At 37.6% G+C, this 487899-nt stretch overlaps 1 protein-coding gene across 6 annotated transcripts; it reads right to left on the bottom strand.

Annotated features, from left to right (window-relative positions):
* Positions 1–30585: 30585 nt before the first annotated feature.
* On the bottom strand, positions 30586–361862 carry SLIT2 (slit guidance ligand 2). 6 transcript variants are annotated; one of them, XM_074321764.1, is made up of 38 exons: positions 360949–361862; positions 358207–358278; positions 356938–357009; positions 346025–346096; positions 165750–165821; positions 154228–154299; positions 148591–148662; positions 145911–146074; positions 143186–143324; positions 130618–130689; positions 130042–130113; positions 122900–122971; positions 119163–119306; positions 118884–119047; positions 117883–117906; positions 113616–113766; positions 109624–109698; positions 107899–108042; positions 103372–103515; positions 101626–101792; positions 100602–100734; positions 97094–97162; positions 94396–94467; positions 93935–94006; positions 92388–92459; positions 89510–89673; positions 78562–78686; positions 78339–78436; positions 76899–77038; positions 72721–72747; positions 58257–58350; positions 53378–53515; positions 53027–53267; positions 51264–51394; positions 39277–39431; positions 32504–32795; positions 32094–32305; positions 30586–31012 (listed from the first exon to the last, which is right to left on the bottom strand). In XM_074321764.1, exons 1-38 carry the CDS (start codon positions 361125–361127, stop codon positions 30771–30773), a joined length of 4620 nt encoding a protein of 1539 aa, XP_074177865.1. In that variant the 5' UTR covers positions 361128–361862; the 3' UTR covers positions 30586–30770. The 6 variants fall into 6 exon arrangements, with proteins under 6 accessions (XP_074177865.1, XP_019599459.1, XP_074177868.1 ...); XM_019743900.2 differs by lacking the exon at positions 72721–72747; XM_074321767.1 differs by lacking the exon at positions 117883–117906.
* Between the last annotated feature and the right edge of the window lie 126037 nt (positions 361863–487899).

The following is a 487899-nucleotide window of genomic DNA, read 5'->3' as shown; positions in this document are numbered from 1 at the left end:
CTACCAACCTACCAACCAACCAACCAACCAACCAACCAACCAACCAACCAACCAACCAACCAACCAACATAGCCATGGCAGTTATATCAGTGGCTAATGGCTAACCAGTAACAGCTGATGGCCAGCTAGTCACAGCTGATGGGCATCTACTACCTGAGCCAGCACCTTTCCACGTGAGGCCAAGAGCCTGGAAACAGCTCTCTGGGACTCTGTCCCCACAGGGTCCTTGTATGAAAATTTGCTTGGGGGCTCAGGAATTTGATCACTGGTTGTCCCTGTGGGTTCCATTTAACACTAGATTCATCTAACCTGTATAAAACAGTAAGTGTGCTCTTCAATGGTCTCTAGGTGATGGGCTGAATATAAGGTGGAGATAAGATTAGGCATCATGTGAGACAGGGATAATATTATGCTGTTATTTAAAAAACCTTTTCAGAGGTAATGTTCTGAATTGAATGCATCAGCATCTTCGGTACATGGAGAAGATTTGAGAATATCAATAATGAAGCAATCCAAAGAACACTGCCAGCATTCCTCCCTAAAGGTCAAGATGAAGGGACATTAAAAACCATAATTGTTGAGCAAGGTATTTGTGGGCTTTAAAACTGTGTGTAGGAAACACGGGAAGAAAGTATTAATGTTCAAGAGAGGGCTTCTACGAAGGGAAAGAGGCAAGCTACCTGGTTACATGTAACATAGGATGTATTTTGGGAGACAGCTAAGGAAGTTCCCCTGTAACAACCAAAGCCGGCGTAAAAGCCCTACCAGCAGTATGTGACCCCTCAGCCTTCTGCCTGCGTCCTTCAGTGGTGGAGCATGTTCACATTGTCTAAGGAGCCAAATTTTCAAAATAGGTTGGGGGGTTATAAGCCCACAGCCCACAGCTCCACCCTATTATTTATGAATAAGCATCTGTGAGGCTTCTTTCTCTTCAGAGGGATGAACTCATGTCCCTCTCTGAGATAACAATGAAGGGAATAATCGTGTACACATTGGATGCTGTTTTCCAGATGCCAAGTCTCTCTCTCCAGGTAGTAATTAGGAAGGAGTTTTACAGAACATTTAGCCATGGTGCCCTGGGAGTCTGAAAGAGTTAATTTCTCTCTTTAGACAATTACTCCCAAAAGGTTACTTCTGAGAGGAAAGCCATTTTTTGAAGAGATGAAGCTAGACGCTGAAGTGAGGTGGGGGCCAATGTGCATTGTTAGTATCTTTAAAAACAGAAAAGAATGGAATTCAAGAGACTTCCATAAATCAAAGAAAAGACCCTTTAAAAATAGTGATATGAGCCAGATGGCACACATAGAAATCAATATTCCAAGTCCTCTAGGGACGATTTAATTCTTTCAGGTCCCATGTAGCATTTGATGCAGACATTTGCAATTCGTAGGTGCCTACTTAATATTTTTTTGAGTCAGATTGACTATGGCACAAGTACACACACATACACACACACACATGTGCACAGGGCTGGTAATCAGTAGAACACAAGCTGTAAAGTTACTAACGCTACAATTAGATGTGGGCAAGTATAGTTGCTTAATTTCTGGTATATTTGTGTTCAATTTTAAACTTAACAGCATAAAACATGACTTTGAGATTGAATGGATTCAGTAAAATAACAATCGCATTAACTTAAAGGCATCCTTTCATTTATTTAGTCACTTAATAAACATTTTGTGATAATAAGAGATAGGTAACAGTCAGCCTGTGCCGTAAAGGAGTTTACAGGATGGTGGGTGATTCTTCTGAAGCTCAGCCATACACAGAGAAAAGTGACCAAGACACTCTCTGAAGCAGGGTGGAGCAGGGTCCAAGGACTTCCTGTATAAAATAACAGCCCCCCTACGCTGGTTCTGAGGCTCTCTCAGCTTCAACCCTCCCTCCATAATCACCTTTGCCAATCAGGGGCTGCCTCTCTGAAGGCAGCGTTTCCCCAGAACCAGATGGTTCCCTATTAAACTGTGCCGATAGGGGGCGCTAGGGAGAGACTGGAAGGCCCCCTAGGTGGGGAGGAGACTTGTCCGTTTTTGTTGGCTTGCTGTTCCTTCCAGTTGGCGTCAGCCAGCTCAGCTGCTCTTTTCAATGAACAGATTTGTTCCATAGTTTCAGAAGCAGCCTTAGCTTTAGCCTGCACCTAGGAGATCATATCCACAGCCGGTCAGTCATCCCCAACTCCTGCAAAACTTAATCCCAGCCCCACAGGCACGAATAGCAGCCAGCAGGGCCACCTTCTCGGTGGCCTGGATCCTACCTCCACCGACATCTTTGCTAAGTTTCCAGGTTGTAGTCGCTCTATCCTGTTCCCTTAGTTCCCCCAGCCCTAGGGATAGCAACAGCTTCCTGTAGAGACTATCTCTGTGACCTCAGTGTCCTCTTCACTTTCGTAGCCCTTATCATCCTCCAATACCTTGTCAATCCCCTCTCTACAGGACATGCTCCATCTTAAAATCCCTGGTGTTTTCTGTTTTCCTACCCAGACCCTGATTAATATCCTCCCCATCGCTCTACCTCTTTTTCTTGCACTACTTTTATCATTGCATTTCTTATTCATTTCCCCCCATTTTCCATTTGAATATAAACTCCTTCAGGGCAGAGAATTTGTGTTTGCTTTCCTACTGAATCCACGGCCCTTGAAACAGTCCCCTCTACTTAGTATGCTCTCAGTATATATTTGTTAAATGAATGAATGAAGAATTCATTCATTCTTACTGAAAGAAAGAAAGAAGAAAGGAAGGAAGGGGAAGGAAGGAAGGAAGGAAGGAAGGAAGGAAGGAAGGAAGGAAGGAAGGAAGGAAGGAAGGAAGGAAGGAAGGAAGGAAGGAAGGAAGGAAGGAAGGAAGGAGAAGGAAGGAAGAAAGAAAGGAAGGAAGGGGAAGCAGGAAGGAAGGGGAAGGAAGGAAAGGGAAGGAAGGAAGGAAGGAAGGAAGGAAGAGAAAGAAAGAAAGAAAGAAAGAAAGAAAGAAAGAAAGAAAGAAAGAAAGAAAGAAAGAAAGAAAGAAAGAAAGAAAGAAAGTTATGGCTGTTACCAGTCTACTGCTCCCATCCTTCTAGTCTCCACTACCCTATCCTATTCCCACTCCTGACACTCTATTACCATCCCTGGACTAAACTCACCTTTTGCTGCCACCTCCTAAGCTCATCGGTACAGGGATAAAACTATCAATTTTGGATAGCTGACATTAGTGGTTCTCAACAGTCCTCCCCAGGGGATATTTGGAAATATCTGAAGACCATTTAGGTTATCACCACGGAGGCGAAGGGCCTTCTGACATCTAGAAGGTAGAGGCCAGCGGTGCTGCTAAACATTGAACAATGTTCAGGAGAGCTCCCAAAACAAAAAAAGTTATTTGATCCCAAATGTCACCAGTGCTGTTATTTAGAAGCTCTGGTTTAGACATTAATCTGTTTAGAAGCAAGGGATTCCTCAGATAGTATTTTCAGGTAACTTTTGGTCCTATAAATTTATTTCTTTGTCTATACAAGGCCAAGTATTCTCAGTGAAAAAGATACAATTCACTTGATCATGGCCAAAAACCCAGATGTCTTCTTAAAAAATGATATTTGGAATCCTGTAGACACAATATCCAGATGACTGGCTAAATATTTGGCTCTTTGGCTAGACTCTTTTTAGAGATATATAGACAGATCCTGTGATTAAAGTCGGGTGGTGATATGCTAGCTGGAGGGCAGGGGAAGGGGTATGGGGTGGGGATGGAGGCAGTGAGTTGTTTCTGAAGGTGCATAAGAAATGTTTAAAAGAACAGAGTGTCTTCTTTTTATCCATTCAAATCCCATAATAATAATTATAAGAGCCAGCTGTTTTTTCCCCCAAATAATCTAGAGAATAGCCATTAACTGGAGATACAGAGTTTAAAAATGACATAAATCACTTGGGTATTTGCATTTTGAAGGTCACTTTGGATGAACCAGGTGGTTTCCTCCTAGACTTCAATTATCAAAATCTATTTTCTTTAAAAAAAAATTGATCCACTTGGGTAATTGCTATTCTGATGAACTCCAAATCTAAGCTTCTTCCTCTACTCCCACACTTCCTTGAATAAGTTCACTCTATCATGTTAGCTACCAAAATATCCAAGAGGTATATTTTTCTTCTTAGTGTATGGCAGGAATCCCATCTAATATATCAAATGAAATACAAAGTACTATGCGACTGTCATAAATTTTTTTCAGTGCAATTCCCAGAGACAAGACTCAGTGTCATCCTCTTCCCAAACTATACTTACTAACTTTTTAGTAGACAGATCTGAGCCTTTGTCCTTATTTATCATCCTTTAAATTATAACTCCACCAATTAGATAATTATAGATGGTCATTAAAAGGACATTTAGTTGAGTTCACATATTTGCTGCTAAAACTGCAGTTGTTCAAAGGTATTCAAAATGACATATCCCAGTGACTACTTGTGACATTTGCCAGATAAAACAGAGATATCCAATTAAATTTAACTATCACATAAACAGTGCTTTTTTTCCCCCACATAAGTATGTCCCATGTAATATGTGGGACATATTGTACCAAAAAAAAAAGAAAGAAAAAAAGGTGGTTTATCTGAAATTCAAGTTTAACTGGGTTTCCTGTACTTTTATTCGCTCAATCCAACAATCTTACTGCCTTTCTGCCAAGGGCCTACATCTCTGTAAACTCCTATAATAAAGAATTGATTTTAAGTGATATTAGTAAGAATATTTTTTTATGTGATTCGTGGACTCTTGCTTTTTAAGAATTGCTCTCAAAATAATTAAAATCCATAGGAATGTTTACATCACTGAAAACAATGCAATCGTAAACTTTAGTTTCAAATTACGGACCCCCAATATCCTGAAAACAGGCTCTGTGATGGCGACCATTTGCAAAGTGCATAGTTGCTGTCTCCTTCATGGTCTAATGCATCTAAAACTCAGTCCCCCTCTCCCTCCTTAATCACAGTTCCATGGGGAAAACCCCATGATTCCTCTTCTGGTTGATGATCAGTGGACATGGCATGTGAAGAAAATAACTCCTGAGCCATGTCACATATGGTCATCGAACCAGACTTGGGCTCAGCTGATCTGATTTCCTGAGTTTTCTCCTGATTAATTCTGAATGACACAGAGAAATCAATCATGAGGACAGACAAAATAATCATCAAGTCAGTTGATTCAGTTCTATAAACTTGACCTTAACCTCTTGCTCTCAACCTATGCTCATTTCAAAGAGATTTCAACAGATATGAGAAGAAAAATAAAAGTTATGGAGGTAACGCTTTTCTCAGTATCTGCTGTCTAAAAAGCCAATAATTTTAACTGATTCCATTAAACACAATTTACCAGCTTTAGGAATCCTTTTGTTTCTTCCTGCTACTTTTCTTTACCCTAAGCAAGTACACACACTATAAAATCTTAATCACATCAAAAGATCTACTCTGAACTGAATACCATACACTAAGTAATTCAACCCCAATTTTGTAACTCAAGACAATTAAAATTCCTTCTATCAATATACTGGTAATTTGTATCAACGAACACAACCCACTATTAAAAAATAAAGTTAAGTGTTTTGCCTTCTTACATTTCTGGGCACAATAGTAGAAGTTTCTTTTCTCTTAGGTTAAATTATGTCTGCTTGTCCTAATACAGATATAAATATCTTCTCACTTTACAATTACAAAGATCAGATTCCTAAATATCACTTATTCATGAACTCAGTACATAGTGATTGAAAGCCTGTTGTGTAGAGGCTACTGCTACTGATTAGGAGATTGCAGACACTAAAATGAGAGAGAAAGAACAGGAGGAAGCAAAGTTTTAGAGTGAGTACCAAGTGCATCACAAGCCATAGTAAGGAAATCTTAAAAGTAGAGCCAATGGGAAGACTTGAATAATTACATATATCTCAGAAATTGAGGCAGCCTCCTGGAAGGACTGTATGATTTGAAGAATGAAGATGAGGTTTTCCCTGAACCAAGAGAACAAAGATATACCTATCACAAAAACAAAGTAAAAAACACTACCCTCCCACCAAACTCCCCCCAAAACAGCATATGTGTCATGGAGGCATGACAGGAAACATTGTGCTTGGAAATTCCAGGCATTTTAGGAGGTTGGAACACCAAGTATGGAGTGAAGAGTAGGAATGAGGCTATAGAAGTGAGAAGGGCACTGACGCGTCCTTTGGAGTAATGAGGGATCATCTAAGAAAATCTAGCGGCAGCAGCTGAGGCTGTCAAAGGGGGCAGGGTGGCTCATGGGAGTTCCAGGAATGGTAGTCAACTTTTGTTCTCATGAGAGGAGGACTAGAAGTATCTACAGAGAGGAAAGAAGACCCATGACATTCTAGAGGGATACGTGACTTTGAAAGAGATTGGAAAGAGTTTGCTTTGTGACATTTAGACACAATTCATTCATCCACCAAACATTTATTATGTGACAGCACTAGAACGGATGTTCAAAATGGAAGACAAAACACTGGGTCCCTTTTTATTACTTTCTTATTGCTGCTGTAACACATTACCACAACCGTGACTTAACATAACACCAATTTTCCGTCTCACATCCTGGATGTCAGAAGTCCAAATGCATCTCACTGAGCTGCCATCAAGGTGGTGGCAGGGCTGCATTCTCTTCTGAAGGCTCCAGGGAAAAATCCATTTTCTTGCTGTTTTCAGCTTCTAGAAGTTGCCTGCTTTCCTTGGCTTTTGGCCACCCCGTCCATCTTCAAAGCCAGCAATGGCCAGTCAGATCTTTCTCACATCACATTACTTTAAACAGACAATCTTGCCTCCCTCTTTCACTTTTAAGGACCCCTGTGATTGCACTGGACCCACCTGGATATTCCAGAATACTTTTCTATCTCAAGGTCAGCTGATTAGCAAACTGAATTTTGTCTGCAACCGTAAGTCCCCTTGCCATGTAACATAAAACTTTCGTAGGTCCCAGAGATTAGGACTTGGACATCTTTGAGGAGGGGGCATTATTCTGCCTACCACACTCATCTTAGAAGTCTATGGGGGATCGGGGGTGGGAGATGAGGGTAAGGGGGATCAAATATATGGTGATAGAAGGAGAACTGACTCTGGGTGGTGAACACACAATGGGATTTATAGATGATGTAAAACAGAATTGTACACCTGAAATCTATGTAAGTTTACTAACAATTGACACCCCAATAAATTAAAAAAAAAAAAGAAGTCTATGGTCTAGAACCAAGAGACTTTGGTAGGACATACCACTCAAAGAAGCCATGTGAATCTTACAAGACAGGCTGAAAGAGAGGAAAATACCTGTTCCATCGACGACAGGGCAGAATGTAAGGCCTGCTTCACTCATCAAATGAAGTCAAAAGTGAGCATTGATACCTTGAAGATTTATTGGAATAGAGAAGCAGACTTTTTGCTTTATTTAGGTTATCCCCTGTTAGGGGTGAAAGAGCCTGAAAGACTATTAAAAAAAAAAAAAAAATCACCTTTAAATAGAGTAAGAATAAAAGACCCAGCAAGTCTGATGATCTTTTCCAGGTGGGATAAACAGTGAACTCTCAGTGGACAAGGTTTTCCAGTTGCTAGGCTGACTAGCTGTAGTGGCTGAGTTGTTTATCTTTAAGAAAACATACCTAGATCATTTTCCTTGACAACTACAATATAATCTGCCTGGGAGTTGTTCATCATGTAAGAAAGGGTGAAAAAAGTCATCTCCCAGAAAGTGTGTGAATCCATGAGCTGAAATGATGATAACATCATGAGAGGCATCATAATTTATCTGGAGCATGTAAATCACTGGGGGCCCCTCTCTGAGGATGCTTGCTAAAGTGATGAATAGCTTTGTGAGTTGTAAGATCAACCCCGAGGAATTCACCAGGAGCCTCTGACAGGAGAGCTGCTTCCCAGTCTCTCCCGGTTGGGAAGAGGCAATGACTTAACAGATTTGAAAATTCAGTTTTTAACCACTTGTTAAAACGTTCAGTTTAAGACTTTATCCACAGAGGCACCGTCTGGAAAGACTTGGACAATTTTCCCAGAACACGGATGGGGGGTAGCGCTGGCCTGCCACACGTGTCTCCTTTACACAGGCTGTACGTTGCTATGTCTCAACTTCCTGTCTCTCTGCCAGTGTAACTAGCATTATAGGCAAATCATCCTTCTTTTTCCATGACAATAGGTCTCTAATGTGTCTAGTGCTGTCTCCTGCACAAAGTGAAAGGGAAAGAGTTGTTAAAAGGGAAATGTCATTTCCTGTGTTCTCTTCTAGAAAAGTCTAACATTTATAGTAAAAGATCAATAGATATTGCTATATCTAGGCTTTCACTGTATTCCAGGCCAGGAAACAGGTCCTCATCAGGAAGCAGATCTTCTGGCACCTTGATCTTGGATTGTCATGCTCCATAATTGTGAGAACTAAATGTATACCGTTTAAGCCCCCCAATCTGTAGTATTTCTGTTATAGCAGCTCAAGCTAAGACAGTAATTTAAGAGTAAGAGATATCTTATTCATTTTTATGTTGTCTGTATCATCTGTCATAGTGATTTAAATGTTGAGCGCACTCAGCATATTATTATTAAAAACACTGAGTGTTAATGATGATGATGAGAGACATGGGTTGAGTGTTTACTCTGTGTCCGGTGCAGTGCTAAACACATTACATGTTTCATTTTAATTTTCACAGAAGCCATATGTTGTAGTATCATTATCAATCCATATTGTAGCTAAGCAATTAAAGTTTGAAGACATAAAATCGACCTCCTCAAAGTCTCTGAGCTAGGAAGCCGCAGCGCTGTGATGTGAACCCCAGTGTTCTTGACTCCAGAGCGAGAATCAGTCTGTGCTAACCTAACTGGGTTAGTTCCCAAGGGTTGCTATAATAAACTGGTGGCTTAAAGCAAAAGGAATGTGTTGTCACCATTCTGGAGGCTAGAATCAACGTGTCAGAGGACGACGCTCCCTCTGAAAGTTCCAAGGAAGAACATTTCCTCACCTCTTCCTAGATTCTAGTGCTTCCCTGCAATCCTTGACCTTCCTCACCTTGTGAACCCAGCACCCGATCTCTGCATTCAGGTCTACCTGGCCTATTTCCCTGAGACTCTGTGTGGCCTCTCCTCTTTGTATAAGGACACCACTCACTGGATCACCGTGGCACCCTAGTCCAGTCTGACCTCATCTTACCTAATGACATCTGCAAAGACCCCATTTCCAAATAAGGTCACATCCTGAGGTCCAGGTACCCATGGATTCGGGGTGGGAGGGAGACTATTCAACCCACTACACTGATCTTTTCATCTCATTTTCTTCCACTCCCTGATCTGAGCATCCTCCTTTCTTGACAGGGCTGTCACTTACTGATTTTCCTTACTACTTAGCACATGTCTCCTTCTACCCCTTAGTCACATGATTATCCCTGCCTTCACATGGTCTTTCCTCTGTAACAGTCTGTGTTCAAATGTCCCCTTTGTCTAAGGACACCATTCATCTTAGATTAGGGTCCACCTACTGAGCTCCCTTTAACTTAATGACCTCTTAAATACATCCCAAACATAGACACGTTCTGAGGTACGGGGGTTAGGACTTTGACATAGGAATTTTGGGTGGACACAATTCAGCCCGTCATAGGGTGATTGAGGAGATGTGCGCTTCAGAGCCAGAGCAGCATGGGTTCAAACCTCACCTCGAACCATGTGATCTCAGGGTGTCATCTCCACGCTCTGGCCTCCATTGTGTCCATCATAAAGGAGGACGAATGAGACTTTGCAAGGGGTGTGCTGCCCTTCGAACTAGTGCCTGGCAAGGAGCAGCTGCTTGATAAATGGAAACTGTTGTTCTGTTTCTAATGCTCAATGTCACCAGGATAGTTGATGATGCGTCTCTGGTCAGCAGGTCCCCTCCCGTGGCTTCTTCCTTCTCTGCTAAGTTTAAGTTTCCTGTAACTGGGGGACCTTCACAAAAATGTTTGCCCAGCATTCCTGCCCCTGTTATCAGGGCAGTTGGGACAGTGGAAAGTTTTCTAGTCTCTCTTTTGTCTCAGTTGCAAAGACTGACCCTGCAGTTTGTAAACCTCTCTTCTTGACTCTTACTGGAAATGAGAGGGAGTGAAGGGGGAGAGAGAGAGAGAGAGAGAGAGAGAGAGAGAGAGAGAGAGAGAGAGAGAGAGAGAGAGAGAAAGAGAGAGAGAGGAAGAGACTGTGGTCTTTGCCTTCCAGTAATATAATGGAGTCGGTTTCCTTGGGGTTTGGCAGAAAGAGGTACTGGTGGCAACATGACAGGGTCATGCCCTCCTGCCCACAGTTGCTGTTCCCACTGAGGCGCCCCCCCCCAAACACAGACTGCGGCCATGGGGAGCCCACAATACAACCTGTCACTAGGCAGCCCTGGGAAACACAAATCATGTTTCAGAATAAAACAAACAAACATCAGCCTTTGAATACTCTCACGCCCAAGGTCATTTGTGTCGCCCACATGGCCTGTGGGACCCCAGAGAAATATAAAACCAGCCAGCAGTCCTTTGATCTTGTACCTTCTTTGGAACGATTTAATCAATTAACCATGAAGTCCTCCACTTCGCTTATGCAGGCCTATATATAAAAATGACTTTGGTCTGGCTGACACTTTACTGCATCTGAGATCAAAGATTGAAGTAAATACCATATTCAGGCAGAATAATTTTGACGCTTTTCCCCAGAACATTCCTCCCCCAGCTCTTAGAAGCACTTTTCTCTCAAGGCCAGACAAGGGAGAGTTTGAATGTTGATGGACACACACAAAAAGTTTCGTGAGGACTTTAGGAGCCCATCAGGATAACAGGCAAGGTGGAGGTCAGCTGAGGATGCCTGGGTAAACTCAGCCAGAATGGAGGCCAGTTTAAAAGTTAAAAATGTGGGAAGGAGAAAAAACATGAAATACAATTTCTGAAGGCATTTGGAGAGTGGTCTCCTGTTTAGGAAATCAGGACATCGCTGTGAGATTAATTAGATAGAGGGGAGCTGGCACTCCATCTCCTGGACTCAGGCTTGCAGTCTAACCTGATCACCTGCTATTAATGATACACGATGCTGTCATTCTCAGGAATAAAACTCCTTCCCAGGCCTGTGTGCATTCGTGAGTGGATATGGGAACAGAATGGCAGTTCCCATCATTTTGCCACCAAGGGAGAGTTAAAAATGATCGTTTGTGGGGGTCTGCTGTGTCTCGGGACAGTGTAGGACGTCACATGTTATCGCAATGCCCATCATCACCGTGACCCTGGGGAAGGCATGCTGTATTATCAATCTGCTCAGATGATGAACCAAAGTCTCAGAGCAGTTCAGAGACTTGCTCGTGGTCTGAGAATGCAAACCCCCAGTTCCCTAATAACACCCCCTTGTCATCGCTCACTTGTGTCATCTTTCACCTGTGGGCTTCATCCTGTGGAAGACTTGCTCCACCATACCCCTGAAATAATTTATTGTCTTGATTTCAAGTTCAGACATCTATAACTGCTGATCACAGTTTTCGGTCAGCATGAGCTAACCAGAGTCAGGACCCTGAGCTCATAAATTCCCAATCGAAATGGAAGAAAGTGCAGACTCATCGCAGGAACATAAATTATACTGTTCTAACAGATTGAAAATAATTGTAACTCTTTATGAAGCACCTCTCATATGCCAGTCCTGGCTCATCTTGTCATTAATCCTTCCCAGGTCCTGTGACATAGACATTTCTATCTTCATTCCACAGACATAGAATCCAGGCTCAATAAGGGGGAAAAGCACCTCGGCCTGTCTCGGCCAGGAACTTAGACTTGAATCTCAAGTACCTTTCACATGGCTTCTGGATAGTTGTGAATTATCTTAGAGCATGAAGGTTCAAGAATCCAGACTGTGGAGGTGTTGATATGGGACTACCACCATAGACTTAAAGAAAAAGTGACGTTCTTTAAAGGTTCTTCCACAATTCGAAGAGTTCTGCAAGATGAAGGGACCTCCCTGAATCACTGTGGCCAGCCCTTGACCTGGAGGTGAACCCCCAGGGGATCTCCTTGAAGCCAGCACCAACACACTAACCGGGCTGTTCTGTTTAATGCTTGTTTCGTAGGGGAAGTATTTCCTAATGCTGTTCCCAGTAGAAAAAGACCAAGCGTTATTTAGAAGGTTTTTTTCAAATAACTGGTTCTAAATACTGTCAAACCAAGTGAAAGAAAAAAGTACAAAAGAGCAAAGTAAGTAACATCGATTTTCAGTCCAATTCCAAGAAGAATCAAGACTCAGAAGTCTATGCAGAGTCCGCACGGGCAGAGCTGAGCCCCAGCATCATGGGAAGCAAAGCAGAAAGTCTGGGGTGAGGCTTGGAAAGGGAGAAGGCATGGCTGAGTGGCTTGGGGCCTGTGGTCCGGAGAGCTGGTCAGGGCAAGAGCCCCCCATGAGGAGTCATCCTTCCCAGCACATGTGGGAGGAACTAAGGGCCAGGAGCACTGAGGACACTGGGAGAGGCAGACGTCTGTGTGGTCAGCGGGGCAACTGACCCGACAAGAAAGTCTGACGAAGAGGAGCCTGGTTTAGATTTATGATCCAGGAGGAGACCAGTGAGTGGAAGTGGTTCCGATACAGCAACCGAAGCACTGGGGAGGATGTGCTCCCAAGTTCTGCTTGGATTTTGGAATCTCCCTTCTGAGAATAGAGCACCTACCAGGAAACCAAAAATAATAATAATAATAAAAAATAAAAAAATATCAATTTTCAGCATAAACGCTCCACATAGGGAATGAGACAGAATCACTGCTAATAATAGCTAATATCTACTGAATGTTTAATAAGTGCATATGTGAAGTACACCATAGAGTATACGTCGTTTACCCTTACAGCAACCCTGTAACGTGGGCGCTATGTACAGGCGAGGAAACTGAGACACTGAGAACTAAACTGACTCACCCAAGGTCACCTGGGGGTTGACAATCAGACACTGCACACCAGACATCACCTGCTAGCCACCGGATCACAGTGGCTCATGGTGCAACTCAGAGCAGTGGTGTATTCAGCTTCTGTTCAATCAGCATTCCTTCCAACACGTTAAGGAATTTCACTCCAAGGTGAGGAAGGGAACTGAATAGTCCCTTATCACAGTGTTTAATTTTTAACTGGTGTGGATGTTTGTTTCTAGAACGTAGACTTTAAAGATCTCGCCATAGTCCTGATATTTATGTGCTCGCCGTAAGGGACTCACGCTAGCCAAATCTGACCAAACAGTAGGTCTCTCTGGGGAGAAGCTTTCCAGGGATGAATGAGCTAGACGCCCAGTGTTTGGGGACAAAGTATCTGAGCCCTTAAGGAGAACACTTAATAAGGAGAGGAAGTAACCTACCTTGAGCATCTACTGTGCAGTAAGCACCCAAGTCAGAGCCCTGCTCACATGAATAAATGGCATCCACCAGAGGAAAATAGAAACGGATGGCATCATTTCTTCTACTTTGAAACTCAGCTCTCTTTGACCTTGGTGGTATTTGAACACGAACACTGTAGTTTATTCTATGATTGGTGCCTTTTCCATTTATCGTGGTGACTCCAAAGGAAGGGAAAATGCAAAAAATGAGTCTTAAAGGCTCTGGTCAGAGCATACAACCTTAGTAGCCTGCTCTGCAATGCCTGTTATGTATGCACTACGACAAAAAATAAATTCTGTATTCAGGGGTGATGAACTAAAGCAGATGCCTTCCAAGTTTTTTGATGATATAAGTTAAACACTTTTGAACATATCTGACCAATATAGGTATATGCATTTATTAATAGAGCATACACGTGTTGTACTAGGAAAATATATACATAGTGAAACAACTAGAAATAGAATAGGAGGCATACAAACAAATACAGCTGAGCGTTGGGATATCTTCTCCCGTTGTCCCTTGGATTGTTTTTCCACACATCCTGGGGCATCTGTACCCACTTTTGGGGAGCAAAAGCATACAGGACGTGTTCATTCATTCCTGTGGATCCCAGGGTCAAGTTAAATAATCAAAATGCTGCTTACTTGGAGTTCATTTTGTTGATCCTTATAGAACTGGGTGGTGTTTTTTTTTTTTTTTTTTTTCCCCTTTCTTTTCAAATTTGGTTTTGGTAATATGCCCCTGAGGGAAATGACGACAATAAGAGATAGTTCTAGAACATCTGTTACTCATTTGAGGGCTTTGGTTGAGAATGTGACCCACTTTCTAAACCACTGTCCCTTTCTTAAGATTTTTTTCTCAAGTTTCAGTATCAGGAAATTCTGGGTTTCTCCAGACAAGTGGTTTGTCCTTACGTCCTGGACATGGGTTGTGATTGTGTTTCTCCCTGTTGTGGCCACAGGGTTTCTCAGAATTTAACGTGCCGGGCTCTCTTCCATTTTCCAAAGCTTTACGACAGTCATGTGTTCCTTTGACCCTCTCTTGTTATTCAAACCTCATTTCACCTTATTATTTATCTCATTTGTTTATCTTATTAGGGAAATCACATCAGACGTGCTACTCTTTACTGGACTTGCACTATGCACCAGGCATACTTAGGGGAACTTTAAGTGCATTATGCATTAGTAGCAATCGCACAGTAAAAAAATACTGTTGTCCAACTGTACAGAGAAGGAAGATCAGTTATTTGACTGCAGAGCTAGTGTTCTCTATCCACTTGTGTTGCAGCTGTAACTTGTTGACCTACCTCAAGTCCACTTTAGAAACTGAGACTGATAAATCATCACATCAATGAGGATAAACCTAACAACCCCCAAATTACAAACTTAAGTGTATAAGCAGTGTTGTGTGGAGTCCAGATAAACCAGAGATCTCATTTCAAAATCCTCCTCTGACATTCCTAGATACGCCACAAAGGTGGTCGCTCAAGGCAAGAGAGACGAGCTACCCATTTGCCAAAGTGAGCCCTTCTAGAAAAAGGGAAAGAAAAACGTGGCTTCCACCTTGAGAGTCACAAGCAAATTCTATGCACTTTTCGAATCTTCCTGTTGTCCCTCTGGCCAGCCTTCCTTCTACTCCAGCTCTCTTGCTCTCCTTGACTCGAGCTTTGGCACAACCTGTCAGCCTCAGCCGTCCTTCCGATTTTAATGGCTCTTGGTCATTCGACCACACGCAGCTCCCTCCAGTTGTGTCGGTTCTGTAGGTTGCCCCATCTGGGCATCCTCTGTACTTTTACCATCTAGTTATTCAGCAGGCAGATAGGACCTGCCATTACCTAAGGCAGTGCTCTCCAGTAGAGTTTTCTGTCACGGTGGAAATGTTCTTTATCTGATAGCGGCAAGCCACAAGGGGCTATGGAACACTTGGAATGTATTTAGTTCAGGATCTTACAGGTTCACTCATTAACTAACATGTGGAATAAAATCTTTGTCAAGGGCTCATTTTATATTTATATGAGACGCTTGTGTGAGGGTGAAATTTGGGCAATCAATAACGTAGTTAGACTGATGGTCGGTTGTTTCTCCCCTCACTGATTGACTTAAGAACTCTGTTTTGTTCCCTTTCTTAAAATCACACATACCTTGTTAATCTATTTAATCAACAGAATCCTAACCTAAAAAGAACAATTTTTAAATTCTCAGGCGCATGGACAACAAAATCCATTTTGCAACTCCCTTGCAGTTTTTACTGGTGATACATAAAGCCCCAGGCCTCAGTGGCCCAGTCCAGAGATAACATTATCTTAAAACACACCAGACCCCAGGAAGTGATGTGTCATGTAGGGAGTCTGCTCCCGCTCCCCGCACAAGAACACAGGATATGGTGAGGCCAAAAAGGAACACCCATGGAGCCATAGATGGGGGAGTCATACCGCTATAGTCTCGCTAGTGGCTGGTCGAGACACAAAAGCATACATCCACCAGTACCCCAAAGAGGGGTCTTCTTGCACCCCAGTCTCACTGGCAGCCAGGGAGACACAGGAAGTAGAATCAACACGATCTGCAATGTAATCCGCTTGCTAACCGCAATCCGCTATCCACCATCCGCCTTCCACACTCTGCCAATCAACCCATTGCCAGTGTAGCCACAGCAGTTATATTAGTGGCCAATGGTAACCGGTAACATCTGATGGCCATCTACTACCCGAGCCAGCACCTTTCCATGTGAGGCTGAGAGCCTGGAAAGTGCTCTCTGGGGCTCTGTCCCTACATGATGTCAGTCCTCAGACCTGCTTGACTGATTCCCCCTTTCCTTTGTTCTTCTTGTGCACCTATAAAATCTTCTGACCAGTCTAGGAACGGGGAGATGGCATTTGGACAGGAGTCCTCCATCCTCCCTAATGCTGGCATTCTGAATAAAGCTGCTTTTCTTTCCACCAACCTTGTCTCTTGATTTTTAATTATTTCAAGTGGTGGGCAGCTGGACCTTAGCACAGTACCACTTGCATTTTCAGTTTTGAAAAGTATACTGTAGCTACACTGAAAGGTCTATAATGAATATATCAGATATGCTTCTCCTCGGAAACACACATCACTCTTAAATTCGGACCACTATAACAAATGCTTACAACATTCTGAAATGAATCAACACAGGCAGCAAAGGGGACTTGAAGTGAATCCCAAATGTCACAGTACCTAATTGAACCAGCACTTGAATAGGTTCGTGATAAATATTATTCATCCATATTTTTTAAAGCAGGAGACTCCTATACACATATAAAGCCTGTATAAAGGGAGATAAGAGACAAAACGAGTCTGCCCTCACTTAAAGGGGGGAGTGGGGGTGGGTGGGCTGGATACCGATTTCTCAGTCCCTTCCTCACTCCTCGTCCATCTCTTTGCCACCCCCAAGGACAGTTTGAAATCTACCGACTTATATCAACCTGCAGACACCCACTCAGTAATCCTACCTACTCAGATTCTAGAACTACTGCTTTGCCCTCTATCCTCAGATCAGCCCTGTTATCACCACTTTCTCCATTTATCACATGGTCTTAGAAGTCTACTATGGAGGAAACACTAAGCTAAACGTTTTTGGTGATATAAGCAGAAGTCAGATGTGAAACCCACCTCCACTGCACTGACCCGCTGGTCGGAGGGCTGGTGCAGAACATAACAACAGCAATGCCAGGTAGGAAGGGGTTGAAGCTGCTGGCACGTTCCATACGATGCTTATATTTCTCTTTCATGATTCTGGTTTCTGAGGAAGGCTTCCAGGCTAAGAAAGGAAGGGGGGTGGTGAGGGCGTGTCGGAGCATATCTGAGTCTTTGTGTTTCTGGCCTGGGAAAGTACCAGAATCTTAAATATAATCATAAAACAAGAACAACCACGTCACAAAGAATGATAAGAAATGGCTCATTTTTATATCCATAGTGACCTGCAGTGTGGCCAGTGCTATCACATGCAACATCCCTTTTAAGAGTCACATGCAAAATAATAGCAGTGAGACAGAGAGGGCATGGATTAATATCCCTGTACAAGGAGATGGTGAAAATTTATTCAACAGAATTCATCTTTTGAAGGGCATTGCATTTTGGAAAGAAAACAGACAGATTTAGAAGATGAACCAGACAAAAGGCCTCGGTGTAGGGGGAATAGTTTGTTTCAGACAAATAAACATTTGCTTTCTTTTCTGGAGAGGGAGCAAGAGAAGGAGAGGGAGGCAAGGAGAAGGCGGAGGGAAAGGGTAGAAAATCCTGGGGGAGGGGAGTGGGAGATAACTGAAGGCCAGTTCTGTAATACAACCTTCTCGTTTAAGCCTCAGTATCTGTAGCAAAATGCCCCTTAAACAGGTTTTCAAACCACAGACTCTAATTCACATAATCTTAATCCTTATTTTTAAATTATAAAAAATATAAATGTGCAGCGAACAAAATATGGAAAATCACTGTTTCCATTTCATTGTTTTTTCTTCCTACCTTTAGCTTCCATTAAACAAAATTCAACCAAGTAAATTTGAAAATCTAATTGACTTTCTTAAGCAATTCATGAAGGGGGCAGTAACCCATCCAACAGCCACCAGGGTGCTCCCAGGGGTTGTCAGAGGGGAAAGGATGGAGCAAGGGAGCTTTTAACAAAAGAAAAGAAGGAATTTTTTAGGCTGGGACATCTTTTTGGGGGAGGAAAGTACAAGTGTTTTCATCATACAGATTGACTTTGCTTTCTGTGAGGGATGGAAAGGGTCCTTGTGGCAGATTACCTCATTGGTGTTGACCAGAAAATTCCAGACTTGTTGCTAAGACGATGTTTCTGGGAGAAGTTGACAACAGCAGTTGGGTCAGGTATTAAATCTAGGTGTGTTATCATGGGTTTTAATACAAGTGACACCATTTTGGGCCTGTGGGATTCTCCTTAACAATTTAAATGTTACAGTTCAAAATTAGGATAATATTGCTTATGCTATTCTGTTGCCTGCTTTTACACTTAGTACGTTGTGAGCATTTCCCCAAATGTGTCAGTATCATCTGAATCGTTTTTCCCCTCTGTAGTAAACACCACAGCTTCTCTTGGTATATCTTGACCTTTCACAAAGCATTCTTACTTGGTTTCCTTACTGAACTTCAGGACAACCTCTTTGACTTGGGAAAGGGGGTCGGGGTGAGGGGGGAGCGCAGCTATTCTCACCTAGCCTAACTGATGAGGAAACCTTGGCCTGTTGTCAGAGTTTGGCAAGGCTAAACTACAGCATTACCACCTTGGCATCCATTTTGTTTGGCCAAGCAGCCTGCAGGAGCTTTAAACGGATACTAGCCCCCATCATGCATACATACCCTAGAGAACAGCCTGCACAGTTACGGCAAGCAAATACAAGTTCCTGACATGACACACCCAACAGTTCTTGTGAGCAACAGTCTCCCCTGCTTCTCAGGGCGCTTTTGGTTTGACTTGACCAAACTGGACTTAGCCCAGGAACCTCAAGGCACTAAACCTAATAAAGACCCTAATAAAGTCAGATGCCCCAGGTCCTGTTTCCCTGTCTGCTTGTACCTGACCTCGACCTCCTCATGTGGTCCCATGAGTCATGCTGTGTACTTCCTCCAGGACCTATGAGTAATAAACGTTATTTCACTTTCTCTTGTGGTCTATATTTAAACTCTAGTCACCATCTACCCTGTGTTCCACTTAGCAAATGTTACTTTAATGAAGCATCCACATCTGTCCAGGTTAAACAACTCAAAAGGTAAGAGAAGGTCAATAAGAGAAAACAAGCAAGCTCAGGTTATCACCTCACGTTGTATGAAAACCTGGCTCTTAGACTGCCCATTGAGGATACATATCTAGATAGTCTACACAAAATCTACACAAAATACACAGATATTTCCAGCCCTAATTTCATTAGGATGTAAAAGAAAAACTTTGCCTGGACACTTATTAAAAATAGCAAGGAAGACTTTATTCAAGACTATTGCAATAGGAGAGAGAGATTGAACTCCACTCAGAATAGAAAAGGGACAAGTAGGAATTTTTCACCAATGGGCAGGATGAGGAACTGGATAGGAAATTACCAAGAGAAGCTTTGTTAGATATTAAGGGGTGGGGCCATAAGAGGAACTTGGTTATAGATTAAAGGTATGGGAATAGGAACGACATTGGCTGGCAAGGGTGGGAGGGATTCTTGATAAACTAAGTTAGTAGGATTCTTTGCTAAAGCTGAGCTGACAAAAGGCATGATCTAGACAGGAAGAGAGCTCAAAGGAGCTGCCTAAAGTTTAGCCAAGAAAGGAGTCGTGGTCATGGCCACTGCCATGAGGTTCAAGGAACCCCTGGACTCCCCTTGTTTCTCTCCAACTGAGATTTGGACTTTTCTCCTTTTTCATATCCCTCCATCTTGGAAGCTAAGAAGTTTGCAACCTGGAACAATTACTTCCTTTGGCAGTTGCTCTGTTTCTCCTCAGCTGGTCTAAAGCCAGGAAGAAGAAGGAGAGTGGGAGTGGTTGATGGTGGCCTGGGAGAGAGGAGGATTAGCTGAGCTTTTATCCATGTGGTGTACATTTTCTTTCTGTTTTTTTTTTTTTCCTGTGAAAATACTTCCTGAGTCCTGAATATCAAGGAATTTACTCCACAGAGTTTAAAGCTGCCTCCTTCATGCTCTCAGGATATCTACTTCATGAAAATACAGAGTCTATGTAATGATTTTGTAGAAATTTTCCCCATATAAAGTCCTATTATGTTTGCATGCACATTTATACAAAGTCATAACCCAGGAGAGAAAACTGCTACTGTCCTGTAGGTCTACATACATTGATTGTGTGGGTTATGGTAAAAATCAGTACTCTGGCCTCGTTTGGGGATCATTACTTTGACTTAAAAATTCAAGACATATCACTTTCCCAGAAAAGGCAGCTTGAATGCAGACACAAAGTCTTTGGGTGATTAATGATCAGAATCCCTTAAGAGTGAGCTCTGGAAGAGCCAGACAAAATGGAGTTAAAATGTTGCATGTTACTTAACATTCCCTCAGATGGCTCAGAATCTCCCTCCAAGTTTGTCATTTGTTATATCCTCTTAAAAGTCAGTTACAGTTCCAACTATTGGAACATTTAATGAGAATCTTGACTAAAGTAGGTTTTCTTTTCTTTTCCCCAAATGATGATTTCCTTGAAGATTAATGCTCCATTATTTCTGTGGTCTTTGTTTCTCAACAAGAAAATAAAGATACAGATACTTATTCCATAAGAATGCTGTACAAATGAATAAAATAACACAGATAAACCTCCTAGTGCAGGGCCTAGCACATAGTAGGCCCTCAGTCATGGTAGGTATTGTTGCACATATCATTATTACATGTCATGGACTTGGGGTGTTTTGATCTCTCCAGAATCTAATCCCTGTGATTGAATCCAGTTCCTATAATTCTTATATCAACACCTCTAAATTTTTTTTTGAGGGGGGGTGTGTGGTTCCCTTTCTCCCCCACTCTGAGTTTCAACGGTTCATAAATGGTTCAGATAACACCAAGAAGAAGGTACCTGGGCAAAGGTATAAACAGTAATAACAACTAGTTATCTATTAGAACTTTACCAGGTGCCAGACAATGTTCTAAGCGCTTTCCATGGATTGTCTCACTACCCACACTGACCCTATGGAGGAGTGCACTGGTGAAGGTAACGAAAGGAGAGGTTACTTGGGACCCCAGAATATAGTGACTTAAAAGACATAGACACTTATTTCTCTCTCCATAGTGCTGATGAGATGGGTCCATGCCAGATGGGTCAGCTCTACTCTATGTGGCCAGAGGCCCAGTTCCTTCCATCTGGATTTCTCAGTCATTCTTTCTCTCATCTTCCACAGCTCTTTGTCCATGTTGTGGTTATGACACTTATTTGCCACTTTATGGGGCAATTATTTGATCAAGTGACTGTGTCTTGAACGTAACTGTTAGTTTTTCCAGAACAGAGAACAACAGCTTACTTATATTGTATCCCAATTATCTAGCACATGGGTACGTCAGCTATGGCCTGTGGGCCTAATTTGGCTTGCTGCCTATTTTTATACGGCCTATGAGCTAAGCATGGCTTTCACATTTTTAAATGTTTGAAAAAAAAATCAAAAGAATAATATTTCATGACACATGAAAATGAAAATTATATGAAATATAAAATTCAGTGTCTATAAATATTTTTATTGGAATACAGACTCTCATTCATTTAAATATTACCTGTGGCTATCATTTACATATCAACAATGGCAGACTTGAGTGGTAGCAAAAGAGACCATATGGCCACAATATTTACTATTAATACGTTGCTATTTACTGAAAAAAGTTGCAGGCCCCTGATCTAGTACATTAACCTTTTAAAAACATTTTTGCTGGTGTCAACTTCAGGGGATGCAAAGATCCATATATACTGACAAAGACCATACATACATATAGTCTACCAAGAAAGACTAGTATTTCAGTAGCTAAGAGCAAGAAACACATTCGAATTAGAATTAAGTAGTAATGGTTTGGAGCTATAAGTTTTATGGAAGATGCCAGACACAATTTCTTTACTTTAGAAGTTGCTCCAGGGTTAGTCACTGGTTAGTGCCTCATTTGCCATTTCCCTTGCAAATGGCTAACTCTTGTCTTAGATACTGTTTATGGGAGTCAGGCTCCAAGATGGTGCCAGTGACCTTCACCTCTAGTATTCATGACCTTGTAGTCTCCTTGTTGATTGCACCAGAGCTGAACCTCTTCTGAATACTGTAGGAGTGACAGTGTGTGACTTTCAAGGCTAGATGTTAAAAGGCAGCTTGCACGGTAATGTCTCGAATTGCTTATGTTGGGGGAAGCCAGCCAGCACACAAGGACATTCAAGTAGCTCTGTGAGAGGCCCATACGGAGAAAAAACTGGGGCCTCTGGCCCGCAGTCAGCCCCAGGCAAGCCTGCAGATGATGGGAGCCCTAGCTTTGGAGGGCTCTCAGCCTAGCTCCTCCCCCAAATCTTATCCAGTAGAAACTGGGAGAGATAAAAATGATGACTGATTTCTTTAAGCTGCTAAGTTTAGGGGCAATTTGCCATACAACAATGGATAACTAAACAGCACTCATTCTTGGGACTATCTGGTTGACCAGAGAGAAAAAAACATACAGTATCTCTCCTATCCTTTCTCATTTCTTGTTCTACTGGTGCCCAACACAACCTGTTGTAGGTTGCATCAGGCCAGAGAGAACTTGGTTCCTGTCTCTGCCTTGATGCCAGATGTCAGACGCTTGGATTGCATGTTTGTGTTCCCCCAAAATTCATACAGTGAAGCTCTAACACCAAATGGGATGGTATTTGGAGGGGGGGACTTTGGGAGGTAATTGGTGTTAGATGAGGTCAGGATAGTGGGGCCCTCATGTCGGGATAAGAGGTCTCATAAGAAGACGAGAGCGAGCATGCATGCGCTGGGGAAGGCCACGAGGGCGCATAGAAGATGCTTGTTTGTAAGCTAGGAAGAGCTCTCAGCAGATACCAAATTGACTGGAAGCTCGATTTCGGATTCTCCAGCCTCCACAATGGTGAGAAATGAATTTCTGTTGTTTAAGTCACCTAACTATGGTACATGGCTATAGTTGCCCGAGCTGATTAAGATACCAGGTGATTGTTTTCTTATTCTTGGAAGAATGAAAAACCTGAGTCACAGGAGGCCTTTGGGCTGTCAAGGTCAGGATCCTTGGGAAGCTGAAATTCTATTTTGTGGGGAGGAGGTGGAAATAATCTCCTTTTTTATGTTTGAGAGGCTGAATGAGGAGACTGCAGGATCTTGAAGGAAGACCAGGAAAGGGAAGGTACTAGGGTTCTGAGTCTGTAAGTTGTCTTGTTGAGGTTTGGTGTGAGACCTGTGGACTAGGAAAAGGACAGACATGAAGGTATTTTCTGCCGATTCTACAGCACCAACCACATGGGGTCTTAGGCAGCTATGACATCCACGGAGGCTGGATGCAGGCATCCATGTAGGCTGCCACTCTCCTATCATCTCTCATTTTAGAAATGCTACCTTGACTCCCTGATTCTATTGTGAGGCAGTAAGTTGCCACTTTCTACACCTCCAAGGGGCATCTCATTGCTGCGTGTGCATCAGGGCCCAGCGGAGCACCTCAAGGTCTGACTGAATTGAATTGACGCCCCCCCCCCCCACATCCCTTTGTGTGCTTGGCCTTTGAGGGTGCTCTGCTGTGATGTGAATTGCTGCACTCCGACTCTTCATTTTCAGACTATCCTTTCTGTTGGTACAATCACGTGTTAGTGTTCTAAAACATGGAAGCCTTTAGAAGAAAGGGGAAAAAGAGGAAAACGAGGTTAAATAAAGAGACAGAGATACAGGAATTTCTACTTCCTTTTCTGCACTGAGACCAGCAAATGATAAGACACTTATTTCCTAATCAAACAGAGCATTGTGCGTTCATTCAGAAACGTGTCCCTGCTCATTTCACAGCTCCACAAAGGAGTTGACAGGCATCAGAAGAGAAGAATTGTAGCTAGTGTAGGAATAATAGAAAGGGAAAAAAAATCAATGTGGAGATGTAATCGAAAGTAAGAACTGGTGGTCGAGGTAATTGAATGGTAATATCGTGAGCAGAAACCCAGTAGGATCAAGTAACTGCAAGATAAGGCAATTTTGAGATGTGCATCTTTCCCCTTTCTGGGATATGCGGGCCTCAGAGCTGGTGGACGGAGAGACTATCAGACATGCTCAAAGAGAAGTTCCTCTTAAGTTTTTTTTTTTTTCCCTATGTCTTTTTATTTTTTCCTCCCTTACAAAAGATGCCTTGAGACCTGGAATGAGGCTGTTACTTTGCAACTGATATAACTGGACTAGGGCATGTTCGATCCCGTCCTTGTGACTATCTCAGCAAAATAATTCAATTGCTCCCAGTCAACTCACTCAACTGAGGCACGCCGGACCAGGACAATCACCAGAAATCCTCAAGCAGCTACAGGAAACCCGTTCTATCCCTCCTGTCTCGGGTCCTGGAAGACAAGGCCAGTTAAAGGAACTATTTATTTTTCTTTACCAAATAAAAGATATAAAGAAGATTCTGATGCATCGTTATTGGGAAAGTGAGTGCTGTTTACGGGCATTTTTCTTAGAAACCAAAATAACTTCCCTTGAGAAATACTCATTTCTCCAGCATGACCTCATTCGCATGGCCTCATTCGAGGCCATTCGCAGACTCTGTCTATCAATTCCAGTGAAATCAATATTGCATTATGTTTGGAGTCAGGAGCTCTAGATTGTGTGACCTTAGGCAAGTCACCTAATCTCTCTGCCACAATCTATGTGAACTAAAAGCAATTCTAGCCACTTCATGAAGGGAGAGTAAGATTAATGACAGAAAGATTTTTAGACAACTGTCTTGGCAGTTTCTCCCACTCCCTTGTTTTTGGTGCATATATATTTTTTTAACGTTAGATTTTCTTTAGAATCCAAATTCAACCACCCACATATTGACACAAAGACAAAGCAAGTCCCAAATGTAGGATGGCAATGCCTCCACTTGGCTGAATTTTATATCTCTGGACACAGTACTTTAAGTGTCCTCGTGTCCTCTATTTCCCCTTTGTGGGAGGGAGAAGAAGGCAATAGAGAAACCCATTTGGCAAAGAACTCTTGCATATACAGAGCATACCAAAAAAATGTATATACATTTTAAGAAAGGAAAAAAAGTTGTATTTATACCAATAACAAAGGATGAATACAAGTCACATTTGACTTCTCCAATTACAAAAGGTGCTCAAAGTGGTTACCATCAGCGTCCAGGCACTTCTGATTACAGCAAACTACTGCTTGAGCAACATTGACCAAAGTGTCTACTTGTATACATTATTTTTGGCACCCCTGGTATTTATTTAATGTATGGAATACAGTGGTCATTTTCTGGCTTATAAACTCACTTCATATCATCTATATCTTTTTTTTGAGCATCTCTTTGCAGTGAAATTTTAAAATGTCAACAAAAATGGATTTCCGTTTTAAAATAGCACCTAGTTAGTTGTGTTTTAATGCAGTTCCTCAACTTTCAAATGAATACCTCTGAAGACAAAGAAAATATGAGTACTCACAATAACACTAAAAATTATGAATAATATTCTGAAATCTCAGAGGGATTTCCATGCCCTCAAAAGCTGATGAGACTGGATTAAGGAAAGTAACTGCTGGCCAACCCATCCATGCTTTGAAAATTCACATGCTTTCCTTTCGCTGCACACCAAGGCCAGAGAGTCCGGAAATGAGTCAAATGGAAAACCATCCGATATTTGTGCATTAAGGGTGACACACTGTGAGGATGCCAGAGAGCTGTGACTCCAACCGATGAGGTAGAATCTTTCTTCATCTACTAGGATGCTCCCATCTTATCAAGGAATCCCAAACTTCAAGAAGTACTAGGGAAAAGCAGTAGTGTTTCACTGCATCTTGAGAGATGCAGCCTCTATAAATACCAGGGATATATATATATATATACACACACACACACGTGGACCGTTTGGTCAACATTGCGAGAGCAGTAGTTCGCCATAATCAGAAGTGTCTGGACACTGACGGTAACCACGTTGATCAACTCTTATAATTGCAGAAGTCAAACGTGACTTGTATTCAACTTTTGTTATCAGTATACATTGAGTATTACAATTTTAATAGTTTTTTCTTTCCTTAAAATTTGTATTCATATTTTTGGCACCCTCTGTATATGCCTCCCTTTGGCCACACTTAACTTCTTTTGTTTCCTTGACCACGTAAGAGTTCTTTTCCTCCAGGCCCACTATAGGCTGTTCTTTCTTCATAGACCCCCACCCTTGATACCCGCATATGGAAGGTCTGATAATTAAGCTTGCAAACTTGTTGCAAAGATGTTGCTAATCTCTTTTGATATTAGAGTGATTATTCATTATGAATTTTTACCAACTGGATAAACAGTTAACCAAGTTTACTATGTGGAAGTGCTGAAAAGGCTGCATGAAAAAGTTAGATGAAAACGACCTGAACTTTTTGTCAACAATTCGTGTCTCTTGCATCACGACAATGCACCAGCTCACCAACACTGCCTGGGAGGGAGTTTTTAGCCGGTAAACAAATGACTGTATTGGAACACCCTCCCTACTCACCTGATCTGGCCCCTAATGATTCCTTTCTTTACCCGAAGATAAAGGACATATTGAAAGGAAGACATTTTGAGGACATTCAGGACATCAAGGGTAATACGATGACAGCTCTGATGGCCATTCCAGAAAAAGAGTTCCAACATTGCTTTGAAGGGTGGACCAGGTACTGGTGTCAGTGCATAGCTTCCCAAGGGACGGACTTCGAAGGTGACCATAGTGATATTCAGCAATGAGGTATGGAGCACTTTTTCTAGGATGAGTTCGCGAACTTAATTATATCTCCATCTGCGTCCATCCTAGATCCTACTTTATGCGCAGGACTCAGTTTAAATGTCACTTCCTCACAGAGGCAGCCCCTAACCTCCCAGTATGTGTTTGATTGGGTTCTGCTGTTATACTTTTTACTAGCCTCTCACAATTTCCTTCATGACCCTTATCATAATTTGAAATGAATATTAATTTGGTTATTTGTATAACAATCTATTACCTACTTGAACCTCAACTCCAACTGCATGGAGTGTATGTATGCTCTAAAGTGGCAGAAGCAATGTTTTTCATCTGAAACTATAGATCAAAGTTTAGCATAGTTTCTTACACATGGTAGCAGATAGGAAATAAAAATGTGTTTTTAAATGAATTTTGAGTACACAGAGGATCAAGAATGAAAATAGCTTATGTATTTTATGTAGCTTTATATAAAGCTTCACAGACTCTTTATAGCTTGTGTGTTTCCACAAGTATTCCTTTTGAAATAATGGTCACTCTAGGAGGCAGATGACACCATAACACTCAAGATCGTTAACTATCTTTCAATCATTTCTCCAGAGAGAATTGCTGCTGACAAATTGCTCCTTCCAAAAGAGAAAATGCTCAGAGCAATTCTAAAACTGGGGTTAGTCTATTATTGCTTAGAAATAATTTCAGGAAATCTGTGGTGAAAACAATTCCAAAGATTGAGATAGTTATTATTCAATGTACACATCTTATTAAATTGAACACATGTCAGATCTCTGTGATATTTCCTGATGGCGCTTCACTTATGTGAGAATTTAAAAGAAAACACATTAGGGATGACTTTTTGCTTTTAATCACTCTATGTTTGCAGATGACAAATGTACATTATTCTGTGTAGTAACTTTGATTTTGAAACGTACAATTGTTTTTCTGTTTGCTTGTTTCAATGTATTGGCATCTGTCGGAAATGTTGTAGAATAAAGCAATCTTATGGTAAAGGCTTTATAAGTAAGGAGGCTTTTATAACACGAATGATTGCCCTTAATTTGTCTCATTTGCTAGTAATTATCTTGCTATCGGGTTTTCTCCAAGAAGGGCTCATGTGCAGAAAGCAGTTCCATCATGAGGCAAACAATCCCCTAAGAAACGTGCTAACTCAGCCCAAATCCGAGGCAAACATAATTCTATTTTGTGCCTTTATAAGTAGGAAAGAGAAAGAATACAGACCGTACACTACTAAGATTTCACTTTTTTCCCCTTAAAAAACAGAAACAAACAAACACCTCTAATCTACATGACTTAGATCAACACAATCCATAGAGAGAATAACCGTGCCGTGGACATAAAGCTCCAAGGCCTAACCGTCCCTTGGGAGAAGGTCCTAGTTCCTGAGGTGCCACCTGTTTGTCCTGAGCAGACATCTGAAGGGCTTAAGGCAGAACTCAGCTCCATTTTTGAGCCATTTATGCCTGTGTAAAATAGGAAGCACACAATCCCATTGGTTTGGAGAGTTGAATGATGTATTTCACATACAGCCCTTGGCATAAGTGCCTTTTTTATAATAAGCCCTCAAAAAACACTGGCTAGTCAGATAACCCATACCTATAGACACAAATCTAAGTCACGTCATCCTTGCACATGTGGCTTTGCTTAATGAATGTTTTTCAACTCTTGAAAAAAAAGAAGCAACCAATAGGAATTTAAAAAAAGGGGGTTTCACAATGATAATATAAAATTAATATAATTAAAACGTAGATAGAAATTTTACAGAAGAGTGAATAAATGATTGGACAATTGTGTCTGGGAGAGAAAGTGTGTGTGTGTACACATGCACACATAATTTTCTTACATAGAAATGAAGAAATCTTAGCATGGTGGGTGAGTATTAGTATTCCAACCAGTCAATATCATTTCCCTGTTCTGGATGGTACCTTGGTATTACCAGCTCCTGTCTGAGAGCGCCTGTGGAGAAAGGCCCTTTTCATTTTGCTGTTTTCCATCTGGTTGTAATTGAGGGGAAAAGAACGAAACAGAAAAATACCATTTGTGGGCGGCTGGTTAGCTCAGTTGGTTAGAGCGCGGTGCTCATAACACCAAGGTTGCTGGTTCGATTCCCACATGGGTCAGTGAGCTGCGCCTTCCACAACTAGATTGAAAACAACGGCTTGACTTGGAGCTGATGGGTCCTGGAAAAACACACTGTTCCCCAATATAAAAAAAAATTTTAAAACAAAAAATACCATTCAGGGTTTAGTTAGACTTCACCTTATACTTTTTGGGGGATGAAATTAATTGAATATGCACTTTTTTTCTTAGCATAGAATCTGTTTTTTAATCCATCTCTTTCATATGGTCATTCCCGACTCCCCAGATGTGACAATATACTGATGTCAAACCAATTTCTAACAACAAAAAGTATGGTTCTCTTCTCCTACTTTCTGTATCACTTTGGTTAAGGAATTCTTAAGGAAGGAACTCTAAATATTGTGCCCTTTCTAAGAAAATCACCAAGCTGTTAATGAAGTAAATATCTGTTTAATTTACAAACATCAGTAGTGTCACTGATATTAGTCTGGAGAAAGACAAAGCACACTGAATTATACATGTACATCTAATTTTCTCTGTAAAAAAAGTTTTTGGAAAGAAACATCTGCATCTTTACAGGGTACCCTGGGATTTTAACAAGGGAAGAGCACAGTCCACTATAAATCATTATCAATTCTACACTGTAATTTAGCAGCAAACATGTTAACATGGGAACATTAAGGTAATAAAGGAGCTTTATTGTTTGGGGGGAAAAAAATCACAGTTCTTGACATTACAGCCTTTTCCTCTCGCCACTCCACCAACCAAACAAGGGCCAAAAAGGTCAAGGGAATATTAATTTGTAAAAGATCTACTTTCTAGTGTCGATTGCTACACAGCATTTGCATTTTGTAAGGACAGGTTGCAGAGGGGCCACTTCTTTCTGTACAGTGACCATGTCACACACAGACTTTCCCCATGCTCTGCAGGTGTCCTGAATGAGGCCAGTAGGTCAGTGACACCAGTGGTCAGATGGCAAAGTAAACAAACAGACCAACACATATTTATCCCAAGATAACACCTTATGTTAGTACTTGCCAAAAAAAAAAAAAAAAAAAAAAAAAGTCCTGATTTTTTTTTTTTAAGTTTGAAAAATATACAAAAATATCAGGACAATTATAAATTAATATATATTAAAGCATCGAGAAACAGCAAAAAGATGGCCTAAAATGTTAAGTACAATGTACTTTGATACAATAAATATTTCTCATTGAAACTGAATACTGTATAGGGCTGTTTAGAACTCATAGAAACAAAAATTCATATTATTACTAATTTATTTATCAATAATCTATTGGTTCTTTATCATCTCCTTTATCATTTATATTACAAAAAAATTAATACTGGAAAACGGTAGATAAACACTTTCGTGTGCTTCTTCTGCTAACATGCTGACATTTGAAAAAGAGGATAAAATTTTAGCACTCCCATCTTCTCTCCTGAATGCAACCCAGCTCTTCAGGACACTTTATATGTTGCACCACGTTTCTCATCCGTTGGTCCTGTCTGTGAATCCTGGAGCTCCATTCCTCAGCCTCGTCCTCACTCACTCATGTGTGCTTGGTCTGTCCCCATGAACCACAGGGACCGGGACAAGGGTACACGGGTGTTCAGCTCTGGGCAAGTTCATATCAGCGCAGTTGCCGCTCGCCCCTCCCTCCTCCTGCGTGTGCTTCCGCGTGTCTTCAGCATGTTACAAAGGTGACCCCGAGCTGAATGGGGTCTGTCGCTGTCGTGCCTCCAGATCTAACCATCCTTCATCCTTCTCCAGTGCCCGGGAAGCCATGGTTCAAGCTTTTTTTTTTTTTTAAATTTGTTTTTTGCAAATGCAGAAAAAAAGTCTTTAGTCTCATAATAAAAATAAGTCTGTTCTGTATTTTACAATATATTTCAAATATTTCCACTATGAAGCATTAATGAGTCCAACGTGGTCAAGACGCAGACAACATTTTCCCGAGACCGAAAGCTGCGGGGAGGCGGTTAGGACGCGCACCTGGCACAGCCGCACTTCACCACCTTCTCCACCTCGCCCACAAAGGAAGACCCGTCAGTGCATTCAAACGAGTATTTCCGCCGCTTGCTCCTCAGGGGGCCGCAGCACTGCCCGCCCGCACAGCCGCCTCTGCACTCCAGGCGGGACACCTTCTTGGTGGTTTGGCAGGCGGCATAGCCCTGCTGCTTTTGGTAGTAATCTCTTATCCGTTCCCCTTGACAAGAGATTTCTAGAGAAGAACAGAAAGCACAAGCATTTTAAGGGCAGTCGCGATAAGCCACACGGAGGCGCCAAGACTGCGCTACTCACTGCAGGAGGGGTTGCTTTTGCTTCCTGTTTGTAAGCGCTATGTTCAAGGTTGTGTACATGACACGTGATGGGCTGGTGGCACAGCCCTCTGTGCTTTGAAAACTGCTTCTTTGGGGCCTTTATTTTCAGCAGAGTGGATACTATGTATGTGAACGATAAATACTATGCTATTGGACTGACAAGAAAATTGGATTCCTACATCTTTTCCTTTATTGCGAAAATGCACATCTTCTGTTTTTACACTCGGAACAGCTGGTTTTGTTTACCACAGGGAGCAGCTTCAGAGAGGATGCAATTTAATTTATTAGATCTGAAGTTTAATATCATTCAGTCTGTTACTTAATACAAGGAACGTTCCACTAGCTTCATAAATTACCCTGGTATGAACTAGTTCAAAAAGAGACACCTGCTTAACGTGTCCATGGGCATATTCCCCTTGTCTTGTCCCTGTGATACACTCAACGAAATCCAGCTGGAGCAAGGGGCGTCCTGATCACGCAGACACAGGAGGAGGAAGGTGGGCTAACAAGTCAGCCCTTTCCATCCCTCTCACCTGCACAATTTGCTGGGATAAATCAGTTTGATTGCAAGGTCACAGGTGATTTTATCCTAAAACTGGAGCAGAATTATTAGCTCCCTCTGCTCGGTGCCAGAAGACGAATTAATAATATGTTTGGATGAGAATAGCAGGTAAAAGTAAGAAGGCAGTAAAGTAAATGTGGTTCTATGAAAGGTAAGGAGGAGTATTTTCACAGCAAATCAAGTTGCGAGGAGACATCTGAGAGCTGTGTAAAATCTTGCAGGGGAGGCTTAGGACATTTCACATCTGGTACCTTAATACCACAGGGAAATAGATAACTAGCTGCAACTCCAAGTCTTGCAAAGACTTGGCGTGCCGCGTATCACTCCTCTCTTTCTGTTGCTCTCTCTTTCTCTCTCTTCAAAGGTGGAGCCCCCTCTTGCTTTTCCAAGAGAGGCGGGTGCCGGCTGGGTTGGCTTACCTCGATCACAGCTGTCCCCAGTGTATCCACTGCTGCACTCACAGTAGGGCTGCCCCAGTCCTGAGAGCCTGCACCTCCCGTGCTTACACTTGATGGCCTGGCAGGGGTTAAACAGATCCTCCTCTTCATCGCACAGGACGCCCCCATGGCCCTCCAGGCACTTACAGCTGTAGGAGAACGCATTGATGGGCAAGCAGGTGCCATGTACACACCTACGGAGATGAGCAACGCAGGAAAGAAAATGTGTTAGCAGACAGGAGAAGGATGGAGGGAGGATGATGGAAGGAATGTAAGATAGTACTAAAGGGCTGACGTTTTCTCTTCCCTCCCGCCACTCCTTCCCTCCTTTCTTAGGGTTTGCTTTGTGAGTGAGGGGATGTATGTTTAACTATTAAGTAGCCCAAACTTACTTATTTCCAAGACAGGGGTCGTTGGTCCTCTGGTCACAGAGGGGCCCCGTCCATCCTTCCTCGCACTCGCAGGTGAAGCCCGACTGACGGCTGGCCTGGCACGTGCCGTGGGCACACACCTTCTTGTGGCATGGCTCACAGCCGGGCAGGATGCCAGTCTGCATGGGTACCTTGCGGAAGTCCTGCAGCTCACTGTTGATGTACAGGTTGCGGAGGCAGCCATGGAAGCTGGTGCCATTGTGCCCGGGGGCCTGGCGCAGAGCTGCAGCTACACTGTTTTTCCCGGGCATGCCTGGGGAGGGACAGGAGGTCAGGGGTCAGGATCTTTGGGGGCTCCTCAGCTGCTGGCCACCCAGACCCTCAGCTCTTTGAGCAGGGAGGCAGTCTGTGGGATACTTCTTTCAGAGAAACAGATATCACAAGCATCCAGTCCTATGGGTCTCAACCTGGATGCACATGAGAATCACATGGGATCTCTGAAGAAATACCGATGCTTGGGACCTCAGCTCAGACCTCCTGATCTGATTGCCGGGCAGGGTGGGGGAGGGAGGAGAGATATGTGTTTCTCTGTGTTGGTTTTTCGAAAGATGCTCCGGGCAATTCTCACGAACAACTAGAATAAAGAACCTAGTTCACTGATGGTCAATCTTTAATTTTTAATATTTGTTTCAAACCAAACCTACATGGAGACATAAATATATAAAACCTAAAAAGCAGAGCTACTGTACCTAAAGGCAAGATTGGGACGGGGAAAGGGTTAGTGTTCCCTTCTCTCTGCAAAGCCACTTGCCCCCAACCTGGACACACTCCCCTGGAAGTCTGGAGTTGCATGAAGCAGGGTGAGTAATCTACCCCCTGACCAGTCTTGGCCCTTAATACTGAAGGGTCCAGTGCCTACGGAGCTTGGTGGGATAGTCAATATGATCCAGTAAGATTGAGTTTGAATTAAGCAGACAAAGGAGCCTCTGTAATCTCTAGAGTCTCGGTTCAGTCCATCAAGATTCAAAGGGCGAGAGCAGGGGTTCACAGTGACCATTCACCCCGGCCCTGCCAAATTCTAAGCTAGCACCTCATCCAGCTCACCAGCGACAACGTCCCACGTTCAGTCGTGGATGTCAGTCCCTGAAACACTCACCCAGGCTTCCTATCAGGACAGCACCTCATTCACATCATTTTTTTTTCTTGCTAATTGAGAGTGAAGCCTTCATATTCTAAGAAATCGGGACTATAAAAGAAATTCCTCCAAAAACAGAATTTGCAATCTTTGTATACACACATTCCACTAGTGACAGTCGTCTAGTAACCCTCTTTTGGAAAAACTGAGGAATCTTTCCACGGCCTAAGCCAGACCCTGAAATAGTTGCTGGATAGGATCCCACACAAGGCAACCGCCCAGGTCACAGAGGGAGAAGCAGAGGGAAGAGGAGGCCTTTGGAGCAGCTGACTTCCCTCTCCAGTGCTATGCCCTCGCTGTACCTGGACTCTGAGCTTCTGGCTGGAGGGTCTAGGCTGGGGACAGCCCGGCTCTCATTCTCCAGGGGGTTCAATGGTTCTAAGGACCAGGAACCTCAGCTCTCTTTGGGCCCTGCCTCTCAGCAGCATCATCTTTCCCATTCAAAGGAGCCCTGCTTGCGTTCCTGCAGGCACCAAAGTCAGCAAGCTGGCTGCACAAAACCACTAGGCTAGAGGTCAAAGTCTGTATTGTTGGTTCTGTGTGAACTTGGGCTTGGCTTTCCCAGTTCCAATGGCAGTGGATGGACCTGAACAGTTGCTTCCAAGCTGGTTCACATAAGAACCATCAGAAATGGGAATTCAGAAGGCAGCCCCCCAGGCCCCACCCTGAGATTCTGACCGGGAGGAAGGAATGGGGTGCAGAAATCTAAGTGATAACATGCATCTCAGGTGACTGTCACGCTGGTGGCCCATGGTCACACCTCGACAGTTTCTGAATTAGGCATCTCGGGGTTGAAGTTTTAGGAATGCAGGCTTTGGGTCTGTGTCCACCGGGCCTTGGAAACTGGGCTCTTTGTAGAATGGAGTCAGAAAGATGAAATGTGTCATTTCCAGGAGAGGACTAGTGACAGGCAATTCCTGGCTCTGGAATAAGTTCCTCTAATTTAATCTTACCCATCCATCACAAATGTATGGACTTTAATTTCCACTATTTATGGTCCCTTCCTCGGAAGTTAAAAAAGAACGTCTTCCAAAAGTATCTTAATAGCTCATTTTGACGGGAGTACAGCACATATATATGCACGTGTCAAGACTAAATGCAGACCGGGGATATTCCACACCAAGGAGAAATAGTGAGGGAATGTGTTCCTTCTTTCCCAAAGCTAACAATTGTAAGAGGTCCGGTTTGGATTATAGTAATTTGTGAATGAAAATACTGACACATCACACACATATTTAATAGGATATCATGCAATCAAGAACTATTCTCAGCCAATCTTTCCACGTGCTTGGCACATTTCTGACTAGATGATTAGGTCTTAATGAATAAGCAGAGGTAGATCCCTGTTATTTTTTTTTTCTTTTAGTCTTTCTTCTATGCTATGAGCCAGAGCCAGAATTCAATCAATCTATCAATCAATAGATAATTATAGAAAAACCTTAATGATCTCAATGACAATAAAGGGACCAAGTGTCAAAGCTGAGGTCCTCTGTGGAATGGGGGCATTTGTGACACGTGTAGGGGTCTTTATGTGCAGGTCTTAACTTTCTAAAAAAAATTATCAAATTTATTTGTGTGACATTGGTTAATAAGATTGTATAAGTTTCAAGTGTACAACTCTATAATATTAGGTTGCTGCAAAAGTAACTTTGGTTTTTGCAATTATTTTTAACCTTTTAAACAGCAATTACTTTTGCACCAACCTAATAAGTCATCTATATATGAGTGATGCATTATATGTTTGTCTCCTAAAGTCAATTCTCCTTATATTTGACCCCCTGTCACCATATATTTGACACCCTTTACCATCTTCTATCCCCCCCCCCCACTTCCCTTACAGTCTGGTAACCACCATACTGTGGTGTCTGAGTTTTTTTTGTTGTTGTTACTTTCTGTTTTATATCCCACACATGGGTGAAATCAGATGCTTCTTTACTTTTTCTAAGTTATTTAACTTAGCATGATATTCTTAAAATCTACCCATGTTGTCGCAAATGACAGTGTTTCATCTTTTCTTATGGCTAAGCAGTATTCCATTGTGTACATGTACCACATGTTCTGTATCCAATCATGCATCAAAGGTATCACACCTCTTGCCTTCAAATTATACTAAAAAGTGACAAAAAACAGGATGGTATTGGCCAAAAACAGATACACAGACCAATGCAAGAGAACTGAGAACCCAGAAATAAACCCACATATATATGGGCAAATAATTTTCGACAAAGGAGCCACAACCAATGGAGAAAAGACAGACTCTTCAATAAATGGTGCTGGGAGAATTGGAAAGCCACATGCAAAAGAATGAAACTGCTATATGTCACCATACACAAAAATTAACTCAAAATGGATAAAATTGCTAAATGTAAGACCTGAAACAATAAAATACACAGAAGAAAAATTTGGTAGTGAACTTACGGACTTTGGTCTTAGAGAGGATTTTATGAATTTGACATTACAGGCAAGGGAAGTAAAAGCAAAAATAAATGAATGGGACTACATCTAATTAAAAAGCAAAAGAAACCATCAACAAAATAAAGAGGCAACCAACCAAATGGGAGAAGATATTTGCAAATAATACCTCCGCTGAAGGGCTAATATGAAAAATATATGAAGAACTCATACAACTCAACTGCAAAAAACAAACAAACCACAAAAACAAAAACAAAACAATCTAATTTAAAAATGTACAGAGGACCTGAACAGACACTTCTCCAAGAAGACGTACAAACGGTCAACAGATATATGAAAAAATGCTCAACATCACTAGCTATGAGGGAAATGCAAATCAAAACCACAAAGAGATACCACCTCATACCTATTAGAATGGCTGTTGATAACGTTACAAATAGTAACAAGTGTTGGAGAGGCTGTGGAGAAAAAGGAACTCTCATACACTGTTTGTGGAAATGTAAATTGGTACAGCCACTACGGGAAACAGTATGGAGGTTCCTCAAAAAACTAAGAATAGAGTTACCATATGACCTAGAAATCCCTCTTCTAGGTATCTACCTGAAAAATTTGAAAACATTTATTCGTAAAAATACACGTCCCCCTATGTTCCTTGCAGCATTATTCCTGGTGGCCAAGACACAGAAACAACTTTTTGTTTAAATCCCATTAGCTAATACTACATGTTCTGGTTTGAATATTACACAGAAAAGCATAAGGATTAGATTGTTTTGTATTTAGTAAAGTCTGTATCATAGGTAGTTGATAACCGGAGGGTAGGCGAAGCTACTTCCCTGTTTTGCTAGAGAATACTTCAAGGGGCTTAAGGCCTGGATGCACTACTTTCTGTGTCATCCTTGGGGAGCATCCCTGTTTTCAAACTTGGAGAAAAAGGAGAGCTAGTTTACCTCGCTCTCCTTTGCTTACTCAGGTTGTCCTGCCTTTGTTAGACAGAATTCAGGGCAATGGTCTTACAATTGCCCTGTAGCTCTTCAATCTGAATTATCCTTGAGACTGCTCTCTGAGTTGGAAGGAAAGGGTCCTTTTTCACTGCATTCTGAAGGGGTTTCAAATGATTTAATGGAATGGTTTCTACTGAAAGCATAATGAAATCAAGTGAAGGAAAAATCCAGCCATCAACAAAAAGCCACAAAACTTAGATTGCTTCTCTTTCCACTCTATGTTAAGAAGTGAATGGAAATACAGGTGGCCCTGGGGTCAGACAGACCTGGACTCAAATAAGGTGGCTATCACTTCATAGCTCTGTGAACTTGGACGGGTTTTGTGAAGTCCCTGACACTGTCCCTTTAGGACTGTTAAACAAAAAAAAAAATCACACCTCCTTCCTAAAGTCTCTGAGAATTACGATTGTAAAAGAAGTATTTGTGTTGAGCACATAGTATGTGTTTAGTAAAGAGAATTTCTCTCAGACCACAAGTAAACCCACGCCTTGCTTCACCCATCTCAAAGCAACGGCTGTTAACTCGCACAGGCAGAATGGAAGGCTTCTGCCTTTTAAGGCATCTCATACTTGTGATTTCCATGAAGCATCTAGGTCAGTCAACTTGCTGCACAGACCTAACACGTGATGAATTTGATTACTGGAAAACACGTCTGCCTTCCCCACTCCCCTGGGCACAGAAGATAGGTAATTGTTTTCAACTGCATATCTTTCATGCATCTATTAACTTAGTTCTCAGCATATGGGAGGTGTTCGATAAATATTTACAGAATTGAACCAAAGAGTTACTATTGCTGACAACAATGAAACTCTATCAATAAGTTAAGAATTTACTACAGCAGAAATTATTAAAAACAGAAGTGCTCTGGATATTCAGGACAATTCCATAAAATGCTATCAGGGAAGGCTTTGAGGACTTAAGAAATCATGTAGCAGCCAAAGGTTACTATTTTCAAGGGAATAACATGAATTTCATGAAAATATCTGTTGACAGTGAAGAAATGAGCTACACTGATGTGTTCAAAAGCCTTAGCTAATTTATCTGCAAAATTAGTGAATTTTATCAGTCAATTCAACTTGATTCAATGTGATTTGGTTCACTGCCACTCAATACGACATCACATGCTTTCTTGTTCCTTTGCCTAAATTTGAAATTCTCTGTCTCCAAGTTTATATTGACTTCTCCAAAAATGGGCAAAGGTATAAGCCCTCTCCTCTGGGCTACTTCAGAATTTTGCTTACACTTCCTTCCTCGTCTATTTACTCATCTGACTTCTTGCATGAAAATAAACTCCAGAATCTTTATCACTTCAAGCCCTAATCCACCTTCCCAGACCTCTCTCTTGTTCATAAACATTAAGGTTACAGCTAAACAAAAACACAGTTTGTACACTTAGTTTGCTCATTCATTCATTCAATTTCATTAATAATTATACTGTCATCTACATGAGTTACTGTGTTTCCTTGAAAATAAACCTAGCCAGACCATCAGCTCTAATGCACCTTTTGGAGCAAAAATTAATGTAAGACCCAGTATTATTTTAATATAACATAAGACCCGGTCTTATATAAGACCAGGTATAATAATATAATATAATATAATAATATAATATTATATATATATATATATATATATATATATAATAGTGGGTCTTATATAATAAATATAAGACTAGGTCTTATATTAATTTTTGTTCCAAAAGATGCATTAGAGCTGATGGTCCGGCTAGGTCTTATTTTCAGGGAAACACGGTATCAAATGGTAGCCCAGACATTCCAGCAGGTGACATTTGATGGAGGCTGGTAGTGCTTGTCTCCTCAAGGGAGTTGGGGTGGGGTCATGTAACTTCACAGTGTTTGTCATTTTCTTCATTGTCTGATTTGATCGCTCACCAGCTTTCTAACCAGATCAAATAATAAGATGAAATTACATGACATGTCAATCACCCGGCATGTGATAGCCACACAAAAAAATACTAATGTCCTTCTCTACGCCAACCACACATTTAGCTAAAACCAGAGCTGGGATTACAAAACTGTCCCTTCCCACCCATCTAGGGCTCTTTCTTTACCCTCCTAGTTGTCCATCTTTCAATGACTGGTTACTACTGGTCAGTTGCCATGCTGCCAGGCACCAGCAACTTCAGAATTAGTCTGGGAACCCACTGGATTTGGAAGAGAGCTTACCGCCTACGTAGAGTGGCGAGTCAAAATTTAGAGTGGACTGCTTTGACAAGTTGGTGATGATTTTGGGGCTCCCTCCATCCACAGAGAGGGAGAGACTCTGATCCAGGGCAAGTAGTTCCACAATGTGAAAGTTTCCATCATTGATCGTCTCCACGCTACAAACAAACAAACAAACGAAAAACTTAGGTGATGCTTCTATTTTCTTTTTATTAAAGAAAATAAATTATAATATAAACTCCAATGAGCCTTTCTAGGGAAAAGATACAACTGTCTAACAAAAATAAAGACCAAAACCAATAGTTGATTTAAAAATAAGAGATATTTTAAGGAGATACAATTTCTATTTCTTAGCAACAGATACAAAATAAGCTTATTGTTCCATTGGGAGAAGAGGAAATGCGTGCATCTGATTATTATCCATTCACATTCTCCCCGCACATAGATATTACAGAATATGCTTGATGAACTTGCTTTTAAATGCCACAGAGTCCCATTTACTGAGATACTATTACTTCAAAATGTATTTAGAAGACAAGGAACCTACACCTGTGCCAACTGTCTTCCATGGACATGAGTGTTTGTAGATCACTTGCTTCTGCTCTCTTCAACATGATACATTAACACTTATTAGAATCAAACATACATACAAATATGGTAAGAACCAACTTGGTAGAATCGCCCTTTTAAAATTTGTTGATTAATAATATACTCTTATACTATACTCTTGAATGATATACTTAACTACCACCAGATAAATTCAAGAGTAATACTATACTCTTGAATTTTTCAGGGGACCACCCATCACATGATATATTACTGTAAAGAAGTCTGTGTTCAATGGAGGACTGGGAATAACAGATTAAATAGAAAGCTTAGCATAGTCATATCCTGGGAGTCTAGTGGTGACAGTGGTTCTTCAGTTTCTCTTTTATAACTTTATAGGACCAGGTCTAACAATTATTAGGTCTAACAAAAAAAATGTAGGGAGCTTATGGAAATTCATAAAATAGATAAAAATAAGATAAGAAACTGAGGTAAATGAAAAATGAGGACATAAAATAATAGGAATTTAGGTACAATTAGTAAGTAGGTGCTATACAGTTTTAGAGTGTGGTTGTAAATCTAACAGGAGTGTTTCAACAGGTGAAGAGGAAAACAGGACCAGTGAAACAGGACTAATGAAGAAAACAGGATCAGACACAGTTAAGTGTCAGGAATATGCTCACCTGTTACTATAGAGGCAAAATATGGCATAACGCGAGTTGGGGCCAAAAGTAAACAGTGAATATTAAAGAGCTAAAATACTAGTATATTGACTGCAAAGATTGCAAAAAAGGATCAAAAACGGAAACATGAGAGCACACGAGAGAGCGATTGTGAATATCTAATATTTTTTACACAAGGTATTTGCTTAAATTTCCAGATGCTGATATTTAAATTTGCAGATATGTCAAGCCTGGAAAATAACAGAAAAATGTATTGACTTTTCTGCATGGTTCTCACCACAAAAGTCTAATCTCATTCCATTTTTTGCCTACATAGAATAGAAAGTTTTTGCGATTTGAGAACAATATACAATATTCTGCAGAACTGTGAAAACATTTGAAATTCTCGTTTTAAGTGGTTAGAAGAGCCCACATGCACAGCGATCTTTGCTAACCTGCCTCAAATATCATTTTTAAAAAAATCAATGTTAAATATGCTGATCAATATTTCCGCCTTCTATAATTTAATTATCCCAATATTGATACCATTAAAATCAACAGAAAGAACAACATACAAGGAAATCACTCTCTAAGTTGCATAGTAACTGTTAGTGACCTTAAATATGACTGTTTTCTAAGGTGACATGTTGAATAGTCATATCAAATACTGGTTAAGCATAGAGATTTTGGTGTCAGATGAGCTTGGATTTGAATCCTGGTCTTGCATTTATTAAATGTTTGACTTCATATAAGTTACTTAATTGCTAATAAACTTCAGCTTTCTCTTCAGTAAATATGAATAAATAGTTATCCCTCTCATGGTTAATTTGAGGTCTATATGAAATGATTTTTTTAAAGGCAGAGCAAAGCATCCAGCATATGGAAAAGTGCAAAGTTAGATATTAGTATCACCATCATTGTCACCTCCCCACCTCTACCACCACCACCACCACCACCACCACCACCACCACCTAAATAATCCAGTACTATTTCAGAATCTTTTTCGGGAAGAAATTTGTCCAGTTTTATTTTTAATTATTGTAAGATAATGCTAATGACTGGCAGAACTATAATAACTTCTTTGGGGGCATATCTCGTTTAAATTACTAAAAGTTTTACGTAAAACTTTCAATTAAAGATATACATGAAGAAGGTAGTGGTCGATTGCTTTTCCTTTGTGATCATAAACAACTAACTGGTTTTACAGGAATGTTCTATGAGTCATAAACATTAATAAAGGCCCCCTTTTCCTCTATAATTGCAAAGAAAAAACACTTATGTACTGGGGAATGCGTTCTTGGTCTCACGCTGGTCTTAGACAATCAATCCAGGCACGTCATCATTGCTGCTGGTATTTGATGTGGTACACTTAGTAAGATTCTTTAAAGTACTTATTTCCCTGCTCCTCAATGTATCCAGTAGAGTGTTTGGTAAATAGTAGATGCTCAACAAATACATGTTAAATAATTAGACTATAAGGGAGATGTACGAAGAATGACATACAGCTATTAGTTTTTGTGTTTTTTTGTGTAATACTAACTGGATTTCAGTTACAGAATAGTCAAGAGGCTTCAAGAATTCTTCAGGCAGGACATCTAAAGGATGCATTTTATTTAAAAATGTAGATTTTTTTTTTTCAGTGGCCATATCCTGAAGTATAATACTGGGAGATAAATCTTGTTCAGCTAGTTTAGGTCTCATTAGATGTTGTGACATTAGATTAGTGATTTCAGGTAGTTTTTCTCTGCCTTATTTTCCTCATCAGGGAAATGTGAATGATATGACCGAAGAATTATATAGCACATACTATATGAGTCAGGTCCTGTTCTAAGAATTTTACATGTATTATTATTAATAACTCATTTAAAGACCCATAACAACCCTAAGGATTGGGCAGTAGGGTAGTCAAGGTGGCAGAGCCAGTGTCTAAACAGCTTTGAAGCCAGGCTGACGGGTTGTAGAGTACGTGCTTTTAATTATTATGCATTGTTTTTACAATGAAACACCTGAGGAGTACCTAGTACTATACAATCAACATGTGTTCTCATCGCTAATCAGCCTTTAATAAGTGATTTCTCTCCTAAATAGCCCAGGAATACAGTTCTACAGAAAATAACCTTATATGATGGTGGCACAAATTGATAGATATATTTACTGAAAATTAAGGAATTGTAAAAAAAAAAATATGTAGCATCATGTGAGTTTGAAGGTTATGAGAATTCATCTGGAGTACACAGATAGGCAACTTGGATTTGGGTTCTATTTTCCCAATTATAAGTGACATCCAGACTGACTAGGTTTGTCTCTGCCCAAAAGCTGTTAGTGTCGAATCTGATCATTCTGTCTGGGATTTGGCCAGAGTTACCACTGGGCTTCATTCCATTTATATTTCCCTAGAATTAAGTGAGGCCTCATCCTGGCCTTTTAACAGGTAAGTATTGTGAAATTAATGTTTTTAGGTTCTTTGTTTTTTTAAAATGACATTGTGTGTATGGGGCCTGAAGAGATTATGTGAGAGATAAGAGTATTCTAAATTGGTGTTTTATGCCGTCTTGTAAAGCATGAGATAAACTGGGGAATGCTTTGTCTACACACCCTTTTAAAAATACAAGCAGGGGCTAACACACCAGTTGTTACATGATAAAACTGAGCCATCATCGATTTTACAGTCAATCACAGTCATCTCCTACCAATCAACTTGAAAGACATAACATCCTTTTGGGTTCTGACAAGTATTGATAAACTCGCTTTCACCGCTCCCTAGGGTGAAATATCCATATATTTGATGACTCACGAAAGTCACAAGTGAACCACTTAACATTGAGCCTTTCCACTGGAAACATAAATTGCATTTATTACCACTATTATGTAATTTAATGTTACTGCTCTCATCTATTACCTGAGACTTTATTTTCTTGAATTTCTAAATGGATGTACGAAAACAAAGCAGTTATTCAACTATGTCTTGTGGTTTGCTACAGAAAAAGAGTTTAAAAACTTGGGGCCTAGAAGAAGGGCTCTAACTTGTCTTGGATTTTCTTATTTGAAGTGTCACATTCACAATGACATTTTTATATTTCTGTCTCAACCACCAATCTTCAGGTATTTCAGTAATGTAATAAAGATCAATAGTTCATTTTGCTTGTATAAGCTCCAGCTTTTTGCCTTAACATTTTAAAGTATCTGTTGGTGTATTCTGCATGATGGAATAGGAATCTAGAACCAGACAAATTCAACTGGTCATCTCATTTTGATATCTCTGGTCAGAAGATACTTCAACTGTTGAGTGGGATGGGTAAAAAAAAAAAAAAAAAAAAATTCCATGAAACGGGAAGGCCAAATGGGATTAAAGGTATTTATCTGCATAAGAGTTTTCACAAGGGCATTTTATAAAGTAGTTAGCTTATCGAGTAAAGTTACATTTTAATCAGTACTTTGGAAGCCAATTAGCTAATATAAATAAAAATGCCCTATAATAGGAAGGGCCTTCCACATTTGAACGTACAGTAAGATGACAACATTTGCACGTGGGTATTTATCCTTCAGTGTCGGATATCTGAGTGTGAAGCGTATCACTTATCTACCGTCACTACCAATCACTGTGAGCTCCTCTGTGCCTAGCACTGTACTAAGCGCCTTACATTCCTTACTGCCAATTCTCCCAGACACATGCGAAAAACAGAATTTCAATGGCTCAGATGAGGAAAGGTAAGCACAAAGAGAGGAAGTGAATTGCTCAGGATTATAAAGCTGGTAAATAGTGGTGCCTTCCCGTACATATCAAGAACAGCTGGGTGTTTATCTTGGAAATGAGAAGGCCATATAGATTCTGTCTATTGTCTGTTTCTCCAGTGAGACCCAATTCTATTATTATTATTATTATTATTATTATCATTATTATTATTATTAAATCTAAGCCTGTAAGACGATTTACCCAGACGCTCAGTAGTGAAGGAAGCCTTACAATCAGCACAAGAAAGTCCCCTGAAGGTACAGAGGTCCCCTAAATACTGAAACTGTAAAGCATGGTACAGTGCTGTACATTTGTAAGATGTTCATCCGATCTCCTAGTTTTTATTTTTATACTTTTATTTTTTTTTATTTAAGGAGGGTACAGCTCACAATGGCCTATGAAGGGATCGAACTGGCAACCTCGATGCTACTAGCACCATGCTCCAACCAACAGAGCTAACCGGCCACCCCAAGATGTCCTAATTTTTTAATAGTAATTGACTGTTTCCAAAGAAGCTGTCTGGTTTGAAAATTTTCATTAATTTGAATCTAAAGAAAGAACTCTACCATTTTTATGAATATTTATTTAAAAAGTTTCTAACTACTCTCTAGATGAAAAGAAAGCCATTTTGAAGGACAATCAGTTATCAGCCTGCTTGAGAAAAAAAATGTGTTACTCCATTCCTGTGTGAGGGATTACTGCTGATGTTAGCTTTAAGTTTGGGCTGTCATTCATTTATGCATTGATTCATTTATTTATCCCACTTTTGCGCAATCCCTGTTTACGCTATTCTCTAAGCTCTGTAACGATTAGGCACATGTATGATACTCTACGTTCATTCACTTGTTAGGTAGCTGGTGTCAGCAGTGTCTGCTGATTAGACCCCTACACAGCAGGGTGCTGGCAGATGTTCAGCAACTGCCTCTCTGAGATAGATAAAGAGCCTGGGATTTTAGTGATTTCTGGGGGGGGAATATTCCCGACAGGGCTGGTTTCAAGGCCAACATCAGTAGGCCTATATCAGAACTTGGATATGAGAAGAGATGCCCACCAAGAGTTCTCCGAGCACAGCTCAAATATAGTCCTTTTATAAAAGTGGTTCTGAAATTTTGGTCCCTGGACCAGAGCGTCACCTTGGAACGTGCAGACATGAAAATGTGTGGGCTCAGCTGAGATCTGAATCCCAGAAGCTAGAGGTGGACCCCAGTAGTCGGCGTTCTAACAGACCGTTCAGGCCACTGTGATGCACGCTATTTGGAGACAATGCTCCACCGCACTGCCTGGGTGTCTGGCCCCGCTATCAGGAAGCATGTCTACAAGAAATCACAATGTCCTTTCAGGTGTGAAAAACAAAAGGAGAAAATGGGCATGCCACTTTAGTTCTACTTAAAAGGGAATCATGATTACATCTTGGGTTTTCTTAAACATGCTTAAAGCTATGTTGACTACTTCCTCTAGACATAATTCGGGGAGATAATGGTTCCCATATAGATCCATTTGAGACAATAATTGACATCTAAAGTGAAACTTTTTAAAGCAAAAAATATCCTAAGGAAACAATAACTTAATGTGTGATTATTTTCCCCTAATTTTACCAGATTTAATTTTACTAAAGTTAAATCCATTTCCATCAATGTTGAAAACTAACCAGACAACTGAAAAGATGCACCTGACATACTAAATTATTCCTGTATGTGATATTCCAATAGCACATTAGATAATGCATAATTTGGAAAACAAAGTTTACCAAAGTCAATCATATAGAACATAAAATCATGCAGTTAAACTGAATTAAACTGAACAAAGTCTTTACTTATTTAAGAATAAGTAAAACTACTTCCTTTTAAAACATTAGTGTAGTGTATTTTTAACAAAAGGGTAAGGGGGCAGGGGTGTGGTAGATGAGGGTAAAGGGGATCAAATATATGGTGATGGAAGGAGAACTGACTGTGGGTGGTGAACACACAATGTGATTTATAGATGATGTAATACAGAATTGTACACCTGAAATCTATGCAACTTTTCTAACAATTGTCACCCCAATAAACTTTAATTAAAAATAAATAATGACATGTAAAGTGGACACACATCAAGATTTGAAAATTTGTTTAATAAACAAAATGTTTATTAAACAACTTATGGGAAAGTTGATGGTAGCAGTGTTATTGACGGATTTTGCTATAATGATAGAGAAGGGATATCTTTTGTCAGAGTTCACATTCTAGTAAGTAAGGCCTGAGCAAGGTCCAAAGGATTTGATAAATGCCAGAAAATTAGGAGGAGCAGAGTTAAGGCATGGGACAAATTTCAAGTTGAATGTGAAGGAAAGAAAAAGGTTAAGAGCAACTCCCATCATAGGGGTCTATGATTCCCAAGAAGATGGTGATGCCTCTCAATGAACTGAGGAACGTAACAGGGACACACATTGGGTGAAACAAAGGAAATGAACTCAGTTTTGGAATTCTGAATATATAATCCCAATAGCTACCGTTGTTTACTTATTGACATGTATTGTTCCAAATATTTTACATGTATCAAATTGTAAAATTCTTACCACAGTCCCACAAAGATGGAACTCTGATTTATTAACCCATTTACGAAGTGAGGCCCAGAGAACTTGCTCAATTAGCTAAAGACACACAGTTAATAGAGAGCAGAGCTGGGACTTGAATCAAAGCAGATGGGCTTTGGAGTACCTGAGCTTTTTTATTACTTCAATTTTTGTTTGAGTGATAAAGACATCCAAATGGCTCAAAACTCAAAACATATAAAATGGTATTCATATAGTAGTCTTGTTTCCACCTCATTCTTTCCTCTGTATCCCTAGTTTGTCTTTATGGAAATAAAAATACATACATTTATTTACGCACCTTTGACACTGCTCTGCGTTACCAGTTTTTTCTTTTGAACCGAGCAATATACCTTGGAAATCTTTCCATGTCATACATACAGAACCTCCACATCACCTCCTTCCCTCCCTTCCTTACCTTGTTCTTAACAGTCCATTCCACTGGGTGGATGTAGCACAGCTTATTTAGCTAGAAACTTGGGTTGTTTCCTAACTTTTGTTTTTACAACCAATGTCACAGTGAATTACTTGAAGACATGTCATTTCTATGTCTTCAGGTATATCTGTAGGATCAAGTCCCAGAAGTGGGATTTCCTAGGTCAGAGAGTCAATGTATTTGCAATGTTGACAGATAGTTTCAAATTGCCCTCCATAGAAACTGTAGACAATCTGTACTTTTAATGCTAAATTTTAGGATAGAGGGTACACTTTCCACTCCTCTGCTATACTACAGATATACCAGAAATATTTTCCTGTATTGTTAAAAGGTAGATGAGAAGGGAGACAACTGAGAGAGGCGTGAGGACAGAGCTGAGTTTAGAATTTAATACTCAGACCTTATGCGGTAGGTTCTGTATTATTATTTACAGATATGGATTCTGAGGCAGAGAACGATTAAGCACCTTCTCTAAGTTTATATACTAGTAATTGACCAAGCCTAGATCTAAACACACATCTTACCTACTGTGATTACTACGTGTCCAATACTAGATTCTCCTATGTATTGAAATAATTTAATTGCTCTCTATATTTTACCAACGCATTTTTCTATCCCAAGTTGGAATATTAATGTGTTCTATATTTATATAGTGACACATATTAATTGATCAATTAATCAATTAATCTATCATCTCTCTATCTGAAGTTAGGAAAGTATTGCTTCTTTCTTGTACTTAAAAATAATGTAGTAACTTCTCTTGATCGTTGTACCATTAAATAAAGAGCAAGAATTAAATGAAAGCTATGTTTTCCCTGGACCTCAAAAGAGATGCCTCCATTAGATGACCTGCAAGCAGAAACTAGCGCCAGAAGTAGCCTTCTGGTTCATCATGAAAAGTGTGCGATGTGATATTATTCCTTTTCGTAAATGTCACAAGATATGCTCTATGTTTGTTAGGCAAAAAATGGCAATGAACATAAACCCAAAATAAGCTCTTTATAGTAAGTCCTCATTTGGATACAATCACTTGGATTTCTATAAATTATATAGAAATATTTTAAGTATATTTTATGTGAACATTCGCTTTAATGTTCACATAAAGCTTTACTATGGTTTCTGAGAGTTCTCTGCTATTTCATTGCATGAAATAAAACAAAACAAAAAAAAAATCAAAAAGAAAAATGAACCATAAAATCAATATTCTGAAATCTTTTTATGAGCTGAGTCAAATTGAGGCTATATAATTTAAGGCCTGGCAGTATCTAAAATGTTGGCACTGATTCATCGGCATTTTGAGATGAAATAACGATTGTACTCCACCTGGAAACCAATAATTATGCGTTTGTTTTCATGCTGTAAATATTCCCAAGTGGGTTAGCTCTCCACCAAAAGGATTTATTGAATTCCATTCATGGCTACAATTGGCATCGACTTTCCTGGAACTGCTATGAAGGATCAAATAGGACGTGAAGGCTTTGAAACTCATTGATATATATGTATATAAGAATAATGTCAATAATATCTCCATTTTATGTCCCAGTCAATGCCGACAGATTTGTTGCCAAGCTTGTTTGGCCTATAGAGGCATTTTGTTCACCACATATGGTATTTTTATATAATGTGAATCAATATTTAAAGGAGGGAATATCTCATATTTTAAAGAAATTCAGATTTCTGCCTTTGCTTAAAAAATCTGGAGTCCTGTTCTGTCAAACCAGCATTTTCACATGGCAGCATTCAGGGAGAGCTGAGTAGATGTAACTGAGTCCTGTTTGGACAAAGATTTGCTGTTGATTTACTCCAGGCACAGCCACCCCTACTACCGTGTTTCCCCCAAAATAGATCGGGTCTTATATTAAGGTTTGCTCCAAAAGACACATCAGGGCTTCCATTCAGGGGATGTCATCCTGAAAAATCACGCTACGGCTTATTTTCTGGTTAGGTCTTATTTTTGGGGAAACACGGTATGTTGCCAACAGCAAGGCTATTTGTAACAGAGGAATACCTCTCTGAAAAGTTAGAGCTTTTCTAGAGAAACTGAATGAGAACCCACTATTTTCTTTCAGTTGGTCTGCGTCAGTTAAGTTCCCTGCCTGGAAAACTTGACTGCATGTGACTTTATGACCCTGTTCTAAAATTTGTGATCCTGCTTTATTGCTACATGTGAAGCTGTGTAACATTTTTGCAGGATGGTAGAGTTGGTGTTGAGACCCAATGGAGGGCCCCCAAAGGTTAGTCTTATGCACAAAGCACACTCCCAGCAAAGTTTATGCCCCAACAGTGCCATCCCTTTCATATCTCCAGTATATCATCAACATCATTATATTATTCAAAAACTTCCAAAATGAGTAAGATTATCAGGTTCTGTTCCTGAAAGTTTAGAAGAGTGTCTGGCACATAGTACGTGCTCAATAAACATGGGATGCATGACTAGTAACTTCAAATTACTCACTGTTGAGTTTGTCTTGCAGCTGCTTCTCTAGACCTAACCTCCTGCTCTGAGCCCTGGGAGGCTAGCATTGTTTCCTGGCATCGGATTTGGCCAAAGAGAAGCACAGGTGGGAGATTGTTGGGAGGAAGAGAGCGAGGTCTGGGTATTTAAAACCCGGTTCCTTCAGCTTCAGCTTCTAACTATTACATTGTTTTGTACACCTGAAACTAATAACACAAACAAACAAACAAAAAAACCCGAAAACCCAGTTCCTTGCCTGAGGGCTGACGGCCTCCCTCCACTGAAGGTCACAGCTCCTGTCATACAGTCTCCTCTCCACAATTCCTTTTCTGAGCCTGGGTTTCCATAACTGATGCCTCCTTTCACTCCTTCAAGCAAATGGCTCACAGCAGCATCCCTCTTTTCTATCCCTAGGTGTCGTGCGGGAGACCCTGCTCGCTGCGCCATTTGTCGTGCGGGAGACCCTGCTCGCTGCGCCATTTGTCGTGCGGGAGACCCTGCTCGCTGCGCCATTTGTCGTGCGGGGTGGCCTGCAGGGTCTCTGCTCCCGCTCCCCATACAAGAACGCAGGATATGGTGAGGCCAAAAAGGAACACCCACGGAGCCATAGGTAGGGGAGTCATACCACTATACTCTCTCTGGCGGCACTATACTCTCACTGGAGGCTGGATCCACACTGTCCGCAAACCGCCATCCACGCTTGCCAGCCCAGCCACCATCTTCTTGCTAGCCCCCATTCTTCTCTTTCCTCTCTCTCAAACCGCCATCTTTCTTCTCTCTCCTTCCGTAGCCACAGCAGTTATATTAGTGGCCAATGGCTCACTGGTTACAGCTGACGGCCAACTAGCCACAGCTGATGGCCATGCAATCACAGTTGGCCATTTACTACCTGAGCCAGCACCTGTCTATGTGAGGCCGAGAGCCTGGAAACTACTCTCTGGGGCTCCGCCCCCACACTAGGTCAATACGCTATCCCTACCAATCTTTGTAAATTCAGGTATCCCCCTGTTTTTCAAAAGTTTGCTTTTATGAAAGACCTACATTAGCACCTGTTTTCCCTAACCAAAGGAAATCCTAACCAAAGGAGGTTCACTTTTCTGAAAAACGTAGAAATGTGAAAATAGCGCCCAGCGTTTGATTTGCAGCGACCTGCTAGAGAGCAGGGAGAGTGGCCTCGCCACGCTGCTTCCCTGGGAACTACCCTCAGCATCTCAGCACCCAACCGCCTTAGCTTTGAAAACTGTCTGTGAGCATCTGGGCTTTATCTCAATTGCTTCTGTGCATCTGTTAGCAAGGCGACGTGCCCTAAGGTAACTGCTTCTTTGCTTTCTGCCATTTCGGCTTACGAGAGGTTTCCTAGGAATGCTCATGTTCGATAGGGGGGGAAACCTGCAGTCCTCTTATAAATCTGTCCTCCAATGATCCACCTGAAGGGTGCCATCTGTTCTGGCCCCGCCTCTAACACACGGATGGTAGAGTCTGTGGTAGCCAACTTATACCCTCCCCTCCCCACTGCAGAACAAAAGAGGAGAAGCAGCTCTTCCTGAAACAATCCTTTTCACCTTTCCCAGTAACTGAGAGGTCTTCACCTGTAAATGGCGGAAGCCGGGTGGGAGCCGGTGTCGTAGCTGGCACGAACGCGTCCCCGGTACAGCTCCACAGCGAGGTGATCCTTGTCGCCCTTATACAGGAGGAGTCCACTGTCCTCATCTGTGGCGATCTAGGAGGAAGCACCCTTGGCATTAGTGAGACGTACCGTCACCCGAACCTACGTCCTCAAAAAGAAACGAGGCTGCTTCGTGAAGAGTGTTTCCTGTAGTTTATGTTTTCCTGTGGCTATGAGAAAATACTAATGTATGTTGAAAAGATGACTTGAAAGATGACCTAGTCTATATCAGTTTGTTGCAAATAAATTTATAAAGAACTTTAAAAAGGTTTTTGTTTTTACATATTCAGAAACATATTTTTATTCTCTCTGTAGATATTGGCAATGATAAAGCTTAAAGATGCATGTCCTAGGAAACATACAAAAATAAGGAATTTACGTACATAAGTTATACTTCAGGAAATTAAAGTGGAACGATATTTTCCATATCATTAGAGTTCACAGTATTTAAAGCAAATCAAGCTTTTCCCCTTAGATTTCCAACTATAACTTCTCAGCAGAGAATGATAGAAACTAATCAGAAATAAAATGATCAGGTTTCTAATCTGTTAAAAAGAACAATACATACTTAAGTCAATACCATTGGCTATGATTAGAGAACTCTTTCCTGGAGATTTTCACTTACCTGCCTTTTTTTTTTTTTCTTTCTTCTGTAATGGGCTTTATTTATGGCATATGTGAAATGTGACTGCATTGAGTAAGACTGATTTCCATATTTCATATTAAAAAGCAAATTCTTTATAGTTATAGCATGAAAAACAAACAAGGAAATCTCTGTTTTTATCCTGTCTGCTGGCTCTTGGCGGCTTTTGAAGGGCAAGTTCTGTAAATGTTAGGACTCAAGCCTGGACACCACTGGGTACTTCTCAGAACCACCCGCTGTGGCAAATGCTGGAAGGTAGGGAGACAGGCTTTTTAAAGAAGGCATCTGCTTCCAGAGTTCCGTTCCTCCTGATTCTGAAAGAACCCCCTACCCCTCAAAGGAGTGCCAGTGTAAACCCAATAAGGAGTGGGGTCTACAGGAAATAGGCTAAAGCCACTTGAATTTGAAACATTAAAATATTTTGCTTACCAGATAAAACAAACATTCAGCCCTAATTTGCTCCATGTACCCTAAATTTATTATGTCTGATCTTGTCTAACCTTGTCTGCAGGGATCTGGATCATTGGCTCAAAGGTACACGATGATTTGGTGGCAAGATTTACAATAAATGCGTTTGTTAATTTCGTGTCACTTCTTAAAGGTTCAGGTTGAACGGTTAAACTACACTTGCTGAATATTTTGCCAAAGTGTGTTCTGTCTCACCTGCACTCTTCTCAAATGCAGATTTCCTAAGAAAACCCTTCCCCCTGCAGAGTCTAAGCTGCAGAACCATACAAATAAACAAATGAAATGCCTTTACCTAAGCATAAACCAGAGATATATTTTGTTGCTGTGTGTGTGTGTGTGTGTTTCAAACAATCAAGTAATGAACAAAAATACCTGATTCTCGTTTGATTCTGAAAAATACAAATGTTGGCAAGAAGATTAAGCTTTTCGCACAAGGAACGATTTTTGTTATTGTGTTATGTAGCCGGTAACTATTTAAGAAATAATATCACTCATTAATTACCATGGATGTTTATGTGTTGAAGCTGAATTTGGCTTAAGAGGAAATCAGCTCTTGCTGGGGCGGGGGATCTTACCTGAAGACTGATGTTCGTTTGAGGCCGAACCTTGGCCGAAGGAATTTGAAGATAAGACTCCTTGTTTACAAAATTCACACTGACCAGTTTTTCACACTTCTCTCCCTGGTAGCCAGGCAAACACTGGCACACTGGCTCATTTATCCTGATGATACACTGGGCTCCATTCTGACAATCAAAATTATCACAGGGACTGGTACGAGGGAGGACCATGGGTGGAGAAAATTCACAGAACAAGCCACTAAGGAAAAAGTAGAAATAATATGTTGATGAGATTTTACTCAATCGCTGATGTGAATTGCGGCCGGTGAGATCTAACTCTACACACAGACGGTGTATTTCTTCTTTTACCTGTAACCGTCAGGGCAGACGCATGTGTAGCCATTCACTGCATCGGTGCAGTGGGCTCCGTTTTTACACTTGTTATCTTGGCAGTCGTCGAAATCAATGTCGCAGTGCTCGCCTATATATCCTGGGGTGCAGTCACATCTGTTGGACAAGCACGGAAATGGTTTCAAACCCAACGGAGCCAAAATAAGTAAGATAGTTGCATTTCCTCTACAAAAAATAGCACGATCTTTAAAAACAAGAACTTATTTAGAACAGGCTCAGAGAGCCCCCAAATTAATAGATGTCTAGAAAGCAGTACTGATCTGGAAAGCATTCCATGGTTTCTCACTGTGATCTACCAGGAGAATGGTGCTTTCTCTCTCGAATGAGATCCAAATAAGAACAGAATCATTGCACCAGGGCACCTCCCTCACTCTCATCCTTCCTTCTATCTTGCTCTCCTACGTTCCTCTTCCCTTCCTCCATTCCTTCCTCACTCCCTCCCTCCTTTCTTTCCCCACTTTACTTGCTGATATTCCTCTACTTTCAGCTCTAATTCATTTGAGCAGCTGACATGATGCAAGTGCTATGTTGTTAAATTTACTAAGAATATTAAGCATATTTTTAAAATAAATGACATTTTTAAGACGTTCTAATAGAGAATGGATTCATTGGAATAAAATGTGTTTTTATGAAACACATGTTAACATTGGATGCCCTAATTCATAATGAATGCAGATAATCAATGTGGTAGAAAGGGGTGCCCTAATGGACTGGGGCAGGGGAACCGATACAGAATCCTGGGGCCAATCTCTTGGACAGCTTTCCATCCTGTTCATGCTGGTGGTGTGGGGGACAGAAGGGTCTCAGCTGCACTGGTGGGGAAGAGCCAGAGATTGATATACAGTTGCGTTCTCTGAGTACTTCCTCTGTGCCAGACCCTGCCCGAACCACTTGGCTTATATGGATTCACTGAATGCTTCCTATAGCTTTGTGGCATTGGTGATATGATGACTCCACTCTACAGATGAGGAAACTAAAGGACAAGTTGTTTAAGTACCTTACCCAAGGACACTGAGCTCATAAGTGCCATAGCCAGGAACTGAACCCACACAATCTGATAAGACAGCCTGGATTGCTAACCACTACATTATGCTGTTAGATAATTAATTCCTCAGGGCTCTCTTTGAAACCTGTCATTCTCTAGCACTGACCATGGGAATCTCTAGCTATGCCACCAAGGACCCAGGATGCTATAGCCGCCTGAGGGAAAGTGCGGTGGTTTTCGAGCTATGCTCTGTGGAGCTACAGAGGACTCTGGAAACCCTACAGATATGGCCATGGGCTATTTCTGGTAGCTTCCCTCTGCCCCCCCCAACATTCCCCTGTTGTGATTTATTCGTTTTACACATTGGCCTGCTGTGAGCATTTCTGTTTTGGGTTTAAGAAAGGGTTCACTGATTTAAAAAAACAAAAACAAAAACAGAAAAACAGGGCACTATGGTTTAGCTTTACAGAATTTGGACTGCATCTGAGTTTAGACAGAACGGGGTTGGTTTCCTGGCTTCGTCCTTAAGTGTATGTCATCTTGACTAAGTTACTTAATTTAAATGTTCATTTCCTTCTGTGTAACATATATAGAGTAAAATAATTTCCATCTCATAGGTTTGTTAAAAGACTAAATAGAACACTATCTGTAAAATAATTATCATAGTGTTTGATATGTAATGCATGATCAATAAATGGTAGGTATTTTAAAAATAATTCTATTAAGTCTTTATAATCCTGTAATAGTCTTTATGGTTTAGTCTGTAGTAATTATCCACTTTTCTATTTCAAAGCCATTAGGGTTTAAGTGAATGAGGATAATTAAAAATGCCCAAGTGCATGTGGACATTACTGAATACCAGGGGTTTTGTCTGAAAATGCAAAATTGGGATTTAAGCATTACTGGAGAGCTGATGAATTAAAATAAGGGGGAGGGGAGTGTAACACACAGACTTTCCGCTCTGCATGCATGAATTAAGAAATAAAATGAGCTCACTGCATAAGCATGCTTGCCCCAGAGCCAGTGGTTTTCAAGATAAATCATAACAAAGCAAAGCAAACAAGTCTGAAGTTAAATGGATTCTAAGTGGCCACAGACACTTGCAAAAAGATGGACGAGCACCAGGAAGGGAGCTTCCACGGATGTTAACGTGAGCAGAGCTGTTAAAGTGCTGGGCTTTAAAAGAAAGAAGAAATGCTTTGAAATGCTCTGAATTATTTATCTGAGGAAAGAAATCAAATCAAAGTAAAAGATAAGAGAACGATACAATCACCACAGTGGCTGCCTAAGAGCTATTTTATATTCGCTTCCCTACAAATAACCAGTTTCCAATCCCATTAGAACTTGGAGTCACGTTATGACCAACACTTTTTGCCTTTCTTTTGCTCCTCAAACCTCATTTTAAAACAGGAAGAAAATATTTAATTAGGAATTCCATAAAGTTTGTATTATCAATAAAACCTATCATATTCCCTCTACTCCACTGTCTGACAAGGAGTGAGGAAGAAAGGAAAGCCCATAAAATATACTGTTTAGAAGCCCAAGAGCTGACTAAGTAAGATGCATGCTTGAGAATACTGCTTATGCCATATCGTGGTCTAAAAATATCTTAAAGCAATTTAGGAGATTTATGAGGTATAGAATAAAACAAGAGAAGTAAACCAGCTCTCTTGGCTTAGTAATAAGAAAATGAAGTTAAAGTAACAGCACAATGTGTCCAAATAACATTTGTCTGTAGGAATTTTTCTTTAGCAGCTTCATATGGTTTTGGCTTTTAAGTCCATTTTCTCTTTGCAACTTCCTTTCCCACACTGTGCAATTATTTATAATACGGGCGTAACAGCATATACAATGACTTAACCTGTTTTCTGCTTAATTGTATACATACTGTAAAACAAGCTTACAAATTACTGCTGAAAACAATGGATTCCCAAATCACCTAACCCATAATTCAGCACGATGTGCTTTTAAGAGTGTGAAATCTAATGGACAGTAATAGAAAATATTGAACTAGGGATTCATGTTTTTGAACATAAGCTCCCTCATTTGTTAATGATTTCCATTAAGTCTTACTAATACTTTATTTTATAATTACAACATATAGTATTCTGTGAAACCGGTGTAGCACACAAGCAGTTGTGGATAACCACCTTCTTTACTGACTAATTTATCTGAGAAATGATAATATATGTTATGTAAGTGATAGACTTTCAGTTTGCCAAATTCAATTGTGGGCAGATCAAAGCCATTAGGAGTTCCAATAATTTATGTACACTATTTAGAGGAACAAAATGCGATACAGAATTTTGTATAAGATATCAGTAAGACTTGCGGTTTTTGCACAGGATTTGAAACTAAAATAGAATGAAAAGTACAATCAAATATTTTCTTTCTCAATAAGGCATCAAATGGAATCATCAAGTGCTGCAACTGTATCTATATATTTGAAAATGATGGATGGTAAACCAAGTTGCATCCAAAAAATTCTCGAAATAAAGCTTGAGAATAAATATTTTATTCAGATGGATCTTTCCAGGAAGTGGAGGTGTGGTAATCTTGACCCCACCTTCCATCCAATTTAGAATGTTGCATGATGTGTTGACAAGTTTCAATATGTTCGAGTCCTAGCTCAAATCCCATCTCCTCTTCTAAAGCTGTTCTTGACCTCAGTAATTTTTAATTCTCTGAATCCTATGTCAATTAAGCTTGAGTCATTTCACTGAGAAGCTAATGTGAAAGGGAGTAGCTACAAAGCATGACAAAATCATAAGATGACAGTATTGCCATGGACCCATGGCCGCTGCTCAATAAATGTTATGTGAAGGAACGAATGATATTTGTTAGTCGTCTGATGCAAGCACAGCTCAACTCCTGAACTGACCGTGTTATTCCTGAGAATCCAGCTTACCTCCTTTAACAAACCAACTGTAATGTTAATAAACTACACAACTTCTTACATGTAACCTGTGCTAGAAAAATCACCCAGCTGGAAAGAGTATAGCCAGCCTTCAGCTCTGCCAATGAGTAATCTTGAGATCTTTGGACAGCCACTGACCTCTGTGGGCCGTGCTTTCCTCCTGTTTCAAAGAAAGAATTTGGACAAGATGCTTTCTGAAGGGCTGCCATCTCTAACAAGAGTAGTTGATAGTAAGAGACCCTTAAAATATTTCAGGATTGTGGCAAAGGAGTGATTTAACTTGCTATCAAATACATTTCAGGAAGATTCCTGTGGAGGACCTAACACATGATGTTGACGTTCTGAGTTCACCTGAGGGAGCCCTCTATCTAGAGAGACAGTGTGCTTTACCATCCCACACAAGACATGTGTAAGGGAAGGTAATTAATAATTACACAGATAGCAGGCATAGGCGTGGACTGTCCCGGGGCCACCTGGGACATATGGTCACTCTATCTTCCGCCCCTTGGACAGTTAAAAGTACTGTTGTTGCAGATTAACACATTTGCAGTTAAATTAAGTTAACCTCCCTATTTTACCACAGACTGACATTCAGATAATAAAACTCCTAGTAGGTATTACAAATTTATTTGGCCTTCAAATAAATTTAGGTAAATACAGTCAAAGCCTACTTTATTTCATACATGACTTCCCAGGAAGAGTCATGGTGGAACAAAAGGAAACACTCTCTTTGGTTTTACTGATTTTTAGTGTACTAAGAAAAAACTCCACGGTGTATATGAATGTTTACACAAATGCCACTGACACTAGAATCTGTGCCTTTAATCGTGAGCAAAGGTGTGAAGGTAGGTCCTGAAAGGAGGGTGCAGAAGAGAGCTTCCTTAGAGAAAGTCGCCTCGCCCCACGCGTGAGCTCCGAGGCTGCCCCTGACTCACTTGAATCCCTTTGGTGTCAGGATGCACTTGGCGTCGTGCTGGCAGGGGTTCAGGTCTTGAGCGCAGAAGTCCAGCTTCTCTTCACACAGTTCACCTGTGAACATGGAAAACAGTGTTAGTTCACAGAGAGGGTGATAGGCTGCGTTGTTGGCCTTAGAGGTCGGCCCCGCTTGTGAATTAAAAAAAAAATAAAAAATAAAGGAAATCACAGGACAGGGAAGCAGAAGATCGGAAATTCTGGTTGTGTTGCTAAATAGCCTTAGGATTTGGGACAATATGGTCTGACTAGCATGAGGCCTTTTAGGATATACTGTTGGAATTAGGAAAAGGCAATCTGAATGCATTTCATTTCTATTTTTATGTTTATTTTATTTTGGACGTTTTAGTGAGGTATAGTATATACCCACAGGATAAATGAATAGCTAATGAATTATTCACAAACTAAACCCACTCGTGTAGCCAGCATCCACCTCCAGAAACTCACCATTTCCCAGCTTCCCAGAAGCCTGACCCCAAGGGTAAGTAACCACTATCTTGGCAGGATGGATTAGTTGTGCCTGTTTTTGAGCTTAACTTAAGTACAATCATTCAGTATGTACTCTTTTATGTCTGGCTTCTTCTGTTTTATGTTTGAAAAAATAATCCTCAAACCTTCATAGTCTCCAAGGTCTTATAAGTCTAGAATAAAATATTTTTTCCTCTTATGACTTATTGCAACAGCTCAAGAGGATACTCCTTAGCTATATCCACGAAGACAGACAGAAAAAAGCAAAAGGGGAATCAATTTAGAGAAAATATACCTTTTTTCTGAGTATCAGCTAGCTCATAAAGAATAATTATTATCAATAAATGAGAGCTGAAAGCATAACCATGCAGCTTCTAGACACACTCTGTTGAATTGCATGTCTGACTGTCTCTTAGGAAATATCTTCAGATATAAATAACATGGTTATATTTCTTCTTTAGATATATTAGGCCAAGTTTGAATTTCAGTAAGAAGACTTTCCCAATCATTGTGTGCAATATTAAGGGGACTGGAAGAATATAAAATAAAAAGTTATTTTCTATCTTACTTCTAAACTACTTTTGAATTGTTTCAGTGACACATCTAAAGGCTGTTCTTTTCCAAGAAACTATTAGGCTGGTGCAATAGTAATTGCGCTTTTTGCAATTATTTTTAACCTTTTAAACCACAACTACTTTTGCACCAACTTAATATTAGAACTTTTATTTGAAGTGTGTGGCTTTAAACAACATTGGTCAAAATATCAGAAGTTTGCAGCACATCCCTTGGTTACAAGACTGTCCTTTTAGGAAGACTTTGCTAATTGGTAGAAGTAGTCACTTAACAACCGAATGTGGCATATTATTTACACTTCAAGGATCTTTTTCTATGATGCAAATACATAAATATACTCATCTAAGTATTCCATCAATTTGGTGTATGATAAGCTTGGTTTCTTTTTCTGTATCCTAAAGTAAACGAATTGCACTGAAAGTCTCACATATTTCTTCTACAAGAAGGCTTTCTGGGTCTACCTCTGTGATACAAAAAGGTTTTAACATATACAGAATGAGCTATTTTTAAACCGGGTTTATTTAAAGCTTTTCATTTTCAATTAGTATTACTTTAAGTAATATACCTTGATGGAATTTATTCGTTATAATTTATCAGCCTACCGTGATGAAATATCACTTTCAGTTTTCTAATCAAATCTATTTGGTTGGATCCAGGCTGTTGACAGTAGTCTATATCCAGGCAGTTTGTTAAAAAATGATGCCAGAGAAGGACCACTTAAGATATAAAGGTCATGGTATGTATTTTTCACTTTATACTCAAATAAGAAATTGTTTTAAAAATGGCAAGAAAGGTGGACCTGTTTTATTTCTTATTCACTTTGATCTGATCCAATCCAATCCAGTTAAGCCAATCTAAACAGCAGTGCATAAGGGTTTACTCTGTGCTGTTCTGTGCTAGGCTGGGGAGCTACACACATGGATGTCATAGGCTCTGCCCTCAGTCAGCTCCCAATGTACCAGCACAGAAAGTCTGAGCCAGAGTCAGAACATGGAGAGAGAACTTCAGCTCTAAAAGAAGGCAAGCAAGTCCACACGTTATTGTCTACCGAGTATGTCTCTATAAACTTGATGTGGAAAGAAGAGAGAAAGGAGATGGTTCTAAGAAACTATTGTCTCAACAGATTGCCACATCTGTAATCACAGTTTTAAGACTAAGTAAGCATGCCAACTTGAAGAGCTACATCAGTGTCAAGTATTTCTTACCTCATAAGGAATCTATCTTACGAGAATAGCATAGTGGCAAAACGTAACCATTGCTAAAGCTGTGCATGGTTAGCTCTTTGTGACTATTACATAGCTACACATTTCTCGCTGTAAGATTGGTTGATTACTTCAAAAAGGACTTGTCTACCTTTAAATATCACCGACTATTAAAATACTAACAATATCACAGAAGCATTCTCTGCATCCCATTGAGAGCTGTATGCTGGCATGTATGCCTTTATATCTTTCTAGAATAGGGTGAGGAGACATACTGAAATAGGAGTTATTGAAAGAAAGATTCATGCTTTCTAAGGCAAAAATTATTTTCTTGACCTATATTCAACTTGGTTTTCATTTTAGCCTTTGACATTTTTTGGTTTAATTTTTATGTAATAATTAGTCGCTCATCATGAATAATACAGAGCTATGCTCTTTCCTCCAAACAAACTTTAAATTTTCCTTCACCAAAAATAAGTGTTCCCATTGGACTATTTCTTTAATTTGGTCTAATTATACTGGATTCTGCTGTATTGGGTTCTGCTGTATTGCTGCAGCTTTTAAAGTTCAAATAGTGTCCCACAGTGGCCAGTGGTGAGACCTGGGAGTTCAATATAAGATGGGAAACCACCACAATGAGATATCACCTCACCCCAGTCAGAATGGCTATCATCAACATGACAAATAATAACAAGTGTTGGAGAGGCTGTCGAGAAAACAGAACCCTCATACACTATTGGTGGGAATGCAAATTGGTGCAGCCGCTATGGAAGGCAGTGTGGAGATTCCTCAAACCATTAAGAATAGAATTACCATATGACCCAGCAATCCCTTTCCTGGGTATCTACCCCAAAAATCTGACTTTTATTCATAAAGACACGTGTGCTCCAATGTTCATTGCAGCTTTATTTACGGTGGCCAAGACATGGAAACAACCAAAATGCCCTTCAATAGATGAATGGATAAAGAAGTTGTGGTATATATACACCATGGAATACTATTCGGCGGTAAGAAAAGATGATATAGGAACATTTGTGACAACACGGATGGATCTTGAGATTATAATGCTAAGTGAAATAAGTCAGACAGAAAAAGTCAAGAACCATATGATTTCACTGATATGTGGTATATAAAACTGAAAACATTAAAGAACAAGACAAAGAAATGAAGAAACAAAAACTCATAGACACAGACAATAGTTTGATGGTTATCAGAGGGTAAGAAGGGAGGAGGGTGGTAGATGAGGGTAAAGGAGATCCAATATATGGTGATGGAAAGAGAACTGACTCTGGTGAACACACAATGTGATATATAGATGATGTATTACAGAATTGTATACCTGAAATCTATGTAACTTTACTAACAATTGTCACCCCAATACATTTTAATTAAAAAAAAAAAAAAAGATGGGAAACATAGCAAGCCTTAAAGACAATGCAGAACTTGATATCTACTTCTCAACCAGTAAAGGAAAACTGGACATTTGAAAGTTTCATTGGTTTTTCCAGAAAGAATGGAAACAAAATATACTAAGAGTAGTGCACTTATATGCTTTTAGTCACTATTGAAAAATTTCTCCCAAATCTCATAGTATTGAGAGGACATTATTATACAATTTTCCTTTTCTTCTACTTTCTTTTTTCTTTTTTGGTATATGTGTAGTCAGAGCAAGTCTTGAGTTAGTGGGAAAATCAGGGGGAAAAAATAGAAGATAAGGCATCTGAACTGCTTTTTTAATGGTCCAAGGACTGCCTGAAATATCATCATGGCTGTCTCCCTTCCTGAGATTATGAAGTGTGCAGTGACAGAAAGAAAAGGTGGGAATGTTCTTTTTATACTGCACATAATTAATTTTGTGATGTATTATCCTCTGAGCGGGTCTTTATATAGTTTTAAATAAGGTGTGTGTGTGTTTTTTTTCAATTACAGTTGTCATATGATATTATGTTAGTTTCAGGTGTACAACATAGTGATTAGACATTCATATAACTTGTGAGGTGATCACCTTGATTAATCTAGTACCCATCTGACATCATAGTTATTATAATATTATTGACTATAGTCCTTATGCTTTACCTTACATCCCTGTGACTATTTTATAACTACCAATTTGTACTTATTAATTCCTTCCCTTTTTTCACCCATCCCCCAAAACCCCCTCCCATCTGGCAACCGTCAAAATGTCTTCTGTATCTATGAGTTTGTTTCTGTTTTGTTTGTTTGTTTATCTTTAGATTCCACTTATAATTGAAATCATATGGCATTTTTCTTACTCTGTCTGACTCACTCCACTCTGCATAATACCATCTAGGTCCATCCACGTGGTTGCAGATGGCAAGATTTCATTATTTTTCATGGTTGAGTAATATTCCATTGTATATATGTACCACCTCTTCTTTATCCAGTCATCCTTTGATGGACACCCAGGTTGCCTCCTGGGTGTCCATATTTTGGCTATTGTAAATAATGCTGCAATGAACACACATGTTTATATTTTTAACATGGCATCAGGAAAGATAAGTCAGCCTACTGGAGTGGTAACGGCTAATGAGTTTGAATACAGATTAAATTTCAGTGCCCATGAACTCCTCAAAAGATAGGGATTTAGATAAACCTTGATTCCATGCTTTCACTCCAATCCACTCCAATAAATCCCAAGAAACCTTATTTATTTGCTCTCTGCCCTGGACCCTTAAAGTCCCCAATGACAAAGCAATAGCATGGCACACAATGGTTGCCTGGCATTGTGCTTTCACTTTTGATCAGATGAGTAAATTAGTTGTCCTTATGCTTCCAGTTTTCAGCTTTTTTATTGAAGAAAAACTAAAAAGGTGTATGTGTATGTATGCATATGTGTCGGGAGTCTGTGTTTTCTAGAAGAAATAAAGAATGGCAGACTAGGGAGCCTATTGTTACCTCTTCAGAATTAACAGAGGTTAGTGAATGATGCACTATAACTTGTGAAGAAAAAGCACCACGTATCCAACGTGGAGATGTCTTTTTAGTAAGAAAGTGAAATCTACTTGTTGGGTCACTTTTTCCTGATTGTGTCTGTCAGGTAAGCATGGCAGAGGGAAGGAGTGGAAATGGCCAAGATCTACAGTTACCTTAGTATGAGCTGTGAGGGGGCAAGGCAAGAGTGATGCCTACTTCCCTAAAAGGGTCTGACTCTGCAAAGCACACTCTTGAGAGAGAGATAGAATTTGTTATTTACTGAACACCTGTAAACATGGTTTGTCTGAAGAAGTCGATGTAGCAGTAATGGGACCATACATCCTGGCTTGCTCAGGACAGCCCTGGTTGACACCTGTTGTCCCAACGTAATTATAAATAGCCCCATGCACTCATAGAGATGCCCTGATTTGGGTGATAACTTTTATGGCCATCTTGTAGGTGGAGCAGTAAAAGCTGAATCATTAGTGTTAAAGCTCTGTTTGGAGTGAAGAGTGAGTGAGCATAAAGTGAGAAATCCTAAGGAGAAACGATTCATTGGGTGAGATGACATTTGGGTTGCTGAGTTACTGCTTGGAGTGGACTTCTGCAACTTACTCGATATAAAATAGTAGACTGCTTGCACAAAGTGAACTATTTTATTGTTTTGGGCCCCAATTCCTCATCGGTAAGATGAGGTTGTGGAATTGAAGTTGTGCAAGGTCAACTGTGGGTGCCTAAAAAGTCTTCTAAAAGTGCTTGTAAAGAGACAGATAATGCAGATGGCAAGTTAGCACCGGGAGAGCCTCATGCACAGCTGTACAAAACAACATTATTGCGTTCAATGGTCAAAACAAAGTGCCAGCATTTTCCCAGCCCCCCTGAGGTATCAAAATTGTGAATATTATTGCAATGAGGCAGAAATCTCAATGCCCTTGATGGTTCTTATGGGAAATAGGATTGGCCTTGCCTCCTGCTTCATTTCAGATCGGTGAACCCACCTGATTTCAATGTTCCTTTCTTTGTAAACACAAGGGGCCTTTCCTTTTATCTCCATTTGTACTTTTGGTACCTTACGTTACCTTTCTGTTTACATTTCTTATTACCATGCTTAAGTGAAATAGTCTAGAACTGTTCTACACACCTCTTCCATGATACCCAAGGAATGATCTCCCCATGATTTTTTCTAATGATTCTGATAGCAAATCAGATCTTTAACGTCACCATATATTTTTAGTGCCAACCATGTATGAGGACCAGTGTTAATGCTCGGAGTATCATAATGGTGAATCAAAACAACAAAAGAGGATATTCCTTTTCTCATGGCGCTGATACAGGAGAGGAGGAGAAAGATATTGATCCAATAATTTCACAAGTAACTATACATTGCTTGTGTGATGGATGCCGAGCAGAAAACTGCCATGATGCTCTAGAGAGGGACTGCCTGGGAGGGAGGTTTTTCTCAAGAAGTGAGACTGGGACGTGACGATGAGGGGCAATGAAGGGCAGTAGCAGGGGCTCCTTGCACGAGGTGACAGGGGGAGTATGAGGTCTGAGAGACTGGGAGTGAGCCCAGGATAGCATGGTGCCAGGGGAGGCCACAGAAGCGGGCAGGGGCCACGTGATAGAACGTCTTTACTGTACGAGCAATGGGTACCAGTGAACGGTGTTAAGCGGGAGGATGGCCAGATGACATCTATACTTTGAAAAGAACATTCTGGCTCCAGTAAAGGCAGATACAAATGGACATGAGAGGTGACTGAGCTTGCACTCACTCAGGTGGCAGTAGAGGAGATACGCATGGCATTGAGAGATGTTTAGGAAGCAAAATAGAAATTTGTGATGGGTTGGATGGTGGGCTGTTGAGAGAGGGAGCTGTCTGGGGCTTCTAGGTTTCTGGCATTTATTTTTGGAAGTACCTTTTAGCACTGTAGAGAACACTGAAAGAAGGCCAAGTTTTTTGGTGCAAAGATGAAGAGTTTTAAATATAGTGATGTGGTGTTATGGGTTGAATCGTGTCCTCCCGAATAAAAGATATGTGGGAGTCCTCCAGTACCTCAGAATGTAAACTTATTTAAAGATACCTCTTTATAGAGATAATCAGGTTAAAATTAAATCATTAGGCTGGGTGGGCCCTAATCCAATATGGCTGATATTCTTGTAAAAAGGGGAAAATCTGGCACAGAGGGAAGACGATATGAAGAGAGAGAGGACTAAGGGGAGCATCTACAGGCCAAGTAGAGAACCTGAAACAGATGCTTCCCTCACAGTCCTCAAAGGAACCGACTCTGCTGACACCTTAATTTCAGAATTCTAACCTCCAGAGCTGTGAGACATTACATTTCTGCTGTTTCAGCCACACTGTCTGTGGCACTTTGTTATAGTAGCACTAGCAAACCAATACAGGTGGTAAATTCTAAACTATTGGGGGTTTAGGTCAGAGAGTAAAACTTTTAACTTATGCCACTATTTCTTTCTTTTCCTTCTTTTCCCTTCCCTTCCCTTCCCTTCCCTTCCCTTCCCTTCCCTTCCCTTCCCTTCCCTTCCTTTCCTTTCCTTTCCATCTTCCTTCTTTCTTTTTATGGCTCTTTCCTTTCTTAATTCCATGTGGCTGTCCACTCCTGTGCCTGAAATTTCTGTTCTAGTCTCTGAGCTTCTCTAAGAGACTCTGTAATAAACGATGCTCAAGAAAAGGGAGTAGCCGAGACCATCGCCTCAGAGCTTCCAAAGAGTCAAGGACTGAACAGAGCACAGCAGAGTAGTTTAGTTTTACGTTTACTGCTGGTGCCAGAAGCCTCTCTGCAAAGCACTGTGAGTCTTGGTTGGCTTCGATCAATCAACCCTCAGCTCTCTACGTAAGGGGAGCTGGTATTAACAGTTAGGTTTGCAGGATGGGCTAACCAAACAGTATGGAAGATTCCCCTTCCATTAGGATATTAAGGTGACAAAGGCAAGAGAACCACAAACTGCTATGTCTTAGGGGGAGAAAAGTGAGTCCAATGCTTTGTTCCATCAACTTCACTATAAAGTTGGGGATTGGCTTGAACTTTGAATAACAGCTGGACTTATTAATAACCATTTATGTCTATATTATCCTTAGTTATAAAAATAATAATCTTGAAAGTGTTTTACTAATGTAAATTATGTCAAAGACATCAAACTCAGAAGTAAAGAATATTGAATCTTGTGACAAATATGATTTACATTTCCCTCCACTAAAATATGCAAATGTCATGAACAAGATTTTTCTTTAACAATTCTGATTTAACTTATGGCATTGTTAAAATTCTTATTTCTTAACTTTGGCAAATTGATGAATAAGGAAAATATTATATAGCCCATGGGAGTTGACATGAACTTTTTCCAAAAACTAGTAACAGTGTAAAAGGAAATCAGCCACTTATTATAGCATCCATTTATATGTCCTCTGAAATGAGAGGACATATATTTGACAGAAATAAACAGGTGCTTCAGTTTAATCATTTCCATAATACAATGTTGGGAGGAAATACTTGGAGCTCAACCCAGCAAATGATTAAAGGGTAAATATGGAAAATGTCCTTACCCTGGAGGTTACAATCTGGAAAATTTAGAGAAGATCGATGCCTAATTTTGAAATACCCCTTAAGCTGCATTTAGATAACTATGGGCAGCATTCTGGCCTGGAGACTGGCTGAATGACTTATTATTACTTTTATTTATTATTGAAAACTATACTGCACAGTCCCCAAATTCATTATTACCCCAAAGGGATTTGTTCTCTTTGGAAACTGTGCTAATCAGAGAGAGGCAATTTTTGAAGAGCTATTAGATGGATGATTAATTGCTTCCTATCTACCAAGAAATTTGGGCAACAGCATGTCTCGCGTAGGCTTATTCAGTCCTCAAAGCCTGCTTAGCAGAAAAGAGGTTGGTCATTTTGTCCATGGGTTAGGATTTCTGGAATTTTCTAGTTCAAATCCCGCTGTTTAAAGTATTCATTTGTTTTACACTAATGGAGACATAGGAAAGGGTAGATTTGCATCAATAAGTATCTCATTTCAATCTTCCCAAAAGTTGGTCCTTTAAATTCAGCTCAGGCATGTTTATCTACAACAAAACGAATTTTAGATATGGGTACATGGAGTTGCTGGAACACGTAACTGTTGCTAGTTTCTGCTAATGTAGCCAGATTAATTTCTTTCTCCGCGCCCATTCTGGGCTCTTGGGTGTATGGAGGGGGTGGGGAGGGTTCTGTGGATGTCACCGCAGCGGATGTTCTTGTTCCTGTTCATAAATTGTACCAAACTAGTTTTTTGTTTTTTATTTTTTAATAAAAAAGGATCATTGATATTGATAATAACAGAAAGGGAACTTATGACAGCAATCTGAATAACTGGACCAGAATTCTAGTGTTAAACTTAATCTGTTATGACATTTTAAAATATACTTGTAATAGAGGAGGAAGTCTGGTTGAATTCCTGACAGAATCCCCAGGACACAGATATTTGGAGGGTCAAATGCATCATTCTTCAAATATTTGTATTTTGAGCTCTTACTTGGTTCAAGGAAATCCTGAATAAATGGTACTAGTTTTACTCTTCTTGAATTGGCACAGCAAGCGAAAAGAACAAAAAGCAACCTATTGGGTCAAATAAATGAGATTTAATTTCTTCACAGTTTACTACTTGAAGGCAGGGGGTAAATGCCTCTATTTATGTGTTTGGACCTTTCATTCTCATGGCATTAACTAGCAAATCGTCTGGCACAAACTAGACATATTTGATCGCTGTTGAAAAATGTGAAAGATAACATTTATTTGATTTGCTTTTCCAAGAAAAATACTTCTTAAATGATAACGAAGGATACCAGGATGGCACAAGGCATGATGTAGAGAAGCAGAGAGAATATGAGAAAACTGGTAGCGACTTGTGTTCTGCCATCCCAGCCTGAGGTGCACCCGTGCAGGCTGGACTAGGTGGGTAGCCTGTTGACCCAGACATTCCTACCATCTCATCTGCCAAATAATGACAATCCCAACTGGAAATGGAAAGGATGAACCCAGGAATCAAGGAAGTGTGAGAGTAAGCACTGAAGTGGCGTGTTTGAGAAAGGTTAAGATAAATGGGCCTTAATGACGCTCATTACCAAATTTTAAATATCCCATCCAATTCTTAGGAAAAATATTGTAGGTTTCCCATTTGTATTTATTCATGTAAGGGAAAACTTTCTCTCTCCTTTCATAGGCGGGGCAATGCAGGAGGGAGATGGAGAAACAGTGGAGGGTGGACACAGCTGATGGGATTGTGGGAGTCATCCCAGGACAGATCCATTGAATCGGACTGGGAAAAAAAAAAAAAAAAAAAAGTATTTCTGCTTTCTCTCCTTTTGCTGAGCCAGGCTAGAACTATTTGTTACATACTCTGCTCAAGGTTTTAATCCCAAACTCCAGACCAGATTCAGGTGGGCAGAGGCCTAGTTTCCAATCTGAATATTTAGTATCTTTATCCCAATTGACTTTTTTTATTCCATCAGAAAGAAAAGAGTTACATATGAACCATGTGTATCTATTTCTTATTTTTTAAAAAGAGCCAAATCTTTCTGAAGATGATTCCTTTTAAAATTCGGAGGCTTTCTTCATTGTGTTCACTACCCTGAAATTTGTCCTAGCCACTAGAAATGATTAACTGCCCTTCACAATATGATCAATAAGCAATCCAGATCACACCCACTTCTCTAAACTTAATGAAATCCTGTTATTAGTAGAGAAATACAGGGACCTGATCTTGAGGGACTGTGAATTCCTGAAGCTATGTTAGCCACTGATAAATGTCCTCTTGGTGCCAAAAGTATGCAAAACAGGACACGTGCACACGGGGGACGTGGGCACAGAGTAACCTTATGACATAAAGTTAATTGCAATTCAAAATAGGAAGGCTCCAGAAAACATGCTGTAGATGTGGCTAAGAAGATGTTTCCAACAACAAAAAAATCGTTTTATGTTCTCATTTTTGCCCTTAATGATATAAAATGGATGGCTCCACAATGCCTGTTTGCCAGCGAGTTTAATTAGTCTCCATACAGATAGGAGTGTTTCTCTTTACAAACTTGCAAAGTAACTATATTATGATGTTAACTTTCTTGGGATATGAGGAACGATCGCTTTGCACTGGTGATCTAACTGACCTAGTCTGAACTTGCAGGGAAGACCAAAGCCAAACACAAGGGTAGACAGGGGAAATGTTTGATGCATTTTTGTATCACTTCCAATGCTGACTACAGTGTCCTGCGGAAGGTATTTGGTCAGTAAATATCTTTTGAACTTTTAAAATGGAAACTCTTACCTCCACAATCAATAAACAAAAAAGGAGGTGTTTTTTAGTATTTCTTCATCGGAGCTAAATCATGGAGCCAATTCCAACAGCTACTGAAACTGCAGAAATATTTAAACTCGTTTTTAAAATAAATAAATCCAAATTAGAATGAATAAGTCTTGGTGAAGCCAAACTGTCAATGGGCCCTGCCTATTAACTGAAGAGCAAAAGGAATCTTTAAAACGTTTTCTGAGAGTCAAAGGCATTTGAGAAGGCTTTGAAAGGTTGGAAGATGGGTGTAAACCACACAGTATCACTTAGCTGCCAAAGCATTCTCTTTAGTTAAAACAGACTGCAGGCTGCAACTATACTGACTTGATAAAAAGCCCTCATACACATCGAGGCAGAATTAATAACAGAAGGAGTCACTGTGATTACAATATCATGAAAATCCAAAAATATACACAAAACCTAAAAATACAGCCAAAACTAAGAGTTCTTCAGAGTTTAATATTTCCTTACATTTCAAAACAGAGTAAGGGGATAAAGAGAATCAAAGACTTATCCATAAATAAAGACTTTGAAGTGAGTATAAAAAATAACAAAATAATAATTTTTCAAAAGGAGTCCTGAAATATATGGGAAAAGAAATTTCCTTCACACATATAATTTCCCTTAGGTGGGCTATTCTGTATCAAAATTTCTGTAAGAATTCTTATGCCATCAGGAATGGCATCGGATCATCTAAACCATGTCACTATAGCGATAATGGCTGGAATTACATGATGCAAAACTTAACACCTGTCATACAGGGCAGCCTCTGATATTTCTGGAGTATAGACATATACCATTTTGAAGTGCTTTCCTATACATTCTTCCATGCTATTCTGAAAAACCTATGTGAGGTGGGACAGATGCCACTATCTTCATTTCATAGAAGAAAAAAACAAAACAAACAAACAGAAAAACACAAAACTGAGAGAGGTCCCAGAGTTGAAAAATATTAGCGCCAGGATGAGAAACCCAAGCTTTTCCCATTAGCGACACAAATTCATCAGTATCCCACCTGCCCTAAGTGGTGGAAAGGTAGCCTACTCATCAGGGGAATTAATTAATTGTACAGGTATTGACTGGGCAGTTTCATAAAATAGATTGCTTGTCTGCACCTGAATTTGGTAGCTGCAGCTTTACTCTTTTCAAATGTGCATTGTGTATGAGAAGCTGAAGAGACAGCAGAAGACAAGCTTAATGTGCATAAATAATTAATTGGAGCCACTGTGGGATGTGAAAAGAGTCCAAGGCTGGAAGATGGCAGCACATAAGAAGGGATGTTGGTTCCAGTGGTAGGCTCCCAAATTAGAGTGCTTGCCTTGGGGTCAGGTAGACACTGGGTGGCATCTGGACCCCTACTTACAAGGTATATATCCTTGGGTAGGTGCTTTCTCACTGTTTTATATAAGCGATTGCTCAAATCCTTATTGTTCATATCTACAAGGTTCTTTCCAATTAACAATATGGCAGCTAATTAGGAAGCTTCTTTTTATTTAAGACAATTACCCTCAGTGCTATAAAGAGATTTCATTTAATTTCTAGTTGAGTTTTGTATTTAAAAAAATAGAGAATGACTTGACTGCTTTGAAAGGCACATTCGGTCAACAATGGATTCCTGGAAATAAAAGACCTCTTTTATAAACATAAGGATGAAATGTAGTCAACACATGAAACCACATGGTGGCTTAAAACAGGATCACACTGCCAAGTGTGCTCCTGAGAGTACACAGAGCTATTTCAGGGCATATTCCTGTGACAGAGTAATTGCTATTGTGTTTCTGAGATAGACGCAGGCCTTAGGCCTCCCTGCCCAGACCACCAATTGCTTTAGTACTCATAAAAAAGAGATGACATTTGACCAACAGTGGTATTGGATGCATGAATCCACACGGAGAACTGCACAGGCTATATTTTTACATTCTAAGATATGAAAACATTTTTTCATGTTTCCCAACTTAACTCTGCAGATAGTAAGAGTAAGTGACCAAACACAGTAAATCACCTGAACAATGCGACGGAAAGAAGTAAGTCCTTAGCAAGAGGAGACCCAGAATGCCACTATATAACGCATTCCACGTCAGCCCTCAAAGCCTACAGCCAGAGCTGCACATGCAAATGGAACTGTTACGACAAGCACACACGGGCTCCCTGTACTTGAGACACTTGACGACTTTTGGTCAGCGAGCGGGTTGAGTAAAAATCCAATGTTATTAGTAATAATTATGAATCTTTAAGATAACATTGCACAGATTCCCGTGATGAGTCCGCAGATATGCCTCCCGCCCTCATCACTTCTAGGGCACCCTTTCCTGGGCCCTGATATATTTGGGGAGCCCCATAGGCCATATTGACACTAATGATTAGATACGGCTCTTCTTACACTTTAAAAATAGTGCCTGGTACTCATGACGTACGATAATATGAATTTGACAATGTCATTTTATAAATCAACCTCTTGGCCTTTATATAGTTATTGTAAAAGCTGTTTTAATAAACTTATATACCTTTCAATATTTTTCATGTTTCAAATTACTAAAGATATTAAAGTCATCGGAAAAATCCCCACTATTGAAAAAATTGTCACGGTGTCTTTAAAAAAGTAAAAGCATACAGACAAGCAGAAAGTAGAAAGCATTACTCTTTCTTTTTCAGCCACCCCTTCTTCCCACTCAGAGGGTTTCTCTCATAGCCTTCTAGCAATTGGTAAAGTGCATTTCAGATGCCCTTCTTATAGTGTCTGGCACAGCTATCCATCTGTCAAGGCTCTGAACCACCGCCTCAACATATCGATTCCAGATTTCAGATTGTGTCAACATTCTTTTTCCCACGTACACATAATGAAGCCTATATAGCTTTAAAAGAGAGGGAAACAAAAATGAAAATCATAATAGACTTAAAAGGCAACTGACCTTTTTCCACCTCATTCAGATTAGCAGCTGGCAGCGACAAAGACAGAAGAGACAAAAGACTTTTTACATTGCGATACAACAGCAGAGCACAGGAAGCTAATGTGCAGCATTTAACAACAGAGAAGCCAAGGGTGAGAGAGCAAAGGGAAGCAAGGCTTAGATTTCTTACCTACAGCCGGCCAAATGCACAAACATGGAGGAAAGGAGGGAGCTAGGGAGCTGTGTCTACACCAGGTGACTTAACCAGCAGCCTTACTTTGCAAGATGTGCACTTAATAGCTTGTGTGTGGGCATTGGACATTTGGAAAACAAAGAGATAATGGTGCAACATGGAAAAATTAAAATGGTCTGCATTTTTTTCCACAAAGTACATTCTAAGCCTTTACATGCCCAACTGGTATGGACGCTTTCACTTTCTGAGTTTATGTAATTCCATTAAACAACACCGTGGTGTACATTGTGATCAACTTTATACCATCTTGGTAGGCAGGTCCGTGAGAATAGGGTTAATTAAGAAACAGTCCTGACAGAGCAGATTCAGGATCCTGACACTTAGGAAACATGCAAAAACACATTTTTCAGTTCAACACCTAAGTTCATACCAGAGCTTAAGAAAAGGCGTCAAGTTTTATAATTTTCATTTTTATAAGGTTTTGAGCTTATGTAATTTGAGGAACTTCTTGAAAATTTACCTGCAAGAAAGGCCTGTTTTCAGAAAGTATATAATAATGATTAAAAAAAAATCTCTCAAGCTATAATTAAACCTTAGAGTAAAATTTTAAATTATTTGCTTAGCAATTCCGGAGTCCTACTTGCTCAATCCTTAGCGTAGTGATTTGAATGTAGAGTGATAGTGAATTTAACTTTTCAAAAATTAACTTTGCCTGAAGAATACTGGCAATCAACAGCCATATATTATACAACTAGAAGGACCGATAATGGATTGAATTAAGTGGAAAAGAACAGTATGGTAACTAGGGTGGGGAGGGTAGAGCAAGGGTCAGATTATAGAAAAACAATATTGACCCTTACAATTTATGTTGTCAATCCTTGCAGCAGAAAAGAGCAGAGAGTATTGTCCTCTAACAAATCAATAACCATTTACTGTGGTGTTGGTCACAAGGGCTTAAATAAATTTAATGAATGTCCCAATGGTGGTTCATTTTATTTTGAATATTTCTAGCCATGTTTTATAGCCTGCCCGTCACGTCACGACTTCTCTGTCCGAGTTTGTTTTCAGATTCCTGAACTGTCTCCGTTAACAACCGTATGTCCATTCTGACTCTTGCCATGGATGCCAAATGTAAAACCTTTCCCCATAATAATTTACAAGCATTTTCCATGGAGTTTTATTTGCTCCAACTAAAGAGTTCACTTTCTCATTGTATGCCTTTGGGGTATAGAGTAAAAAAAATCTTCAAACAGCAAGCAACTTGTGACTTGAATGATTTTTAAACAATGACAACATTATTATATTCCCTGAGCATAGCAGGGTTTCTGTTCCCAGATCTCACGCTCATTAATCAGATTCCAAACTTAAATCTAAAACAATACAGCCACATTCTAAGAAAATTCCTCCCTAACTGCAGAGTTGGATGAAGCAGGATATAAAACTCTAGAGCCCAATTTATACTTTCCGATTATGAAAGACCACTATGTGCCACTGATTTAAAATTCTGCAGATGGTTGTCTGATATTTTGTAAATGAGCTCACTTCACATGTGGACAAAACTACTAGTTAATAGATGAGTTCCAAATGTGCCTCATTTAGACATTTGCGCTAATGCCAAATCGTCAACCCCTGCATCGCCCACAAGACTCTGCCCAAAGTTATAGTGGTAATATCTTCATGTTTTGTATGCTATGACATTTCTATTGAGTTCAGTATTTTTGTTTATACTTTGCCAAAATGAAGGCAAACTGATATCTGCAATGGCTATGCTTAAAAGGACTAAAAGAGTCACAGTTCTTGTTGAGAACCAAATGGCTCTTGACAGATAGTCTTGGCAGGTTCGCACATGATAGCTTTTACAGATGTCACATTTTGGCTAAAAAGTTTGTTGAGCTTTGTGGTTGTTTGTGTGTGTGTGTGTGTGTGTGTGTGTGCGCGCGCGCGTGCGCACTTCTTTCTTATTTTTTTTCCTTATTTTTTTAATGTTTCAAAGATAGAGATCTGAGTCAGGGAGATGAGGTTTCATAATACATCTCAGAGGGAGTTGCACTGAACTGAGTCATCATGGTGGAGAAAGTATGTGTTCAAGAGGATCAAGTGTAGGAAGGGAGCTAGGAAAATGAAGGGTGAGAAAATAAGACAAAGACTCAAAAGAAATGGATAAGGAATAAAGTGGAGCAAATCTGAGCCAAAGCAGGAGGACCCCTCCAAACCAATTCAGAAGACTCTGCCACCGTCTGTAAATGATCATAAAAAAGACCCCTAAGAGCCTGAACGTGGCAGAGCTCTCACGTCTCGGTTGTCAACAGTCAGGGGACAGAGATAAATTCCGGGTTTCTGTCCTCAGGACGTCAATGTCTAGCCAAAGTGTGCTTGAAATCCTTGGGTCCAATTTGTCCTGGTCAGAGCAGATTGGTTTAAAGAGTGAATTTAGCCCGTTCTATAATGATTAGAACAAATGATGGGAAAAGAGAACTATTCTATTTAGGTAAATCTAGGTAACAGACTTCAATACAAACATTGGGCTTCCTATACAAGTCCAAAGCAGCCCAGCCAATAAAACTCAATTCTCAGGGTAGCTCCAAGACTTCTGAATCCGTGCATGCTGGATTCACTTCCTATCCTTTATTAATGCAAAATATCACAGAGCACTCAGATTCTGCCCACCTAGGAGCCTAAGGGCTGTATGTATGTAATAGAGCAGTTGGTGGATACAACATGTTGAGATTTCTACTGGAAACTGAGTATATTACTTTACATGGCATCAGGTACTTTACGGGTATACCATGGAAAAGGCAGCTACCGAGGCACCCAAAAAGATCTGGGGTGTCAAAACAGAACCCAATTATTCTGTCTAGCATTTTCACATCAAGAAAGGTAATTAATCAAATGCATTGATTAATTTGGGTATTCCATAAAAGCTTACATTTCTATGCTTTTTCCAACAAATCCCTGGGACAGTTAATCATATAGATTTGATTTCATCTTTCATGTTTAAACATGTTAACCTCAGTCATTTACATAGTTATTTCACCCTCTGATACTCTTAACTGTGGATTTAATTATATGTAAATAAATGCAATTAATGAAAAATACTCAGCAAAATGAAAACGGTAACTTGGAATAGTTTGATAGATTCTACTGCCCCATTTTTTTCTGACAAATAAAATGTATAACATTCTCTTTTTCCCTATCAACTTTAAAACTATGTTGTTTATTAAGAAAGCAAGATTGTAACTGTGAAATTTCTTATTCATAGGCACAAAAATAAATCAAAAACAGATATTCTGACATAGTAGACAAGTCATAAGCTTGATGTTGACTTTCCAGCGAATTGGTTTATCCAGAAGAAATTAAGCGGTTTGGACAGTCTTATCAGATTAATCATCTGATGAGACAAAAATGTCAGAAAAAAGGTGATGGTCTCATAAGATTATCTAAAGTGCTCAATATCTTCCTATGTGTGCTGTATTTTGGACAACACGAGTTACTAGAGGAAAACCCCTCATTAATGAAGGAACAAGTGTGGACACAAATAATCTCAAATGCTTAATTATGTTTTCACTATGTAAAGAAATGGCCCTCTTTTTACATACACGTGCATAGTGGTGGGTTGGTAATGGCCCTCTTTTTACATATACGTGTATATTGGTGGGTTGGTAATGGCCCTCTTTTTACATACACATGTATATTGGCGGCAAGGGAGAAATGCTTTGTATGGAAATGTCATTCAACTGTGGGACTGATAGCTTCAGTGTGATGACTTCGTTTTTGCTGGACACCATGACTTTGTGATATATGCTTGTATTACAACTGAGCTTGGTGGGTCTTTGAGTTCATTGGCTAAAATCATCTTGAACTCTGTCTGTTACTGACATTACATCTAATTTCCAAAACAACTACCAGTTATCGAATAAGACAATGGTTTACAAAGCATATGCAGTAGAGCTCCCATGATGCTTTCAGATGTATACATTAATGGCAGGGCATTTCCTATTCTTCCTACCTGTGTACTCAGGTGGACAAAGGCACGTGTAGTTATTAATCCCATCGACACATGTAGAATTATTTTCACAGTCATTATCTTCACAATCATCAATATTGACTTCACAATTTTCTCCTTCAAATCCATCAGCACAAATACACCTGAACACCAAGGGGAACAAAAAGGGGAAAAAAAGAAAAATTCCGTGCATTTAAAACGCGCGCGCGCGCACACGCGGTCTAAAGATTGAGGAAAAGAAAACAACAAAAAACTAAATACACTCATCAATTACAGAACTTCTAACTATAAGAAACTGATTTTTAAAATGGTTTTAAATAACATGTTGTAAGCATCAATTTAAGGTAATATTGCCCAAATCAGAAACAATTTAAAATGATAAAGAAATTTGTGTTGGATGCAAGATGGTAGATGGCCCTGTAAGTCAAGAAATCCAATATATTTGTAGGTCTAAACCACAAGCAAAGTTCACTCTACAGCCCTCGATATCTTTATCTCAAGTTATACTTTCATAAAATAATTCACACCTCTTTGCTCATAAGTGAGGAGGAATTGGTTCTAACTTTAAAAAAAAAAAAAGCAACAACACCTACTACCCTATGTGTAATGTTCTTTATGTCTCAGAACAGAAAAAGAAATCTGAAAATAAAATTTTATCTTCCTTGCAATTATAAAATGTGACTGTTCTCTTTAAGTTTCAACAAATGCAAATTTTCTCACTGGCATAAAACATTGTACATTTAATCCTGATAGGTATCAGAATAATCTTTGAAAAGTCCTGATGAAAAAGAGACAATTTCATAACAGAATGCAGAAATGAAGCACGTTTATTATAAAAAGTGATATTGCTAACAAGCTTCAGTAGTACTTTAGCATTCTTATGTGAAATTATTAGTGTCATTATAAGAACTCCATTCATAATTCATGAAGTAGATCTGAAGTAATTGGCCTTATGATGAAATAACTCCAGATTAAAGATGTTCACAGCATGTTTGTCTACTCATATTGTGGCTTGGAAATGAATCATTAATTTTCTGTTTCAGTGGGAACTATCTCGTATCATTCATTATACACTGTCTTTAAAGTGATACACAAACAGCAGATGAATATATATACAACTTGCAGGAGGAGACTATTCTGTGACTAATTAGCATAACGAGCCACTGTTTTGTCTTGACCTAATCTGCCTTGATTAATCATAATGTGTGCATGTGTGTGTTTTTAAATGGCTTGATTTTGTAGCCTCCTGAGCTAAGAATACTGTAACATTTCCATTTGTTTTATAGTGCAGAGAGGGACTCATACATATTGTCCTTACGAACAGGCTTCTGGCATTCTTTTAAAAATAATATTCCTTGATTTGAAAAGGAAAATTCATGATTTGCTTACTTATTCCTCCTCTAAACTTTAGACAGAGAAGATCACAGACTAGTGATGACCTACCAGAATCCATCTTTTTCTCCTTCTTTTAGGTGGCAGGTTCCTCCGTGTTTACATGGGTTACTGATGCATGCGTGAATTGGGACAGCACAGTCCTGCCCCTGGAGAAGGAATGGCCAAGGAGAGTTGAGTGGAAATAAAATAGTTGTCGGCACAACAAAATAATTCAGGCCCACCAAGGAAAGCTGAGTTTGCAGGTCATTACTACCACACAGGTTCTACTTGCCTTGAAACCGTATGGACAGGTGCAGCGATAAAAGTCAACTGGATCATTATTACAGGTGCCATCGTTTTTACACGGATTTGATAAACAGGGATTACATTTGGCTAAAATATTGACATCCACAGGACCTAAAAATTAATTGAAAAACATGAGAAAATGATGCCTTCTATGTTTAGTGCAGTTAAAATCATTGCAATGCCTTCAGGTAACAGTAAATGTTGTATACAAATTCTTATTGTATAAAATTATCCACACATGCTTCTCTTCCCTGACAAAACCAGAAATCTGCATCATCGTATTATATTAAAGAACACAACACGCCTTTTCATTGCAAGGGACAGTGAGACTCTCTGACATCAAAGTGGGACGCCAGGTTATGTTCTCAGGTGGTTAGTATCTGATGTTAATGATGCCACTGTCACAGGATCAGTCTCCTCATGGGCTGACTAGCAGCTGTGGATGAGTTCCATGGCCACTGCCTACATCTTAACCGCAGCCAGCTGTCACTGAAATACATGCCATCCGTCCCAAAGAGGACTCCGTGTGTGTGTGTGTGTGTGTTGTGTGTGTGTGTATGTGTGTGTGTGTCTGCTGGGAGATGGGTGGGTGAGTTTTCTGAATACATAGAAATTCATCAGTTAAAATACAACTTTATCAATTAAATATAACATAGTATGTACCTGCCTTGGTAACATTAGTTCAGTAGTGTGATTTTCATATAGGAGATGCAAAACAGTGCCACTGTTATGCATATGCAAATAAATCACAAATATAATCTCCATTATATTCCCTCATACCCTTTTGGCTCAGTTTCTTAGCATATTAGCACAGGCGTACGTATGATGGATGTAACTTCTGTATCTTCTTCTCTGAGAAGGACGTACCACGGAAACTATCGCTACCTGCAATCCCACTTTTTGGGATACACATTTTTAAAAAATCATGATCCACAAAAGGTTTAGATTAAGTGCGGATTCAGTGGCAGCCATTCTCCTCTGGTTGCACATATTTATTCCACAACAATGTAGAGACTGGACTGTCCTCAATAGAATTATGTTGCACTGATGTTTCTTTGCACACTGTGGGAGCTCACTAGATTGCCTTTTAGCAGCTGTCTGATGAGGACACTCTGTCAGAGTGACATCTTTATATATAAAATACAAATATTTTATAACATCAACATTCACAATGTTTCTGCTGCCACCAATCTCTGTGTAGTATGTTATGTCCATGAAACAGCAGGGACAATTCCAATTGCATGTTTCATCACACGGAATCTCTAGCAAAGCTGCCTGACCCAATTTTCTAGCATGATCTCCCTCTATCATCACTGCTCTAACATTCGAAGGTACCTCCACCCAAGTAGCTATAAGAGCTCAGCTCACATAATCTGTTTTCTACAGATTATATAGTTTATGTTTGTGAGTTTTTCATCTACTGACAGAAAGTCATGTATGAAAGAGCATGTGAGTTAACATGGAGGCCATCAAACTCTTCACATCTAAGTATTTCCTCGCCCTGGGAAGCACCAGCACATACTCATATAACAGTTTTGCAGTAAAATCCAAAGCAGGATAATGCTCTGTATTGTTCAGTTTTTCTATTCACAACAACAACAACAAAACCCTGAAATACATCTACATAGAGACTCCTCTCTCTTTTTTAACCACTCGAAATGGATGACAGTTTTGCGGATGGCTATTCAATGGGAAGGGGTGGTGCTGCCTCCAGCGACACTTCAGTCACAAAAGGAGGGCTTGCCAATGTCCCTACATGTTTTCTTGGTCACCAGAAGAACTAATGCAGTCACTGCATCAGATTACAGCTGGAAAATTACTGAGATTAACACTGAAGAGGTCCTTACAGAAATTGAATTTCTCACCCCCTCCTAACTTATTTATCAATGAAGAACAAAAATTTAGCTATCTGGCATACTGGAGAAATAAATGGTGGCAGTAAAAGTCATAAGTTAAATTAATGTAATACTGCACAATAAATGGTTTTGTATTTGCTAAAGTTATCACACTTAGAATGAGCAATAGAAAAAGAAATATCTATTATAACTGATAATGCATCCCTTAGCTAGGCTAGAAGAAAAAAAAATCTGATTTTGAACGTAGGTGTAGGATAAAGCAGCTAATGCACACCAGCAAAACAGCCTGTCAGCAAATTGCAAGCAATGCAAACATTCATCTGGCCACTTCCCGAGACCTTGAGAAAAATTATCTTTTGGTCTCTTTCTGTGCTTTCCACCTTGTAAGACTGTGGTTTGAATAGAGAAGTTCAGAGTTGACAGTTTCTAAGTTTATTCTATGGAATGTGGTGTTTTTCAAATATGATGTTTGATTATTTAAATGAAAGTTAGAGATTGTTTTACCGAAAACAAACAAACAAACAAACAAACAAAAAACCTGGGTACACGGATACGTTTTTGAATCCATAGCTGAAGGAATCAAAATAACCAGCTTTCTCACACACAGGCCTCTTCGGGCAATTTTGTTAAACCCACAAACTGTTTTGGTGACATCAGGATTGGGAATATGGCAAAATACTGAGTTCTAACTCCTTCAGTTTGGTAAAGTTACAACTATCATTCCATTTGATTTTCCTTCTTTTAAATTGTCCTTTGAAAGTCATTTCTTCACTGAAAACTTCTTATTTTTAGTAGCTGAGTTTGACTGAAGGGTAATTCAAAAGATCTTGTAATTATATAAATTGTAAATGACAACATATCTTCTGATATGTCCAAATGTCTTAAAATGTATGTCCTGTTCTTACTGTATTTAGATTGTAATTCCACCCAACTAAACATCCTTCTCATAATGTGATTTTTTACATCTATCTGGTTTACTTTAATCTACTTATTTCTATATTCTCACCCCTCAGAACTACAGGTGACCCTTGAACAACTCGGGGATCAGAGGCACCAACCCCATGCAGTCAAATACCCGCAGATAACTTTTAACTCCCCCAAAACTTAAGCTGTCCCTCAGTAACTGCGAGAGATTGGTTCCAGGATCCCCAGTGGATACCAGAATCGTGGGTGCTCAAGCTCCCTATATAAAATGGCATAAATCAAAGTGTGCAGTCTGCCCTCTGCATCCTCAGACTCCCAACTGTGGATGGAAAACAGTACAGCTATTTATTGAAAAAGAAAGTTGAATACAAGTGGACCCACACAGTTCAAACCCGTGTTGTTCAAGGGTCAACTATCCCTGGTACGTGTTTCTCTCCTCATTGATCTTCCCATCCATACTCTGCTCCTCTTCTAAGGCTGTGCTCAGTCTTCTGTTTGTCTTCAATTTGAGATTTCACTTTCCACCCAGGACACTTATCTCTGAGATCCTCCTCCCCTGCAAAGTTCTTCTTCAAAGGGAATGACACCTTTAATCTCTTTCTTTATCAGAGTTAAAGGGAGATGCTAAAATAAAAAGTCATAATGAAATGGTAGAAGAGTTAGCACAGCTCTCTAGAAGCAAACCAACACTTTTTGATTTTTGCACACTTGATTAGTCTCAGATGAAAAGAAGATGTCGGGAACAGGAATTAGAACAGTCTTTTAGCATGCGTTGTAATCTTGCACAGAAAATCTGAAGCCCATCAACCCGTTAGTAACCTGAATTTGTCACTTAAGTGTGTGGAGTTAGCAGAATAACGGCAGCCATCTCAATGGGTTGTTTTAAGCATTGAATGAGATGCCAGTGGATATTGAGCACAGAATATAGTGAAAACAAGCATAGAAGCCACAGCAAATTCTGACCCTCTTTCCCAGACTTCCAAAGCTGGGGATGAGGATGAGGGGGGAGCTGGGAGAGGCATAAGTGGTTTACTTAAAAAGAGAAACACAGTCTTCCTCTGCTTGTTTATTCAAATTTAACACAGACAAAGGCAAATGAGAGCTCGCCATTTATTCATTCATCACCAGTTCACCGAGTACCTTCTGTCTATGGCAGGAGCTGCTGATTTGGGAAAACTGTAGGGGCTATTGTTATCCAAACCATGGGGGAACGGAAGTGGGCATGGAGAGATAATCATCCATTGGGTAACAACACCCAGAGTTAATGGTTTTACATTTTTAAGGAGTACAAGTTTGATTTGTACATTTGGTAGGGACAACCACCAGAAATAACAGTACGACACGGAGGAAGGTTCTCTTTTCCTCTCACATTGCTACTCAGCAAGGAACTACAGATTGCTTGCTGATGCAACTTTGCTGATCTTCGATCTTTCCTCCTTCCCAAGGTTCACTGATTCAAGAAATGTTACATTATTGCGGAAATATCAGCCCTCATAAGATGTGTGCCATAGAGGAGAAAAGAATTCTAGCTCTAGAAATACAGGTTATTACTAATGCCACTGAAATGCACCAGGCCAGTCAAGGCTAACTAGACAGATTTAAGATTTTGTCTTGATTTAAGAGAGCCTTCAAGCCTCAGCTATCTGGATTAGAGGTGTGTTTAGCTTAATAATTCAAAGGGAAAATGAGAAGACAGTTTGGTTAACAATTTGTCTTTGTCCGTTACTTTAATCTTTAATGGAAGAACTGCCGGACCTCAAATCCATTAAAGCCTGTAGGCAGACTTGCTTACTTGACTCAAATCACTAGCTATGCACCTGACACCAATATTACCACCCACTGAGAATTGTAGCTCACTTTGATTTATGACTAAAAGCTCCAGATACAAATTTCTAACGATATCCCAGAATCTGCCTTCATTCTCGCATCCCTTGGGAACATGAGTCAAATAAGAAAATCTAGCACTGCCCTTAAAGTCAGAGGTACATCAAAGACAGCTCAGAAAAAATACAGGGGTTATTTGAGATGGGGCTAACTCACTAAGCGGAGGTTTCTATTTAAAACCAAAGATTCTACACTCCACTTGCTATTATATTATTGCATTTCTTAAGCGTGAGTATCAATCACATATTTTAACATTCCATCATTAAGTCATTCATTTATCAAATATTTATTGAGGGTCTACTTGACGCCAGGCACTAGGCTAAGTTTCGGGGGCTCAAAATCAGGTGAAATGCTCAAGTTTCTAGAAAAAAACGTACAGTTCAGCAGTAGAGACATTATTTATATCAACCACAGAACACACTTGTAAGAGGCTATGGGTAATGGAAACGTATGTTTGGAAATGTGTATTTTAAGCTTCTGCAAGCCATCAAAGAGGAAGAATTCACTGAGGGAGTGAAAACATGACTCTGAAGTTCATAAGAAAAGTCAGGGATAGATATCTGAAGTCTTCAGGTTGAAATTAATTAATTTAATACGGCTAAGAGGAGAACCCCACCTATGTCAATATCAAAGAGTGGGTAAGAGGTGTCGGCATAATATGAAGAAAGAGGAAAAGAGGCAAAGAGGCTAAAACTTAAGTGTTTTAAGGTTTTAAAAGTCTAATGAAAAATAATTCTTGTTTGTGTTTTAAAGATGGTGCTTTTGGTATATGTGAAGGTATAGATGAAATACTTTTATCTATGTATAAACCTGAATATTTTCTTTAACCAGCGAGGAAATCATACTCCCTAACATCTAAGTTTATTTCGAAGTTATGACTATGTGCTTGACCCCTTAGCTGACCTATACAAAGGAAGTAATTAGTGCCTTTTGAACACCACATCCCTCCCCCTTTATCGAGTCCAAGGACACTAGACTCCTGCCCATTTGGGCCTCTCCTCTTCTTTTGTGTTTCATTCTTAGCTCCACTTGACTCACTAAGCATCTCCTGATGTCCTGATGGGCCTGGTGATATCAGTTACAATTCCACGTTTTGGCTTGACTATATATATAACTAATACCATGTATATATTTAAAATGCCAAACCTTGTTTTAGAATTATCTACCTAAAATATGTATCAGTAGATCATAAGCTCCATGAGGACAGGGTTGGGTTTTCTCTGTCTTGTTTAATTGTATTCTTAACACCTTTGGAACTCTTCCTGATGTTTAAACAGGAGCTCACTTAGTATTTGTCGACTGAAAGAAGGAATCTATAATTAATTTCCATTAGACTGTTCATGCCTTAGCACATTTAAGTGTTTAACAAGTGTCTGTCAAATTTAAAATGAAAAATTTAGTTTTCTGTAGAGCTACATCTTCCTGGCCAACAACAATAAAAGGAATATTAGAAATTAACAATATTCTATATTCCATGGTGACTTTCTCAATGAAAACCTGAGAAGGCAAAAACCTCTGTTTTATTGCTGACTGACTGCATAATCATTCTAATTTCAGCTGATATTGAAAAGATAAGGACAGGACATGTGGTTATAAAACAAGTCATGACCATCTGCTCCCCACTCGAGTGTGATAATCTGGGTATGCATTACATATGCTCTAATAAACTATTTTATCCAGTTCATTTATTTCTGTTGTACACTGAAACTATGAGATTATATTCATAAAGAAAAAAGAACACTTTGAAAAAATCTAGGACAAGAATTGTTTTGAAAGAATTAATTTCTCAAAATAATAGCACAGACTTTTCCTGCAGAGAGAACCTTTAAATTATATTTTAATACAGCTATGTAAACATGTCTTTAAATAAAGAATATTCATCTTCCTGCTATAATTTGAAATTACCTTAATATTAGGAGTATATGCTTACATGATTTTCATGAATAAAATAAAACACATTAAACAGGCATAACTATGGGAAAAGTTACATTAAAGTATTAAAAAAACTCAAATTATAAGATATTTAAAGAAGCATTATTTTATTGTTTTTAAGTTCACAAAGCTTGTACGCTCTGAAACATAGTACTCAGACTTCTCGAAGTGAATTATTTTAATTAATAGATTAGGATACTTTGCTGTCTACTAATCCATGTTTTTATCAGTAAATACTTATAGCAAAACTGTGTGAAGGAGGTTCAAAACTTTCATTTTCTAAGTATGTTTCAACAGTAGGGTGGCGAGCTTACTTATATTGATAATTTATTTTGAGAATATATTTTATTGAAAATTATAAAGTAAACTTGAGTAGTAAAACTGCAGTCAGAAAGTCAGGGTTCAAATTATGCCTCCTTCATATAGCAGCTGAGTGATTTTGAACTAATTACTTAATCTCCCTAAATTCCAGTATTTTCCTCTCTCCGATGGGGAAATAATACTGCCCACTACAGGAATGATGTAAAAATTAAAAGAGATAATTATCAAACAAGAGATAAGAATCTATATAAAATTCTCAGCATAATGCAAACTGCTCAATACAAATTAGCTGTTGTTTTATTACTATTACTGGTAGTAGTAGTGTTGGCAGAGATTCAGTCTCAGTTGTTATAAATCTTGAACTAGCAGAGACTTCATAAGATAATGAAACCTCACCAAATTTTGACCAATGCTGACAGAAATACTGACACAGGGCATTATGAGTTTCCGTGCTTTCTATCACTCTAAAATTACATTAAGGCAGAGAAAAACTGAGTAAATCCTAAAATCTGCTAAATGCAATTACACTATATTAGTTGAGTTATGAATGTCTACACTGCTTTTCAACTGGCCTGCACCCATGCCGTGTACTATCCAATTTAGGGTATACCTTGAAATGTATGTGATTTGTTGATTTGATAACTTAGTGAACATTAAACCAAACTGCCACCATTTAGCTGAGAGTCCAGGGCCTTTCATCATCTGTTAGTGAACAAGTCTCAGCTTGACTGTTTCCTGGAGGCCCTGGGACAGATCCAGCCCTTCTCCCAGTGCGACTCTGCTCCTGCACTTCTGCCCACACATAGCACTGTCCTCACACTTGTCTAAATAGCTGGTGTAGCATACCTGCACCGCTGAACTTTTCACTGCCACCCTCCCCCTGAGTCCTTGGAGCCACTGCTCCATCCAATATGGTAGCCACTACCCACATGTGGCTATTTACATGTCAAGTTGAATAAAATTTAAAATTCACTTCCTCGGCTGCATCTGACAAATTCTAAGTGCTCAACAACATGGGGTGGCTGGCTACCATACCAGACATTACAGATACAGAGCATTTCTATCATTGTAGTAAGTTCTAACAGGCGGTACTGATCCAGACCAATTTTTCCTCAAACACATGTCTATTCACACTACACTAAATACTAGAAGATACTATAATCATTAATAAAAAAAAGAAAGGTAAAATCAGTTAGATAAATCTTGAGTTAAACTGACATTTATGTATGTATATATGCATGTATGCATGTACCCGTTAGAATAATGAGAACATTTAATAAATTAATGTGAACTAGAATGCTCTAAGAATTTAATATAAGTATGTCACTTTTCTCACATTTGTGTTATCATGACATTTTAATTTTTTTTCAAAAAAATCTCCAGGGAACTCTAAACTTTAAGAAATATAGATAAGTACTGGCATTTTTCAAAGTGGAGTACGTGTATCCTTGGGCACAGAGAAGCGTAATAGAATCAATTTGTAGTTTCTCGACTTCCCCACACAATCTTTCTAAAACCATTCCGTCCAACAACATGACTAAGTTTTTAGGCTAGTTTCTCCTTCTCTTTGACAATCGTACCAGTTTACAAAGAATGGTGTACTTCCCAGGCCAGCACCAGGAATTTCACCGTGAGGCACAGACTCAAGGAAACATCTGGGGTCACAAAATAACACTTTAAAACACTGGATATTTGCAAAGGACTCTTGCAATCAATGTGTATAATCCCAGAGGGGCACTTCCAATAAAATTCTATTTTCAAGTTTTAATAAAAATCTTAAAATATGGATAAATAATTATGCTGTCACAATCAATGGTGTCCCAATCAATGGCTTGAGTATTAGTGGAAATAATACAGTTCAAAGAAAAATTTAAAAACTCTCAGGTTGTTGGTGGCAGGAAACGAAAAACATGTCAACTTATATATATGTATTTTGTAACAAAGAATGATACATTTCTCTGAGGTACTGGAAATGGAAAATCAAGGAGGAAAACCAGCATTCAAGGAAAAAGAACACTGTAAAATATTAAGGAGGATCTTGTTTTTGCCTCTTTTACAATTAGATGTTTTATTTAGATTCCACAAGATATATTTAACAGAATAATGGAAGAGTTTTGCTTTAAAATGTCAAACTTTCCAATGCACTGCAAATGACATATTTTACAACCATTGATAGCCATGGAAAAAATCATTAGATGCCAAGTTAAAAATGTTTGGAGTGGATATAATTTTTGAAAATTCCTTCTTTAATCAATAAATCTTGGAAAGTCTGACATAAATTTTTGTTGGTGTTTTGAAAGGTTCTAATAATAAAATTAGCTGTTAACCTATATTGGATGCTTCCTGTGTGTAAGGTAGGTGTTTTACATCTATTAATTCAACTAATCTTTTTATTTCCAACTTTATTGAGGAATAATTGACAAATACAATGGTGCATATTTAAAGTATACAATGTGATGATTAGATAGACACATATACTGTGTAATGATAGCCAAGATAATTAACACATCTATTATCTCACAGTTAACTTTTGTGTGTGTGTGGTGAAAATGCTTAAGAGCTACTCTTCGCAACTTTCAAGTATACAACACCACGTTATTAACTATAGTCACCATGCTGTACATTCCATCTTTGGAACTTATTCTTCCTATAACTGAACGTTTGAACCCTCTAACCTATAGCTCCCCATTTTCCCTTTCCCCCAGCCCCTAGTAACCATCATTCTAATCTTTATTTCTATAAAATTGCCTTTAAAATTTTTTTTTTAGATTGCACATATGATAACTCATCTAATTTTAACAAAAACCTTTTAGGTATATACTATCATTGTCTCTGCTTACATATGAGGAAACTGAGGCACAGACTGGCTAAGCTATAAAACTGAAGTTACATAACTATTGAAAAGGGAGTCTGGTCTTTAGCTCAGCGTAAATCAGGCCAGGCTTCAGAGCTCATACTGTGATGCACTGTATAATAATATTACCTACTTAGACAGGTTTTTCCTACCTAAATGTTCAAATGTTGAAAGTTTATTTTTTCAGTGAGGTCTGCAAGCCTTGGAAGGCAAGACCATATCATAAATTTCCCTGTGCTCCACTGTATCTAGGATTTAGTTTTATCCATAAAACATGTTTAATAAACATTTGCTGATTATATATTTAGAGTTTCTAACAATTTTTCTCCTCCATCTAATAATTATGAGTAGAAAATTATGAGTTGAAAATCTACAGATTAAGAATAATAGTAACCTTCTATCTCATTTGTGGTAAGGATGCTAAATCGACATACTTGACTAGTAAACGTGGGAAGATAGACCAAACAAGTTTAACAGTAGTTACCTCTAGGTGTTATGATTAAGGATAACAATTTGAGTTCTTGCAAAAATAAAATGTTTCTTATGGTTTACATTTTCCTATTCTTTAGATTTTCTATGATGGGCATCTATTACACGTGTAAAAAGAGAAGAAAATATTTGTTACTAAGACACTATTTTGAATTCACAAGTACATGAAACAGAGGGGAAAGAAAGGATACAAACAAGGAAGAAAGACCCACACTGACACAGGAAGATGGTAGCACAAGAGGCAAGTCGGAAGGTTTGGCCTGACACTCAGGAGGGCTCATTTCTCCTTACCTGGCATCAGGAAGCCACAGGGCCCTGGCAACCCCGGGAGCAGGGCACACGTTCAGACAAAGCAGAAGCAAAATATTTTCACTCGTTAGACACTATGAGAAGAATTTCCAGAAATTGTGTACTCTTCATTTCTTCATGTGTTTTAAAGAAAACTTACTCATTTCCAACAGCCTATTTCTGTGATTTATTTGAAAAGCCTAATTCATTCCCTGGGCTCCTCAGTAACTGCTTTGTCTTGTCCAAGCATAAGTGGAAACAATAATTAGTTACTGGGGCTTTTCAGCTCTACCTTTAAAGTCCAGTGGCAAAAGGTTTCCTTTTTCTTTCGAAATTAACACAGCAAATTCTTATTTACAGAAATACCAATGATTAAAAAATCTTACCTTCACAAGTAAATTTTTTGGAGGGAGTTGTGAGTAACAGTTTATCTGCCATTTCTCCAGGCCCAGCACAGCGAGCAATTCCTGGTTCTTTATATTCCGACTTTACCCAGTCAGACAACCACTGCATGTTACAGTCGCAGTAAAGAGGGTTGGCGCCAATTGCTCTGGAAAACACCACCACAGAAGCATATACACATATACACACAAGCATGGGAGGATTGTTATTTCCTAAGGCAACATAACTCAAAGTGATGCTCACTAGAAAATCCCTATAGATTTACTAACAAAAACAATTTAGAAGAAATTGGAGACATTGGAATTCCCCATTTTTTTGAACTATGGGCAACTGAGATTTAGTGAATTTTCATGAGTGTTAACAATTACCTGACATTTAGACGGTCTCCTAGTGTTTGCAGAGACAGATTTACATTGGGTATAAGCACACTCTAAGGGCAGACGAACATGGCCTTCATTCACCATTTATTTCACGAGAACCCAATCACTATGCTAGGTTCTGGGGACCCAAATATGAATAACACCTCATTTTTAACTCCAAAGAACTCCTTCTGCAAAGATGATTAATAGGTACTCATACATGCAAATAATTTAAATGAGAAGTGACCCAGTAGAAGTATTTACAAGATGACTGTGAACAAAGGGTAACTTTTCTGGGGGACTGGTGGTTAAGAATGTCTAAGTTTTTCTATAGTTAGATTCAAGTAGGTGGAGGTAATGTCTCAGGGCAAGGGAACAGGAAGTACAAAGGCACAAAAACAAGAAAGGGCATGAAATATAAAGATGCAAAAAGTTAGTTCACCAGAGCTGACTTAGATCATTATTGGATGTCTGTCCCTTTAAAAAGTGTTTCATTTTAGAACTTTGGTTCCTACTCATATAAGCAGTAGTAGCAACAGGAAAAGTAATCAAGATAATAGCTAATGTTGCACGATTACAATATGCAGAAATTGTGCTAAGCCATTCACATGAATTACCTCATTTTATCCAAAATAACAACTCTCTGAGATCAATATTATTAATAACCCATTGTACAGATTAATAAACGGAGCCAAAGAAGTTAATTAATGGGTTTGTATAATTGCCAAGTTTAGGCACAAGAGATACGTAAAATGGCATTTAAAAACTGGTTCATTCTGATTTACAATTAACTTCATATTAGTAATGTTTAGAGATCTACAGTCTAAGCAAAATTAATCTTACTCTTTTATTAGAAAACCCCCCAAAATATGCTTGTAAAACCCTAATACTTTAGTAGTTTATCCAAGAATTGGAGGGTAGTAAATGTTATGCTCAAATAGGTGCCAGATTCAAACTCTTCTTCCAAAAGAAAAATGAACAAAGTGAGGTTCTTGAGTCATAGGATTTCATCTTTACTGACATTTGTTAACGTCCTTACTATGACGTCAGGGGACTCAGTGTCAAAAGTGAATAGAACAGAGCCCTTTATAATCTAGGGAGTAAAAGACAAATGCATCAATGAAATACATGGCAGAATAGAACACCTGACAGTGACGATTCAAACTGCTCTCACTGTTAGTGGGGGGAGGGGGAATTCGCATAAAGGAAAGTTCTCCTTAGTTAAAGCAATACCGTTCCTGTGCAGCCTTCTCGGATCCATCGCCCTAACACTAGCAGACAGACGACCACTTCCTTTATGCTGCATTCTCTGCCAGACTGTACCACAGTCTGGCGCCCCTTAGATATTGGTTTTAATTAACATTGTATCTCAGGCAAATGACATCCCTGGAGTTCTTAGAGGAGGGTCCCTGACTTTGACTTTGAGGTAGGTGCTGGGGCTCAAATATGAAAACATGGAGGTCTTGCCTCCTGGGACCGAATCACTCCGTGGCAGAAACATTAACTGTAAGCATCAAATAGGCAGATGGACAAAATTCTACATTGATAACACAGCCCCCTTAAGCGAATTCAGATGTAACATGATTGACTATTGCGGTGGCTCCTAACCACTGCCCATCCCCCTTTCTCAGTTTCCTAACCAGCTAACATTCTTGGGGTTTGGTAGGTTTTGTAGGGGAAGGCAAAGCCAAGAGATAATATGGCAGGCAACCTCTTCAGGCGAACTAAGAGCCAACTGACATTGATATTTAAGCAGAAGCAGATACCTGCCACCAGCTGACACCAAATTCAGCCTGATCAAAGGCGGCTTTGGATTCAAGGACTGTTCCCTGTACTCCAATAATGGCACAATGGAATTTGACCCAGCTGAGTCTTTTGGACCCCATTTATCACATATTTTAAAATCATTTTATTGTACTTCCAGAAAATCTGGAGATGCAAACAGGCTGCTATGACAGGGAACACAAAGGAAAAACATTCCATCCAATATGAGGGTTTGGCTGTTTTTCTCTACCACACTATGAAGTCCTGAGCCCTGTCTAATTTACTTTTTCATGGTGCTATCATCAATGCTGAGTTTATTTATTAACTAAATAAGTGAATCCAGTTTGAGCAAATCAGGGTAGACTTCATGGCAGAGTTAATACTTGGGATGTGACTTAGAAGAGCGGGGCTTGGGCAGACTGAATTGAAGGAGAGTCCATATTCCAGAATCAGAGAACAGCAAGAAAAAAGGAAGTTGAGGAAGCCTTATTTGTGAGAAAACACACTTTTGGCTAAGCACAGAGAACTCATTTAATGGGGAAGAAGGGCCAGAAGAATAAATTAAGGCTATCATGTGGAGGCCACCATATCTATACTGAAAACATTTACATTATCTTTAAGTGGAACAAATCACATCTTATGATGTGACAATAAAAGCGAGGGCAGAGGACTGTGTGTTTCAAACTCACTCGCCAGGGACAGTTTGATGCTAAATCCACATCACACACTAGGTACTCACAAGTGTGATAACGCAGAGAGATCATTGAAAGCACCTTCAGGCACAGTAGAAATGTCATTTCCATGTAAAGAACTAAAAGCAAGAAAAAGCAAAATTAAAATTCCCATAATTCAGAGAGCTCAGAAAAATTCCCATGCATATATAAAACTTCAGTTTATAATAAGCGTTTTAAATTAGTGCAGGCACGATGGTCTATTCAATAAATAGTCTTGGTACAACTGGGTATCTATTTTGAAAAGCAAAAAGTTAATTCCCACAACACATTATATGCATAAAATCAATTCTAGATTGAAGAGTTAAATGGAAAAATAAAACTAAAATCTATTAAAAGAAAATATAGAAGAGCTCCTTTCTATAAATGTGGGGCAGGGAAGGCTTTCAAAACCACTTTATAAAACTTAGAAATCATAATGAAAAGTAGTGACACATTTTTGACAACGTAAGACATATTCATATCATAAAAGATTAAATACAAAGAACAGCATGTGAAATATTTGCAACACACATAAGATACAAGGAATAATTCCTTTGTGATAATACCTGCAAACTTAGTCAAGTAGTAGATGCATAAAGATATGTATGCTAATGATAAAAAGACTAATTACCCAATCAAAAATGGGAAATGATATGATCAGGCCCAAAGAGCAAGCACAAAACTGCTCAATAAACAAACGAAATACACGCCAATGCTCTAGTAATTGGAATTGCCAATTAAAACAGAAATGGAAAATAATTCCATTTATCATATGACAACATGAAAGGATTATTAATATTCAATATTTGCAAGAGTGATTAAAAACAGGTACTCTCTTAAATAGTGGGTAGAAAAAGTAAATAGACAAAATCTTATTTGAAGGACAAGTTAATGGCTATTTTTGGTACTCTCTGAATATATCTGATAGCAACTTCCCACTGCAAATCGCTGCTGAATGCTAGCACATTTGTACCATGATGTGTAGAATGTTCTTTAGAGTGCTGTACAGAACAACAAAAATTTGAAAGTAAAACAAATGATAGTAAAGATGTGGCAAAGCAAGAACAAATGCTCTTCATGGTGTTTAAAAGTTCTTTGGCCGGGGACATACATATATCATCAAAGAAAAGAAACAAATACATATACAGGAGGGCTAGGAGAGGGCATCAAAGTGTTTAACGGTAAATTCTGGGGGAGGATGTTGGGATTTAAGATTATGTTTTATTTCATATACTTGAAAATCCGTATATTATATAATCTGTAAAGAAATTTAAATTTCCTACAGTTCTTTCAAAATTAATTGAATCTATATAAAACATACATCTAAATATTATATATTATCAAATAAACGACAGCAACAAGCATTGCAGAAGAGATCATTATATTGCCTAAATGAAAGCTGTTGAACAATTATACAGTAAGATATGATTTCCCTATTTCCAAATTTGTAGTAAGCCCTAATGTATATATCCGAAAACACCTAAGAATCAACAAAGCAGTTGAATCATTAAATACACCACCCAAAACTTGATCCCTGAGAAAAAAGGTATTTTGTTGAATGTTAGATGCTTACAGTAGTCGAAGAGACTTCAATCCATCGAAGGTTCGAGGAGGGATACATCTCAGACGGTTGTAACTAAGAATTCTGAAAGCACACATAAGCCAATTTGTTTTACTCAGGTATCCCCAAAAATGGACAAATGTCATTTAAAAAATAAAGTGGTTAAGGCAAGGGTTATTTTATCATCTTATAAATTGAGAACATTGGCACATATTAGTTTAAAAAAAACTCTATTTGTGTTGTTTCACTATGACAACAGATTTATTTTCTAAACACAGTCCAGAATGTTTCCTATCCTCACTGGATGCTGACTTATGAACGTTTTGTTTGTTTGTTTTTTCCTCTCAAGAAGTATTTACATTCTTTGAGGGCAGAGATGCCCTCTGTCTTGTTTACAAAGAATGTCCAGTGCCTAGAAGATGCATCTTGTCCAGTGAGTTAATCAGAACTCAGTACCACACTTTCATACTCACAAGGTAAGCAGCTGGGTCATGTTGCTGAAACTCTGGTTAGAAAGGGTGCTTATTCGGTTGTTACTTAAGTCTCTAAAAGAGAGAAAGAGAGAAAGGGACCCTACTGTTACCGCAGAAATTGCAATATGAGTGAATCATAGAAAGACAAGGTCTTTTTGTTCACAGTCATAGCAGCATTGTCTGCACTCAGCTTTTATCCGAAAATAACAAAACATTGGGTAACCCCCTGGGGTAGGTTGTAATGTTGTTCATAATCATTCATATCCTGCTCTGTTCAAATTAGAAGTGACCCTACACCTTGTTTTGGCCAGTGAAGTGTGGGAATAGAAGATTTAGAGCGAACTCACTATTTCCATATCCCTCTCCTCTCTTATCTGAAAGGCTTGTGATGCTCCTCAGAGCCTGAACCTGTTGCCTGGTCCCAGAGCAATGACAAGTGGAGGCCATTTACAACAGACATATTTTGTGGGTGAGAAATAAACCTTTGTTGTGGAAAATTCCATTGGTTATACATACTGTATCTTCATTGATACACATGCTCACTAATACACAGTCGCATTTGATAACTGAAAGAATTCCTCATTTAGTTACATACTATGCCATAATTTAAAACAATGCCATAATGAAAAACTTTGCCCTTTGGCAGTCATTAGCACATAGTAGGTCCTTAGTAAACACCTGTTTAATGAATGATAAGTAAATGAGAGAGATGTGGAATTTTACCAATCTTAAATGACTATTTATAAGTGTATTATGGGTTGTAATTTATATTGAATGACCTGATCTTAATTTTACTGTATATATAATCTATGTGATATATAGAAAATAATGGTATCATATATATTATAAATTATATATTATAAATATATATATATAATGGAATATAATAATATATACCATATAATGACATATAGTATATATAATACATTATACATAATTTTTACATTTTGCTTTGGAAAAAAATTAGTAAATATATGCATATACACGCATATATATGACAATGTGACACACAGTGAATATGCATCTATTCACTAATTTTTTTTCTAAAGCAAAATGCCAAATACATAAATAACAGATTCATGAATAAATGAAAGATTATGGGTCATAATTTATGTTCATTTATGCGTGTGAATTTACATTCACTAATTTTTCTGGAACAAAATATATGAATCAATAAATACAAGATTCAGAAAAGCTGATTATCCATTTCTTTATTAAAGTACCAAAATACCAGTAAAATGGACCAAAAGAATTATGGAAATGGGAGAAATGTAATAAAACTTTAAAAACCCATCTTAACTGCTGAGGAACTATACCTAAATTTTAAAACTAATGCCAAATATATATATATAAATAAAGTTAAACTTGTCTACAGTTGTATACGACACATTGGCAAAATCATTTGTGGATATACAAATACTAATTTTTTTCATTTCCAAATTGGTTTTAAATAATCACATGCTGTCCCTCAAATTCTGCCAAAGTGACTCTTTGGAAATTGCAGCAATTTAATGGTTAAATAACTAGCAACTTCTTTTTGCTATTAAATAAATAACTAGAGGCAAAACAAGACAGAGGATATTCTCTTTTTTTCTTAATTTAATCGTTTGTCATTTAAACAGCCCTATATACTTTCTACAAAGTGTTTGGTTTGCCCATACTTTTAAGGAAAATTGAAAACGACCGAAGTCATTTTAACTAACCTCTACCTGCCTAGGGTCAAGTCTGCATCTAGAAATGTAACATTTTCTGCTTTCTAGGTTTCTGGAATTCACTAATTAGAAAGAAACCTCCTTATTATAGGAATACTAGAAATCTGCCTCCTAAGCCAGCCGTATTTACTCTAAAATAAGATAGATTTAAATTAAAAATAAAGTATTTCCCTTTATATTTGCTATTGTTGCTATATTTTGTTTCGTGAAAAGCTTTACCAATTACCAACAAGGTTACTGCAAGTGTGACATTATATATACTAGGAGTATATATTTAAAAAATTGTGCCCATAACTAGATCAAAATGTTTGTATGTTTAAATATAATTTTGAATTTAAAACTTAAAATTGATATGAAAAATTGTTTACATACATTAATAATCATAAAAAAGAGGTATTTTAGGAAGACATCAAACCAAACCAAAAAAAATTCAATGTTTTGAAATTTATACTCAGAATGTCAACATCTTTATCAATTTACTTAAATTGACAAAGTAAATATGGATTTTATAAAGTGATTTTTAATACTGAAATCCCATACCTTAATTCATAACTTATATGAGAACTGACTCTAACAAGCTAGATTTATAATATATTTTCAGTAAAATTATTACCATCCACCATCTTTTGCTTAAAGTTAAGAATAAAAACATTGTTTTCCATCTTCCCTTGGCCTGTCATAAAATAGCCCACATTCATTATCAATAGAAGCTTAGGATTTACTGCATTTTTGCAGTACAATTCTCTGATGCATACTCTTACCTGTGTCTGTACTTTGTACAGAGGAAGACCTTTCTCTAAGGTCTGACAGACACACAATGAAGATGGAGCTAGTGCTCCAGAACGACGTGGGCAAGGAGGGGAGCATCTAACTGCAAATGATTTATACCATCTGAAAGGTTCACTGAATCTTCCACCCCTTGCTCTCCCCATTTTCATGAAGCAGAGTAAGAAGTCAAAGACGGAAACATTGGATACATTACTTACATCAGTGTTAAATGTTTGTAGTTAGAGAGTTCCTTAGGAACCAGTGTGAATTGGTTCCCATCCAGATACCTAAAAACAGGGAAACAATACGATCTTTTATAAAGTTAAGAGAACCATATCGTAAAATAGTTGAACAATATTTCATTCTTAATTGAGGCTAGGAAGCATTTACAACAAATGTATTTTATGGGTGGGAAACAAACAATTTTGACTATAAGGTGGCATGTTCTGAGTTAGGATTGCTGGATACGAGAGAAAAAAAAAAAAATCGCACTTGTCCAATCCAGTAGAATTCTTCTGTGGATGACTTAGGCTAAATTATAAAACTAAGGAGAGACTGGTAAGTCCAGTTCTTTGTGGTTTATCTAAGAATGAAGGCATGTATCCAACCATTTTTATATGAGCGAGAAGGCTCATTCAATCAACCACATTTTTAGTCAAAGTCCAGTTGGCTTCTGTTTATGTGGCGACAACACCATGAAAGGTGTTCACTCCTGGCAGAACCTGCTACTGAGGGCAAGACCACTCTTCATTGCCTTAGTATATACCGATATACTTCGTACACAGCAATGGGTGCTTTAAAGGAGATATTTGGGAATTTAAACATCACTAGATTTCAGTTAGTAATACCTTAAAAGTCATTTTACCACTGTATTTATCTACTTGGTGATATTAATTTTAGGAGGTTTCATAGAAAATCACAAGATTTATCAAGAGCATAAATATAGCACCTATATGTAAAAGTTATAATCAAATAACCATGTGTAAGAAAATTTTCCCTTTCTGATTAGAATCAGCAAAATAATCAGAAAATAGATAGGCTTTGGGTAATTGGCAAGAAAAGAAGGCAATGTGATACTTAGAGTTATATCCATGATGTCACAGAAAGAAAATAAAATTCCATCTCCCCGCCAAGGCTGTTCTTTCCCAGAATACAGATGGTGAGAGGTAAAAAGGTCTTCCAGTAACTTGGGTTATCTGGCCATCTTGCGCCCACAATCAGTTCTGGGACACTGGGCACTGACACTCCCCCCCCCCCCCCCCCCGCCCAATGTTGTCAACCACAGATCTAGGGCTGAGATTAGTATTTTCGCTTAACACAAGAGCTGAGAAATTGCCTAAGATAACAATCTCTTTCAACTATTTCAAAATGAAAACAGTTACATCAAAGTCACAAATTATCAAAATATGTAATAAACATTTGATAAGACTCATGCCTACTCAAATTTTCTGACTTTGTATCTCCATTCCACTCCCTCCTTTCTTTTCTCTAGCTAATTCTTTATTGGTACCACGAGAGGGCAGCATGATCCCATATACCTCAGCACTCTTTTTTTATTTCAGAAAATGTCTTAACAGAAAGCTAAAAAGATTCAGAATGTGTGCTATATGGATGTTTACATTAAAACAACCTAAGAGGGAAATTATATGGAGCTGATTAAAAATAATAGATACCACTTGTTGAAAACTGTCCACATACAAAATACATACTTATTTTTGCCAAATTCTTTAATAATTTAATATAATAAGCACATGACATTTTTCTAATCTATGCGTATATGTTACTGTAGAGAGGGACCCTGCTGACGTGGTGTGATCCTAAGAAGCAGCTCCCTGGGAGGTAAAACTAGAATTCACAAGAGATGAGTTATTTTCCTCATCTCTGTAACCCATTTTCTTTAGAAAAAAAAAGAAAGACTTACTTTTAAAAAATGTGTAGGGAAATAAATTGAAGACTATCTGAGAGGAGAAACACATAGATTATATAGACAGGACATGAATAAAACAGGTTGTCAGATGTAGTTTAGTAAGGACATTGATGACTGTTTAAAATGATTTGATGGGAATCAGATAAAAAAACTAAGGCATGGGCCAGTTAAAATGGTAGGGGTTTCCCACGAAAGATGACGTTAAGTGTTATGTAGAGGGTCCTGTGCTCGGAGAAGCTCCAAGGATCAATGCTTTGCATCCAGAATACTCTACAGGCATGTATTATAGCTTCCCAACATTAGATGGAGGGTAATCTTCGGGAATAAATACACATTAAAGTAAGAATTAAGTATCTAATTACACACACGCACATGCCAAGCAGTGCTTATGGTTAATTAACAACTGTGACTGGTAGCAAGCGAGAGAAACTGAACACTTTACAACAACTCAAAGCTAAGAGGGATCTTCTGTGTACATGTGCCAGGGTCCCACCTTTTTTGTCTAAACGCTCAATTCAAGACCAAACTAGGATTCATAGAACAGCACATTGTTTGAAAACAAGTTCTTTGATAACTGAAGTAGCATCTTCTTAAACCTCATTAAGTGTGTTCCATGTGTTCCAAAAGTTTATTAAAGCTGCTCATTTGGAACACTCATACATATTTGCATGAATTAGATTTAGACTTAAATCGTGTTTTTTTTTTAATTGGGGAGTATTAGGGAACAGTGTGTTTCCCCAGGGCCCATCAGCTCCAAGTCATTGTCCCTCAATCTAGCTGTGGAGGGTGCAGCTCAGCTTCAAGTCCAGTCGCCGTTTTCAATCTTTAGCTGCAGGGAGCGCAGCCCACCATCCCATGCGGGAACTGAACCTACAACCTTGTTGTTGAGAGCGCGCGCTCTAACCAACTGAGCCATCCGGCCACCCATGGACTTAAATAGTTTTTGATCTATGATTTCACACAGACAAAAATAAATGATGCAAAGTGACTCAAACGCACATCAAGCATTTACACGTGGTATATTCCCATACAGATAATGGATGGAATAGAGCATGCATTATTATTTAAGCAGCTTATTCTCTGATTTCTTCCATTCCACATATATAGCATGAAACAACTAAGGAAGTGTGGGGGGTGCTTAGTATCTAGATATATGTATAATGGCCATGTAATTTGCAGTTAAATATCAGTTATGAAAATGTTAGGGATAATTGGTCCCACACCTTTTACCATCTATAGGACTTTGGTTCAAGTCCAAAGGGCAGTATCTTTTTAAGGGTAAGGATTGTGTCAGCTTCTTCTACCTCCCAGATATCTATGTACCCCATAAGGTGCGATATTCTTCCAGGACATGGTAGTAAAGAATAACTAACCATATTGAATATCCCAGATACTGTAGATAAACTAAACATACAGCATTTCCCAAGGTGCATTTGATGGGACATTTATCTTGCAAGATACTCCATGAGAAAAGGGCTATACGCACAAATAAACATGGGAGCTACCTTATATTTTACCACCCTGTCTTGGCGCTTCACAGTGCACCTTAGTATAATAAAGGCACTGAGAAATCCTGCAGCGAGAAAGAGAAACACACACAACCAGCATTTCCAAGGGTATCTGAACTAGCTTTTATATTATTTGTTTAGGTTTATGTGATACTAATTAAGGGCCCATCGGATGCAACTGGCAAACAGGACTAAAAAGTTTTGTTTTGTGTCCATTTCCCTTGGTGTGTGCAATATTAATTGTTCAGAAAAGGGAAAAATAAAATAAAACAAAAAACAAGTTTTACTTACAATTCAGTGACATCTCTTGGAATTGCTTTGGGCAAGACCTTCAAGCCCTTGTTGCTACATCGAACCACTGTATCCAAGCAGGTACATTCCGTAGGACAGCGAGAGAGTGGGGAACAACTATTGTCATCATTTCCTAAATTCCCAAAACAAATACAGGAAAACCCAGGCTTGTGGCTTTGAAGATGTTAGAAGCGATTCTACGCCTTTAAATTAAAGTAACAAGCACACATCTTGAATCAGATAATCACTGACACACAGGACATTAAGTTTCTGCAAATTGATACCATGTGGGTTATATAGCAGACTGCATAGGGCAGAATTCCAGAAAATAATCTCCAATTTGTGTTATTAATACCATTATAATAGTTCTTTTCTTTATTAAGTTATTTATACAAGTTATAATCATTTTAATTAGGATATATAAATGTAAAATGAATTATGGAGAAATTGTAAGGAGACAGACATGAGGAGACATAAAGATTAATTAAAAGTGTTTAGCAAAAATTGTACGGGTCTCTCATTTTAAAATATAGGGCTCAAATGAGCATTCCATTTACTGGCAATAATAATAGAACCTGCTTTACCTACCTTATAGGGCTACTATGAGAATCAAACGTAATGATACATAGAGGGCATTACAATGTGAAAATTATTGTTTTTGTTAGATTTGCTAGAATTTCAGTTTTAGAAGTCAGTTGCTTTTCACATTTGGAAATGGTAGTTACTGAAAGAGATACTCAAGATAATGAAGAAACGTTAAAATGAAGTTATAAAAATAGTATCGACCCCATGTTGGAAACTGGGAATTCTAAAATATTCAGAAACAGCAAGTAGACTTGGATATGAAAGTGTAGTCTGAGAAAGTAAGTGTCCTATTGTTAAAACATAACAAAAGGAAACAACAAAACAGAGCAAAAGATGCACAATAACTATCTTTGGACTGATATGCTGTTGAGTCATGGTGTCAGTATCGGAACAGTCACTGGGACGCCTGGTGACCAAAGATTTGGCAAAGCCTCCTTACCATCATCACACGTGAAGTCTTGGATGGCAACATCCTGGATGGGGATTTCTTTAAGGAAGTACGGTTTCTGACATCGAGGATTCCCGGTTACAATTCTTTTCTTCCTCAGCCATTCTCCCAACCAAGCCAGGTAGCAGTTACAGTTAAAAGGATTGGCCAACAGGTTTCTAAGCGCCGCATGCAAACAATGCAGAGTTGAGTTCAGGGTTCCATTTTCCTATTTCTCAAAACCCTATGCTACATTTCCCCACACTATTTCTGCTGGAATGGCTCCTACTTATTTTTTGTATTTTGTATTTCTACCCCCTCCCACACACACACACCCTATTAACATTCAATCACACACAACATGTGAGATGCACTTTTTTGGGGGCTAAAATATTTATTTGTGAAACTTACAAAATAACAACACTTTCATATAAGAATTCTTCAGATGATTTCATGTGAAAAATAAAGTGAAGGTAGCAATTTCAGGTTTATGCAGTGGATCCTGAGAGATATCTCATTGAGAGATAATTTAAACTTGTCCCCGATCTGACTTGCTGTCAGACTTCCCTACACCGATAATGCAATAAGTTAATATAAAGATGAAGGCTGATTACCTTATATTATTGAGTTTAACCTGACAACAGCTACTTCATTAATTTGTCATTTCAAGATTTCCATCTCTTATTTGCTCCAGAGAATAGGTTTCCCATCTAAACTGACAGCTGAGTTGATTAAATGCCAGTTATAAAAATGAATTTACTTCTACAAATCTCCATACTTTTGGCATCTCACCACTTCAGCACAAACCTATCGACAATCCCATTATTTATAAACATGCCAACTTTAATATGCACAAATTAGTCACTCCATGTAAAACGTCACATTTTATGTGGAAAGAGGATTAAGTACTTTATTGATGGATGGATGCTTCCCTCAAATTATTTCTTCACTGACTGGAGCTATGTTGAACACGTTTTGTTTTGTTTTCGTTTTTTTCTAACTACCTTTTAAGTTAGATTAGTATATTTAGATACCACCAACCATTAGCAGGAAATCAAATCAGTTATACGATTTATCATTCCAAACACTGCTTTTTAGATACTGACACATAAGAGGCCTGAAATACAGTGTTTGGAGAGAGGTTTTGTGGTTTTTTTTTGACATTTTCTGAGTACTGTCTACAGAGCTACAAATATTTTTTATTCTCAAACTGTCTACATAAAATATCCTCCTGGACAGAGTCAACCTATTTCTCCAATATTTCCTTAATATCACAGTAAATGCCCTCTAGTGAACAGCTTTTATTATTGGTGTGGTCATCTTAACTCAGCTCCTGTCACCGTGAATGATCTTTTTGAACACACTGTGCTGGCAACAACCTCATCAACTCTGTTTTTATGGTATTTATACTGCAAAGACTCCAGTGTGAGAACACTGGGGGAAATCGGTACCATTTCTTTTATTTGCAGCATAATCAAGTTATAATAAGATTAAAATTGATAAATTAAGCCACAGCATGTTATGATGAAAAATAATTGACTGAAAAAATACTGTGATTTTTGTTAAATTTTAATGTATGATTGTAGGTAATATTTTTTTAAAAAATTAAAATAAATTCAACATGAACAAAGTTATCTTTTAAAAAAATGTCTAAATTCTTGGTCACATTTTTATGAAATGCCTAATAATACATGAAGCTAATAAAAATAATACAGTGGCTTAAGTAATACACAAATGAAGACTATTTTTCATACTTACAGAGTAGATAAAGAATGGAGAGTATCAAATGCTCCTGGCGCGATTGTAGTGATTTGATTATCATATAAAGAAAGCAAGCGCACAGAACTGAGTCCTATGAAGCTGTCATTCCCTACACAGCTTATGCGATTACTTCTCAACATCCTGAGGGGGGGAAAGAGAGAACATTGTTATAGAGATAAAGCATCAGGCAATCAATTTTACCTATCTCAGGACCAAAATAACCCCTCTTTGCAAATGTGTAGCATTCGATACTGTTTTCTGAATGTTCTCTTGTCATTAGGAATCTCCGTGGCTATGCACTGAGAACCTCATGCAAAATACAATGCTTAGAGCTGTCAAGGATTGCACTCAGTTACAAAAAGCATGGTGAGCCTCCCCATGGACTTACAACCCCATCTGATGCGGGTAGAATGTTTTCCTTTGATGTTATAATTGTGTTTGCATGATTACATAATGTCCTAATTCAACTACAGCTCTCTAAGTCCTTGAAGCCCTGTGATTTGCGTATGCACTGTAGTATTACATTGGAGGTGGAACAGGAAGGAGGCAGAAAAGAATCAATAACCACAGCACATGAAGAACTGAGGGCATCTCGGGGACTTATATGCCAAGTCAATGTCAACATCAGCTGGGGGAGTCAAACTTGATTGAGCATCCACAAAGCTTGCACAAATTATTTTATTTATGAAAACGATTTCATGTTTTAAGTTCAGAATTTAAAAAGAGGCAACAGTTAACAGATCCCAGTTGTTCACAGTGAAGTTTAAATGGGCTTCTCTTGAAAAAATTCTAACAATTTCTTTTTTTTTAAGTCATTGCCATTCACAGGATTAACACTGTGGTCATTTCATCATCACTGATAAAGTTTAGGTGCAGTTCTCGATTTTTGTGTGAACTCTATTTTGGGGGCTTAGAAAAGGAACAAAAAGCTTTTAAAAAATCCCATATCAAAATGAATCTCATTCAAAATTGTTGAAAAGTTAGTTTTCCTTAATTTTTCCAAACATGAGTTGATCATCCTATTAGAAGATTACAGGAAGTAAAAATGGGAGGCAACAAGAAAGTGTTCTTTTAAAAATCCAGACTGTATTATGATAAATAAGAAATAGCAACTTTTTTATTCTGCTGTCACAGATAAGAAGGATGGATGATGCCCTCTTACTAAGATGTCATTTTATGTCAGAGAACAAATGCACAACAGGAAAGTATTTCTATCAGCGCTATTCTTTGACATAAATAATAAAGAGCACTCGGTCTTAATCATGCTGGAGTCACAGGCCCCTGTGAGAAGTTGAAGAAAGCTTTGCTTTCTGTCACTAGAAAAATCCATAAGCACAATATATGAGGTGAGATCAAACAATATGGTGAATGTTAAAAAAAAAAAAATTACAGTAAAAGACACATTGCTATTAATCCCGTTCAAAATACTCCCCCTCACTTTGAACACACTTATCCCAACGTTCTTGCCACTTTCTGAAGCAGCTCTGGAAGTCCTCTTCGGTGAGTGTCTTTAGTTGTGTTACCGTGGCTGCCTTGATGTCCTGAATCATTTTGACTTTGGGGAAGAGTCAGAAGTCACAGGTGCCAGATCTGGTGAATAAGGTGGATGAAGACACACTGTAGTGTTTTTATTTGACAGAAATTGCTGTACCAGAAGTGATGTGTGACACGGAGCATTATCATGATGGGAGATGGTATAACGCACACTTTAAAACACACCTTCTCTCAAACATTGCTCACATTCGACTGACTACACTGAACAAGTGGAAACTTGTCACACACTGTTACTAAGGTTTGATGCACCGCTTCCCGAATTGAAGATCCCTGCTTTTCCCTTGGATGGCACTCGGCAGCAGCATTCACGTAGGTTTTGATCACAGTGGGATCTGTGTCACACTTCGCTTCTGATACAGCAATTTCTGTCAAATAAAAATATTACAATCCACCTGATTCACTGGATCTGGCACCATGTGACTTCTAGCTCTGCCCCAAAGTCAAAATGACCAAGAAAGGCAAATGTTTTGAATCGATGCAGGACATCGAGGCAACCACAACAGGGCAACTAAAGACACTCACCAAAAAGGAATTACAGAACTGTTTCAGAAAGTGGCAAGAACGATGGAATAAGTGTGTTTGAAAGGAGGGGAATTAATGACAATGTATCTTTTACTTTAACAATTTTTTAAATTTGATCATTCTCTGGATTTTTCGATCATACCTCATATACTACATTCCACCTGCAATCAGCGATTCAAAGACTCACTGAAATATGTACGTATATGTACAGAGGTTTACTAGTCCCAAAGGGTGAAGAAGTCTAGGGGTAATGGGGTGTGTTTTGTAAAAATCTTTATAGCTCCAAGCTGAATGATACCACTTAGAGGAACAGATTTGTCCAGATAAACCTACTTTAGGCTTTCGACTAACCCAAGCTTGGCTCTAAATGCCCATTATGTTTGTTGTGGCACTATGGGATTAAATAGAGAGCCAGTGGGTGTCTGTCTCAAGTGCCAAAACATCAGAGGCACAGAAACATTGCTAGACGTGTAAGGAGGAGAAAGATGAATTTAGAGAACTTGTCTCAGGGAGAGTCCTGTGAATGGAAATAGTCAGTCAGAAGAAATACTTTGATAAATTCTTTGGAGTGGGGTTAGGAACTGAACTGTGTCCTAAAACTCAAACGTTGAAGCCCTAACTCCCAATATGACTGTAGTTGGAAACAGGGCTTTTAGGGAAGGAATTAAGAGCAACGGCGTCCTATAGGTGGAGCGCTAATCTGATAGGACTGGTGTCCCTATAAGAAGGGGAAGGGACACCAGAGCTCTCTCTATCTCTCTCTCTCTCTCTTTCCTCTCCCCCTCCCTCTCTCTCTCTCCAGGCACACAGAGGAAAGGCCATGTGAGGGTACAGTAGAGAAGTGGCCATCTACAAGCCAAGGAGAGAGCCCTCACCAGAAAGCAACCCTCTCAGCACCTAGATCTTGGACTTCTATCCTGCAGAACTGTGAGAAAGCAAATTTCTATTGTTTAAGATATCCAGTCTGTGGGGTCTTGTTATGGCAGCCCATGGTGGACTAATACAGCTAGTTACAGGCTCCCCACTCCACTCCCTGCCCCTCCTACTTCCCATTCAAGGAGAAGCTTCCAGGAACAAGTAGTCCCTCAACTACTGTCTAAGAAGGGGGCTTCTGCTTGTTGCAGGATTTTTGTTTTGCTGAGTTGCCTGAGATAGCTTGAGCGGGGGAGGGAGATACGGGGGTAGGAGGCGATGCGGCCATCCTTTCTGCCTTCTTTCTATACACTGCTCAGTATCTCCTCCATAGAAAGGCTGAAGGAGTATTTAAATCACATTTTGAAGGGGCTCCAAGTTAGCCCGTGAGGGGTCAGCGGGTGGTAGGCTGGTCCTGCTGGATGGCTAGGATCCAAGCTATCCCTCAAAGAACACACTTCTTCCATGTGCAGACTAGGTTTAGCAGGCTTTGAATTTGGCGTGCCATTAACATACCCCTACAGGCTGGGGGGATGCCCTCTCCCTTTGCATCTGATAAAGAACAGGCCATGGACTTCCTCGGCTCTCAGTCCTCCTGGTTGTGGCTCTGAGGGCTGTGGGAGAGGGTGAGGGTTTAGGGCAGACAGTGGAGCTCGGGTCTCTCTCCACTGCCGTCACCAAGGGCTGCTTTTTGGTGACAGTGTCTTTCATGTCTTCCAAAGGCTTCAGAATTTGGTTTGTGTCTTCCAATTTTTAGGTCACCACATTTCTCAAACTTAATTATATACTTTAGAGATAATGAAAACTACATACGTGGTCTGTAGAAAATTCAAGTAACTCAAAATGTTATCTTTACTTGTCAATCCAATCCCATCCTCCTTGGCCAACAACCTTCTGGAAACATATAGAATTTGTTTTTCCCAGCTTCACTCTCCCTGAGATAATAGACATACCTCTTAGCATGTTTACTTTGAAATAGGTATTGAAAGTTCTCCCAACAGTCAGTCTCTCTCTTTTACACTAAGACCTCGCAGGGCCAGACAGAGATGGTTTCCAGATTAAGCTCTTAAGAGTTCTTCTGCCACACAGGTTGAGTTGAGGTAGACTCTGAAGCTAGAGACCTTGGGGCAAGATTGAGTCTTAGATGGAGGTGTGTGAGGAAAAGAAAAGAGGATGCTCATTCTGAAGCAGAACAGAGGAGCCAGATCTGTACAAGCATGGAACAGAGTTGATCTTTTTTGTTGAATCTGCAGCCAGGGGAGACGCTTTGATCTTTTGCAAGCAACATACTGGCATCAGGGGTATTAGAGTGAGAGGCTGTCTGCATCCACAAAATGTGTGTGTGTGTGTGAAAGAGAAAGAGAGAGCGAGAGCGAGAGCGAGAGCGAGAGAGAGAGAGAGAGAGAGAGAGAGAGAGAGAGAATGATGGCTGGGGAATGAGGAAGAGTAGGATCTGTATCCTCTCTCCAGGACTGTAATGACTCATGAACTACAATTCTGTGGCAGAAGAATTACCACACAAATAAGAACACTTACAAAGTTTTGAGGCTTTCCAGTCCCTTGAACATCTTATGTTGCACATTTTCCAAGCGATTACTCGTGAGAAGTATTTCATTTACACCAGATGCTCCTTCAAAAGCTCCCTCTTCAATGTCTGTGATCTTATTGTTGCTGAAGTTTCTAAATAAAAATCATTGAAACAAAGATTTTAAACAATGTCTTTCCAGCAATAAGGGCACTGAGACAACATATTTAATCATTTTCTTCTACCGAACAAAATCTTCCACAATCTGCATGCTCTTCTCTGCTCAGAAGTCTCAGGGTTCTGAAGAGACACCATGATTCCATCAAGCCAAAATAATAACAATACTAAAGGCTAATGTTTATGGTGAAAAACGCCAGCCTGGTCATTGTCAAAGCGATCTGAAAGGGACCCCTGAGTACAAAATTCTTGAGGTCAGGTACTAGTTGCATGAACGTTTGTTTACCCCAAAACTGAATAAGAAACTTTTTAAAGAAATACTTCTAATTAAAACTGTAGAATTAACTAAGGAGAAAAGAAGCCAGCTGGGTAGAGTAGAAGGATGGACTAAAATGTGTTAGCATTCACATAGCCTCAGAAATGTATTTGAATATGAGTTTGTTCTCGGTTAAACTTCTCATGTATCAAAACAGCCAACTTAACTATCAGTATTTTGTATGATGTGAAATACTGCAATGTTAGCCTAGAGGGCAAGGACATCCAGTTGAGGTTTCACCTTTCTATACATTCTATCTTTCTTCCTCTCACTGCTCATTTCAAGACTAGGGATACCCACTGAACGAGGATCATTTCTACGTTATCATTTTATTCTTCTCAGAGCATTGCACATCATAGCTGCTCAATAAATATGTATTGAATTGAAAGGCATTTTATAGCTACAAATCAAGAGCAGTTAGTGTCAGTGGGGAAAAAAAAGACAATTAAGCAATTAGAAAGTCTGGGGGGCAGTATAAGATGGGGGTCGGGCACGGAAGCAGTTTCAGTCTTCTCTCCCTGCTATGGTCTGTCTGACTGTGGGCCACTTACATATATAAAATCACAGATGTCATAGAAGAATGCTGCTTTCCTACTTCTGATGCCTCTTCCTGTGTGGAGGGCGCCTCACTGGCCTTACATGCTTGGCCTCTGTCCTGGTGGGGGGTAGAGCACTATCTTGATTATTGTTTACTGTCTTGATTATTGTTGAAACTGCTGAGCTTACAAACATATTTTAAAATATGAGTTGTGGACAAGCTGTAACACAGATGACCTATCGAGCCAGTTTAGCAATCATTAATTTTGACTATCTCCTAATGAAAGTTTAATGAAGCAAAAAGTCAAATAGTTGACATGAATGGGCTGAAAGAGAAATAACAGCTTGGTTTGCCGAATTGTAAAGGAAGTTAGAAAACATTACTGCACCCATCTCTAATGTGCTTACATGGTGGATTCCTGCTGTGGCCATGTAACAGAGCAGCTGTCTGAGTTAAACATCAGATACTAGGTTTCTGCTATGGAAATGTGGTTGGCCTCATTTGAAGATACAGAAAAAAGCCAACTACTGGGCTTCCTCTCAGAGATTACCCTAAATTTATGCCACAGGTAGTCATTGTATGGAAATTTCTCTGGATATTTTATATTTTGCAATTTCCAAAAAAATCTAAATAAAACTGCAAAGGGATGGGGAAAACAACAAAACACCACAGAAATTTTAAAAAGATGGCTAATGCACGGCTTACATTTTACGTAATTGAGGAAGTTTCTTGAAGATTCCTGTAGCTTCCAACACCGTGAATTCATTATTATTGAGTCGCCTAGGGAAAAAAGAAACAGAAAAATTTGATTACTAAGAGTCAGGAAGGGATTAAATTTTATTTCTCATACAGACTTATAACATTATTTAATGATTATCCTGTAGGACACATATCACAGATTTGTGTAAAGTATAGTTGTCCCTCAATATCCGTGGGGAATCGGTTCCAGGAACCCCTCAGATACCAAAATTTGTGGGTGCTCACTTCCTTAAATAAAATGGCATAATACGAGGTATGATCACAAAATACAGTGAATGTTTCAATTTAAAAAAATGTATTATAGTAAAAGACACATTGCCATTAATCCCCTTTAAAATACTCGCCCTCACTTCAAACACACTTATCCCATTGTTCTTGCCACTTTCTGAAGCAGTTCTGGAAGGAAGTCCTCTTTTGTAAGTGTGTTTAATTCCTCCTCCATCATGACAATGCTCTGTGTCACACATTGCTTCTGGTATATGGCAATTTCTGTCAAATAAAAACATTACAGTGTGTCCCCATCCACCCTATTCACTGGGTCTGGCACCATGCGACTTCCGGCTGCCCCCAAAGTCAAAATGACCATGAAAGGTACATGTTTTGAATCGATTCAGGACATCGAGGTAACCATGACAATGCAAGTAAAGACACTTACGAAAAAGGACTTCCAGAACTGCTTCAGGAAGTGGAAAGAATGATGGGATAAGTGTGTTTGAAGTGAGGGGGAGTACTTTGACGGAGATTAACGGCAATGTGTCTTTTGCTGTAATACATTTTTAAAATTTAAACATTCACCGTATTTTTTGATCACACGTCGTATTTGCATATAACCTACACACATCTTCCCCCACACTTCAAATCATCCTTAGATTACTTTTAATACCAATGCAATGAAAATGCTATGTAAATAGTTGTTATAATGTATTGTTTAGGCAATTAGGAGAAGAAAAGACGTCTGCACATGTTCTGTACATGGGCAGCCATTGTAGGTCTGAAAACATGGGGCATATCAGGAACAATATTAACTTTTTTTTTTTTACCATTTTTCAACCTGAGGTTGTTAGAACTCACGGATGTGGAACCTAAGGATACGGAGGGCCAAATGTACAGAACTGTTTTCCCATTTCATTCAAATCTTAATGATCAAAATAAAATATATTAAAAGGCACACAGTAAAGAAAATCAATAATTAAATATCAAAACCAGCTCTCATTCAGTCAGCTACAGAACCAAGTCTCTGAAACTTTTATGCTCACTATGCCCCTCCCCCAGAAAGCATTTTAGACCATTTTTTTCTAATCACTTGCTCCACAATGTTTTTTTTATTGACAGCTTTACTGATATACACTTATACGCCAGTGAAGCTCTCCGTTTTAAATTGTAGAATTCAGTGTATTTCAGCATATTCACAAAATTGTGCACTCACCATTGCTACCTAATTCAGAACATACTTATCTCACAAAAAATGAATCTCATACCCATCAGTAGTCACCCTCAGTTTGCTGCCCCCTGCCTGCCCCCACGCTGCTTCAGTCCTTGGCAACAATTCATTTACTTTCTGTCGCTATGGAGTTTTCTAATCTGGACATTTCACAAATAGAATCATATGAAATGTGGCCTTTTTTGTCTGGCTTTTTCCACTTTGCATAACATTTACAATGTTCATCCATGTTTAGCATATATCAGTACTTCATTCCTTTTCATGGCCAAATAATATTCCATTGTATGGGAATAGCACATTTGTTTATCCATTTATCAGTTCATGGATATTTACGTTGCTTCTACTTTTTGATTATTATGAATTGCGCTGCTTGTACACATTGGTGTACAAGTTTTTCTGTGGATATATGTTTTCAGTTCTTTTGGATACATATATATATGTATATATATATATATATGTATATATATGTGAAATTGCTGGATCACATGGTAAATGTATGTTTAACTCTTTGAGGAAACAGCCAAACAGTTTCCCAAAGGGGCTGCATTATTTTACATTCCCACCAGCAATGTATGAGGGGTCCAAATTCTCTCACTTGTACTGTCTTTTGTTTGTTTACTTGTTTGTTTGTTTGTTTGTTTTTATGGCCATTCTAGTGGGTGTGAAGTGTTACCTCACTATGGTTTCAATTTGTGTTTCCCTAATGCCTAATGATGTAAATTTTTTTTCATGTGCTTATCAACCATTTGTTTATCTTCTTTGGAGAAATGTGCATACAAGTAATTTGACCACTTTTTAATTGGGTAATGTACATTTTTATCTTTTTTTATTGAGTTGTAAGAATTCTTTATTCATACTGGATATAAGTCCTTTATCAGATACATGATTTGCAAATATTTTTTTCCAAGTGCTGATTTTTTAAAATGCATAATTTAAAAATTTTCCTAATTTCTTAAAACACACCCACAGCCTCTGCTGAAAAATAAATTAGACGCTAGTTTCGAATACAATTCTTGGTTGACAAGTAAGCCTTCTTAAGGTATTACCATGCTGGAGGATATGATTTGAATTGTTGCTTGTAGTATTATTGGAAACGAGCATAACTCCCTACGTGATTATAAAAATAGAGTTCAGGGTTTTTGCTGCATGGTCTACAAGACCTGGAGTTATGAAATAGCTTCATGAACTAACATGAATAATAATACCGTGTTTCCCCGAAAATAAGACCTAACCGGACAATCAGCTCTAATGCGTCTGTTGGAGCAAAAATTAATATAAGACCAGGTATTATATTATATTATATTATATTATATTATATTATATTATATTATATTAATTATATTATATCCAGTCTTATGTTATATAAGACTGGGTCTTATATTATGGTAAAATAAGACTGGATCTTATATTAATTTTTGCTCCAAAAGGCACATTAGAGCTGATTGTCTCGTGAGGTCTCATTTCCGGGGAAACACAGTAATAAAAAAGAGCATCACTACAAACAGGGTAGTTAGTTTCTGTCATCTCCTTGAAGGCATTATGTTATTTTTAATTATTCAAATGGCTTAAAATTCATTAGTAACAGGCATGAGTATAGGCACAGTGGGAGATAAACTATAAAACGCAATCCCTGTCATCAGGGGCTATAATCTAGTTGAAGACAAAAGGATTATACATGCACAGAAAGACAACCAACTATGCGAAGCGTTAGTGACAAATACCAGATGGTGCTGTACATAATGATGAGATTTCACTAGGTTTTCCCTGGATTTTTAGAACACTAACTTTAAATGTCTTACGTTTATAAATAAAGTCAGTAAAGACAAACCATACATGGGCATAGCATCTATAAATGATTCAACAAACATATTTTAGCACCAAGTACGTGCTAGGCCCTGTGTTAGGGTTATAAATATAAATTGATCATACTCTGCCTTTTCAGCTTTTCCTGCTATGGTATCTATTGTTCAGAAAAACAAAACAAAACAAAACAAAAAACAAAAACCTATCCTTTGTGCTTTAATACTTGATAAACACCGAATCTTTCTACCCATAAGTCAGTAAGGTACTAAAGCAGATAAAAAAAAGACTCAGATTGAATTCATAATTAATAGAGATTCAAAATGGTAATTCTCAAACTACTTTATTTGGTGTTGGAAAGACTAACTATGTTAAAAATCTATTATGTGCTTAGAAACGGGTTTGGGCATAAATAATGCTGAAGAAATAAATATCAAATGAATGCTGTTATTATGCGTATTACTAAGTGCTAACTGAATTTTTCTAAGGTAAATTAATTCCTGTAGTTGTATCTTGGGCCAGGAAGGTGAAGGAAGATAGCCTGTAATATATTCTTGTACAGACAGGAGTTATGCCAACGTATGTGAATTAAGATTAACACAATTATTGAGAGTAAAAGAGCAAGATAATAATTCTAATACTTTGATGCTTTCGTTTCCTCCCTCCCAGCCTGGATTTTGTTTGGAGATGAACTTACAGTTCTGCAGTGTACTGGGGAATGTGGTCTGGGATTTTGGTGAGTTTTTGATTGGAGCAATCAACTGTGGTCCCTTCACAACGGCACTTTTCAGGGCAAGCCAAATCTGCAAAGCAGTCCCCACTTAATTTTGATCGATAATCTTCTGTACCTATTGAGGATTCAAGCCAAAAAAAAAAAAAAAAATGAAAAAAAAAAAAAAAAAGAAAGAAACTGAGTCTAAAGGTTGGAATGTTTATGAATTTGTCGGAAAGAAAAAAGGAAGATAACTATAGATTATGCAGCAGGGAGACAACTTGGGGAAATTTGGTCAATGGGTGTCAGGAGAGGGTTAAAACAAGGGCTTGGAATTTGCTGGAAAAAAGAGTAACTAGATTCACAGGACAGGAAAACATTAATAGAGATGAGCTTTTCACAGCTGTACTTTCTGCTGATCCAGTTATGAGCCATTCTAGCCTATTTGACAGCTAATCACACAATGGCTGTTAATTGTTAAAAAGATTATTTTTTCTCGGAGTCAAGAATTTAAAATGTATCCAGTAATAAACATATTCCTATATATCATTTTAAATTAGGGCTTTCAAGGCTAATAGACGTACTCAGGTTTTTTCAATTTTCTATGGTCTTTTATTATTCTCTCCCTCTCACATAATCTTCAGAAATGCCTAAAAAGCCCTCTTTTTTCATTTTGATTTTATAAAGAGAGACAAGTAAATCCTGATTTAAGCCTCAGCAGCTTGTCATGCTGTAGAAAGCTGCGTGACGTTCCATGGTGCTTGACGGAACCATGTTTTACTCATACCTGGCAACCACATGGTTAGATCAAGCACAACAGAAAATCTCGCTACATAATCACTACACCATCCACTAGGCCAAGGGGAAGACGGAGAGGAAAGATGAAGGGAAGCAGGAGAAAAGCTACAGACGTTCTGGAAGTGTAATACTGTTTACATGACATGCATTCTTCCCGCAGAATGTGTATGACCATAGTAAGAGTATTACTACCAAAGTTTCCTGGAAACACAAAGAAGGGGCTACACTGAAAGGTGCCTCCACCGTTCCTCACAACAGCTTTCAGGGACAACATCCAGGAAGAAGTTGGAGCTGAGCTACAAGGACAACAGAGAAGCTCAAACGATCTGTGGTTTCTTCTTGAAAAAAAATAAAATAAAATAAAAAAGGCGCAAAAGACCGAAACTAGAAGAAGGTACATCAGGATTGAAAAGGAAGGACATGGTTTCAGATCAGACACTTTTACTTACAGCCCAAATGGTGAACTCCTGCAAAAGTAAAGATCACCAAGAAGGAAAGAAAGACGGCAATCCCAATTAAGATAAATAGGCATATAAATAAAACTAAGGTCTCTTCTTACTGTAGCAATTAACAGGGAATGGCATGGTAGGATTGGAATTGTTGTGCTTTGTAAACTTTTTCAATAAGTTTTTTGACGCATAATGGTCTTACAGGAAAAACAATGGCATAAAAGATACACAGCACAAATTCAGTTCTTGTCAATTCCTTTTAAAGATGACCTCTCTGCACGATAGCTCTTCTTCTGAGTTATCACTATAATATCTAGAATGCCATATATAGAATGGTGGTAGACAAGTAAACAGGTAAAATTAAGTGAAAAGCCAATCACTGAGATCTTCAAGGACTATTATTACCATGTTTGGATTAATCCTCAGGTTGTGGCTTACATGCTTTTGAATGACTTTTCCAATTTACAAATAATGTCATTTAGTTAAAATGGAATCAGATCTTTAAGAAGTTTGCAAAGCCGAATATAACAGTTTCACTGCATTTGGGAAATAATACCATTACATTTATTGAAAATCTGTTGTATTGGGGTGTAAGTTTTGTAAAAGGTAAATGAGAAAATACTGGGAACAAAGTGTAAATAACTGGTATACGAGGCATATTACATTTAAAATAATCTGCATTCAATACTGTGACAATGGTGCTTGTTTTATGGTGGCTCCTAGATGGACTCAAATATTACTTAAAGTCTGGGGAAAAAAGGGAGAGGCGGACTAAAGAATTCTTCTGAATCCTGATTTCTATAATTATTGTTTTAAATAATGTAGACTGAATTTTCAGAAATTGACAATTAAACCATGGTATCTGATATAAAAAGTGTTTTCCAAGACCTATTTTGGCGGCTGTCAATTAGTGGGCAAAACTGTATCAAAATTTATGAAAACAACCCAACTTTTGTTCATTTGGTAAATTCAAAATATTAATTTCTAAATTGTTAATGAAGTATATTTAAATGTAATAGACAATAATTTAGTAACAATTATATTAACTGCTGCAATTTTGGGATTTAAGTGATTTTTTTTTTTTTTTTTTTTAGAATATATTCATATTTATTTGCACAAGCATAAAGAAACTTCAAGGCCACCTAAGAAGATACTGCCAGCAGTTACCTGTGGGGTCACTGAGAGACTTTCTACTGTATTCCTTTATATACTGGGGGTACCAAAAAAATGTATACAAGTGGTCACTTTGGTCGGTGTTGCTCAAGCAGTAGTTTGCCGTAATCAGAAGTGTCTGAATGCTGATGGTAACCACTTTGAGCACCTCTTGCAATTGCAGAAGTCAGACGTGACTTGTATTCATCTTTTGTTATCAGTATGTATTGAATATTACAATTTTAATACAGTTTTCCTTTCTTAAAATGTGTATACATTTTTGGCACACTCTGTATATATGTATATATACATATATAATAATACATATATATAATACATATATAATAATACATATATAAATATATATAATTTTTGAACCATTGTGAATGTATTACAAATTCAAAATATTAATTTCTAAATTGTTAATGAAGTATATTTAAATGTAATAGACAATAATTTAGTGACAATTATATTAACTGCTGCAATTTTGGGATTTAAGTGATATTAATGTTTTATCCTATAGGTCTTCTGGTGTTTAGAATATAACTTTTTCAGGGTAAGTAATAGCTACCGGATGACTTTCTATTTAATAACTGGGTAAAAATAATGTATTTTAAAGATTGCCAGTGAAAGCCAATCAACTGTTCTTTTCAGTATATTACTTCTGCAGCCAGTGTAATATATAAAATTGTATTAAGCATTCAAGCTCAAAATAAGTAATAAAACAAAACCTGTTAAGTGCATAAAATTAATCAAACTATAATTCAATAATGGCAAGCAACACAAAGCTCCTTAAAATAGAAATCGAACCCAGAGCTCTTTAGAAGTATGGTTTTGCACACTAATGCTATAGAAATATATTTTCATTTACAGCTGTTAAAATATATCATCGTCCAGAATATACCCAGGAGATGGTAAATGTGGCCAATTAGTACTAACATATATTTTTACATAATGATTTAAAGCAAACAAGTCAAGAGGAATTTTACACAACTGGCAGGCAAGGAAAAAAACAAACAAATAAAGATACATATTTCAAAGAGCTAGTTCTAGAATCGTCAGCCTTGATAGTGTTAAGACGGCAAGATTGTAGTGGTAACACATTTCAATTACTTTTCGAAGAAATATTTCATCATCTGTCTACATAATTCAAGGCACTTATTGCTCAGGAACTTCTGATGCTCTCAGGTTGGGTGTCAGCATTGCTTTGAGGAAGTTACACTGTGACTCCAGGTGTGCAGGGAAGTAAAGTCACACACACAGAGTGCCACTGCATGTAAACCAGCAGGAAGCACCAGCTTGTCCACAAAAAGTGAAGCCACAGTAACCAAAGTCAAGCAAAAAGTAGGGGGCACTTTTTGAGTGTAAAACCTATAAAAAAAGGTAAATCCCAGGACTGAACACACAATTTTGTGTGTTTGTAACTGACTTCATGCAGAACTGGCTCTTTGACAACAGTGACGTCTGTCTTTAAAATCAGCTCCACAAGCTGTATTTTAAAAACAGGTTGAAAGATCAGATATACAAGGTAAGGAGAGAAAACGACTTCACGTAGAAAGCCATAGGTTCAAACATTTTAGCTACTGTGAAGAATTTTAGATAAGGTGCCAAAGTGAAAGAGAGGGGGCAAAAAGGCGGGAGTTTAATAATATATATGTTTAACGTCAGAAGCTGCATGCAAAGGTCAGGTAAGGTGTTCAGGAAACAGCTACAAGTGATCTACGCAGAAGTGAGTCTATCTACAGAGGACCCACTGTACTTTCAAAGGCATGCATATCAAAGTTGTAGGAGCTATATTTTATCAGGTGAGGAAAGGGTGTCTGCAGTTAGTCCTACTACCGAGCAAAACCTACCTGGAATGAAATACTGTTCTTTAGCTAAATCAAAAAAGAGAAAAAAAATAGAAGATGCACCTGAATGTCAGCAAGCAGAGATATGAGTTATATTAGATTAAGAATGGACTAAAGTCACTACAGATAATTAAGTGAAAAATGTATATTCACAGCAGTGGCTGAACTATAATAATGTACAGTGAGTAGTAAATGCATCTAGAACCATGGACAATAACCAGCTTTGTCTCGATATTCGCTTTTTAGCTTGAATTAATTGCCGAATGTGAAATAGGCCTGGAATAGTTAGGCACCAAAAGATATGGAATATATTGTATCATGAGAAAATAGAAAAGATTAAAAGAAAGCAAATAGTAAATTTCAATGAAGTAAGCTTCTATTTAATATTAATACAATGCATTTATATTTAGCTCTTTATAAATAAATGTAATGTTCCCCAACTGTTAAAAAAAAATGCCCTTGGGCGGGGGGGAATGCATCCTCACAGTCCTATTCAAAATAAAAGAATGCAAAATGAGAAAATAGCATTCCCTGTGAGAAGTCAGGGATCAGGAGATTTTTACCCCTACTTTTGAGCCTGAGCAAATCATGTAACTAAGTCTCAGTTCACTTTCTGAAGAAATGAAAACATGATTAATTACCTTAAGTTTCTCAAGCAAGAATAATATAACAAACATGAGCCCTAACAGGCTTAAAACGCATTCTGAGTTAGCTACAAGGCCCTGTTAAGTTTGAATCCTGGGAATATAGCATAAAGTATCCAGGCATCTTTTTTTCTTGGCCGGTGGCCTATTTGTTCTGCTTCACATAGTGTTAAAAATGTTACATACAGGCGGGCCATATGAATTGTGTTTATAGTTTTATTTTTTTCATTATGGACAGAAGAAAAAGAAATATAATTCTACAGTGTTTGGTGATTCAGCTGAAGGCCAGCTGTCCCTACGTCTCACATAACCACTAGGGTTGGTAACACAGGGGAAATGTCAAGCGAAATAAGAAATTACCTGAACAACGGAATTTCTTGCTTTTGATCTGTCCGATTCTTTTGTTTGCCAGACGCCGGGGGCTGGTGCAGCGGGCACCACTGGTCTCGATGGGGTTGGTGTGGAGATAATCCGCCAGCCACTTGAGATGGCAGTCACAAATAAAAGGGTTCTGAGCCAAATGCCTTTCAGAAACACACACGGAACACTTTTATACAAGACTGGCAAGTAACTGAACTCTCAAACTCAGACTGAAAACAACGGTCATCTACCTTGACCCAAATCACATATATAACATACATCGTCTGAATGGCCCGGAGAGGTGAAAAGGTCCCCTTTGCGATGGTCTGAAGCTTGTTGTCATATAAGGAGAGAAGGTTCAAGTTGTGCAGATCTTGGAAAGCATCTACCCGAAGGCAGTTTATCTTGTTGGCATTCAATAATCTGTTTGACCAAAGAGGCGTAGAATTAAAATGTAGCACCTGCTTAACCCACCTACAAGAGCCTGTCCTTGAGAAAACCTAATCAAGAAATATATTCTTTTTAACCTCAACACAAACATTTTAACTGTAATAATTTAGGTACCATGGGCTGAAGATTGGGGTTTATACCAGATAAAGCAAGGGACATGTCATCTAAGAAATGCCTCAATCCAATACTTATGCATTTAGTTCATGAACTGTGATTGCACATCTTCTCTAGAAGATGTGGCAGTAGTGCAGTAGACCCAGGCTTCATTGTCAAAACCATCATAAGAAATGCCGTAAACCATTAGTCCTTCAAGCTGCTCTTTGAAAAAGTTCAGTGTAGTCTCCAAACAGACGACAAAGTGAACCTTCTAAAACATAGATCAGGTCGCATTAACTCCAGTCTTAAAACCATGCAACAACTCCCAGTTTGCTCCGAATGAAACCTAAGTCCTGACGATAACTTGTAACACCAAATAGGCTCTTTAGCGCCCCCTGCTGAACCCTGCAACCTCCAACTTCCCTTCTCAGGGGCTGCTTCAGGTCCAGCCATACAGGCCTCCATGCCAGACTCTTTTCTGCTTGGAATGTTCGCCCAGACGTCTACCTGGTGAATTATTTTGCTTGAGTCTGCTCAAATCTTACCTTCTCAATTCAGCTTACCCTGACCACTCTCTTCAATACTGTCAGCCTCTGTGTGCCTCTCCCCAACCCCTAGCACTCTCAGTTTCTTTACTTTGACCTACCGTTTCTATTTTCTTAACTACATATATCTTTCTTACATATGATTTCCTTATTTATTATGTTCTTTCTGACTATCATTTGCTTGTTCCCTTTCCCAAGGGTCTAAGCTCCAGACAGCGGGGATATCTGTCTATTTTGTTCCTTGATGTTTCCCATGTACCTACCGTGTTTCCCCGAAAATAAGACCTAGCTGGACAATCAGCTCTAATGTGTCTTTCAGAGCAAAAATTAATGTAAGACCCAGTATTATATTTATTATATTATATTATATTATATTATATTATATTATATTATATTATACCCAGTCTCATATTATAGTAAAATAAGACTGGGTCTTATATTAAGTTTTGTTCCAAAAGATACATAAGAGCTGATGGACCAGCTATGTCTTATTTGCGGGCAAACATGGTGGCACATACAAGGTGCTCAATAAAGATTGGTTGTTGAATGAATACTTTATAAACCTTGTGGAGAGTGACATGGTAAATTACCATATTAAAGGTCCTCATCCTACATTATATATATCCATTGAGCTTGGTTTAACACAGTATCCCACAAACTCGTTTATTTCTCACATATACTATTAATATTCTACATCAATATTTTGTGGCCCTGTGGTTTACAGATTATACTTTGACAAACATCATCCTTGTAAGTATATGTGTTGTGTCTGAGCTTTTCATGCTGGACTCACCTTTGGGAATACACTTGCCCTGCTCTCCACTTTCCTCAACCTCACGGCCTATCAAGGCCTCACCGAAAGTCCACCTTTTCCAGAATATGACTTCTACCCAACTACAGTATTCCTTCCTCTAGGTTCCAAAGAAAGTTATTCAGTAGTCTCGTTACCTCTTTCACCTGTAGGCCCACTTTGCCCAAAGACAGTTTAGCCCTCTGTGGGCGGGACAGTTTTCTGATAAATGTTTTTGTCTATCACCCTTTACCTCAGTGTTTTGATACTCAGGATTTTAACAAATATTCAGTAGCTCAAAAAAAATATGGACTATGTAATTTGAGTTTGTATGCCTTATTATCTAATACTCTGAAAATGTTTTCCCTTTTGGCCACAAGAATCTCCAATGAATATAAGGACTTTCTGTTTTGCTTGTGCCTTTTTAGGTGTCCCATGTCCATGCAAAGCTATGACTTTCTCATGGTGACTTGCCTTTCTCTCCTCTTTTTCTTTTTCTAAAGTTTTGGCCTTCTCTGTGGTCGATATAACACTTTCTTAAAAGCTTAGAGGCCTGATATGGACGGATTGATCCTACTCCCCCCACTCTGGGCCACAACACAAGTCCCACTGACCTTGTTCCCTAAATTGTCAGCTCTCTGAAGGGAGGAGTTAGAGCACAGAACGTTAAGGACAAGAAAAAGGTGGGGAGCCTGGGTGCAACCGAAGAAGGTGCTGTACTTACTTTAAATAATGTCATCCAAAAATTAGGGGAAAAAACTATTAGATGCCGATTTATTTTGTTCCTTCCATTTATCTACGCTTCTTCTCCCCAGTACCTCATCTGTTCAAGCAAATCTAAGATGCTTAACCAAGTTCTCAGCTAGCAGTAAAGAGACAGTTGTGTCTCTTTAGCCCTGGCAGGCTTAAGAACAAGTCTGAATATAGAGATAAAACACTGGGCTGAGGGAATGTGTACAGAATCATTCTATTAAAGATCAGAAGCAATATTTGCTAACTCTTTTGCAAGGATTAAAAAATAATATGAAACCTAAATAAAATCATTAAGTAACAGAGATCAGTATTTATCACGACTTACTGGTTTGTGGGAGAGAGAAATGGAACAAACTGGAGAGGACTGCACATAGTAAGGGTAAATGTTTTGTTTAACAATTTGCTTCATTTGTGTGTGTGTATGCATGAAAACTAGGCTGTGATATAAAATGTGTTTCTGGGTAATGATGAAAAATTTAAAACATGGATAATAGGATGTAATGATGAACATATGAACATACATTTCTCAAGTAAGGAAAAATATCTACATTTGGGAAGTTTGTGGGATTCAGAATAATTTGATTCTAAATGAAAAATTTTAAAGTAGCCTGTGAACTAGTTGCGAGTAATTACATCATACTCATCTTTGTATCTGCAGCAGCTAGGCCATTGCGTGCCCTTAATGGGGTACTCTCTGTGTGTTTGGCCATTTGGACAGAATTTAAGGATCCAACAGTAAAGACCTTAATAAGGCAGACTTTTTTCCAATTCCCTTTTCATATAAGCATTAAAAATAACACCTGAGGTCAAGTCTTATTCTTATAACTATGTACAGTAAATACATATTTTGAGACAAGGGAGAAGCAGCTATTGTCTAAGCAGAGTGGTATTTAAAGCCATAATCCAGGGATTTACAGATCATTCTCTTACTGCAGATGAGTTTGAGTGTGACTGCTGTGTTCTGGCCTGCAGCGCACCAGCTTTGTGTTAGGGGATGTTATTCCAGAATTGTCACTCCTGCAGATTCTTTGCACAAAGGTGGGTAAATACATCTTTATGTCTCTCTCCTTTCCAACTATTGTTAAATCAAACCAGAAAAGTTTCACAAAGGGCAGAGATTGTAACAGCTTTAAATGACAGGGCAGCCAGGATGCACAGATTCGTGACCGTGTGGAGAGAAAGATTTGGGGACAACTTCAAAGAGTTGTGTCTACAAACAAATAACCATCAACAATGTTAGCGCCACTATGCCAATCTTTTCCATTTCATTAAACTATGCCATTTTGCCTCGAATTTTTCTGAAGCCTCCATGAAAATATGAGCTAGTAACAGACTAAAATATAATATTGAGTTCAACAGATCAGAAACAATGAAATACTTACAGGAGCTGTAAGGAAAACAATCCTTCAAATAAACTTTTTGGGAGTTCGGTGATTTTATTTCCATAGAGAACACTGAAAAAAAACAACACATAATTTAAATGAAAAAAATTAGCACAACAAATTCATCCAACATATATATATATCTAGCATAGAGGAGGCTAGTAAGCACTCCACAGAAATGCAGGCTTATGATCGAAAGTTTGGAAAACACAGAGAAACAAAGAAAAATGAACAAAATGAATATAATTCATAATTGTAGTGCCCTTTCATAGAAATCGTCATGGTTTTCTATACATACATGGTTCATATGTAATGAGAGAACACGGTATATAACAAAAGTGAACACTAAATGTCGAATCCATTGCTTTTTAAAGGGATGAGTTTTGGGCTTATCATATTGGTCAACATGCAAGAAATTGATGTTTTAAACATAGACTGCGTATGCTTGAGAAACATAAGATCTGTGAAGACAGTCATCATTGATATTAAAACAGAAGAATTTTTAAAACGTATTGTCCCTAAGGAATTAGGAACAGAAATGCGTCCTCATAGTACCCGCTTCTGATCACGCACTAAGTGTAAGGACCGTGACTGAATCCCCTCAGGACATCTGGCGCTGAGCACAGGTTTCGGCACACGGTGACAGTGACATTCCACACTGGACTGATGAGTGAACATTGTTTGATAAGTGAAATGAAGAAATAAATTAGCAGAGAGACAAATTAAAGAATAAATTAACAAAAAGGGTGACAGGAGGGGATTTCAACAACAAATGCCTGGAAATGGCTGATTCATCAAGTCCGCTGCTCACAAAAGTCTACAACGATGCTGATCTATTTTTAGGCCTCAACGTAGGGAATCACAATTATGTGGAGGACAGAGAGAAATTATATTTTTAGAAGGACAACTTGGCAACATACATCAAGAGTCATAATGATGTTTATATACATTACAACGTAGTAGCTGTGCTCTGAAGAGTTAAAGAAAAAAGTCAGTGACAGACAATATTTTTTTGTGAAAAATGTTAATCATGTCATAATTTATAACAATGAAAAAGTAAATTCAAACAGAATGTCTCCAAGTCCTAAAAATGAGGACTGGTTAAATATATACTTCACATTGATAAAGATCATGTTTTGAAGAATATTTAGTGAAGAATGAAAGTGTTCATGATATAACATTAAAGCTAAAAGAAGCATAATACTAAGGACTATATATTACAGTATAATTTTAATCTTTTTGGAAAAAATACACACACACACACACACACACACACACAGAAAAAAATGTGGAAAATCTTTGGATGGTAAGTGATTCACCATTCAGAGTTGATTTGAATTTGCACATACATTTTTTTCTTTGTTTTTTACGTTCTCTACAATGAGCATACAGTACTTTTGAAAATCAGCAAAAAAACCTTTTGGAAAATAAATAAATGGATGCCATAATATGTGAATAAAAGTTGAAAGGAGAATCTAAATAATTCATATGTTTGGCAGCAGTATATGATTTTTGCTTGAAAAGGAGGAAAATAACAACAGACGAGAGATGAATCAGGGTGAGGGAAGTCATTCCCTTCTAAGATGGCAGTGAGAGGAAGGAAATTCTCAAGGGAATAAGTAAAGCTGGGTGCTATATTGTGTCAAGAGACATTCCATTTGTGTAGATTCCAGCGTACAGTTATATAGCGTAACATAAAAAATTCATTTGTGTAAAATACAGATTTTTTTAAAAAAGGTAAATCAATCAGAGAAGAAACAATTTTAAAAAATCAAAGAAGAAACGAGAGAATTCTGTCTTGTCAGGGTCAAGGAGGTAAGGGAACTAGGAAAGGGTAAAGCAAGATTAAATATATACTGTAAGGTCAAGAGTAAGAAGACAGGAGGTTTTAGGACACAAATGAGATCAAGATGGCATCAATTCAGGATATTCAATTCAATACCATTCCATCAGCTCATTCAACAATAGATACCATACACTTCCTGTCTGCCAGGACTTTGTTAGGTTCTGAGTTCAGTGCCCAATTAAGCTGAACCCAACTCTTATTTTTTGATGTTTGTGATTTGCCAACATCCCAGGCACTGATATGGCTGAGATGAACAAAGAACAACCCAAAAGAACAATTTTGAACTACTGAAGGCGTTTCAAATTTTGAAACCATTGAAACTTCAAAAGGATATAGGATGCATATAAATTGTGGGAGACTCTTATAAGAATCAAGGGTAAATAATTTAGTAGGTTGCTCATTTGGGACTTTTGCTTTAAAGGTTGGCTCAAATAGCAGGAAAGAAGGACTAGCTAGGAGGTGTGTCATACATATTTGTATTTTGAAACTATTTTTTTCCAACAAATCATTTTGTTTTCAAGATCAACTTTAAAAAATTGAGATTTATTGTAAATAAGACAATTGGAGTACATAGGGGGGAAAGGAGGAGAGCACACAAGGATGCAAGAAATCTGTGTAGGCAATATTGGGTATACGGATTAAATTCATGCAAATATTATAATAAAGAAATGCTTACTAAATATGATGGGGATGATATTTCTCTACAAAAACACAGCAATACTAGGACTAGGTGCATTTTTCTTACACACAATGAGATAAAAATGATAGCAAGGTAAAGTGTCAGAAATCCACAGACCAGGACCAAGAAGTTGGATGACAGTCAGAAAACTGGTCCAACATCTATACGATGAGGGAAAGACATATAATCACATAAAGATATAAGTGCAAGAAGGCCAATGAGAATGTGTACTACACCCATAAGGGGGAAAGGAAATTTAAAAAGAAATTGAAAGATGAAAATGTATTCTACTGAAAAGAAAATAAGTACACGAGGGATTTGAATAATACCATCTGAATGCCAAGAATGACAAATTGGGTAGTTTCTCTACAGTTTCTTATATATGACTTATATCCAGCATACTATATACAGTGTGCAGTTATGCTGACAGAATGTTTTTATAGTCCTTTGAAACAACAGGAAAATCTTAGGCCACTCTTGTACCTGTTACTAGAAGGAAAACTGAGGATGCTAAGCCCAGTTTCACCCTTGTGAGGTTGGCCACTATGCTATACTGCTACAGCTTTTTATTTTGCTGGTAGAAAAAGAAGCTTTCAACCAGGAAAATAAAAAAATAAAATAAAAAAAGTGTTTATAGACAATGCTTAATATACCAGTATGCTGAATTCTTAAGAGATTATTATTAAATATTATAGAATGAGAGTAATAAAAAGCCCTGAGGATAAAATGGTTCAGTAGATGCATGTATTCTAAATGATACTTTGTTAATAATTTACAATATATTAAATTACATAATTAATTATATTAATGTATAATAATATAATGGTATATAGTAATATGTAGTAAAATGAATGTTAATACTAATAAGAATAAATAAATGATAATGCAAATATTTAATAGGAAAGAACTTAAAAAAATACAACAAATCAAGTCCAGTTTTCTCTAAGATATACTACTATAATAATCAAATAACTATTTAAAAATTGTTTTTTATTTAGTAAGATGCATGAGAGGTATTTGGCATCATACCACCTTTCCATATTTTCACTTCTTTAGCAAATGTAATATTAAATTAGACCAGCTATATATTTGAGTACAGTTCCAGACAGATATGTAAGAGAAACTTGTATAAGTAGAAACCCATTTTAGAAAAAGACGTGCTGCTTATTTGTATGGCTCTTGCAGTTATCTACACTTTCCCAAGTCACTTCACTCCTTGCTGGAAGATGTAAACTCCTGGCTCCTTATTACAAGCACCAACACTACTCTTTTTGTGGGAACTTGTCTTTCACCATATTTCGTCCCTCTGTCCTCATGGTTGTTTCCCAGACCTTACCAGTGCCAACAATCGCAACCTCTTCATGATTTCACTTTCAACCATCTACTCCCCTCCAGTCCTGCTGATATGTTTCTTGCTCTTTCTTGAAAGACTCTGCACTCTCCAGCCTCAGGGCCATAGTATGTAGCAGTTCCCTCTTGTTCTGAATGTTCTGTCTCCCTGTATCTGCAACATGCACAGCTCACTTCTACAATTTGAATCTTCTGGTCTTTGCCCAATAGTATCACGTTCTCAGGAGGCCTTTGCTGATCATCCTATTTAAAATTTCAGCTCTCCTTCCCTGGCACTCCGTATCCCTTCCCCTTTATTTTCCTTTCGAGTACTTTTTATCGTTAGATATACTGTATCTCTTGACCGGCATCTGGTTGGTCATCAACCACTATCCTTGGTCATCTCCACGAGGGAGAGATTTTTGTGTTTTGTTCACGCACGCATCCCCAGAAGCTTGAATAGGGTCCTCTACATTACAGGGTCCCAACAAATTTCTGTTGAACATGTATGATTGTGGTTAAATGAAGAAAAGGGCTATTGCAAACCTGGGTAGTTACATACTTTATGGAGGGGTAGATAACTTAATCTTTGGAAGGTCAATTCAAAATGTGAAAGCAGTGGGGAAAATGATACCAGTTATCACATTTCGACTTTCTCTAAGATAGGATAGCTGCTACACCCTTTCCTGGTCTACCTGTTTCATATCATTGTAAGATATTATGTGGCATTCCACTTCCGGAAAACAGTTTCTATTCTCTCATATACTGCAATGTTTTGAACTAGAAATTCCCCCAGTGACTTAACTCCCTGACTAAATGTAGGTCTGATGAAGCAAGAAGAGAGGTAACGAAAGTGAGCCTGAAGGGGCTAACAGAGGGTGATTTTATCAGTACTTTGCACCACCTGCATGCACTCCCCAGGGACCACCCAGGCCTGTGTTCAATCCCCGGGGGACCACCCAGGCCCGGCCCCAAAATATAATTTTTCTGTTGAAACACCCCTAGAAAAAGGAGATAAGACCCTGACCAGAATTATATGGTTTTTGGTGCCTGCACAGACTTCTGGAGTCTGCCCCTCGCCTGAACTTCTGGCTTCATTATAACACAATTATAATAAAATGAACATTTTGTCTTAACTCTCCCTCCCCATGGGTTTTCTGTACGCTTTCTGGGTAAGGGCACCCACAGAAAGAAACCAGTTATATATCCAGCACATGCAAATCCAAGGACCTCAGTCAAATGTCCTGCATTTGTATGTCACATCCTCTGCTATAAGAAAATCATCTACACTTTCCTACCCAAGAAAAAGCTAACCTGAACTTCAGAGCAGCTGTCTACGCTAGATTTGACCCCGGCAACTCCTCTGCTGGTGCTTCTTTTCTTAAATAAACCTTCTAATTTCTATTTCTTTGTATCTGGTGAATTCTTTCACAACTCGTGAGTGAATGACCATTACAAGCTCCACAAGGAAAGAATGCTTTTTCATAGTTTTCCACAAGAACTGTGCACACGAGAGCTCTGATCATGAAAATTAGGTTCCCAATTCAGCGAGAACGTTCTTTTACATGTGTTATTATTTCTTCTACTATTTGCTATTCATTTATTATGCTTATATAGGTGAGCACATAACCATTTATAATATAACCATTAATTATAACTACATGTTTATTAACAACTATAATGCATTTTACTGTGATAAATAATAATGTTCTATTTATTATTTCTTTTATTATTTGTATCCTTTATTTTAATTCTCACAACCACAAAAGTGTCAATTAACATTATTAAGGCAATAGAGCTTAAAAATAAACTGCAACACACAGATATAAATAAGAAGTCTCCATCCACATCTCTCTCTTTCAACATTTAAGGGCTATCCCTGAAGCACAGGTACTTCAAGAACCAGGAATTGGTACAGTGATTTCACTTTTGTTTTTTCCTTTTCTATGGCTGGGAGGGTATCTATACTTACTTGCATATCACTGTTCAGAATGGCATACACGGTATTTTATGAGCAGTGTGGGTAATTTAACTGAGTTTTATGTAAATTTTGTTATTTTAGAATCTGACATCTCACCCTGAGTGCAATACACGACTGCAGTCTACATTTTCTGCCCACAATTCACCCCCACCCCACCCCTGCCTCGGGTATCTTCTAGTAAAAACAAAAAACACCAAAACAAACAAACAAAAAACAACCCAAGCAGATACTGCAGGTGAAGTGATAGTTTCCCATTTCCTTTCTTCAAAGAAAACTGTAGTTTGCTGGGCAGCCCAGCATGGCAACCTGAACACCTATATGCTCGAATGAGCACTTCCATCCTGTTCTCCCCTCGGTACCTGCAGTGTAAACTGTCATCTAAACCCCAGGTGTTTATCTGCGTCTCGCACATGTGTATCCTAGAATTCTCACTAGTCGCAATGGACTTCTGAAATTCATAAGAGCTCTGCAGTAATTTACATCAGTAAGAACCCTTTTCTAAGCAGCAACTCTAAAAGGACATGCCAGCCTTCAATTTTCAAACTTTAAAATTAAAATGTGAAATAAAGCTTACTTTACTTGATGGACTTCTGAAGATTTTTCACTTTAAGGGAAGAACAGCCTTTACCCATTTATTTCAGAACCTCTTTAATTTACATAGCTATCTTCCTGAAAGTCCCTTTGACATTAAAAAGCTGTCAAACTTCCTTATCTTTGTACTTTGAGAGATTAAAGCAGGTTCTTCAGGGAAGTCTGAAGGTGATAAAGCAGGGAGGTGGGGCCTCTCACTGGTCATCTTCCACTGTTCTCTGCAAGAGTTCACCCAGCGTCATTCTAAAGGGGACTGATACTGTCCCCAGAGACCACAGCTAGCGGCTTAAGGACTAATACAACATTGACCACAGCTCTCCAAAATAAACATTTTCCCTCCATTTCAGAAACAAAAATTGTCAAAAAAGGGTCTTTTGCTCTCTAAGCAGCAAAATTATCAAGTCCTATACAACCCTAAAATTGGTTGATTCTAGTGACAGGTACCATTCTTCAATAGAAACAATAGAAGCCATTAATGATTACTAATAATTAACATTATTAATAATTCAAAATTTAAAGAAGTATTTATATTATTGTGACTATATAGCATTATTAATATTTTATGATTGAATATATTTATATTATTATGATTAATAACAATTAGCATTATTAATAGTAAAAAACTTAAAGGAGTATTTATTTTACATCCAATTTTCTTTAAGAGCCACTATTAGTTGTACATTCTGCTTTCCTTCAGTGATGTGGTCAATACTTACAGTGAATTCAGAGAGCGTAGTCCTTGGAAAGCATCTGGTGCTAGTTCAGAGATCTGATTATTGCTCAGGTCGCTAAGATTAGAAATAGGGTTTGGTTAAATTAAATAGAATGCCAGTAAGATTTACTGCAGGAGAAAGCTATTTATTGCCTTTACATGTCGATTTTGCACCTATCAATACTTGTACAAAATTTACAACATAAAACATCTGAAGTATCCAAAATTAAAAAAGAAAAAAAAACATCGCTTTAAATTGATTATTGGCCATTTGCTTATATTATTATAAAGATGCCATATCTCATTTTTGAAAATAGAACCTCTAAGATTTGACTACGTACTATACTAACCACATACATTCACAATAGTGTGAATCGATATGCTAAATTACAGAGAACTTTGAAATATGACATAGTTTAGCTATTAGTATTACATTATAGAACTAGCAATCAAATAGTCACATCACTTAACAGCTTAGCTGTCAAACACCTAAATATTCATACTTAAATGGATGTCTTTGCATGGTCATGACCTGCAAAATTGAAAACATTACATATATTCCAGAATAGTATTCACTCACATTCTTCTAAGTTTTTTATACGGTGAGAAAGCTCCAGGAGGGATGACCTTGATTGAGTTCTGTTCCAGACGTCTGCAATGAAAAAAATTCAGTTTTTAAATGAAAACGTGAGCTCTCAGGTATGTTTAATTCAAGCTCAGGATTCATGTCAAGAAGCAAAGTTGATGTTCTTCATGAGTAATATTTTCTTGTTTTCTCAAAAATAACTACAAAAACTAATTGTGCTAGACCCTAAATATGGAGCAAGACTGGGAACAAAAACAAGGTAATTATAAAAACAGAAAAAAATCCTCAATTTTTAGGCACTACAGGTCTATTAAGTCTGGACTTTGTATAAAACACCTGTAAGAAACTAATTTGGGAGTAAATTTTAATAGCGTGTTTCCCCGAAAATAAGACCTAGTCGGACAATCAAGTCTCATGCGTCTTTTGGAGCAAAAATTAATATAAGACCCTGTATTACATACTATATTATATTATATTATACCCAGTCTTATATTATAGTAAAATAAGACCGGGTCTTATGTTAATTTTTGCTCCAAAAGATGCATGAGAGCTGACTGTCTGGCTAGGTCTTATTTTCGGGGAAACATGGTAACCTCAATTTCAGTAAGAGAAATATGTAGTAACACCGAACAGATATGTTACATGTTTTACAGATAACTATAACTCTTCCACAAAGGAAATTATTGTTGAATATTAAGTTTTACAAACCTTTTATGTCCTCTACAGAAAGTGTATTATAGGTTCAAAAAAAACATAGTTGTTGTATTCAGAAAATTTCAAAGCTTCTTATGAAGCAAAATCTTAAATTCTCAATATGTAAGTACTATGGGTATTTTCAGTAAGATTGCATCCTGTTGATTCACTATGTGAATATTTCATGTGAAAACCACAGCAGCAAAGTGAAGTCAAACACACTCGAAGTGTTTTAAGGATGCACTAAAATTAGAGAGTTGAAAATAACCCTCCAACGTGTTCTACTTCATGGTTTTGCTATCAGAGAAAGGTAAGATTTTATCCATCTAGTTATGAACGATGCCAAGAAACATACTTCATTAAGTGTTTTGGTAAATATTTTAGGCCATCAAAAAATGTTCAGCCCCATTTCTAGCCCCAGAAACATTCTTCACCTCCTTTCCCTATTCTCTTCTCTGTGTCCCGGAGAGCTGACTCTGAACCACATACTTCCCCCTCTGTGCCTCAGGAGATGCCCTCACAGCAGTCTCATCTCTCTCCTTATTTCAACTCTGGCTGAGGCCACCTCCTGACTTAACACAGCATCACTTTCTTCTGAGGTCATTGAAGTCCTGGGGTGGTGGTGGTAGGAGGAACACAATTTTCTAATTTTTGTGTCACCTTCTACAACTGTTTAATTCATTCATCATATTAAATCCCTCTACTAATATACCTGGCATGAGCTCCATTTTCCTGCCTGGATTGAAAAAATAAATACACACACACACACACACACACACACACACACACACACACTATGTCATATGCATTTGTTCATTTTTATTGAATGCTGGCAACATTTTAACTTACATGTTATTGTTTAATGAACAGCAAATCAAAACAAACAAAATATCCCTAAGAGGTTAAGTCAAATTGACTAAATTTGGGTCTGTTCTGACTCCGAAGCCCTTTCCCAGTGCCATGTTTTGTATATATGTGTACATAAAGATAAAAAGATATAGTTTAGTGATTAAAAGTATGAGATGATAAAGACTTGGATTGAATTCTGCATCTGCTGCTGTTAGCTCTCTGGACTTTTCAAAGTTACTTTGCTTCACTGTGTCTGTCTCTCTGTTTGAAAAATGAGGAAAATAAAGCCTACTATAAATGCTTTGGTAAAAGTTATGAGATGTAGAAAAATATATATGATAAGTGTTTTCTTGCACAAAAAATGGTAAAAGAATAAAAACTTGGGAATATACATGTGCATGTGTGTAATCTCATATAATATATAACATTATCTAATAAAATGTCTACAGCATATATTAATCACATACACATATACACACACAGAATATATAAGTGAATAAATCTGACACATGATTTCATCTCTAGTGCAAAATAAATAGTTCCAAGATACGTTCTAAAAGGAATTAGCAGTACAGATTTGCAGATAATTCAGTAACTGTATATTAAACACACACATCACTCATATGGAGGCCGAAAACATATATATGGTTGCAATTGCCATGATCAACACAGTTAAAATATAGCATTTTCTCTAATTTGGAAACTGTCTTAGAAACTCAAAAAAGTTTTTACAACACCACTAAAGTATGAGATTGGACTGATTGTATCTGTAACATACAGCCCAGATGCTGATTATACACGGCAATAAAACTGACAGCTCTTTGCATTTTCCCCATCTGCTTTTAATGTAAATGGTAAAAACAGCTGCCAGAGAATAGAGCATGGATTTAACGGGGTGAAGGGGGGCGGGGGGCGTTGTGGAATGCCTCTAGCTTCTACATCTTAGACTGCCCGTGGTAGCCAAAAGGTCGCCTCATAGGTAATGCCAGTTTTTGCATTTGTAAAGGAGGAAGCAGCAGTATTCCTTTGACGTTGTTAGGGATTTTCTTGCCTATTACATAATTCTAAAGAAAGGACTTTCTATTTCTAGCACGTTAATAGTAGCTTTAATAGTAAATGCATGCCACTGAAATCCTTCCTATGTCCCCACATAAAATGACCCAAGACTATTTTAGACCAGAATATTATTTCCGTTATGAAACTGCAGTCTCCAGAACTTTGTAAGTTTAAAAAAATACCTTTAGTAGCTAAGCGGAGCTTGGCCTCTAGAGGGACATACTTTTCATAGAGCTAGCATTTTTGCCTGAATATTTTGCTCACACTAATTGGTATCAGCCATCCCTTCCTTGGGATGACTTGTTCCTGAAAATTGTCCATTTCCTTAATCTTATTTTATTTCTTGTGATGTCATTCCAGGGTACAGTCCCCTAAGCGTAAATTCAATTGATGCTTTCATAGTAGAAATAACTGTTATAACTGTTTGTCCATTTGGTCTTTGAGCAGTTAAAGAAAGACGACAATGTGTGTGTGTGTGTGTGAGTGTGTGTGTGTGTGTGTGTGTGTGTGTGTGTGTGTGTTCCTATTGACTTCAGATTTCAGGCAGTGACCTTTGGAATGAGTGTTAAAATTTCCATGTGTGCATTCATATGGGTGCATGTTCAAATGCAAAGATACACTCAATACACACAATCACCTGGCTTAGATTTTGAGGGAAATTTAGAGTCACAGGGCTCCCTGATTTCAGGGGGTCAGAGTATAGATCCATAATGTCAATAACATTCCGTTTTCATATGGGATTTTTCTTCAGCAACCCAAGAAAGGAAAATATAAATTCTGCTGTTTTGTTTATTTCATTAATAATTAAAACCTTCGGGGAACTTACTATGAGTGAGACACTGAACTAAGTCCTCCATTTGGTAATAATTTTCATTTTAGAAACATTATGCAAATTATGTTTACACATCATTTAACGGCGTTACTCAATGAGTGGATAGCAATTTGCATTCTCACCCACCTCTGTACTGAGATATTGTCTAAGTTATCCATTATTTTTCTCCTAAAGTTTCGGTGACACTGTGATCACTAGTGGAATTCGAACTACGTAAATTTTCAACTTAATCTTTCCAGCTGATTATATAATCATAAATCTATAACTTAATTCCTAAAAAAATGACCATTTCATTAGTCTGAGAAAGAATACTACTTTGATTATGCCCAGCTGTCTTTATTTTTATGTTAAAGTCGACATGGGTCTTATTTTACATCTGATGGGTACCTGTTTTTTTTCCTGTAGATTTTGGGGAAATACCACAGCAGGACAAGGTCACTTCTTGGAATAACCTCCCATCACTATCTGCTGCAAAGCCTGCCTTCATCATGCCTTAGAGACATTGCTGCTGTCACATTCTCAGTGGGCTCTTTTCCTCCAAACCACTCCCCACTCCATGTTACAGTAATTTTTCTAACTAACAGGTCTAATCATACTACTATCCTGCTCAAAATTTTTCCTGGTATCCTATTGTCATCGGGACAGGTGATTATTCAAGATTAGCCTTCTGCTTTAGGTTCTAGCATTTGAAAACTGTTGTAATTTCTCAAAGACATACTACCTCTCCTTTTCTGAGATTCTGCACGTGTTCTTTCTTCTGTCTAAAGAGCCCCCAATTTCTCTGCCTGTAAAATACATCCTCATTCCTGAAGCTCTCTTGATTCTGCTAGGCAAACCATGGGATTCTTTTCTCTGTGTTCCCTGTGCATATGCATTTTATTACTTATCAGATAGTTTTTAAAATATCTATTTGTGTAAAACTTCAATTCTCTGCAGTGTAAACGTTTTGAAGGTTGGAAATGTGAAAAAGGTGAAAGGAATTTATATATATATAACACACTAACACACACATACATATGTTGCAATATGTTACATATATATGTGTGTATACATAAATACACGCATATGTATATATGTATTTGTTGAGTATGTATAATTTAATAAAATTACGAGTTCAAAATTTTGGAAGGGGCAAATGCAGAAGTAGCATGCAAAAAGGGTTAAACATAACGGGAAGAGTGTTTGTCTAAACAAAAAATGGAGAATATATATGTTTGTAAAGTTATATTCAGTATCATAAGTGATGTAACCAGATAGAGCGTTCAAGAATTAGTCTTACTTTCACTTCTTTATACTTATGCATGCAAGTGATCGAGAGGAAACAAAACGAACAGTACTTGCACACCTCATACCCAAACTCCATAACTGGGATTCTTTCTCTTTGAAAGAGCCTTTTTTATTACTAGCAGAGTAAGAATCGTCCAGTGAGTTTACACAGTAAAGTGAGTTTCCTTTACCTACTTGAATAGCACGTCTGAAAAAAGAATTATTTCTGAGAATTTGCAGTGCATCTTAGAAGACACTGAAACCACAACTCAGTGTTCTGAAGACATTGCTACCATCCTTTCCCTTCCCATAATCTAAAAATTTCCCTGACCATCTTCTCTCAAGCCAGCTTCTGAGCCTTAAAAAAGGCCACTGAGAGTAAAGGCAGTAGCACATAAGAGTGAACAAGACATTCAAAATGGTTACAACCTATGTTCTTACTAACGATTCTCCATGATTTATGGAATTCCTGTATAATGGTTTGAACAGGTGATATGCCACAGAAAATCTATAACTGGATTGAAGAGAACTAAATGTCTACTTTATAGCAATCCATCACATCATACGTGAAATTTTATACCTCAAAACGTGATTTAAGAAATGAATTCTAAGGATTTGATATATAGAGGATCGATTTGCTATTAATGATTCTGTTGCCAGAGGCCAGATCATGGACAGACTTGCCTCAGGCACCCTGTCTGTATGAAAACAAAGTTTCAACCAGTGGAGTTCAAAGCAGCAGAGTGGTGAGAAGCTTCCAGGGGAGCAAGGGCTTCTTTCTTTTCAACCTAATTTCACTTTACATTACACATTCTATTTTCCCCCTGTGTCTTCATTAGACCATATTCCTTCGTCATTAATTTTTTTTTCTGTGAAACATGGAGGCATGGGCACTCTCTGATGGTTGTGCCCCAGGACTGTCCTTCTCACCCACATTATGCTAAGTGCTGGGGCAGAAAGGGTGAGCCAGGCATGGTCCTGCCCTCGTTAAGCTTGCAGAATAAATGGATCTTTTGGCATTAATCAAAATATCAAATTAAACTGTGACAAATTCTGTGCAGACAAAATCTCAGGGGATATAAGAATATTTAACAGACAGTAGGAAAGATTGCATTATAGTGAAGATATTCAGGATAATAAGTCCTCTCGGAGTAAACCAATCTTTAGCTAACATATGCCTCCACACTAGTTTTCCTATTTTATTTAAACTGTATAAATATACCCATCAAAGGACAATGAGAAGACAAATGATATATGTGTATGTCATCCACACTGCAGGTATTAGATGTAAAGTAATATGAAACAGCTCTCAGTTTTGCAAAGATCCCTCTACCTTAATGTCTTGTCTTTCTCTATGCTCCTTCTCTGTTCTCTTCATATGTAAGTTCCCTAAAGTTTACTGTGTCCTGTTTTCTATCAGTTGGCCTCTCTGAGTTTTTCAGTGATCCCTTCAACAAGATCTCAATGAGCTAAGCCATGTCTACGTTTCTTTGAACGTAGCTAAATTGAGGAAGGAACACAGGCTTTGGAGTCAAATAAATTTAAGATTCAGGCCAATTTATCCACTTCACAATTGAAGAACTTTTCTTTTTTTAACAAGATTTTTGAACTGTTTTGAGCTTCATCTTTTTTTTTTTTATTTTTTAAATAGCAAAATGAAGCTGTCAGCCTGTTAGATAAATGCCTTTATTACAGAGGAAATAGGACTTTAGAGAAAGATGTCTAAGACATCTGAAGGAAGACTGAATTAAATATTATGTCAAAAGAAGAAGGGGACCCATTACATACTGGGTTGGCCAGCCTCGAACAGAGAGAAAGGAACTCTCAGACATATGTAGAGTGTGGAATCCAAATCAGTACGGGGAACAGGGAAACTTAACAAATGAATTTTCAGTATTATAGCCATGTTGTGGCCCAGTCTATGAAACACTCTACTCATTAACTTTTCTCTCACTGATTTTATATTTTAAAGGCATCATTTTCTTTTCTATAGGAAGAGAATGAACTGCTCCTTCACGTTTTATTTTTTAATCTTGTTTAATACAGCTCCATCCTTTCAGAGATACATCTGCTCTAAATGTTTAATTTTTAAATTATTCATTCATTCAATAAATATTTATCTTATATTTAACAAGTGCCTACTATGTGCCAGGTGCTAGATTTCTTGCTAGGTATTCAGTGGTGATTAGAACAGAATCAGCTCCTGCCTGCATTAGAGCTTCTATTTTAGTAGGAAAGACAGATAGTAAACAAATAAATACATCTATAAAAAATATTATATATATATATATATATATATATATATATATATATATATATATATATATTACAATAATTAGGTAAAGTCAAAATCAGATTCCTAACCCACACAGGGGAGGACATATCTTGGACCACAGTAAAAATATTCAGGATAACAAGGCCTCTTGGAGAAAACTACCAACCTTTACCTAACATATGCCTCCAAACTAGTTTTCCTATTTTATTTAAATTGTATAAATATACCCATCAAAGGTCAATGAGAAGATCAAATGATATAGTATGTGTATAGCACCCAATACTGCAGGAATTAGATAAATATTAGTCACTTTCTATTCCTCCTTTTCCAAATTATTCCAATTCTGACTTTAAAAGAATGTTTCCCTTCTGTATCTTTAACAAATAATTGTTTAATGCCAGAAATGTGTAAATTATAGATGCAAGCACAAAGAGAAAGAGAAAAGGAAGAGTCAAGTCTTTCTAACTAGATAGATAAGCAGTTGTTCACTCCAACAGAAAGCATATATTCTTTTAGGCAGAATTATATTATGAGACAGTTGCAAGGAAAAAAGACATAACACACAGTGGGAAATCAAGTCAACATTATTGAGTGAAACGTCTGATAACTTCCAATAGGGAAATTCTACTGAAAATGTATCATAAAATACAAATTAAAAATTATTTTAAAAATATGGAGGGAGTTTATAATTTTCAGTTTATGATGTTTTAAAAATCTGGAATCTATAAAAAAATTTAAGATGCTGCATAGCTTTATTTCCACACTTCATAAATCTTACTGATGTGCTTTATTCTAATAAAAATGAGAGTAATAAAAGATGTACGCTACTAAGTTAGTAAGTTGTGACGCTGTAATGAGTGGTAATGGAGGTATTTTGTTGGAGTTGAAGATGAGTGTGATGTATTACCAGATGCTCTACTGATAAAGCTGATAATGTAATAATCCGAGAAGTAAAATTCACCTTGAGCTTCACATATGTTTTCATCTTTACTTATAGATTTAATTTATTGTCGCTATACTGGATACAACACCTCCTCGATATAGGGAAATCCAATGGGGCATATTATTTACTATAACTTTTATGTTACTAAATTCCATCATTATACAAAATCTATCGAGCGTACAAAATAGAAGAAAAGCTCTACTGTAAAAAATAAATTAAATTGCATGAGATAGACCATTTTAAATGTCTCATTTTACTTTCAGTTGATTACATCTACAACCCACTCATCTCCTTCTGTCAACCCACAACAACGTTTTGTTCTCCTTTCCTAGGATCAGGATTTGATGGATCCCATTATGTGTCCAGACTGGTCTTCTTCCCGCACACTTTTCATCTACCTCTCACACTCTCATCTCTTTCTAATCCCTGACTTGCTTTCCCTCTGACTGTCTAATGATGCAGCTCTCCACATCTTAAAATAAATCCAACTCTGCCCTGTTTTCAAAAAATCCTTTCTCAGACAATCTTTTTCAAACTGCTCCATATCTGCTCTCTCCAATATTCATCATGTACTCCCTTTCTTAACACTCTGAAAAGTGGCTGACTTACCTATCACTTCATCTTGACTCTTCTAAGAACAAGATGCTGGTCAAATTCCAAAACCTGTTTTCAGCTCTCCGCTTGGTTCATCAGCTGGAATATCTGACTCTTAAGATCATTTTTCTAGAAGCCCCTTTCTCCCTCACCTATGATGACCCTCTGACGCTTTTATTTAGTCCCCTTGGGTTTCTCTTCTCTTGCTTTCCTTGTCATTGGCCATTTTATGAATTTAACTATCAACTCTGTATTTCATAATACTAATTACTCCAAAACCTTTGCCTCACGTCCTTGTCATGCTCCAAATTACTGTAGTCTGTATTATTTCAGTACCTCCCAGTCTCTCATGGTACTTCAGTATTTCACAGATTTTGCTCACCACCATCTTCCTTCCCAGTTTTGGTCCCACTCCTCAGCTTCTTATATGTAATGATATAACCACCATCTCCCCGTCCCTCATACTTGGAACTCTAGCATCTTCTTTGGCTCATTTTTCTCCATTATTCCCTCATCTCATCAAATATATAATGCCATTAATTCTGCTTCTCTATTAGCTATCATATGTGCTTTCACTTCATCATTCCTCCTGCTTCTTACTAGCTGCACCTCTTCTGACATCCCCGCTCGATCAACACAGCATCTTCCTAAGAGGCCCGGTAGTCTCTCCTTCTGTCCACTACCCACACACAGCTTTCAGATGAACTGTTTTTGAAGATTCAGATTAAAACTCCTGTATTCAAGTGCATCCCAAATAAAGACTAAGATTCTTATACTATCAAAGATTGTCTCCAAACTACCTTTTCAATTTTCTGCACTCTCTCAGGTTTCAAATACCAAACTGAGTTCCTGTTTGCTCATGTCTTGTATTTCCATTCTTATTGCCTAAGCTTATGACATTCTATTAATGTGAAAGTCATTTCCTATCTCTGCATTCCTACTCACTACCTATCCTTCAGGGCCTATCTCACGTGTTACCTCATACATGAAGGCTTCAACAATCGAGGTATCATTTATTGAACGATTACTATATGCTATGCACATGAAGCTCTACATGTGTTAATCATTCCATTTCAAACAAACAACAATGCTTGGTTTCAAATGAGGAGACAGTCTCATAGAAGACAAGTTACTTGCCCATGGTCTCAGATAGTAAACCGTAGGTAGACTTGCAATTCTAACTAAAGCTTTCTGACTCTAATTAACCTCTGTAACTTGCCCTCCATTTTACACCCTCTGTAATAAATACCTTCCACTTTATTTGTTTCTCTCTTGCAATGTGTTACTACTTTGTACCTCATTTCATAGCTTTTAATTTGCACGTCAAATTTGCTAGTCACTTGATGGACAATCTCTGGAGAATTCATGCCGCCTTTATAGAGTACATGCTTACTTAATAAACGCTCATGCCTGGAGAGATGACTATTCTATTCCCCTATCCTAAAATTTAAAACGTCTTTCTACTATCTGGTTAATCGTATATTACATCTTCTGACTAAAATGAAACTCCTTCAATAATCTGTAGCTTTCAAATTACATGAAGATGCATTTTTTCAGAAGTTATTTTCCATGAGGCCTCAATATGCACCTAATACTCCGATTAGGCTCAAATGTATAATCTCTAAAACATAATGCTCACTGCCACCTCTGCCCTTGGTTCTTGCTGTTTCTCTTTTGTGGAACGTCACCCTCCTCTTCCCAAAACAATTATTATTCTTTTTTCAAGTTTCAGCTAAAAAATACATACAAATGTCTTCTATGGGCAAGGCAATGTTCCATTAATTAAACATTTGATGAGAATAATGTTATTATGTGCACATGTTATTCCATGTCTGTGTCAAAGCTCTACAGGTTCTAGGGTCCCTACAAAGAATCCTGTCTTATACTGCAAAGCTCTAGGTACATTTTAGATACTTAGATACTTTAAAATAATCTCAGTGGGTCTTGTGAACTAAGGTTATTCTCATATAAAGTAAGTTAGAGCAGTTAATTGGGGGGAAAAAAAAGAAGCAGCCTAGACTTTGGGTGGTGAGCACACAATAGAGTATACAGATGTTGTGAAATTGTACATTTCACAACACTGTGAAATTGTGAAATTATGAAATTGTACACCTGAAATTTACGAGGTCTGATCAAACCACAGGGTGAATGTTTAAGTAAAAAAAACATATATATTACAGTAAAAGACACATTGCCATTAATCCCCTTCAAAATACTCTTCCCACCACTGCCTGCCTTCAACACACATCCCACCATTCTTGCCACTTTCTGAAGCAGTTCTGGAAGTCCTCTGTCATGAGTGTCTTTTAGTTGTGCTGTCATGGCTGCCTCAATGTCCTGAATCATTTTGATTTTGGGGAAGAGCCAGAAGTTGCACAGTGCCAGATCTGGTGAAGGTGGATGAGGACATACCGTAATGTTTTTATTTGACAGAAATTTCTGTATACCGAAAAAAAGCGATGTGTGACACGGAGTGTTGTCATGATGGAGGATGTTTTAAGGCACACTTTAAAACATATCTCCTCTCAAGCGTAGCTCACACCCAACTGACTGCACCAAAACAGTTGAAACTTGTCACACACTGTTACTAACGTTCGACACACCTCTTCCTGTATTGAAGATCCTTGCATTTCTGTTGGATGGCACTTAGCAGCAGCATTCACCGTATTTGTTGATCATAATGGAAAGGCTCCGTGTCACAGATCGCTTCTGGTACAAGGCAATTTCTGTTAAATAAAAAAATCATGGTGTGTCCTCATCCACCTTATTTACCAGATCTGGCACTGTGAGACTTCCGGCTCTTCCCCAAAGTCAAAACGACCATGAAAGGCAAATGTTTTGAATGGATTCAGGACATCGAAGCAGCCATGACAGCACAACTAAAAGACATTCATGATAGAGGACTTCCAGAACTGCTTCAGAAATTGGCAAAAATGATGGTATAAGTGTGTTCAAAGCGAGGGGGAATATTTTGAGGGGGATTAATGGCAATGTGTCTTTTGCTGTAATAATTTTTTTTATTTAAATATTCACTGTACTTTTTGATCACACCTGGTATATACTGTTATTAACCAATGTTACCCTAATAAATTTAAGAAAAATAGTTTTTTAAATAACTTAATTGTTTTGTCCCTATGATGTAGACTTATCTTAAGAAGTAAGTCCTATTTTACTATTTGAACCAAAAATGCCCAAAGTTATTTATTTAGTTAAAATTTAGAATTGGCTTCTAAAACAATAACATGATAGGCTGTGTGGTTAACAGGTGCTTTCTTAGTTAATGAATATTGAAGTAAAGATTTTCCCTAAAGTTTACTTCTCAAGATGGTAAAAGCAGTCCATTTCACATCTTACATGACATTGTTTTATCCACATGACTTTTGTTTGGCAAGGACAAATGCACATGGCAGCTGCATACAAAATAAGTATGAAATCCTTTGTAAAGAGAATATAACTTTTGATGGATTTAACATTGACTCAAATAGGCTGAAATGCTCACTAATTTAAATATCTTCTATACATATTTTGTCTTTACAGTATCACCCTTTTATGTACTTTGTGGTAGACTATACAACAATTCAAATAAAATAGAGAAACTGCATTTTAAAATGTGAGCTCCTGAGGAGGCAGATTATGATCTAGTTATCTTGTTTCTATGATTTATTACCCCAGCTGGGTCCTTCTTTTATTTCCCCTACTCCAGCCTAGAAATGGACAGGGGCAGATCTACAGACCCAAAGGGTCAGACGAGGTATAGCCATTCTTATTGTTCCTAAATAGCCTACTAACGCCTTCTCAAGGGAAAATAAAGTATACTATTTATTAATATCTTTATAATGCATTCCTTTTAATTCTACCTGTGCTAAAACACACACACACACACACACATCCTAGCCACCTCAACAAGATACTTAATTAAAGAGAGTGTCAATACCACTCTGAAAGAGCCATTTGTCTAAGCTAATTGATTTGCCTTTGATAAACCCAGAATGTCCGAAGGAAAGTCATGGTTTGGGGGAGAGAGAGGGATAAGAGGGAATTTCAGGGCACATACATTTCTGTGATGGTCTCAGGCAGATTTGTGGGGATTTCAGTGAGACCTTTCCCACGACAGTCTACAATGTTATTGCTACAGGTACAAGCAGCTGGACAGTGCAGCACACTGCAGGAAGGAACCATAAATGACTGGTGACCTGAAAAAGAAACAAACAGCAATTACATTTTTTCTCCTCAAATTCAGTGTTGTGAAACATGCAAGCTTATCCCAAATAACAGAGCACATCAATTAACAGCAATACATTTCTCTAAATACTGAATGGTAAATGGCACTGTATTTCTAAAATATATTTAAAGAAGCATGCATTTATATTTTGGGGTCAACATTCAGATGAATCAAATGACATTTTTGAAAGTTATTATAAAGGTGATAATTTTAAAAGCTTGAAATAATTGTGAGAAAGGCTAAATTCAGATTAGAAAGTATAATTCTATACAAACTATTCTGAGTTCCAACAAATGCAGCGACTTCACACTAATCTATATTTCACTTCTAATAAGTTTAAATAGAGCTTAGTCTTTATTGAATTTATGTAGCTTAACTTACTTTATCCCCAAAAGAAAAAGGAAAACTGTAAAATTTCCCTCTTGATAGACATAACTGTTGATTGTAAGTAAGTAATCATGCGCCAGTGAATGTAGGGAAAAGTTAGATCACACTAAGTTTAATGTCTGGATAGGTTCAAAATTACCATTTTCTTTGAAGTTATTATAATAATTGATAACATGTCATTCTGTAATTGTTAATCGATATGTTTCTTTTTTTTGCCTTTGCATGACCTAAAATTTTAGCACAAGTAATTAATTACCTGCAGGTATAGATTTTCACTACTCATTATCTGGAAACAAAACTATTTCAAAACGAGATTTTACTGTTCGAATGACAAACAACGGAATATCAGTAGTGCTGTACCAAACAGGCATCTGGAAACACTTGGTCCCTGTAGCAGGGACGGCCTTGTCTGATCTGCAGGGAAAGAGCCCCAGTGGTGATACGCCAGGAAGAGGCTGCCGGTTAGTTCCTAACCCAATCCCTCTCAACCAGCTCTCAAACTTTACAAAAATAATCTCAGTCTAAAACAGAAATGTGAACTTGCCTTCTTCCTCATCTAGAAAACATGGAGGCAAACGTGAAGAAAGGAAAAAGTGATTAGTAACAAATTGTTAGTCATTTCATTATTTAATGTTTTAAGAAGGAATCAGACCTATGGAGAACATTCCATGACATTATAAAAAATTTTGTTTGGGTTACAAAAAGTGTGGGAAAATACATAAAAAAGATTAAAAGATAAAAAATAACTTAGAATCCTATAGTAGGACATCTTTTCACTCTTCTTTTAAGAAACGTTAACTACTTATGATGCATTATTTTTAAAATGTCTCTTATTTTATTTTGAACAGACACTTCTGAAGCAGAATCAGACCTATATTTATAAGGTAAATTATATCTTAATATATAATTTAAAAATAATATTTGTATAGAATTTAAATATAACTTTAGAAACTATGCATCTGTCTGTCTATCTATTGATTGGGAATCAGACTGCCTAGGTTGAGTTCCTTAGACTCAACTATATAACCTTGGACAAGGTTACTTAGCATCCTCTTCTTGGCATTTTAATTTCTATAATAATATACAGAAAATATGATTTCACTTGTATGTGGAATGTAAAGAACAAAATAAACAAATAAAACAGAAACAGACCCATAGATACAGAGAACATCTAAGGGTTGCCAGATGGGCAGGGGTTTGGGGTGCTAAATAAAAAAAGGGAAAGGGATTAAAAAGTACAAATTGATAGTTACAAAACAGTCGTGGGGATGTAAAGTATAGCACAGGGAATTTAGTCAATAATATTGTAACAACTATGTATGGTGCAGGTGGGTTATAGACTAATTGGGGAGATCACTTCATAAATTATATAAGTGTCTAACCACTATGTAAATTGTATGAATGTCTAACCACCATGCTGTACACCTGTAACTAATATAAAATAATATCAAATGTCAACTGTAAGTGAAACAATTAAAAAAACACGTTAAAAACGATAATATTACACTTTTCGACAGTTGTTACAAGGGAAGTAAAATAAGTAAAAGACTTAGCTTGGTGCCTAAGCACATAGAAATAACTAAGTAAGTGTCACTTGTTGATATTTTACATAGCCCATGTCTTATTTTTGTTTTCAGATTTTTGTTACTAAAGCTTGTAGTTCATCTCTTTTAAGTAGAACTGAACCACTAGTGTGTGTGTATGTGTGCATGTACATGTACACACACACACACACACACACACACACGAAAAGTATTTTGCAACTCTGAAACTATAGTTAGGTTACTTTTTGAATTTCCCACCCAAGATCCAGGATTAACTAATCATATTTCCAATTGTTAACATAAAAGTAAATATAAATGATTACTTAAAGGGAAAATAACGAATAACAAATAGAACTAAAATCTAGGGATTTCCTATATTTCCCCTGAAGTGAAAACTGGAAAGTCTTTCATCATGCCGTTGGTACGAGTAATCAGTAATTACCAACCATGAACAAATGTCTAGAACGTATTATTATCATCCCTAAAACAGAGGATTTCCATAGAGTGATTAGGGCACAATTGCACATGTTAGCGAGCAACACTGAAACCTTTAAAGCATGCATTTTTCAGTTTTCTTACACACAGCATTCAGTAATTCGACAACATAAAGGTTCTTTCTCCCTTACCACTGCAGACAAATTCTCGTTTTTGCACCTCAGCGACATTATGGCCCCTCAGATGGGATGGCCCCATACACTGAGTGTAGAGGCCCACCCGCGGCCTTTGGCGCAGCCAATCAGATAGCCAGGCCAGGTGGCAGTCGCAGTACAGGTTGTTGGAATGGAGTCGACTAAATGAGAGGAAAGAAGTTTCAAGCAAGAAAACAGGTAATGGTTATTGCAGAACTTGGAACACTCTTTAGTAATACCACAGAACTTCATTTCTTAAAATATAAGTAGATAAAGCTTAGCAACTTCCAATCTAAATGTTTCTCTAAAATTAAACTAGTTTACAACCACACAATGAAGTTTCTCTTCTGTTACTTCTGAGTGAAGCAAATATACCGAAGCTTGAACATGAACATAAAAATCTTTTGCCTTTGTTCATTCAAAAGGGTGAAGAGAAATAAATAAGTCCATGGTAAATTGCTCTGCAGTCTAGACATACTGACAGCCAATCAGGGTCGGGGAATGTGGAGGTAAAGTGTAAGGTAGGGCTAGGAGGCCCGTTAACAGTTATGCCTCCCAGTTTGAATTATTAGTTAGTTCTGCCATTACTAGTCTCTGCAGAAAACTGCTTGCAAAATCTTTTTAGCAGGTCACTTTTCTTTTTTGCTCAACAAGACACAGTAATAATTCACTATAAAACACTCCTTTGACATCCGTATTCAGATTTCCTTTTTTTTTGTTTAATATCAGAAAGAGGGATTAGCAGCTTTTGGCTCTTGGGGACCTCCCCTCAAAGAGTAGAGACTGAAATTAAAAGACATAAATGGCTGGGAGTGAAGGAATTAAGTGAACCCCCTGTGTGTTGGCAGGGAGCCACCCCCGATTGTGGATCTTTTCCAAGTGGCAAATAGCACTTCTCCATTAATAAAATATCAGACAAATGTATCCACTAAATTAGGTAAATGACTTCAAACTGGCTTTTATGTTTTCTCAAACTAAAGAAAAGGACATCCAAAGCTATAAATCAAAGCGTCATTCCCAGAATCATCTGTGACATAGTAATACCATTTTAGCCCTTTTTAGCTGATGTGCTCAATTCTAACCCAATAACAGTAATGGATATTAAGACATGGAACTCAGTCCAGAAAGATAATTAGACCATAAAAATGGAATTTTAAAGTAGCAGCGATAATATAGAATAATGAAACAACCAAAGCAAGGGGATTTAAAGTTAGATGACTCTTTTACATTATGGAACCGACAGTCTTGCATCAAAACTAGACAGCATGCCACAGAACAAAACAGCTACAATTTGGGAAAGTGGGAAGACCTCTGGCTCAGTTTGCACGGAATCAGAGTGGCGTCCTTTGGAATCCACATATCACATTCCACATAATTGTTTTCTAAACATTTCCGTCTCAGCCAAGCGCATTACAACGATTCAGTTACATGTGCACAAACTTGAAATACGGAAACAGTATAAAAATTTAAACACCTGAGTAGTAAGACAAACTGTAGTGGATTTGTACGAGAAAATAAGGAACACTATCAAAAATGCAGACGATGGATGATTTTACAGTCTAAGTGGCTTTATTTTTGCAAGGAATGAAAGCTTGATCAAATTTTTGGGTTTTTTTTAATTAACTAAAGTTAATGAGAAACCAATTTCATCACGTATAGTTTGAGTGAACTGGGCTGTTAACTTGGTCAGATTGATCTCAATCTGATGGCCCCAAGAAAACAAAATTTAGTTATGTCTCCATACTTTTAGCATTTTTTTATTTTGGTAAATCATAGTCCAAGGAGATGTGAATGATGGATTATTGTATTTTAGTGAAAAAAATAGCACTGAAAGAGCTGGCAATTCAATTGATTTTTCATTAAAAAGAGAACATACACGTAATGTTTCCAGTTGTAAGCTATTGTAAAATAAAAAATATTTTGAAAATCTAATCAAAATATATGTATCCTACTGAAAAAATACGTACTTTTTTCAAGAAGTCCACTGTTTTTGTTATATTTCCCACCATTTCTCACATACAGTATATGCTATAAATTTTTAGGTCCAGATGATTCTGAAACCCAGTTAAAATGAGATTTATCTTCAAAAATGCTTTAACTAAATATCCCCACCCTGGACCTTAAGCATTAATTCTTCTCCAAAAGAAAAAAAAAATAGTATCAAATATTTTATTAGAGAAGTATTTTTATTGACCTAAAATATTTCAATGTCCATCTGTAACCCCTGTAAAGATATTTTTAAATAGAAATGCTGACACAACCTTAATTATAGAAGCACTAGAGGGTTATACAGTCATTGTACATTACAAATAATGTTGGAGAGCCAGTTTAGCTTTATTAGGTCTGCTTGACGTACAGTAATAAAATCATAAAGATTTACCATTTATCATTTCTGACAGCCAATCAAGGAATCTTCCATTTCTTAATGAAATGTGACCTCCACAGTAGCTCAAAATAAATGTTCCCCCCCCAAAATTTCTCATAACACATATCATTTAAAAGAAAGCTTTCAAGTTTTCAGAATAGTTAATTTACTAAAAGATCATATCTAGAACTTTAAAAAAAAGTGGACTGCCTCCCAATGAACAGTGGTCCTGTTCACTGCTCACAACAAGAAGTACTTAAAGGAAACACTTAATTGATTAAATTGAACTTTATATATATTGTGACTACTTACAAAGTCCTAAGTTTAGGCATATGATTGAAACTTGCCACAGAAAGTCTGGTAATGTTGTTATTGTTGAGAGTGCTGTAGAATTAAAAAAAAAAAGAAGTTAGAAATTTTAGATGTGAAATTCATTAATCATAGATAATAGAAAAAACTTCTAGTGGTTATGTTTATACAAAAAAAATTACCTGGTAGAACAGCATAAAGAGTATACTATATTATAAACAAGATGATAAATAAATTTTGTACTTGAACGTATTATTATGCATTCAGTTTTATCAAATATTTATTACATATGTATGGCTTTAGACATAGTATCTTTGATTATATCCACGTTGCTTTATGAACCCTCTGTATGCATGCATGTCTATCTGTGATATTGGTTAAGGAATGAACATAAGACAGTCACGATTAAGAAATTAAGCAGTTACATTTCCTTAGAGGGGTAGCATGTGTAATTAGTACTATGTCTATGAGTAAATGAACATATTTGAAATCTCCAACTGAAATTTCACAGCGATAGCACAGAATCAGTTCTGGCAGGTCCTGAAACAGAGTCCTGCTAATTTTTCTTTACTGTAGACATCAGCTGCTGTTGCCATTTGAGTAGTAAGAACGATATCAACGTCTATTTGGTTCCTGTATTGGGTGGGGATGAAGTGACATAATGTAGCAGTGCATTAAACAATTAATATTTTCTAACAGTTTTTAGTTGCAGCCACATATCCTGTCCTATTTCTAGTGATATGTATTAGTGATCATGGTTTCATGAAGATTGAGTCAGAAAGATGGATGGTCAAAGGAAATATGGTGAAAATAAGTAGAATTCTTGCTTGGTTCAAACTGTTTCTACTTTTCCCTAACATAAACTTTGTTAGTTTTATTGTTATTATTATTTCTACTACTACTCATTCATTCATCTAATATGTCCTGCATGGCTCTTATTTTTATGGTAATATGGAATATTATAAATAAGTCAGGCATAAAACCTGTCTTAAAATAGCACATAATCCAACTGGTGAGATGAATTACATAAGTTACAAAAACTTAGTGAGATTAAGAAGAGGCTTTGTTTTCCCCTTCAGAGAAGTCTGGTTGTGACAAGAAAGTGAGAAGACAGTTATCCCAGGGGCATGTGAGAATAGTATGGAAGTGGAAAATTATTCTAGCATATAGAAGTTACAGTAGAGTGGTAACTTAACAGAGCAAATTGCTGAAGAGGCAAGAAAGATGGGCTCAGTGGCCCAGGTGGCAAGTTTGATATTGGAGAAAGGTTTGAATTAGAGGTTGCAAACTGACTTGCCTACAGAGGCTAGGCAGGAAACATACCTGAGAAGCAGGATGAATATGAAGGAATGCAATGGGGAAGAGATGGAGAGGAGGAGACAGACAGCTGGGAACGAGGAGGACCTTGGTAAGCTAGTGATGGTATTTTCTGTTTTAGCAGCTAGTATTCAGCTCCAATGGAAGGCTGCTCTTCTATCTATAATGGAAGGCTGCTGAACAATCTGGGTTTTTTTTAAAGAGAAGCTAGAGATGGAAATTTTTTAGATCAATCCTCCTAATTTTTAAATACTGGCAACTAACTCAAATATTTCAGTGAGTCTGTGGGTCAAGTCCGTTTGGGCTAAGCATGGGCCATTTGTGAGGCCATGTTTGGCCAGCTGGCGGCTGCAGTTGTTTATGGTGAGATGTGGGTATTCAGGGGTTGAGGGATTAACTTAAACTTCTCAGTAAAGTAGGGCACAACAGCTATGTATCTAGAACACACACTGACTCTCTTTACTTTCCAGTTTGCAATGTATTGAATGATGTAAGAACTAATCCAAGTGATGTGGATGAAGTCACATAAGGAAAAATCCCCATGCTATGAAGGACCTATAATGCACTGAATTGGTTGGCTCATGTTATCTAAAAGCCTGTGGCATTTTCCTTGTACCCAATTGAAATGAGATTTTTTTTTCAAACACCATTAAAATATATCCTGATGTTTGCACTAAAAGGTTTCACTTCTCAAAGGGATTTGCTTTCAAATGACCCCTGTTCCCACCCTCAAAATTTATGCTGAATTTATACAGTGAAAATCTTCAAAGTACAGAGTATACTAAAATGTGACTTTGGGGATAACATTTTTTGAAGTCATTCCCATGCAGCAGACCCACAATAATTTTGAACTATAATTTCTTATGATTCCAAACAAAAGAGAGTTTTATTTAATGCTGAAGCTGGTGGTTATCAATTTGAGGTCTTGTCTCAAAATGTTAGTTTGCATAAGGCAACTGAAGAAATAAATCATCTTAGTATTTTTGTTTAGTATTGATACTGGCAAAGCAACATTGATACAGATATTTGGTGACAGAGCAAATATGTGGAACTAGTGAAATAAGGTTATTTAAAAATTAATGATACATATGTGTTAATTAGACATGACATGTATATTTTATGGTCATGATCCATTCCTATTCTGAAACAATGAGAATTTATATGTTGTACTTCTTTATTTGTAAACACTTTTTCCTATATGAAAATCTATTTCCATGTTCAACCTCAAGATTTTCTCTTTGCAAGGAGAATATAATCTTGTACAAAGGCCATCCTGGTGTGTAAATACAAAATGTTGGTCTTGGTAATCACGTACACTCTCTCAGAGTTCAATATTGATTTATTTTTTCTTATTCCCTTAGTGCCAAGCATAAGATTTGGCAAAGAGTCTGATATTTAATGGATATGAATCACTGTTTCAATTCAATTAAATTAGACCCATCCTATAGAAAAGAAAAAGAAAATAAACTATCCAAAACTGGCAACTCAAGGGCTATATTTCATTTCTGAGTCTAGTGTCCAAAGAAAAAGAAAACACTGATATGGATTCAGTGTCCAATGTTATTTTTGAGATGGTATCTTCACATTAAGAAATAAAAAAAGTTCTAACTCCTACCAATCACAATTCTACAATAAGGCCATGAATGTACACGTGATAAACTGCTTCTTTTCTTTCATCTACCTTAACTTTTCCTTCTTGAACTTGATTCACTCTTTTAACCTTAATATACATACAATCGTGAGAAATTTTTATCAATGGCCTGGAATGATTCCTCCCACCTTCTTCTGTTTGTCCTCAGTATATTCTATATTCATGAGTGGCCCATGGAATTAAAATTTCTAAAAATCTAAATCACAGGGAATCTGAAATTTAAAATGATGTGCAAATTAATGCCTCTTCATTATTTCCACATAATGAGATGATATATCCTAAAGGGTTATGAATGGTAAAAGTAAGCAAAACAGAGAACTTTCTTTCTGAAACCCTTCAGAAGATAACTATTAAAAAAACTCCTGACCAAATGTTTATAATAGGGGAACTTCTGATTTATTTGGCAAGAGATTTGGGCTTGATAAATCCCAGACCTTTCAGTGCTTCATCCAATGTTGCATTAAATTCTTCATCAACTGATTTCTCTAAAAGTTGTATGAATTATGAGAATTTAAACATTAACATACATTAAAAAATGTCTACTTGACTTTATAAAATTTTAATATAAAATATTTAAATCATTTTGAGAGAAATTTATATTTTCTTGCATCTTGTGCTAATTAACATTTTTTTAACAAACAAACTCTGACCATAATAGATCTCTGTGAGACCTATGTACTAGGTCCTCAAAAAAGTTTCTAACAATTTAGTTTTTAATTTTAATTCCATGAACCGTAAAATGTCACTCTTTAGTGTGTTTATGATAGTGGGTCTGCTCAAGTCACTTTTTAGACATTTTGCTACCATGACAATCAAAATGTATGAGGTGATTCTGTTTTTATGATTTGACTGCTCTCTCTCCCTCCCTTCCTTTCTTTCTCTGTCTCTCTCTCTCCTCCCCTCCCTCCCTTTCTCTCCCTTTCTCTCTCTCTAATACACACACACACACACACACACACACACACACACAGTGCTCACACTCTCTATGTACTCAATATATACTCAATATTATATATACGAATTATTCTATATCTAATAATTATTTAAGTTCATTTACTTAATAACAAAGTACTTTATGGAATTTTAAGTCATCCAAAATACTCAGCAAAATTTCCATAAACTGGTATCATTCATATTCCTAGTTAGGAGCACTGAGTAATAATTTTTTTGGCTTGATCAGTTCCGTTCAATTAAACAACACCTGTGGGAGTCTCTTCACATACAAAGTTTCGTGGCACTGACTATGGTTTTGACATCAGACTACTATCATGAAATCATAGTTGGATCCTAATTGTTCTGATTCGGAAACAGCGTCAGCGAGCTTTGCATATTAAAAAGGACTCTGGAACACAATTTACAAAGTGGCCGTATAACTAAAATGTGTATGATAAGCACTTTGAATATTTTTTCCTATAGAAAAAGTTAGACTGTTATCAAGACAGAAACAAAAGTGACTTCTCATGTGATTAGAAAACAGTATATGTTCTTATAACATAATTTATCTCAATCAACTCATTCTTCCATAAACTTTAAAAATAATTAATAACTTAGGAGCACATCATGCAGCTAGAAATTCTACTCAATTATTCTACACAGTTAAAACCAGAATCGTATAAAAAATTGACTAAAATAAGCCATTCTAGTTGAAACATTAAACTTTTTTTCAGAATTACATTCTGTTTCTCAAACTCAATTTATAAAACAATGGAATCTTTTTTTTTTTTAATTAGAATTTCATGATTTCTGGATAACTTTTACTTCATGGACTAAAAATCTCAAAATTCAAAACCTCTTCACATTTAATTCAATTTCTAAATAAATTGTTTCAGGGATGACCAATAGCATAGAAAATATCTTATTTGGGGGAGAAATTGAAAGTATATTTATGAAAATGTGACTCTTTGACTGGAAAAAAATTCTGGAATAATATAGGCGGCTTAAACGGCTTTCGTAACTCTAGTTTTCATTAAAACATTTTTATTAAAATTAATTTCATTAAAGTTATATTACTAAGTCAGAGGTCTGTAGGGATAACTCAGTTGCCTCTAACCAATTCTATCAGCCATGTCTACCCAGCAAGGAAAGAGAGAGGATGCCAATTACGAGTCAAATCTGTGTGTTGTGCTTTATACTAAGTCAGTGGTGAAAAAGGAACTAATGGGCAGCTTATGAAAATTAGAAAGTAGATTTCAAAACAACCTCACAAAGATGATGCTATCTGGTTAAGAAAAGGGCATTTTAAAATTTTAAAACGTCTTTCCATTGCATAGCAACTACCAAATATACCAAACACATCAGCTACTAAGCTAATTTTTGTTGTTGTAATTTTTCCTATACAACTGATGTTATCTTGGTATTTAGCAATTCTAGGAATTCTCACCAATCCTGTGAATAAGAATATTTTACTATAAGAAGAAACACTTCAAGGACAACATGTGTGTAAACATGTGAGTGCCCTTATTAAATAGACAATTTTACCTAAACCTATAGATAGGCTATGCGAGGTTCTACACACAAACACATTTGCACTCTTCTCTGCCTTCACCACGAGTTATTTAAGGTATCTCTTTAGGAGACCATTTTGCCACTAGGTTAGCAGATAAGCTTCCACATTAGCACTCCCCAGACACAAAGCTCCCATGAGAAGAGTGAGAGAAATACACTGTACTTACAGCACTTCCAGGTCCCGGAGAGCCCTAAATGCCCCATCTTCAATACAGCTGATCTGGTTGTAATCCAGCTGCCTGTTAAATAGATTAGAAGAATATACGTAAAAGGCAGAAGACTGGCAGGGTTAAGGGAAAGGAAATCTCCTGAAGGGTCTAGGAAGCCCTGGCTGCACTAGCTGAAATGCTCTCACAAATACACTCATCTGCTTAAGAATGTCACAAGCCATTCTGGCCTCAGTGCCGCCACTGAAATCTCTTTTTGTTCTGAACTGTCTGTGCAAATAGCAGCCCTTGGAAAGCTCCTGTAAATAATAACTGCACCTTATATTAAATGCCATAGGAATGCAATTTCATTACATCAAGAAAAGCTATCCATTAAGAGCTTTCAGCGTCATCTTGCTGAAACAATTTCATTAAGGTAAAGGACTGTAAATCACTTAATGTCACATGCACCCCCTCAGTGACCTAACAGAATCCATTTATCAGAGAAGCCCAGCTGCATGTTAATTTCACTATCCTTGGCAAGAAAGAGCAAGACTACTTTTAGGTTTTCTCCTTTTAAAAGCAGTTTTCCTTCGAGAACTCCAAATCAAGAAAGAGAAAGGAGGTCCCATATATCTCCCTGCTATTCCCAACGAATGATACACTTTAGAAAGCTAGAAGTTGTTCTGTATTAAGCTTCATTCTTCTATAATTTGCATTGTTTATACCCGGATTCTCTGCACCGTACATATGGCACATTTTTCAGTTAAGGAACTTCCTGAATTATACCACTCTCCAGAAAATAAGTTTTTAAAGTGTTAATTTTTTTTTTCTCAAAGATGCTAATTTCAGCTCAAAATACTACAAAATATATACTGCAGCAACATCATTAAAACACCTAAATATATAGATGATGTATTACACAATTACATAGTTGAAACCTATATAATTTTACTAACCAATGTCATCCCAATAAATTTAATTTAAAAGGAAAAACCCTACCGAAATCCGTGGTAAAAAGTTTAAAAGCTGTATCAGCTCCTTCAAAATAACACAAAATCCAAACAAATGAATCTTTTTTCTGCAACACTCATTTAAGTACTCATTTGTTAAAATTCAAAGATGGGGGGGGGGGAAGGACTGTTCCAAACTTAGTTAAGTCTGCTTTTCCCTGCCATTTGATTTTGGAATCAAAATTTCCTATTCATATGAAGGAATTTACTTGGTTAAAACAAGCTAGCAAAGTACTAAATCCTATCTGTATTTTTTTTTTTTTTACAAATAAGCAGTTGTTTAAATCTAGTTGCTTGATGCTTCACGTTATTATTATTATTATTATAGTAAAGAAAAAAGTATTTTAATGCTTCACTTGAGATGGAAAACGGAATGTCTGATGAAATAGTCAGAGGAGTTGTTTGCTCTAAAAGCAGAGGTACGGGGCTAAGACTGTGATCATCACACCAATGAATCTTGCCCTTGTTTCAAGTTTAGAATTCACCGAAAGGGCTCAGTGACATCTGGGGTCTGTTCTTAAAAAAAAAAAAAAAAAGCTGTTTAAACATTTCCATGGAAGAGCTGTTTCTCTCATAAGACAACTGAATAAAGGTGCAACGATTTAATCCAGAGGGACCTCTTCAAATTCCTTACTTTAGAATTATGTACATAGAGAATGTCTCATGAAATATACATCTCATTTTTAAGAAGGTCTCTAAGGGGACACAATCGCACACGAGAATACCTTCGTGTCATGCAAATGATACAATCTAGGACATGCGATGGAAAAAACGGCGAACCCTGAAGAAGATACAATTTTATTGCTTTTATAAACTAAAGCTTTCCCCAACTAATAGCTACCATTCCTGCTACTGTAATAACCTAAAGCATTTCTATGTATTGGAAAGCAATGCAGAAGTGCAGTTTTATTTTCTAAGAAAATGTTTAAAGCCTCATGATAGAATACGGCTGCTGCGGTTCCAAGAAAAACAGTTACATTCTTGAGCACCTTTGATTTTTACGGATTAAATTCATTTAACAATTAAGTTAATAATCTTTTCTTACTTTAAAGTGGTAAATATATATCTACACTACGATTCTGTAACCTCTTGAACAATTTATCAAAGCCATTTGAATTAGTACAATGGCAGGAAGTGTTACCCTTGACACACTACAAAAGAGAAATTGTTTCCAGACAAATTGGCAAAATCTTTTAATGCTATCAAATTTGCCTAATGCAGTCCCCAGGTTAATCTGTAAGAGGGTGAGCTGTATGTTTGCCCACATCTTAATATCCTTAGCTGTCAATGGATAAGTCAGTGCTGACACAGCTTCTTTTAAATCATGCATACTATACACAAAGGAAGGCCCCAGCATGCTAGAAAGCACTCAAGCAAATCTCGTCCTACGAGGGCTGAAAGGCAGATTACCTTCCGTCTACCACCAGAAGTTGAGACGCTGCCGGAAACTTCGGTAATTTCACCCGTCTTTAACATTGCTCGTGGTTACATGCTTCTGATTCTTAGCAGAAATCTAACCCCTTTTTGGTGCTAAAATATTAAGAAGATTTGGCTCTCAGAGAACCAAAGTTTTCCTTAGAAGTTTTCTGAATGCCATCATATTGCAGTCCGTGTATCTTCTGAGAACAACGCTCTTTTATGAAAAAGTTACTCAGATGAAAGGACAATCAAAGTCCAAATGAATCACTTTTTCATCAATTGGTGGATTTTGTTCTATTCACAGGAATGTTTGTAGAAAGTGCTGTGCCCACATTCTTAGTCATGAGAAAATTTCTCTGCATAAACCTCCATTTGTCTGCATATGGTTCAAGATAAACAGTGTCAGAACTATATAAAAGCGTAATTAATTTCAGGGTTTCTGGACTATTTTGCTGCACCTTGTTTCTCTCACGCTGCTCACTTCTCCCACCACTACCTTTCAAAGCCCTGGGCACTTCTGCTTTCTGTAAACAGGAAAGGATCTGTTCTCAGCCATGCATTTAGTGACAGGCTGATCCTGTTTAGATGTGATTTCCAATTGTGCCATGAAATTATTCTGAGTTAAGGAATTCGGAAGAGGCAAGTGGGTTTTTTTGTTTGTTTGTTTTCCCACCACTTCTCCAAAAAGTAATGATACAACGATTCAGCCAGACATAGGGTAAAAATGTGTTGGTCTCTGGATAAAGGCACAAGGTACTTAGGAAACAACTTCAGAATCCTTTCCTGGCACAGGGGCCATCTCTGTGGGGGAAGCTAGCTAGTGCTTTTCTTATTTTCTGGGGAGAAGGAATGGTAGAGGCAGGTAGTATTATCGGAGTTTCTTTCAGACCTTCAGCTGACATATCCTAGCCCAGACTTTTGTGCCGTCGCCTCCTGATCCTCTACTTCCAAGCCTCCTTCTGTTCAAGTTCCAGATCGCCGCTCCATCGGATCCTCCACTGTCCTCGTTTGTAAGTGTATTTTGAAGCAACTGCTCTATCTCTAATTTCATGACAACGACAATATTAAAAAGAGTAGAGCATCTTCAAGATCTCTGTCAGCATTAACCTTCACTGATTCTCTTTTCAGTGATAACTGCTCTGATGAGCTAAAATAACTCTAGACCACCCGTTTTCATTTTTCCTCCTACTGGCAAGTTCAGTCTTAGAGGATGCAGTGTGTCTTTATTAAGAGATGTTCCCCTCCAAGCCTCACACGCATAAAATAGCTAAAGCGGATCTGTTTTTTTTAACACTAAAAATAATTTAGCCTAGTTTCACATTCTGATCAATTCTCGGTATGAGAGACACTATGTAATATTGCTAAATATAAGTTTTTAAAATAGATATATTAAATGACAAAATGGTGAGAAAAAAATTTGCTGACTTGGCATCTTGAAATATAGTTGGAAACATTGCATTCTGTTACTTTTAGGTTTTTTCCAGGGATTTCCTTTCTTAATTTTTCAAAATTTGGTTACCATACTATCTTTGAGTTAAACATATAAAACCTATCTCCCTGAATTAACTTTAGTTGGTTTCATCCTTACCCATAGAAAATTCATATTTCACTGCAGCATCTAAATGATAAAATCTTATGACTAGTTGATTTTTTTGTAAGAAGTAGAGCACCATAAACTAGACTTAACTCTGAAACAATACTGAATATAAACAGTCTTTAATAATTTCTAAGCTAGGCAGTTTCTCTCAATGTCTCAACAAAATTTTTAGGACTATGCTCTGGTTTTCCATTTGTTGTTGTTGTTGTTGTCTTTTTAGGTACTAGAAATAGAAGTTTAGTTGATATTCATAGTTGATATTCAATTTAGGTGATTTACAATGCATCAAAATGATTACGATCAATATGAGGGAATAACAACATTTTGCTATTTGGTAATACACCTGATAAGACATATAAATGAAACATGAGAAAAAGAAAAATATGGGCATGATCTGTTCTATTTCTTGTCTTGCGTGTATAAAACTCAAGACAATACGAATGCTCAAACATATAAATCTTATACAAATCACGATTGTTTAAGAAGTAATCAAGATTTAAGTTATAATAGAAGCACAGAAGAATATAAATTGACACATATAAATGAACACCCTAGACAGAAGTTTCAGCAACTATATCATTACCTCAGCATAAAAGCACATCGGTGCCAACCTGGGTAGCAGTGAAGAAAACAACCAATGCAAGGACTTTTCCAAAGAACGAAAAATAAATTATGTTATTGGAGAATTTAACCCTTTTGCAAACTTTCCAGCAACTTTTTGTTTTTCTCATAGGAATAAAGAATTTCAGTTTTTATTAGAATAACCTATGGTATAAAGTTACATCCACTTGATAATTTATTGGGAAGAAACAAAAGGTAACTCTAAGAGAGGTGGTAATAGAAAGTGGAGGAAAGACAACTAAGTTGACCTTCATGTTCTAGTAACTCTAAGTAAAGTAATTGAATGTGATAGAAACTGAAACTGACAATAATTGCTAACAATTATAATTACTGGACATGAGATCTGGTTCAAAACATCCACAGAGACATCCAAGCAGACTCATCTACCTAACCCCATCAGCTAGGCTACTGAGCCGAGAAGGGTTATTATTGAAATAGAAGCTCAATGGGATGATTGGGCCAACGAAACATGACAGTGTTTTTATGTATTAATCCTATAAACCAAAAGTAGAATTAACATTATGGGCTATTTGAACACAGGGATGTTTTCTAAGCACGGACATTCTGAACAGGATCAAATATCAAGGACCAATTGGCATGAACCTCATGTCCCCATGGATGTTTTGGACAGCAGCAGATGTCCAACAACGGTGTTTATTGAATGCATAGCAATCAGCAGAGTCTGTATATATGCCATCTCACAGTTCCTCACTTGAGTAAAAAGTATTATCATCTTGATTTTATAAATGAGAAAATGAGGCTAACAGAATTCCAGTAACTTATTCAAAGAAGGTAGTAAATAGTTGGTGAAATCTTGATTCAAATTTAAATCTATTCATAAATGAAGCCGCCACTCAATACACAAGTGGCTAGGGAAACACATTCAGGAGCCATTCATTCTGCAAATTGGGGTTTCAAATCTCTGATGGCCAAGTTTCAAGGAAGAAGCCAGCACATGAAGAGTGATACAAAAATTCAGAGAAGGAAGAGATTCTTAGGCTGAAGCAGTCATGTGTGAGGGTGGGGAAAAAAAACTGAGCCTTAAAAAAATAGGTAGAATCCAGAAAGGTAGGAAAAAACGACTATGGTGGACAGAGAGTCAATCCAAGAACAGTTGTAAACAGAGGCTTTACAATGTTCACAGTAAATGTTCACAAGCGTAAGACCATTCAGGCTTGAGCAAAGAGCTTGTGTGCAAATTCAGGGAGAGAGGGGCTAGAAACCTGGGTGGAAGCAAGAATGTTAGGACTAGTCAGAATATCTAATGAGACTAGATGTTTTGCGTTCAATAAAAGTCACTGCTTTCTCAGGGAAAAGTCTATATCCTCACTGACCCTATAGGAATATAGAACTATTCTGCTGTATCCCTAAGTTTGCCATAACACCAATAAGAAAGTGTTCTTTTAGAATAAACTGAATGATTTGAACCAGGTAGTTATGGAATGAGCAACACTTGGTGCAAACAAATCTGTCTGCAGTGTTAAAATTATCTAATGAGATCATAAACTGGAGATCAAAATTCAATTAGCAGGCTATTGTACAGAGGAGCAAAGGGAGGCTGCTCAGTGCTGGGGAAGCAAGTAACCTAAAGATTTGTCCTGTTTCGAGGACAACATGGCAGCCACAACAAAATCATGCCAATTCCTACTTTATACATATATGAGTTGGATTCCCAATGACTCAGTCCGTTGTTCTTGTGTTTTATTTGTTTTGTTTCCAAAAATGTTTATGAAGATATATTATATAGATTAACTTTTACCTGAGAGAATGCCATCATTGAAGAAAAAAATGCTAAGGCACCAGGGAGACAAAGCAAAATGCAAAGTTGGAGAGGTTATTGGCAGCAAACTTGACCACAGCTGTTGGAGATGATCACAATTCAGCGTGCTTTTAGAGTGAGTGCAAACCAGGCAACTTACAGGACCACGGACAGTTCCCAAGGTACTTTCGAGTGGCATCTGCCACTGATCTATTTTACATTCAAGGATGCAAGCAGCCACTGGTTATCCCTTACATCTACATAGCCTTCAGGGTGTTAAGGGGAGCTTTCGCCTTCAAAATATGAAACTCAACTTAATTTACTCTCTATCTAAATGAAGAATTATCTCTACAGGTTTGTTCAGAGGGGTCTATGTCCCACTGATCTTTAATCCAACACTAAGGATAGCAGGCCCCTTGAATGAGGAACCAACTTCCCCTTCAAAGTCTCTCCAGCCTCAACTTATTGAAAACACTCTAGGAAAGAGCTGGGGGCCTTAAAAGTTACAATTTAAGTTTGGTATCAATTGATTTTATTTTTATGGTCAGTATGTAATAAGTATGTAAGTATTACAAAAATGTAATAATCTAAACATGAAAACTAGTTGATTACAGTAGACATTTTGCAATTATGACTTATTTTATATGACAAAGTGAAAGTAAGTCTTGCATTTACATGGAAAATATGTAATCACAACAGATAAACTCTCCTGTTTGCCAAATCTCCTTATTGATAATAATCATTGCATCCCAAATCGGTTGATTTGTTTCCTAAAAAGTCATGTCATACATAATTGCTAGCCAAACGATACCATGACTTAGTCAAGGAGAACCAAGCTAGATCATCTTGTAACTTAAACCCTTGTCTATAAATTAATGTATGTAAAAGAAAAGAAAAGAAAAATATAAATATTTTTCCTAAGTTATTTTTTTTACCAAGAGGCAGTTTTCCTAGGAAACGATGGTAAGGCTCATAATAGATGTAGGATTAATGGATTCTCGAAAATGCAAGCGAAGGAGTGTATTTATTTATGAACAGTAAAAAGTAAAGGTTGACTGGAACACGGAGTACATTCTGAGGGTGTGCTGCAAAATGAAATTAGAAAAAAAAAGCAGGTGTGATTTATATTACACAGTATATCTTAAATAATGCGTGTTGAAATTTAATTATTTTAAGTATCTGCCTCGAACTCACAAAGAAACTAATGGTTTCTCGAGTTTGCTTTTGTGCTGTGAATAACAACTAGCAATCTACTTAATTTTTAAGATCATTTATTCATACTTTGTTTTTCATTTAAATCCTGAGATAACTATAAGTAGGAATGGTTTCTCATAAGTACAAGTGACTTTTGGAGAATTTTTATACTCATAAAGTACTTGCTTAGAGAATAAGCTTGCAAGTCTCAGTAATAAAGCAAGGTTTAATTTGAATATTCTCCTAAATTATTCAATTAAATGGAAACACCTCATAGATCCTTGATAAAAAATAAATAAATGAAAACAGTAGAACATGTCTTTGTTCAAGATTTGATCAGGAGGCAGAAAAGGCTTTGCTACATCAATGTTAAATATATTAAATATACATACACAAAGTTTATAAAGAAAAACAGTATAAACGTTGACTATCATTTTGGTGAGGCATCAGTGGGTAATGATATGGTATCAATACTTTAATTCATACTTGATTGGGGAGTTTAAAAACACAGATGCAAATCCTATGGAAAAGTGCTGCCAGTGACAATTATAAACACTATAATTTAGTTGATATTTTAATGTGATCTTGTTATTCTCAAATCTCACCATCTAAAATGTCAGGAAGAAGAAAGTGGTTTCAGTTGCAGCTGCAGAAAATTAGGTAACACAATAAAATATAAAGCGTTTTAATCTGGTTAAGAAATTAATAGAGAAAAACAAAAAAGTTATGGGACATCCTCCCTGGAGATATTTAAGAGCAAGATAAATGTCCATCTGCCTAGCATAGCTTTAGTGTGGTTTGCCTGGAGGGAGAGGAATAAGAGCTGCTAATTTGCAAAATTTCCACAGCATCAGTTTCATGTTGTCGGGATGCTGCCTTGAGCATATTTAGCCAATCCACGAGATTAAAGCAAGTGCTTCCCATGGAAATCTTCTGATAACTGGAGTTAGCTCTGATTAAGGCCTGAACGAGGTAAATCCAATAAGCTTGCTACAGTGCATCAGACTGGGGTTTTAGTGCTCAATAAAATATTGTCTCGATGCAACTACTGCCCATGTTCCTCTAGCCCAGCCTTCTTTTTTTTCCTCTTTTACTCCTAAGTTTAGAACAGTAGCCATCATGGTACCACGCAGGATTGTCCAGATTGTAAGTGCATACCCTGGAAGGATAAACAGGACAAAGCACTGAACCTCTCCTTCCCACACTGAATATTAATAATGCTAGTATTTGTGGATTTTTATGGAGTCATTACTTGACTTATGGTTGACAGTTTAATAATGATACGAATTGAAATTTACCCTCCGACCGAATATGTTTTACCAGATATCATTTTTAACTTTTAATGAGAAAACTAACTTCAGACAAAGCCCAATGAAATTGGACTATTTTGTGAACAATGTAGTTTGAATTATTTTTTTAATTACAGAAAAATGCCTTTTCCCTGTAAATTTCTATAAGATTGGAGCTCTGATTCTAATAAATTAAACAAGCCTTCAAATGCATTGTAGTCTTTCAATGTGGCTCTAATGTTCTTTCCCATTGTTACATGGAAGGCAATAAAAATAGTGGGGATAAATTCTAACTTTGTACAGCTTCTCTAATAAATTCTGACTTCCTCAATCCAACCTTACCACTACTCACCAATACAAATACAAACCAACGTCCTCAAAGATGCCTTTACATTTTCTTTCAGGAACTCTTTCCTACAGCATTGCCCGATCACTTAAGCAATCCCTTTATGGCTTTCTTTCCTCAGTACCTATGACACTTAATGTCTTGTTTATAAATCAGGGTCTTGTGTATATGCATTTAGTGCTTTCTGATATAGTTTCTTTTTTCATTTTGTAGCTCCATGTCTACCTGGCCCAAAATAGCCACGGGTCAATCTTACCCATTCCTAATATTGCAAATCACACTATGTCCCAACTTTCCTGTCTTTTTATTCTACCATTTTCAAGACTAGCTTCTATCAGTTGATTAGTGACTACATGCAGAATGAAATAAGACATTCTATTTCATAGCTTTTTAAAGGGTCTTTCACACATCGTCTTTCCCTAATAACCATAACAAACCCACAAAAGTTGTATTTTTACTTATAAAAGTGAAAACTAGGGCTTAATGAAGTTTACTGACTTGTCATGTCTACAAATCCAATGAATAGCAAAAGATTCTGAGACTACAATCCTAACCTCATCTCACTGTATATGTAATATTAATAACTGCCTTAAATTTGGGGGAAATGATGCATGTAGGGAAAATATTTTTTTAAATCCTGCTAAATCAGCATTGCATTCCTCACAGCACACTGGCTAAGATCTCACTGTTCTTTTGATCTCTAAACTTTTAAAATCACATTTTGAAGGATAAATGAAGAGGACATAATGAAGAATCCTTCCACGACTGGTATCCCATTCCCAAATGTATCCTTCAATATGGCAGAAGGATTACATACAGGCTTAGATTCCGTGAATATCTTTCCTAAGAAGTAAAAGCCACCTGTTTTAAGGATTTAGCGATAATACTATGGCAAGATTGTAAGTGCATTCCCAAAGGGTGGTAAACTGTAGCCATTATTATCCTTTTGCAGTGACATATAGGCAACATGAGTAGGCGCTACATAGGATTTTTATATTGTTCTGGCCAAACGCAATATACACAGGCAATTCTGAACACTCTACATCACTAAATCTACCTGAAGACTTCCCCAAACCCTAGCTAAAGATAAAAAGAAAGCAAGATCCTTTGAACATGTAAACACTCATAAAAACCTAGAGCCAGGATTTTAACGGCTGCACATGGCTATATCCATAAGCCTGTATGTTTCTGTCTTGACTTGTACATTTAAAAAGTACAAATTGAAAACAAAAGCCATTTACACTGAAGAGAAGATGTAGAGGCCAGAACTTGTAGCTTTACAAACAGTCATCTTCTTTGACAAGGGAAAACATCTGTCTCACTCTTGCTACTGGAAAAATAGTGTTGGATCCCACCATGGCGAATCCTGAATATAAGTTAATTCTTGAAAAAGGCCTTGCCCTATGTATTACTAGGCTAAGAAATATTGAATTCCTGATAGTTAATCTCAGCACCCAGGGGCTTTTCTCCCCCTACATTTCAAACTAATATAAAGGTTAAGGAAAACATTTTATGTCCTAGCATTCACAATCAATCAAAACCATCATTTTCAAAGGCTAATATGATGTTTGAAAAATTATAAAGATGTATATTGACAATATTAGGATTGTCACTGAAATCTTAAATCTGATACGTACCTTCAGAGCTATGTACACTTACAAAAAACACTTCTACACAAGACACCCTATTAAAGATTTATCAAGGGAAAATACAGAAACGCAGTTTTCTTTTTCTTCTTTTTTTCTCTCTTTTTAAAGAAGGTTACACAAATATCCTTTCATAAAGACATGAGGGGGAAAAGATGTAAGAAAAATATTCACAGAAAGGGAAAGGCATAATTTTCCTATTCTCACACTTTTGGCATTTAATGAAAATAGTGATCTAAAAGCTATTTTCAAAAGCTGTAGCTCTAGGCTACAGGTTTGTTCAAGAAGAAAATATTATCTACTCTTTCCAGAAAAAATAGCTTAAATTCTGCATATCTAATAAATACCCGATAACAACTGAAAAAGGAGTTACTGAGGTAAGCTGACAGTAAAAGGGCAGAAAATACATTGTAAATAGCTTTTAATCAAATCACTTCTTTAGATTTAACAAGATTAATCACAAGGTTTGAAGAATGAATTTGGTAATAAGTTCAGATTCAAGACATCTTCTAAATGAGAATCTCTTCAGGTAGCTTGTGCAAACAATATAAAACTTATTGTTACAAGTTCTCCTAAGCAAACATAAAGATACATAGGGCTTTCATTATTTTTTGTGACAATGCAACATAAATTTAACTTTTAAGAAAAAAAATACTTACAAATTTTTAATGTCAACTGCTCCACGGAAAGCCTTCCTTGGAATTGCCTGAATTTGGTTTTCACTGAGATCACTAAAAAATAACAAAAAAGAAAAAGATAAAGCTATAAAGTATTTATAATTTATTTTGATCAATTTCTTTGAGAAGTGATAGAACTTTTCTAAAAAATACTGAAAGGATCATAATGAAAAGCATTAGATGCAATTTCTAATACAGACATTTTATATTTCTAATATAAATTAAAAGGTTGGACTAAATGGTTTCTTGAAGTATATTTCCAGAGCTTTAATTTCATAATAAATTATAAAATATGGTCCTCTGAAATTTAAGAGTTGATTCAATTCTGTATAATAAAATATTTATTTACAACAAATAGCGAATTGTTCATAACTCAATTGCAAGGGGTTCTAAAGTTTTAATACTTGATATTTCTCAAACATCACCAACATAACTTATGAAGTAAATAGGAAAGCAGTCCATTTTGATGTCCTAGAGAAGAGAAGGCAAAAACTGATAAAACCTGGGCAGGATGATTAAGATTTCATAGCACTTAAAGTAATTTTGAAAATGGAACACAGCAGTACTGGACCAACAATAAAACCAACAGTTCCTGCATGAAATATTAACAGCAGGGTGATTTAAAACCTTCTTTAAATAATTCTATTATAACCATAAACACAGACTGTCTATATTTGCATTTTAATTTAATTGAGAAATACATTTTAATCACGGGGAAAAAAGCATTCTTTGAGTTGGAATGAGAAGTTAGTAAAAATCACTCATCTCATGAAATGGATTATTATTTTTCTTTCAGCGTTCAGATACAATTCCATGAGCACACAGTAATATTAGCCTTAACAAGTATGATATAAATACACAAGGAGAAATGCCAGTGAAAACAGAAAACGCTCATCTCGTTTGAGGTGACACTACCACATAGCAGAGAGTTGAAAAATCAAATACGTTATTAAAGTAACAATGATGCTAAAATTGTCAATAAAATTCTAAGATAACTGATGCTCACGAAGAAGGCTGATGCTACTAACCATGGGTGCACAGCTGATGAAAACAGAGCCATTTTCCAATGATGTGGAGGCATATTGGACGGATTTATCCACATCCTCTTCCCTGATGCTTCTTAAGACCAGAGCGTGGTGTTCACACACTCATGGCCACGCAATGGAGATCATCAGCGGATAGAAAGATTTAGTGTGTGGTCTTGACCTCATTTATACTTAACCTCATTAAGTTTCAAACAACTGAGATTTGCATTTCTATCTCAATATTCACAATGTTCATATAAAAAAAGAGTTTGATAAGCAATTGTAAAGAAGTAAATGTTAGTCTATTTAAAGAGTAAAGGTCTTAACCAAAAAACAAAAAAAACAAAAAAGAAGAAGCAGAAACACATACATTATTTCAAAGGGTAAATTTATAATATGGGCTTATTTCGTAGAAGTTAAGGCAGCCATCCATTTCCTAAGCGACGTAGCTCTGCTACATCAGTTACAACTATTATTGCTTTCAATAGTTCCAGTACATCCCTAAGAGGAATAAAACTTCATTTCCTTAAAAAAAATGCTTATTTCTCCAGATTGTCATTGATTGAGACTGACTTCCTTCCTTTGTTTAATCACATCGGATTAAGATAGTTTAACAGTATATAGTTAAAAGCCTTGATGCTAGAAACTGTTCAAAGGAAGCTACCAAGCAGGGAGAAAGTAACGAGAAATACTGGAGAAAGAAAAATCAGAAAGTAATAAGAAATTAAGCGAGGAGAAAGATTGAATTGAAGTAAATTTGAATCTATAATGCTCCCTAAAAATGAACAATGGTGTTTTTACGGTTGTGTTTTGCTGTCAATTCAATGTTTTCTGACCACTTATTTTTTTTTCTTCTACTTCTCCTAAGACAAAGCCAGCTTTAGAGACTATGTACGTGAATAAAAAGGGCAGAGATGTTTTCTTCAGATCTTGTCTGCTCCCCAGGCTCTGCAGTCTTCCCATCCAACCATCGGGAGCCCTTTCTTTGGCCACCTGCAGTCTCAGCTTTGCTCACTGGCTCGGCAGAGTTTTAACTAGGGTTATGGGCTCAAATGGGGAGATGGTGGGGTAGGAGGAAAGTCAGGGGGCTATTTTAGGTGGATCATAGAGACATCACTGAGGATCACTGAAATGCAGTCAGAACACTGTTCCTTCGAAATTTCAGTCCTTCTGATTACCGTAGGCAGAATTCCAGGATGGGGAAGGGTTTCATCCTGCTAACACTTACCTACCTTTTCTTTGTTTTACTAAAGAGTGAGCAACTGTCTATCTTGGAGCCTCCTTACTTCTGTAAGGCCAGTGGTTTATACGTGGCTGGATCCCTGAGTACACTGCTTCCCAGACTCTTCTACGAGGTCTCAGCTCTTATGCCCAGCCCATTCTGGCAGGCAATGTCAGCTGGAACCCAGGCCCTTTCCGTTAAGTAGGCCATGGTTACTCGTGAGAGGATTAAGAAACTTATCACATTCCAGTACCTACTGTATGCAAGAGTTAATGTTTTAAAATACTATATTATCAAATTTGATCTTTAATCCCATCTTGTAAAGATCTGACAACTACCTTGCAAAGTAGGTATTATTATCCTGGTTTTATAGGAAAGGAAACAAAGCTTGAGAGATATCAGGTATTAGTGCTAAATGACAGGACAGACAGCTAAAGTACATGTATAGGAAGTACAGATAAATACTGAGTCAAGGTTTGGGGATTTCTAAAGGGGGTACCATCGGCTTGATCAAATTCAGTATGGGAATTAGAACTTAAAAGGCTTTTCCTGAACTAATTCTCACCTCTGATTTATATCACTTGCAAAATGATGGGTAAGGCTCTGTTAGAACCATGACTCCTATTTTCTACCTATAACCAAGTGGGGGTTAGCCGTTATCTCAATCCAACATCTATTTATTTAATTCCTACTGTGTGCAAGGTACTGGCTGTTGTTGCAAGGATTACCGAGTTGTATAAGGCCCATTCCTGGCTTTAGGAATTTTCAAATCCAGTAAAGATGAGGCAAGTAGCCAAATAGAAGGGTAAATGAAAGATTAATCCAATTACGGAGACCCTAGAAAGTGAGACAACAGGATAAGAAGAAAGGTAATATGAATGAGTCAGGATGTAAAGGCAGAGGGCAAGGTGAGGAGCAGCACTTCTAGCAAAAGAAACTGCAGAAGGAACAATACGGAGGTGGGAAAACGGCACTGTTGATGGGAGTAGCTTCTGCCGGTTTGTTTAGAAGGCATAACACGCAGTGGAGTGATTGGAGGCCAGAAGGAGAAATCAGTGGTGTGCTGAGTAGACTTCTGGGTACCAATTGAGGAGGGAGGTCTTATTCCAGCAGACAATGGCGGGGACGGAAGGATGGTGGCAGGAGCAGGACAGAGGCTCTTCCTTAGATAAGTTAAAAGTGGCAATGGGATTTTATGATGAATACCTGGGTTCAAAGACTCCAGTTTGGAAAACCACACACATGACTCCTATGCTACTTGGAGAAAGGGTAGAGAGCATCTCGAGCAATACAACAACCATTAATACACTGCTTGCTTGCCGTGGGCCAGCTAATGGATAAGACATCTCTCACTGTATAGATAGAAAAGGTAGAGAAGATTAACAGTAGTATCAGGGATGCATGAAGAATCAAAAGTTAGAAGTAGACTGGTGCACATATGGATTAGGCCAGGGAGAGGGGAGGCAGAAGTGACTTTGAACTTAGATGTGGGGGGCCATTAACAAAATTGGAAAATCAGAAAAGCAATTTGCAGTGTCGATTAAAAGTTTGTTTTGGAAAATGTTCAATCTAGTTAGAGAGATGTGATACATATCACACAGTTTGATGACAACAAAGATAGTACATAGTAAGTAAAAAACACAAGTGGTGTCTGAGGAAGGTGATCTGGTTTAGAGAAGACTCATTAGGGGCTTGATGGATTTAGGACACTTTCAATCTTTTTGCATCTTGATGAAGACGATTGAGCTCAGTAATTCTTAGCCTCCAGTGTTGCGGGAGGGGTGCTAGGCAGTGGGTGGCAGGTGGTGGGTGGCAGGAATCCAAGGACAGAGGCAGCATGCCAGAGGAATTAAGAGCATAGGCTGCAGGCCTAGGCTATCTCAGATTAAGTCCTAGTGCTGCCGTTTATTAACCATGTGACCTTGGGAAACGTGATTACCCTTTTCTATGTCTCAGTTTCTTCATCTGTAAAATAGAACAATAATAGTGTCTATCACATAAGACTATTAGGTGGATTCAATGAATTCATACTTTTAAAATGCTCAAAAAGTACCTGGCACGTAGTAAGCACTACACAGGTGTTGGTTTTATATATATCTATACAAATTATTCAACTAGGAAACTGCTATGTGCCCCTGAGAGTATGTGCTTAACTGATACACTGAAACATAACTGAAGGCAGTGTTCTGTGAACTGTGTGGAAGGAGAAGAATGAGTCAGAACCATCAAGTTAGCTTCACAGAATTGCCAAAGGAGGAGTTTGTAATTATATCACTAGACAAATAGAGTGTAAAAATATATTTCAAAGTAGGGAGATGGCTTGATGGGCGTTGATTTTTAGGAAGATTGATCTGGAAATTGGATTTCGAAGCAGGCAGGGGCAATGGGCAGAGAAGTCGTATTACACGGTGTTGGTGGAGAAAGATGGTGGGTCTCCAGTGAACTAGGAAATTCTATTGGGAGAATATTAAGTAAGAAGTTGGGAGTTGGGCTCAGGTCCAAATATAAGCTCTTCAAGGTAAGTTAAGGTGATTGTCATCTTGGGTAGAGCTTGCACCCCCTTAAATTTTCTGAGTAAGGGAATAACAAAATGCAAAATGTGAAAAAAGTATTTGGAGAAGATAAGTGCAAAAACTGAAAAGTTGGGATTGAAGACAAGGAGACTGGGCTGGTTTTCTGATATTTTGGACATAAATATGGAAAGGTATTCTGTACCCGTGGATTAGAATAATTAATATTGTTTAAATGTCCATACTGCCCAAAACAATCTACAGATTCAATGCAATCCCTGTGAAAATTCCAATGGCATTTTTCACATAACTAGACCAAGCCACCAAAAATTTGTATGGAACCACAAAATACCCTGAATACCCAAAGCAATCTTGAGAAAGAAAAGCAAAGATGTAGGCATCATGGTCCCTAAATTCCAACTATATTACAAAGTTAGAGTAATCAAAACAGTATGGTATTGACATTAAAGACAGACACATAGAGCAATGGAACAGAATAGAGCACAGAAATAAACCCAAGCATATGTGGTCAATTAACTTATGACCAAGGGTCCAAGGATATGCAATGAGGAAAGGATCATCTCTTTAATAAATGGTGTTGAGAAAACTGAACAGCCACATGAAAAGAACAAAACTGGACCCCTGTCTTACACTATACACAAAAATCAACTCAAAATGGATTAAAGGCTTGAATATAAGGGCAGAAACCATAAAACTCCTGGAAGAAAATATAGGGGGTAAACTCCTGACATAGGTTTTAGCAACTTTTTTTTTTTTTTTTTGGATTTGACACCAAAAGCAAAGGCAATGGAAGCAAAAATAGAAATGTCGGACTAAGTCAATCTAAAAAGGTTCTGCACAGCAAAAGAAACCATCAATAAAAAGAAAGGCGACCTACAGAATGGGGGCAGATATTTGAAAATCACATATCTGATGAGGGGTTAATATCTAAAATCTATAAAGAACACATGCAAAGAACATTAAATAAACCAATTAAAATTAGAGGAACTGAACAGAAAATTTTCCAAACAAGGCATACATTCTGATGTTTATCTTGATAAGTGGTTTCAAATAGGAAAGTGATTATGTTCTTGGTATTTGCACAATTAGAAAGATACAGGCCTCCCAGGGCCAGGCCGGAGAAGTGTCCCTAGTGGTCATCAGACAGGAAACCCTGGAGTTTCCCATGTTACATCTCTCCCTGCACCTGTTCACTACATCCAACCCATTCCCAAAACTAATCAAGCCCCTTCTTCCCGTTTCCCACTGCCATGGTCACCGTTAAACTTTCATCACCATTTCTAACACGATAGATTCCAAACTGATCTCTGCCTTGATTCAGGATCCTTCTCCTGCAGTCTCCACACTGGCACCATAGTTTTACTGCCAAAATTGAAATCACATCAAACTACCTCCTTCTGAAGTTTGGCTCAGCTCAGTGAAGGAGACGCCATCCTTACAGTTGCTCAGTTCAAAAGCTTTGGAGTCTTTATTTTTATCTGATATTCTTTCACATCCCATATGCAATGAAACAGCAAGTCCTCTTGACTCTCTCTCCACAATATATCCAGAAACATGTACCTCTGCTCTCCTGAGAAAGCTACCATCGCGTTTTTTTCTGGGTTATCTTAACAGCTTTCTAACCATCTCTGCTTCTCCTCTTGCATTTCTATAACCATATCTCACTACATCAATGATCAAAACTCTTCCATGATCCCATATCATTACAAGGGAAAGCAGAGAACATCAAAAGGTCTACAAGTCCCCCCAAATAAACTGGTCAACACACTCGCTTTGACCTCACCTCTTTCTACTCCCCTCACCTACTCATCTCCAGCCACACTGACCTTCTGGGAGTTTCCTGAAAACGTCAACACTCATTTCAGGGCCTCCCTGGATAGTGTTTGTGCCTCTGTTCCCATCTCAGACCTTCATTCATGCATTCCATGCTCTTAATTCATCTTTTATAAAATCATCTTTTCAAATCTCTCAGCTTTTGAAAATTCTCTTTCTGTCTTAAGTACTAGTTTCTATCTCCATGAGAGGGAGAGTTAAACCTTGTTCAAGACTCAGAGTAAATATAAATAGCACTTCGTTCCACATCGTTTTTCTCCAATTTCCCAGCTGAGCCTGGTACTCACATCTCTGTAACCTATGAACTATGTGATGCTGTGCATGGTACTCACTTCTTCCTCCATTTACCCATCTATACGTGAGCTAGTATAACTACCTCATAGGGCCAACTGGCCTGGTTTAAACAACAATATCACTATTAATATGAATTAGTATTTAGTTAAATATTATACAATTAGTGAACTATAAAATATAATTATCTATTATTGGTGAGTCAGTTGTTCCCTCTTCTCTACTCTTAAGGTAACTTGCACACACAATTATTATAACACTTGAATGCTTTCAGTTGAATTATTTTCTTAGCTAACTGCCTCTCCTGCAAGACCATATGATAAATGAAGGTAGGGATTTTATTCGTCTTGTTTCTATAGAACTCCTGGTATATGACAGGCCTTCAGTAAGCAGAGGGTTATGTAAGGGAGGTAGGGAAAGAAAAAGAAGTTCTAAAGAAAAAAACTTACAAAACATGGCAACTTGCTGGAGGTATAGACATAACAAACAGAGATGGTAAGTATAATACAGTGATTGGAGCCCTGAGAAGTAGGAAAATCTACTATTATAGACCCTACAAGGGGAAATCAGAAAAGAAAACTAGATTTCTAAGAGGGATTTTGGATATATTGGCATCAAGACAACACAGGAGAGGTAAAAAGCAAATGTTTCACAAAATGTTGGAGATAGAAACTAGAGCTCAATAAATCAGAGAAAAGAAACACAGATCAATGAGTCTTTGAGCATGGTGAGAAGTGAACTAGGTACTGCATACACTCGTATAAATCTTCTCTCAGTGGTAGGCGTCGACATATTTCAAATTTGCAGGTTACTGCCCCTGATGCTGTATGCACTCAAGATTTCAATATTTGAAAGTGGGAAAGTCAGCTGTGTTTTCCCCTCTAACTTGTAGTCTCTCATTCATGCATTTAAAAACATTTATTGACAGCATAACATTTGATAAAAATCAGTGCTTTGTGATAGTTCTCTTTTTCTTTTATGATGGTTTTAATCTCTAACGTGACTGCTGCTTCTTGATAAGCTGGGCTGTCTCTTCTACATATGTCATTTCTTTTCCCGGTCTTAATATAATCCTGTATAGAATAGGTTCTTTTATCATTCTTTGTCAGATGTGTGAATAGTCTCTTTTTAGGGATTGTCGGGGCTGTTTCTCCACTGAAAAAGTGTTTTGTCATTGGGAACCTGCAACAGCTCTATTACTCAGCAACCAAAGCTTTAGTGGGCAGAGTAGTAATAAAAGAGATCTATTTTTCTTCTAATCTCTAATACGCTTTGATAATACAGTGCTTTCTTGCTCTTGATAAAAAGTGTCAATAGAAGTTTTTTTACACAACTTTTGACCATTGTAAGACTCCGTAGATATTTAAGTGTGAAAAGTATGCACTGTAGAATTGATGGAATAGGATAATACTCAAAACTAATTGGACAATTACTAACTTCCAGGCAACACACTTGGATTTATTTAACTGTTTCTATAATCACATGAGCACGTACTTTTTATCCCCATTTAGAGACAAGGAACTGAGGTTTACAATTTCCCAGTGATCACATAGAAAGTAACTAGTGGAGCAGGATTTGAACTTGGCCCTGTTGTCCTCCAGACCTCACACATTTAACCACCGCTGTCCTAGCCCACACAGGAGGTGGCTTCTGTAGAGGTCTGGTTCTCTGGCATTACAGTTCAATCACCATGGAGCTGTGGTTCTCAATCACCTATAAGAATCCTCCATAGGTTTAAACAACAGAACTCTGAGCTCCACCCCAGAAACACCAGGCAGAAGCTCTAGGGGAATCTCCAGCCACCTGGATTTTTAACAAGTCTACTAGGGAACTCTCACACCCATTGGACCCTACATTAGTAGCCCACTGGAATATCTCCCATAATGGTATTTTCTAGTCTTTGGTTTGGTTTGCAAGCATGGAATTCCTTTGCATGCATCCAGTTAGAAGTAGTGGATGCCAACAGTGAATAAAAAATGGGAAGCACAATTAAAGCCAAGAAGAAAAAAAGTATTTATAAAAAGTATATATAGACTATAAGAGGCCAAATTTTTTATTGTAGTAAAATATACATAATGTAGAATTGATCATTTTAACCACTTTAAGTGTAAAGTTCATTGGCATTAAGTACTTTCACATTGTGCTAGTTTCCATTCCCAGAACTTTTAAAGAGCCCATTTTTAAACAACCAGGATACTAACCTTGAAATAATAAATAATTCACAATAAAACAATGTCTGTCCTTTCTCTTTCTTCTCTTTGAAAGAGTATCCTAACATTGCTTCTTATTAACCAGTCTTTCCAAGTGATATTTCAGTCACCATTTGGGTTGCCTGTAAATACTCCTATTAAATGCGTTCACAGAGGAGTTACCTAATTGAGTAGAGCCATGAGGTAATGAGAGATTCAAAAAAATCTCTGTATGGCAACAAATTAAAAAAAAAAAAGAAATCCTCCCTGTGTACCTTTGATGAGAAGGGTCATTGAGCTAATAACCCATTTTTTAGGGTAACCCTTTTTTTTTTTTTTTTTTTGGTCACATCTAAACACAGAGCTAAGCACATGGCCTGAAGACACGCCCACATGCCTGACTGACATGGTATCTGGAACGTGGGGTACTGGGACGGCCTGGAATCAGGTCTGGATAGGAATCCTGGACTCCATTCCATGCAAATGTGGCGCCACGTGATCTTGGTTAAGCTCCTGAGAATCTGTGAATCATGTTTTATTGTCCCTAACTGCAGAAAAACGACCAAACATTGCTGTGTCGGGGTTACTGTGGGGATTGAGTGGTCTCTGATGTAGTCTGTGTGACTGTGGGAAACACCTTAGCGCACAAATGCACTCACTCACACATGTGACTTTCCTGTACTTTCATGAGTTCAATTCAACTCAGTTCAAGAATTATGTATTGAGAACGGTGTGTGCTGAACACACTGTTGGTTCTTGGGAATAAAAAGACGAAAATTACATCGTGTCTGCTCTCAAGAAGTTCAAATTCAACAAGGGAAAGCAGGCAGAAAGTTTATCATTACACTACTGAACTGATACAAAACTTTATCAGTAAGAAAATATGCAAAGTCCCGAAATAGTAAAGGAGGATTTATTTCATCTTGTCATTGCGTAGCGTTTTGGGGATGGTAGATGATAGTGAGAAAAACACAACAAAAACCTTTGCTATGGAGGTATAATGAAAATATTACACTATATTCATTTCAGGTGCACAAGGTAATAATTTTAAATTATATGTATACTGTGAAATGATGGAGTTTCTTACGTGTACATATGGAGTCACAGAATGCATGTGCGTACACAGTCTAATATGCATTTTTCCTGTCAAGCCTTTGTATATCTATTTCCTTCAGCCTGGAATATTCACATGTTGTCCTTCCCTTGGTTAATCCTTCTACTCTTCCTTTGGAGTAGAGTTTAAATATTTTCACTTCTAAAATTTCTCTCTGAAATGTCCTAAGACTGGAAAGGGCTCCCTTCCTCATGCTCCCGTAACATGCTATGTTTAACTGATACACGGAATTATAATTGTTAGCTTACTTGGGGACACATCCCAGGAGAGCTGAACGTTCCCTGAGAACAGGTACCGAATAATTCATCATTAGATCCCAAGTACCTAATACAGTGCCTGGCTGTGGTCAAAAAGGCACAGATAAAAATGTCCATAGATGATTAGCAAATTTAGTACTAGATTTAATGACATTTAGGTCATTAGGACATAAGCAAAATACTTACTTAACAGGGACTTGATGTCTTTGTTATGATATCTTATATGAAAATGTCATCTTCTACTTTGGTAAATTAAGACCATGATATACTAATTCTTTGGGGTTCCCAATGATATGGTAAACATATTCTTTCTGAAATCCACATATCTTTACTGACATCAGTAAAATAAAGGAAATAGTAGTTAGAATGATTGTGTTAATATTTGAGTGGGTACCATGCATTTTTAATGCAAAATAGTCAATGAAAGCCTTTTCAGCCTAAACTAGTCTTGGTTTCAACTAATAGACTGACTTAAAAATCCTTTAACTCTCTCAACACTGGGTGCAGAGATATGTGTGAGTTTTGTAATTTAGTCAATAAAACATGATGCCAAAGGGGAAATAATGATTTTCTGAACACAACTCAATGTCTTTGTATCAGGAATTGTACTATTCATTGAAGGAAACATATCAAAAATGCTATCCTACTGTCTCATCAAAATAACTGCAATAGAGTAAGAAAGACCAGCCATGTATATGTGAAAAAAGAGCAAACGCAAACTCATAATGATGTGCACGTGTAAATAAAATAATGAGATATAACAAGAGTGAGGTGGCATATACATCAGGAAATGCTTTTGAAAGAGGTGGACACTGAGCAGGATCTTCCTCTCAGATGGGGATGGTTTGGTATGAAGAAATGGGAAGTTATTTCCAAAGAAGAGGCCAGGCCAGGAAGACAAAAGGCACACAGGTATATTAAAGGTGACATCCTTGGGGGAAATGGTAAGAAGGCTTCAGCAATTTTTGCGAAAGAACAACTATAACGTAACATCTAACTTCTTCAGAACAGCATGTTTAGTTGTTTTCTCCTTCCCAGTTGTTCTTAAATTTACATTCATCAATGAAAAGTCAATGTCAGTGTGTGTACTCAACTCTGTTTTTTTTTAAAAAACTTGGGGTATAGAAAGACAGCCAACTATCAAGACTCCCTACTAGAATTTACAGATTTCAACTAAACAGTGATTCTTGATATTATGAAAAAAATGCAGTGAAAAACAAGCTTCAGTGGATAAACTACCTACAAATCAAGAATAGATAAATAAAATAGATAAACATTGAATCTCAACATATAATGAGCCCCGCAAAAAGCAAATTTGTACAATAGGCATTAACAGCTTTACTGAGATGTAATTTCCATACTACAAAGTTTCACCCATTTAAACTGTACAACTCTTTGGTTTTCAGATTATCTACGGAGTTGTACAACAATCAGCATAATCTAATGTTAGAACATTTTCATTACCCCCATAGGAACTCTGTGCTCATTTGCAGTTATTCTCTTTCCCCCCTCCATGTTGTAACATATCTGCACTTCATTTTTGACTGCCAAATCATATTTCATCTTATGGATATACCACATTTTGTTTATCTACTCCTCAGTTGATGGATGCAATGGGCTTTTTAAGGCAATTTCAAAAGCAATAACTGCCTATGATGGGGACTATATATTTAGTATGCTCTTCGGGTCCTTTGTGACACTTTTGTACTTGATTTAACTTTTCTTACTATAACAGAAATCCAATTATTAGTCCATGGTTGTCAGGGCATGGCTACTGCTTTAGACGGCCACGAATCCTTTCAGAAACCACACTAGCTTCAAAGACTTGTTTGCTTGGATTCAACTGTCTATACTGGATTATAGTGTTCTTCCACTAATTTTGCTTCCATATAGCCATGACAGCTCCACAATGTAAGACATATTCTTTTGACCATGCTCACAGAATTTGTATAGATTACAGAAACAGATCTTGATTTGTTTGAACTTGGGATAAACTGTTTTACAAAGTGGGAATATATTATGTATTTTCCTATCACTACTTTCTCTCCACATGAGTATTCTAGACTGATACAGAGCTGTGTGTGTATATATATATATATATATATATATATATATATATATATATATATATATATTATATATATATGGCAGAGAGAGACAAAAATAGACACATAGAGAGAAAGAGAAATAGAGAGAAAAGAGAGGTAGAGAAGCTCGCCGTATGCAAACATGGATCTATACTGTAACTCCTAAAATGATATTTTTAGAAGTCTCACTTGAGGAATTCTCGAATATTCTCCAGGAAAAAAAAAAAAAGGAGGTAGGATGAAAAACAATTGTTAAATATGTAAGCACTCTTTATAGATCCTCATCTAATCCTTCTATTTCTAAAATATAAAATAAAAGTGACTTTCAAGAGCATGCTTTTATTAATAGGCACGTCTTAGTGTTTTACTTGTTCTAAAGATTTTTAAAAGGTAAAATGTAATCTAACGCTGCTGCAATACTCTATCAGCTTTTAACAAAAGGGCCGATACTGCAATGCTGCTATTTTATTGCTCACGACGTATGGTTTCCAGTTGAGTATCCCATTAACCTCAGAGTGCAATGATATCATTTTAATTATATAAATTGAAATAGCAATGTATAATACGTATATCATGTAAAAATGGATTCACTTTAAGTGAAAGTGTCTAAACTATCTGTCACGATGAAGCAATAAATTTGCTTTAGATGGCAAACCTGCCTGTAAATTTAATTACTGGTAATTTTATTTTCCTCCACGATTTAACCTCTCTTAGAGTGTGACCAGGAATATCATAAATCTGTACTTCCATGGACTACTTTGGAAACTACCGAGTAATGACAAATGAATGTTTGCCCAGATTTCAACTTAGAAAAGCAAATAAATATGTGTGTGGGAAATAATTATGCCAACCCGAAGTGATGACAGCTTAAATGGCTAATTTGTTAAAAAGTATACGTACTTCACTTACTGAAACTCTTTTTGTTATATTATCAAATAACACATTATGTGGAAGATAATTATTTTCATGTGTCTGAAGATCCAAATAGCTGTGTGTGTATTAAAAGAGTTTCACATAAGAGAGGGACGGTGGCATTCTTTTAAGAGAAAGTACAGTTGCGTGCAAAGAACTATCTGGTATCATTAGAGTACCTCAAGGATAACACCACAAGGAAAGCATGAGAGACCGGGGAGAGGTTGGGAGGTGCAGGAGAAGAGTTCCCCATCAATGTTTTGTCTCCTTCCTTAGAATTGCCTACAGGGTAGCTATTTCTAAAGGGAGTAGAAAGGAAGCATGTTACGAAGGGTGGAAGATAGAGCATTTCAAGGATAATGAAATGTAACACACGCCAGGTGAGAACCATCACATGTCTGCTTGTGAGCAGAAGAGTACAATGGGTGTGAGTGCTACGCTACAGAAATAAGTTAAGGGTCTAGACTCACATCTGGGCTCGCCACTTACTGGCTTTGGTACTTTGGGCAAGCCATTCCACCTCTCGAAACTTTCACCCCTTCCATCTCTATAAAATGTGGACAATAAGACCACTTACCTCATAGGTTAAGAAAGAGTTAAAGCTTGTGCAATGCTTGGTGGGGTGCTCAGCACAGAGAAAGCACCCGATAAACGCTAGCCCTGCCGTAAACTGTGTACAATTCTGCACGTTGCTCTCTGTTCCCTTGCTGCAGGTGGCCTTCTTGTGGGCTTGTTCCCTGCCTTGATCATCTAAGAGTTTGGTCCTGGATATGCCATTGATGAGCTCGGTGACCTGGAGTTCATTTTTGATGTTGTTCTTTAACATCTCCAAGCTTCAATTTCCTAATCCTTAAGACTACTCTTATATAAGAACACATTCTATAGGGATATTGGGAAGACTATACGAAATGTTCTGCACAAGACCTCACACATATTAATAATGTTCAGTAAATGTTACATATTATCATTTAATATGGAACTATAGACCAACAAACAGGATTTTGAAAGGAAGACTGCAGTTTAGGTAAACTTTTAGCACACCTGTTGTGTCTGTCAAAACACAATTTAGGATAACACAGAAAAGGCTTTTTCACAGTTAAACATAGTATCCATGAATTATATTGCCGTCATTATCAATAAATACTTAAAACGATCCCAGGAAGCACGGAGCTATTTTAAGATACATTTTCAATTCAGGAAATTTAAATTCATCATATACAGTTTCTGTATTACAAAGAAGGATAAGAGGTTCATAACCCATATCCGGTTATGTCATAATGTCCTGAATGTAAAAAGCCATTTTATAATTTTTGAAAGGCAATCTTAAGCTAATGCTTCGACTCAGTGCATAAACCACCCTTGATTATACAGCCAGCAGACATGCTGGGGGGATTGAAGTCCCATTTTCATGATATCACGATTTCTGAAGTATATCTAAAAGAGGACACACCAAAGATATAAAATCTGAAAAGCAACTTCTGCTTCAAAACGCAGTGAGCTGCCCTGGGTGAGCCTCTGCAGATGGAGAGAGTGGGGCTGGGTCCAGAGCTCCATCACCCCTGCCCACCTGCTCTGCCAGCACAAAGACCTGGATCCAAGCCCAGATCCGGGGCTTCCCACAGCAGACTGCCTGCTCTCCCAACGTACCACGTGGACGGGGCCGAGGAGACTGCGCTAGGGCGAGAGAATGAAACAAGGAACATCAAAGAAATGCCCCAGAGCTATGCTGAAGAAAGAAAGGAAGAGAAAGAAAAGAAGAAAAAGAGAGCGGAGAGGGTAGACAGAGTGAGAGGACAAATGAAGAGGAGATGAGAATAAGAAATAAAAATGAACGAAGGTGCAGGGCAAAACAACCAGAAGCTGGCAACTTGTGCAAAAGAGGAAAGCATCAAAGCCAAATAGTTTAATCTGTGCAAGTTCTTTCTTTTATATACTTAGGAGGAATGTGTTGCTACTCCGAGACACTGTTCTGTTGCTTTACACATAGCAAACTTTTAATATTCACAACACTAAGAAACAGAGCCTTAGAAACGAAAGGAACTCATCTGAGCATTTCACACTTACTGGGGATACAGCAGTGAACAGAACACAGCCCCCGCCCTCAGGAAGCCAAACCTAAAATGTTACAGGGTCGATTTGTTCTGGGTTTGGAATGATGCTGGGAGTTGGCATGAGAGAAAATAACCAGTGCATCTAATACACATATTTAACATGCGATCCACTTCTTTTTGTAAAGCTGTTTCTTTATCCTGTGACACCGGTTTTGCAATCAGAACACCTCATCAATTCTACTTTGACCATGTCAGATTATACAATTTCAGTGAGACAAAATTTACTTGAAAGTTTCCAATGCAACTCAAATACTTTGTGTTTTTGCCAGCGGTCGATGGGTATTTTGACCCACCATACTTCATTGAATCTCTTTTAGCAACGTATGTCATGGCATTTCAGTTCAAGGTGATGGAGAACTGCACTCCAGCACTACCGGCTCCCCGACTTGCTTAAACTTGATCTAGATGCCAGAATAAACCCAGGCACAATAGTGCTGTGTAAGACAATCTATTGGCCCCTGAATCAATTCTGCCCAACAGCTGTTCCAAAAAGGCACTTAAATCAATTTGCTCCAAAAGTACTGCATACAATGATATATGCATATACTATACTGTTATTATACATAGAAAATTAAGCCCAGCAGAGTCAGGGCTCACATTTGAGTACAGCCCTCAGCCTCTCAGTATATCTTCCTCAGAAATATTCATTGATAAAATAATCTCAACACACACATGCCATTTATAGAAATGAATCTCCAATGTATGAAGAGTTTTCTTTTTGCAAGAGCTTGGAAAATTTTATACATCTTAACAAAACTCAATATATCCTTTTCTTACATGTAGTTTTTGTTTGTTTTGGTTTTTCTTTTCTTTTTCCTTTTTAGTGGCATTCGCAGAGAACAAAGGGGCCATCTGCAAAGGAAACAATACCTGAAATAACTGAGGTTAAAAAAAAAAAATCAGTGGATCAATATTTTCCTTCATCAGAAATATGGATAGAAGAAGTTGTTCTGTAGAATACATCTTTGAAAATAAGATATGATCTCTTCCACCTGGAGTGCTTTCCATGTTTTCTGATACTAAGTGAGATGATGGAATGAAGTGATACCTTAAGGTCCCTTGTACGCCAATGGCTATCATTTCCTCTTTCTGATATTACAGCCATGTACCATAAGAAATTCAGGTAGAAGAAAATGGAAAAGAACTGTAAATATAGAAAAAAATGCTTAAATACAAAATTCTAATACAACATTAATTTGGGATGCTGTGTTTTTAATGTGCCATTGAATGAAATGTAGGCTACACCATAGGGTGTCCACCTGACTCAGTTAGTTTGATGGGATTTCATATTCATTCTTGCAGCATCACTAAAGAGGGTAGGCAACATTATTTTAATTTATTTACGGAGAGACTGAAGAAGGCATGCTTCTCTAATGTTCTGTTCGAGATATAAGAAGTATCAGGAACATATGATGAAGATTCTGTTAGTCAACTCTATTTTGATTAAGTTCCGACTTTCTCAAAGGCACTTTTCCTTTATTCAGGAAAAGTAAAGTTGATGACACTGAAAAAAAGTTACAGGTTCTCATGTCTGACTGTACTCTTAGCAGGTCAGACATTTCCAATCATGTTTTCCGGAACACAGACAAAAGCAATGAGCTGTTATTTCTGAGATAAATCACAGCAGTGGGTTCCAGACTGTATTTTAATTTGTTTAGCAACAGTTATAAATTAAATAGCTTCAATCATTTTATTTTTAAATTTAAATACTCCAGCTTTCATACCTATTGTTTCTCTGTTTCCAGTTTCTAATGATCAATTATTTTTAATTGATTAATAGTTTACTTAATACTTAGAATGTTTGATGTTCTATTTTCTTCTTTTTAAGCAAATCAAGGTAAAAAAAATGTTTCTGTAAATTATAAAACAATGCAGTTTACGCTGTTTCTACTTGTACAATAATCTGCCTCAACAAAAATATTCATTAATTCACCATAGACAAAGTTTCCCAATAAATAAAAATTGATAAGTAAAAAACTAAATTAAGCTTCCAAATGCACCTACCTAGATTTCTTTCAGTCCCTAGGAAGATAGCCTATCACTGTTTTCATAGTTACTAAAAATAACAATTAAAAGCAATTGAATCTTCAAGAAAAGCAACGTTTCTTTATAATGAAATAGACAAATCAAAACGAAAAGTCCTTTTAGAAATGGTTGGAATATTCTTTTCCTGTTATTCCTGAAGGTAACTATTAATAATTCTTAAAAATCATATTTTGTGATGCTTAAAACAACTATGGCCATTGGGTCACATAAATACACAACCAGGATATTTAATACCATTAAACTAATGCATTCTTAGCACATCAATTATCAGTGAATAGTTTTGAAAGATTAGGAAACAGGTAGATTTCTTGAGTGTCTCAGAAAGACAATGGACGCCAAGGTATGTAGCTAGACACAGACTGATTCTCATACTTTCTGGGTTCCAAATGTTATGGGTAAAATCCCAGCCTATAAATTAAATTTCCAGTTCCTTTTGACCAATCATTTCTCTTTCTTCAGACTCACTCTTAACATCTTCCCACTGGGGAAGAGCTGTGGATTCCCCTAATACTACTTCTCATTCCCTTCTTTCTTCTCAAATATCCAGTGAGTAAAATGGCCAAAAAAAAAAATCAATGGTTCTTTCTCACTGTATTGCTATTTCAAAGCAACTGCTTCTGAATTCATTTCCTGCTTTATTTAGTGTGTGTGTGTGTGTGTGTGTGTGTGAGAGAGAGAGAGAGAGAGAGAGAGAGAGAGAGAGAGAGAGAGAGAACAGAGAAGAAGAAGGCTGAGATATAGGGGGCTTTTTTGTTTGTTTTTTTCTGAAAAGTTGTTTCTTTCAACATAGTCATGCCTTGGCAAACCACGATGCTTTGCCCTTCTTCTCCATCCATAGCCCCTCTCCTGCAGAAAGGGCAGGGCATCTGCCTGCTGGCTTTCACCAATAATTTGCAAACCATTTCCTTCCATGAAACACAGGACATGGCACCTTCACTATGAGAATTTCTTACCTACTCACTCCATCTTTTTCTTCTCAAATCAAGACAGGGTGTTGGGATTCAAATGAGCGCAATGTCATAAGGAGAACCTTGAATGGACTTTTAAAAATGGGAAATTTTGAAATAAGCTACTTCAGCTATTCTGACATACAAGTGATTCATGACGCACCTCACAACTGATCACCACAGCATCCAGCGAGAACCTCTGGAACTTTCTTTGGTCAAATGGTGGCATCTGCCTAACCTGGTGCTCACCAGAAACGCGGATCCCTCACCTCAGGCCTGACTCCCCATAGATCGTGTTGCCTTCCCACCTGACAAGGACCACTGCTGGACTTGAATGTTGTTGCCAAGAAACCCAGGGGTTTTTACAAATAGTTCCAGGAAGCCGGAATCACGTAGACAATGTGTGGCTCGCAGGGAAGGATGGCTTCGGAAAGAATATGCTTACCATCGGCAAGCCGTCTTCTTTAAAGCAAGCATGCCTCAGGACCACCTCTGTTTCTGTCCTGCTCACAGTCCCCATATATCACGGGCTCCTTGGTTCTACTCCTAACTTTTCTCCTTTGTTCTGGGGAAAATATTAACAATAAATCAGACCCCAAACTCAAAGATATAAGATATTTCCATCTATGTTATCTCATTTGATACAGTAAAGAGGAGCTAGGTGTATACTGGATTGTCTGAACACCATTTATTTTGATGAAGTTACTTATTTTACTCTCTTGCACACACAGTGGATAATGTGCAAAGCTGTTGTTGAATTTAGGATTGTAATATTTTGCATCTAAAATTTAGTTAACTATTTGAACAGAGAAACATGAAGAGGGGCCTTTATGATGCAGCTATTCATTTAAAACTGCATATTTTTAATCTGTTCTTAATTTGCAATTCTAAAATGCTAAAGTGCCTGCTTTTAAAAGCTGTCTGATTCATTTCTGTTAGTAAGAAAAGAGATATTTGGATGGTTAGTCTTGCATACTGATTTTTGGTTTTTCTTGGCTCCAGACTGACTAGAAATCCTGGAGACAATTTCAAACATTTTCTCCAAACTTACCCCCACTGTTGCTGCATCACTCCTTCTTCTTCACATCCATCCCTTAAAAAGTAGCACTTTCTCACACTCACTCCCCATGTCTAGATGAAAGTGGTGTCCAGGGCTGATGGGAACCATGTAACATCACAATGAGTTGTTACAAGAACTTCCTACGAGAACTTCCTTAATGCAAAGGAAAGACGATTCCGTCTACCATAGAAAAATAAGAAACCAGGCTCATGGCTCAGCTCTCTTGTTAGCAACACCGGCTTTCCCCTTCAACCACTTGCCTCCAGCGACATATTGCCTGAAGTGGGCAAACCACTGAGAAAATTCCCATCTGACAAGCGGTATGATGAAGGGTCAAAGGAATTAACCCACAGCGGAGGGGGCAAGGGTTTGCTTAAGTCCTTTAAGCACATAGACAGTTGTTGTGCACAGAGACGTGAGCAGCTGGTTTCCATCTCTGATGGCGAATGGACAAGAGGGACGCTACGGTAGGAATGATCGCTTTTAAACAAGAACGACAAAGTCTCCATAGCATTTATGAAGCATCCACTATGGGCTGTGGCTGTGCGTAATCTGCCTCCTTTGGCCCACTTGACATTCTAAGGGAACTCTAAAGGTAAGCCAGGCTAGAGAGTTGCTTCATTTGTCCAGGGTTGCAAAACTAGTCTGTGGTAACATTTGTGTTTGAACCTAATTTTATAGAACTGAAAAGTTCATTTCACTATAGAAGTGATTCTTATAATTTATGAGAGAAAAGGGAATTGAGAACCCTTGGAGTCTCTTATGAAATCTATGGCTCTGTTCATGGAAAAATATACATGGCACATCCACAAGGACACACACATGTTTTCAGCTGGCACCATAAGTACAGACCCCAATAATAATAATATTCCCCTGTAGTTAAGTGTGTTGCTGATCACGGAATAAGAGCAAAAACTGAGCCTTACAGGATAAAAACAACACCTTATAGAAGAAATTACAGTGTCTTAAAAGAGAGGAGAGGGTGTAAGTCCCTTTCAGTCTTCTAATTCTACATAAATTCTTTTTAACATGCTCTAGAATGGGCATCCCTACAGTTCTTACTTGGGGAAAATAAATTTAATTTTAAAATATTCTTTGAAATATCTTCTTAAAATAGTTCTACAGTAATAATACAAATAAATAGTGAATTCTTCGAAATACGATGTTCAGATAAGGAGTATCTGCTTTTAAGGTAACACATTCACATCAGAACAAGATTCTGAGAAGAGGAGTCTTCAAGCACACTGAATTACTGAAGCAGAAACCAATTTATCATTTTAATAGCAGATAATTTAATAACAGGGTTGGGTGCAGAGCTCTCCGCACTAACGGACAGGAGAGGGGCGAGGGGGATGGAGGAAACGGACGTGCATGTTAGCCGGCCGCGGCTGGGCAGGGATCCCCATGCTTCCACCAAACCAGCGTCTGCAGCTGCCTTTGATGCATTAGATACGAAGGGGACACTTATTTTACGTCCACCTCGGCCAATGCCATTTTAAATATTAATATAAGGGAAGTTTGGGTTAGGATACTTAGACGGGATGCAATGAAATCGCAAAGTATGTTACAGAAACATAGCATCGGGAAGCAAGTGCAAAAATGAGTGGCGCTGCACTAGCAGAGAAAGCCTCACGGAGGACGTGGTCCTGACAGGTAAAAGGTGTTGGAATGCAGTAGAAGGTAAAGACATAGAATTGAGAAACTGGCACACGGAGAGACTTCAAAGATTTTGTTTTCCTCTTAAAAATGAAATTTAAAAAACAGGTACTCTGTTATTAAAAGGTAGCAGTAAAAGTAACAGTGGTAATAGGAAGTATTTATTGCACTGGTACTGTCCTGGGCTTTCCACTATTATATTATTGCTAACGCAAAAAAAAAAAAAAGATATGGTCAAAATCTTCTCCATTTATAGCTGATGAAGTCTCCCAAGTTACAGTATAATCATACTATGATTCTAAGAGAGGTGTACCTGACTCCGGAGCCTGGAGACAAGAAAGTCCACCTATTGGGAAAGCTATCACAACTGCAGGAAGACCTACAAAACAGTTACATTTACATACCAATGATGTTGATAGTTTTTCCCTAAACACAACTTTTAGGAAACACAGAAAAATAAAAATAAAGCAAGATAAAAAATTATTATACATTTATGATTTTTACTTTTAGTGGGGTCCCCAACAGTCTTCCTTCCTTGAGCCAATCATGTCCTTTTTCAGTTACTACAACGGCAATTGGCAGTGGTTTACGTGATCAGACTCTTCAAATCTATCACCCTATGCTTAGCCCCTTGGATCTAGGAAAATAAGTCTGTTTTCTAATTCACTGAGAAAATGGAAGCTCTCTACGAGAACTTTCCTTTCCTTCTCTTTCTACATCGATAAATGTATCTGTACCCATGGTAACCCTTGCCCAGTTTTTCCTTATCTCCAAGGATAACATTCTCTGTCTCACATTAACACAGAAACCTTCTACCATGTGTTGAACTAGTATTCCTTTGTCCTTGAGAGTCAAATGGCGTTGTCACTCCCAAACCAAGAGACTCTCCAGCCCCGTGTCTGACACTCTGGACTCCTTTGTCCTCCATGAATGTCTGTTTTTGTCTTCTGGTTCTGTCTGCCACACTTTGAGCTAATCTCAAGCTCACATCCTTTTTCTCTTACCCAGGGAAACCGTCACGTAATGATGCTCTTCAGGGGTTACTAAGTTATCTCATCTGCTTTCAAGGCTTCCGTTATCCTCAAATATTCCACAATGACCTCTAGAATACAGAGTCGCAGCACCTATGATGGCCTAGTACGTAATAAGTGCTCAATAAATACTAATCGTGGTAATAAAGCCATTCATAGTCTAGTTCCAAATTACACTTTTAGTTTCCTTTTTTAGCTTATTGCCACTTCTCCCCCAATAGCTGATGACTTGATACTTTAGCCAAGTAAACTTGTGATGAATGAATGGATGGATGATGCACTCAAGCGCCTTGAGCTAAGAGTTATCTGCTTGGGCCAAAATGCATTTAAACTTTATGAGAAAATGTATCATTTCCATGTCTTGTCCCCTGAAGCACCAATTTCTTGAACCTTTAGACTTCAAGGTCCTGTCCTTGAGAAATATTTTAGGCCTTTTCCAAGAAGGCAGCTATCTCTCCTGTGGGGGAAAAAACAATTAAATCCTACCTGTTCGCATCTGCACACAGTAACATGTAAGTCAACATTTCAATAGCCTTTTAAAACAGACCAAAGTGAATCCTCTGTGCTCTACTCAATACTTCATCTTTTTAAGAAAAGCCTTTCTAATCACCAAAGCTGTGTGTGTGTGCGCACGCACAAATAATGTGAATAATATAGGCTGAAAATGTCACTGCATTCTCTGATATATTGCTATAAAGAACTTAGAGATTTTCCAGGCATGATATAACCTATGAGAAGCAAGATTCTATTCAACTTTAAGATTCATATTCATGTGACTTATTCTAGTCACTTCTAAACTATCGGAGCAAACGAAAACAGCCTTTGCTATTTCAGTATGTTATGAGCAAAATTCCCATTTTCACTTTCCTCTGCCTTTTCTCACTTCCAAATAAAATAAAGTCTCTACCCTCAACTTATCTAAACACTCCCTACAAAAGTATTAAGTAGACACAAAACTTTAGCCATCATTTCCATCGAAGGGAAACATCCATGGAGGAAGCTGGTGACACAGCAAAGTCTCCTCATCTTTCAAGTTCACTCTCAAGATCACACTCACGCCACACAGGAAATCTTCGCTTCCGGTCTGTGCCCTCTCTAACCCCTCATCTATATCTCTAACCAAGTAACTTGTTAAAACACAAATGGAGCCACCACATTCCTTGCTGCAGAGCTTTCAAATTCTGCAAGGTGTGACTGTGCTTCTTCCTCAGTTTCCCATGTTCATCCATTCCCACACCCTTCATGAAACTGGTCCCCATCCCCAAACACAATCTACTTCCCCATCTGGCTAAGTGCCTCTGGACATACTGCTCTGTCTAGCTGCCCCTCTCCTCACCACACCTCCTTTCTCTACTGTCAAGAAACCATGAGCTCACTAGGACCCCATCAGAGCCCCGTTTGCCTTTCCCCAACCATTTTCCTACCACTCGCCCTCTCCTTTGTATTTTTCTTCCTCTGTTCCTGAATAGCAATTTATGCATACCTTGATTGAATCATTTACTTGGTTGTAATGTCATTATGTTCTTGTTTCACTGAAATGATTTTAAAAATATATGAGTTGGCTTTTCTGACTAAGCTAAATTATGACTGGGACATAATTACAAGAAAGGGATTTTTTTCAATAAAGTACTTTATGGTTATAGAGTGGAAACGAAATGTAAAAAGCTAAAAAGTAAAGTTCTGGGCTGCTGTATAGTAGATGGGATGTTTGATAACTCACAAGGGGTTCATCACAGCCAGTGACTTGTGATGAGGGAAGACACAATTTAAAAAGCTTTTCTTTAGCTTGGAAGTTAATTCTCTTCCACGCAACCCTCAAGGGCTATAGCATCCTTATACAGAGAGACAGAAAGGGTACTGATTGCAGGTATGCCTGTGTATGTTGTGTGTGTGTGTCTGTGTGAAAGCACGATCCTCAGTTACCAGCACAGCTAATATTTTGTGGCAAACCAACCTGGACATGCTGTTGGCAGTATATACATTGTATATTTGAGGCAAATTTAAAAAAAAGATTGAACATTCTCACAAGAGATACAAAGACTTGACATAAGGATATGGTTACCTGTGCATGGGGCACAAAATGCATCAGTAAAAAAGGCATCAGTGAATCATAAAATCCAGGTTGTAAAAGAAGAGGGTCTACACTGGATAGGACACGGCCGTTCCCCTTTGTCACACTGACCCCCACAGGTTTGCATCAACTCCTTCTCAAGGGGATTTAAAACTAAATAACATTGTCTATTAGTTAAAATTTTGCTGTTTATGAGGATCTATTTATCTAGCTATCTATATCTGTAGATATCTATCGATACAGATGTAGACATAGATATAGATACAGATATATTTTTATGGGAGCATCAGCCACTTTCAATTAATCCCATGGTGGCCCTGAGTAAAAGTCTTATTAACACGAAATTAGATATTTTAGTCAGGGCTGGGGAATTGTAATTGCAGGGAAAATCCATACTCAGATGTGCAGACAAGCTAAAATGCTTCGTAAAGGCCTGCCTTTTCTGAGCACTCAAACTCCTTCACAGGTGAATCTGCTAAAACTTACAGCCACCGCACTCCCAAATATTAGAGCATAATCAAATGCATTTTAGCTGGACATTGAAGAAATGAAAGCTCTCTCAATATCGGTGTATACCACACTTTACAACTAAAACCAATCCATTCCAAGTAATAAGGGCTACAAAAGAATCTTCTAGATTTAAAAATCACAAAGATTCGGCATCCAACAGAGTAAATGGCAATGTCAATTTCAGAAGTAACAGTGTTTAGAGGACGTCATTAAACAGATGAGGTCATTTCAGCAAATTTTACACAGTTCCTTGTTTTATTGTTTGTGTTGTTTTCTATTGCCCCATATTTCAGCATTTTCTTAGGCTGTACGCATCAGCTGAAGTTCACAATATACTATGCTATTTACAGAACTGTAGCAGTCAACATCTGTAGAAAGGTTTCAGAAATTGATTTAAAGTCTGCAACATAAGCATATCCAATCCTAATAGTACACAAGACCATATATCTTCTTCGGGAGACTGGCACATGGTTCCCACTCTGCCTGGTGATAATGCATCCTTGCCAAGCCCAGATGTAGTTTCAACTCCAGGGAGATGCGACCTAATGATGGATTGGTATAACCCAATCACACTAACATTTGTATCTGGAAACCCTGCAGTGTAGTACTGAGAGTATATTCCCCTACTATGTTTCCTCAAGTATATCAAGATGTTCCGCCAGGATGACAAGCATATGATTGAATTTAATGGTAGATAAAGATATGGCAGACTCTTTTCCAAAGCGAAATTTCCTAGTTGGAACTTTTATCAATTAATTGCACTCCTGGCAACCCCACTGAACGCTGAATTAAATGGTGGAACTATTTCATTAGAAGGCTTTGGCAAAATAAACCTAAGAGATGGAAAGCACTGCATAATTAAAAATGGCAAAGGAGCTGCTCGCTGGGTGCTTTTAAGTCAGAGGTCTTAACTTTATGTCCTTCTTTCCTGCTACGTAGTGAGTTCCTCAAGGGCGCAGGCTGAACTCTATTTATCCATATAGCTCGTGGCAGAGTCCATAGCACAAAGTGGGCATTTAATAAATATCACTAAATCCACATCAGATATTAGTACAAGTACACTGTGACCTTTGGAATCCAAGTTTAAATCAAAGCCCCTCTATGAATGAAAGAAATGGCTATCATGGGTCGAATTGCATCCTCCCCAAGTTCATGTGTTGAAGTCCTAACAGTCGTGCTTCAGAATGTGAGTCTGTTTGCAGAGGGAGTCTCTGCAGAAGTAATGGAGTGAAAATGAGGTCATCAGGGTGGGCCCTAATCTATGATGACTATTATGAGTGGTGTCCTTATAAAAAGGGGACATTTGCAAACCGAGACAGATGCACACAGGGAGAATGCTGCATGAAGATGAGGACAGAGATGGGGGTGATTCTTCTATAAGCAAAGGAATACCAAGGATTGCTAGAACCGGGAACTAGGGTGAAAGGCATGGCAGTGATTCTCTCTCACAACCCTCAGAAGGGACCAACCCTACTGACACCTTGATCTCGAACCCCTAGCCTCCAGAACTGCAGGACAATAAATTTCTGTTGTTTAAGCCCCCGGTGGGTCATACTATGTTACAGCGGTTCTAGCAAACTAATACACTGGCTTAGAACAAGTCATTTAGCCTCCATGACTCTTATGGGTCAGATGGAAATAAAATCTCAGCATTGTGCCCGACACATGGCCAGTACTCAATAAAGGGTAGCCTTAAATATGACAAAAAAAATAACAACCCATCCAATGAATGTGTACTAAGTACCTTTTATGTGCAGAGCCCTGCATCACTTTCTGGGAAATAGCTATTAATAAGATTTAACCCTCACAGAGCTAACATTCTAGTGAGAGAAGACAGACAACCACAGATCGATAAACAATATAGTATGTCAAATGGTAAGAAACTCTATGGAGAAAATAGAGCAGAGAAGGGGACTATGAAGTAAAGAGATGAAAGAATACACTTTTATATAGTTTTATCTGCATTGATAAAAATCTGGAAAAATAATTATAAACCATATGAAAGAGTTAGCAAGCCATGTGGCAAGCTGAGGGAAGAACAGTCCAAGCAGAGAACAGCAAGTGCAAAGGCCCTGAGGTAGAAATATTCCTGACATATTGTGGTAACAGCAAGGAGACAAGCATTGCTGAGCAGAGTGAACAGGACAGAGCGATAAGGGATGAAGTCTCAGACAGACTGTGAGAGTCCAGGTAACGAGGGGACTAGCAGACTGACGAAAGCCAGTAGGCTGCTTTGAGGCCACTGCAAGGCTGAGCATTGCAGAGGGGTTGACATGGTCTAACTTATGTTTTGACAGGATCATTCAGACTGCTGTTTGGAGAGTTGCAGGAAAGGAGTTAAAGTAGAAGCAGAAAGACGGGTTAAGAGGTTATTCTGAGGGTGAGAAAATATTCATAAATTAGAAATAGGTTACAAAGGCCTTCCTTCTGGCAGCAGGGAAAAGCTGGAGCTGAAAACCCACTGGTCGGTTGGATACCCGTGTTCAGAGAGTTCCTTGTTCACCCACAAATGGCCCTGCATTACCACTCTCTTTTTCTAAGTGGTTAATTTCACACTGTGTCCTAAAAACTAGACCAAGGACTGAGGATACAATGGCAAACAAAAAAAATAGCTTCATATATTTGGAGAGAGAAAAAAATCACGTGACAATTTATGTGCTATGAAAAGAATACAACTGTATGCATTCTGTGTAAATGGGAGAAAAGAATAAAAACAAACTCTTATGAACCAAAGTCATCCAATACATTTAATAAAAAATTAAAACAAAACAAAACAATACAGGGAACACCAAGTGCTGGTAGGGATGAGAAACTGGAATCCTTATATACTGCTGGTGGGAATGAAATATGCTGTAGCTACATTGGAAAACAGACAATTTCTTATGTCCATACAGAGACCTACATGTGATTATTCATGGCAGCATTATTCCTAATGGCCCAACACTGGAAACAACTAACATGGCCAACAGCTGATAAACAGACAAAACTGTATCTGTTATACAATAGAACACGATTCATCAATAAAAAGGCATGAAGTATCAATGAATGTTGCAACATGGGTGTATCTCAAAAACATTATGCTAAGTGAATGAAGCCAGGCACGGAAGACATAGTATCTTTGTGTCACTGTATAGTTCCATTGATATAAAAGGTACAGAAAAGTGAGTCTATAGAGACAGGCAGTAGATTAGTGATTGCCTGGGGCTAGTCATGGGGACAGAGAGCGACTAGAAATGCGTACAACCAACCTTTTTTGAGGGCATTGGAAATGTTCCAAAAGTGGATTGTGATGATGGCTGCACAACTCTGAACAGTTACTAAAAACCATTGAATCGTACATTTAAAACAGGTGTTTTTATGGCATAGAAATTATCCCTCGAGAAAGCTTTTAAAACAAAAAACAAAGCAAACTCAGATAATATGAAAACATACAGTTGGGCTTCTCTCGTTAAGTGAATTATTATGTCGTATTTTCATGGTATGTCATTGTGGGGTTTCATGGCTTTCCTCACCTAACAAGTCCTTTTGTCAACTAGCCTTCTTTTCACCTCTCGATAGATAATGAAAATTCCACTTCGAGGAGGCGAGTGGAGGTTTCATTAGACAGAAACGCCTGCTGTTTCCTCTACAGTCTTATGTCAAGGCTATGCCAGGCAAAAGGCTTCCTAACAACTGCTGGTGGCTTTGATTTGAATGGTCGTTGCTATAAGCTTCAGAAGCTAATAAAGTCTCTGGTGTTTTTTTTACTCTTCTTTTGGAAGTATCTTTAACTCACAGACAATAATGGTCTAGTTGATAACACCAGGTTTTAAGAAGATGGGGAGGAGATGGGAGAATGCAATGTGGCTATAAAAGAAAAACATGACATTTTGTAATTTTTCTTTTTAATGCGAATGGTTCTTCTCAAGTATGTTCTACCACAGTGGAAACGGTCCAAATCAGAACACACATACTTAAGCACTTTAATTAAATATAGAACATGCCCCTCACATTACTGTTCTCAAGATTTTTGTGTGTGCAATTAACGTAATGAATCCATTCAAGAAAATCAGATTTTTAAAAGAATTCTCCTAATTGTACATACATTTTTTTCCAGCTTCTAAAATGACTGATAAGAGCTCTTCAGATTTTCCAAAACATTCCCTTTATGTCACATTGTGAGACATACTTTGAAGGTAGCATTTATGCACTTGGAACAGAATATACCGCGTCCAGGAACAACACCAGTAACTCTGAAATTAAGTCACTTTTCTTCACACCTCTGGTGGCCAAGTTAAAAAAAAAAAATAGAGGCAGTCTGCCACAATGAAAGAAGGCTCTGCAACCCTTTCATAATATTCAGGTTGACGAGGGTCCTCGTTGAGTGGTCTTACCTCATTTCTCACACATTTTCTGACCTATTTTGCCTGCCTTTCCTTAGAAAGATTTTGTTTGTTCCACCGTCAGCTAAGCAGTAAACTAATCATCATGTTGAAATCCCTTTGTAACACTCCTAATCCTATTAGTTATAAGAATGTCTGAATACTGATTGCAAACCTTTTTTTTTTCTTTTTTCTTTCTTTTTTCTTTTTTTTTTTTTACATAAAGAGAAAGGTCCAAGGGTTTGGTTCTGGAGTGGGGGACACTAGCCAGTTCATTGGACCAAGGCAACGGCAATTCTGTCATCCAAAATCCCAGGCCACATAGCATACAGAAAAAATACTCTCCTCTATTCATTCATTCATTCATTCATTCATTCACATTGCTCACCCCCACCCCGCGAAAACACACACACACACACACACACACACACACACACACACACACACACACAGGATTTAGTTATGATTTTTACCTACTTGATTGCCTTACAAAAGTCTGGTTCTGAACACTCCTACTCACCATGCAGCGCAGTGAACCCTGGCCCCAGTTAGGAGCTCAACTGCACTTTCCTTCTTTTATCACGAACATTTTAATGAAGAGGGTGACGCTATTACCAGAAGTCAAAGACGCCATGCGAAGTGAAGGAAATGAACAAATGTTATGGCAGACCTCTACCAGCCCTGTGAGCCTTAGCTTCTTTTCTTCAAAGAACTTGCACAAGTCTTGTTAAAGGACTCTCTCTCCCTCTGTAGAAGTCGCCAAGACCGCTGCCTCCTGCTGTCTATTACTGAGGGAACTTTAATCACTTTTCCTTTTTTGTTCCCACTGGGGAAGAAGCCAGACTGCAGTGAAAAGCCTGCAGTCAGAGGCGATGTTAAAGAGCATGAAATTTATCTGACTCCATAAAAGATGTGTTCTGCCCTTCCATTTCTGCTTTTGCCAGGCGGGCTGCTCTGGGTCGGCGGCTCTGTCTTAGAAAAAAAACCCAAATATTTGCTTTAAACGTTGAAGCACGATGCCACTCCTGAGGCCTGTGTCTTCCTAGCCCCCCTCTTCTCTGCCTACAAAGAATGTCTGTGTTCCTGGCATATAAAGTCGACTTCTTTACATTGATAAAGTAGGGTCTCTCCCTTGCATTATTTTGTTCCTGACAGGACAAGAAATCATTATTTTAAAAATGATCTTGAAGAGAATACGATACGTGGCAGAGGAGAGCCCTCCTTGAACAGTTTTTGGGGGTCTGAGGAAAAGGTTACGAAGCAGAGGAAAGTGTAGGTTCCAGGGCTAAGGCTGTACGACTGCCACCCTAACCTATTTCAAGTACTAAGTGCTTACATTTTGATATATGGCCATCTGTAGTAACCAGCAGAGTCTGTTTAAGACAGAAGGTTGGGTTTCTCCTGGACAGTCTGTAGGCGTACAAGAACCAGTTAGTGTGTGCATGGCGGATACGTGGATGTCAGTATACAGAGGAGGTACCAGGTTTGCTGAAAGATAGGCTACACTCCCCCTACCCATGGCCTGCTGCTCTAGGAAAATTAAAGGCCTAAAGAAAGTGCTAAGTACCTGTTCGCAGCTGTTTTAAAATAATTAGAATTCAGGCCTCGGGGCATTGAGCAAGTTTTATGGTTTCTATATATTCTGTTATTTGATGCAGAAAGGAGTCTAGGTAGTTTACAGAGATGTGTGTGGTACAATAAGATGCATACATAAATAACTTGTGGTGAAGGTAAAGGTTAGGGTCATGCATTCACAGAAAGCCCTGTTCCAAGTAAAAGACGGACTTAGTTCCGCATCCCTGGAAAAGAGGAAAGACACTCTGTCTTAGAGATTAAAAGCATTCCAGCTAGCCAGGAAAAACATAGTTTTTGCTTTTTCCTGACACTGCAGTGGAGAGCACATCTGCCTGAGGGTTCATATGTGGAGATGGTGCATAATGTCCTCAAAAACATTTCTACACACATACAAGGATAAATGTCACAGTGGCGTCTTGCAATATCCCTCAAGAAAGTCAAGCGCATAACAGCAAGAATGTACATATGTTGGGACGGACCAAAACCACACAACTGAGCGTGAGCATGTAACTCATCAGTCTGGCTTTTGAAATGCTATCTAAATCTCGAAAAAACATCTACTGAGTATGTGTCAAGGCCAATGTGAAAGAAACAAGAAAAAGGAGCTTTGAGAAAATGTATACTAATCTAAAAATAAAAACTCTCATATAATACTTCCTTCATTGCTTACTTCGTGCCTGCTTCATTACAGCATAACCAACATCCTATGTCCTATACAATTTTAAAAGCACATAAACTTTCCCATTAATTTATTTTTAGTTTTTCTTCAGAAGATCAACATGACAACGCCAATTATTGAAAACAAAGTGGACCATGGTGCCACTAGGCTTAACATCCTCCAGTGAAGGCCACTGTCTGTAGGACAGAACCCATGCGTGGCCCGAAGGGACCGGACCCGGCCCCTCTCCAACTTAATTTCTTAATCAGCTTTGTGTTTCTCAGATACATAAAAATACATTTATCCTGCTGGCTTTTGCATTTTCTGGTCTCTCTCTCTCTCAAACGCCGTTCAATTCTTGATTCAGTCTCTGCATTCACAACTATGGTCAAATATCCCGTTCTCAGAGAAGACTTCCCTGACTCTTTCCTGTAAATCGCTCTTCTCTCTTCCCACGCATTCTCCAACCCCAGAACTTCTCGGATTTTCTTCCTATTTCTTATTAGTATACGAAATTACCTCATTTGTGTTTTTTAGTCTATTCACTTGTTTAATCATTACTTCAAGATTCTCCACTATAGAATATACGTGTCATGAAAATAGAACCTTTTTAATCTTATTTATGCTGATAACTTTGGCACTTAATAGGTCCCACCATAATTATTTGCCGAATATATGAATGAACCAAACTTTCCATTAGGCAAAGTTATGTCTTTTGGGCTATAGGATGATAATAATTTAGAGTCTACTTTTTAAACCTTTAGAAAAATTAGGTTGCCTGTGGGATTCCATGGAGATACACTTGAAAAAAAAAAAGAAACTCTGCCTTGATTACGAAACAGGAACTGATAAACTCTCACCAAGGATAAGTCTTAAAAGTGTTATTAGGTTACTTTCTTTCCATTTACTGAATTCACCTTCCAGGCCCAGTGAACGCCCACACACTGCGTGTGGGCACAGGCAGCCTGATCCCCATGCTGTAGCTTCAAAAGAGAGTAAACATCAAAAGGTCCATCTGTGCCATTAAAGGACCGGACGACACATAACAAAACCATAGAGAAATAACTGGTTTCTAAGACACAAAGCTCCATGACCGTGAGGGGAAAGCGAGGCATGTTGTCTGACCAACAGTTCTAGGGCCACACACTCCTAATCCCCAACTGATAAGACAGTGACGAGGGCTCAAGGGGAGTGAGCTAGACGGCCACTTTGGAATGTCAGGGATCCCCCCTGTAAAATTAACACTGCACGAATAAAAGCCCTCCTGTGAGCAGAGTCACAGGACGCCCTAGAAGCCCTTGTACAGGGAGGCCAGGAACCCCAAAGGCAAGTGCAGCTGTTAGCAGGGCCAACAGTCCCAGCTGGAAAATGCTGCACTTTCTGTTATGGCCACTTAGTGGCACTCAAAGGCTGGGAAATGGTCACTGGAGCCCAAATATGAAGACTCGTGACCTTCAGTGTGAGAAGAGCAAATGCTACATCATAAGCATATTCCTGCACAGCTTCCGAGTGAATATCAGTTCTCCTTACCTGAAAACAACTACGTTTTCCTATTTAGGTAACAATAAGAAAAAAGAAAAAAACACACACCTTCAAAACGTATTTTAAGGAAAAGCAAGGAATTGCCATGACTCCGAATAGCATTTTCCTCTAAGTGGGCAAGAGGCAGGTGTGATAGGAAAAAACATGAGGGGACCTGTGTGGTGTGACAGCCGGGTATCACCTGTGCCCTAAATGGTGGGTCTTTAGGCATTTACTTTAAATTATTCTGCATGCTTCTGTATGATATTCTGTGTGTGTGCATGTCACAAGATATTAATTACTTTGATCACACTTACATGTCACAATAGGAGCTTTAAAAATACTTTGAATGAGAGGGTCTTTAAGGCCAGAGATAAAAAGCATGGCAGGAAGAGTCATGGGTTCAAATTCCCCTCCCTTACTCCCTGTGAGACTTTTGCACAAGTTATTTCTCTTTCTAGCCTCGGTGTTTTTTTTTTTTTGTTGTTGTTGTTTGTTTTTTATTTAAGTGGATATAAAAATACGGACTTCGCAGGGCTGTTGTGTGGATTAGATGAGCGTGAAGGCAGTTAGTGCAGCACGGATTGTGCAGTGGTCTCCAAATGGGTTTTCTTGTTTTCTCCCTCCCCACTGCCTTCTCTTCTTTTAACTCCTTCAAGTGAGTAATTTCTGTCAAAAGCCTTAGAAATGAATGGAAGGAAGCAAGGTCAAAGTGGTAAGAGAACACTTTCAGGGGAGTGATTGTAGATAACATCCTATTTGTGGTTGGGGGAAAAAAAAGAGCTGGAGAGAAAAAGCAATGATCTGCTGGTCATACCTAATTATCATCGCTAAATGTGTGGAGACTATGTTACTATCTGACACTGTTGCAAGGCTCCACTTAGAAAGACAAATGCAAAGTCAGAGCATGTGTCTTCCCTTTACTTGCTTCCCTTTATTTGCTGGAAGACAAATGGCAATCCTGGAACACAACACCAATTCCTCCAAGAACGCTGACCTGCAGCTATATTAACTATCTTAGGACACAAAATGCCATACTCACGAGTACCTCACAGAGAAGGTTTTAAAAATGCAGCTATTTGCTTTCCACTTTTAGAATCCACGATGATAAACTTATCACAAACTACCTTTTGCTTCTCTGGATGTATGACACAATCTTAAGACTACAATTTTTCCTATGACCTCTGAACATGCTGAGATGGTATCTAACAGGTGACAGCTTATGTATGTGTCCACATACAGACAAATACACACTTACTGTTTTATCATAAAAATAGTGGCATGGATACTATTTTTCTAAAGGAGGACCTTCTGTGGAGGTAACGTGGTTTAGTGGAAGCTGTGATGTTATTAAAACTAACAGCTGTTGGTTCAGATGGATCACGACCATTCACATTCACAGGCTGGGCACCCCCACCTGAGCCAAGAGCTTTCAGTTACTTGCCTCTCAGTCACCTCTGACTTCTTTGAGGATAACAATAAAGTCTTCCTCAGATGACTGCTCTAAGGTTTAAATGAAATAATGTAAGCCTGGTCCCTGCTATCCACTATGTAGCATCAGATTTCTTCTTCTTTCATGTTTTCTTCATTGTTTTTCAATTGTAGCTGCCATTCAGTATTATTTCATATTAGTTTCAGGTGTATAGCGTAGTGATTAGACTTTTTTTTTTTTTAATTATCATCACCATCATTATTAAATACCAGGTAACCTTTTATCCTGCATCAGTGGCTTTTCACCCAAGTCTCATTTCCTGCTATCTAGGTCCCAGCTCTGCTTTCTTAAGTTGCGGTTTAAGGCTCTCGGTTTTTCTTCTCCCTTCAGTAATTTGCAAAACATAAAATTACACTACTTCTCTGTTCCTTACAATTTTAGTTACCACCAACATACAAATGGCCCTACCTGTCAAATTCTGGAGTCTTTCCCATCAATACAATATTATCCAGTGAGTTTTCTCCAGATCATCTCCAACTGGATAACCCACTGCCAAATCAAGTTAAATATGATTATTTTGGAAAACTATTTTTCTTCTACCACTTTCCCTTATACTGAACGCCCTGTTCTCTGAATAATCTGATTCCTGGTTGCCATGCTCATTCTTTTCCTAGTTTCAGCTTTGTGTTCATACATGTGTAGCATTCTACAAATCTCCACCTCCCCCACCCCCGCTATTTCACTTCCTACACAGTGAAGGTTCTCGTCAACGCTGTGCTCAGCTGTCAGTCATCCTGGTGATGTCCGTTCCTTCCCTATTGCCTCCACATCCCAGGCTCAGAGTTGCTTCACCCAATGTGTGTGCTGGTTGAGCCAACGAGTTAGGTACCACACTGGGCACTGTGAACGCAGTGATGAAGCAGGCAGCATCTCTGCCCTGAAGAAGCTTGCAGTCTAGAAGGGAGCAGTAACCAAACACACTCATTCACACAGTAATGTGACAGGGAACAACGCAGGTTTCCAGAGAAGCAGTGAAGGTGGCATCAAAGCCCAAATTGAGGGGTCAGAGGTGGTACAGAAGACTCCTGAAAAACACGTGGCCATGCAAAGGATTGGAGCTGGAGGAAGGTTCATGCAGAGGAAGCCACCTGGCGGGTGCAAATAGTTCACTGTAGCTGGAAATAAACTTGAGTCTTTCCATATACTACTTTAAGTTTTCAGCTAAAGAGCCACTTTCTAACATAGAGTAGCCATATAAAATCTATTATCTTTTCTGATTTTTAAAAGTCTCTAAGACTTCCTAGGAACTTACAATTGAACTTACTAAAGAAATTTCTATTTGTTGGAGGTGTGTTTTTCTTTCGTTTTTGGTTCTTGTTTTTTTTTTCTGTCAAACTGATTATGGGCAGGAAGACTTAGGAAACACGTCCCTTAGAAAATGATTTCTGATAAGTTTTCATTGTAATCAATTTATGTCTTTAAAAGAAAATTTTGTTTTCTACAGTAGATACATCACATGCATATCTCTAGACTTATTTTTTTCTGAGACTGTTTCATTTATATATATGAAAGTTACCAGAAGCTTGCGTGGTATTTATTAAAACAAAACAAAACAAAACAAAACAAAACAAAAAACTTGTTGGGAGCTTGGACAAATATAAGCCACAGGTTTTTTTTGTTTTTTTTTATAAAAAACTTCAAAGCAATACCAAGAAAACCTTCAAAAATACAGAAACAATGAACAAAGCATAAAACTTTGTGACAAAATAAAAAATAATTTTCTGTAAAAAGAAAGTCATCTATTAAAAACATAAAATTTGCCCAAGTCCATAAAGTCTGAAGTTCAAGACCAATCTAGAAATAACTAGAGCAAACACAAAACTTCATGGAACACTAATAATGAACTTCAAAGTGTTTTAAATTGTCCAGAGAAGTCACATAAAATAAGCAAACACAATTCCTTGGAAAATAGACAAGGGTTTTTATGGGGCAAATCACATCTTATCAATCAACTAAAGTACTTAGCAAGAATAAATAAGTATATAAACAAGGGGAAATACACAGACATGATTTATCTGGACTTGCAAATCTGACATTAATAAAATCTCATTCACTGTTATTTTAACTCTGAGTGACTCTGAAACTGGGAGAAATGAAAACTGATGGCTGTAAAAATAACTACTAAGGGATATCTGGAGACGGAAAACAAAGGGTAATGACTACCCAGTGAATTTCTGGCAGCAGAAGGATATCTCACAGCATCCTGACAAATGCTTCTTTGACTATAAAAATATGTACATGCCCAGAAAGGGAATGTGTACATTCACTTAGAATGTTTCTTAGTGACAGGTAGTGCAATAAAACAAATTCAACTAGAAATTTGAATTTGACAGAATCATGATGGACTACCGTATTTTGGTTGTTCATCCTAAGTATTTTAATAAATTTAACAAGTAATATGAATGAAATTTGAAGTGTCATTCCAATGAAACTTTAAACTGCTAAAAAGTATTAAACACTGTTGCTTAAATTATTTGAGTATATTAAATATTGAAATCCACTGTATGAATCTACAATAATAAAATGTACAGATCCTCAAGCAGAACAAAAGCATTCCATTGGTAACTAAGAAATATGACTTTATAACATATAATATAGATGTTGATAGTAATTAAACTTTCAAGCTTTATTTATGAAAAAATGGTCACTACAACATTTGGAAAAATCCATATATGTGAAATTTTATTATATGAGCTGCTACAATACAGTTGGTATTTTTAAAGCTATGACAAATTTCACGGGTCTTTTGAATCTTTTTAATTTCATGACTTATTTTCTCAAATTATTTTTCAAAAACTTTCTCTACTAGGATTTTATTCTAGAATTCCATAGCTACGATGGGTAATCTAATTCAGAAGCAAGAACTGTCAGAGAACAATGAGACTTTGTCATTTTCATGGAGCTAAGGTGCTCTGAGATTGATGAGCAGATAAAAGTGTTTTATGGTTAGTTTGTACTCATTGATTCAATTTAACATTCCTACGAAGTGGCCGTAGTTGATGGAAAGAGTGCCAATAAAAGCATTAGTCCCACGCATCTTACTCCTATTCCAACTCCTGGTAACTTGAGAATGAACGAATTGTGTCGTTTATACATTTAATTCACTAATTCTATGAAGCAATGCAAAATATTACCTTTGCCTCAAAAATCAGTCTGAAACAGGTAAGCAATAGAGAGACAGATCGAATAGATCCTTTAACCACCCAACTGGTGTATGAACTTGACCACGTGAGCCAAGATTACATTTCTTTCATAAAAGACATGTACTGGAAAGCGGTACTTAAAACTCAAACAGTTAAATGAACCTCTAATTATTACTTATTAGTGGTGTAAATACATATTAAGTTTATGATTTTTCCTTACAAAAAATGTTTTAAAACAAAGCATGATGACTAAATATTTACATTTGCATTATGTTTATTAGTTGTATCTCCCTTATTTCATTCACTTATTCAGTAAACAAATATTTACTGTATGTCCATTCAACGGCCATCACAGTACTAAAGGCTTGAAAGAAAGTTCCCCTATGAAAGCCAAGCAATGAGAATGAAATGCAGAACTGCATGGAGTGAGAATTCTATCACTTAACCATTTATAATCAGAAGAATGCTCTTGTCTTCTACCGTAAAATACAATTTAAATTCTAAATGACAAATCTGTATAAACATGCTAACATTGTATTTCTCAAAATCTGAATTAGTCAGGATTATAGAATTATAATTCTAGAATTATACAATACCTACTTTATAGGTTCTTCACTTTGGTAAATATTTAGGACTATTGCAAAACAGAGTCAAGAATGAGTACTTGTGATATGTTCACTAAGGGTATTTATTTATAATCTTTCCATTGCCCCAAGTCTCTTTTTCTTGTTTTTACATATCTCTCTTCCATCCCAATTAAGTTGTTCTTTAGGAAATTTAATAAAATAAAGATTCCCTCTCAATCTCAGTATTTCCCTTTATGTCTATATGTAAATTTATTTGAGGTGTACTCTAAAAGTTTGGTTATAGTCTCTGCAAATTGTGAGTTACTCCTATGGTGGGAACTTGAAGCAAAGGGAAGAGACATGAAAGGAACATGGGGTAAACCAGATGGCTGAGCAGTAGTAAAGCTCGGACAATAATAGTGTCTTAGAAAGTATTGAGAAACTTAAGGGAAAGGAAACAAAAGCAAGGTGAACAAGTTAAATGTACATTATCTAAAGCATCCTCTCACCAAGTAATAGAATTGCTGGAATTAATAGCTCCAAAATGGAAAAACATATATATCAGAAAGGTAATTGAATGTTCTGCACGCTCAATTCACTCAAATCTCCTAACTTCATCCTCACGACGCCTCTCTTGCTTCATAGACACTGGCCTTCTTTCTGTTTCTCCAAAATCCTGTTGTCTTGTTTCAGATCCCTTAGAGGTGAAGTCACCTCTGTGGCATTTTAGCTCCGTCTCATTCTGTGCAAATGTTTCCTCAGCGGCCTGCTCTGACCAGAGCCTCGGAAAGAACCCTTTCCGACCCCTCTTGGTCACTGTCTCTCATTACACTAAAGCCACCTTCTTTATTTATGTATTTAGCTGTTTATATTAATATTAGAATATAAGTTTCTTGGGAGCAGGAACTTCGATCTGTCTACACCAATGTCCCTAGCGCTTAAAATACTGCCTCGCACACAACAGGGATGAAGGCAATGAAGACCTAAACACAGAATAACACTCGCCTTTATGTAGATTGTTTGCAATCAAACAAAATAAATGCTTTTACATTCCGATGGATGAGGCAACATCAAAGTGAGGGCATCTCCAAAATTCCTTTACCAACAAGAACAATACATAGAAATCGATAGTTAGGAATTATTGTTTATGATTTAAGATGCAAAAATATAATCAATGTGTACATCATTGAGTGTGTTCTTCACTGAATAGAGTTTTCATTGGCTCTCTGTAAACAGCGATCTTCCTTGCCAAATTCCTTCCATCTGGTCTTAGCATCTTCGATGATTCATTCTCCTATTATTGGACTTTTTACAAGCAGAAACCTTGAAGCTAAGCATTGTATATTAAAAAAAAGTGCTGGGTATCAATCAAATGGCCCAATGATAGCATAAATAATTACATTTAAAATGGTGTCATACTATTAGATCAAACCATTTGCAGTTGATGAGGTTTTCTGTAGGTTGAAATGATCAAACATTGGGAATTTCCTATGGTTAAAACTAATATTCTCATGTATTAAAACAAAGCAAAAATGTAGCACTAACAAAGAAGTTCCTCCACTAATTTTCACTTTATCATGTATCCTTTTCCCAAAATAGGCAAAGACAGATGAAGAGCTATGCCCCTGTTAGATATCCAAACCACGCTAATTCATGCCTGGATTAATTTCAAATCTCAATTTGACATCTCGACATTTTGTACAACAGATTATCTGTAATTCACACTGAAAAAGCACCTAATTTGTGAGGCCTTTTTGTGATAGAGATAGAGATATATAAATTTGGACCATCTCACTAAAATGACAATTCAAAATGTATTAGGAGGTATGAAGTAAGATCAAGGATGATAAAAAATGAGCCAAGATATGACCTTCGAAGTATGACTGTCTCCTCATGACAAAGCACAGAGGCAGCAGAAACACATCGTGACGGCATTCCATCCATGCTTTCATTTGGACCACTCTGAAACAATTCCTGTAGATCTCTGATAAGCGTAGGTTTAATAATCTGAGAGAAGTGAACACGAAACCAAAGCAGAGGTGTGCCAAACTATCCTGCAGGGGCATGCCTAAGTTCTGTCCAATGGGGAACAGGAAGAAGGAAGCAGCCAGAAGCAACATCCCATTGGGAATTACAGAACGCTGAGAGAACCCCTTGACATCAGGGCTGGATTTGATGGCTGTGTGTTACCGAATTGGAAGACTCTTATCGGCTTCTCCCAGGACTTCCCTCTTCTCTTTACACTGTGGAAATAAATCTATTTACGATATTTTTCTTAAGTCTTCGGGGGGAGAAGGGAATATTGATGCTTTCAATACAGCAATCTTCTACAAAATATGAATGAAATGATTCATAACACATTTTACATGACTTTATGAGAAAATGTGATCCATGCTTCTTAAAAATCATTAAATGTAAAGCTCTTTAATCATTAAATTCCAAGCTTTCATCCTAACTCCTTCATATGGTCGCTCCTTTTCATGTCTACAGGAAATCAACACTCATGAGGAGGAGACATATGGTAAAGAGAGGACAGAGTAACGCACCATGAACCAGCTCTCTTCGCTGCAGGAGAAAAATAAAATGTTTATATTTTTCAATATTACTACAAGAGGTTCTAGCAGCAAGACTGGGAATTCTGAGCAGCATGCAATGATCACACTTAAGTCACTCACAAACATAGCTTGGATTGGAAAGCTATGCTTGATACTCTGGGAAAGGCAAAGGGCTGATCGATATTTCAGTACAATGACATTCCTCAGATTCTTCCTCCAATTCAGGGAACTGAAGGTTATCTCCATTTAAACATCTGGGCTACATGCTGGCAAGGCTGATGAACTTTTAATTCCTTCTGTTCTGGTTCTAGGTACTTGTTCCAGACGGGCAACGGTGTCCTAGCTGCCATGACAAAACACCGTACATAGACTGGGTGGCTTAAGCAACAGACTTCTTAGCTCCCACAGTTCTGGAGGCTGGGAATCCAAACTCCAGGTGTCAGCCTGACTGGTGTCTGGTGAGAGCTCTATTCCTGATTGTAGATGGCGGCCTTCTCACTGTGTCCTCACATGGAGAGAGAGACAGAGCAAACTTGCTGGTGTCTCTTTTAATCCCATCATAAGGACCCTGCCCTCACGACCTCATCTAAACCTATCTCCAAGTACTGTCACTTTGGGGGTTAGGGCTTCAATATATGAACTTGGGGGAGAGGAACAATTTAGGCCTTAGCAAATGGAGAGGCTGGATAAAACCATGAAAAATTCTAAGATTTAGGAAAAGTAGAAGTGAGAAAAGAACAATATAAAATTAAGACATAGCAAGGACTGTGCAAAACACACCTGAGAACTTAACTTTGCTCTTTGTTGGTTAAGAAAAGTTACTGTTAAATGCATGAGCTGACATTGCTACAGAGTGATTAGCTTCTAGCTGAATCCCGGGCTTTGCCAATTGCCTAATAGATGTGGACCATCGGTGGTCTAAGCTAAAAACTCTCAGTTAACATTCTCATTATCTTCAACAATCAAAATACATAGATTTCTCTAACAGGCCTGAACTTCCTGGGAAAACAAAATTTATCTGGTACCTGCAGAGTTACATAAATGACATCAAATGTTTGAGGTGAGGGAATCCTGGTAGATCTTTTCACATTTTCTGTACATGCAACATAAAAAGCACAGTATCTAGTCTATGTTCATTAATGTATAATACTGATAATAATAATCAAATTTATTGTGACTAAGCATTTTCAAACAGTTTAAAATGATCCTTCAGTTGGAGTTATGGGTAAATTCCTGGAGTAGGAGCTCATTTTCCTGGGTTTTATTTGTGACTCAGATGTCATCTAGCAATTGTCTCAGGAAGGGGATAAGGTTTCATGTTTTCGCACATTTATAGAGCTGCCATAAGTTTAAGAAGACAATATGTATGCAAGTACTCTAGATACTATACACATCGAAGGGATCTTTGTGATGCTCGTTTTTATTTATGAATGCGAAACCATGAATGAAATACTTTAAAATATGAAGAATACAAAATGAGCTATTGCCAGGGATGAAAGGGGTATCACCAAAGTAGCCAAAGTCAGTTTTTAAAATGGTCATTGCAGTAGCAATAACTTTCACCGTTTCTTCTCACAGTTAGACATAAAGTGCCCCACCGCCTGTACCAGAAGCCAGCACTGCTCTGCCACGTCTCCTTAGATGGATCCCTTTCCCATCTGGGTTCACGCCAGCTCGCAACGTGCGAGCCTTCTCCACAGCCAACACCTGAGCCCCATTTCCAACAGCCTATTCCAACAGATGCCAGAACATGCCTTGCCTGTGCACACAGGAACGGGAAGTACCTGGGAATTATGTCCCCTGACCTTAAGACCTGGCTTTTACCCAATGACTGACTCCAAGCTACAGTTCCCAAGTCCCCGAGCAGAACATGTCTTGGTTTGACCTTTGATGTTTTTAGCGCTCACCTATGGGATTGAGCCCATGTGATTCTCTGCTAAACTTTGCTTGATGTCTCATGCTTGCTGTTCCCAGTTCCTCCTTCCCACTTAGAAACACTTCCTACACATTATTTCACATAAATCTTTCTGTGACTCTGCTTCTACGGATCCCAATCTAAGACATCACCTTGACTTTCAGATCTCAACATATACCCCATAAGCTGGCCCTGGCATCTGGCCATTTTCATACTAGCAAACGGTGATACTTTTAAACATTGGACCCAACACCCAACAGTTGAGCAGCTCTCTGCTCTTTGATTGACTTTCTCTTCAACTCAAACAATGCTGTGTTACTGCATTTTGTCTTTGTCCACAGAGTAGCCATCGTTGCTCCTGCCTAGGGCTAAACAAAATCTTTATACTCTAGCCTGGGACCTCATTCACCTTGGTTTCTATTGGTCCAGTATAGTTTTAAAGTCTGGCTTGTTTGCACATACTTACATGGGCTTTTATAATAGCATGAATATAAAAGTTATAATGCATTATAAGCAACAATCGAAATGTCTGAATACATTTGAATACATGTCAGGTCATAAAACACACCATAATCAATCTCCTGTTTTTAACACTTAACTTCAACACAAAGAGAATAGCAATGAAGCACCATTCTTGAACTTCTATCCTTTAACAGGCACTGTTTGTATATATTAGTGTTCTCTCTCTCTCTCTCTCTCTCCTTCCCTTCCTCCCTTCCTTCCTCTTTCTACATACACCCACACACATACACACACACACCCTTATGCTTACAGCAGTACTGCAAGGTAAGTGCCCTCTTCCCCCTTTTTGAAGATGGGAAAGCTGAGTTTCAGGGAGGTTATGTCACTTACTTTATGTTATACAGGTAGCAAGGAGCCAAGCTGGGTTGGTGTCCAGTGCTGTCTGGATCTGGAATCACTATCCTATATCGATTTCTCATCAGAACAATTGGGGCCACATGCTCCCATGAGAACGTTCAGTTTCTCTGAGTGAGTTGCCAAAATTCATTCAGATAGCAATACTTAGTAATAGTAGTAAGTAAATAATACAAGTAAATAATTACAAATAGTAAGTTAATAATTAGTTGGGCAGGTACTACAATCCACTGATGTTTATGCGACACCAACCCTTTTGCTTCTGACCACTAAGCTCTATTGTGTGAAAATCACAGAGGAGTTATCGGACCACAGCTTACAATGTCGTTATAGACTACCAGACAACCTAACAATCATTAGAGAGTACTCCTAGAGGAAAGTGTGCTCCCAATGTTAAACAGAAAACTTGCACACAAATCTTTAAGACACAAAAGGAGGGAATTGCTTTTAAGTTACTGGCAAAGTCTGAGTGTGTATTATGATGGACAGTGAGAGCACAGAAAACCATACATAACATTTTGTAACTTGGAGAGATTCATGGATTTGTACGGCTAGAAACCTACTTTAGTCTAGGTAATTAATGTGCATACAGGGTGCACAAAGCTAAATCAACCAGAATGGAGAGATGTCCAGCTGTCTAGATATAAAAATGTTACCTTTCGTGATCGCATGCTCTTACCCCCACGTGGCTATAGTATATTTGGAGTATGTGTGAAAATGTAAGAAGTAAACAAAAACCTTTGTGAAAGATTTAGAACATGTTAGAAGAGAGAAAAATCAAATATTTGTGTATGTGCATATCTGTGTGTGTACACAGATTCTTTATAAAAATAATTAAAATAATTTAAATTTAAAATTACATATAAAAAAATTACACATACATATAAATTGTGGGGGTTCTTGTCACAGTTAGTGGCTTTTAACAGTTGACTTACTTTCTAGATACTGTAGGAGAATTTGTTATCTAATGTAACACTGCAAGTGTTACTACGCTGCACTATTTACAGATATTTTGAAATTGAATGTTTCCTAACGCTTCCTTTTATTAAGATGGAACGATAATGTGAGTCACAATGGCGCCATCTACTGGACAGCCATTGAACTATGAAAATAGAGGTAATACCATGCCATGCATTTAATGGAAACTGAAAATAATATTCTCTGATATTCTTTTAATGAACAAATTATATTAAGCAGTGTTTTTTATTTAGGAGGGTTCATTGGTATAGTGTCCTGAGAAGCAAAAAGTTCCCACCACAGTTCTCTGACATCTTTTTCTCCCTTTTAATTTGGCAGCATTTTTATGTGTTATTTTTTTCCTACTATTTACTTGAGCCAGAGATTGAGAAAGTAATTTTTAAAATTAATATTTAATTATTAAAAATTTTAGTTAGAAATTAAAAACAAACTTCAATATGGGACAACTTAGAAGAGTTGTTCTTAAGGCTAATATGCAGTTACTTCTCCAGGAAATGTACCAGTATTAAAAAAAAGTCTTTGATGTCTTAGTTTGTGCAACACATATCATGTTTCCCCAAAAATACGACCTAGCCAGACCATCAGCTCGAATGCGTCTTTTGGAGCAAAAATTAATATAAGACCTGGTCTTATTTTACTATAATAGAAGACCAGGTCTTTATAATATGATATGATATAATAATATGATATAATATAAAATAATACCAGGCCTTATATTAATTTTTGCTCCAAAAGAGGAATTAGAGTTGATTGTCTGGCTAGGTCTTATTTTCGGGGAAACATGGTACTATCAGGTTTCAGTTGGATAACCTGCAAGCTTTCACTACTATCTGTCAAAGAATCATCTGATATCTTATACCAAAAGGAAACTAAATATTCACTATATCCTCTGGTAGATCTAATTGTTACCCTCAACCTATGACTAGATTTTTAGAATAAGAATTATGGTAATATGTTGCATTACCAAATTTTCAGCAAAATATAACAAAGACAAATATTTTCCTACATAGATATATCCATAACATAACGGATACCAAGTCTCAGTTAACCACATGTGTTTTACCTACTTTGTAAATTTACTACCTTTTGATTCCTTGTCGCAGTTTCCATCATCACCCAGAACTTTTCTGGACCACTTATCTAGTATGCGTAACTTCAGAGAATTAAAATAATAACAGCCCAAGGGAAAAAATATGCTCCCAAGTCAGACACAAATATCGATTCATATACTACTTCAACAGATATTTATTGTCAAACCCCAGTACATGCAAAACATTGCATTGAGATAGAAAATGTCTCTGTCTCTCCCAGGAGTATATTTTACTGTAGGAGAGACATGACAAACACTTAAGAACATTTCATGCAGTAAAAAGTTCTGCAATTTAACAAAGTGAAGGATAAAGAGTTACTGTGTCCAGGGTTGGGGGTGGAGGGAAGCAATGTGCTATTTAGGACAAGTGGATGAGAGGCTACTAGAGGAGGTGGTGTTAGTGTCCACCAAAGGGATGAGACGGAGGGTGCTATGTGGAGATCTGGAACATGAGTAATGAGCTGGAGGGAAAAGCACATATTAAGTCTTGAAATGGTACCGAGCTGGGCAAGTAAGAAGACAGCTCTCAGAGCCAGGAGTGCAGTTTCCAGGCTCTCGGCCTCACGTGGAAAGGTGCTCATTCAGGTAGTAAATGGCCATCAACTGTGATTTGATGGCCATCAGCTGTGGCTAGTTGGCTGTCAGCTGTACCAGTGAGCCATGGGGCACTAATATAACTGCCGTGGCTACGCTAGGAGAAAGTGGGGGCTAGCAAGAAGATGGTGGCTGAGCTAGCAAGCAGCGGAGTGTGGATTGCAGATTTTAGAGAAGCGGATTGCTAGCAAATGAGATTATTTTGCAGAGACAAGTGGAAGGCAGGTTGCGGACAGTGTGGCTCCTGCTTCCTGTGTCTCCAACCCAGCCGCCAGCGAGAATATAGTGGTATGACTCCCCTATCTATGGCTCCGTGGGTGTTCCTTTTTGGCCTCACCATGTCCTGCATTATGTGGGGAGCGGGACCAGAGACCCCGCATGACACCCTATCTCCAAAGCACGAGGCCACAGATAAAAATAGATCAACTAACGAGAAACATAGCCGGTAAATACGAAGGGAATGAGGATGAATCAAGCAATGCAATAAGCCCTCATACTATGCATCTGTAACTTGTTTTAATCTCCACACTCACCATGCGGTGGACATAAGAAAGGACAACATGGAGTTATTTTATCAGTGTTTCCCTGATTAGCAAAGAAGAAAGTTCAAATTGATAAGCATAAAACTGGCTCTACTTTATATGGAACTTTTTAGTTCACTTACATTGATCACTTACTATTTTGATGCAGGTGGAGATAAGGAACAACTGCTAATCACCGCAGTTACCTCAGTTTCCCTCAGATTTTCTTTATTTGCAGCCCCATCTCAGGATTTGCCTGAAAAGACCTGTCTATCATAAGCACTGTCAATCAAAGGGCTTTGTTTTGTCTTCGCTTTTGATCATAAAACAGTCCTTTCACAGTGCGGGTGATATAATCTTTCGTGTTTGGCTCTCCTCCACTTTGCTAATTTTTCATTGGATATGTAGGAGCTTGAACTTTGCATATAAATTTTTAGTTTTCCCCAGCTACTTCCCAGTGCAGAATGCGATCAAAAGCCTGAGAATATGGGGTACCTCATATGGTGCTGAAATCATTGCCCATTGAGCTCTGCTCAAACAGCAACAACAACAACAATAATGGGGGCCAATAGAGACTTCACATTACATCACTTGGCTGTCTGGAGGTACTTTCACGCTCCTGACAGCTACACGTCCTGATGTTTTTCTGGCTTGTTTGTGATTAAGATGTTGAGATTCTGAAGACAAGTCTCCACAACTGCCTTCCAAGTAGCAATGCTGCAGTAGAAGAGCCAAGGAGATGGGAGGACCAGTGAAAGGAAAGATATTATTTGGTCAAAACCGAACAGAACTCACAAGAGAAAGACATTTCCAGAAAGTTTTTAGTCCAGTTTTGTTCTTCACAACTTGCACAAATAAGTATTTTGACCCAGATTACACTGACTGATGATTTCAGTGTTACCATATCTAAGCATGCATGTCTGTCAACTTTCTTCCATACTGATCCCTTCATTTGTTTTCCCTAAAGACAAAATAGTAACCTAAAATAGAAATTAAAGAACAGCATGGATTAGGGAATTAAATTCGAGTATTTGGAAGACGGAGTGCACTTTTAAAAAGCTTTTTCATCACAAAGCAAGCTAGTAGTGGTCATGCATTAATAATACACCTTGAAAACTCGAGGCATCAATCCCATATGTTTACAGGCAGCAGAATCCTGGGAATATGAGCAGTGCACATGTGAACCAAATTTAGACCACACAAAATTCTGACTTAAAAGTAGTAAGACTTGGCTGATTTGAGAGGAAAAGATGTTTCTAGTTAATTATCAAAGTAGCCTTTTTAATAAGTTGCTTACAGATTCAGTGTTGAATTTTATAGCAATGTAACATATATATCTAAAAGTGCACAAATCATAAGAATCCAGTTAGATCAAGTTTAACAGAACTAACACACTCGTGTAACAACCGTAAGAAAACAAAACACTACCAGTAACTCCCTGTACCAGGACTTCTCAGTCACTTATCTCCCTGAAGGAAGACAAACTTTTGAATCTTATTAGAGTATATAAACTTTATCTATTTGGGGACTTTATGCAAATAAGGTTTATAGAAAAGAAATTATGCAGTCTGTACCTTTTGTGCCTGGCAATTTTTTGCTCAACATTATGTTTGTAAGAGTATATGTTGTTGTGAGTAGCCATAGTTTTTAATTTTTATTGCTGTATAGTTAGTCATCCATTGTATAAATATTCTCCAATTCATTTTTTTGTGTCCTATTGTTGCTGGGCATTTAGGTTGTTTCTACTGGAGGTTTTAAAAATACGACCATTGTGAACATTCTGATATGCATCTTTTAAAATACAAACCTACATATTTCTGTTGAGTGTATACAGGGGTGCCAAAAAAGGTATACAAGTGGACACCTTGGTCTCATTGCTCAAGCAGTAGTTCACCATATTCAGAAGTGTCTGGATGCTGATGGCAACCACTTTGAGCACCTCTTGTAACTGCAGAAGTCAAACATGTCTTGTACTCATCTTCTGTTATTGGTATATATTGAATATTACAATTTTAATATAGTTTTCTTTTCCTTTATTACAATGTGTACACATTTTTTGGCACCCTCTGTGTATGTACACACACACACACACACACACACAACTAGTAACACCCCTGAGCAATTCCTATGTGCCAGGCACTCTTCCAAGAGCTTCCCTTATTTTAACTCTCATTACCTTTATTAAGTTAACCTTATGAAATTCAGAGAATTAAGTTGTTTGCCCAGGGTCACAAAGCTAGGAACAGAGCAGAGATTTGAATTAAGGCTGTCTCTTTTCCAGAGCCAGAGTTTATAATCACTGCACTATTCTGCTATGGCTCTCAGGATAAGCAGCTTATTGAATGGTATTCTACAAAACATTTGAAGTTTTAATTTAGGGGATATTTAACTCATATCCTAGAAAATTTCCTTACTACCCTTAGAGTTTGCTAAGATACAGTAGAAACTAGCATGGAATTCTAAAAAGAAAGACGTAAAATAAAGATATTATCCAACTTCATTCATCATCATATGCATATTTAGGTTTCGTGAGCTCTGTTGTTGCCTAAGAGTGTGAATAATGAAAAATGATGTAATTGGAGTATGTTGAAGGTTTTAGAACTTAAGGACAAGTTGTTCACGTCTACATTTGGACACTGCTATGTGCAAGCAATTCATCTTTATTGGAGAAAAATTAAAACTTCAAGTTTGCATGGTCCAAAGAATAAACCTTCCAAACTTCATAAGTATTTTTTCTTTTTTATTTTCTTTTCTTAGATCAGTCAAAACCATTGACTTGTCTTCAACTTCGACATGGGATAACTAACAACTACTAAAACTGCAAACAGCTCTAGGATAGAAAATTAAAGTTGTATATAGGCTCTGCACCTGCATTGGGCCCCGATTTTGAGAATCATGAACCAAACGTGAATCAAAAACTTTGTGAACAGTACTTACTCATCTGTATCAAAACCTCAGCACACTCTTACTTAATAAAGTCCTTCCTTCTTTGCTAATTAAGATAGTACCAAATAAATCAATCAATAAATACAGTTACTTATTCAGTCATGAGCACTGAATGCTCCCAGTAGGTACTCTTTTCACAATTCAATTTTCCCAGTGGGACTAGGAGAGGAAATGAAACAACAAATTGCACTCCTGATGAACGAAGCAGAAGCTGCTATTCTACAGGGAGCCCTGCTGGTCAATTAGTTCATCATGCTCACAGAATAGCAATCCAGAAACCATCGCCCCCACAACAAAGGTTCAAAACAGGAAAGTTCAATGGCCTCTTGTAACAAACCCTGTCTCCAGTAGAAACTCCTGGAAATTGGTGCGTGGACTGCCATCAGTATTTTAATATATAATACTAAGTCAAGATTTATGCTAAGTCAAAATAGTGGCATTGTTACATCATTACATATCTAGATTGATATGATTATCATCTACATGTATTTTTCATTAAATGCTATATACTTGTATTTCCTGAATCAACTTAAGAATATATGGTACGGCATAGCAATGTTTCTAAATTAATATGGTTTCTTTTCAGTGTTCCAGTTGTAGATTATTCAACCCCCAAAATGAGCCTTCATTTCTAATTAGCTGAAACTATTTTAAACAAGTTTTTATTTACAAAACAACATATTAGATCCAAATGGAATTCCGTGTGAACAATTATTAGATACATTATTATAATGAAAACAGCTACATCACCTAAGCTATTTTACATCACCTAAGAAATTTGAGAATTTTATGTGAATGAGTATTTTTGTAATAGCAATGTCATTCTTACATTTACTCATATACACTACAAGTAACTTACAAAGTAATTCTACTTGTGCTATCTTTTTAAGTATCACAAAATTTTGTTTTAAAACAAAAAGTACTTAACCTCTCTAAATCAAATCTTTCACCACATTCTAATTTTTAAAATACGTTTTCTTATAATTTTTCCACACTTAAATCTTTATTTCAAAGTTTAACACACCTATAGAAATCTTATATTGGCATTGTTTTTTTTTCTTTCATGAATATGGAGTGGGTTGATGCTTTTGTCCTCATTTTACTGGAAAGAACTGAAGCTCTCAGGTGAGAAGTGCATTTGCTGATGATTGCTGAAACTGGAGTTCACCTTTGGCCTCTCACCAAAGGCATTCTTGAGGTATATTAACCCAGCAACGAATAAACCAGTATGTTGTGAATTATCTCAGATGCGCAAGGTGAATTTTGTAGGGTAGGAAGTACAGAAGTATGTGAAGAAGGAAATAAAAGCTGTATCAGCTGAGCAATGCATGTGATTGAACTAACATCCCACGTTATTCACTGTACACAGATAAATAGCTTTCTTCCTTGTAATGATAATGCTGAATTTCTTATTTTTAATTAGATAGGTAATATATATTCAATTTAGAAAGTCAATATAGATAACTAAAATGTACTACAATAAAAATAAAACCCAATTAATACGAAATGTTTAAGTATTAGTTATTTTTAGTAAGACGCAGAATTGTAATTGTTTTATTTTTGCTCTTAAATCAAGTAGCAAATACACCAATTAAAATAATTCAAGTTTTACAGAGATAATTTAACTCTGATTTTCACTCCTGACTTTAAGCAATAACTAATTTAGTTTTCTTCGGTGCAAAGAAAACAAGTTGATAATAGTGTTGGGGGAAGATTAAGATTTGGGAGCCTTTTGAGTCTTTGATTTAAATTTTGCGTTCCACAGTTCCACAGTTTCCGGTCTATGTGACTCAAAGTGTATTATCTATTCACTCATTGCACCCATTCATCAAGGCCCATCTTTCTATCTCTTCCTTTTATCTGCTCAGTTACCTCCAGGATGTTTATTGTTTCACTGCCCTTTGGGGCTCAGAAGATCCTCACCTCCCCACTTGTCCCTCTTTCCTGCCAGAGTAAAGGACAGGTACCTATTCAAAGATCGTCAATCAAATGAGAAAAGAGTAAAACAAACATTTTTAAATAAAAATTTCAAAACTTAAAAAAAAGCTAAGTACCCTCTAAACCACCATTTTGAGCCCACTGATACGATAATTCATTTTTTAAAACTAAAATCTATTAAATATGATGTTCTGGGCTCTGGGTAAATGCTTTACACAGATTAACTTGTTCAACCTTCACTACATACCTGTGAGGTGGATATTGTTTATATCCCACTTTCAGATGAAGTAACTTGGTCCAAGGCTCACAGTCAGGGATCAAACGCAGACATAAACTCCATTCATAACCTCTCTAGTTACGTCAGATGGGAGAACAGAGTTTAGATTTGAGGCCAAAAAGGATCATCTACCTTCCACTCTTAACCTAGGTTTTGGAACTGTGCACCCGGGTACATCTGCAGAGATATCAGAAACTTGTGTGCAAGTGAACCATAGGCCGAGCTCCATGGCTGACGATGCAGGTCTGCCGAATGGAGAAGGTCAGAGTCAGAGAAGGGGCCCTCCAGCTAAAGAGCAATCCCCTTCAGCTCTGCCTCTCCTCCAGGAACGTGATGCATGATAGCATTCACCAACAGGAGGACAAGCAAACAGAGGAAAAAGCCAGAGGCAGGTAGTCACCCTTTGGTGACTCAACTAGGCTGGCTCTTGCTTTTGAGGTACAATATTACAGCTTGCTAGCAAAACTTGTTGAAACAAATGTCTAGCTCTGACCAACACAATGAACTAAAGATCTTCTCAAGAGTTGGATAGAGAGCCAATGTTCTTTTAACAGAATCCGCTTGTGGTGACAGAGGCATGATGATGGGAGAATCATTGATCTGTTACGAACCACTTCTCCTTTTTCCCCTTCTATCAGGCCTTTCTGACTTCAATTCCATCTTTACTCAGAAGACAATTATGAGTGAAGATAATAATGACAAAGAGGAAGTCCATCCAGCTTGGATGCACTAGTTCATCCTTGGAAACATATCTTCACCGATAACCTAAACTCACTTGCCCCTTTGAACGTCTGTTGCTCATGCCCTGAAGTCCTCACCATGAGTGCAACCAGCTGTCCATCTTCTCTCAGCTACTGAGAGCTCACAGAACAAACTCAGAGTCTGTTAGTATTTACATAAGATTCATGGTCATGGCCTTTGAGTAGGATTTACCAGAGCGTGGCAATTCACATGTTTGTCTAGTCAGCTCACTCTCATTCTCTGTTCTCCCACTGAAATTCTCAGCTCTTCTCAAACTTCTGATCTCTCTCTACCAGTCTTCCTAACATTCTACATAAGCTACTGCATTTTATTCATCGAGGAAATATAAAGGTATTGATAGAAACTCTTAATGGCCAACATCTGAATCTACACACCGATCTGCTTCATGGTGCCTTTTTCTTTCCTCCTTCATAACCCCGTCCACTTCTATGGCTTCAATTTCCATCTCTATGTTTACGACTCATAGATTTATATCTATAGTCCAGCGCTTTCTTCTGTACTCCACAATCATATACCCATCTCAACATTTCACTTACTCTATAGTAGTCCAGACATAATTTGAAGAGAAACAAATAATGCTAAACTTAGAAATGTCCCCATATCTAAACCTGCACTTCACCCCATAAATCATATTTCATATGCTCAAATCAGAAACATGGGGACCATGGCTCACTCATCTCTTTTTCCATCCATCAATCATCAAGTCTTACAAATTATTTTTAAAATTCTGAAATCTATCTACTTTTATTTCTCCATCCAGCCTTCTAGGCTGAAATGCTATAATCTCGCTCCTGCATTACTACATTGTCTCCGATCTGCTTTTTCCATACTCACATCTCCCATTCAATTAATTTTCCCCATAGTAGAAACAGTGATCATCAAAATAAAACTGATAGAATTTACAGATATGCTTCGTAAACCAAACTCATACATTTCAAAAGTATAGAACAGTACAATGAACCCCGCGTTAAAAAACATAAGCCTAATCATGTCATTTTCGTGCTAGTAAGAAAACGAAACACAAAGACTGAGTCATCAAGTCACTGTTTTTAGCAGAAACTCTGAGCTCCATGAGATCCGGCTCCTCCTTCCATGTCCAGCATCTTGCCACACTTGTATTGCTCTATAGCCAATACATACAGATGTAAACTCCCATACATCATACTCTACCCAGATCACTCACTGGAATCTTTCCTCCCCAAGTAGCTAAAATTTTCATTCTTTGATCTCAGCTTACTATAACACTTCAGTTAGGATAGCTTTGGCGACTCAGTACTAGGAGACATGCCTTCTTTTATAGTCCAATAATACTGTAACTGTTTCTCAGAGCATTTATTTGTTTGATATAACTCTTACCGTCCAGAGTAGAAGCTGCCTAAAAGCAGTACCTTTACCTGACTTAAGCACTAAGATCGTAGTATAATGCCTGATACAAATTAGCTACTCAAGGAACACTGGTTGATAGAGTCTCTAAAAACGAAGAGTAGGGGAGAGATTAGACTCAAGTAATGTGTGTGAGACATACTTCATACAGGTTTTAAATAGTTTTTAGTCTAGTCTTCATTATCAATTGAACCATTTCATTTGGCAAAACAGCTCAGTCATCTACACCTAAGTTTGAGCTATCTAATCTGAGAATGGCACTATGTAAGTATAAAATGGCATTACCACTGATATTCATATAATGGCACGCAGACCGAAAAGAACTTGTTACAGATATATGTGAATTATGACACCAGCAATGATAAGACATTTAATATGTTCAATTACTGTTCTAATCACTTTGCATACATCCATCTACTCACAATTCACAACTACTTGTGAGGAAGGTACTACGATTAGTCCCATTGTACAGATGTAGAAACAGGGTCAGAGAACCCAGGGTCACTCAGTTCATAAATGGCAACGTCAGGATTTAAACCAACTGTCTGGTTCCAGACCTCAGACCATGGTGTGGGCACTCTCATTGTAACATTAACCCATTAATATTCTTCCATGACTTGAACAGAATACTTTTCTTAAACTAAATAGTATAATATTGAAAAATTATATTATGCTACTTGCTTCTGTTCTTGTAAAATCCAGCCATAGTATGAAAAGAAAAAAGTTTAATTTCCCTATTAGTGAAACACATAGAGAATACATTTAATATAGAGGACACATTTCTTAATATTTTTTACCATGTTGAATATTTTTCACTAGTCAGCTTAACATTAAGCTGCTTCTCATTTTACAAGTGTTCATATGCCACAAAGTACATTTGTATTATCCTAAAAATAATCTTTTATTTAATGTTCTACACTATGATTCAATGATAACCTTGTGTTTACTATGGGTAAATTTTTCAATTAATTTAAAACACAATTAAATCAATTTATAACACCATTAGGATTTTGCATTCTCCAAAGGATGACTATTACTGATTAAGCTAAACATATATAGAATTGAAATGCATCCCAGGAATTATACAAAATATAACTAAATATACCTGGTTCCAAGATTTCTGAAAATACTCATTGATAACTGACATAGGAATCCACAAAGTAGAATGAAATACACGTATAAACAGCAGAACTAAAAGCTAGAATCAATATACAAATGAATAGTATGTTATTTATATTAGGAATTAGGGAGAAAAAAACAACAGCAATACAGTTGGGTGAAAAATCAGAGAATATTGAATGGCAGTTAGAGAATAAACTCCCTTGAGACATTCTAAATAATAAAAGATAGCCCAACTTCATACCCCTAAATTGTGGCCATAATGTTGTTTTTCCCTCCTTGATTTTCAGTGCTATTTTCAAACACTGAATTCTCTGTTCTCGTTTTGAAATCCCAAATTGTGGACTCATTTGCACCACCTGTCTCTATTTCTTTACATCCCATAACTATTGAATCCACTTCAGACTGTGCTGTGAGTGCTTAGCAGGGATGATCAAAGCCAGCACTGCCAAAGGAAATGCAAAGACCCTTTCTCTCATTTGATCTCTCTCCAGAAAACATAACCAAACCAACAAAAACCTAATTTTTCTTGCAACAGTCACTTACTCAGTTGTTTTTTTAGTCTTTCCTAGGTCCTCTACTTGCTCCCCTTTATTCTCATGTGGACCACAAACTCCCTCAGGGGTCTCAGCTACTTTCATGCTAACTCTGTGAAGTCTCAAGAGCTTTGTCTCTGGAGCTCCATGATTCCACGGAAAATGTCTCAGGGATATGTCTCCATGGGTATCTCACAGGTGCCTCAAACATAACATATCACAGATTGGAAGTATCCTCTACCCTCTTCAGTTCTGCTCTTTTTCCTGGAGACTTACATGAATAAACGATTGCATCACCCAGGAATTGTATAAGTCAGGAATTTGGGTGGCATCACTGACTCTTGCCTTACCTTGGTCTCTACGTAGTTAGTTCTTGCTCACACTTAGAATAATGTGTCCAATTTTGACAACCACAGGTAACACACACACACACACACACACACACACAATAAAACAAAACAAAAAACAAACAAAAACTTGGAACTGTGTGTGGGAGGAGAGTGGTAATATGATATCTCTATCCTTGCTGTTATTCACTTTTTCTGTACACCTAAAATTACTATAAAAAATAGTTTATTAATTAAAAAAAAAACTTGGAAGTATACAGAGAAGAGTGCTAATGGGAAGAGATTTAAAACTATGTCATATAAAAAGAGATGGAGATGCCTGAAACAGTCATCTACACGAAAAACTTTAAGATAAGTCATGATAATTGCCTTACATAATCATAGAGACAAAAGAAGTATGTGTTCAGTTGATCCCATGAAAGCAAAGCAGCATTCACTCGGAGAAACTATAGAGAAGCAGCTTTCAGCTTCTTACAGGAGACCAAATTATTTAGTAAACCAAACCTATGAGAAATAGTAAATTACTAAATGATTTATTCAACACAGCACTTTTGGGTTTAAAAGGTGCTTTTAAATATGCTATCCTATTTAATTACCACAATTCTATTCCAAAGTAGGACGACAAATATTATTATCCTCATGTTATCAAGGGGAAATAAAGACAATGAGCCTTAGGCTATTTGAGTGGTTGGCTGAAGTTAGGTAGGTCCCTGCACAAAGCACTTAAACAATTAGTACACAATGGGGTCTTATATGATAGATTCCCTATTCCTGGGGTCACAGCAGCATACAATTAGTTCAAAACTATGAGTTAAAGAAAAAAAAATAACTGATTACTTAATACATAAATCAAGCCAGAATTTACTTCTGGACCTTTTAACAAAGAGTAAGGTACAATTAAGTAACTTATAATATGAAAAAACAAAACAAAATTAGATATGGTTTAGAAGACAGAGCTAACCAGAGATAGTTTGGGTAGATATATGATGCTAAAATCTGCCTTACAAGATGTGTAGAATAAAGTGGGGGGAAAAAGGAAAATCTATTCTGGAAGTAATCTGAAAAGGAGAACTTTTAGCCTGGCCCTGTTTCTCTTCTGGAGATATAAGAAAGATAAAAAGGAAAAAAGAAGAAACAAATGTAGACATCTCATATTCAAGGGTTTGAAGACGTAATATTGTTAAATGTTCATACTATCCAAAGTGATCTACAGATTCAATGCAATATCTATCAAAATCCCAATTACAAAAATAAAACATATTAATTATATAATTCATATAGAACCACAAAAGATGAAGAATAATCAACAATCTTGAGGGAAAACAAACAAAAACAAACAAACAAACAAACAAACAAACAAAAAACTGGAAGTATAACATCTCCTGATTTCAAAATATATTACGAAGCTGCAGTAATCAAAACAATATGGTAATGCTATAAAGACATAGAGACCAATGGATCACATTAGAGAGCCCAGACATAAAACCATATGTATATGGTGAATTGATCTTTTACAAGGGTACCAAGAATACACAATCAGAAAAGAACAGTCTCTCCAACAAATGGTGTTGGGAAAACTAGATGTCAATAGGCAAAAGAATGAAATTGGTCCCATATTTATACCATACATAAGAAATCAACTCAAAACGGATTAAAGTCTTGAACATAAAACCTGAAACTATAAAACTCCCAGAATAAAATATAGGGGAAAAACTCTGTGATTCTCATCTTGGCTATGATTTCATAGATGTGACACCAAAAGTACAGGCAACAAAATCAACAATGAACAAATGGAGCTACATCAAACTAAAATACTTCTGTACAGAAAGGAAACAATCAACAGAATGAATTGGAAACCTATGGAATGGGAGAAAACATATGCAAACCATATATTTGAGTTAATCTCCAAAATATATAAGGAACTCCTACAAAGCAACAGATAAATAAATAAATAAATAAATAAATAAATAAATAAATAAATAACCCAGTTATAATAGCTAATAATCCAATGGGCTAAGGACTTGAATAGACATTTCTTCAAAAAGACATACAAATGGCCAACAATCATATGAAAAAAAAAGTGCTCCTCATCACTAATCAGAGAAATGCAGATCAAAACCACAATGAGCTATCTATCACCTCACACCTGTCAGGATGGCTATTATCCCAAAACAAAGACAAGTGTTGGCGAGGATATGAAGAAAGAAATTGGAACTCTTGTACACTGCTGGTGAGAATGCAAAATGGTGCAGCTGCTATGGAAAACAGTTCCTCAAAAACTAAAAATAGGATTATTTTATGATCCAACAATCTCACTCTGGGTATTTATTCAAAAGAAATGAAATCGGATCTCAAAGAGATATTATCGCCCCCATGGTCACTTCAGCATTATACACAATAGCCAAGATGTGTAAACAACCAGAAGGTCAACTGACAGATGAATGGATAAAGAAAATGTGATATATACAAACAATGGAATATTATTCAGTCTTTAAAAAGAAGGTAATCCTGACATTTACAACAACAAAGATGAATCATGAGAAACTATGCTAAGTGGAATACATCAGTCACTAAAAGACAAACACTGCATATTCCACTTATATGAGGTATCTGAAATAGTCAAATAGATAGGACCAAAGAGTGGAATCGTGGTTGCCAGGGGCTAAGAGGAGGGGAAATAGGGGAGTTGCTAATCAATAAGCATAAAGTTTCAGTTAAGCAATATAAGTGAATTTTCGAGATCTGCTGTACAATAGTGTACCTAGTCTCACTGATACCATATTGGATAACTAAAAAACTCAGAGAGTAGATCTCATGTTATGTTCTTACCACAATAAAATGAAATTTAAAAAGAAGAACGATAAAAAGATTAGGTTTCAGAAGAAAAAGCTCCTTCTGTTATCTGTACTTCTTTCGCAAAATATGAACCACTCTGGTAATAATAATAGCAGGCATAGGATTGTTATGAGGATGATATGACATGTAAGGGAAAAGTACCAACTGTGAAACACTTCTCCCACCTTTATACTGGTTGAGGGGTTCACAGAAAGGATGGCGTATTCACACAACAGTCTCTTAAGAATGAGGAAAAACATTTACACATCAATGAGTTATTTCATTAGCATGTCTTTTTCATTTTTATTCATTCATTCATTCATTCTTTTAATTAAATGAGTTAATAACTTTAAAACGTTATTTTTTACTGGGGACAGTATCTTGTACATAATAAGGCCCATATGGTACATAAAATAAACATTTATTAAATATCTACTACTATAATCAAGGTCAGAGATCTAAAGGTAGAATAAAAGAGTGATCCACTTTTGTTTTTGTTATCATAGTCTCTATACCAAAATATCTCAAAGGTGTCCATTTAGATGGAAAAATAGTAAAATGTAGTTTGGGAGTATTTTTAAATATTTACCATAGCTAGTTTATCCTTGCAATTCATCTTTCAAAAATATTCTTTTACTTATATTAATCAAAGATACTATAATGTTTACCATTAAAAAATCAAAACAGGATCTCCAAGATGGTGGAGTAGATTAATGCTGTGCTTGCTTCATCCTATGAACACATGAAAATTACAACTAAATTATAGAACAGTCAGACTGGAGAACTATGTGAAGTATAGCTGAACAGAAGTTTTATAACTAAGGATATAAAGAAGAAGCCACGTCAAGACTGGTAGGAGGGGCGAAGATGCGAATGAACCTCTGTGTGGTGGATGAAAACTGGGAAGGATATCTCAGCCACAGAGATTCCCAATGAAGAAGTGAGGGACCCCAGCCCCCCACACAAGGCTCCCCAGCCCAGAGTACTGGTGCTGGGAAGAGGAGCCCCCAAACTTCTGGCTGTGAAAAATAGTGGGGATTCTGACCAACAGGGTGGGACAGAAGGCTGCAGAAAACCCAGACATCCTATTAAAGGGCTCACACAGCACTCACCCTGGACTCTGGCAGAGGGACAGTGACTGGGGGCATTGGAGACATATGGGGAGAGACTGAGTATTGCAACTTTGGGGCGAGGACTGGAAGGACAGTCCCCATTTTCACTGTGTGGAGCCCTCCTAGCCGGTAGGCAGGTGCCATCTTTCCTGATGAGCCTACACCCACACAGCTAAATCTGAATCTGATTGGCCTGGTGAGCTCTGCTGCTCCACCCGGCACACTCCCTGAGACCCTGCCTCATCCAACTCTCATACCACAGGAGGCTTTATCAGCGGCTGAACTTTATGGGAGCTGGCAGGTGGCAACAGGCCTAGAAGTGTCCTCGCTTCTTGCAGAGCTACCCCAGACCTGGTACTGGTGGCAGATGTCCTTGGTTCACAGTGTGGCCTCTCCCACGTGTCTCCTGATACAGCACAGGCAGCAACCAACCATGGATTGTTTTGTAGTTCCAGGTAGTCACTGGCCAGTTACAGGCAGTGGCTGACCTAGGCCTGCACTGGAGACCCCTGCTCAAGAGGCCCCAGAACCAACTCAGTTGGAGGTTGGCTTTAGGACACAGCAGAGCACCACCCAATTAGCCCCCAAGCAGGACTCACAAAGGGCAGTCTCAACAGGCACCAGAGCCAGATGGGTAAATCCTGCTCTGTGGTGTAAGCCCCACACACAGCAGCCCACTGACATGCCAACAGCAATCAAGGATCAACTATAACAGCAGGGCACACACAACCCACACAAGGGACACTCCTGGAGCACCCGGCTCAGGTGACCAGGGAGACTGTGTCACTGGGACCCACAGGACACCTACTACATAAGGCCACCTGGCAAGACTAGGAGCCATAGCAGCCCCACCTAATACATAGAAACAAACTAATATATAGAAACTGTTATGTATTAATACATACAAACTAATACATACCTAATACATAGAAACAAGAGGGGGAGCCAAAATGAAGAAATAAAGAAATACATCCCAAATGAAAGAAAAAAGAAAACTCCAGAAAAAGAACTAAACAAAATGGAGGCAAGCAACCTACCAGAGAAAGGGTTCAAAACAATGGTTATAGGATGCTCAAGAAACTTAGTGAGAACTTCAACAAAGAGATAGCAAGTATTAAAAAGGGCATATAAACCACAAAAAAAGAAGAATACAATAACTAAAATGAAGAATACACAAGAAGGAATCACAGCAGACTAGATGAGGCAGAAGACTGAATCAGTAATTTAAAAGAGAATATAGCAGAAAACACCCAGTTGGAACAGAAAAAAAAGAATCCAAAAAAATGAGGATAGAGACCTCCGGGACAACATCAATTGTGACAGATTTACATCATAGGGGTATCAGAAGAAGAAGAGAGAAAGCAATGCATTGAGAATATATTTAAAGAAATAATGACAAAACTTTCCGAAACTGGTGAAGAAAATAAACATATTAATACAAGTCCAGGAAGAGCAGAGAGTCCCAAACAAGATGAACCAAAATAGGCCCACACCAAGACATATTATAATTTGAGCCAGAAGGACTGGTACACAATATTCAAAGTGATGAAAAGCAAGGACCTACAACCAAGATTATTCTACCCCGCAAAGCTATCATTTAGAATTGAAGGACAGATAAAGAGCTTGCCAGACAAGAAAAAGCTCAAGGAGTTCATCATGATGAAGCCAGTATTACAAGGAATCTTAAAAAGACTTATTTTAGGAAACAAAAAAAAAAAGATAAAAAATATGAATAATAAAATGGCAATAATTACATATCAATCAACATTTGCTTCCAATGTAAGTGGATTGAATATTCTGATCAAAAACATAGGGTGGCTGAATAGAGAAGAAAACAAAACCCTTACATATGCTGCCTAGAAGAAACTCACCTCGGATTGAAAGACAAACAGACTCAAAGTAAAGGGAAGGAAAAGGTTACTTCATGAAAATGGAAATGAAGAAAAACAAAACGTGAGGTAGCGATAGTTATACCAGACATATGGACTTTAAAACAAATGCTATAGCAAGAGACAAAGAAGGACCCAGTAATCCCACTTCCTGGTATTTATCCGAAGAAACCCAAAACACTACTTTGAGGGGACGTGTGCATCCATATGTTCATTGCAGCATTGTTTACAATGGTCAAGATGTGGAGGCAGCCTGGGTGTCTGTCAACAAAAGAGCGGATAAAGAGAAGGTGGTACAGATATACAATGGAATATTGTTCGGCTATGGAAGGGAATAGGTCCTGCCATCTAGGGTGGCATGGATGGACCTGGAGGGTATTGTATTGAGTGGAGTATATCAGACAGAGAAAGACGGGCAATGTGATTTTGCTTATATATGGAATCTAAAGAACAAAATAAACAAACATAAACAGACTCATAGTTACAGAGAACATTTTGATGGTTGACAGATGAGAGGGGGGTTGGGGTGGTGGGTGAAAAAGGGGAAGAGATTTAGAAGTACAAATTGGTTGTTACAAAGTAATCATGGAGATGTAGCATACAGCATATGGATTATAGTTACTAATATTGTAATAACTACATATGGTGTCAGGTGGGTACTAGACTTATCAGGGTGATAGATAGGAGGGGTGTAAGGAGGCAGGGTGAAAAGGTGAAGGGATTAAGAAGTACAAATTGGTAGTTACAATATAATCATGGGGATATAAAGTAAAGCATAGCGAATATAGTCAATAATATGTTAATAGCAACATATAGTGCCAGGTGTGCACTAGACTAGCTGGGAGGATCACTTCTTAAATTATATAAATGTCTAACCTTATGCTGTATACCTAAAATTAATATAAAATATTGAATGTCAACTGTAACTGAAAAATTAAAAAGGGGGGGAAAGGTGAAGGGCAATAAGTGTTCCAAATTTCCAGGTATAAAACAAATAAGTCATGGGAATAGAGTCAATAATATTGTGATAGCATTGTACAGTGTCAGATGGTTGCTGGTCTTATCATGGTGATCACTTCTTTAGGTCTATAAATGTTGAATATGGATTATGTACACCTGACTAATATAATAATTGTATGCTATGTTTTTAATAAAAAATCTTTTTTAAAAAAATCAAAACAATTCTTTTCTAGGCTGCTTCAAAAATTCCAGCATCATTTAATAAATTTCTAGGAAAAGTAGGGGGCTTTTCTGTTGTTGTCGTTGTTATTGCTAGCTTTCTTCTAAAAAATTCTATAATTGGGTTTTAATGAACATAAAAAGTGAGGGGTTAAGCTTAAGGGATTTATATTTTCAACAGTTAAAGTTTGGTCTGTATGTGAACAATTAACCGGTTAAAATTTTTAAATGTAATGACCTATGCTGAGAGCTAGCATGCAACTATTTACAAAGGCAATAAGCATTTTTATTAGCAGTAAGGCCAATGAGGCTATGGTTATTTAAATTGGCCAAGCAAGAGAATAAAATAATGTCCCGCCCAAATACCATTGCTGGAATGCTCTAATAGTAAATTGAATTACATCACTTATCTCCTGAAAAACATCCCTCGATGGGGCCTAATGCATACAGGAGAAAATGTGAAATCTTTTCAACCAGGCCCTTAGTCAGGCTTCTGCCTCTGCATTTTTACTTTCAGAATTGCTGCTCCTACAGGTACCTGCTAAAACAGCCACCCAAAGTATGTTGCATTTGCAGAAACACAGGTTCTCCCATCCTCCAAATCTCTGTGTGTGCGCCTCCTTATGTTGGGATGGGACAACACAGATCTATCCATCCCGCAAGTCTCAGCTCAGGAATTACCTTCTAATTATGCTATCTATCTAGCAAAATACCTACCCATCAACGTTTACTATTTACACGATATAGAGAAATTATAATTATTGTCATTAAAATGGCAACACGTATCATAAACTTAAGGTAGATTTCCATATGGTTTATCTTTGAGTAAAATATGTTCAGGACGATAGACAAGTGGGTATGCAAATAAAAAGCAACATTTCTACCCAAGAGTCTCTGAACCATCAGGGTTGACTGTCCAAAAAAAAACCAAAAAAAAAAAACCCAGCCACCACCACCATCAACAAAGATTGAGATTATTATTTCATGACCAGCTGTAAGCCATCAAGACATACAAAGAAAAAGAAATTACTCTGTCCAAAATTCCTGCCATTGGCTACTGCAGTATCAAAGCTCAGTGCTTTATTTACAGAACCCCCAACTGACAAATAATAGAATTGCATAATGAGTACACAAATGCCTTTTCAAGAATAGAACTAGAAAGCTGTTTTCATAAAAATGCCTTCTGGCTGAATTATAGAAACACAGTGTGCTGACAGTCAGGAGGGACAGAAAGACACACTGGCTTTGGTGGCTGCTAATGGATTCAATCTTGAGTAGCATGGAAAAGGTGGCAGCTAAAGTACTTTAGCCAGGCTGGGCTCTCTCCATGTGGTCCTCCGGTTGAGAACGGCAGGATATGTGTACAGTCGTCTTCTATTTATGAACACAGGGCTTGAAAGAATTCCCATTTGAATATGTAAGATTAGTAGGTTGCTTGGAGAGGGGCAATGCTGCAAAACACACCCATGGGGGTAAAACCTGATTTTAAAAGGGAACTCCCACAAGGATTCTAAATAGGCTTTTTGTAGAATTTCAAATTTCTTAAGGGAAACTTTTTAATAAAGTGGTGTGATTTCTAAGGAAAGATTGAGAGACTTTTTTTAAATTATAAAATGCTATCTTTAAATGTGTTTATGCGGTAACATTTTTTGAAGCTTTATCTTCCATGGCAGTTAAATATTTTCAAAACTTTTCCGTGTGTTTTTTCATTGAAAACCCTTTATACTTCCCTGACTTTAATGCAAGGATTGTGAATGCACCATCTGAAGTCGGCAAATGATGGCCATTTTCACACATCCTACTGTAGTCCCCAATAATTCTTTTACTATGTGATTGAGGCTAATGCTAACACAACTGAGAAAAAGTCATCATAATTCTAATAAAAGAATACAACCAGGACTCTATGTCTTTTATTAAGTCATGCTGTGCAAAGGCAATCTGCATACAGATCAAGCACAAGAGGGTGTGATTGATGTAGCCCTGCTAGCTGTCCCAACAAAGTGTGCTGCCCTCAGTCCTGTGTCACCAGCATAGCTGACATTATGGAGCTTGGCTAATCCAGGTTCAGCTTCATGTGCCATGAATTGTCAGTAATGAGCAGAAACTTTCGAAATGTAAAAAATGAGGATGGCTTCATCCTCTTCTGTAGGAAGCTCTTGGAGAAAGAAAAGTGTGAAAAGAGGAGCAGCACGATGAAAGCTTGCAAGCTTGAACTGTAGAGCCTGGAAATCTCCTAACTTAAACGACTTAGTCATTTACTTTATATTCCTAGGGACACCGGCATGTGTTGCCAGCTATATGAAGTAGAGTTGGGAGGTGGGGTGGCAAACAAGTCAGGGTGGCTTCTCTAAATTAACCAAGCGGGAGAAAATATAACACAAACAAACAAACAAACAAATTTTAAAAAATCAAGGTTTTAAAGATTTTCAAGATTCAGGAGCAAAACGCACCTATTGGAAAACACTTGCTAACTGCAGGTGATAATGCTAACACTTTGCTCAGCAGAAGACAACTGTACCCAGAACTCTGGTCAGTGCTTCCCAAGGAGCCAAGAACTCAAGATCAATAGAGGACCGTAAGCAAAGAAAGCTAATCAGGCTTCTATTTGTTCCACAGACTCTCAAAGTGGAAGAAATCAGAAGAAATTCTAATAGTATGAGCAAGCAAGCATTTGCATGTGCCTCTTACATATCAGATAAACGTAAGCATCTTCCTAGCTGACAACTGGCATGCTATCACTTTTACCTGTGGAACACAAACTTATTGGTAGTCTCCACTGAACTGACTGGTGACAGCTGGTATACCCCCAGACTCCTGCATCCTGTCTCTGGTTCAGTATCCCGTTTCTTCCTCTAGGGGTCAGTACACTAGTGCTATCAGTGATTACCTGTTTTGAACATGTTTTCACAAGACTAAGTTGTCTTCCACACAAATAAAGGAAAGAAAGAAGTACACAGATGCCAAGAAATATTTACTGAGTCGACCTTTTTAAGTAACCACACTCAGAAACCAACTCCAGCAAAATGAGTCAGTTTAGGAATCATCAGAGCCTACAATTCAGAAAGATAACCAAGTCACCCATCATTTACCCAAATATTCTATCATCGATACCACACAGTTGATAAATCATGCTAAAGTATCTTTTAACCGTGTGCTGTAAAGTATTCAGATTTTCAATACTATGGTTTCAACAAATAAATTATGTCATAAAAATTCCAGCTTCAGTCTAATGCATCAGCCAGAGAAGCAATTTCTCTGAACAATGCAGTCACCTTCTGTAAAGAAAATACTTTCTATGTCAAATATGATCTTTTCCACAGTTAAATAAACACGTTAGTGCAACAAGATTACTACTACCAGTTCTCTTTGTGGTCTCTGTTCCTATGTATTTCCCTGCCTGTTACATCTCCATCTCACACACTTTGCCTACAGTTCGAAAGAATTCCTTCACACATCAGAATACCAGGAGCTTCTGAGACAGGTCCTGTGCCCTGTGGCTGATACATTTTCAAAAACTACACCAGGGTGTCACCAGCAAGAAAAGCCTGGAAAACCACATGCATGGTTTTATAACAAGTTCTGTAGCTTAATTTATATAGGAAGAAAAAAAAAATTGTACCAACAACTCTTAAAAGTTTTTACAAAAAGGCTTTTTGGCCTTTAGAACCAAACAAATATTTGTGATAAAAGCAACTTGTCTGAATACTCCCTGAGGCACAATGTATTTTCCATCCTTAAATGGATTATTTATGGGTACCATAAAATTACAATTCTGGCAACAAAATTATGTAAGTTTGTGAATTCTGGGAATGTTAAGTTTTTGTTTCAATTAACTTGAAAATTAACTTTAAAGCAATCAGGTACTGTTTTCAGAATTTTGCAGTATATAATTAAGTAATAGATTTTAGCAATTTTCAACAAAATAAAAAAGCATCTTAGGAATAGTGTAATTAACTTAGTACATAATAAAAATATAAGTTCTTTTTCAACATGTTCAGCAATTACAATTGAAAAATAAGCTGACATTTGCTAAGTTTTAATTGTACATTGTTTTAATAAATTTTAATTTTAAAATGTCAATTAAAAAAGCACTACTAGATGAAGAATAAAACAAAATCTACACCAGTTCCTTCTTCAATGCAGAAGGAGGCCTGCAGTGTCATCGTAACTTTGTGACGTATTTTTCAAACGACTTTTCAATGCAACCTACTAGGTTGTGTTAGGACTTCAATCCATGCCCTGAACCCTTCTATCAGAAGTGTCACCCCAATAAACTTTAATTAAAAAAAGAAGATATCAAAAACGATACACCATGGATCCTAGTCCTATCTCCCTATCATTTTTCCTATACTCCACGACAAAGCATTAGCCTTGAAAATCCTGTCATAGTATGTGCCACATTCATGTTAGTATTTTACATTTAAAAGGTGCTTATTGGTGAAGGTAAAATCAATAGTGTCAATTAGTCAATGTGTTGCCGCTTTCTTCTTCAAACACTACTTACCTGGGACATTTCACATTTCTTTCAGACTTTTTAAGTCTTTGTACTTAATTAGAATAGTGAGGTTGCATTTCAGAATGATGAATTCTGATTTGTCTGGTCTACAAAAATGATCGAAGTTTCTGGCAGGAAGCTATAATGGGGTTATATGCTCACGTTTTCTAGGATAAAATGATCGAAGAAGTTTGGGGACCCCTGAGGAGTTCTGAATTCTAACTTCTTACAGAGCAAACCTTCATTTATCTGGCTGTACAAAGCCAGCTGAGGTTCTTACATGCAAAGAACAGAACTCTAGGCAATTTGAGGCAGGGAGGGGATTGACTGAAAGACCCGAGAACCAAGCTTGTAAGCAGGTAAGAATCAAGATACTCCAGTCTCATCAAAGATCAGACATCCATAAATGTCTGGCAAGGAACCCTCCACTGCTGATCACTGAGAAAAGGACAAGCCTGCAGGCCCCACTGGCTTTCTTGCTCTGGGCCCTGGGTGATGCTACAGCCACCATCCCACTAGGTGAACTCTTACCTTTCCTCTTTCTTAACCTCTGTTCTAGATTCAAATTACCAGCCAGCAATATCTGATAGGCTGCAGAAGAGTGTTGTGCCTCTTTCTACGCCCCACTGTGCATCAGCTGAAGACTCTGCTACATGTTGTGTTCACCTCCACAGACATCCGCTCTATCTAGCGGCCATGACAGACAGGGTCCTCATGCAGTGACCCCCAAAATAGAATACAGGGATTCCTGGGATGTGCAAGTGCGAAATTATTTTTATAATTATATTATTTTTATATTTATATTATTTTATAATAATATTAAAATATTATCTGCCTGTTCTTTGTTTCATGTTGATGCTCTAACAATTCATCTTTAATAATAATGATGACAATACTATATCGATAATACCCCATAATAATTAAATAATATATTAATCATGATAATATTGCCTATGGCAATTTTCAGTTACGAATTACACTCACAGAAATGATCTCAGTTGATTATCATACATTTGAAAGATAAGTATTAACAGCTACCACACACACACACACACACACACACACACACACACACACACGATAAAGAGACCAAGGAAAGATATTTAAAGTTCAAGCTATAATGAACTAACAAGATTTTTTTAAACCTTCATTTTGCTCCTATTGCCACAATATATTTAATGCTGCTGTGGGAATTTCTTGCTCTCTTTTCAGCCTAGCTTTTCTGTCAATAACCTAAACATGTTTTTAAAATTAGCTTAGAAGTCATCGACTTTCTTTCGGTTATCTGTTCTCTTATTTTTGAGACCTGTGAATTCTTTATACATTCTGGATACAAGTTCATTATCAGATATAAACTTTGTAAATATTTTCTCCTAGTCTGTGGCTTGTTTTTTCATTCTCTTTAACAGATTTATTTAAAGACCAGAAGTTCTGAAATTTTAATAAAGTCCCATATTTCAATTTGGTCTTTAAGGACTGTGCTTTTGGTATCATATCTACAAAGTCTTTGCATTTGGTCTTTCACTAGTAAACACGATATTCTATGTGGGTTTTTCATGGATGTCATTTATCAGATTTTGTCAAATGCTTTTTCTATATGTGTAGAGATAAGCATATGGTTATTCTTTATTAGTTTGTTACTATGATAAATTACAATGTTTGATTTTTTTTGAGTGGCTTAAAATAACACAAACCTATTATATTACAGCCTATGAGTCTCAAATCCAGTAACATCCAGTCTCTCAGAGTGGAAATCAAGGTGTTAGCAGAGTTGAAGTCCATTCTGGAGGCACTGGGGAATAATGCTCTTGCAGGCTTACTCAGGTTGTAGGCAGATTTCAGTTACATGGGGCCTTAGGGCTGAAGTCTTCATGCCCTTGCTGTGGCAACTGGGGGCCACCTGTGGCTCCCGGGGGGCCTCTCTCAGGGCAGGGTCCCTACATCTCAGAACCAGCAATAGCATGTCAATTCCTTCTCCTGCTGCCATATCTCTTCCGCCTCCTCTTATGCTGTGCCTATTATTTTCCTTCTGCACTCTAATTTTCTTACTAGTGAATGTACAGTGGAACTTTCCAGAGGCTACATGACACTGTGATATTTCAACAGATTGAGTGCAAAGCCGATATGAGCATCTAGCTGTCTTCTTTTCAGCCAAAAATTAAGATCTGCAAAAATGTAACATAGTGCTACTCTTTTCACTGTTTTTTAGTATATATACTACATACATATAGTATATATATTATACTAGTGTAGTATATATAATATAATGTTATATATAACATGTATATGTACATGTGTGTATATATGTATATATATGTGTATGTATATATACACACACATATATATGTATATATATATATCATCTAATGGGTCTATTTTGCTATTTTAGATGATTTAATAAACATTTAAAAATTTTCTTTTAACTTCCAATGGAGTAAATATAGATATATAAGTATAGCTATAACATAGAGATGATATATAGCTGCAACTAACATAAACCATACCTTTTCACAATCCCCAAAGATTTTTTAAGTTTCTAAAGGGATCCTTAGACAAAAACAAACAAACAAACAAAAGTTTAAGAACTACTCTGGTGGTGCCACGCCCACAATGAGATGATCTGGTTTAGAAGATCCCATCACTGCTGCTCACACCTGAGTGGCCAGAAGCAGTCATGGACCCATCCTACTGAAAGGCAGCCAGGACATTTCACCCTGTGAGGTAGAGAGCTAATAGGACATAAATGACCACCACAGAAGGCACACCCTGCCTCCGTCAAGAATCACTTTTTTCCCCAAAGGAAAAGTGCACAAGAGTCTCGGAAGCTAAAACTATAACAATCCTCTACAAGTTTACTGGACTGAGATTACTTTTATAAAATACTACTTTTCAGTTTCCCCAATTAGAACAAAGTACTTAAAACTTCATACAAGACAGGTCATGATATAAAACTCACACAGCATGATATCTATTACTTTGGTCCTTGTAGGTGATAAATCCCGAATTATCCCCTTAAATATTTATTTATATTTCCCATTTCCACATTATGCCTGGTATCATTCTATCCTGATATCTGTTTATGAAAGATTGGATTGTATGATCTGTATAAATAGTTCCCAATAAATCAGTAGCTGAAAACTCAAGAATGGATTTTTGATGTGTTTAAAAATTGAAAAATGAAAATTTCACATCATTCTTCTGGTTAGTTCTATTGCAGGCTCATCACTACCCATATTTCAATAAGTTTAATTAATTTCATAGGACTTCAAATGTTGACTAATGAAGGACATTTTCTGATTTACATTTGAGATGGTTTGTAAAGACACGGGGTATTGGTGAACACAACCTTTACCAAAAAAACAGGTTTAGTATAAATAATATTTACATCTCAGATAAAACCATAAACATTACATTGTTGAGGTTAATGAAGAGTACAGCCTGTGAAAAATTATTAGTTCCCATTTTTGTCAGTCTCCTTGCCTCCTTCTAATTAGCTAATTTTAGTCAGCTCTGTGTGGAAAAAAATCAGAAAATTCAGTTTAATGAAATTATATTTAATAAGGGCCAATAAGCTTTGAGTAAAGCTCGAATTATTCTCTTATGAGTCAACATAAGAGAATACACATACATACATCATAAACATTGTGGCATTTATGTGGGGGGGGGAGGCGAAAATACTTTTTAGAATAATTCTTTTCTTTACTTACTGGATTTGGGCTCTGTTATAAGGAGCTGAAAGTGAATAATAAGTAGTTTCTAGATAAATTAGATTTGACTAAATTTGAGACGTTATTCAACTGTAACCAAAAAAAAATCACTAAAGGACACACAAACGTATACTTAGCAATAAGCAAAATTGCAGAAGAAACAAACACACCACATGGTTTTATTTCTACTAAGATAACAACTATGTTCATTTTGTTCTTTTGTTCCACAGAAAGATTTATTTCACACGCACCGTGTAATGACAAGAATCATAGAAATCATAATCAGGGAGTCTAAATTTTTACTGAGTAGTTCCTCAGTAAAATGTTACGTTCTCACTTAATATTTCTTAAGACACTGAGGGGTAAGGGCATTGTTGTCTTCATTTCACAGAAGAGAAAACTGAGCTTAGCAAGTTAAGATCCAGATCTGACTGACAAGCCTATATTAACAATACTAAGAAACTCACTGTACTACACTGGTTTTTCTTTAACATGTGCCAGGCTCTGTGACCTTGGCCAAGTTACAGAACTTCTGTGGACCTCATTAATGTATTCATCCCTCCATCAATCCATTCATTAATTTCTTCATTAATTCACTCAACAAATATTTACTGAGTTCCTACTAAGAGCCGCTCCCTGGACAAGAAGCTGAAAAGACTCATTTGTAAAAAGAAAAGTTTAAAATGTCTGTTATAGGGATCAGATGAAATACTAAAGAGGTTTTATATTCTAAAATGCCAGTAGACCAAACTACCTCTGATAAAAATAGCCACGAATGTACTCACTCAACCCAATGATTTTGTCACACCCAGGACTAATGTTCCCCAAATAACTCCTTACCCTGGGCAATGTATGGATCTCATACAAAAATTCTCCTCATTGAGCATTCTCTATCTTGAAGAATGACTTGCCCTGTCAGTCAAAGCCTGTCTCGGGGTCAGAATGTGGGATTTCCAAAAAGAAACCTTCAGAAAGTAGGAACGACAGAGGCTGACCAGCGTAAGGACTATGGAGACTTGGGAAGTCCTTTTGCATTCGGGACAGCATTCCAACTTTTGATGACACCTATCTTATACCTACGAACATATTTTCTTGCCTCCCATGGCCAGAACGCATCTCAGGCCTTAAGATCTCTCAGGAAATACAGTAATATATCCCAACTTGCTTTCAGAACTGGAAAGCATGCAGATATGTAATCTGTCACCACCATTATCAAACAAGTGCCGTTGCTTGGCCTGAGTTCATTAAATAATGAAAAGTTTAAACTTCCCGCTAGGATTTACTAATCTCCTTATGTGGCTATATTCCAGAATTATCTTTCAATGATTGCTTTCTAAAATAATATGAAACTCTTTTCTTGGTTTGTTTTAATCCATTATCAGCCCACAACCCTGAACCACTTACTGAAAAATATCCTTCGTGAAAATTCTGTCAGTATAATGGTTAAGATTTATCTGAAGATAGATTTTTATAACTTATTTTTAGTTAGCTTTACAGAGGTATATTTAATGAGAAATAAAATTAATCTTAAGTATACAATTCAGAGTTTTAACAAATGTATGCAGTTGGGTAACCTATCGCAAAGCAGAATTACTCCATCAGCCCAAAACGTTCCTTCGTGCCCACTTATTGCCAGTCTCTCCTCTCACCCTCGAACTCTGGCAACCACTGATCTATTTCTATCATTATAACTTTGCCTCTTTTAGAATATCATATAAATGAAATTGCAGTGTTGAGTCTTTTTTGACCACCTTCTTTCATTTAGCACATGCCTTTGAGAGCTGTTATAGGTACGGGTAGTTCATTCAGTTCTTTTCCTCACTGAGGGGCAGTATTCCATTGTACACGTATACCACATTTGTTTAACCACAGTAATAGCTGATGAACAATGAGGTTTTGTCTACTGTTTGGCTATTATTTAAAAAGCTAACCTGAATATTTACATATAAACTTTTCTGTGGGCAATAATTTTATTTTTTCTTGGAAAAATATCCGGGAGTAGTAAGCAATATGCATATTGCAACTTGGATAAACCCACTTATTTGTTTGAGTAGTTTTTTTGGTGATTCCTCAAGATTTCCTACAAAAACAATGTTTGAGAGTTCTGCTTCTTCCTTACTAAGCTGTGCGATTCCTTTTAAGACTTATTGGACCTGCTAGAATATTCTAAACAATGTCAAACAGGAGTGGTGGGAGTGAAGATTCTTGCCTTGCTCCCAAACTTAGAGGAAAATCATTTTACCATATTCTAGGATGTTAGCTATATGGTTTTCAAAGATGTCCTTTATCTGTTTGCAGATGTTCCCTTCAATTTTTAGTTTGCTGAGAGTTTTTCTATCATGAGTGTTGAATTTTGTCAAATGTTTTCTTTTCTAAAAAAATCTGTTAATATGCTGAATTGCAATGATTGATTTTTCAGATGCTAAAGCAACCTCACATTCCTGGGATACACCCTACTTGGTCACATGGATTACCCTTTTTGTTTATTGCTATACTAAATCACTAAATTTTTGAAAAATAATTTTGTATCTATGTATATGAAGAAAACAGGATTGCAGTTCTGGGGTTGGGGTTTATAACAAAATTGTCTGATTTTGTTATTATAGAATGTGTTTGGAAGTATTCTCTCCTCTTCTATTTTCTGGAAAAGTCTGCAGATTTGGCATTACTTCTTCTACAAAGGTTGATAGAATTCACCAGGGATGACATCTGACCTTGGGAGTTTTTTTTGTTTATTTTCCTTGTGGATAGCTTTTTTGTTTCAATTTTTAATTGACTCTTTTTTTAGAGCCGTTTTAGGTTCACAAAAAAATTGAGAAGAAGGTACAGAGCTTTCCCATGTACCCCTTGCTCTCACACAGCCTTCAGTGTGAAACAAAAAAAGCCTCACACTGAGACTACCAGGCTTGAAAAACAAACAAACAACAAAAATAAAACTTTTGAAATCACACCCTGATTTCATTGGTCTGACACATTGTTTCCCCCTTGCTCTCAAATCTAAGGTTTACCTCAAGGGCTCTTAGTGGCCATGGATTGGTTTTTGGTCCCAACTCATTTATTCTGTGATGTAGAACGTGGATACCTTGGCTATGGGCTTTGAAGCAACCAAACTTGCGTGGGTCCCTATACGCTGCCACCATCCTGGAGACCTGGTCTACCTTCATGGACTTTAAACCCTCTATACTGAGGAACAAACTATGTCATAAGCAGTGGTTGCAGTTTAAAGTGCTCCCGTTTTTGTAAAGGTCTTCTGTGGGAGGACGCAGCAGTCCAGAGAGGCTGGATTAGGAATTTATGATCTGATTTCTGCATGCAGTTAGCACCAAACTCCAAGTGACGTGACTTCAAATGGCATGTGAGCTCCTTATGTGCCTTTTATGGATCCCTTGTTACAACTCTGCCTGGTAGGGGAGAATAGGACTCATGATTATCAGTTTATAATATGAATAACACTTCTTGCTTAAGATATAAAGAAGTAAATATTTCCATCATTCTGATCAACTGCATACATTTGCACATTGTTAGAGGCCTTTTTTTAAAAAAAATTCCATTATAAATTCCTTACTAGGTACATTCACTTTCAGTGGGTGTCTTCAAATTTCACCCGAGATGCTATAAAGTATCCCTCTACTCACTGCAAATTAAATTTTGATCTCTTTTTTTCCATTTGAGAATGATGTAGACATTTTAAGAATTTCCTTAAGCAAAGGCTGGGGATTTTTTTCCAAATCTTTTGTACGCTTTTTCCTTCATTTAATGTATATATATTTTTTGAGCAATAAAGTACACAGGATACAGTATTGAATACTCCCTCCCTTTCTGGAATTCATGGTCAAGTGAAGAACACGAATATGTAAACAAATAAGATCTCTCAAATAGGCTAAGCGGGAAGAACATTATCTGGAGAGTTTCTCACTCATATTTTCAATTACCATATACACAGGCAGTAGAACAAAATTAATGGACAGGCAGGAGATTTTCACCATCATTTCAGCATCAGAGTTAAATTAAAATTTTGAATAACTGAATAATACATCAACAATCCAAAATGTGAAGTGACACTTTCCACAACAATATTATCTCATGTTGAAAAATTATAGTCCTTCTGAAAGAGTAATCCAGGTACCTCTGGGGGTCATGGAGATACTTCCCAGTGGGTGCCTGAGGTCAAAACGATTTTCATAAAAATACCAAGATGTCATGACGTTTTCATTCTCAACCTCTCACAGGCATACAGTACACTTCCCAGAAGATTACAGGTTGTATGATATCACAACAGTTCGAATACAGAAGTAGATAGAAGAATCCAGGTGTTTTCTATATAGTTACAAGCTCTTTGTGGTCCTCCATAAGTTCTAAGAGTTTAAAAGAATCCTGAGACCTAAAAGTTGAAGACAGCGATGTAGAATACAAGGACTGACCATATGTGACCTTTTAATCCTTACCACTGTCACATTTCTTACTCAGAAATTTACAAGGCATAAAATTAAAAGTATACAATGTATAAAACTCTAAAATTAGACACTTTTCTGGGTTAACCTGAAGATACTGTAATTACAAGGACTGGTTCATTAAAAACAAGTAAATATAAATTCGCGAAATTTAAAGAGCCCTGTAGGATTTCAGAAGTCCACATTTCCACTTTGTTGACGAGGAAGTCAAGGGAAGACTGATGACATGCTTGTCATAAGTCGAACAACTAGTTAGTACAAAACTAAATCTAGAAACTGGTCCTCCCAACCCTCCTACTGCAGTGTTATCACTTACGTGAAACACTCTTTTATTCAAAATCAACTAAGTCATATTACCATATTTTAAATGTGCAAATATTATTTTTCAGATCTCCATTTATATACCAGGAGAAAGAAATTTGCTTAAAAAGACAATAGGCAAAGCTGTAGGTGTTCACTGTTCTAGAATCTGTAGCGGATAGTTATTCATCAGTCTTCTTTTGCACATTTTCTACCATCATATCCACTGAAACGGAGGGATGGATGTCCTCCCATTAATTCACTGAAAATATGAACACATGGTGAGCAACATAAAAATGGTCTCCTTGTCCAAGCTAAGAATTTTAGAGATCACACTGATCGTGACCAAGTGCTTAATAGCCACTTATGCACATGCACACCAGCCCTACAACGGTTTCTCCATGTTTCAGTGCTCCCTTCTTCCTAACTGGAATGTCAATGATGCTGTAAGAAAAAAAGAAAATAGCAATAGAAAAAAAGGCTAAAATCTCAAATTTGACAACAGCCTATTGATGCCTGAAACGCTAACAAATTTCAACTCTGTGGCTTATTGACACTTGTTTTTAGAGTTGGCAGAAAAGTGATCAATGTATTGAGCGAACATGAAGTCTGAGTTTATATTGTTACAGCTGAAAAAAACATACAATAATTTCTTCAAGGTATCGACAGACTAAAATCCAGTAACCACTGAAGCTATGTTCCCCATTTATTCTCTACAGAGAAACGAGAAAATTAGGGATGAAAAAGCAAAGGACAAAGGGCGGGGGGAGGGAAGAAAACGAAAGGGAGGAAAGGGGAGAGAGGAGCGAGAAGGAAAGAGAGGAGAGAACGGGGAAGTGGGAGGCAGGACAGGAAGAGAGCAACAGCGAGAGACAGGATAGTCCAATTAGCCAAAACCTCCATGATCAGCTAGAAGGTCAGCAAGAAACTATTGACTCTTAGGCAATAAAGAGGACTGAACTGCTTAAGTGAGGCCAGTTCAAAGCGAAAGACCAGAGAAATGGCAGTCTAGATCAAAAGTCCAAAATAAAGTAGTTAGGGTGAAACTGCAAGCCATAGATTAAAGTGCAATTTTACTTCATTCATACAGGGAGCAATGTTTGTCTTCGCGTCAATAATAAGTGGCTTAGGAAAGTAAAAGTTGCTGAAGGCAATCGAATATCTACAAGGCAGGAGCATCTTTCGTGCCATTGATGTCCTCATAACCTGAAGGCACTTAGATGCCAGAGGGGCAGACAGTCTGGGCTACGAAGGCCATTGATACAAAGGCTGCCATAGCAGGCTTCAATTGTAGGGCCGGATATCTCCTCTCTAAGTGGGCGGGTTGGCACTGCTGTTCTCTACATTCCATCGTAATTCAGAAATTGATAACTGTGATTTTGAGTAAGAGGCAACCCAAAGTAAAAATGCATCTTCCACTTGGGAAGTGAACACATTAACTTGTACAAAGTGCAAACACTCACTTTGGCATTTTTCACGTAACTATAAAAAATAAGCCAAAATGGACTTTTTACAGTGGTGAGCAATGTTACCTTTTGAAGGTACAGCTGTTTCCACTCAAATTGCCTCATTCTTCCCAACTACCGTGTCCAAACGTTTACTTGTTATGCAATGAAAAAAATGAGCACTTTTTATTGGGCACTGTTATGGGTTAAATTGTGCTGTCCTCCCCCCTTGATGTTGAACTTCTACCCTCAGTTCCTCAGAATGTCACCTGATTTTGAATTAGGGCTGTTGCAGATGTAATGAGTTAACATGAGGTCATTAGAGTGGACCCTAATCCCGTATCGCTGGTGTCTTTATAAAAAGGGAACATTTAGACCCAGAGATGCATAGAGGGGAGAGGGTATGAAGAGATTCCGAGAGGAAATGGCCATCTACCAGCCAAGGACAGAGGCCGGAACAGAACCTTCCCTCACAGTCCTCAGAAAAAAATTACCCTGCCGACAATTTGATTTTGGACTGCAGGCCTCCAGCACCTTGAGGCAGTAATGGTCTACTGCATAAACCACCCAGTTTATGGTACTTTGACACTCAAGCCTAGCAAACTAATGTAAGCACACTCTATGTACCTGACGCCCATTCTTCTAAGCTTCTTGCATATATCCTTATATCAAGTCTTCACTGCACCTTCCCAGTGTGGATATTACTCTAAAACCCACTTTTACACAAAGAGGGAAGCTGAGACACAGAAAAGTGATGGTGACGACTCACATTTCATGAGTGACAGAGCCAAGAGTCAAGCAGAGGCAGATGACTTCAGAGGGTGTGAGTTTGATCACTATACACATTGCCGCTCATAGATGAGAACAATTCCTAGGGGACAAATTTCACAGGCTTTCACTAATACTTCTTTGTTCTAGCCTCTGCTCACTGTTCGCCCTGCCCAAAGCCCAATAGCCCCATATGGTCCAGTCAAGCCCTACTTCATTTACAGCCATTCTCGGAATCGGCTATATCGCCTCTACATGGTAGTCCACAGAAGAACTTACAATATGAAATTATAACTGTTATTCAATTGTTTGTTTCTCCCAGTATATTCTGAGCTCCTGGAGGAACTGGCATAGGGTCACACATGGTCATCTTTATATATGTGGCTCCTAGAAGCAAGCTCAGTACATTAAAATGATTAAATATATGAGGTCAGACAATTAAGTTCACGAACTCATCCTAGGAAAAGTGCTCCATACCTCACTGCTGAATTTCACTACAGTCACCTTCGAAGTACTCCCCTTGGGAAGCTATGCACTGACACCAGCGCCTAGTCCACCCTTCAAAGCAATTCTGGAAAACTTTTTCTGGAATGGCCATCAGAGCTGTCGTCGTATTACTCTTTACGTCCTGAATGTCATCAAAATGTCTTCCTTTCAATATTTCCTTTATCTTCAGGTAAGGAAAGAAGTCATTGGGGCCAGTCAGGTGAGTAGGGAGGGTCTTCCAATACAGTTATTTGTTTATTGGCTAAAAACTCCCTCACAGACAGTGCTGTATGAGCTGGTGCATTGTTGTGATGTAAGAGCCATAAATTGTTGGCAAAAAGTTCATGTCGTGTAACTTTTTCACGCAGCCTTTGCAGCACTTCCAAACAGTAAACCTGGTTAACTGTTTGCCCAGTTGGTACAAATTCATAATGAATAATCCCTCTGATATCAAAAAAAGGTTAGCGACATCATTGCAACAAGTTCGTGAACTTAATTGTCAGACCTAGTGTGTGTATACATATATGTATATATATTTGTCAGATGAGTATATAAAAGAAGCCCCAAGGAATTTTGTAGGACTTGACTTCATTACACACACATACATATATCCATATGTATTAACTACACATACGTATTAGCTATACTAAGTGATAGACAAAATTTAGAAGGATTGACATAAGACTTCAACACTGAAAAAGGAAACACTTTTGTTTCCCTAAGACTTTCTTTCAAACCACATGGAATAGACTATGTATGAAACAGTGCATATATTAATGAGTTAGGCATTTCAAACATTGGAATTTTTGTTACATATAATTGAAAAGTGAAATACAGAGGAGCTAATCCAATAGAAGTCAACAGAAGAGTTAAACTCAGTGGCAGAAAGTGGTTTTCTTGATTGTGATATTAGAGGCAGAATAATGGATGTTTTTCTTCTAGCAAGGAAACTTTGGTTCCCTCTTTCAGAAAGCTGTCAAACTAATTTTGATTATAAATTCCCTAGAAACTTTAAAATACCATGGGGAGATAGGTCAAAAACGTGTTAGTTGAAAAAAGCAACTGGAGAATAGAAATAATGCTTCACATATAAATATAATGACATTTAGCATCTAACACCTATTATTTATACGGAACTAGCCAGTGATGGGAAAATAGTATTTCTATATGGAAACACACTCCCCTAATATATCCATATCTGGTGGTTCCTTTAAAGGCAACTTTCCCTCTCAATTAGGTTTATAAAATAAGATGTTTATCCCATTGTAGACACATTTAAAACAAAATGGTGTTCCATAATAAAAGAGATATAATCTAAGAGATCTTTTCAAACTCTGGAGATAACTACTGCTCATACTTGCCTAATATACTTGCTTTAACGTTGGTACTACGATGCTTGGAGCTGCAAGTGGGCTTACATGTCTTGTCTATGCCTTGCTTTATACTACTCAGTATTTGTAGAAGTGTAAAATTGAGAGAAAGAGAGTACATATACCAATGAGGATTAAAAAAAAATCAAAAATAATAATTTTCCCCCAGTGTAAAGTCAAAATGTAGTAGGATCCATGTTACAAAACAGAGTAAAATATAAAATTTAGCAAGGACATTTACATTTATAAATAAAGCAAAGTTAACTTTGGAAGTTAGAGAATATGTAAATATAAATTTTTTATACTTTGTAGGTAATATAAAATCATGAGTTCCATAAAAGTCTAAAGGATGGTTGTTAAACTGTATTTCACCTTTTCTCTTTGGGTTCCTTTTACACTTTAATCTTTATAACATTTAATGAGGCCAAAAAAGAATGCCCTGTAATCACAGCCACACAAAGATCACTAACTCTGAAAGCAGATAGATCTGGGTTTGAAATCAAAATCTGCCCTTTAGGCCCCATGTGATATCAAGCAAATTCCTCTCAAAATATTTTTTCTTCATCTGTAGGATGGTAATAAAAATCCCACCATCCCCAGGACTGCTTTGAGGACTAAATGAAATTAGGCTGCAAAAGTGCCTGGCATAGTGTGTGGGACATCTAAACAGTGCCCAGTAGCTGTTAGTTAAAGACTCCGACAGCGGCCGAAGAATTAGAACAAGAACCCTCTAATCTCTCAAAGGAACAGAGTGATGAGAACAGTGATGTGAACTGGAATAGTCATCAATGAAACCTGAGCCGTAGCGAGGCATGTTTTATTGAGTTCTTCCTTATAATTAAAATAAGCAAAGGTGCAATCATTAGGCAAATTAAGAAATACAAGAACACAAAATGTTTGGCTGAATCCATACTTATTGCCCATTCTGTGGATGAAAAGTAAATTGTAACACATCTTTTGGTCAGATACAAAGGTGGGTACCAATGATAATGTCAACGGATTTTTCAATCTCTGGTTAGCGGCAAGAAGACAAAATACTGTGTTTCCCCGAGAATAAGACCTAGCCGGACAATCAGCTCTAATGCGTCTTTTGGAGCAAAAATTCATATAAGACCTGGTCTTATTTTACTATAACATAACATAATAGTGGGTCTTATATGAATTTTTGCTCCAAAAGACACGTTATAGCTGATTGTTTGGCTAGGTCTTATTTTCGGGGAAACACGGTATGTACAGTGTGAAAGGACTATGATTGCAGTATGCAATCATCAACTGCAATGGGCACATGGGCACAAAAACCCAAAGGGGTGGGGGCATCTGACAGAATCACCCTGGCAGCTGTTGCAGAAAAGATATTAGGGGACAAGAGAGCTGCCGCTATGACACCTGCATGGGGATTTACAAAGGGCTTCCTTCCTCAATACAGTCATGGAAACCTGTATCATGTTGGGGAAAAATGCTTTGCTGTTCTGTCATTAAAAAAATGTGCAAATGTGTGTGAATGTGAGTGCAAATGTGTGTGTGTGGCAGGGTGGTCTCTGAGTTTGTGTGTGTGCATGTGTTTGTGTGAGTGTCAGTGTGAATGGGTGTGGTATGTGCATGACTGTGAGCGTGACAGAGTGGGTAAGTGTGTGAGTGTGAGTATGCAGACAGATCTTTACTAGGTCTAATTAACATCTGAATGGCACCCCTTAGTTGTGCTGCTCTTGTACATTCCAGGGCCTGCAAAACCATAGTGGCAGCCTACGGGGTGAGCCAACTAGACATAGGAAGAAAGCATGTCATCCTGAAAATAACTGAAGATGGTCTTTACTGTCAGTGGCGATGTGTTGATAGGAAAGCAATACTATTCGAAAGGTATTTCTGGAATAGAACACACAGTGCTGCCTAGTGACCTGGTCACGAAGAGGATGTTGAGGGGGGTGAGCTTAGCATAAAAAATATCATTGATCAGACATATGTTTTCTCAAAATCTCCAAAACTGGCATGGGAGTTGGGACTTCCTCCATTTTACAGGAAATGTACACTTAGAAAGATTGGTTGTTCGAGATCTCGGTGTTAATGAATGATAACTTGGTATCGGATCCAAATCATTCCAACCCCGAAACTGGTGCTTAAACTCACCGCCACATAGCTATTCACCAAGATGGTGATTTCAGGAAATGGAGGGTGGGTTGAGGGGCAAGATAAGAAATCACCTTTCACACCAACGAAGTCTGAGATGCCTATGGCAGGTCTAAATGAAAATGTCTGGGCAAACTAAAAGATTCTAGGCTTAGAGCCACTGTCTCACTTAGAAGCTAAAGTTGACATTCCTAACTCAGAAAATAGTGCTACTGGTTCCACGCACATAATGTACTCCACCTAGTTAAATTTGTGTCACAAGTACAAAAAAAGAGTATTTAGTTGGAAACACTGTATCTTCCTAAGATTCTTCCTCTTGTGTGTCTATCCCTATTTAACCAGAGGCATTGAGTGCCTCAGGAAGAAGGATACATATTAGCTCAGAAATGCAAGAAGAAAAAGAAAATCAATTGAAATATTTAATTTTCAAAACAGATTTTTTTGAGTCTATTTCCAGCCTACGTTTGTGGAAAGAGAAATGAGTTTTCTACGATTTGAAAGCTCCCTTTCACATGTCAAAACTGAAAACTGGCTAATGCAGGTCATCTAGTTTTAGTTACAGAGATGATTTGAGGCGGTGATTCTTACACTTTGGCAGACATGACCATCACCTGGACAGCTTGCCAAAACACAACTTGCTGTGCCCTCCCCCAGACAATCTGATTCAGTGGTCTGCAGTCGTCCCCTAAAATTTTCAGTTCTAGCAAGTTCTCACACGTTGTGGCATTGCTGGCACAGGGGACGTTCTGAGAATCATTTATGTAAGGAACCCTCGCACCAACCCCCACGTACAAATGAGAAAGCCTTACATGGAAAGAAGAAGAATGGCATTTTGGAAGGGACATTACTAGGCTGAAAATGATACATTGCTCTCTAAGAAGATACCAAAGTCCTTCATTGAGCCAAAGGGCGGAAACTTAAAATGCAGCCACTTCCAACACCCCCAAATACAATAGGTGATAGGAACAGGCTGAGATTCAGCTGGTGCTTTACTTCCTTAGGAACAGTGAAGTTTCCACACAGATGCACCTACTACATAGCTCCCTCATCCTGTCTGGCTTGGGTTGCTATGCAGGGAACTCAGTCCTCTCTGCGTGCCCTGGAAAAGAGGAAACGTGTCAAGAGGAAGAGCGAGCAAAGAGTGGTCAACCAAGAACTCCAGAGCTGAAGCATCTGCAAACTCTTTTGGAACGTTCCAGTCAATCAATAGTTTAGGCTTTGTGGGCCAAGCAGTCTTTGACGCAATGACTCACCTGTTGTTACACAGCTAAAATAGCCATAGACGATGCATCAACAAATGGGTGTAATCGGATTTAGCCCATAGCAGTGGGATTTTTGTTTGCATGTCGCATTTGCTAACTCCTACTCTAAACCACGGGGATCCCAGAAACCAGAAGCAAAGAAACCTCCACTTTTATCAGACTGTACACCAGCATCACCACCCCAAAATGGCCATACCTTGGTGGACAAGGGCACAAGATACTTTGGGACAACATGAGGCATTGTCTCAAGACAATTCTGGGAATACCTCTGATCCCAGAGGAAATCAATGAGACAAAGACAGCACACAGACCACAAGCATCTCCTTCTATTATTATGGCTCACGGGAATTTTGCCCTGTTCCCAGCGCCATCTTTGGAAAAAAAGAGAAGTGTGTGAATTCACTGACAGAAGACACATTCGTACCATGAAAGAGGAACTGCAGATTGACACAGGATTTGAGTCAACTGCAACTGAATTCATCTGAAAGAGACCAACATAAACCCCAAGTACCTGAAATAGCTTTATTTTCCAAGGTTATTTTCTCTCTCCATCACTGTGGGCAGGGTCCAATTATTGACCAATAAAATGCAATATCGTTTTTGTAGGCCTGCGTGTGATGTATAAACATCCACTCCATTACAGGAGCAAAAAAATACCATTTCTGTCATCCTATAAGTTTGCAGGGGCCTCCCTAATATTGGAGTCAGGATATAAAACACTTTCTTAGAGCTTATGATGTCAAAGGAGGGCTTCCGTTAGTTCCTCATATTTACTACTCTCAGAGCACCTGTCCAATTTCATCATGAGCATTCTTTACTGTTCTAAACCCCTACCGCTAGACCAAAAGTCTCAAGTAAAGGAATTACTTAAAAAAATTTTCCCAGATCCCAGCAAAGACACAGAGCACAGAGGAGGTGTTCAAATTTTATGTTGAGTTTCTTTGTACCGATTTTTACTTGACTGAAATTAAAGCCATTGTTGTGAATCCTCCTAATTACCTTGTTCTAGTGGCATCTATTTTAAGCCCTACAAGATAGAGATTGATGTGGTTTACCTCAAACATGTATCATTATTTTCAATTACCGTTAAAAAAAAGTAAAAAAAAAAGAAGAAAAAAAAAGGACTAAAGTTGTGTTTAGAAATTTATTTTTCCCCAGGGCTACTGAGGACTTTATTCTGGGTCTCTTAAATGACTAGTCTTAGAAATTCTGTTATATCTCTCCCCTCCCCCCCAACCCATCCCTTACCTACTGAATCCTTTTCTAGCTTAATCGCACTATTTCAAAAATCTGAAAACCTAACAATACAGAGCTGGATGATATAAGTGATTTCAGTTTAGCTAAAGTGTCCCATTAAACGTTCCTCAGCTTCAAGAATCGTGTTTAGAGAACTACATAAAGCATGGAGACAGAACTTGGGAAGTAAGAGTTCTTATTGTATACAACTATCAAGCTTTAGAGAATAGAAAAAAGAGAGAAAGTGTGAAAGAGAGTTATGTTGTCTGTCTTCCTTTACAAACTGATCCATCTTCAAAAGAAAACCAAGAGGAATGCTGTTCCAGGGCAGGCGGCTGACAGAAGCTCCAAGCCTTATCACACCCCTGTAAGAACGGGCTGAAGGGATAAGGCCTGAAGGAATCAACCTGCTTTCTGGAGAGATAATGACTAAGTCCAGGAGTGACAAAGAGGCAACCTGCCTAAAACCCATCCTCTCCTCATCCCAAACACTGATGGGAAAGATGGCGGGGGCAATGACAGTGAACATATCAGAAGTCTTTAGTGAACTGAGTTATTCAAGGCAAATGGGAAAAAAATTCAGGAGAAATAGTACTAAAGTCTTTCACCACAGAACTTTTCGGAACCAATCAAAGGGATAATAGAGAAAAAAATATATACAGATATAAACTTATTTTATTTGGATTTATATGCTTTTGCTTAGGATGATTTCTGAGAGATCTAAAAATGTATCAAACACTGCTTTAATTGGTATAAAATAAATATCTGAATTCATTTCTTCAGCTTATTTCCATATATTGGAGTTGAACACAATACTACCCAGTTTTATAAAAAGCTTTGAGACAAATGGTTCCCTGAATATACTTTACTTGGAACTATATATTGCCTGTTATTTTCTCCATCATATCAACATTTTGATTAAGTATAGCGAAAAACATCCCAATACCCTTCACCAAAATAATACACCACCTTCCAATTTGTGTGCCTTGGCATTCAGTAGGCACTCAATAAATATTTGCTGAAAGAGGAATAGCTGAGATAACACTTTTTGGATGTGATCTGGGGCGGCATTTTCTTTAAAAAAAAAGTTGAACAATGTATTTACTGGGAATTCATATGAATTTGAAATATAAAATGGCATTGCATGATCTAAATACAGCTGGTGAAACACTGAAATGCTACATGGTTTTCTGCTCTTGCTGACAGGTCAGCTCAGTTCTTCTCATATCCTATTTATCCATTCAAATACCTACTGAGCTCCTACTGACTTTGTCAGAGGCATGCACATGCAGTGAAAAATGACGGGAAAACTAACAGCGATCATATCACCTGCACACAACATTTTCCTCCAACGTCACATATAGTTGAAGTGGGACTATCAGTGACAGTCCTCATCTAGCCCTGGGCCACCAGAACAGTCACGTGACCTAAGCCTAACCAATCTCAATATCCTATGCTCTTCCACAGTGATTGGTCAATGAGTGGAAAGGTGGCCAACCAAGGTTAATCATATTCCTTCCAGAAATAATTAATCAATGCATTTGGGAGTGAGAGGGGCACCTTGATTCTAGCCTAATAAAAAAACATGTAAGTTAAGAGCTGCAAATGTCTGTCTTTTAGACAGTATGTTGAGAACCTGTTTCGTAAAGGAGCAAAACGGAGGAAACTAGAATAAAAAATGGGAGAAAGAGAAGAAGAGGTAGAAAGAGAACAGGGGTGTGGAGAGGGAGGGAGGGAGGGAGGGAGGGAGAGTACACACAAGGGCTAACGATGGGCTCATCCGTTTTCAGCTTCTAGTTCCAGACATGCCTGAAGCTGTCCCATCCCTGGACTGCCATGTTAAATGAGCCAATGAATTATGGAATTAACTAGTGCAAATTATTTTTGACACTGGCAACTGAAAGAGTCCTAATTTATATAGTCGTCTTTGACCTCAAGATTAAGACACAGCAGCAGATAGCTAATTCCAGTTACCTTGTCTTTTACTATGAAGGTTAAAAAGTGGTATTCCAGGGGAAAAGTACAAAGGACAGTTCACAGGCCCCTAGTCAGAACTGGAGAAAACAGGCAGCCTGTACACACAATGTAGATGAAAGGCATTGAGAGACGACAGAAAGAGCATTCCAAGTGGAGGGATGAATGTGAGTCCAAGGCAGTGTATTAGGTAGGCACTGTTCATTCAATGACCCAATCCTCACTTGCATTCCCTTCTCCTCAGCCCTCATCTAGGTAGGGGCAGCCATGAAAGAGTCTTGGTCAATGAAATGTGAGCCAAAGACTTCTGGGCAGGCCTTCTGTGAGAGCTTCTCCTCACTAAAAGGAAAGATAAATAAAGACACAGCAAGGTAGCACAGCCCTTTACTCTTACCCCTCTCTACGTCACCCTTTTCCTTGCCTGGAATATTGATAAAAAGCTGGAGATGCAGCAGCCACGTTGTGAACTTGAGGTGATAAGCATAAAAACAAAAGCCAAGGTAGGAAAGATGGTGCAGCAGAGAGGCAGGAAGCGCCTGGGACCCTGAAGTCAATGCTGAGGAGTCCCACAAACCCTGACAAGCCTGCCTACTTCTAGACTTTTCTTAAATACACACCAATAGTTTGTTTAAGACTCAGCAAATTGCATGTTCTGTTACATGAATCATTCTTAACTGATACAGAGATGTAAGAGATTACAGAGCATATACGAAAAAATATAGAGGGCTAATATCCAGCAGTTAAACACTCACAGGGTGTACAAATGTCTTTCATGAACAGGTGATATCTATGCTGAACCTGTGGCCAGATGTTTTGTTAAGGATCACTCAGAATAACAAAAAGTTTAGTCGGCTGACAGGTATGAAGCACTGAAAGGTGAAGCTAGAAAGAAATTGGGAATAAACTGTGGTGGACCTGAAATACTACTCTAAGGAGTATAACTAGTAAGCAGAGAACATATAAAATGTCTATACATGTGTAGATGAAACATGCTATGTTGGTAGGTTAATTTTATGCAATAGTGAGAACAGCTCCCAGCAATTCTCGTACATTAGCGTGTAAACCTGAAGGAACTTCACAGTATCCAGCTGCAGTTAACAGCTTGATTTTCCAACCCCTTAGGATCTCACTTCACCCGTGAAAGTTTATTTTTAAAATTAACTTAAGAATATTTGGGTTATAAAATTCAGAGCCCACAATTTGTTATTAGATAAATGAAGACACCTGGCTCCTCACAGAAGTTATGTGCTTGCACTAGCTAATTTACATATGTAAGTGAGCAAAAAGGAAGTTCAAGCTTTTCTCAAAATAACCTTCAGAACAGGAAAATGTCTTCCATGAACCAATTGGAAATATAATTACACAAAATGGTTGTTAAGATATTAGGCATAAAAATCTGCAATTAAACAAAAATGGAAATTAGAAAGCAAACTAGTATAAGATGGTTACTGTCTGATTTTTAGATTATAAAACTTAATTTGACTTACGATTTTTTAGATTTTATTTTTAATTATCTGCTAAAACGATAAATTGGGCAGTTAAGCTTCATTTTTTCTTCTTTGCAGTGAACTAGTAGGTGAATAGCCCAGCTATTCTAAAATGTAGACCCTTTATTTTTCAATTATTTGAACTACTGAAAATGAATGCTTATCCATACTCGCATAAGTGCAGTCAGACAGGATGCAGGAAGCTGGCTTCCTTGAGGCATTATTCCATTTGCAAACACTCCATGGGGCACAAATGCCATATCCTGGTATTTCTCTGAGTGTAAAGTCTGCTTTTCAGAATAAGTCATTTGCACACAAGCTGACAGGCATAATACCCTGATGGAGGAGCAAAGACCAACTTTCCATTCCTTGTTTCTTTCAAGTTGAAAAATCAATTGAAGATGTCCTTTCTGATCTGATTTTTTTGTGTGACATATATAAAAGTAAATAACTTCGCTATAGCTAACTTAAAATAGAAACTGGGAAACACTACTTCAAAATACGCTTGCAATTTTTCAAGCAAAAATAGTTTTTCCTCCACCCATCCACAATTCACAGCAATCTTTTTCAAGACAGGAACATTTCTAGCTCACTAAAAACATTCCTCTATAATGATCTTTCCTCTTATAATTTGTTGTAGGAAAACACGCTGCCTAAGTTTTTTCTTTCAACTTTTATGTTTAAATATTCTCTTTCTGGATCCTTATGAAAATGAACTGATTTCCTTATTCATAAACTGGATTCATAAAGCTTCTGCACAGGAAGTTTGTGTGCCTGTAGATATTTTCCTTCTTCTTTTCTTCTTCGTTTTTTTTGAAAGGGGCAGTCTTTCTGGAAGATTTCATTTTGACTTCAGTTTATTATTTTTATTATTATCATTAATTTACCTCAGATTTCCAGAAGGATCTTGATCCCGAATACATTGCTGTGTTGTAAGAATTTACCCAAACTGAAAGCCCAGTGGAAAACAGGTGGCCCTATTTTTGCATATTATCATGGGACAGAAGTGAAACCCAAGGACAGAGACAAAAGTAAGCAAATGTAGATACAAACTGTCCCCAAGTTATTATTCTTGTCTGCAAAAATAATTATGGTAAGGAAGACACACTACTGTCCTTTAAATTATCACTGCAGATTAATGAAATATATCTTTATTTTGTATTGTTTTCCAAAATGGCATGCTGGCTTAATTGTATTTTCATTTTCTGTGATATATGGTAAAGATCATACACATGTTTCAAATTAAGAAAATGACATAAATCACAAATATTGTATTCTTTTATTTTGTCATGATTGTTTAGTCTGTATTTATTGTTTCATGACATTCACTTTAAATTACTCATTTAATAACATATTTTTAATTAGATAGCTGAAGAAGAATCTAGTTCTAGGGTTTATTTTTATTTTATTGTTTTTATTATCACAGTTTAATAGAACATAAGTGCTGTTATTGTTTCAGTATTTGAAGGTGTACTTAACCTACAGATGAAGTCCCTAAGTGATTTATAAACATTAAGATCTCTTTTTTAAATGTTTTTATTCCTCCTGGAAAATAAGTTTTATGGAAACATTTTAACATTATGAAAAATAACACTGTGATTTGTGAGCTATATAACAGAAGTGTGTGGTTAAAATAAATTAATTTATAAAAAATAAATAGGAAATCAAAATCTTTAGGATTAAGTTTCAAGAAAAATAAACACTTATGCATATGTATTTTAGACATAGTTTAAATATTTAAAAAGGCGATTTTTAAGAAAATATATATCGCTGGGGACTGAAAAAAGATACTAAGTTTACACACAAAATAAAAAGAAACCATATGGCATTTTCAGAATATAAAAATTAATTTAACTGAAATATACATAACCCATATCAAAATTATGACAATTTGAAAATCACCTTAGAAAATTAAACGAAGAAAAACAAGTTTGTTTGTTTTGTTTTTTTTTTGCAAATTCTCAGAATCCAGTAAGCGTGTTCAGAGTCCACCATTTCTCAAGTAACAAACATAATGATATTCTCTCCAGATTTTGTCATGGTATCCTCCCCCTGCCCTCATCCACCTTGGATTCCCTGACTACAAGCCCCATCAAAGGTTTTAAATTAGGTGAATAGAACTGGCCCTAATAAAATGGTTTACATTTTCAAATGAAATCAGTATGTCCTTTGTTGTGGTCTAGAGTGTAGTTTTAGGCTCTCACCTACCTCAGGGAAGAGGGGCAGGGAGGGCGAGAGGGAAAGCCTATGCTAATGAGGCTGCTCCTTGGAAAGTACTTTTAATCAGGAGAAGCCAGCCATTTAGTCAATGTTTCTTTCTTAATGTAGCATAGCACAACTGAACAGGAAAAGAGACAAAAGAAAAATATCATGGATTCTGAGTCAAGAATGAAAATCAATTCAAAGTTTCTGAATAAGTTTATGAGGAAAAATGTTAAGAGATACTTAACATTTCTTATTCAACAATATTTTTCTGTTGTAGAATCTTTGAAAGTTATTATTTACTATAAATGTGCAGTATTGCATTTTAATATGGTGTACATTCAACCAGGAAAGACCAGAGTTTTAATGCACTGGCACTTAGTCACTAACATTTTTATAAATTTGGATTTAATAACACTGATGACATTACTGAAGTGGTTTGCATAGGCTCTAGAGAGATCCTGAAATTTAAAAATGTAAATGCTGTTTTCCAATTTGAGCTTTATATTTTTAATATTAAATACTTTAGACATTTAAGGATTAAAAAATATGGATCTTTTTTCCTTTTTGAAACTTTTTTTCTTATTTTGAACAATGATTTTACTATCACATGTCATTTCAGGTTGATTAATTAATTGCAAGCTCAGATCGTGTCAATCAAACCATAAAGGGTTGATGTTTACAAAAACGTCACCTTTCTTGGTTTCAAATTCATAAAAAACTAAAAGAGGAAATAATTATTTGTACTGTACAGGAAAGTATATCTACCATATCCCAGGTCTATGTAATGCTTCAGAACTGGACACAACTGACATCTCTCCCTCTTAAGAGAGAATATCGTTAATGCTAATAAAAAAGATAACGTAAGTAATATTTTCCCAAAATATTTAACATGGACTTAGTTTTATTAAACAAAACTGTGTTTAAATTCATTGTCTGTGTTTTTTTATTTTCATTTTTTTAATCTTTTAGATCCTTATTTTGTAAGATTGCAACTGCCGTGCAGCACCTACAGTGCTTTGTATATAGTGAGAGTCCTATGCATATTTGTTGATTAGGTTGGTTGGTTGGTTGTTGTACAGATGCACGAATCAAGGGATGAATAAATAAATGGATGGATGGATGGATGGATGGATGATAGGTGAAAGACTGCAAGAGAGGGAGGGAGGAAGGGAAAGGGGGAGGAGAGGAAGGAAGGGCTCTAATAATTAAACGTATTATATAAAGCAGGCATACAGGAAGTGAATATGGATGAAGAGGATACTCTGTTCTCCAAGAAACTCCTGGGGATCCTTGGGGCATAGTTTGAAAACCACTCACCTAAGCATTTATATTAATAAATCTCCTGGAGGTGAAAATAAATAATAATCTGTAAAAATTAAGAATAGCCTCTTAAGGTAACTGAAATGGCAAAATTGAACATGTCAATTATCATTTATGAAACAGCTCTGATTAGCAATTATTGAGAACTCTGGTTAAAACAAAATGAGAATATATTCATTTTTACACAAGAAGTAATAGCTGTTTCATGTTGGGCAAGATCCTTAAACTTTCTATTCCTCAACTTTGTTTACAAAACAAGGATGACAGCTCACAGGTGACTGTGACAATTAGAGTTCCTACATGTAATGTGTTTAAAATGATGACTAGCATCTAGTAAGCAGTCAATAAATGATACCTATTTAAAAAGGTATCATCCCTTGCAACTTTGTTTCCTTCTAAGGGCATAGTAGGTGCCATGCATAGTTCTAGCAAGTTACTCTAATAAAGCGAACTTATCTATTCTACAAAGCCTGGCTTTAACTTATCACGTATACTTTTATTTAATTTACACAATTTTTACAAAAATTTTGTTAAATTCTACTACTTTTAGACACTATGTTCCCTGTAAAGCAGATGATAAAGAAGTCCAAGTTATTGTTTTAAGGATTCACTGTACAAAGAAAACCCCTTTGCTAAACACATTAAAATTTACAAAGTATTTTCACATTGAGTAGAAAAAGCCTATTTTACAAAATAGGAATAAAATCATTATACAAAAGAGGGCCCTGAGGTCTTAAGAGCTTAAACAACCTATCCACAGTCATAGAACTTTCAGAATTTGGGGATTTACTTTCATTGAAGGTGCATTAATAAAAAACAGGCTACGCTATTCAAGTATTTCTTTTTTCTTCACTCTTCTCTCTTTTCTTTCCTCTCTCTTTCCTTTTTACAAAATAACTTGTGAAAAGAAAAGCTTATATCTATAATCTGGATTCTTGAGACTGTCCTCATATTAAAGCCCTGCTGCATTTGTCTGGAATAAAATGGGGTGGTGAAACCATTTATAAGTTCCAAGGGGAAGATCACTCACTCAAGTATAAAGGGATCCTCTATTCGGCTCTCTACACAGGAGGACTAACATTGAAAGGCAGTTAATTAATACTTGTTGATTTTTGTTTCACTAGGAGAACTTAAAGAGAAGGAGAGTTTATAAACTTTTCCTACCCCTGAGTATCTTCCAGTAGAGCTTGATTAAAGCAAAGACAGAGGATGAGCAGCATACTGTCAGAAGACCAGAGCTAGAAGACAGAAACGAAGAATCCTTCATTCCTCATTTTCACACCTAAGCACTGCACCTTTTCCTCACTGCGTTGTCACTGAACTCTTTCCTCTCACCCTCTCTTCAGTGCAATCCCATTCTTGAGAGCCTTCTTGCTTCACTTCCTCAGTCTAGAAAGCCATCACCATCCCACCATGATAAATCGACTTCCTGCTTGGGGTCTTCATAGGTCTGTTAAACATGAGGAGAGCTAACTGCCAGGAAAGTCACGGCGGACTTTTCCTTACCGCCTCCATAAATGCACTCACTCATTAAAAAACGATAAGTGCCTTGTGTGGCCAGCACTGGCTTCCTACATTTTTTTTTTTCTTTTCTTTTTTTGGGGGGATGGGGGAGGGTTGAGAGAGAAGAGAAACATGTGTGGATTATATTAGTGCTCAGAAAGTCTTCTCTCATTTCATCATTATAAAAGCCAATGAGTTTGGCAGTTCATCAAAAATTTAAACATAGAATCACCACATGATTGGGCGATTTCACTCCTAGGTATATATTCAAAATAATTAAAAGCATAGACTTGAAGAAGTTATTTTAAATATAATAAATGACACTAATTCAAGATTTCTCAGTTCCTTTTCTTTGGTCTTAGTCACATGCTTGGTTCAAGCCCAGACATTGTTTGCCCAGAAACTAAGGAAAGATTATCCTTACAGATAGTATTGATTCTTATTTCTCCCTCTACCACATCCTCTTGATTTCCACAAATGCAATCTTTCCTCCACATGAATCTGAACATGTTTTGTCTATCAGTAATAAATGCATTACAGATCTCCTCTTTATGGAACAAGGTGGCTTGTGACGACCTCAGCACGCGATGGAAGGCCCTTCATGACAATGGCTCCATGGACCTAACCTGAAACCTCTCCTCACTCACCAAAACACATTCTGTGTTGACCATGTAGAGCTGCTCACCAACCCACCTGTGCCTTGAACCAGCCTGAAATCCCCCTCCTTCTTTCAGGACCAGGTAAATACATCCTTCCAGACCCTACTGACAAGTCACGTCCACAGTGAACCTTCCCATGCTCCCAAAACACACTGTGCCTTGCCTTCACAATTATCGCTGTGGGTAATCCTGACTTCTTATAGCTGGGATTTTCATGCGTAGGAGTTTTATAGGGGCACGGACCATGTCTTAACTTATTTGTACATCTCTTACTTGGCCCATAAGGGTCCTCAAAGATCCAGAGTATTTGTCCTCGTTTCTTTGAAAATATCAGAAAACCTATTAACCCTTATTTCTGTTAAGGACTCAAAAATGTGTGGTCCAGTTGTACAGAAACTTTATGCTCTAGTAATTTTTTTCACATAGTGAAGATATTCTTTAGTATACTATTGACTTAAACAATCTAAATTCCTGGCAATCTAAATTCCTGGCAATTATGTTTCTCTATCCTTCATAGGCCGGCAGAGACAGCTTCTCTTCCTATATTAATGAGAAAGTTGGAGGTATAGTGGAAATGCATCTCCTCCGGAATTAAAAATGGCTGGGAGGAATTTGAGTTTAATTAACCTCAATAAGCACGAGCTCGTCAACTTATAAAATGGGAACAATGCTACTTAAGTCACAGGGCTGTTCCTAGGACTGAATGAGGTAAAATATGTAAAGCACCTTGGAGACAGATTGTCTCACATGCCATAAGCACTTGAGCTCTTTCTTTTATCTTTTCCTTGATAATTATTTCAACATCACCACATGAAGCGTATTTTGGGATTCCACCTGCCTTACCAATTTAAATTCACATGAAAATCAGATTCCCACCCTGATGACAATGAAAACACCAGATTTCTACGCACTACAGTAAATCTCAGTAATCTGTAGCCCACAATTAATTGTCCTGCATTAAAAATGGAGGGGCTACATGCTTAAACAGGTAGCAATATGCCTCTGCTTTGCTTCCACTATACTATGCAGTAAAACCAGTCTCATCAGTTTCTGGTATCTGAGATATAATTTCTCTTAACTGAAAACATTTCATCAGCAACTGACAAGCAGACCCAAAGATCTATCGTGAGGGACACTTAGGATTAAGAGATATACAAAAAATGAGAATATGAAAAAATATATCTGATTTCTTGACCAATGATTTAAATTCTTTTTAGAAACAGCATGACAAATAAATCCAAATCAGTAACCAACTGTCATATGGGTATTTAAGACTAAAAAGTAACATTATGAATAACCTTAAAATGTATTTCTGCAGCAACTAAAATCCATGAATCAGAAATAATTATTTAATAAATAAGGTAGGGAAAGTGATTCAAATAAATTTAGAAGTATTGATATAATAGAGAAGTTTCAATATCTAATAACCAATTTAAATCTATATGACCTGCCAATAGTGAGTAGTCAAAGGGTGTGCTGTTAGCAATACTAATATTATACAGTTAAAATTACAGACTGTCAAAATATGAAAGTAAACTGGGAAAAGAGAAAGCTGTTAGGAGACTAAAATCTAGCTAATTTTAAATTCAGGTAAGACATATCTGATGATTGTAGACCTTTCAAACCTTTCCTTTTCTTTCTTATATCATAAACATATAATTTCTTACTACTTGTAACAAAAGCAAAAGATGAAAACTACTTAGTCCGACTTTTTAAAAGCATCTTTTTTTAAAGCTAATAATGGTATATACAGAGGTATTATGTAGTAGCATATATTTAACTCATGCATGTTGATATAATATTTTCATTGTATACTTCAGGAGTATGAATTTGGATTCATAGTAGAGAAAAATCGTATCAAAATGATTTTAATTTTTAATTTGCTGTAAAAGTGAGTTTGAAAGAGAAAATGACTCAACAGCAAAGCCGATTAAGAGAGTTGAATCAGTGTTAGAAACGTAACACCAATTTGATCTTCCAAAAGCCTCTCAAGACTAAAACAAATTTAACAACGGGAAAAAAGTGAATAATGATCATATTGTTAGCTAATGATGATTCTTATTTTGAAATGTAACAAAAGCATTAAAATTCCAAATCAAGGTATCTGACTGTCAACCTTCCTCAGTTTAAAGGGGTGATGGGAACATGATGCAACCTTGATGGGAACAGACCCACATTTCTAAACTGAGAGATTGGGGTAAGTGTTCATTTAAAATATTTCCAAACAACATTACAAAATACTGGTTTAATGAAGTTTTATATTAAGTTCACTTGTGAGGAAAATTTTCAGTTTGTTTGAACTTGTAATAACCATTTTGTAATTTTCAGAAAGTTTTGGTTTTGTTGTAAACATGCCTGCCCCATAGACTGGGAAGCTATTTTTCAATTTTCTACGTTTATAAGATCATTTGTTTACTAAGGAGATTTTGAAAAGAAACACCAGTGGCTGGATTTCCTAAATCTTTAAGCCCTGGACCCAGAGGTATGGACAGTGGCTGGAGAGCTTTGCACTGAAGAAGGAGCGTTTCCAGGCAACCTTGCACAGTTGAGCAGCCAGAAGCAACTCAAACAATGGCTACCACTGGCAGAGATCCATTAAAGGGGAGTCTACAGAAATATACTGAGTATTTGTTTATCCTTTCTTTAAAACACACACACACACATATGAACAGTTTAAATATGAGCTAGAGTAAGTAATAAGAAAAATACTGGAGAAACCAGTCTAGAGAAAATCAGTATATGCTCCATGTTTTTTTAATGGTTACCAATGCTAAGGACACTATTTCAAAAATGTTAACCTATTTGTGTGAATAGATCATTCACCTCTTTCTTAGTTGTCAGTCCATATCATGAATACAGCGTATTGGATTCCATATTACAACGCACCAGTACATAAGTAGGTGATCTAATCTTGTACCACTGGTAACCTCGACTTTAGTTTGAAATGGAAACACATTAAATTAAAATTGATAATTAAATGAAACCATATTCTGGGATATTTGGCTGGGAAGGGGGAAGGAGGAGTAGAATAACAGAAGATCACATACAGCTTTTCTCTAATCTTTTGTAGAATCATCTATCTTGGAAATCCAAGTGTCTAGACGCGAAGTTTTAAATGCTCATATGTCTTCTTATGCAAGCGTTTGTTCTAACATCAGATACTTATGTTCCACTTAATGATCTCAAATTCCTGAACAGCATTTCAGAATAAAATGTCCATTAAAAACAGAGACTGAATAATGAAAAGACCCATACAGCTCTGTAAGCATTTAGCTGGCTTCCTATTTAACAATATTATTTACAGGACGACTTGATCTGTGTATTTTGAACATAAATAGATTTCTTATAATGCTGGCTCTGTAAAAGCTCAATTCTGTCAATCAGATGTAAATACTGGATTGATAAATTATGGTATTGGATGGCCAAAAAACAATAGTAATAACAATAAAAGTAAACTCTTATCTCTTTCACTGGATATTTAAGGAAAGTTCTGAATTTGATAACAATCAGAGATATGCAAAAGATAATTTCTGATAATCACTCTCTTGACTATTTATAGGGTGAAGTAACTCTAAAAAGACCACCTGGAATATTAGAAACAATGTAAAGTTTAGACTTCACTAAAAAGCATGGATTATACACTCTTCTTAGAGTTAATATGTATTAGAAGACTATGTTTTAATTCAAAGGTTTCACTTCATATGTGCTTTATATAAGGATCACCTGCATTAATCATGAACAGCAGCATTTGAAACAAAGCTGTTCTTAAGAAAAAAAAAATTAAATGTCACCTCTCATGAACACACACCTTGCAATTAAAAACAACATCAGTACATTCTTTTGGAGAGAATTCTACAAATGGAAATGTGAGTAGTAATTAAACACATCTTTTTTTTTCCATTAAATGAATTAAACTTTCTGTCAAGCTCTTATCAATTCAGAAAACCCTCAAAGGCACAAATTACCCTTATTCAACGGCTTTGTAGTAAAAGAAATCTATAGAAGCAGGATCAATTTACAGGCCATGGTCAAAGTTTTATCTGTTTACCAGTAGAGTAGGTGTTAAGCAGTATGATTTAATATCCACTCAACTGGAAGAAATGCATTACACATTGAAGCTATGTGCAATTTTGATAATTACACACCTGTTGCCATGGCAATTTTGGAAGCTGCAGTGGATATAATTAAATATCCAAACCAATAAAATCATCTTACGAAAACTTGATAACCTTAATCAAGTCAAAACTTAGGAAAAAGTCTTTCCAATTATTCTAAACAATAATTGACAAAATGAGGAAAAGTAATATATAAGATGCTCTACTTTCTTACTCATGCTATATTCTCCCTCTCTCTCTCTCTCTCTCTCTCTCTCTCTCTCTGTCTCTCTCTCTGTCTCTGTCTCTCTCTCTCACTCACACACACGTGCAGGGTTTATTTTAAGCTTTTTTCTTTGAAATTCTGACAGTAATTGTATTAATTCTGTTATCATATTTCAGCAGATGGTGACGATACATAATTAGATTTGGTAGGCTTTGCTCACGGAGATCTATTTCTATAGTTTCCTCTACCATTTAACCATTTAGATTGTTTGCAAACCCTACTTAATAAAGAGTAAAGACATTTACAGCATGCTGTGCTCATTCATGCCAATATATCGGTAGGCTTTTTTATTTTTTGAAGCCACACAAGGTACCTCCATTCACCTTTCCAAGCACATACCATGAAGTAAAGGTTTCCATATTTTTGTTTAAAACAGTCACCAAAACTGTGGAATATTTTAGTGCCCTTAAAAATGAGCACAATGATTGCACATTTGGATGGGAATTTTGTGCCCTTGGTCATCCAATCAGATTAGGGCTGTCAGACTGTGTCAGGACCGTGTGGGGAGTGTGCTCACCACAGTTCCTCTAATCCTCTGATGTTTTCTCAAATGTCACGGCCATCTGGAGGAAAAGGAGCTTCCCCACTGGGCTCCACTGACCACAAATTACTTTCTAAAGAGGAAGACAACAATAGAAAGCAGTTAATAAATATTTGATTTTTTTTTTCCAGAAAGGGGAGGTAAAACTACCTTTCCATCTTAATTTAGCATTAAATGCTTTTCTACAATATATGAGTGCATACGATGAGAAAATATAATGCCTGTCTGGTATTTAATTTGAGAGCAAATGAAAAAAAAATTCATTACAAAATTAAAGAAATATTTGAGAGGATATTTGAGTAGCTGCTAACGTAGTGCTCACTTTTCTTTGCAGTTTGTTCTGGTTTTAGAATAACTAACCATTTCACCCTGTGCAGGGAGCCTGGTTACTTATTTTTTTACAATTATTTTTATTTATCTTTTTCGACATTCGATGTTACTTTATATTAGTTTCACAGGTGTACACGCAAGATTACTTTTAAGTTACGAAAAGTATACATTACTCGGTGGCCCAGCCTACTTCCAAAGTTGAACTGAGATTACCAGAATCTTAGTAACTTGAGTTTAGAATAAGCTAAAGTTCAGAGCAATGTTTCTTCAGAATCCCCACTGCAAGTTCTAAGAAGAAATCTGGTTCTAGTTTCCTCGTTTAAGGATATGACTGTAATCCCCTTCTCGAAGGAAAGTCACTTCCTCATCTGGCATTAAGAAGACTGGGAAACCAGCTGCACTGTCTCTTGTAAGGGACACTGCAGCTGCACTCAGGACCTATAAGCTTCCGAGGTCCGTACCTACACTCTCCAAGTGCAAGAACAACTGTCCAGAATAGGGCTGTAAAACATTTTGTGTACAGTGTGGTGAATGATTCATTTGCCTGCTCTAAGCAAAAACGCTGCTATTGAAAATCATTACATGTTCCGCATTGTTCGCACTGGATCCTGCTTTCGTGGTTGTGTAATTTTAAAGAATTTTTTTATAACACGTCTGGATAGAGCACAAAGTGTTATTGCAGCACGAAGAAGCGGTGTACTATTGCCATTATACTTGCTTTGTTAAGGATGCCTTTTGAAAGGGTTTAAGTTCAGAATAACATAACTGAGTTATGCAGTCATCATGCTTTAAAGTAGTTTTCTTTTTTTCTATAAAGTTAAAACCTTAATTTGCATGAAGGCCTAAACTTTCACCTTTGCCAAGTGTTAATTTTCTGTCAGTAAATATGTATATCTGCACCTGCTACACATGCACCCCAAATTTGAATTAGTACAAACCTATATTCCCTACCACAGCCCCTCTAGTCAAAAAAAGGAAAACAAGGTCTAATCTAGAACACAGACAAGATGTGATATGCTCTCCCTGCTGCACTGCTACATTCAAATGGCATCTCCTGATTATACAACAACAGATTGTATAAAGGTATTTAGCACATACTATTTTTGTCTGTAGTATTGTAAATTCATTGACTGAACCAAATATTTTTTTAAAAGACCGAACATTCAAAGTCTGCCATGAAATTAATATGCTGTGAGAACTAGCAAATGTGAAGGTCCAAATTAATAGTCCCTTTCCAACAGCCAAAATATTGTGTACTATTTACACAATCTGACATAGCTGTACGTCCAAAATTCCTAGGCTTGGTGATAAATATTTAACATGCATTAATATACTGCTCTACTTTTTAAGTAATCTGAGTGAAAATACATCTTCACTCCTAATCATAAACACCAGAGAAATGATGAGAAAATGTCAGTTAAAACCTGGGCCTAAAATACATGAACCAGAGCTGTTCTATTAAGAAAGGAATGAAAGGTGAGACGTGGCTTCTTCTCTGCAGGATGTGCAGGACTGACAGGTCAGCAGGTGATGAGGAGTGTTAGCCATGACGCAGGTGATAGTTTTAAGTTCAGTAGGTGCCACGTTAAGGACCTGCTAGAACACAGTCGCTCAATCAATCACTGTAATACGAGGAGGAAAATGACTGTACCAAAGGAAAATCACATACACAGAGGCATACAACGTTACCGTTTTGCTAGCAGAAACTGAGAGCCTATTCAACAAGCAACAGATGCAAGTTATTCTTGTTCTCTAAAAGAAATTCAAATATCTGCATGATTAAAAAAAAAAAAAAACAGACAGAATGCAGGAATGTGACTGTCGCATATCAATCATGAATAAATGCTGAGACAAGGACGAAGAAAAAATATTAAGAGCCCCCGTCAGGAAGACAATCATCAAAACACGAGCTGCATTGTCATTTATGGATCTCAGCAGACATTCACGATCACAAACAAACTCAGTGGCTGAGGCAGGAGCATTTTTCAACACCTCATCAAAGCACCACTGTTTATGTGATGTGGTAAGTTCTCATAGACACCCATTACAGACACATGAACTAAACTATCAGAGCGTTGAAACTACATGGCATAGCCAAGCTATGTTTATGCCATTTAAGAAACAAACGACATCAAACCTCAAAAATAAATATGGACAGCGATCTTGTTTCAAAGTCTACTATAAACAACTGTCAGTGCTGTGCTAATACTCCCCAATAGTTTATCTGCAGTATTAAAGGATACTAAAAAGAGAACCTAACAGACAAAAATAAGCAGTCTAACATGTTGCTTTTATGAATAGAGTTGAAATTATTTGGATATTCAAGGAAAAATACTTAACACAATATTTCTGTAGTAATTGAATAACTGTTAGTATCTTTCACTGTGTAATTAAACAAATTAAATATTCACATGAGAGTAGTGTACTTAGTATTTTCAATACCTTTTATTTTATTTTCTGGACTATGGGAAGAGGTAATTCTAGGCAGCCAGTAGGAGTGACAGCTTCAAGAGATAATCAGTGATGTTATGCGCTACAGTGATATAATAATGATGTAATAATGGCCCATTACATCTCACATGAACTCGGGAGATAGAAACATTATGGACTCTAGTAAAATGAAACTTGCACGTGCTTTGGGAAATCTACTGTTTCCAGACTACACTGAAGTTATTTTAAATATCAGGTCAGAGGATATTGACACTACACCATTAACACAACAAACAAGGAAAGAGAAAAGCATAATCAATGAGAAAATACTTTATCAACTACTTTAGGATCAAAGAAAATCACTTCAAGATCAAAAGCTTGCTCTGCTTACTCCTTATCAATTAAGCTATGGTACACAAGGGTAAGTACACAAAGGAACAAAGTCTAAAACTTCAGAAGGTTTACAACCTGAGTGGAAAATACATGATGCCCACTTCTCAGTTATTTATGCCAATATCTGAATAATCCAGAGTATAGAAGACAAAAAAGAAAAAAAGAAAAAAAGTCACTGTTTTTGCAGTTTATGTTAAATACAATTTTACACATAACTTGCACATACTGAGATGAGCCGCTCCATGGAGGACATCCATTAGACAGACTCAGGACTCATACGATGAAACAGTAAAATCGTGTTCTGTGAAGCAGTGTGGTAGCCGAGTAGACATGAGCCATTCTTCTCTGGGGGAGAAGGGGCAGATACAGGGTACCAGCCTAGAGGCCTTTGGGCCAAGATGCAGACCTTTATGCTGAGATGGCCCACCAGCACAGACCTCTTACCTGAATGCAACTCATAGAGCCAACAACTGATTCTCCATTTCTAATAGGAAGTTCAAATATCAAATTTCTAAGACCATGGTTCCCAAACTGTGCACGAAGGCAACTTAGGGAATTCACAGAGGTGCTCGTGATATTTTAAAATTTCTAGAGAAACACAGTGATACTGAACAGCTGTTGGAGACCACACCAAAATTAGCTTAAGGTAGTTCACCGCCCCAAGAAACGTGGTACTCACACTACATTCCTTTCGATGATATCATACCTGTGCAAAGCTGGGATTTAGGGATTGCTGTTAGAAAAAAAGGGGAATTACTACCCCAAAATCAATGTAGAACAGGAAATGAGGGTGGCAAAATCCAATTTTAACCTGAGGTCAAGAAGTTGTGTGGGGCCCAGCAGGTGTACACATCTCCTCAGGGAATAAAATATTATTTTTCTTTCCAGTTATGTGTATTATTTTATCAAGCAGCTACTTAATGGTTAGGACATAAATCTTATTAAGTTGTTTGCACTTAACTACTTAATAAACAGAACTCTAGTAAGCTGTTAGAACATAAATTCTTATTAAGTTGTTGGACCTAACTACCGAATTCACTAACTGCTGGGTATTTCTTTTGGACTGAGTCACCATGAAAAAATTCCTAAGAAATAAAGACCATTTGGAAACTTCTGGTACACATCCAATCACTGTATATAGTAGAAATCTAATCACATTTTCAGTTCCATCCTGAGTTTCCCCTTGGGAATAATGGCATACTTTCCTCATTCTCAGTTGAAGCACTTCAGGCGAAGTTGACTATACTTCTGATTCTAGGAATGGGCAAACTCGGGCCAGGTTACTGGGAACGTCCCAGTCTCCTTGTCACAGAGATTTGTTCAGAAGCAGACATCTGACATAACTGGAGCCAATGCAATGCCATGAGCCTTTTCACTGGGGCTGTTAAGAAATAGCAAGTGATTTATTTTTACCAAACTTGAACGTGGAAGGATGAGCTACCAGAGACACAGACGGCCACTACGTGAAACCAGAAAGAGAAACCAACTAAGAAGGTCAAAGCTGGAGAGGGAGAGGAATCAACTGCTAAGGACAGGGGCGAAGCACCTATATCCCAGGCACCTGCGACCGCACCTTCAACACCACAGGCCATTACTTTCAGTACCCAGCATACTGGGTGCCATTTAGAACCTGGCTACCCACAAGATTATCTACAAACTAGAAGCACTGGAATCATCTGGAAGCTTGTAAGAAATGGAGAATCTTGGGCGTCATCCAAACCTCCTGTATCAGAATATGCATTTTAACAGATGATTTGGATGCACGTGAAAGTTTGCGAAGTGGTGAATTAGGAAAAAATAAAATAAAAGTTAATCAATCAATTACTATTTTTTTTTTTTTTAAGTCACCACTGGCACAATTTTGGTTCAGGACCAAATGTTCTTGATTGGATTATACCAATAGCATCTTTAAAGAGACTTACTCAAATCCAATGTTCAAATTATAACAGTAATAGTTTGGGTTTCTTTACCCCCTAAAACACAAACCTGTTCATGAAATGTTATTGTTTAATATCCTTCAATCGCTCCCCAGGGGCTTTGAGAATAAAGTGAAAGCTCATTATGGTAGCACAGAAAGACCCCACAGCCAACCCCTGACTCTCTACAGATCCATTTCCCATCACTCCATCCTTTGCATTGGTTCCATCTCCCATATCACACAATCTATCGCTACCATACTCTGCTTCACCTCTATGAGCCAATCGTTCTCTTTGGAAGCCCTCCGCATTCCCAACTTTGCTCACCCATTCTATTTCAGTTGCCTCAGTTGTCTTAAGAGAATGAGAGTCTAGCAAAACAGGAAATAGCATGGGCTTTGAGCTAAGGCTGTGTTTCTTAATGCAGATAGTCTACAGACAGTCTGTAGAAGTCATTGCCCTGAAGAGGTCCTGATATACCTGCTAAAGAAATTTGAATGAATTGATAGGCATTTCACATTTTGAAGTATCTTCAGTGAAGAATTTTGCTGCTTATAACGTATTACAAATGCAATATTCCAAAGTAAGGCAAAGAATGCAGTCTTCTTGTGTATGCACTAAAATATTTGGCAAAGTGACTTGAATAGTTGAAATAGTATAAGGTGTCATGGAAAGTATACTCGGATTCTTAGGTTGGATGGATGTGGGCTTGAAGCCTGCCTCCCCTGCCTCACAAATAAGCAGCTCTAGGATACAGTCTCCCAGTATTCTGTAAAATGTGAATAACATCTTGCTGACACATACGTGCCATCTCCCGTCCTTTTCATTACCATTTCCCATTTGGCTATTATTCTATTTTTCTAATTTTTTTTTCCAAAAGGAGAATTAGTATTTCCTAAGCATATATTTGTTGCAGTATAATTTATTGACAGCCTTTCATATCTTGGTGAGTTTCAATTATAACAACGATTCACAACCAGGGGTGATTTTGTTCCCCAGAGGATATTTTGCAATGTCTGGGGACACTTTGGATGGTCAGAATTGGGGGGTCTAATGGCATCTACTGAGTAGAGGCCACAGATGCTGCTAAACATGCTAATAAACAGGACAGCCGCTCACAACAAAGAATTCTCTGGTCCAAAATGTCAATAGTGCCGAGGTTGAGAAACCTTGGGTTATGGGGCAGAATTTGCCTGGGGACTTCTTGCTCTTAGGTGTCTCTTTCCAGGATGCTGGCTCCCTGAAGCGAGGAGAAACAGGATCAAGAGCAGTCACACAGGAAGAAGTTTATTCTGGATGCTGAAAGGGCCAATGGCCCTTAAAGCATCCCTAGAGAGTGCAGGACCTCTGCAGAGTACAGGTCCAAGCGTGCAATAGGAGGCTGAACCCGGACACTAAGTGCTCAGCCTTAGCAAATATCCCTGTGTCCTAACTGAGACACAGAGCCAAAGAGCTATAGGATTCCAAGGACCCACAGGGATTTGGGGAAAAAAATACATTAGCACTGACCGGGATGAACTGAAGAGAAAGGACCTGCCATTTTTTTTCTGGGTACCACCCAATACCCTGGGGGATGCCATCATGACTGAGATTTAATTTCCCATCTGCCCTGTGAGATGTGGATAAAAAATCAAATTTATTTTATTTAAAAGATTGATAGTGGTATTTCTTACAAATATTAGTGAAATACTATCCATTTCCCGTATGCATTCTAGAAGCAATAACTAAAGGTGGGAACCACCAATATAATGCCTCCCAGAATGAACCTGCTTGCATTTATAGAGCATCGATTATATACTTGGCAAGGTAGGCATTACAGGAAATAAAATTAACCATGGTTCCTTGCCTTCCAAAAATGTATTACATGGAGGAGAAAAATAGCTTTGATATATAAACAAACAAAACAAAACAAAAAAGATATGAGGGAAAATAATTTTAGGAAGCCAGGAGTTGTCCGTAGTGTCTCTTAATCCACAGAGGTGAAGCAGGTTCAGCATGATTCTTAGATTTGGCTAAACGGAGGTCAAGGGCAACCATTCAGAAAGTAGTTCACTAGATCCCATGGGGTAAAAGTCCACCGCCACCCCCCACTCCCGCCCTCCAGCCCTGGTGTCAAGGGAGAGGGGCTAAGATGCAACCCATGTGTGAGAAGTTGCTAGTAAAAGAGAAGGAAAAGGCAATGTTGACTATACGTCCACTCTCCCTGCCTCAGTCAGTGGCAACAGATGGCTATTCTATACATTTAAATCTTCATAAGCCAAGGCAATGTCAAATTTTTTGCTAGCCATGTTTCAATGAGTAGCGGGAGGATGAACAGCATAAAAACACTGATGAACACCACGAAAAGGTAGATACTACCTAAGAAAATTTTTCAAAGAATTCTTCCCAGATTGCCCTCATCAGAATGAATTCTCTCTCCCACCAACTCCTTTACAGCAGGTTTTTGTCCTCTTTTTAGCACTTGTATCACTGTCACCCTGATCAGGGGAGTGTCTCCATGTGTTTGTCTACTCTGGTCTGCCAGATTGTGAGCTACGATGGCAAAAAGACCTTATGTGTCTGTCTTTGTGGTTTCAACTACATTTAAAAAATAAGAAAAGATACTTTGCATGGACTAGGTCCTAAACAAACAAAAAAGATTATTGAATGACTGTCAATGCAAAATTGCAGACAAAGTTTTATGGTTCTGATGACCAAAGCCACTATCAGAAATAGAGGTTGATTGTTTTCTAACAGAATCATTTAGGCTTCTAGTCATGAAGCTGTGTACCCACGGCAATGCTGTCGATCAAGCCTGTTTATCCAGCACTGGGAACAGCAACTAGAACATGGAGGCATTCAATAGATTGGCTGAACGAACGAACGAATGAATGAATACCATATTTCAAATACCATATCTATTTTAAAAGGTTAAAAAGGGAACACATAGATAAATCCAGCATATTCCAATTTAGATCTTGGTCCTAGAATTATTAGGCTTGTGCTAAATGTCCTGGCCTCGGTAAAACTTCATTATGAAATACAGCTCCGATTTATATATAGCAGGAGTCAAATTCCATACCCACCCCTTCCAAAATCTAAAGTTATGGAGAGAATCGACGAAGGGAAAATGATGTGGTGCAACCCTGTTAACACACGTGAGGGGTCTTGGTAATTCCTGGTATGAGGACTGAAATAAACAACACTGTAATTCTTTATTTGGTCATGTTAGCATTGAGTTACTGACGACGAAATACTGTAAAATTTACCTTCGTTTCCATTATTTTTATTATGTTTCTACTAATCAGAAAAAGGTGTGTATGCAATCTACATTATGAACCACAGATTTTGGCACACAATATTAAGCAGATGTTCATATAATTTAAAGGCACAGGGGGATGAAAACTTAAGGGAAAACACTAATTTCCTAGAAATGTGATTAATCACTAGTAATCATAAATTGTACATATTTCAAAAAATCACGTTCCCATCTGTCCATTTATGCAAAGAAATCTAGCAACTGAATTTAACCCCCTGAACATAAACTATGTTCTCTGGCCTTTTTAATCTCATATCATGACTAATCAATTTATCTTTGATTATGATTCCCAAGAACAAGAACAAATTCTATGAAGTAAACCACCTGGACAAAAATATCATTTTATACAAAAAAATTAATTAATTAATTAATTAAAAAATACAACATCCTGTTTGACAAAGAAATAGAACCTAAAATCGGTACATTCGTAAGTGATTAAAAAGTCAGGAGTCAAAACTATTTCAAAGACTTAGTGTGGGCACACGATATAATTAATTAACAGTGATGAATCTCTAAGGAAGTGTATCTAAAGAGTTCATCATTTACTGGAGTGAAAGTTTTGTTGATGTTATTTTTCAAACTCACACAATTTTAGAAGAGCAGGCTGTTTACTGCGCCATGGACGCCTGAACACTTCCGCCGCTGTAATTGTTTCTCCCGTGAAATGACTGGTTTTGGTGTCGTGCCCCTACGTTAAGTCGCAGGTGGACGTGTGCACTCATTCCTGTCCTGCTCCAGGTTTGTGTTGAATAAGGAGGAATGCCTCCAGGAAATTTTCTTTCACTCTATTTGAAAACAAGTCGACTAGCACGCGCAGAAAAATGTGTTTATGAAACAGCAAAAGTTACAAAGACAATACACTAGGTGTTGCAAAAAACAAAACCATAGGTGTTGCAGTGTAAGCAGCTTTAGCAGCTAGTTTACTGTCTGCTTGAAGGAAAGAAGTTGTTGAGGTCCAAACACGGACTCTATGACATCTCCTTCAATTCTTTCTAACCCAACAGGGGACACATTCTCCGTAGGTATCAAAAGGGAAAGTAATTCCTTTACTTTCTCTTTGCCAAATTCTATGCTTCCGAGCAAGACAATGTGCTCCTTGCTTTTTATTTCAATACACTTTGAAAACACATCTACAAAATGCAAGACCGTCACCATTTGGGGTACAATTGGGCCCCCTTCCTTAAGACCTCTACACTGGCTGTCTTCTTTGTCCCCAGGTATTTGCAGAGGGATACCTCCCTCTCCACCTTCAAGTATCTGTCCTTATGGCACCTTCTCAGGGGGGCTTATGCAGCCACTCTGTTAGAAACTGGAACCACCCATTATTCCAATCCCCCTTACTTTTGCTTTGTTTTTTCCTATGGAATTTATCGTGTTCTAATATGTTATACAATTTACTTATCAATTATTTTATCGTTTATTGTTGATCTCCTCTGACCAGAAAGTCAGCTCCATGAGGTCAGGCATTTTGGGTGATTTTTTCATTATTATATCCTAAGCACCCAGAAGAGAAGCAGTACTAGAAGAGTTTCAATAAATATTTAGTGAACAAGATACAGATATCCCCTTGGTTTAAAAGAGATGATAATAGACACATACATAACTATGACACACAATCGAATGTGTCAAGGGGTTTTTGGTTCTGTGGTTTTCATTTCTCCCTCTACTCCCAAGATTGGAGGAATATGAAAGAAAGAAGGTAGCAAGAGGGACAAACTAACAAAGAGAGAGACTAAAGAAGAAAACAAGGTTTGGGAAAAGGCCAGACTGGTGGACAAGGTATTCAGAATACAGATAAAGGGGATTAGCAATGACGATGTACCAATTATTAATACTTAAGGATAATTACAACGATCTTAGATTCACTTGGTGATATGTTTGGCACCACTGGAACCCTAGAAAGACATATAATGGGGCCCTAGAAAGATATTAGAGCATTAGAAAGACATACAATGATGGTACACAACATCGTAAGAACCAGAAAGGCATTTCTGAATCTCAGTTAGATTTTACATTGATTCCTAAGTATTTTTGAATGACTTGGGGTCTTTAGGATAGAAATCTAAGACCCTGGCAGGTATATAAGCTATTTCAGGTTAACGCCCTGGCCTGGCTTTGGACTGGGGGTTCAGCTCTTGTCACTGCCTTCTAAACAGTCTATGCTCCAGCCACACCCAATTCATTTTGCTACCTAAAACCAAGAATGCCATTTCATGCCTCTTTAATTTTGCACTTGTCACCCCCTTCTTAAAATGTCCCTTGCCCCAGAGTCCACAGGAAAACCACATACAAATTCATTTGCTAAGGTTCCTTTTAAACATTTCCTCTGAAGATTCCAGCAAGCAGCCCTAATAGAATTAGGAACATCCCCTTCTTCCCCTGAAATCCTTGTTTGTGCGCCTGTGTGCCCTGCTGGAGAGCAGGGAGTATGTTCAATTACTGTTTACACCCCCGGCACTAAGTTTCTTTCTGGCATACAATGGCTTTTAACAAATACTTCTTGAAGAAGTGCGCAAGGAGACTCCTGAGAAATTGTAAAATCCCAACTGCCTTTCAGAAACCCCCCTTCCTCTCCCACCACTTCCCAAATTAAGTCAGGTTCAGTTGCATTATCATGTTCAAGAGTTGGTTATCTTTTCTAAATTGGAAACATTCGCAATCCATATGGAATGCATAATGTATGTCATTTGGTCAAAATATTCAATTCACCACAATAGTCCATTTAGTCTTCCAAAGGAACAATAGATAGTTGGTATTTGGTCTCATAAAAAGGGATTGTATAAATGACAGAGGAACCCCTCCCTGATGTCTTCAAATAATACATTCCCTTTTTTTTTTTTTTTTTTTTTTCTGGAAAAGGTTCAGACAGTGGGCTCATGAGCCCAATTTTCCTGAACATATGTAGCCATTATCGCAAACTAAGCTTCCCTGTGTGTGTCAGGAAATAATGCAAATTCGCCTACAAGCAGGCGGGCTCACTTCTATTATGTATCAGAAGACTCCACAGGAGCGAGATGCATAAATCATGTTCACATATACCCTCCATATTTCTGACTCAATGCGATGCTCAAGGATAGCCTGACCCAAAGCTGACATCAAAGGGTCCTGTTCTGGACCTTTCGGGAAAGACTACAGACCAGCTGAATTTACTCTGATGGTATGTAAGGCATTTCTGCCATCAGAAGGGGAGTCACTGGGACCAAGAATGCATTGATGGAGTAAAACTGACCATTGTAGGCTGGAGAGTGCTGCCCCCTCTTTAGCAACAGATATTTAAAAATATTTTCACCCTCTGTAATTGTAACGGTAAGAAGACAAATTCTTACGAGCAACCCTGTCAAGCTGTGACAGTGTGAATGAGAAAAAAAAATTTAAACTTATGAGAGACTGAAAATAAATCATTTAAATACACACAAAAAAGGCCTTACTTGTGAATGATATCCTTGAAAAATTACCTAATAATTTATCCAAATCGAGCATCTCTATTCAGATGAGTGACATTTGGCAGGTTTTCTTGCTTTTCCCTTGGATTGACAACTAATTTATTAAGCAGCTTCCAAGCAATTGTTCTGAATGTAAGGTTTTTTTATCCACTAGAAAATCGGGCATATTAAATAGCATCATTTTTTTTCTTTTAAAATATAAATTGACTGGTACCTCTACAATTGGTTTTGGTTCTTTAACACAAGAGAAGCAAAGAGGAAAAGGTCAACGTTTGATCAGTTGAGGAAAGAATGTAGAAGCTGTTTGTTGCCTGTGGAGGTTAGCCTCTTGGCTTCCTACCCACTCAGGTGTATATTAGCCTAAAAGCACCTAGCAGTCCATGCTTGGTTTATGTGGAGGCCTCATTATCATGAGCTCTAGAGAGACAACGGACTTACATGTCAAGTTATCACTTTCAGTCCTGACACGACAACTAACTTCCCAGTTAATCTAGTGACTCTTTGCTACTTAACCTGCTCTTCGTTAAAAAGCAATACTAATAACTATACTTACTGTTAGAGTAGCTCAGTGAAAGAGTTCCAATAAAACACTTTGAATTTCTCTTATGAGAAATAGGGAAATAATTAGACCCCTGAAAAAAAAACATATGCGATATTCTTCACAGCTTTATCGGAAGCGGAACTCAAGTAAAGATGTATTACGTTGGTACAGAAGTAATTGAGGTTTTTGCAATTATTTTTAACGTGTTAAACCGCAATTACTTTTGCACCAACCTAATATAAGGCACTAAACGTGTTCACAAGAAAGTGACGTTCAAGTCCTACATGGGGTCAGCATGTTTGAATTAAAGATACTGGGGGTGTTGATCAAATGACCACAGTAATGATGGGGAGGGGCTAAGTGGTTGAAAGTTCATGGGATGCAGGCAGCCCTTTCACACGTTGAGAAAACTATTCCTCACTTGTGTTCATAGCTTCTATGCATTTGCCCACATCATCCCATTTTAAAGGAGAAACCAAGTTCTGCTCTTTAGGAGAGAACGGTACGGGCTGGAGGGGCCACACAAACACCGCACTATGCTGACAAATGTGCTCAAGCTCTGTGCAAACATGGATGTTCCTGAATGTCACCGTGGGATGAGAAGTTACCCACTGTCTCCCTATACACCTGGCATATAACTTGGTGGGTTTGGGGCATGATAATCCCGATCCTAGATCACAAAGGACTTGTTTAGCTCAGCTCGCTTTTCCATCTCTTTCTACATCTGTCAGTTCTGAGGGCATGCTGTCCATGGAACATACCATGCTGGCCCCACCTTGATGGATCTGAGGAGGGAAATTAAGCAAGTCCTGCATTCAGTGAGGTCTTTGTATTTCCTGTTCATCCTGCCTCAAATACTGCTTCCCTGACACTCACGTACTTCTTGCCTCAAATGTCACTTCCTCAGAAGGCCAGTGCCGGTCCCCTCTGTCTAAAACCACATCTCCAATCATCCCTGCCTTCTTCTCTTTTTCATTTTCTTCCTAGCACTTACCACTCCTTGATGCTGTAGTAGGTTTGTTCACTTTTTACAGTCTGACCTCTCTCCATGATCGCAGGAAGTTGTCCGTTTGGTACGTTCTGCAGTTAACGTGCCCAAAATGTGAGTCCCCAACACATCATGGGAGATGAACCAATACTGGGCTTAACGAATGAATGCCTCCATTATAACCTTCGGCACCAGAGGTTCTCAAGGTTATCAACACCATGTGGCATATCAGTTACAGCGCAGCACAGCCCACAACGGAGCAGCGGCTGCAGGCCTGTGAAGCTGACAAGTAGGATCTGATACCAAAAGTGAGAAGAGTCAGGAAGCTAAGAGCTCACGGGTCTGCTAAAGGTAGTAGGAGGGAGAGCAGATCGGGGGGAACACAGTACCCAAAGAGATGGATTTCCACCCACTTATAAGTCGATGAGCGTGTCTTTACCCTCCTCTCTAACTCTGTTTCCTGGAACACAGTGCTCCTGGGTCCGCCCTTTTCCCCGCCACAGTGGGAATTTCTGGGTTTTTTTTCTCTAAATGTCAGTAGTCCCTGCAATGCAGTAGCCTTAAGCTCATGCGCATTAGTCACGTCATTACAACCCCCAGGCAAATTAAAGGCTTGCTAGTACTATTTCTTATACAATGTACTGATGGTACCCCAAAATGTATACACATTTTAATACAGGCAAAAACCGATTAAAATCGTAATACTCAATAGATACCGATAACAAAAGATGAATACAAGTCACGTTTGACTTCTGCAATGAAGAGGTGCTCAAAGTGGTTCCCATCGGCGTCCAGACACTTCTGATTACGGCGAACTACTGCTTGAGAAACGCTGACAAAATGTCCACAGTATACATTTTTTTGGCACCCCCAATATAAACTTCTGAGTTCTATCATTCTGTTATCAAGCCAATCCCAATGAACTTGGAAAACACAGCTGAATAATATTTCAAAAACGACAACTAATTAGGTCAACTGGCACCAGTCTTTGCAACAGGTACCTATTTCTTACTACCTATTAAGCAACATTCCAAAGTAAATGCAACTGACAAAATATTTGTAACTAGTTGCTCATCCAGTTCTCTTCTCAATTCATTCTTCATAATGTTTTCTCCTAAATGATCACAACCTCGACACATGAAATAGAAACAACACAACACCATGTACTGGACCTGCATTATTTTTCAAAACAAATTAACAGAAGAACTCTCTGTGGCTCAAAGCTTGAAACAAATACTAAAAAATCAATTTCTTGGCAACTGCAATTGGCCAAAGCCTCTTTGCTCTTTGTCCTATGCAGCAGCAGAGGACTGCAGAGAAACATCTGTCAGTGAACACATTTTGAGAACAGGCTACGCTCTTGGTTCAGATTCACTCAGAACAAAGTGAAGTGTCTCGGTTGCTGGAATGTGGCTGGCAAAGCAAACTGCCGAGTGTTCCAAAGTCAATCTGTTCTCAATGAAGAAGGAGGTGAAAAACATGCAACCATACAATGATTTAAGAACTAGTGCTTAAAGAATGACTCAGGGGCATATTTCGGTGTACAAGTAAGAAAGTGAATTTTATATTCAGGTTTACTCCACCCAAAGAAACACTGATTATTTCAAAGTAGACTGTGCTGACAATCGGAAAGCTAGCACATATCCAAGTTCTCAGCTCACAACGTAGAATATGAAAGGTGTCTCAATTATTAATATATTGAAAGTTTCTTTTTCCCCAGAAGAATTAGCAGCATACTATAAAGTTTAACAGTTTTCATTTTAAATCAGTATGAATAAAGGTAGTCTCCTCGAGACACTTTTTTGTTTTCAATAAAATGGTAATTTCTAAACAGTCATGAAATCATTTTGTAACTGGAAACTTACAGATATGCTTAAATAAATTAACATTAAAAAAATTAGAAGCCACTCTATTTCAAGAAATATTTCTGGAGGAAATATTAATCCAAATCTTTTAAAAGTAGGAAAGAATACTTATGTAAGACCTCACTTTGCACTAAATTTTTCCTTCCCTGTCCGAAACATGTCCTATGAAAAACCTCATGCCACTTCTAGAATGGGAGAGTCAGAATCTCTGAAAATGCACTATTCAATTAAAGCAAGAAAAGTCATGGCAAAAATCAAATTCAATTTTTTGAGAACTCTGAAAATTAAGTAAAGGTTTGCAATGATCTGAGAACTTATTTAAGAAAAATAGGTAAAATGTCATAAAAGGAGCAATATCTGTAATGTTTTAACTTGCCTATTACTATATCTGCTCCCCAGCATCATGGAAGGCTTGGAAACCTGCAGCCTTACAAGAATGGTAGCTGTGGATAACAGCATTCCCAGCTCTTAGGAACAAGACCAAAAAAAATGTTGTTTTTGTCACTTCTCTTGAATATTGTACTGAGGGTGTTTGCTAGGGAAACAAGGCAAGAAAAACAATATAAAAAACATCCAGGTTGGAAAGGAAAGAAGTAAAGCTACTTCTATTTACAGATGAACTTATCTGATATATAGAAAATCCTACAGAACACACACATACACAATTAGAACTAATTAATTCAGCAAGGTTGCAGGTACAAGATCAATATACAAAAATCAACTATATTTCTATGCACTAGCAATGAAAAATCTGAAATGAAATTAAGAAAACAATTTAATTTGCAATAGCATTACAAAGACCAAAATGCTGAGGAATAAGTTTAACAAGAGAAGTGCAAGATTTGTGCACTGAAAATCATGAAACATCCATTGAAAGAAACTAAAGAATACATAAGTAAATGAAAAGATATTCCATGTCTGTGGATCAGAAGACTTAATGTTATTATTATCAATTTCCCTAATTGATCTGCAGATTCAACACAATCCTCATCAAAATCCCTGATGCCATTTTGTTTGGAGAAACTGACAAGCTGATCCTAAATTACATGTGGACCCACAATGGATGAAGAATATACAAAATAATCTTGAAAAAGAAAAATAAACTTAGAAGACACACTTTCCGATTTCAAGCTGACGACACAGCTACAGCAAAGCAAGGCAATGTGGTATTGTATAGATATCACACTGAATTGAAAGTCCAGAAATAAACGCTCATGTTCTGGGGCAACTGATTTCAACAAAGATGCCAAGACAATTAAGTTCTAAAATATATCCTTTTCAAAAAATGGTACTGGAATAACTTGCTGTTCACATACAGAGAAATAAAGCTGGACCCCCATCTCTCACCATAAACAAAAATTAACTCTAAATGGATCCTAGACTTTTATGTCAGAGCTATAAGTATAAATTTTAGCAGATATATAGGAGTAAACCTTTCGACCTTGGATTAGATAATGGTTTCTTACGTATGTCAATAAAAATAAAAGCAACAACAACAAAAAAGATAAATTGGACTACATTTAAATTTAAAACACATGTCCTACAAAATATACTACCAATAAAATGAAAGGACAGCACACAGAGAGGGAGAAAATATTTGTAAATTATGTATCTGATAAGGACTTGTATCCATAATGAAGAAACAACACAGACAACTCAATAATAAAAAGGGAAATAACCCAATTGAAAAATTGGGGAAAAAAGATTTGCACAGACATTTCTTAAAAAAAAAAAATGCAAAAGACCAATAATTACATGAAAGATTCTCAGTATCATTAGTCCTTGGGAAATGCAAATCAAAACCACAGTGACATACCACTTCACAATGAGTAGGGTGGCTAATAAAAAAGAGAGATGATAATAAGTGTTGACAAAGATGTGGAAAAACTGGAATTCTCAAACATTGCTGGTTGGGTTGTAACATGGTGCAGTCACCTTGCAAAACAATTTGGCAGTTCCTCAGAATGTGGAACATAGAGTTATATAACCCAAAGACTGTATTCTAGGTACATACAAAAGAGAATTGAAAACAATGATCCATACAAAACTTGTACATAAATGTTCACTGAAACGTTATTCACAAAAACTGAAAAGAGAAAACAACGCAAAATGACCATTAACTGATGAAGAATAAACAAAAAATGTGGTACATCCACACAATGGAGTATTATTTTGAGTGAAAAGTAATAACATATTGATACATGATACACCATGGAAGAATTTTGAAAACATATGTTAAGTGAAAATAATCCAGTCCAAAAAGACCACATATCATATGATTCTATTGATATGAAACGTCCAGAATCGACAAATATACGGAGGCTGAAAGAGGTTGCCAGGAACATGGGGGTATAAAGATTGAGAGGTGACTGCTAATAGGTGCTGGGTTTCTTGTTTGGGATGATGCTAAAGGTCTAAAATTAGACAGTGGTGATGAGCCCAACTCTATGAATATATTAAAACACTGAGTTACACACTCTAAAAGTTGAATTATGTGGTGTGTGAATTGTACCTCAACCCAAGCTCTTAGAGAAAAAAATCTAGCACCAAAGATTGATATAAGAAAAAAAATTAATGAGCAAACTCATGAATAATCCATAGTAAAATGACAGGCATTACAGTATTCAAGGGATGTTCGCTATAATTAGCGGTAATTACTATTTGAAAACAAATGTATTTATCATAATTGATTTGTAAATTATAATGTATTATAGAACATTTCATTTCTTTTTCAATATGAATGCAATATTCTTACCCACTGCCTAATTTACTCTTGTAAATCCATAATACTGCTGTTATAAATAAATATCATTTCATAGCAATAGCTGTAAAATGTACTTCATTAACTTTATATCTAGAAAGTGCTATCTTCTGACACATTTTTTGTCTCCAAGTAGTGCTGTATTTTTCCTGTTGTCATAATCTCCTTTCACTACAATGTTATTTCTAATGTGAATGTATAGAAATCCATATGGAATTTTATTAAAAATTATATATTAAAAAAACATGCCTGATATCACAAAAGACACTGAGAAACAACTAAACAACCACTGCCTCTAATAGTCTTTTGACAAAAATGGAGAACCAACTACAACACAGTGTCATACATCCATCCCCAATAAAAAGCTAAATTTTCATACGTGTAAGTGTTTCGTTGCCTACAACAAGTTTTATTTACTTGTGTTTGCTGACTTTCTTACTGGCTCGCTACAAAGGCAGTTGCAACTGGAAGCCAAATTTATTATAAGCAAGGGGACCAGGCTTGGTGCTGAGACTTTACACATTTATCTATATTAATGATTTCTGTTTCCTTGTCGAAAATTGGACTGTGTGATCTGCAAGATTCTTTTCTCTCCACGGGTCATGATTTGACATCTTAACTTCTGAACGATTACCTTTTAGTACGAATTAATCCTCAATACCATACATGCTCCCACACACTGTCACTTCTCTGGAGAAAGGAAGAAAATACCCTTCCCCAAACAAAGAAGCCCTCAAACCGAGCATGAGAAGTTACACTTTATGAGTATATGCTAATAAACACTACTAAGTATCTTCGGGGATTATATAATTATTATGTATATAACGCTCCATGCGTTCCAAGTGTTTTAAAGTTATTAGTTTTTCCTTTTCAACATGCTATGAATCTAAGAACGGACCCAAATGAAGAGAATAACTGGTGCTATGTTATAAATGAGGACTAATTCATAATAGTACTAATCTAACATAAACCACATCAATATCAATGATATATTATTTGTTTTTCATGCTTCGCACAATTATGTTTAAGGTTTCAGTAGCATTTAGAAACCTCAAACCAACATCAGATTCTGTGAGGAGGGGGCTTAGGGAGACTTCTCTGACTGAGCTATGCGACCTCCTGGAATATTGATTTATTCTAAACTAGTTGAAAAGAAAAATCTATACGCCAGTTGATGTGGAGGAAAAAGAAAAAAAAACAAAAACAAAAACAAAAGAAACTGACCATTCAGCAACATGTGCAGTATTCAGCCAGTATTGCTGCAGCTGTGGTCACAGAGGTGTAAAATCAGAAAGTCTGCAGGGCACTGCTCCGTGTCACCTGTCCCTCTGAAAGGCAACCCATGTCACATCTCAGGATGGTTGGGGTGCAATGAAAAATGGCGCTGTCTATTAGTGGAGTTACATATGACCCTCAGCACATTATTCACAGGCAAATACTTGGTACCTGTCTGATTATCTCCTTTGCCCATGAAAACAACAAGCATCCTTCTGTCCAAATCCCATCAAGTCAGCTCAGACTGTTAGAGGGACCAGAGAGGTATTTCCACTGAAGTCTTTGAGAGGTATGAGCAAAATCCATTTTTATATCCAAATATATGCTTCATCGGTCTATTTAGCTCACATATACTCACATGGTTTTACTAGTGTGCCAGAAGAAACTTCTGATACTATCCATCAATCCTCAGCATAAATGCTACCTCCATCGTGAAGGCTTCCAGGCAGTATAAGCTATTCTTTCTTCTATGCAGTAAATACACTTCACAAATATCCCCATTAAAGTAACTCTCTTTACTAAATTATAAAGCAATTTTGTTACATACAATTATAAAGCATTATAATTATTTTATGATGATTACGCATCATAGATTATAGTTATATATCTTCTTTCACATAAATGGATACTATAATTCTCTTAATAATTAAATTACAAAGTTTATTTACACGTCGGTCTGTAGATTTCTTGAATAAATAGTCCATGTCTTTTCATCCTTCTAGTCCCTTCCCTAATATGGTGACTATTACATTGCCTGAGCACAGTGAACACCCAGTAATATTTACTGAATGAATGAGTGAATGAATGAGTGAGTCGTTTCTTCAGCTTTAATCTGGTGCCTGAATGCGAAGTTATTTTCTGTCTACAGGATATGTCCAGATGCAGATATCTGGGACCGAGCATGATCTGTTCCCCATATTCTTCCGTTCTCCACCTTCCATAACTTGGTTTAGCAACAGTATCATGCATCACCCAATCGCTATGTCTGTGTGTCTCTGTCTTCCTTATCTCTGTGGTTCTCCTGCTCCCTGCTCCCCACCCATACATTCTCTTCTTTCTGCAACACTCTTTATTTTTAGCTCAAGGCCTCGCTCAAAGTCATTTATCCATTAAAGCATCATCATCACTCTATCACAATCCATTTTTAGGTTGTATTTCCTGTTGAATTATGAATTCCTTTCTCTTAGAGTTCTTAAAATGTTCTTTGTTTTGACTCTACAGTGTCCAGTAAAGGGCGTAGTACATAATTGAAACTTAATAACCATTTTTTTTCAGATTTTTTTCTTAAAATTCTACATATCCAAATTCAGTTTTTCAAATATGTCTTTCAATACCTCTTATTCTTTCTGATTTATTGTGGCAAAAACTGGAAATTAGATCTGGATAAAGATAAAAAATAGACAAGCTGTAAATAGAAAATAAAGTTTATTAATTAACTTTTTTGAAACTTATAGCAAATTTTAGGAGTTTGGTATTTTTCCACATTTTCTTTACATTTTAAAAACTAATTATTTAATATTAAAAATATTAAAAATAGATTCCACCTCTTTACCTAAGGGGTTTTATTCTACTTGCACTGAAAGAAAAATCATCCAAGAGTTCAGAGTACTGGATTCAAACTCAAATGTTAGCTAAATAGTTTTATGTGCCATTCATCAAATTACTTCACTTGTTTGGATAGTTTTTCATCAACAAAAGAAGTCTAGACTCAGTGGTGTTCAAAATTTATCAGCTGAATCCTACATTTCCATTTAAACCTTTCAAACAACTGAAGTAGGCGTTTCAACTTGAACACCCACCACCCTTCCTGTCTCTGGAAATCCCTGGGATAGTACCAAGTAACCCTTATGTTCTCTGGAACGTGCTTTGATGACCACTGCACTCTACAGAACTCTGATGGCTCTCAGAGTCTATGACTCTTCGATGTAGCATATGCTCTAAAAGCCAAGTGTATCATCTTCCATGCAATCATTGAGATTGTTTGTAAAATTGACATGCGGCCATAAGGTAAAAGTTTAGAGGTCCAAATGTGTAAACATTTTTCAGGATAATATCACTCATTTAAAAATTTCAACATATATGAAACAGGCAACATAGAACTGCTTTGACAAAAATCAGAGTTCCATAGTTCAAATAAGATAAACAACGCTAATTGGGGGTTGCGAAGACAGTTGGTGACAAGTGCAGTACAGTTTCATATAATTTTAATTTTTGACACATAAGTATGAATTATATTTGGAACATTTATTGTTTGAATTTGAATCAAGCTTTTTTTTAATTTATCGCTTAGTATAGTAAGAGTCGGTTTTGCCTATTTTCCAGTGAAATAAAGTAAACTGCTTTTCATTTTAAAGCACTTTAGCCTATAAACAATTAACCCACTAATTACAAATAATGCTTGTCAATTCATTAAAAGAAGGAAGAAAAACAAGTATTCAATGTGACTTCCAGTCTCAAAGGTACTAAATAAAAGCAATAAAGTTTCATTTACTCATTTTTAACATATATTTTTCAGAATTTTTGCTTATTTATTGATAGGATTTAGCTCAGTCTAGCTATCGATATTACATGACCAAACTCATTTATATTGAATTCTGAGGTTTCATTTTAGAACCAAACTAAATTAGTTTCCTGGAAAATAAATAAGTAGTTAGAGGGGAAAAGGTATCAGTCCCAATTAGTCAGACCTCTGCTGGTCCATGTTTAACGTCATAATGCAATAAAATAATCTGGCAAATGTTGCTGTTAGGAACTAGCTTCATTAGAAAAGTCAGGAAAAAGCTGTAGCTCTGCATGTCCTCAGCATATACTTGATAATTAAAGCCATATGCCTCCATCAATCTGGAAAGAATATGAATAATAGAAGAAGAAACAAAGAAACTAGCTTAGAAGCCTGTTGTTTGAAATGGTTGAAAGTATTAATATTATCAAAACTTACGCTGCACCTCTCTAAGTTTAAATTTAAACTTTGTCTAAACAATTATCATGTTAATTCCTAATAAAATGTCTGTTAAAACAAACAATATCTATGTTTTCATCTGAGAATCTAGGAGGCAACCACTTAATGAGCATTCCTTAATCCCACAGAATATTGAAGTGGATGATTTGGAGATAACATAAAAAGGAAAAGAAGACACAGTGTAGGTAAGAAACAATTAGCAAATTTTTTTACTGGAGAGCCAGAACTCATTCCCATATTAAAAAAAAAAAAAAAAAAAAAAGGCTTCAGAATGCTTTCAACATGTCACACAAATAAGGACAAATTAATTGAGTAAAAACTGAGTAGATAATTCCAAGGAGACTTGTAGTAAGAGTCACTTAGAGTTCATTAAGTCTTACCGAAGAGGTTAAACCTAAGCCAGGCTTTGAAAGACAAGACAGAAAGAAGTAAAACAGTTGGAAATCAAAGGGTAAAAAAAAAAAAAAAAAAATGAATGTGAATGCCAAGAGATGCAGGAAGAATAAAATCTCATCGATGGAAAGGCAAGATGGGTAGCTATGCTTTCTGAGGTATAAAAACCCAAATCGGAGCTAGCACAGTTTAAAAAATCGGGGGCCTGTGACAGGATTAAGAGAGTTAAGTGCCCTTGTAAACATTGGCTCGATAAAATTAGCCAAATTGAGTCATTATACATTTTTTGGGGTAGCGAGAGAACTGTTTTGATGGGAAGAAAAACAGCTACAAAACCAGAAACACTAGTGTCTTAGCACAGCTGTCTGATGATCAAAATTATTCTAAAATTTATGCAGATAGATATCCATTAACTTTGCTCACTTGCTGAATCATCCTTAGCATGGACTTCTCCTTAAAACTGTCAATGTCAGAACACGCAGTTTGTTTTTTTATCTATTTATATTCCAGCTACTTCCAAAACAGATTTTTGAAGGGCGCAGACAGAGTAAAATCATAAAAGAACATCATCACAGTAAATGAGGATGAGCAAGCAGAGAGCAGGAACACTTATCTAAGAAAAGTCACTGCCATTTCATGTGAAACTGAGCACGGGATTTCTGGAAGCCAAAGCAAAAACTAAGATGAACTCTTTCACTCCTGTATTTATTCCATCACGAAGCATCTAATTGTTGATACATAGCACATATAAAATTATGGTCAAATATGTGGAAAAAGACTTAGTTCATCAGAGCTAGTTACCTTTTAGTTTTGAATTCAAACAGGCATTTGTCATTCTGATATTTAAATGAGAGCTATTAGGTTGGTGCAAAGGTAATTGCGGTTTTTGCAATCATTTTTAACCTTTTAAACCACAATTACTTTTGCACCAACCGAATATATCAATCAGCATCAAAAAGCAACGGTGTCCTTTATGGCTAAGTTACAAATACTGCAAATGTTCCATTTAGGATTATTGCTGAAGCTAAACTTTGATGAAATTTAGGGCAAAATACTTGTGAATATTATGTCAAGGCAACGCTTTAAAATAAATAATGCAGGTATGCTCCATTTTACTAATCTGATGGAAGAATTTGGAAGAACGAGCAATGCTCTTTACAGCAAAATTACAAACTCTGCAAATGTTCTACTTGGGGCTTATAAACAAACCTCGATCAAGCTAAGGACAAAATATATGGCTATACTTACATCACAGCACTGAACCTGTCCTGTCAGAGGCTTTATTACCAGAGCATTGTTCTAGAATACTCTCACTGAGTTTAGGTTGTTCCTTTAAACAGAAATGAGATCAACTTGACAGCAGTTAGAAAGGCATCTTCTACAATGGCTTTTTTTTGCACTTGATGAAAGATAAGATGGAGGAAGAGGGAAAGAAAGGGAGGAAAGGAGCAGAGGAGTCAGGGAAGCAGGGGGTGAAAAAGTTTAGCTACTGGAGGAGGGGGAGGAAGAAAAAGAGGAGGGGAGGGAGGGGCTTCCAGTGGCTTTTCAATTCCTGATTCTATTTCTAGGGCTTATTGAAGACTTGCATTGTTTTTCCTTTAGTTACATCTTTCTACTATTTTAAAAGAGCTTGTTGAAAGAATATTCTGCAGTCACTCCTCTGCTGTAGCACCAATGGAGGGACAGCAGGGAAATGCCCGGTGGGAGTGAGCAGTGCCTCCCCAATACAGCCTGGTTCCTCTACTTCTCCTAAATTGCCCCAACGCACTGGGAACACGGAACTAGCAAAACTAGTGCTGTGAATGTGTGTACATGTAAGTATTTATTCTGGTCATTGTTTCCAATCCTTTGAATGTAAACGTTTTCATCCAAAGACAGAATCCATTCTCCTCTCTACCTATATTACTCTCTTCACCTACATTTTAACTGAAAAGGCTAGGCTACTTCAGCCTGGAAAGCAAGAGATCAGAATCTTGATATGGACAAATACTCTGGAAATTCAAGGTCATAATCTATTTTTTTCAGCTGAAATCTTCTACCAAGAAAATTAAATTATTAGTATCTTTGCCATTATGGAAGATTCCTGCTCTAATCTCCATAGTCTTTCCACTTTCACAAAGAGAATAACACGTTGAAACATACAGATATTTGTATCTGCAAAACGGAGATCATGAAAGTACTTCCATCCCAGGATTTTTATGAGGACTGAATGACGTATTTCTACGAAACTCCTTTGCAAACTTGGAAACATTTCTAAAAGGGCACTTATCTACCGAATCCACTGGTACAGATGATCTCTGAGGGCTGGTGGTTAGGTGATACCATATTGACAGGGGGTAATAAAGAGTCCAGAATGTTCGATACCATTAGTCTGTGTAGTCCTGAAACTTCATCTTCAAAGATAATAAAGAACCTCTGTACAAAGGGAATTAAAATGGGGCTTCAACATTGACTTTCTTTCACTAGAGCTTTTGGGGGACATATGACATAAAATATAATGATTAAGGAGGATAATGCATGACCATTCTTAAAGAAAGAGTATCACTGATGATTAAAAAAACAAAACAAAAAGCCCTACTGGATTTTATTTCCGAAGAATTTTATTGAAGTGAGACATAAACCTAGACTATGAAGAAATGGTTGGATTAAACAAGCGGAAAGGAAGATGGACAACCTGGTAGGCACAGAGGACCCTACATTCACAAAGGGCTGACCGTGAAGGAGAGCTTTTGGGGAGAGAGGAAAGCAGGAAAACAGAAGCCTGGAATCTGGTTGGCCTGTTCTGAGGAAGATGCACTTGAATTCTTCACACTTCGTGGATCTTCCCTTCGTGATTCCAATCCAGTGAACAGGCATTGAAGTGTTAAACCGCGTTTCTGTGGATTCTCTCAGGAAGGTATCTCATTTCGGAAACCCAATCAGGCCGCGGAGTCAGGGAATTACTTCTATAAGTTTAGGTCCCTTGGCAACTGGGTCAGAGCTAGTCATGTGAGCCAGTGCCTTGAATGGCTGATAAAGGCATTTGGACCTTATGGCTTCTCATTTTCCACAAAGACTAGAAATGGTGCAGCCAGGGAGAAGTTTCCAGCTATTCCCACAGACAAGAAGTGGTGAGGGCCAGGCACAGCGAAAGCAAGTGGAGTGGTAGATAGGAAGGGCAAAGTGGAGGAAACATCAGCAGAATTTTGGCAGTTAATTGACTATCAAATGACTCAGTAGTTAGTAGTCTTCTGTTCTTCTCAGGAGAATTTCGGGATCATTAACAGAAACAGGAAAAGCACAAGGAGAAGCTAGTTTGGAGGAAAGGTGGGAAGTCTGGCTTTTAGATGGGTGAGTAGAAATGCCTCAAAAACAGACAGATGGGCGGGTGTGTCAAGCACACAGTCACAGATGAAAAGCCTGGAGCTTAAAATATAGGTCGGTGTGGGACGTACAGATTTGTATGTCATGTACATAAATGTAATATTTGACATGGAAGGCCTACGTATTAGTGAAGGAAGAGGGAAGAGGGAAAGGAAACTCAACACAGAAGAGGAAAATCCTCCCACTAACTTATATAGACAGGGATGAGGAAGAGGGAGCAGGGAGGGTGAAGAAAGGTAAGTGATTAAAGAGATCATCAGATTTGACGATAACATGACAAGTGAATTTGTGGAACGCAATCTCAGCCAAGAGGCAGGGAGAAGAGTAAGTGTGTGGTGAGTGAATGGGAGACAAGTGGATCAAGGGAATCTTGAGGGCAAGAGGGAGAGAATACGAGAAAAAGGGGGTAAAAAAAGTGAGGCTATGCAAAGATTGGAGAAGAAACTGACAGGTGTAAACATGGAGGGTAAGATGTAATTACTGATTTTAAATACTGTAGACACTTTGTGTTCTGAAACACGAGGGGGGAAAAGGGGGCTAGAGGAAAACAGAATTCTGGGGAAAATGGAATACACATTTCAAGAAATTAGGTCAGAGGCTCACCAAAGTAGAAACTGAGACCATCGCTGAGAGTAAGAAGTCAAGGCTTACATGGAAAAGTATTAGGAGAACTGACTCTGGGTGGTAAACACATAATGTGATTTATAGATGATGTAATACAGAATCGTACACCTGAAATTTATGTAACTTTACTAACAACTGTCACCTCAATAACCTTTAATTTAAAAATAAATAAATAAATAAATAAATAAATAAATATTAATCTACATAAAAAAAAGTATTAAGGTTCAGCTTGGTCAGAAGGCAACTTAGAGGAGGAGGGAACTAGCATTGGAAGGACGAGTGGGAGGAACAGGGTCTTCATGAGCATAAGGAACAGCCTGGATAGTCAGGAGGAAGTGGGCTGGGTGAACGTGGTGGCCCACATGAAGTCTCTCCCTATTTCCTACATTTCACGTTGACATTGAGGGCAGATCAGGATGACAGTTGCTTATAAGATTGCTTTGTGATTTCAAATATTTTGTATTTTAAATTAAAAGAATAAGTATATACGCAAGATACTTGCTGGTATTTGTACTTGACCATGACACTATACCACAGGTAATTACCTACAACAGTAAGAGTAACATCATAATAGAGGAGTTATGTTCGAAGTACTTTACATGCTCAGATTAATTCCCACATGAAATCTAGGCGCTCAGTCCTATGATTACCCCTATTTTACACTGAAACAACTCAGGACTTAGAAAAGCTAAGTACCTTGATTTACGTTCTACAGATAAATGGCAGGCCAGAGATGCAAACTCAGGGAAGCTTCCACTGTGACATCAGGGGTCCTCACCTCTGCATATTGAGAGAACAGCTATCGTCCTACAACTGAAAATTGATGTGCACTGTATGAGATCAAGAGGGAACTGAATGAACATGCCACAGCTGGGAACAGCCGATGGCATAAAATGGTCACAATATACAGGACACATACATACACAGGGAAACTTACATAGCCTTCTCTGAGTTTATCTGCATGTTTTCCCTAAGACCAGTCTGACCTATGAGAGAGTTGATAGAGTGTGTGTGTCTACACAACAGGTCAATAAGCTGACTGCTGTGTGTGGGGACTACCTCCCTTAAAACCAGGCATCCAGCGTGAAAGGGCCCTTTGATCACTGGTGGGCATCAGGGCAGCCCTAAGGACGTTCAAAGCCCTGGACGGTTTGCCAGATCATTAGGCCTAGGCCAGGCTGAGAGAGAAGGGACATCTTTATCAGAAAGAAGACCTTTCATACAAGAACTCTTTGAAGGTACTCCCCAAAAGGTTTTGGGATTTTTTGGTTTGTTTGTTTTTAGTGCTGTCCCAAAGCCAGTACAGCACTGCCCCCTCAGGCTCTAAAACCAGAAAAGAGGGTCCTGAAAAAATAATGATTAACACGGAAATTCATTTGCAAACTCATTTCACTCGTCCCTTCAACAATATTTAGTGAGTGTCTAACATGTGCAACGTACTGCGCTACGCAATGTGACCCTAGCCCTCATGAAATTTCAGACTGGAATTCATTAAGAATCACACACACACAAATACAAATAAATAAAAATAAATTTAAACACACACACATAAATATAATTCCAAACCTAGTAAGTACATACGCGTGAGTGCCACTATTATTGTTAAACAGAGTTTTTTCCTCCCAAAATAAAAATCAAAAATGTCCATCATTTTCTAAATTTAATAGCTCTCCATCTTCCCATTTCAAGTTAGATCTATAATAATGGTAAAAGGAAAAGACCTGAAAAACATGAGTAATTTTGTAGTCTAAAAATCACATCTCATTTTACCACCTGTCTCTGAAAGCTGTCATAGTTTTAAACAACATTTGCAAGTACAATAATATTTCTGTACTTGTACAATGCACTGTGTAACGCATTGGAAAACACAGGGACTACTTAAGAGAAATATTTAGATTGGGTCTAATTTAAATAGATAGTCCACTGGGCAAGGACTGTGTCTAATTCTATGTTAGGTACAGCACATTGCAGAATGTTGGCACTTAATAAATGTAAAATAATAACAACAGTCTTTTCCCCTTTAAAGTATATAATTACATCTACCCCCTACTGTGCACCAAGCTCAATGACAGATCTTTTGTTTATTACATCCATAGCCCTGAAGGCATACAGTACTGCGGCTTCAATAGGAATTGCTGTAAAGTCCTTTCTACTCCAGGCAAAACTTTAAATATCAACAAATCCCCAAAGAACATCTTAATTTAGCCGTCCACCATCTATATTACTTAACCAAATGCAGGAAACCTTTCCTAAGTCCCCAAAGTGGAATCCAAACACTGAGTGGAAATGCGTTTTCAAAGTTAGTTTGGAAATATGTCATGGAATAAAATTACTCTTAGCTAATTTACCATTTCTTTCTCCTAAAGAAATGTGTCAAGCTGCTGAGCAAAGCTCTGAAGGCTTTCTACACAGGAAACATTTAATAGGTTCCCATGCTTGTGTTCAAAGTGTGCTATTATCCAAGTAGCCTGAACTAAAAGGAAAAAAAAAAATGACTCATGTACAGCTTTATTGGAGACATTTGCACTACAATGAGCTAAGCAAAGCAACAGGTCAAGTTAAAAAATATCGCAAAAAGCAACCGCAGCCAAAACCCTTTCAAGGGAAATTTTGGACTGGAAAGCCCTTTTGCTACGTTTCATCATTATCTTCTTCTAGTTTCCCGTGTTTGTATTTGAATGCTTGCACTTGAACATTAGTTGCACAATCACCTATTCTACATTTGGTATTGATGAAGTTCAACATATGCTCAGCAATTCACTGCTACTAAAATAAGAAATGCAAATTCAGCTAAGTGAGCTCCAAGTCTACGGTTAAGCTGGGCCCGAGTTCCTTTGTAGTTTTTGTAGAGTATTATCATTAGTAGAGAAGGGTTAATGGCTAAAGGCCTATGATTGTTTAAAAATTCACGTTACCAAAGTAGATTACGTTGCATCTACGGAGGGGATCAACAATGTAAGCTTACACTGAGCCATTATTGCAGAAACAAAGCTTTCATTTTAAGCCTTTGGAAACAAGCATGAAATGGACAAAAGAAAAAATGCGTCTGATGTACGAACAAGGCCAGCACTACATGCTTTTCATCCTTACTCAGTGTTAGAGCCAGGATGAATGTGCAAAAATGGACCATCCCCCCAAGAATACATCATGAAATGATAACATAGCAGCATTGTGGAAAATGTTTCGTTTCTAGAGCTAGAAAGCCAACAGAAATCCTTTATTTAAATTTCTTGGTCCTTTTGTGGAGAATCAGTCATGACATGGCGATGTACATTCTTTAGGATTGTCTCACCGGTTTGTTTTTTTTCAATCTTCTAATGAGAAGAAAAGGAGAGATTCTGAAAAATGCATTCCTGCAGCCAGCGTCATGGTTTACCCTTTGCAGTAGTGATTCATTACGAACAACATGGGTATGTGGAAACTGAATGTTAAACCACCCACTGCTGACAGGATCAGGGCCTGGCCTGAGGCTGGATGCACTTGTATTATTTTCCACAACAGACCTGGAAGTGCAGGACTGACTTCCCATACTTCAGATGTAGAAACCAAGGCCCGGGAGGTTAAATAACTCACTCTAAATCACCTAATAAGGGAACAATGATTCAAACTCAGGTCTGACTGAAATGACAGCTCATGCACATCCAGTTCCCACAGTGCATTCCAATGACAAGAGGAGGTCCTGTAAATTGAACGTTCTTTTAAAAAGTTACTTGCAAAATTCCACCTGAAATTGAAGGCTCTCAGATAAAATTTTTCCTTACAAAACTGAGCTCAACAATGAAGCATTTTTTGTTTCAGTGTATATAAATTAGATCTACTGTGCCATCACTAATAGTGGGTGATAGATATGTGGAAAGAAAATCTCACAAATTGTAGCACCTTAATAAACTCAAGAAGACATTAAACTCTCCTACATCATATAACCATGAAAAATCATCTGACACCATTAATTCCTCAAAATATGGCTGAGAACTAGTAAGGAAAACAAACAAACAACAAATAAATAACAAGCCCCCAGCAGTCAAAGCATTCTACACATTTTGTCCAAAGGAAGGCCAAAGCATTGCACACAAAGCAGATAACAGCAAACTTGGTTATCTGCTTTCCTTGCTCACAATAAACTAAAAACAATGAGTTAGAAAATACAAAGAATTCTTAAAGATAATGAAAAAGCCCAAGTCTTGCCAGAAACATAGGAGAATAATGCTACCCAAAAATACTCCTGAGAATTAAAAATGGGTAAAAAAAAAAATCATAGCAGTCATTCTGGCATCTGTAGATTTACTCCAAAGGAATATATAAGAAACAAATATAAACATACAAAAATAAGATATTTTATTTTATCAATAATTAATTTCAATGTTATATTAAACACATTTAATATAACATTTTCTACTCTAGAAATATATAATTTTATATTTATTTAAAGATAAATGCATAAAATATGAATATAATAAAAGCTAATACGTTCACAATGAGAATTCTGGGACTAAATATCTATTACAATACTTTTCTGCTTAGAATTCTGGGCTTAAAGAATGGAAGTTTTATTAGATGGAAATTTGTTTAGCAGAGGACTAAGTGAGACTTGTGAAACTAGAATTTGAAGCCTAAATGTACTGGGACGCAACAAGTAGAATGCCCAGAGTAGCCATTTTTATAGTACATCTAAATTGTCTTCTTTACCTTAGTTATTGGGGTTTTTTTTACACATCTTCTGCTACTCCCTCAGCAAGATTACACCCTTGCTTCAGCTCCGTCACTAAGTATGTATTTAAGGGTTAGAAATGGAGGGGTTTTGATATTTGGGTCAAAGTTGATAATATGTATATATAGTATGTAATAAAACATTAATCTATGCTGAAGAAAAAAAATTAAGTGACATGGAATTGATGACATGTTTATAACCTGCAGAACTGTAAACTCCTTGTAGGTAAAAGACTCATGAATAAATCTTTGTTTCCCCCCACAATGCTTAGCAAGCAATAATCTTTGAAAGAACGGAGTGAATGAATGCATAAAATTCATTATGCTTTGCCCAATTTACATCTTTGGAGACTGGGAAGAAACCAGAGAGAAGTGACTCCATTATGGGCTGTGTTACTATCCTTGCTTGGCTCACTTCTATTAGCAAGAAAATAAAAATCCAAACTAAGCAGGAAAATCATTTCAAAACAAAGTTAACTTGCATGCAGTAATTCTCAAAGTATTATATGCTAGTGTGTGTGTGTGTGTGTGTGTGTGTGTGTGTGTGTTTGAGAGGAGGGGGGTACACATACATAGATGGATGTCTCAAAAGCCCTTGGATAGAGAGTTCTCAATACATTTCAATTAATGAATGATCGAAATATTTACTAAACACCTAATATAATGAAAGCATTACAGTAGATTCTGTATTGACCTCCATAATGAAACTCTAACTAGGCCATTTTTAATTGCTTGAAATTTTATTTTTTCCATTTTTTCATTTGTTTATTACAGCATTATACATGATAATTGAAACAATGCAAAAAAATCAGAAAGAAGGTCAAATGCTGTGACTTCCCATCTGCTATAAAAATCCCCACACTGAAGTAACAAATAACTGTTTCATACATATTCTTTCCTATCTTTCTGTCTGTTCATAAAACATCTTCAAATTTGAAATAACCATGTAGTTAGAATTATTAAGACAAAAAATGTCATCTTAATAAGTTCATCACAAACCTACTTGCTTTTGTCACTTAACAATATATCATAGATGCCCATCTTGGTAAATGCTGATAACTCTAATTCATCATTTTTAATATTCATATAATGCTGCATACTTTAGATTTACCATAATTTTTGAATTATTCTATTATTGATGAAAATGCATTGTTTTCCAATTTTTGCTCTCGCAGTGAGGAAGCATAGCCTTGGAAACATATTTCATGTATTAGTGCATTGGTGTTGAATTTCTTTCTTTCTTTCTTTAGTCCCTTTATTGAGGGACTGGAAGTTATCTTTCCCTTTTTTTTGGTTGTTACTCATAGCAATGTAGCAAAGTATTAAAGACAAAGTTGTACATATTGGTACTTTTATTTATAGAAGACATTTTACTGAAGTGAAACAGCTGAGTCAGAGACATAATCACATTTTTTGTTTTTTTATTTTACTTGCTGATACAGATCACTTCCCAAAATAGTTCCATCCACATCCCTATGTTGAAATGAGCTTATTTTCCCCCTACCCTCACCAACACTGGATAATATCAATATTTTCCCTTTTGCCAATTTTATGTAGAAAATACCGGATATCCTTTGATTTGCATTTCCCATGTTACCAGTGAATTTGGGCAGCTTTCCATGAATTTATTAGCCATCTGCAGTTCTTTTTTTGTGAATTACCTGTTAATATAATTTACTCAATTTCCTTTATATTGTTTCTCTTTTTAAATCAATTCATAAACCTCATCTTACATGAGAAATAAATAACTCTTATCCTGTTCTACTTTTTCTTCTTTCCATTAGTTCATGGGAATACACATAGAGTGCGAGCCAACAAAACAGTTAGCCAAGACTGCTGCACTGGTTTAAAATAAACTTTAGTGACATTAAAGGAAAGTTTGCAATATTCACTTTCTAAAATATTAAGTTCCACAAGGATGGGGGTCTTTGTTTTATTAAACTGTGTATCTCCACATCTAGAACAGAGCCTGGCAAATAGTAGGAGCTCAGTGAATATCTACTTAGACATTTACTCAAGACAGAGATTCGTTGAATAAACGTGTGCGGATATAGATATTAACCTCTAAAACTGTAAGATAATTTATTTCCTAAGTGGGGAGGAAGGTTGTTTGTGCTCTGCCATCATTTAGTGTTTCTAATCCTTACCACATCTTAACCATCTCATGTAATCCTAGGAGGGAGATGTTGTTATTTCTGTTTCACAGATGAAAAATATCAAGACTCAGAAAGTTGTCCAAGAAAAAACAGTCAATAAAGAGAGAGCTAGGCTACAAATCCAGGTTTCTCTGACACTAGGGGCAGGTATTTTCCACTGTGTCATCCTGCCTATCGGCACATATATCTGACTTGGGGTTGGCAGAAATATGCTTATCATCTGATTTTCAACTTTAATCATCCCAGGACAGAGAAACAATCTAAGACCTACCAATCAAGAATAGCACTCTATTTCTAGTCATAAAACATAAAACATTTATTTTCATGACCATAAAAATAGCTGTAAAAACATGGGCTCTAAGACACTTATTCAGTGATGTGGATAAATTTAAAGAGAAAAAAAGAAAGGGAGGCAGAAAGCAATCAGAAGTTTACTTTCTACAAAAAGCCAAATACTGTGCCAAGGGACTATAGGAGAATGTGATTAACTAAATCAATGTGGTTTAGGAATGAAATTCTGCAACTAGTTTAGAAACACTATCCTAATCATAGAACTGAAAAAAAAAAGTCTTAATTATGCCAAATTCTAACACAATCATATAGAGATTGTCTAAGACATATGTTTAACAATAAACTCATAAAAGCTTTCAGGCTACAAATTAAATTTAATCATGACTTAAAATAGAAAGATACAAACTTTATTAACCGTGTGTGTGTGTGTGTGTGTGTTTGTGCATGCATTTGCACATCTGTATGTAATTAAGTATCAGTTCTATGGATATATATCTATATATCTATATCTATATCTATACCTATATAGATATAGATATATATCCAAACTGTTAAGTGGTATAATTTAGTAATAGTGGCATAACTTAGCAATTTCTACTGAATAAAATTTGATTACCATTGATGGGACCATTTTCTACAACTCTAGAATAATCTTATTAATGCAGTGGAATCATTAAATTTTTTCTTTCATATTTTAAATGTCATTTCTCATAACAGTTGCCAGTGGTTATTAGTGACTAGCTCTCACAAGTTTGCCTGTGTATTTATAATTAGCAGATATGATAAAAAATTTTCCACAAGGAAAACTGTTGGATTTTTTTTTTTTTTTGTAACATTCAGATTCATCATGGTCTGTTTTCACTGCAAAGTGAGATCAAAATACAAATTTCTCAGCTAAGAATTTGATGAAGGTGAGCAGAGACACAAAAAATGAACTATTAGCAGAAATATCAATGGTTATCATGCTTGGGGGTTAGTAGTTACAATTACTGCTAGAATGCCACACTGACATGGAATTACTCAACAAACAGTATTCAGTGAAAATCCTTCCTACCCAAAAGCCACACAGTTAGGGTTAGGGTTAGAGTTCTTTTTTTGTCAATCTTCTAAGTAAGAATATATTCACAGAGGACGAGGAAGCTTGAGTTACAAGCTAATATTGACCAAAAACATTTCAAATAGCTGAACATTAACAATCCCTCCTTTGAAAATTCAGCATCAAAAATTATAATGAATTTCTTCTAGACAGAACCTGATGAAAATTACTAGAATAATATGCAATTATTCAAACAAAGAAAATCTGTTGTAAATTTCTCACTTCAAAAGAGATAAATTATTATAAGTTCTACTCTAAATAATATTTGTTTTTTCCTTTGATATTCCTATTAATTTTATCTAAAATTATAACATAATGTATGTAAGAATTTAGGAATAGAAATTACTCATAAAAATGCTTGGAGAATGTTAATTAAACATGATAATCTAAAACAATTTGTAGTTCTCTGAGATATACATATTTCTATTTTCAAAGTACATATTGACAAAATGTTTATAACTTTTCAATGTATGAAGTCTATATGAGACAAATCAAAGGTAATTTACCGTTCACTTGATGGGGAACTTAATATGATTTAACCATGAGAAGAAACGCTTATCTGGTAATATAAAAATTATTTCTCGTAAATTCACTGTAATATTTTATCACAATGAGAGTCATTTAATTTTCATAAATTAATGTGAATTCAATAAACCACTGACGTGACTAAAACAGCAACATTCTTTCCAGGAGATGTTTCTAGGAGTTTTAAGAATGTTTTTATACAAGTACTTCATTCCTTTCTTTGTGCTTTTAAAAGATCTTCATCACAATACACGTTTATTTTACAGACTACAAGAATTTAAATGGAAGTAAATTTGACATATCCAAAATCCGGTCATGATAGAAAACATCAAACTTTGCTCCTCTGGACCTTAGTTTTCTTTTTGACTGAAAGAAGCTGCTGAGGTCCTGTCGCCTCAGAGGAGACCGTTTCAGCCATCCCAGAACTGCCCCTTCCCCTGCTCCTGCCCCTGTCATCCCTCCTCCAACCTTCTGAACAAGCTGCCTACACCTTAAACTGTTGTATGGTGGGGGCCAGGGGAGAGGATGGCAAGAAATACAGTCCCCAAGACATTCTTAGGAAGATGAAATTATAAAATCCTTAGTATTTCCTAAAGAATAAATTTACAGTCACTCCATCATATATCAATGAGTTTTCAATTATAATTATTAAACTCTTCTGGATTCACATTAAAATGCCTAAACAAGTGAGTAACCTAAATTTTCCATACCGTAACTTAAAACCAGATATTTAACACAGTTAGTGGAAACCCAATAGCAGATCCTATAAGAAAGAGTTTCATTTTCTTTAAAATAACACTCTGAGAAACTGTTCTGCAAATACAAACTTCTCATATTGCACACCTAAACTGTCATGGTCATAAAAGGAGCCTAAATTCTTTGGCTAATCTTAGTCGTGAAATATTTCATGTGCTTTTAGAGAATATCGCATTGTGGTGGAGCAGCACTATTCCAGTGTGCCTGAAAATCACCAGTGGCTTACAGCAGAACTCATTCAAGCCGCATGCCTTGTCTTAGAAAGCCAACATGCTCCCAGAAATGGAACTGATATGGAAAGCCCTGAGAAACTCAGTACGTTTTCACCTGAATACTAACTCAAATAACTTATGGGATACACATTTATCGTGACTTAATAGAGTATATTTCCAACAAAATTGTATTAAGTTTGCAAGCAATCAAGCCTCAATATTCTGTGTAATTTACTAAATATTGTATAAAGAGAACTCCATTTTCAATTATAATAGTAAAAACCAACAAAGAAAACCTTCTGACCTACTGCCTGTCACACTGCGTAATATAACTTTGAGGAAAAACTAGTAAAAAATTTTAAATTTTATAAATAAGTTTCCATACTAACTTATTTCAAATACAATTAGAATGTCCATCTACAATGCACTAAGTCCTTTACTAAGACTATTACCTTATTTTTAATTTATTACACTGCCATCCAAATAGAAGGTAAAAGATATGCAACATTATTTCATCACACTTTCAAAAGAGCATTGTTATAAATATTTACCTGTAAACATAAATATCCGAGGGATAAGCTGTTTTAACAGCATGGTTTTAAAATGGGGTGTAGAGTTGAAAGTTCAAAACTGTTTTTTCACTTCCCAACTTTTCCTATACATTCATATTTTTAATCAAAATGATTTTAGTATGAAATATTGGATTCACTTCACAGGGATTGATGGGCTACCTATACTGTGATAGGTTCTGAGGATACAGATAACAATAAACACATTCCCTTCTTTTGAAACTTTGGAGGTAGAAACTAAGTTGAAATTAAGTTAGAGAACAAGGCCACGTAGCATGAAAGAGCTTTCAGTCTAATGACCTGGGAGATGTGGGTTTGCGACAGAGTATTCTGCAGCAATTGGAGGCAAATTCATGGATGGGAAGCATGACTGTAGGCAGTAAGATCATTTTGGACCAATGTAAAAATCTAGGGCAAATGTAAGCAGGATAGAAAAGGAAGACAAAGATTCAACAAATACTAAAGAATCAAATTGTCAGGGATTAAGATTTACTGGACGCAAGCATGAGAGAAAAGTCTGAGTCTGACACCCACGTTTGTGTCCTGGGTTACTCGGAATGATGGTGCTGGGAACTGCAAAAGAAAATAGAAGGAATGGAAGAAATTCTTGATGGGGATAAAGGAGGAAAAGATAAGAATAGATAGAGACAACTTTTTTGTGCTAGTTAAGTTTGAGTGGATGATTTTTCATCTAAATTTGTTTGGATAGCAGATATTTTCATGTATGAATCTAAAATTATGGGCTCGAGATCTAGATTTTAGGGTTGCCAGTTGGTGGTGGTAGTTTAAAGCTCGAAAATTGCTGAGCTTGTCCAGAAAACATGTATAAAATGATCTGAGAGAGAGAGAGAGAGAGAGAGAGAGAGAGAGAGAGAGAGAGAAATTTGAGGAAATATTGATCTGTGAAGATAGCATGGTGATAAATTCTGTCAAATGTAGCAGATGGAAACTAAGACTGGAGTGCACTGGGTTCAGTATGAAGAAATTAGGAGGATTACCAAACATTTTAATAAAAGAAACTTTAGTGCTGTGGCAATGGGCAGAGGTTATTATAGTAGACAGATATTAGGTTGTAGATAAAGCAAGTAAACATTTATACCATGATGGCTAGCTGAGGGGAGGAAAGCTATAAGGTTCTAACAAGTAGGAAAATGATGAACAAAAGGAGATTTTATTTGTTGCTTCTTTTTTTTTTTGAAGGACAGAAGCATCTTTACCATATTTACAGGCAGAAGAATAAAGCTAACAAAAAGTAGTAAGTTAAAAATATAGGGGAAATGGAAATAATTTGTGAAAAAGAAACCAGAGATCACACACACACACACACACACACACACACACACACACACACACAAAATAGATTAGTTGCAAACAGGGTTCACTGATTATTTTGAGACTGAAAGTACGGATGTGTGTCAAGAAGTTTCTAGTTCAGGGAATTCTAACACAAAGACCTTCATGCTTTAACTTGTGTTCTCACTGAAATACCTTTTCATGGTTGCTTGTAAAATACCTGAGAATAATTTCATTATAATAAGAATATCTATTCTTTTAACTTAAAAACATCTAGGACAGGACTATCTGCAGATATTATTTCAGTTACGGGCACAGTAGTATTGTTATTTGTCCATACTTGAGAACCAAGGAAACTGGTTATAAACTGGAAGAATCATATCATTAATACTTTTGAAATAAGAATGATGAATCTGATGTTAAAAGTGCAAAATGTCTTAAGAATGGCACAGACTTCTTCTCAAACTCCCCAAAATAACACTCAATGAAGAATCATAAAATAATTTTTATTTCACGCTAGTAAATGCAAAAAAGTGAAATGCATGTGAACTTTCATGCCCTTCTGTCCTCGGAATTTCACTAAATTACATAAAGTTAAATATATGTTTGTACATATATATGCATATACACAGAGGGTGCCAAAAAAATGTATACACATTTTAAGAAAGGAAAAAACTGTATTAAAATTGTAATACTCAATATATACTGATAACAAAAGATGAATGCAAGTCATGTGTATACATTTTTTTTGGCACCCCTAGTAGTCTTGACACTACTTCATATGTCAGTATATAAAATACATAGTCTTAGAAACTTAACAGAGCCTAACGAACATTTTTATAAGTATACTGATATGTACAAAAGTGAAACCTAACGACAAGCTTGTGCCTACTAAATGCCTCTGTCCATTAAGTGCTGCGTGCATTTTCTAGTCCTCGTTTTGAGGGAATTAATATCCCCTTTTACTGAAACACTAACTAAAACTCAAAGAGCTTGGGTTACCGGTCAACATCACGTAGCCAAAAAGTATCAGAGATGGGATTCAAAGCTTCTTCTACTTGACTTAAAAGCCCCTGCTTCCTTTATGCTATTTCCTCTCATATTTCCTGCCTGACCTTACAGATTCAGTATAAACCACTTCCTTCATATTGAATCCATAAACTATGACCATCTACAGTGTGTGATTTAACACATCAGGCAACCCACTGGCACCAAAGAACCTATGATGAAATGACAGTATCTTCCACACTCTTCTCACCACTAGACACACTCCAAAATCTACTCCCACCCAATGAACTGATATACGAGCTTGGACAACTAAGTTTGCGAACTTGTTGCAACAATGTTGCTAACCTTTTTTTGATATCAGGATTATTCATTATGAATTTGTACCAACTGGACAAACAGTAAACCAAATTTCTTATTTGGAAATACTGAAATGGCTGCCTGAAAAAGTTAGATGACCTGAAATTTTCGCCAATAATTCATGGCTCTTGCCTCACAACAATGCACCAGCTCACAAGGCACTGTCTGTGAGGGAGTTTTTAGCCAGTAAACAAATAACTGTATTGGAACACCCTCCCTGTTCACCTGATCTGGCCCCCAGTGACTTCTTTCTTTACCCAAAGATAAAGGAAATATTGAAAGGAAGACATTTTGATGACATTCAGGACATCAAGGGTAATACGATGACAGCTCTGATGGCCATTCAGAAAAAGAGTTCCAAAATGGCTTTGAAGGGTGGACTAGGTGCTGGCATCAGTGCATAGCTTCCCAAGGGGAGTACTTTGAAGGTGAGCATAGTGATATTCAGCAATGGGGTATGTGGCACTTCTTCTAGGATGAGTTTGTGAACTTAATTGTCAGACCTTCATATTTGGACTCTGCCCTCATTTCTCAATCTTATTCCTTCCTTCGCCCAAGAAGCCCTCTGCCTTCTCCACCTAGTGAACTGGTAATCTTCCAAGGCCCCAAAACCTCCCAAATCTGGTCTACAGCTGTCCATGGGGTGCACCCCTCACCACGCAGAGCTAATGGCCCCCTCGCCATGTACCCACAGGATATATTTCAAGCACTTATTGCTCAGAATCATAATAATTACTTTAATCTCTCCCCTGCTGGAATGTGAGTCTTTCAAAGACAGGATAGTGTTTTATTTAATGTAGAATCAATAGTTCATAAAGCAGAGTGTGGCACATAGTAGATAATAAATAATTGATTGCTGTGTAATGAAAACAACGTGAGCTTTGGAGGCAGTGGGAGGAGAGCTGTGGGGATCTCAAATCCCAGTTCTGCCTCCCGCCATCTCTGTGCGCTTGGGCAGGTCACTGCCTGTGAGCTCCTGTTCTCATCGGCATGGACATAATGCTGCTTATCTTAACGAGTTCTTATGAGGATTCAAAGAGAACTCACATACACACACACACAAACACATGTGCACAGAATCCCTGGCATGCAGTTAAATACATAATAAATGTTAGTTTCCTGTCCTTCCACCCCCACCTTCTTGAATGCCTGAGTGCAGAACAGGTAAGATTCAACAAGGGTAGTAAGTATATTTATTGATTGAACAAATATTACTCAGATGGGCAACACAGAATAAAAAGCTATGGTGGGTGCTGTCTGTGTGCCGCAGAGATAAATTGCTGCACTCAAGGAGCTGACAAAATACAAGTTTTATTCAAATAATGATTTTTAAAATAAGGTGGAAATTTGAGCACTCTAAGTGCACTGATGCTGCTATGGAGAATGCAATGGAAGGTGCAGATGCTTTGGGGAAATACCGGAAGTGGTCACTGACAATCTGGAATCTGAAATAAGTTTTGAAGAATTGATTATATGTTGGAGTCATGGATATACAACAAAGGGAATGCTACGCAAAATATTCAGTATGAGCAAAGGCACAGCTTCAAAGGCACAGTGGCAGGACAAATTTCTCTGGGATCGAAGACTGGTTGGGTTTGACTTGCTAGAGCTTAAGAACCAGGAGAAAGTGTAGTGGGATGAAGACCTCATACTGCAGAGGAAAAACACGTGCATACTTATTGAGAAATGAAACAGTCGACTCATCACCTGGCTTATAATTCTCATGTTCCCTAATTTGAGCCCCTCCACTCTATTTATCAGAATTTTCAAAGTTCTACACAAGAGAAAAAGGGAGTTAAAAAACAAACGGGTATTATATATTGTGAACGGAAGCAAATTCTATTTACTGATGGGTGGCTTTCATTTAATACTAATGTTGACTGTATTCATCCCTAGCTTACAGGGTTGTGAGAATAGGAAAAATGAGTATGATCAAAGAGAGTCTGTGCACTAAAAAACAAAGCAAAACAAAAATCAAAAAACACCTCCTGAAAGATATCTATGTCCTCCACTGACCACTCCTTTTCCTCTTTAGATACTCAAAATCTTCTGCTGCCCCCTGCTGCTGTAAGTTTTAGGAAAAAAAAAAAATCCTTTCATCATTCAACTAATTTTATATATTTTTTTTCCTTCCTTTTCTTCTAGGATGAGGTTCTAGGGGTTACTTCTTACCCAAATGAAATTTTGACAGCAGTGAAGGTGTAAGAGTCATGCAACACTTGGTAGAAGGAAATTACAGCTTTGAGAATCTAGCACATTAAAGCAATCCCTTCTGAACTTATTTAGGACTTCTCAATTGTGCATTTTCCTCAGAAAGTAGTAACCAATCCCCAAACACATCATTTGTCTCTGTTCAGATGGTAGCCCACACTTTCTAACCCAAGTATATAAACTGTATGTGTAATTAGAGGTTTCCCACACATGATATCCTGTATACACTAGATTACATGTAATATAAAGGATAAGCCTGGCTTATCCTACGTTACTGAAATTTGTTCATCAGTTTCTTAACATGCTATATAGATCTTGAATTTCCCCCCCTGTGTTATTGTCTAACCAGTTCCAGTTTAACAAATATTTCATCTTCCTTTTTGATGTGTGTGGGGCAGGGGGTTGGGGGGAGGTGCTTGCACATCTATTACTATTCAGTGTGTTAGGTCACAGGGATGTATGATAACCAAAAGCAAAAACAAAAAAGAAAGCCACCTGGAAAGTTCTCAGTCTAACAGTGATCAAATGGCATATCATTATCCTAAGTATGGCTTTCTTTCAATACTGCATTCAGCAAACAGTTACGAGTACGGGCTGTGAGCTAAAACGCAGTGAAAATACTTTTCCCTTCTTTCAGAAGTTCAGGCCACTGAACTAGCGAAGGGACTACTCCTTTTGCATTTCCAATCTTAGCTAAATGAAGGTAGCACAGCCCACCAACTAATTCAGCCCAGATACATGAAAGCTTTTCTTGACTCCTGTTAGAACTATGCATTGCTATGTTACAAAGCACTTCAACAATTAGTGACTTAAAAATTATAATCAACCATTATCTGTTTACATGCTGTGGTTTGAGAGGGCAGATTTTGGTGTCACTGGGATATTGGGATGGCTGGAAGTTACAAAATAGCCTGAGACTGGACGGGCTGGGGGCAAAGACGGGATTGTTGGCTGGGAATGTCAGTTTTCCTCCACGTGGACCTTTCTACACCTCTTCTTGGGCTTCCTCACAGCATGGTAGCTGAACCAAGAAAGGACCATCTAACTGCAGACATTCCAAGAGAACAATCCCCAATATGCAAGCAACGTTTATCAAGCTTCTGTTTGCATCTCTCTTGCTACTATCTCCTTAACCAATGCCAGCCACATGGGCAAACTCAGATTCAACCAAAGGGACTCAACCAGGCCATGAATACTGGGGGATGTGTCTCGTGGGGGGCTATTTAGTAAAATCTGCCATGATTCCTCTTCTTCCTTCACAAACAAGTACCTCTGCATGCTTCTTTGACACAGTCCTCAAATACATTCAACAGTATCACCCGTTTTCACTGCCTTAGTTCAGTCTTTAATTCTCTCTCCTTATTTTTCTTTCTTGTCTTTATTTCTTGTCTTGTATTTTGTTTTTGACTTTTGTAAAAAATGTAGCTGGACTTTTAAAGGTCGGGGGAAGAACAGTGGTATTCATTCAATGAATAAGCATCTAGAGAGAAGTAACGAGTAATACACTGCACTAGGAACTGTATGTTCCGTCTGCATGTCATAGGAACAGGAAACAACCAGATACCTCTTCTGCCCTCACAGCTAAAACTCTGCAGGGGAAAATAACATATGCCCCCAGTCCCTCAACCCGCCCCCCCCAACTTTAATGACTTTCCCAGCTTACAGATTTCAACATGCCACAGCCTTGCTTAAACATTTACCACGTTCTCCCTGGCCGTCCAGAGGAGATGCAAACTCTGTAGCACCTCATTTCAGGTCACTCAAATGACCTCTCATGCTTTTCAGTAGGTCTGATCTGTATTCCTGCCTTCCACCTAGCCGTAATGCTCTTCCCCAGTCCTCAGCTCTGGGAGCATGTAATTATCTCTTTAGAGCTACTTGCAAGTACCTTTCTCTAAGGCCTCCACCAAGACAGGAAAAATGGTTCACACACGTGCCTACATAGACTGCAACCAGACTTCTACCTTAGCATTAATGCTGTTCCATTGTCTGCATGTTTGTCCTTTCAGTGGACTGTGGACTCCTCGAGAGCACCAAGGTCACGGTTACACAGCTTGGCATTTTCTACTCCTCATACTGCTTGGTACACAGAAGGAAAGAAAAAGAGGAAGAGGCATCTCATACAATTTCTTTCATTTCTATGAAATGTGCTGCCTTCCGTGCACTGTCTCCGAAATAAACATATCACAGCTATCATTACATATTGGACGTAAGACCTCAGAGCTTCTCCAAGATGAAATGTGCTCTAATAAGAAATGCTAATAAAGAAATTCCTCTTCAGTTAAAAGTACATAAATAAATGAAATGCAAGTATTAAGAGCCACTAGACTTTGGTTGGGTCCTTGTTTCAATGCCTTGGAATAAACAAAATGGCTGACTTCCAAGGGTGCGGACAAGACAGCGCTGTGCTCTCTGAATTACACTGCTGAAAATCTTTGAATTAATTTTTACATTTTTATAAATAGAAATCAACAGTGGACTTGTATTAAAAGTAAGTCTTGCGTAATATAAAACTAAGGTATTCCATCTAACGCTACTTTCATTGCAAATTCATCACAAGAATATTTCCACTGAAGTTTTCAAAAGGATCGTATTGAAGTAAATGACAAAACATGTCTCGTATTAATCTTTAATTGCAATGTAGTGATAAGATTTCAGTCAGTGTATAGATTTTTAACACAGTCATATAGATGATGACAGAATGTGAATTTGTATCATGCAAGCTCCATATCACATGCAATCAGATGCAAAGAATTGTGTAATTCAATAAGCCATTGAAACCATGGTAACAGACCTTATCAGCTGATAAATGTTTGCCTTAGAAACAAGGGCTCCTAGAGTCAGGCCCCATTTAACACTGCGTCTTGCATCTTATCCCCCAACCACTTGCTCTTCTTCCCTCTGGCTCTCTTGCCACAGTGGATCCCACATGACATTTCCTCTAGAACAGGGGTGTCCAAACTACGGCCCGTGGGCCAACTGCTGCCCGCAATCCATTGTTAATTGGCCCACAGCAAATTCTGAAAATATATTTAGTTTACTTAAATAAACCAGGTGAGGCAATACGTACTTCACCTCGAGTGAGTGGCCCAGCTGTTTGTGTATTTTACCGCATATGGCCCTTGGTGAAAAACGTTGAAAAAAGTTTGGACACCCCTGCTCTAGAGGATGTTACACCCCCACCTTAACCTCCCTTTTTCATGACCCACCTCAAGTACACCCTCCTGCACACAGCTTTATGAATGCTCTACCTGGAAGTTAATGCAATATCCTTTCAATATGCAATTTCAGTTTCAACATGCTGAAGTTTGGCCACTGTTTTGCACAGGTGTGTCCTTGCACTCCTCCTGTAAGGGCTGTGTTCTCTTTAACTTGAACATTCGACGTTGCTTGGCATGTAGAAGGCACTGGATAAATGTGTGATGACTGATATAACACATAAGCGCACAAAAGGAAGTTTGAATCCTGTCTTTTCATCTGAATAGCCATTTACTTAAATCATAAACACTCAATAAAAAGATTGACATTTGTGTTGGATATTTCAATTTTAGCTAAGTCTTCATCCATATACTTTAAAATAAAATACTACAAATTAAAAAGATACAAAATCTAGGTTGTGAAAAAATAGGTTGACAATGAGCAAAAGCACAATTCTGAAATATGTTACATGCATCCTTTGGCAAAATGATGAAAATAAAAAAAAAAATTAAAAATTAATCTTCATTTCTCTAGTTCTGTTTTTGCCACTTGTTGGATATGAAACCTTTCTGTAAAATGAGGTGACTAATATATCCTTTCCTTACCTCACAGAATACTAATATGAACGTGTACGTATATGGAAATCCTTTCCTTAAGTGAAAATGTAAAGTCTTATTATTATTGAGCCAAAAAGTTGGTATTCAGTGTACTTTTGCATTAGAAATGATAAAGCCTGATGAACATTTAGTCCAATAACTGTCTAGCATACACAGGGAGAAACTCCCTCTGAGAAATAAAACATTCATCATTTCTAATTATAAATGGTACCATTGTCAAGACAACGTTTCTTATGAGAGATAGCATTATTCTAAAATAGTCTTCTTTAAAAAATTTTTTAAAAAAGTCTCAATTCTTATATGCAAATTAAAATATAGCACCCCTCATTAATCAAAATACTCTCATCAATTTAAAGAAAAATTATTTGTTTCAGTGAAGTTCCCTTCCTTAGCTCTACTAGGGAATTAGAATCGGTGACATGAGGATTTAACTATGTAGCACTTAAATTAAAAGCAGGGAGTCTGGAACTAATGTTACATAAGTAGCAGGCACACATCCCCCATTATGGCAGGGCCACCGGGGCAAAATAACAAAAGGGTAACTGGATATAACAGGGATCTCATTTTAGAAAACATGAATCTACTTGGCCGTTCCTTAAGACTGATTTACTGCAACACCGCAATAAGGAGACATTCAGATTTTCCAAAAGGCAACAATACCCTTATCTCTTTCTTGAGATCACAGTAAAAATATATCCAAAATAGTCAATATTCCAAATTATAAAGGGGTAGTGGTATCATTATTCATAAGTTCACAATTATAAAATATTTTTAATTTTTAAAGCTCTTCCATAACTCATCTGATTCTCCCAACAACCTGTGAGCAAGCAAGGCAGTGAGCACCTAATTTCATACATGAGAAAACAGGTATATATACTGTTCAAGGTATCACAGCAAGTAAAAATGCACCCATTCATTCATTCATTCATTCATTCATTGATCCACCTTTTACAAAGTATCTATTATGTGGCAAACATGGTACTGTATGTTGAAGGAATACAAAAACTAATGAGATTAATCTCTTAATTAGAAAATCATATATAGCAGATCCAATTCTTTTTAAATTGCAATTTTAGTAAGTCCTATTGTATTTTAGGCTCCCAATAGCATTATGATATTCCAAGGAAGCTCTAGGCTAAGTTTAAAGGAAGAGAAGAGGGGGGAGGGGGAAAAAAAACAAGAAAAGGAGTTTTACAGAGGAAAAATATATGTAAATTTCCTCTTTTGCCAAAATCAAACAATAAGCTGGAGATTTAGTTCTCTTGAAATTTAAAATCAGCAATCAATCATTAATTAGGTATTTAGCACATAATACACATCCATCACTATGTTAGTCCCTAAATATACAGGAAATAAAGACCAAAGTTCTGTTGTAATTGAGAACAAAAAGGGATGCGTGTGTGTGTGTGTGTATGTGTGTGTCTAAATGTGACACAACCCAAATTCTTTCATCATATATTATAACTTAGGATATGTAGCTAGCTAGCAAATTAAGGTTTTAAATAGTATAATTACATAGAAAATTATGAAATGATATGTATTCTAAACTGTGAATACAATGTCCTTGCACAATATAATTCCATGTCCTTTGTCAAGATAAATGTAAATATCAAACTGAAAATTTTTATAATCTCTGAGAATGTCTTATGACACAATATACCCTACACTAATTCAAATAAGTAAAACCGTTCCATTTTCTACCTTGAGAATAGAACACAGAACCAAACAATTAGGGAAATTTAATCCCACCCTAAATGATTCATTGTGGTAGACCTTGAACTTAGCTGAAAATCTTTATTTTAAAGAAAGCAAGGAATGTGGTTTTTAAAAATCCATATATTACAGTCATGTGATTTTATTATTTTATAAATATGATTAGTTTATGAAGCAGAAAAATATTTCCTATCTTTATTAACCTAATCATAATATACTGTGTCTAAAAGATTTTTTGTGAGCATTGAAATATCCTATATTTTCCTACATGGACTTCTATTGTGAAAAGATTGTAAGATTACATTACCTTGAATAAAAAAATATCATACTTTGGAAAACTGACCTTTATTTCAATCTTTCCTAGGATTTCCCATAACAGATTAATAAATTTAGTATTACAGACTAAAAGATAATTAGTACAAAATACTGCACCATTTTTCATGATTTTTCTGACATGAGACCCTGTAGATGGCCAACTCTAAGAGAGTAGTTTGGCTTTGACAAATGGGCAGCAGCAATAATGCCAAGAAACCTCCATAGAATATGGAATTGGCTCCCCCTGTTGGGTCTGGAAAGTCCACAGTTTTGACCATCACATAACTGATCTTAAAGAAAAAAAGGAAAATTAACAATGTAAACAAAATTAAAGACCTACCATGCTGGAAATCTATGTTGTTTTTTTTTAGATTTTGTTTTATTTTTAATGTTGTTTTCTAGATAAAAAGTAAATCATGAAAATCAGCATAGAGTTATTGAGGAAAATAGGAATTTTCAATGTAGTGGAATAAAAAACTTATGTCCTCCTTAGATCTAAACAGACAAGAAAATGAAATAGTTACTCCTACACTAAAAATATGATTTGAGCTAATTTTCTGGTAATACTTTTTTTTACCATTGTTGATACATGAATATTTTTGAAAGAACTTATCTTGTTTACGTGTGTATATTCTTATTACTCAAAGCAATGCAGAAATTTATATATCTTAAGAAACAAGTATATCTGTTATGATTCAGGCATTGGTTCTATTGTCTTTAACCTGCTTGCCCCAGCAGGTTTGAGAACAACTGATGTGCCGAGAGCAGGAATTAATACAAAGCAAAGAAAACAACAATCCTTACTCACTTATAAATGTAGGAAAGTAGGGAAAACATATTACACAAAGTAATACAGCCACTGAAATAAATGTAAAACTACAGCTGCCAATAATAGCAATTTCACATTATTGGGAAGGAATGCATTAAATTGCAATCCCTAATTTGCAAGCAAAGAATTTATTATCAATATCCCTGACACTTTCTCACCTCGGCAAAGGCTCTGCCACCATCACTGTGAGGGCTACTGTAAAAAACTATAAAGTTTTAACAGAAATGAGGCATTCAAAAGGCGGACAAAAAAGAAATAAATGAAAAACCACACGTAAGCCCTAAAGTATCTAGCAACATATCAAGATGTTTCTGTCATATCTGAATCCGTTTTTCATACTTTATAATTTTTTAAAACCTTGTCTTGTTAACTTTTCTTAAATGTTGGTCATTTAGACAGCTGAGGTCAGTAAGCCACATCAAAAAGTCAAGAGCACTAAAGGTGTCAAAAATGCCATGAACCATATGATTTCACCGATATGTGGGAAATCTGAGAATAACAAAGGAACGAGACAAACCAACAAAGAAACAAAAACTCATAGACACACACAATAGTTTAGTGGTTACCAGAGGGTAAGTAGGGGCGGGGGTGATAGATGAGGGTAAAGGGGGTCCAATATATGGTGATGGAAGGAGAACTGACTCTGGGTGGTGAACATGCAATGTGATATATAGAGGATATATAATAGAATTGTACACCTGAAACCTACATAATTTTACTAACCATTATCACCCCAATAAAATTATTAAAAAAACAAAACAAAACCCATGACCTACAGTGAATCTGCTAAAGCTGATTGCTTTCCTTTCAAAGAGCAGGTGAGACTGGGACTTGTGGGCCTTGCCTTCACTACAGGTTTGCAGGAGGTTGCTGGGACTCCTGAAAAGCACAAGCAAAAGCAAGGAACAACACCAAAAATTGTTTCTTCTGAAAATTCCTATGGGACCATTTGCTTCCCAGAAAACAAAGAAAATACCCAATCACTGTGATCTTTCCGGAACAAATGTTTTTAGAACACAACCCTCAAGCAAACATTGGTGTTGAATCTTAGATACATACGGATTAAATAGGTAGTATGCGCTGGCGTGGGGACTGATCCAGGATTTAATACAACATTGTTTCTATGGAAAACCATGTTCAAAGTTCTGAATAATTTACAAACATTTGGAATATACTGATATCAAAATATTTTGCTGAGTTATATATTATGAAGTTGGGGTATCGATTACAGTTGATTTGGAGTAAATTCTTGTGGACCTTCTTCTTTTTAATTCCCATTTCTCCTTCACAGTCTAGCAAAGGAATGAAACGGCCAGGGTTTACACAGATATACAATTTTTGTTTGTAAACACCCTATGGAGTCTTTAAAATTATCACCAAGAACACATAATGAATCTGTAGCAACCTTAATCAAATTCTATCCTTGTCACTCTACCCAATTTCAATTGGCCCTGTTGACATTTATCAGATTGACAATTTTGCCTGGGGAATCTCAAAAATGTGATTTTCCAGATTTTGCTGGTTAACAAACACAGATTTTACTGTACTTGGTTTCTCTTTTCTCTGGAATGAATTGTCATCTGCTGGCAAATAGCTCATTTAAAGCATCCAAGTTCTTAGCATTCAAGTTGAAGAAAGAAAAAAAAAAAAGAAAAAAATTAAGAACATTTTGCCTCCAAACTCTGAGGCAATCATTAGACCATTTTAGAAATATAAAATGATTACAAACAGAAGAACTTCGTCCAAACTTTAAAAATCACAAAACATAAAGTTTCACTTCAGATACATCCTTTAATTCTGAATTTATTACTGAAAATGTGAACCATTTTTAAAAATCATAATGTATGATAGCACTCTATTTTTATTAACTATTTAAAATATATTACCAAAGAAGGCTGTAATAAAGATTAATTTTTTAAAAAGAAATGAGGACTAAAAAGTGCAGTAAGAAATGCTTGTGAATTAAGAAAACTACTTGTCAAGTGACATCACCCAGATGGAGACACAGGTCATTCCTGACTTTGCTCCCCTTCACAGGAAGAACGACTAACATCTGTTCAAGAGCAAGACAACACTGAGAGAACTCCAGAACACAGGGGTGAATCCAAGCACCCCCAGACCCTCAGAGACCACCCAGACTGGACTCCACATTGACAGAGCTGCCTCTTCCCAGGACAGCACAGAACACTCAGAAGACACCCCTGAGCCTCCAATTCCCCCAGACGGAAAAGAGAACCCAGGGTGAAAACTGCCTCCCTCAGCATTGTGGGGAGCTTTATGGGAGCCCCTCCTCTGATCTCCCACCACAGGGATTACAATGGAATCTGCAAGGCCCGAGACTGGAAATTTGACTGTCATGGAGAAGTGGGGTAGGCTTGCAATAACCATTACATGCATCTTGGCAGACCAAATTCATACTGTTTCCCCCCGAAAATAAGACCTCACTGGATAATCAGCTCTAATGCATCTTTTGGAGCAAAAATCAATATAAGACCTGGTAATTTATATTACATTATACTATATTATGTTATACGCAGTCCTATATTATAGTAAAATAAGACCAGGTCTTATATTAATTTTTGCTCCAGAAGACGCATTAGAGCTGATTGTCTGGCTAGGTCTTATTTTCGGGGAAACACGGTACTTGCAGTTCCCAAGGAGTAATCCCAACCAGCAGCTTGGCTCATCTGCAGAATCAAGTTAGCGGCACACTCTGAACAGGGATTGGTAGAATGCAGATCTGCCTGATTCAGACCCTCAGAGGAGTTTCGCCAGACCCACAGCCTGGTTTGCCCGTGCCCAGACAAGGTGCTGAATCATGGCCCACCTGCTGTGGAGGTTGCCTTCCAGCCTCATCTCACCAGAAGGGCTAGGTGAAACTCCTGGAAGGCATGTGGCCCAGCAGCACTGAAACCAAGAGGTGGGCAGGCAGAACTGACAGCCCCCAGAGCAAAGTCTGTGGCCGTATTCAGTCAGGGAACTTGGACTGCAGGTCAGCTTGAGTTAAGACAACAAACAGCTTTACCAGTTTTAGAGATGCTTCTCCCTCAGCACCCAGGCAGGGACTCTGATTCGTAGCCCTGCTCACCTCTAAATACAGCCTTCAGCCTGTCTGGCTGGGGAATCTAACCAGAGCACACAGGAAGCTCTGTAACCCATCCAACACAGAGTGGTGCTGGAACAGACTGTGGCTTAACCCTTCTGCAGAACAAAACTGGTAGGCTCACCTGACCAGGAATTCAATGTCCAGTCAGGCTTATTTGGGTCCCCAAACAACAAGCTGTATGGGCCCTGAGCCCTGGCCTGATGCCCTGCAAGGTCAGGGAAGCTAATTCATAACTTCGAATATAATACCCATCTCATACAGAATATAGTACCAAGTCCCAACCATCTAGCAAACTTGACCAGAGAATCCTGGCAACAGCGGCATCCATCACACAGCCTCATTTGGGTAGTGACCCAAGCCCGCAGTCCTATCCAACTGCTCTCAGCCAATGGCAAATCCCCCCATCCCCATCCTCAAAGCTGGAATAGCTGCTTCACCTGAAATAGACCGTAATAGCAGGCCCCACCTGACCAAATACATGACCAGAAACCCAAACTGAGCTGACTCATGAAGAACTACCTCTGCCAAAGTAAAGCTAGAAAATCTGGAAGAGGGGCCGCATAACTCAAAGATGCAAAAACCAACATTAAGGAAGTAAGGATCTCAAAAAATCAGGTAAATGTGACACCACCAAAGGAAACTAACAAAACTCCAACGACTGACCCTATAGAAATGGAGATCTAAGAACTATCAGACAAGTAACTCAGGGTAATCCTCTTAAGAAATTTTCATGAACTACAAAAAACACAGACAAATAAAATTGGGAAAACAATGCCTGAACAAAATGAGAAGATTGAGAAGGAAATAACAACAATTAAAAAAAAAAAGCAGATATCCAAGAGTTGAAAAATAGCAGTAATTAAACTTGTGAAGAATGCCATGGAGTTTCAAAAGTAGACTTGACAATACAGAAGAAAAAATCAGCAACGTGAAGGATAGAAAATTGGAAATTATCAAATCAGAAGAGCAAGAAGAAAAAAGAATGAAAATGAGTGAAGAAAGTCTATAGGAAGTACGGGACACAGTGAAAAGAAATCTGTTATTAGTTACACAATATAAAAAAATACATGTAAATTGAAACAGCAATAATCTAAAATGTGAGGGGAGAAAGAGGTAAAAGAAGAAAGTACACAAATTCTATTGAAGCTAAGTTGTTATGAATTTAAAATAGGGTATTATAAGTTTAAGCTACTTACGTAAGCCTCACGGTAACTCCAAGGGAAAAACCTTATAGTAGTTGCACAAAAGAACATGATGAAGAAGGCATGCTGATATCAAAAATCATTGAAACACACACACAAAAGACAGCAGAATAAGAACCAAGGAATAATGGATCTACAAAACAACCAGAAAACAATTAGCAAATGGCAATAGTAAGTCCTTATCTTTCAATAATTAAACATAAACATATTAAATTATCCAATTAAAAGACATATAACGGTGGAATATATATATCTATATCTCTGTATCTCTGTATCTCTATCTCTATCTCTATCTCTATCTCTATCTCTATCTCTATCTATATCTCAACAATATGTCTCTTACAACAGACTCATTTGAGCCCTAAATTATAACAAAGAAAAAAGCAGGCGTAACTATATTTATATCAGACAAAATAGACAAATTGAAAATGGAAAAAAAGAATGCTACTTTGTAAAGAAGTGGGAAAAGAAAGCCTTGATCCAAAAGAAGAAAAAATATGGCATTTTGAAGATATATTAACAGTAAACCACCTTCAAAGACAATTAGAAGAGCTTCTGACTGTGCATAACATAATGCTGTGTGTACACTGCTGAGCTGTCACTTTTGCATTAGCAAAGAAAGGCCAGTTTCACACTGACACCACTAAGTCCATACACAGAAAATTTCAAGTTAGAAATGCTATCCCTTCCATTCACTTTTACGTGGTTTCAGTCAATTTGATGAAATCTGCAATTTGCTTTCCTTTTCAGAGTTTAAATTCAGTTAAGCATATGAAAAGGAAGCTCCCATTTGTTCACTTCACAGATATTTCCCTACACCAAGGAAGGGAGGGGTGAAAACACAAAAAAATCTTTGCATTTAGGCAGCTAAACAATACTGTTTACATCCACAAAGCCAAGCATTTAATAAAAACTGAATAGTGGTAACTTCCTCAGGCTTACTTAATATCTGTAGTCTGGCATCACAGAATGGAATACAAGGGTGCAGTGGGGTTGTTTACCCATCAATCACTTGTCAGTTTCATGGGTTCTCTACAAACACCCCTTGTACTTGGAAATTTCTTTACCAATCATTGTAATTAGAATTTTTAAACACAGCAATAGACACTTTTTCTAAAACTACTAAATTAAATCACCAGTAGACACAAAAGGAAAGGTAATGCCATAGTAACTTTTGTGCAACTGAAAAATTATAGTTTTTAACTTGTTTCCAGTTCACTGGTTTATTTTTGTTTTATTCTCTTTGTTTAATGCAACATTCTACTCTCCACATCTTTTTAAACATTTGACATTATAAGTAGGTGGAGTAATAAAATAAGCAATGAATTAATACCTCTGTTCAAAGAGAGAATGTGAACTGTATTACCAGTTTATTTTCATAAGCATAACAAGAGGTAATTAGTGGGCATTTGTTTGGTTTGTTAGTATTTCTAGAATATCTACAGCATGTAAAAGATCAGTGGACAAGAATTAAATATGTGTGAACATACTACTATGTCCTAGACACTTTCTTGGATTGAATAGATTTCATGTATGATGTGGACCAACATTACCAAGAAAGTGAAAATGTAGTCTGTTCTAGAACATTCTGTGTCAAAGAACATGATAATCTGAGCATGTAAGTCAGCTAACACTTTCTGTGATAATATCTGTCCTTCCTTATTCTCTGTCCTCATTTCCTCTTCCAAAGTGGTCAGTTAAGAAAAATCAAGCCTGTGAATTTAAGTGGAATCACTTATAATTATGCCTTCTCAACTGAACATAGATTTAAGATTTTTAGAAGGAAAAGATTGTTATACACAGAAAGGATGTTTCAAGATACAGTGGTACCTCGATTTTCAAACGTCTCCATTGACGAACATTTTGGTTTATGAATGCCGTAAATTTTATGGTATCATTAGATAGTAAAATTCATGCTGAATTTGCAGTTTTAGGGGTTGATTTTAAAGGTCTGGAATGGATTAATCTATTTTGCATTACTTTCTATGGGGAAATCGTGCCTTGGTTTTCAAATGTTTCAGAACCCGAACAGTCTTCCAGAACGGATTATGTTTGAAAACCGAGGTACCACTGTACCGCCTTAAAACCCTGGAAATAATCTAAGATTTGTTTTGTTCTATTTCACTTTATTGGGTTAAATAGCTTCTCATGCAGTTCAAGTAGTTTCCAAGAGCAGTGGGGTGAGGACTGGATCTAACTGGCAATCAGTGGTCCCCCTTCTCTGTGGGAGATACAGTCCAAGAGGCCAGGGGATACCAAAACTGCAGTTAGCACCAAACCATGTGTATATACTATGTTTCTTCCTATATAAACATACCTTTTGACTTAAAGGAAGCACTTTATGGTTTCCCTTCACACATCTAAATTGCCAGTATCAATACTTTTGTGCTTTGAGGCCATTATTCAGTAAAATAAAGGTTACTTGAACATAAGCACTGCGATAATGCAACAGGTTGGTCAGATAACCAAGACAGCTACTAAGTGACTGGCAGGTGGGCAGTGTATATAGCATAGAGATACTGGACAGAGGGATGGTTCGTGTCCTGGGTGTGACAGAGCGAGATGGCCCAAGAGTTCATCATGCACTCAGAACTGCATGCAATTTAAAACTTACGAATTGTTTATGTCAGGAATTTTTCATTTAATATTTTCAGACCATGGTTGACCTTGGACAACTGAAACCAAGGAACGTAAAACCACAGATAAGAGGTGGCACACTGAAAATAAATCGCGTTGGATTTGACTGGCTATTAAGATAGCTGGTGTGTTTTCTGCCCAAGTACAAACCTGAGTGAGGATTTCCCCCAAAAGTCACATACAGATAAAGAGTCTATCACACAATTTGACCTTGCTCTAAGTTAAATTAACATATTTCCATTGAAATGGAAATGAAAAATTATATACCCAGAGGTGTTCAAATTAAGAATTCTGCATATATAGTGTTTCAGAGAGGGTCCTTTGGGAGCTTGCCACGTAGGGGGTTCTGTATTATCCTTGCCTCAGAGAAATTCTGATTAATCCAGGTTATATATTGTCATCTTGTATCAGATGCACTTTGAAAAGAATTCAGTGACAGAAACATTAAAATCAGAAACATTTAAGACACTGTTCTTGTGCAATTTCCCGACTGTGGAGTAGTGCCAGCTGTCTGGCCCAAGCCTTCGGCAAGGACCTTTTGAGGCGAACAGGGACTGTTTGTTCCAACGCCAAAACACTTCAGTATTTTTGAGCTATCTAAACTTTGATTCCTCTTTGAGAGAATAACACCTCAGATGTTTTAAAATTTTTTATTAAGTAGCACCTAGATAACTATCTCTTTCTTTTAAACATCTCAAGTTTCTTAAGCTGATTCTCCTATGATATTTGATTCAGGCCTTTTAATACCCTCAGTGTTTTTCTCTGAAGGTCTTTCAGTTTGCCAATGTCAATCTTATGATGTCACTTCTTAATATGAAACGGCTTATTTTATGGACCTGAGACGATATGAATTCCAACCATGGCTTCATGGCTTTACCCTTTACTAGCTAGGCTAGTCAACTTCCAGATTTCTCATCTGTAAACTGATATAGATATAGATACAGATATACATATATTTTTTCTCCTTCCCAAAAGAATGCTGTATGTATAAATTTAAAATCCACATATAGTCCCTTGCAAAAGACAAACAACATGTGAATTTCCCTTCCCTCTTCCTCAGACTCAAAACTATTAGCCAGAATTAAAAACAAAACCAAACAAAAAAATTCTCTAAGTGAGAATGGAGAATTGATGGGAGAAAACTGGTAGTTAAACATGTACTCCAGTGGCCTCAGGATGCAAACCTCATGTATGAAACATAAGACACATGGAGGATAAGGCCCTTGTGTATTTACCCGGCTCTACACAGAGCCCAGCAGAGTACCCGTCACTTGCTAAAGACAAGATAGTAATAATAAGCATCATGTACATTTCTGTGAATTTCAGGGAGGTGCCTTTAAATAACAAATGCAAACAATATGAAACAGTAAGAGAAAGAAAGAGAAAGGATGTGGGTCCCTGGAGCAGGTGCAGACCAGGCAGCATAGAGTCTCAGAAGACTGGGACCCACAAGCCACCGTGAAGGTCCCTCCTCCACGGGCTGAACAAACTGGGACCTCTCACGTAACAGCTCTGGCACCAATTCCTTTCCAGAAGTTTCTAAGGTCCTCTCCAGCATGGGAGGTACATCATCCTCGTACTCTACTATGAAAAATGAAGGCCATTAATGCATCTATGGCTCTAGTTCTTTAAACAATAGAGTAAGGGGAGCACGGTGTATACAGCAGGAATAAAGCCAGAAGGGATGCCAAACCCTGAAACAAGGTAGTGTTTTAGCTTTCGTGGTTCCGTTTCACACTATAGATTAAGAACTTTACTTGATAACCATTAGTGCCTCAATGAATCAAAATGCTCAGGGGATTGGCTTTCTTTTTTTTTGTTTGATATAGGCCTTGTTTAAAATTTTTAAATTTTATTCACTGCCTAAAGCCATCATGCTATATATGCAATTTCATTACAAATACCTCTTTATAGATCCTTCTCTATTTCTAATAGATTCACCCAAAATTAGGACTTCGGCCCATGGCATTATTTTTGTGACTGATCTCTAGTCTCAAATCTCTTTTTAATGTAATGTACAGTCATAATCTTCCCAGGGAATTATCTTCACCAGATGACCCTTGCCTGCCACAAAAAGTCCGAATGAAGTCCTTAGCCTAGCATTTCTGATCCTTCAACATGATTCTAATTTACATTTCTTAGACGCTCACCTTAATTCAATACCACAAAAGTATAAAACTTTTCTTAGTCAATAAACATACCTTTTAACCACTTCAACTATTGTCATTCTCTCTATACATACGCTGTTCTTTTTAATTTGTCCTGTTTTTGGAAACTGCAGAAATCCCCTTAAAATGGAATCTCTGTGTTGCCTTCCTATGTGTTCCAGTCAGAAGTGAGTTTTACCCCTCTAGAGCCCTGCAACACCATATGAGTCAGCATTATTCTGGGCACTGATGAAAGCTCCGTCATTGTAGCATTACTCAGTCACTTGCCATAGACAAAAAAAAAAAAAAGCCACAAGGTTGTCATTTCCTTCGAAAACAGATAAACAAATTAGCCCATTAGCCAGTCATCTAACCAAATAGTCACTTTGTAACTAGTTTAAATAGAGAAGGAACAAACTTGTATTTTAAAGTAACCATCTCATCAACGCTCTAACAACTGTGATTTCATTGCGGCTAATACACATGAAAGAAGATTCTGTAGTTAGCATGCTCAAAAGTCAACAATTCTATAAGCATCGTCTACTTGGGGCCATGCCAGCCACTTTCACATATTCTTATTTGTTTCTTAGAACAAATTTGTGAATGAATTTTATTCTCATCTTACAGAGAAAGAAGTTGAAACTCAGAGTGGTAAATAATTTTGCTCAAATCTCACATTTAAAAAAGTGACTGGGCTGTGATTCCCATGATGATATTCTGACTCCAAGCATAGCTGTTCCGGTTTGTGATTAGAAATCTACCATCCATTCATTGTGTCAGATCCCAGAGGCAGAGAAGAAATGAAGTCATTGCTTCACATCTACAGATTTAGAGTCTGCCAATAAATGGGGAAAAGAAGACTCATCATAAACTGCTCATCTCAAAGGGGAAATGGCTAATGAATCTTAAAATTAGTACATCTGCCTTTCCGAAAAAGAAGGCATTGGGATGGATGTGAACAAAGCTTGCAGACAAACCCAAGTCACATGTCATCTACTCTCTTCTTCAGAACATGTACAGGGCAACTGGAGACACGTGATTCACACACACACACACACACACACACGTGCACACACAATGGTGCATGGGACATCCACGGCATCATTACCTAAGCTCACTCACCCCTTTCTTAAGGCATCTGAAAAAGACATCAAGAAAAAGCTGCAAATCACCTTGGAAACTACCATGACACTGGAATTATAAGTTACATCAAAGTTCTCCATAATTGTTTTGATCACGTATCATCATCAGTCCAATTCTTTGAGTATATGCCCCCATCACTTATAACTTATTCTTTTATTTATAAATGATGGTTACTGTACCAATAGAAACATGTGTATTTAAAATATAGATAAAAGTACAGTGTTTTCAAAGTTGAAAGAAAAATTTTAATTTAAATAAAAAATTCCCATGTTTTCTCCCTAGATCTAGGGCCATACTATTTTATACACAAAGTCTCTGTGAAGAAATGTTGAAAGAGGCTGCTCACTGGCACACATGGCGTAATGAGCTGAGGGTAGGCTGGATTTCAGCCCCCATTCTCCTCCTCTGCCAGACACTTGTATACAATGTCCAGTATGTGTCCAAATTGTAAGATCACTAAAAAGTAGGTTACGCTGAGCAATTCTTAAAGGACACATATGCCACACTGAAGATACAATTAGGTTGCAACTGTTTACTGAATGCTTTTCCTGGAATGATTCAGACACGTGGAAAATATCACATACGTACAAGACATGGCTTTATTCATTCATCAGGAAAAACAGTGCTGGTGTCACTGTGACAAGTCCTGGGCTAGGCAATGGGCAGCCATCTCAGACGTGATTCAATCCACTTTTCAGCTGGATGGAGAGACAGATGAGAAACACAGACGCGTGATGACTACACCAACAGGATGCCGGGGCCGCCCAGACGAGGGACACCTCATCTAGCGCAGTGAAGGTAAATTCTAAGCAGAGCCCCAAAATAAGAGAAGGGGATGGGAACAAACATTTGAGGCAAGGAAATGGTAGCTGTTCCTGAAGACTGCAATTTTCCAGTATTTAAATTAGTATGAGAAAAGACACATGAAAAAATGAGGGACTAATACAAAATACAAACTTCTACAAACCATACGTGTGATTTAGTGAGAAAAACCTAAAAATAGGTATACAAGACAATGTCTGGTGACATTCATTCAAAACATATTTATTGAGCACCTAAGGTGTGCCAGATACTGGCCAGGCATTATGGAAACAAAAAAGAGTAAAATCCCACTCCCTGTTTTCAAGAAGCTCTAATGAAGAAAGAGCATTCCTAAAATGATCATACTGTGGACAAAAAAAAGGCGGGGGGGGGGGGTGTTCTATGGAAAGTCACCTCACAGGGTGATCTGATCATAAATTCCTAAGTGGGCAGGTCATGGTGTGTAGTCACACCCCAGTCATGTGCATTCTTTAGTAAAAGGTTTGTCTTTGCCCCAAGCGAGCCCTGTCCCTTGTTTCTGTGCATCTAGGTTAACACACCTCTGAAATGAGCCATAACCACCCTCGAGAGCACGTAATCTTGATAACTGTCCTGTAATCCATTCCCCACCTTGCTGTCTCCAGCCTCCACGTCATCTTCCTTAAGTTCCCTCCTTAATACCAAATGCATACAAGAAACTACAAAACTGTCATTCTCTAGATCATTTGAGATCTTGCTTCCCAGCAACTGTCGTCACTCTGGCTCAAATAAACTCTCACAAAATGTCTTTACAGGTTTGAACATTTCTTTCATCGGCGATACAAATACACATGCATTTAAAAACAGTTAAGGAAAATATCCTTAGAGTGTGGGGGTGTGTAAAGAGAAGATGACTTAACCTGGAGGGTCACCGAAGGCTTCCCAGAGGAAGTGACGTCTGAACCAGAATAGGAAGGCTCTAAAGAGAGTCAGCCAGGTATACAGAGGGACAATGACCAGGAAGGCAGCAGGGGTTTGTGTACCTAGAGCCATAGGCCTAGGAATCTGCATATGAAAAAGCCTTGTGAAAGTGAAAAGCAAGGCATACCTTGGGGATTGCTTATGCCTCTGCAGCCAGAACCCCAAGAGGGGAGGAGAGAAATCCCAGTGAAGCTAAAGCGTGAGGCACAGAGTCTGCAGGTCCCAAAGGCCCAGGAAAATGTACGTGTACGTATATGTTACACGCCATGTCAGGAACTAAGAGTCCTTCACCCTCTGTAGGTCACATTTCACGCCTCCCTCCACACCTTTCTCCTTTCCTTCAACAAACACATGTGTGATACACTGTTTTGACTGTTGAGAACACAACAGTGAAGAAAACAGAGTCTCTGTCCTCAAAAAGCTTATATTTTCGAGGAGAGGCAGATAAAGAGATCTGGAAAATGCCATAAATAATATCCACATCACAGGGTATCTGTGAGGCTCGTAGGAGATGACCTGATTAAATAGTTAATAAAACATCAACTGTTATGTTAAAAAAAAAGACCTTGGATGTAGTAACTTAGATGTGGTGACAAGGCACCTGTGTGGATTCGTACTGTAAAAATTTGGTGTGGAAAACTGGAGTATAGATGCGATCAAGATGAAATGAGTAAATTCTGACCAAGAAAATACAACAACAATAGCAACTACTCAAAACAAGCCTGTATTATGTGCCTGGAACTGGGCCGTCAATGGACTTTAGTTTTAGTCATCTCAGAAACCCGAAAGGCAGCCTTTGTTATCCCTCCGTGCAAAAATGAAGCACAAAGGAATCAATAATTCTAAGCGCTTTGTTGTCTGCGTTTGCTATAATAGCAACTTTTCCAAATTCTTGTGGTAAAAATCAAATCAAACTTAAAATTTGTTTTCCACATTAGTAGACACTGTTGATTACGTCCCTACCCCCATCAGCACTCTCTCCTCTTTCCTGACAGAACCCTGATCTCATTCAGTCACCCATCCTTCCAAAACTCCAGAGAAATGTCTTAACTAGTTTAAATCAATCCCTATATGGCATTTTGGGGGCAACTCTGGGTCTACAATTATGCACTTCACCTAAGTGGCTTCAATAGGTTGAAGGCAGAGATTTAGAATCCATTTGGGAGGCAGATATCTCCTCCTATCTCTCTGTCCCTCCTTTTCTTTCTTTTCTCTCTCCCTTCTGCCTTCTCTCTCACTGAATATGACCCAGGAAGCATGAAGATCTGAATGATGGGTCATTTTGCGACCGGGAGCAAAGCCTTAGGACAAGGTGACACAGAGTGGAAAAATGAAAAGACAGAAAGAAACGAAAAGCTATGGTTTGACCTATCTCTGAACTTCTTTCTCTGTGAGATAATACTTTTTCTGATTACTGAAGCCAGAGTCAGAGGGGTATCAGTCATTTGGACCCGAAAGCACAAAACCTACTTTCTCTACTTAAATGGCTTATGTCTAATTATAAAATTAAACAAGAGCTTTTTTCCATAGGCATCCACAATAAGCTGGCGGGCGTGAAATATTATCCTGGGTATAGAGAGCATCATCCTGGCATTTCAAATAGTCAAGTGAAATGTTTTAATTTTCAAGCACTTGTGTAAAGCCCACAAATGCAGAAAAGCATCAGTGTTTCCAATAACACATTTGTGGTATTTATTGAGAATTTATTAAGTGTAAGCACTTTACCGACACCACAAACTCGATCTCAGCAACCCAGTAAGATGTACAGTAAATTATCTTTACTCACCTGGTCTGGAAGCCAGGCCAGGAAGGTGTCTCCTACCCAGTGCTCTGCTGGGACTGGGGCTTCACCCCATCCCGTCTGCCCACAAAAACTTGGCTCTCTTTACCACAGCAGTTTGCGCACACGCCACGGCGTTTCAAACTCTAAAACAAATTCACGTAACGTGGCCCCAAAATAAACATGACAGGATGCAATAACTGCAAGGATTGTTCACGTGGACATCACATTGACTGATCAATGTACACATATAAACACGCTATCGTTTTTCCAAATATGAACTGTTTAGAAATCAGATACGATGTTACTGAAGTTGCTTGTTTGTTTGTTTTCTCAGAAGGAAGTTTGCTGTTCCAATGACAGAAATTTAAGTTGGAGGAAAAGAATAAAAAGTCCTTACTACGTCTATTTAACAAGCATTGATAAAGCCTCTACTATATGTTTAGTGATATGGCAGGTGTTTTAGGAAGCATGAAAATGAAAGGGATTTAGCACTTGCCACCAGAACCTTGAATTCTAGAAGGAGAGAGAAGGGGACAAACTCTCTGACATAAGACGGCTGTTACATAAAACTAACAGAGGCCTAAGAAAGACCGTGAGGCCTGGCTGCAAAAGGAGCAGGCTCGGAGAAGAGTGATACGTCTGAGTTCAATATGCACAGTCTTAAAGTAAGCTCACTTAGTCAACAGAGGAGTCCCAACCATGGGCCAGGACCTCAGGCGAAAGTAAGGTAAATCAAATATGGCCTCTCTATAACATTTTCTTGAGATACAAGGCACACTATTAGCAAGGGGGGTGGGGGGGAAAGGTATTCTGTCAGACAGTAAAGCAGAAGGAAGAAACACTCCAGGGAGGAAGCATAATCTGGGCTAGGCTAGTGTGTGGGACCTCCAAATGGAGAACACTATTTGCCTGAGGCACTGAATAAATGGGGTCCCATTTTCTTCAGTGAAATCAAGGCGGCCTTCCTGGGGGAGGAGGAGACGCAATCTGGGTCTTGGGTAGTGAACAGAAGTTTGCCTGGTGAAGACAATACAGAAAATACCAGAAGCAAAAGTCCAGAGGCTCAAGAGTAGCTAACTTATGTGTACAATTCTTTAAGTGCTTAGTATGACAAGAACACGTCAAGAAATAGGAATGATAACTTGGGACCACTCAGAGAACATGAAGGTCATGGCAGGAGCTGAGACAACCGACACTGGATATCAGTAAAGACTTAGAGGAAAATAATAGTTCTGTTAATTTACGAGTCTTATAATGGTGGGCTAGTAATTCAGTTAACCACGGAAGGCTACAGTTATTTCATCTACAAAACTGAGGCAGTGACATGTATTATTTATCAGAGTCCCTTTGAATGTAATATATGGGAGCATGTTTTGTTAAATCTAAACTGGTACACACATACGCACAATGATTTTTACTGGGGAAAGGGCATAATCCTCCCTGTACTTTAAGAAGATACCTCTGGCTGTTGGGCAAACAATAAGGTAAAGACAGGGAAAGGAGAAGATGGATGGATGTGGTCCTCGGAAGGTAAACTCAACAGAACTTGACAGTGGGGAGGAATGAGTCAAAGTGACACTAAGTTTCAAGTTTGTCTAAGTGACAGGAGGAGGTAGGCAAGCGAGGGTTAGAAGCTTCCTACTAGCATGTATGTATGCAGCTAACAATGCATAAAACGTGGCGAAGATTTAACATAGATTAGAAGGCTCTTCATTTCCTAATATTCTTACCTAATTACAAGAACCTGTTGTCCCCAGTCCAGTTAATATATGTGGGAAAGTGTGCTGCACTGTATTCAAAACGCCAGCCTGCCACTTGGGCAAATTACAGCATATTTTTGGGTCCGAGCTTTCTCGTCTGTAAACTGGTTCCCCTTCATATTGCTGAAGATCAGATGAGTGACTAGTAACATGAATAAAGCACTTGGAAGAGCTCCTGCGTCATGCACTCGACCTACAAGAGCTATATGCCACCCTCACGACCACCTCTTCCTCCAATCAGAAAATGCTTCTCTGCGTGGCATGAACGGGGTATTAAAGCCTCAACCTGTCCACATAGTTGTCTACACCCTGCCTCCAGCCACACACATGAAATTTCAGCATGCCTCCCCCATTAAAAAAAAAAAAAAAAAAAAAAGTGCTTTCATTTTGAGCAAGAAAAGTAACAATGGGCAGCGTGGTCTCCAGAGCAGTTTCTACAAACTACAACTAAATCAAGATTACAGGTAGAGTACACTCCTTGGATGCAAACCTCAGTCTGTCTACTAAGCAGCCCATGAGGCTGGCAGACTCACCACCACCGTTCATCACTGACTCCCTCTGGCTTCATCACTGACTCCCTCTTACTAAGGGACCCTCTCCACTGTTCCCTATTTCCCAGCTTGCCAGCTGAGCTGTCAGGATTCACTGTCTCTGCAGGGCTGGGTTTGCTAAGGTACGATAAAGGCACTGGGAATGAATGCCTCTCTGCCCCTTACATGGGGAAGAGAATTTAAGTGGAAAGGAATAAACTGCTGGATTTGGTACACTTACCAAACACAAAAGCCTAATAAAAATGTCAGAAGTACATGCTCTAGAAAGGCGAAGAATTGCAGACACACACTAAATGCTGTAAGCCTTACAGACCCATGTTAAGGATATACCGTGATGAGATTAAACCAGCTGTCTCAGTTTCTTCCTACTATTTTAGTAACTTCAGTTTTGTAAGTTTTGTAGCACCATTTCTTTATTTGCAAATTAAACAAAATCACACATGCAAATGTAACAAAATATTAAGAAAGAATTGTAAATACTATAAAAGATGTTACAGCCTTTCTGCAGGCTTTCATAAATGGAATAGACAATATCATCATAAGGAAACTAGTCTACAAAGCCACCTATGGATAAGTACCTATCTTATATTGATATGAGAGATACTCAAAACAAAGATTGCAGATTGCTACTCTCTTTTAAACTTCCCCATTATCAAGGGAGAACAAATGCAAAAATACTTAAAAGTTAAAGCTTCAAATGCTTTCTAAGCTCAGTTGTCATGAAAAATGACTGTGGGTCCTTTGTACTTCCTGCACTTTTCTGTCAGCCTGTGAATATTTGAATGTTCACTCTATGTGAACACTGCTCTGTGGTGAATGGGAAGAATATATCCAACCCCTCAAGGAGCGTGCAACCTAGGGAGGGGATGCTGTTAACAAATAATCACAATATAAAAATGAAACAATTTCACACTATACTAGACTTTGTCGACGTGTTGATAGCATACTTTCAGTTCCCTAGGTGAGCAGCATGTGGATTCTTATGTTAGAAAGTAAGTGAACACACTGCCCATTACAAGGTGCCTACTGTTGGGTGTTACACGGCCACACCAGGGAAGGGACTCCAAGCCCCCGCCAGGGTGGTGGCATCCTCTGAATCGCAGCAGCCCCTTTTGAGAGGAAGTAACGCAGGGCCTGACCAGCAGCAAAGCCAGGTGCAATTTCCACATCCCAGAAGCAGGACTGGGAAGACAGAGAACTCCATGAAAATGGAGAACTCAGGAAACACGTAGAAAGAAAGAAGGAAATAATAAGCAGCCTGTAATAGGTCTCTGCACAGTCAGGGTTCCCATCCTAATACTGAGAGCGGGGTGCGGGGGGGGGGGAACTCACCCTAAAACCAGAAAACAATAGCAAATGATTGTAACCAACGATAGTAAACGACGTTGGGCTATTTTTCCTCAATCAATTGTTGTTTGATTTACGAAAAACGTTTAACATCAGTTGAACTCGGAGGCAGACGTAGAACACCTCCCAGCCCTCTCAGTGACTCCGCGACATTGATGCACTAATTATCTTCATCATGAAGAGGATACTGAGGCAGAGAGGTTAAGTCACGTGCTCCAAGTCACACAGCTGGGGAGCTCTGAGGCTAGGATTCAAATCCTGACAGTTGTTGCGAAGCCTGTAATCATGCACTCTACCAATTTCTTGTGTACCTACTACTTGTGCCTTCATAAAACTGGCCTTTTAATTGGGACGAGCAGATAAATAAGTAAAATATACATTATGATGGGCGGTGACGGAGCCTAAAGAGAAAAGAACAGGGAGGCGGAAAGAGAGGGTCAGCTTCCTTATGCAGAGGGAACCAAACTACTACAAAATGGATTATTTTTGTACTTTTAATAAAACCCAAAGAATAAGTACGCTTGTAAATATTGGATATAATTGGAAATGAGCTATTTCTATTAACCCCATTTAATATCAGGTTTTGAAGTCGTTTTGTTTTAGCCATAACCTGGTGTTTTCTTTGATATCTTTCCCTCATTATATGTATTTAATATAGATAAGAATTGGCAGTCCCATCAACATGCCTGGGGAACTAAGAGAGGGACTGTAATTTTCAGTAACGATCAATGTTAAGTATCCTGCTGAAAGCACCGACCTATCAGGTGTGTGAAAAATGCTGTCATAGGAGACTCATAATACTGTTAATTCCTTTTTCTTTTCATCCCTGTCTTTAATCCATCATATCTAAGTCTTCTGTGCTTGTGTGTCATTTAGACCTGGAGAGATGGGTTTTGGTAAAAAATAATGAACAAATTAAACCCCATGTTCACTTCAAAGTCCACCAACCGTCTACAAATTGTGTATAAAACACATTGGGCTCCAACACTGTCTCTGTGGAGTGAGAAAGATGCCTGCCCGTTCACACCCAGTTCACACACACTCCTCCGCGTGTTGCTAAAGAATTCTGTGCACGGCAGGTTTCAGGTGTACAAGGACAGAAGCAAGGAAGGGAGAAGTACGTGATCAAATGTTCTCAGTCATTAAAATAGTAGTTGAGTGGTTGTGTATGCGTGTGTGTGTGTAGATATGCATGCGCACTCATGTGTTACAGAGAAATTTTAAATCTTTTGCAAAAATTTCAACAACGTAGCACCAGTATTTGCTTAGATGTGTATGGATATATGTAACAAACGATTTACATAACACACACACACATACACACACACACACACACACACACACACACAGAAGCAAATACAGGTTCTAAGTTATGGAAACTCTTACAGAAAGATCCAAATTTCTGTATCCGCAGAATTAACAAAAGAATGCCAAGTTTACCCTCAAAGGTAGGCTGAAAAGAACAGACTTCTCAAGCCAATGCACTATAAAAATGTATTTACCTGACCATGTTGGTCCAAGAAAAATAACTTTAAACTTTGACCTCCCATTTCTAAAATAGTTTCTATCTTTTCAAAAATCTCAATCAGAATGAACAAAAAGGAGTTATTCTTTGGACTAGCTAAAGGTTGCTCTCGTTACTTGGATTAATTGGGGTAAGTGGGAGAAGCACAGAAAGAGGAGAGCCTGTTCAACAAACTTTGAGAAACAAATTTTTAAAAGTTAAACACATTTTTACATTGCACAATGCCTTGGAGATTAATACACAAGTATACACTGCCGTCAGGACAGGGGCTATGACTTCCATTATTTCCTGACATATGTGACCACAGAATACATTTCTTTTGTATCATGGTAGAGCACTTTAGGAATCTGCTTTGAAACATAATAAATACAAGAGAATCAGTATAGCAGCAAATTCAACGCACTCCAATAACATATGCTTGAGAATTTGGGAGAAGAGCTATACTGTAAGAAATATAACCCTGACTCATCTTATAAAAATATAACAAAAGTAACTTGCAATAGATAGCATACTGGTGATGTGGGTATAAATACAGCTCTAGCAAAATATGTTTATCTACACTTTAATAGTGTTATTAAATCAGGTGACTTAATTTAGCAAATAAAGCAATATCTGGATTCCGTTGTTTGGCCACATTCTTTTCTTTAAATGAGTGTATGGTTTTTGAATGGGAAAGGGTTGAAGATTAACATTTGTCCACTTTAACAACATCCCGTGATATTTATACTTCTTTTTAGTCCTTCTGTCATATTTAGTTCAACTGCTCCATCTGATTTCGCTCTAGTATCCCGTCTTAGGGCAGCAGAAGGGTATCTGATAACTCAAAAGAATAAGACACAATGTTGATAACAGTCTTACTGCCTACTGTGTGATGCTTTGCTGTAAGATGGACAAGAACAAAGAAAGAAAAAAATCTTTCCAGACCTCCTTAGGTGAAAACGCTTGCCCTGAAATATGATGATGATATACTTCGTGATTCTTCATATAATTATTGTAGCTACCTGTCTGATTCAGACAACTTCACTTTTTCAAACAAACTCTATTTGCTTCAGTAACTTCACTGTGTTAACTAAATTCCAGAGGATTGCGTAGTGGGTGGGGAGAGGAAAAAGGTATTTCCCTTTATCAAATGGAACTACGTTGCTCTCATTCCAGCACGTTCCTGTGTAATAAAAGAAGGATCCAGGGTGGCCACTTTGAGGACCTGACTAACAACTTTCCTTGAAACTCTTCATTAGGTGTGGAATTCATTCCCTTTAAAGAGAGGGAACGAATACCACACCAACTCAGCCAGAGAGCTTGTCTTTCAGAAGAACTCCCGATTCCAGCTGCCATCAGGGCACTGAGGTTCTACACATGCTCTTCTCCTCAAAAGGTCAGGAAAAGTAAACTATCCAGGGTGCACACGAGGTGTACTAGGGAGAATTACGGGAAGTAACAGTCCCTGCTCTCAAACCGGCTCAATCAGAAAACGATAACACAGATATGAACATACAAACCTGCATCAACCAAGTCTTTTATTCTCCCTTGGTTTGCCATGTTTGGTTTTGAACTCAGGCTGCCATTAGCGGTGTTTGAGAGGCAGGTGATTATTGAAAAGGCTTCAGTTGTCCACGGCCTACCTCATATTGAGGGATTACCAAGTATCAGGATTACCACTTAATAAAGGGTAGCCAACAAGTCTCGTCTAATCGTTTTTTTTAAACTAAGCCTTCAAACAATTCCTATTTAATAGCAAACCCACGCAAAATGCAAGCAGGCTATATTTATCTAGTAACGAAATTGCCTTTATTTTCTAAATAGGAGAGAGAACAATCTCAAATTCATTAATCCACAGTCTGATTATCTAATTCCTGGCTTATTACCATAAATAATTCTACCATTATAATCTGTCCAAGTCCTGTGCAGAGTTCCTTATAAATTTTTGAAAAAGAGCTAGAACAAATCTGTGATATATTTTGATTTCCTCTCCCTCCATCAACTCTGTTGGAACATCCACTAGAGACCAGGAGGCCTTGTGCAAAATTCTGGTGGTATGATGGTGAACACATCGGAGATGGCCCCTCTCTTCTCTGACCTACTCTGTACTTTAGTGCGTGAAGAAGCTGCTCCTCAAAAAGAGATCAAGTACCTTCACTCAGAATCTGCAGCGAGCAACCAGCAGAGCTAGGAACATAACTAGTATGTCTTCTGAATTCTGCTCCAGTATTCTTCCCATGCCATAAGTATTTCATTCCAAGATTAAACTGCTGTCAGTGTCTTTTTCAGGCTTAATCTCCATCAGACATTCAGTTAGAAAGCATTGATTAACCAACCTGCACTAACTAGGGTAGCTGTTATATGTAAAACAAAGACAAACCTAAGGAGTCTTTGCAACGTTAACACATGTTATGACTAGAGAATAATACTTAACAGAACTGTATATGACACATATAATAATAATGGTAGTTTTAATAATAAAAATGAAAAATGAAATACTTAGCACTTAGTACTATGTGTTAAACATCATACTAAACTTTAATCATTTTGTGAGTAATTTTATGCCACACAACACTTCCATGATATAAATTCTACTATCATCATCATTTTATACAAGGGTCATCTGACGCACAGGGTAGGTAACTGAGTGATACAGTGGCACCTCGGTTTTCGAACATACTCCATTCTGGAAGAACGTTCGAGTTCTGAAATATTTGAAAACTGAGGCACACTTTCCCCATAGAAAGTAATGCAAAATGGATTAACCCGTTCCAGACCTTTAAAGTCAACCCCCAAAACTGCAAATTTAGCATGAATTTTACTATATAATGATACCATAGATCCATAAAATTTACGGTGATCATAAATCGAAATATTTGTCAATGGAGACATTCAAAAACCGAGGTACCACTGTATTCCCAAGGTTACACATTCAGAGATTCAAACCCTAGCAGCCTGAGACAACCGTCTGTACTCAGAACTACTACAATTTAATGGATGAGCGATCGTTTGGAGAAAATTAAAACAGGTGAGAAAGATTTGAGGTGAGGCGGTGAGGTTTATAGGAGGAGGGTAAACTGTTATACTATGAATTGGAAGCAAGGAGTCCAGAAATGTGCTGGAAATTTCCAAGTAGTATCAGGAAAATCACCTTGCATGGGACATAGCATATATGCTGTGATAGCAATGATAAAATTTAAAAAAGGTAATGTAGAACTAGGCTATAATCAGTCCTGAAAGTCAGGCAAAAGTTTTATGCAAAAGGGAAGTTAATTTTAACTAACCTAATCACTACAGCGTAGAACAGAGTATTTCTAGATATTCTCTCTACCAATCTCATTATATACAATGGTTTCAATAGAATAACTATCAAATATGTTGGTTACAGCATAATTGCTTACACGCATATTTAAAACAGTTATTCCTATTTCTTAAAATGCAAATCTGGAGACTTTATCTAAAATAAATCTTGGAATCTCTCTTTTTAGTTTCTAGTTAGAGATTCCATCTAATTAATGCATAAAATTTTAACACTGACTTTCTAGTATAAGAAGGTATCACTGGCATTTTTAGTGTAAAAGCAACATATTTATCAATGTTAAACAAAGTTTCCTAGAATTTCCCTAAATATTTATTCTTCAAGCATTCTGAATAGTCACAAAAATGTTTACCTTTCTCTATATGATAGTATCCCAACACACACACACACACACACACACACACACACACACACACACGGCTGGCTTTGAAAATATTAATTGGTATAATGAACTGTATCATTTAGAATGTACTAGACATCCAGTATGTTAAATAACCAGGTTTTGTCACTCTTCTCTTTCTCTGTTTCTCTTTTATACTTTTTAACTCCTGAGCATTTTGTGTCTTTCAACTACCTCAATCAAAAGGGGGATACTTATGTAAAGGAGATAAAGTTTAAAGCAATATTCCCACTTGGGGTCTTTTGTTAGTAGAATGTGAGTGGAGAAGTAGCTTTGGGAAGAAAAGATCAGTGTGAGTTAAAAAAAAAGAAAAGTGAGGCAAGTTTTGGAGAAAAGCTGAAACTTGATAGAAGTAAGAACATGTAACATTGTACAAAATGCCTACATAATGTTCAGTAGTATTTTGTAAATGAAAATTTAATTCTTGGTTCAAAGCAGGGCTTTCTATTAAGCGATTTTAATAATATTCAATCCTCCTTGCACTTTTTTCCATGAATAATATAAAAAGACAGGTTTTATCCTGAGGTCTTTGAATTTAAACTTTAAAAAAAAGGGTGAACTTTTTCTTTTAGCTTCAGTAGGAATAAAAATAGTGTTCTTAGAAAAACTGCAGTGTAATGGCATGTCCATTTCTGGAAAAATTGAGAATGATTTTACTTTAATAGTAAGTATTTAGTAAATACCTGTTTTTAAAAGTTTCATATCCTCAATGTGGAGTTTCATATCCAGATAAAATTAGAGGAGTAACAGATATAAATTCTAATAATACTTTTAGAAGAAGAAAGTGTTACTGAGTGTGCAGCTGCCCTTGGCAGTACATATTATATTTTCCAAATGTTATTAACTGGCTTCAAGACCGTTCCTTTTTAGGTAACTGTTTTAATAAAAGATCAAGAATAAATTAAAGCATTTGATAACATCTAATTTTTTAGTAATAAGGAACTGGATTTGAATTTTCATATTAATGGCATCATTTTTCCTATTGTCCACAAGCAGTATAAACCTCTTTCATTATATTACAGTAATTATCTCCAATTAAATAATGATGATGACGATATAAAAATGATGTAGACCACCTTTTTTCCCCACTGAATTTGCTGGCCTATAATGACCTATTTTAAGCCTGATTCTTAATACAAAGTAATTACAGTGGTAGTTTAAAATATGTAAAATATGTCTAATTAGTATTCTAAATATATTAAACTTCTTCAGGTAAACTAACTGGCAATTTCAAGTGTTTTACCACAGAAAGTTTAGAATTTAAATTAAACAATATGTAAATGCTAAATGTTTACACAAAAATAAAGTGTTCGATTAAGAGGTATTTTTAACACATTAGTCTAGACACCTTTTACATAAGCACACCAAGTTTAAAATGTAATTTAAATTAATATTTTAGGGGGGAAAAAAAGGTCAAGGTTAAACTGTTCGTCTTCCTTAAAAAGTTTATAATGTCTTTTGTGTCTCTCCTCACAAAAAGAAATCTCAATGAAACTTGGATATTAAAACCTCCCAGGAAACCAACAATGAAAGCTACTAGGAATCTCACAAGTTTTTTTCTTTTTTTCCTTAGGTGTTAATTAAATGATCATTTAACACCAAAATGTAAACACAGCATTTTCATCTCCTGACAGCACAGCCTATTATAAACCTGGGGTAATAAACGTCTTGGTGTTAAAGCTGTGAACCCAGTTCCCACAACACTCCAAGATGCCTCGTGGTGTCGAAGGTTAAGCTTGTAGACACAAAACAAAGCTTGTGCCTACTCGACTTCCAGTCCAATTTTCCCATCGCCCAGTGACCTAGGTAACACTTGGAGCAATAAAGAATAAATTTAATTTCTCCAGCATTTTGTGAGGATTAGGAACAATTGTTGGCTTGCAATGACTTTTTATCCTTTGGATTCTTTTTCCTCCCGAGCATTCCTCCAGCCCTAAAAGAGAATTCGGATGGTTTAAGACATAGAACAAACAGAACTTGAAATTAGGCTTTTTTTTTTTTCAATCAATTGGAACTGTTGGAGGGGAAGCAATCAACCCTTCTCTGTGCTGTTCTCAGCTATTCACATACTTCAGGCTTTAATCTTTCAGGAGTAGAAGAAACCTATCACGACGGGGGCAAAGCTATCTTTCCCCCTTCTGTTTCCAGACTTATTTATTTCTCTCTTTTTAATTTTTTTTTTTTTAAACACTTAAATCAAGTTGCCGTACTTAGCTGTGCACATTCATTCGGGGGATATTTCAAGAGGCACAGATGTTCTCTTAATAACATTTCACACTGCCATGTCGTACCCTAGGCCACGGATGTTGCCGACAGGCCTTTTTATAATACTTTTCATCGCGCTTATTTCTCCAGAATTTAGTTTACTTTTTTTTTTTTTTAACTCCTGTCCAGTTTCTTGTATCCCAATTTACTCGATATTTTAAGGTTAAACTTCTATAAAAAAATCAGTGAGGTCAATCAATTTGGTTATGGGTAACAGAGAACGAACAGGACATACACACTGGAGTTATGATTAAAGCAAAACAAAAATAACTTCTAGCTCAAATCTATTTCATTATCAAATGTTGTTTAAATCCAAAGTGCTAAAAGGTTTGCACTTTGCACTGCATTTTGACATAATGTTTAATCTAAAAATGCACTGAAATCACGTGTAGTTTATTAAAAATAACAGAATGTCCCCCAGATTAAATCATACCTGTATATTAAAAGATCAGTGGGTTAATGAGCTTATATTGTTTTAAAAATTAAAATTTTAATTAGTAATAAAAATGCCCTTTAGGAATGTACGTATATCTTCCAAATAACTTTCAGAATAGTTTACCTATAATTTAAGGAGTTCACTCAGCATGTTTTTAACTAATTCATATTTTTCCTTCTTTGTGTTATTAAGGGAAACACATCATTAAAACAATAATTTAAATTTGTGGACTAACATAAGTAGTTCCTGAGTCACAGTCTCTGCTTCTATCCCTGTTTCATTTGATACAGGAATTTTAAAACTGTATGAATCATAAACTAGGAGAGGGTAAAGAGATCTTATTAAAGACATTCTGGCTTTAGTATACCTTGAGTGGCCAAATAAGGAGAAATACAATGGTGCAAATGTACATTTTATGTTAATTTGTAGTGGTAAAAACAATAAAAATAAATGTGGCTAAGCCTATGTATGTTATTACAGAAAAAATGCAAGAGAGAGATGAACCTGAGCCAGATTTGCTGACTGTGGGCAAGTAGCAAGGACATCTGTATGACTATCATTTTTATCTTATTTTGCAATGAGAGGATGATAATCATACAGATATAGTTTCTATCATACTTGAAAGTTGATAATGTTCCTTTGAATACAGAATCTAAATTACAATTTACAATATCCCCAGGAGTTAAATATGATCATTCACATTTTACAAGTAAGGGAACTTAACTCCAGAGGTGTCAACTGATTTCCAAAGACAGAAGAGCCTCTAATATCTGAGTGGGCATTTGAACACTCGTATTTTATGCCACCTCTCTTATGATATAAATTAATTCAGGGTTTTAAAACAGAAAGTAAATACATTAAAATTAGTTAAATAGAACTGAAACGCTATAGACACTTATTCCTAAAATTAATATTTATGTAAATTTCAGTCACCGAGTTATAATCTTGGGACTGTAGTGGCAATTTTATGATTTACAGTCAAATCATAAATATTCCCTGAGGATGTGACTCCAATGATATATATTTGATCTGAAAACCACCTACTTAAATTTATGTTTCAGAAACACTCTCAACAAACTCTCTACTCTTTAACTTACATATTACAGGTCAGATGTTGGCGATGGTTGAGGCCAACAGATCCCACACGCATGTGGGGCCACGTACCATGTTTCCCCAAAAATAAGTCCTAGCCGGACAATCAGCTCTAATGTGTCTTTTGGAACAAAAATTAACATAATACCCAGTCTTATTTTACTATAATATAATATAATATAATATAATATAATATAATATAATATAATATAATAACGGGTCTTATATTAATTTTTGCTCCAAAAGACACATTAGGGCTGATTGTCCAACTAGGTCTTATTTTCAGGGAAACAGGGTATTACGCCAGTTTTCCTGTCCAGTGTCTAACACAATTCAAGCTGATATACCAGGAGTAGGTGTTGGTGGAGACAGAAAGTTACATTTGTGAAATCAACATTTAAACAAGTACGTACACTGGAGTAGGAAAGATCTTGCACTTAACTCTCTGATGCCACAAACTACGCTGTGGATGGGCAACTGCCGAAATCTGCCAAGTTCTGACTTTTCTCCAGCAACCAGTCTTCTCCAAGAGAGCCCTTTGAAGTGAAAACTAGCAACACAAGGCCTGGCAAAAATCTCAACTACAATCTTAATCTTCATTGGATTTATAACATCTACACCATAGGATTACATGTCAATTTAAAACCAAAATCAAAAGGAGGTCCTATTCAATGGCTTGGCCTTTTCTTTTCATAGAAAGTGGTAATGGCTACTGGGAAGTGTGTTCAGATCCTGGTATATCCAGTCTTTTGTCTACCTTCTTAAAAACAGACCTTTGGTTATATCATAGTAAGCTCTTTAAATCCTTCTCGTGTATCTCTATTTTTGAAGTGGCAAAAACAGGGTCCTTTGGGTCCAATAATACTTATCAATTAATATGTTACTCAATAAATAATAAGGGACTTGGTGTTTTAATCATTGCTGACGGTTCACACTTTTCTAAGTGTCGTCTCTCTCATGGCTTCTTTGTTTTCAAAGCTAAAGAGAGTCAATGTGTCCCCCTCAGCATAGTATTAGTAGGAACAATACAGTGTATCCTTGCACCATGATAACACAGGCACTCCACTCAGAAGTGCTTCTCTCCTCTGGTCTCGCAGCCTCAGCCATAGAGAGCAGCGGTAGCTATCATGGCAGCTCACTAGATAAGTAATGATGTAGATCTGGCTGGACAACGGTAACCCTAGCAACTGTAACCTGCAATTCCTGCACAACCACTGTCGGATTTATTGTGGCAGGGGCCAAACAGGCCAAGAGTAAAATGAAGCAGGAAACTATGGCACCTGACACCTCTAGGCGCCCACACTTTAATCAGAGCTGGCAGACATTAATTCAAGGGGGATTTTTACTGGGTCTCCACTGTTGTATGCTGCTTTCATCCTCGAATATAAGACTCTTATGAGACTAAACTGACATCAGAGAACTGGGGCGTTACTTTTACATAAGTATAGTATTATAGTAAATTAAGGTGTATTTTGCTTAGGTGAAACATGGGTCATTTTGATTTTGTTGTGTCTACCAAAACCCTTTCATGTTTAGAAAACCTAAGGGAACTACACATTTAATTAGCCAAGTTATCCTTTACATTTAATTTGGTTCTCCATTATTCATAATGCCTTCCCAGTGTCACTATTTGCTCATTCAAGTTACAAACGCTGAACCCGACAGAGATTTAATTCAATACATCAAACACTTACTGAGAGCCTTCGAAAGGTCAAGCCTTACACTAGGCCTTGGGAATATAAAACCAAAAATATTTTCATAATATATGTATACCAGAATTTATATGCATAACCACAGAAAAAGAAAACTAAGTTAATTATTGACAATTATACTAGTGATTATATCTGGGAAGTAGAATAATGAATAATTTCTACTTCTTCTGGGTGGTAGAATAATTAATAATTTCAACTTCTTTTCTATTTTTCTGAATTGCCTAAACCTTTTTAATAATGACTGTGTGTTACTCTTACAACTATTAAAAAACAAAAACTAAGGCTCCTTCTATGGGACTAAGCAAAAAAGAAATAAAGCTTGCTTAGCTGTATGTTTGCTATGCTTTGCAAATTAATTTTTACCTTCGTAAAACAAAAAAATTAAATTTTTCTCTAAAATTATTCCAATTATTATTATCAAAAACAACTCTGAGACTCTGAGATTCTATATGACAGCAAATAAATTGTGACTTGACCAATCAAATTAAGCTGTCAAAATCTATTTGTCTCAGGTAAGTAGTCGCTAGGCCATAAAAAGAGTCCTTGGATTTAAAATTACTATTTATAATGTTAGATAATTTCATGGTTCCAAAGCTCACTGGGGAATAATAAATACCACTTGTGAACTAGAAACAAAAACTTTTATTCAAAGAAGTAAAGAAAATGAATCACTGGGACCTATGTATTTATTTTTGTTAGTTTTGTTTTGTTTTGGTAGATACAAGTGAAAAATGAGTTTTTGCTGCATGCTTTGGATACTTAAGCTTGTGTTAGATGCCTGGGTAAATATAATAATACTCAAAGAAATAAACTGAAAACCACAAAACAAATATTTATAACCAAATACTCAACCGCAGTCCTACCAATGAAATTCCTCTCTAATGAGCCCGGATTAGTAGCTGCAAACTCAAGTTGAAAAGTGTGATTCACTCAGTGGTAAGTTACCTTTAAGGTTACATTTATCAGGAAGATTTGTATGTGCCACTCATATATATAATTGCTACTCATAAATTTCCATCAATCCTGATCGTCCATTTTAAAAGCCACTGAAATCTCTGTGAGTTAACCAGCTCCAGCCTGCTCTGAAAATAATTTTCTCTACGCTTAAACTGATAATAAAAATGCAACCTCAGTTTTGCAGGAGGAACAAAGGGGAGGATGGGTATCTACGTAAGCTAAGAAAACTACGTACTGTCTCTTTTAACCTCCAACCTATGGCCCTTTCCTTTACTTTCCCTTTACTTAGATTTTCCATCTGCCAACAAGGGCTTGTAATTTTATTATACTGTCCTGTAGTGTATGCAGAGTTGGTATTATTTTACAGAGTTCTGTTAATGGACTGGATAAATGGTAATGCTATTTAAACTAGTCTCCTGCTCCAACAAACACAGCTGCAAGTGGACTACTATTTCTGAGCAAACATCTTGACCTGAACATGGAGAGCTCTTACCCCGTCCGGAGAGAAATTGGAGCAGACAGCAAAGGAAAGGCATATCTGGCCGCTCGCAGCAATCAACCATGTCAAATCATAATTCATATACAGTGTACCCTCTTTTTCGTTTGCATTGCATTAAAGTCCAAAATACAGCGTGTATGCTTCTTCACCTGGCTTCTCATTTACAGCCAACAGTCAAATGGTGATTATTCATTACAAAATAACACACACACACAAAATCCACATAATGTCCAGTATATCAGCTGGTAATCGAAGTGAGCAATAAAAAAAATCAAACATAGGCGTATGAACTATATACTAAACTAGTGAGCATGTTCATTGATTATATATCAGGAAAAAATAGCATTAAATAAGGGTGAAAGATACACTAAGCTAGAAAAAGAAACAGAGATGTTAATTAGCATTATGTAATAATTTATAAAGAGAAAATAACTTCTAAATGTGTTTCTTTCATTAATTCTAGATGTATATGGCTCTGTTACATTATATAGTAAGGCAACTATGGATCACTTAGTATGTATATGTAACCACCAAACACTTTCCATGTCCCAACATATTTTCCCTGTTATTTGTCAAAACCCTGTATCCTTTGTTCTGTCATTTAGCCTTCTTATGAAAGATTCATTTTTTAAATGAGCATTTTAAAGGACATTTTTGTACGTAGACTTGGGCACATTTTTTCTTCTGCTAGAACAAGTGTTTTGGGATGAGCTACTAGGCACCTCTATCTATATGAAGAAAATTTGAACTTGCATCCCTACTCTTGGAAATTACACTAACCAGTCAGTCAACTTCACAAGTTTTTGTTCCTTTATTTCTTAAAGATTCTTAATGGTGGCTGTTTAATTTGGTGATCACCATCATTAAAAAGTGGTCACATGAAGCTTATAACCATCCTCTCAAGAGAAAGGTCATTGCTAACGATCCACTAAATCTAATTCAAGTGAGACAACAGTCTTCCTACTCCAAAAAAGATTCCTAATGTGAGGATGAAGGAAAAAAATGAAATCTCCATGTGTCTATGTGTATCCGGTGTCTATGTCAGGTGTCAAAACCCAATCAATATCAAACATGAAGCCATCCAGCTCTAATTTCAGGAATATCAGAGCATTCAAAAGGTCTTCTTACAACCAGTCCCACCTATACAAACACAACTTTATTTGCCATTATTCCCCAGGAGAAGTCCTTTGAGCCAAACAGGCACATCATAACTCTGAATACACTTTCTAGCTACCCATTTTCCCAATTTTAAAAAATGCTTTTAAATAACTAGGAAATGTTGCCTTATAGTTGTATGGATTCTGTTTCTTTAATTCACTTTTTAAAGGTTTGAAATATCCATCTTTCATATAGCAGCATCATAAAATCACAACAAAACATAAAAGAACACTCCTTGGTCCACTCTGTAATATTGTTAAAAAAAAAAAAAAAGGCAACGGAATATGGCTAGCTGATAGAGGGCTCTGCACTGGATTACACCACCTTAAATAAAGCTTCCTAAGAAAATTAATACAAGTACTTGTAGACTAAAAATCAAACACTCCTGTTTCTCAGAGAGTGTTGATGTTTCTTCAACTTAATAATTTTAATGCTAGATGACAGTCATTCTGTTTAAATTATACATTCACAGCTTCATAGAAAATAGATAATTTCCTAGACAATGTGGAATGTTTTTATGTGCACACTATTCGCAAAGTAGTACTTGAACAGCGCTCATTGTATACTAGCCTTGAAATCAATTCTTCAAAGTCCCCACAATCACCAACAGTTAAAGCAGAAAGTAGAATACTATTAAACCCATCTCTGTGGCCCTTCTTGGAAACAAAGACCATATATGTAAATACAAGCATCAATATATATACATATACATATAATCTTTAAAACAGCTTACCTCCTATTTCCTTGGTTAAAATACTCCCTAGACAACTCTTGTTAAAAAGGAAGTCTCCGGGTTTCTTTGTTTTTTATTGTTGTTTTTTTTTTTTTTTTTTTTTCTTTTTTAATTTCCTTAAATTGAGCCAATTAAGCATCAGGGAACACAAAGAAGAAAGAGAGTGCTGGGTGTCTTGGGCTATCCTTAGAGGAACAACATCAGGAAAGTCAGACTCTAGGGAAACATCTGGTGTGTTAGTGGGCTACGTCTTCGCCTATTAGAAAGGTTCTCTCTCTAGTGAGGGAAGGTTATGAGGAGAACAGAACAGAGATCCTGGCTCCAATGGTGGGCAGGGCTGTGGGGAAACGGTCTTCCTAATTCTGAAGTTGGTAATAATACTGAACTAGTAGGCTGCAAAGCCGTGGCTACAAAGTCAGGTTCAGAAAAAGCACTCTGCTCACTTTCCCTACAGACAGGAACATACAGGACTTCCCCCCATCCAGGTGGGGGCCATGCTGAGCAGTTTATTCTACACAGACCAGCGGCTTTTTCACAGCATCCATGAACATCAATAACCATTGCTATTTATTTTCTCAACACTTTGTAGTTTATCTCCCATCTGCACAAAACCATTCACAAGGCTGAAAATTTGATTTTAAAAGCTTTCAAAAATGTGTTTTCACTATTATACATTAGGTCAGCAAAGAAGCATTTCAGGCAAGAAAAACCAATCCTGCTTAAAACTCACATTACGCTCCTTCCTACCAAGTTACTTCCGTTAACAGTCAATGACGTATTGGATATGAAACCCTTATAGTCATTCATATTGCAGAGTTTGGAATTATGGCCTTAAAAGGAACATATAAGAGGAAATTTACAGCCCCCTTTAAATACCTTATAATAATATTTCCAGAGTAATGAACATAGTCAAGTACAGAAACAATATTTAAAAAGCTGACATTAAGAACTTCAATTTTACAAGAAAACACTGCCAACTTCCTCTGAAGAGGAAGTGTAGTGGCAGTGTTTCCCTTCAGAACTTAATCAAAAGTTTCCACAAAGAAGTCAGGTAAATCTCATCATCACATGACTGAAAAAGAATAATACAATTACCATAACACATACCAGGGGTGCCAAAACAAATATATATACATTTTAAGAAATGTTATCTACGCATTACTTTTCAAAGTTGAGTTGAATTACACAGCAACGTGTAAGGTAAGTGTGACACTCGCTCAAAAGATGGTGTTAATCAAATGAATGCCAGTGTCATTCTTTGTATTACAATTTTAATACAGTTTTTTCCTTTTTAAAATGTGTATATAGTCTTTTGGGACCCTCTGTATATAAACCAGTAAAAGCTAACCAAATAAAACAACTGGAATCACTGGAAAACCAATCATAAATTTCCATAACAATTTAAAAAAAGGCAAATTCTTAACCCATTAATCTATTGGTGAATAAATTCCAGGAAAGCACGAAGAAACAAATCCAAAATGTATTTAATAAAACACAAGGTACTACCCAAAGTAACAATAACGATTTCTGTCTACTTACAGCCTGTATAGCTTCGAAGTCCCAAGAAACAGCAACTCAGGAAACAGCTGAAGGTGATTTCTGTTTAAACGCCTTTTGAGAGGAAAAAAAAAAAAAGCATATGTTACAGAGAAAATATCCAACAATGAGACTGTGATTTGGTAGTGTCATGTCTCATCCTGTATTTCAGGAAAGAATGAAATGACATTCAAAAGAATTCAAGCATTGCAAATCAAAAGTTGGGTACACCTTTTGTTACATAACTCTTTAAAGCAATTTTCCATTATGCGTACTCAGATGACGATTACTGGGGCCTCAACTCTAAATTCACATCCCTTGCAACATCAGTCAACCAGAATATACACAATGAAAAAAGATTTCTTGACTCAGACTCTGTGTCTAGGTAAGGCGAGAGTTCAACATACATCAGAAATACCACAGTAAATGGTGCCCTAACCTAATGCATACAAAGTCCCAAATGACCTAAATTTTCAGCCAAGGCACTGTGGGGAGATGGAAATGACAGTTTTGTTAGCTTTTCAGTTAGTTTCAGGAGAAAAGAAAAAAAGTGTGCGAAAGTGTCAGTGTGATAGGCAAAATCAGAAGAAGACCAAAAAGTTCAAACCTCAACTGCAGTTCTTGACCCTTAACTGAATTTCAGGCTGAGTTTAACTAAGTGGTGTCCAAAATGTTTAAATTATGTTCTCAAAATGTTTAACTGATATCGGAATATTTTAAAGGTTTTAAAAAAGAATTTGACGTCAGCCATATACTAACATCCCAATCCCACTCTTTTCAGGTGTACAATTTACCATTTCAGCAAAAATAAATGTCTCTCTCTCTGCTCTTCCCCAATTTAAATAAAATTATGACAAGTGGATGCAAAATGCACACTTAAATGATTTACAAGTTGCTATGTCGCTCTAGAAAAGCGTCACAGGGTCCAGAAACTACTGTCACACTTAAGAAACTGGAAGGTATTTCTTAAGTCTTAAAGATAAATGTTAAGGGGACAAGAAAAGAGGACATATCAATTTTGACAGCAGAATTACACTTATTTGGTCTCCACAGGGCAGAAATGGCACAGGTATTGTAACTGTTAGGAAAGCAGGTCATAAGAAAGACCTGCCAGGAATCAGAGATTATTTAAAAGTGGAATTATCTGCCTTGAGAAACTCTCAACTCCTTCCACACATATTCAAGCAGAGGCTATACATTTTTTTTTCTTTTTCCTGCAAAGGAAGTAATAAAAAGAAATCCTGCATTAGGTGGAAAGTTGGGCCAGGTGAACTTCAGAACTTCTTCCAACCCTAAAATGCCATGAAGCAATGACGTCAACCATAACTTTGGTTACATAACTCATATTATGACGACGTTGGTCATCGACAGAACATTCTCAGCACTTAATAAAATGGATACTCATAAAAAAGTATGCCAAGACAATTAGGGAGAAAACAGTAAAATTAGTGGTGAAAGGGTACACTTATTTCCCACTTACATGAATTTTTACGAATTAAGCACATAACGAGGTTAAATTTGAAGGGGAACAACAGCTTTTATTTATTTATTTTTCTCTGCTGGGCATGGTTCTGAGGAAGGAATGCTTCCAGAGTCTACTAGTGTACATTTCTAATAACTATCATTTACTTATGACCTTGTTATATTTTCCTCTCAGAAAGAATAGATTACAAATGTTCACAAGAGGGGCAATGAGAATTTTTCTAGGGAAGCAACCACTCTTGAAAAGACCTCCCCACCCTGTCACCCCTCCCCGCCCCCCACACACATTATCCAAACAGCCAATCCGAATTTCTACAGGGCAGAGATGAGCTTTCATAATCTGATCCAAACCATCGGACTAACAAACATCGTCCAGGATTCTCCAGCCACAGCAAGCATTCTCCTTCAAGGCCCCGTCCCTGCAGAGACAGCTCTCTGTACAGAGTGCTTTCCCTTTTCTCCAAATGGTCCTTTCCTACATCCTCTGTGGAACTCCGGAGTCTCCTCTACACAGTTAGTTCCTTCCTTGGCTGCGTCCCCATGTCCCCACGGCATTTCATAGCTGAGAGTCCCTCACACTGTTATACTCACGTGCTGGTCTGCTTTCCACGAGGCTGCAGCCCTTTGAGTATAAAGACCTCATCCTGGCATTCTTCCCTGACACCCAGTAGGTTCTCAGGAAATGCTGAATAAGAAGACTACTCTTTTTGATCAGCAACGCCGTACGGTTCGCATGGTATATTTGGCCAAGTTTACTCTGGCATGCTCCTTGCGGTACCTGCCTTAGCATTTATGTCCCTCCCCAGAAAGCCAAACCCCAGCACACCTGCCTTCATGTGCGAGACAACCAGTACTTCCTTTTCCTTCCATCAGCCTCCCTCCCCCACTCTCGCCATTCTCAGCCTCATCTAGAAATTGCAAATAATTCAATATACTTAAACAAATTCAGATATACAAGTGATCGATGGCTGCTACCTGGTTTTTGGTTAACGGGCCTATATCAGTACAATTTCTGATATTGTGAGGGTGTAGAGATTTCAGATTGGGTGCGAGCACTGTTATCTTCGTGATGACTCTCATATCCCCAGTGGTTCTTAACTCACTCTAGAAGTAACAGCTAACAACGTATCACATAGGCTTACGATGCGAAGGTCACTGTTCTGAGAGGTTTACGTAAGTCATCTCATTCATTCTTCAGAACAACCTCATGAGTAGGCACTACCCTGTTTCCCTGAAAATAAGACACAGCCCGAAAATAAGCCCCAGTTAAGATCATCAGCCAGATGGATGCAATTAGCACGTATGATGATGTTCCAGAAGAAGATGACATGACTGTATTTGAATAGATTGTTGTACATGAAAAAATAAGACATCCCCTGAAAATACGCCCTAGTGCGTCTTTTGGAGCAAAAATTAATAGAAGATCTGGTCTTATTTTCAGGGAAACACGGTACTGCTGTTTTGGAGGGAGGCACACAGCACCGAGAAAGTAGAGATATAATTTGAATTCATGTGGGTGACTCCAGAAAATATACTCTGAATCACTTCTCTCAAAGAGACACAGTCTAAACATTCCTAAACAGTAATTCAAAATAATACAATGCTGAAAAATTCCTTTTCAACAGTCTTTCTTTGGGGGAAATATAGTTTCATATAGCTTCTTTCTTAAATATCTAAAATAAAACATCAAGTTTTATTTAAAAAAAAAAACTGGCTCTATGTTCAGCTCACTGTTTTAAATCTACTTAAAATACCTACAGTTGATAAAAAAATGAAAACACATTTATTTTTCTCTGCATTCAGGTCATTTATCATTATTTCATGAAAATTATTATGAATGGTCTTAATATGTCTAAACTGATCATGAGTATAGGACATCACAGTATCATAAAAAAAAAAAAAACAGCAGATAAGTCATGTGGTAACATGCAGAGAAAAAACAGGATGACCATGTTTTTTTCCTTTAAAACAATATTAATACACTTATGGTTCCAGTTCTTTTATTCATTCTTCCATCACCACTAAGAAAAAATGGAAATGCAAACATTATGATAAAAAGCGAAACTGTTCCAAAATATTGAATCAAGGAAAAAAATTAAAATCAGAAATTCTTGGACAACGACCAGAAATAAAACCCTTAAACAAGAGAATTCTTTTTTTAAAAAAATCCAGAATTACTTTAAAGACTATTAAGATGCATAATGATTTCTAAACAGGGCTGGAGAAAAAATAACCTAGCTTCTTCTAATGTCACAGAATCCTTCTTTGCAGCTGGAAGATGACAGTGCCATAAAATCGCTGATGTAAATGAGCTAAAGAAGTTCAAAGCAGATAGTCCCAGAAGAGGAAAATAGCACACCATGAACTAAAGGTATTATTTCTCACAGGAGGATTTATAGGAACCAGCATAAATTAGCTCCATTAAGAATACAACGTGGGTCAGTTACCCACCATTCTGAGCAACAACACTCAACTATGCCCAAGGACAGAAAACACAGATTTAGTGATATCCAACTCTGTCATCACCAGCTCGATGGAATCTGCCCACAAGATCTCAGGGTTGATTGGGAATTCTCTGGATGGTAATTCATGGTTTCAGAAAGGTGTGTCATATGCGTCTCTGAGACACGTTTTCTTAGGGCAAAAATGAGGGACTTTCCGTGCCATGGGCTACTTCTGATTGTGACCTCGGTGCGGTGAATTATCTTTCTAGATCACATAAAATACCAATGGCCTCTGAAATACTGACACTTAACAACCTCAATTTGAAGGGCAACCTAAGCATTATTGACATGCATTGTTTCAAATTAGGATCTGACAGTTGCTGATCTGCCCACCTATACAGGTTGTGGTCTCTTATTGTTTCAACTTTCACTTCAGTTCAATTAAGGTTTGCCACCCTTGCCAAAATGTGAAGAGAAAACAACTTTACCAAAGCCAGTGAAAAATGTCTGCCTCACATTTACCTGTCATTGTAAATATAAGGTATTTTAGCAATGGGCCTGGTCTGTAACGAGTATTTGATAAACACTGCCTTAAAAAGTCTATTATTTATAATCTATGACTCATGCATAAATGCCTTTTTTCTCTGGTGAATTTCCACTTGTTTTCTAAAATGTTTTTATCCTAACATTTTTAAAACAAAGATTTGTAAGTTACACACTAGTAGGTGAATAAAATAAATTTTGTATTTTCGGCAGTGATAGCAATGATAATTTCACCTTTTATACTTCCTGATAGAGAGATCAAAACTTAGTAAGACTGTTGCTTCCACTTCACTCTCCTTATTTCTTGGTATTTCTCTATAGATTCAGAGAGATCATGAGAAATACTCTGAAACAAAAGGGGATTTTGTACTTTCTTCACATCCTTTCTATTGATTACATGATGAGAAAATCAGAATGAAAACGGTAGTAAACATGAATGTATAAAAGTCAAATTTATTATGTACACATTTTATCAGCTTAATAATATAAAATAATTCTTAAAGTGAGCTTTTGAAAAATAGGAACTGTTGAAATACATAAAGAAATACATAAATTTGTTAAGTGCCAATGATGTGGCAAGCACTTTGTGAAACTACACAAAGCATTATCTTACTTAACTCACATGCCACCAGCATGAGATACAATCATTAGCTCTGTCCCAATATGAAGCAATTTGCACACGATCTCACAGTGGATTTGAAAACCGAGGGTTTTCTGATGTTACCCTTAGGTAATGTTTCTGATTTTAAAAGGGAGAAGAGGTTTGGATCTGATTAAAAAGCATAATCAACAGTGCAACCAGTGAGTATTTGGCATGGTCTATGGGTCACCAAGCGACAGCACACAAAATTACGAGGTGCCTAAGCAGAGGGGCGTCTAGCTTACCCACACCCTGTGCTCCTCTGCCAGAACCCAGAGCAGGAGCACCCAGCTGGAGCTTCAGAAACACCCACCTGCATCCAGAGTGGATGGATGCTGCAAAGAGGACAAATCAAATACATTTTTTTGTAAATGTTATCTTAAATCAATATTCCAACTGTATGAATACCAAATCAGCCCTATAGTTGCCAAACTTTCATTCTGACTGCATTTTCACCAATATTCCTTCTAGTCCAGCAGATAAAAATGGCTTTAAAAAAAAAAGATAAGAGCAATACACAATCTATGCAGGAAAGTCTCTCACTCCATGTAAAATTGTGAAATTCAGTCTAGAAGGCATAATTCAAGCAGAAAGGTATCCAACAGGAATGAAAGACAGAATTCAATGTAAAATATTTGACATTCGCTGCTTCCACAAATACATTGTAACAGTGCAAACTAAACTACCCATTTCAGGAGAGGTATAAAAGACACAGCATCCAGCAAACACTATCACAAAGGATGAGCCCAAAACAGATGTGGGAAAAATAAACAGCCTTGCGGCTTCAGAATTTATAAAACGGTCCACGAAGAGCAAACAGGCCTTCTCACCACCGTTCAACTTCAAGGCCCATAAAAAAGGTTGCATGAGAAACCCTCGCAGATGGAGTTACTGTTCTAAACTTCTAACAGTGCGGGTGCATTAAAGACTTATGAGGCCAGTCAGTAAACAGAATTTAAAATAGTTCAATATCGCTTGTCAACAGGCAAGAATAATTGACATTTAATCGATGTCACAGATGAAGTGATATATACTTGAACATTTTTATCTCATGCAGTGTACATACTCAGCCTCTGTTTACTACGTTTGATACGTTCTTTAAAGACCTTTCCCAAGAAAATCGCCGCACTAATTTTGAACTTGGGTGTACAGTTGCCAGAGAACAATTCTTTTGAGATGAGTTTGCATTCTTTTCCAAGGAAATGAGCATGTGAGTTTGCCCTTACTTTAAGCAAAGGAATGTGTTATGTGTTGCCTATAAACTTGTAGGATTAGTCAGAAGAGGGATTCTCTACATCCTTGCTGAGCAGGGGATAAGCGGCGCTTTCGTTCAGACCTGTTCCACAACATATTCTCTACTTGAACTCATGTGTTAACGACCTACAACCAAACTTCCAGGGTCTCAGCCTCCCACTGGCTGCCACTCGCTTAGGATAGCATCCCCGCATAGGAGAGCCCCTTCAGCACCACCTTACAAAATAACAAACGCACCTTTTACATATCCTCTCATGACAGTGTAGTGCTTAGTCAAATTTAGTCTCCCCTTTAAAGGGATTCAGGCTTTTGCAAATTAAAATGGGTGTTTTTATTATCATCTTGGTAGAAACTTTAAAATAGCTAAATGAACAGGATTCCTTACATGGCTTCATGCTTTTAATAATATTTTCATGACTCACTGTTCAAGTAACAATAGATATAAAATGACAAAGTTAGGAGGAAAATTGTAATTTCAATTCCAAAGAGACTCAAACTGGGTGAGTTTAAAACCAAATCTGTTTTAAAAGCACACCTTTACACATTATTAGTAAGAAGAGAAAAACAGCCCAAGCCCTTGTCTTTTTCACTTCTGCGATTTCCTGATTGTAAGGGTATAAAATGACTATAAAGTTAATGAAAAGCCTAATATCCAAGGTAGTCTGTGGTAGGTTATTGGTTCTCATTAACATAATTGAGGCATATAAGCATTTAATTTTGCATCTAAGCATTTCATTGCATTTAGGACAAAATGTCCTAAATTTTTTTTTAACCACGCTAAGAAAATTTCAAAAACTTTCTCATGCTCTTGCATTTGTGTTGTCAAGGAACTTGCAGAAGCAGATGATTTTCTCTAGTGAAACACTGAGGTGGCCTGGGTCTCCTCAGAAGGCCATAAAATAGAAGAACTTTAATGACTGCAGCATAATCCTATAGGCAGACAACAGAACTTTACACCAACACACAAGAGTCATGGGTCCCAACATGATTTTTTTTTTTAACTCTCTAAGACATTATGCACCAGCCAAGAAATATCTTGAATTAACAATTTTGCATGGAGACTTTATTGCAGATATATACAGGTATCTTCTGTGAAGTATAAAAAACAACTATATTTCCTAAATATTTCAGGTCTTTACTGTGGCTTATTTGTAGTTTGTTTTCCTTAATTAATTTCCATTGAATTAATTAGTCACGTAAGTACATTAGATTTTGTTTGAACATTTTGAGTAAACGATCTGAGATCTGCTGCTACCATCTACATGAGGCACCTTCTCAAGGCTTCATTTTCATCTCAGATAAGGAGGTAGTACTTACAGCACAGAGCACCCAGGGAAATCTGTCACTGCACATATTAACTCAGGGAGAACAGTAAGAAACTGTCAAAACAGGAAGTAATGTGTGCTCATGGTGTGTAAGCATGACTAAAACTTACTGTTTTTACAATGACATAAGCATATTCTGATGATGATCGTAACATCTCAAACTGTTTTCTATACAATAGAAAGAAAGGAGTAAGGGGAGGGGAAGAGAGACAGGAAAGGGAGGAATGGAGATAGGGAGAGAAGATTTTAATATCCATCTACTTGGCATTTTCACTGATAACCTGTATTTCATCAATTCTTTGAGGTGAAAACACATCGTTCTCTTGTAGCTATAATGCTTTACCTTACAAATACTGACCTCATTCTATGCTAAAACGGAATTCAATTTAACAACATGACACTGCTTCTTACAGATTCAAAGTTGCATTTCTAAAAAGGCACTTATCTTCTGTTTTCAGATTTGTCTTCTCTCTCTAGATCAAGTTAAAACTATCACCATGAAATAAAAAGAAAAAACTTAGAATTTTGAAATATTCACAATTTATCATTTGGACTCGTTTTGTTATTTTAAAATGAAAACAAAAACAACTTAGAACCATACATTGCACGCAAATAAAATTAATGTTTTTATTTTGTTTTGCTCTTCTCACAAAGAATGAAAATTAAATTATAAATACTGTATGAATGGCGTTTACAACATAAACCTGCATTTATACACCTTTCCATAATGTAGAGTTTTAATTAAAAAATTCACATCTACATCTAAATTGCTAAAAACCATGTAAGCTCAAACAACATGTAATTAGTTAAAAGTTAATTCACTGATTATTTCCTTTCTCTTACATTGTCTCTTGGCAGCTTCTTGAAAAAAATAAGGCAATTTTTGTGATGTTAATGACATCACCAACTAAAGTAAGGATATATACCACAGGCCACAGAAATTTGATTATGGAACTTTCTTAGTAGCTTTTTTTTATTTTTATTTTTTAAAATAAAATACTGAACAAAATTTAAAATTGTTTCACATAACTTGAATGCATTCACAAAGCAAACTGCCTTAACATTTAATGTATTTCAAAAAATAAATATTTGAAAAGTGTATCTACAATGTTCCTAAGAAATAGTTTTGAATTCCTGAGTCTCAAGGAGATGAATTGGCTGTCAGATAACAATGTGCTTCCATCAGATGGACTTGGCAGTTGTAAACAAAAGGAATTTTCTCAGCTTTTCCTCACAAATATGAAATATTTGCTCTCAGCCAACAGCTGGGGTGATTTAAAGAAGTCCTGCATATATATTAGTTTTCATTCAAAATTACAAACCCACTCTACAACATCTGACTGCATCTTAGTAGAACAGAAAACTGTTCAGAGATGAAGTGACATTCCCAGGGGAAGTCAAAGTCAAAACCTAGTACCTACTTCAACTCTAATCAAATTTCAGATCATAAGGCATCTGGTTAATAATTTTTAGGAAAAGTTAATTTATTCAAGATGAAAGTTCACATGACACTCCAGAGTGGCTTAAGAAAAATAATGAGAAAGTTTGTTTTGTTCTAGTGTTTCTGACAACATTTAAAACTATAACATAACCAAAATAGAGACTGCATGAGAAACCATTAAGTTTCCTTCAATATTTTGGAACACTGTACGTTTAATAAGTTGTTTAAGAATCAAAACACGTATGTTTCCATGTAGTGACTAGTTCAGTCAAGCTATTAATGAAAAAACTGGGAATGTTTAAATGACAGTTTTAAATGATGTATTTATCTTACCAAACATTAAAATTATATTGCTACTTCTTTTTAAATAGATAAATTAAAAATACCTTTGCAAGGAACTCACTAGGAATTAGCTATTCATGAAAGCCTATGAAGCCTATCAAAAAATACATATTTTCAGAGGATTTTTATATATTAAGAGCTGGGTTATGAACTTATGAACTTTGTTGTGAATTTAAACAAATGTTTACCTTTTGTTATTCCTACTCCCCAAAACTAGCTCAAAGTAGTGTTTTTAAATTTATTTTGAATTCCACAATAAAATTCCCTCTATTGTAAGATTTATCATGGACAAAATTTTATAGTAAAATAAATTAGACATCTCTATATAAACCTGAAGTGGTAAAAATGTACCCTATATATTTACAAATATTTTAGAAGCTGACAAGCATTTTTCTACTTTGAGACACAGAATTAACTTTTGCCACTGGGCCCAGTGAATGTATGTTCTATGCCTAAAATGAACTTCATATTTCATTATTTTAAATAAATGTTTTATTTTCACCCAAAGTGCCTATTAAAGTAAGCATGGCAACTTATTAAAATAATCATTGCTACTTTTAATAGAGCTGTATTTGCCCTTAAAATGCAAACCTACTAAACTTGAATTATCAAGACATGAGACATGGAATCCATACATCAAATTACAAAGTAATTTATCCTAATTATTACAGAAGTTTTATCTTTGGTAGATATACACTGTAGAAAAAAATAATAATGTACTTCAAGTAATATATACCAATCCTAAATAGTTTGTGTGTGAATGAAATAAAGATATATTTTAAATAAAGTCTGAAGTCCACATTGATCTTCTTGGGAAAAAAGAGAATCCACGTTACAATGGCCACTCTGTGATAACATAATTGTTACTTCCATTTCTACTAATCTTTATTTTTCCAGCAGAAATATGTAGAAAGCTACTATAAAATAAGGAAATAAAATTGTGAATAGCAGTCCTTAACAATATTCACCATAAGTGTTAAATACACAAATCTTTATCACTAAAAATTTAAAATATTTCTTTAAATATCATTAATGACACACAAAGCAACAGCATGGAAATGGAAAAACTATTAGCAAAACTTTTCCATCATGCATCATAAATGCAAATAAAATTATACCTTTCTTCCTACATAAGTAAATAAAACAAACTAGATGAACAGTAAGAAAGCCATGTGCATCTCTAAGTAGCAATGCAATGGTTATCAAGGAAGTCAATGTCTCAGGAAAGAAAGTCTGTATTTTTTAGCTTTATTTCAAGTTAGTATTATTTATGCAAAAATTCGACAATGTCTATTTTAAAATTAGTCTGAAAACCACTTATTCAACCTCTCGTTTCTGTACACTTTCAAAGACTAAGACATGGAATTGAAGACATGGTCCTTGAAATTCAAGTATTTTTAAAAATACAGTTATGTCGTCATAAGTTTGGAATTGAAAATACTTACAGTCTCTCCAGTTCTTTAAGATCCTGGAATGCTCCTCTTTCAATGGTGCTAATCTTATTCTCCATAAGCTGACTAAAATGCAAAGTATAACAGGAGTCTTAATGTTACCACTCACCATCTGAATAAGTTTCAATTTAGCAACTGAAAAGTTGTAACCTCTTTCCCTTTATAAAATTTAAAATTGCTCTGGTTTGAGATTCAGCATCAAATTTAATGAGGATATAATTGAGAGAAGTCAGGGAGGGGAATATTAATAGCAACCACATCACAAAAGTTTCATAAAAAATCCTAACGCAGTTGCTCATGAAATTTACTAGGCAAAACTTTGAACCTTAAACTATAGTATATTCTGAAGAACCATGTATGGCAGTGCAACTTTGATGGCTGTGTTTTGGTAAACTGATTTTCAACAGAGTCCTTATCTAAGAGAAACAATGTACAGTAATGCATCGTATACATACTTCAATTCACTTATGGATATACATCAGAAATTGGAGGAATTCATAATGGTCAAAATGTGTCTTTTAAAAGATGAACACTGAACACACAAATGATCAAAAGTATATATATGTCCACTGTGATGTAAACATTTACAAACCTGTGGGTAAAAGCCATTTTACATTACGTTGAATCTCAAGTGATGGTTTACTCATAAGTAACTAAACCCACTATCTAAAGAAGAAATCATATTGCAACAATTTTATAAAAGTTACAAAGATATAAAATACAGGAAACAATTCAAAGCATGACCAGTGTACTGTTATAGAGAAACATCTCCTGACCAAAACTCTGCAAAACGCTGCATTGCTTGATTTTAATTTTAGAAACTATATGTAAGTTTTGTTTGCTAGAAAAGGCTGAACATTTCTATCTTAGCAATAATAAAATGCAGAGCCACTTAAATTACTTCTAGTTAATCTCAAACCCTAAAAGTCTATCAAATGTCTCACATTACTTATTCATATTGTGAAAGCAATTCTGTTACATTTTTATACGCATAAGGCACTTAGAGTATGGTCTAGCAAACATTTGAGACCATTTCTATAATATTGTTTCTATGGCCTCCATCCAACATTAAAATAAAAGCCTACATTTTTATTAAAAGTTGTAGTACAGTGATCAACAAAAAAAGAAAGGAAACCAAGACCTTTTAAATTTTTATGTTTCTGTCATTGGGGCAGCTTTTGAAACTGAGACCAGTAATGATTCAAAATATGCAACCTTAAACAAAAGAAAAGTTTTCAAAACACATCAGAAGAACATACTTACAGAACTCTTAGGTGTCTAAGACCAGCAAAATCCGTTTTTGTAATCCGGGTGATGTTATTTCCGTTCAAATCCCTAAGAGAGAAAACAAGTAAGAAAACGAAAGTTCCATTTTATTTCTATCAATATGTGGTTAAACAAAGAAAAATATAAACTAAATAAAAACTTGAAGATTAAAGATTAGTTCCAATTACTAAAGTAGCTTACCAAGAAAAAGAGAGAGACGGAAGTAAACTTCGAAAGAAATTTTTTAAAATGCTTCTTAACAAGTTTACAGAGCCCATGCTTGCTGGCATGTGACAAGAAAATGAAGTGATTCTGTTATCAGGAAAAGTTCTGTTTGGTATATGGGAGTGCTTTCAACTTTTGTTTTTATAAGGATGTGTATATTAATTTAACAGGTATTCTGCTAGTTACTATTATTGTTAGGCACATGCCCAAAAGTTCTTTTCAGAAAGTTAATGAACAATATTCTAATACTATCCAGGAAAAAATTTTAAAAATTCAGAACCCTATCCTTAGGTGGCATGGTGGCTAAACTTCCTACGCAGAGAAAAAGGTTAGAATGCCATCAAAAGAACTGTACTTCAAAGACTTGCATATATAGGCATTTACCTTCCAACAATTCTAGGTTTGTATGAAAACTAAACTCTTCATTTGCAGCTCCCCGCTGTGACTGTAAAGTGAAAACTACTAGCGGGGGCAATAATGGAAATAGTATTCAGGCCCTGACATTTTTACTCAGATTTCAGCACCATGTTTCCTTCAAGAGTCACAGTCCCTGTTCTGGCATCTTAGGTCAAGATCTAAACTTTCCCTGGTTCCAATCATTTCAAGTAGAACCAGGCCGTGCTATGGTTTGAATGTGCTCCTTCACGGAAGTACGTTTTCTCTTACCTTGACTTTAAAAACATGATGTTTGAAATCTGTATTTTCATGTGTTTAAAATTGTGTCAATGATAGAATTTTATAAGCCAGCACTTAGTAAACTGTATTCTGAAAACTGTAGATCCCGCATAGGAAATCTCTTTCAAGGAACTGAAAACTCAATTGCTATTTTGACCCTTTTTGTTGGGTAAGGCATGTTAGTGCTTAAACTTGAAAGTGTTCTGAATGGCATGAAATGACAAATGCTGAACCAGAATTCTGCACTGCTTTCTCCCCAACCCACTTTCCATGCTGAGCACACAGTACCATCAAGTTGTTCCTACAATTGTTTGGGTCTTCCACGGGCTATTTGATATAACATGAATCCCTGCCCCCCTCCCCCCACCCCAGACAAACGTGGTGGGTCACATTTTGACAAGACCCCCTCGGTAGGGCCCCAACTTGCCCACAACAGAGGGCCTGGGAAGGAGTGAGGCTGGGGGTGGAGGAGCCGTTGGCAAAGGAAGAAAAAACTCATTTCTGGCCTTTAGATGGAGGGCGAGGGAAATGAGTTAGATAAGTATGACTGAGGCGCTACGTGCCGTGCGGGTGCAGACGTGAGGGTCAGAGAAGGTCCTCTCCACCGCGCCCAACCGTCACAACCAGCTGCGTAGAGCCGGGGAGCCGAGTCAGGAGCGCTCGCCCCCACCACCCTGGTCCGGCACCCGCTGCATCCACCGGACCCACGCGCATAGGCTAGTGGAGCGTGCCCAGGGCGCACAGGCAGCTTTGGGCGGCGGCCTCGGCGATCACAAAGAGAATGGCCTCCATGCTCCACTTCCCTGAACTCGGGAAGTGCCCCACCAGGAGCGCGTGGGCCGTCAACCCCAGCTCCGCGATTACTTCTTCATTAGACACTCGCAGAGACAGGGAGGCGGGGAGGTCTACGGTCAGCGGAGCGCGAAGAAGGGAAGGAAAGACAGCTGCTGCCACGTGAAGGGGCGCAGAAATTGCCAGAAATGTGGACGGGAGCACTGGGGCTCCGCAGGAAGGGCGGGAGGGGGGCAACCTAGGGCCACATGAGGTCGCCACTCAGCTGGGTCCGGTTGGAGAGAAAGCCCCCTAACTTCGCCCAGAAGATGGGACGTGGTCCTCCTCTGCAGTCTCCTGCTTGGACGGGTCCTGTGGGGCCCAGCGCCGCCTCCTCATCCCCGGGGAAGTGGGGGTCGGGAAAAAGTCGCGGAGTGGGGCTGCAGGCGGCCACCGCGGAGGTGACGCCGTTCTGGGGGATCCTTCCCTCTCCGGCCCGTGAGAAGCACCCCCGGGGGGGGGGACCCAGGCGCCCCAGACTCTTTCTCCCTTCCCTCCACCCCCAAGAGGACGACACAAAGCCTGGGAGCAGAGGTTTCTCGCTTTTGAGTACCCCCGTCAGTCCCCCGCGCCAACCAGCAACGACAGGAGGGGGGACTCAGCCCTGAAATTGACCCGCGAGTCGTGGCAACCGCGGGGTGACACCGTTTATAGAGTCTGGGAACAAAGTCGCGTCTCCCTTGCCCCGGGTATCCACGAATACTTGTCCCCCATCTTCCCGCCTCCCCAGCCCGAGAGACTAGACCGCACTGTGCTGCGGGTGGCACAAGAGAAGAAGGAACGGACCAAGCGCAGCTGCCAGCGGGCCCGCCCCTCTTCGGGCAATGGCCCCTCCTTGGGCAGCGCCCTCCCGTCCTTCACCCTCCCAGGGACTCCAACCCCAGGATGCGCGTGCAGCAGAGCTAGTGAAGACTACCCCAGGCACAGGAAGCTGTGCCGCTCCGTCCCTCTAGTCTCCACGCGCGGGGTGCGTGACCCGTTGAAGGAGGGGGGAAGGCCCATACTCACAGTCTCTCGGTGTTGCGGGGGATATTCCTGGGCACGCTGCGCAGCGCCAGCCCATGACAGTCCACTGTGCTGCCGGAGCAGGAGCACTGCGCCGGGCACGCCTGCGGAGCCACCTCGTTCAGGATCGCCAGCACTAACCCCAGAGAAAGGGGCAGCGTCTGCCAGCCCACGCCGCGCATCTTCCCCCGCCGCCTCCTCACTCGCCGGTGCCAGGGGGGTTCTTTTTAGCTTGCTGTTCTGCGCGAACCGCGCTGTGTCTGAGGCCCAGTGTCTGGTGCAGGGCTAACAACCCAGAGTGTCTGGGTAAATGTACATAAAATGATATGGAAGTAACAGTTATGATAGTCAACGCAGAAGAGTTGACACAGGTTCACGACTCCCAATTCCCCACCACCCTCCTCCAGCAGGGCGGACACTCCTTGGGCAACTTTATGTCCTGAAGATCAATCGACCTGGCCAAAGCTACAAAGAGACCCCAGAGCAGCGGGAAGGAGATCACGCGTCGCAAAGATCAACTTGGCGGTAAAAGACCTGGGATTCCCAATAGCCGCGAAGATGCAGGAGCCAGTTGCACCGGGAAGGGGGCTGCTCGAATTCCACGGATCCCCTCTGCAAATCCGATTCCAGCGGGGAGAGTACGAGGCAGAAAGGTGGAGGGACTCAATAGGAATGGCAGCCTCGATCAAAGTAGGCTAGAAGGCGCAGGAGCCCCGCGGGCCAGGAGCCGAGCGCGCCGGGCGACTGGGCATGGCGCGCGCGGGCGCACAGGCGGGTGCGCAGCCCCGGGGGCGCGGGGAGGCGCTGCGCAGCGCCCAGTGCGGCTCACTCACGCGGCTTCCCTCCGGCCTGAGGCTCTTCCGCAGCCCGGGCCGGTCCTCGCCGTCTCCCAACAGATGAGGGCAGTTTGCAGACACACACGCACTTCACTGAAGGCTGTCTCCGCAATCCCACCTCCCGCCCGGCGTCCTTGGTGACGCTCTGAACCCGGGCCTTCCCCGAGGTCACGCAGAAAAGACAAAAGGGCAATGCGCCGCCCCAGCCGGCAGGAATATCCACTAGTCACGACCCTGGCAGAGGAAATCCAAGAGTCAAGTTAAGGATGAGAGCGTCTGATAGGACCGAGGTGGCTGACGGAGTGGAAAGGCCAAGGTGGAGGTGTCCGCGCTCTGGGTCCTGCCGGGATGTCCAGGGGGGTGGAGGGGTGGCAGCTGGGCCAGTGGGATCTGTTACTCCGAGGTGAGCCAAGGAGACAGCGAATGGCAGTCCCGTGTGCGCGCGGGTGTCAGCCCCTCTCGTCTCCCGGAAACAGCGCAGCTCCGCAGCAGACACCTGATGGCAAAGGTGGAAGACACGCGAGCAGGCTCCTGGGCGGGCGCGGACCCTCGGCCGCCCCTCGACAGCGGCCCACAGAGGGGACTCCTCCTCAAAGTGCAGGAACTTTTCCCAGGCTTTGAATCCCGTCCGCCACGGCCACGGTGGGAGTCCTTCCGCCGACGTAGCGATGCCGCCCGGCTCCTGGCGCTGCACCTGACTCCGCGGCCGAAGTCCCGCGCAGCCGGTCTCTCTCCAGCCCCTTCCTCTCTGCCGGCTGCTTTCCGCTACCCCTTCTCCCGGGAGGGAAACGGAGGAGAGGGAAGGAGGCGAAGGGGAGCGAGGACTCGGTGGCTCTGCAGACTCCCGAGCTCCTGGCAAGTGTCTAAACAATAGGACAGACGCAGCAGCCTCAGTCTGCTCGGCTGCGGGAAGGTGGGCTGTTGTTGTTAACTGGAGTTGTTCACTTGGGCTGCCTGGCGCTGAGCGCAGCCAAACAAAAACCCGACCCGCGCCTCTGGAGCCGGCTGCGGGCCCCCGGACGCTACCCTTTCTGCTCAGCACTCCCGCGGCGCCGGGAAAGCTCGGCAGCTCCCGCCAGCGCCCGAGAGCCACGGCGCTCCCATCACTCGCCGCTGCCGCCGCCGCCTTTTTTTAACCACTGTCTGCGGCAGTCACCGCCGCCACCTCCGCCGCCTCCTCCACCAGCCTCCGCCGGCCGCACGCTCCCCAAATAAATAACCCCAAGTCAGAAGTTAAACCGGCGCCGGCTTTATATACTCAGCGGAGCCCCCACCCCTAGGCCCCGCCCCGCCCCGCCTGGCGCCGCCCACTGGCTGCGCGCTGGGAGCCCGCACCTCGCGGGGGAGAGGTGAGGCCGGGGCTGCCCGCGCCAGGCGGAGGCGGCCGCGGGCGGCGCGTTCTCGCTCTCCCCGGCTCCCACCCTCGTTCCCATGCCCCTCGAAGTTTGCAGGCGGAAGGTGGCTCCGGGGCGCCTGCCCCCAGCTCCAGGGCACCTCTCCGAGACCAGGCTCCGAGACCGTGGTTCGCAGGGAGGGAATCGGAAGAGGTCGACTTTGAACGCAGCTCGTAAACATCGTTGCCAGTGTCTCTGTAGCAGCTTTTGCCACGCGATCCTAAGGGGGCTGCTCAGTGTTTGCAGAGCAGCAAGAGAGATTATGATTTAAAATTCTTTTAAAAAAAGGCTTCCTACCGAAATAGATCTGCCTGCGCTCACAGACACACACGTGTATTTTGGGGAGCTTTAAAGTTCAGAGTTTTTGCAAGTTGGAAAACGGTGTTTTTCAACCTCCTAGCCAGCCTTCCCATCTCCCAGGCACCCCCTTCCGTTTAACCCTTTACTGATAGTCACACATTTGACAAACACCATGCTCAGTTGATGTTTGGGATATAAAATGCACTCACAAAACTATGGGCTTAAATGTATGTGTGTATGGTTTTACTCACGTAGAAGGGAAAGGGGGGAAAAATAAATCCCTAGCAACGCACATTGTACCAGAAGGTTTCCTTTATTTCAGGGAAGTTATGGGTATTTTTTACCCCACTATATTTGGAAGAGAATTTCCCTGTTTCTTTTTGTCTGTTTAGTGTGATGTGTGTCTGGCAACTGCTACCACTCTCCCGCACCCTCCCCCCAAAAACAAAAAAAAAACAACAAAAAAAAACACGCAATGTCACTATTGGTTTGAAATGGCATTTAAAGCAATCAACAACTTCCCATGAATTCACATGCCTCACCTTGTCCTTCCTCCTCTCCTTCCACCTCACAGGGCTTCCAAGGAATGTGTGCAAGCCCCTGGCCTAACAATCTCACAGTGTGATAATCATTTGTATAATTATCTGTCACCCACTTGAAAGCAAGAGAATTTGTCCAATCCCTTGTTTTATTTCTAGCATCTGAATATGACTGACACATAATGGGTGCTCAGTTTGAAATTGATCAATTTCTTTAACACAAGAATATATACTCAATCTGAAATTTCTCCAGTATCCCCATTAACGTTTTTCCTAAGTGTTTTTTTCTTTTTTTTCCTTCTTTTTCCCCATAACGCCTACCTCTACCTATGTCATTTTGCCTGCCCTGAAAAACTTAAAGCCATTTGGAAGACATTTCCAAAGACAGGGCACCCATTAGATACTGAATTAGAATTGTTAGGATTATCCATTTTAATGACATAGATTTATATTGCTCTGTTCTTTTAAAGACTTCAAAACATTTAACATTTATTAATTCATTTGTCCTTCTAGATTTTAGCTTCAAGCTCTGTTATGTAACCTCCTTAAGAAGGAGAAAGTGGAAGCCATAGTCTCATTTTCTTGTAAGGAAAATGAGATAAAGAGCAATTACCTATCATTGATGAGGATTTGTCCAGCCCTCTCCACACTCCTCCATCTCCAGTGAACTTTCTTTAGTCTGTAAATTATGTGGTTGAAATATGTTTGTTACCACACTAATTATTAATTTCCAAAATTTGATACCTTGTCAGCAACAAGATGTAAACATTTGTGTTCATCTTTATATACCACACAGAATCAATGCTCTGCATTTTAATTGCAAAAACATATCCTGCATTCCAATATTCATAAATAATGTCATTTGTATCATTGCACAGTGTAAGTCACAGACATGAATTCCACTTCAGTTCTTTCTCTGGCTCACTTTCCACTCTGTATAAAACCAAGAGAAGAGCTGAAAATGACATTCATAGCGACAGGCCTATAGAAACATATTTTTTAATTTGATGAAAATTTAAATAAGAGGATATGTCCAATGGATTTCATTAAGAAAAAAAAGAAGAAGAAGACAACTGCAACTAATTCCTGAGAGACATGGCACATTAATTTCTTTGTGTCATCAACTTTTCAGTTAATAAAGGGAAATTTATACGTGAGTGACCAGTTTTCTCATTAAAAAAAAATTATTTCTTCAGTATTATTGCAGCATGTTTTTTGGAGGCCTCACATGTTTCACTACCATTAACTTCTAGGTCTTAATTCTTTCTGGATTATGTCGCTCCCAGATGAATTCTGAGTTCCTCTTTGACTCAGTTACATCCATCCTGAAGAAAGCGTCTGTGGTGCCTCTTGTCACCACATGAGGTCTCCGTAAATCCTGACCTGGATTAAACAGAAGTGGAATCCACTAGAGTCAACATTCATATCTCCTATTACATGAATTGAGAAAAAAAAATCCAGTTATTAATTTAGAAAACAATTTAGACACTGAAAAAAATCGTAGTTAAAAGAAAAAAGAAAAGAAAAAGAAAAAGTAAACATTCTCTCAATTTGTATTTTCCTTGGAAGGGAAAAAAAGTTTGTGAAATTGGGATAGATGAGGGAAAAACAGAATTGGTGAAAAAGAGGTAAATAGTAAAAACAAAGGTAAATAACAGTAATAGCATCAATTAAATTCATGAAACTCGGAATAATTCTGTGGATTTAACTGCTTTCATGCTGCAATTTTCCATTGTTGCAAAAGATATTCATGTTAATTATAATTTTTCTCTCACAATATCTTTGTATTAGAAATACAGATACGGAACCCTAACGTCACTGGGGATTAAGGTTTAACCAAAATATGTTTCATGCCTCCTCAGTGCCAAGCTGTTTGAAAGAGTTAAAACCACAGTAGAATTTGAGATGGTTGCTGTTTCATTTGTGTTCAGGTGAGGATTTGGTCTTCAGTCAGGTCTGATTAAACGGCAAAGCTGAAACTAGAACCTGAGTTCTCTGACCTCGAACCTCAACTGGTTCTCCTACAACTCAACCTTATCTGTAGAGCTTCTGGAACTCCCAGGGATCAAGGAATGTACGGTTCATCAGGAACTGTCACCCTTATACAGGAGATGTTCATGTGTCTGCACACACTGTTTATAGTCATCTAAAGGGAGCAGGGGAGAATTAGGATCCATGGCACCAGCACCCCAAGAATACTGAAGCCCACACAGCTTCTGGAGCTGTCTTAAACGTTGAGATGGTTCTCTAGGGCAGTGGTTCGGAGCGTGTGGTCTCTGGACCAGGAGCATCAGAAACACCAGGGATTGCAGTTAGAAATGCACCATTTCAGGCCCCACCTCTGACCCACATAATCAGAAACATCGGGAGGGGCGACCAGAAATCTGGGTTCTAACCAGCTCTCCAAGTGCTTTTGATGTTCACTGCAGCCTGAGGGCCACTACTCTCAGAACCTCTCTGTGGCTGTATCTGAGCCACCAGGAAAGTACGGAGAAGCAGGCCCCCAAGGAATGACAGACAGTGACTGCAGAACTGGCTTCAGCTTCTCGACATCCCCTGGCATGGCATTTAATAATGACGCACTCCTGATAACCTCTAGGGGGCACCCAAATATTTTCATGTACAGCCCCACAGAGGCAGCAAGACCTTAGGCTCCTGTTCCAAAGCCATGGCCTTGAGAAGTGGAAAGAGCTTCCACCTCAGCAAGCTGTTCTAATTATCAGGACTCAGCCAGTTAAAAAATATATATATATATATATTTTTCCACTTTAATATTCATGGGAATAACGATACCTGCTTTTCGTGATTAAGGTAAAGATTAAGATGTTATCTCTCAAACACCACACAGTGTCTGGCATAGAGCTAGGTGCTCATTAAATAAAGGGCAATATTACCATTTTTATCATTACTACTACTATTTATACATGCTCATTTCTAAAACATTTATTTGTGAGTCTAGATATTTCCATAAACAACTACTACGACAAGTAGCTTTTTGTACTGAACCATCGGAAACCCTAGGAAGGGTGGGGCTGGGGCTATATTTAAGAGTTGAAAAAAGATCAAGACCTACAGTATTCCATGAACAGAAGAGTGGAGATGGATACAAACAGTTTCATGATAATTATAGCCCCCACAATACTCTTTTGAAGGGGTGACATTGGTTTTCCACTGTCATAATAAAACACCTTGTTGGAGGTTTAGTGAGATTGAAATGAAAACTTTGAAACCTGGATGGTGCTGCTAAGTGGGAATTCTTGGGAAGCTTTGAGGATATATCACTTAGATTTTCTGGCCTTTGTTTTTCTCATTTATGTAATGTTGGGATTAGAGCAGCTGAACCATAAATTCTTCCCAGTTCTTAGTAATAATATATTTATTAAGTAGTGTCTGTGTTCCAAACACTGGATCATCACTTTGTAAATCTTAGCTCTTTTAATTCTCACAATCCTCTGAGTTAGAGATTATTTCTAGCCCCCATTTGTAGTTAAGAAAACGGCCTCACAGGAATTCATTCAATTGGTCATGTTCATATGGCTAGTAAATGGCAAAGCAGGTACCAGGTTTCCCCCCAAAATAAGACCTAGCCAGACAATCAGCTCTAATGCATCTTTTGGAGCAAAAATTAATATAAGACCCAGTATTATATTATATTATATTATATTATATTATATTATATTATATTATATTATATTATATTATATTATATTATACAAGACCCAGTCTTAAAATAAGACTTATTTTAAGACTGGGTCTTATTTTAATTTTTTCTCCAAAAGATGCATTAGAGCTGATGGTCTGGCTAGGTCTTATTTTCAGGGAAACATGGTATCAGTATTCTGGTCTGACACCAAATCCTACTTTATAAACATCATAATAAATTGTTTCTCAAATTCTATGATTTGAGTGCACCGGTCAATAACTTGTTCTATATGTAATTAAAAGTGTATCAGGGCACGTGAAGGTGGAGTAAAGTGACATTTGAGCATTAAATATGTAAGCTAGTTGGGCAAGAACAAAAAAAAAAGGTAAAAGAAATAGTTAATACTCAATGATGCAGGTTAAAAAACTCATTAACATTTAAAAGCTCAAGGGAAAATACACAGTGAAAATGTTAATAGTTTTATTAGGTTGAAATAAATTTGCAATAATTTAACCGTGGAGGAAAAGGAAATGCAGTTATAAATAGTTTTAAATTGCCTAATCTTTTGACTAAGTCTAAAAATGTGGCTTCTGACTTTTCACGGAAGGGAAAAATATCTCTCTGTGTTACTTGGGAAGGAAAGGCATAGGTTCGCTCACACCTTCTGCAGCGCTCTCTGCTAATTAGCTCTCTCTGCTAATTTCAAAAAGGTTGACCTTTTCGCTCCAGGATCATAATATCATGCTACAATTACAAAGAAATTTGCTACTGTCTAACATAAACTCAAAATAAATATTTGCAAACCCCAAAGCTAAATACTATACATATTTAGATAAAAATCAAATCTGATTTATAGAGTCACTACTGAAAAATATAGTTCAAAGTAAATGCCTACCTGATGGCCAAAAAGCCACTTTCTCATACACAGAGTAACATTAGTGTCTTAGTCCCCGAGTTGGCAATCGTTTTCTGTAAAGGACCATATAGTATTTTAGACTTTACAGACCAATGGGCAAAATCAAGGGTATTAGGTAGACACTCAATATAATAAAGAAAACAAGTTTCCACAAATGTTTTACTGATATAATTAAAAACATAACAATTTATTACAATTTATGGTAATACAGGTCCTAATGAGAATTATGGAAATCTTTTATTTTTTTGGAGGCGGCGGGGTAACATCTTATTTAACTGGGGTCTGAAGTAAGGGTTTCCTATCATCAAATCAATTGCTAAGTTTAATATGTTAAAACCAAATTCAGGTCAGTAGCAATAGAAAAACACGTCCAATTTGTTGTATTGGACAAAAAATTGTGGCACGTCCAATTTGGCCTTAGAGGTGGTATTCAATGTACAAGGTCATAGTTTCCGAAAGGGTTACGTGAAAATGAAAAGGCATGTTGTTAAGGTGAAAGCTATGAGCTCCAAACTGGCTGCTCCGTGACAAGCAGTAAATGTCTTCCTCTGTACTATCTACCACTCTATTTCTTTAGCTCTGAAATGCAATTCTGCAAAAATTTGAGAAAATTTAAGTTCATTTCATTTTAATGCACAATAAGTTAGTACAAGATATGCTGCATACCTGTTTCTTGCATGTGCTTCTCTGTTGAACCACATGGTCCTCATGTATAAAATGAAGATAACGGTAACATGTATTAAGTATTTACTATATGTAGGTATTATTCCAAGTGTTTTACTTTATTTCCTCACTTAACCTTCTTTGAAAACTGGTTTCTTTTATAGGTGAGGAAGTTGAGGGACAAAAGGTTGAGTAACTTGCCCACATTAACTTAGGAATGAAGGAAAGAGAGCCAAGAAAGGTAAATAACCTGACCAAGGTCACTCAGCTAGGAAAGGCTAGAGCCAAGTTCTTAATCCAAGCCTCCAGGGTCCAAAGCACTAGGTTTCTCACTAACTCGTGAATCATCGGAAATTCACAATAACGAAATGAAAACTATAATATATATATGTATATATATATGTATATATATATATATACATATATATATACACACATATGTGTGTGTGTGTGTGTGTGTGTGAAATAACTATATAAACTGAAAAATAATGTGTTAATATTCCTATTTGCTTTATGGTTATTATTTTAATTGAAGATGATGGATGCAAAAAACAACATAATATATCTGACTTGACAAACAACAGTATAATCTGACTTGACAAAACCCTTTTTATCTCCTTTCCATATTACCATGTTTCCCCAAAAATAAGACCTAGCTGGAAAATAATCCCTAGCATGATTTTTCAGGAGGACATCCCCTGAACAGAAGCCCTAATGCGTCTTTTAGAGCAAAAATTAACATAAGACCTGGTTTTATTTTTGGGGAAACACAGTAGTAGGTTCATTTCATTTCTTTTTCATGAGTTAGGATATGTCCTCCTTAGTTACATAAGACAAAGAAAAAGTTCCCAAAACACCATAGAAATTCTACAACATATGAGACATGAGCAAAAAGCAAGTCTATGTAAATTCAGGGAAAATTATATAAAGAAGAATTTATAACTATAAACAAAGAGGTTTAACTTTTCAATAAATACAATGTCTGAAGACCCAGAAATATGACTAATATTGCTAACTAATAGTATCTTGTGTAAGAAATATTAACTCTCTGTGGGGACAGAGCCCCAGAAAGCAGTTTCCAGGCTCTCGGCCTCACATAGACAGGTGCTGGCTCAGGTAGTAAATGACCATCAACTGTGATTGCATGGCCATCAGCTGTGGCTAGTTGGCCGTCAGCTGTAACCAGTGAGCCATTGGCCACTAATATAACTGCTGTGGCTACGCTAGCAGAATATGGGGGCTAGCAAGAAGATGGTGGCTGAGCTAGCAAGCGCGGATTGCAGTTAGCAGGGCGGATTGCAACTAGCAAGTGAGGTTGGTTGACAGAGACAAGTGGACGGCGGGTTGCGGATAGTGTGGCTCCTGCCTCCTGTGTCTCCAACCCAGCCACTAGCAAGAATATAGTGGTATGACTCCCCTATCTATGGCTCCGTGGGTGTTCCTTTTTGGCCTCAGCACGTCCTGCGTTCTTATGTGGGGAGCGGGACCAGAGAACCGCAGGCCGCCCCACACGACACTCACAAAGCTGTGTGTTCTTCATTGTGATTATAACACAAGTGAAAAATATTCCCATGTATGATTTCCCACGCAATGTAATGCAAAATAAAACGTGAATTCTAATGCCATTCAAAAAAAAAGTATACCAAAATAAAGTAACTTCTAAAAATGTATTGATTCATTCCAAATTGCTGTATTTTGTGATTATAGTAAGTACTACAGCTGCAACTCCATTCAGGATCACAGTCATAATGCGTGCGTGTGTGCGTGTATGTGTACATGCACACACATACATGTGCATGTGTTTCACCTATATATTTCCCTCCCTTGGATCTTATTAATTTTAATTTTTCCTCCTTAGCCTATCATATGTGGAAAATAAGGGATTATATATTATCCTACCTCAGAGAAATTGCACAGATGAAATAAGTGAATATATAAAGTGCTTGGAGACCTCCAGTTCTGGAACAAGATGCTATAGGCTCACATATCCCCACTCCTCCCCTCTGAGTACAACTAAATGCCCGGGAAATGATTTAACAGACAATGATAAAAAGACTCAGAGGAGAAATGACAACATGGTGAGTTGCCTGGGTTTTCTTTCTGTCTCACATAGTGAAGGGAAAAGGCAAATGGAAGAGAGAGCTGTTGACAAGCCCCAAGACCTGCTCCGTAGCTTGGGCACCAGCTGCCTGAGATCCGCCTGAAGCAGCATCTTTAAAGTCCGCACAGGCCAACCTTAGCACGGCTGCACAATTACTGGGGCACTAGCAGGTGATACACCCCTTGGGGAACATCGTGGGAGACCATATTTCCCTGCCCTCCCCTCAGTGGTATAAGAGACTCAGGCCCAGAACCGTCTGGCTGTCCTCCACCCCTTGGCCACAGGCAGCACCAGTAGGAATTGAGCAGGAGCCCCAGTGGCACCAGGAGAGCGAAACAGGTCAGACTCGCATTGCAAAGGCTATGAAACCTTAACTGTCATGGGTACTAGAGCCCACAGAAGTAGACCAGAACCTACATGCTAAATCTAAACATGGTGATTACAAACTAATAAAGAAGATTTAAACATCATGAAGAGTCTCCTAACGTAACGAACAGAATGTCCAGCATACAATAGGAAAATCACTCATCATGCCAAGAACCAGGAAAACCACAACTTGAATGAGAAAAGACAATCAACTGATGCCAATCAGATTGAGGAGCGGGATATCAAAACTTTCTCAGATGAAAGAATGCTAAGAGGATTTGTCTTGTCAGTAGACCTACCCTAACAGAACAACTAAAGGAAGTTCTCTAGGACAAAAGGAAATTATAAAAGAAAGAATCGTGGAACATCAGGAAGGAAGGAAAAACAATGGAAAGAGTAAAATTATGAGTAAAGACAATGTGTTTTCCATGGGTCTTACAATTTATAAATCATGTTTGATAGTTGAAGCAAAATTATAACATGGTGTCATGTAATTCTCAATATATGTAGAGAAAATATTGAAGATAGTGATTAGCAGGTGAAAGTATTACCACTTCCACATTAAGGGATTATTTGATTTAATTCAGTAAAAATTATTGGACCCTATTAAATGCTTGATACTCTAGATGCCAGGGAAACAAAGATCAAAAAGACATAAATCTTTCAGTCAGGGAGCTTGTTGGCTCATGGGTAGGCAATATAAAAATAAGGTGTGAGAAATTACTCTCATGCGTGTAATGATAAAAAGTCTGCATAGCTGTGTGACAGAAACTAGATAGCGTTGTCCTGTGATACCAGGTAAGATCCAAGGAAGACGGAACAATGAGTAGGGCTGCAGGCTTGAAAAGGTTGTCTTGGTGCACAATTTGAATGATTACAGATTCAAACAACATAAAACCATGATCTGAATGCCTTAGCCCATATGAAAATATATCAGCTTACATAACAAGAAACCCAGAGGCAGAATGGCCCTGGAATTGGTAGATCAGGTACTGTATGTACATGTTAACAAAATTCTTGAAAAACTCTTACAGAAAACCCATAATAATAATGTTTATTTCTCACTCATGCTTCATGCCCATTCTGGGTCAGCTGTGCTACATTCCATTTAATCTCCACTGTTTTTCTACATCATCTTCACCCCAGGAACCAGAACCCCTGAGCATCTGTCCCTAAAACATTTGTGATTAACATAGTAGAGAGAAAAATAAAATGGGGCTCTACCCTCTGGCTCTTGAACATGACATACATGTGATATACATGACTTATCACATTTCACTGCTCTATCTATCTATCTATCTATCTATCTATCTATCTATCTATCATCATCCATCTGTCTGTCTGAAGAGATTTATTATAAGGAATTGGCTCACAGGATTATGGATGGTGGCAGGTCCCAAGATCTGCAATCAGCAAGCTGGAAACCCAGGAGAGCTGATGATTCCAAACTTGAGGCCAGCAGACTTGAGATCTAGAGAGAGCATATGTTTCAGTTCAAGTTTGAAGGCAGAAAAGAAAAAGAAATGTTCCAGCTTGAAGCAGTAAGGCAGGAGGAATTGCCACTTGTTCAGGGGAACGTCAGCCATTTTGTTCTATTCTGACTTTCAACTGATTGGATGAGGCCTGCCCACATTAGGGAGGGCAATCTACTTTCCTCGGTCTGTCAACTTAAATGTTAAATTCAACCAAAGTCACCCTCAAAGAAACACTGAGACCAAATATGTTTGACCAAATATCTGGTTACCTCATGTCCCAGTCAAGTTGACACATAAAATTAATTATCACACCCCCCCCCCCAAAGTATTTATACTTAATTGATCCAGGGTGTGCTGGGCATGAGAATTTTTTAAAGCTCCCACATGATCTAATATGCAGCCAACACCGAGAACCACGCTATGAGAGGGTGGTGGCCCTCATAGGGGATCAGGAGGCTGTGAGGACTAATATTGGGGTGTTTGACTTTAAGTAAACAGTGTCTTTATTTTCCCCTCAAGTTTTTTACCATCTTAGTATTAGTATATACTACTTTATTACTTAATATAGGGAGAAAAAAACTCTATGTCTTTCTCCAATTTGGAATCCATGAAGAGATAGAGAAGTAGGTCATGGGCGGGGATCTACAAATCATTACGCCATTAATAACAAAAAGAGTCATGTGCAATAATGTCATTTGTATGACATATATATGATATAAATATTTCTGACACATAAGTATTTTGATATTTATACTTTTTGCCTAGTCAATACCTTTTCATTAATTTATGACAGTATTTCATATAATAATTACCTGCTTGATATAACTATAAACATAATCCAGTATTATGAAAACTTACACAGATATGAGATATGACAGTACAAATATTTTACTTCTCTTCAACTGTTATACAGAGACGCTTATTTTTATTTACAGTTGTAGATTAAAACTTATTAAACCTATCTACTCAGATAAGGAAAGTGAAGAGGCACTCATAGTATTTAAAAGCTTTTTTAAAAAACAACTCCATTTTAATCACATGTTAGACGGATGCATAAATTGAAACCTGCTTAATTGGCAATTGAAAGCTGTAGGACAATGTTGTCTCTCTGTATTTTCAGAATTAAGTTCCAGCTGTTTTGAGAAAACAACCAGAAGATTAAGAGAGACTGCCAAGTGTCCTGGGGAGAGATTGGAAGGAAAAAGCCACATTAGCTTCCATTATTCTAAAGTCATTGTGCCACTAGTGGTAAGTGTAAATACTGAAAATGGAGTGAAACATCTCAAATTTAAAAGTTAACCCGATTTTCCCAGGAAACAATGATCACACTTTTCAGGGTCTGAACATCATCATAGGACCAACGAATTTCAAAAATAAACTTGAGATAATAATATTCATGATTCACAGTGTTTCCTCAGCAGTATAACCATTAAATGTCTAACCATTTCATTTGGGGGAATGCTTCATTTTTATTAAAGAAGCTGATGTGTTTAATGGCACTATAACCATCAGGAAAGTCTACATTAGAATGTAATAAACAATTCCCATCTCTTTATGACTCACAACAAGAAGATTTATTTCTCACTCTTATTCCTGTCTGTTGAGGGCTAGCTGGGAGCTTTGTCTCATGGTTCTTCTCTCTAGACGAAGGCTGATGGAGCAGCCACATCTCAGACCTTGCTGGTCATCACTGAGTCTTACACAGCAATGAAAAGCTCCATCATGGAAGTGCCACCTCATTCCCATCATACCCCATTGGCTGGATCTGGTCACATAATCCACTCAACAATTGGGCCAGCATGTATATTCTTCCACGTGCCCAGGAAGCTGAACGCTAGAAATATTTGGTGAACAACATTACAAACTATCACTTTCTGTTCCTTCAGGTCACCAGATATTCAACTCACTCTACCTCCCACAGGCAAAATATCCTTCCCCTAAAGAAGTCCATCGGAAAGTCCCACTGTGACATGCGCCAAGGCTATGCTCTCTGGCTACAATGGAGTAGACTCCACATCAAATCTTGCTCTGGACACTTGTGAACTAAAAAGTTACTTTCCCATGCTCTCTAAAAACACAGTAGTAGAACAGAAACAGAGGAAATGCACTAAACACTCTCCTTTAGAAAGAGGGAGTATAAGAGATACATGGCAAACACTAATCTGATCTACAACAATCCTGAAAGCCCACTAAGCAGGGGCAGTGAGGATCTGCTCCCTCGGGAGGTGAGAACTGTTCCTTGATTAGACCTTGATTTTGTTCCCTGGCAGGGGAAGCTCAAGTCCGTTGCTTTGCTCCATGGTCTTTTGCTCTGCCCTAGTTGCCACATCTACAGTGGACATAAGCATATGTGTTCCTTATGTGCTGAATAGCTTTTGCACTCTGCTGCATGCCTTCTAAAAGAGGGGAACCAGGGGTCATTTTAAGCCTCTAACAGTCTCAGACATTTACAATTTGAGCTTATGTTTTTTCTAGTTGTACAAGTTTCTTACTAGTGTTCTAGGGTTTTTAATTTCTATCACCATTTGGTGACAGCTGCCTGCCCTTCTTTTCTAGATAGATTTTTTTAGATTGGCTGTTTTTCTTTGTTTTCTCACACCCATCACTCTCCCTCTTCACATAATGATGGGTACCAAGCTTGGGCCTTCCAGGATCAGGAGAGAGAGACTCATATTTAGCCTCTCTTCACTGATTCATTTCCTTATAAAATGTATAGAATCATAATCCATTCACAAACTGTTAATAATAGGCATGACCAGGCCAGCCTGGCATAAGAGAATAGACATGTAAAGTATTTAAAATTTATAAATAAAGTTAACTGTGAAATAAATATGCTATATCCTCATATTTTGACCTAAACATTAATAGAGCAAAATTAAAAAAACATGTTTAAAACTGTGGTTTTGATTGAAAGAAGGAAAAATATCAAAGACAACTGCATTAATTATTACAGGTCATGGTTGAATGTTTTGTTGATGGGCTGGAGATGTTTATATTAGCAATAGAAATATATAATCCATCGAGTACTATATATTTAGAGAGAAAAAAATTTTTCTTAACTAATGTTGTAACAATAAAAAAAATCACATTATTTGTGTTTCACTGACAGTAATGCCAAATTAAATTATGGTATTTAGGAAGTTTTTTTGTCTGTATAGATTCAACTTTGAAAAATGTTGCTCTGCAGAATCAGTAGTAATGGAAATTATCAACAACACTTGTAAAGCAATAATTAAATTCAGAAACAAACTATGGATTTTATATATCATGTTCAAACAGTGTAATGGAGTCCCACAGATAAATATGTCACAGAAAATATTTAAAATATTTTGTGTAATGAATTGCTATCATTTCTATTATAATTTTACCTAATCTTTTTAATGTGATATTTAAATACAACTGCATTACTTGTTTTTCTTTTTAATTTTTTAAAGTTGAGTGTTATAAGGCAAACCAGAAAGAGCAGTATTTCAAATCTTTATTCCATCAAGACCATATTTTAATCTTAAAATGTCAAGAAATAGAAATCAATATAAAAAGATAAAAATAATCTAATTGTAAAGGGGCATAGGATTTGAATAGGCATTTCTCCGAAGAAGATACACCAATTTCCAATTAAGCAGCTGAAAAGAAGTTTAACATCATTAGTCATTTGGGAAATGCAAATCCAAACTATAATGACATACCACGTAACACACACTAAGATGGCTATAATCAAAAAGACAGACAATAACAAGTGTTGACAAGGATATGGAGAAATTCAAACCCTCATACATAGCTTGTGGGAATGTAAAATGGTGCCACTACTTTTAAAAAATAGTTTGGCAGCTCTCTAAAAAGTTAAAATAGTTATTATATGACCCAGTAATCCACTCCTAGGTGTATATATCCAAAAGAACTGAAAAAATATGTCCACAAAAAAACTTGTATGTAAATGTTCATAATAGTATTATTCATAATAGCCCCAAATTGGAAACAACCCAAATGTTTATCAATGGATGAATGGATAAATAAAATTTGGTATATTGATACAACAGTAGTATATTAAAAGGAAAGATGCAACTTGAAAACATTGCTTAATGAAAGAAGTCAGAGAGAAAAGGCTACATTTCTACTTATATGAACTATCCAGAAAAGATAAATCTGTAGAGGCACAAAGTAGGTTAGTGGTTCCCGTGGTAGAGGGAGGTTGGTGGGCAGGAAAGGAGGGAAAAGAAATAGGGAGTGACTGGTAATTAGTCAGGATTTTCTTTATGGAGTGAAGAATAGTTCTAGAATTAGATAACAGTCATGGCTGCACAATTCTAAAAGCGAATTATAATACACTTTAAAAATGTGAATTTATGGTATGTGAATTACGTCTAAATAAAGCTGTTACTATAGTAAAAATATGACAAACATTAGATTATTGTGATGGTTGCATAACTGTGAATATACTGAAAAACATTGAACTAGCTAGCCACTTTAAACGGGTGAACTTTATGGGATGTTAAATTTTCTCAGTAAATCTGAAAAAAAAAAAATGGTAGAAAAGAGTCTCTGTAGAAATTGGTGATTATTTTTAATTTTCTTTTCCTTTATAGTCCTAAGAACATTTTTGTTTCTTTGTTCTAAAGTTCTATATTTTGTTGCAATGTCGTTTTTGCTGCATATATCAGGTTTAGTTTCTACTGATACAAAAACACTATTTTTTAAAATATTTATTTCAAAACTTTAAAAAAGTGAAACAGCCACATTTAAATTCCTTTTTTTTTTTGAAACTTCTGCTAATCTTATTACCAACAAAGCAACAGTTCATGACAAAAAAGTAACTGCACATGTTCAATATTAAGTTAAATTTTCACCTAAGATCATGTTTCACTTTTCATTTGAGGGTCTTCTCTCAGTTTCTCCTTACTCTTCTAAATACCTCATATCTAGTCTGATCAATCCAATTGCTTTAATATATTTGGTTGACATTATCTTCAAGTGTCCAAGTGTGTTTATAAGGTCAATATGTGTTTTATCAAGTTATTTGTTCCATCTTTGGGCACAGGAAAAAAAACCCAAAAACTGTGTGTAATCTCTCAATTGTGCTAAGGAATGTCATTGCTATTGGTAAATTGTAACTATGCCTCCTAGCAACAAAATTTAACTATATGCTGTACATGTTCCTGGGGTTTTGGGCCAGATTCTCACTTGTATGCATTTTTAATTATCAGTTATGTTAGCACCATTATCATGGCCATAGAAAATTGCTAAAATTGATTTTCAGTTCTTAAATCAGGATGCATAAGTTTTATAACAGGTATAAAAGCAATGAAATCAATTTTATTATTTTCTTCTGGGTGTTCAACAATAATTATAATGAATATAGTTGCTCAACATAACTTTTGTCCCTGGTACAATCAAATTTAATGTAATATTTACTTTTTAAATTTTATAAGTTCTTATTTTACTTTATTACTTATTTAAATAATAATCTCACTTTTATTTCTCCATCCCAGATAGTAAAACTTGTTATTTTTTAAAATCTATTTTACTAGCTATGCTTGCAACAATTTCTAATAAACCTGTTTGCTTTCCTTTTTGTAATTATTGTTCTGTTAGTGCCTTGAAAAGCATTTTTATGCTGAGCTAATATCGAACATATGATATTAGTCTTTTCTGTGTTGACATTGATTTATCTTTGTTGAATGCTTTTCGTTGATTGATGTTTACTCAGTCTTTTTGAGTACTAGTAATTGCACTTATGAGTTATTTTTATTTTTATTGGAAAGTAGTGTTTTGTGTTTCTTTAACCAAAAACATAAGTGTTTCTAGTCACGGATACCTTTGGTAGCCAAGGCTGGACTTGAAGATTCGTTGGGAATCATGTAAATGTAATAACAATATTCTTTGTCATTGATGTAGAATACAAATGCCAATGTCTACAACTTTTCACCATTTAATGTAAAATTAAATACTAAATTGTCTGCCATGTATATCCAATGAGAAAGCATAATCATTAATTTGAGTCAGATTTTGTTTTGCTAAAGCACTCTCATGCTGTCAGAAGCATGTGACAGCCATTTTCCGGGATCACAATCTGAAAAGCATAGTAATTCTCCAGAGATTTGTGTCTTTTTCTTTCAATTTGCCCATTTTACAAATACATTTTTCTTCATCCTTTAATGGGGATACCAGAGTGTTATTTGTTTTTTTCTGAGTTGTGAATTCTTTTTCCAGCAGTAGTTAACAATGAATGACAGATTAAAGATGCTTAGTCAATTTATGTTAAATTTATCTTCTAAATTTTCTTGCTAGGATTTGATGAGAGAGAGAGAAAAAAAAACCAAAACATTAGAACATGACACATTTGGGCATGTGATCATGGATTGTCCTTACACAATAAAATTTACAGTGTTACTATGCAGCATGGAACTTTCAAATTGTCCAAGTGACTTTTTCTCATGGGAAAATAATAAGGTCATGCCCTTCTTATTAAGAAAGATCAAACAATTTTTTGGTTAACACATTACATTCAAAAATTTTTTTTCTTATTAAATTTATTGGGGTGACATTATCTGAGTTGTGAATTTGATGCGAATAATTCTCTTTTTTATTCTCGTTGTGAGCTGATGTTTCCATTTTTAGTTATAAAGCACATGAAGTTGTTGGGATTTCATCTGCTTGTATACATTGCTGATTTGCTGGAAAAAAAAAATTTTTGTTGCTCATATTTATTGTTTTGAGCAGTAACTCTTCATTAAATAAAAGACATGTAATGCCTTATTTGCAAATTTTATGTGAAGCGTGCTCAAGAGGAGTCTTCCCACTTTGATTGCTTCTACTTTTTAAAATTTTAAGCAGACAGCTCTTTTGAAGATTTTGTATTTCCTTTTCTAATCTGAACTTTGGTGTCATCTATTCTTCTCATAATCTTTACTGGTAAATTGTAAAGGATTAAAAATAAAACATTATATTGTTCAAAATGTTAAATTTTATACGGGGGCATAAATGAAAAAAAATTGAAAATTACAATTATATTTTCAAAAAGTTATTTTTCTACATTTAAAATTATATATTAAAATGAAGCGATATACTATTTTGCTATTTTGCTATATATATATATATATATATATATATAATATATATTTTAAAATAAAAACTTTAAGGCAAAGTTATTTTTAAAATACTTAAAAGCAATTCTAGCATTTAGTGCCCATCTAGTTGCCAACAAAAGGATCAATATCATATTTTACATGTTATGTATATATTTGTGCTTGGGCATGTAAAAGCATATATGTATGCTTTTATATGCCCATATATATATATATATCCAAAAAATGTATACACATTTTAAGAAAGGAAAAAAACTGTATTAAAATTATAATACTCAATATATACTGATAACAAAAGATGAATACAAGTCACATTTGACTTCTGCAATTATAAGAGGTGCACAAAGTGGGTACCATCAGCATAATTTTAATACAGTTTTTTTTTCCTTTCTTAAAATGTATATACATTTTTTGGCACTCTCTACACACACACATACACACACGCACACACGCATACACGAACATGTATACATGTGATATGGATTTTTTAATATTAGGAAGTGTTGCTCAGCTATGACGAACTCAGCCATGTGAACCTATGCATGGTTTACTCAATGTTATCATTTATGGTCCTCCACCAATATCTTAAATTCTATATGAGCATTCATGTGTTTTTTTGTAGTACTTTCACTGTATAAGTCTCTGAAATCTTCACAGAAATTTCAGTAGATTGCAAACTTATTTGCTATGTATAGTCAACATTTTTTCATTGCTTACTTCAATCTACTCTTCCTTACATCCTTCCTAAAGATACTCAGATGTTCATTTGGGCTATTTCTCTTCCCAATTCAGCCTACGGAATGGAGAAAAGATGACCATCATCACCAGCTTTAGAGGCAGTCTCTAATTACCTCACACAAATCATCATTTTCCAATCCCATGGCCTCACAACTATTCAGGATTAATTTCAGACTCATGCCTAGAACGTTAGGACAGAAGTTTTCTCTCTCCCACTGGATATAAACAACTGAGTTCTAATTATCTGTGTAACTGCTAACAAAGCTGGCAGCAAGTCCTACAAACTCCAGGGGCACCCTCCTTAAAATGAAGGTGAAACTTCTGGGACTGCAGATAGAAAAGACAACATGAAAATGTACCAGTGTAAAGTCCCGATCAGCCAACCCAAGAGGTAGGCACACGAACCAACCTAGGCCAAACAGATGTACTCTTCTTGGATTACAAACTTGACAAGAGTGACACAAAGAGTGAAAATGGTTGGTGCTCATTTATCTGGGGAACTTGGCTTGCTTTGGCCAATGGAACGATGCCTCACCAAGGCCAGCATAGGTCAACTGGTCATCAGCTCATCTATAGACATGCGAACATGGAAAAATAATTATTGTTCTGAGCCACCAGTTTTGGTATAATTTAGTAAATTATCATGGTAATATATGACTATACAGTTTATGTAACTTGCAAATATCTGACGTTACTTTCTTTTGTAAAACCAGCATTGCAGAGGGATGAAGGAAAGACGAAAGCTAGGGCAGGTTCAGCTCTATTTCCTGCTATGAGAAAGGCCTATGTCCAAATCCTACTTGCTGCATGACCAAGACACCAGGTAAAATCTAGTAAGGCAGTTATCCAGTAATTTTTATTGAGCCATAGCTTCATACGACACATCTCTCAAGAAGGCTTGTTACTGTGCTGTGGAAAAATAACACGGATATAAGAATAATGGCCCTCTGGAAGAGTGGTTCACTAAAAGGACATCTGAATCCATCTTGAAAAAAACACACGTTACTCTGGTGTACCTTTAAAATATTCAATTTGGAAAAAGCTAGAAGAAACTTTAACCATGTTTTTAAAATGTGTTTATAGAAGCATTTGGAGCAGGTAAACAGATGCTATTTCCATTACGACATGTTTAGTGGACTGATTTAAGCTATTTGCAATGTTTAAATAGTTCTCAACCTCTAAACTATTACAATTTCAAACCAAACCACTCCTTGCTTATGGAGTGAAGTTTGATGATTTATTAAGGATATCCATAGATTTGCATAGAGGAGAACACTGCCAGAGAGCATAGGATTGCTCTAGAGGAAATTCATACCTACACCTGGTAGTTCTTGTGTTACCAGGGATACTCCTTATAATTTTGGGCAGATGGTAGCATTTTCTGGCCCTCTATAACCTCCTAGACAGATTCCTACTTGCCTTTCCTGTTGATAAACTATAAGGGAAATGCAGTAACTCTGCATTACTCACTTTCAGAAGGGACTGAAAGGCATGGAAACTGTAATTCAATGAATAACTTTCTGTGTTTGGATTTAGAGTTCATGTAGTGGGACAAACATATTCAGAAATACATGTGAATACGGGCCATCCACCCTGTTTCAGTTTATGTGTACTGAAGGCAGAGTGGGAGTGCAAATGAGGTTCTGAGCAACCGAGCAATCATTCCGGAAATATTTATTAATCCACAATTCCGTATTTCTCTACTTATGTGTTTACTGTATTTGAAGACCCAGAGCCTACAATTAGATCTGATAGTCTCTCACAGAGAAAGCAGATCATTGCTGAGCCTCAGAGATGGGTGAAAAGGGGCCTTCAAATGCTTCTGTGTCCAGTCGGTCCAAAGAGATGCTCACTGTTGGCTACTTTCCAATATCTCTGTCATGACTGTTCTCAATTTTTTTTAAAATAATTGAAGCACATTAGGTAGGGGCTGTATTAATTTTCTGTTGCTGCTGTAACAAATAAGCACAATCTTGGTCACTTAAAAAACACAAGTTACTATCTTATAGCACCGGAGGTCAGAAATTCTAAAACAAGTTGTGGATAGGGCTATCTTCCTTCTGGAGGTTCCAGGAGAATGTCCCTTGATTTCTCCAGCTTCTAGAGGCCACCTGCATTCGTTGGCTTGTAGTTTCTTCCTCCATATTCAAAGCTAGTGGTATAACATCTTCAAATCTCTCTCTGTGACTTCTTCCATTTTTCTGATTCAAACTCTCCTGCCTCCTTCTTCCCCTTGTCAGGACCTTTACGGTTACACTGGATACACCCAGAGAATCCAGGATCATAACCCCATATCATGATTCTTAATTAAATCACATTTGCAAAGTCCATTTTGACATGTGAGGTAACTTATTCATAGGTTCTGATGATTAGGATATGGACGTTTTTGGGAGACATTATTCTGTCTGCCGCAAGGACCAAAACTCCAAGGATCATAAAACCCCATTGCATTTCAACTGTTAAAAAAAAATTTGGAGAGGAAATAATAATCAAGTTTGCAGAAACCTGTGGCTAATAACAAACAAACAGCTTATTATTTACTTGATTAAAAAATAAATGAAATTACATACATGACTCCTACATTATCATACATATGCTATAAATTTAAAAATTACCCAGTGCTTTTACTACATCTTATTTTGATAATAAGCTACAAGATTTTTGAATAGTATTCAGTATGAAGTAGCAGATCACCAAGAATAAGCCAATTATAAGGAATGAGATTAAGTATACACCTGCTTTAGCGACAGAAACATGAATGATTTATGTTTACATTTCAGTGCATCCAACTCTTAGGGTTTAGTTATTGAAAAAATATAAAATCCAAACATATAAATATGTGTTGCCATATACTATAGAATCGGCTGAACATTGCAACAAAATGGATACTGATGAAGCCAAACCAATTTAAATTTGTGTAAGAATAGCAGCAGAAGAAAACCAACCACCAAATCAGGTATCACTACGACGTACTGATAACAAAGTGTCCTTCCTAAATTTTTCAGAACTGTTCTTACCACCTGTGTTTATGTGCAGTAGAAGCTTGGAAACTTTGTTAAGCATTTCCTGGAAACTAGGTTTCTTAGTACAAGACCATGTTAGAGTATTTCAGAAAACCCTTTGAAGTGAGCTAATTCTAAGGATAAAACTACAAAATATATAGACATTTCATAACTCACTCAGTAGGTTCTTAGTAAGCAGCCCTTAGCTATATGCAAATATGGACAGCTGTGAAATGTCTGCCATGCACACATGGGAAGCCCAGAAATCACCCGCCTGTTGGAGAACAGACTTAGCCCACCATGAGGATCCCTATGCCTTCCAATGCTGCTGTTTTAACAATGATTGCGTTCGATATCACCCTTGTCTCTTCCTGGAACTCCCTTCCTGTCCCCATCAAATACCCCCCATTTGGCTAATTCCTTCTCACCCCTGAGGAATCAGCTCAGGCATTGGTCGGTCTTCATTTCCTTAGCACCCAGAGTACCCTGTTCAGGTCACCCTCTCTGCACTAACATGGGGAGTTGGTTAGGGGCAGGGAGCCTGTGCTGTTTGTAACCCAGCATCTTCCATAGAACCAGAACATGGTCGGAGTTTAACAAACACTTGAAGAAGGAAAGGCATTAAAGAAGGATTGTAACAACATGAACAGTTATCACTATCGAATACTAGATGCCAACTAGTCTTCCGATGGCTTTACATATATTTTATCACAAAAAATTCAAAATAATTTATCTTCCCAACAATATAATGAGGTGAGTTCTATTTTAAAGCTGAGGAAACTGAAGCTCAGGGAGATTAAGTAACTTGTTTGAGGCCATTTAGAGGTGGAAAAAAAATGACAACAAAAGATAAAAAAGGGAGGTGGTGAAGGGAATGGAAGATTTCAGCAACACTTTGACTCACTGGAACCTACAATGAATCATCCTTTGGTTCCAAGCTTTTCACTGTTCTTTACCTTCCTCACGCCCTCATTTTCCTCAGTCGCTGCATTAAGTTCCGGACCATCATTTTAATCACTCATTCACAACTTCCTCATTGTGTGCTACCTGCTTAGCAAGGCCCAATATTGATTAATTCCAATGCTTTTGCCTACTCCACATCTGTGTCTGTAGCTAGAGCAAAAAATGAACAATGCTAGGGGAAAAAACAACTATGTTTACTGGGGCATCACTTTAAATTCATGATTACTCAACTCAGGTGACCCTACTAAATACCCTTACTCTATTTAAAATAGTCTCTCATTCTTCTAGATGACTATTCCACAGTTTCTGATCTCCCTTTAACTCCACTATCCCCCGCTACACACCATTTCTTACTCTAAGATGATCACCTTTTCCCCCTTACACTGAAAAATAAAGGCAATCAGAGAGAACTGCCACACAACCCAAAACCACATCCACCCAACTTCCAGCTCGACCCATATAATCTGTCTTCCTTGTTTTTACTAAGGAAAAACTGCTTTTAAGCAAGGCTAATCCCTCCACTTACACTCCAAATACCATCTCTTTGCACCAACTCAAGAATATAGCTCTAGTACTCTCCCTTTCTTTCCAGCATTATTATTTTATTCTATTTTAACTGAAGTATTGCCACCAGCAATACCAGTAATTTCTCTCATCTAAACAAACAAAAACAAACTAAAAACCCTGTTTGACCTCATATTGCCTTCCAGCTGTTTCCCTTTAAAGCAAAACTCCTTGAAAGATTAGTCTATACTTGCTGTCTTCAATTCTCTCCTCCTATTTTCTCTTAAATACAATTCAGTTAGGCATTTCCCAATAACTCACTTAAAAGAGCTCTTGTCAACGTTATCCATGACCAACAGTTGCTATTGGTCAATGGGGAATTGACCAATCCAATGGAGAATTTTGGTGAATCCTCAGCAGTATTACGTATTCCCCAGCGCTGGTCATGCCCTCCTCAGGGGAACACCTTTTATTCACTGCCTCCAGTTTTCCTTCTGTTCTCCTGGCAGTTCAATGTCAGGATCCCTTTCTGCACCTCCTTGTACGCTGAGCTCTAAGCTACTGGTCTTCCAACTTTTTATTCCTGCAACTTCTTGTCCATGTTTTTTTAGTTGACAAAAATTATTCGTCTTAAGTTTACATCGTTGCACTTACTTACTAAATAGTTGCACATAAATAAGTGCCAACGTATTTCAAATACAGTCATTGTACATAAAACCATGACATTACACTTATAAATGTATCCAGTAAAATCTTAAAATGAAAGCAGATGGATACATACCTTTATGAATTTTAAAGGGCATAATCATTGTTCCTTTAGCAGTAGGAAATTACAAGCCATTGCTGTTTCTCCTTAGACTAGTATTTCTATTGCATTCGCATCACAAAATTTTATCCCTGTGTAAGTTTGAGCCATTCTCTGGTAAAATAAAGCTTTAGGAAAATTCATCAAACAAAGATGGGCAGTTTCATAATTTATCTCAATGCAGACTCATGTAATCACCATTCAGAAGAGAGAGCATCCACAGCCACACAGAAGCCTCACCTTTCCCAATCACAACTTTTCCCTCCCTCCCCAATATAACCACTTGTGTTTCTTTATGCTTTGTGCAGAGTTTTCTTTTTTTACTAGTTCATGTGTCCATCAGTGGATATTATGTATTATTACTCTGCTTCATGTCTATTCCTCTTTTTTCATTTTTATATGTGGGCTCCCTGAGGATCTTCATTCACATGGATGGGGCTGGGAGAGGTTTCCTTATAAAAATGTCATTTGGTTCTTTGATCATCTTTCAAACTCTGTGCCCTCAAATGAAATGACCCATCATCACAAATTACTTTTAATAAAATTTTTGGTAATAACTGTATTAGACTCTCATCCAATTTTGTGGCAATAGAAGAACTGAAAACCACCTGATGACGTGTATAAAAATCTATTCTCAGTTCTTAGATTCCAATTAGACATAAATACTTTCACATTTGCCCTTGTTTGAAGCCCAAAGTTATTAACACCTGGGCAATGCAACGTAGGAAGATTCACAAGATGTGAAAATGTATATAATTTGTAAAGCACATAAAGTATTTTGAAAGGAGAGATGGCAAATAAGAACACGTAGGGTGCTCAACTGAAGGGAGTCAGGTCAATTAATTCTAGTCATGACTACTTATGTCAACGTTGAGAACGTGGAAATTGATTTCCCCCAAACTATCACAGTCTGAATACCCCTTAGGAAATCTTAGCTACATCCCCAGGATACATATAACCCAGTTAGAAATCTCCAGTTTACACATTAGAATTTCCAGGGTTTTGCCCTTGGACCATTTCTTTCTTATTATATTCACTTATGTAATCCATGACATGACTTTAAGTAACACACACACACACACACACACACACACACACACACACACACACTGAGATCTCCCATATCTATATCTCCAGCTCAGACATCTCCCTTACCTCCAGATGGAGATATTCAACTTGGTATTTGATAGCTCCATTTGGATGTCTAATATACATCACAAGATGAATACCTACTTCCAAACCTGAAATTCTGATGCCCAGCCCACCCCAAACCCTATCCTCCTTTTGTCTTCAGTCTCAGTAAGTAAAAATCCATCGTTCAAGTTACTCAGGCTAAATATTTCTCCCTGCTCCTTGGACACATCGGGGATACTCCTGCCACTGAGTCTCTATATTTCCTGGGTATGGACAGAACCTTTCCCCTGGAGTCCTGTGTGCACCATTCCTTCATGTCTGTCCAGTCTTTGCTCAAATATCAAGTATGTCTGATGCTTTCTGCAACCATCTTCAATATGACAAGCCTCCTCTCACCCACGACTGCATACTCTCTACCTTCTTGGATTTATTTTTCTCTAGAGCACTTATCATTTGACATCTTATAAATTGTACTTATTTGTTTATTGTATATGTCTTCCCACTAGAATGTAAGCTTCATGAGAGCTGGAATTTTGGTTGGTTCATTTTAGTCTATATTCCCAGCACTGGGAAGCATGTCTTGACTACGGTAGCCACTCAGAAAATATTTACTGAATTTAAGAATGTATAAATTAGTCATGCAATGAAAATCAACAAAATCACTCAAACTCTCTGCATAAGCTTATGGGACGACTTGAAGATCAATCTAAGCATGATGCTGATGAAAAAAAAAAATATATATGAGTAGTAAAACAGAAAGGGAACTTACATTACAAGAACTAACTGCCCCAAAGAAAGACTGATACAAAGCAGCATAGAAAGATATGGACACTAAATCCATTTGAGTTATTACTGACTGAAAAAATGTAAATATTCATGGAACAACAGGGTTTGTACCACTGATGATTCCCAAGGGAACAGTGAAGTTTGTGGTACTGAAAGTGTAAGTTCTTATACAATGACTTGAATTGATTTTTAGGGACATCTCATATTTGAGCAATCAGATCAGAAAAAGGTTCACTGGTAGCAATGCTGAAATGTCTTTTCTTTTTTTTTCAAATTTCATGATCGATTTCTGGTTTTCTAAATATGAGCAATGATGCAATGTATTGTAGGAAAGAACAGAGTGCCAAAGATGGAATATCTATCCTTTGATTTGAAAAACTGGCATGATAAATTTATTGCGAATGAGGAAATTAGACTGTCTGAACTTTTAGAGTAAGAGCCCTTCAGAGAAATTACGGTACTGCATTGCAAACTCTCATATCATCTTCATTCTTCATGCCAACTAAATAGGCATTTGAATATTTGATTAGTGATAGAAATTGGTATATTTTGGAATCAAGCACTTGCTTCTATTGTGTACTTGCTTGGTACAAAGTCTGAAGCACTGGAATTTTTATTTTTGTGGGTTTGGATCATTGTGACAATCTTCTTTTGTCTAATTTCAGTGGTGCATTGCTAGGCTTTGACTTAATAATGACTGAACTCTCTTTCCATCAGGATGCAGCCATAGAATGAATGTGTAAATGGTGACTCACTCCCATTAGTGGGACAGAATTCCATAATAATACACAGATTTCCCTAGACAACCTGTGTTTTATTGTGTATATAATCAATTGCTATGAAAGTAGCATAGAACATCCCTCCCCCAAAGCTTCCTGATACTGTCTATCTGAATTCCAGCAGTGTTCCTGGCTCCTAAACATGCAGGTAACCATAGCGTGTTCACCATGCTACTGTTTATGTGAAAGGTCAGTAAGTAGATTCACCTCCTTAAAACTGACTATCAAAGTGCTTTGCATACAATGGGTCCTTAAGCACACTGACTCACTTTCTGTAAATAGGGGAGCTGGAAATTGGTTAATCTTCTGAAGATTGTTTATTGTCTATCTCTTCCCACTAAAATGGAAGCTTTATGAAATCTGTACACTTCTGGTTTGTTCACTTTATTCTATATTCCCAGCACCTAGGGGGGTGCCGGGGGTATGGTTAAAATTCCCTAATTCCTCGGTTACTGTGCTCTTTCCAGACTTTATGCAGACATGTGGAGTAGATACTGTTAGTGTGTATGCTCCACTATGGGCCAAGCCATTTCATGTATTAAAAGTACTGATTTTTTGCAGCACCAAAAAATCTTTGAAGACATTATTGTATAATCTCTTGCAAAGTGTCCTGCTGACAATTGACTTTTGCAAAATATGTTCTCATCTCTGTTGAAAGTGAGGTAGTCTCAGGATCTAACTTAGAAATATAGTTTTCTTCTCCACATCAAGATTCTTTTTGTAAAAAACAGCATTATAAAGTTAGATATAAATGATGCATGCTTAAAATTGTGTTTACCAAGTCAAAATGGCATTGGTAAATTATGTTTAATTTTAGCTTAGAGAAAACTTACATAACATTCATGAAATTGAATTTGCTCTTTTGTTGAGGATTGCTTATCTTTATCATGAAAACATTTAACAAAAAGCTATCTCACCTAACATTGAAATAAATAAATCATTGTCAATTGTGACCATCCAAAAAGGAGAAACAGTTCAATTTGCTGGTCACCTTTTGCAGTTGGGGTCCTTGATACTTTATAGGGCTTCCCTGCAAATCACTGTTTTCTCCTTCCCATGGTCCTACTTTTAAACAGCATGACCTATTTCAATAAATTTGATGAAAATTCATCTTACCTTTTTGTATGTATGTGTGTAGTAGCAGTTATCAAACAGAAAATGATTAAAACCTCTTTTCTTATGTACCTATCCAACATTACTCGAAGTTATTTTTTTAATTAATTGCTTAGTTAAAAACAAAAACAAAGCAACAAACCAAAAAAAAACCTAATCTCATACCGAGGTATTCCTTGGGTTGAACTCTCCTAAAATTTAAATTACTTTTTGACATTAAATATCAAATTCTCATCCCGACAACAGATGAAATATTCTAAAATTTCCTCCAACTATAAAACACATAACAACACGGACAGAGATTCACTCAGTTCCTTCTGGCCACTGTGCACCAGGGGATTCACTAATGAAACAGGTTAAAGCCTATGTGTGTGGACAACCACGTGGCCCGGGGGGTTTTAGCTTCTCCGGGCTCCTGCAAGGGAGCATAGCCAGGTCTCTCTTCATCCTACCTCTTAACCCTGCATGAAGCTCTGCTCTGACTACAGAGTGGGGGACCCTCTCCCCCAAAGTCCCCAGTGGCAACATCCTCATCACACTTCGAACAGCATCTCTACCCCAGCCCAGGCCAAGGGCCTCTGATATTGTAAGGAGGGAAAAACCTCTCTTCTAGGAGTGCTCTCTGCTTTCCTAAAGATAGCAGCTTTTGGAAGCAAGCAAAGAAGTAGCTCTCTTTCTTTATTTCAACATATAATATCCCTTTGTTTTTGTACTGAAGTCTTGTCAAAATGTACCTCTGAAAAAACAGAGTCTGAAAGCCAGAGGTTGGTTCCAGGGAGGGCGGGGGGAATGGCCCACGTGTGTGCACACACCATGTGCTTTCTTCCTATAAAGTTACTGACACTTTTGGGCTGCGCTGTAACTTTGGGCATCTGATTTTCAGTTTTCTGTGTCTCTGTTATAGGAAAGCGTGAAGTTAGGCCTGTACTCCTTTCTGTCGTTTTGTCTTCTGGGTTTGAGTGAGCTTCTTTGAGAGACTGTGAGATACATTCAAAAGGGCTGTCCTGTGTTGGGATGAAAAATCAGGCTAGGAAGAAAACAACAACAGAAACTCCCGCTGCCTGTAGATCTCCTCTTCTGTGTGGTCGTGGACTATCTCCCTTGGACACTGGCGTGTAGTGGCTAAGGGGTTCCAAGCATCTTCTGTACTGGAAGCTCTGGGGCCCAGTCCACACTCCTGTTAGGACTGAGGTACTTGGAGCCAGCTGGTGGGTGCATTGCTTGATGCGGGGTCACTGCAGAGGCCCCCCCTAGGAATTGTCCTAGGCCAAAAGTAGTCCCCCAAACCCCCAGATAGGCCCCTGTCCAAAGACAGCCCCAATGTCTGGCCTGTGATTTCTGCAGGATCATCCCAGCTTCAAAGCTTCCTATGGCATAGCCTGAAACCCTTATTGCATGTCATTGAATTTCAGCTTCTCCTATCCTACTGCTGTCGTTTCCCGACAGGGCACTCCTCATGCGGGCAAATCTCCATTTCAGAATCCTTTTCCTGACATGCCCCTCCCTCAGATACCATCTCCCTAATGCACTGCTACCCCTTCAAAATTCACACTTCCAGATTGTTAGTTATAATTGTAATGATCTTCAGGACCTAGTGAGATCTTCCTATATGTTTCATGTTTGCTTTTCATCATTAATTTATTTCATCCTCACCACTCCACGAGGTAGGCGCTACTATTAATCCCAAATCATAGATGAGGAAACAGAGACTCACATAGGAAAAGCAGCTTGTCCATTTTCACACACTACATTAAGGCTGGTCTTCTACTGAGACATGAGTCGAGAGAAAGAAGTGCAGTCCCCAGCGTTCTTTCCTCAAATGTTTGAAAAAGGCCACAGATGCTGCATCTGATTACATTTAATCCAGTGCAAATAAAGGAACAACAAGGAGAGGTCCTCATTACTCATGCAGAAAACTCTCGACTATAAACCTTGTTTCTGAAATCGGGATGGCTATGATGTTATGCCAAAGATTTTTTTTTATTACTTCCTGCCATCCTGCATCATTTTCTTGGACAGAGTAGTATGAGTCTGTCTTTCAATCTGTTTCCATCTGTAATATACTAGTCAAAATTCCTTGACATCTGTGTCTGACACTGTTCCTTCATTTCACAGCTGATTAAAACACCCTACACCTTTACTGCCTTTGGTCTTTTAGTTTAGTTTCTTGAGGGGGTGACATATGGTTTGAAGCCGGCATTGAAGCTTTTGTATTTGTAAGTTACCTGGCTTTTGTTATACAATGCTAATGTGCAAGCATTGTCTTCTGTCATTGGCTATTAGTTGAAAATAAAATTGCTATACTAATTAATTTATCTTCCCCTATTGGTGGACTAAGGATTATCACTTTCCTTTTTTACTATTTCAATGATATGGTGCACATACTTACGGATATATTTAATTTTCATCTCTTTTAATTTTTACTTAGGTTAGGATCTTAGAAATGGGATTACTACATCAAAAGTTATGAATTCTTTGACATCTTTGATAAATAACATTAAATTTCAGAGGGTTTTTTTTTGCCAGTTTAAGTTTATGTCTACCATCAATATAAAGAAACAGCTTTGCTAGGAAAAATAGATCAGTTTTATATATTCAAATGTTATATTTTAAAATGTCTATTTAGTGTTTGATTTTTCTTATTGGAATTTTAGGGCTTTTTTATACATTTAGAATATGTATCCTCTATGTGTTATTCTTGGGTCCAGTGTTTTTCCTGTTTGCAGTTTCACTTTGGAGTGTATTTTGATGGAATCCCTGTATCTGTTTTGTTTCACTGAACTAGATTTGGTTCTTGTACAGTAATATACTTTTTGGATCATTATAACTTTAGAGAACATTTTAATGTGAGGGAGATAAATTGTCATTCATCTTCTTAATTAAATTATTCACAATTCTCTGTAGTTTAAACTTCCAGATAAGCTCCAAATTATCATTATTTGGCAAGTTTCAAGATAACAAAATTGGGATTTAAAGGTTAATATATTTATAAGTATGTGCACCATATCATTAGTAAAGCAAAAAAGAAATAGGCACAATCCTTGTGTCTACCAATAGGGGGATATTAATTAATTAATGTATGAAAACATTTAAAGAAGTACACTAAAAATAATGAGTATGAGGTGTTTATAGGTCATTGAAAAGACAACCTTCTGAGGGCAGGTGGTTTATATTTGTAAAGGGTAAGGGATTAAATGGGAAGGGTAGGAACTAATTATGAATTTCCTTGAAAGACAGAAAGGAAGTTTGATTTGACTGGAAGATGATGGGAAGCCATGAAAGACTTTGAACATGTCATTAGTGTGTTGAAAGTAATGTTTAATAATGATAAGAACTAACACTGATTATGTCCTTGTTATATGCCAGGAGCTCTTCCAATGACTGTACAATCCATTCAACCCCTGCAAAAGCTCCCTGAACTGGGTATCATCCTCACCCCATTCCACATGTGGGGAAAGAGGCAAAGCAGAATCAAGTAACATTTTTGAGGTTCCATAGCTAAAAGTGGCAACATGGCTGCCAAGTTCACACTCTTCACCATCAATTTACATTTGTAGTAGTGCAGACCCATTCTCTTGTTTTCCATCACCCCCACCCCAAACCAAATAAGAAGGACAGAAACCAAACAAACACATCTGTTACAAGAAGATATTTTTCCAAGCCTTTTGTTTCAAGATAATTTTCCCTTCAAGAATTTCCACAGACCCGAGCAGGGACAGCCTAGGTATTAAAGCTCATTTGAGAAATCATCAAAGTCATGGAAGTTTCCATTGTCATAGCTATGTTTAAAAGGAAAAACAAACGAACAAACAAACAAACAAAAATCAAGCAAAAACAAACCCATACTGACTGATTCTGTGTGATGCAAGGATAGAGCCTGATACTGTACCCCAGGCTCAGGGTAAAGGTAGCTCTAGAATCACTCATGTTTCTTAGCAAACAGGTGTGCACCTACAAATAAAGCTCTAAGAACAGGCTTTATAGAATCTTTGAAAGTGGTGCCGAGAAGTTTTGCTTTGTCATGACTATTTCTTAGAAAGGCTCTATTTTCAATATTCCATATAACTTATGTTATTATTTAAACATGCTGTTTGTGTTAGTGAAATCTCTCAAAAGGCCAATAATGCTTTGAAAATGTGTCAACTAAAAGAAAATGTCCGGGAAAAAAGAACAGCTACTGTCGAAAGCATTGTAAAATTGCTAATAATTTTTTGGAGGCCAAATTTAACCTTCCTGTAATTGGCTTCCAAATTTGTATTCTGCATAAGTAGTAATGCTGATTTTAGTTTGGAGCAGAAATTAGTAATAGAATGACATTGCTGAAGTCTCAATGATCAATAAATAGCTAGTTGTTATAAAAGAGCACAAATGAAGTCTACTCAAGAGAGCCATAGTACACCAATAATAAGATATGAAAAGTATACATTTCACAGGGATTTACAAATTAGAATAGGTGTTTCTAGTCATGGAAGGGGATGATGTGAGAAAGTTTTGTGAAACTCATTTGGAGAATATAATGGACACAATTTTTGAAATTGAGGGGTCCCACAGCATTTACAAAAGGCTCTCAGCATTACTTTCCTAATTCCATAGGTCACACTCTTGAGAATGGCTGTCAGCTTCTCTTTTAGTTCTGACCTTGATAAATCTGCCATCACCTGTCATTTTCTCACTGTCTTGACGATGTGCTCTTCGGGTCTTTTCCATTACCAACATCACCCATGATCAAAACATCTGATTTCACTGCACCTCTATAAGTAGGCTTTCTTCCTCCTCTTACTTCTTTCAAACAACCCTAAAAACAACTGCTGACATTAACTCATTTGCCTATTCAGGTGTCTGTTCACCCATCCATTTGACAAATACGTAGAGCAGCTACAGCATCAAAAGTACAGGCTTAGAAGTCAGACCACTTAGGTCTATTTCCTGGTTCTGTTATTTATTGCATTAACCCTATGAGCCTGAACAATTTATTCAGCCTCTTTATCCTTCAGTTTCCTCATTGACAAAATCTAGAAATAATTAAGACAACTTCATAGAGTTGTTTTGAGAATTAAAGGGGATAACTTATAGCAATGGTGTTAAGTGCTTCAAGGATGAGGAGAATGGTGCCACGAGAGCTTAAAACAAGGACTTAACCTCATCAGGTAAGTCTGGGGAGGATGCCATGGGGTGTGCTGTTTAAGAGGAAAGCTAAAGAATGAGTTCATATTAACTTGGTCAAAAAAGAACACAACAGTAACAGGAAAAACCCAGGCCATGTGTTGAGAGGAGTCCGGATGGGTACAAACAGAGATGGAAGGTCAGTGATTCCAGCGCAAAGAGAGCAAGGTGAGGCTGGAGAGATAGATGGAAGACAGCTGATAAAGGGCATCACAGGACAATTTATGGACATGGTGGGCAGCTGGCCGTATTATCAGATGTAATGTGATGAGATACTGGATTGCAGAGGGGCCTGATTGGCTGACAGTAGACATGTCAGGCCATTTTAATAATCCAATTTAGGAGAAAGACAATGGGAACTTGGCTTCAGGATAATGGTGACAGAAATGGAGGGAAGTGAATGGATTTAAGAGATATCTAGGAAGTAAAATTGCCAGAACTGGGAATGAATTGTATTGCAGGAGTGAGGGTAAGGAAGCGGGAGCAGTTATGGGTGACTCAGGTGCCTGGATTTTGGAACGCAGACTGAGCTGAGTAAAAGTTATGGAAGGTCATGTGTTTGATTTGGGACATTTTGCATTCCAGGCACCCAAAGGACAAATTCATAAGGAGTCTTGTCATGCAGGGAGGCCTGTGGGGTCTCTGCTCCTGCTCCTCACACAAGAACGCAGGATGTGGTGAGGCCAAAAAGGAACACCCACAGAGCCATAGGTGGGGAAATCATACCACTATAGTCTCGCTGGCAGCTGGATTGGAGACACAGGAGGCAGGAGCCACACGATCCGCAACCCTCACTCCGCCGCTTGCTAGCTCAGCCACCATCTTCTCGCTAGCCCCCATTTTTTTTCTAGCCTAGCCACAGCAGTTATATTAGTGGCCAATGGCTCACTGGTTACAGCTGACGGCCAACTAGCCACAGTTGATGGCCATGCAATCACAGTTGATGGTCATTTACTACCTGAGCCAGCACCTGTCTATGTGAGGCTGAGAGCCTGGAACCTGCTTTTTGGGGTTCTGTCCCCACAAGTCTTTTTCATTAATTCACTGTTTTTGAACATTTCATGATCAAATTTAGACGTTTAAGTCCAGAATTCAATGATTTTTACCTTTTCCAAATGTTTCCACTCTGTTCTTCTCCAAGCTAATCACATCTCTGTCTTTAAACATTTGCATGCTGATTTGCACTTATGTGGCTTTATTAAATCATCATTTCCTTATTTGATAAGTGTTTTTCCTCCTATCTATATTGTACATTGCCTCAGATCACGGATCAAGTCTTCTATTTATTTTCTACTTGCCCTTTATTTTTTAGAACCAGTTGCAAAATTACTGGAACGACAAAAAAAAAAACAAAAAACACAAACAAACAAAAAATGCTTTGTTGTTTGACCAAATTTTCCAAGCTGGGTGGGAAGAAGTATGAAAATGGTTGACTAATGCATGATTTGTTCATTGTCTCAAAGCCACAGAAATATTTCATCACCGTTCCATTTCAATCCCCGCCCCCCATATCCCTCTCAATGGGTGGAATTCTTTCAGAAATGCCAAAACGTACCAAGTCAATGTGTAGTAGAATGAGCATGCGTGTTGGGCCCAGACAGTAGGTTTTATTTATCTCTGTGTGACCCTGGACGTATCATTTAACCTCTCTGAGTCCACATCTCATTTTAAAAATAGAAATATTAATATCTAATCTACATAGTCATTCGCAGTCTAATCTGTCCCCTTCAAATCCTAGCTTCATTATATTTCCACATATAAGCTAGTAACCTGCATAAATACATTCACATAGTAATTATGTACTTCCAGTTGAACTTGATGCTATTTGTATTAGTATGTTTAGAGAGCAAAATTCAAAAGTTTAACTTGAAGATGTTGAGAAATAACGCGAAAACACAATGACTGTTTCAAAACCTTTTATGAAGGTCAAATAGACACTTTCCATGCCAAAATATTCTAGAACAGAAAAGTGACAAATATATTAGAACACCCACAAAGAAACCTGTTTTCACTTTGGAGTAAATATTTTTTTCTCACAAAAAAGATTGCTGCACTGAATGTTAGAAACTGCCAAATTTAAAGGAAGTTAAGCAATATCTGTATGTAATTAAAAATATATTAGTCATAGCTGTGATCGAGGGAATTTCCGAACCAAGTGCATTTGAGAAGATCAGAAAAATTAACATTAAACTGACACTAAAAAGCAAAAATTACTTATATCATTTTAAAGAGAAAATTCAAAATTCAGTTAAGATATGATACGGGTTGATGTTTGCTCTTTTCAAATATGTCCCTTCAACCTATACAAATTAACCAATTCATAAGTCAGAAAATTTCATATTCAGATTTCAGAATCACCAGAACTGGAAAGTCTAGAATATTTTAAAGTAAATATATCATCAAGGTTTTAATGTTTTCCTGACAATAAAATGATCCAAACAAAATTTCTTTAACCCCACAAGGAACAATTTCCCCCATATTCATATTGTTTTCCAAATGTACTTTGTAGCCCTAAGGAAAATTTTAAAGGGCGAGAATTGAATTTTAATTTGGAAAAACAGCTGAAATTTAACAATGGGAAAATTCTGTTGAAATCCAAAGATTTTAAAAGAGCTCCTTTTGTGGACTTTACTATCCAGTGAGGCAGTTTTGTGTTTTATCTGGAGACAGAATTTGATGGAAAGTTGGCAGGCACCCTAATCGCAGAGTTATCAGGAATGTGTGCTAAGCCTGCCCTTCCAAGCTGCCGGGCTGTCCGGAAGACACATCACCTCGGGGTGTGTCCTGGGAAGGTAAATCACTGAGTTTCTAGTGCTAGCCAGCCCTTCAAGGCAATGCCAGTGGATTGGACTGACAGAGTCAGCTCATTCTCTCTTTTTCTCTGAAGCTCGCTGCTCTGCAGTGCTGCCTTTTTCCATCTTTTAGGAACTCCACGCAGGAGGTCTCTGTCTATTGGATACTGCTGGAGACACTGGAATGGAGGTCATGACCTAAGGGCTAACATCTGATGCTGTCATTCTGCATTCTGGCTCCAACGCCTCCTTGAATCAGAAACTTGGGAATCTTACTCACTCAGATTGAGCCTCAGAGTATTCATTCTTTAAATGCGCAAGTGACAGGAAGAGTCAAACTGTGGGGCAGTTAAGCAAAGACCACAGGCTAATGCGTACGGTATGAGCTTAGTCCATAGTAAATGATTGATATTTACTGAGATGTGTTCTTTGAGTGGCCCTTGTTCTCTCGACCTTGTTACTTGTCTCCTCCCCCAAATGTACCCTTACTGAACATCATTTCACCTGGGTCTCTCAAACGAATAAAATAATTGAATCTAAGGTATTGTCATGTTTAACATTTTCACTTGAAAGCTCTGTCTCAGTTTAAATGCAACTACTGTATGAGGCCTCCCTGAGCCAATTTAGGAACGTTTCTCACCTGATCTGGTTACTTCATCAACTATCACCCACACTGTGCATTTCTCATCAAATGCTACACATAATTGTCTTTCTCCCACAGAACTAGTAACTCACTGGCAAGGAGTATATCTTCAGCTCTATCCTTAGGGCCAAAATAAAACAGACAATAATATCTGCTAACTACAGAAGTGAGTATTATAATAGATTCATAGCTAAAGACATTGGCATGATTTCATAATTTAGTAAAATCACATCCAAGTGTTAACTCAAACAGGTAAGAAATATTATCTAGATTTAAGAGCTGGATGGCAAGATATTTTTAGGCAGAGACATGATTATAAGAGCGCGGTAAATCATACAATAATATCTGTATGTGTGGAGCAGTCCCTGCCTAAGAAATCTTTCGTAAGACTTGACGATCACAAGTAGCTTTCAGGCATTTGAGATTCTTTGAGGGAACCAAACTTAGCAACCCCCTTCCTCGTCATCCAGAAATGGGGCAAAGGAGTAAGGCAGCTGGAACCTACAATATTTATTACAGGAGGATCTGGTATTAGAGACTGTGTTTAACACCTGTGGACTACTGGACTTCCGAATACAGAACTCCAGAAGAGGACAGACCACACAGTTTGCAACAGATGTCATTTTCCATTTTGAGACTGTAAGGCAGTCTTAATTATTGTGATCTGAAAACACAGTTGCATCTCCAAAAGTAAACATTTGATGACTGGGTCAAGGATGAATGAATTTAGTTATTATCCTAGGAATAGAGAGATTCTGTGCTAATTAAGTATGCGGCATATTACCATTTGAACAAGGAGACAAGAGAGAAGAGGTGGTGCTTGGAGAAGGAATTGAAACAGGAGAGCTGCCACTTCCTCCTTCTCTTCCATCCTAAAGGGGAATCACAAGTGTTGTGTTTATGCTGACAGATAATCGGGGTGGGGGAGTGGGCGAGTGGGAGAGAGGGAGAGAGAGAGAGAGAGAGAGAGAGAGAGAGAGAGAGAAATTCATTTTAAAGAATTGTCTCATGTGTGACTGTGGGAGCTGGAAAATCTGTAGTCTACAGGTGCCAGCAGGGTGGAGACCCAGGGGAAAGGTAAGTCCAAAGACTTGTGGAGGCAGAATTCCTTCTTCCTTAGGAGACAGGACCTTAGTCTTCTCTCTCAAGCCTTCAACTGATTTGATGAGACCCACCCACATTATGGAAGATAATCTACTTCATTCAAAGTCTACTGATTTAAATGTTAATCTCATCTAAAAAATAACTTCACAGCAGCCTATAGACTGGCACTTGGCCAAAAACTGGATATCATGCCCAATCAAATTGACACATGTAATTAACCATAACACTCATGCTGCCATCTCCGCCCACAACACTCTTTCTCTCCTTTTCGTCTTGACTAAATCGTCACTTTTCTGATCTTCTTGATGATCTCCAAGACTAGGTCAATTCCTTTCTTTACATGCTCCCAGGGAGCCCTATATTTATCCCTCACAGTTATGATTGAATTCATAATCCTGTACTGGATTCATGTTTGACTCTGTCTGCTCATGAGGACAGAAGCTGTATCTAATGGTTCACCACTTTGATCACCGGTCCCAGGCAGTGTCTTATACAAAATGAATGCTCAAACCAAAGAATTAAAGAACTCTTTATGAATACAAGCATCTTTATGTGTCTACTCAGTGGTCTTTATAATGTATTTATAATATCACTCCCTTGTTTCAAATGTTTCATCTATAATCATTGTAAATAATAGACCAATAACATTTTAGTGGGTGTTTTCAATATGATAGGCCTGTTTCTAGGTACTCAATATGAACTTATTCTATCAGACACCTCTTCAGTGCCACATCAGATATTCACATCCTCGTGTCTCCAGGGCTCTTGGACATACCTTCCATTCTAGTTCCGGCTCCTGCAAAATCAATCTCTTTGGAGCAAACTGAGCCACACCTTGCCTCATGCCTGACTGTTGCATTTCTCCCCTCCAGACCCAGGTTTCTCTCTCTGTGGCTGCTGGCTGCTGAGATACAATCATTTCCGGTCCCATGCTGCTCCCACACTTGTGATACCTGGGGCAGTTACATATCTCCTCCCATTTCCTCTCGCCTTTCCCGCTTCACTCCCCTTTTCCTTCACTCCAGCTTTGCTGGAATTGAACTCCTCAATATAGTCTTAGCACATAAGCTTTTGCCTTAGGCTCTGTTTTCTAGACCACCTGGGCGGATGCAATCCTCACAACAGGAGGATAAGATCCATTCCATGTCTTAAATGTTCATCTTGGCTGCAGTGTGCTCACAGACAGAGGGAGGAGAAGAAAGGAAGTGGGTGACCTACTTAGGAATTTATAGTGATGGTCCCAATGAAAGACAATGGTGGTTTGAAAAAGAATGCCAGCTGTAAAAATGAAAGGAAGTGAAAAAGTCTGAGATCTAGCTTCCTCTTCTTTCCTAGTCCTTTTCATGTGCACTGTCATTGTTTGTTTACACACTTGTCTATTTAACTATGAACGCTCTGTCTATAGGATTTGCTAGCATGCTTCGGAAGTTTAGTATGTTTCTGTTTCATGAATGAGGCAGAATGACAATTCCAGATGTTCAAAAAACCATACCAAGACGTTGTTCAGAAGGTTACAATGGACTAACTCTAGGAAGGGAGATGGAGAGTTGGGTGGATGGATGGATGGATGGATAGGATAGATATAGATAGATGGATAGATTGATAGATAGATAAATAGATAGATAGATGATAGAGATACACTGGGGGTGCCAAAAAATGTATACACATGACTTGTATTCATCTCTTGTCATTAGTATATATTGAGTATTACAATTTTCATACAGGTTTTTCCTTTCTTAAAATGCATATACATTTTTTTGGCACCCTCTGTAGACATAGACACAGATATAGACATAGAGATAGATATATCTCTTCATTGTTGTGCCAGGACAACAACAGGAATAAATCAGAACTGTCTCAAGCAAAACCCAGATGCACATCACACTAATATATATCCACTTCATATAGCTTGCTACCAACTTTCAAAGTCTAGCAGTCCAATAACTCTTTCTATTTGCAAATGTATACGTCTGACAGAATCTGTGCTTGGCAAGAGTTTACTAGCTATTAGTTTTCACCACTGAATACAAAATAATGTGAGAGTTCTATTAAATTATTTTATTACCCATTAGAAGAAGAAAACATAAACATTATCTGGGGAGAAACATTTTTAAGCCCTTCTGGCTAAACTCAGCACTTTGGAAAGTAGAGGAGACTAGCTTTTAAGAGTTCCAGAGTCAGGCAGAACCTGACTTATAAATCTCTTCCTCCATTTACTCTTTACTTAACCATTTAAGCCTTAATTTCTGTCTCATAAAAGCTAACATAATAATATTCTAACAGTTACAATATTTCTGGCTGTGACAGAATATTTACTCCTGGATTAAGCCAAAATAATGGCAAAGGGATTTATTGATCCACTTACTCATCATTTAACAAATATTTGCTAAGTGCTCGCTATGCGATAGGCATGGGTCCTGATGCTGGGATGTGACAGTGAAAAAGCGTTCAAACCTATTGCCCATGTGAAGCTCATACCCCGGTGGAAGAGGCAGAAAAGTTACACATATACAACAGCCATATCATAAAATGGCAGATGAGGTTTAGTGAGGAAATAGGCCAATGAAAAGGGGTGGGGATAAAAGAAAACACTTCCTTAGAAGAGTGTCAGGTGGGGCATCTTTGAGGAGTTGTATTTAAGCAGAGACCTGAAGAAAGTGAAGGAGGTAGTAATGAGAATGGCTGGTTGTGTTTGGGGGTGGGGTAAGGGTGGGGGAATTTCCAGGCAGAGGGACCAGCAAATGCAATGGCTTGAGTGATTAGTTTGGCCTCTTCCAAGCAAATTTGCTGCTGAGGGGAGTGAGCAAGGGAGAAAGAAGCATGAGATGATTGGGAAGAACGAACTGACAAGTCCAGGAGTAGGAATGGCTTCAGGAAAGACTTGGATCAGAGCTTAAATGATGTCCTTCCAACTTGTGTTCTCTACCTCTATCTCGTGGCTCTACTTCCTTCTTTCTGGTTCCATCCTCACACAAACTTCCTCTTTCTGGTGTCCAGATACTTCTGTATCTGGCTTGCTCCAGGCATCCTGCACTTATTGGAAAGAGAGTTTCCCTCTTCCTAGAAGCTCCAACAGAATCCCTAGATTCTCTGTAGTTTGACCAATTTATATCTACACTCACCTCTACAGAAATCACAGGACCAACCATTGGTTCTGTGGCCTACACTTTGGGTGGGCAACCTGTCGTATCTGGGAGCAGGGAGTGGACTAAGAATAAGGCAGGGATGCTCAGATAAACAAACAAAATCTAGAACTGTTAATATGAGTAGACATCGGTGAACGGATGCTAAATGGAAAAACATTTTTTTTTCACTGCAGAGGGGGAACCATAATAACTTCTATCATCATCATCATCATCATCATCACCACCATCCTCAACACTATTACTATTATCGATGACAGGGGAAAAGCATTGTAATTCACAATTGTATATTATTACTTTATGTTAAGAATTTAGCCAACTTCATCTATATAGTTCTTTTTAAAATATGGGTTTAGTTCTTCACAATGAATCTCCTTTTAAAAATTATTATTTCGTAACTTTTTGAGAGTTCCAAATTAAAGAATCCTGCCCTCTATTGCTAACTAGAACCTGATGGATCCACCCAAGGGCTGCAGGTAGAATTCTGACGCCAGTCTGGCAGATTTCAGCTACTCCCACTGATTACAGCAAAGGTGGCCGACTGTACCTCTGCAGGAGCATGTGACATGTTACAGTTGCCTATTATAGAAGACTGAGACCATAGACTTAGTATTTTTATCCTGAAAACAAACAAACAAACATATTATGAGACGCTTAATCAAGTTAAGCAGATAAAGTAGTTTTTAATCTGTCAAGTAGCTATTACCAACATTCAATTAAAGATGAAAATCTGCCCCACAGGCCTTAAAGTCTGAGAAACCATTGGCATTTTTAGTGCCTGATTTAGTTGACTATTTAGATACACTATGGAAAAATATTAACCACATATGCAAAACCTGAAATATTAGAGTTGCAATTGTATCCTGTTTATCAATTTAGCCCTCCCTAAATTGTACTCAACATGTTTTTTAGATAAAGTTAGCATATTTTCAGTTTTATAATATTCATGTATGTAGAAGGTCTACCAACATTAAAAAAATAAAATTGGTTTATGTCTCTCACGATAATTAAAATATTTTACCCTACATGAGCACACATTGTGGGCAGTGGAAACATTTTAAACCATATTTAGAGTTTGGAAAATTGGCCTTTATGCCATGGTTTGGCTCAAAAAGCACATTTTCAGATTTCGGTATCAAAATGGTTATTTTTGCTAATGCATTTACTTCTTCTCATTCCCCAAATATCATTGAAATTATACAAGGAGTATAAACATAAGAATATATTTATCATGGCATTGGAAGCACAGGATTTTCATCAAAGATCGAGAATCTTTGAAAAACTTTTTGGAAAGTATCAAGCAGATGGAGGCATAGGAGTGAGCTGTCTATTAGGTAGGTGGGAAGGTTTTTTCACTACATGGCTAGGAACATAAAAACCTAAGCTTGGGATAGTAAGGACTGGAGGTGACAGCTGGCTAGAGTACCTGGAGGTGAATACTATATGTCAGAGCCTTTAACTCAAGTGACTGGCCACAGCAAGTATCCTTAAACCTCTTTTGACATACAACAAACAAAGCAACAACAACCACTACTTGCAACAGTAAGGGATTTTCCTTAAGGCTTAGCTTCATAGTAACTTTTACCTTTGTATTTAAAAATGCAATTTAGAACTAATTCTTGGCCACCTTACGGACTAGAGTGGGCCAGAAATCAGGCACCTGCTTTAGTGGCTGGACAGGAGCTGCTAGAAAAGCAGAAACACATCCCTCCCTGTGCCTGATGGCCATCTGGATCCCCAGTCTAGCACAATCGAACCACAGAAAATATAAACATTCTCCTCCTCTTTCACAGGGGATAGAAACTTAAACACAATCTCTGAAAAATAAACCACAAGTCATATTACTAGGCAAACATAGACCTCTTGTTTAAGAATATGCAGACAGAGAAAAATCACCAGGTACATGAAATGACTCAGTAGTCTAACAGAAGACAGTGAAGAAGCATCAGCACAGATGTAATCATGTGAAACGGCCTTACCTCATAGAACAGGAAAGAAAGCCCAAAAGGTCTTTCATCTTTTATTCACAACAAAAGTTGAGAAACACTGTATGTGTCAACAGGGAACAATCTGAAATTAGGAACTCTTACTCCTGGGGAAAATCGTCATTACTACATTTTTAAAGCAAACCTCAAGTAAGGAAATGTAAATGACAGTCACAATTAGGGACTTAGGAAATAAGCTAAAGGAATTTTCCTAGAGTAAATAAAAAAGGTAAAGGAGAAAAGGTAAGTTTACTCAGGGTAGAGTGCTAATACAAATATATTCCTAATATATTAAATATATTCATATTGAAAGGCAATGTATTATTCACAATACAAATACCAGAGAATAAAATAAGAGTAAATGACAGAGAAACAAAAATCATGGAAGTAATAGAAGAAACTTTTCTGAGAGAACGAAAGACTATAATCTTAACATTTAAAGGGATCACTGAAAACTAAATAAATTAATGAAGAGAAAAAGAAAATGTATAAAAACACATATATATTTTCATTCTTCTTTATAATTTCAAAGGCAAATAAATTCAACAAGCATCTCCTGAAAAGGTATTACCTACAAAAGAGAGAAATCTGGATAATTTCTTCTATTTCAAACAAAGCCAAAGAGGCAATGAAGCAATATTGACAAGGATTTTAGAGAGAATGTTTGTAACCCCCAAATTGTACATATTCACTAAAGATACATCTGTTATATGACTAGAACTTATACATACCTTCAAATGTCCATTATCTTCTTCAGTTTCGTCAGGCACATTTCTTTATCTTCCTTGCAATTGTGTGTGTCCATGTGACTATTTTTTTCCCCTTGGCCCAATGAGATGCGATGGAAAGTATGTTACTGTCACATTCCAGGAATTCTCTTAGAAGGGAGACAAAACATCATTTTCTCATCTCTCTTTTCCTTCATCCTCGTACTTAGACAGTAGATATGATGACTGGCACTGGAACAGCCATCTTGGATCCTGAAGATGATGGATGCTCCTGGGATGGAAAAACATAACGACTGGATCACCAACAAAATTCATGGCACCACTGCAGCCTCTATGGAAGGCAGTGTAGAGGTTACTCTAAAGATAAACATAGAATTACCATATGACTCAACAATCCCTCTCCTGGGTAGCTACCAAAAAAATCTGAAAACATTTATCTGTAAAGATATATGTGCTCCAATGTTCACTGCAGCTTTATTTATGGTGGCCAAGACATGAAAACAAAAATGTCCTTCGATAGATAAATGGATAAAGGTGTGGTATATATACACAATGGAATACTATTCTGCCATAAACAAAGATGAAATAGTGCCATTTGCGACAACATGGATGGATCTTGAGATTATTATGCTAAATGAAATAAGTCAGACAGAAAAAGTTGAGAACCATATGATTTCACTGATATGTGGTATATAAAACTGAAAACAACAAAGGAACAAGATAAACTAATGAAGAAACAAAAACTCATAGACACAGACAATAGTTTAGTGGTTACCAGAGGGTAAAGGGGGGAGTAGGGAGGTAGATGAGGGTAAAAGGGATCAAATACATGGTGATGGAAGGAGAACTGACTCTGGGTGGTGAACACACAATGTGATTTATAGATGATGTATTACAGAATTGTACATCTGAAATCTATGTAACTTTACTAACAATTGTCACCCCAATAAACTTTAATAAAAAAAAATTAATGGCACTACTGGATGAGGTCTGGACTTCCCATGCTCAGACTTCATGTGAGAAATCAATTTTAATACATTTTAAACCATTGTTCCTTTGAGTTTTTCTCTTAGATGTAACCAAATCTGATCATAACCAGTACACCATACAACAGGGGAATATTCACATGCTTCTAAGGATTCATAAAATAAAAAACATGAATACCTTTCTGAAAAAAATATTTAGACTATATTCAGGCCATCTGAGAAATGGATAAATACAATGACCTCAGATATGGTTAAAACATGTAAGATATGTGGCTGTAGGAACAGTGAAACTTGACAGTTGATTTCCAAACAATCGCTAAAATGGATACAATACAGATGTTAAATGCATAATGTAGCAATTAAATTAATTCTAATCATCTGGTTATAAAACTCCAAATTATTTTGCAAAATGTGAGAATTATGGGATGTGGAGGAAAGGAAATACAGCCCACAAATTGCGCCTCCGATGATGCAGAATCAACAGCTCATTCTAAAATGGATCATTACGTTGCAAGAGAAATAGACGTTCACAATTTTAAATATTTAGATATCCACTAATAGAATGAAAGTAAGTAAAGTTTGTATTCCTTTGGAAACAACATAAAGTTAGAGGATCATTAGAGACATAGCAAAAGATAGGAAAAGAGAAAACAGCCAGGTAGCATAAATAGCCAGAAGTCAAGGTACTAGAAATGACTTCATTAGTCAGAATTATTTGGGTGCAAGTGAGGCTATTTGACTTCACATTCAGAAATGCAATTAAGATTGTTTAAGCCAAAATGTAGAATTTACTACTTCACGTATCAAAAAAGCCCAGGAGTCTAAAAATCCTTGACGCTCATTCTCAAATGAGGAATCTCTTACTCTTCCTCCCTCTGGAATTTATAAACTTCCCTAAAAATACCTAGAGTCTGACTGGGTCAAATATAACATTCAGTTATTTGCCATATATATGACAAATGCACTAAAATAATGCAACACAATATTTAAAAAGGAGTGGGCAAGTACATATTGAATAAATTCAAATAAAAGGAAAGATGGGGTAATATTACTTACTATGTCAAAGAAAACCGAATTTAAGGCTAACACTATTTAATTAATAAAATTATTTCCATAATGTAAAGGTCAAATCTTTATATAATAGTAGCTATAACTGCTTACACGCCAAATAACATAGCTTGTGATTACAAAACAAGTTAGCACGAACAAAAAGAATGTTGACAAAACTGCAATTGTAATAACAAACTCTGATGCTCTTCTCTTGGTCTCTGACAGGCAAAGTAGGCAAAATACAAATGAAAAATAATGTATAAACTTGACCTAATATACTGCAGATATCATAGAAAATACATACTATGAAACTATATGTTGGTGGGGTGGCCAGTTAACTCAGTTGGTTAGAGAGGGGTGCTAAAAACACCAGGGATCCCCGCATAAGCTGTGCCTTCCTTAAAAAAACAACAACATACCAACACACACACACACACACACACACACACACACACACACATCTATATATAGATATATATAAATGTTTAACATATATATGTTAAACATTTGCAAAGTGATATTGCATTTTAGATCTTGAGATATTTTTACAATAAATCTACTGAGTTGTAAATTGCACAACCCATATTCTTTTGTCCTAAAATACAATAAAATTGATAGTAACAATAAAAGCATAAACACACACTCACAAATAAGACCATTTGGAAACAATGTAAGATTTTCCTAAATAGATTTTTTAAATGAGAGAGATAATATAATATCATATGTATGGGTATATATACATACAAATATACATATATGTATACATACATGTCAAGATATTAAATTATATCAAAATGATAGCGATACCACTAATGTCTAAAAATTGAAGGAAGTAGTCAAAACTGTACTCCAAAGAAATGGACTTAAATGATTTTTATAATAAACGATAAAGAAAAGAAGAAATATATAACTTAAGAAGCTAGGAAAAATAGTAAAATAGAGTAGATAAAGTTAGGGGAAAAAGATAGAAGACATAAAAACAGAATAACAAAACCACTGATTTGAAAACAATAATAAAACACACAAATCTATAAGGAAAAACATATATCACTGCAATAAGAGAGAGGATATAACCACAGATAAAAGATGCACATACAATGTAACAGAACAATGTGAAACAGACAACAGCAGCAAATTTGAAATTTAATTTTTTGTAGAAAGCTACAGTGTACTAAAAAAGACTCAACAAAGTAGCAAAATTGAGTGCAAAATTTCCACTTGAAATTGTAAAATTAAGAAAATAAATGATTGTGTGTGTGTGTACACACATATTTTCACTCCCCATGTGTGTATATTTATCATATTTTTTTATTGGGAATGGAGGAACCCAGCCTGTTTTAAGTTCTGACAAACATCTTGAATTCCTTCACAAATGTTACAAAATTTCCAAAACTGTTTTGCCAATCACCCTTTCTTAATTTTATAACTTAAGCGGATGTCAAGGGAAATTTAATCCTTATGTTTCTGATTCTTTCATATTTGGCCCATCCAAATGTTTCATAAGAACTATTTGATGTCTAAGAGGTCTTAGAGGCCTTTTGTTTTAAGCATGTTTAAGATGATTTAATCGGAGTTAGGCAGCGTTCTATCAGGATCAAATGGAAATGAAACTCAGAACACCTTAAATTATTTTAAAAATTTAAAGACCGATAAACATCATCAATATTTATTTGGCATTTGAAGATCTACTCCTGCCAAATTATAAATATATCAAAGGGATCTTAGATCCCTTTACTATGTTTTTAAAAAAATATTATATTTCTTTTCCTCATGAGGAAGCAACAGAAATTAGGATGAACAACCATCTGATCAATTCCATTGAATGGTCCTGGTAATTGTCTAAATATAATAAGTGAAGATACTTATCCTGGCATCCAAGATCACCTGATCTTTTAACCAGTGACTCCTCCCTGAAAGGTCCCTAGGGAAAACCTATGTAGAACTACAGTGAGCAAATGGTCAGTCTATTTGAGTCTTAAAACATTGGTCCCCAAATTCAACATAAAACTCTATGACCTAAGCTGAATCCTGTAAATAAATGCATGGGCTCTGGGTCATACTTATTGGGTTTGAATTTTGATTCTACCATTTACTAACTCTGTGAACTTAAGCAAGTTACGCAATCTCCTGAAGACCTTGAGTTCTTCCACTATAACACAGGGATGACCACAGTTCCTGCTTGTTATGATGTCTCTAATTTATCTTTAAATATTTTAATGTGACACACGCCAGGAAACCAGATTGAAAAGTGGCTAAGTGAATTCCTCTGTTGGTAGCTCGATCAACATAATATACTTTGTTAATTAGCATGGTGAATGTCAGAAATAAGTCGTTATTTGTAAAACTGGTGGCTTGATAATTAGAATGATGGATGTTAGAAATGGCTTCATGTGGTAAAATTAAAGTTTTTCAAGATATGTGAATTGACTTAGATATTTAAAAAATACCATCAATGCCGTTCGTTTTTGCAGCACAAGACAGAAGAAATCTAGTGAGGCTGTGCTCTCGGGGTGAGTGTCCATACGGTCCCTAGTTGGTTTGGGGGGTTTCTTTAATTGATGCTGACTTTAATATTAATGGGACTTTGCCTTAGGAATATGTCCTCACATGTCTTAAATAGCATATTTCTTCATGTTAGAGGTTAGAACAACTAAAAGGACAGACTCGGGGTTCATCAAACTTACAAAACAGGTTGTGAAACTATCCTGTACTGCTTGATAATAAATGCTTTAATTAATGACTTTAAAGTGTGGCACATATTTTGATCTGAGATTTGCTTTCTTTGTATCCTGGTAGGGAGTTTGTGACAAAGTCACTACTACATATCTCAAACTGCGACAGTGGACGTTATCTACCACAAAGAATAAAAGTTAGTTTTGCATACAAAATTCGCTTATTCAAGTCCTAATGCAACTTTGTATGGTTGATGCCAGAAACACGGAAGTGACCACTCGGGACAATCACTGACACAGAGTCAGAGCACAGGAAATTGTTGCTACTATTGGGCTAACATGGTCTCCAACCAAGAGAAGCCATATGCCTTCTGCTTCCACACATGCCTGAGTGTCAGTCACATTTTACCACCAACTGCAGAGAAACCTTTTCTTTTTTCAGAAAGAACACAAGAGTTTGTACCAATGCACAGGCAGAGATGGTCCCAGCCACCCCTCTCAGGCCTTCTTAGCCCAGGCACGTGATGACTATGGGCCTTTCTGGCTTTGTAATATGTTCAGAAGGCAAAGTTCTCAGAACAGAAAAGGTAGGACACAGGGAGAGGTTTTATTTCTCTAGCTCTGAGAAAGTAGCAAGTCCTATAGGTTCCACAAAATGCCTAGTGAATTCACGAGCCTCTGGAACTTAGGGCCCATAAAACATTGTGGAATTTAACCAATCCACCATGTCTTCTTAAATGAGAAGGAAAGTGCGTGGTTGGGGGAGAGGGAGAGGAGTGTTCTACTTCCTTCTGCAAAATCAAAAAGGGCACTGAAACATTTTGCATGCTCCATACTCCAAATAGAGGCTGGACTGATGTGATGTATTAAATTATACATATATACATATATATAATTTACATATATACATATATTATACATATATACATATATAGACATATATCAATTTTACATATATACATACATATAGACATATATCAATAATAAACATATATCACACATATGTACATACATATATAACTACCTATCTATATATGTATATATCATGAATATCTCTATATCTATACACATAGATACCATGTAAAATATATGGATATACGAAAAGATAGACACAAAAATGTGATTGCTCAATCTGTGGTGCTTTAAATTATTTTATTTCTGTCTGTATTTTCCCAGTGGGCATAATATACTTAAAATGGTGGCAATAAGTCTACAAATAAGTTTCTTTGTATTGTGTTCCGTTCTTATTTTAAAAAACACATATGTATTCTCCTGGGAAGACTGAATTAAGGCTAGAGCAAGGCTGTATGAATGTGTTTGTCGAAATGGCAATTTTTAAATATAATTAGTAGCAATTAATGTGATTGGTGGTTGACTCTGAACTGGGCGTCGAGAGGTGGGAGCAGACTATCTCAGAAAATGGAAGCAAACTGTATCAAGTAAAGACATCCTCCTTCTGTTCAAATCTGGCCCAGTACAAGCCCTGTCTAGGGCAATTGGGAGAAGTTTGATAGGCTCAGCTTGTATTCATTTTTAAAGTTTAACCTTGAGTCATTTTACCTAAATCAAGAAGCTATTTTTAGGGTCAAATCATGTATGCTTTTCATAAGCTGCAGAGGTATTGCATATCTGTTCCAAGTCAAATTATGGAAGCAGTTATACTTCTTGAAAGTTTTGTGTTTTTTCTTTTTCTTTTTTTTCCTGTGGCATTTCATGGAAAACATTTGCTCTAGCCAACAAGTTATGGATAAGCTTTCTTAGACTGAAAACATTCTCAATATGAATAAGCTAATTAAAACCATGGGAATAAGTGCAATTAAAGAATTTTGGGTTATAATGCAATCATGCAGTGGGAAAGAATCTTGAAAAATCACCTACTTCAACTCTTGTATTTAGGATAAAGTATACCACCAACCTGCCCTCTTATCTCCCTCTCTCAGCAAATGGGACTCCGTCCTGTCTTCACAACAATTTAGGAAATATAATAGAAGCCCACCAGGTAAATTCTGCCCTGTGGTAGTTCTTAGGATTGTGGAGTAATTTGAATATCTTTCGTTGCAAATTGAAGTGTAAAACATCATAAAATATAAGCCATATTATTATTATTTTTGTATTATCATTTGCGATCTGATTCTGGGGCCTCCATATATCTTTTATTCTACTATGTGTCAATTTCCACAATTTCCATATCTGTCCCAGGTAAATCAGGCATTTGTTGTTACAAGTAACAAAGGAACATCTGAGTTAGCGACACAATGTAATCGCTTCATACTGTGTCAGTGTGGCTAGGCTGAATTAAGTTTCACAGGAGGCCCTTTAATGGTACATTTCATTAGGGTCAGATACAAAGAAGATTCTCTCCAGAGCTGGAGAAAGGAAGGAAAGCCCCCGCTGTTTTGTTGGATACATATGTTGTTGCTGATCTGCTGACTTACCTACTTTACTGGTGGGTCTTCGTTCAACTTCTCTGACTTCTGAGCATGGTGTGGCTGTATGTGTGTGTGCGTCTGTTCAGCAACTTAAAGAAGGGTCCAGCTTCTGCAAGCTACTCATCACCAGGTGTGGGGACAGAGCCCCAGAGAGTAGTTTACAGGCTCTCGGCCTCACGTGAAGGGGTACTGGCTTGGGTGGTGAATGGCCATCGGCTGTGGCTGATTGGCTGTCAGCTATGGCCGGTTAGGCAATTGGCTGCTGGTATTACTGCTGCGACTACGGAGGAGAGAGAGAAACAGAGGAGAGAGTGGAGAAGAGTCGTCTGTCGGTTGGTTGGCGGAAAGGCGGACGGCAGGTCACACGTCCGTTGAACCCAGCCTCCAGTGAGACCGTGGTGGTATGGCTCCCCTACCTATGGCTCCGTGGGTGTTCCTTTTCGGCCTCACCATATCCTGCGTTCTTGTGTGGGGAGCGGGAGCAGAGACCCCGCAGGCCGCCCCGCCTGAAAGATGGCGCGGTGAGAAGGCCTCTGCGCACGACACCAGGTCAGTGGCAACAAGAACGGGCACAGGCTTCAGTCGGTCCCTGTGTCACTCCAAGTTGTTCTCATGGGGTTCCAGTCTGCTGGTCATGTCTTCCACACAGTCTGCCCTGGGAACTTTGGGCTGTAGCATTAGATGTGGAGGCAGCGTGTGGAGACTTCTGAGCCAGTCGCCATAACTGGGTGAGCAAATAACCTGTACTAAACTCCTTAATATATACCTCTATTTAACATACAGCTGGATCGTTCTTCAACAAAATGAGTCTATTCAGGAACAACAAAGAATTGCATTGTGAAACAAGCCAGTTAACGGAGAACCACACAGAAACTCAAAGAAGCGGGAAGTGCTTTTATAGGGAACACTGTTGTAAACAAAGAACTTAGAGGAAACTGAAAGTTTGAAGTATAGGGACTTCTCATTGGCTGAGTTGTGGCAGTCGCCTATTGGCTGAGCTGTTCCTGGGCATGTAACAGCTCAGGTAGTAATTTAGTATCAGTTCCTGTCAGAGGTGCCGGGTACTCAGAGGTCTGTGCATTGAGTGACGTGTGAGTGAGAGTTCTCTCTTCTAGCCTCCAGACTCCATTTTAAATGATATTTCTGCTTACTAACTGTGGGGCAGAGCCCCAGAAAGTAGTTTCCAGGCTCTCGGCCTCACATAGACAGGTGCTGGCTCAGGTAGTAAATGGCCATCAACTGTGATTGCATGGCCATCAGCTGTGGCTAGTTGGCCGTCAGCTGTAACCAGTGAGCCATTGGCCACTGGTATGACTGCTGTGGCTGTGCTAGCAGAGAGAGAAAAATGGGGGCTAGCAAGAAGATGGTGGCTGCCTGGCAAGAGTGGATTGCAGAGAGGCGGATGCCGCCAGCGAGAATATAGTGGTGTGACTCCCCCATCTATGGCTCCATGGGTGTTCCTTTTTGGCCTCACCATATCCTGCGTTCTTATGTGGGGAGCGGGACCAGAGACCCCGCAGACCTCCCCGCATGACACTAACTTTCACACTACCCTTTTGGTTCTACTTCTCTGGTTGAGCCCTGCCTGCTCATGCAGGAAACGGAAGTAGAGAGCAAGAATTAGGATTAGAAATCAAGACAGCCCTTTGTTTCTGTCCTTCCTGTCTCACTTCGAGCTTCTCTTTCTCTTTATACAGTTTTCCTGTGCATGCCGGAAAACATGTTGGAAAATATAGCCCAGAGCGTTAGTAGAATCACTTAAATGTCCAACTACCTGAAGAGACACTAATTCCCTGATTCACTATTTATCTTCCTCTCATGACAGATTCTCAATTCTCTGGAAACTGACCGTTGAACACATTTGAATCATACACACTCGCTGTGAGCAATCCTCTGTGTCTGGAAGGCAGGCTACATGGTCGGAATTGGGCTATGTCTGATGCCTGCAACTAGTCCAAACAGCTGTCAAATGCAGCAGGGGCGGGATGAGCAGATGACCGCGGGGATTCCAATGGCATTTTCATGGTAATAGAAACTGGGGAGTGAGCTCACCACTGTTGGCCAGGGCTGATAATTGTCAGAACATACTGACAAGATCGTGATGGTTGTTTCGGGCTGCGGCCTGTTCTGATGAGCTGGAGCCTATGCCATGTAAATTCAACATTTTCAATACCACCTCTGCCCAACTGAACATGCTCATTCCTTCATGCAAAACATATTCTTGGAGTTTGTAGTAGGCTGTTAAGCACAGTACTAATATCAGGGAAAACAAAGTTGAGTAAGGAGGCAAGGTTGTAGTCTAAGAGTGCACGATTTAGTATAAGATGCAGACACTTCCAACTTGAAGTGAAGGAAGCATTGGACTCAGAGTCAGATATGTTAGATTAATTCTTTGCTTTATCATTTATTATCTTTTTGACCATGCAATTTTATGGCACAGTTAAGTGTGTAAATGGAAAAGGAAACAGTCTACCTACATTCTAACTTCATCACTTAATCTGTTTGACCTTGGGCCAGTTAATTAATCTTTCCAGGGAAAGCTTTTTATGTCTAAAAATAACGATACAGTTGTTATGAAAATAACAAGATACTATGTGAAAGAATGTAGCATAAGAATGGCATGTGTTCTTTTATTTTTAATTTCATTGGACATTTTTGTATCAATATTTTTTTTTTTTAAACTCAAGAAGCTGAATTTTTCAAATTCCTTTTCAGCAGCTAGAAGTATAGTCATAATTTTTAAGTTTGGTCATTCATTTGATCAATTATATAAATATATATTTTTAAATAATATTTAACCATTCTCATGTATATAGAATTAGCTGTGCTTGATTTATTATTATTATTATTATTCTCATTCTCCTGGATTTAATTAACCAGAAATGTATTATTATTTTTTCTTAATGTACATGTAGTGGGTGTGAATGCTCTTGAAGCACAAACTCAATGGTGAAAGACATATCACAGTTTTTATTACCTTTAAATCAATTTAATTCCAACTTCAAGCATATATGCCCCTAGGCTGGCAGGGAATTCAGTGTCAGTTATTCTTGAGTCTCTTTCCTATTACTGAGGTAGTATTGTTTCTAGGGTCTTACAAAGTACCAAGGCATTGGAGGAAACCCTTGTCATCAGTCATCTGTGCTCCTTAGTTGCTCCCATGCCACCTATTATTCAACCTTAGAGTCCCAAGCTCCCATTTTCCTCGGAGGTTTTACTGCTTCTTAGGCCATGCTCGAGCAGAGTGCAGGTCCCCGAGGTTTTAGGGAATTGTAAATCTCTTCTTTCTCACCAGTTTGAGGAATTTCTTCTTTTCTTCCCTCTAAGTCAAAGCTGAGCTGCACCCTGCAACTACTTAATCTAATCTCTTCAATGGAGTTTTTGCAAAAGAGGAGAAAAAAATTGTTCAAAATTCTTGAGGCAAGGAATCATAACTGCTGGGAGCTGAGTGAGGGTGGGGGGAGTAGCTCTAGAGATAGCAACATAGTTTGATAACCTGAATTGTGACACTTGCCATTTCTTCCATGCTTTGTAACAATTTAAACAGCACAAAAATACCAGTTTCTTCTCAGGCTTTGGGAGAATTCCTTGCTAACGCCTTCTGAGCTTCATACCTTTTCAGAGAATAGTTCTTTGATGAGTATTTCAATTTATTACATGCTGATTGGTATATTTAGATTTTCTACTTTGATTAAGTCAATTTTGGGCAGTCTCAACTTTTCTAGAAAATGTATGCATTTCATAGAGATTGTCATATGCAGCAGAGATTATGCATAGTACTGTAATTTTAAAAATCTTACCTGTTCTTGGGGTTATATATATTTTTCATTTTTTAATAATAATGTCTTTACTGTTACTTGATTAGCTTACTTAGAAGGTTTGTGTATTTTACTGTTATTTTTCAAAGTTCAGCTCCTGGGTTGATTTATTAATTCTAATTTAATTTTTCTAGTTTCAAATTTGTTTCAGATTTCTCTCACTTTTCAACTTCTTCTTTCTCTAGGTTTGTTTTCTTTCTCTTCTAACTTCTTAAGTTAAATGCTTAGTTCATTCCTTTCCAAGCAATCTTGTTTACTAAGAGGTGTACTCAATGTTGCTTTTGCCTCTCAGATCCTATAGATCTAGTGGGGCTTGTTATCATTGTAATTGTTCTAAACAAAGCACAGTTTGGTTTCCATTGACCAAAGGTTTTTTTTCGTATTTGTTAATTTTCAGGAGACTACTTTTAAATTATCCGTATATTTGATGTATTTAAGTGCTTTAAACACATACACACACATTATCCTCCTGTTTTATTGAGGTGTGAACTATAAGAATTTTCTCTGAAATTTCACTTTTGAAGAGTTTATATTAGTTATCTTATATTTTTAATCTTAATGGACTATAATAGTCTCTACTTTCGCCTCATTAAAGAACATTTCAACAGTGAGGCTAAGAGTTCAAAACCACTTCTAGAACTTTTCTATGTGCCTTGCACTAAATTTGTTCTAACCATGGTTCCTTCAGGAACTTCATGGATGATTCCTTGTTATTCTCTTATGCTCTGGTAGAGTGTTGGTCATTATTTCATGATTCCGTGATACATTCTTTACCCTTGACTCATAAAACCCTTGACTTTATTTCTCTTTTTTACCTCCTTAACTATAATTCCTCAGACATTTTATTAGCTTCTCTTTCTATATATATCCCTTTGTTATAGTTTTTACCAGAAGTTTTATCTTTAATTCTCTGTGTTTCTCTCTCTCTCTCTCTCTCTCTCTCTCGCTCTTTTTTTTTTTTTTTTTGCAAAGCACATTGTGTTGGACAAGCTCTTTCATTCCTGTAATATCAGCTATTTATTTTATATTTTTTGTATTAATACCTTAAATCCATCTTTCTAACAACTACCTACTGGACATAATTACCAGAACATCATTTTGTTTCCTTGAAATTAATATAATATCAAATATAAGATAATAATAAAGATAGGATTTCTGTCACAACGAAGGATTTGTGCCACAATCTTGAAGACTTCAGTGAAAAGAGCATGAAAAGTTTCTTGATTTGTACAACATAGCCTATTATGATACAAAGGAATAGAATAGGTCTTTCACAAAATAAATATAATAAAAATTTGAAGAAAAGATGGCCTTGAATTCATTTAGATGTATTATTGTTTGTTCTCTATATTGTATCTCTGCAGTTTTCTCATTTAAGTAATTTTTTTCCTGTATTTCTCTATGAAATCTTGCTGTTATCATCAGTTAGCCTAATTTATCCAGTTACAGGAATTCGGGGATTGTTTGAAGACATGCTTTAGATTATGGATAAAAGATAGAAATACAACCAACACTTCAACATCACTTTCTGTGATATCCTGAAAGTTACCTTTTCTATCTCCAAGTCAATGGTGAGGAAAATTTTGTGAATATGATTTGCCAATCGGTTAAGTATCAGCTTAATGGGTATATGATATCCAAGCCATATTTTCCTCATTAATTAGTATATGTTGTATGATGTACAATGCTGTATGACAACACAAGACGTCTTTTTAAAATTGAGGTAACTTAATACTCTTTTATTTTCCTAAATCTTTCATGTCTAACAATCTTCCACATGGTTAAATTAGGTTAGTCAGACACAAGAGCTCTTTAGCAAGCTATACTGGTGTTTATCTAGTTTCCAAGTTTCTTTCTATGTCGTCAAATTTACTTTAAAAAGCATTATAATCTGAATGTTTTTTGGACCCAAGATCTCTATTTTCATGTGAATATGCATTTTAAATAAGTAAATAGATGATATTAAGTGTGTTGATGTGGCTAATTGATGGATTTTTTATAGGACAAACATGAATTATTCTTAAATAAATCACTTTTGATTCCCAGTTTCTCTTTTCAGCCTCTTCCCTTTCTGGCCAAATAAAGTCATAGTCCCATTCAATATTTGACAACTTGAAAGAAGCTGTGTTAAAAAACAACAATAACAACAACAAAAACATTTAGTTGGGTCTGGTGAAAACTTTGATGATAGTTTATTACAATAAACATATGACCATTGTAACAATAGAATTTGGTATAATGACATAACTTCTATATTAACATTGCACATCTGCTTGTTAAAAGCCACACTTCCTTATGTGCTTCTTTGCTCACTTGCCAAATGGCCAACTTTCTATATACCATTTCAATCTTAAGTTGAGATATCCAAACCAAGGAATTCCTCCCAACTTTCTTTGTTTCTACTTTGGAAATCTGTTTTAAGTTCCCATTTATATTACATAGCTGTGGATCACATAGAAATGGTAACAGCGGCCATTTTTGATTCTCAATGGTCCAGAAAGGAAAATGATTGTTGAGTAAAGACTTCAATAGGACAATATTTAGATTTTGAAAACATCAATTAATGGCTTATCTTTGTTTGTGTTTTGTTTTTATTACTGAATTCTCAAAAAGTTTCTGGCTGAGGCTGTAGGGAGGTGCTTATTTTTGTAATCTTAATGAAATAGCTACATGGGCAGATTCAGTAAGTGATGTCTTGAAAAAAAATATAAGATCAACAGCCAGGAAAATATTTAAGCCAAGGGGATAGAACAGTTGTTTCAGTTTGTATTCTTGTTACAATATACTTAAAGGAACAACATTCACAGAGGATTTTTAGGGCAGTGAAAATATTTTGTATGATCCCATAATGGTGGATACATGTCAATATGCATTTGTCCAAACCCATAGACTGTACAATACCAGGAGTGCACCGTAATGTAAACTGCATACTTTAGGTAATTATGATGTGTCAATGTAAGTTCATTAATTGTAGTAAATGTCCCACTTTGGTGGGGTATGTTGGTAATGGGGGAGGCCGTGCACGTGTAGTATAGGAGGTCTCTATATCTTCTGCTTAATTTTTCTGTCAATCTTAAATTGCTCTAAAAAATAGTCTTGAAGTAATAAATTATCTATATACATCATTATACATGTGAAACTTATATAATTTTACTAACCAATGTCACCCCAATAAATTTCATAAAAATAAATTTAAAGAAAAACTTGCTAGAGCATGGAAATACCTGGATGATATTTGTGGTGCTCATGTGGTACCCAGTAGACAATTTAGATCTCAGTGGATGTGGCAGACTGTTCCAATGGTGCATCCAAAAGACTACACCTCCCAGTGTTCAGATCCTTGTGTAGTTAGTCCCCTCCCACATTGCATCTGGGCCAATGGGACATTAGCAAGTGTGATGCAACTGAGTTTTGATAGACACTTACACATCAGGGCTTTTCTAACTGAAACAATGTCTTAGAACTCAGCCATCATGCTTAAAGATATCCAAGGTACCCTGCTGGAGAAAGAAGACACAAGAAGAGGTCCTTCAAGACAAAACAGCACATGAAGAGAGAGCCCACATGGAAGAGGACTGAGAGCCCCAGCTGAGCTGCTAGATTCAATGAGTGGCCCATGCCAATGCTATATGAAGCAGAGAACTTTCCAGTGAACCCACAAAACTTAGAGAAATAATAAACACTTGTTTTAAGCTGCTAACTTTTAATGTGATATGCTATCCAGCAATAATTAACTGATGTACTCTCTATTCATTTTCAGCTTCTTTTATGATAACTTTATAAAATGTCACTCTAGGCACTACAATTCTTCAAAATTCCCTCCCCTACACTTCTTTGAGTCTCCAAATTTCCCTCCCCTATACTTTGATCTTTAGTACTCCTCAATCATTCTTTGCATGGTTTTGTTTAGTTTTGCTTTGTATCTTGGTTCTTACACTTTGTCTGTTGACAGTTGGAGCAGGGAGTGTTCATAAAATCCAACAGAGGATCATATTAGATTCATTTTTTTGCATCAACATTGAAGGAAATTTGGTTAAGAGTTCCTACTGTCCCACTCTATTCACATGAAATTATTGGCTTAGTGAGACACTGGGCCTAAATGGAATGTATTCTTTAGTATAACAGGAATAAAAACTGAAAGAAAGGAAAAAAACACTTCAATCCCCTTTCAATGAACATTTTCCTGGCTATTTATCTTATTGTCTTTCAGAACATCACTTACTGAATCTGCCCACCTAGTCATTTCATTAGAATCGGAGCAATAAGCACCTTCCCCCCAGCCTTAGCCAGCAACTATCTATGGGAATTAAATAATAAAAACAAAACACGAACACAAAAATATGTCATTAATCGACGTTTGAAGAATCTGAGTGTTCTCATTGAAATATTTGCTCAAACCACTGGCAACCACTGATCTTTTTCCTGTCCCTAGCTTTTTGTCTGTTTGTTTGTTTTTTAGTTTCAGGTGTACAAAACAATGTAATAGTTAGACGTTTATCATTTATATCCCTCACAAAGTGATAACCCTCCTCCCCCAATCTACTACCCCTCTGACATCGCATACAGCCATTACATTTCCACTCTCTATTCCTAATGCTGTACTCCATTTCTTGTAACCATTTTTATATATACACACACACACACACACACACACACACACACATATATATATATATATATATATATATATATATAATTATAGTTGACATTTTATTGTCCAGCTTTAGCTTCAGGTGTACAGTGCAGTGATCAGGCATCTACACCTTCCCTGAGGTGGTCTCCCTAATGAGACAAGTGTCCATCAGATACCCTACAAAATCTTTACAATTATTAGTTTTACTTTCTGCAAAATGCGATACAGCTGTAATCACATGGTATGCTGTCTTTCAGATTGTCTTCTTTCATTTAGTAATATGCATTTAAGTTTCTTCCATGTCTTTTCAAGGCTTGATAGCTCATATCTTTTTTGTAATGAATAATATTCCACTGTCTGGATGTTCCAGTTTACTTAATCATTCATCTACTAAAGGACATTCTTGGTCGTTTCCAAGGTTTGGCAATTATGAATAAAGCTTTGACTATCCACATGAAGGTTTTTCTGTGGACAAAAGTTTTCAGCTGCTTTGGGTAAATACTAAGGAGTGTAATTGTGAGACCAAAGGGTAAGAGTATGTTTGGTTTTTCTAAGAAACTGCCTTCTAAAGTATACTGTCTGCACTCCCACCAGGAATGTCTGAGCCTTCCTGTTGGTCCACATCCTTGCCAGCACTTGATTTTGTCAGTGTTCTGGATTTTGGCCACTTCAGTAAGTTAGTAGTGGGATTTCATTGCTGTTTTAATTTGCATTTCTCCATAACATATAATGTGGACCATCTTTGCACAAGCTTACTTGTCATTTGTATATCTTCTTTGATGAAGTATCTGTGAAGGTCTTTGGCCCATTTTTAAATTGTGTTGTTTATTATTGTTTGAAGAGTTCTTTGTACATTTTGGATAATAGTGCTTTAGCAGATGTGTCTTTGCAAATATTTTTTCTCAGCTTGTGGCTTATCTTCTCATTCTATTGACATTATCTTTTGCAGAGCAGAGTAGGTTTTTTTTGTTTGTTTTTTTCCCAATGTTAATGAAGTCTCTCAATTATTATTATTTTTTATGGATCATGCCTTTGGTGTTGTATCTAAAAGGTGACTGCCATACTCAGGATCATCTGTTGTTTCTTCTATGTTATTTTCTAGGAGTTTTATAGTTTTGCATTTTACATTTAGATCTGTTACACATGTTGTGTTTATTTTTGTGAAGGGTGTGAGTTCTGTGATTTGTTTTCATTCATCACAGCTTTGTAATTTTCCTTATATAGATCTTGTACAGATTTTGTTAGATCTATACTCAATTGCTTCATTTTGGGGTGTGTTAATATAAATGATATTGTGTTTTTCAATTCAAATCCAATTTGTTCATTGCTGGGATATAGGACAGCAATTGACTTTTGTATATTTACCTTGTATCCTGCAACCTTGCTAAATTGCCTATTAGTTCCAGAAGTGTGAAAGAATGAAAGAAAGAAAGAAAGAGAGAGAGAGAGAGAGAGAGAGAGAGAGAGAGAGAGAGAGAAAGAAAGTTTTATTTCTTCCTTCGAGCCTATATACCTTTACTTGTCTTGTCCTGTCTTGTCTTGTCCTGTCCTGTCCTGTCCTGTCCTGTCCTGTCCTGTCCTGTCCTGTCTTGTCTTGTCTTGTCTTACTTCATTAGCTAGCTGGACCTTTCAGTACAATGTTGAAAAGGAGTGGTGAGAGGGGATATCTTTTCCTTATACCTAATCATAAGCTTCAAGTTTGTCACTATTAAGTATGATATTAGCTATTTTTGTTTTGTAGACAATCATTATCAACTTAATGTTCCCCCTCTATTCCTAATTCACTGAGAGTTTTTATCATGAATGGGTGTTGAATTTTATCAAATGTTTTTCCTGTATCTGTTGGTGTATTCATGTGATTTTTCATTTTTAATCCATTGAAGTGATGGTTTATGATAATTAGTTTTCAAATCTTGAACCTGACTTGCATATCCGGGATAAATCCTGCTTGTTTGTAGTATATAATTCATTTTCATATATTCAATTTCATATATTCAATTTGCTAATATTTTGTTGAGGATTGTTGCGTCTATGTTCATGAGAGATATTGGTCTATTTTTTTTTTCTTGTAAATCTTTGTATGGTTTTAGTATTAGGGTAATGATGGCCTCATAAAATGAGTTAGGAAGTGTTCCCTATGCTTCTAACTTCTGTAAGATATTTTTAAAAACTGGTAAAAAAAATATATATATATATATATATGAATATATGAGAGGGGATATATATATATATATATATATTTTTTTTTTTTTTTACATGTTTGGTAGAAGTTACCAGTGAGTCCATGTGGGCCTGCTCCTTTTTTGTTTGAAACATTATTAATTATGGATTCAATTTCTTTAATGAATTTTTACATTTCTAAATGTAGGCCTATTCAGATTGTTTATTTCTTCTAGTGTGAGTTTTGGCAAATACTGTGTTTCAAGGAATTGGTCCACTTGATCTAGGATACCAAATTTGTGGGCATAGAGTTGTTTACAGTATTCCTTTACTATCTTTATAATGTCCATAGGATATGTAATCATGTCCCCTCTTTCACTTCTGACACTAGTAAGTTGTAGGATTTCTCTTTCTCTCTTTTCTTTTTTGTCTTATTTAGCCTCCCTAGAGGCTTATCCATTTTATTTATCTTTTCAAAGAAGTAGCTTTGTGTTTATTAATTTTCCAGGAGGTTTTTTTTGTTTGTTTGTTTATTTGGTAGATGTTACTGTCATATTTTTATAGAGTACAATTCATCTGTTTTCTGTTTGTTCCACTCAACTTTCCATGTAGGAGAGATAACAAGAAACCATGGCAAATAATTTTGCACATCGCATCGTGTTTTTCCTCAGGTCTATAATGAGTCTAAAATGTTTTCTTGGTCTACAATACATTTACTTGAAGTAACACAGAGATATTCTTGAATTTTGCACAATATTAGTACAATTTCTGCCTCAGTGGAAATCTTGTTGGGGCATGGAGTTCATTGTCCTGAAAAGTACTATTGTAAAACTGGCTTTAGTTGATTTGTTTTTATAACAGGTGCAGCTATGGACTGAATGTTTGTTTCCCCCCAAAATTTGAAAGCTGCAGCCTAATACTCCATGTGATGGTATTTGGAAATGAGTTCTTTGGGAGACGATTAGATCACACAAGGAACCCTGATAAATGTGATTAGTGTTCTAATAAAGAAGACCTCAGAGAGCTCTCTTATTTCCCTTCGGCCATGAGAGGACACAATAAGAAGATGGCCATCTATAAATCATGATGTCGGCCCTCACCAGACAACAAATCTGCTGACACCTTGATCTTGGACTCCACAGCCTCTGGAACTGTGAGAAATAAATCTTTGTTTTTTAGCCACCTAGTCCATAGTATTTTTGTTATAACTGCCTGGATAGACTAAGACAGGTACAGTGAGAAAGTTTTTTTTTTTTTAAATCCCTATTCATATATTTCTAATTAGCGTAAGAGAACAAAGTCTAATTGCTATGATTCTTCTTCCCAATACATGATTTATTTTGCTTTCTTTTTTTGCAACAGATCCTTTATTTAATGTCATAATTAAATACGTATCTAGTACTTAATGTTTTCAATATACCTGGCAGACATTGCTAGTTATTCCTTTGAAAAAGACTGTGATGTAAGTTACTACTGAGTTGAGAAGATCTTTTGGATGAAGGAGGTGAAATGGGAGAGATTGTCCAAGGTTACGTAATACATCAATGGCAAAGATGCAGTTAGAATTCTCAGCCTTCAGGGTCTCTGCTTTCGTAAAATCTACTTTCATGAATCTGAGCTAAATGTCGCCTTAAATGAGGAAGGAAGTTCAAGGACGAGGCATGTGTCACGAGCCTGAGGAATGGCGATGTAGCAATTTAGTGGGTATAATCGTAAGAATACATTTATCTTCCATTCTGATGTGAATTTCTTTATCCTTCCTCATAATTTCTTTTGTGATTTTCTTACCAAGAAGAAATCTAATGTTAAATGTAAGAGATGTAAGTAGCCTAATATGAGAAGTAGATTGTCTCTTGGAAGTAAAAACTGAGTGAAATAAAGAAGCATTTGAAATGATGGCGTATTTAATGCAGATCCTCTTCTAACTTCAAGTTTTGATAGTGACAAACACCCTTTCCCCAAAGAAATCACATGGCTATCCATCTTGAGTGTTATATGGAGTGCATATTAAAACATCATTGCTTATATATATTTGACTATAGATCAAACCCATTAAGGAATATCAATTTACTGCATTAATTTCTACTTGTTTGGTGCAGATGTATGAAGCATAGTATCAAAAAAAGTAGAACACTGCTAGCATCTGTACTTCTATTTTTGCTCAGTATTTTGTTTATTTTCAAAGATTCATTTTAGTAATGTGCACTAAATTAATTAGCTGCAACAAAAACTTTGAATAATTCAAAGAGGCACTTTAGGAAAATTGCATTTTTTTCCAATTGGCTACATCATAAGTTTGTTATAATGAATAATAGTGAGGCAGCTGTTTGGGTTGATTTATTGTTCTTACATAAAAAATTCATATTATAATTTTTAGCAGAAATGAGGCTATTTATAGTAATTACCTTTTTCAAAGGCATCATTGCAGAGACGCAAGGGAATCCACAGTAGTATTCATTATTCTGAAACTTAAAAGATATCATGTAATACGGGATCAAGAGGAAGCAAGAATCAAAGCTGTGGTATTCAATCTAGCTTCCTGCAACTGTTGTAAATATGTTGAACCTAAGCACATTTTTTTGTATTTTTGCTTTCATGGTGACTTTTGACTCAAAGCATTTTTTGAAAAAACATTAATTTTTTAATGTAATTCCACTCAGTCTTTTGTTTTCAATTTTGCTCATGAACAAAACAGTTGAAAATGATTCCTTGGTGTGTTGGTTTTGATCTGTTTGCTCTCCTGCTCACCCACCCCATTCCCCCATCCCAACCACACACTCACCAGCTCTCTATTCTTTGCTGGTCTCTGCCCTGGGATTCTGACTTCCATAGAATGCATCACTTGATGCTTTAGTCCTTTGGCTTCCAGTTGTGTTTGGCCAAGGAGGCACAACATGAAAAGGAAAGATGACAAGGAGAGGTTAAGATATTTAGTCTCCATTCGCCTCCTTGCACCCATTTTCTCCTGTGCCCTGGCTCTGTCAGTTTGTTTGTTCTACAGTAACGTCTCCCAGTGGCTTGGCTCCTTTTTCTTGGGCTCAGCTCTCCTCTCCTTTGGCCCTAGGGATAATACTGGCTTCTCGTTGCTGATAATGTCTGGACACTTCCCCATCCCTTACTGGTTTTGTTATTTCTGCCCACATCTCTGTAAATAGCCCTTCCATTAAACTTCAGCTACAGCATTTTGAATGGTACTCATACAGTTGTTTTCCCTGGAACACTGAATGATTTAATTGGTTTACATAAAAATGAGTGTGTCTCCGATAAAGAGAGAAGAAAAAAGAAAAAAAGAAAACCCTTTACTATAATATGTCAGCCTATTTCTGAATGCTTTTCATACTTTGTGTTCTTCAGTTTCCTCTACTCATGTCAATCTGTGGCCTAGAAGAGAGAGAACTGGAGGAATAAATACCCCAACAGCACTCTTCTTTTGCCTTCTGATTTTTTGTTGGTGCCTGCCATTGACTAAATACCAACAAGTAGGGTTTAAGGGAGTTCATTGATGCAGTCCAGGACATAAATCAGGGAGGAGAAGGGCAGATGGTGGACCTGAAGGGACAAATGGAGCATTGCTTTTGATCTGTTCTCTTGGCAGCGGGTACAAATTTTACAAACTTCTGATTGTTTTATAGTTAACATAAGAACCCACAAATAACCTACAGGATAAGTCTGTGGTTCCATTAGACTGACTCAGAGATGAATCAAGCCAAGAGTCCATCTATTATCTGACCTCAACAAATGCCCACTCTTAGTGAACCAGACTGCATTTAGCTCTCTAGTGATTGGCAGCAGTTCAGAGCCTTCACTTAACAATCCCCCGGAGTTCTGAGTGTTTCCTTTTTGCCTGTGCACAGCTCTCCTGGAAAATGGCTCTAGGTCATACAGAGAAGGTTTTGGGAAAATACCTAGTATTCATTAATAGCTATGTTGTAGATCCGATCTCAAAGGGAACCAAGCTCCCCTTCAATGCAGAGCCTCCAGGGCTTTGTATTGACTTAAGTCTTGGAACTAGGTAAGAGACTATGCATCCCCGTTATGATGACATGAGTTACATTTTTAACACTCCACTTAGAAATGTTCTGCTTTTGTACGTTAAGCCACACCTTAGTAGGCTGCTGATCTATTTCATTCAGAGGAACTTAGTAATAAGTCAGTTACTGACACAGGGTAATGCAGGTCAAAACACTGTTGCCAATTCAACCTTTTCCTTGTGAATGTGATTGTAAGCACTTTATGTCTGATGGTCATGACCCTTGGTCTGGCCTTGGCTTCACTAGCATACCATCCTTCCCACTGAAATACAGAGATGTTTCTGCTGAAGCATCTCCCACCATCAGTCTTCTTTGGCCTATAGAAGACATTCAGCACCGTGATTTGCAATAATGCTTTGGTAAGGGGAGTGTCCTCTAGGCCTTTTCAGGTGATTAGTACAATGAAGTTTAGCAGGTTACACATAATAAATCTAATCTAATCTCAAAACCTTCAGATTTCTACTTTATTATCAATGATTTTCAACTCAGTCTGCACATTAGAATCCCCTGGGGAGCTTCAGAAAACCCAGTGCCTAGAATGTACCCCACAATATTAAAATCAGACTGTATGTGGATGGAACCTAGGCATTGATTTTTTTTTTTGGTAAGGTTTTCTGAATTTTTCAACACTTTGTTTATTTTGACAGTCAATATGATATTAATTTCAGGTGTACAGCATATGGTTAGACATTTATATAATTTAAGAATTGATCCCCCTGACTTGTCTAGTACCCACCTGGCACACATAATTATTACCATATTATTGACTATATTCTCTGTGCTTTACTTTACATCCCTGTGACTGGTTTGTAACTACCAATTGGTATTTCTTAATCCCTTCACCTTTTTCACTCTGCCCCTATTCCCCCTCCCATCTATCACTCTGATAAATCTAGTACCCATCTGACACCATTCATAGTTACTGCAATATTAGTGACTATATTTGCTATGTTATGCCCTAACATCTCCATGACTACTGTGTAACAAACAGTTGGTACTTCCTAATCCTTTCCCCTTTCTTACTCATCCCCAATCCCCCTCCCATCTGGCAACCATCAGTTTGTTCTCTGTATCTATGAGTTTTCTTCTGTTTTATTTGTTTGTTTATTTTGCTTTTAGATTCCACACATTAGTGAAATCACATTGCATCTGTCTTTCTCTGTCTGACATACTCCACTCAGCACAACACCCTCCAGGTCCATCCATGCTGCTGCAGATGGTAAGAACCCACTCCCTTCCATGGCTGAGCAATATTCCATTATATATATGTAGCACCTCTTCTTTATCTAATCATCAATTGACAGACACCCAGGCTGCCTCCACATCTTGGCCATTGTGAAAATGCTGCAATGAACATATGGATGCACACGTCCCCTAGAAGTAGTATTTTGCATTTCTTTGGGTAAATACCAGGAAATGGGATTAGTAGGTCCTTCATTGTCTCTTGTTATAGCCTTTGTTTTAAAGCCTATTTTGTCTGGTGTAAGTATTGCTATCTTAGCTTTTTGTTTTTGTTTGTTTCCATTTTCATGAACTATCTTTTTCCCTTTGCTTTCAGTTTGTGTGTGTCTTTTGATCTGAAGTGATCTCTTGTTGGCAGCATATGTAAGGGTCTTGCTTTCTTATCCATCCAGCCACCCTATCTTTTGATGTAAGCAATTAATCTATTTACAATTAAAGTTATTGTTGATAGATATGTAGTTACTGCCATTTCATTATTCATATTTTTGATGTTTTCATTTTCTTCTTCTTTTTTCTTTTCTTTTTTTTTTTTTCATCTTAAGGAAGTCCATCTAAGATGCCTTGAAATTCTAGCAGTTTGGTGGTGATGAAGTCCTTTAGCTTTTTTTTTTTTGGTCTGGAAAGCTCTTTATCTGTCCTTCGGTTCTAAATGATAGCTTTGCTGGGTAGAATAATCTTGGTTGTAGGTCCTTGCTTTTCATCGTTTTGCATATTTCCTGCCAATCTCATCTGGCCTGAAAAGTTTCTGTTGAGAAATCAGCTAATGATCTTATGGGATCTCCCATGTAGGTAACTAACTGTTTTTCTCTTGCTGCTTTTAAGATTCTCTCTGTCTTTGACTTTTGGCATTTTAATTATGTGTCTTGGTGTAGGCCTCTTTGCTTCATCTTGTTTGGGACTCTCTGTGCTTCCTGGTCTTGTATGTCTATTTCCTTCAATTCCTTTCTCTCTTCTCCTCTGGTACCCCTATAATGAGAATGTTGGTATGCCTGATGTTGTCTCAGATGATCTTTAAACTCCCCTCTTTTTTTTTTTTTTCTGTTCTGATTGGGTGTTTTCTGCTATTTTGTCTTTTAAATCCCTGATTCAGTTCTCTGCTTCATTTAATCTACTGTTGATTCTCTCTAATGTAGTCTTCATTTCAATTATTGTTATAACCAGTTACATATAACTGGTTCTGTTATATGTTTTCTATCTCCATTTTTTCTGTTTCCTATCTCTTTTTTGAAATTCTCCCTGAGACCATTAAGCATCCTAATAACCAGTGTTTGGGACTCTGCATCTGGTAGGTTGCTTATCTCCATTTAGTTTAGTTCTTTTTCTGGAGCTTTGTTCTGCTCTTTTATTTAGGCCATGTTTCTGTGTCTCCCTATTTTGGCTGCATCCCTGTATTTGTTTCTATGTATTAAGTAGGGCTGCTATGCCTCCCAGTCTTAGTAGAATGACCTTATATTGTAGGTGTCCTGTGGGACACAGTGGTGCAGTCTCCCTGGTCAACAGAGCTGAGTGCTCCATGTGTGTCCCTTGTGTGGGTTGTGTGTACCCTCCTGTTGTAGTTGAGCCTTGGTTGCTGTTTGCATGTGAATGGGAGGGATTGATCCTCAGGCTGATCAGTTGTGAAGACTGGCTGTGACTACACTGAAGGAGCTGTAGTTCAGGGGCTGACCCTACAGAGCAGGGTTTACTTTAGGAGGACTCTGGTGCCTGTCTAGTCTGCTCTGTGGGTGTGTCATCCTTGGAGATGGCCAGGTGATGCTCCAGCTTGGTCTGAAGCTGGCCACCAGATATGTCAGCCCTGGGGCCTCCTGGGAGGGGACCTGCTGCAGGCCAAGTTTATCTGCAGTTTGTGCTCTGCCCAGGGTCACCTGGTATGAGCCACAATTCAATCTGCAGATGGCCACCACCAACACTGGACTTTGAGGTGCCTCAAGAGGCCAATCTGTGAACTCAGGACCGCTGTTGCTAGTGCCAGGTTTAGGGCTGCTCAGCCAGAGGTACAGGACACACTGAAGCCAGGTGCTGCTTCTTCGGGTTTTGTGAACCTTTGAGAGATTTTATGAAAATCCACAACATGAACTAAGACAGGTTGTTTGTAAGGAAAAGTCACTGGAAGAGGCTTGGGTATGCCCAAATTTGGGTGGGGTGGGGTCTTCAGGAATCACTAGGGAGGGACAGATAAAAAGTGATAGCCAGTTTGATGGAGACTCAGATATGGCATCTGCCTTCATTTGCATGCAGGAAGTGGGAGGGCTCAACAACAACAATAAAAAATAATGGCTTCTGCCAACTCCTCCATCCGGGAGAAAGCTTTTTCTCCATCCCTTTCCCTGAAGCCAAACAATTCAGTTCCTCCTCATATGTCCCCGGTACCTTTTGAGTTGCTGCCCCAATGCTGGAGCTTAGAGCAAGTGAATCTGTCAGTGAGCAAGTCCATGTAAGAGGCATGCCTGGTATTCTAGCTGCCTTCTATCTCACTCAGCCACAATCTTTACCAGAAGTTATGGAGACTTCTCCCCGGCACTGGAACCCTGGGCTGGGGAGCCTGGTAAGGGGCTGGGACCGCTCGCTACTCTAGGGATTACTTCCCCAGCCAAGATATTCCTCCCAATTTTTAATGGTCACACACAGGTGTGGGACCAGCCCATTCTGTGTCTCCTATCAGCCACCTTCTACCAGTCTCAAGGTGGCTTCTTCTATATGTCTGTAGTTGTAGGACTTCGGTTCAGTTAGACTTCAGTTGATTTTCAATGTGTTTTGTTTTCTTTTAATCATCTTTGGTGATTCCAGTGTACAGCCAAGTTTGAGTACCACTGTATTATGCCAGAGAATTTCTAGCATTTCTTCCTCATTTCCTGTAAGCCAGTGTGAGCCCAAACTTCAATGAACTAGACTTTTGGTATGAATATCATTCTTTGGGTAATTAATACCTATATATTATCTTTCAAATCTCATGTGAGTTTACCTGAATTTGGAAATTAAAAGTTTTTATTCTTTTCCCTGTCTGACCAAATATCACAGGCTCCTATTCTTTTTCCATGAGTGCTCTTATCTTAGCATAATGTATGTGGCTGTTTTTCTGTTTGTTTGTTTGTTTTCATTTAATTTGCACATAACTGTGCAATTACATACTGTCCTTAGACTTACATGCACTTCTAGACTTCATTCATTCATATCTTTCCTGGGACTCTCTTAAGTTTCTATGGAAACTTTCTGATTTTTCATTCATGTTCTAAAGCAGACCTTTAGTTTTTTTTTTTTTTTTTCTTTTTTTTTGCTACAATCTTTGTAATAATCATTGTTGCTGTAGAGACTAAGTGCCACAGCCACGTGATCTCCCAGTGTCTTTGTTGCATCTGTACTTCATCTTATGCCACCTCCAGTGATTATTTGACTAATCACAATGTTACAGCATGCCAAAGATTATCAGTGTCCCATTTCCTGAAGCAAAGAAGCTATCTGTGAACTTCTCAAATATGCTAGTCAACCAGTCCCAGAAACCTATTTTAAGGGTGTTTCCTGGAGCCACCTCTTGTGCCAATTACTGAATCACTCAAGATCCTGACAGGAAACAGATGGTACATTCAAATGGCCCAATTTAAAAAAGCTTAATAAAAGGCTATTTACAGAACGGTGTATAGGGACAAAGATACCAAAATCCAAAAAGAGATGATAAAGCACCTTGGTGCTAGCAAAAGCTAGAGACTTTTCCCATCCCATAGGCATGAACTTTATTCTCCTTCCATCTTCTGATCTTCTGGTACCCCTCACTGAACAAACTCATCCAGGATAACCCTGCCAGAGGTCAGTAGATACAGTTGATGACTCTCGTAAAACATAACCTCTTTTGGACATAAAGAGAGAAGAAAAGGATATGGGGTAGACCTAGGCATAAATGGACAAAGTCCTGCAGAATATCCAAATTGGATGTCTCTTCTGAGCTCCAGCATCTATATGAAGCCCTTATTTAACATCATCAATTGGCTGTCTTAAAGACATCTCACACCCAATATATTGAAACTCATATCCATTTTCACCCACCTAAATCCAGTCTTCTTGCTGTTGAAAAGGAAATCTGTCTGACAGCAAGAAAGCTGAAAGTAATCCTTAACACTACCCTCTCTTTTGCCTTCCAGTCCACCTCCAATTCTTGTTGGATTTTCACTTCATACATATTTCATTTATTTCTTTACCTCTCTCTGTCATGATTAGAACACTAGCACTATTGTAATAGTTCCAAAGTATTTTCACTTCTTTTTGTCATGGAAAGAAATACATTTATCATTATTTAAAAAATATATATTTTAATTTTCATTTTGAAGTCTTAACACAGATTCAGAAAGTTCATAAGTCTTAAATGTACAACTCAATGAATGATAACAAAGTGAACACTCATGTCATCACCACTTGACTAAGAAGGAGGACGTTGTCAATACACCAATGATCCACTGAGTCCCTTTCAATCACTCCTTCCCTTTTTCTCCACTGAGACCTGTTATCATGACCACTAACACTAGTCTCAGGCAGACATTTAAAAAATTTTTTGAACAGTTTTATTGAGATATAATTCACTTATTTTAGAATATTTTCATCACCCCAAAAATAAACTCTGTATGCACTAGGTGTCATGTCAACTTCTCCAGACTCCCCATCCCAGTGTCCTAGGCAACGAGTAATCTACTTTCTGTCTCCATAGATTTACCTATTTGGGATATTTCATAAAATAGAATCATGTAACATGTGGTCTTTTGTGACTGGCTTCTGTTGCTCAGCATGATATCAAGGTTCAACCACACTGTAGCATGTATTAGTAATTCACTTTTTATTGCCTAATAATATTGCATTATATGGATATATTATATTTTATTTATTAATTTATCAATTGTTAGACATTTTGGGCTATTTTCACTTTTTGGATATTTTGAATAATGCTGCCATGAACATTTCCGTACAAATTATTTTGTGTTTGGCACAGTTATTAAACTTAGATCATATCAAAAGAATGATTTAACAGAGAGTGGTAGGGAAAATAATGGCCCTGTAAATATGTCTATGCTTTAATCCCCAGAATCTGTGAATATATTTCCATACATGGCAAAAAGAGCTTTACAGATATGACTAAGCTTATGGATTTTGAGGTGGGGAGAATATTCTGGATTATCAGTTGGGTCTAATCTAATCTAATCTCAATTTTCTCTATTTGTTTCTCTTGATTTACTCTGCTTCTCATCTATATGTCTAATGGAGGCCATTCTTCATGAGATGCACCAGTTGCGTTCCTTAACTTTGGTGCTCATTTATTATTTTAATAGCTTTTTTTGTGGTTTGCTTAATATTTTCTATATACAAATGCTTGTCACCTGCAAGGAGAGATAGCTTTTTTCTTTCATATATAATTTTCCTGTAATTTTTGCTTAATTGTCTTGGCTAGAATCTCCAACACAATATTGAATAGAAGTGGTAAGAGTTCCTGATCATGCTCCTTATCTTGTTCCTGATCTCAAGGAGAAAGAACTCAGTTATTTTCTATTAATTATGCTGTTAGCTGTGGATGTTTTGTACCTCAACTTTTTATTAAGTCAGGGAGTTCCCTTCTGTTACTAGTCTGTTGAGTATTTTTATTACAAAACATCCTTTAACAAATGCATTTAATGCTTTTTTTTTCCTGCATTTATTAAGATGATCGTGTATTTTTCATTATTTTAAGAATGAGATGTATAATTTTTTTTAATTGCTTAATTTTAAGTAAGAAAAGATCTTTATGCCATTGGACAAAAAGGAAATTCATTTCTTTACTAGAATGACACTACAAACTCACATTTGCACCAAAATAATCAAAACACTACCCATCAAGACACAAGAAAAAAGAATGCAGAGATTTACAAATACTTCTCTTGAACTTAGTAGCAGAAGAAGGGCTGTTCCCATAATGCTTCTGATAACACTTACACAACAGGATGCTAGGGAGTCTGGGAACCTGAAGTATGCTAATTTGTTATTTGCAGCTTTGTATCACTGGGTCACATCTCATTTGCTCTCCCAATCTTTTCTTATACTTGTATGTTGCCAGATTGGGTTTGCTCGCATTCTGTTGAAGATTTGTATGTATGTTCAGAAGGAAACTGGTTTGTATTTTTCTTTTCTTATGATGCCATTGTCTGCTTTTGGTATCAGGGTATACTACCATTATACAATACATTGGGAAATGTTCCCTCTTTCATTTTGGAGGAGGAGTTTGTCATGCATTTGTGTTAATTCTTCTTCAAATATTTTGGAGAATTCACCAGTGAAGCCATCTGAGCCTTAGCTTTTTCTTTGCTGAAAGTTTAAAAGTGATTAATTCAATATATTTGCTTGTGATGGGACTATGCAGATTATCTTTTTCTTCTTGAATCAATTCTTTTCTATGTCTGTAGGAATTTTCCATTTTGTTTAAATTATCTAATTTGTTCACATATCATATTACTCATCTGTTTGTATTTTTATATTTAAAGTAGGTTTCTTATGAATAATATATAGTATATAGTTGGGTCTTGCTTTTATATTTGATCTGAAGTACTTTCCCTTTTTAAATAGAGGTGTTTAGACCTTTTATATTGAACATGTTGACTATTATGTTTGGGTATAAGTTTGTCATATTTCCATTTGTTTTCCTTTTGTCATACATGCTCTTTGTGCTCTGTTTTTCCTGCCTCTCTTGACATTAATTATATCTATTGTAGGATTTACTTTTATCTTATTTGTGGCTTTATTATCTACATTTTTTCTTTAGTGTTTACTCTCGTGTTTTTAGTATATACATTTTTAGCTTATAAACTGTAAGCTGTAATTTATAGTTTACTTCCAAGTGATATTACTGTTTTACATAGAGCAAAATAATCTGTCACCAGTATACTTCTCTTCTCTTGGCCTTTGTGCTATTGTCATATATTTTACTTCTGCATGTGGTATAAACCCCATAATGCATTATCTTCATTTTGTTTTAAATGGCTAAATATCTTTAAGAGGTATTCAAATCATTTTTGCATACAACTACATGGTTATCATTTCTGAGTTTCTTTGGTGCTTTGTATAAATCCATATTTCAATCTGATATAATATTCTTCCTTTCTGAAGGATTTTTCTTTCACATTTCATATAGTGCAGGTCTACTGGTTATAAATTCTTTCAGTTTTTGTATGTCTGAGAAAATCTTTATTTTACTTTTGTTATTGAGAAATATTTTTTGCTAGGCATACACTTCAAGGTTAAAAATTATTTTTATTTCAGGATTTTAAAAGTTTTGTTCCACCACCTGGTTTGGATTTTTTTCTAGTGAGAAGTCTTGTCATTCTTGTTTCGGTTTTTCTCTAAGTGATGTGTCTTTTCTCACAGGATGAATTTAATGTTCTCTCTTTATCGCTGTTTTAAAACTAGTTCATTATGATGTAATGATGTAGTTCACTTCATATGTCTTATACTAATATTCCAATGGGCTTCATAGATCTGAGGGTTCATATTATTCATTAAATGTAGACAATTTGAACTTTTTTTTTTTTTTTTTTGCCCCACTACTTTACTCCATTTCAGGGACTTTAATTAAATATATATTTGGATGCTTCAAGTTGCCCTGCAGCTTACTGACCCCTTTGTTCCTTTTTTCATTGCTTTTCTTTCTGCATTTCATTTTGGACAGTTTCTATTACTGTTACCTTAAATTCACTCATCGTTTCTTCTATAAAGTCTCATCTGCTGTTATTCCCATTCAGTGTACTTTAAAAAAATCTTAACCATTGTAGTTTTTAGTCCTAGATCTTTCAGTGTTTCCACTTTGCGTGTTCAATTTTCTCCTGGCTTCTTGTGTATATAGAATATGGTTATAATTCTTTTAATGCCCTTGTTTACTAAGTCAACAATTTGTAGCATTTAGTGGTCAGCTTTGAAAGACTACTTTTTCTCCTTATCATGTGTTGTATTTTCCTGCTTCTTTGTAGACCTATTAAATGGCAGATAACATGAAGTTTACCTTTCTGGATGCTGGCTATCTCTATATCGTTTTAATATTCTTGGCCTTTTCTTCTTTAATTTTTCCTGGGATGCATTTAAATTATTTGCAAACCGTTGGCTACTTTAAGGTCTTGATTTTAAGTAACATTCATTCTAGGGCTAATTGTGTCCCACTGCGGAGGCCCCACTACTGTTCTGTGTACTTTGCCTAATGTTCCCTGAATTATGGGGTTTTTCCAGTCTGGCCGGTGGGAACTGGAACAGCAGCCTTGTGCCGCTGAACAACTGGGATGTGTGCTGAGAAATCTGTCCTTAGGCGATTGCTTCATTGTGCGGACATGACAGAATGCACTTACATAAATCTAGACGGCATAGCCTACTACACACCTGGGCTATGGGACAGCCTATTGCTCCCAGGCCACAAGCCTGTATAACACCTTACTGTACAAAAATCACGAGATTAAATGAAGCACAAGAGAAAATGACATGATCAACAGACTTCAACAGGAGATTTAGAGGCTGCTTCTGGCATAACAGCAAAGTTTTGTTTTTGTTTTTTTAATGAGTAGGAGCAGTACATTCTTGAATAATGATAAAAAAAAATATAGTATAGGCAATGCACCAACCAGTAAGTCATTTATTGTCATTATCAAGTGTTATGTACTGTACAGAATCGCATGTGCTGTACTTTTATATGCCTGGCAGCAAAGTAGGTTTGTTTACACCATCATTACCATAGTCACGTGAAAGAATGGGTTTCACTACGACGTCCTGATGGTTACGTCCTCACTAGGCAATAGGAATTTTTCAGCTCCGTTATGATCCAATGGGAACCTGTTTGTATATGTGGTCCATTGCTGATGAAAACCATTGTTAAATGGTGCATCACTGTAGTGTCAGCCCAGAGGTATTTTCCCTCCCTTCCTTCCTTCCTTCCTTCCTTCCTTCCTTCCTTCCTTCCTTCCTTCCTTCCTTCCTTCTTCTTTCCTTCCTTCCTTCCTTGCTTTCCACATTATGAACTTCCAATTTATTGTGACAAATTCTTTTTTCTTTTTTTGGGGGGAAGTTCAGTGAAAATGCTACTTTTTTTTTCCACATTTTTTTTTTCGGTAGACGACTGGATTAAAAACCCGTGGTACATTTATACAATGGAGTATTACACAGCCATAAAGAAGAAAGAAATCTTACCATTTGCAACAATATGGATGGACCTAGAGAACATTATGCTAAGTGAAATAAGTCAGTCAGAGAAAGACAAATACCATATGATCTCACTTATATGTGGAATCTAAAGAAAAGAATAAATGAATGAACTAATCAGAAACAGTCTTAGAGACATAGAGGAAAAACTGAGGGTTGCTAGATGGGAGGGGGTGTGGGGATAAGGGGGAAGGTGATGGGATTAGAAAGCACAGTTGGTGATCACAAGATGGCCACGGGGATACGAAAGTCAATTTGAGGAATGTAATCAATAATATCCCTCTACTTCTCTAGGGCTATTCTCCTGGCCTCATGTGTGTGTCGTAATCAGTACTTAGCTGAAGACCGAGGGGTAACCCCTGCAGATCTCTGGAACCCTCTGTATGCAAGTTTTTTCTCTCCCTTACAATGCCCCGAAGACTCTAGCTTTCTTGACATCCTTGATCTCCCAGCTTCGTCCTTCAACTCACAGAGACCGCCAGGCTCCCCTGGTTTTCTCCTTACTGCGCTGTAGTCTAGAAACTTTCTCCAAGAGGTAAGCTGGGACAATAATAAGGCTCAGTTCAGTTTTCACTGTCTCTTAGGGATCACTACCTGATGGGCCATGCCTTTAAAACTGATGTTTCACATGATTTTCCCCCCAGTTTTGTTGTTGTTTTAGGTAGGAGAGTAAATCTGGCCCCTATTACTCTAGCTTTGCTGCAAATGAAAGTCTAATACCACGTTGTTTTAATTCATTTTTACTTTTACACCAATGCTGCCTTTTCTAAATTTAATGCAAATTTGAGTCATAAAATATGGTAGTATAAATCTTTTGACTATATTCTTTTTTCTATATTTTTGGTGGCTATTTTGAATTCCTTGTATATCCATGTAATTGTTAGAATTGTCTCATCAATTTCTATGGGGGAAAAAAAAAAAGCCTTGACAGGAATTGCATGAGTTTACAGAGTTAAGTTTTCTAAACTATGAAGTTGATACCCCTGTTCACTTACTTATGTCTTTTAAAATTTACCTCAGCAATGTTTGTAGTTTTCATTGTAGAGATCTTCATTGCCTTTCATGAAATTTTTGGCTAGGTATATTATGGTTTTGGTGCTATTGTAAATAGTATTTTATATTTCATTTTTCATGTAAAACAATTGATTTTTATATCACCCTTATATACTGCAAACTTGATAAGTTCATTTATAAGTTCGAATAGGTTTTAATAAATCCTTTGCAGTTTCTATATACCCATTCATGTTATCTGAATTGTAACAGTCTTATTTCTTTATTTCCATATTGTTTGTTTATCTGTTTAGTTAATTTCTTTATTGCACTATGTAGAACGTTCAGTATTGTATAAATTAGAGGGGAGGAATATGTATGTTTTGTAAATTCCTGAACTTTAGAAGAGATTATTCAATATTTCACCATTAATGACGATTTTAGCTATAGGCACTTCATAGATACCCTTTATGAGATTAGATAAATTCCCTTAGTTTGCTGAGAGGTTTTTTTTTTTTTTTTTTTGATCCTGTGCTGATGTTAATTATTTTCAAATAATTTTCCTGTGTATATTGATATTATCATGTTTTTTGAAATTAATAAGATTTGCTTTATGAACTAGCATTTAAGGTTTAATTCATCTTGGTGAATGTTTCATCTGAACCTGAAAAGAATGTGTGGCCCAAATTTGGGTGTAGTGTTTTATAAATACTTCAATTTCAAATCTTCTGAATACTTGCTGATTTTTACCCCCTACTAATACCATCACTTACTGACATTACAAGATGGTCCAGGCTCCTTTGATATAGTCCCTGACCCAAGGTTAGTTTTAGCCATTTCTCAAAAAAAATCCTTTAAAAAAAAAAAAAATAACATTAGAAACCAAGATCTGGGCACTAGCTATACTTGTTTCTACCTCAGTGTCGATATTTCCAGGAACTGTAAAGTGATAGAGCAATGGAATAAGTGTTTGTATACTAACTCATATATACACCTACATCTAAATATTTATATATGGAACAATCTACATCTACGGTGAGCTGCACATGAGTTTCTACTTATGTCTCTATCTCTAGTCAATTAGATATGGAACATTCTAGCCACTTCTTGCTTATTTGTAAACTCCCACTCCAACAATGAGAAAAGTGGCTCCCACCATCTACTCTCAATTCACTTAACTGTTCAATTCCAGTATACATGTATAACAGTGTCAGAATTCTTAATGCATACCCCTGTGGGAAATAACTTTATCAGCTGCAGTAAAATACAAATGTACACTGCCTTTTGCCTTACAGATTTAGTCTTACAGAATTCATTCATTTCCAAAGTTAGTTCAGCACTTTTTCCCCTCACCTTCTTCAGTAAGGTTGTTTTATACATTTGTGATATAATTAGGGTTTGTTCTTTTTTTTTTTTTTTTCAGGTACATTCTACATTGTATCCTGGGAACCCCCAACTTTCTAAATGATGTTTTCTTAAAATTGCATGTGATCACTGTGGCGCAAAATTCTATGGGTTCTGACAAATGCATTTGGTTATATATCCAACATTATAGCTTCCTTTGGTTACTTTTACATTTTAATTTTATTTTCTCTATTAGCTTTTAAGCAATATTATTTTTATATGTTTATTATTTTTATATATTTGTACAAAATAGGTTTCTATTTTATATTAATCTTAGCTCTAGTGATAATATTGTAACATAAATTATTAACTACTGTACCTAGGTATGAACTTCTTTTCCCCTGTTGGTATTTTCTGTGCTTTTTGGGTTTTTAAGCTATTTTTTTCATCAAATTTTAAAAGTTTTGACTATTATTTCTTCAAATAATTTTCTGCCAAATTCTTTTTTTTCTGTTCCTGTTTTGTTCATTATTTTGTTTTTTAGATTCCACATATAAGTGAAATCACATTGCATCTGTTTCTCTCTGTCTGACATACTCCTCTCAGCACAGTACCCTCCAGTTCCACCCATGCTACCGCAGATGGAACGTGCTCCCTTCCGTGGCCAAGTAATATTTCATTGTATATATATACCACCTCCTCTTTATCCATTCTTCCATCGATGGCCACCCAGGCTACCTCCACATCTTGGCCATTGTAAACAATGCTGCAATGAACACAGGGATGCACACATCCTCTCGCAGTAGTGTTTTAGGTTTCTTTGGATAAATACCAGGAAGTGGGATTACTGAGTCTTTCTTTGTCTCTTGTTATAACCTTTGTTTCAAAGTTGATTTTGTCTGGTATAAATATTGCCACCCCAAATTTTGTTTGTTTGTTTGTTTTTCTGTTGGTCTTTGTTTTGCTTTCATTTTTATGAAATATCTTTTCCACATCCCTTTACTTTCAGTCTGGGTGTGTCTTTTCAATCTGAAGTTCTGAAGTGAGTCTCTTGTAGGCAACCTATGTAAGGATTTTGTTTTCTTATGCATTCAGCCACCCTATGTTTTTGATTGGAGTATTTAATTCACTTCCATTGAAAGCAATTTTTGATGTGTAGTTATTGCCATTATTACTCATATTTAAAAAAAATTTTTTTTCCATCTTAAAAAAGTCCCTCTAACATTCCTTGTAATACTGGCTTGGTGGTGTTGAATTCCTTTAGCTTTTTCCTACCCGGGAGGCTCTTTACCTGTCCTTTGATTCTAAACGATAGTTTTGCTGAGTAGAGTAATCTTAGTTGGAGGTCCTTGCTTTTCATCACTTTGAATATTTTGTGCCAGTCCCTTCTGGTCTGAAAAGTTTCTATTGAGAAATCAGCTGATAGTCTTATGGGAGCTCCCTTGTAAGTACCTAACTGCTTTTCTCTTGCTGCTTTTAGGATTCTCTCTTTGTCTTTAAACTTTGCCATTTTAATTATAATGTGTCTTGATGTGGGTCTGTTTGAATTCATCTTATTTGGGATTCTTTGCTCTTCCTGGGTTTGTATGTTTATTTCCTTCACCAGGTTAGGAAAGTCTTTAGTCATTATTTCTTCAAATAGATTCTCAAATCCTTGCTTTCTCTCTTCTTCTTCTGATACCCCTATGATGCAAATGCTGTTATGCTTGGTGTTGTCCCAGAGGTCTCTTAAACTATTCTCTTTTTTTTTTTTTTTTTTGATGATGATTTTTTTCTTTTTGCTGACCTGATTGGGTATATTCTGCTACCTTGTTTTCCAAATCGTTGATTCAGTCCTCTGCTTCATTTTGTCTGCTGGTGATTCCTTCTAGTGCATTCTTCATTTCAGTTATTGTATTCTTCACTTCTGACTGTTATTTTGTTTTTGTTTTTTATGGTTTCTATGTCCTTTTTTTATGCTTGGTGTCTCTTTGTTGAAGATCTCACTAAGTTCCTTGAGCATCCTTATAACCATTGTTTTGAATTCTTTCTCTGGTAAGTTGTTTGCCTCAATTCGTTTAGTTCTTTTTCTGGAGTTTTTTCCTGTTCTTTCATTTGGGACATATTTCTTTGTCTCCTCATTTTGGCTGCCTCTCTACCTTTGTGTCTATGTATTAGGTAGGGCTGCTATGTCTCCTAGTCTTTCTGTGTGGCCTTAAGTAGTAGGGATCCTGTGGAGACCAGTGACACAGTCTCCCTTGTCACCTGAGCCAGGTGCTCCAGGAGTGGCCCTTGTGTGCCTTCCTGTTGTAGTTGAGCCTTGCTTGCTGTTGACATGTTAGTGGGTGGTACTGACCCTCAGGCTGACTGGCTATGGGGTTTAGCCACATCCATAGCTTATGGGCTGCTGTGCAGGGGGCTTGGCCCATGGAGCGGGATTTGCCCCAGCAGGCTCTGGTGCCTGTTAAGATCAACCTTTGTTTGTGCTGCTTGTGGGGTTAATTGGGCAGGACTCTGCTGTGGTCTGAAGCCGACCTTAAGTATGTTTGTTCTAGGGCCTCTTGGGAGGGACTTTGATGCAGACCCAGGTCAGCCACTGCCTGTGACTGGCCAAGGAGTACCTGGTAGGCGCTACAAAGCAATCCATGGTTGGTTGCTGCCTGTGCTGTATCAAGAGGCATGTGGGAGAGTACACACTGTGAACCCGGTTTGGGGTACCTCTGCAAAAGCCAGGACTCTTAGGCCTGCTGCCACCTGCCTGCTTCCATAAGGTTCAGCTGCTAATAAAGCCTCATTCAGTATGCAACTTGGGTGAGCCTGTGTCTCAGTGAGTCAGCAGAGTAGAATAGCTGAGCTCACCAGGCCAATCAGATTCAGATTTTGCCTGTGGGGAGCTGGCTCAACATAGGAAAAATGGCACGCAACTGCCGGCTGTGTGGGAAGAGGACCCCACAAAGGGAAAATGAGGCCTGTCTCTCTAGTCCTTGCCTGGAAGTTACACAGCTCAGTCTCTCCTTGTATGTCTCCGATGCCCCCAGAGTCAATGTCCCTCAGCCAGAGCCAAGGGTAAGTGACTGTGTGGGCCCTTTAAGAGGACGTCTGGGTTTCCCGCAGCCTTCTGTCCCACCTGGACATTTGGAATCCCCACGATTTTTCACAGCCAGAAGTTTTGGGGGTTTCATCTTTCTGGCACCAGTACTCTGGGGAGCCTGGTGTGGTGGGCTGTGCTCCCTCGTTCCTTCATGGGGAACCTCTGTGGCTGAGATATCTTTTCTGATTTTCAACCACCTCACATGGGTATGGAACCAGCCTGTTTTGTGTTTTCGTCCCTCCTACAAGTCTCAACATGGCTTCTTCTTTATATCCTTAATTATAAAACTTCTGTTCAGCTAGACTTCAGATGGTTCTTTAGGTTGATTGTTTTATAATTAAGTTGTAGTTTTGATGTGTTCACGGGGTGAGGGAAGCACAGTGTGTATCTACTCCACCATCTTGGATCTCATCTGCTTCTGCCTAATTCTTTATATAGTTTCATTCTATGACTCAAGTTAGATAGATGTGTAATAAATGTGTATTAATTTAATGTTTCTCACAGGTCTCTGATCCCGTATTTAGTAGTTTTGTTGTTGTTTGTTTTTACTTCAATCTATATTCCTTGTGCACTGTTGTGTGGATAAATACTACTGACATATCTTTCTGATCACCAACTTTTCTTCTGCTTTTACTTTATCTGTTACTCTGCTGTTAAACCAAGCTAATATATTTTTATTTCTTATATTGTACTTTTCAGTTCAAAAGTGTCAATTTGATTCTCCATTGTCTATTTGATAGTTCTCCTAGAATCATTCATACCTTGAACCATTCTTTGCATCTTATACTATAAATTATTTAATACTTTTATAGTTGTTTTCTCAAAGTTTTTGACAACTAATTATGCCATCTGAACTACCTGTGATTTTGCTTCTATTGATTAATTTTGCTCTTCATTGTTTGCCTATTTCTTTATGTCTCTTCACATGAGAGCATGACATGTGGTATGTCTAAAAGAATAAAGGATATTGGATTGTTGTATCTCTAACTTTAGCTTTCAGTGTGTGCAATCCCTTTCTTTCATCAGGCAGTTAAGATGAGGGGTTGATTTATCAGATTCTACCAAGGCCTGGGCTGACTTTTTTTTTTTAAAGGACTTAATTTTTTTAGAGCGAATTTAGATTCATAACAAAATTGAGAGGAAGGTATAGAGATTTCTCATATACCCTATACCCCTACACATGAACAGCCTCCCCTATTATTTACATCTCCCCCCAGAGTGGTTCATCTGTTACATCTGATGAATCTACACTGACACGTCGTAATCACTCAAAATCCATAGTTTACATTAGGGTGCACTCTTGTTGTACGTTTGTGAGGTTGGACCAAATATATAATGACATGTGTTCATCACTATAGTATCCTACAGAGTATTTTCACTGCCCTCAAATCTTCTGTGCTGCAATTATTCCTCCCTCTCTCCAACCCCAAGCTTTAATTACAGTGTGTTCACCCATGGTTTCAAATGCAACGGTGGTGACTACTTTGTCCTTTAGCCTAACTCCCAACTGTCAGAGCAGCAGTCTCAGAGGGGCTAATCCTTGATCTTCTCAGGATTTGATCTGTGAGTCATTTGATTCTAGCCTTAATTGATTTTGATTCACTTTTGTATTGTACTTTTGCAAACCCTGGAATCTGAGCACTGTGAGACTATGGGAATACTGTTTTCCAGGCCACATCCATTGCTGGTTCTGCTACTTTTTTCTGCCATTCTCTTGTCGATGTTTTTGAAGGAGGGGATTGTCAAGATAAAATATTTATTTTTGCATTTGGGCATTTTCCAGATAGTCAATCTTGCCACCCATGCTGTCATTTAAAATTCACCTGATTTGTCTTTGTAGCGTCGCTCCACCTAAGGCAAGCCTATTCTCCACACATCTGTGTTGTCATCAGATGGTTGTCTGTAGGTGTTGAAGCTTCTGCCCTTCTTTGTCCACCTATGAAAATGTCATCCCTCTTTGGTATTAATTTATTACGGCACTTTGAACCAACTGCTCTTCAAAAGCTATATAGAAAAGTATGTCTTCTGTTTTATTAGATTTTTTCTTGTGCTATATTCTTCCTTGTCCTACTATATCTTTTTTTAAAATTAATTTTTATTAAATTTATTGGGGTGATGTTGATTAGTAAAATTATTTAGCTCTCAAGTGCACATTTCTGTAATACCTCATTTATGTATTGCATTGCATGTATGTGAGGGAAAAGGGGATCAAATATATGGTGATGGAAGGAGAACTGACTGTGGGTGGTGAAAACACTTAACTTCATATTATTTTTGATAGTAGAGTACTAAAGTTTTGGATAGGAGGTAAATTTTTAACCAATGGTATATTTTGGAAATAAACACTGTCTAAATTTTATGTGGATTGATGTATGTTCATGATTAGCCAAGAAAATAAGTACAAAAATATGTAATGTGTAGAGACTTATTCTTGAGAATACCTAAATGTCCTATTATATCTTAATCAGAAGTGAAACTCTCCACAATTGTTTATATCTTGGGTTTCGCTAATAAACTACTAATATGTTTTATCTCATCCATTCCTTGCCATCCTTCCACAGAACAACACATTTATAATAATATAGCCAAAGCCATCTTAAAAAAGAAAAAAATGAAGTAGGATAAACCTTTTATGTTTCTTTAGTGAGTAAAATGCTTTATTTTTGTATGGGAATCATAAGACACACCATTTCTGGAACCCTTCAGGCAAATGCTGCTTTGTAATGAAACTTTCTTTAATTTCAACTTATTCCCTGAAGTAGTCAAAGCTTGTAGACATTAGATTTAAAGCTGGCAAATGCACTTGATTTTTCTAAAATTGTTTGAAGGTTGGTGTATTAGTCAGGTTAGGCTGCCATAACAAAATACCACAAAATACATAGCTTAAACAACAGGAATTTATTTTCTCATTTTTCTAGAGGCTTAAAATCCATGGTCAACGGGCTAGAAAATTTAATTTCTCGTGAGGGCTTTTTTTACTGCCTTGTAGATGACTAGCTTCTTGTTGTGTCTTTAATATGGCCTTTCTTTTGTGTTAGTCCCAAGAGAGAGCGAGGTCTGGTCTCTTCCTCTTCGTATAAGGGCACTAGCCCTATTGGATTAGGTCCCCACCCTTATGACCTAATTTAATCTTAATTACCTTCATAAAATCCCTATCTCCAAATACAGTCATATTCCGTGTTGGGGCTTCAACATATGAATATTCAGGGAACACAATTCACTCTGTAACAGTCGATTTCAACATTATGGCTAAAATACAAATATATATTTGGTTTTTATCTGTGTGTTTGTAAATGACTTGTGCCTTACTTATGCCTGATTAACTAGCTACTTAAGGGTTTGGCCATACTCAGTTTTCTGAAATAGTCAGTATAACCCCACAAAGAAAGGGTCTGCAGTCTTTTTTCCAAACCACCTAGAAGCAACAGGACGAGCAGTCAGTGGGTTCCATTAGTGATGGAGACTCACATGTCATAACATGTAGTGAGATTCACATGTAATAACATGACTCACATGTAACAAAGTGAGGCAGAACAGATGTTCTTGTGCCCCCTAGATAGTAGGGATGGAGCAGCTCAGCCTTCTCCATTTTTGGTGTTCAGGATAGTGAAGAACTTAGCGTTCTCCTTTTAATAAGCCCCTACGTTTACTTTCCACTGCATCTGTTATGGATGGAAGGTAGTCTTAAAACTTATGTGCACTTGACCCTCAGTAGTAGTTACTATAATAGAGACTCATCACCCATTTTGCCTCAGTGATTTGTCTAAGTCAACTGTGATAATTCTACCTCCATCCTTGACTGGGCAAAGAATGCCCCTGTGACTTATCTCTGGCCTTTGGGTATAAGGAGAAGTCTGCTGGGAGGCTTCTGGGAATTATTTTTATTATTCCTAAGAGACCTAGAAGAATAGGTGCATGGGGTCTTGACTGAATTCGAGGCCAGTAGCCATGTTTTTGCCCGTTTAATTATGAAACTAATGCTGAGGGTAGCAGAGCAGAATGATAGAATGAACCTTTCTACCTGATAAACATTTTAAGCCACTTAGTTGGCCCATCTTATAGTTCACTCACCCTCTGGGTCTCCTGTTTTATGAGTGACATAACGAATTTCATGGTTTCTGTTACTCTCAGCCAAATGTAGCTGAAACAATACACCATAAATGGTGAGTCTGTCATGTATACCTGTCTACTCATTTGGAGGATGAAAACAGTCTGCTTCTAGCTTCACCCCTAGAGCTAGAACCATTAGCCTTCATTTGACTGTATTCTTCAAGGGCTTCCTGCTGCTCTTAGGATGCTCTGAATATGGCCCACAGAGCCTAGCACAGCTTTGACCCTGCACCCTATGTTTCATACATGCTAAAGAACCACGTGTGTTTTTATTCAGTTTACCCAGTGAATCTGGCTTCCTTGGCTCAAGTCCTTCCCCTCTCATAGCCCCTGCCATCTAATTCATTTCATTAGCTCTTAGTTATTTTTTAAGTCTTAATGACAGTGTTGCTTTCTCAGTGCTAACTCCCCAGACCAGGTCCATTTCCGCTCCTGTGTGCCCTCAGAGGTTCCTGGAGTTTTCCCGTTAGCCCTTTCTGAATTTGTGACTATATATTTGGATGATTATTTGTACGTTTATATTTCTTGATAATTAGAGTATAAGCTTCAAAGAGTGAAGTCCATGTTTAATCTGCTTAGTAATATATTTCCTATATACATTGTCTGTATTAGTTTGCTAGGGTTGTCATAACAAAATACCACAGATTGGGTGGCTTAAAGACAAGCAATTTATTTCTCGCAGTTCTGGAGGCTACAAGTTCAAGATCAAGGTTTTGGCAGGTTTTTCTTTTTTTGTGTTTTTTTTTTTTAAAGCATCCTTCCTAACTTGCAGATGACCACCTTCTCATTGTGTCTTCACATGGTTTTTCCTCTGTGCATGCATATCTCTAATATCTTTTTCTCTGTGTCCAAATTCCCTCTTCTTGTAAGGACACCAGTCATAATAGATCCAGGCCCACCCTAAAGACCTCATTTTAACTGAATCACCACTTCAAAGAAGTTATCTCTACACATGCTTGCATTCTGAGATACTGGGGGTTAGGGATTCAACGTATGAATTTGGGGGAATGCAGGTCAGTCCCTAACAGTCCCTACTGTAGTACTCATAGAGCTCAGTAAATAACTGTTTATTGATTCGATGAGTATGTGGATGGATTTTTCCTTATATAACAGTTAAAAATCAACTACCATGCTCATTGATTGCCTCTCAATATAGTCTGATATGTGTGGAGCTCTTATAGTGAAAAATCCAGAAATAAGTAAAATAGTCTACTTATTCTTTGCCTTCTGATAGAGTGGTAATTCATAATTTTCATATGTGTCTCCAAAGTCCATGATCTTTATGTTTCCCACTATCCCACTTGTAGATGGAGACAACTGATCTGAGGCATGTGCATGGCTGGGGAAAAAGGAAAATGAATATATCCATTCACTATTTTCCATGGTATTTTATTCTAAAAAATATATTTAGTATAATGACCTATTTTAAAATAGATACAAATACTATTTAAGGGCAGTTGGATAGTTTTGACATTAATTTAGCAAGGTTTTATTATCTACTGTGAACCAGGTACTGGATCGGGCGATATAAAAGATTTATATTGTCTAGATGAGGAAGACAGACAAGGAAGGAGAAAAATACATCTAAGTTTTTTAAATGCCGAGAAAATAGAAATTACAAGATATCATGATAGCACATGTAAAGGCTACCTAACCCAATTTGGGACACATCTGTTATGGTGTTTTGGACTGCAAGTGATAGAAAACACACCTTGAACTGGCTTTAAAATGAAATAGATTTATTTGGTTCAGTATTTGAAAAGTCAAGGAGTATAGCGTTTTCCAACACAGTTGGGTTCAGGGCTCAAAAATATCATCAGTCCTGAATTGCTGTCCATTTCTTGGTTTTGCTTAGTTCTTGGCCAGGTGTTAGTTTCTCATTCAGGCTCCAGGAGGTGGACTCCAATAGCAGCAGCCACAGACTCACATAGTTTCATACACAAGTGGAAGGGGAAAGACAGGCCCTCTTTTGTAGTAGCCACCATAAATATCAGACTGCTCTTAGCGAATTAGCTCAGGTTACATGTCTGCCACTGAACTAATCATTCTGGCCAGGACCACTTGATGAACTGACCCAGTCAGTTCCCAGGTGCCCATTCAACCTAAACGGGCTGAAAATGGGGAGCCATTAAATTCCCAATGGAAATTGCAAGAATTATTCATCCATCCATTTCACAAGTATTTGTTGAACACCTGCTATTATCAGGATCCATTCTTGGTGCTGGGGAGACAGCAGGGACCAAAATCAAATCTTTGATCTCATGAATCTTATATTATAGTGGGGAAAGACAGTGATAAATAAGTAAGTACATACATGAGTAAATATGCAATATATCAGATAGACATACATGTTATAAAGAAAAATAGGGGTGGGCTAGAGGTACGGGGAGCACAGTGGTGTTGGACAGGAGATTTGCTGTTGAAGAGAATAGCCAACGATAGGTGCTCTGATAAGGAGATTTGAAGTGAGGATCCATTTATGTAGCTGTTTGGTTGGAGAAGAGCAATCCAAACAGAAGAAACATGAGGGCCATTACCTGGGAGCATGTGCACTATGCTTGAAGAAAGAGGCATGGCCTGTGGCCTTGGAGCAGAATGAATAATAAAGAGGTAAGAAAGTTACCAGGATTGGTAGAGAAAAGATAAATAGGGTCTAGTAGGCTGAAATAAACATATTGGATTTTCTCTTACTGAGATGGGAACCAGTGGAGGGCTTGGGGGAAAGGACTGACATGCTTTAATCTCTGTTTTAAAATAATAATCCTTGCATTTGAGTAAATCATAGACTGTGGATGGATAAAGAAGTAGGTGGATCAATTTAGAGAGATGAACATAATCCAGGCACGAGATCATCTTGACAAATAACACCTTTGCCTAGAGTGTTATTGGTAGAGGTGTGGAAAAGTAGTCTGATACGGGATATATTTTGAAAGCCAGGCTCACGAGGACTTGCTGATAGATACGAGGTGTGTGAGTTAAAAGAGAAGTTATGGATGATTCCATGTTTTTTTTTACCCTAACCAACTGGAAAAATGGGATTGCTTTTTACTGAGATGGGCAATGCTGAGAAAGGCAGGCTTTGGCGAGAAGACCAGAAACCTAGTTTTAGACATCATGATTTTGAAATTCTACTAAAATTCAACTGGAGATATCAAGTAGGTTGTGGAATATATTAATCTAGACTGCAAAGGAAACTACTGGGTAGAGTTAAAAGTTTATGGACTGCAGCATATAGATGTTAGGGAAGCCAGCAGACTGGATAAGATCCCTTAGACAGTGAATATAGGTAGAAAAGAGAACAGGAATGGGAACTGAGACCTGGAAACTCTAACAGTAAGAACGTGAGTTGATGAGAAGGAATGGGCAAAGGATATTAAGAAGAATTTGGCTTGTAGGATAGAAAGAGAAACAAGAAAATGTGGTGTCTTAGATTCTAAACAAAGAAACACCATTCAGAGAGTGGGAGTGATCAGGTGGGTCAAATGTTTCTTTTATTTTTTATTTTCCAATTACAGTTGATGTTTAATATATTAATTTCAGTTGTTACAGCATAGTGGTTAGACATTTATATTACTTATGGAGTGATCCCCCTGATTAGTCTACTACCCGCCTGACATCATGCACAATTATTACAATATTACTGACCACATTCCCTATGAAGTACTTCACATCCCTGTGACTGTTTTGTAACTGCCAGTTTGTGCTTATGAATCCCTTCATCTTTCTCACCCAGTCCCCCAACCCTCGTCCACCTGGCAACCAACAGTTTTTGTACCTATGAGTTTGTTTCTGTTTTGTTTGTTCATTTATCTTGGGTTTTAGATTCCACATATAAGTGAGATCATATGGAATTGGTATTTCTCTGTCTGACTTATTTCACTTAGCATAATACACTCTAGGTCCATCCACATTGTCTCAAATGGTAAGATTTCATTCTTTTTCATGGCCGAGTAATATTCTCTTGTATATATGTACCGCCTCTTCTTTATCCAGTCGTCTATTGACGGACACTTAGTTTGCTTCTGTATCTTGGCTATTATAAATAATGCTGGAATGACTATAGGGGTGCATATATCTTTTCAAATTAGTGTTTTGGATTTCTTCAGATAAATACCCTGAAGTGGGATTTCTGCCTCATATGTTAGTCCTATTTTTAATTTTTTGAGGAACCTCCATAATGTTTTCCATAGTGGCTGCATTAACTTGCAATCCCACCAATAGTGCATGAGGGGTCCCTTTTCTCCACATCCTCACCAACACTTGTTGTTTGTTCATTTTTGATGATAGCCATTCTGGCAGATGTCAGGTGAGATCTCATTGTGGTTTCAATTGTCATTTTTCTCATGATCAGTGAGGTTGAACATCTTTTCATATGTCTCTTGGCTATGTGTATGTCCTCTTTGGAGAAATATTATCAGGTCCTCTGCCTATTTTTAAATCAGATTATTATTATTATTATTTTTTGGTGTTAAGTTATATGAGTTCCTTATATATTTTGGATATTAACCCCTTATTGGATGTATCACTGGTGAATATCTTTCCCATTCTGTATGTTTTCTTTTCATTTTGTTGCTGGTTTCCTTCACTGTGCAAAAACTTTTTAGTTTGATGTAGTCTCATTTGTTTATCTTTTGTTTCCCTTGCCGGAGAAAACATATCGAAAAATATATTACTAAGAACAGTGCCAGAGTTTACTGCTTATGTTTTCTTCTAGTAGTTTTACAGTTTTGGGTCTTACATTTAAGTCTGTAATCCATTTTAACTTATTCTTGTCTATGGTGTAAGAAGGTGGTCTAGTTTCATTTTTTTGCATGTATCTGTCCAGTTTTCCCAACACCATTTTTTGAATAGACTGTCTTTACACCATTATATATTTTTACCTCCTTTGTCATTAATTGGTCATATAGGGATGGGTTCATTTCTGGGCTCTCTGTATGTTCCTTGATCTATATGTCTGTTTTTATGCCAGTATCATGCTGTTTTGATTATGATAGGTTTGTAGCATAGTTTCATATCAGGTAGTGTGATACCTCCAACTTTGTTCTTCTTTCTCAAGATTTCTGTGGCTATTTAGGGTCTTTTGTGGTTTCTTATAAATTTTAGTATTATTTTTTCTAGTTCTGTGAAAAATACCATTGGTATTTTGGTAGAGGCAGTATGAACATTTGAAGGATGTTAATTGTTCCAGTCCATGAGCAAGGTATATATCCATTTGTTTAAATTGTCTTCAATTTCTTTGTTCAATATCTTATAATTTTCTTAGTACAGGTGTTTTACCTCTTTGGTTAAGTTTATTCCTAGGTATTTTATTTTTCGATGTAATTGTAAACAGAATTGTTTTCTTAATTTCCCTTTTTATAATTCATATAGGTGTATAAAAATGCAACCAATTTCTGAATATTAATTTTGTATCCTGCTATTTTACTGACTTTATTTACCAGTTCTAATAGTTTTTTTGTGTGGACTCTTTAGCATTCTCCATATGTAGTACTGTGTTGTCTGCTGTGCCATAAATTTCTGATAGTTCCAGTACAATAAGGATGGAGAAGTGACCATGAGGCATAGCAATGTGTAGGCCATTGGCAATAAAGAGCAAAGGATTGATTAGTAGAATTAATAAATGAATGATCGATTCAGTAGTATTATGGGAATAAAAGCTCCTTTGCAAGGATTTAAGGGAGCAGTGAGGGAGAGGAATTCACACAATGCATATAAATCACATTTTTAAGGAGTTTTTTAATAAAGAGGAGCAAAGGATTATGATAGTTGGAGTGAAAAGAGGTATCATGAGAGGGTTCTTTTTAAAGATGATCATGGTAAAGTGTTTTATGCTTATGGAAATAACCCAGTAAATAAGAAAATTTTGATAATTCCGCACATGGACAATGGGACAGATCCAAGGAGTTGGCTTTAGATAAGAACATGAGGAGTTCCTCTGTAATAATATGTACACAGGATGAGGCAGGATACCTGGGCACAGATAGAGGTGGGTAGGGGGATGTGTGGTTGGGACCCTGGAAGTTTTGTTCTTATTTTTTCTATTTGTACTGCTGTCTGAAACACAGTCATTAGGTGATAATAAGGAGGGAGCAATACAGGCTATGGGAGAAAGAAAACTAAAGTATTAAATTGTCAACTGGGAGAGTGGCAGAATGGCCACTGTAAATATAATAGTATTGTAGGGTGTTAGTAAGAGACCTGTTGTGTCATAAATACATTGAACAGCACAGTGGTGTGATTTCCTCCAGGCACTTTCAGCTACAAAATGTAGATAAAGAGTGGTTAGAGTGCTGGATGTATCCAGCAGTAGGGTTTTCCAGGTACTAAGAATGTAGAGGTTAGTCGGGAAAGGTAGGCACATGCAAATAAATAGTTACAATTGGGGTCCATGTAATGTAAACAGTCCAGGAAAATGAAAACCTGCTTTTGGAAGAAAGAAATACATATTCTGGGAAAAGCAGTAACAATTTTTTCACCCTCCCTACTCACCTGATCTGGCCCCCCGTGACTCCTTTCTTTAAAGGAAATATTGAAAGGAAGACATTTTGATGACATTCAGGACATCAAGGGTAATACGATGACAGCTCCATTGGCCATTTCAGAAAAAGAGTTCCAAATTGCTTTGAAGGGTGGACTAGGTGCTGACATTAGTGCATACCTTCCCAAGGGGAGTACTTCAAAATTTACCATAGTGATATTTAGTAATGTAGCACTTTTTCTAGGATGAGTTCTCGAACTTATTTGTCAGACCTTGTATATTATATCAAATCTGAATATCTCTAAATTATATAAAAGTATGATTCTATGATGCCTTATAACAACTGAGAATAATCAAAGTTGAAACATTAATTTGTTCATTCATTTGTTTATTCAAAATCCTGCAACATAAATAACAAGAATGTTAAAATTTAATGCACTTTTGGAGAAAATGATATTTAAGAAACAGTACCTTCTCTTGTTAGGAAATACACTAAATTCGGGGAATATATAATAAATCAGGACTGAAAGGGTTTTATGGATTTTTTTCTGAAACAATAACAAATATAACTGATATCTATAGAACATGGTAGAAAGTGACATGTGTTGGTAGGGAGGTCCAGATTAAGTGATCTGATGATTCAGAGAAATAAGAAATTGCTACAATGGGAAATGTGTTATCAATCAGAACAATAAGAGAGAAAGATAGATAGATAGATAGATAGATAGATAGATAGATAATGATGCACTTTCATGGTATGAGATTTAAACATTTTTTGAATAATCTTGTTTCAAGCCAATTAAATTTGGATTTGATCAGAGTATTTATAGACGGTAGCAATTATAATAAATTGTCTACTTCATTGTTTTTCCAACCTCCCTTTAGTATTTCTTCTTGGACTAAAGAGGCTAGAAAGCTAAAATTTCCTCAGCCTCATTTTCACCAAGTTTCTGGATCCACTAATTCAAAGCAATCATACAAGATCTGAATACAGAACTGAGGTGAAGTGCAGAGAGAAGGGAGTGGCGGGGAGTCTGTCTCACTTGTGTGGATTACAGTGAAGGTGACATGGTTCTGGAGCTGGAAGCTCTCACTGCCCCTGATGTTAGAAGGAGCAGAATATACCATGTTGCTCTAGATTTATTGTCGCTTTGAAAGTTGTTCCTCTGATCTGTTTTATTCTGCTTCCCAAGAATTCTGAAAGTCATTCAACACCCAATAATACTTCTCTTTCTGTTTGAACTAGTTAGAATGGATTCTGCCTTCTGCACTAGAACCCCAGTGGAAACAGAGAAATAACTTTATAAAGTCAAAAACTTGATCTGACCATTGAGTGCCTTACACATCACAATCACCTTGAATCTATGCTAGAAAGGCACATTCCTGTGGCACATTCCTGATGCAAAAAGGACCAACAGGTCTCTATTTTTAGCAAATGCCCCTACATGATTTGGATGTAGCCAATCCCCTGAGCCGTGCGATTTGGCATTTATTGACCCAGATAAATTATTCAGAAGTTTTAATGAAATTTGATATTAAAACTGCACCTACTGTTATTCTGTGGTGTGGGTTAGGTGAATTTGTAGGTGAAGAAGAATTGCTTATTGACAATTCCCAAATCTCCACCATTATAAGTGTAGCTAATTCCCAACTCAATGACAGCGTAAGTGCCTGCACACTCACATACTCCCATACCCCAATTACCTTGTCATATTTTGTTTTGAGGTAAAGTTAGTTTTCTGGATTCAAAAAAAAAAAAAAGTCAAAGGAGGTTTTTGTTTTGTTTTGTTTTTCCATGATGAAGATTTCATCCTCTCATCAAAAAGACTGTGTTTAAAAGAGTTAATGATTTTCAAGTTTTCTCTTTTGGACAGTCAAAATCCTCTACTCCAAATATTTTCTTTCCAGAGTGGCTTTCTAGGATTAGAATTTTTAAGTTTAAAAAAATAACTAATCATAATTATAGATGTCAATGGAAATCTAAAGAAAAGAATATAAACATTCACCATGAAATAATTACTGAAAAAATAAAATTTTCCATTTTTGCCTAATTGCTCATATGTATTGCTCTGATATCTTTGATCATAGCAATGAAAACATTTTCTATTTTTTCCTTAATTCTACATCATAAAACATTTCATCTAGTGAGTATTTATTTCATTCTAGGTAATGCTCTAAATATCTTAAATATATTAAATGATTTTTATTCACATCAGTCTATGGGGATGTTTCTATTACTATCTCAATCTTACAAATGGGGGGCAAGCTTACGTAAGGAACTTCCTTAGAAAGCACAGAGATTCAAAAGACTATGAGATCAAGTCTCATCTTCATTGCTATATTTTTATAATCATCCTTTTTATATATGCATCACATCAAGAAAAGTGGTAAATATGTATCATGTAATAACATTTAACAACCTTTGTACTGAGGATGATTTATCTTATCACATCTGTCTTCCTAGATGCATTCTGCTCAGAGACATACTATATCAACTTACCTTCCTTAATATTTTAAATTATTTTATTAAAATAAAAACTTTACAAGAGGGAGAAATGGATCAAAAATTATGAACATTTTGGAATCTTGATTGTTATTTCCAAAACACATTATAAGTGTTTGAAGTATTTGATTATTTGAAGTAGTCTTTCATGTCATGGGTGAAAGAAAAACCAACAGTTTAAAAATTATAATTACTTTCTATTATCATAGCAGCATTTCAATGGACAGATTTTTCTCTTTTTATCCACCCAAATATATGAAAACTGTATGCAGATAAACATGTTGATTCTATCCTTAGCAAACTTACAGTATTCATGAATCTAAAATCACTCCTCTCCATGTTTAGTCCAATAATGCCTCTTGTTCTCTCAAAGAAAGCCTCATATCCCCCAGATGTAAACATTGCTTTAAGAGCCAATGCCATATGCTGACAGATGGCATCCCATCTGTGGTTCACTTATTAAAAATAAATTTCTTGGCTATGTTCAATAAATATAAGATATTCTTATCCTTTTTTTTTTTCCAGAAACGTTTAGTTTTCAACCACAGGTTTAGCAAACCAAACCGCAAAGCGCAATTCTATATAATAATAACTTGAGTAACAAAATAAGCTCTATGTCAGACTAAAACCATATATTTTGGCTATGATGTTCAGAAGAGAAAAAATAGAAAAAGCAAAATGTAAACTAATGTCTCCAAGTATTACACTTTTAACGTCGATCAGCTATAACTATTAGATAGGCAATTTTTAAAAAACTATGCGCATTTCTAGGAGTTAAGAGGTAGTGGGTAGGGAGCATGATATCAAAAACGCCGGAGATGTTTTACATGTGGCTGAGCCTCCAAAATGCTTGTCAGTAGTACTTTTTCTGCTCTGTCTTCAAACCTTCAGATTACTCAATTTTCCCCCCCTGCATTTTCTATGTCAAACAAGACTTTGAAGAGAACGTGGGACATATAAGTAATAAATTTCTACTCATCATAAAGTGACAGAGTTTTGTTGAAAGGATAAAAAAGCAAGAGAAGAACGTGTATCCCTGACAGTTTAGAAAGGTAGGCTTCACAGACAGAACTTTGGAAACTGGGAATCTCAGAAGAAAGATGTGTAGGCAAAGCGAGTGAGAAAATAAGGCGAGTCGTGTTTAAAGATTGTTTTTAAAAAAATTCAAGAGAGTTTGTGCATGAAAAACTTCAATGTCCATAGCCACGTTTGTTTGTGGCCATTTGTTATGCAGCAATAGAAACTAATAAACAAACCTTCCGTCTAGCATCTTGGCCCTGGTCACTAAAAGTGGATTTTCTGTCCTTTCCTTCCTTTCTCTCCATCTGTTTTCCTTCTGCATTGTCTTCCTTCCTTTCTACAGTTACAAAGGGCCTAAGTATTGAGTGATCAGGAGACACATAGCCCCTACTCTTAGGAACTTTAAAGTCTATTGGTGAATATGAGTAAGTGAAGAGATTAGTACAATAGCATCAAAGTACCAAAGTTGTGAGGTGTCTGTTGGGGATGGAGGTGGGAGGAAGTAGGGAAGAGGTCCTGGAAAGCAATATTCAAATTATGAGTTGTTCTTTACCCACCCCCTTCTCTTCTAAAACTCTATGACAAGACCATACACTGAAGGGAAGTAAGGAACTTCTTTCTGTCTTAATCTCTGTTAAGAAACAATCCTATAGGCACACAGTGGTTTAAGTAGATATGAGTTATTCTGCAAGCAAAGAAAAAAAAAGTATGGAAATAAACACATTTGGGCAATTGACATTGACCATGTTAAATGCTGTCTAGCCTCTTGGCATATTAAAAAAAACAAAACACTACTTCTTCATATCTTTGAGTTGCACACCTTGTGTTACTTTGTAAACACTCACTTATATTCATAAACACAATCTCATCTGTCTTATAGGAAAACTGTGTGTGTTAGAGTGGACTATAACAGCACACCTACCACCAAAAGAGCCTGAGATTCTTAGGTTATGCGTTTATTCATATTCTGATAACAAACATAGGATCTCTGGATTAAAGAACAGGCCATTTGTCCATTTATAACTCAGAGTATCTCAGCTCCTGTTCCCCATAAGGGCAGATGCTCATCTCCACGTTTACCGGGATTGTACCACATAAGAGGAACCCCCAAATTATGAGACTTGGGAGTTATATAGGAGGGCTGGTCCTTTGGCACATCCTTCCCTACAGAGAGAAGCCTTTACTACAGAATGTAAACAAATCCTCTCTGGGTAGGGAGAGGGAAAGATCTGTCCTGGCATGTATGTGGTTTTAAGCCACTATTGTTTGTGGCCTTTTGTTATACAGCAATAGAATCTAATAAACAAACCAAATCCAGGAGTATATAAAATAAATATTATAATCACGTAGGGTAATAGCTAACCAATATCAGAGGATATATTAGTATAATTTACTGTATGAGACAAAAAATCATGTAATTATCTCTGCAGAATTAAGTGAAGAACAACTGTTATCAGAATTAACTGATAACATTTTATGCATTTGTATGCATATGTATGTATGATAAAAACTGAAAAGCCCGGACTAGAGGAGAGGATCTCCCCATTACTGCTGCTGTTCAAATTGTAACAGACAAATTAATTAAAACATTAGTAAAAGATGTAGAAATCAGACATGTGAAGTCTAAAATAAGAAAAGATGAAATTATTATTTGCAAACGATATGATTGTTAATATCAGAAATCCGTAAGATTTCATTGACAACTGGTTAGAATTAATAAAATAATTCAGCAAGCTTAGAGAACATAAGGTGTCATAATTCTAGGCACAATCCACTAAAAAATATATAAAATAAAAACCACACCATTCATAATAGCAACAAAACTATAAGGTTATGGGACATACACAAAATATGAAAAATGAAACACAGAAAACCTAAATAAATGGAGACTTAGTTCATTTTCTTGGGAGAAAACCCTAAATGTTATAAACACAGGAATTATCCACTAATTGATCTATATGTTTACTTTAGTTTCAATCAAAATCTCACAAAAGTTTTTCATGAAACCTGAAAAGCTGATTATAAAATTCATATTTAAGTGTAAGGGCCTAAAACAGATAAGAAATCCTTAAGGAAGAGAAGGAAGGATATGGCTCATTAGTTTCTAAGTTGTTAAAACTAAACAATTAAAGCAAGTTACTATTTATACATGTAAGAAAGAAGAACAAAACAAATAAAATAGTTTCTCAACACCCAATTTAGTATTCATGCTTGTGACATGAATTGAAAATAGCATTAGACATCATGTCAGAAGTGATTGTCAATTCATGTATAGTGCTGAGACAATTGACTATCCAAATGGAAAATTAAACCAAATTCTTATATCACTCCAGAAATGCAAATATATTTCATATGCATCAAAGATGATGTGGAAATCAAAATGATAAAACTTTTGAAATACAATACAGAGGCAATCTTTTTATTATTAGAATGAGAAATAACTTCTGAGAAAAAATAAATTATAAGCTATAAATTAAGAGAGTGATCATTTTGATTACATTATAACAAATAAATTATAATCTGTAAAGTAATAGATTGATAATTTTTATTATATTATACTAGCAACAATGATAATAAGCTGCCACACAATGAAACGTATCATGAAGTTTAAAGAAATGGTACAGACTGGCGAACAGGCTTGTAACATGCATAGGTCAGATTATTAATTACAATATATATGCATAAAGAATTCCTATCAATCAATAGAAAAAAAATTGCACCTTCCCCCACCTCTCCTGCGAAAAAAAAAAAATAACAAACAAAAAAGGCACAGCAGGTAATACACAAAGGAAAAAACCCAGGAATGGCCAATAAACCATTTTTGAGCATAGAAAGATGCTCAACATCACTAATGAGCCAAATTCAAATGAAATGAATGAATAATGTATTACCCAATAGATGGCAAAAATTGATGTCTGATAACTTCAAATGTTGACAAAAATGTGAACATATAAAAGCTATTATATCTTCCGGTGCAAGTGTAAATTGGGACAATCACTTTTTTCAAACTTAGGAACATTGATGGTACCTGTAAGTTACTAAGCCAGACTAACTGATTTCAGTTCTAGATATCTAAGATAGAGAAATTCTCACAGCACATGTGCACAGAAGATTATGTATAAAGATATTCATCGTAACACTGCTTGTGAAAGTAATGTAACGGTCTTTCACAGGGCGAATGGATACACGTCAGAAATAGGCTAGGAGAGATGTGTAACCAAATGATCCCCACATATAAAACAATGCCTAATTGGATTATGGATAAATAAATATATGATAAAATCACATAATGATATATGGGGGCAATGCACACCAATTTTAAAATAACTGTTACCTCTGAGAAAAAACAGGGGTTGTAATAAGAACAGGGTGAAGCCTGAGCTGAATCTGTAAATTGTGTTCTTTCAGAGTAATTGTGGGATAGAGGAAGAAAGGAAGGGTGGAGACAGAGAGGGCACAGGAGAACAGAGAGTAAATATGGCACTATGTTAATGTCTATTAGTGCATAGGTACTCCTATTATTGTTTCCTTAACATTTTGTAAACGTGTAAAATTTCGTGATTCAAACCAACAAACAAATAAAATAACAAATAAAAAATTTAAGTAAGTTAAAGCGGACAGAGTTAGAAAAGCCAGGTCGGAAGTTGGTGTTTTCTTCTAGTAAATGTTAAATAGCGATTAGGGAAAACAAATAGCTTACTTTATCAGCTTTCTAACATTTTAGGCCAAGGATCACAGCAAAAGTCATTTTACCTACTGACCCCCACATATACAAAAGTTTTACAAACACTACCTAGCCCTTACTGTACTGGACACACTAGAATATCTTTTGTTTGTTTTGCTTTGTTTTATTTGCCAGTCAGTGTTAGCGCTGTGCTGGTTGTGGTATGCATGCTATTCTGTCATTTTTTTCTCTTCTGTTTCATTTTTTTTTAAAATGCCAATCCGGACCAGTTATATTGACTTTGAGACCCACTAGTGGATCATGGCCCAAAGTTTGAAACATAGCAGTCTGGTGCCAAGAAAGACACATTTGAATTCGATCTACAGTTTAGTTCTGACTTTGACATTGTCTGTAAGTCTATAAAAGTCACTTCATTGGGCTGCCTCAGTTTCAGCACCGGCAAAATGGATTGAAGGTGGCACAGGGCTCATTCATTAATGATTCATTGAGCATCTACCACACTACATGCAGGGTCCTTTTCAAATACTGAGCAGATCAACATGGTTGATGTCTATTGGGGATGCTTTTCATTACTGAAAGGATTACACTATTTTCATTATCTTACCAAAATAAAGAAAAAATGCAGCAAAACAGATTCAGCAAAACATAGACAGCAAAACACAGACTCAGTCTTGATTAGACTGAAGGGTTTCTATAAGACCTGGGAACCTCAAATGCAGTCCTCTGGAGAATGTCCAACATAGGCACGTTGGAAATAAAATGTTTTACAGGAAAACTTTTCATGATATGTATTAAATATGGGTTGTACTCTTTAATCTCTGGTGAATAAAAGTGTGGTAATGCTTCCGAAAATCAAATTAAATCATAGTCCTAGCTCTCACTTGCTATAAGGGGGAGCAATTTAACCTAATTTATAGTTTGGGGGATCTCTTGACCTCTCCTTTTACCTCTCTTATGTTACATTCAGAGTGAAGAGAAGTGACTTCAGTCTTTATTTCACGGTGCTTGCTGCCGAGGTGCCCAGGGGTCCATTCCACCCCCTCCTCCCCTTGGCCAAACCGGTGCAAACGCTCTGGTTTGTAGCTCCCAATGCCCTGACTCTTGGGCACCATGAACCTCAGTGTCTGCAGACCACCCTTTAGCGTGGCATGGATCTCTGCCCTCTAATCCTACCCAACTCTCACCACCATGAAAACACACAAACAAGCACCGAATCTCCACCTCTGTCTGCCTTAGAAGTTGCCGACCCAGCCTTCCCACTCTCCAAACCCTACGGCCTCTCTCCACCCCGTGGAGCCCAGCATAATTCAGTTCTTTTGGAAAAATCCCATCTCTTAAATATGACTTGAGGGGAATAGACTCCAGCACCATCTGTCCTGTGTATATGTGAAGAGAGTGAATGGAAAAATAATTCCTATTATTTCTGGTTATACTACTATAAAGCAAAACACAAATTGGTATGTCAATAAATAATTCTGAAATACTTGTGAGATATGTAGGCATAAACATCTACTAAAAGACAATGTTTCCAAATGTAGCATTTGGTGAAGAATTTTTTTCCCTTTTCAAAACAGTTTACTTAACCATTTCCAATTATGTAGTCTGATTTAACAAGAAACAGACTCAAATTAACATATTATTAAGTGATGTATTTACTAATTATTCAGATTATTATGTTCAAATCTCCCATTATGAAGTTAATCCTGTCAATATTTTCTTTATATATATATATGTATTGTGACTATTAGATGGGTAAATATTGAAATTTTGTATATTTTCCTTGTGATGACGCATTTTATCATAATTCAGAGATCCTTATACCCATAATAATGTGCTTGAACTATTTTATCTGTAACAAATAGAGGTATAGTAGCTGTCTTTTGCTTAGCATTTACCTGACATGTTTTTTCAGTATTCGACTTTTCAGTGTCCTAATATTTTAAGTGTGTGCCTTCTAAATAAAAACATATCTTAAAATCCAGCCTCTGCCACTAGTAAAAGGAGCCTATTCACTTTTATTTAATTACTGATTTATTTCTATTATATTTTATGTTTTCTAATGGCTCTGATATTTTAATGCTTCTCCATCTTTATTTTTTATGTCTATGACTGCTTACAGTTCTTTTTTTTTTCCTCTCAATATTTTCCTCAGCTAGTTGGACCTTTTCAACTTTTTCTACTTTTATGGTTACCTTAATTATAATAAATTTACATAATAAAGTCTCTGGTAAATTAATACCTCTGGCCTTCTGCTGAATAATATAAGAAACATAAAGTACATTCATTATAATCAATTTACTCTTAATTTTGTTCATTTTTAGTTCCATTTTCTTAATTTCCTCCAAATTACTTATTTTGTCGCAATTGCAGATGATGAATACTCATTTAAATTTACCCATATGTAAGCATTTAGTTTTATAACTTTTTTTTTACAAGTTTTTTTGTTTCGTTTTGTTTCCTGGGTTTAGTTTTTTGATGTAAATCCCTATCAAAGCGTTCAAAAAATGATTTTTAAAAATTCTTAGAAAATATGTGACAGTTTTAACTCATTGATAATAGCAGAATAATAGGGCTGGTTCAAGAGACAATTTTAGAAACTGGCATGTATGGACTGGGAGGGGAAAAGGAATGCTGAGGAAAGACTGCTGTGTTAGATGCAAAGCCATTTAATATGCTTCAGGACAAGAAACTACAACCTTTGTGATGTCTTCTCTAATGAACAAGAGAACAAAACAAAAATTCATCCCACCTTACCAGCTTTACAGGATTGTAAAACAGCTGAACCTTGGTCCATTTCGTAAACAGCATTACATTCTCTAGAGAATCAACAGACCCTTAGGTAAGCGTGTTAGAAAATGCTCTCGTTTGCCGCTCATTAACAGCTCAGATAGTCATCATTTGCTTTATTTCCAAATTTTGGATAATTTTTCTTACCATCTCATACATTTTTTTAGTGAAGTTATTCTGATGGCTAATTCTCTCAATTTTTGGCGGGAGAGAGAATTATGAATATATCTTTTTGCCATCTTTCTTAATAGTTTACAGGACATAATATTCTAGATTGACAGTGATTTTCTGTCACCTTTTAGAACACGTTCCACTGCTCTTGATGATCTTCTGGCTTTCTGTTGGTCATTCTTTTGCAGTAATTTGTCTGTTTTTCCTGGCTGCTTTTCAGATCTCATTGTCTTTGGCCTTCTACAGTTTCAGCGTAATGTTCCTAGGTATTCATTTCAATTTATTTTATGGTAAACTCAGCTATGGATTTAAATTGAAGTTTATGTCTGATATTTCTGGGTATTTTTTCAGATTGAGGATTTTTAGAGCACGTTGTCTACAATAGTTCTAGAAATGGAAGTCTCAGGCAGTCATTCTCAGGACATTGTTTTTGCAACATATGCTACCCCCAAAATGAGGAATTAAAGCAAGAGGAAGTCATTGGATCATTAAAAAAAAAAAGAAAGAAAGCAAACAAACACAACAACGAAAACAGATAATAGAGGCGAAGGGGGAAATTGCAGGATGACAAATACGCAGTATTTGGAAGGCAATGAGACCGAATTGGAGCCATTATAATGGGACTTCCGGAAGGCATGATGCAGAAATAAACCAATGAACATATAGACAGATAATGCAAATATAAGGTTATATGTTTAGTCATGTGAAAAATAGCACTTAGAGGGATTTTGCCTTTGTATTATTAATAGAAAGTATTCAATGTTTTAAATAAAAACAAAGTCTGTATTATTTTTTTTTAAAAAGCAAGATGAACATGAAAGGTAATCACAGTATATTACTAGGCTCAGGTATAACTAATACTAGACTAATCAATAATGTCAATATGAATATTGATTCAAACAGAAATTATAATATGTTTATATAGTACATTTGTATTGCAGGGACAGAGGGGTGGATATGAGTATATATGTGTTTTTTGTTTTGTTTTGTTTTGTGTGTGTGTGTGTGTGTGTGTGTGTGTGAAAACCAAAAGCATGTGAGTCCTAAAACCATAACTTTCTTCATAGGAATTGAGTTGAACACTTCTAAAATGGATGTTGTAAAAATATACCGATATGCATATTATTCAGGAAACAGGTGTATGGGATGCAGGACTTATAGGTGGAGAGGGGTGGTTGGGCAACTGAGGCGTACAAGTTCTAAATGAATGAGACTTTGTTATTTGTGTCTGAGAAATCACTAAAGCCATAATCTTTTATAAGAAGAATTTTGGTAATGGCTACAACTGAGAAAAATAATATACAGGTATTAGTTTGCTGAGTAGGTAGTGATTGTGAAGCGGGAATGAAAGAGAACTCAAGAGATGGAAGATTAACTTAAAGGTCTACAAATTGGCAGAAATAAATATGATCAATGGAATTAATTCTATGAGGTTGTGTTGGCATGGAGGCCTTACTCTGGAGGTCTTAAGAAGGAGCATCATTCTAAATTACGTGAGACCTGAGATGTAAGCAGAAGAGAAGGGCTGGATAGCCCCAATTTTGGTACTTACTATCTTGGCAACATATGCAAAGACTGAGCATCTCTAAGTCTTAGTTTTTGTTTTCTCCATCTGGGGAAGGAACAATGTGTATTAATAATAAAGAAAGAAAAACAAGAAAGTTATGTGAGATATGTCTGAAAGATTATTTGTAATCTCTGAGGACCTGTACAAAATGCTACCTCTTCCTAGCTATTATTACATGGTGACTAATGGTATTTTATCTTTGTACCTTTTTACTTTTCAAAAGAGATTCAAACATGCTAAACTTAAATTTGTAATGGAGGAAGATAACTGCAAGCCTTCAGTAAGAAGTTATGTCAATGGGAGGGGGGCGGGAATCAAAGTTTAAGGGAAGTTTAATTTCCTGTAGACTAAGAGCAAATGTTGACAGAAGTTTAAGTGTTGCTTTTGTCTTAATTTTGGAGAACATTATTTTGCTCTTGAAAGTAAATTAGTAAGGAAGAAATCCTGGTGGAAAAACTAGAATTGACTTGGTCATTGAAGAATAGTTTTGAATCCTAGAAAGAGTGGAAGCAGTAATTCTATTGGATGTGCTTGCATAGAAATGAGGAATACTGGCTGACTTTTTCAGTCTGGAAATATTTGAGTGTTTGCTGACCAATTTATTAATTCTTTTCACACTTGCTTCTAAAATGATGACATGTAGATTCTTTTCGTGGCTTCACCAAAGAGACATTAGATGCTTGTTTTCTTACCTGCTGGGAAGTTGAAGTTCAGTTTGTATTTGCTGCTCTCTTGGAAGCCTTGGCCTAAAAACTTGTGGAGTTTTATTGTTCGACAAAGATCTGTTATCCAGGTGGATAATCCCTTCTCTTGCAGAAGACATTGTCTCCTACAGGTCAAGAGGTTTTGCTCCAGGAGAACAGAGACCATAGTTAGAACTTGGAGGCTAAGCAATCTTTATTCTTCCTTATTATGATGTCTTATTTATATTTTGTCACTACTTATGTCTGAGCTGGTAGACATTCTCTGGAACCACCCTTTCAAGTAAAGTCAACGTTACTTTTCCATTTCCTGGAAACAGAGCGGAGGTTTAAGAAATATTTCTTTTTTTTATCTCCTACTTACATATTTCTTTCTTTTTGAATCATGGACTCTCTCTTGATGTTAAAAAACCCTGAAATTTTGAAGGAAATGCTCATGAGCTTGGGAGATAGTGAAAATACAGTAATATCAAATAACTACTCCCACTGAGAACAATGAATCAGGTTGTCACTTATGTGACCTTTGGGCATCTTACCCACTGTGTCAACCATTTTGGAATTCAACCCAAGTGGTAGCTCTAATTATCCCCCCCCTTTTTTTTTTCCTGGCAAGGAAAAATCTCTTTAATCATTTAATAATTCTGATTTATTCTGAAATAAATTTCAGCATGTTAGCTTTTTCCATCAGTAAAAGCTACGTGTTAATTTCATTTTAATTGTCACTATTCAGGAGGCTGTTAAAACCAAGGAATATCACTGAAAGCAGAAACTTATGGAGTCTGGATCGGAATCAAATTATTAAATGCTTCAGCAATATGATAGTTTTAGAGTTTCGTTGCGTCCTTATTTAAAAATATGTCGTATACTATAAGTCCACAAAGGTAGATGCCTTTTTGTTCACCACTGTACCCCCCACCTTAGCAATTTGCCTGTTCCATAGGTATGCTCATTAAAAATTCATAAAATTTGCTATTAAATGAATCAATAGCTGTATCTGGATGTGTATATATGCCTAAAAGCATAAAATGTCAAAGCAGAAAAGTTTCCTCTGCCTCACGCTGGTGGTTTTTATGCTTCCTAGATGTTTTAGGCTATAATAGAATAAAAGAACGTTAAAAAAAATAAAAATTCTCACCTGGATGTACCTATGCCAAACAGTGGTGAAGCTAACAATTTAAGATGAGGTGTGGTCCCGAGGAAAATTGTGCCAGCCAGGCTCTTCTGAAGTGACATTTCCCACAGTATGTAGGTGGTTAATGCTATGTGATAGAAAGAAAAAAAAAAAAAAAAAATTTAAAAGCATGGCCTGACTGCACAGGTTTCCAGCCCAATTATTTGAAGAGATTTTAGTTTGAAGAAATTCACTCTTTAAGTAGTTGAGAGCTTTGGCAGAGCACATTTCGTATAGGAGTATTTATATAAATCTGTTTCCATAGTATCTAGGCTCTCTGAAGCCTTGTCTTAGCAGAAGACAAATAAAATATTCAAGAATCTCCCCGTGACTTCCACCAGCATGCGTTCACTGAACACACTTGGGTAGCACTGTGCTGTTCTTGGGAATCCAGGAAGTTAACAAGACAGAGGAGGATAAAATTATCCAATATGAGAACCCTCAAGACAAGCAGGCAGTGGGAGAGGTCAGGCAAGAATTACAAAGCGGTGCTACAACTAAGGGTTGGATTCTTCTACTGCCACAGAACTGTCAAGTAGGAAAGAGGGATTGAACAAAACGTGTCTATCAGCAGTGAGGCAGTCCAACACCGGAGACACCTCCATTCTCTGGGTGAGTGGCTTTTTGTAGGACTCTGAATGGAGATGAGGAATTTTATGGGCAAAGAATTGCAGGCAGAGCATGGAGGAACAGTAAAAATAAATGCACAGAAATGATGAAGGATATGGAATGTTCAGAGTAAATGAGTGAATGAATAGACTTAGTCCCCCTTTCCCCCCTATAAATAGCTTATAAAAACAACGTAAACCCTTAGGTCTTATTTCACTGACTGTGGCCATCATAGTCCTCCTTTCATATTCTGCAAATATTACCTCCTCCCTGAGACAGTTGTTTTAAAAGAACATCCAATTTGTCTCTGTGTATTCCACGCTCCGGGAACAATCATGGAGACTGAATATGCCTAAGTCCTAAAAAGCTGAACAGTAGATGATAGATAGATAGATAGAAAGAAAGAGAGAAAGAGAGAGAGAAAGAAAGAAAAAGAAAAAGAAAGAAAGGAAAATGAAAAGAAAGAAAGAAAGAAAGAAAGAAAGAAAGAAAGAAAGAAAGAAAAGAAGGAAAGAAAGAAAAGAAGGAAAGAAAGAAGAAAGAAAGAAAATCTCCCATGAAGTGCTCTCTGCAAAATGGAAACCCAGGAAAGCTGGTGATGTAATTCAGTCCAAGTCTGAAGGTCTGAGAACCAGGGGAGTGCTGATGTAAATCCTAGTCTGAGGGTAGGAGAAGATGAGATGAGATGTTCCAGTTCCATCACTGCATCTGTGAGGCAGGTGCAAAAGGAATAAATGCCTCCTACCTCTACCTTTTGTTCTATTTGGGCCCTCAGTATGTGAAGACGCCTGGTGGACGATGCCCTCACACTTTGGGCAGGGCAGTCTACTGAGTCCACTGATTCAAATGCTGGTCTCATCTGGAAACACCCTCTCGGAAACACCCCAAAGCAATGTTCCATAGGGGCACCTGTGACACACTCAAGTTTTCATGTAGGATTAACCAACACATGAAGGGAGCGGTAAGAAGAGCCATTTGCCATTTTATTGAAGTCACACGATTCTAAGTGGTAGATGAGATACTTTTTTAGACCCTAGTGATAAAACATTTATATTTACATATGCCTTATCTAGACATCCCAGCTGTGCACAGTGAAATTAGGACTACACCAAACCTCCCGGTCCTTTACCCAGAGCTTTTTCTGCTATCTCTCCCTTTCCCTCCCAGAGCTGTGAGTGTATTAATGTTTGTATGTTCTTCGAAGTGTCGTCTGCCATCTGTGACTTATGTCTTGGTATATCACAGTCTATATGACACCTTTGCTCAAAACAAGTCACTGCATCGTTAATTACTTTACACCAACCTGGCCCATGGCCATACTCCTCAGCATTTTTCAACTCTGCCACATGGCTTATTTGGGGTTTCAAAAACTTACGGAGAAGTCCTTACCACAGAAGTCCTTTGAGTGCTGCCTTTTAGCTTTGCAGCGGTATCTACAGAGTTCCCAAAGTGCTGGTAAACTTGAGTTACCTTTTTGTTTTTCACTCAAGTTCCTCAAAAACATTTACCTACCTTCTCTCACAAACTATAAATTACGCAGAGTTGGGGGTGTTTGAGGCTTTGCTTGGTAGTCAAGGCTTTCTGCAATCTGACCACGACTACACTCATCTTTCCCATTACATCTCGATATGAACCTCACGTGCCAGTCAGATAACTCAGCTCCTGTCCTTTCACACATACGCCATGGGCTTTCCTTCTCTCTGCCTTTCTTTATGCACATGGGCTCCTCTTCTCATTCTGTGAGGCTCTTCTCTCTACGTGTGGAATTTACTCTTATGCTTCCATTTCCTCAGGCCAAACACTGGAGCCATCCTCGATTTTCTCTCTTTCATCCCCTGTATCAAGTCCATCAGCATATCTGCTTGGCTTTACCTGTCAGGATATTTCTAGAAATCAATGCTTTTTTGACTTCTGCTCTTCCTCTGATCCACTGCACCAATGATCTCTCATCTGTATTTGCAAAGCCAGCCAAATAACTGGTCGATTAGCCTCAGACCTTGTCCACCTTCAGTCTCTCAGGATAGGCGCAGCCAGCATCATCATAGTAAGGCGTGTGGCACATTCTAGCACTCCTTCACTGCCTGGGAGTCTATAATATTTAAGATAGCTCACAAGGCTCTGGAATCCTTGGTTCTCATGGCTGTCAAATTTCATCTTGCAAAAACACGTCCTCTGAATCAGTCTGTCCCAGTTACACTGGCTTCCATTCTATTCCTTGAACATTCAGGCTCCTACCGAAGGCCTTTGCACTTGTTCCCTCTGCCTAAAAGCCTTACCTCCCACCACCTCTTATTCCGTTGTTCACTCCTTTACCTGTATGGCTTTTTAGTATGGCCGTCTCCGACTTCTCTGTTTTTAATGCAGCTCCAGTCAGGGCTTCCTACCTTCCCTCCCTTATTTTTATCCATGATACTTACTACAGTGTAACTTAAGACATATGTGTATATCTATATCTATATCTACATCTATATCTATATCAATATCTATATCAATATCTATATGTATATGTCTGGCTCCCCCATGTAAAACGTGAGCCACCTGAAGGCAGTAATTTTTGTCTGCTTTGTTCAATGCTCTTTCCCCAGTGCACATCAGTCTACATCCCATATTAGCAATTCAATAAAAGAGTAAAGAATGGGATTTTTTTTCTAGCCAAGATGAAGTAACAGGGATTGTCTTTATTCTCCTAGCTGAAACAACAATAACACATAAAAAGATATGAAAAAGCACTTTACTGGATATCAGTCACAAAGGACAGTAATCCCTTGGAGACAGAAAACAACAAGTTATGTCTTACAATTTCCCCAATTTATTGCCTTTGCAGAGTCTTCAGGCATGCTGCCGGGAAGATAAATATAAATGGAGCAGGTGAAGTCTTTTGAGTTTCAGGATGAAGCTGAGAATTCAGGAAGAACAAGAGGCTAGAATTTTTAAGGCAGGATACCTGAGGGAGAGGGCAGCACATATAGGAAAACCCAGAGATTCCCGAGGGGTCCCCTCCGGTGTTTATCTGCCATCCGTCATGTGGGTCATGATCCTGCTCATGGCAACACCCTCAGTCAGGGATGCCTGTGGCCCAGCCAGGGCACACATACTCTAGTGAGCCCCACAGACGATTCCCCCGCAGGGCATCCTATTGAGTGGCTGGGCTTGCTCTTGTGGTTTTTATGATCACAGGATGAAATTCCAGGAACCGTCAGGGAACTTTGAAGAACAAGATTTATTGCTCACAGGTTCTACAGGGTATAGGACGTGTGCAAGAGCCACACAACAAGGTCATGGGTAGCGAGAATGAAAGACAACTCTACCTTTATTAGGATCTGAGGGTGGGAGGTCTAGGGTTTTGTGGATTCACTCTGTAATGGCTAATTTAAAGCAGAAGAGCAGGGATTAGAGTGAGGGAAGGGAGAAGTGGGGCCACTCAGCAGTCAGTTGTCAAAGTCACCCAGGGCTTTCTAGAAGATGGACCTTTATGGGTGGGGAAGGCTTCATTCCTTACCTGGTTATTTTGCTAGCTAGTAATTGAATCATACAGCTGGCAATATGTTTGTTCAAGATAGATGCCTTTTGAAATGGGTGCCTTAGCAATCAAAAGGCTTACATTGCAAGTATCCATCAGAACATGCCTGTGAGGAAACTACCTGAGGTCAAAGAAATAACCACCCCCAAAGGATGATAGGTGAGAGTGTCCAGGATTCACATAATTCTGAGACTAATACCTGCTCCCATAAGCTGGGTTGGAAAGCCTGACAACTCTCAGGACACAACCTAGAGTACAGAAAACATGGCCTCGGTACTGGAGCAAACTTAGCCTTATACTAAGCATGGTTGTGGTTCAACTAACACACCTTAAATGCAAGGCATGCGAGAGTCTAACTGTTTCCAAGTAACTGAAACGCAACTCGGAAAAAAAAAAAAAGCAAGAACACTTTTAGAAATACAAAAACATCCGGCACTCAACAAGTTAACATTCATGATTTCTGGCATGCATCAAAAATTATCAAGCATGCAAAAAAGCGGAAAAAAATATCCTGCAATAAGGACAAAAATCCACTGGAGTTGATACAGAATTGACACAGATGTAATACTTAGTAGCCAAGGATGTTATAGTTGTTATTGTAACTGTAATATATATGTTTAAAAGGAAAGTTGGTGGGCGTGATAGAGACATTCATTGTGCTCATTGTGCTGATATGATGGGAGTGGGCATTTGTTAAAGGTTATCAAGTGTACACATTACATGTGTGCAGTGTGTTGAATATTGGTTATGCCTCAATTTAAAAATGAATGCATAAAATATCCCCTTCTTTTTAAGCTCTCATCCTTTAGTACTTAATCTTGTCTCATTATGGTATGTCACCTTGTGTATTATAGATATCACTGGGTATCAGAGCAGATATGACCTGTAAATATTTGTATCACCTTTGACATATACAAAGTTTATACAAAGTTTAGATTCAATTCGTATTTGACAGGTGAACAAATTAACAGAATAATGGGGAAGCATTAGATTAGACTCTAATTGTCAGATGCTATAAGATTCCCCCTCCCCCTTGATTGAACTTCTGGCGTAGAGCTACATAGTTCATTGTTGCATCAATGACAGGGGCCCAGGGTCATTTTGAAATAGGGTTATCAAATTATAGAGCTTTGCTAGTGACTTTCCTCTTCTCAGAACATTGTTTTCTTCCTCATCCTATGCTTAGTTAATTTCTAGTTATCTTTTAGTTACCTTTAAGTTCAGCTCAAAAACAACTACCAAAGAGTTAACTCTCCTGATCCCCAAGACAGTTCTTTTTGTTCTCCATTAACATGCTCTTGGTCACCCAGACATCTTCTTTGTAGTACTGAATCAACAACTAGAATTAAATAATGTCAGTTCTAAGTATTTAGTGTGTGTGTGTGTGCGTGTGTGTGTGTGTGTGTGTGTGTGTCCCTCACTACATAGGCAAAAGGACTGGGGCATTCAATATCACACCCAATACATATTTGTTAGATGTGATGAGATGTTAGGCTCAAGTGTGCAGTAGATATGACATTTGGAAGATAGTTGCCACACAAAGATGCAGAAGTCCAAAAGAAGTGTTGGGAAGCTCCTCATTCATAGGGAAGATGATTGAAAGACTAGACATTGGGAGAAGATGTGAGGAGAATTGCTTAGAAAATAGCTGTACTGTGGGTTTTATCTTGCAAGGGAGAGGCAATGCCTTTTTCCAACTTCAGGTTGGTGAAGGGGACTTCTAAGAATTACTCAGAAACCTTGACATTCATTTGGTACGGTGGTGGGACTGTTTGTCTGGAGTCCTTTGAAAAGAAGTCCATTCCAGGAGCACTTCCTGCCAGAGTGACGGGACTTCAGAGTGAGGGGCTGTGGGGTATACTGACCGGAGCAGAAGATGAAGGGTGATGAGGTGCAGCCAGTAGAAAAAAGAAGCAGTGCCTCCATCAAAGGAGCTAGAATTCGAAAGCACAGCAAAAGAGTCTCTGAAAAAATTAGGAAAACATGTATCAGAGAAAGAGTTTTAAGTATTTACTATGCCAAAGGATCTACGTAGAGCCATCATATTACAATTCCAATCACATAAGCAAGTTCCTACCCCTTTTTCTTCCCCACGCTGTCCCATTTCAACTCTTATTATGGAGGAAATCACACATGAATTGATAAGCAGACATTTTGTCCTGTCGAAAATGTTCGCAGAGACATTTGGTACATGCCAAAAGGTCCTTTAAATTTAGTCCTGTCCAAAACGTACCTGAGCATATGTGGCGCATGCCAACTGGTCGTTGATATTTGGTTCTGTCAAAGATGTCCACAGTTAGAAAACATCCCTGGGTTCAAACAACCCATAAAAATTATTTCTACTTTGGTTCACAGAATTAATATAATAAAACGATGCTATCATGTTTTATTTGTCCAATAATTGTGTTGCAGCTGTATTGCCAATAATAACCCTTCTTACCTTGGCAGCCTAGCTGGTAATGACACTGGGATTCGATAGATGGGTCAGTGTGGACCAGATGTCTCTAGATATTTTGAATAAGACGAAAATGCCCACTAATCGTAACTGTTGGCAATTATCATTGTCTGGCACCTGGACTTTCTGAGTCCTGGTTTGAGAAAATTACTAATTAACTAGCCTTCCTTTTACAGGGTACTGAGTTACTTTTAGTTGTAGAATAACAGTGCAATGGCCCTTTACAATGACACACAGTGATTTTACTCTAACTGGCATATGGCTTTCCATGCTGCCTTTGCATTGCTATCACATGGAAACTCCAAGTCTTTGAATGGAGTAACTTTGGAACCATTATATTAGGAGTTCTGAAGCAGTGAGTAATAATTATTATTAATTACCCAAAAAGTACATGTAACAAAAATGTATAGTTTGCTGAAATGTCCCTTAACATGCATACACTAAAACTAACTAGACAATTATAACACACACATAATCATAAAATTTAAGATATCAGAGATGTTAATGGGTAGTTAGACTAGGTAATTTTTCTGTTGTCTTTGAGGCTGGATTCATCTAATGAAAACTGCCAACAGAACTGAAATGGGCATTTTAATACTGTCTAGATATCTTAACAGATGGAAGTGCAACCGGTTAACATGAAGAGGAAAAAAAAGATCCAAAACAAAATAAAAAGAAACCTGAATTCCAACAAAGTTGGCAGCAGAAATAGGATTTTGTAAAAATCAATTTAGCACTAATTAAGCAGGGTGAATCCCTTGGTTTCCAAGGTTGCTCACTGTTATCCTTAAATTCTCTCCTATTCCAACCCCTAACCCCCATCCTACCCATAAAAGAAACAAATTCTGAAGGATCTGGAAAAAATAGTGTTTTAATAAAGGTACTTTAAGTGATAAAAGGAGGTAAATATATCCTGAAAGTGAAAACCATAGTGCAGAGGGGGAAATGTGATTTTACAGGACGGTATTGTAATATAAAACCAGATTTGTATACTTATAAACATCAGTTGTGTGCGTTATTCCTCTGCCAGGAAACTACATTAGACACATCTGTATAAAATATATTTCCAATTTAACCAGTCTGGAATGACCACATTCATTTTCTAGTTCACTGCAAGGGTAAGTAACATAATAAGCACAATGTATTCTCCAAATTTAATAATTTAACATGCTTGCTTAGTTAACTTATTACCAATGTAACATCTTTGGCTTTATTTATTTATGTATTTTCTAAACGCCAAACACATTGAAGATACCCTGCTTCCCCGAAAATAAGACCTAGCTGGACAATCAGCTCTAAGACGTCTTTTGGAGCAAAAATTAATATAAGACCCGGTCTTATTTTACTATAATATATTATATTTTACTATAATATAAGAGCGAGTCTTATATTAATTTTTGCTCCAAAAGACGCCTTAGAGCTGATTGTCCGGCTAGGTCTTATTTTCGCGGAAACAAGGTAGTTGCAAATTTACAATTAAAAGTTTATCTTCTTCGAACAGAATTTGTGGAAACAGGGATTTTCTTTTTTGACATTAGAATAGTTTTTATTTTACATAGAGTTCCATATTTAATAGTCAATCATAAACATGCAAAATTCTCTCAAAAATCAAAATGCCATTCTTCTAAATGGAGTGAAATCAAGATAAACCAAGATATAGAAATAAGTCTGTTAAGATGTCTGTACAGAGAGAAAACCAACTTTAAAAGCATGCATGTGCTGTAATTAGAAAATGGACTATGGTTGACGGAACACAGATACTATGGAGTTATTTTTTCAGTGTGTATTTTTTAAATAGAGGAAATACATCCCATAGAGATGCAGTATGTCATTTCCACAGGGGCTCTTTTGGGCTACAGCTGAAACACTGATATTTAAATATATGAAATATGCAATGCAACATAAAAAAAAAAAAACACAAATTAGTTGAAAGCAGGTGTAATTTTCCCTTCCATATTCTCATTCTCAATCTTTATTATATCAGAACTCAAGACAAAAGCGAGAAACCCATCCATACTGAAATCCACTAATGTGAGTGAGGGCAAAAAAAAAAAAAAAGGGGGGGTATTATTCAGTGTTTTCTCCAAATTTGCTTTATGTTGTATATTCCCAAATGTGTTCTCTCTGACAGAAAAGTCAGATTCTCATGACTTCAATTTTCACCATGTTCAGATCTTTGCTCCAGCGTCACTTTATCCCTGAGACCTTCCTGGATCCGTTTAGTGGCTACAACTATACCCACAGAAGCAGTGATTACCTTGTACCCATGTTTCTTTCTTCTTCCCTTCTGTATGATTTTTCTTCACTGTATATGCTATTTATCTTATTAATTTACTTTATTGTTTATTTTTTCTACTGTTATAATTAACATTATAATTCATTGATTCAAAAATTCGAGGTGCATTAGGAATCTATATCTATTGTTTCTTGTTATTTCAGTCAGGCAAAGCTTGACAGGTTTATTCTGTATCTTAGAAACCAGTAAACTTCTTTCTTCAACATATTTATGTTTCTACTATCCACAGTCTCTATCCTGTCCCCTCCTGTAATCTTTTTCTCTAAAATTTCCAGAAGACCATGGTTCTTTCTTTACATATAACCCAAAAGAACTATTATTTTTTTTACTGGAAATAAATCATGATTCTTTCAATGTAAAATGGTCTGTATATCACCCCAGATAGCAGGTGGATTGTCGTCCATTTTGTAGCATGTTCTTGTTTGAGAAACATGCATGTGTTTTCAAGTTGTGGTGGCTACCTTCTTATCAAAAAGATTTTTAGGTTGCAATTGTTATTAGAACTGTCATCTACCTCTACTTAATTAAAAAATAAATCATTCTGTAGTGATTAATTTAATTTTAATGTCTAAATGTTTATGCATGGTGATGATAGCATCCTGAACCAAAAACATGGGAAGGTGGTTGTTATTTTGAGCATTCCACAAAGTCTTCATTTGTGGTTTGTTAACCTAAGGAGACCAGATGTCTTTTCCTGGGTGGAAGAGGCTCAGAAGGATACTGTCTTGGGCAAAATTGATGTATACTTCATGTGTATTTCTATAGACCAGTCATGATATGCAGATGGATTGATTACTCATATTTGAAATCTCTAAGCTGTGTCAATTTTTTTTTTTTTTGTGAGTGTAGATGTTCAAATAAAACTGATATAACCATCTGTGGCTTTTCATAGAAAGTGCATCCCAAACTTTCAATGTCAGTGATAGTCGTCCTTCCTTAGTGTTGAGAAAATGATGAGTCATGGTTAACAAAGGAACCGTTTCAGAGGAAGTTGAAGTTTGCTTATTAGGACAGATCCACTCATATTTGAAAAATTGTGACACTTCTGTCTGTGTTATGTTATTTGTTGAGATTCTTGTTAGGGTTTTGTATGTGTTTGATTCGGGGATCTTTGCAGCCATAACCTCTCATCCCAGTGATCATTGTTCAGACACTGGGGACCACTGTCCTCTGGTTTGAAACCCCCAGGAAATTCAACTGCGAGGCCAGTTTTTTTGCAAGCAAAATATTTTTAGGGATTGTTTTCAGCTATGTGATGGCCTCAGGTCTTAGTCTGGATCAGAGGGGCAGCAGTAACTCTTCATCAGATTGGAGCCTTGGCCGGGGTAAAGCGTACATGTACTGAGCATTCTAACCTCCTCACCAGCCTCACGATGTTGTGAGACTGAACTGAGTTCCAAACTTCAAAGCTCTTCAGATGGTGGCTGGAAAATAGAAAACGTGCATTAAGTGTTAGCTGTTATCATAGTCATTGATATTAGTCATCATTTCAAACATTGAAGAGACGATAGGAGCTTCGGTCCATTTTATCAGGTAAGGAATGAAAAAGCCATGTATATCTCCAGAATCCAAAAGTTCCTCCTGATTTAACACTGTCATAGGTATGTGGGATACAGGAGTGAAGGAAGCCGACGTATCTCTGCTCTCAGAAGATGCTTATGTCTCTGTGGGGCATGGGTGCCCAACAACTCAATCCACATTGAATTGTATAACGCAATAGTAAATGCTCCGGAGGAGAAGTTTGCGGAACCACTAAGGTGTGTCGCAGGGGACATGGATGAGATTGGAAGATTAAGAAAGACTTCCTGGATGATGTAACATTGGAGATCTAAGTGTATACTAACATGGGAGTTTCCTAGGTATAATCGTAGATAGGAGGGGAGGAACATTCCTGGCAGAGGGAGAGTGCTTACACGTGAAGGCTCTGAAGCTGCTGGAGGGACTGAGAAAACCACACATGTGTGACTTGACCATAATCCTTGGGGGAAAGTGGTCAAAACCAAGCCTGGAGAGGAAGATTGGGGCTCAGTAGGTGAGGCCATGTTACGAATTTTGGATATTGTCTTATGGACAATGTAAAGTGCTGGCTTCATCACAATACTTTTGTCATTTGAGTTGTCAACTAAGAAATTAAAAGTAGGACCACGATCATTGACATTGAAAGAGGTGCTTGCATTTCAGCCTTTTGGGGCCATTATTGTAGATAACCCATAAAAGGGCTAAATATGGTCACGCAGGTTTTATTGGAACACAGTTATTCACAAAGCATTAACCCATGTTAGATCTAGCAAATTTAATAAAGCTGTTAACATGTTGTTGTCCCGGCCGACACATGTAAATGGCTAAAGGAGGACCCTGCTGATTTTCAGCTCCCGTTTCTGCTCTTCACTCTTTGGGTGAATTTGGGTGAGGTATTTTCTGTTTTGAGTGTTCTCATCTGTAAATTTGGGTAAAAAGTATTGCTTTAATGATGAAATAAGTTAACATATGCTAAAAAACTTGAAGAATTCCTGGCACATTGTATGCTCTTAAAAATGTGAGAGACACAGTCATATTTTATGAAGTACCTGGGGGGTACTCAACACTCTATTAGGTCTGTCAGAGCATCAATAACTATAATTTCTAATTTATGGTAATTTTGTGAGGCTAAAATGAGACTGTATATATAAAGTGTTTGACATGGGCATTAGCTCATAATGAACACTCAATAAACATTAGAGCTTCAGGAAATTACAGAAGAGTTGATCCGAGGATGGGCTGCCATTCTCCAGAAGGTCAAGAAATGAAGGGAGAGTCCAATATTTACATGAATCATTCCAGAAGTTTATGCCTTTGAACATTTTCTTCATATACTAATTTTAAGAATGTGAATAAATAGAGTTCTGGATTATGCAACAGACAGAATACATGACTAGGACATTGGGAAAGTAGGGACATTGCAAAGTGAGGGGGGTATATTTTTGTGTCAGGAATTGGATATTAAAATAATTTTTAAAAGCATTGAAGTAGTCAGTATGAGAAACATAAGATCATTGCTAGTCTTACATTTATTTTACAAACAGCTGTGTTTGTACCTATACGGTATCTCTCTATATATTGATTTTATTTTGAATCCCCCATTGAAGACACCTTCTGGTAATCTTCTCGTTGTCTAAGAGTCTGTAAAGATTGTAATCTGGCCCTGGGGGTACAGAATAAACAGCTGGAGCACACCACATCTGGCCAAGACACTCAAGTGGCCCAAAGGGAGCACATGACCACAGTTTTGTTGTGTGAGAATGGCTCATTGCCACAGAGAATCGGGAGTAGGATCTCTAGGGCACCTCTTACAAACTGGATGTTTGCTGGCCATGTTCCTTCATTCACCAATATGTTAAATACTTAGGGAATACCTACTGTCATGGTCAGGGCCAAGTGTCATGGTAAGGAAAGCAGACATTGCATTAACTAAGAGGAAATTTCATGGAGGAATTTGGGATGGGCAATCGATGGGAAGAGGCTTGGGCTGTGAGAAACTGGAAACTCAGAGGGATGCTGGTGGCTGTGGACAGAGATCTGGATTTCTGGGTAAGGGTGTTGCCAGGTAGAGGGACAGCACGGGGACCTGCCGAGGTCGGATGTCCTTTATGGCAGGGCTGCTGCTTGGCAGGGGTTGGTATCTCTGGTGAGGCTTTGTGAAGCTGGTTGTGGCAAAGTGGGGAAAAGCTGGAAACAGGAAAAAACTGCTACTGTCAGAGCAGGAAAATAGGAAGAGGAAAGTTTGTTCTCTCTCTCTCTCTCTCTCTCTCTCTGTCTCTGTCTCTGTCTCTCTGTCTCTGTCTCTCTGTCTCTCTGTCTCTCTGTCTCTCTCTCTCTCTCTCTCTTTCTCTCTCTCTGCCTTTCAGTATTTCTGGTGTGCTCCCGATCAGCAAAACCTAATAGGAATCCAGTTGGCAATGCAGAAACAGAATTTGCCATGTTCTGGTCTCATGAAGTAGAATGTAGCAGCATGGGATTAGAACTAAGGGGCAGGGGGAAGCTTGCTTCATACCCGTCATACCTGCTCTGTGGCATAAGTCATGCGAAAGATACAGCTGTGAGTGAAACAAAGCCTTACTCTTATAGACTGCATATTCTAGAAAGAATAATAAAATAACAAATAAATAATATTATTGCAGATAGTCATATACTCTGAAATAAAACACAATGAAAAAGTAGCTTGAAAGTGACTGGCGAGGTCATAGGAAGGCTCTATTGGAAAAGCGGTCGGAGAAATAAACAGTTGAACACAGTTTATGAAGATGGGAAGTATGAAGAGCTGAAGTAATAGTGTTCCTTGCAGAAGGAATGGCACATGTGAGTGAAGACGCTGAGTCAGAAAGCATCCTGGCACACAGAGGATGAGTTTAGAAATGTATGCACGAGACAGATCACATAGGCCATGAAGTTAGGTTTCATTTTGTTCCAAGTGAAATACAAAGTGGAAGACATTGGAGAATTTTCAGCAATCTGATGTGTGCATGAAGAAATTCATTCTGTCTGTGTGGAGAGTAGGACGAGACAGACCATAGATGGCCACAGATGGGTTTCATTTGGCTTGCACTGAGTTAAAAAAAATGCAGCATCACTTAAACGTTGGTAAATTTGTAATAAAATTCAAATTTCTGGCTTCCGTTGAAACATCTATAGATCTGGCATCTCTGGGCTCACAACATGGCCACCATCTGTTGATGCTAAATCGCCACTGCATTTCTAGAAGAGGCAGGTCAGCACCACCGACTCACCTCTCATTTTATCCCTGACAGGCCTATCTTCTGAACTAATATTAATTCCCTGAACCCTATATAGGCATTTGAATTTGTGACTTCTGACATTTTTTTCTTGCCCTCAGGCAAAAACTTGTCATCCTCCCCTCTCCATTTGTAGTCATTTACTTTCCCTCAGCCCACGTGTGGTCCAGGTGCGGACTGCTCTTATCTGAACACTGGAGGGTAGAAGCATAAGCATGACTCCAACAAGTTCTTATTACTTCATCCTTCCACATCCAGCCTGGTTGCCTCCTGCCTCAAAGAGTAGATCCTGTCCCAACACCAATTCCAAACCACCACTGGAAGCTCAGGGGGGTCTTCTTGGTCTTCTCAGTTTTTTTGTTTTGGTTGACCTAGGGAGAGAGAGCTAACAGTCAGGCTAGGTCAGGAAATGGAAGCAGGATCTTATAACACATTATGTTTTTCTGAAAATAAAGTCAGCATCCTATGGAACTGTTTTAACATATGAGAAAAGGGAATCACTTTTTTTGTTTCTTTTCATAAAGGGTTTTTTAAAAACACCTTGTTTTTTTTTTTGGCGGGGGGGAGGGGGTGCTGTTTTACTATTAGGTATTTCCCAGCACTCAGATTTCAATTTACATAAAACTTTCCTTGTATTTTAGGTTTTACTAATTTAGAGAAGAGTAAAACAATTACAAAGTTCTGACATTTTAACAGTAATGTTCATATGTTTGTGATTATGGTTTAGTCCATATGTTCGTTTGTTCATTCAAGCATCATATACTTTTTATTCATTTTATAGTCTCCTCTAAATTCACTGTTTGAATGGTATCATTTCACATTGGAAAGATGAAGGACAACTTAATTCGATAAGAGCATTTCATAACAATGTAATTATCCAAATGATACCTTAGACAAAACACTATGTTAATATTACTATTTCTCGTGCAAAGAAGTCTGTGGAAATCACCACGACGATCAATACCCCAATGTTTAACATAAAATGATTGTGTACATGAAAACAAGAATATGGCAAGTAAATAAACACATTACAATTCCATCCTTTTAGCTTTTGGGTAACCCTTTTCATTTATTTCCAAACTATCTGAGGAAATTGATGTTCTCCCTATCCCAGAATACTTTCTCCAAACAGATGAAGAGGGAGGGAAATTTAGTTTTAAGCATTTTCTGTATAGATTTAATGTTTGGCTCATTACTCAGTCCCATTCCATCATTAAGTAGAGTTCCAAAAAGGGTGATGTGAGTGATGAGGTTTGTTAGGAGCAGTTTGATTCTCATCTGGCTGCTTATTTATAAACCAAGGACTATAAATAGAAAGTCAGAAATCAAAGCTGTCCTGTTCCAAAAATAAAGATTTAAAACTATGGCAAACACTACATTCCAGTAACATACCATTTTTCTAATTATTGTGCTGTTTAAAATGGAAAATAAGGAAATTTTAAGCTTCTTCAGGACAGACTTTATTACCTTTTATTGTATCTTATCGTAACCACTGTTGTCTCTCTAGAGCCTGATACAAAACATGGAATGTATTCAATAAATATTAATTGAATGGCTATTGACTATAAGTGTCTCTGAATATTTTTATAATTTATATTATGATTATTATAAAATGCAAACGAGTAGATGCTAAAACCCATCGACAAGTAAGTTTAACACTGGCTTCAACAAAAGTTGGGAATAGTTTATTTACTCAGGTTATTAAATATTCTTAAAGTGATTTGGATTAATGGAAGTTCATGTACAAACAAACATAGGGAATATAGTCAATAATACTGTAATTGCTATGTATGGTGCCAGATGGGTACTAGGCTTATTGGGGAATCACTTCATGAGTTACATAAGTGTCTAGCCACTGTGCTGTACACTAATATAATATTGAATGTCAACTATAATTGAAAAACAACACCAACAAAATAAGACAAGCAAACAAACAAACCAAGATCTAGGGCATTTTTTCTCTAAATGTGGTCTTAGACCATTTCCATTTCCAGTTTTGTGTTTAGTTCTGGTTGATTAAAGAGAAGATATTCTAGAGAGAGAGTAGGCAGGAGAATAAAAGGACCATGAATCCAGCTAGATGAGGAATGGTTAATGGTAGTGGTTCATGCAATCAACACCTGGCAACTTGTTGGAAATTCAAGCTCTCAGGCCCCACCCCAGACATACTAAATGAAGACCCAACAATGGGCATTTTAACAGGTCTTGTCGGTGTTCTGATATTCACTAAGAGAACCACTGGCTTAAGAAACTGAAGAGGCTATGCTAAGGATAGAAAATTGAAGGAAGGGGAAGTACAATTGAAGAACAATCCTATTCTAGGGATACAAGACTAATTTGAGTATCTGCTGAGGGACTCGAGCCAGTGATTGGGTGGCAGATTTTGACTCATGATTTGGGAAATATTTATTGAATCCCATCTGTGTACAAGATGCTCTGCTAAATGCTAGGAAGGGAAAAATCAAGGAGGGCATGATTCTGCTCTCATGGCGCTCACTGTCTTTTGTGAGTGAGAAACAAGCATTTGTCCAACACGTGATGGGAAAACAAGGGAAAGACCTCTGTGTCAGACTGACAGGACCAATTAGGCTTCACCAATGAGCTTGAACTTGAGCCGAGTTCTGAAAAACTGGCAGGTATTAAATAGAGAGAGAATGGGATTCAGTAGAATTAGAGCTGTTCAAAGGTAAAGGGAATGAGGGAGGGAAAAAGAGAGGGAGAGAGAAAGAGAACGGTCTCCCCCACCCCATCTGCCACCGCTGGCAGCCACTGCCAGGTACTAATGGTTGATGTAATGGCGGAACATGGTGTCTTACTCCGTCCTGCTCTGGTAGTGGCATTTAGCAGAGACTCTTCAAGAAGGAAAGGCTTAGCTCTTAAGCCAGAAGTCTTCCACTTAATTGGAAACGTCTGAAACAGTCTGGCAAGGATGTGCTAGAGGATTTTAGGAAGCGGCCGTTACTAGAGTGTCCCTCAACCAACCAGTTTACCATGATTGTAAAAGAAAAAGTACAGTTGAATAATATTAGAAGTTCTTAGGTTAAGTAAAGTGATCAGATCTCTTATTCACTCCCTGCCCTATGGTGTGGATACCGAAAGAACCTTCTGTAATCTGATTCTATTCAGATAGGCAGGGGGAGAGACATCCTAAAATTAGAACAAAAAGTCTGGTGAATCAGCAACATTTCTGATTGTTATTATTATTATTTTTTCTGATCCAAACATAGCAGTTGATTTAAAATTGATTGTAAAATTCTAGGAAAGTAGCAGTCCTAGTGTGATGAGTCCATGACAGTGGTGGCAAATGCCAGAAAAAGAAAAAAGGAAAAAATTAGCCTACTTCCTTTTTTCTTGAGCATCAGCATCCAGAATTTTTTTTTTCTTTAGTTCTTATTGGAGATTATCGGGGAACAGTGTATTTTTCCAGGACCCATCATCTCCAAGTCAAGTAGTTGTTGTTGTGTTTCTTGATTGTTATTTTTTTGTTTTTGTTTTTGTTTTTTGTTGTTTTAATCTAGTTGTGGAGAGCACAGCTCACTGGCCCATGTGGGAATTGAACCAGTGACCTGGGTGTTATGAGCACTGAGCTCTAACTAACCGAGCCAACCAGCCGACCCCAGAATCCAGAATGTTTTTTAAAAATGAAGCATAAATAGTCCTTGATTTATTGAAACACACACACACACACACACACACACACACACACACACACACACACATTTTGAAGTCCTTTCTTTCTGAATAATAGGTCTCTTACTTTCTCCTATTTTACTCATTGGCTGTTCTACTCACCTGCATTTATGAATTTACTGATTGTATGTGATGAATTCTCAGATCTAATCCAGCCTTCAAAATATTGTTGTGTCTGCTCTTATCTTGCTCTGTCCTGGAAGCCTAGTCCCATCCTCCACAGGATGGGTAGGCAGAGCTTTGGAACAGGGGAAAGGTACCTAATCTTTCTAAGACTCAGTTTCCGTTTTCAGTCCCGGCATTATCACCAATATTTAGAATCCTAAAGAAATCATGCTAGTTGAATCATACTGGGGAAAATAAGGGTTAATCATTTAATATTTATAATCCTTTGAGGTATAAAACTGTGTTAAAAAATCATTAAATTTCTTTGGCAAACATGAAGCAGCATAGTTCATAGTTAACTTGTAAAAATCTTGAGGCAAAAATCATTCTTTAGGAAAGCAGTTTCCTGAGGATGACTGTTAAAGAAAGGAGGCCGGATCCTAGTTCTCCTCGATACGAAGTACAACAATCAGGAAGAAAGAGGTGTATAATTTGATCTTTTCCTAGATCTTCTTTAAGTTATAACAAGCACAGGCATGAACACTGTTACTGATAAATGTTTTGCGTATTTAATCCTATACAACAATCCTTCGAGATGACATTCAACGGTCAGATCAAATCACATGGCCATTCACACACCTATGCTATCGCTTGACTCTGTACAAAACCTATTTTAAGAAATAAACTTGTTGACAGGCACACCACGTCCTATAGGTAAGAATTTTATTTTTTGTGTTTATTATTTATTTATTTATTTTCGATTTTAAAGCAAAAAGTAAAGACTAGATCGGATGTTGTCTGACTTCGGCTTGGACTGAAATGTGAAATAACCTGGCCTCTCTGAAAGCATTAATTTAGTCTCTTTAGGATTTCATTAACATCGAATTCTACCTTATTCCTGGTTCTTCTCCTAATTCTTTTGTCAACGCCAGTGAACAGGACATTCTGGAATAGCATGCCGGGGCTTAGAACATTTCCCTGGTGTTTTCATTTTGCTTTTAATCAAAGATAAATGCTTTCAAATAAGTCTCTGCACAAAGAGGCTTTTTCTAAGCATTGAAAGAACTGGGAGGGGGATGAGAACTCTTCAGAGACTGCCTCTGCATCCATTTCTGGGCAACTCTTTGAAGACCATAAACATGTATTGGTATTTCCCCCATAGCCCAAAGGCTAGTATTTACCATCAGTTAACAAGAAAAGACCCCAAACCACATATTATATTTTATAACTTCTCAGTGTTCACTGTAAATGAGAAGCAGAGTCCTATTTCATGCAAGATTGGTGTGTGCCCAAGCTCAACCCTTGCCAGAATGCGAAGGCTGGATTGGCTTGTGCACAAATCTGCCGTCTGCGTTCCTTTCTGGTAAATGAAAAATTAAATGAATAGGTGCAATTGTAAATGCTGTCAACAGTATTTGCAGTGTATTTTTAACATACAGTAGCACTGTCACTTGAGTGATTTATCTTCTAATTATTTGTCAAAACGATCTTGATTAAATATCACGCTCCATCATGGGTTTCATGTAAATAGCCTCATTAGCCCAACTCTGGCTCTGAAGGTCACCTCCACAGAGCTTCTGGATTCTAAGAGACAACTTTCCCTTTGGCCTCCTAATAAAAAGGCTACTTCTTTCTCTTTCATCCTGCATAAGATTTACAGGCTTTAACTTCCAGCCCGTAGGGTAGACGATCAGGCCACATGCCTTCATTTATTTTTGGAAGTTATTGCACACTCTCTGCTCTAACTGCCTTGCCCTTCAAGTTGCCAGAGGTGGAGTTACATAACTCTATATTAACATTTGGAAATGGCTTTTCCTTTTGGGTCATTTTATGGTGTCATTTCAGTAAGTTACTCATTTGGATTATTACTTAGCTGTAGGGGTGAAATATTCTTTCTGCTGCAAGATAATTACTTCACTTTTGATATAATCAATGCATTTAAGGTTGCATGAAGTTTCTACTCAGTTGTTTTTTCCCCCCTTGGTAGGTGTGTAGGAATGGGGGAGTGATGGTAGAGAACTGAGTTGGTCAAATTCCATGAAAAAGATTAGTATAATCCATGGCCCTGAACATTTCAATGAATTATTTCTAGAACCATAATACAGATCTGCAGAACCAAGCAAGAAAGGGCCATAAAGACTTACTAGTGGGGCTTTGTATGCTATGTCTGAGGGCATTCTTTAAATCTCTCTAATCCACATTCTCTGTTTAACTTGTGAACTTATTTAAAATCAGTTTGTAATTTGAAATATATCCCTGTCACATAGAAGGATTATAATGATGTCTCTCTCTACACCTTCACATACGTAAAGCAAACAAATCAAACGGACCAAAATTTGACAATTCAGAAACGAAAATATAGACATCAACCCTTCCTGGTAGGACTCCCTCCTGCCTACCCCCCACCCCCACTCTGGTGTGTCTTTCCATTCAAAGCAAAGTCAGCGGCTCTTGATAGGTATATATTAAGTTTTATTTTAGGGCAGGCCAAGTCTGTCAGGCACGCTTGAAACTAGATCGAAAAAGAATTAACTTTCCCATTTGTTTGATTCATTTAGATACTTTTATTCTGTTTTAATCCAAATTAAAACAAATTGCCTCCAGCTACATTTTGACTTACCTCTTTGCACAATGCCAAATTATCACAGCCCAAATCCCAAGAATCTTTTAAATTCTTTTTTTTTTCCTTCAAAGTCAACCAGAGGAGGCACAGTCTCAGCCAAAAGCTCCCTTAGCAAAGCACATGGTAAATTCCTCTAACATGGAAAGAGCAGAGCATAAGCAAAATGACATAAAAGGAAAACGTCAGTGAAATCTTTGGTCTCCATCATCCTTTAGAGGGCTTTGAAAAACTGCAGACTGATCCCAGTTCAGCAAGAATTTGTTTATTCTGCTTATCTCTGGTCAGAATGTACAGTCTTAATAGGTTTGAAGAGCCTTAACTGGTGCTGGGTTGATGTGACCATTGGCCAATTAATGTATCTCATTGCAAATGATCATATTTCCACGTAA

The sequence above is a fragment of the Rhinolophus sinicus genome, linkage group LG02, assembly GCF_036562045.2.
Source record: "Rhinolophus sinicus isolate RSC01 linkage group LG02, ASM3656204v1, whole genome shotgun sequence".
Taxonomy (NCBI): domain Eukaryota; kingdom Metazoa; phylum Chordata; class Mammalia; order Chiroptera; family Rhinolophidae; genus Rhinolophus; species Rhinolophus sinicus.
This window is presented reverse-complemented; position numbering and strand designations above follow the sequence as displayed.

Excerpts from the sequence above, each read along its gene's own strand:
- SLIT2 (XM_074321764.1), bottom strand. The coding sequence starts at position 361,127 with ATGCGCGGCGTGGGCTGGCAGACGCTGCCCCTTTCTCTGGGGTTAGTG. Across the intron at positions 346,097-356,937 it reads CTTAAAGAACTGGAGAGACT|GCGTTTAAACAGAAATCACC; the intron begins GTAAGTATTTTC and ends TCCTCTCAAAAG. Across the intron at positions 39,432-51,263 it reads CCGGCTTCCGCCATTTACAG|CGTGGAGACGATCAATGATG; the intron begins GTGAAGACCTCT and ends GTTTGTTTGTAG.